The sequence below is a fragment of the Drosophila navojoa genome, chromosome 4, assembly GCF_054131105.1.
Source record: "Drosophila navojoa isolate 15081-1374.11 chromosome 4, UAZ_NAV_1.0, whole genome shotgun sequence".
Classification (NCBI taxonomy): domain Eukaryota; kingdom Metazoa; phylum Arthropoda; class Insecta; order Diptera; family Drosophilidae; genus Drosophila; species Drosophila navojoa.
The window spans coordinates 13,104,921-13,592,507 of record NC_142892.1 but is presented as its reverse complement, the minus strand read 5'-3'; the positions used below and the strand labels follow the sequence as shown (position 1 = coordinate 13,592,507).

General features: G+C 42.6%; 66 protein-coding genes and 3 long non-coding RNA genes across 114 annotated transcripts; 41 read left to right on the top strand and 28 right to left on the bottom strand.

The window, feature by feature from the left end:
• Positions 1-4,254: 4,254 nt before the first annotated feature.
• Positions 4,255-29,494, top strand: dsb (scavenger receptor class B member debris buster). 4 transcript variants are annotated; one of them, XM_089259278.1, is made up of 8 exons: positions 4,255-4,476; positions 17,151-17,424; positions 24,980-25,071; positions 25,138-25,295; positions 27,304-27,445; positions 27,509-28,222; positions 28,293-28,418; positions 28,492-29,494. In XM_089259278.1, exons 2-8 carry the CDS (start codon positions 17,160-17,162, stop codon positions 28,873-28,875), a joined length of 1,881 nt encoding a protein of 626 aa, XP_089115404.1. In that variant the 5' UTR covers positions 4,255-4,476; positions 17,151-17,159; the 3' UTR covers positions 28,876-29,494. The 4 variants fall into 4 exon arrangements, with proteins under 4 accessions (XP_089115404.1, XP_089115403.1, XP_017957473.1 ...); XM_089259277.1 differs by having other exon boundaries at positions 4,255-4,483; XM_018101984.3 differs by lacking the exon at positions 4,255-4,476 and adding an exon at positions 8,341-8,888.
• On the top strand, positions 24,032-24,400 carry LOC149091422 (uncharacterized). The gene is made up of 2 exons (XR_016196672.1): positions 24,032-24,215; positions 24,272-24,400. It is a non-coding gene; the product is annotated as an uncharacterized LOC149091422 (long non-coding RNA).
• Positions 29,495-31,913: 2,419 nt separating the features above from the next.
• Tmhs (Tetraspan membrane protein in hair cell stereocilia) lies at positions 31,914-39,444 on the bottom strand. 3 transcript variants are annotated; one of them, XM_018101987.2, is made up of 6 exons: positions 39,185-39,444; positions 33,928-34,144; positions 33,714-33,847; positions 33,232-33,358; positions 32,696-32,938; positions 31,914-32,634 (listed from the first exon to the last, which is right to left on the bottom strand). In XM_018101987.2, exons 2-6 carry the CDS (start codon positions 34,067-34,069, stop codon positions 32,483-32,485), a joined length of 798 nt encoding a protein of 265 aa, XP_017957476.1. In that variant the 5' UTR covers positions 34,070-34,144; positions 39,185-39,444; the 3' UTR covers positions 31,914-32,482. The 3 variants fall into 3 exon arrangements, with proteins under 3 accessions (XP_017957476.1, XP_089115650.1, XP_089115649.1); XM_089259524.1 differs by having other exon boundaries at positions 33,928-34,107; XM_089259523.1 differs by having other exon boundaries at positions 33,928-34,122; positions 39,186-39,444.
• Positions 39,445-40,327: 883 nt separating this feature from the next.
• On the top strand, positions 40,328-41,399 carry Aprt (adenine phosphoribosyltransferase). Its single transcript, XM_018101988.3, has 3 exons — positions 40,328-40,587; positions 40,718-40,955; positions 41,012-41,399. Exons 1-3 carry the CDS (start codon positions 40,496-40,498, stop codon positions 41,225-41,227), a joined length of 546 nt encoding a protein of 181 aa, XP_017957477.1. The 5' UTR covers positions 40,328-40,495; the 3' UTR covers positions 41,228-41,399.
• Positions 41,400-41,743: 344 nt separating this feature from the next.
• On the top strand, positions 41,744-50,316 carry LOC108651998 (carbohydrate sulfotransferase 11). 3 transcript variants are annotated; one of them, XM_018101985.3, is made up of 10 exons: positions 41,744-41,884; positions 42,965-43,435; positions 45,502-45,696; positions 46,041-46,124; positions 46,208-46,271; positions 46,330-46,396; positions 46,466-46,610; positions 46,668-46,823; positions 46,890-47,230; positions 47,301-50,316. In XM_018101985.3, the coding sequence occupies exons 2-10, from the start codon at positions 43,295-43,297 to the stop codon at positions 47,392-47,394; spliced, it is 1,287 nt and encodes a 428-aa protein (XP_017957474.1). In that variant the 5' UTR covers positions 41,744-41,884; positions 42,965-43,294; the 3' UTR covers positions 47,395-50,316. The 3 variants fall into 3 exon arrangements, with proteins under 3 accessions (XP_017957474.1, XP_017957475.1, XP_089116515.1); XM_018101986.3 differs by lacking the exon at positions 45,502-45,696; XM_089260389.1 differs by lacking the exon at positions 41,744-41,884 and having other exon boundaries at positions 43,295-43,445; positions 45,500-45,696.
• Taf4 (TBP-associated factor 4) lies at positions 49,069-56,851 on the bottom strand. 9 transcript variants are annotated; one of them, XM_018101975.3, is made up of 11 exons: positions 56,689-56,851; positions 54,878-55,516; positions 53,710-53,874; positions 52,730-53,452; positions 51,446-51,910; positions 51,271-51,384; positions 50,991-51,206; positions 49,999-50,919; positions 49,765-49,938; positions 49,578-49,703; positions 49,069-49,503 (listed from the first exon to the last, which is right to left on the bottom strand). In XM_018101975.3, exons 2-11 carry the CDS (start codon positions 55,283-55,285, stop codon positions 49,345-49,347), a joined length of 3,471 nt encoding a protein of 1,156 aa, XP_017957464.1. In that variant the 5' UTR covers positions 55,286-55,516; positions 56,689-56,851; the 3' UTR covers positions 49,069-49,344. The 9 variants fall into 9 exon arrangements, with proteins under 9 accessions (XP_017957464.1, XP_017957463.1, XP_017957467.1 ...); XM_018101974.3 differs by lacking the exon at positions 56,689-56,851 and adding an exon at positions 55,816-56,681; XM_018101978.2 differs by lacking the exon at positions 56,689-56,851 and adding an exon at positions 55,816-56,680 and having other exon boundaries at positions 55,001-55,516.
• Positions 56,852-57,423: 572 nt separating this feature from the next.
• LOC108650202 (uncharacterized) lies at positions 57,424-62,358 on the bottom strand. The gene has a single exon (XM_089259102.1). The coding sequence runs from the start codon at positions 61,954-61,956 to the stop codon at positions 57,568-57,570; it is 4,389 nt and encodes a 1,462-aa protein (XP_089115228.1). The 5' UTR covers positions 61,957-62,358; the 3' UTR covers positions 57,424-57,567.
• Positions 62,359-63,224: 866 nt separating this feature from the next.
• On the bottom strand, positions 63,225-84,158 carry Snmp2 (Sensory neuron membrane protein 2). Of its 5 annotated transcripts, none has more exons than XM_089259103.1 (12): positions 83,843-84,158; positions 75,069-75,184; positions 72,857-73,587; positions 69,182-69,339; positions 68,970-69,117; positions 68,731-68,863; positions 68,030-68,082; positions 67,279-67,539; positions 66,778-67,210; positions 63,928-64,046; positions 63,718-63,843; positions 63,225-63,658 (listed from the first exon to the last, which is right to left on the bottom strand). In XM_089259103.1, exons 3-12 carry the CDS (start codon positions 72,965-72,967, stop codon positions 63,482-63,484), a joined length of 1,719 nt encoding a protein of 572 aa, XP_089115229.1. In that variant the 5' UTR covers positions 72,968-73,587; positions 75,069-75,184; positions 83,843-84,158; the 3' UTR covers positions 63,225-63,481. The 5 variants fall into 5 exon arrangements, with proteins under 5 accessions (XP_089115229.1, XP_089115230.1, XP_017957746.1 ...); XM_089259104.1 differs by having other exon boundaries at positions 72,857-73,573; XM_018102257.3 differs by lacking the exons at positions 75,069-75,184; positions 83,843-84,158 and having other exon boundaries at positions 72,857-75,054.
• Positions 78,454-81,309, top strand: LOC108652165 (uncharacterized). Its single transcript, XM_018102263.3, is given in 1 exon segment — positions 78,454-81,309. A coding segment is annotated over 1 exon segment (1,011 nt). The 5' UTR covers positions 78,454-79,383; the 3' UTR covers positions 80,395-81,309.
• A 1,847-nt stretch (positions 84,159-86,005) lies between the features above and the next one.
• LOC108652166 (heat shock protein 27) lies at positions 86,006-86,937 on the top strand. The gene has a single exon (XM_018102265.3). It carries the CDS (start codon positions 86,178-86,180, stop codon positions 86,643-86,645), a length of 468 nt encoding a protein of 155 aa, XP_017957754.1. The 5' UTR covers positions 86,006-86,177; the 3' UTR covers positions 86,646-86,937.
• A 1,202-nt stretch (positions 86,938-88,139) lies between these two features.
• On the bottom strand, positions 88,140-88,914 carry Edg78E (Ecdysone-dependent gene 78E). The gene is made up of 2 exons (XM_018102267.3): positions 88,760-88,914; positions 88,140-88,698 (listed from the first exon to the last, which is right to left on the bottom strand). The coding sequence occupies exons 1-2, from the start codon at positions 88,769-88,771 to the stop codon at positions 88,348-88,350; spliced, it is 363 nt and encodes a 120-aa protein (XP_017957756.1). The 5' UTR covers positions 88,772-88,914; the 3' UTR covers positions 88,140-88,347.
• A 2,868-nt stretch (positions 88,915-91,782) lies between these two features.
• On the top strand, positions 91,783-92,417 carry Cpr78Cc (Cuticular protein 78Cc). Its single transcript, XM_018102266.3, has 2 exons — positions 91,783-91,898; positions 91,983-92,417. The coding sequence occupies exons 1-2, from the start codon at positions 91,887-91,889 to the stop codon at positions 92,325-92,327; spliced, it is 357 nt and encodes a 118-aa protein (XP_017957755.1). The 5' UTR covers positions 91,783-91,886; the 3' UTR covers positions 92,328-92,417.
• A 997-nt stretch (positions 92,418-93,414) lies between these two features.
• LOC108652164 (putative serine hydrolase) lies at positions 93,415-95,291 on the bottom strand. The gene is made up of 3 exons (XM_018102261.3): positions 95,131-95,291; positions 94,618-94,739; positions 93,415-94,551 (listed from the first exon to the last, which is right to left on the bottom strand). Exons 2-3 carry the CDS (start codon positions 94,729-94,731, stop codon positions 93,607-93,609), a joined length of 1,059 nt encoding a protein of 352 aa, XP_017957750.1. The 5' UTR covers positions 94,732-94,739; positions 95,131-95,291; the 3' UTR covers positions 93,415-93,606.
• Positions 95,292-95,451: 160 nt separating this feature from the next.
• Positions 95,452-96,957, top strand: LOC108651747 (putative serine hydrolase). The gene is made up of 2 exons (XM_018101628.3): positions 95,452-95,821; positions 95,883-96,957. Exons 1-2 carry the CDS (start codon positions 95,705-95,707, stop codon positions 96,774-96,776), a joined length of 1,011 nt encoding a protein of 336 aa, XP_017957117.1. The 5' UTR covers positions 95,452-95,704; the 3' UTR covers positions 96,777-96,957.
• A 138-nt stretch (positions 96,958-97,095) lies between these two features.
• Positions 97,096-99,853, bottom strand: Pc (chromodomain protein polycomb). Its single transcript, XM_018101627.3, has 2 exons — positions 99,597-99,853; positions 97,096-99,121 (listed from the first exon to the last, which is right to left on the bottom strand). Exons 1-2 carry the CDS (start codon positions 99,657-99,659, stop codon positions 98,042-98,044), a joined length of 1,143 nt encoding a protein of 380 aa, XP_017957116.1. The 5' UTR covers positions 99,660-99,853; the 3' UTR covers positions 97,096-98,041.
• Positions 99,854-100,039: 186 nt separating this feature from the next.
• Rab26 (RAS oncogene family member Rab26) lies at positions 100,040-113,873 on the top strand. Of its 5 annotated transcripts, none has more exons than XM_089259098.1 (7): positions 102,025-102,146; positions 107,647-108,375; positions 110,446-110,556; positions 112,851-112,959; positions 113,045-113,155; positions 113,342-113,486; positions 113,640-113,873. In XM_089259098.1, the coding sequence occupies exons 2-7, from the start codon at positions 107,698-107,700 to the stop codon at positions 113,752-113,754; spliced, it is 1,269 nt and encodes a 422-aa protein (XP_089115224.1). In that variant the 5' UTR covers positions 102,025-102,146; positions 107,647-107,697; the 3' UTR covers positions 113,755-113,873. The 5 variants fall into 5 exon arrangements, with proteins under 5 accessions (XP_089115225.1, XP_017957108.1, XP_089115224.1 ...); XM_030385942.2 differs by lacking the exon at positions 102,025-102,146 and adding an exon at positions 102,926-103,477; XM_089259099.1 differs by lacking the exon at positions 107,647-108,375 and having other exon boundaries at positions 100,040-102,146.
• A 1,169-nt stretch (positions 113,874-115,042) lies between these two features.
• On the top strand, positions 115,043-117,861 carry Tsr1 (Tsr1 ribosome assembly factor). The gene is made up of 4 exons (XM_018101613.3): positions 115,043-115,261; positions 115,322-116,862; positions 116,925-117,191; positions 117,249-117,861. The coding sequence occupies exons 1-4, from the start codon at positions 115,156-115,158 to the stop codon at positions 117,768-117,770; spliced, it is 2,436 nt and encodes an 811-aa protein (XP_017957102.1). The 5' UTR covers positions 115,043-115,155; the 3' UTR covers positions 117,771-117,861.
• Positions 117,798-123,911, bottom strand: Tbc1d8-9 (TBC1 domain family member 8/9). 2 transcript variants are annotated; one of them, XM_089259097.1, is made up of 11 exons: positions 123,463-123,911; positions 122,817-122,983; positions 121,977-122,235; positions 121,351-121,912; positions 121,139-121,287; positions 119,675-121,082; positions 119,398-119,615; positions 119,108-119,343; positions 118,667-119,005; positions 118,517-118,611; positions 117,798-118,451 (listed from the first exon to the last, which is right to left on the bottom strand). In XM_089259097.1, the coding sequence occupies exons 1-11, from the start codon at positions 123,504-123,506 to the stop codon at positions 118,122-118,124; spliced, it is 3,807 nt and encodes a 1,268-aa protein (XP_089115223.1). In that variant the 5' UTR covers positions 123,507-123,911; the 3' UTR covers positions 117,798-118,121. The 2 variants fall into 2 exon arrangements, with proteins under 2 accessions (XP_089115223.1, XP_017957101.1); XM_018101612.3 differs by having other exon boundaries at positions 118,667-119,343.
• Positions 123,912-124,300: 389 nt separating this feature from the next.
• Positions 124,301-135,475, top strand: LOC108651735 (uncharacterized). 2 transcript variants are annotated; one of them, XM_018101611.3, is made up of 5 exons: positions 124,301-124,983; positions 130,508-130,754; positions 130,823-130,946; positions 131,004-133,468; positions 133,533-135,475. In XM_018101611.3, exons 1-5 carry the CDS (start codon positions 124,432-124,434, stop codon positions 135,347-135,349), a joined length of 5,205 nt encoding a protein of 1,734 aa, XP_017957100.1. In that variant the 5' UTR covers positions 124,301-124,431; the 3' UTR covers positions 135,350-135,475. The 2 variants fall into 2 exon arrangements, with proteins under 2 accessions (XP_017957100.1, XP_030241731.1); XM_030385871.2 differs by lacking the exon at positions 124,301-124,983 and having other exon boundaries at positions 130,624-130,754; positions 130,807-130,946.
• ebd2 (earthbound 2) lies at positions 124,985-129,425 on the bottom strand. 3 transcript variants are annotated; one of them, XM_018101620.3, is made up of 3 exons: positions 129,184-129,425; positions 126,727-127,042; positions 124,985-126,072 (listed from the first exon to the last, which is right to left on the bottom strand). In XM_018101620.3, the coding sequence occupies exons 2-3, from the start codon at positions 126,784-126,786 to the stop codon at positions 125,029-125,031; spliced, it is 1,104 nt and encodes a 367-aa protein (XP_017957109.1). In that variant the 5' UTR covers positions 126,787-127,042; positions 129,184-129,425; the 3' UTR covers positions 124,985-125,028. The 3 variants fall into 3 exon arrangements, with proteins under 3 accessions (XP_017957109.1, XP_017957111.1, XP_017957110.1); XM_018101622.3 differs by lacking the exon at positions 129,184-129,425 and adding an exon at positions 127,319-127,546; XM_018101621.3 differs by lacking the exon at positions 129,184-129,425 and adding an exon at positions 127,135-127,288.
• Positions 135,476-135,706: 231 nt separating the features above from the next.
• Positions 135,707-136,762, top strand: LOC108651743 (uncharacterized). Its single transcript, XM_018101625.3, has one exon. It carries the CDS (start codon positions 135,841-135,843, stop codon positions 136,666-136,668), a length of 828 nt encoding a protein of 275 aa, XP_017957114.1. The 5' UTR covers positions 135,707-135,840; the 3' UTR covers positions 136,669-136,762.
• A 340-nt stretch (positions 136,763-137,102) lies between these two features.
• On the top strand, positions 137,103-138,349 carry LOC108651742 (uncharacterized). The gene is made up of 2 exons (XM_018101624.3): positions 137,103-137,258; positions 137,324-138,349. Exon 2 carries the CDS (start codon positions 137,346-137,348, stop codon positions 138,174-138,176), a length of 831 nt encoding a protein of 276 aa, XP_017957113.1. The 5' UTR covers positions 137,103-137,258; positions 137,324-137,345; the 3' UTR covers positions 138,177-138,349.
• On the bottom strand, positions 138,293-139,738 carry LOC108651741 (uncharacterized). The gene is made up of 2 exons (XM_018101623.3): positions 139,162-139,738; positions 138,293-139,087 (listed from the first exon to the last, which is right to left on the bottom strand). Exons 1-2 carry the CDS (start codon positions 139,336-139,338, stop codon positions 138,371-138,373), a joined length of 894 nt encoding a protein of 297 aa, XP_017957112.1. The 5' UTR covers positions 139,339-139,738; the 3' UTR covers positions 138,293-138,370.
• Positions 139,739-139,977: 239 nt separating this feature from the next.
• On the top strand, positions 139,978-142,485 carry LOC149091421 (uncharacterized). The gene has a single exon (XM_089259216.1). It carries the CDS (start codon positions 140,126-140,128, stop codon positions 142,337-142,339), a length of 2,214 nt encoding a protein of 737 aa, XP_089115342.1. The 5' UTR covers positions 139,978-140,125; the 3' UTR covers positions 142,340-142,485.
• Positions 142,486-142,856: 371 nt separating this feature from the next.
• Positions 142,857-143,620, top strand: LOC108651656 (uncharacterized). Of its 2 annotated transcripts, none has more exons than XM_018101480.3 (2): positions 142,857-143,268; positions 143,334-143,620. In XM_018101480.3, the coding sequence occupies exons 1-2, from the start codon at positions 143,096-143,098 to the stop codon at positions 143,422-143,424; spliced, it is 264 nt and encodes an 87-aa protein (XP_017956969.1). In that variant the 5' UTR covers positions 142,857-143,095; the 3' UTR covers positions 143,425-143,620. The 2 variants fall into 2 exon arrangements, with proteins under 2 accessions (XP_017956969.1, XP_017956968.1); XM_018101479.3 differs by having other exon boundaries at positions 143,322-143,620.
• A 7,998-nt stretch (positions 143,621-151,618) lies between these two features.
• Positions 151,619-202,103, top strand: rgn (regeneration). 4 transcript variants are annotated; one of them, XM_089259671.1, is made up of 7 exons: positions 151,619-152,153; positions 187,280-187,332; positions 197,158-197,362; positions 197,439-197,753; positions 197,819-197,930; positions 198,031-198,255; positions 199,248-202,103. In XM_089259671.1, the coding sequence occupies exons 3-7, from the start codon at positions 197,302-197,304 to the stop codon at positions 200,770-200,772; spliced, it is 2,238 nt and encodes a 745-aa protein (XP_089115797.1). In that variant the 5' UTR covers positions 151,619-152,153; positions 187,280-187,332; positions 197,158-197,301; the 3' UTR covers positions 200,773-202,103. The 4 variants fall into 4 exon arrangements, with proteins under 4 accessions (XP_089115797.1, XP_017956955.1, XP_089115796.1 ...); XM_018101466.3 differs by having other exon boundaries at positions 198,007-198,255; XM_089259670.1 differs by having other exon boundaries at positions 197,147-197,362; positions 198,007-198,255.
• Positions 178,592-181,524, bottom strand: sa (spermatocyte arrest). The gene is made up of 4 exons (XM_089260109.1): positions 181,349-181,524; positions 180,823-181,293; positions 180,652-180,762; positions 178,592-180,587 (listed from the first exon to the last, which is right to left on the bottom strand). The coding sequence occupies exons 1-4, from the start codon at positions 181,461-181,463 to the stop codon at positions 178,621-178,623; spliced, it is 2,664 nt and encodes an 887-aa protein (XP_089116235.1). The 5' UTR covers positions 181,464-181,524; the 3' UTR covers positions 178,592-178,620.
• On the top strand, positions 194,864-196,047 carry LOC108651655 (uncharacterized protein F58A4.6). Its single transcript, XM_018101478.3, has one exon. It carries the CDS (start codon positions 195,280-195,282, stop codon positions 195,976-195,978), a length of 699 nt encoding a protein of 232 aa, XP_017956967.3. The 5' UTR covers positions 194,864-195,279; the 3' UTR covers positions 195,979-196,047.
• barc (RRM1_TatSF1_like and RRM2_TatSF1_like domain-containing protein barc) lies at positions 197,950-212,293 on the bottom strand. The gene is made up of 7 exons (XM_089259672.1): positions 212,131-212,293; positions 203,261-204,243; positions 202,992-203,194; positions 198,985-199,151; positions 198,741-198,927; positions 198,544-198,680; positions 197,950-198,482 (listed from the first exon to the last, which is right to left on the bottom strand). The coding sequence occupies exons 2-7, from the start codon at positions 204,228-204,230 to the stop codon at positions 198,299-198,301; spliced, it is 1,848 nt and encodes a 615-aa protein (XP_089115798.1). The 5' UTR covers positions 204,231-204,243; positions 212,131-212,293; the 3' UTR covers positions 197,950-198,298.
• Positions 207,350-212,362, top strand: LOC108651658 (uncharacterized). Its single transcript, XM_018101482.3, has 5 exons — positions 207,350-207,874; positions 208,735-208,929; positions 209,170-209,385; positions 209,446-212,082; positions 212,151-212,362. Exons 1-5 carry the CDS (start codon positions 207,736-207,738, stop codon positions 212,261-212,263), a joined length of 3,300 nt encoding a protein of 1,099 aa, XP_017956971.1. The 5' UTR covers positions 207,350-207,735; the 3' UTR covers positions 212,264-212,362.
• A 2,211-nt stretch (positions 212,363-214,573) lies between these two features.
• Positions 214,574-216,043, top strand: Aef1 (Adult enhancer factor 1). The gene is made up of 2 exons (XM_089259673.1): positions 214,574-215,492; positions 215,552-216,043. The coding sequence occupies exons 1-2, from the start codon at positions 214,574-214,576 to the stop codon at positions 215,686-215,688; spliced, it is 1,056 nt and encodes a 351-aa protein (XP_089115799.1). The 3' UTR covers positions 215,689-216,043.
• Positions 216,044-219,258: 3,215 nt separating this feature from the next.
• LOC108651657 (uncharacterized) lies at positions 219,259-219,812 on the top strand. Its single transcript, XM_018101481.3, has 2 exons — positions 219,259-219,481; positions 219,543-219,812. The coding sequence occupies exons 1-2, from the start codon at positions 219,367-219,369 to the stop codon at positions 219,575-219,577; spliced, it is 150 nt and encodes a 49-aa protein (XP_017956970.1). The 5' UTR covers positions 219,259-219,366; the 3' UTR covers positions 219,578-219,812.
• Positions 219,813-219,915: 103 nt separating this feature from the next.
• On the top strand, positions 219,916-222,657 carry LOC108651651 (solute carrier family 35 member H1). Its single transcript, XM_018101472.3, has 4 exons — positions 219,916-220,208; positions 220,278-220,950; positions 221,018-221,270; positions 221,333-222,657. The coding sequence occupies exons 2-4, from the start codon at positions 220,294-220,296 to the stop codon at positions 221,887-221,889; spliced, it is 1,467 nt and encodes a 488-aa protein (XP_017956961.1). The 5' UTR covers positions 219,916-220,208; positions 220,278-220,293; the 3' UTR covers positions 221,890-222,657.
• Positions 222,658-222,863: 206 nt separating this feature from the next.
• Positions 222,864-224,203, top strand: LOC108651653 (glutaminyl-peptide cyclotransferase). Its single transcript, XM_018101476.3, has 4 exons — positions 222,864-223,456; positions 223,521-223,631; positions 223,714-223,924; positions 223,991-224,203. Exons 1-4 carry the CDS (start codon positions 223,013-223,015, stop codon positions 224,161-224,163), a joined length of 939 nt encoding a protein of 312 aa, XP_017956965.1. The 5' UTR covers positions 222,864-223,012; the 3' UTR covers positions 224,164-224,203.
• A 130-nt stretch (positions 224,204-224,333) lies between these two features.
• On the top strand, positions 224,334-226,453 carry Rcc1 (Regulator of chromosome condensation 1). The gene is made up of 3 exons (XM_018101475.3): positions 224,334-224,517; positions 224,665-225,378; positions 225,442-226,453. Exons 2-3 carry the CDS (start codon positions 224,712-224,714, stop codon positions 226,227-226,229), a joined length of 1,455 nt encoding a protein of 484 aa, XP_017956964.1. The 5' UTR covers positions 224,334-224,517; positions 224,665-224,711; the 3' UTR covers positions 226,230-226,453.
• A 762-nt stretch (positions 226,454-227,215) lies between these two features.
• On the bottom strand, positions 227,216-232,192 carry LOC108651647 (motile sperm domain-containing protein 2-like). 2 transcript variants are annotated; one of them, XM_018101468.3, is made up of 7 exons: positions 231,729-232,192; positions 230,798-231,283; positions 230,479-230,717; positions 228,365-228,440; positions 228,014-228,117; positions 227,638-227,946; positions 227,216-227,547 (listed from the first exon to the last, which is right to left on the bottom strand). In XM_018101468.3, exons 1-7 carry the CDS (start codon positions 231,817-231,819, stop codon positions 227,338-227,340), a joined length of 1,515 nt encoding a protein of 504 aa, XP_017956957.2. In that variant the 5' UTR covers positions 231,820-232,192; the 3' UTR covers positions 227,216-227,337. The 2 variants fall into 2 exon arrangements, with proteins under 2 accessions (XP_017956957.2, XP_089116331.1); XM_089260205.1 differs by lacking the exons at positions 230,479-230,717; positions 230,798-231,283; positions 231,729-232,192 and adding an exon at positions 228,794-228,923.
• PXo (P[[i]]-sensitive XPR1 ortholog) lies at positions 229,617-239,424 on the top strand. 2 transcript variants are annotated; one of them, XM_089260204.1, is made up of 7 exons: positions 229,617-230,142; positions 236,278-236,827; positions 236,886-237,524; positions 238,131-238,325; positions 238,533-238,702; positions 238,865-239,107; positions 239,191-239,424. In XM_089260204.1, exons 1-7 carry the CDS (start codon positions 230,086-230,088, stop codon positions 239,341-239,343), a joined length of 2,007 nt encoding a protein of 668 aa, XP_089116330.1. In that variant the 5' UTR covers positions 229,617-230,085; the 3' UTR covers positions 239,344-239,424. The 2 variants fall into 2 exon arrangements, with proteins under 2 accessions (XP_089116330.1, XP_017956958.1); XM_018101469.3 differs by lacking the exon at positions 229,617-230,142 and adding an exon at positions 234,975-235,124.
• Positions 232,728-234,715, bottom strand: LOC108651654 (motile sperm domain-containing protein 2). Of its 3 annotated transcripts, none has more exons than XM_089260206.1 (4): positions 234,683-234,715; positions 233,567-233,675; positions 233,023-233,508; positions 232,728-232,956 (listed from the first exon to the last, which is right to left on the bottom strand). In XM_089260206.1, the coding sequence occupies exons 1-4, from the start codon at positions 234,698-234,700 to the stop codon at positions 232,799-232,801; spliced, it is 771 nt and encodes a 256-aa protein (XP_089116332.1). In that variant the 5' UTR covers positions 234,701-234,715; the 3' UTR covers positions 232,728-232,798. The 3 variants fall into 3 exon arrangements, with proteins under 3 accessions (XP_089116332.1, XP_089116333.1, XP_017956966.1); XM_089260207.1 differs by lacking the exon at positions 234,683-234,715 and adding an exon at positions 233,736-233,866; XM_018101477.3 differs by lacking the exon at positions 234,683-234,715 and having other exon boundaries at positions 233,567-233,856.
• A 13,485-nt stretch (positions 239,425-252,909) lies between the features above and the next one.
• LOC108652241 (uncharacterized) lies at positions 252,910-256,119 on the bottom strand. Its single transcript, XM_089259193.1, has 7 exons — positions 255,551-256,119; positions 254,087-254,210; positions 253,912-253,997; positions 253,680-253,838; positions 253,528-253,611; positions 253,226-253,463; positions 252,910-253,169 (listed from the first exon to the last, which is right to left on the bottom strand). The coding sequence occupies exons 1-7, from the start codon at positions 255,623-255,625 to the stop codon at positions 253,045-253,047; spliced, it is 891 nt and encodes a 296-aa protein (XP_089115319.1). The 5' UTR covers positions 255,626-256,119; the 3' UTR covers positions 252,910-253,044.
• Positions 256,120-256,381: 262 nt separating this feature from the next.
• Positions 256,382-258,963, top strand: LOC108652244 (organic cation transporter protein). Its single transcript, XM_018102376.3, has 3 exons — positions 256,382-256,716; positions 256,792-257,579; positions 257,647-258,963. Exons 1-3 carry the CDS (start codon positions 256,646-256,648, stop codon positions 258,867-258,869), a joined length of 2,082 nt encoding a protein of 693 aa, XP_017957865.1. The 5' UTR covers positions 256,382-256,645; the 3' UTR covers positions 258,870-258,963.
• Positions 258,964-259,067: 104 nt separating this feature from the next.
• LOC108650201 (glutaminyl-peptide cyclotransferase) lies at positions 259,068-260,430 on the top strand. Its single transcript, XM_018099320.2, has 4 exons — positions 259,068-259,559; positions 259,618-259,728; positions 259,797-260,007; positions 260,061-260,430. Exons 1-4 carry the CDS (start codon positions 259,092-259,094, stop codon positions 260,240-260,242), a joined length of 972 nt encoding a protein of 323 aa, XP_017954809.1. The 5' UTR covers positions 259,068-259,091; the 3' UTR covers positions 260,243-260,430.
• A 243-nt stretch (positions 260,431-260,673) lies between these two features.
• Positions 260,674-262,047, top strand: QC (Glutaminyl cyclase). Its single transcript, XM_089259101.1, has 4 exons — positions 260,674-260,829; positions 260,896-261,291; positions 261,350-261,499; positions 261,563-262,047. Exons 1-4 carry the CDS (start codon positions 260,749-260,751, stop codon positions 261,950-261,952), a joined length of 1,017 nt encoding a protein of 338 aa, XP_089115227.1. The 5' UTR covers positions 260,674-260,748; the 3' UTR covers positions 261,953-262,047.
• Positions 261,965-263,364, bottom strand: LOC108652240 (ribosome biogenesis regulatory protein homolog). Its single transcript, XM_018102373.3, has 4 exons — positions 263,122-263,364; positions 262,811-263,063; positions 262,261-262,754; positions 261,965-262,202 (listed from the first exon to the last, which is right to left on the bottom strand). The coding sequence occupies exons 1-4, from the start codon at positions 263,268-263,270 to the stop codon at positions 262,055-262,057; spliced, it is 1,044 nt and encodes a 347-aa protein (XP_017957862.1). The 5' UTR covers positions 263,271-263,364; the 3' UTR covers positions 261,965-262,054.
• A 225-nt stretch (positions 263,365-263,589) lies between these two features.
• On the top strand, positions 263,590-264,243 carry msd1 (mitotic spindle density 1). The gene is made up of 2 exons (XM_018102375.3): positions 263,590-263,736; positions 263,792-264,243. Exons 1-2 carry the CDS (start codon positions 263,700-263,702, stop codon positions 264,208-264,210), a joined length of 456 nt encoding a protein of 151 aa, XP_017957864.1. The 5' UTR covers positions 263,590-263,699; the 3' UTR covers positions 264,211-264,243.
• A 99-nt stretch (positions 264,244-264,342) lies between these two features.
• PolE2 (DNA polymerase epsilon subunit 2) lies at positions 264,343-266,996 on the top strand. The gene is made up of 2 exons (XM_018102372.3): positions 264,343-265,138; positions 265,199-266,996. The coding sequence occupies exons 1-2, from the start codon at positions 264,436-264,438 to the stop codon at positions 266,074-266,076; spliced, it is 1,581 nt and encodes a 526-aa protein (XP_017957861.1). The 5' UTR covers positions 264,343-264,435; the 3' UTR covers positions 266,077-266,996.
• Positions 266,997-279,703: 12,707 nt separating this feature from the next.
• LOC108650199 (uncharacterized) lies at positions 279,704-281,991 on the bottom strand. The gene has a single exon (XM_030385860.2). The coding sequence runs from the start codon at positions 281,473-281,475 to the stop codon at positions 280,051-280,053; it is 1,425 nt and encodes a 474-aa protein (XP_030241720.1). The 5' UTR covers positions 281,476-281,991; the 3' UTR covers positions 279,704-280,050.
• Positions 281,992-323,661: 41,670 nt separating this feature from the next.
• On the top strand, positions 323,662-359,606 carry vn (membrane-bound neuregulin protein vein). The gene is made up of 6 exons (XM_089259208.1): positions 323,662-327,411; positions 353,849-354,026; positions 354,106-354,233; positions 354,477-354,588; positions 355,861-355,936; positions 359,346-359,606. Exons 1-6 carry the CDS (start codon positions 325,989-325,991, stop codon positions 359,433-359,435), a joined length of 2,007 nt encoding a protein of 668 aa, XP_089115334.1. The 5' UTR covers positions 323,662-325,988; the 3' UTR covers positions 359,436-359,606.
• Positions 347,160-348,657, top strand: LOC149091419 (uncharacterized). Its single transcript, XR_016196735.1, has 2 exons — positions 347,160-347,543; positions 347,643-348,657. It is a non-coding gene; the product is annotated as an uncharacterized LOC149091419 (long non-coding RNA).
• A 324-nt stretch (positions 359,607-359,930) lies between the features above and the next one.
• Positions 359,931-360,938, top strand: mad2 (mitotic arrest deficient 2). Its single transcript, XM_018100523.3, has 3 exons — positions 359,931-360,127; positions 360,223-360,369; positions 360,440-360,938. The coding sequence occupies exons 1-3, from the start codon at positions 360,055-360,057 to the stop codon at positions 360,847-360,849; spliced, it is 630 nt and encodes a 209-aa protein (XP_017956012.1). The 5' UTR covers positions 359,931-360,054; the 3' UTR covers positions 360,850-360,938.
• kri (uracil phosphoribosyltransferase krishah) lies at positions 360,856-362,148 on the bottom strand. 3 transcript variants are annotated; one of them, XR_016196663.1, is made up of 3 exons: positions 361,809-362,146; positions 361,119-361,747; positions 360,856-361,000 (listed from the first exon to the last, which is right to left on the bottom strand). XR_016196663.1 is itself a non-coding variant. In XM_018100522.3 (3 exons), exons 1-3 carry the CDS (start codon positions 362,036-362,038, stop codon positions 360,990-360,992), a joined length of 774 nt encoding a protein of 257 aa, XP_017956011.1. In that variant the 5' UTR covers positions 362,039-362,148; the 3' UTR covers positions 360,856-360,989. The 3 variants fall into 3 exon arrangements, 2 of the variants coding, with proteins under 2 accessions (XP_017956011.1, XP_089115333.1); XM_018100522.3 differs by having other exon boundaries at positions 361,215-361,747; positions 361,809-362,148; XM_089259207.1 differs by having other exon boundaries at positions 360,856-361,747; positions 361,809-362,147.
• A 78-nt stretch (positions 362,149-362,226) lies between these two features.
• Positions 362,227-374,593, top strand: S6k (Ribosomal protein S6 kinase). Its single transcript, XM_018100518.2, has 10 exons — positions 362,227-362,922; positions 365,216-365,256; positions 365,907-366,033; positions 366,093-366,224; positions 366,352-366,485; positions 366,547-366,738; positions 366,822-366,912; positions 366,980-367,228; positions 367,297-367,404; positions 372,567-374,593. Exons 1-10 carry the CDS (start codon positions 362,824-362,826, stop codon positions 372,873-372,875), a joined length of 1,482 nt encoding a protein of 493 aa, XP_017956007.1. The 5' UTR covers positions 362,227-362,823; the 3' UTR covers positions 372,876-374,593.
• Positions 367,589-371,887, bottom strand: LOC108651076 (uncharacterized). 2 transcript variants are annotated; one of them, XM_018100511.3, is made up of 3 exons: positions 370,263-371,887; positions 367,925-369,166; positions 367,589-367,867 (listed from the first exon to the last, which is right to left on the bottom strand). In XM_018100511.3, exons 1-3 carry the CDS (start codon positions 370,636-370,638, stop codon positions 367,698-367,700), a joined length of 1,788 nt encoding a protein of 595 aa, XP_017956000.1. In that variant the 5' UTR covers positions 370,639-371,887; the 3' UTR covers positions 367,589-367,697. The 2 variants fall into 2 exon arrangements, with proteins under 2 accessions (XP_017956000.1, XP_017956001.1); XM_018100512.3 differs by having other exon boundaries at positions 370,267-370,449.
• Positions 374,594-376,973: 2,380 nt separating the features above from the next.
• Positions 376,974-378,806, top strand: Tektin-C (Tektin C). Its single transcript, XM_018100520.3, has 3 exons — positions 376,974-377,414; positions 377,487-377,999; positions 378,059-378,806. The coding sequence occupies exons 1-3, from the start codon at positions 377,242-377,244 to the stop codon at positions 378,636-378,638; spliced, it is 1,266 nt and encodes a 421-aa protein (XP_017956009.1). The 5' UTR covers positions 376,974-377,241; the 3' UTR covers positions 378,639-378,806.
• On the bottom strand, positions 377,066-379,595 carry LOC149091418 (uncharacterized). Its single transcript, XR_016196664.1, has 2 exons — positions 379,301-379,595; positions 377,066-379,229 (listed from the first exon to the last, which is right to left on the bottom strand). It is a non-coding gene; the product is annotated as an uncharacterized LOC149091418 (long non-coding RNA).
• Positions 379,596-379,677: 82 nt separating this feature from the next.
• On the top strand, positions 379,678-383,714 carry Bre1 (E3 ubiquitin-protein ligase Bre1). 2 transcript variants are annotated; one of them, XM_018100501.3, is made up of 4 exons: positions 379,678-379,827; positions 380,030-381,212; positions 381,292-382,202; positions 382,259-383,714. In XM_018100501.3, exons 2-4 carry the CDS (start codon positions 380,040-380,042, stop codon positions 383,364-383,366), a joined length of 3,192 nt encoding a protein of 1,063 aa, XP_017955990.1. In that variant the 5' UTR covers positions 379,678-379,827; positions 380,030-380,039; the 3' UTR covers positions 383,367-383,714. The 2 variants fall into 2 exon arrangements, with proteins under 2 accessions (XP_017955990.1, XP_017955993.1); XM_018100504.3 differs by having other exon boundaries at positions 379,685-379,827; positions 379,895-381,212.
• Positions 383,715-384,229: 515 nt separating this feature from the next.
• corn (microtubule-binding protein cornetto) lies at positions 384,230-398,574 on the top strand. 2 transcript variants are annotated; one of them, XM_018100495.3, is made up of 10 exons: positions 384,230-385,213; positions 393,958-394,820; positions 394,885-395,987; positions 396,042-396,381; positions 396,440-396,480; positions 396,538-396,818; positions 396,872-397,072; positions 397,138-397,309; positions 397,846-398,073; positions 398,141-398,574. In XM_018100495.3, the coding sequence occupies exons 2-10, from the start codon at positions 393,971-393,973 to the stop codon at positions 398,390-398,392; spliced, it is 3,468 nt and encodes a 1,155-aa protein (XP_017955984.1). In that variant the 5' UTR covers positions 384,230-385,213; positions 393,958-393,970; the 3' UTR covers positions 398,393-398,574. The 2 variants fall into 2 exon arrangements, with proteins under 2 accessions (XP_017955984.1, XP_017955986.1); XM_018100497.3 differs by lacking the exons at positions 397,846-398,073; positions 398,141-398,574 and adding an exon at positions 397,681-397,822.
• Positions 398,575-399,426: 852 nt separating this feature from the next.
• On the bottom strand, positions 399,427-408,314 carry melt (ventricular zone expressed PH domain-containing protein melted). 3 transcript variants are annotated; one of them, XM_018100505.3, is made up of 10 exons: positions 408,233-408,314; positions 403,328-403,481; positions 403,015-403,266; positions 402,137-402,953; positions 401,286-402,073; positions 400,980-401,223; positions 400,665-400,831; positions 400,467-400,595; positions 400,114-400,395; positions 399,427-400,054 (listed from the first exon to the last, which is right to left on the bottom strand). In XM_018100505.3, exons 2-10 carry the CDS (start codon positions 403,430-403,432, stop codon positions 399,797-399,799), a joined length of 3,042 nt encoding a protein of 1,013 aa, XP_017955994.1. In that variant the 5' UTR covers positions 403,433-403,481; positions 408,233-408,314; the 3' UTR covers positions 399,427-399,796. The 3 variants fall into 3 exon arrangements, with proteins under 3 accessions (XP_017955994.1, XP_017955996.1, XP_017955995.1); XM_018100507.3 differs by having other exon boundaries at positions 400,665-400,813; XM_018100506.3 differs by lacking the exon at positions 408,233-408,314 and adding an exon at positions 407,292-407,852.
• A 1,648-nt stretch (positions 408,315-409,962) lies between these two features.
• Acbp2 (Acyl-CoA binding protein 2) lies at positions 409,963-411,367 on the bottom strand. Of its 2 annotated transcripts, none has more exons than XM_018100531.3 (3): positions 411,216-411,367; positions 410,485-410,517; positions 409,963-410,357 (listed from the first exon to the last, which is right to left on the bottom strand). In XM_018100531.3, exons 2-3 carry the CDS (start codon positions 410,497-410,499, stop codon positions 410,109-410,111), a joined length of 264 nt encoding a protein of 87 aa, XP_017956020.1. In that variant the 5' UTR covers positions 410,500-410,517; positions 411,216-411,367; the 3' UTR covers positions 409,963-410,108. The 2 variants fall into 2 exon arrangements, with proteins under 2 accessions (XP_017956020.1, XP_017956019.1); XM_018100530.3 differs by having other exon boundaries at positions 411,220-411,334.
• Positions 411,368-412,533: 1,166 nt separating this feature from the next.
• On the bottom strand, positions 412,534-413,150 carry Acbp6 (Acyl-CoA binding protein 6). Its single transcript, XM_018100529.3, has 2 exons — positions 412,974-413,150; positions 412,534-412,908 (listed from the first exon to the last, which is right to left on the bottom strand). The coding sequence occupies exons 1-2, from the start codon at positions 412,980-412,982 to the stop codon at positions 412,669-412,671; spliced, it is 249 nt and encodes an 82-aa protein (XP_017956018.1). The 5' UTR covers positions 412,983-413,150; the 3' UTR covers positions 412,534-412,668.
• Positions 413,151-413,955: 805 nt separating this feature from the next.
• On the bottom strand, positions 413,956-416,220 carry BBS1 (Bardet-Biedl syndrome 1). Its single transcript, XM_018100510.3, has 4 exons — positions 415,707-416,220; positions 415,405-415,640; positions 414,515-415,349; positions 413,956-414,461 (listed from the first exon to the last, which is right to left on the bottom strand). The coding sequence occupies exons 1-4, from the start codon at positions 415,984-415,986 to the stop codon at positions 413,992-413,994; spliced, it is 1,821 nt and encodes a 606-aa protein (XP_017955999.1). The 5' UTR covers positions 415,987-416,220; the 3' UTR covers positions 413,956-413,991.
• Positions 416,221-416,399: 179 nt separating this feature from the next.
• msl-3 (male-specific lethal 3) lies at positions 416,400-419,036 on the top strand. 2 transcript variants are annotated; one of them, XM_018100517.3, is made up of 7 exons: positions 416,400-416,630; positions 416,781-416,959; positions 417,022-417,335; positions 417,408-417,675; positions 417,812-418,311; positions 418,376-418,460; positions 418,524-419,036. In XM_018100517.3, the coding sequence occupies exons 1-7, from the start codon at positions 416,529-416,531 to the stop codon at positions 418,573-418,575; spliced, it is 1,500 nt and encodes a 499-aa protein (XP_017956006.1). In that variant the 5' UTR covers positions 416,400-416,528; the 3' UTR covers positions 418,576-419,036. The 2 variants fall into 2 exon arrangements, with proteins under 2 accessions (XP_017956006.1, XP_017956005.1); XM_018100516.3 differs by having other exon boundaries at positions 417,022-417,675.
• form3 (FH2 domain-containing protein formin 3) lies at positions 418,707-453,588 on the bottom strand. The gene is made up of 12 exons (XM_018100494.3): positions 452,842-453,588; positions 433,781-434,194; positions 433,532-433,706; positions 428,266-428,299; positions 425,046-425,193; positions 423,496-424,505; positions 423,071-423,421; positions 422,619-422,998; positions 422,247-422,558; positions 421,912-422,176; positions 421,691-421,824; positions 418,707-421,630 (listed from the first exon to the last, which is right to left on the bottom strand). The coding sequence occupies exons 2-12, from the start codon at positions 433,961-433,963 to the stop codon at positions 419,526-419,528; spliced, it is 5,097 nt and encodes a 1,698-aa protein (XP_017955983.1). The 5' UTR covers positions 433,964-434,194; positions 452,842-453,588; the 3' UTR covers positions 418,707-419,525.
• Positions 428,623-429,705, top strand: LOC149091417 (trypsin I-P1-like). Its single transcript, XM_089260144.1, has 3 exons — positions 428,623-428,919; positions 428,985-429,258; positions 429,314-429,705. The coding sequence occupies exons 1-3, from the start codon at positions 428,630-428,632 to the stop codon at positions 429,674-429,676; spliced, it is 927 nt and encodes a 308-aa protein (XP_089116270.1). The 5' UTR covers positions 428,623-428,629; the 3' UTR covers positions 429,677-429,705.
• An 870-nt stretch (positions 453,589-454,458) lies between the features above and the next one.
• Positions 454,459-456,157, top strand: OXA1L (OXA1L mitochondrial inner membrane protein). Its single transcript, XM_018100519.3, has 3 exons — positions 454,459-454,571; positions 454,700-455,741; positions 455,804-456,157. Exons 1-3 carry the CDS (start codon positions 454,488-454,490, stop codon positions 456,010-456,012), a joined length of 1,335 nt encoding a protein of 444 aa, XP_017956008.1. The 5' UTR covers positions 454,459-454,487; the 3' UTR covers positions 456,013-456,157.
• galla-2 (MIP18 family protein galla-2) lies at positions 456,086-456,802 on the bottom strand. Its single transcript, XM_018100527.3, has 2 exons — positions 456,554-456,802; positions 456,086-456,490 (listed from the first exon to the last, which is right to left on the bottom strand). The coding sequence occupies exons 1-2, from the start codon at positions 456,672-456,674 to the stop codon at positions 456,141-456,143; spliced, it is 471 nt and encodes a 156-aa protein (XP_017956016.1). The 5' UTR covers positions 456,675-456,802; the 3' UTR covers positions 456,086-456,140.
• A 643-nt stretch (positions 456,803-457,445) lies between these two features.
• On the top strand, positions 457,446-458,240 carry LOC108651085 (uncharacterized). Its single transcript, XM_018100525.3, has 2 exons — positions 457,446-457,611; positions 457,669-458,240. Exons 1-2 carry the CDS (start codon positions 457,600-457,602, stop codon positions 458,137-458,139), a joined length of 483 nt encoding a protein of 160 aa, XP_017956014.1. The 5' UTR covers positions 457,446-457,599; the 3' UTR covers positions 458,140-458,240.
• Blos4 (biogenesis of lysosome-related organelles complex 1 subunit 4) lies at positions 458,231-459,039 on the bottom strand. Its single transcript, XM_018100524.3, has 3 exons — positions 458,863-459,039; positions 458,728-458,799; positions 458,231-458,673 (listed from the first exon to the last, which is right to left on the bottom strand). The coding sequence occupies exons 1-3, from the start codon at positions 458,923-458,925 to the stop codon at positions 458,308-458,310; spliced, it is 501 nt and encodes a 166-aa protein (XP_017956013.1). The 5' UTR covers positions 458,926-459,039; the 3' UTR covers positions 458,231-458,307.
• A 120-nt stretch (positions 459,040-459,159) lies between these two features.
• LOC108651072 (ATP-dependent RNA helicase DDX42) lies at positions 459,160-461,986 on the top strand. Its single transcript, XM_018100508.3, has one exon. The coding sequence runs from the start codon at positions 459,334-459,336 to the stop codon at positions 461,719-461,721; it is 2,388 nt and encodes a 795-aa protein (XP_017955997.1). The 5' UTR covers positions 459,160-459,333; the 3' UTR covers positions 461,722-461,986.
• A 2,019-nt stretch (positions 461,987-464,005) lies between these two features.
• Positions 464,006-483,514, bottom strand: tna (Zinc finger MIZ domain-containing protein tonalli). Of its 2 annotated transcripts, none has more exons than XM_089259628.1 (11): positions 482,053-483,514; positions 469,013-469,556; positions 468,716-468,886; positions 466,779-467,470; positions 466,595-466,713; positions 466,403-466,535; positions 466,115-466,328; positions 465,251-466,041; positions 465,045-465,168; positions 464,560-464,967; positions 464,006-464,257 (listed from the first exon to the last, which is right to left on the bottom strand). In XM_089259628.1, the coding sequence occupies exons 2-11, from the start codon at positions 469,541-469,543 to the stop codon at positions 464,126-464,128; spliced, it is 3,315 nt and encodes a 1,104-aa protein (XP_089115754.1). In that variant the 5' UTR covers positions 469,544-469,556; positions 482,053-483,514; the 3' UTR covers positions 464,006-464,125. The 2 variants fall into 2 exon arrangements, with proteins under 2 accessions (XP_089115754.1, XP_017955987.1); XM_018100498.3 differs by having other exon boundaries at positions 482,449-483,514.
• Positions 483,515-487,587: the final 4,073 nt, after the last annotated feature.

Here is a 487,587-nt window from a genome sequence, read left to right as displayed (position 1 = left end):
AGTTCTTTTATTACAAATTTTTTACCCATATATGTATAAGTGTGTGTAAAATTTTGTATTGAAATAATTGCTCATTTAATTGCTGAATTTATGCACATTATACAATGCATTCATATTTATGAGCTGTGTGTGCGTGTGTGTGTGGTTTTTGTTGTGGTTTCCGAAGTGGTTTCACATAATATTTAAAGTGTTGTCAATATGTTTATGTGGTCAGAGCCGAGTGGGCATACGTAACCATTGAACAGCCTCAACTCATTTCAAATATCGAAATATGTTTTTATTTATTCATTTTATGCACATATTTAATGAGGGGAATATGTTTGTTATGGCATTTAGTTAATTAACGGCTTATTAGAGTAATATAATAATTGATGTATAATTAATTAATAGCTATTATTACATAGCATTTGCTCAGTTACCAACAGATCTAGATTCATTATAATTTTTTGCGGAATGCCGCTTATAAAATTTATGAACAGAAATTATTTAAATATTTTATATATTATATTTCTGTTATTTTCATTAGCCTTTTCATATTTTAAATTATATCAAATATGCCTTTTCATATGCCATATTAAATTATAGATATACCAAAAATATTTTGAGCAGCAATTTCAATAAATTTTTGTATTTTTTTTTGCCAGCTCTGCTTGTGAGTTATGAATAAACATATAAAGGGTACATTTTAAAATATTTATTTTCTGATTTTTTGTTTTTGTTTTGGTTTTTTGTTTTCTTTTTTTTTTTTTTTTTTTTTTGTATTGCAGCAACGCAGATTTTTGCATTGATGTTCGCATGAAGGCGTCGAATAAACCAAGCGGAAAATTTGCATGAAGCTATTCGCATTTTTTTTGAGAAGAGAGAGGGAGACAGCAGCAGACGCCGTGTGCGTGAGTGAGACAGGGACAAAATGAAATAAATAAACAAGCTAGAACGTACTACTGGCTTTAATGAAAACACAAAGAACTGCAGAGAATTGCATAACTTTTAACAAAAACAAAAACACAAACACAAAGACAAAGACAAATACAAATTATAATCAGAATCATAATAATAATATGCTGCGGTCGCAGTAGTTTGCTGGCAATTAATATTTTTATTGCATACAAATTGCATAATTAGTCAGCGGCCAAAAGGATTGCCCAAATCGTAAGGGCTGCGCCGAGGCGAGCAGACGAATGTGTTGTTGTGATTAATAAAATTACACGAAGCAACAACAGCAATAGCAGCAGCAGCAGAGGCAGCAGAGGCAACAGCAAGAGCAGCACACAGACAAATTTGACAGCTCGCAACAATAACAACCATAACAACAACAAGGGCAGCAACAACACTAGACACTCGCTAAGGGTTGCTGGCTGTTACCTTTTGAATGCTCGAGCAATTTTGGGCGTTAAATAAAAAGGCGCATCACTTGACGCCGCGGCAGCCAAATGTGCGGCAGCAACAATTCGCAGGCAAAGCCCACAGACAACAGCAGTAGCAGCAGAGAAAAGGGACAACAGCAGCAGGGCAAGAGGACGGGGCAAGGCGAGGCGTTTGTTGTTGCAGCCTTTAAGGCGTAAGTTGCCACAAGATGTTGCAACGTGTGAACAATTTGGGCAAAGCAAGACATTGCCCGCTACTTGACTTGACTTGCTGCCACCAGGATGGGCAGAGAGAGAGAGAGAGAGAGAGAGAGAGAGAGAGAGAGAGAGAGAGAGAGAGAGAGAGAGTGAGATAGAGACAGAGAGAGTGGTACAAGACTTTAATTAATTTTTATGTTTGCTGTCGCATCCGTTGTTGCCCCTTTGTGCTGCGAGTTATGTGACTCGCTGTGGGCATTGGCCGCATTGTGAAGTGCCCTGCCACAATATTCCCAGTTCGAGTTGGTCAGGCGTAAGTAACTGGAATATTTATGTAGTGTTTTATAATGACACACACACATATTCACACACATACAGGAGCATAACTGTTGAATGGAATCTGCTGTGGCAAGTAATTAGTCAAAAGTTAATGTAATTTATGGCATCCGAGCAGAAAGAGTTGCAGAGTTGTTAAAAGGATTTACGGCAGCTATGCGCCTTGCCAAGAGCCTTGTAATCTATCAACATGAACTTAAAGACATGTCATTTATCAAAATTGAATGGATAGTAGAGAAAATATATAGAATATGCCTGTGTAGAATTGAATCTATATATATTTTTATATTTTATATGAATACATAATAATAATAATAAAAATACACTTGCGTCAATTTCTTTACTCACTTTATGCATTAATCATATGCTAAAAGTATTCCGATTGCAGTTCGAGTGTAAACATGTTTGTTAACTTAATCATAGCCTTAGGGCTTCGCTTCAATATATGAGTCAATTATCTGATTTATGGCTGTTAATTTCATAGATTTGTTAGACTTTAACTATATGAATTGAATATGTTTTCTTAAGAACTTTGCTCAGACCGGAAATCAGTGTAATAATACTATAAACAAGCAAGAGTGCTCTACACAAGGCTGCTCGATTAAGAGATCCCCTAATAGATCTGTAAAGAGCTCAGCTCGGGGTCGAACGGACGGATCGCTTTGATCAAAAACATATAACTTTTTTCTATTGGGTTCAGGGAATTAATTAAATCTATATATAGCTGATTAATTTATATTGATACCAGATTGCATCTCAGTTCCATTTGCTGTTATTATTTAATATAAAATGATTAGACTAGAGCAGAGGGCATACCCATCTCACAATATAAATCTAATTGCAAAATATCAATTACTGTATAAAAGTTTCCAGCAAGTGCAAATCCTCCTTGAGAGATTCTCTCTAACCAAATCCTTGATGGATCACACTCATAACAGTCACACACATACACTTACACACATCTACAAATCCATAACAGTTATTCGACTGACAATGGTCAGGCTTGAGTTCAGCAATTGACTTTATAGAAATGATTCCATAATAAGTTGCTGTCAGCTAAGGGCAGTTCGGGGCTGCCAGCTGACGCCCCCCTTATAAGTAGCAGCAATGTAACGCTTAGTTAGGCAACAGATTGCGCTGAAATGTGTGTTATATGCAAAGAGTGAGCTCCTGGCAGAGGACAATAATAGAAACAAAACTGATTTAGGGGATGCCAGCGATTTAGATGCGCTACAAAATTAGCGAAAGGGTGGCACATACGATGTCATATAAATATAGAGCTGCATTCCAAATGCGATTAGCTGACGCAATAGAAAACACAATAAAAATGAGAATGAACATTAAATTCGTTTTGGTCACGTGTTGGACTTGCCAAGGAACAGGAAACTCGAAAAGAAATCTGAAAAATCATTTGAATATATTTAGCAAATCCGAGTGAAATATTTAATAAGAATTACAAGAGAAAAGCAATTAACGGACTGCCACAAATTCAGATTGAAGGCCTGAGGCCCGAGGCGCTGCAGTTTTTAATTAGTCCGGTAAATGGCTCCACTGCCGTTATACACTTATCCATTGGCTATCCAGTGGCCGCATTTCTGATGGACACCCGGCGTCTGTTTCTGAACGCAACTCAACTGCGGCTCAGCTGCCGCAGCAGCAACAACAGCAACAGCAGCAGCAGCAGCAACATTAGCAGCAGCTCCGATATACAAAGTGCATCAGACTTTTGAATCCACAATTTAAATTGAATTTGCATCACTTTTTTTTTTCCTGGTTTCCCTTCTGCTGCTCTCTGTTTGCTTAGATGATTGTATCTATATATGTTGTTCTCATTATTATTTGCATTTATGTTTTTGTTGATTTCCATTTGATTGACATTTTGGAGGCAGCAGCGGCAAGGGTTGCATTTACATAATTAATTAATTGAGCCACAATATTTGTTTTTGATATGTTTGACAGCATTTCAAAGCTAAAATATTTAGCAAAATGTAAACTAAAACTCGGATGCTCATCATATCTACAGCCAGAGCGCTCCGCACATAACTGAGCATATTTGTAGTCGCACACACACACACACACACACATGTAGACATGTATATGTATATTCGCATAACGACAGGTCAGTCGCATAGTTCAATTAAAGCATATTAAATATGAAACAAGCACAGGAGCGTAGTGCGGGTAGAATGATGCGCAGCCTATATCAAAGATTTTGGATGATTACTTATTCTACTTATTTATCAGCTATAAACCACTCTTTAGTTCTTCCTCACTTTCTGCTCTACTGCTCAGAGTCAACTCCGCTCCCGTTCAACTCACTTAAGCTGGAGAAATCAGAATTTCTATGGAAGCTCTCTCGCTCTGTCAGTCTGTGCAGCAGTTGAAAATGAAAAGTCGTGAGATCTTGTCAAACGAAAATGTCAGTGTTAAATGAGAGGCTCAATAAACAATTAGCGCAAGCAGAGAATGAGAAAAAAAAAAAACTATTGTGCACTAATTGAACAACAATCGAAGCATAATTAACTGACGGCCATGTGGATAGCGCCGAGAGAGTTAATTATCGCAAGCGCATTAACAGGTGATGGGTAAGTCAATCTGCGTGTGTGTGCGTGTGTGTGTGGTAATTGAATGCATGATTGAGAGGCAACAACTGCAAATAATTAAATATGAGTGCAATAAATAAAACGAGTTTGTTCGCGCGCACTTTAGTCCGTTTTATGGCCCAATTTACTAAGGGGCTAAGGTCAGGTCGGCTATAGCCAGCAGAGGGCAGCGTATTGCGAATGGCTTAACGTGCTCATAATTTCGTATACAGTTAGCCAAAGAATGCGTTTTGAAATAATATTACTGAAGCATTAAAAAGGTTGAGACAGGAATGATAGACACAACCTTTAAGCATTATAACAAAAAGAGTTAGGATATCAGCCCGTAGGCATAGGCAAATTATATCAATAATATCCATTGAAATCTAAAGTAAATTGCTAGGGTATCTGCTAGTTCATCACTCAAATCCAGACAGTTGTATTATTTACATTACCTACGTCATTTTATTAAGCATTATGATAATTCGTTAATTAATTATACTACGCCAGAATCGAAGAAATACTGGAAAATTTTCACTACAAAAGTCAAAGCGTAAACAAGATATTGAGAATATATTGCAATATAATTAGATATTCAGTTTCTTCTGTAAATCGTATGTATAATTTTACAGCTAAACCAGTTTGTAGAATTTCAATCATTCAAATATGACTAGTCGCAATAACTAAGTCATTTGTTAAGCGCTAATTGTTAGTGAACTATTAAAATTCATCATTTGTAGGCCAAAAACTTTTTATTGCCGCCCAAAAGTATGCAACATTAAAATCGTAGCTTATTAACATAAGTGCGCATAGCTAACAGGCTGGCGAGCATAATATAAAGAGTGCTGTTAACGTTAACAGTCTATGTTATGAGTGAATATAGAAAAGGGAAAGTATGGAAAGAAGCATTTGGGATGAGTTAGTTTGCATGTACATACATATATATATTATTATATATAAATTGAATTACTTGCGCTTAGGCAATATTCATAAAAATGAAATGTGTAAACAGCTATGACAGTTAGTGTGACCTAGCATCAATAAGGGTGTGGCCAGAATGTCAAGCACGGCCAAACAATAACCGAAACTACAAAGTCTTTAACCATCCTTCACATTCAGAGTTGAATCACCTGCGTAAACAGGTATCGGGCTGAAGATCGAGAGATCAAATGGCAGCTCAGTGCCAAACTTATAGGAAATCAGGCAAGCGACACGTGAGAAATGACCTAGCCAACAGATATGATATGTGTATGTCTATATATGCTATATAGATATTGCTAAAAATATATATGCTATGCGCTGCAATAAGTTTTACACGCTATTTAATTACTCAAAGCCCGAATGGGCCCATAAACGGGTTTACACAGCAGACATCAGACATCAGACATATTTGACCCGGTCTGAAGAGGGCCGTAATTCACAGACGGCTGGCTTAGAAGGAGTTTGCACAGCATTTACGCTGATTTCTTAACTTTTGATTTCAATTACCATGCGAAGGACAACATTTTAATAGAGCTTTTGTTTTCGCCGAAATCTTGGAAAAGGCGTTGATATGGAAATAATTACCAGCAGACTTTTATTTATCAAAAGTACACATACATACATACATATGCATATATGTGTGTGTATATGTTTGTTAATGTTAGAATTGACTTCTTTCTTGTAACTAGCTTTAAGTTGTTTTAACATGAACTTGAACCACATTTTAACAGGCAACTGTTAAGTCAAACATGCCGTTAACTAATCACCCATAGAGGCTGTTTTTCTGCCCAGTTTTTTTCTGTTTTTGTTTTAGTGCTACACAAACTTGAACTTGCCTGTGTTATGGGGCTTTGGTCAGCTGCAATAGCCCAGCTCCATTAAACTGGAGCCCTACCCTGCCCTACCGCGCCCTCTGGCCTAGCTGAGTGCGAATTGAGCTGTATCCAAAGTATATACATATATATGTATATAATATGCTTATATACTATATTTTACTTGTCTGGCCATAGCGACATCTTCTCTTTTAATGCGAGTTGTGACCTTTTCTGCTCAACAAAAGCACACTAACAATTATAATTATAAACAAAATACATTTAATTTTTATTTTTGTATATTCGCTTCACGAGTGTAATTAACTCATTCTTGTCAACTAAAGAAAAAAAAAACACACACACTCACACAGAAATACAAATAGTGCAACCTTCGTTGGCTTATTAGATTAAGGTCTTTTATGCAGTCGTAAGTGCAGTAAAATCCTTGTGCCTTATAGACATATTGACAGACTGACTGACAGACAGATATATGTATGTACGTCTAGCCATAACGGTTCACAGTCAGTTCCGAGCTGGTTCGCATTGACTCGGTTGAACTTTTATAAACTATGAAAAAGCACTTCTTAACGCTTGATTTCACTTTTGTTGCTGAAACTTAGTTGACTTTTCAGTTGAGAGTTTGCTTAAATTCTTCAAGTGCTTGAGGAACTTAAACAACGTGCTAATGATAGCTATCAGCTATTGGCCCAAAGGCAGCTTCCGCTTTTATGCATGCGCAGCTCGGCCCGAACTGTTATTCGCTTAGAATAGAACTTTGCCTGGCCGTATGCTAATCAGTCAACAGATAGTTAAGATCGAGTATTTTAATTGATTTCCAATGCATATCTGCAGCCCCTACATAAATATTTACTCTTGCATAAACTATGGACTTAATTTCCCTCAAGACATGTGGGAATAGGAATTCTAATATCATAGCAGCGATCATTGAAGTTTATGTTGCATTCAGCTGTCGCCAGCACGAAATTGGTATTTATCTCTTAATATAGCATGCTATTTATTGATTCTCAATTCAAATTGTTCCTGCTCATAGAGTTTGTATAGATCTACAAAACAAGAGGCCGTTCGAGAGGTCTGCTATGGCTAACTGAGCGCGACCGAGCGCTTGATCGTTTGTTGTTAAAAGTCTAGTCAATAAAAAAAAATAATAATAACATACAATTGCGCGATTTGAGCTTGAGAAATTTTCCAGCTCACATTGAGGGCTCTACTGTAAATTACTTAAAGTACAGAATTTTCGCAATCTCATAGCTGTTGCCCTTCGTAGTTTTCCAACGGCTCTGACGCCAACGAAGCCTTGGCTCAATCAACGTATCGCGTAATCACACTTCATTAAATGCATAATCGACGGCTGTCGCACGAAATATCCTTCAGGAATAAACCCAAAATGATCATGGCGAAAGGTAAACAATGTAGGAAGCAATTGCTCCACTCAATGTTCAGCTCTTCAAGTCGAGATGTGTTTACGGCCACTAAAGTAGAACTACAAGGCATATATTTAAACGCAAAGTGACTCAGCATATAAAGTGCTACAACAACAACAACAACAACATCAGCAGAAACGGCAATAAATGACAATAACAAAAACAAAAACAAAAAATCCCCTGTACATTCTGCACGAACGAGTAAAGATCAACAAAAGGAAAACTCAACACAGCGTGCTTAAGCCCAAAACTCACCAGAGCGCAGCAGGCGCCGAGAATGCTGCCGCAGTCAACTGAGCGCAGAGCGCAGAGCAGCGCAGTGACGTCGCCGTGCGCAATAGCGAGGATAGAGCTGAGCTGAGCTGAGAGCCGTTTAGGTGCAGCTGAGAACGCAGCGCAGTGCAGCGCTGCCGACGCGACGTCAGCTGTGGTGTGTGGATTGCCAAATTTTGGCGACGCGTCGCAGCGCGAGGATTGCGCCAAGTGATATAGCCTCACACACACACACACAGTAATCACACATGCACAGCCGCCGCTCAAGCAAAGATTTGCACACACACACACACGCACACAAGCATAGCCAGCGATTGCTGCTCGGCTCAGCTGTGCCGATACTTAGTCGGCGTCGCGCTGCTGTCGCGCTGACTGCTGCCGCTGGCGCTGGCTGAGCTGCGACAGCGACTTAAGTCTTGGGTTTCGAACAAAAACGTCTTGCGACGCCGTTCGTCCATTCATGCGAGCTTTTCATTTCGACGCGTCAACTTCAACTTTAAAACGACACACGACACATGCTCGGGAACAGTGCGCGATCGTCTCTAGTGTGTTTGAGTTTCGAATTGGGTTTCGGTTTCGGTTTCGAATTGAATTTCGATTTTGATTTCGGTTTCGGTTTCGGTTTCAAATTTGTTGTGTGGTGTCTGCATTTGCACCATTACATGCTAAAATGTGGCATTGCGCATGCGCCCAAAGCTGCTAAGGACATGCGAATGCGTTAACAAAATTCAATCAGCCGAATGACAAAAGTTCTATGAGCATGCGGATAATTGGCTAGCTTCAAAAACAAAACTAACAGTGAAAACGCAAAATAACTAAATTCAAGCTCTAAATTAAAAAGCGACAAGCCTGAAGTCTTTCGGATTAGCAGCTGAGCAAAGGATTTCTTGATATTGTAAAGTAAGTTTGTGCTCAACGAGGCGTATACGTAATATATGCAACTGTGAAGTGCGAACTGCTGAATGCATATGTATATAGAAATACTTATGTGAAGCAATGTGTGAAATATAGAAAATATATTGAGTAAATATGAAAAGTAATGAGATAATAATAGATCTCTCTCTTAAACAGTAGCACACCATTTCTGGTGAGACAATTGTAATCGCACTATCCACGCTAACTGCAAATGTTTACACATGTCAAACAAATCGAATTGATGATGAGCAGCCATGTCAATATTCCTGATTGATTAATCAATCCCTTTAATCGGTTTAATCACACTTATCTAAGCGCAAACAAATTAAGTCGACTCACAAATCAATACAGATCTTTTGCGCATCGCATACGCTCGTTAGTGATAACTAATTATAAAGCTTAATGGGCAAATATTATGCTGTGCTTACAGAACAATCCAACAGTTCAACTTTGAGACTGGACTTTTCACATCTTGAATTCGAGTGCCTAAAGTCTTGTTTGCTTGTACTTTATAGCCGTTGTAGTGTGTGTAGAGTTTGCTAATTATTTTGTAGTTCGCCTCAATTAAATATTTAAACAATTTGAGTATTTTTTTTGCGACTACTGCAAAATGTTGTGCAACATATTTTTATATTATTATTATTATTTTTTTTTTCGTCTTATATGTGGCCATTTCTTATAGATGAAGTCGTTGTCATGCGCTTTTTGTGAACTCTTGCAAATATGCAACCGCAAACACGTAGCACTGATCATGATCATGTTCACGATCATGATGATCACGTTGATGTTATTTCCCCCCGCGCTAACCTAGATATCTAAAAGTGGTTTGCATATGCCCTAAGGTCAGGTCAATGTTAAGGTGAAATGAACAATTCGAAAACTATGTGATGGGTGTCTGGCTTTTATGTATGTAGCTCGCTCCTCTCTCTCTCTCTCTCTCTCTCTCCATCTCACCGTCTCCCTAACATATATCACACACTCGACTTGCACCCCAAAAAAAAAGGCAAACATTGTAGCCATAAAACATGCCGTTCTTTTATGGCCAACAGTTACAAAATAGCACAGAAATTAACTTAAAAATATGTAAGTCAATGTCAAGTTTGGGTTTTTAAAAATAATACATATCTGTGTTGGCGTTTAGGCACAGCCACAGCAACAACAGCAACAGCAACAAGTGTGAAAAGCAAAACGCAAAGAAATGCTAACTTCGATTGGGGTGTGTCGAAAGTACGCACAAATGCTCGAAGGTTGAGCACCAAATCTGGGCACTTGAGCTCGAGCGTTTCGCATCGTTTGTAGTTCAATGCACGCATTGACATTGGCATTGATTAGCTGCAGAAGAAGAATCCGAAACTTACTCTGGGTTTTACTGTGTGACACATCAGAGCTCGGCTTATCTCCTCTAACTGGACCCATCAATATCAGCTGTTTTACCGCTAACAAAAAATTCCACAATTGAGTTTCGCTTTCAAACGCCACAGACAACAATTTTCGTTTTGCTTTGCGCTCTTTTGCCCACTTAACTTAACGGCTAAAAGCCCAGCAGACGGGCAGATGCCCACCGAATTGGCCAAGACGAGGCACAGAAGTTGTCTTAATTAACCATAAACTGCAAAATGGTTAAGTGCAACAGACGTCACCAAAGAGTTAAGGCAACAATAACAAGACAAAGTGTTTGCTTTGTTGTTGGTGTTGTTGCTGCTTTGGGTTTTTTTTGGCATTTTGGCTTTTTTCTAGCCGTTAAATTGATATATTGACATAAGCTTGTGATTCACGGCGTTGTTTTTTTTTTTTTGCACACATGTTGCCACATGATGTTGTTGTTGTTGCTGTTGTTATTGTTGTTGCTAGCGGCATAATTTGCTAATAACCTGAATGTACAATATGCTCATATGCTTATAGATAGGTTTATATAATATGCGGCACGCTTTTTAATTGCAAATTGATTTGCCTATTGATAAGCGCAACATTTTTTCATTTTTTTTTCATATTTTTTCATATTTTTTCGTGGGGCAGCAGCCCATCAATCGCCCCAGCGACAAACGGACAGACTGGCAGGCAGACAGCTAAGCAACGGCAATCAAAAATGCTGTGACTTAGGTCAGGATTGAGTTAGGATTGGCTTCATTGTAGTATTACTTGATTCGGTTTGCTCTTATGGCCACGCTTCGTAAGCGGCCTTCGCTGCGTCAGTTAGCCTCACTTCAGGCAAGAAATACGTATATATGCTTAAATATATATATGTATATGTAAGTAGCTCGTAATTATAATAAAAACTGCAACAAGGATTGCTGTTGCGTTCAGTTCAAACCAAGTTAAATCGTAAGAGCCAAAAAATAAAATTCTGCAACGCAATTAGAGCATTTAGCAAAATGTGTTAAAAGCGCTCAGCCAAAAATGGTTCGTAAGCCAAACCGCTTAGATGCAGAGAGCGAGAGAGCGACTGTGGGAGAGAGATGAGGCGAGGCAGAGAGAGAGAGGGAGAGTCTGGTTGGAGGAAAGAGAGAGATGGCCAGTAAACGTATAAATTACAAAACACAAGCAACGAGCCAGACGCACAGGCAGCGCTGCCACAGAGGCAGCAACTGTTGCTGCTGCTGCTGCTGCCGTTGCTGTTGCTGCGGACTATTGAAAATATAGTTTGCCAATAATTTGCTGAAGCAGACACGCTTCAATGATTTGCCACGGTAGCCGAGAGAAGAGCGCGTGAGCTGAACCGCGAATCGCCAAGCCAAGTTTATAAATTGGGCTTATAAGCCATTGGGCTATAATCGAAATAAAAGAGGCAGAAACTGCAACAGAAGCAAAAGGGGCGTGGAAGACAAATATAAGGTAGCTAGAAGATCTTGTTAATAGTGATTAAGTGAGTCTTGAAGTACGCAGCGCAGCAAACGCGTGAAGTCTAGCCAAGCAGAGAAGTTTGCTTAAAGATTTAGGAGCAAGTGTTAAGCTCTGGGCAAATAGAAGCTATTATACAATATGCTAAAGACTGGAGCGTTAGTCAGCGTTTCTTAATACTAAATATAAATAACAAAATAACAAAATGAACTCTAGCTGAGCTGCTATTTCGCAATCGAGCGAGATATCGTAATAGTAATTATCTTATCTCTGATCACTGTAATATTCCTGCTTAAAGGCAGCCGATATATCAAATTATGCATGCTGAGCGCAGATCTATAATTAAATTTATTTCCGTTAGTTCAATAGTTGCTGTCCATTGGCGGAGTTCAGGTAATTCACGTCTCATCTTGGCCTTTCACCCAGCTGGATGGATGTCAAGTTCGTTGCCTAAGTCTTTTGGTTTATATTTTTGCACTTGCTGCGCATTGCATAGAAAAAATAAAATAAAGAAAAACGCGTGTCTGTTAAATAACTTAATACAATTGATTTTATGCTGTTGGTTTTGCCATTTTTGGAGAATAATTTGATGCGCTCGAAGTGTTGCCAATCCAAGTTAATTGAGCACAGCGAAACAATTTACATGGCTCAGATGACGACTGGCTCGGGCCAACAGAGCAAGCGAATATTTGTAAGAGGCGCCTTCGGGGCTTGCGTGATACATATACATATACGTATATGTATATTTAATTTTGGCATACGCAAAGAAATTGCCATATCCATAGGGCCCTTAAAGTTCATACCCCTAATGAATACCCAAGCGATGTGTAAGCTGCAATTACAGCTAAATACTTATGCTGGCCCGTCTGTCTGTCTGTCTGTGTGTCTCTCCAACTGTCTGTCTGTGGGCTTGTGTGTAGCGGAAACTTCCGCACTATTGGGGCGTTTCAATGTCAGCAGAGCCAAAGATGAACGAACTTTTGAGCCAGTGCAAACATTTCGAACAAAATTCAGAAAGTTTCAGTTATATGGGCGCCCAGTCCGTTTCAATAATTGCATACAATTTGCCAATCAACGCGTCGCAACGATGCCACTTATGATATGTGGAGCCCTGCAGGAGTCCCTTTTGTGGGCGCTTCCTTGGCATTGGCTTATGAAGCCATTTAAGTGCCAATCCATTCACTCCTCTCTCTCTCTCTCTGTGTGTGTGTTTCTTACTCTGTAATCAGGCAAAACATTATTGAAATTTTATATTCTTATGGGAAATAAGTAAACGCAAAAAAATTAAGTAAAAATTTATTAAAAAAGCATAAAAAACTGAGACGACGTGCCGTGTGTCAAAAAAAAATAAAATAAAATAAAAAACCGCAGGAGAGAAAAAGTCAAATTGACAACAACAACAAGAAAACTGGATGTGGAACAGCTGTCACAAGAGAAAGATAAATGGCGCGTGACCTTCGCGCTGCGGTGGAGCTGCCGCTGGATGCTGTGTGTGAAATTGATCAAAAACGAGCAAGCGACAGCGCGAGATAAACAAGTGCACAAGATGACAAACCACAAAGACGACAATGGACACTCGAATTGGCAGCTACTGTAAGCCGAGTAGCGACAGCAACTGCAACTGAAACTGCAACAGCCGCAGCGGCAACGGCAGCTGCAGCAACAATAGCTCAATGAATTGGCAATACTTTAAAGACATTTATTGATGAGAGACAGGGTGAAAAAGACAGAAGGCAGAGACAGAGATTGAAAAGAGAGAGAGAATAAAAGAGAAGTTGTGAATATTGAGAGTAAAATTAAGACTGTGAAAGCTATGGAAAGGAGGGAGAGAGTAAGGTGGAGAGGAAGAAATACCTAAGAGAGAAGTAGTGAGGGTAACTGAGAGACTGAAAGATAGAGGAAAGGAGAGAGGGAGAGAAAGACATAAACATACTCAGAAGTCGATGAAGAGGGAGAGAGCTGAAAAAGTGAGTGCAAGAGTAAGAGATTGAGGAAAATTTAAAGATGAAGCTTTGAATTTCTTAAATCAAACTCCAATTAAAATACAAGTGCCTAAATTAGATCAGAATAACATTTCTCTTTCGCTTCAGTTTATAATTTGAGTCAATTAACTTTTCTCAGACTCTACAACTTCTATAGCTTATCATCAACTAAATAAAAAGGACGCCATAGTCTATTTGCCAGATTATTTTCGCGCATGCTCAAATACAGGCGCAGCTCTTGACTCATGCTTTGCCATGCGCACGACACGATTGCATTAGCCACATCAACAATAACAATAAAGCAACAAATGCAACAGGTGTAAACGGGCAAGAAGATTTTGTTTGGTCTTTTTTTTTGGCAAATGCCAAGCAGCCACAGTGGCTCCGTGGCTCGGTGGCTCGGCGGCTCAGTGGTTTAGTGGCTTAGCAGCTAAGTGGCCTGTTGGCCAAGCAACCTACTTACTTCTGGCTGGAATGGCCCGTTTGGTGTGTCTGGTTTGCTGCTGCCGCTGCTGCTGCTGCTGCTGCAGCTGGTGCAACCGAAAGTGTTACTATTACCAATGAATGAGCTGGCCAAAAGCGAGACTCAATATCGTCATCAGCTGTTGCCAATGTTAGAAAGCAGCAATTGGGAGCTGTGGCCGGTGCTGGAGCTGGAGCTAGAGCTGGAGCGGGATAGTTGCAACATGGTGCGGTTGCCGCCATATGTGCCCGACTGGTTATATTTGGGTCAATAGATTTTGTATTTATGCAATTTCGCAATATTTCGCTGTTGTTGTAATTTCTTTATTTACGCAAATGTTTGAACTATTTTTTAATGATTTCTAGACAGTTAGTGCGGCTATCAAGAGCTGTTGGTTGGATTTGATTTGTCGTTCCCCAAGAGACGAAAGAGGAAGCAGGGAGTGGGAAAATGGCAAGCGCTCACGTTACATAATATGCCAAAGAAGCAAAAGCAAGCAAAAGCAAGCACAAAGCGCGCAGGCAAGAAGAAGAAGTCGAGGCGGCTCTGGCGGCTCAGATGGCCAGGTGACCAAGTCGTTGCCGGCCGAAATGCCGGAGTCAATGTGTGAAAATAGGCAGAAAATTGTCGAAACGTGTTTCAGTTACAGTTTAGAGCTGGGCGGATCGTTGCCAATCGGGGCTGGCATATTGTCTTGGGGACCTCTTAATGGATTGGCTTTAGCGACGCTTATGAGCCGCAAATTGCGGGAAAGCGTTTCGCTGTTCGCTGCTCGCTGATTTACGTTCGGTTAATTGGGGTGTACGAGAGTACGGGTGGAAATGCTGTTGACATTAAATGCGGCATGCAAAAACATTTCCAAGCTCCATTCAAATCCGATTGACAGCAATTGTAAGTGTTACCATATTTTGATACGCGGCCAATGGGCCATAAGAATGCGGTCTTTAACTGGGTCTAGTGCGCCCCACAAGGCACATTGCACTGGACAACGACTGCGAAATTCGTCGAGTCATTCCTAAATTATATTTGATACTTGGTTAAGTTCAACGAGGGTGCTTAGCTGCCTTCGGCAAGTGCCTTTGTCCACTCTTTTATTTGCTTGACTCGCAAATAGTGTTAGTCATTCTCTCTTTAGTTTTTAATATACTCAAGCATATTGCATGCAGGGCCAACAGGGTGGAATGGGTGGAAGGGGGGAAGCATAGCTATGCGTTTAAGGTATATGAGTAAATAAAGTATGCATATGCCGATTTATATATATATTCGTTCTGAATCAATAAATGAATCAGCCTATGTTTGCTTGTCTTGATTTGTCTACAAATATATATTTTATCTTTAAAGCTATACCATTTTTTTATGGAATTCCAACTCATTTATGTAGCTAATTACAATCAGTATGTCAACAGACTCTTAAGTTATTATTTATATATATATAGTGTACTGTAAAAACTCCAAGTTTTCATTGACTTTTTTAGTTAATATGAATTAGTAAACATATATTTCTCATAAAAACTACAGACAGTTCTTAATATCTTCATTTAATTAATTTAATGTCAGCATGCCTTGAAAGTATTATTAATCCTTTTTGACAGTTGCTTATGTGAAAAAGCAGTTCTCTCTGTTTTCCCTGCAGACCTTGCGGTGCTTCCTGTTCCCTTCCTTATATATCCTTGGCATGCGGCTTGCATATTTCCTCATTGCGCAAATGTTGGCAAATTAAAACTGGCCTTAATTATTTTATGCTCATTAAGCGCAGCCAGAAAACCCAAAAAAAAATAAAAAGAAGTAAAAAATGTTTGCTCAGCTGTTGGTATGTTTTTTTTTTCCTTTGCGTTTTCTCGTCTCGACTTGGCGCAAATTAAGTCAGATTCCGCAGCAGAGAGCGCTTTTGAACTTGGCCCAAAGCAGTTGACAAAAATAAAAAGCAAAACTCCAACTAAATGTCATTAATTGTGTTTAAATAATTGTGTGCTTTACACAACATTTTGTTCATAGCTTTAAAATCGCTCAATTGTAGCAGAGCAGGGCAAAAAGAGAAAAACAGCGAACTTTTCATTTAGTTATGGGCTGTTATGTCAGACAAATGATTCACTTCGCATGCATCGAGATGAGCTACAGATCGTTGAGGCTGACACTCGTCGCTGCTGCATGGCACATAAATTATGAAAGTTTTGTTTTGTTTCGTTTCGTTTCGTTTTGTTTGGCTGGCAAGTTCGTTGCCTGAGTCTTTCGTTTTTGCTTGTCATGGCAACGCGATGGGTCGTGCGATTATTCGTGCATGCAAACGGATTTCAGCGAACATTCTGGCTGATCTTAGGCTATTAGTGAATTGACGTAGCCAGACTGGCAGCTGATTACCATTTTCCATTTTCCATTGCCCAGCAAGTTGATATCTCAGCTACGACTGCATTTGCATAGAGAATAAAAAATATCTAGACACGTAGCAAATGACAAATGTTTTATTTTAATTAAGAAAAAAATACCCTGCATACTCAAATGGGGGTATATTTCACTATTAATGAGCAACAGCCGTCCAAGTTTTCGTATTAGCTAAGGGGTATCTGCCAGCCGTGCTCACTCTGTCGCTCTGAGCATTTATCACGTTGAGCTAACCAGGCATTAAACCATTTGTTTGTTGTTAGTGCGCTTAATTTATGGCACGAATTACTGGGGTTTCTGTAATGCCGGACATTCTTAATACGTTCTATGAGCGGCGTATGACTTAATTGAGATGGAGCGACGCGTTGGAGGGCATCCATTGAGCATTAGACGGACTTATTGAACTCTGCACCTAGAAAGTCCCCCAAACTCGAATTAAGCATTTTGCTCAGATCGCGAGTGACCCCATAAAGACAGAGATTAGACAAATTAAAATTTAATTGCTTGCCATAAATATGTTGTTGACTTTAAAGCTAGCCAGCCCAAAGCTAATTCTCTTGATTCTATTTCCATCTCACTTAACAGACTTGAATTATGGGCTTAGAAAAACATTATTTGAGATATGGACGCACGGCGAGGGATCACCTGCTTGACTGGGCCACCTGTGGGCGTGCCGCGCGACGAGCGCAACGGCAACAACAGCAGCAGCAGCAGCAACAGCAATTGCAGCCACAACAACAACAGCAACAACAACAAACGCTAGGGTCAAGCAGCACGGGGCGGCGTTCACGCCCTCATGTAACACACAGAGGAACGCCGCTCTCCATGCTAATATCTCATGGCATTAAGATAAGCAACAGTAAGTATTAACTATGAGTGCAAGTCATGCATGCGCCAAGCTACCCAACTGCCTAACTGTTCAATAAAACAGCAGGAGTTAATGGAGAGTAAATTAGTTCATTGATAACAATTATACAAATTATTGAATATTTAAAATTTAAATATATTTATTGGCTATATTTATTTAAACATAACGCAATTTATTTGAAAGTTCTTCAGAGCTAAGATTTGATTTTATATACAAATTGAATTAAATATTTTATAATCACAATATTTTGGATCTTAAAAAAAATGTTTTATTTATTTTTTATATTTTTTAAAATTATTGAAAAATATTTAGAATTATTTTACATTGCTATAATTTTACTCTTTTGGAAAATTTTAAATAAATGTATGAGAAATTCAATTAAAATTCGTTTGTGCTTAAAAATTTTAAATTTTAATTTTACAACAACGATTTCCCTTCAAATATATATATAAATATATATCTTTCATTAATTTATTTATTTGTTTTTTTTTTTTTTTTTTTTTTTCTATATTGCTTTTTGCCCACAACATAAATAAAAATTAATTATTAAATTTTTATCATTAAACGCGCAATTAGCGCGCCTAAAGTCAATATCAACTACGAAATTGGCTGAGTTTTGTTAACTGCATTTTTGTTTTATATATTGTGTTGTTGTTGCCTTTTGGCTGTTTACTTGACCAAAAATAAAAGCCAAACAAGTTGTGCGCCACTTTTAACTTGTGGGGGCTAAAAGCCAACAACAAATATATCAAGTAGATAAAATTAAAAAAGAAGAAAAAAAACGAAAACGAAAAAACAAAAACAAACTATTGCTGCTGTAAGTTTTAAGCAAAACTGGTCATCCGAGAACTGCAACTGCAACTGCAATGCAAAACGAGTCTTTGGCCAAAAATACCGACTAATAACAACAACAGCAACAACAACAACAACAACAAGGCAAGCAACTGCTGCAGACTTGAAATGAAATTATAAAGCAACATCAACATCAACCACAACAACGGCTCAAACTAAGATTGAAATCAAGGAAACGGACACAGAGAGACAGAGAGAGAGAGGGACATACAGACACGAGACTTGCCTAGTTAGCCGCGTTCTGTGCAATTGGCGACATTGCGTATACGCCGAGTGAGCTGCTGCTCATGTCGTCGACGCAGCCAAGTGTGCAAACAACAACCATGGCCAAGAACATTGAACACACACACTCACACACACACACACATACTCTAGCTCTCGCTCATTCTCTATGTCGCTGGCTGTCTGTTTGCTCTCTGAACTTGGCTTAGACACATTATATAAGACTCGTATCGCTTTCGGTTTCACTTGCCGTGTTTTCGTTTTCAATTTCATTTGACGTTTTTGATTGCCTTCATTTTGGGCAAGTTCTCGCTGTCGTAGAATAATATTTTAAGCGCTTTGCACTTGAGAGCGCTATTCGACGTACTTTATAGCCACGTTTGCACTGTCTTGCTATTGGCTCTGGCAATTAGCGACTGCCAGATGAGGCCTGACATTTTTTAAATACTTCTCTATTACGTGTGATCTGATAACAGTATGCCGGGTCTTCATTTCAGTTTTGGTCCGTTAAATCCGCAAGAGAATACAAGTATTTATCTCATTTTCAAAGTCGACAGATGTGATGCCCGTCGAGATCTGTGCGACTGTTTATTGCGCACTTCATAATGATGCGAAGGTTTCGTTTCCCACTGAGCAGGTGTCAAGCTAGGCGGAACAGAGCAAACATCTTCGAAATTAAGCTGCTGTATCAGTCAATCAATCAAGCATTAAAGTCCCATTAGCCAAGGCGATGATACAGAGGGGGTTCCAGGAATAAGCTGCCTCATTCGCCCGCCCTCTTTTCCCTAATTACATTCAGAAAAGCGCTAGCCACTCAGCAGACTTTCAATTGATTTGGTGCCACTGTGCTTGGGCAATTCTAATACCATGCTAAACAGGCTGGCTGGCAAATAGCAAAAGCCATTGGAAAACGCAAAACAGAAGTGAGGCAAAGGCGAAATATCAAAAATTCGCAATTGAAAAGTCGAAGCGGGTACTTAACTGGCCACTGCAATGTTGTCCGCTGCAACAACAACAGCAACAGCAACAGCAACAACAACAGCAACTATTAACTGCCAAATAGTACAACTAACAAATACATGTACACACTCGAGTCGTGTACACACAAAGCAAATATGAAAATGTTGCCAAATCAATATACAAGACCTCAAGAGGCCCAGTCCGAGCAGCAGCCAGAGCCAGCGCTTGAGTCAGAGCAGCGAAATACCGAAATCTGAAGCTGCGAGTGAGATAAAAAAATAAAACTGAGTCGGAGACGGCAACGGCGACTGTTGAGTGAGTGGAGCACAGAGCGTGGAGCTTGGAGCGGATTGGCTAGCTCTGGACATGGATTTGAGCATGGGACACGGCGTTTGTGGTCAAAAAATGAGCGCTTGACGGCATCAAGAGAGTGAACACAAATTAACACAATTAAGCAGCCAAGTTAGCAATCACAGCTGGCCAATTCTAACTGCGACTCAGAGGTGGCCTCAGCATTGGCTGGGGAGGCGTGGGGCGGGACGCGGTGTTTGCCGAACGGTCTGTGTGCGCTGCACAAACAGAAATAGGCGCGGTTGCTGCTGCTGCTGCTGCTGCATGAGCAGCCTCCATGGTTGGCAAGAAGAAGTCTCAGCTGGCTAGCTGCACTGGCCAAAGCTCAGATGGAGTCTTTAGCAATAACAAGTCGCACTCAGCGCTTGCCAGTGTGCGTGAGTCTTATATAACCAAATGTGAAGTTGATTCAGTTGATTTAGGCCACATGCAACAGATTGAGCAGCGCTCTCAAAGCATTCTCTCTCTCTCTGAATCTCTGCCAAGCGCATTCCTCAGATTTATATATTGTTGTTTTAAGGCTAAGCCAAATGTAGAAGCGGTGATGGGTCTGATTGGATTCTGGTTTAGGCGTCTGACCAGAGCAGCCTTTTGCTCTGATTTACTCTTATACATAACTCTTATACATATATTCTACAGCATATCCCTGTCACTGTCTCATTCGAAAACCTATTTTAATTACTTCCTTAAAGCGCTGTCCAAAGTGTTTCCTGAGTGGATCCCTGACTCACAACTTAATTGTTGCTGTTCTCTTTTCTCCCATTCCAATGTCAAGTTCAGTTGTTCTTTTATTGCAATTGCCCAATTCGCATGCCTTGATGGGATTTCTTATGCGGATTTCCCAGACCTTTCGCTTTCTACAGCATGCCCTCGTAACTTTACAGCTACTTAAGGTTGTTAACATGTTACTGCTTAATGGTACACCTCCAAGAAAAAAACAAGATCAAAAAAATAAAATAAAAAAAAAAAACAAAAGGAATCGAAAATTTATAGTTGCATGCGTTGCGATCGGTTGTAAGTGCTTTAATTAAGGGCCAATATGCGATAAGTTAAAGGCGCAATTGCCGAGAAGACACGTCCAGGGCACAGTTAACCGGTTCCGGAACACATGTATGCCTGGTTAATTGGCATCGAATCTGGCGATCTCCATGTGGATGCAAATTGTGAGGCGTATGCGGTACAAGGAAATGCCCACGCCGGAATGCCAATCCAAGCCAAGCCAAGCCAGAACGAGTCAAGTCAAGCCAAGTCAAGTCAAGTCAATCCAAGCCAGACCAAGTCCATTTCCTTAAGATAAGAATTACAATAATTTGCTTAAACAAAAGTGTTTACAATGTGAGGCAATGATATCGGCGGCACTTGAGAGTCAGATCATGCTGCATTGTTATTGTTGTTGCCATTGTTGCCATTGTTGTTGTTGTTGTTGGGGGACTACGCCGTCAACCAGTTTGTGGCACGTTCTGAGACGAAATCTGAGCTTAATTGTTTAGCTGCAAGCGTTGCAAATGTGCAGCTATTGTTGTTATTGTTGTAATTGTTATTTCTGCTATTATTGCATTGTTGCATTGCCCACAATTCCGCGTCTATTCAAAGCTAGCTGCGATTTGTTTTGTTACAAGCGCGAATTTTAACATGCGCCTGCGAAATGAATGCCACGAGCAGCAAAAGTAGCCAAAACCAGCCAAACATAGAGCGTCGGCATATTCGCTATCATTAGAGCCAAGTTTAGCTGGAATTGTGCCTAACCAATTGCCATTTAGCCAGTGGTTCCTTCAGAAGTTCACGGCATAATTGCCAGAGTTCAGTTCGGGCGGATGGAAGTCAGAAATCAGAAACCAGAAACCAGATACAACGCAACGAGAATTTTGCATGCTTAGCTGTAATTTTCAGCAAAACGAGCATGCGACACCCGTGTCAAGTGGCCAAGGCCAGAGGCGGAGTCTAGAGGGGAGCAAGAAGTGGGAAAGGTCGAAGTCTGCAAAAGAAAGCACTGCATAAGCACGAAAGAATCGGCCCAGTCGTATATTAACTAAACTCCCTCCCCCTTGACTCCGCCACTGGCAACCGCTGTAATTCCAAAGACTGCGCACATTTTACAAGCAAATAAAGCCTTTTCCGCTAAACCGAATGGTAAATATGCTAGCCAAAAGCTTAATCGATTGCTAATACAATATTATCGGCATGGCTGTAATAAACTTATGCGGATGAAGTTAAGGTCAACTGCTATCAGCTCTTATCAGAATCATGTTGAGCTTGGTAAACAAATCTTTGACATGAATGACCACTTAAGCGTTATCGCATTCTACGAACAAGAGCATATCACAGCCAAAATAAATGTAATTTTATACGAGCACAGTTTGCTTAGGTCCCTTAACAATAGGAAGTTCAAGTGCGAGTATTAGCCGTGAAACATAGTTGAAGTTCAATGAAGTCGAAAACGGAATGAAGCATGCTTAAGGGAAAGCAGTTGGCAGTATGACCAAGCACAGAAGGATATATGTTGGTAGTAGAAGAAGGAGAGAAATTGAAAATAATTATACATATATTCAATATTTAAATATCAAAAATTAATTAATAATAATGCAAATAATAATAATAAAATAATGTTAATAAAAAATTAACTTAATGTAAATAATAATAATAAATAAATAATAATAATAATAAATAAACAATAATAATAATAAATAAATAATAATAATGATAAATAATAATATTAATAATAAAAAATAATAATAATAATAATAATAAATAAATAATAATAATGATAAATAATTAATATTAAAATAGTGGAAATAATAATTAAATAGTATTACTTAAATAGTGAAAATTAAATTTTAAAAATTAATTTAATATAAAATAACAAAACTATTACTTTAAAAAAATGATAGTAAAATAGTGGATTCTATAAAATTTTCCTAGGGATATCAGCACATTTTCCATATCAATATTTACTACATAAACAGCGTAGAACAAAAAGATTAAATATATAAAATCTGTAAAATACGTAGTGAAAGAAAATATAAATGAAATACCTTACTCCTATACAAACCTATGAAATATATTCGTGCTCACGTCTCATATTGCCTGACTAAGCCAATGGAGTATATGGCTGGCAGCGTATTTAAACAACGTGCTTCACAAATAGTAATATTAACAACAAAAACAGCTTCTTACATGCAACAGCAACAGAAACAGCAACAGCAAATCCAACAACAACAACTGAGAACTCAGCATTATTGTCAACGGCAGCAGGCGCTGACGTATCAATTGTGTGCCAAATGTTTATTGACCATGTCGACCAGCCCATGCAAGCGTTGTCAATTGCAGCAACAAGCAATCCATATACAAACACACACACACATTCATAAATATAGATACCTATGTATATGTATATGTAATTATCGATATATATGAACTAATAACGCAACCAGATGAAGCCAACAGCAGGCAAAAGGCAAAGCGAAAAGTCGATAAAAGTAAACGAGCTTTAAATACTGCGATCAGATTGTGCTGCCTGAGCTTCCCTTGACCTTCAGTTTGACAGCTGCCCCAAAAAAAAAAGTATATAAATATGTTGTATATAAGCCAGGCCAGAGCAGGCCAGGCCAGGCCAGGCGGTTGCTAAACTCTCAAAATTGTGTGCTTGATTTTATGACGCTTTACGTAACTTTCTCTGCCTCAATTTGTTGTTGACTGTGTTTTCTTTTTTGTTTTTTTTTGTTTTTTTCGTATTTTGTGGCACCGTAACTTTTCAGGGTCAATGAAACGCTTGAACTTTGCCGATTTCTGGCTGCACAAATAATACAATTATCGCGCCCATAGCTCATCTCTGGCTTATGATTTACGATCCCATGCCAAGTTGCAAAAATTTCGCTAGCGTTATCGAAATGCTAAAGCGACCGACCCAAAAATTGCACGCCATCAATAAATCAATATACATATACATATATGTATATATGTATATTATTTATTATAAATTATGCTAAGTGCTGGACCTTGCACTTTTGATTCTATATAAAATGCATTTGGATGGTTTTCGGCGATTGCAGCGCGTGTGGCCTGGCCTGGCCGTGGCCGCAAGTGCATTCAGTGCGTTGACTGTTTTAGGGGGGCGCGGACCGGTGACCGACCAAACTCGTTGGCATTGCATAGAAATAGAAGCGTAGGACGGCCACTGCCACGCCCACGACGACAATATGTCAACTAGGTAATGGCAGATGGGCAAATCAACGAGTCGCCTAAGTGCATTGGCCCATTAGCAAAAACGATTCGCAATCGAATATGCATCTCATCTGGCTGATAAGCGAAATTAAATCATCAACTGTGCAGCAGAGTCAATCGTAAACCATTCGCAAAAACTTCAATTTCGATAAGTCGGCCAAGAGCATGATCAGGGTGTGAGTGAGTGACAGCCGTGAAATGCCAATGAAACCAAGTTCGTTTTATGTTCCAGCTTAACTCAACGCGCAACTGAGCAAATCAGGGCAGATCAGGGCAAGGAGGTGTGGGGACAGTGTCGGGATCAGAGCTGAGCTCGAGTCGCGTGCGTGACACGAACATAACGAACTTACATAAGTGTAAACAGAGCATCAGGCTTAGTGATTCAATCAGGCAATGACTCTCAAGCTGTATGAATTCTCTCTATCTCTCCCTCCTCTCTCTCTTTTTCTGTCTAGGTATTAATCTTTCATACTTTTTCTTCAGAATTTAGACTGCAAATATTTTGTTATTTAAAAATGGCAAATACATTTTGACTGCGCCCCATTTGAGATTTAGTCTTAAACGGATGTGAATACATGAGATAAGCAATGCACTAAGCATATATGTATATTCTCTCCATGTCAACTTGTATTTTTAGGCGAAACTCACACTGTTTATGGCAAATTTCACTCTGTGTACGGGAAAAGGTACACCGTATTTGCTTAACTCTAGAAAATTCTATTTAGAATGACGTATTCTTCGCCAATATTTGTTCGCGTCCATTGAGAATATACCAACAACTAAAATCGGCTCTGTGTGCACGTCACAACTTTTACAGGCCAAATATTTATGTGCGAGGCTATAATTGTAAGCAAAGATTTACAATGTGAGCTAAGGGCTAAAAACGAATCGCTGACCGTGACTAACTATGTATAAATATTTGTATTTGATTTACTTTCAGATAGACTAGCTGTGATAATTATTGGTATAGTGACATTAATCTTAGGCATAGTTTTATCATCCATACCATGGCTGGATTATTTTATACTAAAGGTAAGTTCCAGCACCCTCCCTACCATGTAATCCCATATCTAATTGAAGCCTTTTTCATTTGAGCAGAATTTAAGGCTGTGGAATGATACATTAAGCTATCATTATTGGCAGAGACCCGGCGTCATTCGGCTGACCAAGGTCTACATCTACAATGTGACCAATCCGGATGGCTTTCTCGGCGGCGAGAAGCCCAAGCTGCAGGAGGTGGGTCCGTTTGTCTACAGGTGTGTAAACCAAATGCAGCATTAAATAATATGTATACAAAATATTTAATAGAGGGGAAAGTGGTTACGCCTTTTGATTCTCGATTTTCGAAACTTATTATATTCATAGGTAATACCCACAATTTCATGGCAGCTTTACCTAAGTGTTCTCTGGTCACGGCTCGTTTGGTCAATATAAAAATACATTTATAATATGTATATAGTTTTGAAATTGAGTTTAATGCGCCTAATTATCATAATTGTGCTAAAAGAACCCAAAATGTATACTGAAATCTTAAACAAAGAGAATCAAGCTAAGATTATGGGCAGAGCTTATTTTCGCTTTTTATAGATGATTCTTGAACTTTGTGGTCAGTGGGCGAGATTAAAAGTAATTAAGTAAATTGTAAATACATATTAATGCTGCGCATTAATTGAAATTTCAGATTATGACTTTGATTGATTAGCTCAGTCAAGTCTTTGGCCCACTCGATTCCAATCGAATCCAATTCACGGCAATGCAAAATAAATTGCAAACAATTTAAAAACTTTTCAATTTTAACACTTCGTAAACTGCAATTATTTTGTGCTTATGGAAACTTGCCACAGTCTGAGTTGCAGTTGCCACTGGCTGCAGCCATTGGAGTCGATTGGCTGACAATTCACGCCTAAGCGCAGTTTGTTTTTATGTTTATTAATAGAGACATCCAATCGAAAACTCAAAATAACAAAGCACCAAATATCAGAGCAACAAATGAGAGTGGGCTGCCGGAGCAGGTGTATCTGAGAATATGTTATGTTTGACAAGTTGCGGGAACGCCCAGACATTAAACCAGTTCAAATGAAGGATAACGCGACAAGATCAAGCGACTGCCGATTAATTTGAAACAAATACTTGTACTAAAAGCAAAGTACTCTAATAAAGCTAAAAATGTGTGGCAGTGCGAAATATCGATGAAAAATATATCTATATACAACATATTCTATATTAGAATAGGTGAGGGATGCAGATACAGATACAGATACAGATACAGATACAGATACAGATACAGATACAGATACAGATACAGATACAGATACAGATACAGATACAGATACAGATACAGATACAGATACAGATACAGATACAGATACAGATACAGATACAGATACAGATACAGATACAGATACAGATACAGATACAGATACAGATACAGATACAGATACAGATACAGATACAGATACAGATACAGATACAGATACAGATACAGATACAGATACAGATACAGATACAGATACAGATACAGATACAGATACAGATACAGATACAGATACAGATACAGATACAGATACAGATACAGATACAGATACAGATACAGATACAGATACAGATACAGATACAGATACAGATACAGATACAGATACAGATACAGATACAGATACAGATACAGATACAGATACAGATACAGATACAGATACAGATACAGATACAGATACAGATACAGATACAGATACAGATACAGATACAGATACACTCCAATATAGATATTAATCACTGCAATTAATTGTCAACTGCTTGAATTAAAATGCAATTAAGCTGCGACCACAACTTCATGATGATTTGATGGATTAGTTGAAGACAACAACAACAACAACAAGCAAACAATAAACGTGGCAAACACTTTAAATCAACATCAAATGACAATGCCGTTTCGGTAGCTGCTGAAACCGCCACAAAAACGCCAAAGCGTTTGTCATCTCATTTGGTTTCTTGTTGTTGTTGTTGCTGCTGCTGCTGCATTGTATTTGTTGTTTTCTCGTTACGTTTCTTTGGCCACATTTCACCGACGAACGCGAAAAAAGAACTTGACATTCAGCTGGGCTGGGCCGCTGGCCGTTGTGGAACTTTTTTGGTTTTTCTTTTATTATTTTGGGTTTTGATTTTGGTTTTTGGTTTTTATGGCCAATGTCCCTGACTTTGAGCGTGGCACGTGCTGCGCGCATACGAGATACGATTTACAATGTGTAACAATCTGGCCCATCTTTGCAGGGAGGACATGGAGAAGGTGAACGTCAAGTTCCACGAGAACAACTACACGGTGTCATATCAGCATAAGAAAATCTTACAATTTGTTCCTGAATTGAGTGTCGATAAGAATACGCCCATAGTCACGCCCAACATACCAATGCTGGTAAGTGCGCCCCACTCACAGTCTATCCCTCCCTCTCTATCTCTCTGTTTCTATCCCTCGCAGACCCTCACAAGTCTGAGCCCCAAGCTGGGCTATCTGCTGTCCAAGACGATATCGATAGTGTTGACGGCCGCCAAGCTGAAGCCCTTCATCAATGTGACCGCGGACCAGCTGGTGTTTGGCTACGATGATGCGCTGGTCAGCCTGGCGCACAGATTCTATCCGAAGCACATGCGGCCCATGGAGAGAATGGGCCTGCTGCTGGGCCGGAATGGCACACTGACCGAGGTGTCCAATATCAAGACGGGCTACCAGGGCATGGAACAGTTTGGCTACATTGACTCACTGAACGGCATGGATCACCTGCCGCACTGGAACGAGGAGCCCTGCACGAGCATTGCCGGCTCGGAGGGCTCGTTCTTTCCGCCGCGCGACATCACCAAATCGGATGTGGTGCACATCTACGACAAGGATCTGTGCCGCATCATTCCACTCAGGTACGTGGAGCGTGTGGAGAAGGACGGCCTGGCCGCCGATCTCTATCGGCTGCCAAACAACTCGTACGGCGATTCGCGGAACAATCCGGAGAACAAGTGCTACGACACGAACGACTACGAGGCTGTGCAGGGCCTGCAGAATATCAGTCCATGCCAGTATGGCGCGCCTGTCTACATCTCCAACCCGCATTTCTACGAATCAGATCCGCAGCTGCTCGACGCCGTCGAAGGTCTCCAGCCGGAGCGCGAAAAGCACGAAACCTACTTCAAAATACAACCGGTAAGAGATCTCCCTGAACTGCTATTCTAGACATGCTTCCTGATTCTAATGTCGAGTCTCTAATGTCTAGAAACTTGGAGTGCCGCTGGAGGGCAAGGTGCGCATTCAGCTCAATCTGAAGGTAACGCGCGCCAAGGACGTGCATCCAGTGCGTGATTTTCGTGACTTTGTGTTCCCCGTCATGTGGCTCGAGGAGGTGGGTCACCTAGCTGCTCTCCATGAGCTCTGGTCCGATATTATCGTTTCATATGTGCTCATTCGTTTTGCAGGGCATCTCGGAGCTGACGCCCGCCATCAAGGGCTGGCTGTACCTGGCCACGGTCATAGCGCCGCACGCGGTGCCCATTGGCTCCTATCTGATGATCGTGGGCGGCGCCTCGGCTGTCATTTTCAGCTTTGTGCGTGCCTATCAGAACTTTGTGTTCGCACGCGATCCCTCGCTCGAGATACTCGAGATGGGCAGGCGCTCGCTGCGACGCGGCAGCAGCTTCATTGCCCATCAGCAGCACAAGCTGATGATCCACCAGCGGGACAGCTATGCGCTGCTCCGCACCCATATGCCGCATGCCATGACCGCCTGCCTCGATCCGGAGCGAGACAGGGACGATGTCCAGCCGATAATTGACTGTGCGGCGGGCATTCAGGAAGTTTAGCTATAATTAACATATATGTAATCTGTAAGTGTGTGTGTGTGTGAGTGTATGTATGTATGTATGTGTGTGTGTTTGTGTGTATGCCTGTTTATTAGCTTTAGTCACATTCTGGCCAAAATCGTGGCATAAACAGCTGCCAAAAGGATAAGCAAAACAAGACGGTTTCGTTGTTACAGGGTATTCTTTAGTCGATTCACTTCATTTGCACAGCTGAGTGCAGCAATTTCACAGTTCATTTTTCATGCAACCAAATGCCAAATCGGGTTTGCTAGTTATACATATACATATCTATATACATATATATATATGTGCATATGTGCATATATATTCACATATCGTTAGATCTAGATATAACTGTATATAGTTGTAATTCGCAACTTGTTTAAGCGACGGAAATAATTCACTAGTCATTTTTACAATGTGAAAAATGCAAGCTCGTTTCTAGTTTTACGCTAAGTTAGTTAGCTCGGCTAAATTAAATTCCTAATTCTAATTTACATTTAACTAGTATTACGTATACGCATATTGAGATATATATTTTTAGGCAGCGGCTCTTACGCACCATTTTTATACGATTTTTTGTATATGCAATAAAATGTACAACGTTTTTTATCTGGCATTCCCCATGCTGTTGCTTTCTAGAGCTGATAAATCACAGACAGCACTCGAATGGTATGGAACTGCAGGGAGCATAAAATGCCAGACGTTATTTAGTAGTAACTGCAAAGCCAAGGCAATTCGTTGAGCATAGCCTGTAAGAATGTGTAAGAAGAGAGGGTATGAACAGCTGAAGTGACAGCGGGGCGAATAGAGAAAGCAAGCAGTAGAAGTGTTTCGAGATCTAGAAATGGAATCTTTGCTTACTTAATGTATGTAGGTACTTTAATTTGTGATTTAGAAAGAACATTTCAATAAACTTCAAAAAAATTTCCTCAAATCCTCGTGTAAGATAAGATAAGATCTGCAGAGCAACTGCTGGCCATATATGCCCCATGGAGCAGCCTTTAGCTAGTTCTGCTGTAGCTTTTGATTGACGCAGTTTTGACTTTTGCACAATTCTGCGAGCTACGTTTGCTTCCAAACAACACACACTCACACACAGGGCTCGCATGTGCTATAAATTATGTGTGTGTGTGTGTGTGTGTGGGAGAGGCAAGGGTAAGGCAGGCCCTTTGTTTTGCACAAGAAATAAAAAACAGGCACAAGAAATATGATGTGTTCGCTGCTCAAAACTGAAGAAAGAAAGCTGAAAGAACAAAAAAGAAAAAAAAAACCCAAAAAAAGAGGAGAACTTGGCTGGCAGCCAGGGCCAAGAGGAGCGGGGAGACGGCCAGAGGGGCCGCTGGCATCAGGAACTGCTTTTCGGGCGGCTATAACAAAAGCATTTTCATTTCATTTCATTTGGCAAAAATGTTTATACAAAACCAATTTTACAATTTTCGATTCAATTTCTGCAACTGACATTTCACTTAAACGAAAACCTTAAAGGCGCAATTCATTTGGCCCCGCCCAACGACCCTTTGACTTTGCTGTTGCTGCTCGTGTTGCTGCTGCTCGGTGTAATGTAACTGAAATGTGTATGTAGGCGCGCGCGTTGTGTGGGCGTGGCACGTTGGCTTAACTGCAACGCCAAAGCTCAAATTATGTCCAGTTTAGCTTCTTCTTTTTATTTTGCAATTACACAAGAGCAATGAAAATGTTTCTCTAACTGTTGTTGTTGTTGTTGTTTATTTGCTGCGCTATTTTGGCACATTTTCACAAACACTTCGAAGCGCTTAAAAATTGTGTCCAAGTGCCCAGCTAATAAGCCATGGCACATGTTGCCACAGCTGCCACGCCCACCGTCACATTGACACCCACACCTCAAGGACAACAGGCAAAAGTTAAAAACTCATTTATGACGCCGCACATCAAATCGAATAAAAACAATTGGCACATCAAAATCCAAAGCGACTCCCTCAGAGATCTTCATCCTGGGCCCTGGGCCACGTATCGAATGCGTGTCGAAATGGCCCAGAAACGTGGAACCATATGCTGCAGCCAGGAGGGCAGGCGGCTAGAGCAGCCAAGAAATGGCTGAAGTAAATAAAATGCCAGCGAGCATCGAAATGGGACAGCGACTCGGTGGTTCGGTGGTTCGGTGGTGGGCTGAGCCGTGTCGAGCTGAGCATTTGGCGCCAGCTGCTCGGCCACTTAGGCCGCATTTGGAGAGCGTTGATGGAATTGCTTATGAATTATACAAGAATATTAAAACGTGCCCAGGCTGGCAGCTACAACAGCAACATCAGGCACCAAGAGCTGTGCTTTTTCTCTCATTATGCTCTGTTCAGCCAGTGAGTGAGGCATATCAGCTTAAGACTTGGAGAGACTTGCATCAGAGCAGGTGTGTAGTCACTTTGGGCACGCCCACTTAGGAATTGACAAATACTCAAAATGCGATGTGACATAGCTAACGGTCACAGTTTAAACAGTTTGAGCCACGCCCTCACGCACAAACGTGCGTTGAAAGCTACAGGGCACAGCCAGAGTTTTATAGTCATTTGTCAGTCAACGTTACAACTAAAACTTCAACTGATTTGTGTTAGACAGAGTATTGCGCAGTCAGTTACGCCCGCTCGAAGTAGTCGTGTTTTGGCTCTATTTGATTTCATCTTTGCGCGGAATATTTCAATTGCCAGCAGGCAAAAAGTTTGCTGTAAATACTTTATTGGAAAAGTATGTGCCAAATGGTTATTGGACGATGAGGCGGATGGGCGATGAGCGGGAGGCGTGGCATACAAACAAATTGGGCGCTAAGTTGGCCGTTATTGGTTTTTATGTGCGTCGCCTGCTTGCCGAGAGTTGTGCAAAGCCGAGGCAGAGGCAAGAGCAGAGGCATTACAAGGAGCATAATTTGATATTTGTTTGTCCAAATGCGCAGAAAAGTTGCTGACCTTCTTCTTCTTCTCCTTTGTGCTCTTGATGTTTATGGCTTGATGATGATGGCATAATTGGGGCTGTGATTGCGGTTGAATACGAATAGGCGAAAAACAATCATATTTATGTTCAATATATATTTTTGTACATTATATTTATATTTACGGGCATATAATTTACAGGCAGCGATCGTAATCTATAGAGTAAACGTATCAAGTTAGGCACAATCTATACACAAATACATTTAAATTAGTTTAAACTTAAGTTGAGGCTAAACACTCAGTCAGTCAGTCTCACACACAGGCACACAGCACACACACGCATTATATTACCAAGATATCATATTAAATTGTAACAGCCAAAAAGCAAATTCAAATCTTAACGAAGCGAACTCCTAGCGAAGTGCCCAGCTAGTGGTTTGTATATATGCTAAGTGTAAGCAGTTCCAGCTGTATAGTTTTGCTTGGCTTGCGAACACTTGACAGCGCTTCTCTCCCCAGGTTTGGTTCCCCACTAAAGGTAAGCAGTGCAAACCGGTTAACGTTTCGTACAGCCCAGCTTTCTACAGTCACTGCGTCAAGGTTTGTGCACATGATAAACGGTTATTTTCGACTTTTCCAGTGCAACAACCTAAACGGTTGACTTCCTGTTAAAAATTTGAATCTGCGGTGGCAAGAAAACTGAGCGTTTCTCAGTGATAGCGGGAGAACTGTGAGATGCTGTCCTCATTAGGCGGCGCCACCAGCAAAATGGGCTGCAAATTGAGGCCCGTGATATGTGGATTCGACTTGCGAGAGCCCGCCAAGCTAATAGCGTCCGTCAAATACGCATTATTGATTTCACCTGCAATATACGAAACTTGAATAAAATGCCAAACAAATATGAATGGGTATTTGGTGCAAACCTTTGTACAGAGAATTCTGATAGATGGGATCCGGCTGCAGGCGCACATGTCGCGTAGCCAATATGAACGCCAATGTGGCCAGAACTACGCCGTCCACACAGCCAATGATGGCCAACGGATAGGCCCAGCGTATGCTGCAGAGGCCCAACTCGAATCGGTTCGCCTCCGGGCCACAGATCTTGCGGAAATCATCCGAATTCCAGCCAAAGGGAAACGCAGCGCAGGCCACAATCATGCAGAGCGCTGAAAGCGATAAAAACCAAAGTCGATTGATATTAAGCTACGTGACAAATGCTGATCGAAGCACAAGAATTCAACGATTCTAAATTGAGCCGCATTTCGCAATGAGATTACATTTCATTGCAACAGCAGCAGCAGCAGACATCGAAACGTGCTCAAAGTATGAGCTGCAGTTGCGATATCATTTGTCAAACTGACTTCCGTCGAAGTCAGCAATTGAAACTGGAAACTCTCAATTGAGAATTGGGCCCAGCACACACACACACACTCAATCGCACACCTGTACATGTACACACCTGATATTATTTGCATCCAGCCGCATATGTGAAAGACGCGCGTCGACTTCATGAACAGCAAACAAACCAAAAAGAATATCGTCAGCAAGGCCAGCCCAACAGCCGCGATCATGAAGAATGTGGCCAACTGCAAGCGATAAAAGCAGCAAATCAAGTCAAAGGTTTTTTATAGAGAAATGGCCTAGGAATTCTTAAGTAATAATCTAGCCTTGGTTGCCATTATATATATGATTTTAGTTGTAATCAACTGTCTTACACGAATAGTTATATAACATTCAAGTATATACATACATATGTAATATACATACATTTGATATGATAACTTTACTAGCATCAATTTGAATTTGAATTTCATGAATGAATGAGTAACATCCTTTAAATTTCGGCTGCTCCACTATAGAGTATATATTTACAGGGCATTTTATCGTCCAGCTGCCTCATCTTCTACCTTCTACTTTACTTTAACCTAAGCAAATACGCACCTGAAACGAAAACGTGGGCACTGCAAATATGTTCTCCCAGCGACGACGGCAGTTGTCGAAGATCTCGTCGCGTTGGCACTGCTGCCAGAGGCCCAGACGGCCGGCACTGTCGCTATCCGGATCGCCAATCCACTCTGCAATGAATATACATACATATATATATAATAGGGCATAGTATAAGCTATATCTATAGGCATGCTCAATCCACACTCACCTGGCGTGACAAAGGCCACAATGCCTATGATCGCATAGCAAATGGTGAAGATCGCCCACAGCACGCCAATTGCCTTCGAGTTGCGAATGTATTTGGAAGCGTATAGGTGCGTCGTATCGACGTACTCGATTTTGGTGCCCATTGCGCGAGGTTTCTGTCTTTCTTCGCCTGACTCTGGCTCTGTTTATTGTTGGATGTTCAAAAAATGTTAAGCACGCTTAGACATAAGTAAAAAGTTATTAACAATAATATAAAGCAACAACAACAGCAGCAGCAGCAGCATCAGTTGGGGGTAATCAACAATAGTTGCTTGTTTTTGTTTGTCATGTATTTGCTTTTGTGTTTAGTGTCGAGTTGTAAGCCTATTAATTTGGCCAGCTTTTAGTTTGCTGACCTCGTTTGTTCGCTAAAGAAGTGAATTGGAGCTTGAAATGAGTTGCCCCTAAAAGGAAATTACCGATGATCGAATCATGTGAAATCAAATGTAAAATGCTTTTTCCAACATTTTCCATAAGCAAAAAACGTTTTCCCCTTCACTTCAATCAAGACGAAATATTTCGCCAATTAAAAATCGAAATCCCAAACGCAAATCGTTTCGGGCTTATGTAAATCGAAAAGATAATTGTTTTTGGGGGCCAAGCTATTGCCTCATTTTCACCAACAGTTAATTCTATGAAGCCAAACCAGTCGAATGCGAGGCAATCATCATATGTCAAAAGACAAATCAAGAGACGTTATGCAAAAAACAGAGAGATAAACTAATAGCTTAACGAGCCACGGACACAGAAAGAGAGAGTGAGTGAGCGGGAGAGACAGAGACGGACTGAGAGAGAGGGTCACTAACGAATTTTGACTCTATCTAATTTTAGCTGTGATTCATGGCGAAAAAAGTTGCAAACGGCCAAAACTGAGCGGATCAACTGGCTTTGAGCTGCCTATCAATAAACATGTTTTCCATTTTGAAAGTGTGGTAAATTTTTGTTCAATTCATCTCGCAGCCACTTCAAAAATCAAATAAATGAAATTCCAAGAAATGAAAAAACCCGAAAAACAAAAGCCTGAAAAAACAAATGCAAGTGAATATTCAGTGCATTGTCTTGCCACGAACCCGAAAAGATCCCACCGACAACATTGCGTATTCGTAATTTATTATGTTTTTATGCTTCTCTTATCTTTGGTCTTTACATTTATTTTTATTTCTATTTTTTTTCTTTTCGTATTTTACGGAAGCAGCACAAAAGAAAAAGTGTAACTGGCTCTGTTTTTCGTAAGCTTAAGACCCCCGAAAATTTCGTTGATTCAACTAAATGAAAAGCAAACAATAAAAGAGAAAAAGTAAATGACACTCAATTAAGCTAGAGAGAAGCACAGAGAAAAGAAAACGCGTCCGAGTCCACGCAATTACCATAATAATGCTAATAAGTAGAGGAGCGAGCCAAGGCTTGCCAGCTGCAAGAACAACTCGCGTCTTGGCCCAACCCATTAACATAAATATTATGGCCAAGCGCTTAACAGTCCATTGAGGGCCGCAGCACGTGAGTTAACAAAGGCGCTTGGCCAAATCGAGCGATTGGCCGAAACGCTTTCAATAACAATGGAAAAGCTGGACTGCGACGGCGATTGACTCACGTAGCGCCTGAAAAGTCTGGGAAAACGAGTCGCCGCCAGTGGGCCAACTCTCGACGCAGACAAACCGCAGACATATAATAATTTCCTGCGAACGATCGTCGGACAATTTAAATGAAAACTGAACGTGAGTATGCATGCATATATATGACTGACTCTATGCGAGCCACAGATACTAGGTGCTGTAATTGCAAATTTCAACTGGCAATCAAATCCAATTGGCGAGCCACCCAGCACAGCGCACACTGTGAGAAAAAGTTGCCCAAGTCGTGTCGAAGGCAGGGCAGTAAAGGTGTCAGAGCAGCTCGTGAGTTAAGGCAGATTCGAAGTGCGAATTAACTGACCATAAAAAAAAAAAACGAATAAAATAAAATAAAAATACACAATACAGATATTTCTTTATGTGTATGTATAAATATATAGCGCATATGCTAATAGAATAATTAGCAAGAATTCGGAGAGTTGTCTTAAGCTTTTTTGTCTAAGTTAGATATTAGCTAAAAGTTCATTTTAGACACCAAGCTGACTTCTCCCATTTCATGTATAAGTATGGACTTAGTTGCATAGCATTTTGCACAGTGCATTTGTAATACATATGTGGGTACTTCAATGCATTCTTTGCGCACTCGCATCGATCACGAAAGAAAGAAAAGAAAGTGACCAGCCAGCGGGACGAGTGAGTACTGTAACTGGTATTGTGGTACGGGCATGACGCAGCACGAAAGGCTGAGCTGAAGAGATGGAGATGGTGAGATGTAGAGATGGCGAGTAACTTGCCAAGATGCCGTATCTACATCCGTTCGCCCAATGAAGCTGAGATGTTGCTGATGTGTTGATGTGTTGCTGCTGCTGCTGCTGCCGGCCGGCGGGCAGTTGAGCATACAAAAGTTTCACTTGGCAGCTACATATATGCACAGAAATCAGAAATCAGCTTTGAGTTTAAGCATCAATAGCAACAGTCCGACACAAGTCGAATGCTGTTGCTCAAGTCTGTTGCAGTCGCAGCGTTTATTCCAGCTAACGCGGCAGAAAACGCGCGTAAAACGCGCGCAAGCTAAATACCAAAATGCCAAACTAAGAAGCAGCAAAATAAACCAGTGTGCATGTGTATGGGTGTGTGTGCGAGTGCTGAGCATTGCATATGGCATAAAATAAGGTCAGTTGGGTAATGGCTGAAGCGCACTAGCTGAACAGAACGTGGCATAAAAACAATGAGTCTTGCAACAATTTGACAAACTTGGGCTGCAGAACGCAGAATGCGCTAAGTGCAGCGGCAACATTCGGTGGCAGCTTAGCTTTCTACTCGTGCCTCATGTGGCAGGCACTTTGGTCAGCTCACATTTACTTTCTACTTTGAAAGAGCCGCACAACATAAATTTCACATTAGGCATAAACAACCGGAAAAGAGGCGTGGCTGGCAGGGGGCTCACAGTAAGGGGAGAGTGGAGGGAGGTTATAGCTCCCAGCTCTTGGCTCTTGGCTTTTGGCTGTTGGCACTTGGCTCTTGACTTTGATGGCACCCGCTGCTAATTCATTTTCTCAATTTTCAGCTCTTTAGCACTTCAGATTTTCTCGGCTTTTCACAGCTTTTCCCGGCTAATGCGGCTTAAATGCAGCAAAGTCGCATGTTTAGAGCAAAACTCGTGTGCGTTGTTCCGCATTGCTCGCCGCTGTTGTTCGTCTATTAAAGCTCGTTTATGTTTGACTTAATTTCATCTGATTTCATTTCAGTTTTTCGGGCTGAGCAGCTGAGCGGAACCTTTAACAAGTTGGAACGCTTGCTCCAAGGGTCTGACGGCAACTTGATTAACACATTGAATAGTTACTACACAAAGTTGTTGTTGTTGTTGTTGTTGTTGTTACTGCTGCTGTTGTTGCTGTTAACTGGAAGCGCCAAACTTGTTCCGAAAGACTGAACCGCAGCAAAACATGAAACGCTACAGAATTATGCGGAAATGTCTTCAAAAAGCTGTTTTATTTCTTTTTTCAGTTTGTCAGTTTGCTGTTGCCTTTTTTGCCAGGGCGTACAAAAGTTGTAGAATGTTTTTATTTGTTTCTTTTCTCCCTCTGCTTCTGCTTCTGCTTTCTGGCTCATTTCTCCCCTTTCGATCGGCGTTTGCATATGCTTATGGCAGACGATTTCTTTTTTCGCAACGGAACCCGCAACCGTGCACAAATATCGCGGTCAGTTATTCAACAGCATTTAGGTACCAATCAAGCCCAGTCAACAGCTTCTATGGCCACAAGATGTGGGTAGTCTTCGTCGTAGATTCTCTATACCTCACTCTCTCTCTATCTCTCTCTCTACCTCTCTATCACTAGCTCTCTATCCTGCTCACTCAACCTCTGTGTGTCTCGCTCTGTGGCGAATGTGTCGCCGAGTTGCTTACTTTTATTAGATCACGATTTTTAATGTTGGCAAACATTCGCGCATTCCTACGGCCCAGTGAGCTAGCAAATAACCAGCAACAACAACATCTACTACAACAACTTAAGCAACTACAACTATGTGGGCCCCAGACCAACATACATATGTATATACATAATAGTAACTCACACCGAGATTCTTCAGTTATTTTTCTTTTTTTAGTACCTTTAACAGGTGCGGATTGCAGGCACTTGGGCCGCAGTGCAAGACTGAAGAGCGTATATAAATTTGTAAGAATTTCTGATGAAAGTTTGGCAAGCATATTTAGACAGAGACAGCAAGAAAAGAAGGGACGTAGAAAGTTCTCAAGGCAAGTAGTGTTGGTAAATTTATGTATCCGGCTTCCATAAAAGTAACCTTCACGATCTTTAACAATTCAGAATTTTAGTAAATTTTACTATCGAATATATGTATAAATATATATATTACTTATTATCTTGTTATCAAGTCATTGTCGTTATTATAGCGCCCCAAGTAGGATACTTTTAAGCAGAAAAGGCGGCAGTGTTGGTAAAGCTCCCGATTAGGCGCTTTGCTCTAAAAATGTTTCACATAATCCGCTTACTAAATGCCTAAACGTAACTCTATAGTCTCCAGTTTTATAGAGCCCAGTCCTAAATGCTATATTTCTGCCGATTTGCAACATTACGCGCCCCATATTGGGCGCATTTAGGGCGCCCATTATGGCAGCCGCTACAGCGCAGTTGCAGAGGCACATTTCGAACGAAAACAAAAAAAAATTGTGCCTCTTTTCTGGTTTTTCACGTTGCCAGCGCGGTTTTTGCTGTGCCTCTTGTTGTTGCTGTTTTTGTTGTTCTGAGTGCAGTTGTTGCAGTTTCAGTTGTTGTTGTTGCTGTTGCAGTTTTTAAAACGCACGTCTTCAGAGCAACATGGTCACTAAAAGGTGTTCTATGTATATGCGTGTATGTGTATGTGTGTGTAAATGTGAATGTTGCTTGCAATAATATTTCAATATCTGCTGTTGTTGTTGTTTTTTTGTAGGTTTTCACGTTTTAATGTTGCATGAACTTTGTTTTTGCTGCTGCTGATGTTGATGTTGGTTTTTTGCGGTTTGTCTTAATGTCAAAACTGCAAAAGCAGAGGAATCGCTGCAAAGTTTCCAGCTTTGCCGTTGCCTTCAATTGACATTTGCACTTATATGAAAAAAACTCGAATAACTTTTTATTTTCGTGTGTGGCTTACAATTCTATTTTGTTGTTGTTGTCGCTTTTATGGTGTGAAGTATTATTAGCCTGCAGAACCGGTTGATTATTTCTTGTTTTGTTTAACGTTATTAAATTGTATTGTTGCTGTTGTGCATAAATTTAAAGTCGCGAATAGCACTGAAAAAACGTTACCCCAAACGGACGAACGAGCTATTTATACGATCACGATTTTCCGCTATGAACCGTCGCGTTTGGCGCTGAGACTCGAACTGTGCTGCTTGGTCTTAAGATCTGCTTGGCATTGGGAGACACGACACACTCACGCTCTCAGCTCGGCTTACCTGCCAGGCCAGACAGAGAATGCTCGGGCAAGTGAAATAGCCGACGATCGATACAGACTGTGAATGAGTGTGTGTGAGAGAGAGAGAGTGAGAGGGAGTGCATTATTGTGACAGTTGGCGCGCCTCAGATAAGTGGAATGTAAATTGTTTAAATTTCTTTTCAATTATTTTTCTTTTTACTACTGATAAATGTGCAGTTATCAAAGTACTAAAAGAGCTTGTGTTCGTTTCTTGGAAGAATTATTGAAATTTCTCCAATTATTACATTCTTTGTCCAAATAGAATGACAGAGAGGAGAGAGAGGGAAAAGGGAAACACCACTGAATGTACAACTTACTATGGCTTCTCTACCTGCAGGATGTTCGACGAATGCCCGCACATTTCTTTTATTTCCTTTCTTTGCTTCGGAAATGTCTTGATAAATGAACAAATCCGAATTATTTGCTGCGATTTGTAAAAGATATGTGCATGGGAAAGATATAAATGCGATTAAGAAAATTGGTGGAAGCGGACCAATAAAAAGTATATAAATAGAAATAAATTAGTTTTATTAAAATATTAATTTTCTACAATGTTCAACCAAATGTTTTGCATTTTTATTTTAAAATATATAATTTTTTTATATATAATATAAATGCTAATAATTATATACTAATAACGATAACTATATATAATATAGGTATTCAAAAAAAATATATAATTAATATTTAGAAAAACGAGTTTTTATATTCATTTTTATCCTGAAGAAGCAAAAACTTTTAAATTACCCCGCCAGTGCAAATGTAATCGATTATGCCGCCCTGGTTTTGCCCCATCACTAGCAACTACCTTGCACAGCTGATAAGCAGCTGGTTTATCAATTTGCCACACGACCTTTCAGTGTCAGTGAACAAGAAACTAAGTGGAGCGCACGTAGTTGCTGTGTAAATTTAAATTTGTAAAAATTCGTATACTTATCCGTCTTTATTGAGTACAGAGTATTAAAAATAAAAAAGAATTCTGCAAGCATGAGCGAAATAAGCAGCGCAGATAAATTGGAATATGTTAAGTCAAAGATCGGCAAATATATGGACTTCCCTAAGAAGGGCATCGTTTTCCGGTGGGTCAGTTAGCTTTATCAGTACATAGAGTTGCTGTTAAGTTACATGTGTATATTTTATTGGCTGTATTAGAATACTTATCAATAGATTAACGTGTGTTCCCCTTTCTTATCTCTATTTGGCTCACAGTGACATATTCGGGGCTCTGACTGATGGCAAAGCGTGCGTTTATCTGCGGGACTTGTTGGTGGAGCATATCCGCACCACTCATCCAGACGTGGAGCTTATAGTGGGTCTGGATTCGCGTGGTTTCCTCTTCAACATGCTGCTGGCCACTGAGCTGGGCGTGGGCTGCGCACCGGTACGCAAGAAGGGCAAGCTGGCTGGTGATGTGGTCTCCGTAGAATATAAGCTGGAATATGGATCCGTAAGTAGCCTTAAATTTACACTAGATGTTGACTATAACATATACTCTATTTATAGGACACCTTTGAGCTGCAGCGCACAGCTATTAAGCCTGGCCAAAAGGTCATCATTGTGGATGATCTTCTGGCCACGGGTGGCTCGTTGTCGGCTGCCAGCGAATTGGTTCGCAAGCTGGGAGGCGTTTTGCTGGAAAGCTTGGTGGTTATTGAGCTCGTGGACCTCGAAGGCCGTAAGAAGCTGGATTCCAATGTGCATTCCCTGATACAGTACTAAACAAGCCACAGACTTTCCATAAATGCATTTAGATGGAACTTCTCTTACCTCAAGGATCACCCAAGTGAATTTATATAAACATTTTTTATAAAATAAGCAATGAGAATACTTGCATACAATGGTTGTCAAAACAAAATTAGTGCAAATATATAAGTCAATATTTTTATATGAATACTTTAGCTTAGGAACTTTATGTACTACCCTCTCCTGTTGGAGCAACCCTCTCAGCTCTCTGCGCGCTCGCTAGCCAAGTACGTTCTCTCTGCGCATTTCAATTTCCATGTGCTGCTCTTGCCGGCCTTGCCTTTTGCTCAGCCATAAACAAAAGTGTTTGGCCTGTGGCATTATAAAAAACTGAGTGAGCTCCTCGCTCGCCGATAAACAAATCTGAAGCACCCACTCAGCGCCCCCCTCTGCTCTGCTCGAGCAGGCGGAACGCTCTCAAACAATGAACGGCCACATAGCGACGCCGGCGCGAAAACTGAAAATTTTCAAACTGAAACTGACAGTCGGATGGGAGAGCGTCGATTGGGCGACTGAGCTGGCGTCCGGGTGAGGGGACAGTGGTCGGGGGGTCGGGGCAATCGACAGTGGCATTAGCAGCCTGTGCTCATTTCGTATTTGAATTCATTCGTGAAATGTGCGTCGCTCGGAACGGTGCGTTGTTTGTGGCTCTGCTCAGTGCTCAGTGTTCTGTGTTCTGTGTTCTGTGTTCTATGTTATGTGTGTTATGTTTGCTGACTGTTCCGCGAATCTAAGGCACATCTGCTCTCTGTCTCTTTCGCTTTCCACCCGTTCCTCTGGCAGGCCGCAACAGTTTCGCACGGCCGCCCACCAATTGCGAGTGCTTTGCCGTGTTTAGTTTAAAAATACACTTTTGCATTTGGCGCATTTAGAATCACAGTTGCTGCTTCAATTAATATTGATTGAGCGTCTTTCAATTGGCAAACAATCGAATCACAACAACAAATAGTGGCGAAAGTCGAGCGGAGCAAGCCAGCAATTGATAATGTTACGCATACGCCGCGTGCGCCCACATTTGTTTTGTTTGCGTGCTTCTGATTGTTTGCATGTGCGAGTCTGTGTGTGTGAGTGTGTGTGCTGTGTATTCCAAACGCGTGTATGTGTATAAGTGTCGTGCGCCAATTTGAATGAATTTTATTTAAATGCCAAACCAAACTTGGAGCATTGCCTAAAAAGTTGGCAAAAAATGCGCAAGCAGCGCGCCCATTAAATATTATTGCATATTTGCTATTGGACTTATAAACGAATTAAAATTTAGCTATAAATTCTACTCGATGTTAGGCAATTGCATTGCACCTGCCATGGCCAAATAACAAAAACTCCCTCTCCGCGCAACTAGAGTCGTAAAAATCAATAATTGACATCTTGACTCCATGCAGCCGCAGCCAGAGCAGCAGCAGCAGCAGCACTGGCCTGAGTGGCCTGGCATAAGAGGAAAAAGAGTCATAAAAGACACCCCCAAACAAAAGGGAGCCCACAGAAAATTCAGTTATTCGTATTTGTTGCTGCTGCAGTGACACAATTTTTACTGTTTGCTTAGCTATAAATACGGCGGAAGTATTTCGCACAGCAGCAGTTGATATACCATATATATTTGAGTCGATGTATATAAATACATACATATATATATATATATGTCATCAATTATGCTGGGCATGTTACATTCACGTACTAACCATATACATATATATCTTTACTGAATATATACTACAGCACAACAACTAAATTTAGCTAGAGCAACAACAGCAACATCATCGAGCTGGCATAAAAAGGCTATGAACAAATTGTACAAAAACTGTCGCCAACTGCACGCAAAAATATTTGTCGCGTAGCAGCGACAGCCAAAAAGTAAAAATATTATAAAAATATATATAATCATGTATATATAATATAACTAGAAATGTTGTACATCAATAGCTAAGCGAAATATATCAAAATAAATGTGACTTCGAGAAATATAAGAGTCGGGAACATCATGAGCAAGCACGCGCTAGTGGCTAACTAAACTACAAACAGTTCCTATGCATTTAACCTTGTGTTTAAATGAAATTTCACAAGAGCTACGCAAATTGTCGCGTTCGGCGATATTTGCTCATATTTACGGCCTTATCGCTGGTATTGCTGCCCTTATCACTCATATACTTGGTGTGGAACGAGCAGCTGCAGAAGATTAAGGGATACGAGGTGAGTAAGCCTGCAAAAAGAGTTTATGCATATACATATAAATAAATATATATACATATGTATATGTGTATTGTAGTGTATACAGCATATATGTATGTATGTAGTATCACAAATGTTGTTTGAGTACTTGGCCAAGGACATAGAAATGTATCTTTGTAGTTGTTGCTAGCTGGTAGCTGCCTGTTAGCTGACTTCCAAGTGCCCTGCAAACATATTGTGCATTCGGCTGGTGGTAAAAACGTTTGCAGTGCGCTGCCCCTGACAACAAGCAATTTGTCGGCAATCGATCGATCGTTACTAAAAAACATTCCATATATAGTAGCTGCCATAGAGAGAAACGAGTAAAACAAAAACTTGCATACCCAGTAATTATCTCCTTGGGCTATTCATAATTAATAACAAATGCAAAAAGATCTACGTATACATGTTTGTATAAACGCCATCTGCTAGGCCTCATAGTGCGAGGGTATTTAAGATATACATTTATTATGTGCCAGATACAGCTGTAGCTATAGCTGAATACACATGTATATACCTATTCGCCACAGATGAGCAATTTTCAATTGTATGATATTTAAATTCCAATATATTTGTTTGTTTGTTTATCTAAGATTTTAGCACCTCGTTGCAGCTGGGCGGTAGTGGGCGGAACTATTTTAAAAAGTGCGAATTTATTAATAATAAACCACGAGCCGTTTTTCCCATTGCTAATTACCAATTGACACTTGAATGTCGAAATGACACGCCTGCTTTAGTACGCCCTTTTTAGCTGGTTTTGCTTTGCCGCACACCAGACACTATGACGACCTCCTCATACCACGGAAAAGAAAAGAAAATCGCACAACGTCCTTGGGCAATTTGCATTGCAAAACTTTCGCTAGGACTGGCAATTTAATTGGCTTGACTTGGCTTTGCTTGGCTGGCAGCAAGCACTTGGTCAGGACATGTCCGAGACATGTCCGCCAGAAAATCGATGGTTGGGACCAAAGCAAGCACAAATCAATGGAAAGTTGCCCACTAATTTAAGTGACTTAATGCTTAGGCAGCCAAAAAGAGAAATGAACAAAAAAAAAAAAAAAAAAAACAAGCAATAAATGAAATAAAACACGCATACGCCGTGTTGTGCTCTACATAGGCATAATTAAGCACAGCGTCTAACACGTAACACACCAAATTCACCTACACACACACACACACACATCCAGGCACCGACTGCTGCTTAAGTGACACGCTGCCCACATCACGCCCACATATCACATCTCCCATATGTATATACGTATTAACCTCCCACAGTTCACGTCATGCACATAGCGCCACTTTTGCTGCGAACAAAATTCTATAAAAATGCTATACCTACTACGCTATGATGTACTCTGAGATACCTCGTAATAAACAATATGCCATTATTTTAGCTAAGTTGCGCTTTAAAGTAGACTATAACAAATTATTGGAGTAGTACAAAATATAAATAATTTAAAAAGAAATATTATATATATAGAATATAATTTATAAAACAAAACTGTATAAATATGCATGTAATATTCTTCATAAATAGCTTTCCAGTTATTAATCCAAGTTATATGCTAGCATAGTTCTCTATTCAGCTTTTAATAGTGTAAATACTGAATATAAACCGCAACAATTCGACTACTACAGGGTATTCTTACACAAGCCACAATGCCTGCCGAGCATTTGTCTATCCGCTAAACAATCATCTAGATTTATAATGATGCCAGTTGACAGAGCTGCCCACTGGCATATTAATTGGGTTCGTTGAGGCCACCTTGACACTGGCATGCCATATGACATGAGTCAGTGGTGCGCTCTGTGGTGCCAGTGGTGTCACTGGTATCACTGCTATCACTGGTATCGCTGGTGTCACTTGGGCTCTGCTTTAATACATTTATATTAGGCTGCTTTCTGCTGAGAAATCATGAAACGAAAACGCTTGTATATTACGCATACGCCACGTCATGTTTGCATTTAACCTACCGTTCTTTCTGTAACCCTCACTAAAATAGTAAATGTGAAATGCAAATGCTTTTTTTTTGGCTTTTGTGAAACAGCTGCAGCAGCAACAACAGCGGCAACAGCAGCAGCAGCAGCATCAGCAGCCACCACAGTCAAAGCGGGCAAAGCAAATCCAGCCAGCGGGTCAAACATTTCGTTATCCTGTCCTGCTGCTGAACAAGAACAAAAACAAGGAACTAACCGTGGTGGCAACGGGCAAGACTAAGAATAAGTGGCGCTATGTTGATAAAGTAAATATCTAACACACACACACAAACACAGTGAGACACAGACACACCTCTACACTCTCACACTCTTAATGACAAAGTAAACACAACAAAACTCAAGCGTTTAATTTATGGGTGCATTATAAAAGAAAAGAAGAGCACATTGAAATTCCTTAGCCTCATCTGTTCGCCATGCCCAAATGAATGAATGAATGATTGGCAGTTCTTTCTGGGCCGGGCATATTACCCCCACGGGTTTCCCTCCGAAAAAAAAAGAATTGTATTTGCTTGTATAGTCATTAAGTGTTTGCTGCCGGCGCCTCATCAATGCCTCATTTATTCACACACTCCCAACTATTTCCACGCAGATCAACAATGAAACAGGCCTCTCGCTCATACCCGAGTATGCGATACAGTCGCTTTCCCCGGAGGAGATGCAGGAAATGTCCGTGGTAGGTGCCGTTAGCAATACCCCTATGGCCATACCTTAATATGCATTGCTTAACTGTTATATTCATATAAATTTTATATGCAGCGCATGGAGGCGCGACTCAATAGACTGAAGGAAAAGTGTTCGGAGTTCGGGCTGGATGTGGTGGGTGAGTAGACACGGCTAAAACAATTTACGGCTAAGATATATTTATATTTTTATTATAGGCCAGGATACCTGGCACACGCCCAACACTTGGGAATTTTTGGTTAATAAAAAATATCATATTATATGGTAAGGGAGCTTTGACGGAGCTTTGACGTGGTACCGTCTAAATTTGTGCGTGTGTGTGTGTTCTTGCAGGTGCAATGTGTTCAAGGCGGCCTCCTCGTCCTGGATGTTCAATTTCAATGTGCTGGCTGGCTACACGCCCAACTATTTGCTAAAGACCAAGAAGATTCTGCTCAATTTGGCCAGGGAGCGTTATCCACGCGTAACTCTGCAAGAGGTGAGACAGTTTTCGATGAAATATAAAGCTTTCTACATTCATAAATTCGCATTGCAGTTACGTGAGGCGCAGAATGATTCGACTACGTTTATCATAGCCAGAAATCCCTTTGAGAGACTTCTGAGCGCCTATCGAGATAAGATCGTATTCGCTCTGCCCTATTCCTTTCACGACAAACTGGGTCGCAGCATTGTGCGTAACTATCGCAAGAAGGTAACAGCAGTTGTGGAATACCAGTAAATATAACCAAAATTGATGTTCTCCATTCGCTACTTGCAGCCCAAGCTGGTCTCACGAGCGGGCAACACAAAGTACCCTTCGTTTCCGGAGTTTGTGCACTGGCTGCTCGATCAGGTCAAGCGGGGCAACTACATAGACATGCACTTCGTTTCGGCCACATCGTTTTGCACGCCCTGCCTCATACGGTTCGATATGATATTGAAGTTCGAGTCGCTGGCAGAGGATCAACTATATCTAATTGAAAAGACTGGCCTCCAGCGTGTCATAGCGCCCGTGTGGCGCAACATGGGCAAAGGAGGCAGAAAGACCCAGGAGCTGCAGCAGCAGTTCTATTCCCAGCTGACCAAGCAAGAGATGCTGGAGCTCTACAACTATTACCAGTAAGCGCAATGCCTAACGGAGCTGAACTGAGTCAGAGCCCGTATTAATTGATTCTCTCTCCATCCTTAGATACGACTTTGATCTGTTTGATTATGATATCAAGGAGTATTTGAAGTATGCCAGAGCTGATGAAGAAGCAGGCGCCGCCGCATCGGGGGCGTAATTACACTTAAAATTCATAGAATTTAATAAAAATGCAGAAAAGCAAAACTAAATGTATACAGAAAAGAAGGGAAGATATCACTTAGACACGTATGATCAAATTAGCCGTCACAGTAGGTAATTGCAAATGTTGATAATAATGAATGAAACAATAATAAAGTTAATGGCTATAACTATGGTAAAAACTAGAGCAATGTTTTATATTCTTAACTAAAGACTTTCCACTTGAACTGAAAATGTATAATAAATTTTAAAATGAAAAAGATAATTCCGATTCCTTGGCATCTAACAGTGGGCAAATAATTTGGGTCCAAATGTCCATTTGGTTTTATTATGTGTTAATGATAATAATAATAATAATAATATATTAATTAAATGAATACAAAATATAGTAATAAAAAAATTGGTAAATTTATCTACATACAATTTAATGAATTAACTAGCTAATTAACTGAGATACCGTTACACATTCTCAACGTCCAACATCCATGATTAATTTTCGGCAATAATGTTTAGGTTTTTTTAAGTTTGTTTTATTTTTTTGTTGTGTTTTGTTTTGTTGTTGATTTTTTTTTTTTTTTAGTTTTTCTCATTTTGAACTTAGTTTATACATACAATAGGTTTGTTGTATTTATTAATTGTAAAACATAATATGTATGTATATATTTATAGATGTATATAATAATATATTTAGTTATATGACTACTAAACTATGCGCTGTTTACGTCTGTGGTTTTGCCGGTTTCTATTACCTTTTTGCATAATCATATTGTAACACACACAGAATTTAAATTTGTTTTGCTTTTTTATTTAATATACTTAGTCCGATTTCAATGTAATTTACAATTTTGTTTTTTTGTTTTTCATTCTTTCTTTTGTATAAAATTGAACTATTTTGTGGCTGGTGCAAGTGTTTTCAATTGAACAAAATATTACAGTATGCACATAATCCATCGATTTTCATACCCTGTACCCATTGCAAATGGGAAGTCAGAAGTTTTATTAGTTTTGTCATTTTTATTGATGATTCCGATTTGGTTGAACGAACGCGCCACTAATATATAAAAAAAACATATTTTTAGTGCCTAAAACTACGTTCGGGGTTTAGTTCTTTGCCGTAAATTTGTTAATTACGTTGCGTTTACCTAGTTAAACTATTGAAAACTTAGTCTGGACTTTTTACAAATGTGTTCTGTTATCGTTTGTTTCTGGTAATTGTTTTATACATAATCTAATTAAAATTACATCAATTTGTTTAAACAACTACAACTAGTTCAATGTATGCTTTATGTGGATATTTCTCCTTTTGTTTATAATTGTATTCTCTCTTCCTCTTTCTTTTTTATTCGCTTATATGCCATGATGGTTTTATAAACCATTTTATGTTCCTCGGACTCGAATGCCGCAATCTAACTTAAGCCTATAATTTACGCTCGATTTCGTTTAACAAACTAAGCTACACAATTTAATCATATTATTTATATGTATATCGTTTAGATAAGGCCGTCAATGCAATTAATGCAATTAATTGTGTTAAAAATTACAAAATCATACGTTGGCTGACTGCACGTTGAGTTTTGCTTTTGCTTTGTGTTGGTTTTTTTGCTTCTCTCTTTTTTTTTGGATTGGTTTGGTTTGAGTGCTGCTGGCTATTTAATTGGAAAACGAATTGTCATCAGATTTAAAATTTTTTAATTACAATTTAGTTGGTATTTCTACGCATATGTATTGAAATAGGGCGCCTAACTAAAACAACAAAGGGACGACGCAATTAAATGTGACAGCTAAATAATATTGCAAATTGAAGAACGCAGCTGCTAGGCGCTAATAGAACAATTATAGCTGGAAATGGAGCTGGAGCGGGAGTTGGAGTTGGAGTTGGAGTAGGGACAGGCGCAGGTGAACTCTTGTAGGTGCGTAGGTGTGTAAACAACAGCGGCGCCAGCAGCAATCACTTGAGGTAAGTCTTGAACAGCATCGTGCTGCGACAAAACTCTCGCTCCTGCTCCATGAAGAAGAGCATGTCACGCAGATTGACACGCTTGATGCGCGGCCTTAACGTTGTAGTCGCTGTACCCGTGTTGCTCATCAAGCCGCTGCCACTGGAACCCTGTGTGTGTAGAGCAGACGCCAAGTTTGTTGAGTAAGCAATGGAATGGTCGCTGGTAAGCTGATGTTACTCACCACGCCCACACCGGCCGCATCGCTATCCAGTTTGAGTTTTTTCCGTGGTCCGATTGCCTGCAAAGCCGTTAAATTTGCGTCGCGCTGCCTCAGCTCCTCCATTTCCGCTCGCTGCATTTCTTTTGCCTGGATGAAGAGAAGTATGTTAGAGAATGGCAGAGTAATTTAATTGATCACTCGATCTTACCCTCGCCTTCATTTTTGCCTGCTCAGGATCTTCGACACGGGTTCTAGACTTAGCCGCTCGCAACAGCATCTCTCGCTCCAGCTCCTCGTGTCGCTTTTGTTCAGCCTTGTCTAACTCCTCTAGAAACTTGATTTGACCGCGCACATCCTTCGCGGGCTCATATCGTGGATCCAACTGTGAAGTGAATACATTTATTGAGAGCTGTATGGGCGAGCAGTGAAAATCCTATCTCACCTTTATGACATCAATGCGGTGGTCCGCTATCACAGCCAACTTCTCCACAATATTCTTAAGCCGCTCCTGGCATGCATGCGAAATGAGCACTGCCACATCTTGCGAAGGTTCCTCTAAGCCGCGCTCCGCCGTTATCGCGCGTATTCGCGCCTGCAAAGCTGGAAGGTTGAGAAACACCTCGTCCTTGCAGGATCTGATCTGTGTGCCAATATTTTCGGTACATCCAAGAATGCGTTGCGATTCCTCGGCCAGATTAACACCGCCCATGGCGGCAACATCGTTGATATCATCATCGCCATACATGGACGATGACATAGAGCTCTGTTGGAAAAATGAATTGGCGGCTGCGGCCGCTGTTGATCCTGCCATCCCACTGCCGCTATTCGCCTTCTCATCCTTGCCATCTCGGTCCACTGTATCCCTTTTCTTTTTACTTACTGACTTGTTGGCCACGGGCAACGCACTACGCGGCAGTGTTTTGGCCGAAATGGGAGTCAGCGAGGCATTGATACGTTCCATATGCGGCAGCTGCGGTGCCTTAATCTCCACCAGCTTTGGCTCAAAGTGATTGTTGTTGTTGTGATGCAGCGAATTTTGCATCTGCTCGCGTGCCCTCAATGCCTCCGGCGGCAGAAGTACTGTGGGCAGCGAAGGCACCGGCAACGACGTTGTCGATGCCGAATTTATCGTCGATAGCACTGATAACGTCGGCGTTGGCGGTGGTCCACTGTTTGATGATATGGCCGCCAGCGAGGGCGGATGCAAACTGGGCGTTATGGCCTTGATCTGTGTCTGGCCAACCTTGACGGCAGTGACTTTGTTCGTGGGCGTACTGTTTGGCGGACGAGATGTGGCGCGTATTTGAACCGCACCCGTTCGCTGCAGCTGTGCGTTATGCGGTCCGCGTATCTGTACAATGTTCTGTGAAGGTGTGAGAAGTGCTGATGAGCATACTAGGTTCAGCCAAGAACACAATTAATCTCTATGCTTACCGCCTGCGCGGACATTGGCAGCGAGGGCATTTGACCCCGTATGGCCAGCCGCGGCGTTGTGGGCAATCGAATGTTTGGCGGCTGCTTCGATATAGTCGTATGACCTATCGTCGGCCTCGGCGTGTTTAGTGAGTTTGGTGTTATCATTCGCACCTGCGTCTGTCCAATGGTTGTTGTCTGGCTGAGTCCAATCGGACGGATTTGCGCTTGTATTTTCTGTCAAGAGATTATGTTGGATCATTGATATTTGATTGATTATATGAACATTAGGGATGTTTACCGGAAGCTGCGGCGGAAGTCCGGCCAATCCCAGCACTTGTTGCGGAGGCGGTTTGATGCCCTCAATGACCAGTTCCTTGGTGTAGAGCGCCTGGCGCAGCAGTGGCAGACTTTTCTGTAGATGGTACAGCAAATTAGCTAAAGCAAAGAATCAAGTTGATTGACGGATTACTTACCTTAAGAAACCCAATGAGGCACGGCTGTGGACTGGCGTTGAGCAAACGCTCCAGGCGATCACAAAACTCCTCTGGCTCCACATTCGCATTGACCAGCTCCTGGATGAGCGTGCGTACATTTTTCTCCACCGGCTTCGGTTCGCGTGTCGACAATTCAATTAAATTGGCTAAAAACTTGCGACACTTTTCTTTGGTATTGCCCTGCGCTGCCGTTGACGTTGTTGTTGAGTTCGTATTCGCCGTTGACGTCACATTCGCTGTCGATGACGCTTGGACATTGTTTGCCTGCGAATGCGGCTGTACGGCTGGTATCGTTTGGATCTGCGTTACTTGGGGCAAATGCGGCGTATGCTGCTGCAACTGCGCCAACTGTGGCGGATGTGACGAGCTGCTGAAACTGTGCGCATTGCTGCTGGCCACCGAGTTGACAATTATGTTGCTGGAGGCGGTGGTGCTGGTCATCGACTGTGGTTGAAACAAATATTACAGATTAACAATCAATCAATCCAACATACTATGAGCAGTCAGTGCAAATTAAGAGCGATAAGCGGTAAGTTAAAACGAGAAAATAGTTCAATGATTCTTATGCAGGCGCTCATGGGCTACGGGCTCCTATTAGTGGGAGTGTGTGCGTGTGTGTGGAATGAGTGCAAGTAGTGTTCGGGTCAGTTATTGAGGTCATGTGATTAATAAGGAAATACCACATCAGTTAACGCCAAAAAATATTCTTAAATTGTTCAAGTAATTACAAAATAGATTTAGAAAAATCTATTAATTTGTTGGTGGTAAATAACACACACGCCCCTGCGAAGCCCGTATAACCTCTGATGCCTTGTTCATGATAACTATGCTGCTTATTTCCTAAATGATATAATAGAGTTCGATGATTGTTTTTACGAACAGCAACGCATTTTCGCAGCGTATAAAAAACTAAATCAAAAGAATACGTCAAAGTCAATTACACAGACAGTTACAACGCAGCATGCAAAACTGAGCAAAAGTACGATTATTATATATTTATATTCATATTTATATATTGTATAAGATATGTTGAAATGAAAATCGAAAAAGTTTGGCGAACAATCGAACAGTCGAGTGCTCGAAGTTTAGCCGAAAGTCTAAACAAAATCGAAAACTGAAGCGTAGCGTTAAAAAACAGATCAAATGCATAAACAGACAAGAGAGAGGCGTTTTAGAGAATACATAAGTATATATAGAGCAAATTGAAAAATATTGAGAATATGAGAATTCTCATTTCAATACAAGTGAGGCTTTGATTTTTACGTTTTGCTTGATCTTAATTGTGGCTGCGACATTTGCCGCTGCAGCAGCGGCTGCCGCGGCGGCTGCGCTGTTGGCACTGGCAGAGGCCTGTTGCTGCTGCTGCTGTTGCTTATGTTGCTGCTGTGCCTGTTGCTGCTGCTTCATTTGCAGCTGTAGCTTCTGCTGTTGTTGCTGCTGATGCAAGTTAGTAGCGGGTTTGTTGTTGTTGTTGTTGGTAGTGGTTGTGGTGGTGGTATTGGTGGTGATATTATTAATATTATTATTGCTGGATGGGAGGATTGTGGATGATGTACGGACAATCGTTTTGCGCAGTGCAATGCTAGTGCTGGCAGTAGTTGCTTGCGAGGATGCTTGTGTTGTTGTTTGATGCTGTTGCTGTTGTTGCTGTTGCTGCAGCTGCGTTTGTTGCTGTTGTTGTTGTTGTTGCTGTTGTTGTGATGACGATTGGCCATGATATCTACTTACAGCTGCAGCCGGCACAGTTTGCAGACGTATCTGTGTGGTTATGGGATGATTTGTGGTTGTTGTTGTGGTGTTGTTGTTATTATTATTATTGTTGTTGTTGCTGCTGTTGTTGTTGTTGTTGCTGGTGTTAGATATGGTCTGTGTCATCGTCGGCGGGCCCGTCGATGTGGCCGTGCCCACGCGCAACAACTGAAATCCATTATCCGTTTTCACTAACAGTGCAGGCGTTTGTACTGTATTAAGTGGGCCTAAAGTTATCTAAAATAGAGAGATAAATAGAGAGAATAGACAGAGAAAAGTTCAAGTACAAGGGGTACCCGCTGATATAAATGCATGTATATGTACAGATGTGTATGTGTGTGTGTGTGAGTGTTTGGTTTGGGAGGGATATTTGGGTGCATGAGAGTGTGCGCTGTATTAGGGAGCCTTGTGGATTAGTAGAGAAGAGCCCACCACAACAACAAAACTTACAAATACACGCATTCTTCTATTTAACATTCAGTGTGCACACTTACCGATGGACTCTGTGGCCTAACGCCACCCATGTGAGAGTTGCTGATGACGACACGACTGAGCGAATTTGCGGGCATATTCTTTGGCTGCTGCTGCGTCGGCGCCTGCGGACGCATGCCGACCACCACGCCGGCAGGCAGCATAGAGTTAAGCAGCGGCTGCCCGGTCTGTGGATGGAGCAAGGATTAGAACAACAATTGCAATATACATTTCAGATATTTGAGTTTCTATAGGCGGCATACAAAAGCTTTGATAGAGTTCATTTTGGATTTTTTTTGTTATGTTTTGACTACAACATGCAGCAGATCAGAGAGGTTGCGTCCAGTCACGCAGTGAGTCACAGTTCATTCTTTCACGGATCACAGTCAAACAAATGTGCATGGAAGAATGTGTGTGTATCAAATACATTTAAAATTTAGATGGAACATATGAGATTGCCTACTAAAAATTATGAGATGAGAATATTATTTAATATATATGTGCTGGCCAATTCGAAAGTCGTCTACAGTTTTACTACAAAGAAGCGACCGTTTCAAAAGCGATTTGTTCAGAGAGCAACTCTACAAATAATACATAATTTGGGTTTTAATTAAAAGCATAGAGTGTGGAGCAGGAAACTTTTACTCTTGGTATGACAATGAACAGAGCATTCACAATTTGTGAAATTTCAGTTTGAGAGAAAAATAGATTTTTCTTTTTTGTAATAAATAATGATAAACAGGAAGTTGGTTCGCAACAAATATATATAATATTTATAATTTTTGAATACAGTGAACAGTCAATACAAAGGCCTAATTAACCACAAAGAAGCTTTCTTTTCATGATTTTGTAATATAATTTTAAAAATTTCCCAATTGTTATCCACATTATCTTACAAATTGAATTTAGCGCCTAATCATTTAGTACGTGCGTTCATTATACCGATAGTTCACTGTTCACTACTGGACGTTCCAAGTATCACAGTTTAATTGGGCACGCTAATCGTGTCCAGTAGGAAACAAAAGGGATTGAAGAGAGTCTGGAAAGTGAGGATGAGTATATGTGTGTGTGGAACAGGAATAACCATTGGACGCAGGCAAAGAGATGCGAAATGAATTGCATCAGAATCTGGCGCTACTATCGCCTCACTAGAAGACGAGTACGTTGGGAGTTTAGCTTGATGGTGGATACCTGATTGATGGTCTTGGTCATTGTTACGATTCCTGCTGGTGCACTTGATACTAGACCCGCCGGCAGGGTGACAGCATGGTGATTGGATTTAATAACTAAGGTTTGTGTTTGGGTGGCACCTACTGATTGCGAATGCTGCTGCTGTTGCTGCTGATGCTGATGTGATTGCTGATGCACCTGATGTTGCACTTGCGACAGACCGGGCACCCCATGTCCTCCAATGCCTGCTGTTATGGTTTTGATCGTCGTCGTATTTGGCAGCTGTGCGGTTGAGATGATCGTCGATCCAACACCCCCGCCTCCTGGCCCACCTATATTGATGGTGCCGTTGGGCAGTGGCTGGGTGGTGAAGGTGATACGATTGCCGGCAGTCGATGTGGCCGGCGGCGCCGTTTGGCTGCTATTCATTGCGGGACCTTTGCGGTGGCGGTGGCGGTTTCGGTTTTTGAATCGTTGGCGCTTGAAGAGCCGGAAATGGACACGGCCCTTTTTCCCAGATTCTCTTCTGCTTGTGACGTTCTTTAGCCGCCTGGTTTCTTGATCAACTGTGCGTCTGTGCCATATTGTTATTATTATTATTGATGTGGATATTACGGCTCCTGTCTAATACTCGCATGCTGCGTAGCCGACCGATGCGAACTGCAATGCAAATTTTAATTCACTTTAGTATTTATAGCGGAAAACCTACACATAAGTTATTATTATCGTTTTTACACTCTCGCGGGGCTGCAGCTGCTTCCACTACCTGGCTGTGGCATAGTTATACCTGTGGGTCATAAAACGCGAGTGCGTGGATTTTTTTCTTTTCTTTCTCCTTTCGCTTGAAAGAGCCGCAGATGTTTGCTAGGCAAGAGACGGGCCGCGGGTGTGGGACGCAGGTGAAAGCCGACAAACGAGACGATGCGATGCTAATTTAGCATAATTATATTCGTATTCACCTTGGCCAAAGCCTTTGGGTGCTCCGTTGACAAACGCCAACCGCAGAAAAGCGCTCGCTCTTGCAATCGCACTCGCTTATTCACGCGGCTGCTGCTGCTGATGCGCTGGCGACGACGACGACGTTAACTCCTTGTCGCTAGCTGATTAATGTTAAATATTTTCTTTTTGTTGGCCAGAATGTTTTTCTTTTATTGTATTTTCACACACACGCGCGCACGCGGCCTCTGGCACAGACAGTTTGTTTAGCACTGTATTTATTGTCGCTTTATTTTGATTATTTTGGATGTACAAAAAATTTGGCAGCGACCGAGCGACAACGCCGCCATTTTCACGAATGCGCGTGCAAAACGACAGTAAACGCGCAAGGGGCACAGACGTCGATAAAAGTGCGAGACAAAAGGCAACGCTGAAAACGTTATGTTCTGCCGCTAGATGTCGCTTAAAACAGAGGCACTGCCAGCTTAAAATAAGTACAGCTTTTCTGAAGCGAGTCAAAAACTGCGTACGGCCAACTTCAAGAGAGTGGATAGTTAGGGGCAGCCAGCTTCACGCGAGTTACAAATTGCGCACAGCCGACTTCACGCAAATTAAAAAATTGTCATTCTCTGTCCTGGAATTCTCTCACGTTCTGCCGACGCATTTTCGTGTATCAATATTTGACCTATTACACGTAGTTTTTTTTTTTTTTAACAAATATAATATATGAGGGATGAAGAATTTTCAAAAATGTAGTGTAGCATGCAATTTGTTGCTAAGTAGGGCGTTTGCTGACTGTTGCTATCTTCTGGCGGCTGGCTAGTGATGTTGGTGTTGATTGGTACAGGCTGCAGTAGTTTTTGAAAATTTGTGGCTTATTTGACAAAGGCACTCACTTCAATTCATTTTGCATTTGAACTTGGTTCACTGGAGCGCATTTTAAACGTTAAACGTTGTGTTTTATTGCCGAAAATCAACAAATGAATGTTTACGAACCGTCCACCGAAAGCAGATTAGTTTTTACAGAAGTGTGACCAGCTTCTGCAAACAAAAAATTACGAATGAAAAAATTATGGTCAAAATACTAAACAGATTTCAGTCGTCATATTTAATATAGATAATTTACAATTAATTGTGTATATTGGGTATTGTTAATTAAGGAATGTAAAATTGTAACATCACATTTGCGCTAAATGTTTAGTTAATAAAGTGCAACATATCGAATTTACGGTGCTCGCAATCGGTAACCGCCACAACGATAATAAGGGCTGTAGAAGACCAGACATGTGGGCGGGAATATAATATGGCACTATCGATTTTAAAATAACTTTTGACATCATAATAGAATGGAGTCAAGTTAAATACAGAACATAAAGATTCTGAAAGAAGAATAATTAATTAAAATTTAAATTGAAATGCACAACAACTTGTTGTCTCTCGCCATTCGCCATTGTTGACGTGTGTATATGCCTTTGTTGCTGTTTATGTTAACAAGGCTAACACCCGACCAAAAACAAGTTAATGAAATTAATCAAAAACATCCACTTAATGTCGTGGCCGATGTTGTTGGCAGCGTTAAGCATCAACTAGTCAGCAGGTCTTCAGACTGGTTTAAATAATTTTTGAGTACATTTCTTTGTATTTTATTTTCAGTTTTATTGTCTAAATCATAATTACATATGTATCTTAAGATTAATAATTTATGAGTATTTTGTCATTTACAAACCTAACTAGCCGCATTATACACAATATTTACAAGTTACCCTACCGTAAATCTAATTCTTGTTGCTCAAACTTAGATCTGTTCTGGTTTTGGTCGAGTAGGGCCGTGTCGTAGTCGTTGTTCGATTCTGGCCAAAATTGTATTCATATACCGTTTTAGCTCCCACCTTGGCACTGTTTTCCTGAAATTTGGCATAGTTCGGGCTGGCAGTAAATTTGGATTGGTTGGTCAAACTGGACGTCGCGGTGGGCTTACTGACAGTTGATGGCGGCGTACGAAATGCATCGAATTGGGCTTTAAATTTCGCAAAGAATGGATGGTCAAATGGATCTTTTGTGGTACCACTCCTCACAGTGCTTGCGGGGCGACGAGTTGACGTGGTTGTGTGTGATTTCGTTGAGGTAAACAAATAAGGTCGTGGCGTGGTCGATGGGACGATGGTGGTGCTTGGGCGAGCTGTTGTCGGTGGACGCGTTGTGGTTCTATAGGTGGTAGACGTCCTCAGACTGGGGCGAGCTGTAGCTGTTGTTGGCGTTGCTGCAAATGGATGCCAGGTTGTTGTAGAGCGTAGTGTGGGCCTCGCTGTTGTGGAATGTGTTGTAATTCTCGTCGTGGAACGTGTTGTGGGCCGTGGTGTTGTAGAGCGTGTTGTGGAACGTGTGGTGCGACTTGTAGAACGTGTAGGGTGGCTTGCTTTTGTAGAAAGTGTTGTGGATCTTGTAGTTGTTGGGCGCACGGTTGGTCTTGCTGTCGTGAAACGTGTCGTCGAGCGCGTTGCAGGATTTATTGTTGTCGTGGATCTCGTTGTGGTTCTGGTTGTAGGACGTGCTGTAGTCCTCGCTGTGGTACGAGTTGTGGTACGAGTTGTAGCTCTGGTTGTAGGTCGAGTTGTGGGACGAGTTGTAGGCCTGGTTGTAGTTCGAGTTGTGGGACGAGTTGTAGCTCTGGTTGTAGGCCGAGCTGTAGTTCTCGCTGTGGTTCGTGTTGGGGCTGGCACTGTGGTTCGACTTGTGGGTCGAGGCGTAGAAAGAGTTGTAGCTCTTGTTGTGGGCCGAACAGTAGTCCTCGCTGTGGTTCGTGTTAAGGCTATCGCTGTGGGTCGAGACGTGGAACGAGTTGTGGAACGCGTTGTAGCTCTAGTTGTAGGACGAGCTGTGGTCCTCGTTGTGGCTCGCGTCGTGGGACGAGTTGTAGCTCGTGTTGTGCCTCGCGTTGTGGATCTGGCTGTAGTTATACGAGCTGTGGGCTTTGCAGTTGTATGTGGAGTTGTGGACTTGGAGGTAGTATGTCTCGCTGCTTTAGTTGTTGTGACACGGCGTGTTGTTGTTATCGAACGTGCTGTTGTTGTCGGTATCCGGGATGTTGGCGAACGAGTTGTCACTTTTAAAGTAGTAGCTGGCCTAATTGTGGTAAATGGACGAGCTGTTGTTGTGTGGGGTCGAATAGTGGTTGTTGTGGAGTGAGCTGTTGTTTTGTGTGTTGTTGATGGCTTTGTTGTGATCGCTGTTGTTTTTGTGCTTGACTGTTGCAGACCTGTCGTCGCTGCTGACGACGTGGCCGTAAATTTAATAATCTCGTGTCGAAAGATATCGCTACTTATATAAGGATGATGCGTAGCCTTGACAGGCTTAGAAGTGGTGGATATTTTGTGTTTGTCGGCTTCTGGCTTATTAACAAGACTCAAGAATGTATTTGATACAGCTGAGGATGGTTTAGATTGAATGGTTTGCTTATTCGCAACTGAGGTTTGAGTAGTACTAGTTGAGGGTTTATTATAAGGTTTTAGAAAGGGATTATGACTATATTCGGTCTTCGATACAGCTGTTTGCCCACTAAATGCAACAGGCCGAGCTACGGGCTTGACTACTGCGGGTTGCTGCTGAGGTTTGAGTAACTGCAAGAAGGGATTCGAGCCAAATGGATGATTGGGCACTACAGCAACATGGACTGGAGGCTTTACAGGCTTGGCGGTTGTGGGCTTGGCTGTTGCAGGCCTGGCAGTCGGTGCTGCGCTCAGACGTTGTAGAAATGGATTTGCGCCATAGTCATGATTAGCTGCGATCTTTACAACAGCCTGATGCTGCGGGACAGGCGTCTTCGGTGGCTTCGCATAGTGATTGGGCTTCTGCGCCTCGGAAATCTCATTGCCTGTAAAGCAATCACTCAGCTGTGCCAAGTTTTGGTTTCTACAGTGACCATTGTATACGGTCCAAGCGTTGAAGCCATCGCCCGATATGCGCGTGTGCTCCTCGTGTATAGTGCGAATGCATTGCACATCATCCGTAATATCAGAGTCCAGCAAACGATCGCATTCAATGTGGCAGGCCTTGCCACCGCCCTCGCCATGTGTGCACCAGTAGAGATCGCTAATCTGGAACAGTCCATGATCTTCGCTGCCATCGGCATTAAGTCGACCCACTGCAGCTGTGTTGAAGGAAGATTCATGCTGAGCTATGCACACCCAAGTGGGTATCTCTTGCATGGGCACCTTGTGCTTGTGATACAATTCCTTGGCCAACTCACAGCGACTGTAGATCTTGCCCTTGGGCTTAGGCTTCCGTACCAGTTCATTATATGCTGGTTTTACGGGCTTTGCAGGCTCCTTTTCCAACTCACTCGGCTCGAAACAGCTCGCAATCTCTGCTCGGCTACGATCTCTGCAATGTGGATTGTACACCGCCCAGGCTGTGAAGCCATCCCCAGAGATGCGCGTATGTTCCTCGTGTATGGTCCGAATGCACTTGACATCATCTGAGATATCCGAGTCCAGTAGACGATCGCAGTCGATGTGACAGCCCTTGCCTCCGACGCCCCCGCCATGCGTGCACCAGTATAGATCGCTGATCTGGAAGAGACCGTGATCCGCGCTGCCGTCCGCATTCAGTCGCCCCACCGCCGACGTATCCAGGCGGGACTCATGCTCTGCGATGCACACCCAAGTAGCTAAATCCTGCATTGGAAACTTGTGTGAGAAATACAACTCTTGGGCCAATTCACAGCGTTTATAAACTTTACCAGCTCGCTTAGGTGTTGTGTAATAGTGTTGTAGTAGTTGTTGTTGTTGTTGTTGGTATGAATAGTGTAGCTGCTGTATTTGTTGTTTTGGTGTTGTGTGGTGCTTGAAGGCGAGCAAAGGATTCGTTGCTGGCGTGCTATAAACACTTGCGAAATGCGACTTAACAGGACTGCCAATTAGATTGGGATGCGACTGAGTGTATGCCGTGGGCGAGGGCAGGCGAGGGCGCAGGAAGGGATTGCTCTGATAACTGGACACAGCCTGTACGGCTTGATAGGTGATCTGCTTGTGGGTCGGCCTGTAGTAGGGATTCGGCGTCGTGGCAGGAGCCAGCAGCTGCGGCTGCGCAAACGGATAGGCATAGCTGACCTTGCTGCCTCCGGCAATGGCATTGGGATGCGTGGCAGGCGCCACTAGAGGCGGCTTGGCGAAGCAGGCGGCCACCTGCTCGTAGCGCTGGTTGCGACAGTCCCGATTGTAGACAGTCCACGCAGTGAATCCGTCGCCCGAAATCTGTGTGTGCTCCTGATAGATGCGTCGTATGCACTGAACATCGTCCGCGATGCTGGTGTCCAGGAACTGATTGCAGGCAGCATGGCAGCCCTTGCCGCCGCGCTGGTCGTGCGTGCACCAGTAGAGATCGCTGATCTGGAACAGGCCGTGATCCGCACTGCCATCGGCATTCAGGCGACCCACTGCCGCCGTGTTGTAGGAGGACTCGTGCTGGGCTATGCACACCCAGGTGGGTATCTGCTGCATGGGCAGCTTGTGCTGGTAGAACAGCTCCTGCGCCAGCTCACAGCGGCTGTAGATCTTGCCCTGTTTCTGCGCTGGAGCCAGCGCCTGCTGATGCTGCAGCGGTTGCTGATGATAATAGCTCACCTGCAACTGTTGCTGTTGCTGCTGCTGGTGGTGGTGCGGGTGCTGCGCCTGCTGATAGGAGGCAGCCACCTGCAGAGCATTGGAGTTGCCACAGCCAGCCACATAGGAAGCGGCATCCTGGCGACAGTACGCATTGTACGCCTGCCAGGCGGTGAAGCCATCTCCGGAGATGCGCTGATGCTCCGCATAGATTTTACGCACGCACGCGATATCGTCCGCAATGTCGTCGTCGCGCAAACGCGAACAGCTCAGCCCACAGCCAGCGCCCTGGCCCGGAGGCGAGCACCAGTAGACGTCGCTTATCTGGAAGATGCCGTGCGAACCGCCGCCCGGTCCGCTGCCACCGCCAAAGGCGGCCGTATTCAGATCACTCGAATGCTGGGCAATGCACACCAGCGTGGCCGCCTGGGCAGCGTGCATTCCGTATCGCTGCTGCAGCAGGGCAGCCAGCTCGCAGCGCTCGAAGACTCTGCCCAAGCCATGCTGCAGCAGCAGCAGCAGGCAGAGCAGCAGCAGCGAGAATGAGCGCGACACTGACAACATCTTGCGATGCTTTGACACAGAACTCAGAGCTCGGCGCCCTATATATATATGCTGCTCTATATTGTCTGAGAACGAGACAGTCCTTAGCCGAGTCGAGCCGAGAGAACACGAACCGAATCGAGACGAAATTAATTGAAATGAAATTTAAATTTCAAATGATATTCTCAAGCAGAGGCTTCTTCGAGGGGGGCGCTGCGTGCCTGAGCGCGTTTCGTAGTCGACTGAGCGGGCCAGTGGCAGCGGGTCTCATCTTGAGCCCAGCCAAAAGTCAAGTTGGGGCTATTTGAATATGTGCGGTATGACGACAGCGAAGCCAAACTGGTTGCGGGGCACACACACACATGAAGTGTGTGCGTGTGTGTCTGTGTGCGTGTGAGTGTGTGCGTATTGCATAATTATTGACCAGCTCCATTGGCATAGAATGGAAAGGTTCTCGGGCGCAGACACTTTGTCTAAAAGGTGTCCCACCCAGCTAGGGAAAGGGGGAGCGCTGGGGGCGGGCAACGTAATGGATCGTTTTAGATGCGTGAAAGTTTCTTGGGCCATTAGCTAGAAATTCGCTAATGAAATGAATTTCGAATATATATATTAAATAAAGAACAGCTACATTTCGATCTTATAAAACTGGTTGGGGATGCTCACGCGCGACTTTTGGGACGCGTTTTTAAACGCCTGCCAGTGGCGCTGTCAAAGTGAGTGACAGGCCCAGCGACTCGAGCCCAACCACTCCCCTTTGGGCTGGGTGTCTGTGTCTCAATCGCATTGAAATCAAACACCTTGGCGCTTTTGTTGTCTCTTGGTTATCTCAATTGTTATTTGTTTGCATTCATTGGACTTGGTCAATCCTCCGCAGTCGATCGACGCATTGCCTAAGCTCATCTACAGGTTTTTTCTTGTTTTCGTTTATTTTTTTTTTTTAGCAACTTTTTAAGACAACTCTATTTTAATTTGCAGTTGCGCATAGTATTTAATGAACATATTTATTTATTTGTGTTGTATTTTGTTGCTTCTCAATTTTTACTGCCATTGATTGATTCACCAAATGAATAATTTATGTATTTCTTTGACACTCGCGACGCGCTGATCTTGAACTTGGCTAGGCTAATGGTTGTTGAGTGTGTAAATTGTGAATTTAAGAGCTTTAGCCACATTTTGCGGTTAAATGTTGTTTGTTAAATAGACTCGATTCTATTTCCCAGAAAAGCCTAATTGAGTTCTTCGGAAGCTTACACATAGCCAAAGGAATCCATTAGGAAACAGAGAGTGAAGCTGTTTTCGTTTCATTTTATTTGTATTTTTAGTTTAAACATAGTTTTTAGTACGCGCTACATCACAATATAATAAAATCACATTTAAACAATAAATTATATACAAAAATTCGTGAGCAATTCTAGTCGAGTGTTACAATAGTAATAACAATAATAATAATAGTAGTAGTAGTTTCTCTTTATGAGCTGTAATAAGTTTATAACATTTAGATGCTCGCAGCCTCTAGCTCTGGCTCTGGCTCTGGCTCGGCCTCTGCCTACTTGACGAGCTCCTTGACTGGTCTGCCGCGCTGGTAGATGTAGTAGATGAGGCCAAAGGCTGCCACGCCCACGCCGCCACACAGGCCCGCCCAGTGCACAATGTCCAGAGTTTTCAGCGTATTGATGAGCTTCTTCTTGAAGAACTGCACCATTTCGCCATTCAGTTGAATACCCTGTAAAAGTAAATAGTATAGGCTGTGCTCGAAGGTGAGCTGGACAGCACTTCACTCACCTCCTCTACCCAAATGGCCGGCATAAGCACAGTCGTCAGGTTCTCCGTGATGGTAATGCGATTAATGCTCTTCAGAAACATATTGAACTGCACTCGCTTGCCGCCCTGCAGAGGCGTGCCCGTCAGCTGTTTCATTAATATTAATATATAATTGTATAATTTATTATAAATTGCAATAAACAATTAACAAGAGTTCAAGGATCCACTTACCGTTTGCACGTCCACAAAGGTCTGATGCTTCTTGGCGTCGGGATTGAGGCCGCGAATCATTTTCCTATACTCATTCGAAGCGCCCAGCATGTGAGGCAGCGTCAGTATGACGGGCGCATCTGTAATGTAAAATAATTGCCATGAGATGGGATGAGCATTGTATGACTTTGAGATTTGCATCGAAACTGAATTAAAATGCCAATGAAGCCGTTAAAATTGTTTACAAAACACGCGCAAGAAAACAGGATTATTCGAGAAGCGTGTAATAAAAATATACAAAATATCTATATGTTCGAAATATCTTAATACTCAGTGAAGTTCAATGGAAGTGTAAGCCAGACCGAGGCAGGCAGCCCACGACTTGGCCATGTTTTCAATAACTCTTGGGCAGCTATAAAATTCTTTCAGCACGGAAGTAACGTCTACGTTTATTTATGAAATATTTATTTATTTATTTAGTATTAGCATTGGACCAATTTGCACGAGAGTTTCCTCATTTGGTGGGCAGCATGGCGAATATCACAGACAAGCATTACCAAATGCTGCTCATTACTGAAACTGTTTACTCACGTTTTGCCAATTAAAGCGAGACAAGAATCTGTGAATCTGGCTGAAACGTGCGTCGAGCAAACGGGCAAACACCCAAACAAAATAAGAAATAATCATAATAAATATGTGAATGTGGAATTTAATGCTTCAATTTGTAGAGCGCCTCTCGAGAAGATCATAATGAGCCGATGAGCACTTCAGAAGCCATAAAACCAACCCATCAACACTTTTCATTTCAAATGCGCAATACAAATTATCTTCTTATGGCTGCTGCTCTGCTGCTCCTCTGTTCCATCCATTTTTTTGCAGCTGCTTGTTCCGAAGTGTTAATTAAGAAATTAACAATAAATGCGAGTTGGAATGGGTCAATAAACGACGCAGCTGTAGAGCAATGGACAACGGCCAGATGAATATGGCTGGTCATCGAAAGGAATAGTAAATAGTTAATGCTCTCACAGGCAAAGCTCATTATAAGGTAAAGACTAAGGCAAATGTAATTTAAATAATATATGTGTATTCAATAAGCAATTTAGTATCTAAGCTCTGTCAGCTATATATATATACAATCTGTTATTCTTCCATAGCTATTTAATTATTCCTGATTAAAATGTTTCTCTATTGCCACAAAATATTGAATTGAATATCATCTCTTGACAGGTTTTCAGAGTAACAGGTAAGAGCAGAATTTATTTGTGGCAGAATTCGAATATATTGCAATATAATATAATATAAGGCATCAGAGTATATAGAAAATAAAGAAGATTATCAGCCTACCTAGCCTCGTTTCTATATAGTTGTTAGTGGATTTATCGGACTCCCATATAACTAATATATATTAACATATAGTTTATATACATATTATGTGTGTATATTGAATCATTATGAATATATTCTTATAAACCAATAGATTTGTCGAGCAGCGAAACATTAATTCAAATATGTGTGGCTTGCTGTAAGACACTCTCAGCTTTTATATTTGGCTATTAGATAAGCGTGGCTAAATGGTATTTATAACAAATTATTGGTTAGACTATAAAATATTTGCTCAACCTGAAATCTTATGAAAAATAGTGTTTTCACGCTTGACACGCCCTAAGTCGAAAATCTCCATAATTCCTAACAGCTGCTGTCGTCTTGGAATAAAAACTATTAATTAAAATTCCATTTACTTGAGTTCTCTCATTAATAGCAAATGTTTTTCTGTTCACACAAATAAGAATGCAAACAGGACTTTATGTAAGGTTTTATGTATTACAAACTCTCTCAGATCATTATACGAAACAAAAAACTTCATATTCTTAGTGTATTGAAATAAAGATCAAAAGATTTAGCTCAGCCCACGCACAATTAAAACTGCAATTTGTTTTTGTTCTGTTTGCGCATGCGCAAAGATCGAATTCATAAATGAATGAAAGAAATAAAAGCAGTTTCAAATTGGCATTAAGATGCTTCAAAAGAATTTGTTATTCGGCTTTTAATGACGATTTGATTGGCGAGCGCATAAATTAAGTTTGATGAGCTGTGCGTTTTGCACCTAGAAAAGAAGACTTGAGCTTGTTCAAATTTGCATTTGATATAGAGACACTGAACACTCGAAACTATAGAAGTGACAATTGATTTAGAGCTCCAAATATATACCGAAATATGTGTATATAGATGGCTAATGATTTGCATATGAAACCGGATATTCTATCAATAGCTAAGCAAACATGTTGGGCGCGTAAACAGGCATACGTTGAGCATTTCCGGATTTTCTGGATTTCCTTTGCATAAATTATCTCATAACCCCAACCTGATAGCTCTACATATTTTATGGCCCAGCTGAAAATAGTTTTATCTCGCTTAAGTTCGACTGTGACAAACACGATTAGATAATTAGCTAGGAAATTAAACAGTTTTAACTCGTTGGGGGAGGTCTCATAAATGCCCATACTAATGGCCCGAAAAGTCGTTAGCATAACAGATAAAATGCTGTGAAGCACGAAAAAAAAACCAAAAAGCTGTCAAATGTATATTTTATAGACATAAATATATGGGCACTTAAAGTGGATATACACTTTGGATAATTTAGGCAAAGCGATATAGAAGTCTAGCATAGTCGAGTCTATTCGAGTCTAGTTAGGCGATCAAATTAATGTGCATACATTAAGATAGTCGCACGGCATCTCAACACATTTGATAATGTAAGACGATTAGGCAGTAGGAGAGGTGTGCTACATATAGAGCAGTTCTCGGTTGTCTAAAGAAGGTGGGCAAGCAATAAATCTACGCTTCTATGCCTCTACTTCATCGGTCACTCACCTAGGCAGGTGGTCAGATCCAGTGCACCCGCATAGAGGCAGCCATTCTTGCGCTTGATCACGTTCGCCAGCTTGTCCACGCAGAAGCACTCGTTGTCGTGCTCGGGTCCGATGTCGTTGATGAAGTTCTCGCCTATGGAGTACCGGAAGCCCGGTATGCCCTGGTACTGTATGTCCGACTGATAGAACAGCTGCACGGAGCGACAGATGTCCGCGCTGAAGATGTACATGGAGTCGCCGCGCTGCCGGAATGGCGGATAGGAGGAGGCGTCGGTGCCATTGATCTGATTGCAAGCCGAGGTTTCGCCCTCGTTGCTGCTGTTGAGCCAGACGTGCAGGTTGTGCGAGTCGTCCAGCTTCTGGATCTCCAGCACCTTCGTGGCGTCGCCCTTGCCCGTGTGCACCTCGTAGACCTCGTGGCCAGAGCCGTTTTTCTGCAGGTTACACAAAAAGTTAGCCAGTTAAGTCTAACGATTCCATTTGGCTGTCATTGAGTACTCACATGTCCGAAAAAGGAGAAGGCCAGACTGCCGTCGCTCTGCTCACGTATCGTCTTGGAGCCGCTCTCCTTGATCTGATTGCAAATGGCCTTGGCAATGCCCTGGGGATTGATGCAGAAGCGCACCCCATCGAACAGGTACTCGCGCACCGAGGTGTGGACGAACATGGAGCGCGGGTCATTGAAGACAGCCTTCAGGTTGGCATTCAGGTGCACCAGCAGCAGCGCCAGACCCGGGTCATTCTCGCCGATCTGCAGCACCGACTGCAAAGAGAGCAGATCCAAGGTTAAGTGTCGGATGCAGCATGCAAACGTATGCAAAAGCCAGGCAAAGCCAGAGGCAGCAGCGGAGGCGAAGGCGAAGGCGAAGGCGGGGCAGCAAGCATTAGCAAAAGGGATAGGCGGAGGCGCATTAAGGCAGGCGTGTCGGGTTAGTTAATGCTTAGCCAAGTTAGCAGGCATATAAACTAACATAATTAATTATTAAAGCATGCACATATATATGTATGTATGTATATCTGTATCTGTATGTATGTTCGTTAGCTGACTGACAGCTGCAGCGAATCAATTTCATTCAAACTTCAATTTCGATTTATCAAAATATTTACAATCGTGGAAAGTATTCACAGCCAAGGTTCATGCCAATCAATATGATATATGTATGTGCGTGTACTTGGATTTAATGAGCATAGCGGATACTACGAGGCATGCACATAGTACGTGTATGTAGATAGAGCCGACAAGATTAACTTACTTTGACATCTTCAATAAGGCTGACTAAGATGCCGTTAACCCAGCTAAAGGGCGCTATAATTGTTGTAGTTTATTAATATTAATATTAGTTACCATGAAAAACAATGCGCGACCTTTAAGCCAACAGTTCTAGCTGGAGGCTCAAAAGTCAAGGTGTGTTAGTAGTTATCGAATTATTGTTTTATTTATCCAGCCATTCTTCTTCTTCTTCGTTACCCATTCTCATTACTGACCTAACTCAAACTCTTCGGCTTTGAGCAGGCTCATCAATCAGATTAAGAGCTTAATTACTTAACGCATGTCTGGGGTCAAATCAGAAATTAATAACCATCACGGTGATGAATGAAATTGATACCCGCTTATCGGCTGACCCATCTTCAGTAAGAACAATATAGTGGTTTAATTAAAAGCATGCGCAGATCATATCTGAGTATGTATCCATTACCAATTGCCCAAACAGACTTATACAGACTCTAGGCAAACACCGGCCATTTGGGTCAATGTTTGATTATTTGTGCTTCAATCAACCCAAAACGCATAAAGTTAAAAGCGAAACCGAAACAACATTGACCTATGCCCATAGACGACAGTCTTGGGCAGGTCTCTTAGTCCATTACCATTGTGAGTATTGTTATATATGTATCTATATATATGTATTTGGCTGTGGCTCTATAGAATTAGTAGTAAATAAAATTACTTTACGTTTCCCGCGAATACGATCCATCAGACGCTTTAAGACTCGTACGCCGGGCGTGCGATTCAATCGCGAGTTCAATCTATTTGCAAAACCCTGTAAGATATCTGTGATTTCTCTTTCGAATACTTGCAAAAAGGCCTGTAAAATGTGTCAAAGGATTAACATTCGAGTACACAATAGGCATAACTCAATCGATTTGCATCAGATATATATCTCGCACATATCTAAACACATTCACACTCACATTCATGTGCATATTGAGCGCCACAATGCGATCGCTCTGTGTGTAGGGCGCCGATGCATCCTCATCGAAATCGAAGTGCACCTTCTGCACGTAGGTAATCTTGGAGCCATCTCGCGAGAAGTGCTTGACCTTCTTCTGACGATATTGTCTAGGGAGATAGTGGGAAAGATTTAATTAGTATAAGTATAGGTATAGGTACTGTCTCTATTTACTTGTAGACATACGGTCCAATCTCCTCGACAATTGGTATGGCACCTTGCTGTATCATATCGGGATTCGTGACATTAAATATGTAGACCTTAAAGTTCAACGGCTGTGGTAGCTTTATAAAGCGATTAAACTGTTCCGAGCCATCGGCTATGATCACGCTCTGGAAGAAATATGATATTGTCATGAGGAGATGCCTATGATTATAGCAGCTTAGAGTTAATACAAAAAAAAATCACAATTTTATATTCTGATTAGATTTGACATTCATCATCTTCTTCATAGCTCAAGTTTCGCAATTTTGTCATCGCCTGTCGCCTCAACAACTGAATTATGATCGAAATGATGAATTAGTGGCCATATAAATCGCATCAGCCTCATCAAGACGTCGCCCCAGTGACGCCGGTGAGCCAGTTTTTATTTCACAGTTTACTTTTAGCAGACAGCAAATATGTCAACAGTAAAATTTGTTGATTATTTTTCATATACGTATGCAAATATTTTTAATTCTTTTGAATTTATTTGAAACGCATTTCTCGCTGCTGTTGTCAAAGTGCAATGACCGAAATTCCTAAGAGCAAAACATTTTTATTTATTAGATTGAACGTGATCGCCTCATATCGCTCATATATCATTTTTCAAAATGCATTTTTATTTTATGTGTGACCCTGTGCGAAAATTAACACTGGACTGTAGGCGCCTCGACTAGAAGCTTCCATAAATATTAACAATTCACTCTCGAGGCAAATAAATGCCGAAAATTGGCAACGAAAAAACACGAAAAACAATATAAATTTTATAGTGGGGCCACGTAGTACAGATATGGACATACGTACTACACATGATACAATTTGAGGAATTGTCAAAAGAGATCTTCGAAAAGCATAAAAATAACCACAAATATTTCAAGGTCAATGCACACAGAGACACGCACACACACACACGCACACAGACGCACGGGCAGCGCTGCCAGCGTCGGAGTCAACCAGTGTAAAGAGCATACAAAACGTTTGATTAACCTTAAGAGCTGGCAAGCGAAGAGAGTCGAAGATAATCAACGACTACAAGAGCCGCATTGACACTGGCCCAAAATTCAGTTGGCAGCCAAACAAAATAATAATACAAAATAACAAACACAAAAACAAAAAAAACATAAAATAAAAACAAAATAACTATTGCGAAATTGACCAATTTTAACAACTACAACAACAACAACAAATCAAAGTCACAGCAAGCGCTAAAACGTGACTGAAATTTATTAAAAAAAAAAAAATCTTATTCGTATGCAAATGTGGCTGGCTCAGTGGTTCAGTCTCCAAGAATGTGCCCAGTCGCTGGGGTCAACGCGGCGTATGCGTAATAAATAATTGGTTAGACTTTCTAGCCCAAGACACCGCCGAATATTACGTGCTAATTGCCTGGCCTTTTAAGCGCAATTGCATAATAATTTGTCCATCAATTGCTTTGAATTTCAATTGGTTTTTCATTTGCATGTTTGAATGACAAATAGAAATGCCTTATTGGCTGCCTTCAACTTGAAGGCGACAACGTTTTATTTATTTTTTAATAGCACCAACCTTTGGCCGGCTCTAGGCTAACTTTGAACTCTTAGCCATTCTAGATTGCAGCTGAAAGATATGCTGCATACGGAACTAAACAATGCCTCGTAAAGCGTCATAAAAACATGGCTAAGTTGACCTCATCCATGGGCGCTAGCGAGGCAAGGTTTTTGCCGCTGAAAGAGCATGATAACCCTAAAAGCACAATTAATGCGAGCTGCGAGTTGCGGCCCGCCATGGGCAGGGCCAGGGCAGGGCAATTAAAAAGCACTGCGGCACATTCTAATTACAAATTAAACAACAACAACAGCAACGTCTGGCCATTGGCAATGAATCAGCGCCTTGAGAACCCATTGCAATGATATACATAAAAGAGAAGACCTAGAATTTAAATATGCAACTTTTAGCTTTAACAAAACTTGATCTCATTACATTACATACATACATTAACATTAATATATTACTATCTAATATATATAATTTATCTAACAACAATTCCCATGTTGAATATAGAGGAAATGCTGACTGATTGCATTTCTCCCATAGCATGATGTGATATTTACCTCTGAGTATTGGACTGCATATAGATTGTATCTAACATGTTTGGGCTCGTAATTTGATGGGTTTACCTATGACAAATTGTAACGGTACTTTTATATTTAATGCGCCATGTTCTGCCGCGTCATTCATGACGATAATGAAGCCCTGTCGCAACCGTGTAGATCGACGCGATGTTATGCAATTGCCCGATGGGGCTATCGTAATGAGTAATGGCTGCATGTTAAATGTAATGGCTCCATGTTCTTCTGAAGGTCATCGTTGACAATGTACATCGGCACTTTTTAAGTGCAAATGGGTGGTTGGATGTTAGCCCATCTGAATGCGTCTAAAGTGGCTAAGAACTTGAGCGTGCATACGAATACGAAGTTATTATTTACTAAGTATTAAAAGAATATTATAGATTTGCCAAATAGAAGTACAAGCCAAGCGAATAAGTTTAGGGAATCTCAGCTATGAGCTACAATTACACATGCCAACAAAACATAAGAAGAACGAGCATGCCTTGTTTATTTCTAATAGAACTTAGTAACTTCCTTCGATGGTACTAAATTCATTGAAAATTGTGAAATCATTCAATAGACTTGCCTACTGAACTTTGTTGACCTGTGTTAACTCATATGTTAACCAATTAACATATGTTTGGAGCTTAAATTTAATTTAAACTTGTCATAAGAAATATGAATGTGACTTATTGCAATATATTTATCGTTGAAAGCTAGAATTTATGGAATTTCTTATTTCTACATAGACAATTAATCAAAGTGTTTTTGATCAAATTTAATAAGATTTTCTTTTCTCTTCAGCTGTCTTAAGAAATCCATCATGCATATACATATATGTATATATCTACCTTCATCAATTGCCATTTGTCTGCTTGCTAATATCAAGAATAAATACATTTATGCATTGCGAAATTTCACAATTCCAACATTTATACAGCAAATAAATATATACATATACATATATTTGTCTGCCTATTACCAAATATTTGCACTTTGTCTATTTGTTAATGAGAGAAATTGTTGTTGGAAAAAAGCCGTGAATTATTGAGCCAGACTCTAACAGCTGTGAATTGGCAAAGCCTTCAGAACCTCTGACAGTCAATGCATTGAAAGAGAGTGTATATATATATATATATATATATATATATATATATATATATATATATATATATATATATATATATATATATATATATATATATATATATATATATATATATATATATATATATATATATATATACATATATTGGTAATAAACATATTTGCTGCGAGTAAACCATAAACAACTGTGATTCAGCCAGGCTTTCAATTATCAGTTGAAGAAGTTTGTTCAAGGCAAATGGAATATTTAAAGAACAAATACATTATAGTTCAATTTTCAATAATTGTTTCTAACGAAAACCTCTAATTGTTAAAAAACTTATTTGCTGTGGGAGCTTGGGAGTGTGACCTCAACAGATTTACAGCTAGTACTCAGTGGCCTCAAGGACCTCAAACTTTGTAGCTTATCCAATATATTCTCATTAAATAGTCTACTCTCCATATCAAGACTCACCTGTTCGACCTTCTTGTGTATCATGGTGGGGAACAGTGACCAGCCGCAGTAGGCGCACAGCACAGCGACAATGGCGCCCAGGGCGCTGACAATCAATGACCAGTGTAGCATTTTGTGCACTTTCAACAATCGACGGAGCTGCTATGGAACACCGCGTAGGGCAGCCGGCACAGCATGGGCTGATTTAGGGGAGTCGAGGTGGACTGACTGAGAGACGGACAGCTGTTCGTTACGACTTTGTGCCGGCAGCTCAATCAGCGCATAGTTTGAGATTTATTTATTGATGTTGGCTCTCGCAGTTGCCTGACCTACGTCAAGACGGCTGCCACTTGTTGTTGTTGTTGTTATTGCTGGGTGTTGTTGCTGTTGCTGGTGTTGGTGTGGTTGCCGATGGTCGCCAGCGTCTGGTGCCGAAACAAAGCGCACTATTTATAAGATATACGCGCTTTCAGGTTTTCGCCTTTTGTTATATATACACTTATATTTTGAAATAAACAAGTTGTTGAATGCTCTACGATGCGTTCGTTGGGTTAGTTTTTTCTTCTTTTTTTTGTTTTTTCTTCAATTTGGTTTAGTTTTTTCTTTTTCTTTACTCTTTGCTTTGCTTTCTGCGCTATATGTATGTAGCCATACACATATAAGAAATATTGTAATTTATAATGTCTTTTATTTTTTGCTGCCTTTTATTGTTATTTATTTGTTGTTGTAGTAGAAGCGCTAAAGGGAAAAAACTAGTTTTAGCGCCTCGCGTCGCTTGAATTTTTGCTCGGAATTTTGAATAATTTTGGAATAATTTTATTCAACTAATTAATATGGGTCAACATCTGAATGCGCTGAAGCTCATCCGTGAACTGACAGCTCAGGATAACAGCGACACATATTTATGCACTCTCTGTAAACACACACACACTAACTCACACACTCACTCGCTCACACTCGCACTTACACTCACGCGATAGGTAATGTGTGTGTGCGTGTGTGTGTGAAGTTCAGATGGTATCGGATGGCAGCAGGATAGTTATATGGCTCTTTGCCGTGCCACACACAGGCAACGGTGATAAAAATCAGCGCGCGTTTATTTAACGGGCGCACGCGAACGGATTGAATGGACTCGCAGTGGCTGGCAAATACAAATTTTCGCTTAGCAAGTAATTGAATTGTTTTGCCTTAATGACCGGGAAACTTCGGAAATTCGGTATACTCGTAGATCGTAGCGCGCTGCCAACGCGCCGCATGAAACAACCGTAAACGACTGCCAAAGTTCAAGACAAGCTCGGAGCGAACCGCCGCTGAGCTTATGAGCCGCGAGCACTTTAAGCCACATACACACATGAAGAGCTCTGCACTCCACACTCCTCTGACCTGAGCCAGCGATCGGTCTGCATAGGTAGTCGCCCTATACCTTCACAGAAAGTGAGAGAGAGGCAGAGAGAGGGAGAGCGAGAGAGTGGGCTAGCGAGCGAGCGAGCGAGTGGCGAACATTGACAGCTCGCAGAGCTTGTCGCATCCCGGGTCTATAATGATGCTGCAAGTTTTGTTGCCGCTGCCGCTGCTGCTTCTGCTGCTGCTGCTGATGAGTAAGACGTTGTTTTTGTGTAATTTGGATATAAACATTATGTACAACCCATTAGCAAATTAGTGCAACTATTTTCTTCTTTTTGTCTATTCATTTTTTTTTATGCATATTTAAACTTTAAAGTTTACTTTATAATTGCGTTCATTAGCATAGCATTAGGCAAGCTCTGAAGCTCTGCTGAGCAGGGGAGCGCGTGTGCTTATCAAATATGCATGAATTAGATTATCTTTTATCCTTCTCTAGCGCCCTATTTCTAAGGTCAACTCAGCAGCGCGCTCCCTCTTCAGGCCTGGCTAAGAGATAACTTCACTTGAAGTCGGCCAACTTAAATATTTTGTCTTCAGTTCGCTCTGGCAGCGCGTCGCCTCTCTCACTCAACATCTATATCTCTCTCCCTCTATCTCTCTCTCTCTCTCTCTCTCTCTCTTTCTCTCTCTGTTTCTTTGGGCGCCGCGTGGGTGCACTTGACAAGAGGCAAACGCATTAACAGGTTTTTTCATTTTTTTTCTGCTTTTTTTTGGGCTCTGTGCGTGCCACGAATTTTATATATGAGATTTACAACAACAACAATGGGCGAAGCTTTTGTTGAACTTGACACGATTGTTGTTGTAAATTTACAGTTGTTGTTGTACATACAAATCGCTGTTGGCTTCATGTTGTTGTTGCCGTCTTAGATATTGTGCAAAATTGTTGAGCTTTAAATATTAAACAAATGCAAAACGCGGCGCCAATTAAAGCCAAGCCAACGGGAGCTGCAAAATAAATGAAATGAATGATTTGAATTACATTTGTCTGAACTGTTTGCTATTGAGTGTTTGTTTGCCCTCTGTCGAGCAGCAAAACGAGTATATTGGCTGATGACATTGAACTGGATGCTGTTTTCGTGTCTGCCACAATGTATGTATGTTTATCCAACTAAAGACCTCTTAATTTGGCCTGGCAAATCACAATTCTCCTTGAGTTTTATGGCATAAATCTCCATATCATCAGATGCAGCATTTTCTGGAGACTTCCACAGTCAAAGCTTTAGCTTATAAATTATTAACACTTTTACACTGTGAGCAAGTATTAGACAGTCGGCTACAAAATTGTGACTACTCTATCATTGGGCGTAGACAATGGAAAGCGCTGGGGTTCAATAACAACAACTGTTATTCGTGCAAATCATAAAACTGTCATTAATTTTTCATTTCCACGCGGCTCATTTAAATTTCTATCAAATAGGGAAACCGGTTTACGTAGATATAAAATTTGCATGCAATCTTTAAATGAATTCACTCCTTAAATTTGCTGTCACCTCTCATTTGGCTGCTCCACATCCTCACGCTCATTATAAATATCAGCAGCCCCATTGGGGAGCCGGCTGTAGCGGCAGCTCGTCTTGGGAGTGTTTTGTTTTTAATTATTTTGTAGCATTATCCACAGTTAGCCTAGTTTTTGAGGGGCCCTGAACCCAGTTTCTTATTTGCGTGCAGCGCGCTGATATCGTAATTTAAATATTTATTGCATTTTTTATGCCTCGCTTGCCACTTGACTACCAAGCAAGCACATCCTCGCTGCACACACACAAACACATGCACACACACACACACACACACGTACAGTGTGTCCCCCTTTTGTGTGACCTGAAAATTAAATTCAAATCTCGTGTAAATACCGAAGGCAAAGAAACAGTTTGTGTTCTACAAATTGATTGCATGTGTCCTGCTCGACTTGCAAAAAAGAGAACAAAGCAACAACAACAAAACAAAACAAAAAAAGAACGACTAAAAGATACCCAATAAAATGGAAAGCATCACAACTGCAACTTTCTTCAATGCTTTTCCTCAAATCTGCATGCAAAGTCTTTAGGTTTATATCTGATTCTTCTTTCTAATCTCTTCTCTCTGTTACATATCTATGCTCAACGTTAATATACCCCTTTCATGCACTCCCACAGGTATCAGATTAAAAAGCAAGCATCTGCGGCATTTGATAAAATGAAGTATGAAATTTCACACGGCAGGAGACTGCCTCCTGCCTGACCTCCTGCCCTCCTGCCTGCCAGCCTGCCAATAAAAAACAATCAAATGTTACTCGGCAACACGCTATGCAAATATAAGTATATACATGTATCTGTATCCATGTATGTATGTATGTGTATATCCTCATCGATGGCGTGCTATGGCAATTCCAATTTATAGATAATTTGATACGAACTGTCAGTCATTCAGTCCGTCCATCGGCCGCTGAGTCAAAGACCGTGCTGCCAGCTGGCAATTGGCAAATGGCAACTGGCGAGTGGGAATTGGCACAAGGACATGCGAGGCGTAGCTTTGCTTATGCGCGTACGTCGGAATGCATTTCTAATTTGTATTATGCTTGCCGCTTGCACTTTGCTTGGCTATTGCCATAAATATTTCAAGTCATGAGCCCCGGTGGGTGTTGAGTGCGTGCCTCCCCTGCCCGAAATAGAATGTGCTAAGTATTAAATGCAATTAAATGAATTAAACGACTTGTGAATGAGGCCAACGTGTCGTATAAGTAATGCGAGCCACTGGCGCTGTTGTCGCTGCTGTTTGCGTGTGTGGCACTCCACAGAACAATGACAGCAACAACAGCAACAGCAGCAGTAACAACAACGTCAACAGCAGCAGCAGCAGCCTGTGGCAGTCACAACATGTTCAAGTGACACGCCTCCTCCGCCTGTGTCCTCTGCTTTGCTGCTCGCTTATCACCAGCCCGTCATCGTCTAGAGGTGCACGGACAGCTGTCGAGGGGTCAAAGCGACGGAGCGAGCGAACGAGCGAACGTCCGATTGATGAGCAGCCAGTCTCTGGTCTCTGGACTGGCCCCCCGGCATGTTGGCCCAAAACTGTGTCATATAGAGTGCTAAAAGATTTATGTGCTGCACCTCGACTCACTCCTGCTCTCTTTGCCTCTAATCCTGTCTGCCCCGCCCCCTCCTGCTGCCCACTGCGCTCGATACGTGGCACAAACGACAACCGCTCACCGCAGGCTTAAGTGTCTCTAACTGCCAGACAGCTCAGTCACATATGACTCTCTGCCTCTCTATCTCTCTCCCTCTCTCTCTCACTGCCTTTCTATAAGTGTTTGTGTTTGTGTGCTGTAGTTTTTCATTTCGCATTGCCTGCTGCCTGTTGTTGCTGTTGTGGCTGATGTGTGCCCTGCAGCAAGGCAATTCTGCATAATTGCCAGGCCCGTTTCGTTGACTGTTCCGTTGTTTGACCCCATAAGAGCGGCTCTCATAGAGCACAGCTCCTGAACTGGAGCCAATTGGTTGGGATTTTCGGATTTGTGCAGTTCATGTTGGCCATGAATAATGTAGGCAATTTGTGCAACTCGGAAAAAAAGCAAACAAACATAATTGGTAGAAACTATGTGATAAGAGTAGCAAAAATTTGTATAGCAATTGCTTTATCAAATATAAATTTAGAGTTATATGCGAATACATATAGTTATTGATATTTATATATATTCTTTTATAGGAAGAGAGATAAATATATAGCCAAAGATTTCTTCCCCCAGTTGAACTAAATGTCGGCAACTTTTAAGTTTATCCTTTGCCAAGGCAACTCAAATCGAACATCAAAGCCATCTTCAGCAATATTCATCCAGTTCAATAGGTTTTCTAGTTAACAGTCAGGGTCTTAGGCACAAATCCTGCTGTTTGTCTAGCTCAATTGACTGCACAAATCTTCATTTTGGCTCGGTCACAAAATTCAATTGCATTTGCCAACGAAATTCCACTTAATGTCAGCGTTCGCCACCTGCACAATAATTTCCCGAAATGAATTATTGCGCATTAAGCTAACAAGGCACATACATACAATCTCCCACACCCACCCATTCACACACACACACATTATACGATGCTGCATACAAACGCAGCGGCAGTCGTCGTCCTTCGCAGCAGACAAGCCAGGGACGCGATGCAGCCTGCAATGCTGGAGGCCAAATGGCTAAAAGAAGCAAAACAAAAACAAGCAAACGAAAACAAAAACGAACAAAAAAAACGTGTATAAAGTAATGACAATAAGGCGCGAAAGCGCGCTCGGAAAATTCCAGCAGCGAGAGCCCCTGAACCGCGCTCCGTGTGGGCGTACCATAATAACACGCATACGCCGCGTCGTACGTGCAAAATCAAAACATAAACCAAGCGTAGCCTCAAATCTAGTAGCTGCACTGGCTAGTGAAATATTCCGGGTGTGTGTGAGTGTATGTGTGTGCATGTATAGGTGCATGTATGTGTGTGGGGTAGCTTTGGGTTGGGGTTGTTTTTATTTGGGTTTTTCGCTGCACTTCGTGCCAACATCGTATTCAAGTCGTGAGCGCGTGACCAGTAGCCGACTGAGTGAGTGAGTGAGAGAGAGAGAGAGTCAGAGAGGGAGAGCGAGAGCGAGAGAGAGCCGAAGGAGTTTCCGTGCATGCATGATGATGATGATGATGATGTTGTAGCAGCATAATCGCGCTTCGTGCAGCGCTGGTAAATTGCATTTCGTTTCGTGAATTCTGCTTTCAGTTCTGTTTCAGTTTCGAGTCCGTGCAGCTGCCTGCGAGCGGAGCCAGCCAGCCAGCCAGAGCTAGAGCCAGAGCCAGCTAGAGCCAGTGACTCGGCCGAGTGCAGAAGTTTAGCAAAGCAAAGTAAAAGCAAACAAGTGCAGTTTGTGTTGTGTTACTACTGTGCGAGCGCGTGTGTATTTGTATTTGTGCTTGTGTTTGTATGTGCATGTGCATGTGTGTGTATGCCCCCGCCGTAGCATAGATACAGAGATACCTACACATTTTCAGCGCCAGCCGCCTGAAAAGTGAAAACAAACCAGGCCAGCGCAAATTGAAAGTTCTTCAATTTGAACTCGACTAAGAAAGGAAATCGAATTGCTTGACTCTCTGCAGAGATTTCTTGGCATATTTGTTGTGAAAAAAACGACGCACAATCTACAAGGAGACCATGTCGACGCTGCCATTCCTGCTGAGCGTGGCCGACGAGCTGGACAACATCCACACACAATCCTATCTGGACGACTTCGGTCTGGGCTTCCATCCGCACCGTCAGTACTATCGCACGCCCACCATTCAGCTGTCGCTGCCAGCGAGCACAGACTGGACTGGACGCGCCGACTGGCAGGGACGACATGCGCGCTATCGCAGCTACAAGTTCTACGATGACTCGGAGAACAATCTGGAGGAGGAGCAGGAGGCGGAGGCGGAGCAGCAGCAGCAGAAGCTGCAGCAGGAGCAGCACAGCCTGCAGCTGGAGCAGCAGGAGATCAGCCAGGAGCAGGTGCAGCAGCAAAAGCAACAACTCCAAGCCCACACTGCCAGCATGGTCAAGTCGAACTCACATGACGTGGGCGTGGGTGGATTGGGTCTGAATCTGAGGGCCGGCGAGGAGGAGGATGACGAGAACATCGATCGCACCGTGCGCATGTACAATCTGTCCAAGAAGTGCTGCAAGAACTACTATCGGCATGCCTTGGAGATGGACGGACCCGGCGCCAGTGGCCGAAGCAAGTGCAGCAATGCGCGCACCGAATGCCATCAGTCGTTCTCCAGCTCCGAGGAGAGCCTGCAGAAGGTGCCCTCGCCCATTGAGTTTCTCACCTGCTTCCTGGTGAAGAAGACGCGTACGCCCAAATGCTCCAGCCATGCCCCAGCTGCCGGCCGTGCGGCCGTCGGGCAGCTTAAGAAAACATAGAACGCGGCCGCGTTGCTGCCAGCAGCAACGAGAGTGACAGCAACGGCAACTGCAACTGCAACGGCAACTGCGACAACAACAACCGCTTCGGTCTCAATGACATCGACGTCGGCGTCGAAGCGTCGCAGCAACTGTTTCTGAATGTTGGCCAGAGTCGGTGTGCTCTGCGGCCAGGCCTGGAGCTGGCTGCAGCGTTGCGGCGAGCTGCCCAGCTCGGAGCCAACGACGTTGCCTGCAACGCGCCTGGGACGCATTACCTACTAGGCGCATATTCCATATTGGACAGCAGGAGGCGTGGCACACGCGACTAACACACACGCACACACACACACACACACACACACCCACACGCACAAATACATGGCAAATTGGTTTTAACTATGGCAAAAGGCTGGCAACAGGAATTTGCATAGAGATTCGTGCGGCGGGCTTAATTTGCAGCAAACTACACACACACACACACACACACACGCACACCGAAATTGTTTTTTGGATTCCTTAATAATCGTAAAGCAACTCAAATACAATACACAATTTTTAAGCCAGAGATTTTTTAACGAAAATAATGCGAATTTGTTAAGCAAACGTTTTTTATATGAATTTTTTGATACCTAACAAGCAAAACAAACAGATTACTATTTATATATACCTTATATACATTATATATACTATATTATACATACTTGTACTTGAAAATATGGGCAAATTTAAGGCACAGCCAAACAACAACACCAGCTCACACACCCACACACACACGCACAGGAAAAGTTTCGTTTTTCGGATAACAAACAAAAAAAAATAAAAAGGGAAAAGTTTTTTATAGCACAGCAAATGAAGAACTAACAAAAATTGCAGAAACTTTTCGACAATGTCGGCAAGTGTTGGAGTGGGCTCTGCTGCAGTTCGCAGAGGTTATGAAAAGTGAAACATGTAACAACAAAAAGCTGTGGAAGAAGAACAAGAGGAAGAAGGACACTTATGGTCCTTGTGCCATATGAAATGGAAATTTTGTTAAACACTGAAACTGGAAAACGAGATGAAACTTATTGGTTTACGATTTGATGATGCCCCACGTAATATTTCCGTGTTCTTAACGTATTCTAAATGTTGACAAAAAACAAAACCAAAGAGATACAATTTAGAAATATTGACAATTTTATACATAAACGATGAGAAAACCCTCAGAAAAAAAAGCAAAAAGAAAATTAAATGAAAATCGTAGCTGTTTGCACTTTCAGAGTTTAGTATGAATTAGAACTACAAATACATGATATATCATACTCGTATTATATATGCTCGTTCTTTTAGTACCATGAATACTATATACAACTATATATATATATATATATTTTTAAGCACACATAGCTTTACAACAACTGAATTATAATTGCATATTTCAACATATTTGGCGTGATCAGGTGTGAATGGATTTCTCCCTGGTCCGGCGCCTCTTAACAGTTAGTTGTTACTTGATGTCAATCATAATCGATATAGTTAACTTAAGAGCTCTACCCCCTCTCTCTCCCAATAACATGGCAAATGTAGCAAACCGAAAAACGTTCAACTCCACGCACATAAATCATATCTTATATAACATATACTTATATACATGTATATGTACATGAGCTTGCAGGCTCTAGTTATTATCGCATAGATTAGACTTATTTTCGATATCATCTTCTTCTTAAGCACACTACAAATTCGTAACTGCATACTTTAGCAACGCCAGGCATATCATAACGACAAACTTCAGCTAGAAATCGTAAACATAATTCAATTTGAGAATTCAATAAATGAATGTGTAACACAAACAACTTCAGCTTTTACTACTGTATTACGTATTGAATCCTTACAGATTGCGCACAGCTGGCCTTGGACGGAGACAAGGACATGTACTGTGGCATATGTCCTTCATGGTATGACATTCGCATTAATTTTCCACGCGGACACTCGGAACAAATTTCCAACGTCAAACTCAAAAATTTCAAGTGCAAAGTGAGGGAAGACACAATTTGTGACCTTTAAGCAAAAAAAGGACGACAACCAAACGGCATGTCCTTTTACATGCATATGAGCTCCAAGCTGATGGCTGCTGCTGCTGCTTCTGCTGCTGCTACTCCTGCTACTGCTGCTGGCTGCGGCTATCCTGGCCCTGGACATACCAAGGATACGTAGCGACGTCACCTTTTCCTTTTTGGAATTTCAAATGAGTTGCAGTGACACTGGCCACACTGCGGCACAACCTTTAACTCCCTCCCTCCCCCATTCCCATTCTCCGACACGCCGTGACAGGCGCTGCAGACAGCGCGCATCAAAGACCGCATCGCACATGGCATTTGTGCCACCTGCGCCGCATTCACTTTCCATTTCAGCGGCATTCTCAAACTCTCCCGCTCTCTCTCACTCTCTCCTCCTCCTTTTGTATTGGGTTCAATAGCACAACACAAAAATAGACTAATGGAGCGTCAAAATGTTGCACGTAGCACAGCTGTGCTGCAGCTCCCCCCGCTCACTCGCCCACTCGGCCACTCGCTGGCTGGCGGGTCTTATAAATAAATCCTCGTTTCCTTACGTATGCAAACAAGTGCAAGACCATTGTGGGCGTGCCTCAGGCGCCGGAATGGACAAAAGGAAATGTGTTTCACTTCTGATGCTTGCATTAGACAAGGAGAAAATGGGTATACATACTAATGCTAATGATAGAGGTAGAGTTAGAGAATAATAGTGAATATATGGAAGAACTAGATACAGCTGTAACTGAATTTTTATACGACTCCATATCCATAACCATCTCTCTACGTTTAACTAGCATCACAAGGCATTTTATTTACATTCCCACTTGCATCTGATTGTTACAGGGTATCTACTAGTCAGTCACTCTCCTCATTTCAGAGCTGCACTGTTTTCGGTTCATTTTCTTGTCTGCTCCACACAGAAGTGAAACTTTTTACGTGCTGGCTTTATTCATGTCTCTAGTTACTTCGACATTCGAGCTGCGACTCGGGCTGCACTTCCTTGTGAATGGGCCGGCCGGCGCAGTGAGCGGGCGACGCAACACTGGTGCTCACTCGCACGGCCAATTACAGTTTAAGTTGCGCCCGAGCCTGGCCTGCTCCGTCTTCAACTTGGGCAATGGCACCGCATTGCAGTGGCTGTGGCAGCCTGTGACGCTTTGCTCCTGGGTTCGCCTGCACCACAAAACGTTTGCCCTTTTGTGGTCGAGTCTACCTTGGCGACTGTTTGGCCGCAATTTTGTTTTCTTTTTATATATTTTTTTGTGCACCCAATTTGCCAGCGACTGCATTTGTGGCAACACCAGAGCACGTCACTTGACTCTGGGCTGCTCATGAACTGTGCTCCCATGGCGGGCCCTGGTGTAATGTCGCACTGATTGATTTGCCACGCCCCATTCAAGTTTATATTTTGTTTAAATTGTTGTGTTTACGCCGCACGTTATTGATTTGCTGTAATTAGTTTGGCACAATTTCAGTCGAGCCATCGCATTAAATAGACGCGAAACGAGCGCGTAATTACGTATACGTAATTGCTGCGGTTTAGCACAATTTGTGTAGCATACTTTCGGGCAGCGGCATAAAATATTTATATTGAATGCATTCAGCTGCTGAATGGAATGGGAAATGCACTGGATTATGATGATATTTTCATTAAGCTTAATGTATATTAGTTTAGTCCGAGTATTTAGCCAACTCACATGCTTAAATTGATTTAGGAAATTGTGGTTCCATTGCAGAGGTGCTGTCACTGCACTAGACTAAATCTGCTGCAATTAGTTTTTCTGTTCTTTCTCTATTTTTGTAGCTGCTGCCTCTGGCAGCTTGCCCGCTGGCTGACAAATATGTGGCGAGCAAATGAGTGAACATTTATGGCCATAAACTGGCTGCCAGTGAGCGTATTGCACGCGCCGCACCGCCAATAGGCGAAGAGGTGCATCGAGCAAGACGCGCAACCCCACACCCACAGCCGCGAGAGCCCAGAGCCAAACAGAGACTGAGACCCACCCGCCTCGAGGCAGCTGCGCATCCACAGCTCACCTGTGGGTGGCCGCATGCCAAGCAATCGAGATCCACTTGGATTTGCTTTCTATATACATATCTAGCTAGATATAGCTCAGTTGATCTTGTGTAAGCGACTGGCAAAGAAAGTGCCTGAATGCGACCCACACCCTTTGGCATTGATCGTTGGGATCGTTTGCTTTGCATTTGATTTGATTTTGCCATAAACTCAAACAAATTAGTCGATTACATAGTTGTTTTTTTTTTTCTATATAGAATTGTTTACCGATAATTACAATGCATTATTGTCACTAGTTTTTATTGTCGTTGTTGTTGTTGTAGCTGCTGCGGCACTTCATTGATTTTCAAACGAGAACTTTGCGCGCGCATTTCACGGCTACACTAGACTACAACGCAAATGTTTAGCTGTAATGAATGGAAATCTCTGTAAGAGCTGTACATATAGTAAAAAAAAGTTACAATCTTTAAATATACATATTTCGCATCACATTCGCAACTTAATCATTATTGCATATAAAAAGATCATCAGCTTAAGCTTAAGTATAACTGCATGCTATTTAGTTATTAATTTATGTTTAACTACTACATTCATTGCTGTATTTCGCATCATCAACGACAACCCACTCGCTTTTTGCTACATTTATAATTAATTGCTGAATATCTGTTTCTATTGATGTGCACCGCGCTGTCAATTGCTGACTTAGTCACAAACTCATTGAACTCATTGGAAGATACATAATATACACAAGTATATATACTATATATGTACAAACACATATATATATGTATGTATATGTATATGCGTTGTAGGGCATGGCATGTAAATTGTCGCCGTTGTCTTTATAATTACTATCAAGCGCTGGCAAAATCTATCGCAAATACAACAACAACAACAACATCAGCAGAACAAGAACAACATCAAATACAATTATAAACGGGTGGGGTCACACACACATGAGACGGGGTCACGGGGTGTCGGCAGGTCAGGCCCATAAATGTTGCGATTCACGATGAGTTCATATAGCTTAGCTGTTGTTGTTGTTGTTACTGTTGTTGTCGCTAATCTTTGGTGCAAATCGATGGCAAAAGCCGAAAAGCCGTTTAGCAGACAACATCGCCATACAAATTGCCTTTTGTTATGACAGTCAGCTACAAATGTTTCAATCCAAGCGTCGAACATGCTACAGACACAATATTCCTCTCTCTATCCAGCCATATCTATATAAATATATCTCTATATCTGTCTCTGTCTCTGTATCTGCCATAGCCGTGGAGCTCTGCTAATTGAAAATGAAAATCCGCATAAAAAGTCAATGCCGTATTTGGTAAAAAAGTGAAAAGAATTATGCGACGTTTTCAAATCTTTGTTTTCGGATTTCCGCCAAAGAAATGTTGTTGTTTATTTATTTATTTCGTGTTTTAATTTAGCCCAGGCCAGCTTCAAATACATATGGACAGCGTCACATAACAGCGGAAATGCTGCGTAATTAAGTTGAACCCTGTACGCTTGGGCGTTATGGGAGACTAGGTTTTCAGATTGCCAAAAAGATGCTCTGGGCCACAGCTGATCAGGGTCAATCAAAACCTTAGTATCTCAGGTAAGTGCGGAAGTATCTCAGCTTCGGTCCATTGGCAGAGCAAGTACCCCCAAGGAAATGCTATTGAGCAGTCAAGTGGGCCGACTGCAGCAGCCCACCAGCCCAGCGCAGCCAACGGCAAGCAGCGGCCCCATCAAGATCGAGTCGCCAGCTGGAGCTGCTGCATACGTCACAGTTGTCATTGCTGCTAGCTGGCTTAGCCCACTGGAGGCGCAGCTCTATATAAGGCGGCGATGCTGTCAGTATCGAGCTTAATTGACTCTGCGCTAAAATCGCGTGCGGACGTTCAGAGAACGCGGCGAATCGTGAAACGTAAAACGGAAAAGTTTTCTATCTAACTCGCAACGCGCTGCTGCGTCCTGCCAAAAAGGAAGGCACCCAAAATCAAACTCTCACACACACACACATAGTCGAGATGGCTCTGGTTCCAGCATCGAACAACAGTACGGATTGGGATTATTGGGACTATCGCCGTCGCTTGTGGCGCGATTGGGATCTGGCCGCCGACTGGGACTTGCCCTACTGGAAGCGCTTGTCGCGCGTCGGCTCGGCGCCCGATCTGAGTCGCGTTGTCGTTGGCAAGGATGGATTCGAGGCCAATGTGGATGTGCATCAGTTCAAGCCATACGAGATATCGGTGAAGACGACCGGCGACACCGTCGTCGTGGAGGCCAAGCACGAGAAGCGCCGCGATGGCGACAGCTTTGTGGGCCGTCACATTGTCAAGAGATTCGTGCTGCCGCGCGGCTACTATCCCAACGATGTGCGCTCCGAGCTCTCCTCCGATGGCATACTCACCGTGCGCTGTCCGCCCTATCTGAGCAACGAGCGCAGCGTCTACGTGCGCCAAGTGGGGCCCTCGTACCTGAGCATTAAGAACTAACACACAGACACACTAACTCACACACACACACACGTACAGATAAAGACAGAGAGGATGTTGTTTTGTTGTTGTTTGTTTTCTGTTGGCGGCACTGCCTTGCGCAAAGCTATCCAAAAATGGCACACGAAACGAGAATTTGTTTACAAAATTCATTTAATTAATTTAAGATATATTTCGCACAAGCGCTTAACTGAATGGAAGACAAATCTGATTGGACTCTTTTTTTATTGTAATTAACCAAAACCAATTTTATAGTTCAATAAACCGAAAGTTTAATTTATTAAAAACGAAACGAAGAGATTTATTTAATAGAACTTGCAATTTCAGACTAAAAGGGAAATCCTGATAATAAAAAGAACATCGCGTGAGAGTCCAAAAAAAAACAAAAACAAATGCCTTTTAGAATGTCGACGTAAATTGGCCCAAACCAGACTCGGTCAGCGGCAAAGCACAGACAAACGAGTCTTTAGACAAACATACATATATAAATGTATATGTATATAAATATATTCTATCTAGAACGCCCTTGGGCAATTTCCGCAAATGCCAACTATGGTAAGGTTTAATTGTAAATAAAGCAATAAACAACAACAAAAGCAACAAGAAACCTGCCGGCCTGGAAGACTAGAGCAGCGGACACATAGACAAGCCCACATACACAGGCACATGTGTCCCAAGAAAGCCCCAATCGAAGTGTGTATATAAATAGTCTACAGATACATCTGACAGCTGACCATACTGGTCAATGAATTAACAAATAAATAGTGCAAAAAGAAAACAGCAACAAAAAGCATCAGCAAATAACAATATTTGTAAATAAAGTCGCAAGCCCACAATGCAAACGGCGTGGCGCGGCGCGGCGCGACTTGTGCGCTGTTTAAAACGCGCGCAATTTGCTGTGTGTGCCAAACGGCCAAACGAACGACTTTTATAGCAGCTGTCTGTCAATGGGTCAATCATTGACTGGGTTCATTCAATGTCTAACCCGAAACACTTTGTTGTAGTTTAGCCAATCAATTTGTCAATCACATGCTTATTGCTGCAAATGTCAGAGCCGGTCCAATTTGGAGTTCTTAATGCTCAGTAGATTCTGCTGTTTAGGCTGCCTTTGGCTTAATAGTATAAAGAATATAAATCCAATTGTTATATTTTGTAGAGCTTACAATTTAAATGCGAATCATTATTTATTTATATGTAGGTTTACTTAGCCTGAACAATTTAATTTTAATTCGATTTGCTTCTCAGCTATTTGCTGTCTCGCTTACTCTTCTCATTGAGTTGCCTTTGCTCGCGTTTTTATAAAAATAAACTCCCATAGAGGGCGCTGCATATCAACTGCAAATAAATGTAGCATACTCTCAGGCGGCAATTAAATTGAGCTGCTTCTTTAGCTGAACCCACAGTAATGCATGCACTCACTCACTGATCAAATAAATAGCCAGCCGTCAAACCACGCCGACTTGGCACTGCTTCTCAAAAAATATTCTTGAGCCATTCTGTTGCTTTTTGCGCGTTGACTTACGAGCGAGCTTTATTAACGATAACTACAACTAATTAAAACATGCAAAATGTATGTCTCTATATAACAATGACTGCCACATTTACGAGTGGTGCGAATGGTGTTGGTGCTGGTGTTGGTGTTGGTGAGTGCTGATGCTTGACTGGTTGGCTCTCTGTGCGGATGTGGAATTTCAATGCCAGCTTACTGCTCGTCCTTCTGTGCTGGTGGATGCGTGCGAATGTATTCGAGGGCGCGCAGCACATAGGCGGGAACGGGAGGTGGGGTGGGCAGATGATCGCCAACTGGATGATAGCCCTCCTCGTCGGCGGTGTAGCTCAATGAGATTTGCTCGCCTTCGGGCGAAACGTAGGCAACAGAGCCGCGTACGCCCGAGGGATTGCCCGCCTCCTGCACCTGAATGCCATTGCTGGTCTCGTAGGCAAACTGATAGTTGCCCTCGGCATCGGAGGCGTCATTCTGGAAGCTGCGAATCTGTGCGTCCTTGTTGATGTTATCGGCGCAGGCGCAACCGATGAGAGCGAGGCAGAGCACCTGTAATTAACTCTTGTGATTAGCGATGCGAAATCATCGGGGCACGGGGGAGCACACTTACGTATTTGAACATCTTGACTTGGAGTTTGTCTGAAGACTTGGGTTGGGTTTGAGTGTTGTGGGATGGATGCTTCAACTGCAACTGATTGCTCTTCTCAACAGCGTGCTGGCTTTTATATGGATATGGATCTTGTGGTTCAGTGTCGCAAACGGGTTTTAATCGGTTTTTTATGGCACCAGCAATGGCACACTGGCGAACTGGCGAACTGGGGAGCTCACAATTGGCAACTACACATGGGCGAAGAGGGCACCAATAATTGCCAAAAATCGTATCATCATAATCGAAACATTAACAACAACGACAACAACAACAACAACAGCAACAGCTATAACGCGGTTAGCTATAATCGAATAACCGAATGCCTTAAAATGCATGAGTCATTTGCCAGCAATTTATTTCCACGCTTTAATTTCGGTGTCAGTTTTGCATTTGCTCCATGCACCTTTATTTCTTTATTTCCCACCCAAAACCCTAAATTATTTGTGGCTTACACAAACAAAACACAAGCACGGAGGCAATCAAACAACATACCATACCAGAAAAGCAAAAAAAAAAAAAAAAACAACAACAACAATAAGACAAATAGAGAGCAGCAAATATAAATACCTTACCAACTTTCAATGACCGTTTCCCCTTCGAGCCCTGCGGCGCCCGTGCTCCAAATAGTAGTTGAAGTTCGATTTGGCTGTCGATGTGGATGTGTGGATGCGGAGTTGGCAGGTGCGCGTGCCCGCTTGGAAGCTGGCGCGAATTGTCCGACTTGAAGAGCTGTTGAAATGTTTGGAAGCGCAAGGTCGTCACAAAAAGCATTTGGACGCACAGACGGCAGACGACAGACGGCAGTCGGCAGACCGCAGACGACCATACTCTGAAGATCATGTTTATCCATTATGAATTAGATTTTTGGACTATTAGAAATGCTTATTTTAATTGATGCAATCTCGTTTCTGGCTAGCCGAGAAAAATGTTGTAATGATATCTGTAAATAAAACTCAAATTATATGGAAAATAAATCATTTGCTTTGGCCTTTCCTTCATCTCTTGCATAAAATATAAATTATGCTTACTTTGGCTTCTGCCTCTTGGCTTTTTGTGCAAAAAACTTGTTTGGCTGCGCGAATATGATTGTCAATAGGGAAGTAATTAAAGAATAATTAGTATTATTAAATCTTAGTTATATGTTAAAATTCACAACTTATCTAGTCTCATCCAAGAAGCAAAGAGCTAGATTAGAGGAATTCTAAGAGGTAATAAAAATGTCTATGCAGAAGCAAATATTTAATGATATATAATTTGTATGTGTGCCCCAGATCGATGATAATTATATGTAGCGATATGATTGGACTAGATCATTCAATGTGTGTTAATGGAAAACTTAAACCACAATATTAAATATAATTAAAAATAATTATTTTAAATATTTATTTAAAATAAAACTAATGTTAATTAAAAGAAATAAAGGCTTTACATAATATTAGAAGTAACAGTTTTTTTTTTAAAGTATAAATGAGTTAAAAAAAAAAAGATTTGTAGCAATTATTTTGTGATTAGCATTTTCAGCTTTAAGTTTTGATAACTTCATTAATTTGTTGTTCTTTGTTTTTAGTTAATCATGGTAAACATGGTGTTTTTTCGCTTTTCTAACAGGTTCAGCATGTCGACAAAATTGAAAAATATTTAAAGCATGCGAGACAAGATTAGCCTAGCCAATTAGTATATTTATATCATCGATTCTTATATATATTTTTATTTTACTTTTATTTTAAGCATAAAAAAACTTGTTTTTATTTAAGTTTTATTTGATATATATTTGCATACACATTTTGCTTTACTTATTATGTGAACGTGTTATACATCCGACAGCTTCATAAATGGACTTTAGTAAAACAAACTACAAACAAAATTTAATTAATTAAGGGGCGTCGGTTTACATATTTATGGGCTTTGCCCATTATCATAGTAAATATATATGTCTCAGAGTAGGAAATATTATTCATAAATATTTATAACAAGCAATATATTATTTATTTCAGCTCTCAGCGACTGTCAAAAGATCTTGAACGGCCCACGCGATAACAAAAACAAATAAGAGTCAAATACGAGTAAAGAATGCATTATCCATCATCTAAATGCACACTCGAAACACACAAATTAGTTTGGCATTTTAGCAATTCAGATTCAAGCTTGAGTGTGCCGAATGCAAGATTTAGATCGCTGTTCAGCAAGTTTGTGTTCTAAGTCATCTCGGCGTGTACACGTGATTATGAGAATCCGCTCTAATGGGCTGGCAGGCGCCAACAGATGGGCATTTTATTGGCCATTATGTAAAGAGCAAGGCCCGCTCTCAGCTCTCTCAGCTCATGGCAACACTACTGGTACCATTGAAATAATATTAATACTCCGCTTGATCAGCTAATTTATTGTGCTGCCACAATATTTGTATGCTAATGCGAGCTTGTTCCAAATTTGACTGAAGAATTCTTCTTTTTGCCTAATTAAATAATTAAACTGGTTTGCCCCAATGCTGAATGGATAGCCAAATTGAAATTGAAAGTGATGATAAATAGGCTTTTAGTTTGCCATTTTCTATTTTTTGTTGTTTTTTAAGTTTACTTAATTTAAGCTAGTTTCGTGTGTTCAATGAAGTTGAATCGTAAAATATTGCGCAATCATACGGTCGCTTCATTAAAAAATAAATAACATTTTAAAAGATCACAACTAATGCGGTTATCTCGATGGATTCATCGACCGAAGCAAACCACTTTGAATTCGTTTAAAAAATTATCGATGTGCAGCCTATGCACGTAAAAACTAAATATATTTCAATGTATGTATATGTATATGTATGTATATGTTTCGCCCCGCATTTTATTTAACTTCATCACATTTCGCTATTTGCCTAAAATATGCACAACTTAAGCTTAACTGATATTTAGTACAACGCGTTGTCAGAGCAGCTCAACAGCAGATTAGAAACGACGACAACGACGACGACGACGAAGATGACGACGACGGCGGAGCAGCGCCTACATAGAGTCAACGTTTTTTTTTTTTGGATGGGTGCGAGTATAAAAACCAGAGATACGCAAAGACAAACAAACAGTGTGAATTAGACAAGTGAAACACAATGTTCAAGCTAGTGAGTAGCAGAGCAAAGCGCAAGCTGAGAATCATCAGGATATTCGATCAACGTTAACTAATTGAAATGAAATTCATTTTGCAGTCGATCTGCCTTATCGCCGCTCTGCTGGTCTGCGCCCAGGCTGACCATATCGACAAGGATGCCCAAGTGCTGAGCGAAAGGAATGATCCCGCCGATGCGGAGGGCAACTATGCATATGCTTTCCAAACCAGCAACGGCATCCAGACCCAGGAGGCTGGCAATAGTAATGGCGCCAGTGGATCTTACGGTTACACTTCCCCCGATGGCCAGATAATCTCATTGACCTATACCGCCGATGAGAACGGATTCCATCCCACTGGTGATCACTTGCCCACTCCTCCACCAATTCCCGATCATGTGGTGAGGCTGTTGGAATATATTGCATCACATCCCAGCCCGCAATAGAGCTCCTTTCAAAATCAGTTTAGTTACATCATAAAATAGCGTGCATTAAACCAAAACAAATATTTGAAATACAAAAGAAGAAAAAACCAAGTCATTTTAATGGGTAATATAAATATAATAAGAAAATATATATACTATATATATTTAACCCAAGCGAGGACGTTGCAAAGCATTTAAGCTTTAGTACATATTAAATATGTATATGGATCTCATACATATATAATAGACTTTGGTTGATACGCTTTGAGCCACATTTAATGGAGGATCATTAATCAAGAGGCAAAGCAGATGTTACCATAATGATCAGCCACAGGAATCAACCATACTAGTCGAGGTGAAGACTAAAGAGAGCCACATCCATATACATACATATAAGTTTTCAGATATACATAACTGACGGAAATTTATGCAGTCAAATGTGGAAGCTGCAGGGCCAACAAGTTCAACGTTTTGCACCTCTTTTTCTGCATGCTCTTTGCTCGAAACTGTATGTACATATATGTATGTATGTATATCGTATTTAATTTGTCATCTCAATGTAAATCCGACAGTTGACCCCCAAAAATAGGAAGAAGAAGAAAATAAAATAAAACCAGTGTATTTAAATACCAAGAAAGAGTCTAAAATGTGATGCAACCGATCCAATGTGCTGTGTGGCTCTGCCTTAAGCCAAACAAGTTTCTCGGTTAGTAACACTTTCGCCTGTGCCTGCGCCTGCGTATTCTACCAGCGACCAAATGTAGGTCAGCCGCGAACACGAACTCAGCAACACGCACGTAATACCCATCCGGCGAATTAACCCAACAACACTTAGTGCTGACATAAGAGATCTAGAGAACAAGCTAAGAATGTGTCTAAAATATGATTAAGATAATGTCTTAACTCACATTACATAATGTCATGCACATATACGTATATATTTCAGCGAATACGCAGAATCTGACCTTTAGCTAAAAAGTCGTAGCTTAAAGTCCCAAAAAACTGGATTGGAAGACCTTTAAGGGTTAACAACGTCAACGAAACTGTAACCAGTTCCTCGTTATCCTTCAACAGACAAAACGCAATGAACAGACTTTTGGCATATATGTATGTAGTTACATGTAGCATGTGTATATATACTTTGTGCATTTACAGCAGCGGCATAGCCAGACATTAACAGTATAAGCAACAGTTAAGTAAATAAAATTAAGTGATGTGACATCGATACACAGAATCATTTAAGCAACAATAAATAAGCCCAATCGAACTTTTGTCTTGTTGTTGTTGTGTGTGTTGAGGTTTAGAGTTTGCTCTCGGCAGCTTCCTTAGCCTTTTTTCGTGCCGCTGCAACTGCAGCGGGGCCAAAGCGATGTATAAACTTGTTCACCGGATCAATAATAGCTTCTGGGTTATTCAAATGCAGATGATGCGAGCCACTTGCCTCCACATACTCAAAGTTTGGCTTCTTTAGCAACACCTCAAGCACTTCGTCGTAGTACTTTTTGTCCTCAAAATATGACGAATTGGTTGCCTTGATGAATAAATAGGGACACGTGATGCGCTGGGCCATTTCGACGCACAGTTCCTGGGAGCCAATCGCATAGTTGTAGAACTTTAGGCGGCGATCACGACAGAAGAAGAATTTGTCCGGATATTTTCCCGACTTCTGGATATTGCGCGCAAGAATATGCTTGCATAGCTCCTTGTTGACAGAGTGAAAGGAACCAAGATAGACACGCTCGATCAGCTCATCGTATGTATAACTTGGTGGCTCTGTTTTGCTGCGATTGCGTTCATCTTCCCGCAGAAATTCATCGAGACGCGTCTCCATAGTGCGTATAACCGCAGGGTAAGGTCGCTGGTGGGGCTTCAAGGCGTCAATGCCAATTACCATATCTACCTTATCGGGAAAGACAGCTGCAAACACAAAAGCAATTATGGAAGACATCGAATGGCCAATCAGTGATACCTTCTCCCACTTATATTGCTTCATGATAAGCCTTATCACATATAGATTATCAACCGAATTGTAATAACAGCCATCGGGCAAACGTGAAGACAATCCATGACCAGGCAAATCTATGGAAAGGAATGCCACGTCTGGCGACAGCAAAGGCACTAACAAATCGTATGTCCCTGCATTATCCTGCCAGCCATGCAGGCCCAATATGGGCTGCACAGTCTGGGGTCCATACCATTTACCAGCAATGTGGCCCCAGGGTACTTTAATGCTGATTTCAGAGAACTGAAAATAAAGTGCAATCAGCATTTAACTGTGATTTCCATTCCAAAGATCAAAGTGCGCACTTACAGCTCGCGTTGGAGGCTCGCCCGTAAGGTCGCCTGCATGTCGGAAACGCAGATTGAGATCTACAGGAGATCCGTCCGTGCCATCACTTGAGTTTTCCTTAAATTCGAACTCCATGATCCTCACTGCAGCAGAAGACAAACACGAATATGCTTAAATTCCAAAGTTTAACTCTGTCAAGTTAGTAAACGTATTCTTATCAGCACTCGATTAGCTAGGGGCGATTACGATTAGTTAATTAAAGAGCCGAGCGCGTTGAATCGAAAAATAACAAAGCGGTGAGCGCCGAAAAAGTTATAAATAAAAAGCAGTGCCATGAAATTGATTTATCCATGCTCTGCTCGTCATCTGGACTATTAATAAAAAAAAAAAAACGCGCAACTCCAAGGTTCAAGGTCAACAGGTGCGTCTGACTGATAGATGCTCTTGGTTTCAATTTCCACAGTCGGTCCACAACTCTGTTTCAATTTCTAGTATGTTGAGTCAGAACACACTCACGTACAACGAAATACTTACACTTCCATCAATTGTGCCGTCAGACAACGATAAAAAGAATTTACGTTATTTTTCCACGAGATTATCTATTTTTAGTTAAAATAGTGGCATATGTAGCTAAACAATAAACTAAGCAAACAGCTGATTGGAGCTGGAGCGAGAGAGCGAAATTTAATTCTAGAGATGGGAGAAATAAACTTTCCAAGTTTTCAAACTATCGATTGTTTAAGACCGTACCGATAGTTGCACACGTCTGCAATACTTTGAAACATTGAAGACGTTTGTAAATAAATTTATTCATATCATAGTGAGAATAATATTTGTATACATATTTATCTAGTATTTTATAAATATTTAAAAAGTTAGTAACGATTTAAATAGTTTAGTTATGCATTTTCATACTTTAAGATATGTTATGCATGCACTTATGTGTCTCTACGCTGAGTAGGGTATCTAAATTTCGTTATCGTAATTATCAATTTAGATTGCTAAATCTCAGCAGCAAAACATGTAATCAGATGTTTAATGTCATCACAGTGAGCAAGCAAAATATAGTTCAATACTATAATATACTCAATTAATATACTCCGAGGAAATGATAAACCAAAGAAGTTTGCGGCTGCTACAGAAACTTGCGAATGGATCCAAGCAGAACTTTCGCCTGGCACACGGTCAAAGTTCGTCTACTTCGTTGAAGGCGCTAACAAAACATGTAGGTAACATAATTATTTGGCATTCGCCTTGAACTTCTGAGTCATAATCCCATATTGCAGTATGACGAGGTTAGCATCCCAGTTCCCTGGGGTCACATAGCTGGCAAATGGTACGGACCGAAGCATGTACGACCGATTCTTGGCATGCACGGTTGGCAGGACAATGCTGGCACTTTCGACACTCTCGCACCGCTACTGCCACCGCATCTCTCCTTTCTCAGCATAGACGCACCGGGTCACGGGCACTCTTCATGGTTGCCACCAGGCGTTTCGTATCACTCCATAGATTATGTTCAGTTGGTTCTGCGTATAATGGAGGAATATAACTGGAAGAAAGTGTCCATAATGGCTCATTCAATGAGCTCCTTAAATGGCTTCGTTTTCGCTTCACTATTCCCAGACAAACTGGATATGTTGATTGGGCTAGACATTCTCAAGCCCCTAATACGCAGTCCAAAGTATATTGTGAATATGCTATCCGAACGCCTATCGGACTCTCTCAAACTGGAACGTCGCTTACGCAGCAACAGTGAACCCCCAGCCTACGAATGGGATCAACTGGTAGAGCGTCTGCATCACGGCACGGACAAGTCCGTCGACTTGGAGGCTTGCAAGTATCTGTTGCAGCGCAACAGTAAACCGTCCAGCCACGAGCCTCACAAATATTACTTCTCCCGCGACAACCGCCTGAAGACCTCTCTGTTTTACACACTCTCCAATGAGATGGTGTTGGAAATGGCATCGCGCATCACAGCGCCCCATCTGTTCATCAAGGCACTGCAGGCACCTTACTATGAGGACAAGAAATACTACGACGCTGCCCTGGAGGTGCTGCGACAGAATCCGAACTTTGAATATCATGAAGTCGAGGGAACGCATCACGTGCACCTCAATGAGCCCGAGAAGGTGGCGCCCATCATCAACTCATTCATAAGCAAATGCAGACCCTTATGAGAAGATTTAGATGAAATGAATTTTTGTATATACTTGCTAGTTATGATCTATTGAAGGACACAGATATTAACAATGTTGTTTTTTTGTTTTGTACGCTATGGTATTCCCGAATATAGTTCATAATTGACGACGATACAAATTACTTAATAAAAATAGTCTTTGATGTTTCTATTTAATTTAATTACCGTTGATACTGGCAATAACATTACAGCTAGAGTAGATTACAAACTTGAAAATGTCTTGTTTTTCTTTTTATTTGATTTTGTTTATGGAATTAGCGCTGCAACTAAAAACTAGCCAATAAATACTTCGCACATAATTATAAAATATATGTTTCAAAATGGACAAAAATCAATAATGATAATTGTTCCTTTTGTGCGTTGTTTATTAAAAGTAAATATATCAAAAAAATGTACAAAACGATTTAAAAGGAATAGTAAACCATGTGAAAAATTGTCGAGTCTATTAGCTCCAATCAATATTGGACTGGACTTGATGTGCACTGCACATTTGAGAGCTGATAGAGTCAACATTTCTTAGACAATCCAACTTAAAAACTAAATATTTAAAATAAATAATGTAAATATAGAAAATAATATACTAAAATCTATACTCATGCATCAACTTAGATATTATGATTATTTCTTGTTTTTCTTCATATATAATTGTTCCAATTCAGTCAGCGCTAATATTAGATGGTTTAAAAAAAACATAAAACTTTTAAATATTGAAGCAGCTGCTGTTGTGTAACATTCTTAACATATTATATAAACTCTATATATTCATATATATATATGTATATATGTGTGTATTAATGGTAGGCTTTTGTATAATGTAAATGTGTATATCAAGCGTAATAGCAATTGCTTTAGTTTCGCATGGATTTCTTGCGTATTATGAGTGTGTTTTGGTTTCTATCAGATTCAAGTTGTTATAGAAAAATATACATATATGTTAAATAAATATATATATATATAATGTTATATACTCTGCTAAACTACTAGACATACAACTATCTGAACCAACAGACGTTGCGCAGACGCGAATGTTGAACAGTTTCACATGAAATTTCAGCATTCGTTGCTGTGCAACACCTGGAAGCTGCTCTTTAAACATTGTAATAAAACAACAATCTAGTGTCTAGGCTATAAATAAATACAATAAATAAGTTGTTTCTTAAAAGAAAATGCTTTTCAACATTCAGTATGGATGTTTGTCTTGCTATGTAAAACTATTTACAATTGAATATGGAGCAAGGCGATGTTTTAAGCCACCGGCGAGGAATCACCCTTCATGTCGCGCTCACGAAAGAATCCTCGCTCTGTTTTGCACTCTCGTATGGTGACTGTCTCCAGATTGACAGTAACATCTGTGATGACCACACGATTCGACATCTTACACTTGGAGGGCAGCCAGAAGCGGGGCGGCAATGCACGCGGTGACAGCGGGCTAACCGGTGGCTTTTGACTTAAAGCCAGGGCGCCAGAAAGTTTAGGTATATTATTGTTCTCTGATGGTGGCCCCGCAGTCGTTAGACCCTCATCATCCTCCTCCTCATTATAGGCGGGCGCAGAAGACTCACCACCTTCTGTCTGAGCACTGTGCGGCGTCCCTTGCGGCTCTGTTTTGTGTAGCTGTGCAGGCGCATCCGCTGAATTCTGCTGTTGTTGCTCCTGCGCCGAGCTGAGCGGTTTGGTTGCCGGTCCATCTGGTGAGGTTTTAATAGTAACACCAATTTTACCCGATTCTTTGAGAACCTCAGCCTTCCGCTTGGTACCCATAAGTGGCTGATCTTCTGAGCTTGATGAATTGGTGTCTGCCTCCGGTACAAACGTATTCTCATTGTGCGTTGAGCTGCAATTCGATGAGGAGCTGTGATCTATGCGCAGGCGCTTCGCCTCGTGATGATGATGATGGTGAGTTAGCGGCGATTCAGATCGCCGATTACTAATACGTTCGGACTTGATACTTTGGTTGTTGTTGTTGCTGCTGTTGTGCTGCTGCTGATGATGATGATGGTGGTGATGATGGTGTTTCTTATCCTTCTCCTTTTTATCAATACCATCGTTGATTGCGGCAGCTGTCGAGGTTGTTGCCTGATTGGTATCAGGTACATCGTCGCCGGTGAATGTATACTCATCCTCCTCAGACTCTGGGTCTGGATCTGGCTCCTTTTCTTTCTTTTCCTTTTTAAGCGCAGCGCCACGTTTCGAAGGCGTGCCAGAGGATTTGTTACTTTGCTCATAGATGTCAATTAGACGGCGATCCAAAATGTTTACCTCTGGCTCCCATGTGTTGTAGCGTTGGTTCCAGCCCTTCCACTTGACACGGTACTCCACAACACCCTAAAAATATAAAGAAGTATATTAAATGAGGTGTTCAAATAAACAATCAAAAATGTTCCCATATAATATCCATATTTTAGGAGAAATATATATTTATATTTCTTCTATTTTCAGATCGCACACTGAAACATACATTTGGCGCGTTCCAAACACACAATGTAAGACGAACTAATTGATTTTTCATCGATGCCGATATGTAGCACAGAGTAAAAACAAAAACAACAACACACACACACTCATATGCACACACGCGCAGCGTAAATGGTGGTTGCTACTGCCACAGGCTGCTGCTGCTGCTGCAGCAGAAGCAGCGGCGGCAGCACGAGACATTGGCGCAGCTGCCAGCAGATGGACGACGCGAGCCTCTGCTCGAAATTTCGAAGGACATGTGACCTTGCAGTTGTGAGCTGCGCACATTTGTCTTTCGCATGCGTTGCAGTTGCATTATTATTTTTGTTTATTTTCTAGAACGTACCTTTCTAACGCGCTTCTGGATGATTTTTTCGGCAGCATAGACGCGATCGTCCGAGCTGCCCATTGTGTTGCCGTCCACTTTACCGATTTTGAGGCTTTTCTTGTCCCTCTCTTGAAATATAAATTAGTAGCACTTGATTTTCCGTTTAATTCACGATTTTGTTGCTCGAATTTTGTTAAATTTGCAATAATTCCAAACTCAAAACCTTTTAAAAACAAATTGCGACTGACATTTACACTGGTTGCAAACAATGTGACCGCATCACTGACAGTAAATAAAACCTTGAATGGCACTCGTGTTATCGGCTGTCCGCCACCAGGCAACGGCTACCAGATAGTGTTGTGTGAAAGTTGTTGTGGATGAAGAGGAGTGGAGTTTGAAGTGTGGATCGTAAGGTGTGGTCGCACACGAACTGCATAAAAATCCGCCCATGAACTAACTATTCAGCATTATGATGTTAATGTGACTTGGTGTCACTGCTTCAAGTGCGAACAAAATAAATCAAATTTGCAACGTCTGAGTGTGTGCGTGACAGTGTATGAGTGCAAAATGATTTTTATACAACTTAATATATAAAAATGTGATAACGCGATTGTCAAAAGCACCGCATACAGATACAAACGAGCAGTAATTTATATTCGTAGTGTGTTATTCGCAAATCAAGTAAACGCAAGGAAATCGAAAATGTGAAAACAGGCCGCATACGAAAGGCACACATACACACGCACACAGCCAAATGCATACGCGCACACGTTGACACACGCACACACACAATGACCCAAAAAGGATGTCGAGCTGCGGCAGCCTATAGTAAATACGTTGTTGTTGCCCATGTCAATTGGGCCTGCTTTGTCGTCATAGATTGGGTCGATGAATGGCACTAACTGCGGCGCTGGGGCGCAGGATGCCATTGCCTTTATTACGTTTGACAGATAACAAAGGGAAATGAAGACGTCAGCATCGGATGAACTGGAAGTGGAAGTGGATGTCGAACTGCGGCCGGGGGCTCAACATGGCTATCTAATTAGTGAGGAGCAGGCGACGAAGGCAAGGCTACTAACGATATATTTATTTACGCTGTGATAGTGAAATACCAAAAACACCAAACAAACAAAATAACAAAACAAATGAAACGAAAGGAAAACCCAATAAAAAAAATAAACATGCCAAGAATCAAACGCAATATTTTCGCTGAAGCAAATTATAATTGAAAATTGAAGAGAAAGACTAAACTAAGAAAAACAAAAACTAATTCAACAAAAAGCTTTAACAAAACACCAAGCAGAGAAGACAGAAGGAAAAACTGTTCTTATATTAATTGTAATTATTCTAGTAAGAAAAAAAAAAAAAAAAAAAAACCAGCACCAATTAGCGCTTAACCCGTAGATGAACTAGTCAATATGTTTAGCTAGTTACAATTTGTACTTAACAATTACTTAGTGGCTTTAACTAAAACACCAAGCAACCAAAAACACCAAAAAACCAACAAAGGAAAAAAACAAAATCAAAGTTCAATTGAAAAGAAACTAACGAATATACGTTTAGGGAATTTCAATATAGATAAGCTTAGCCAAGTTACTTATTAAGTTTAGAGCAAATATACACATACTTATATATACACATTATATATATAAATATACACATACATATATCATTATATATATGTATAAATAATAAAGAGCCGCCACACATACTGCAGCCCCCGCAGAAGGCCCTAAATCAAATTCATTCAGAAAACGTGCCATAAACCGGACTGCCAGACGTCGCTAAATGTCAAAGTCATAAAGAGAGCGACACAGAGGAAAACAAAGAAATAAAGGGAGAGAGAGAGCGAAAAAGAGTGAAAGAGTAAACTTGCGCGTGGGAGCGCCTAAAAGCACGCCCTCGTGTGGATATAAGGTTAAAAGCTCAGCTTTGCTTCTGATTAGCCAAGACACAAACCTAAACATGGCAAACGCCACAACTCCTGCAGGAACAACAGCATCAACAACCCATCTGGACGATGCGAGCAGCATGAGCGACGATGTTTTCGAGGATGCGGAAACGACCAAAGCACGCATCGAGGAGCTGCGCCGTCGCCCCTTTGGAGATGGCTGTTATAATCCGGTGGCAGCGCCTGTGTCGCAGCATCAGCACCATCATCATCACCACCCCAACACCAATCACACCAACAGCAGCAGCCAGCAGAGCCTGACGAGTAGCCATCATTACCATGACCATGATGCCATCATGGCACCCGTTCAGCGGTCCGCCACCGGCTATCCGGGCTATCGGCCATCCCGCGAAGCAATGCAGATGTATGCCTACGGCAATGCGGACTACGAGCTGGAGGATGATTACGATGATGGCTGGCGCTCGTATCGCTACGACGAGGTGGACATGCATCAGACAGCGCCACCAGCCCATCAGCAACCCTTCGACGACACCATCAATCACAAGACGATCCTCCTGGGTGACTCTGGCGTGGGCAAAACCTCCTTTCTGGTCAAATACAATACGGGCGAGTTTCGTTTGGGCTCCTTCTCTGCCACCGTTGGCATTGCACTAACGGTAAGTCCTAACAAATGACAGAGAGAGAGAGAGAGTAAGTTAATGAAATTTAAGTAACGCATCCGTGCATCCTTCTCCCTTCACCTGTGCATGCCCAAAGTTTACGTTCCTGAGGCTTTCAAAAACACAGATAGATTCATAATCCCATTTCGTGGCTTTGCTGTGCGCGCCCATTTAAGCCTGTGTCTGTCAGTGCGGGTGTGTGTGTGTGTGTGTGCGTGAGTAACTGTAATTGAGCAGCAGCCGCAAGGGTTTTGTAAGCAACATATTGTTGTGTAGCGGGGCGTTTTCATGTACTTCATGCTGATATCTATTTATATCGCACACAAATCTCAGCAGCGCATTCGCATTGATTTTGTTGCTTCGATGGCATAAAAATAAACTCCATAAAAGCGACACGTTAGGCTATCCCAGTATGTGTGTGTGGGTGTGTATGTATTGTGTATGTGGCTGTGTGTGTGTGTGAATGCGCACTTCATAATATTTACGACACGTCACGCATTAGCGATGGCAAAAGGTATCGAAACAATTTGATTGATTAGCTGATTACGACTCAGATCTAACAGCGATTCCTTTGAAGGCTTACCGAAAATATTATAATAAAGCTCTCTTCAAACAATTTAACAAGTATAAGAAAATATTTAAGGGTAGTAGATATAATCATTAAGAAATCATTTAAATTTAAATTACGTTTTATAATTTGTATTTAAATAAATGGAAATGAAATATATTTGATTATATATTTTATTCCACTTACACAAAATTAGCTCAATTGCAGCAGAAAGTTCCGAATTGAACGTTAAAGTGCATTAATTCCAGCTGCAAGCTTTAGAGTGCGCCCTCAAGTAGGCAACACATTTTGTATTCACAACCTGTTGCCGGCTTTCACTTTCACAGTTCGCAGAACGAAGCAACGCAGCAGCAACAACATGTCGGCCATCAAGCCAATGAAGTTCAAGTGCAACAGTTATATTTTTCCAAGGTTCAACCCTGGCACCTGGTCCACATATTCGTGCCACACTCCAGCAGTCCCTTTGGACGCACTTCTGGCGCGTGCCCGACATTGGCTGTACGCATTTCTAGGCCAGGGCTGTTGCTGCTGCCGTGCGAGCCGAAGTTGCACGAACTCGATTCGGGCCAATAGCTGAAGGACTTTGGTGCTGGATGCTGCCGCCTGCTGCTTTCGATGATTCTGGCTGCGTGCTCAGTTTAGTTTTGTGCGCTGCTCTTGACGCTTCGATTGGTCGACGGTCGCGCAATTGCTCACACAGCATCCATTCAAATTTCAGTTACTGTGCACAGTTTTTCAAACGGCATTGTCGTTGAGTGATGTAAAGTGAAAAAGAACGCTTTCAACATTGTGTTGTCAAACGCAAAGACTCACACACACACACACACGCACACAAGCCCAGCTCCTTTCATACAGAAACGGGGCATTGAATGCTGAAAAATTTCGTTGCATACTTTTGAGCGCGCTGCGACTTTGGTGCAATTTGCAGCATTTTCAGTTATCGGCTGCTCAATGCTGTGTGTCTGTGTGTGCTTGAGTCGTGTGTGTATGTGTGTGTGTCTGACTGTATATTATAGTGAACATGTCTGTGTGTGTTTGGGCTTTTTGATGTCTGCGCGCTTCAAAATAAATGAAAACAATTTATGGAAGGCAACTAATAAAAATTGATTAATGTTTGTGTGTGTGCGTGTGTGCTTGTTAGTGTATGGGTGTATATTAGCAAATATGCCTTAATTAAATTCTTATTGCTTCACTTTGCAATTTTGTTTTGTGCAATATTTAAAGTGTTTTTGGAAGCACTTCGAATTCTAGTTGATTTATTAGAACATGTTGGATTGAATGTAAAGAAAATACTCTAAAAAAATAATTAAATTAGTTATTTCTTTAATTTACCTACATCAATTGAATCATGCAAAACTCAAGCATACATTTACTTCATAGCGCATACAAATAATTTGATTTAATGCGAGCACTTATATTTCATATATACTCTATACATTGATTCCACATATGTATATTTCACTAGAAATCCGATTATTCGTACTTTCTTATTTATAGCCTGTTAATGCAGTCTCTTTGCAATTGACTGCGAATGTGATGTTGTTGTTGTTGTTGTTGTTGTCGGTACTGTCGTACGCATCGACAGCTCGTTCGTTTGCTCGTTTTGCAACTGTCCTCGGGCGCATTCATCTTGCTCAAGTGCGTATTAATTATACGCCTGTTGTGCATTCAATAATCGAAAGTCAATTTCTATTCCGTGTGGTCACTTGCATTGTCTGCAGGTAGCTCTAGTTCAAGGCTGGCTTAATTGAAAACCACTTTTCAAATTCCAGGCAGGAGCCTAGGGATTCCATGGAAACTGCTTCAGTTGCGACAATTTTCCATTGCGAAAGTTTTTACGGAAATGCAATTTAAGCCGATTACTATCGCAAATCTTTGCTGTTGGTATTGCCAGTGGTTGTTGCTGTTATTGTTATCACTGTGCTCCGCATCATAGCATGCTGTCGTGTAGTCCTCTTGTAGTCCTGCCGCTGCAACTAGCTGTTGAGTGGCTTTCATCACAAATGCCATCATAAAACGTTTTACGGCAGCCGCACATCAATGTAAAGCTGTCCATTCGGTTGCCCAGCATTGGCTCGCCAGTTTCCTGTTAAAATATACTGGAACGCCCACTCACACACACGCCCACATACGGCCCGTTTGAGTTGTGTGTGTGTGTTTTGGCCATTTCCTTAAAGCCGTCCATGCAATCAGAAAGCCATTGTCTGCCTCCAGCTGCCAGCTGCCAGCTGCCAGCCGCGCCTCTTCGCTGCCCACTTTTAGCCGCCCGATTGAACGCATGATTGAATGTGTGTCTCGTCGTGTATTGAAACCGTGTACTTTCGAGAGGCATAGACGACATTCCCCGTAAGTAGCCAGCCTTTGACGTAGGTAGAGTCTGCGCTAATGCTGCGTAGGCTTTACGAAACATGCTCAATCGGTCGTGAATGGAGGGTTCATTTCTGCTTCTGCTTCAGATTGATGTAATTACGCGCCGACTGAAATGCTGTTCCTCGATTCATTCAGGCGTCGCGCAGCTCCATTGTCGCTGACAATTTTCCAGTTGGAGCCAGCTCGTTGCGATGACAACCCAATTAAAAAGTTTTCTTATCACAGCATCCAGATTGCCAATGTAAAGTTGATTATATATCATTTTATGCTGCACTAATACGATAAGGTCATTTTTATGGGTCGATACACTGCGCAAAAAAAAAGGTGACCCAGCGAAGGGAAAAGGTTGCGACAGATGGCCGAAAAGGTCGCACTCTCGAAAAGGATGCGACTGAAAATAATAAATTTGATATTTGATACGTCGAGGGCAGATGACATAAACTAGCATGAATATGATAGGAAATATTTGAGACGGGAATTTGCTGATCTATTGACATTTACTTTCGCCAAATATTCGCAATTTATTTTCACTTAGGCGCCCTTGGGGCCGCTCACACTGCGCTCTAATTGTCGTGTAATGCACACTTTTTGCTGCTCTTTAGTTTATGGAGTGGAGTCCTTTGGCTTCGAGTGATATCGGCTTACAGTTTAAGCCCCGGGTACGTTGGCCCTGAGCCTCTCGCTGCAATTTCTGGGCCGCAGTTCGCCGGGTCCTCGAGCGTAGTCAAGTCGGGGCACGTGCGGACAGGCGATGAACTTTATTTAAAGAGCTGCTGTGGCGCCCAGCAGCTGTAACTGGGACTTGGGCCCAATTACACACAGACAGCGGCACTCCAGACAGTACGAAATAAGTTTCGCCCGGCTGGCTGCTATTCAAGCTTCGCATAAATATGTTTGTGTATAAAAAGAATGTTTTCTTTCTTTTTTAATGGCAACGCTTAAGACATTCAAGTGTGCCCGGGCAAAGGTGAATTGGCAGCAGAATTCGCACACAGCGCCGCCGTGTCAATCAACTGTTTGCCTCTGTCTGCAGCGCTGTCGCTCTCGTCGCTTGGTTTCTTGTGAAATTGTGAAACTATATGCGCACCAGCATTATGTAGTATTGACAATCCTATTATCCTCCTGTTTGACAGACGTTAAATAAAGCAAAAAACAAGAAACAAAAAAAACAGCAAACTTTGTCGAACAAATGTCTATGCAAATATTTCGCTTTGCAGAAAACTTTCATCAGCTGCAACAAACGCAAAATTGTTTTTATTATTGATTTTAGCTTCACAAACGAGCATAAAATATATAGAATATATACAATTTAAATGAGAATGTTCTGCTTGCATGACATTGAAATGGACAGTTCCAGGCAATGATCAGGTTTCGTATGGAAAATCACAGAAACTTTCAACTTGTGGGGCTTCCTAAAGCATCTCTATGCTTTCACCAAAACTAACTAGATTTTCCATGTCCTGCATTCAAATTTGCATTTAAATTTTATACTTTATTCATTTTGAAAAGTTTTTTTTTTGGGTCAGATAACGTGTTTGAGCAGGCTTTTACCGCACACACATAACTTTTGCTAATGGCAAGTGAAAATTGTAAAACAGTTGCGTAAATAGGCATGTGGGCTAATCACGTGGTTGCGCCGCTCTCGCTGAAGCCTTTTCAATTCCCACTTATTATCCAAAATGCTGCGCTGAGGCGTGTGTTTGTTGGCTTTTGTGGTTGCTGCTTGCCAACTGTTGATTTAGCGACGCTGGTCCACCTAACTCCCGGACTATAATCCGGCTATTCGGCCAGCTCACACAGCAAGCGCACAGCTGTGTGCGTGTGCGTGTGCGTGTGTGAGTGTCAACGACAATAGCAGCAACATTTGTGGCCCTCGGGGAAAGCTAACCTTGCGCGGTTTCGGTTTTCGTCCTGCCTTGCGACCCTGTTGTTGGCAAGCCAATTACATTCAATTTGCACCTGTGGACCTGTCTACCTACACATACAGTACCCAATGTGCCCGCTGTGCCCGCCTCTAACTGCCTTTTGGCTCTTTTTAAAGTTCCGCCTGCTGCTGAGTTCTGAATTTTAATTTGCCTTTGCTCAACTGGCCAAAGTAAATTATAACTGACGAAGTTTATTAAATTTTCAGCGACTGTATTATGATTACCCTGGACTATATATAGAGCTCTATTATTTGTTGTTCTTGTTGTTATTCGTATACTTTGAACTTTGCTGTTTTTACTTTTATTTTTTGTTTATGATTTTTAATGAGTTTTTTAGGGCAAAAGTTTTGTCTTTTGCCTTATGCGCTGCCTCAGCAAAGTTGACAACCCGATTTCGATTTACGAATGCGAGTCGAGCTGTCGAGTTGAAGCTGGGTCCGGGGACTGAGTGAGCTATTGCTGTGGTGGGTTTGCTTTTGTGGGCTGTGCGTCATTATGGGCTCGGATTATGATGACGATGATTATGATGATGTTGATGATGAGGGGTAGCAGTTAGTTTATTGATTTATTGCGTACGCTGGCGTGTTTGAAATTGAATTAAGCCAATTTGCATTTGCACCTTTATATAGCAGAGAATTTTGATTGTCTTGCGGATTGAAAGCGGTATATTCGAGCGGTTTCAAAGATGCGACGTCAGCAAACGCGCTATCGCAGCGACTCCATCGCTGGCACCAGCACTGGAGCAACTCGCAAGCCATCGCTGGTCACAAGTGTGAGCAACGCCTCGCCCACGCGCCGCGAGTCGCTGGTGAAGCCCACCTGGCAGCACATTACACCTGGCCAGCTGCCGCCCAAGACCCTGGACAAGATCAACGGCATCGCCTCGGACGATTCGGATGACGATGGCTATCCCAAGCGTCGGCCCAGCGTCATTGTGCATCAGCGCCAGCAGTCGCTGTCCCAGCAGCCGCTGCTGCCCGAGTACATGAGCCCATCGCAACTCTATCGCGATCATCTCCAGCAGCAACAGCAGCAGCAGCAGCAGCAGCAACAACAACAGCAGCAGCAGCAGACGTCGTCGCAGGCTCAGCCGCAGTCGAGTGGAAATGGTTTCAGCAGCAGATTTCTAAGCAGCATGCGAATCAACGCAGCTGCCGAGCAGCAGCCGCTCCTGGATACTGGAGGAGGTGGAGGTGGTGGTGCTGGCTCTGGTGCTGGGGCAGAAGCTGGTGCGGCTCCTGCTGCTCCTGGCAGCGATGGCGCCGGTGCCACGCTCTGCAAATCAGCTGGACGCGCGCTCATACGCATGATTTCCTCGACACCTGGGCAGGACGAGGATGAGGATTTCGATATCATGGGCAAGGTGACAATGAGACACACACACACACACAATACACACACTAAACACAACGACACGTTCACCCGCAGCCGACATGAGCCTTAAGTGCTCAAAACCAAAAGCCTGTTGACTTTGACAATTTGCATTACAAAAAGGACGACAGCAAACGAAATTCCCGAAATTTATAAGTATTTATAAGCGGCTAAACAGGCTGCCAAATCCCCCCAAGCAAGGCTCTTTATCAGGACCTGAGCCGCAAATTGATTTACGTGCAGCTCAGTCTGACTGATTATCTGTCCGCTTGTCCGACTGTCTGACTGTCTCTCTGTTTGCCCGTGTGCCTGACTGACTTCTGCGCCTTTAACGACTTCGCCGCGTGTTATTTGCAGTCGCATTATTCGTACGATTTTACGACATTCCTGATTTACAATGCCATTTACATAAGCAGCTCAAAAATAAAGTCATCAAATGCTAAAAGGAGGAAAATTAAACAATAGACCCTGTTGCTCTCTGCAAAGGCAACAATGAAACGCAGTGCTAACTAAATTCTGTTGTCGCTGGGCCGCAGCTCGTGCGCGCGTCCTTCAGTGTGTCCTGTCAACGGCAATACAATAAATGGCGGCTATTCCGCTGCAAAAACAGTTTTGCTTTATGCTTTTCATTAGCGCAATTCGCTAGAATTACGACAAATGGTCCGGCAACGGCTGCGAGCGCTGTCTCGCCCAGCTGCGCAGCAGGCATAAAAAAGGCAAGAAATAATAACAATAAATATGAAACAATAAAAGCACAAGAAACAAAAGTTAATGCGCAGCTTAAATGCACTCAAAAGCGACTTCACTGCAATTTCGATTGCGAGCAAGATTCCCGGAAATAAATGGAGTTTCTAGTAAGAAATATAATCACAGCTAAAATATTCTATTACTGCTTCTAGTTAAATTAAAAACTAAAAATAATATATACTACCTACTACATACATACATATGTGTATTTGGCTTTGCTGCCTCTGTTTGGCCAAGTTTTTTCAGCTGGCAAACAAACTTCTCGCTCAGCGCTAACATTTGCATAAGTTATACGAGCTGCGTTGCGTATACGCCGTGTGTGCGTTTGTGTGTGCGCCGTCAAATGATTAAGTTTTGCGTAAAATACGCAAATTAGTTGGTTTATTTGCTGAGGTCAAAGGCAGCGCATATTCCCGATGCTGTTAATTACGAACTGAGAGCCTATTTAAATAGCAAAGCAATTTTCAGTTCTAGGGCAAACTGGATTGTGCATATAGCATGCATAAGAAACGTTTCAAATATCTGCTCCATGGCCCCAAGCATACCATTTCTCTTGTTCCTCGCTGAGGCTAAGCTGTTTTTAATAACTGTGCATTACAGCAAAAAACAGAACAGACTCTGAATGTCGGCAGAAAGAGGTCGCTATTATTTTTATGAACTTGAACGCTTCAGTAAACAGAGGCAGGAGCTCTGGCGCGCTCTCAAGTGCTTTAATGTCGGGTTTAATAGTTAATATACATTAGAAATTTCCAAAAGATTGTGATTAACATGAACTTGGCTTTAATTAACATAAATGTTTCGCATTTACATACACATTTACGTAGCTCTAAACGTTTCAACTTTATTCTCTAAGCATTATTTAAATTTGGAGCATATTTTATAAATCAAGCAGCTGCCATGCCAGACCAGAGATGCTCATTGCAGCTTCTGTTTCGTGGAATCTCCAGCGTAGCATGTTGATATAGCACTGGAGTTAAGTTTTAATTGCTTGCTGATGCTGCTGCTGCTGCTGCTGCTGCTGCTGCTGCTGGGTAGCAACCAATTTAGGCGAGAGCAGTCAGCTAAATCAACAGCAGCCGCAGAGCAAGTCGGCTGTCTGCTGCTTTTATTTTATTTTTGGGGTTTCCTTTTGAAGCTTATTAAACACATACATACATAGATGTGTAGGGCTACATAATGTTGGCCGGGCATATGTTACATACATGCACACATAAATTATTTTTGTATAATGCTCAATGTATTTTTCTTCATTTTACACTCATCCACACACACACACTCACACTCACGCTCACACATGCTTGTTGTTGTTGGCCAGGTCATAATGCTGGGCGACTCGGGAGTGGGCAAAACGTCGCTTTTGATTCGATTTCGCGATGGTCGCTATGTGCCCAGCTATTTTCTGAGCACAGTTGGCATTGATTTTAGGGTAAGCGATTTCTCTCGTTCTCTCTCTCTCACTCTCACACTCTCTTTTTCTGTGTGTGTTACTGTTGTGTTTATTGTTGTTACTAATTGTTGTGTGTCTCTAACTGTCTCGTTTTCATTCTCTCTCTCTCTCTGTCTGTCTATCTCTCTTTCTCTTTCTCTCTATCTGTACACCCCATTCCGTTTGCCAACTGTTGTGCCTGTCTGTACGCTGTCAACAGTTGTCAAGGCTTTGAATACAATTTTCACCTGCTTACACATTAACTTTTTCTTCATCTTTGTTGTCTGTGTGACTGTGTGTGTATGTGTGTGTGCAAGTTTATCTAACTTCTTCTTACCCTCTTTACACCTTTTCTTCCTTTCACTGTGCCTGTCCAATCCAAACAAACCGCAGCTGCTGCCAGCGACTGCTAACTGTTATTCCCTATAATCGTTGTTGTTTATCCAGCTATGTGTTAACTGTATCTGTATCCTGTGCGCAGCTACATATTGTATATATTACAGGTCATCCAAATGTCGGCTATTGCTTATACTTGATTCTGTCTGTATGTGTGTGTGTGTGTGTGTGTGTGTTTGTGCAGTGCTTTGTCTGTTTGTTTTGCGGTTTTCATGTTCTTCAGCTGCTGTGGCGTTTCTCTTTAGTAAAATATTTTCCCGCCAGCTTAGCTCGTGTTCAAGCTGCCCCCAACCCCTTACCCCCGCTCACCTACCCAGCACCGTCCTCCGCCCAGCAGCTCTGTGGAGCTCTGTGCCTCCAAGTTTGCCGGCGTTGCTGCGGCAAAAGTTCTTCGGGGGCTATTTATTTCAAAAGCATATGAACTTGAAAAGGACTTGTTGATGGTTGTGTGTCTGTCTGTGTGTGTGTGTATGCGTGTGTCTGTGTGTGTCTGTGTGTGTTTGTGTCCTCGCAGCCTGTCTGTCCCCCTCTGTGTTGTACACTTGTTGTTACTCGTATTTAAGTTGATGTTGTTGCTTTTATTATGCTTATTATTGTGAGGTTTTTGTTTCAACTTCTAGAGGTTTTATTATCGTGAAAATTGCCCAGGGCTCACATGGCACATAAATTTATTAAAGCACAATAATACTACAAGTATTCGCCATGTCTGCCATTAGCAATATAAATGTCCTTTGGACAATCGCCAGCTCATTGTATGGACACGTGCGGCTATTTTTGCCTTTCAACTTTTGCGCCGTCAAATTCCGTAGCATCAATGCGCGCATCTCGTTTTTTTAATGATTTTTGTTGTCTTGACGACCGATTGAAGGTTGCAATGAAATGAAATTGAATAAATTTTATGAAAAGACAAACTAGAGCAAATAAATGTTGCATTAAATAGAGAGAAAACAAATAACATATTTAATGTATAATGCAACAGAAACGTTTAGTTTTAATAATTTATTTTGTATGCTAATTTTGTGTAATAAATATATAATTGGGTCACATTAAAACTTGCGACTGTTTAGTGTTTTTTTTTAGTATTTTTTCTTGTTCGAACATTATCTTTGAACTCGTGAATTTAATACGCGCCAAGCCTGGGGATATGCAATACGCACAGCCTTATGTGATATGTATGTACGTACTTTTGTATTCAGTTTTCATTTTGCCTTGAATACATCATTGAAATATTCATTATTTATGTAGACCGTTTCCACTGTGCTTCACTAAATGAATTTCACAGTAAATTATATTCAATGTTGGCTCAGTACATTGACTTTTTGTTTACTTAGCTAGAAATTTGATGTTTGCTTTCGATTTTTTCTTGCTTTCTTTTTGATATGTTTTTTTTCTATTTTTTTATATATGTATTTCATACAATGAAAGCAAGTCAGTGTGGCTGTCATCCACACACACACACACACACACATATATATATAGACATATACATATCTTGATGATGTTTGTCTTATTGCTCGCTTTTATTGTATGCCATATTGACTGACTGTCTGAGTAGCCACTGATTAGTGCTGGTGCTTGCCCTCTGCATTGAAGTCAATAATGATGCTGAATCTGCATGTTAACTGTACGTGTATTCGTGTAATTTTTGCACCTCAAAAGGTTTCCACTTGCCCCCGAACCCACTTAATTAAGTATACGCAGGTCCATCTGCCCCCATCTCTCCCTCTCTCTCTCTCTCTCATTCTTCCTTTAGAGTTTTATAAATATATATCTCTTACATTTGGCGTTCTCTTTGGCATGCACATTTTGTAAATTAATTGCATTTCGCATCACAATGTCATTTTGATGGCATTAACAAATTCCTTTTACATAACAACTGCCGCATAACTCGATTGCAGAACAAGGTGGTCGTTGTCGATGGCACGCGCGTTAAGCTACAGATCTGGGATACGGCCGGACAGGAGCGTTTTCGCAGCGTAACCCACGCCTATTATCGCGATGCCCACGGTGAGTGCAACAGCTGTTGCAATTGAGTTTTGGGCCTCTGATGCGATTTCCCATTATTTTCTTTGTTAATTTCCGGTGGCTGCAGCGCTGCTGCTGCTGTACGATGTGACCAACAAGACCACCTACGACAACATACGCGCCTGGCTGGGCGAGATACGCGAGTACGCGCAGGAGGACGTTGTCATCGTTTTAATAGGTGAGATTCACTTTGCCGGCGAGCAACACAAAATAGATTTGATTAAAGGCAGCTTTTAGCAGCTGAAGCTGCAGTTGCTGCCAACTGCTGGTCACTTAATTCAATTACGAGTTTAAACTTTGCAACTTTTGTCGCACTCCACATGCCAAATGCCCTGCTTTGGCCGCCCTTCTGATCCGCACACAGGCAACAAGGCCGATTGCAGCAGCAGCGAGCGGCAGGTGAAGCGCGAGGATGGCGAGCGACTTGGACGTGAGCACGATGTACCATTCATGGAGACATCCGCCAAGACCGGACTCAATGTGGAGCTGGCATTCACAGCGGTGGCCAGGTTAGTAGCAATTAACTAGCTCCAAAGTTGTTCTCCATATGTCTTTAATATCGTTCGGTTTCATTTATAAATTTATTTGTTCTCCCACTTTTCCTTTCAATAATCGATGTACTAATACACAATTCGACTCGTTTCACCTCTCTCTCTCCACAGGCAGCTGAAGAGTCGCGGCTACGAGCATGGCGATGATGGAAAATTCAATGTGCATGATTTTGTGCGTGACAATACAAAGGCTCGGTCTGTTTGTGCTCAATGCAGGAACATGTAAATTGTTTCTCTTCCAGCACAATGAAAACTTTGCACAAAACCCACAAAAAGAGCTCACAAAACAAAGCGCAAATTTGTACAAAAAGAAAAACTTTGCAAAACCCCAAAAAAAAAGAGAAATTGAATGAATAATGCCAAATCGACAGAAAAGAAAAAAAAATCTAATAATTGGTTATTCATAGGGCACGCGTGAGGCAAACAGTTTAGGGAGATCCTAACGGGATAGTGTTTGCATGTAAATTGATGTATGAGGAGGATGTAAGTAGAGAGGGGATCGGAATTATATAAGTTGGCATTGGATAGCTTAAATATTGGATAATATATATACATGAATACATATACAGATATATCTATATACAAACAAGTACATACTTTATTTTTTGGCAAGGATAATAGAAAAGTCCTTGCAGGAAACGAACAAAACCAAATAACGCAAAGTGCAGCAAAATCATGCATCATTGATATTTGTCCAGCACGTCGCGTCGTCGATAATTTGTATTTATTATAACCGCGCTGTAAGCTGTTAGTGGCTGAAAAGAATATGTGCGAACCGAGCATTTGCCACACAAATTTAAATATAGGCGTTAGCTTATACACATATATTATATAAAGGCATTGCCCAGAAGCAACCAATCTAGATTGAACCAAGCCCAATTAATGAGAAACAATCACTCAATTTACCTTAACAAAAACTATTAATTGTATTTATTGAGACTTCTGTTTTATTATGTATCGTTAAGTGTTATGCCTACCGTTAAGTTTTAAAAACCTCACACATAAATGAAAACGGGAGAAAGGGATAAGGAGATCTTTAATGTTTAATAACTACAACTATTTTAAATTATTTACACCAATGAAAAGAAACAAAAACAAGAGAAATTAAACTATCAAATACTCTATGCAATTAAGTTAGCTAAACCTCTATGTAAAGTTTGGCATGTTCTATATGCAATACATATATACAGTTAATCACTACAACTACTCAACTACGGATGCATTCGGAATACCAACGCAAACTTTATATCATATAAAATGAAAGTAAACTACATATAAATTAACAGCGTTATATTTAAGCAAGAAGCTTGCTTGCATGCATACATATGTAATGTACTACAAATATACCATAACAACAAATACATATTTACATTGAATGTGGTTTAAAAAACTTGTTTTATTTCGAGTTTGAATACGCGCGCATTTCTCTGGCTATCTGGTTTTTGATTTTCCAACACTGTCATTCATTGTAAAATATTGGGTTTTTAGTGTGGCCACACTGTTTAGAATTGATTACCGATAAGTCGTAGCCGATAAATGTGGTAAAACATGTGCTTAGCTCGGAAATAAAACGGCTTAGGAATTAAAGGTATTTTATTGTTAAATTCGTGTAGTAAACTAGCCAATTATGGCGGATCATGCGTTTCATCGGCCTGGGCCGCTGAAGCAAACAAATAAAGCCCACAAAACCGGACGTCATCGCTCTAAAGGCGCCATCGACAATGCCCTCAAAGGTAGGAGTACCTCAACAAGTGCAGTGGAACATGATACTTAGAATTTTTTGTTTACTTCAGGCAAAGTTGGTCTTAAGGCCATCTCGCATAAGCATAAGCTGCAGCAGCGCAAGGAGCAACGACGCAACCAAATGAATCAGCTACGCAAAAACAAGCGCGATGAGGTTCTGCAACAGAAGCGTAAATTGGGTGGACAAAACACGGCACCATTCCTGGTGTGTGTGCTGCCTATGCATGAGCAAATCGATGCCAACTCGGCAATTGCTATACTCCAGAGCTGCGACAGTGAAATCGTTGTAGAGAAGTCACCCAGTGGTGTTGTTTACATAAATCTGCCGCGTTTTAAGCAGCGCTTCGCCTTTGTCATGCCTCCTGCTGGGCGAGGCAATGAACTCATTGTTCTGGACTATCTGAAGGTGTGCGATACCACGCTAATGCTGACATCGGCGGCTTTTGGTGACGATGAAATCTTCGATCGCTGGGGACAGCGCATATTTAATATGATATCAGCTCAAGGCATACCGACGCCAATTGTGGCCCTAATGGATCTGGAATCTATTAATCCAAAACATCGCAATTCTGCAAAACAGGCGGCACAGAAATTTATAAGCAAGTTGCTGCCAGAGGAGAAGATCATGCAGCTGGACACCTCCGCCGAAGGACTGAATGTTATGCGTCGCATCGGTGGACAGAAGAAACGCGTGCTACACAACGTTAATAACCGGCCGAATTTGTTTGGTGACATAGTAGAATATGTTCCAAATGGAGAAATGGGCACTCTGAAAGTGACAGGCTATCTACGAGGCCAATCGCTGAATGTTAATGGCCTGGTGCATATACCAGGTCTGGGCGACTTTCAGCTTGGCCAGGTCGATGCGCCACCCGATCCTTATAAGCTTGACAAGAGCCGCGACGGTGAGTCGGCTGAAGTACGTCTGCTCGATCGTAGCGATCCAGCTAAACAAACATCGCTGCAGTCCGAGAATATACCCGACCCCATGGATGCGGAGCAAACATGGCCAACAGAAGAGGAAATCGAGGCAGCACAAAAGGAAACCAAGAAGACAAAGTTAATCAAACGTGTGCCCAAAGGTTACAGCGAGTACCAAGCTGCCTGGATACCTGATGTGGAGGAAGTGGAAGGCCAGGATGATGAAGACGACGATGCGGATGAAGACATGAGCGGAGAAGAAGAAGACGAGGACTTTATGTCCTGTGATAACAAGTCTTTTGAGGACGAGTGCGAAAAACGTGATTCAGACACAGAAGAGTATTTGGACTCTCTTTCGATTACCTCAGAGGCAGCTGTCAACGACGAAAAGTACGATCAGCAAATGGATTTTCAGGAAGAGCGGGAGACATTAAAGAAACTACAACTGGCTCGCACCGATCAGTTGTGGCCCGACGAAATCGACACGCCTCTTGATGTGCCCGCCCACGAACGCTTCCAGAAGTATCGCGGCTTGGAATCGTTCCGCACATCGCCCTGGGATCCCAAAGAGAATCTGCCCAGCGACTATGCACGCATCTATCAGTTCAAGAATTTCGATCGCACCAAGCGCCGCATTTTGGCAGAGGCCAAAGAATTTGAGGGCATTATGGTGAGAGAGTGAAATGAATATTATTTGTTAGAGTATTAATTTTTTTTTACTTTATACTCCAGCCGGGATTGTACATCACGCTGCATGTCATCAATGTGCCCGCCAGTCGCTGGAGTGCATTCCGATCTGCTCACCTCTCGGATAATGTCATTGTTTATGGATTGCTACCACATGAGCACCAGATGTGTGTCATGAATGTTGTGCTGCAACGTATTCCCGACTCCGAGGTGCCTCTAAAGTCCAAGGAGCAACTAATTATCCAGTGTGGCTATCGTCGCTTTGTTGTCAATCCCATTTACAGTCAGCACACAAATGGCGACAAACACAAGGTGCGTCCAGTGATCATGCTTTATCTCAAATATTAGCTGACTTATGTTCTCCCGCAGTTTGAGCGTTTCTTCCGCCCATACGAGACCGTGTGCGCCACCTTCTATGCTCCCATACAGTTCCCTCCTGCCGCTGTGCTCGCTTTCAAGGTGAATCCAGATTCCTCTTTGGCATTGGTTGCCCGTGGCCGTCTGCTCTCTTGCAATCCGGATCGCATAGTGCTGAAGCGAGTGGTGCTTAGTGGTCATCCGATGCGCATTAATCGCAAATCGGCCACCATACGCTACATGTTCTTCTACAAGGAGGACGTGGAGTACTTCAAGCCCGTCAAACTACGCACAAAATGCGGTCGACTGGGTCACATCAAGGAGTCGCTGGGCGCGCACGGCCACATGAAGTGTTATTTCGATAGCCAGCTGCGTTCCTACGACACAGCATTCATGTATCTCTATAAGCGCGTCTTCCCCAAGTGGAATTATGAGGAGTGTCTTGTGCGCAGCGCTGAGCATTCGCGACAGGAGCACTTGACGGAAGCTCATCGTAATTCGAAACAACTCGACGACGAGGCAATGGAGCAATAGTGTAATTTGTATATATACGAGTACATATTTATACATTTTTGTATATCTGTGCATATATTGAAATAAATTTTGTCTCACGGACACAACATAATTCACAATTTATCTTTTTATGTATAATAGGTATAATCGAACTATATTCACAAACAATTGGCTTAACTAATTGGGATAATTTACGCATAACATATATATATATAATATATATATAGATAGAAATATATATTTATATATATAATTTATAAAACGGGACACGGTTAAAAAGCTGAAGCCGCATTGCACAGTTCTATGAGGGGGGTTCTTTTTATGGCTAATACCTTGGGTTCTATCAGGATATGGGATTCCAATAGGGGACACTTAGTAGTTATAGTTAGTGGACAAACACTTGCGTCGCTTTTTCTGCAGTTGCTCAATCTGTTCCACGATTTCTGTATGCGTTTGGAATGCTTTTACGACGCATTCGCAAGTGAGAGCAGTGGCAATAAACTGATTAATGGATATGTGCCAGGCATCGGAGGTGTTTGTCGCGCTGCTGCTGCCGCTGCCGCTACTGTTATTGGTTGTCGTCGCCATTCCTGCTGCTTCTGCCTTTGCCTGACGCAGTTCTTCCTCTAGAGCGACAAAAAGACGCGTTGTGCTGCTGGGCTCTGCAGCGGGTGTTGTAGGATTTCCATTGCTATCCGGTTGCTGAGATAATACAAATAAAGATAATTGAAAATTGTCTACCTCATTAATATACAATTGTTAGTCACCTCATCACCACTGCCACCCAAGTTTAGCTGCGTGAAGCTCTCCAGGCTCGGCTCTTTCTTGATATTACTGTTGCCCATTTCAATGAGATTTTCGTCTGTCAAAGGAAACGGATTAGAACTGCATTTGCTTTCGGTTGGTTACCCACTTACATGCACATCGCATTTCTTCATCTTGAACACAACCCATGATCTCTATGATACTGCGCCACAGCAGCTGGAAATTCTCCTTGCGCATGTGCGGAATGTGTCTATGCTTTCCGCTTGCTGAGGCACTCTCATCCGGTTGATCCAGCAAGTAGCCCAGGCTGCCCAAGCTGCGTGTATCCGTTGCATTCGAATCGGCACGATCTAGACGAGTGGCCGCGACCAGATCGCTTATTTGAGAGAAATTCGATATAGTCTCAACGTTCAGTAGCAGTTGGTCTGAAGCTGTAGCGGCTGCTGCTGTCGTCGACGTTTGTGGCGGTGTTATACGGGCCGCGCCCAGATCTGAAATATCCGAAAAAGTGTCAATCGATTCGTAACGTCCCTGCTGGTGTAGGCCGATGTCGTTGTCGTCATCCTGCCCAGCATCTGTGCGTGTTGCAGTACCCTGGAGTGGAGCGGGCAGATCCACATAAAATGTCGAGTTGCGCTGCGCCAGAGATGACGCATTCGAATTGAGTGAAAGATTCGGTGTTGTCCGGGACAAGTCCATGAACGTGTTGCCCGAGATTCCAGCCAAATTATGCAAATGCTGAGTGGCGGTAATCAGCGCATAGTCATCGGCGTCAAAGTTGTGATCCGATGGAGACGGCAAAGCTTCAATGGATTCTGAGGCATCCTCACTATAAAACAGAACTGAATCAGTAAACCCAAAAGAATAATGCAAATCTAATTACTCAAAGAAATCCTCTGCTTCAAATGCCTCATCGGCATCGTCCTTTATCCGCGGACGTGGACGTCGAGTGCGTTCTATTTCCGCCTTCGAGAGCAGCGGTGGCAAATGCAATACAAAGAGGAGCTTCAGTTTTTCGATGCACTTGGCGGAGCAGACTAAGCCAAAGGCATTGATTAGCTGACCAAAGTCCAATTGTCCAGTGCCTTTTTTGTCTGTCAGCTGTCAAAAGATGTAGATTAGATTGAATCGAATATACGTATAGTGTTTTAACGACCTACCCTAAACAGTTTCTCGCAAATGTCAACGCTGACGCACTTGCGCCACGGCGTTAGCTCAGAGAAGAGTGTGTGGAAAACCTCAAAGTTGACAGAGTAAGCTTCATGGCGTCCACTGCCACCACCGGGCATAATATCGCAGACACCACTACGTGATGGCGACGTATGATGCGGCAGCAGCTGCGGCGCCTCACTCATATGACATTGCGTCTTCTGCTGCTGCTGTTGCACAGACTTGAGGTTGAGCTTTTCTTCTCGTATTATCGTGAGCAGCATATGCAGCTCCTGGCCATTAAAGTAAGCGTTCTGCGCATGGGCCTTCACAATCGTCTTCTCGTTGTCAATGTCGAACTGACGTACGGTGAGGCGACGATGCTTGTTGCGCAGTTCCTCGATGCGCTGTTGCGTCAGCTCCTCACCAAATTTCGTGTATGCCTCGTGGATGAGAGTCTGTACCGTTTGGGTCTGTGGTCGGTCAAGTTTGCGCTTGTCCGTGGGCGGTGGCACTTGATATTCAGGATTGTATATGCCTTCCAGATAGGTTTGAAGTACCAGCATGGCCTCGCCATCGTCCTGGCACTTGAGAAGCTTGTCACGATTCCATTCAATGATTTGAAGTGAGATCATGAAAATTATCTTGGCGCCCTCGTAGAAGAAGCAGTCCAATATTTGCAACGAGCTTTCGTAGCTGATCACACTTATGAATATGGTAAGGAACCACGAGATGGAGATCATTTTGATAACGCCAAGACGTTCCAAATGCTCATGTAAATCCGATAGATGCGTCTCCACCAGTTCATTTAGCACGCCCTGGTCGATCTGGGCGCCCACAACCTTGTCCTTGTAATAGTCTGGCAGCAGATTCTCACACAAGCTGGCCAGCATCCAGAATGCATTCTCCTCATCACAGAACAGCAGAAATACTGATGAAACAATATTCATGGCCTGACAGTAGCCCACCTGTGGATTGCGCAGTGCATACGCTTGCAGTACACGCCTCAAGGCACCGATGCCATCTGTGCACTGGAATGCCGGATGTTCGGGCAGCGATCGAGGTAAGTCCCTATCGATTTCGTCATGCACAAAACAATCCTTAATACAAGCGGCTTTCTCCACCAGATCCTCGTATAGGCCGGGATTCATTTCCTTGTCGTGTATAGCGCCCGAGAAAATCAACCAAATCTCCTGCCGCAGTTTGTCCGGTATGCCCTCCACAATTAAATTAATCACATCTGTGGTGCGAAACATTGCAATGCCACGTCCAAAGTCACGGAAATGATCCTCCCAACGTGCCAGTTTTTGTTCCTGTTTCTTCTGTATGTCCGCGCTGAACTGCGTCTTAAATGTGTTGAGCAAAGCTGTCTGCTTGCTCCAGGATATATCGTACTTGGCACGTTCGCGACTGATGGGTCTGCAAAATTGAATTTATAAAGATTACAATGCCGATTCAATTCAATAAAAGCTTACACATGAATACGCGAAAGCAGATCTGTGATCTTTGAGATGAGCACCTCGCGATCCATAATCTTGGCGAACATAAAAGGCACATTCTCCGATGTAAAGATGACAATTTGATTGTCATAGCGTTGGTGGCCATCGTCCTTCTTTTCAACGCTCTGTGATAAAATATACGTAATTTAAAGTGATATATGTAAGCAGGCTAATCAAATTACCCATACCTTAATAGTTTTCATTGGTATTACGACGCTAACCAAATCCTTGACATCGCTGCGAAAGCAAAAGAAATTCGGTGACAAGTAAATATAGCCCGCATTAAATCGTTTAGAGTACGGCGTCCATATGTCGGCTTTGATTTTGCCATCAATAATTTCTGTCTGTGGCAAACGAAAGTAAACGCGAAATTCCTCAGATTTTTGGCGTGCTGTCAAATCACGTAACAGAACAGGCTTCTTAGAGGCTTTGGCACCATAACGTGAATAATTCGATGGATCGTGGTCGACAACGGGACTTTCCGGGTCGTGTATTAACTTCTGGATGGCCATTTTATTAAGCTGCTCAATGAGGTCGTGAGCCTCGCTCGAATTGAAAAGCAATGTGAAATTATAGGTCATGTTGTTGGTAGTCTTCAGATAGATCGTATTGCCACTGCGGCTAATGTCCTCCAGCTCAGCAAAGCGTATGATTCGCTTGATCTCCTGGCTCAACATGTACGAGTAGAAGCAAACATGGTTTAGGGAGATATACAATTGTCCCTGTCGTGGAATTTTATTCTTCACATAGCTGCAATCGAAATAATTGTTGTTTACTATAATTGACAAATAAAAGTTTTAGTTAATAGACGTACGTGGCTGAGTACGAGTTCACCAAGCGTTCTTCTTCGGGCATTTTAAAGAATTGTCTAAACTGTGAAGTCTTCACCTTGAAGTCTGGCGATTCACCAGTATCGTCTTGATTGTTTTGAGTGAACAGAGATTGTATTTTACAGATGGTGAAGTTAGTCACTTCATCCTCATTTTCCATTTCGTTGAGCACACTAAATAGATTGGCTTGCAGCCATTCCCAGTCCTTGACGATCTCATCCTGTGTTATGCCAATGGCAATTTCTATTTTGGAAAACCGATAAGAATACAATTTGAGTGCATATCAATTAAAAATATAATATTGGCTAAGTAAACCATACAGACACTTGTATGAATAGTTATCTAGTAGGCTGACACATAGTCTGAGTAGGTTAGTCATTGGATTCCGCTGCTTCTGCTATTCTGTATTTGGTATTGGTTGAAGTAAGATATGTACATGTATTTATAAATCATATAGAAGGGTGATAGACACTTCGTCTTCTCTCATCGCTCTCTTGGAGCTTTGTCTTTCCCTCTTTACTTTCGTCGATCGTTCTTGTTTTTATTCGACTCAATGATCCGTGCCAATAAATTCTTAGCTGCTTGACTTAGTGTCTTTTCCTTATCTTACTCCAAATGTGAAAAGTCAATATTCCCTTTCGACACACATTGACGAATTAAATATGGATTTCGCCTAAGGCTGATTGAATGACTCAGTCTAGCAATAGGGCACTCATTTGATGGTTGATATGCACTCGCGCATTGCCCGCAGTACCCATTTTATATACATGTATCGTAAATGGCGCTGATAACTGTACGTGGGTTTTATATGATTGCCAACCTACCATAAGAAACTTCAGAGGATGGTGTCTGATGAAGTATTCGATAGGGCGCCGGCTTTGTGTTCATTACGCTATCTATGGTGCCCACCAGCATGGAGCCAAAACCACGGGATTCGCCAGTTCCACGTCGCTTCTGCAGCACAAAATACTTGGAATACATTTCGGTGGTCCTGCAAAATAAGAAATCAGAATTGGGAACGCAGCAAAAACGGTACATATGCATATGCGTATGTGTGTGTGTGTGTGTGTCTGAGCGCGCTTTGTTGGAGTGTGTTTGCATGCATATGTATGCGTGCATGTGTGTGTGCCTGTATGAGTTGGGGGCTTTTACGCAGCAAAAAACAGTTGTGCGACAGAACAAGCAAATTTAAAGCCGTGCTTGTGCTTTTGTTCCACAGCTGCTTATGGAATCAGTGCAGAGATGGCTGATTTGAACTCTGCTCAAGTAGTTATCAGCCATTAGTGCGACCAGCAATAACAATAACAAAAGCAACGAAGACACCCATACACACGCACAAATGCTCACACCTACAGAACTATGTACGTGTGTGTGTGTGTGCGGGGGGCTTTTAATTAATCAGCTGCTAAAAAATCGCTAGTGGGGGGCGGTACAGAATCCGAAAAGAATCAAATCTTCGTTTTTACTCACCAAAATGCTGAGGTCAGCAGCAATTCCTTTGGTTGAATCCACATTTTGGCGTTTTTTATCCTTGCCGTAGTTTTTACAGTTTAATAAACGCCACTTTTCATAGTTCTCTCTTGTGAAACTGATTTGCGACTGCCGCAATTAAAAAGAGCAAGAACAGAGTGTGCAATTGTGTGTGTGTGTGAGTGTGTATGCTTTACGGTTTACATCTGTGGCAATAAGAACTCAAGTACAATGCACAATTTCGCTGGGCTTTATTTATTTCTTAGACTATTCTATTGCTCACTTGTCTCTTGCTTCTTCTTTATATGTATGTTTTGGCATCCGAAAGCTTAACATCTTGCTGCACTGTTATTAACAGCAATCACTATTTGTTGTCTAAAATCTGTTCGATTAATAATTTGATTTAAATCAAATTTGAATCAAATGTTTTTAGGTATGTACTAAATATTATTAAAATAAGCTTTATAATTGTAAGATATACATATATATATCTTGCCAGCTTATTAAGTTACCAAGCACTTCTCTAACATGCTGCAAATATATTCACAATAAAAAAAATGGAGCTTTAAAAGTACACAGCTAGTAATAGTTTATAAATGGAAGTATATAAGAATCTTAGCTATTATAATATTTTTAATAAAATTAATAAAACACCAACAAAATGTAAGAAATAACTATGCACAAATGAATGATCGATAGGGCTGCATTTCAATGTGGCGGCAGTACGATAAATTTCGTATATCGTATATTTGCTGAGTTCTCTTTCTAGCTGTCTGGCAACGTTTACCCTTATGGTTTGGCGCCAACTTTGTAGTAGGCCTATTATTTGAACTAATTTTATTCAGTTTACAATTTAACTTCGATGAATCGAGTATAGTCTTTCGATAGAGTCTTTTACACAATACAAAATTTTTTGTTAAAAGATTGAACTTTCTCTTTTGCTAAATTAGTAGTATATAATTTGCAAAAATGCTTAAAAAATTTGTCGAGGTTAATGCGGACGAGAGTCCTTCGGTAAATCCATATGCCGTGCGCACCTATATGGGTGATAATGTTACAACGGAATGGAAAGTTGAAAATTGCCCCCCTCGGGATCGAGTTTGCATAAAGAAACCGCCGAATTCCACAATTTCCCATGTTCTAACCATTGAGGATGAGCTGCGGCGACTGCATCAGAAAGCCGAAGAATCTCGGTTTGCGCGCCCATATAAGAAAAGTTGCGATCTCTACGATGAGTTCACCATGTGCATTATACCACAACGCCAGCCAGGCGAACTAAAAACAAACGCCGAAATGCGCGAGCGCATCCTGTTGTCTAAAACGGATGCTGGCCTCGTTGAGCACGATGCGCGACTATCTAAATCCTGCCCCAAGGATTTGGTTGTACTAAACAGTCCGATGAATTTGAATGAAGAGGAGGAGGAGGAAGATGCCGGCGAGGAGGAAGAGACCGAAGTCAAACCACAAAAAGCTACGCCCGAATGCTCTTCCAGCATGATTATTATACCCGACAAGCGCATGGTAAGTGCTATATGACTTTTATTTATGAATGATGTACACTTAATTCTATTCGATCAACTCGATGTCATCTATGTCTGCGTAAATGCTGCCCGGAGGCAGTTCTGGGGTGGGCAAAGCTGGCACTACGCCATTTGTGGGCACGTTTAGGATTTGGTAGGCACCAGCTGTCGCCTGCTGCTGCATATGCACGCCCAGCTGAGAGATCAACTCCAAGGCCTGCACATCAGAGTTTACTAAAGCGAACTGATGTATGATGGCCAAGTGGGGAAAGACATTGCTTAGCAGCGAGCATGATCCCGCATTCATGAGCAGGCTTATCGAGGCATCCTCTTCCGGCTGTTGCTCCGGCAGTGGCAGCGACAGCGACTCATCTTCTCCATCAGATGTGCTGGCTGGGGAATGTAGCACACTTGGCTCGCAGGTCAGCATTTCGACACCATCGTCGTCCAGATCCTCTCCCTCGGAGATTTCGCTGTTCTCGCTTGATAGATTGACCAGCTCAGGCGTGGCAGCGCTCACCTTGCCATCCATGTCGATGTCAGCCAGCTCCTTCTGCATGAAATTTGGCAGGGCATGCTTAAATTCCACAATAATCTGCTCCAGAGGCAGCACGTTCGCCACCGGGTTTGGTCCTGTGTACCCTAACTCGTCGTCCTCGTACTTGTACTTGCTGCGAAAGCGGTTGAGCCAGCGATAGGATGGTCTAAAGGCTGGCAATTTGAGCACCGCTGCCATCCTGAGTGCCGTATCCTTCAGCGTTTGGTTCCTAATGCTAACACCAAGGCGTAGCTGCCGACATCGCTCCACCCACTCGTGTAGGAGAAAGCTTATGGCGCTCATTTCGAACTTTCGGCGCTTGCGCGTCATCTCTTCAATAATAATGGAGGCATCCGCTTCGCTTAGTGTCGCCAGCTGCTGCAATAGCTCACGTTTCTTCTCCAGAATGCGGCGTATTTGAGTTGCGCAGCAGTGAAACATCTTGGCCAGACTGTTGCGCGAGATGTTCGTCTCATCGTAGTAACGTATAACCGCAATTTTCTCATAGAAAGTTAAAATGTTGCGTTCATTACGACGCGGCTTCGTCTTGCCCTAGTCAAAAGAGATTGAGATAAAGAGAATTTTGAGACTTTACTTTGAAATGGTTTAAGTTGCGTCTTCCGATTTCATACAAATTTACGCCTCATTAAATGATATGACAAATTATGAAGACAAGAAGTGTTAATCAATTCAAGTTCAGTGGCGTAGGCGTATAATCTAAAGAGGGGCCTAAAAAGCTACTATATTTTTAATTCATATATAATTTGCACAGCTATTTTTAATGATATCAATGATATTTTTAATGATATCAATTTTAATGATATCATCACAATCGAATTACAAGTAGAACGATTTTTAGATATATTATTTACTAAATCAAATATAATTTATAATTTTGTATGGTGTTAATTCTAGCATATAATTTCAATTTTTTTTTGAAGTTAATTTGATATTATTAAGAACTGTTTATATTATTTTAACATTTAAAATCCACGGACGAGCAATATTTCATATAAAAAGGCTTCTTAAAACTCGACATAAATAATCCCTTCTTAATAAATTACTTACTACGCCATTGTAACTAATTGCTTGCTTACGAATGCGTGTGTATGATGTCCATAAGCGAAAACGCATAACAAATCAACCCTCATGCTGGCTAAAGGCCAAGTTAACACAACACGAGCAACACGAATCACTTTGACTTACCCCTTTGCTCTTGCTGTTGTTGTTATTTCCCTTTTTTGTGTTTGCTGCTGCTGTGTCCATGGCTGTGTTAAGTTGCTCGCCAAATGCAGTTATTATATTTCACTTTTTCTCTTTATCTGCTCTTCGCTAACAGCTGCGCAGCGTCCTCAAAATGAAAGCTCAAACTGCTTAAAAGTCAATTGCGCTTTTGTTGTTGCTGTGGCTGCTGCTGCCGCTGCTACTGTCACTCTCTGAGAGCGCGTATGTCTTAGCGCGCTCTCTCTCTCTCTCTTTCAGTGACGTGTTTTGCGTTCTGTTTCTGTGACTCCTTTTAATGCTGCGCAAATAGAAAAAGCATTTGCAATAATAAATAATGCAATTAAATATACATTGTTAGTCCTAAATGTTTGCTATGCTTTTGTCTTTTACTTTGTTTAGCGTTATAATTTTTTGTGCACGCGCTCAGTTTCAATTGGTTTTGTGTGCTGCTTTTACGGCTGCTATTGCTATTTGTTGTTGGTGTTGCTGCTACTACTACTGGGGCGACATTTTTACACGCGTGCTTGGTCGCTGAGTAACACTTGTGCACTGTTTTACGTTTTCAGGTGTTTACCGTATGTTCGTTTCTGCTGCTGCTCTTGTTGTTGTCACTGCTGCTGCTGGTGCTGGTGCCCGTTGCTGTGGCCGTATGAAATAAAAACGGTTCGCTATGCACAGGTCGCCTGCCGTTCAGCTGGCAGTGTGTGTATGTGTAATTGTGTTTGTATTTACTTGCGTACTGCTGTTGTTGCTAGCAACCCAAGTAAATGTGAATGGCTTAGTTTGTTAGAGAAGGATAGCAGTTGCTTAATAACTTCTAATTTCAAATGAAGCATGCTACGATTTCCTAGGACAATTGAAAACTAGTCAAGTGAACAATGTGACTTAAGTAACTAGTTCTGCAGCCGGGCATTGAAGCGAGGAGTATGCAGCAGCTGCTACAAATGAACAACTAAATTCATACACACACACACATGCACGCACTGGTACTCACACAGACAAGCGTTTGCAGTTGCTGCTGCTGCGCATTGCATTTGTGTCTATGCAAAAGCCAAGCGACGCCGATGTTGACGCTAACGCTGACGCTGACTTTGCAGTCAGCGTAGCTGTCGTTTAATTTTTGTTTCAGTTGCGCTCTTATTGTTAGTTACATGTTTCGTTCTTGATTTCCTTTTCTGTGCTTTATTTGTTATGTTGCAATTGTCAGGGGCGTAGCGAATCATACAAATTATGCATTCAGTGGTTTAATTAATGTAAATATCTAATTGAATATCAAATTTTGGGGAGTTTTATGATTTAATAAACGCTAAATGCTTGACAAGTTATTGTTTCTAAGTAGCATTAAGCTAATTAACTTTTCTGCAGATAAGGCGAAATCAAACAGTATGTCTGTGTGCTCTTCAGTCTTATACGCTATGCGGCTACAGCTGGAGTACAAAATTATTGTATTGATATTGATAAAATGTGTTTTGTTTTTTTATTTTTTCCAAATGTTTTATGGGGCGTACGTGGGGTCTTATCAATACTTCTGTGCAGGCTGTGCACAGAACCATATTAAACAATTAATTAATAGTTTTTTGATGTTGTTTTTCGATCCTTGTTTGGTACCAGGCCCCTCCCACTTGCCTACGCCCCCACTTTTCCCTTAATTGACTACGCCACTGCAGCTGCCATTGCTCTTTCTTATTGCGCTTTGTTTTGACGTTGGTCCGTCTGTTTGCCTGTGCGTCCGTCAATGTGTGTGCGTGTATGTCTGTGTGTGTGTGTGTGTGATTGACTCTGTGTGCGTTGTTATGGCCGCTCGTTCGCTTGCCAAGTTTGTTGGTCGCTCGCAAGCAATAATGAAAAAAGAAGAAGAAGAAAAAACCCAACAGCCCAGCAGCGGCCGTAGCAAACACACCTGGCCTCAAGTCTGTATTGCATGCCGTGGGCTTCTTTTGTGTGTTTGGCTTGACTTTTATGCAACTTCAGCATCATAATGGCATGTGCATATACTCAGCACACACTCACAGACACACACGCACACATGTGTCTATATGTGATTTAGCTGCGACTGTGCTGACGTGGTGCTGCCGTTGCCACTGTCTCTTGCTCCTTTCTGAACTTGAAAACAGGCTGTCAGGCAAGCCAAGCAAACAACACACTCATACATGCATACATGTGCCTGTTTGTGTGTGTGTTTGTTTTTTGAGTTTGCATGCCACGTGCTTCGACTCATATGCCACTGGCTGTTCTCTTCGCATTTTATTGATTTTATGCATTTTAATTGATTTATTTAGAAGGGATTTTTAAGTGCAATCAAGCACATAGACTTGGCGTGCTCACGATTAATAAATGAAATGCAATAAGAACACATGCAACACCTGCTGCCTGCTGCCTGCTGCCTGCCAGCTCTGAGCTGTGCCGTTCGCTATGCCCTTGCGTCATGCCCACACGTACCTGGTTTGACATTTTGCCAGCACTCGCGTCAGCCGCGTTTTAAGTTGAGAGGGTTGCGTTGTTGTTGCCGTTGTTGTGGCTGTTGCTGTTGCTGTTGCTGCTGATGTTGCTAGTATTAGTATCGCACAACGTCGCACTCGTGTTTATTGACGTCGTCGTATGCTATAAGTGCTCGCTCGTTTGGCTATAGCTAGCGATTCCAGTGCTAGTTGCTGCTGCTGGCTGGCTGTCTCTTATACATATATATTATATATACATACATATATACTCTTTCGTATATTTGTTAGATGACTTGTTTGTTCTGCAGCCGACCTACGCTCGGCTCGAGTTTGTCGGGTTTTGGCTTTTAGTTGCTGTTGTTGTTGCTTTTGTTGTTGTTGTTGCTGCTGCTGTTTCTGGCATTCGTGCGCTTGCGATAAGATTCGTGATGTGGCACTAAGCGCTGTTCACTGTTTACTGCTCTGTGCGCTGTTTTGTGGCCGTCAGCGTGGCCAGCCAGCCATAGAGGCACTCACACACACACTCATGCAGTCGAGCACTCACTCGCACACAGCCAGATCTACCACACTAATACGAACAACAGACAGTCGCCTCTATAGTTAGCCAGTCTAGTTGGCATTTCGTGCTTACTTTATGCCGCTTACTAACTTCATAGTCGACCGCAATAGCGCTGAGTGCGATATGGAATGGCTCTGGGCTTGTCCACCATATTTAGCTCTATTTACGTACAGCTACGCATATACAGATAGATCTATACGTACATATGTGTGTCTGTGTATAAATTTATACATACTTATTTATAGGCGCGCTCATGCTGGCATCCATGGCGTATGCGTGCTATTTTCAGCTTTGCAACTTGAAATGTCGCATTAACTCGCACATAAATATGCGAGTGTCTGTGTCTTTCTCTCTGGGTCTGTGTGTGTGTGTGTGCTTGGGCCAGGCGAAATAAAAAAGCTTATGAAGCAGCACAGGAAAGACTCGGACAGGCGAAAGCACAACGCATTTGCGACAACTTAACATATGGCCCGAATTGTCGGGCTGTGCATAAAGCTGTCTTCATGTTTAATTTGTATGGCTTCGCCATGTGTTTTTTCTTCTTATTGTCTATCTGTAAAGTCTGTTTGTGAAGTTGCCGGAAAGTACAAGTGACGCATCGTCTACGTGTCGTATGCGTAATGCCACTTACAAGTGCCTTCCATTGTCCACAAGCAGCAAGAATCTTTGATGAGCAGACATTCCCATTCAAATTATATTAATACACTGAATACGATCAGCTAATAACTCTTTTTATATATTTCTATATCCCATTGCTCGCCCTCAGCTTGAATTGAAACGTCCCAAGAGTCGCATTTATTTGAATGAAACACAAGTCGGACCTTTGGAAGAGCTGCCGTTTCCCACATATGATCCGCGCGTCATCCAAGAGAGCTTGGAGGGTGAAAATCTGAGATCATACGACATTATCGAAGGCTGCAATCCCCAAGATCTGTGGACCTGGAATGTGGGCTTGCAGAAGCGTGAAATCGAAATGGATCAAGATTTCATAACAGCTTCGTTGCCCAAATATGGTGGGTTACCGAAGCAGACAAATGCCTGAGCACCTCCACTAATCGTTTTCAGGTCTGTCCGAAAACAGGTCACGACGTCGGACTCACCGTCTATAACATACCTACGCAGCTGGAGAAAACCTTCACAGCCGAGATTGTGTTTGGCAATCGTAACATTTACCCTGAACCCAAAAAGGAACCACATCGTTCAAAGTGAGCTGACAGTGAGGATTACCAATGAGGCATTACTAATCGCTGAACCTTTTGCAGCTTTTACAATCGACCCAGCGAGGTGGCCTGCATCATTGTGGCCTTTGTGGAGACCTATCAAGTGAATCCCGATTTCTGGACGGCGGGCACCATGGACGGCATACTGAAACGTGGCGTAAAGCTGACAAAGAAGAGCATCTCACTCAACTACAAATCGGAGGACACCGACTTTGATATACTGCCCCAGGTGATGGAGCGCCAGGCAGCTGTCAAGATCAAGATCCACTTCACGGGCCTGTTCAAGAATGAGCCCAATCTGTATAAGGCGCTGTCGCTGTACTTCTCCAGGTACAACGCCTGCATCTTTGTCTCGCGCGACATGTTCTTGTTGATCTGGAAGCGTTGCGTCGACTCCTTCTTCATCTTCGATCCGAATGGCCGCAACGAGCTGTGCCAGCGCGACTTCGAGGACGGCATGTGCTCGCTGATGGCGACACGGTTCATGGAGCATCTGGTGCACTTGATAACCAAGTTCAGCGACTTGACGGGCGAGGATGAGTTTAGCATATACGAGATAGCGCTGAGTCAGTACGGCAAGCTGAAGGAGCCGATCATTGGTAAGAGCAAGGCGCAGCCTTTCCACAAGCTGTGGGCCGTGGTTAACGAGAACTTTGCGGTTAAGACGGGCGGCAATAGCGGCATTCAGCAGCCCATCTCTGGCAAGGAGAAGAATGCCTCGCTCGTTGTCTCGCTCATTGCGCTGATCTACTCGGAGTTCGAGCTGGCCAAGGTGTGGCGCCCCATGACCATTGACGACATCATTCGGTACGGCGTTGCCTACTACAAGACGCTGCGCAAGAAGTTTCGCTTGGATGGCAAGCGCTGGAAGAACAAGAAACCCGAACTGAACGTCGTCGACTTGCCGGAGATGTTCCTGATGGGCGCATTCAAGGCCACAGTGCGCAAGAAGCCTTTCCTAATCACCGGCCATGTCACCGACTGCAAGACGTACCTGGAATCGCAGCTGACGCACGCGTTGTACAATCTGTTCAAGATGCCGGAGTGGCCAGCTGCCCTGCTGCAGATCGACAACTCCGTGCTGGGCGTGTGGCGGGACCGTGAATTCTTCTATGCTTTCGATCCGTTTCGACGCAATCGCGTCGGCATGGTGGTGGATCCCGATGATTATCGTATCAAGGGTCTGGCAGTCCTGCAAATGCACACCACATTCGATTCCTTTGTGCGTATCATTTATCAGAACGCATTGAAGATGCGACGAGGTGGTAAATTCTTCATTCACGGCATTCGCACGGGCTGCATACGGCCGCTGCAGGTGATGACGCAGGAGTCGAACAAGTTTCCGGCGATGCAAATGGGTCTGCCCACGTTCACCGACGAGCCGGGAGAGGCGCCGCTGGCACAAAAGCAGAGCATCGAGAGCATACCGGAGGAGGAGCGATTTCCCACCAAAGAGGAGCGAGAATTCGCCGAGGAACTCATTCTGGAAATCATCAATTCGATTATTAAGGAAATACCTGAGCAGAGACTGGAGCGGCCCTATATGTACAGACAGGCCCAAAAGGTACTCCTGGCCTCAGACAAGGAGAACCTGCGTGCGCTGCGTCTAAAGATCAAGCGCGGCTACGAGCTGGAAGAGGAAGAGCCCGTCGATCTGAAGCGTGTGCTGACCATCGAGGAAGAGCTGGAGCTGAAGTCCAACTACCAAACGCTGCATGATGGCGCCTACATCATAATGGGCACCACGAAGCTCCCTCAACTGGATCCCGAAATGACCAAGCTGGGCGGTGTGCTGGCTGCCCTAGTGGCCACCGCAGTCTCCGCCAAGTACAAGGTGTCCACCTGGAACGCCGAGCTGGTTGAGTTCTGCATCTATTCGGTTAACAAGTTTGGCGAGGAGTATCAGAACTACGAGCTGATCCTCGCCTGCCTGCTGAACAAGAAGCTGCCGGACATTGCCGTTGGCGAGAGCAACTTCTCGTTGGTGGTGAGCGAGGTGTACAAGTCCTCGGTCTCATCGTCGCTCCGTCAAGATCTGCTCGAGCTGCTCATCGACAATAACCGGGTGCTTGTTGTCTGCCAGCACTTCTCCTGCGTCATATTCAAGCGCTACAATCTGCTGTACATGTTCATTGGCTTCCCGTGCAATGCGGTGGGCTATCGCAAGGGCGGAGCAGGCCCGGCCTGCATGATGCGCTTCATCGAGCTCGATTCGCTGATCCGTCGCATTGAGTTCGGCTGCAATCCCCAGGGCTGCTCGGTGATGAACTACATTGTGGCTGCCATTAAGATTGTGGATAATAATATCAAGGGCCATTTCCGACGCTGGAACAAGGCGGATGAGGATGCCGAGTATAATGCCGAGCTGGCGCGCAAGGACAAAATGCGGGAGCAGCGGCTGGAGAAGATGCGCGTGATTGACGAGGAGCTGAGGAAGGAGAATAAGCGTATTCAGGACTATCTGAAGGCCAAACAGGAGCACGAAGATCGTAAGAAGGGCAAGAAACGTAAGTGGCCTTCGCATTTCCGTCAAAATTTATAACTAAAACAACTTTCATCTCTCTCCCACAGCCGAGTATAAGGATCTGGGTATCGACGAGGGCGTTGACGAGGAAGAACTGGAGCTCATGGAAATGGATGAGGAGGAGGAGGGCGAGGGTGAAGAAGAGGTGGAACTGAAGCACAAGCCCGGCAAGCATCTGCCCAAGGAGGTGCGCAAGGCCTACAAGCCGCGTCCCATCCTCTATGGCTATCGCATGCGCGAAAAGGACTGCAACTTCAAGATCCAGGGCAGCATGAACCTGGAGGGCCGCGCTGACGGCAGCTTCAAGGAGATCAAGCCATGCTACTTTGCCTCTGCCCTGGCCATACTCAGCGTCTCGTTGCGTCCACTCAATCGCTGGAACTCGTACCGCATCGACCGAGTGATCACCCATGCCAAGTCGATAGCGACGCGCGTCTGTGATCTGGAGTCCGTTTTCGAGCGTGTGGTGCGCCACGTAACGATTGATGAGTATGAGTTCGACATCTGGATCCGCATTCTGGAGCCGCTGGGCATGTGGACGCCGGCACCGAAGCCAGTTACACTGTCTCCCGATGCAGCGCTGGTCACCATCAAGAAGAAGATGCAGAAATTGCTAAACACTCGCAAATATCTGATGATATTTACGCCGAACGGTTGCTTTGCCCTTTACCACGACGAGTTCTATCATTTGTTCGATCCGTATGCGAGCATGGACAAGCCGGGCGAGGAGGAGGAAGAGGAGGCGCCCGACGCCGGCGGCGAAGAGGGCGACAAGAAGAAGAAGAAGAAGTGCCCGAAGGGACCCAAACGCTACCCAGAGCGCAACACCGCCTCCTGGGTACTCTTTGCCGACATGGAGAGTATGTTCAAGTATATAGATAAGCGTAGCTCCCAGCCGGACTGGAAGGAGCGCAACCAGTACATGTTCTATGTGGTTGATGTGCTCTCATACAAGAAGGCAGCGCCCAACGCACGCATCCTACAGCTGCTGACCGATTTGTCGATACCCATGACCTGCTCCAATCGCCAGTACGGACGGCCGGAGTACGAGATCTGTGCCACCAACGAGTCCCTGGGCTGGCTGGAGCTGGAGAACTGCCTGCCCGTGTGGAGCCGCATGAACCGTCGCAACACAGCTGGAAAGTATCGCAACCTGCCGCTGAGCAAGGTGAAGAAGTACGACGTGGAGATCGAAGGCCGCCTCTGGTCTCTGTGGGGCAATCTGCATCCGGAGGCGCCGGTCTTTGAAGACTCGCTGCGTGGCCGTCAGTACCTGGCCATCTATGTGGTTGCCTGCTGTGCGGCCAGCGTCTACAACCTAATGGACTGGAGTGCCCAGCTGCTGGACACGATTGTCGTGAGTGGCAACAAATACTTCCAAGAGAGCATTGCGCAAATCACTCAGGAAGACTACGAGTTCTCCTTGGAGAACCTCAACATTGACTGCTCGCTCGAAACAATCAACTTCGTGGTTCACATCGAGCACGTCTGCTATGGCAAGCTCTACCGCGTGCCCACCTTCAATCGCATGAACCTCTCCGAGGCGCTCATCTACTTCTTCAGTCACTACCAGTTCGGCGTGGTGATGGTGCGTAAGCGTGCTCTGGCCATTGGCTTCTGTCCGGGCCACGACGGAGGATACTTCATGTACGACTGCCAGGAGAAGGATCAGCCGCTGTTCCCCAAGCAGCAGGGCGCCTCATATCTGCTGCGCACACGGCATCTGCAGGTGCTGCTCTACTGCATCGTCGTAACCCTGAATGTGCCCTTCTACAACATTGACTTTAGCATCCACAAGGTGGAGATGCTGCGTGAGGGCGCTACGGTCGAGAACGAAGAGGAGGAGGAGGAGGGTGATCAGTAGAGCTGTAGTGCAGTGGCGGTCTTCGAGTGTAGTTAGTGACGACTATATCTGTGTTTTAGAAGTAATTATTAAATACATTGAATTTTATAGAACGGCTTTCCAATAAACTGAACAACCACAACACAGTTTTGCATCAGATCTTTAATCCTTAATATTACATATACAGATAAAGAGTATGTGAATGGGCATTGTAGACATCATTGAATATCTCAGGTATAATCTATAATCTGGCAATGTTTCTACTTCTTCCATTCCATGTAGAGACTCGCAAAGGAATTAAAGTTAAGAATCGATCACTATCTTTGATGATTGAGGAGCTCTGTCCCTTAAAACTCAACACAAATTTTTATGACTTTGTTTAAATTAGATAAGTACAGCTTTTCATTTTATTAATTTTTTTTCTTTTTTTTTCGGTAAGCTATGCCAGAACTGCAATGAACTGAATATTGCATTTAATTCTGTTGCGAGTGTCATATAAATATTCAGTGGCAATGGCTTTCAAGGCGAAAAATGAGTCAATAAGCTGGCAGAACTTGGAGGGCTGTTTGCCTGCGTGGAGCCGAAGGTATCAGCGCAACACGACGGGCCACTACCGCGAGGAGCCGGTGAGCAAACTGAATGAGTTTGATATAGAGATCGAGGATCGTCTCTGGTCTCTGTGGGGCAGTCTTCATCCCGAGGCGCCTGTGTTTCCGAGCAAGTTTCGTGGACGTCAATACTTGGCCATCTACGTCGTCGCCTGCTGTGCGGCCAGCGTGTTCAACCTGATGGACTGGAGCGGTCGACTGCTGGACACGATCGTTGTGAATGGCAACAAGTACTTCGAGGAGAGTTGTGCTCAAATAAAGGCGAAGGACTACGAGTTCTCACTGGAGAACCTCAACATTGACTGCACCCTGGAGTCGATCAAGTTTGTGGTTCACATCGAGCACGTCTGCTACGGAAAGCTCTATTGCGTGCCCACCTTCAATCGCATGAACCTCTCCGAGGCACTCAGCTACTTCTTCGCGCACTATCGATTCGGCATTGTGAAGGTGCGCAAGCGTGCCCTGGCCATTGGCCTCTGTCCGGACCCGGGCGAGGGTTACTTCATGTACGACTGCCAGGCGAAGGATCTACCGCTGTTCCCCAAGCAACAGGGCGCCTCGTACCTGCTCCGCACTCGGCATCTGCAGGTGCTGCTCTACTGCATCGTAGTCACACTGGATGTGCCCATCACCAACGTTAAGTTTAGCATTCACAAGGTGGAGATGATGCGCGAGGGCGAGGAGGAGGTGCCAGAGCCGTTGCAGAAGACCAATAAAAAAGTGAAGCAATAGCGATAGGCATTGGGCTGTTATATGTCAGTATTATGTAAGAAACAGATTTGTTAAATAGAGCTAAGGCCCAATCCTCCCATGGGCAGAGTCGGAATCATGCTTGATTGTTTGTCTATATTTGGTCACGAACATACCGAAAAGGCGTGACGTGTATATCTCTTTGAACAGAGCTCGCATCGAACATAGAACCTACAGTTTTTGGAGATCCCTATAAAGGAAATGCAAATCAAGTTTGCTTAACAAAATCTTAATGCAACTACATTACTTACTATACATAGCCATGCCCTGTCAATATTTCTTTGTGTATTAGAGATTATAATTAATAAAAAATGAAGATTAACTTAAGAAGTAATTGCTGACTTATTCTCATTATTTTTAATGCCATTTCGTCTTTTATATGAGATTAGTTTGCATATTTACATAGTTGATAAGTATTCAATGGAGTACGTAGTTCATCCTCGTTGCTAGGTACTCTGTTTGCCTTAACTCAAACACTAATCTGTTTGACTCTTTTAGAATGTCCTATACGAAATCTGTTAACTTGTGAAAATCCCAAAATCTTTTAAAAAGCTTGCTCGTGTGCGAGTCTGGTAAGTATTGCTCTAAGGTACTCGATGAGGTGTATGTGTGTATATCTAATCCTTGGAATCGACAGCCGCTGTTGCGTATGGGCTCCGATGGCTTTTCGAATCAAAAATGAGTCAATCAAGTGGCTGAACTTGAAGGGACGCATTCCACCTTGGAGCCGTAAATATGAACGTAACACGGCAGGAATCTATCGCGATGAGCCACTGAGCAAGCTGAATAACTACGATGTCGAGATTGAAGATCGCCTGTGGTCCCTATGGGGCAGTATTCTGCCAGAGAGGACCTTCTTGAAGAGAAGGCTACGCTGCAATCAATATCTTGCCATCTACGTGGTCGCCTGCTGTGCGGCCAGCGTATTTGATCTGATCGACTGGACCGACCATCTGCTGGACAGGATTGTCATCAGTGGCAACAGGTACTTCCGCAAGAGTATCCCATCCACAAAGGGCAAAGGCAAGAGGCCGAAGGGCCTGGACGTCGATTGCGCCCTCGACTCGATCAAGTTTGTTGTCTACATGAATCACGTGAGCACCGGAACACTCTATCGCATACCCACCGTCAATCACATGAACCTGGCCGATGCGCTCATCGAGTTCTTTAAGCACTACAAGTATGGTATTCTATCGGCTCAGGGCCGTTCGCTGGCATTCGGTTTCTGTGAGGGCGCGGGCGGCGGCTACTTCATGTACGACTGCCAGGCGAAGGACCATCCGCTGTTCAACAAAACGGAGGGGGCGTCGTACATGCTGCGCACGCATCAGCTGCATGTGCTCCACTACTGCATCGTGGTCACCCTGAATGTGCCCATTCACAACGTCGAGTTCACCATCCACAGAGTGGAGGTGATGCATGACGACTCTTCGCTTCGGTACGAGGACGAGATACGCATTCTGAACACTATCGTCGTGCACAAACCCTAATCTTAGCCCAGGGCCGGTGCGACAAACAAGGTATTTTAATTCCCTATCGTTGGCAAGCAAACCGCGACGATGTCCAATTATCGACGATTTACCTCAATGACGATCCGAGATAAGAGTTTAGTAAACCCTCATTTTATTCAAGCTTTAATTACTAAATTAACATTTAACAACAATTCGATGACTCAGTGGCTTCTCTAGTGCCTCAGGCGCTGCTCCTGCTCGGCGTGTCGGTAATGATAGCCATCCTGGCGCAGCTCGTGGGCGGGCTCCGGCTCAAGGGCAAGAGTTTCGGCATCGGACGGCGCCATTGGCTGTTGCACGTCCAGAATGTAGGGCATTTGCTGCTCCTGCTCCTGCTCTTGCTCCTGCTCTTGCTGTTGGTATTGCTGATAGGCATTTGGCTCGGCCTGCTGCACGGGTGGCAGGTAGCGCATGGCAGGTGCTGCTTCTGGCTGGGGCTCAGCGGGGGCAGAGTACTCCATGGCTTGCATCATTTCGGGCTGCATCATTGGCTCCGGCTCGGCCTGAGCGGGTGGCAAATAGCGCATGGCAGCAGCGGTGGGCAGGGCGGGCGCAGCTGACGCCACCGTCGGCTCAGCAGGAGGCAGATAGCTCTGGGCGGGCATGGCTGGCTCAGCTGGCGGCAGATAGCGAGTGGAGAGCATTTCCTCCGCCTGTGGCATAGCTGGCGGTGTCAGCTGGCTGCTGGGCGCATTCTCCATGGCGCCCTGCTCATTCTCGCGCAGGTAGTCCACCTGCTCGGGCAGCTCGCGCAGCTCGTGCTGCTCGATGGTCATCTGCTCGACCTGCTCCGGCTTGGGCGGGGGCAGGTAGCTGCTGGCCAGATGCGAGACATCAGCAGCGGCCAAAGCCAAGCAGGCGCAAATGGCAAAAGAGACGTAGCCGGTTCTCTGCAATGGGATAAGTCCACTCATTAGATTACGTTTCGGATGCTCAGATTGGTGCTGGCGCACGCTTCGCTTACCATGTTGTCTATTGTCTGAGTGCACAGAGTCGTTTGATGGCTGACCAGCTGGCACTTGGAGTATTTATACAGTGAGCGGCTAGGCCTTCGAAAGTGTGAGTGCGTTTCAATATTTGACTTGGCTCGATGCCATGTTCCGTTATTTATCTTACTTTTGCGCATCTTATCAACGAGCATTCAAACGTTGCTGAATCACCGAACAAAGTCAACAAAATGAAAAATACAATAAAATAAAATAAAATACAAATAAAATACAAAACTGACCAGAGCAACAAGTGAATCGATCCGAAACTCAATTGGACGCGGCTCTAAGCCGATTTTTGGCCGGTGCAGCCTCTTAACGGGGGGCGTTTGACAATTTCAATGGCTCTCGAGATCTTCGGGCCGGCGGCATGACAACTGGAGCATGGGCATTGCCTGGCTCCACATCTAACCTTGAGGTCTCTAATATCTCTCTCTCTCTCCCGTTCTCTCTTGTTGTCTTTTTCTATTTCTTCTTCTTATTTTCGCACTACCTTTGCCTTGTCGCAGCTGTAAAAATTCACGGTCAGCACGTGGGCCCCGAGTGACGTCTGAGTGTGCGCAGCGGCTCAACGGGTTGGCCAGCATTTGGTGAACCTCGCAGGTGAATGGGCTTGCATGGCCAGAGGCCAATCTGCATATGTGTGTTATATTTGTTCAGCAAACAAGAAGAAATGAAGACATGAAGAAGATTGGAATACCCTAGCGCTGCAGCTCCAAACGGGAATTTGAGTGGAGCCACAAAGCTAAATACCCTAGTATACATGTGTTTCGAACTAAGGCGCTGTGCTTTTCACTTTGATTTGAACAGCAGTTAGGTAGGGTTATCCGTGTTTGGCATAAATTATTGTAAATATTTATTTTTTTTTTATTTTATTTTAAAGTATACGCATTTTGATTTTTTGGCCAGCTGTTTTTTATTATCATTAAATCGAAAACAAAAATGTATGCGTGTTCGGTGTGCGGCTTCAGGAAGTCGGAGCTGGGCAGCAATACGGAATTCGAGTTTCGCAGCCGGCGCCGGTTTAGGGACAACTCGAACATCGAGGCCATATCGAACTGGTGCCCGGAGTGTGAGGCCACGCGGTTCTTCTTTAAGATCGTCGATAGCAGCGCTAGATCAGCGTTGGTCAACTACATGCTCGAAGCGTCGCCCACGACAAGGGACAGCCAGGAAAGAGACACGCTACGAAATTGGACAACGCAGCACGATCTGCGTCAGGAAGCAAGCAAAGTAATAAGGGAGGAGCTAATGACTAAGCTGCCTGCCCAGGTGCTGCGCGACTCCTTGGGGGAGCGCGCGTTTCGCTCGCACAGCGAGGAGCGCGACAGGCGCTTCAGTCGTCATCAACATGGCTCGCGCCATCGCTCCAAGTCAGCTGTAAACGAGCCGCATCATAAGAAGCACTGTGCGGAATTCTGCCACGTGGCCAGTAAAAGGGACCGGGATTCCAGCGAGGAAGGCGGTCAGCGCCTTCTTGGAAAACCGGGCGTCCGGGACTCGCGCTCGTCGATCAGGTTCAAGTCTAAACGGGAAGTAATCAAGCTGCAGGAGATGGAGTTGCTTAATCCCTTTCATGAGAAGCTGCAGCGGTGCACAAATAAAGTTCGCGAAGACCTAGCCAAAAGTGAACAAAAGACAGACAAGAACCAAAGTCCACCCACAATGCTGGACTACGTAAGGGAGCCAATTTTCAATGCAGCCGCTAGACGAGTCAAGCGTCTGACCATGGAGGAGGCGGACAGGGACATGATTAAAATGGAGCGGGGGGAGCCGTATGTTCAGCTAATCAACAAGCTGAACGAGAAGAAGCAATTGGTTGGCGAGTGGGAGCAGATACGCCTGCGCGTTGAGGAGGAGTGCGACCGCGTGAAGGCGGAGCTGGACGAGCTCAGGTCTAAGCGCGATAAGGAACGAAACAAAAAGAGAATCACTGCGCAGGCGGCTATCGACCGACAGCGCGGTGGTGCATACTTCGGCAAATATATCGAGCCGGACACGGAGCTCAGCATGTCCACGGACAACAAGGAGAAAACTATTGGCGACGCTCTGGATGAGAGACTGGATCACATGCTGGAATCGCTGCAGGAGAAATCTCATACAGCGCAGCAATCCGACAAGCAGGAGAATCCGAAACCGCTGAAAGCTGAGCCCACCGCACCGCCAACGGAGAGTTACGTGAACTTGGCACATAGCGAAAAGTTGTTACGTACGGAGCACTATGAAACCAAGGAAAACGGCAATCTTAAGGAGCTCCAGGACATCTTTTTGCCCAAGATGGAGAATGACCCCCATTTGAAGCCCAAGCGCTTGTTGAGCAAACTGCATATGCTGGTGTCCACAGCGCAGCGTGCACGATTCCGAGGATTCCCGGAGGATCCACAGAAGCTGCTGCACAGCCTTACCGCAGACGAGCTGATGATGCACCGGGATCCGCCGCCGGCCCAGTTCTCCACGCTGCCGTGCAGTCCCAACGAGCTGATCAATCTGTTGTCCATTAAGCGCGAGGTTCTGCAGCCGAATGTAACACGCCCACTCAAAATTTGTCGCTCCCCCATATTCTGTCCCGATTCGGAGTGCCGGCGTATGTTCTTCATCTCGGACTTCTGTGATCACCTCACCCACGAACATCCCGCCCTGCCCATGGAGCGCCTCGAGCCCTGCAAGGCCAAGACGTTCTTTCTCGACACGCGCGTCACCATGCTGAACCAGGCCAAATGCAACATGGTCTACTTCGTGAAGGACAAGCTCTACGACCCGAACAACAACAAATATCCCGATCTATTGCCAGTGCTCATCATGACAGCCCGACTGCAGACAACTGAACTCTTCAGCATTCGAGACTCGGAGAAGCTTTCCAAGAGCAGAAGCCACTCGTGCTGCCCAACCGACCAGGAGATCTTCATGCTGTGGCTAACCAGCATTCGGCCCGACGACATCAAAATCGTGAGCACCGTCGCCCTGTGGCCCACCAGAAGCCGGCCCATCATCGAGTACCTGATGGTGCAAACCAACGAGGCCTACAACCTACGCTCCATTCAAAGCCTGAAGGCCATCTACGGCAGCAATCGCGCCATAGCCGTGCCGGGCAGCATTATTAGCCGGATGACCGACAATGGCAAATACCTTCTGGCCGTACAGGTGTTGATACATTAGAAATTACCTTTGGCAACGATTTTTGATGAAATTTTTAGCGAACTACGTTTTAGAAGCAAATTGTGGAAAGGAATTTTATTCTTATTTTAAATAGCAATGTATTTTAAATTTGTAATTTCACATAAATATATATATTTATAAATGATATTGATGGTTTTTACATATTTTATATAAGTTGTTATCGGTTGCAATTTGTATTCCATAAAATATTGTATATATTTTTCCATGTTGTAGCAGCTCGTTTGCAATTTTTGCGGGCCATATCAATCACTCTCGGAAAGCTATCTCATGAGATATACATACATACATATATAGAGACATATCAATGTGTGTTCAGTTGTCTCTCTAGCTCGTCAGTTTCTCTTTCAGTATTTTAATCGATTCGTTTCGCCGAGCTAAGCATTTGCATAAATATATTGCAGCATACTTTTAGGCGGCGCCTTTTGGGCGTATCGAGGAGCCAATGAATTTTAGTTCATTTCATGTTTGTCGTGGATAGGAAGTTCAGTTCAGTTTGTTCACAGAAATATTCTCATTCCAAACTCACCTGGCAGGCTGTGCTTTAGTTTCTCCTACCAAATAATAAAACATAACACACACAACTCATAGCTGAAAATCATTTTAGTTTAGTTGCTTTCAATACTTTGGTCTTGTTGAAGGAATATAAATTTTAAGAAAAACAACAATTTGGACACGCAATAAGAAATTCAAAGGAGATTTTCGGTTAGTTTCGAGTTCGATTGTGTTACCCAGAAGATGTCTTCACAGTTCGGTGTGGGAAAGTGCGGAGGCGAAGGCTCTGAGACAAACGGAGCGGCTGCTGTTATGAATTCTTTGACTAGTGAGATAAGCCTTGACCTGAAGCCGTCTCCGAAGCAGACATGCATTCCATTGCATCAGCGTCATCGTTTGGTGAACTCTGAGACCAGGTGAGTGCACTGCACTGCAATAATGGAGAGTGGGAGGAAAAACGTTTAACTAGTTTGTCTTCTAGTGTTAACGCGAAAAAATTGGACATCGATATGCCGGACAAGTCCTGGTCGGTATTGTACATCGGCACCAAGAAGGACAAGCATTTAGAATAGCGACTTAAATGAAGAAGATTCTCGATATAAAGTGATAACTGTAATTAAGCCAACTTCGTCCCTTTAAATGGTCTGGATTGCCAAACAATTGTGATTGACTCTCGGCTCTGTCACCCACACTACTATTACTATTACTACTACTACCACTACTACAACTACTACTAATATAAAACAAATTTCTACTTGTGACAGTGCATTCTAAGTCTATCATTCACCCGATCTATCTCTGTGTGTGTGTGGGTGGTAATGCTCGCCGACTGCAATTGACGTTGATGTTTATATCATTTTTGTTGTTTCGCGGTAGACAGCGATTGTGATTAATTGCGACGGCGTCATTGAATGCGATCTGGCGCTAAATATGCATGACCACAAGTTGCTTCATGATGTCATTTCACAAATGATAGAGCCAGAATCATTGAATGTCACTTGATATGCGATATATGTGCCGTTCGCGCGTCTTCTGTCGCCAAAGAATAGCTCCAGTCGGAGACAGCAGCATCTCGGCGCTTGACAAATGACAAATGAAAAAATGTATCAACTGGGCCTCTGGAATTGGCGGAAATAATGGCTTAATGATACGAATGACGTGTCTTATTTAATGCTTGACATCTTTTGAAATACGTGTGAAACTGCCGAGCAATAATCATTGTGACATGTGCTAAACATTTTTCAATCAACAGATCTTTAGATTAACATCAAATAGAAAATGTGAAAAGTCGCTAGGTTTCTCTCATGAGGCAGTCGCGCGACTAGAACGTGTAATTTGGCTACATAATCTCTTCTCTCTATCTCTTTCTGTTTCTCCTTTTCACACTCTCACTTTCTCTGATTCTCGTTCTCGTTCTCACTTTCGCTTTGTTTATCCGCTGTGATACACTGCCAAAGACCTTTCACCGTAAGCGCTTAAAAATAGCGTATGAACACATAATTGCACGCTTGCCAAACCACACACGGCACTGCATACACATACACACACACACACGCACACACAGACAGACACAGACATAGACAGCGCCCAGACGGCATTAAATGGGGGCGTGCCATTCGGTAGTGCTGTGCGGTGGCTGACCTGGGTTGCCTATAAAATTCTGGGAAAACTGAAAACCAAAATTTCGATACTGCTGAAACCTTCAAAAGTTTCGAGAACTCTTCAAAGTTCAGATGACCATGCACTGAGGTCAAAAAGGTCAGAGCCAAGCGTAGTTAATTTGTATAGCATTGAATAATTAGTATTCTAAAGAAACTGGGAAAATTTGTTGATGTAAAATATAAAATGAATTTATTATTATTATAAAATGAAGCACAATTTTAGCAGGAAACCTTTCGAGCAGCATCTGAAATGCATTTGGCTTTGTTGCATTTCCGCTATTTTGGCGCATTCTTCTGGCACTGGGCCACTTCCCGAGAAGTGCCTTTAGTTAATATAGTACTGCATTTCATAATAAGTTCTCGATGTGAATCAGAATTGTCAGAAATGCTTGGCAAGACAATAATAGAAAGAAATTTTCGAAATTAGTGTGAGATCATTGCAATTTGTGTAAATTGTTGTGGGAACAAGGAATCTCTTGCATCGCAGTCGCCCCATACATCTCTTTGACTTGACTGTGCTGTTCTATTGGCAATTTGGAATGGAACACGGAATGGCTCTTCGTCGTTTTGCATTTTATGGCGCGCGCCGTCGACTTCAAAGTTGATTTTCTTTTCGTTTCACTTGCGCCTGCTCTTCACGTCTGATTGATGGCTATGATTGATGAGCTCTGCCCCAGCTGGCCGCTCGTTCGCCTGTTCGTGTGGGAGCCTAGCTCTTGCTCTCCCTCTCTCTCTCTCTCTCCCGCTTGACAGACAAAACCCCAATTCGACGGCCACCGCGCTTTTAATTTATATTCGCACAAAAATGTGCTGCCGCCCAAATTGATACAATTGAACTTTTTATTCGCTTTTTATTGGACACTCTCTCCTATACCTATCTCTTTCTTGTGCCAGTGCTTCCCAGAGCGGTTCCCGGACTGCATGAAATGCTTTTTCTCCAATTTCAACCTTTTAAACATTTGCATAACAGCGCCAAAGTCCAAAGTGCAGCCCAAAAATATATATACACAGATATATATGCTTCACATGTTCAAATAAACAGAGTGCACAGTGGTGCGAAAAATGGAGAAAGGTTTATTTATAAATTAGCAAAAAGAGGGTTGGATACAAAAATAAAAATGATATTAATAAATAGAGCTTATAGGTTTCAAAATACTGTAATACTTATAGTTCTATTATAAATCAGAAATATTTTAAAAAACATAATATTAATATTATTATTTGGCATATTTTTAAATACTTTTGCTCCACTGTGCCTTACCAACTTTGTTTAAGCCATAAAAAAAACCGCATAACTCAATTTTTGTATTTTATTACTTTCATATTTTACAATCTCTTTCCACTCTTTATGCGTACTCCTTTGACCCACTGTGCTGAAGACCCAGCAATGATTCCCAACCAATTAATCAGGATTTACAATTTTATTTTGCAATTCTTTTTGTATTCACTTACAAAATTCACTCCTCATTCGTATGCTTTTGTGCCACAGTGCGTCCAATCGTCATTTCGACACTTACATGAAAATTTCATTTTCATTTTTGGGCAAAATCTCTGATTACCATAAGGCAAACATGAGCATAAGCATAAAATTAAATATTCATAAGAATTGGCAAGTCATTTGGGCGAATGGCAATGGCAATGGAATTACTACAGTTGCTGCCGCCGAATAGCCACAGCGCGGGTGGTGGGCGGATGGGCGTGATGGAGAAGTGGAAGGTGGGCAAGACAGCCACTGAAAAGAAGAGAGTCTAGGCGCAGTTTTGGGCCACGATTGCTATGCGGCTTTGACAGTTACGTTGGCTGTTGATGGCTTTAGTGGTGCAAATGTGGTTATTGCTGATGTTGTTGTTGGCTTTTGGACAATGTGTCATTGACACGATTCGTGGCTCTGGCTGTGGCTGTGGCTGTGGTTGCGGCAAAGACTTCGTTTGCATCTTTAATGTGCCTCGCACAGGCTTTGAGCCGCCAAAAAGGCCAGAGATGACAGCAAAACGCAATTATTTTGCACGAAGTGCAGCTAATTTTCGTTTGCCGCTTGACAAATTGAATTTCACTCACACTGCGAGCGCGCGGTGGCTCGGGGGCGGCGCACTTTCGAGTTGGCCTGTCCAATGCGGCGTATACGTGTTATTGCTTGCGGCCAATTTCCAATTTGCATAGCAGCTGTATCGGTTTTTGTTGCTCAATGTGTCAGTTCATTTTACTAATGAGCTAAATAGTTGATTAATTAGCTAATCAAATGAAAGTTTTAGCAGCTCAATTTGTATACCTTCAAGCGAGCACAATTCTGATGGGGTGGCTGAAAAATATATCCCAAGCTGAGTCACTTTCATGATGTTGAAACAATTCCGACACACACAGGATGTAAATTCGTTTTATTCGCTTTTGTTTAAGTTTCAGTGAGCTATTTTCGTATTATTCATTAATGTATTATTCACAAATTTATATTTATATGGCACACGTTTAGCCTAGATATATGAGTAGATAAGAAAAACTTCCGCATATTATCTTATCTTATTTATATTAGAGTCTCTTGACATTTCTGAATCTTTCTCAGCTCAGCTCTTGGCAACCGTTCAGCCATAAGAAGTCTATTTTACTCTCATTTTCTCATTTGTTTTTAATCTTTTCGTCTAATTGAACTTGAACCCAGTGTTAAGTGATAACAATTAATGCTGATGTCTTCATTGGGTATACAAATTCGGAAAAATTCATTAAAGCGCTTTCAGTGTGTCCAATATTTATTGTAGCTGTAAATTCTGGCTGGCTCAAGTAAACTGTAAACTGTAAACTGTAAACTGATTTCATAACACTAAATCGTTTAGCTTGATGCAATCATTTTTGAAAAAGTTTTCAAGCCTCGGGCTTGCAAGTGAATGCCAAAAACATATTGAAAATCAATTAGTGCAGTGGAGCATACTGAGTGAGCTAGACAGCGAGACTTTGCCCAGACCATGATGCAGTGCCTCTACTTGGCTCTGCACCTCGCCTTCCCTCTCCTGCACGCATAATTCTGTACTTTTTTTTACCAGTGAAGGCCACTTGAAGCGAATGACAAAGTTTGTTTACGACTGCCACCGGCATTTGCGGTGTCTGCAGCAGTCGGCGGTCTTCGCATCGTGGGCTTCACTGTGGCCAAGCTAGTCAGTCGCTCAACAAGTTGCCTTCAATTAGCGCCAATCGGCGAACAACAACGAAAACCAATTAAGTGACGTTTTAGACGCGTCTGCTCCGAGCTCCGAGCTCCGAGCGAGTGAAACTCTGCATATCTCTTATCAAACATAATTTTAATTAAATAAATGAACTATCAAATATGCAGCACAAACGCTAAACGCTGAACGCCGCCAAATGTTATGGGCCATTCATTTTTGGCACACAGACTCGGTTTTAGCTGTTCGTCGTGTTAATCATCTGTTGGCCATAAAGTTCTATTACTCAGTGAGACGCTGAATCACTGGGAATACAAAATATAAAATAAGAAATATAAAATGCGAAAATACGATAATACGAAACGCTGCATGCGATTCGTGACCTTCGGCTGGCTAAAACAATGTAGACGCACACATGTTGCTGCCCGTTGTTCCAGAAAACTGAGTTAAATCATATTTTATATGCCGATTTATGACTGCCACGCATTTTGGCCAATTTGGCATGCGCACAGACTGGGTAAATGGAGCACGCTGCAGATCTGATCAGCTGCCTGGACATGTGGGTGGGCGTGTCTGCTGGTCTGCGTGTCTGTGTGGGTGGGTGTGGCATAGAATGTCTGTGGTGTAGCAACAAGTGCAAGTTTGCGTATCGCATTAAACTTGATGCGCGCATGCAAACTAGAATGCATGTTTATTTATGTTGTTCAGGCATTCCATTTCAATTTAGTTTCTGATATACAATGTGTTTCTTCAGAGCTTCACAGGCTGTTCGCCTGCCGGCCCGTGCTATGTGCGAAAAACGTAAAACGTTTGCCAGCCCCAATGAGATATTATGAAAACATACTTTAATGGGCATTCAGCATAAGATCACGGATGATTTATCGAAGGTATGCCTCAGTGCAGCTTTCCTTTCATGTCTCGTCTCTGATTGATAGCAGCTCAGCATTTGAATGACATATGACCCAGTGACAGCTGACCTTTTGACTGGACCAACGCGTGGGCTGCTCCCACACAGAATCATTCGCTCGTAATAAATTAGGCAGTTGCGCAAGTTCAAGAGCAGATTCTTTAATATCATATGTAAATATTCGACATTAATTGGCCTGCCCTTGTCGTCGTCGCTTGGCCTTGCCGGAAAGTGAAACAGAACTAAAAAAGTCAAAATTATAAAAAGAAAAAAAAACTATCAAATTGTAATTTGTATCGCTCGCTCATCTCTCGCTGAGTTGAACAAATGTTGAATACATTAGAACATCGTGTAATGCGTGTATTTTGTTATTTTTAAAGTTGGCGCCATTTGCTCAATGCTCAATGCCAGCTGCCGGCCCACGCCCCAGATGCTGGTGATGCTGGTCTATGTTGCTGCGTCTGCTGGACTGACTACTCGTCATCATCTGGCCACCGGTTTTAGGTTCTGATTACGATGACGTTTTATCGTTGTCATATTTATTTATAGCGTTGCCATTCATTCGAACACCCTGTATATATGGCAGCAGCCGCCTGACTGATTCATAAATTCATCTATTTCGCTTTGCATTCTTAATTTGCTCGATTAAGCAGCTCTTTACAGCCAACTAGTTGGCTGGGCGGGGCATCAATTAACCACGCCTTATTAATAATAATATTCTGTTTACATTTCGTACAACAATTCAAAAGCAAAACATCCACACATACATATATAGAGAGATATAATGTTTCTGTTTACTTAACGTTGGGCATTTTTTCGAGCAACATTTATGCTTGCAACATTGTTGCCAATTGTAATTGTTGCACAATGTAAACAAACTTACAAATTGCGCTGCCTGCTTCGACTTGTGAATGCAACAGATTATGTAGTTATATATATGTATATGTATGTTTATATATATTTATTGAATTCTTGCCGCTGTCACAGAACTTAAATGTCCAGTCTTTCCACTTATCCACTTGTCCACGCAGCAGCCACTTCAATGTCTCTGTCAATAGAGCTAAATGGGTCAGGCTCGAGTAAGCAATCAAAATTGTTTGCGTATTATATTTCATTGAAACACTCGCTTCATGTAGATATATAGCTATATGCTAAGCTAAATATATATACATATTGTCACATTAATGTCTATTTTAATGTATTCATCTTGCCATTTCTCCTCCTCCTCCTCCTTCTCCTTCTTTTCCGCATTTGCATACATTTCCAACATTTGAAAGTTTCTAGAAATTTTATTATTTATCTTGGCTATTTAACGTTTTGCCTCTTCTCTAGTCTTGGCACACATACTCCCCTGTTGTTCTTTGGGCTTAGTTTGCGCCATGCCTGAGTGCTCGAAACAAGTTCTTAGCAACAAGTTGCAAAAGTTGCTAAAGCTTTTGCTTACATTGTTGCGCGAGATGCTTTGCAGCAATTAGTTGAGCTGAACTTGAAGTAAAGTTTGGCAATCTCCAGCAAAGTAAATAAATTAAGTTTTATTCGAGGTAAGCTCAACATAAATCAATTTCAATTGTTAGCTTGATAACAAAGATTGTAAAGCAGTTTCTTGATAAGTTAAATTTGGTTAGTGAACTCAACTCTCTGCGAACAAATCGCATAGAAATTTATTTTGTTTGGCATTTAAAAATAGTTCTGGCTATATTTATTGGGCCACGAAAGTTTCTGCTGCTGGCGAAAGTAACTATGGCTAATTTATAAACTATTTGTTGTTTTTAGCATAAATTAGAACAAGCAGCACGACAACGTTGCCTATGCAAACACATAAATTAGCCGCTGCTGATCTCATGCAAAAATCTGCCACAAATGGTTCGAGCACTATAAATTTTAATGTGTTTATAAATAAGCAACAGACGCAGCAGCAGCAGCAGCAGCAGCTACAAACATAAACTCTATAAATTAAAAATCGCACACAGTCCCAATTAAAATGCCAAAATCAGAATAACACCAAAAAGTTTAACAGCAAAAGCGAAGAAAAAGAAGAAAAGCGTTTGGAGCCCTGCAACTTTGTTTGAAAGCGCGCGCCAAAAAAAATCACCAAAACAACAAAAAACAAAATAAAGGCAGCTGCAGCATGTTGATAAGCAACGAAGCCGGCAAATTTGAGCAGCGAGCAAGAGAGAGAGAGAGACAGAGAGAGAGCGCGCTCAGCATCAGCAGCAATGCTGCCGACGTCGACATTGGAGCCGGCTAGATTATGCCCTAGCCGAAGGTATGCAGAAGCTCTGACGAAGTATGTAACACGAGGGAACAACATATGTGAGAGTCTATGCGTGTGTGTGTGTGTGTGAGTGAGTGCGCTCATTGAGCACGTTGTGTATATAGACTATTGATTAGCACTGTATTGATACGCTCGATATATTTGCTAGCTCTTGCATTGAGTTGAGCTTAATTTTATTTTAATTTGCATTTTTAGTGAATTATATATAAATTAATGTGTGTATATAAAAGTAAAATAATATTAAATATAAATAAATATGTAAAAAATAATGTAATAAATAAAAATTATATGTATATTAATTTAAAATATATATTTTATTTCATATAAGTACACAGTTAAATATTTTAAATACATATATATATTTTTTTTTTTATATATATTTAGAATAAATTATATGTAAATAAATTTAAGGCATATATTAAAAATGTATTGTAATTAATTATAAATAAATAACCTGTATATACCAGTATATACTTTTAGTATTTTAGTATTAATTGTACACATAATTATTAATATTAATATTTTATTATTAATTATAACTTGTATATATATTTATTCAAGTTATATAAAATTAATGGGAATTCTAATTGTTTTCATATTTTCTACTTAGAAATTGTATTACCAGAATTATATTTATAGCTGCACATTCAGATATATATACATTATATGTATCTGTATATCTATTCACTTACCACACAGATTAGTTAGTGTATTTGAGCATCGGCTTAGCGCTCTCGTCTGCCATTTCGGGTTGGCTTTGCGTTTGCGTTTACGTTTGCTTGGCGAACAGTCGCAATTTTACAGTCGCTGTGGCCGAACGTGCGCGCGGCCAACGAGCAAAACAAAACTGAACCGAATCGAACTTCAAAAGAGCCGTTAAAAACGACAACAAAAATTGTACTAAACGAAAAGGCATGGCAAGTGCATTCATTTCACATTCAATTCATTAATTGCCCACCAAAAAAAAGAGAGAAAAAAAAAGAATAAATAAATAAACGACTTGGCGTCTTCTTGTGTGGCTAATTCAGTAGTTCTCGCTCAGTCAACGCTAATTGGCCAAATCTTTGCATTTGGCCTAAACTAACATCAATATTTAATATTTAACTGCGTGAGCGAGCATTTCGAATTTCGGGTGTTTTTGGGCTCCATTTCGGCCAATTGTCAGTTACCAATTGCCAATTGCTGATTGCCGGTAAAATAGAAATTGAAATCGCGAAATTGTTTTGTGTTTTGTGTGCCAAGAAATTGGAAAAGTTAGAGGAGTAGAAACAACTGGTTTCTCTATTGACTTGAATTGGAAATACCAAAGGTTAGTAGCATATGAATATCTATTTTTTAAGTAGTGTATTTCCCAGTAATTCATTTGGAAATCGTAAAGCACTAAAATATAATTAAAATAAAATGTATAAAGCTGTCAGGTAGTAATTTGATTTATTACCAGATGAAAAAGTAGTGGAAGCATTAAATCAATTAGCCATCTCATCATATGAATTAGCGCCTGGATATTAAAAGTTTTACATTATTCCGACTACAATTAAGGCTATACATATGTCATATATATGGCAAATGTATGAATATTTACGTTATCTGAACAGTCTTGCCCGTGTTGAATTTAGCCTTATCATGTACCTGGAAATTGTCACATAAAACCTTAAGCTAACTGTAACAAGGAAAAGGCACAATTTTTGAGAAACTCCCATTAGCAAAATTCTTGCATTATTAATTCTACTTGTATTTCAAGTGAAATATTATAAATTGGCTTTCTTGCTATAAACAATGCTGCTTATAAGGCATAAGCGACACAGTTTCGAATTACTCGAAGAATTCCATTCGAGATCCAAAGCTGTGATTGATAACAAAAAATATGTGTGCTATTGAAAGACCCTCTGGGGGAACAGGTAAACAAATAATAAGTTTCTAAATTCCCTAAAAGTCATAAATGCTGAAATACAATTTAGAAAATATTTTTATAATAGTCAAAAGGAAAACCGGAAATCTTGGAAAAAATATAAATAAATAATTGAATAAAATAAAAATGGTGGGAATTTATAAGAGAAAATTAAACAAAATTTAAATAATTTCATAGTTAAATTTCCATAAAAAAATTAAGAAAAATTAAAATAATTAAATTCTGGAATATTACGTTTTTTTATGTCTATTTATTCTTTAATTCTTATTTTATTTTTATTAATTTTTTAGTATTTATAGAAAGTAAAAATAAATAAAATGAAGAATCGTAAAGACAGCAAATTGGTTTGGCTGACTTTATTTATTCATTTATTGTAGCTATACTTAAGACTATTATTATTTGTACTCTAATTTACATGGAAATAGTAGCATAGCAGTTTCGAAAATTTCACCAACTCGCCTGTCTATGTGTGTATGTATTTATGTATGTCACTTTCTTGGTCCGAAGGCAGCTAGCAAACACACTCTAATTATAAGTGCGAAATGGGCTGTCCCTTTTGTTTGAACCGACCAGCGGAGCAGAGCAGAGTAGCGCACCCGTTCCCCCATTCCACACTCCCCACACACTTAAGTACACGATGTTTCCCCCTCCTCTGGCCCACAAAGTCTGATTTGATCGCCTTGAAGTGGAGTTAATAAAACAGTAGATTTATGTACTAGATTAGCGACGTCAACAAAGGGCCCGGATAGTATTGTTGTGGCAGTAGTCGTAGTAGCTGACTCCAGACACAATTTTCCAGCTCATGGCTGTAGATATATACGTATATACATATATATATATATATATATATATATATATATATACATATATATATTTATATGTAGGTTAAAATCCGTTTATTAATGAGCTGTCAGCTATGGACAAAGATGGCACAACACAGTCGAATTGAATTGAAGCTTCAATGTGGATTTCACGCTCTTTATGCCCAAATCCTTGGCTCTTCAATTAACGTCGCCGGCTACAATGCGCTGCGTTGTCCTTGCCACAGTTTTGTCAATCAAAAGCACATTTAGCGCTGCTGTTGTTGCTCTTGTTGGCCGTGTAGCCCAGGCATATGCATTCCATATTCATAAGTCGTCAGAGTGTGTCCAAAGCTTACGCGGCTTCCAGGTAGTCAAAAAAGAAAAACAACAACAACAACAACAACAACAAAATCGATTTGAGTGTCGCCGCTGGAAGGCAACAGCTCCCCAAAAACTCGAAATGACCTTCAGCAGTGGCAACTCCTCCTCCTGCTGCCCTCCTCCCTTACATGTAGGCAATGATAGAGAGAGGTCCGTCGGTTTGTCGGTCCGTCCATAGCCAAATGGCGAACACGTCGTTGCTTTCGGTGGCTCATAAATAAAAAAGTAGACGACGGCACATTTCTTGCCAGGCTACGCGCGTTCAGGTGCTCGCCCGCAACGCGCATATATTTAGATATTTAGCAGCACACTAAAAATACATTCGAGTATTATATACATACATATATATACCTTCTTTTTTTTTGGTTATTGCTTTGGCAATGTTGCCGGCAAACAGGAAAATAAAGCCCTGCACAAATGTTGGAGGCATGCGAATGCCGAAAAACATTTTGGCTCTCAGCTTGGGACAATCACAAGAATGCCAGATGCACAAAAAGAAGAGAGAACAAAAGGAGAAGTTGCAAAAAGAATAAAGAAGCGAATTTGAAATACACTTGCAGAGGCAACTATAGCGACATAGATACTCAATACAGATGCCAAGTTCGATTGGCATCTCTGTTATCCGGGAGTAGGACACTATTTTTGAACTGAAGTTAGCCCAACAGCATAAGCTGCTTATCTTTCTTTTGCACAGCTTTTTAAGTGTATAAGCGGGCAAAGTGTAGGGTATCAAAAAATGAAAGCAAACAAACAATGCTAGGCACAAACCAAAACAAAAAACTGGCAGAAGACAATATGATAAACTTGTGTGCAAGTGGAAGCACAAAGGAGCAGAGGCAGCGAGAGAGAGAGAGAGAGAGAGAGTGAGCGGCAGAGCCAGAGGCTGATACGGTACAGTGGAGGGCACAACACTAACAACAATTTGCAAAGAGCATAAAAATAAAAATGAAATAAGAAATGGCATAAAAAATGCAACAGCTTCGTGAAGCAACAGGAAATGGCGAGCAGCGAGCAGCGAAGCCCAGGAATTCACACACACACACACACACACACACACATGCGTCAATGAAAAAGTACTTGAAAGCTGGCGATGAAGGCTCGACGCAGCTCCTCGGATTTGGATGCGCTGGCAGCTTCATTTGGGGCTGGGGCACTTCAGTTGCCAGTTGGCGCATTTCAAATGTGGGCCAGGCCGTAATGTGTGCCGCCGTGTCCAGTTTGGCTTCGCTGCTCGTCTTGCTGGCACTTGGCACGCTTTAAATGCTTTTGGGCCAAGGTTAACGCGAAGCACACACACACTCACACACACTTAATAATGGGCCAAGAAGCAGAGCAGAGCCAGTAAATAGAAGAAAATGCCCAAATACAAATTGTACAAAAAAAAAAAAAAAAAAAAAAAAAGCAGAGGGGAAACGAAATAAAAAACGTAGGCTCAAAGGCGGCAAAGGGCGGAGTCGAGTGGAGCGCAAAGATAAAAGCGTAAATAGAAGCGAGGCACGAAATGTTCGTTTCATTCGAGATGGGCCAGGCTTCAGAGCTGTCCTTGGTGCGAGCAGCGTGTGTGTGTGTGTATTGAAATTGTGGCCAGGTCAACTTACAAACAGTTAGATAAATTACAAAAAAACAACAAAAAACGAGAGAGAGAGAGAGAGAGAGAGAGAGAGAGAGAGAGAGAGAGAGAGAGAGAGAGAGAATGAAACACAGAAATATCCCAGCAGGAAGTGGGTGACGAGATCATGAGATTTTCATTTGGAAACTTGAGGGCAGCTTAACATTTCGCTTATGAATTATGCATGATTAAAGTCCCCTACACATACAAGTCTTATATATGTACATGTACATGTATGTTCTTATATCTTTATCCTGAAAAAACACAGCTCGTCTCATTGCATGCCGTTCGACTGGGCGCCGCGCGTGTTTAGTGACCGCAGTTTAAGCAAACTGTTGGCTAACTTGCTCGTGTCCTGGCCCTGCCCATTTGAGGTTGTCACCAGCACAGCGCCCTCTCGCTCACACGCCCACCAGCTCTCGGCCAACTTTGCGTGTGTGTAATGAATTTAAAGTTTGCCTCACATACATTTTTCATACGCTTGCAAATTGTTATGGGTTTTTTTTCTCTTTTTCTTTTTATGGTGCCCACGCGAACATCTCGACTGAAGCCTCCTATCCGAAACCCAGTCACACACCCGCACCCGTTCCTCTGCCCATCGCCCCCTCCTATCCGCGCAAACCCCAACCTCGATTAAGTACTCTGCTGTGGCACATTTTCTATTAAGTGGGACGCGCGTTTGTCAACGTTGCGTGGGTGTTGACTAATTCCGTATATGTCAGCGTGTGCGTGTGTGCATGTGTGTGTGCGTGTGTGCGTGTGTGTGTGCGTGCGTGAGTCCTTGTTGTCCTTGACAGTGCCGCACGAGACACGATTATTAATTTGCAATTGCTGCTAATTGCATGACATTTAGCCCATCTCCACACGCCGTCCGGCACCTGTATTCCACCTGGGCTGGCTCATCTAATTGCGCGCATTGCGCAAGTGTTTAGATAAAGATAGCGTAAGCGGCGATTAGATAAGTAGACCTCTAGTCGTACAAACGTGCCCGAAATCGAAACATACTGTATGTGGGTGGCTATGAGCTAATCGCATAAACATCTTGAAATTCTTTGCTTGATTTTATATTTGCTTTCTCTCTCTGCATTTTATGCTTCCACTTGAATTGCGCTAGTTAAATTCTTTGATTTCTTCAGTTTGGCTCAATAAACAAAATTGTATAAATAGATAAACTATTTCGCTCTAGTGCCCAACTGTGGCGAAAAAATTAATTTGCATAAACAAAGCAAAAAAACGCTTTAATTCAATTTCATTTGTTCAGCAAAAATGTGTATAAATATTAAATTGAAAAGATTTTTAACTAAAAGCAAATCTAGCTGAACAAGTTCCATAAAAAGAAATACTGGGAAAAATAGTGGGATATGTTTAGAAAATTTGTGATTTCTGATGCCAGTTTTCACTGCAATTATCAGCTCACATTTCATGCTCTGTTCGTAATTAACACATTTATTTTTGATTTCTTGTGAAAATGGCGCAAATTATGGCAATAAATCAGTTTAAATAATGCCATAAAAATTAATTTGAAACAAAGTGTGCGCCATTTACAACGCAGTTGAACGAGCCGAGGCTTGATGCATTGCAAATTATTGAGCATTAATATTTATTTATATATGTATATATGTATAGATGGCGATCGGTCGATCTGTTTATGTGGCGATTGATTGAGCGGCGCCAGGCGAGACGTCAACAAATAGTAGAATGAGGAAAGTGATGTGATGCGCTTTATAAATAGCCGAGAATCTAATCGATACGCCTGCCATTCGATGCCATTTGATTAGCTTGAAGGGGCCGAGCCACAGCTACAGCTACAGCTACAGCGACAGCTACAGCATTTCCTGAATATTTGACCGGACTGTGTGGCGTGTCCTTGAACTTTTATGCCGTTGGCAGGGGCCCACGCGCCAAATAAATCTAGCTAAGGCGCAGGCAATGCCAGCCACGGGCACTGAAAAGGCCCGAGCCACTCGACCAAGTGTTTACACAACATACACCATGTATACATGTATATGTACAAAAAAAACTTTGATTGGCTTTGTTTGGTGGGCGAAGCATGCCTATGTATACATAATTAATATGTAATTAAGAACAGTTTTTAGTTTTCATTGCACAGCATTTGAAAGTCGATCAACTTTTGCCCCAACTCTGCTCCTCGCTCTCTCTCTCTCTCTCTCTCTCTCTCTCTCTCTCTCTCTCTTGCTCACTCTAGGCACATTGCGCATACGCCATGTTGACGGGCTGCAAACTTGAACTTGGCTGAGATTCTTTTGTGCTGTCAAAGTTGGCTGTTAATTGAGCTCTGAAGGACTCCAGCAACTGCTGCAACTGCAGCTGGGAAAGAGCCGAAAACCAAAAACCTAAACAACATAAAATTATTCAATGCGCCGCAGGCGATTTGCGTTCGCAACTTTTCTAATTAGGCAACGTGGCGCGGAGGCTCTTTCATTAGAAACCAAACAGAATTGTTGTTGGTTTTCTTCTATTTTTTATAGTTTATTTCTGCTCTGAATTCCATGCCCAGACTCAGACCATATTGAAGTTCTTTGACGAGCCGTGCCCTTTTTAGGCCTTTCAATGTATTCTTTTTTGCGCTATTTTGTTGGCTTTGAAATTGTTGTTGTTGTTGTTGTCGTCTGATGTCTGGCCGAAAATACTGTCGCATTTTGCAAGTTCATTAAACTGAAGTGTCATTCGGGGAACTCGGTTCTTATTTCGTTAAATTTCTTTCGTTTGTTTTTTTTTTGAAAATTTTTTATTGACACTCAAAGTTCAAGCTCAAAGCAAAGGCATGTGTTGTAATAATAAATCAGTATGCTGTGCATGATATGCGGAATTGTTGAGGCAAGCAAATTGAGCATTACACTGTAGAAAAATAATTAGTTTGTTGTGTTTTTGAGAAGCGAAATACCTGACGTAATTGGCTAATTGGCTAAGATCTAAGGATCATTTATATTGCTTAACCGCCCTCAAAGTTTTCCCAAGTCCAGCTACTAGATTATCAGTCAATTACTTAATTTGTGGCCAGGTCTTAATTAAGTATTACACTTGAACAGTCGCAAAATCTTTCTGGGTCATTGTTGCTCAGTTGTGAGTACTGTGGTCTAATTGCTCTTGCTGTTGATGTTCCGCGAGATAAGAGAAAAGAGCTTCGACTGATAAGATAAGAGCTCTGATAGCAAGAAAGTAAAAAGAAAACAAATATTCTTTCAGAAGTAGCTCAGACAGAAAATGGAGTCAACTTGTTGACCAAGTTAGTCAATTCACAAAATACGGCAGCTGTAACAGAAGCCGCCTGCGTCAACAACATCATTATCACCATCATTATTATCGTCATCATTAGATTGCTCATCATTTTGCATATTTATAGCATTTTTCAGAGTCCAAGCCCTGTCGGGCCATAGAATTTATAATGCGACTTACAGCCTCCACTAGCCCCCCGTCCCCAACTCGAGGGACAGACGCCCCTGGCCAGGCCGTAGCTGAGCTCGCTTTTTGGGCAATGCAGAGTATTACATCATTAATTCAATGAACCAAACTCATCAAGTGGCCCCACGCTGACAGTCGAAGAGCAGCGAGCGCTCTCTTCTTTCTGTCTTTGATTAATTTCTGTAGAACTTTTTTTTTTTGTGGATGGTTTTATGGCCACTTCTAGGGATTAATTAACAAAAAAAAATACTTTGACGCCTCGTAAGACATAAAAAGCGTTTTGCATATTCTCTTTCCAGCTGGTTCTATATAAAAAAAAAAAACTAACTAAAATATATATGAACTATAGCACATTTCAGATTTTGTTGAGCAAATAAAAAGAATATGTTGATGTTGGGGCGAGTTGTTTAGCTGCAAAAACCTGTCAAGCGACACAAGAAAAAACCAGAGAGAGAGAGAGAGAGAGAGAGAGAGAGACGAAATATGATGACTATATTATGCTATTTCGAACAGCTGAAGATGCCAAATCAAGAGTAGAAAACAAAATATAAACATCTTAAATGAGGCCTTTATTCAATTAAAACTAGCTGAGAATTATAATTCCAAAGTTTATGTTTAACCTAATCAAAGCTATTTTTAATTTATTGCGCATTTTACTTTTGTTATAGCAAAATAAAAATAAAAACAAGATTGCTGAAGATTTCTTTGATTGGCATTCGCGCCTAAACAAGTTGTAAATTTTTGATTGAATTTGCCTAAATTATAGTTTAGTTCTGATTTATTGTTAATGAGCGTTGACTTTATACAGGTTTCGACGTGCCCCGCTCTACATTTCATTTATTGTATTTCGCATTTTATTTGGCTTCAATTTTCATGCGTGATCGCTTATCACGTTGCCCAGACAGTTCATCGACGCAATTTGGCTTTGCTTTCTGGTTCTGGTTACCAAAAGAAGGAGAAGAAGAAGGAGAAGCAGATGACGAAAGAAACTTGTCGCTTGCCTTAGTTATGTTTGTTATTTGGGTTTGATTTTGGTTGTTTTTTGAGCTGATCTTGAATTTCGCATGCCAGGCGCATAAAGTTGAAGGTGTTTTTGTATGGTTTTTTGGTTTAACTGTTGATGCCGTAAGACTGCTTACGGGCATCGGCTATAAATGCCTTTTCTTTCACGCATTGAATATTTGATTTAAGTTTTGGGCACAACTTAATTTTATTTTGAGCATTTGTCCCTCTGTCGCTCTGTAGCACACCCAAAGCATGAAGTTTATGGCGCAAAAGCATTTGCAATTGTCAAATTGATTTTGTGAAAACTTTTCACTTGTATTGTGGCTACGCGTATGTGTGTGTGTGTGTGTGTGTGCTCGCAATTATAATGCCAACATATCTGGGTAGCTTAGCTGCAACCGTTAAGCATATTTTATGGCCCAACTTTGAAATTTTAACAATTTATATTGGGTATTTTGTTTTTGCTTTTACTTTTTTTTTTATTTTGGAGGGTGTGCCACTGTGTGAATAATTTTAATTTTGCGCTTAAGTGTGTGAATTTGTTGAGCACGACAAGCCCCCGCCGTATGAATATTAAAGTAGCTTCTAAATGGAAATAGCTGAGGTGCCAACCACAGCCGAGACACAAACCACAACAGCAAAGCGTCAGTTTTCAATTAAAAACTCCCGCTCAATAGCATCGAAAGTTTACCTCAACAACAACAAAAAATCAATAAATTTAATAGAAAACTCTGTCAACTTTAAGCTAAAAATATGACAAGAGAGACGCGAGGACATTGGCGCTGGCATACAAAATTAATGTGCATTTAATATGCCTGAAATTTGCATTGGAAAATACCACAAAATAAGCACAGCATTTCCGGCACATATTGGCTCCGTTCTCTCAGGCCGTAAATCTCTCGGCCAGCATTAGGGAAATTGTTTTTCTGATGCGTGTCGGCCGAAGGACAAGAGTATATTAGCTCTGCAGCTTGGTCTGCTGTTGGCCTATACGATATATTCAAGTTAAGGGACTAAAAGTTGAAATATTTTATTAAATTTCCTTTGCAAGGTTTTTTTTTTTTTTAATTTATATAAGCTATCTTCCTCATATATAGCAATAAATCAATTTTCTTAAATTTAGATAAAGCCATCTTGCAGCCGGCTATAGCCAATAGCTTCCTTAATTTAGGGAATTCTTGTTTTGGTTTAAGCATCGTCCCTCAATCTCTTTTGTCCTGCCTGCTCAACTGCCTCCTGCTCCTACCTCGATCTCGCCCTCTTCCTGTCTCACTCCCACACTCCATCACACTTCGCTGGCTTTGCTCACCGCAACGGACAATGGAAAAGCTGCGTGCCACGCCAGCCCTGAAACCAATATCAAATTGAAAATTCCATTCGGAAATATTTTTGTGCGGTTTCGCAATTAACATGTTGGTCATTTTGACAGCGCATTTTTACCTAATTTGCTGTCAAATTTATTTGAATCGATTATTGCATTAACATGCTCGAAATGTGTTCTCTGATGCGCTAAATTTACAAGTTAATTGAGTTGAAATAGATTGCAAATTAGCTGAGAGCCGTGTGGAGTTCAGTGCGAAGCCAAATGAAATGCGTGCAGCAGTTAAATTTGCATTTTTAATGCAATTTTTTTTGCGCACAGACCACGCCCACGCAGTGAAATTAGGGCGGGGGAGAGTCGCAAAGGCTGCAGGATGAGCTGCGCGCTGCGAGCAGCTAAAATAATAAATACAGAAAGTAAAAACCTGAAATATGCGCTGGGGGAAATTCACTTTCTTTCATTGTGTACCCTGTAAGGGCAGCACAGAGCGGGCATATTGGATTGCAAGTGACGGCACATGGCATTTATATACAGACTCCGGCTTCTGTTGCCACTTGCACAGTACAGGGTATCTTTGTTTTTATTTCTTGCTCATTTCTGTTGAGTGCATCTTTTGCTTTTTCAGCCCTTAGTTTTGCTTCCTTTGTTTTTTTTTCTTTGTGCCTGCCTTTGTTGCGCGTTTATTTTTGTTAGTTTCACTTATTTTCTTTGTGCAGCTGTGACAGTAATCTAGCCTTTGTCTGGGCCCTGCCTGCTGCCTGCTGCCTGCTGCCTGCTGCCACTGCGCTCCACCCTCTGCTCAGATCCTCGGATCCACACCCCAGCCATGGGGTAATCCGCGACATTTTGCGACTTGTCACAGATTTGCGCATTGTTTTGTGCCGGCAAAGTCATTTGTTGTCTGTTGCTGTGGGAACTTGGAATGGCATACATACACATACACACACACACACACACACACATACATATATAGAACGGAACGAAATAGAAACTTAAGAGTGGCAGCGCTTAATTTGAATTTGTTTGGCAAAGTGACAGCCAACAAAAAACAACAACAACAGCAACAACAACAAGAACAAAATAAAGTGCAAACAGAAAGAGTACAAGAAATTAATGCACATTTATTCAAGTTGAAGACATTGAACCCTGCCAACTTTGGCTGAGCACAAAACCTAATTGAAACAAAACGCAGCCAATTACTCAGCTGTCAATGGGCTCAGCTAAATATAACTCTCTTTTGGGTAGCAAAAAATGTGGCTAATTAGCAGCATATGACTGGGCATAAACACATACATACATACATACATACATACATATATAGATGCTAAGATATAATTTAGCTGAATAACTGAGCTAATCAATTCGAGATATCTCACCCTTTGCTCTTGTCTCTTTATAGGTGAGCCTACATGAACGTGTCTCTGGCTATCTGCTGGGTAACTAAGCGAAATGCAACTCAATTTATTGGTGCGCATAAACAGCAATTCCCTCAACGAACTTACAGACAAATGGCACAAATTTTCCGTAGAACTACAACAACAGCAATAACAGCAACAACAACAACATTTACAACTAAAACAAGCAGCCAGAAGCAACAAGAAAAATAGCCAACATATTTGTTGGACTTGCTGAAAATGATGAAAAAAAAAAAAATAAAAGAAAACAAAAATGGCATACATATACATACATTTATATGTACATACATACATATATCTGTAGATATGCTGAAGCAAATTCCAACATTTGATACAAACACAAAATGTGTGCAATGCCTGGGCTGGCAAAATATTTGCTTGTTGATTTTCGAGCCAGCGCTCTGGCACAACTGTGCGTATGTGTAATGCATAGCATATGCACAAGGAATATACATATATATATATATATATATATATATATATATATATATATATATATATATAACGCATACGCCGCGTGCAGCACGCGCAATTAAGCAAAACCAAAATACTAGCGTGGAGCTTCAATAAAATAAAAACACCCAAAAACGCTGCCAAAAAGCCAAATGAAAAACGAAATACGAAAAAAAGAAAACCGCATTGAATTTTGCCAGCCTCGGCGACGGCGTGTGCATAATAAATTAAATTTAGAGTGTGCTCGATAATTAATAAACAACAGCAACAAAATGCAATAAATGTCGGCGAGTGGGGCCGAGCAGGGGACGGGTGTGGCACTGGCCAAATCAAACACTTGACCATAATCAGTCAATCAGCCGGCAAACGGGAACGCCGCTGGCCTATCGCTAATGAAGTTGTTGCGTTTATTTGTCGTGCGGCTGCGACCCACGCATATTAATAAACTAAATGCAGCAGTTGCTGTTGCTGCTGTTGCTGTTGCTGCTGTTGCTGTTGCTGCTGTTGCTGTTGCTGCTGCCGCTGTTGCTGCTGTTGCTGTTGCAGTTGAAACGAGGCTCAGCTCGTTCAGCATTGGTCAGAGCCAATTAGGCGCATCGATGCGGTGCGCATGTTTAGCTCCAGACACAAGCCACATGTCGCACGGATAATTTGATGCTGTACACACACACACACACACACACAAACACACACATACACTTATGCATTAAACAAGCTGTGAAAACAATTTATGCAGCTGAATAGGCACGTTTGGAAATGAAGCAGGCACTTGGCAAATAAATAGCCAAGAGTTTAGCGACTTGTTTATGAGATAATATGAGAAATAGATCTAGCCAAAACTTATGCTATGCGATTTGAGTAAACAGCATTTAGAGAATATTTATATACAAGTGTTTAGCTGAGGCTCGCCATCGATAGCCTGCGCTATGTTAAGTATTTATAGTCTTAAAAGATGATCTAGACAATTGCTAATGGATGGCGCAGATATCATCATGCTTACGCATAGCACATATTCATATACAATCAAACTGGGTGTGCGTATGTGTGTGTGCGTGGCTGACCCAGTTAGCGTAAGTGCTATAGCTGGTCAGCGCTGTGTGCTGGGGTCAACAAAACACGAACTGAGCGAGCCGCCAACGCATTCAGCAAACTCAACAAAAACAACAACAACAAAAGAAAGAAAATATGTTTGAATAAATAGTTTTGTGTGTGTTAGTGTTGTAAGAGTCCAAACAGGTTGTCGTCTGGCAGGTGCTTAGAGCCACTTGCCGCAGGGCTAAGCACGTGCAACAGGATGTGCGCCAAAGCCAAACACAAAACAAACGAGCACAAGGATACGCTTGTTATAGCAGCGGAAGCGGAAAAGACAATTCCTAATACACTGCAGCAGCAGCAGCAGCAGCAGCGGCAGCACTTTGTAATTAAAGTGTTTAATGCGGCTTTTGTTGCTGCCACGCCTGCACCTGCAGCGGCAACGGCAACTGCGCCACCTTGCCTCACCTGCTGTGCTTAATTGGGTCACGTGAAATGCGCTTATTCAAATTGCTGCTAGATCTTGCCGGCAGCCTTTGCCTTTAGCCACTTAATTGACTTTCAGTGCGGCTACTGCCAAGACCTGCTGTTGTTGTTGCTGTTGTTACTGCAACGGCAAACAACTCAATTAGCTTGTAAAAATGGACTAAAGGGCAGCTCTGCAGCACTTTTCGCACTGCATAATTTGTAGGTCAGCATATACAAATTCTTGGCAATAAATTGCATTCAAATTTTGTTAGCAAAAGTGCTTTGTCTACAGCGGGCAGGAGGAGGAGGAGGAGTGGGAGCAGCAGCAGTAGCAGTAGCAGGAGCAGCAGCAGCATGAGCAGCAGCAGCAGCAGGAGCGGCAGCAGTAGCAGCAGCAGCAGCAGCAACAGCAGCAGGAGCAGCAGCAACAGCAGCAGCAGGAGCAGCAGCAGCAGCAATAGCAGCAGCAGCAGCAGCAGCAGCAGCAGCAGCAGCAGCAGCAGCAGCAGCAGTAGCAGCAGCAGCAGCAGCAGCAGCAGCAGGAGCAGCAGCAGCAGGAGCAGCAGCAGCAGCAGAAGCAGCAGCAGCAGCAGCAGCTTAAGAGATTATATGAGAGCCTAAGAAACTCGAGTGTTAAATAAATAGTTTAAGTCAAATCAAGTGTAAATTCCAACAAACATTCTTCAGCTCTGTCAGACTCAGATACCCCTTGTTTAGTGTTGCACAGGGTATACACATAGCTTAATAAGACAACAAATACAGACAACAATTCTTCATTTCAAATTTCACGCTCATTTGCCCGACTGCCAGACCAACTTATCACAATACTTCCTCTCTCTCTCTCCCTCTCTCTCTCTCTCTCTCTCTCTCTATCCCTCTTTTGCCTGCCTGCCTGTTAGCTCCTGGCCATTAGAGCCAAAATGTCTGCCCAACATGGCAACGCAAACAAAATAAAATAAAATAAAATGGAATGTAAAAAACCAAAACAAAACGAAGCGTGCAAAATGCTCAAACGCCGTCGACTTTTCTCCAATTTGATTAAGTTCAATTTGGGCAACTTTCTGTGCTTTTGTTGCCACGCCCACTGGCTAGAGCGTAGGTCGCTTTATTTTCACTCAACTTTAGCAGTTAACTTGAGCAACAACAACAACAGTGAACATAAATAAAAGAACAGAAATGTTGGCTTAACTTTGTTGGCTTGCTGGAAATTGTGATTCCATTAGGAAAACGTCTGCGACTCGAATGCCATTTAAGTTTTGCTGACATTTATTTAGTATCCCATGTGTGTGTGTTGTTGCGTTTGTGTGTGTGTGTGTATGTGTATGTGTGTGTGTATGCCCAAATGGCATGACTGAGACGTGTCAAAGACACTGCAGCAGCAAAAGTGGCAGCCGTATTAGAAATCGAAGCTGATTTGCATTGACAATATAATTATAATAAGTAGAATACAAATTGTAATGGAAATGGAAATTGAAAATTGAAATGAAATTCTATCAAACGTGCCGCACGACGAGGGTGGTTCGACGTGTTCCCAATTATTGTGTATTTTTAGCTATATTTAAGTTTAAAGGAAAAACAACAGAGATCCCATAGAATAGGTGGCTAGGAAATATATACCAAACGGATACATATGGATACATAATATGGATACACACAGCAATACATGAAATTTTCCCCATTTGAATGTTTCTTCCAACACTTGCTAATACTTTTCAAGCATCCCTTTAGCCACTTGGGCCCGATAAATTATGGTATATTTCTGAACAAGCTACTTACGATAAACCCACACACACACCCACACACACTCACACACATCTAAACACCAAAACACCAGCTGTAATCGTATGAATTTAGAATTTCGCATGGAATCGAAATACATTAGACATTTGGCCAGGCCTATTAAATCAATTAAATGCCATGAATATTTCAATTTTCCACTGCACATGGAACAAGTCCGAGTGCAATAACGACAAATGCAACTCAAGCTGCGCTGGGAGTTCGATTCGCATGCAGCTGGGCCATGCCACAGACAACAATTGTATTGCAGCTCACTCAAACTAATCAGTTGTTTCAATATTTGCCCAGAGTGCGGCTGGGTCACTCAATAGGTCTTGGCCAGGAAACGGAAATGGACGGCCGGAGGACGGAAGTGCTGCGTGCGCAGCCAGTTATGAACTGATTTGTATCCCATTTAGGACGATGCAGCGAGCGCCAGGCTCAGCTTAAGCTCATTGATTTTCTCACACTCACTGCCGTAAGTCTGCGTCCTCGGCGCGGCAGCTAAGTGCGACACTTCTTAAGCAATTTTAATAGCTTCTCGTTGTTGCTGTGTTTGCTTTGGCAGCGGCTGCTGTGCGATATTTCATAAAATTTTAACTGCCTGAGCTGCCAGTCGAATGGGCTGTGCTCTAATCTAATGTTATCTAACTAATGTGCTGTTATCAGCTTCATTATGATCATCAGCTCGTCAAATGACCAATTCATCTTAATCATAATCTCTGCAACTTATCTTGATCATGATCTCATCATCGTCTTATCATAGCAGCATAAACATAGTCAGCCTCAGCATTATCATAATCATCTTTACAGTCATCATTATGATGCACTCCTTGGCCGCCCAGATACTTCCTGTTACATAATTTCGCATTAAGCCATTATACCCTATTTACACTTTTTGAAGAGGAAGCTGCGCAGGAAGCGAATTCATTAGGAACCAAATTCATTTGGCTGTAAGGAAAAGCAACTTATTGAATTTTCATGAGACAAAAAAAAAACATAAAAAGAAAACTTTTAGCAAAGATAAACAGCCAAGGCTGCAGACTGCAGCGAGACAGTTGACAAATGGTGGAAAACAAACCGTTTTTCCTTGACTTTTCCGCTAGTTGATATCAAGTTTTTGATTAAGCATGATTAATTATTGATTATTGCGAATTGCTGCGAATTAAATGTAATTAAATTTTATCCGTCGCCTTCAACACCTGCCAATAGTAGTTGGCTTTAAAGCTTATTTGCCGCGTTTCTTGACCTTTTTTGATATTGTGCATTGTTTTTGTGCTCTTCCTTCTGCCTGCTTTGCGCTCTTCCTTTTTCCTATAGAGCATAAATAATAAATATATAATATGTTGAACTGAAAGCCGTTGGATGATGTTGCTGCTGTTGCTGTTGTTGTTGTTGTTGCTGTTGCTGTTGTTGTTGCTGCTGTTGCCTTTGGTGCTCAGGACGCGGCTGTGCAAATGAGCAATAATAAAGCCAGCAAAAAAAAAACTTTTGGCTGTTAATGCGCAGGCATTAAAATAAAAAGCATGACGTCCAAGTACCCACACACACACACACTCACACACACTTACAGCCAGACGAAAGAGAACCCAAAAGGCGAAGCTGTGAAATGTAAAAAATATATGAATTCATAAATTGGAACAGCGCAAAATGTTGTTGTCGGGGTGCTGCAGGGTGTTGAGCACTTCTGGGCATGCCCATCCCATTGGGCCATGGTCCAGTAGCTTTTTTAGCCTGGCCATAAAGCATAATCAAGCTGCAGTGACGAGGACGAGTGACTGCGAGTGTGAGTGCGAGGGCGCCTCAGTGCGTCCTGGCTCAGGCATTTCGCAATGTTTACTTCAAAGATTGTCCGAAAATGGCTGCATTTAAAGGCATCCGCATTTCAAGTTGAAGAGCGAACGAGCAAGGCGGCTCTGACGGCTCTGGGGGCCTCGTGTGTGTGGCTCCCTCGACTATCCATTTACATAAACATGCTGCTAAGGCTAAGGCTGGGGGTGGGGGCACGTCATGTTGTATATTGACTGTAATGCGTATACAAATTGCGGGCGTGCATAAATATCAAATGCTTACGAGCTCGCCCATAAAAATCAATTCAAATTGGCCAACAATAAGCGTTGCTGCGGCTGCTGCGAGAATGCCCAGTCTCTCCCACTCTCCCAGTCTCCGGTTCTCCGACTCTTCGGCTCTGACGTAGTCGCAGCTACTTTTTGTTTATGTGCATTTCCTGCCTAACTACGGAAGTTCACATCGCAGTCAGTCAGACAGAGAGACAGGCACACAGACAGACAGACAGAGAGAGGGAGAGAGGGAGAGAGGTAGACAGATAGCGGTATGGAGATTTGTTTTAGGCCGGGTGGCTCATTAACTCAGTTGCCTCAGTGCCGCAGAGTTATTTATTTTATTGCTACCAAGTGCGCTCCATCTGCACATAAATACACACACACACTCGCATACATATGCTTGTATTTGCCTAAGACTTTAATGCTTCATGTTTGCCCCTGCTAGCAGCTTCTTTATATACACGCTCAGCGAGTCAAAAGGGTATATTAGCTACTGAGAAATTGCTTACTAGCGAGTAAGCTTTGTATGAGGATACTTGCAGTTGGTCAGAGTAGATAGGGGAAGTGTAGGATGTAAAAATATATAAATGATAAAATTGAAATACATAATACATAAATATACAAATAATTTAATAAAAAATCTTACTCATAGAATAAATCTAAAACAAATATCAGAAAATATCTATGATGAATTATAATAAAAAAATAGAATTTATATACATTCTTTGCAGGTAATTTAATACAAAAATCTTGCGTATCAGAGAGTTATAAATTAAAGAAGAATTTATAGAATTTAATAGAAATAATTTAAATCAAAAATCTTTACAGTCAATTACTTAAAGACTAAAAATCTATAGCAAATACGACAATTATATTTGGCGCGTATCAAGCAGTCACTCATAGCCGCCTGCCCCACTCGACTTGTTTTATTTACTTTTATTTTCTTTTACTCGCTGCGCTGGGAACTCATCAAAGGTGTTTTCACATCATGCGGGCCTCATTAAGTACTCCAGTTAAATTTACTTTTTATTTAAATGCCGATAACTGGCCCAACTAAATGTATTACATATATGTATATTGGTATAGATACCATTTATATGCATGCACATACAGTATATATGTACATATATGTAGTAGTCTTTGACGTTTGTTTTGCAGAACACAAGTTTTTCGTGTCATAAAAAACTAGCATTAAAAATAGTCAATATATACACACATATTCACATCGACATCGCCTGTGGTCGATGATATCAACATTGTTTATAAAACTATAATTAAAAACTCAAAATATACAAATGTTGATGTTGACAATAAAAATGAGGCAAATGTAGCATTTAAATGGTTTTCATGAAACCAAATGAAATGAAATGAATGTGAAAAATATAATCCTAGAAAAATAGGAAAATTCATACAATTGCAGTTTCGTCACTTTCTATTTTGAATTTGTAATGAATGTGTGCTAACAAATTGCTGAACACTTTGCGTAATCCAATTTTCCAAGATTTCTCAGCCAACGAGGAAACTGAAAGCGAGTGTAGCTGGCTGCCCGTCTGGCCAATATATAACATATCAGCTGTATAGATAAGCCCAAGGCATCTTGAGCATAATTCACTCGGTTAATTGGTTCACACACTCGCAAAGCTTTTGGCCGCTTGGCTCTTTTCACATTGGCCAGGGAAACAGTTTCGCCTTTTCTATTTATTTTCCGATGAAACAAGAAGCGTGCCAATTTTCTTGGCAATTTTCCTACGCTTTATTTTTAACACAAAAATTAGTCATCGGCTGGCGCACACACGATCGGATAAGTTTTTAGAATTTGTTAAATTTCAATTTGAGATAAATGAGAGAAAAGGGCGACCACTTGTTGCGACTGCCAAAAGCAGAGAGTTCTCTTTCATCTAATTACCTATTGAGTGTCAGCTATGAAGGCCAAAAGTATCTAGAAAAGGTGACGCTGAGATGCTGTCACAATATTTAGTCACATATAAGTAAGATTTGACATCATATACATACATACATATATCACATTTATATATATGGTATATATTGTTCCGTTTTCTTACAAGTCCATGAACTAATTTATGGTCTGTCGGTGTGTCTTAGAAGATTGTTTTTGATTTATTGAGAGCAGGCCACAAGGCACTTTAATTAGCGCCATTTCAAATTTAGGTTAAGCGTTTAGGTATTAAATTTCCTTTTTGTTTGCTTTTTATGTTTCTATTTTTTGCTGTCACGTAATTTATTTAATTTTTCATTTGCCATTTGCTGACACTCGAATGTGTAGGCCCATTCAATTCATTGACGGATGAGCTGTTGAAATTTGCGTATTTTTAAAGACTTTAATATGACGCCACATACAATCATATACAAAGCACGTTTCTGTTTCTGTTTCGTTTTATTTTTGAATGATCGTTAAGCAATCGATTGAATTTCTTGTCACCTGCTGAGAGAAATGTGTGGGAAAATGCATTAAGAGCATGTGACAGACATGCGAGAAGCTGTCAAAAAGCGATGCCAAGTGCATGTGACACAGCCAGGCACAGGCACAGCCACAAATTGGCCAGCTAACGAGTCTGGTCGAAGCAATCGATGCGCTTTTTAAGTCTATCTTACTCTAGTATAAGGACATATATGGAGAGTATAGCTATATCGAAAGTTCTCATATTAAATGCCAGAGCATAGTTTACTTTAAGTTTCTCATGCTCCCATATATCCTTGCTCTCACTTCTTTATATCGATATGCCTCACATTTGCATTTGTAGCGCTCTGCAGCTTTGATATATAGCCAGACGATTCTAATGCGTGAGTATTTTACTGAACATCAGATCTACATAAATTCATCAGCCAGACATATAAAAGACCTGCAACGATTTGTACGCATTTAATAAAAATAATTCAAGCTTACGGCATGCAATTGCAAATATAAAAATAGAAATAAAAATAAATAATAAAAAAATATATATAATTAATTTAAGTTTACGACATGCAATTATACAAATATATATTTGTAATTCTATGGCATTCCATTTGGTTTTACGCAATGCAACAGCAATTAAACTCATAACAGATATTTTTAAATAATCATGTTAATGTGTTGGCACTTTGATAATGCAGCACGAAAGCAATTAACGCGAACATTCCTGGAAAAACTGTCAGCTATCAAAATAGGCCAAATTGTTTGTATAAATAACAGATTGCCGCAATGTAAATATATATGTATGTATGTGTATATACATAAATATGAATTAAGCTGCAGGCAAGACAAGAAACACAACACGTAAAACCATTTCAAGTTCAAACTTATTACAAAATGCGATACAAAAATGTATATATATATAGAAATAAAAATAGAAATAGAAATCTAAAAGGTCACATGGAAGGGAGGAAGCTGACAAAGCTGCGAGAGCATAGTAGATGACATAAAGATGTGCATGTGTGTGTGCTTGTGCGTGTGTGTGTGTGTGTGCTCTGGGAACAACTTAAATTGAATTCAAATTTCAGAACGTGCTGACGTTGGTGTGGCAAGCCGTTGAGAGACTAAATGTCCTGTCCCACAAAGGGGCAGGGGAAGGAGAAATGCAGGAGCTGCTGCACTGGGGATAAACTACATACACACAAACACACACTCTCACACGAAGTCACGCACTGTGTGTATCTGCGGTATTGTGGTTTAAAAGAGAAAAATACAAGTTAACTTGCTGCCACAATGCAATGGCAATGGCAGGGAAACACACAGACAGACAGACGGACAGACAGACAGACTAGACACACTGAACAACATGAGCTCGATGTGATAGAGTCTTGGGGACTGGCTGGCCAATAGACAGCCCACTCATTCAGTCATTACGCTCGACGTTTTTATGATGATGCCACTGATGATAATAATAATGATGATATAATTCGTATGGGCAATGCACTGAGCACTGGGCTGGGCCCAGGTCATCGGCAGAGAGTCTAAAAATACAAATAGAACAGCGTGACGAACACTCAATACCCTAAAAGACAAATTTGGCACTGATTGATGAATTATCAAAGTATTTTTAGATATGATAACAATGCCAGCAGTTGCTTCATTTTGGCTTAAATCTTATTTGATTTCTATTCGAAGACCTTGAAGACGTCTTTCATGACAAAATTGTATTGCCCTGTGCTAGGGTAAGCCACATTGATTTTGTGCAAGAGACCATGCCAAAATGAGACATATATACAAAGGAAATCTGTCTACAAACTCATATATATATAGATACATATACATATATATATTTGTATAAATTGGGCGAAAATGCATTTGAAAATGCTTTTCATCTTTTTAGTTTTATTGGCTGCTCATGACCTGCGGCAATAAAAATTTATGACTGACTGCGCCAGTGCCGATGACGGTGCCGTTGCCTGGGTCTGGGCTGGGCACACACACTTGTGATTTATACTAGAAAGCAGCTAGCAACATGTTGCTAGTTAATGTTGCTGCAACATTTAGGCGAGATGCGAGCAACTGCTGCTGACAGACGCGATTGCGTCTAAGCTCAACAAGCTGCTGCAGCGCCTGGCCATATGGAAAACTATACACATAGACATGTATATCTGTCTGTGTGTGTGTGTTAGTGTGTGTTCAAAGAGATTGCCAAAAGCTGATTAGCTAAAAAGCGGCGCACGACTCGACAAAAAAGAGCATTTGAAATTGATTAGAGGAGCGCAGTCTCGCATTATGACAGCGACTGGCAGATAAGTGCAGCGATAGCGTCACAGCCCATTAGAGCAGCCTACATGCATAGATCTCCTGCTGCTCCTGCTGCCTGCATAGATCAGCGTATGATTTGATTTGTGTGTGTGTGTGAGTGTGTGTCCTCTCCCGCTCTCCCCCTCTTTGCGGCTTTTCGCTTTTCAGTCTACTTTCAAAAGTGAACGCCAACACAAACACACAATCAGCTCAGATGCAGATGCGGAAATCAGCGCTGAATTGTTGCCATTCTCAAGTGGCGTTGCCTGCTTCGCTCACCTTCAAGCGTTGCAATTCGAGCTGCTGCTGCTGCTGCTGCTGCTGCCAGCTGCTGCTGTTCCCAGATGCTTATCAGTTGCATTAGAGATGCTGCTGGAACGCTTTCTTTTGTAGCGTTTCTTTCAAGCGCATGCGCTGCCCTTCTGCTTGATATCAGCTGTCTGCTTAAGGCTTTTAAATACCCTATCCTCAAATGCAACTATGGGGTATATGGGATTGCAGTTAAATATATAATCGTCTGTGCATTTCTCTACAATAACTATCAGTTAATACTCTCTATTCTCTAATGTTAGTCGCCTTTTACACTATGCTAGAAGCCATTGTTCTGCTCACCTTGCAGCTGCCTGCCATTGTGTCTCTCGCGAGAGATAAGTGACGCGACCGACTTCCTGCCTCCACTACACTCACATTGGCATTGTTAACAGCTCAGTGGGCCAAACGTCTGCAGTTGTCTATGCCGAGGCAGCAGTTGCTCTTTGCACTTGTTGTGATTATGAAATGCAAAACCCGACTGGGACAGGCCGACAGCAATCCCGCTGCCCAGCGGCCGTAATCAACATCATTATGAATCTGTATTATTGCAAGTGTTTGCATTTGTGTTCGCTGTGACAAAAGATAACAAACTGCTTAGAATGCGCGCAATTGTGCACTGGGGGCTAATGAGACAGGCCGCTGACGGAAGCACGGCTCGAGATGAAAATGGAGCTGGCAATGGAGATGCAGTCGATCTTCAAGTACATTGTAATTGTCAAAGCCCAGCTCGTTCTCGTACCTTGAGCGAGGCAACCAGCAGCAAGTGCAACTGAATCTGCATGCCGCACGCTTTGGCATAATAAAGCCATTAGGTATTCAAAACATTCTCTTAACATGCTGCCGCTGAATGCCTCCCCCCTCCCCTCCCTCTGGCTGGCTCTTTCACTTGATATTAGTGTGCGCTGGCAGCTCATTAATTCAATTGCATTTTCGTGGAAATTGCCGGCTGTGTTTGGTCTTAGGCAAATTTGCATTTCACTTCATCGTATTGGTGGCAGAGCAGGTGAAGCTGTGCTGCGCTGCGCTGTGGCAGACAGCGCTCAAGTTAGGTGCACTCCACGCGTGGCTAATTGCTTTTGCTTTTACCTTTGCCTTTGCCTTTGCTGTAGCTGTTGCCCATGAAATATGCAACAGGGCTGCAAGACAAAGTGCACAATATTTGCCAGATTGCCGGCTCCCGACAGACAACAACTCAGATAGCAATCAAATTCAATCAATTTAATCAAGCTGAATACACACGCGTATGGAGACAGAAAGAGAAAAGGAGAGAGGGAGAGAGAGGGGGGGCAGTCAGGTGGTGGCACATGCGGCGTATGCGCAACGTGGCGGCTGCTGATGGCGCCTCGTGTTAATTTTAACACGTCACACACGTAAAGCGTACAAGCGCCGCTAAAAATACATATCATGTACATACATATATGTATACAATAAATGTACTTTTATATAGCTGCCATAATATCGAGCAACGAACGCCTACAACCCAAACAGAGCAACGACAGCAAACACACTGGGGAAACACACACTTGAACACGCACAGTCATTTGATATACACGCCTAACTAGCGCACAAAACTTGCCTAGCAGTAAGTTGCGTTAGAGAGAGAGTTAGATCTGGCGCTGGCTCCTGCTCGGGGTCTGTGTCTGGGTCTGGGTCTGGGTCTGGGTCTGGGTCTGGGCTACATAATAAAGCAGCCATAAAACAACAAGAAAACGTGCGAAAAACACGTACAAATGAACAGTTAGTTGTAGGGACAGAGCCGAACTATTGTGGGCCTAAAATGAATTTCGCCCAAATTTCGATAACTCGACTAAGCAAATGAAATTGTTGTAGTGGAAATAAAGTTGAATTCATTTTATTTATAAATATTTTGTAAACTAAATAATTTGATTTACGAGTAAAGTTGAGCTGTTTGGCGAAATCGAGGCGAAAGGGTTTTAGTTCCGTCCACTTGATTAGTTGATTACAGCTGGCGGCTGTGCCTGCGCCAAGGAAATCTACAATTCCCAGGCGAGAGGCCCAAAGTCAATGGCAAATTCTTATGCTAAACACGCGCGTGTCTGACGAGCGATTTGCTGGCGTTTTGCTTGTGCTGCTTGGGCTCGTTTCGTGTGTGTGTGTGTGTGTGCATTAAAAAGCATACAAAATAATAAAAATACATGCACATAAATAACACGAGGCAGCTGAAGGGCCCGAAACACAAGCAGCAAAAATAATAAAAATCAAATAAACCGAAAGCAAGAAGTAAAACGGAAAACCAACGAAAAGGGCAAACCAGCAGCTGAAGCAGCTTCAGCATTCCTTTGCGACGTCAAAGTCAACGCAAGGAAAATGCCAACACAAAAGCCACTCACAAAGGCAAAGTAAAGCTGAAGCTGAAGCTGAAGCTGAAGCCAGAGCTGTGCCCAAATAATTTACACAAGCCTCACAATTCTTAAGCCTTGGCGAGGCGCGTGAACTTGAATTGATTTGCTTAGAGACTTTTACACACACCCACACACGCACACGCATATGTTTGCATGTGTGCGTGTGGTTCCCTTGAGAGAAGTAAACACGACGTCATAATTATAACGAGCCAGCAATTTGTATAGCAGGCCACTGACAACGGGGCGTATGAGCAACTGAAGCAACAAACAATATTTTTATAGCCACAACAACAGAGCGGTAAATTTTTAAAGTGTTTTTCAAGAGAAAAGGTTAAATGCAACCGTAAAAATGGCAAACGGGCAGGAGCACAGAATAAGAGAGTGAGAGAGAGAGGGATGCTGAGAGAATGGGAGCAACCGAGTTGACAGGGGAATCGTGATAAGGGGCGGCAAGGTGAGGGCTGGGAAAAGATTTATGAAAAATTGGCTTTTGTTTGGGCAAGCGGGTCACAGGCAAACAAGATAACGTACATGTTCAGCCAGTGTGCGTGTGTGCTTGTGTGTGTGTGTGTGTGTGTGAACCGAAATGAAAATGTAAAGTTTATGACAGCAGAAAAATTTTGCATGCTGATGGGTTATGGATATTAAATTCAACTGAATATAAAAAACATATTTAAAGCGTTTTGTTCAAATTTATTCAAATAAATTAAATGATAAGAACATAAAAAGAAAACAATTATATTTTTATTTATTTACTGTTTTATTTGCAATTATAGGGTAACTTTTAGTCACTCCTAGCCCAACTAGTTCTAATATTCATTTATTTGTTTCCGTTTTTTATTTTTCTTCCCATTTGTGTGCTGTTGCATGTTTTCACTTCCGCTGTTGTGTGTGTGTGTGCGTGTGTTTGTTTTTTAGAAAAACAACAAAAAGAGAGCCCAACTAAAATAAATAAATTAAGCGACATGGCCTATGCCACGCCTACTGGCCTTGCCACACTGCAGCCAAACCAAAGATCGGAAATAAAAATATAAAAAAAAAAAACCTATGTCATAATTTTCAATTTATCTCAGCGGGGCAACCACAAATAAACAAACGACTAACCAAACTGTAGCCAATGGCGAACATGGGTTAAATTGGGTTAAAATGACAACCGAAACGAGCACACAGAAAGCATTACAAATACTAAAATAAAATGAAATTAAATAAAAAAAAGGCATTACCAATCTAGAGCAACAAATCAACGGACTAACTGCAGATGCGTCTAAACAAATTCGGAATTTCAGCATTTTTCTGTATTTTTCTCTATTTTTCAGCATTTTCGTCTGCCGTTGCCCCCTTTTTTGGCTTATTCGGGAATTGGGCTTTGGCTGTTAGCGTTTATGAGCCATGTACAAATAGAATTTCTCATTGTTTATTGTTTATGTTTATGCAATTTAATGTTGCGATCGGAACATATGAAGTCTTTTTGGCAACTTGTATGAGAGGCGCCGCCTGCCGCCTGCCGCCTGCCGACTGCCGCTGCCTCTGCCCCTACTCCTGCCGACTGCATTTACGTCATCCAATTGCATTTGCGGCTGCAACTTGTGCCCTGGCACAATATCAAAGTCAAATTGTCTGTGAAACGCTTTCAGCTGTTGCCAAATCAAATAATCTTCGGAAACGTGTTGAAATCAAACAAACTAAAATAAATGATGCTATATTGTTTGAACAAAATTACATAGAAATAGACAGGAATTGGATTTCAGTCTGATGGGATCTCAGACATAGTTAATTATTGTGACTGCCATTTAGTTGAATCCCTGAGAAAACTTTAACAGCATTTAGCCGCAGCAGCAGCTTGAGCCTGAACTTTTAGCAGCAGCAGCAGCAGAGGCAGAGGTAGAGACAGAGGCAGAGGCAGAGACAGCATCAACTGCTCTAATCTCGAAATACTTTGCCTCAAATAACTTGAGCGACACAAATAGCTGCAAGAGCTCGAGCTGTGCTCGGAAAAGTCGCGTGTAATCCAAACTCTTAAGCTCAAGCATAGATGGGAATCCTTTGGCCGTCTGGCCCCTTCACACCCGTCGCACCCTTCGGCCCAGTGCACCTGGCATTAAAGCTACGTAAGGCAAAGTTGATCTCAAACTTGTTGAAAAATTGCAAAACGTTAATCAAAGTTAAGCGGGAGAATGGCGACGACGACGACGGCGACGCCGACGTCAAAGTTAATTAAATTACAAAGTTATTTAATACTCTGGGAATCGTTACCGTTAGCAGCAGCCAGGAGAATGCAGAAGCAGGTAGCAGCAGCAACAGCAGCAGCAGCAACACCAGCAGCAGGAGCAGCAGGAGCAGACAGGCAAGTGTTGCGCTTGCCAGCACTTTGAACTTTCGCAGCCGTCGCCCATTTGGCTGTCTGCGAGGTGTTGGCTCTGCATGGAATCCGAATCCCCTCGAAAACGTGTGTCAGTTTTTAATGAAATGTAATTGAAAGAAATTAAATAGCGCGCAGCGCATGAGCTGCCAGAGATTAAGTGAAATCGACTGGACACAAAGGTAAACACGCCCCAAAAGTCAAGTGGGAAGTTGAAAAATGATTCCTTAATGCACGAGTTGATAGTGTTTCTCTTTGCGGAGCGTATACACATATATCCTGTATATATGAAAAAGACTATAGACTATATAAATAACAACACATATAATTTCCTTGGAACTTCATAATCAAAACTTTTAATCAATTCTTATTCGTCTCGATATAAGTCCAACATCTCCCAATCGACATCGGGATTTTCTTCATATAAATTCACATTTTCATTATCGTTTTGCGTCATAGTTTCATTGATATCCTCCATGTTCTCCTTTTCAATGGCATCATCATTTATACTCTCTATATTGTTCATATAACCTTCTTTCGCGCTGTCAACCGTATCGTAATTTGCATTCTTTTCAAACCCATCATACTCCTTTGAACCCTCTTTCTTATGCTCTGCAGAGCACTCACTGTTATTCTGTTTCTCTTCGGAAGTCCCATTCTCTTCGCAGTCCTTGCTCACATTCTCTTCATTATTCTCAACCTTATTCTGATTGCAAGTCTTAATTTCATTCTGTTCAGAAATCTTATTCTCAATTTCCTTCTTTATCTCATCCCCTCCAGAAGACTCACTCTCAATTTCATCACTATATTCACTCCTATTCTCTTCATTAGTCTCATTTTCATCTTTACTCTGCTCGCAAGGCTCTATCTCATCCCCTCCAGAAGACTCACTCTCAACTTCATCACTATATTCACTCCCATTCTCTTCATTAGTCTCATTTTCATCTTTACTCTGTTCGCTAGGCTCTATCTCATCCCCTCCAGAAGACTCACTCTCAACTTCATCACTATATTCACTCCCATTCTCTTCATTAGTCTCATTTTCATCCTTACTCTGTTCGCAAGGCTCTATCTCATCCCCTCCAGAAGACTCACTCTCAATTTCATCACTATATTCACTCCCATTCTCTTCATTAGTCTCATTTTCATCTATACTCTGTTCGCTAGGCTCTATATCATCCTCTCCAGAAGACTCACTCTCACTTTCATCACTATATTCACACCCATTCTCTTCATTAGTCTCATTTTCATCCTTACTCTGTTCGCAAGGCTCTATCTCATCCCCTCCAGAAGACTCACTCTCACTTTCATCACTATATTCACTCCCATTCTCTTCATTAGTCTCACTTTCATCCTTACTCTGTTCGCTAGGCTCTATCTCATCCCCTCCAGAAGATTCACTCTCACTTTCATCACTATATTCACTCCCATTCTCTTCATTAGTCTCATTTTCATCTTTACTCTGTTCGCTAGGCTCTATCTCATCCCCTCCAGAAGACTCACTCTCACTTTCATCACTATATTCACTCCCATTCTCTTCATTAGTCTTATTTTCATCCTTACTCTGTTCGCAGTTCTTTATCTCATCCTCTCCAGAAGACTCACTCTCAATTTCATCACTATATTCACTCCCATTCTCTTCATTAGTCTCATTTTCATCTTTACTCTGTTCGCTAGGCTCTATCTCATCCCCTCCAGAAGACTCACTCTCACTTTCATCACTATATTCACTCCCATTCTCTTCATTAGTCTCATTTTCATCTTTACTCTGTTCGCTAGGCTCTATATCATCCTCTCCAGAAGACTCACTCTCACTTTCATCACTATATTCACTCCCATTCTCTTCAGTCTCATTTTCATCTTTACTCTGTTCGCTAGGCTCTATATCATCCTCTCCAGAAGACTCACTCTCAATTTCATCACTATATCCACTCCCATCCTCTTCATTAGTCTCCTCGTCATACTCACACTCACTTCCTACACTATACTCATCCTCACTCTGTGAGTAAGTCTGATTTTCTTCGCCGTCCTCAGTCTCATAATCTTCACTATTCTCAACTTTACTCGATCCGCAAGACTTAATTTCATTTCCTTCAGAAGATTCACTGCCAGTCCCTTCACGATTTGCATTCTTAATCTCATTCTCTCCATTATCCTCCTCCTTACACTCTTTAGAAGCCTTAGTTTCATTCGTTTCACCTTCATTCTCTTTGTCCTTCTCTTCGCTAGCCCTCGCTTCACGGCTTTCGGTTTCAGTCTCACGGTCAATCTCCTCATCATCGGAATATTCCGATTGGACACCCGATGGCTTCCGAGCATTGCGACTGAGGTAGTCTAAAATATAAATACAAAAGAATAAATATAAAATAATAAATATCTGGAATATGCTGGCCCATACCCATCACATTGATCTCGGTGTTGCCCTTGTAGATGTCTGTATCATACACCTCACTTTCCGGCATTAGAGCCGCCAAATAAGCTGGAGTCATGGGCGGCTCAATATTGAGCACTGTGCGAGACGGATGGAATGATTAGTTTGTATGAAAGCACAGCTCTTTGGGCGACTCACGCGAATACTCTGGGTATTTCTTTTTCGGATGCCGGCCGCTGAACAGTGAAACTGTTGGCATAGTGCGCTGAAGGAACGAATTGAGCGCACGCTGGCCATTTCGCTGCAGCTGCGCACTGCGCTCGCGCTCCGGGGCATAGCTTCGATCCGTCACAACGCTCATCATGGTGTTCTTGTAGGTGTGCAGTCCAGGGAACGATGGCAAATGCTTGGGTATGTGCCGTCCACTGCGTGTGCCTCGCTGCTGGAAGTCCAACTGTGAGCACTGGTGGTAGTCCTCGTCTCGGATCTCTGTCGGCGGTAGAGTCACTCCCGGTGGTTGGGTCTTGGGGTCGGCATAGCGTATTTCCCGCAAGCCACTCACCCCAATGCCCAGCATGCGGAACGTGCGCTCCACGTCAAAGTAACAGGCCGTGCAGCGTCCCGCATGGCTAGCGGCGTTCGAGGTGGTCCTCGCAATGTCGCGCAGTCCTGCGGGACGCAACACATAGTTAGCTAATGGGCAGAAGCGGATGGACTTACTCACTGTAGCGCATCAGAATGACCAGGTTATCAATCACAAGCTGATTTTCCGCTTCGCATTCCTTGTGCATGAGCATTTGCTCCACGATCCGGCGCAATACCTCCTCATAGGGATGCATTATAATGGAATTTGCTTCGAGTGCAAAAAAAAAAAAAAAAATAGTTAAATAATGCAGCAAAGTTAATCACTTCTGACCAGCAGGCAATAATTTTCTACTTTCCGCGTGGCTAGTGCCAATTGTCAGCTGTCAGTTGCCAGTGTTGGACAACGCGACTTCCCTTTGCCTATCGAACGCTCTACTTGTGTCGGTTTGTCAGTCAGTTGAACCTCTCTCTGTTCAGACCATGTTTGCATAATCTTTCCATAATCAGCGCCCGTTTCGCTTGCTGACTCAATGCCAACAATTAGCCAGCGATTCGAGACGCTTCCCCGCCCAAAAAAAACTAATTAAAATATTTGCGTTTGACGCTCGCGACAAAAAACTGCAAGCATACACTAACACAGAGACACACACGCACACAGAGGCACATTCACACCAACACAAAGAACCTAGTTTACGAGCTCGTCTATGTGTAGTTTACCTATCTCTCATCACTCTTAATGAGTTATGCAAATATTTGTAGCTGAATCAATTTTCCAGCATAACAAACAGCGGAACTGCCTCCGCGAAGCATCAATCGACCAGACAAGCGATTCGACTTGAGCTTTGCAGGAGGCGTAGTCAGAAATTAAATGTTCCCGTAGAACTAGACGGAATATAGTATATGTACATATGTATGTATATATATTTAAGTATGCAAGTGATTAAAAATAATTGTTATTCATTTTAATTACTAGACCTGCGTCTAATAAAATTCTATTATGCTAAAGAGAAAATTAAAGCCTACTTAAATTTGTTTGCATACTAACTATACAACTTAAGCCAGAGAGTGCTTGCATACCCTGTAATTCCATAGAACAAACAGCAAGTCTAATTGCTTATACCCTATCCAAGATAAGTCATATCAACAAACATGTCAGCTTGTTAAGTTTCAAGAAAAAGAACTGGGAGAATGTGCGCGCATTGTGCTTAATGACAAATTTTCACAAGCCACAAAACAGAGACAGAGACAGAGAAAGAGACTGAGGCAGAGGCAGAGAAAGAGACTGAGGCAGACGCACAGACAGGGCAATGCATCATAAAAGCCGTTGTTGTTGTGGCAACTGGAGGCGGTAATCATGCATGGGGCATAAAAGCAGCGACGACGAGGTTACTGTGTCAATTGAACTCCAGCAGCGCCGTTGGCACAGCAACAACAGCAACTACAACAACAACAACAACGAGGAGAACCGCAAAGCATTTTAGATGCAGACAGCGAAATGCGAGATTCGCATTTGTGACGCCCAAGAGGCTGCCGCAATTGAACAAATTGCACGCCCACCGCCAACCCCTCTCCCTCTCTCTCTCTCTCTTCGTTGTCTGTCTCGCTCCCTTCATGCTGATCGTGCGTTGTGGGCGTGCGCGTCTGACATTTGTGCCGGCTGCCTATCGGGCAGCAAAATCAGCAACGTTTAAGTCTCAATCTGGTCCGATTCGCGGCGCAGGCGCAGCTCCTCCCGCAGGCGTTGCCTTGTAGTTTGTAGTTGCATCTGCGATAAAGACAAAATTAAATCATTTTGCCACACGCAAATGCTGCCTCAGTATCTGTGTGTGTGTGTGTGTGTGTGGCTACTGCACCCATTGTTGCATAAATTTCATTCATAATTAACAAGATGCGCAGCTCGCGTTGCAAGCTGGCAAACAAAATAATTGCCACAATTTGTGTGGCAGCCACAAATTGAGCTGTCTCGTTGTCTCTCCCCCTCTCTCTAACTCTTGGCATAGACAGCGCAGCGCAGGCTAATTCCGACGATTAATTTGATAAGCTAATAGCTTAAGTCTCAACTACGGGCGACAGCTAAACAAACCTGCAGCAAATTGATTGAACGGCAGATTACTCCAGAAGTGGTTGCCGCCACTCGCTGCGCCAACTGCTGCAAATTGGCTGGCAACAAATTGTTCCAGTTGTTAGCCTCGTTTGCCACATAGATCGATCTATTGCCGCTTTGGCTGGCCTTTAAGCCGTTAAGCCCACGCAGCCGGTCTCGCCATTCCCACTTAACGCTCTGGCACGATCTTTGCGCCCGCTGGAGAAGGGCAGGTCAATGCTGTCGTCGGTCGTCCATAGCAGGCTAATACCGTATCTTTGGCACGCCCAAGTCATTTGGAGCTGTGCTGTAACAGGTCTTTCTCTAACGGACTTGCAAGAGATTCCACTACAGGTGCTTGAACTTGAGCCATGGAACGTAGCTAGCTGGTTCCATCAAGAAATCTCATTTGCAAACTGTTCCATCTTGATTCGAGCACTACTTTTATTTGTAAATGTAGCTAACTTTTCTTGCCGAGTTTCCTTTGTTGGAAAAATGACTTCAGTAAACATTGCCAGCGCTTCACTCTGCTCAAAACATTTGCGAATTTCAATTTATTATGCTCATTGTCAGTCTCTCAGTAGTTTGCACTCTCCCGCTGCAGCTGACGTCCTCATTCAATTGAATTCCCTCACTTCCTCCATACTCGTCCGGTTGAGAATATTTCGCTTGTGCAATACTTGCCATGAAAATCGCATAGAAAGACACTTGGCTTCTGTCTATTTCCAGCAGCTCGCTTCATAAATAATACATGAAATAATCTCCGTTCATTCCCATGCACACTTCACTGAATGCAAAATGCCATTTTTGAACCATTGAAGGCAACACACATAAAAATGCAATGCATGCAATTTGTTAATGCCGCAGCAACGTCTGCAAAATGTGCCCCAAAAATAAGTGCAGCAACAACAATTGGGCCACAATACAAAGTCCAATTGGACTTGTGGACCGAGACGGACAATCGGACCTGGAGCGAGTGCAGAGCCAAAATGGCAGCCACTCGAAGATGTCATTGAGTCTGACATGCGTATCGCCCCGCCCTGCCTCAACCCTCCCTTCCCCTGCTCTGCCAAACAGACCGCCTGCATTTACTCACTGTTGTTGTTGTTGTTTTTTCAGTAGCTGCAGCATCTTTTTTTCATATTTATCTTATTTGCTTATTTGACTTTTTTGCTGATTTAACGTTGGACTTCCCCCTCGCCCCAGCTACTTCCATACTCCAACCGCACCTTCACATCGACACGTTTATTTTGTTTGTATTGCTTTGTTTGTTTGCTTTGTGATACGCCTGTAGCTGGTATATGTGAAATATGGGATACGTTCGACTTGGGTTACCCACATTCTTGTTGCTGTTGTCGTTCGGCCCCTCTTCGTTGGAGTCTTCTCCTGCTTCTGGTTTTGCTGTCGCTGGGATATTTCTGTTTTGCCTATGCAAGTGAAATTCGTAATTATGCTGCCAAACGTTCATTTTGAGCACAAATTTTGCATTTCATTTGGTACATTTGGTTCCGTGACATTCCTGAAGTATCGGGCCACATAAATCGAGAACACTAAAAGCAAAGCAAAAACAAAAGCAAAAAACGGAACACAAAACAAGCAGCAAAAAAATGGAATGAGAGAAAATATCTCTGCATAAATTTGCGGGCTGCTTGGAAAGTTGATTTGAATTTAAATTTCAATCGAATATTTTGCTCTGCCCTGCATTCATATTGTTTCCTACCCATTTTGATATACACTTGCTAGAAGGTAGCATGATTTTGTGAAGCATAAGACTAAATGGTTTACTTAATATTTTATATACTCCATAGTTAATATACATTTTGACTTGCTGCATACATATGTATATATTTTTAAATAATTCTTTACTAATTCTAGTAATCCTCATTAAATGCCACATATACCCCGTTGTAGAGTATATATGATTTCCACGCTGTCATAGACAGCTGTTGCCTCTTGATTTTTATTCATATTCCGTTTTTGGGGCCAAAGCAACGAAATTGAATTAATAAATGTGCTCTCAAGTCAGTCAGTGGTTCGCACCACTCCCTCTACTCACCCACATCATACGGCATTTCTCCAATATTCCGAATTTAGTTTAATTGCCATTTTGCATACATATGAGAAATGCTTAAAGTAGTTTACGGAACGCAATTGATAAATTATTCCATTTTATTTGACATAATTGCCTGAGTTTCTTATTTTTTTTTCTTTTTGTTTAACAAATTTCAATTATTGCGCCCAAGCTCGCCCAATTTTAGGCAATTAAGATCAATAAAATACCAGTACTCTGGGCGTTGATACCTGTGCCATTTTGGGTGGGCGTGGTCGTGGTCGGACGTCATACTACAGGGAGCAGAATTGTGAAATCGAAAGTCCCCAGACACCAAACAATTGTCAGCTAATGTGGCGCCTGTCTGTTGCCATAATTGGAGCAAAGTTTTCGCGGAAAATGAAACGTCAATTCGATTTGCATAAACGTGCCGCAAATAGACTCCCATAACAAATAACGGCGGCAAACTGAAATCAACCGTACCAAACTGCAGCCAAATGTCTGTGCGAAAAGTTGCGGAGCAAACTTTGTTGCAGATGTTGCAACAACAGCGGGCAAAAGCCCCAACTAACGCCAAATGGAAGATGCGGAAAAGCCCAGCAACGCGAGCAGCACAGTGGAAGAGATGTTGTATGGGAGAAAGTAAAAATTAAAGATATTTCAGTTTTCTGTATGCTCTACAGATGCTGGAAGTAGACAATTAAACTCCAAAATAAAATCCATTAAAAGTCAACTCAGCTGACTAATCCCAAATTTTAATTTAAAAAATCCGACAATAATGTGCTGCACACAGTGGAACAGAAATTCATTTTATTAACTGAACATAAACATTCTATTTAACAACATTCTATGATAAACATTTTATATAATTTATGAACTATAAACTTGCTAATTTGACTGTGATTATATCATTAAAGATATTCATAAATCTGGTTTATTTTGGTTGTCAGTTAAAGATCTGGATTCATCGCAGTCTCAGCCGATTTATCTAATAAATAATTCATAAGCTGTGCAAAGGCTCTATCTAACTTAGTTTATTATGCAGGCAGTCTTAAAATAACTCAATTAGTTGCTGATTAAATAGTTTTGCAGCCCAGCGTCAGCTGCTGCCGTGGAACTCCACTATTTTTAGCCAATGTGTGCACAGGGGAAAAATCTTTAAGCTGCTTACAACGAACTTTATATTTTCTTGCCATCCAATATACTCCAGCTGAGCACATTCCGATAGTTTGGCTGGAAAGCAGCTTAAGCTTTGCAGCATTGCAGCTGTCGCTTGATTTTATGCTATATTTATTTCTTTTCCAGGAAAAAAAAAAAACAAAAACATTTTGAAATAATTTAATTTAACAGGGGAGTCCTTCAGTTATTCAGTTCACCTGTCGCTGCTCGCTGTTCGCTGTTCACCTAAGCAACAAGAGATAAACTTGTTTACAACTAAAAATAACTATTATTACAAGTTGTTGCTATTGTTGTCGTTTCGTACAATTTGACAGGTTGACAGCAAGCGCGCGCGAGCTTTTGTTGTCCAATTGGAGACGGTTTCCGTGCTCACAGTGGTCTGTGCAGCATTCACAATAGTCACAGTGCGGTCACAGTGAGCTCGCTGACAATGTTAACAGCATTTATTACGCAATTTGCGAGTATTTAATGTTACTGTTGTTGTTATTGTTGTTTGCAATTGTCATTAACCATTAGGCGATCAGCTGGTTAAAAGTCGTGCAGTTGAATAAATGTCAGTTAGTGCTGATTTTTTCGAAATTGGTTTCGGTAATTGACATCCATAATGAGTCGACTCATTACAGCCTACACTGAGCGAAAATTGTCAAGCGATCAGCTGAAACTCTTATCTTTTCCTATAACTAAACTAAGCTTATATTCTACTCTTATACTGTACCTTACACTCTTATACTACAACAATGCACGTTTTCTCTTTGCAGCACAACAGTTCAAATCCAATTTTCCTGACTTGGCGAAATCGTCTATGCTAAAGGTAAATTTATTGCAATTATTAATATTACTTACAATTTTTGTCTCTGGTAACTTTGAGCGTAAAAACCAATTTTATAAAGTGCATCGCAATGACGGCGCCTGCATTAATTCTAATAAATATTTTGTGGCCAGCCATATGTGCTGCATATAAAAGTCGCAAAGTTCAATCTCTGGCGCACTCGTTCTCCCCTCGCCTCTGCTCCTCCCCCCTGAACGATTCCTTTCCTGCAGCAGCATCCACAATTGTGGCTTGACTTTACCTTGGCTGCTTCGTCCAATCAATATTTACCGCACACATTTGGCGGAATGCGAGGCGGCGATTTGCGTTTTCATCTTTCGCTTTTAACAGTTTTCCATTTTCATTTGCACTTATTTATATTTATTTTCGTCGGCGTTTTGCCCGCAGCAGCGCCGCATTTATTTATGTTTATTTTTAACACTATCGTCACGTGCAATACGTTAAGCGCCGCTTGCGGCATACGCTCACAATGGCCCCTATCGAAACCGCAGCAACAACAACAACAATAATAACAACTATGCCAGCGAGTGAGTGTTAAGGCAACGGGGCTGCCCCATTAATAAAAGTGGGCGTGTTATGGCCTCAGCCATATAATTAAGTAAAGTGCTCGGCATTGCAGCAGAAATATATGATATCCTAGATGGAAGTGCTTTGCAGCCCTGAATACTCATTTTGGTCTCTGTGATTAATCGAGGTGGCTATCGATAGTGATTGGTAATAGCTTTTTAAATGTCGATCACTTTTCAACACTTGACACAGTTACTCATTTAAATCTACATTTAGTTGCATCATGACTGCAGTTCAACACACCCGCTTGACACACTTAGATGGTTAGCAGGGTATGCCAAAACACATTCAATATTCATTCACATTCGCATGACAATTGCATTTATCGGCGTCCCTCTCTCTCCCTCTCTCTCTCTCTCTTATTCGCCGCACGTGGTGTATGCGTAATAATGGCCAATATAACCATTTGTGGCTTTAAATTTTCAACAACGATAAGCCACAACAGATTGTTGAATGCCACACAAATATTGATTTAAGCGAGCTGCTATCAAATATTTATTCAATTTGCGACACGCAAAGTCACAACTTTTACAATATGAAATGCAACCACTTGGTCGACCATTCGCTGGTGGCTGAGCGAATGAAGAGTCTCTCACGTGGCCCACTCAGCGCTCTGATAAGACGCAGCTGACTCACGCGGCGGCTGCACAATCACACCCACAGATCTTTAAGGCAAATTGTCTTAGTCACCTTTTATAAACGTAATTTGCATGTAATTTGCTGTCATGTTTTTTCGCGCTGTCTTTATTTATTTTTTGTTTAACCAAATTTGTCGCTTGAAGCGGCAATTTGATGGTTTTGGATTTAGATTTAGATTTAGAATTTAAATTTGATTTTGATTTTTATGAGTGGCGTTTGATTTGTGAGACGTGATGTTTGCCTTGACATTTAAGTCAGCAAATTTAAATACATAGATGTTTGCATGCCCAAATGGGGCGCTTATTAATCAGCCACGCCCACACGAATCACACACACACGGTGAAGTTGGTCAATAAATTGACGCAGACTTTGCATAGCCATTGGGTCAACAGCGAAGCTGCAGGATAAACATCGACTTTGCGCAAGGACGATAAATTACAGCTAAACGGAAATAATTTTCATGCATGTGCGGAAAAAAGTAAGGAAAGGAGAATTGTAAATGGAAATGAAACTCTGTGTGTGTGTGTGTGTGTGTGTGTGTGTGTGTTTGCGTCTGGCAAGCGGATTTTCAACATGTTGGCAAACAATTTGACGGCATGATTGAGTACGCAATGTACGCTGCCACAAGGATCGCAGGCAAATCTCCTCCATATATCTGATGCCTGATGCCTAGCAAAATGCTTGTCATTATGATAGCAGCAGCCACATAAGAATGCCCCACAATGCGGCTGCAACTAGTTCAGTTTAGCATCGAGCAAACTGTTGAGACTGCAAATGATGTTGGCATGAGGGCTGACGCAGTAATATGTCTGGCCATTTGGCTCCAGCTCTGGCTCTGGCTCTGGCACCGGCTCCGGCTCTGGTTATGTCACTTGATCTTGGGGCATGCAAACAAGATAAAACTTTTGATTTATTGTTGACATGCACAACAACAGGCTGTCGGCCAGAGCAGAGTTTATCGAGCAGCAAAACTAGCTACACAAAATGCGTCCCACACGCACACAACCGAATGAGCTAGGAGCTGGCCAGGACCTGGACCCTGGTCAGCTGTGTAAAAAGTGTCAACTGTGTCACAGACACGCGCCACAAATTTGCTTTCAGCCCCAAAGCGGCAAACAAACAAAATATTTCTGTTGTCCATTGTCCATGGCTCAGCATATTTTTCCTCGGCTTAAAGAAAACTGGGAAAGCTAACTTTTTTTTTCTCACTGCGTGTTTGCGTGTCATTAATTTGTACAAATATTTGCACAGAAATTAAAAAAGAAACCCCAACAAAAACTGTTCTTTTCAGTGCTGCAAATAATTAATTGAAAATATATTTCAACAATTCAAGCGACATTTTGATGTCAATGCAAACAGAAAGGCCATAAAAAATTCATTAAAAAAAATAACTACAAAAACAAAAACAACAAATATAAACCTAGACTGTAATTGAAACGAAGTTCGAGGCAAAAACAACAAAAAAAACACACATATTTACATCATCGGCGGCGCTAGGCGAATGGAGATTAAAGAGGCTGGGGCTACAGTTCGACATAAATTCAAATGTATGACATCACTTGAGAGCAAATTCTTGTTGTTTTTATAGCTGCTTCTCTCATAATATTTGCTGTAGATTTTGTTGCCTGTTGGCTGTAGTTATAGTTCGAGCTCGAGTATAGAGGCTGACGTCGTCGCTGGCGCCTGCGCCTCGCACGCAAATCCAGCTGACAATTTGAAATGCACACAGAAAACAGCCGAAGGGAAGGGAGGGGGCCTGCGAATGGGTTATATCAGTCAGTCATCGCGCATACTTGGGCGCTGAGTACGTGTTTTGAGTCAAAGTCGGAGCTAATGCGATGCGATGCAGCTGATATTGAGTCGAAGTAACTGACGGGCGGGAAAAAGGTTATATCATAGTTGTGCAGGTAGTTTTGCTATTACTCATGGAGCGGAAATGATTGATAACTGAAACAGTTGATGAAGTGACCCAAAAAAATAATAGGAGAAAAAAACCAAAACATATTTAAATCGTCACCAATTGGCATACAAAGCATTGCCATTGTGAAGTTCCCAGAAAATGGGTTGGGCTCTTGGGATAAAGAGGATGAGTCAGAAATGGCGGATGACTGTGCCTGTGTCTGCGGCCAAATATTTGAGCAACTAATCGACATAGCCGGCTGACTGTAGCTGCAGGGTAATTTCAATACTCACTTCAACAACTAGTCAGAGTGAGAGAGAGAGAGAGAGAGTGGCAGCTATTCCCCAGAGCAGTTTGATTGTTAACATTCATTGACTAAACTCATTAAACAACTTTTTGGAAAACTCGACTGGAAATTAATTTAAACTTGCGTGCGGCAACAGCCAGAGCAAAAAGTGCGCCAGCCAGGCTGGCAAAACTTTCAATTCGCTTGAATTCAATTAAAACTGCTGCCTCATGCCAGCTATGCGTATGCGTGATATTGCGCATACGACCCAAGGGCCGCAATGCCAACTGATAGTCGTTACAAAACTGAACTGTCAAAGGATTGTGGTGTCTACGGACAATGATATGCAACAACAACAACAGCAACAACAACAACAGCTGGCAGCATCAGCAAAAGCCAAATGGAATGCACAGCATTAACAACATGACTCTCACAATTTGGTTTTGCTGTGCAACGACCGCTGCACAGAACATTGCCCCGGCCGGGACATAATATTGAAGGCAACTGAAACAGCTCAGAGGCAGCGTCATGACGAGGCTCTCGGGGCAATAAGATTACCATGCAAAAAGTAAAGCACCAAAAACAAAAAAGGGAAAAACAAAAAGAAACTAACTAAACAGGACAATCTCAACTGGCACAGCCAAGCGGCATATTAGATGTGATATGGCTGTCATGTAAGCACTACGTGCTGCTGCGGCTCCTCCACGCTGTGCTGATAGCTGGCAGCAGGTGAAGCATGTGAATGGCACACTGTAACTGAGCAGCTGAAGACGTGCAACTATCAGGGGGCAAGATTGCGTAGCACTTGTGTGGAAAAATGCGTTTAAAGCTGCTGCTGCTGCTGCTGCTGCATGAAATGGAAACAATTTCTCTCTTTTTATTTTCATTTTAGCTCAGCTCCTAAAGCGCTCAAAGGCAGCTGCGATTGGCTGCTGCAGCAAAGAGAGTGAGGGGAAATAACTCAAAAGCTATGCCATGAATTCAAAATCAAATAAAAACACTTGAAATGCAGTTGGCTTTATGAATGGCAGCTGTAGAGAGTGCAAAAGCAATACCAATACCAGGAGCTCAGTATGAATATGCAGGATGTTCTAATTAATATTTATAAATGTCTATGTATTTGTATTTGTATTTGTATTTATGTGTGTTTATTTAATGAGCGAGCATGCAGGAGAAAACTCATTTACAGTGGTTTGTGTCCGTCTTTAGCTGACTTTAATTGAAAAGTATTAGCCTTTATTGGCAGGCCTTAAATCTTCCTCTGCACTCTCTCTTTCATATCTGTATGATACGATAAATCTCTTGACTGTACTTCCTTCAGCTTGAACAGTTCATATGCTAGCATAAGTAAGAGCGCTTTATAGACGTATCTCACTGTACCTTGAGTGGAACCTAGCAGAGCTCTCTAGTCTGCTAATTCATTTCTATATTAGATTAAGCTCTTCTAGTTTTTCTTCAAAACATTCACATATGAGGGCAAGCTCTTCGAATGCCAGAGTATTTTGAAGTCGATTCAGCTCAACTAAATCTCTAAATATCTCCCTCTTTCTGTCTCTCTTTACCACCCTATGCTTGCAAAAAAACCTCAATTTGGCCTGTATGTTGCGGTTATTTGTTGTGGCTCGATTAGCCATGGCAGGGCATGTGATCAATAAAATGCGCATAAATTAATTAAGAGCGGAAACACAGCTAGCTACAATAGCAACCATGTATGTATGTCTGTTTATGCTTAGGAATATATTATATGGAGAGCCAATACATTTGGGTACATGATTGTTTAATGAAACCGCAAACCTGAATTTAGTTTAACATTTCTTTGTGCTTCGTGTTGTTGCTTAAATTGTTTCTTTTTGCTGGAATTTATGCTAATTATTAGCACTAGGAACTTCAATTAGCCGCCTGCAACTTAATTAACTATGCCCAGAACGGGTTAACCGAAACGGAGCTCGGCTAGTGGGAGAGCAAGAGGAAGTCGTTTATTAATTCTCTTTCCTATATTTCGATTTGTTTATAGTTATTTAAAATATGCTCGCTGGCTCGCTGTGCGAGCTGTAAGAATAATGTCGACAATTTGTTAGGCTATCAACCGGTTTGCGAGCAGCCAAAATAGCGAACCTAATAATCCAAAAGCATTTCGAAGATTTATGTGGCAGCTGTTCGCATTGAACCCCCGTCAAGAGGTTAACACCAAATGATGCTGCTTTTCGCTTTCAATTGATTGGATTGGCTGGCTGATTGATTGATTGACGGACTGACTGGCTGAAGGCTTGAGCGAGTGAGGAGTGATGTGTGGGCGCTTATCTCAATTAAGAGCCACACACGCATACACACACACACGCACACACACAGTCAGCTAGCTTCCTAATTTTGCTGAGTGCTGATTGAGTGATCTTTCGAATATTTGTTTTCATATTTTCTGTTTACATTTATTGGTAATTTGTTAATTTCATGTCGTTAGTCTTTTGCCAAATTCTTCATTGGAAGTTTGGCAACATTTTTGCGAGGTTTTTGAACTATGATCAGCTTAGCACAAGTCTTCAGCGTGTGCTCAAGGCTCATTTAAATTCTACACAAAACCAACTACATCTGCTGAACACGCCCTTAACTCATTTATCAACAGAACAAAAATAAATCAATCCACACAACTTTTGGTCATTTCTCAACTTTAGTTATGCAAAGAAATATAAAAATATTCTAAAGATCTTGTGACTGGGGCTTCGATTTTTTTGTATGTTTGATTTTATGCAAGGTTATAAAAATCAAAGCAGAGGATGTGAGGATATTGGTTAGCATATATCATGTGTATACCCTGTGAAGCTTAGCTTAAAGTGGGTATGCAGAAATGAGTTCCCCGAATATATAAAAATTGCGAGTCTCTTTTATTACTTGAACAGAAAATCCTTTATAATCTTAAAAGGGTCTTTCTCTTAACAGAGTATCTAAGCAGCGTGCCTACCCCATCTCTTATGGTACTCATAAAACTCCGAGTTTCATAAGCCTTTAGGGCTTCGCTGATTGATTTGTTTCGTGTGAGTTTTTATCATTTACGATTTTGCTTTCCGGGAACTGTTCCGAGAGTTTTGAAAATCAAATTAAAAACACATTTTCGTGCGACCCAAAACCGAAAGTGACTTCATCGCCATCGCCAATGCAGCTCACTGTCGAGGCCGATGCCGATGCTGATGCTGATGCTGTAATAAATATAGATATTTACATAAATATCAGCCTAAGCTGGCGAGGCAAGTTCAAGATCAAGGTCAGTGAGATGCAATGGGCCATGCAGGCACACACACACACACACACTATCATATGTATATACATATATATCAGATATAAATTGTCAACGAATGCCATTTGAATGCTGTCTCCCACTGTGAAATGCAATGAAAAGACGCTCGTAAATCACTCAAATATCGCCCACTTACGCTCATATGGACGAACAACAGTTTTACGAGTCGATTTACGAATAGTTGTGGGTGGCGTCAACTTTATGGCTGTGCAGCACCGTGAAGGCATCAAGTATATATTAATAATATAAATATAAATATAAATATAAATATAAATATGTCTATACATATATGTATGTTTATTCATGGCAAGCAAACTGACAACAATTACCAGAGCAACTGAGCCATAGGCCCATGGCCAATGTCAGGCAAGCGTCTACGACGTCATCGTTGAGGAATTCGGCGTCGACTCTCAGCTGCCTCGAGACTGGCAACAGTCGCAGTGTCTGCCGAAGTCGTCAAGCGAGTTATGCGTAGCAATTGGCATGGGATTACAGCCTGGGCCTGGCGGCACTTTTAATTTATGTGCGCTTACAACAACAACAACAACAGCTACAACAACAAACCAAATAACATATGATTAGCAGCAGGAATGACGCATTGCAGTTGGCAATTCGCTTGGCCAAACAGCAGCAACAGCTGAGCCCAATCGACTTGAATGGCTCAATTATGTGACACAATCACAGACTGGTGCACATAGCAATGAAAGAGCACGGCAAGCGCTGCATTGAACGGCAATATATTGATATACTATACCTATATCAGCAAATATGTCAGACTAACTATTTCCGCATCTTATGCACTTCTTTAGTCAGCGCAGCGAGAATCTTATCAAGTGCTTAACATTATTTATCATTCATTTATTTATGGCCTTCAGTCATTTCCTTATTAGCCTGCACTGTTTGAATATTTGAACTTGTGCAATTAGCTGAGCTCAGTTCTTACAGCTGACTAAATAAAATTACTCAAATGGAAATTCAACAGATGCGAGAAGTCGTTTTCTAAGCAGCTCTGATTCATCAAACGTACACATTTAGCTTTGACATTTCTGTCAAATATATTCAGAATTTCCAATTGCTCAACAATCTTGTGAGGGGCAATTGAAAATCGCTCGCCGATCGTTGAATACCGATCTTGGAAATTTCGCGGCAGCCGAAAAGTATGCAATAGAATTTTTACGCTGCAGCGCTGATACCTGAGGAATAAAACCCAAGAAGTTCTTCTCTTTTAAACTTTCTTCAAATCTGATCATGGAGCTAATTGTGTGTGTCTGTGATTATTGGAGCCATCGCCACTTCTACAATCGACCCGTGCCGGATCGCATTCAAATGCTCTGCGGCGGCGAGGGCAGCGCCACGGTCAAGTCTGAGTCTGTGCGTCGCTTGGTGCTGGAGCTGGATGCAGTGCGTGGCAACTATGTGCTGCGTGAGCTGCTGCAGCAGCGTGTGCTGAAGCAGTGGCTGTTGCGAGAACTGGGCGTTCGGCTGGTCTGGCTGACATTTCAGACGCCACAGCGCTGGTCCATCGACTACAAGTGGGCGAGCATGCTGGCACACACCATTGGGACGCACATGGAGCTGGAGCACCTGATGTGCTGGCTGTCCACGCTGGGCGGTGGCTACTCGGCGCTGGGCGACCAGTTCGCCAGGTGTGCAGAGACAGCGGGTGAGATCTCGCTGCAGCAGCTGGCGATTGGTCTGCGCCTGGGCGATCCCTTCCTGCAGGCGCGTTGCAAGCTCTACTACAGCATCTCCTTGATACAGCGCGGACAGCTGCGCAGCGCCAAGTTCCTCATCCGTGCTCAGTACCAATTCGCCTGTGGATTGCACAAGAAGCGCGACAAGCGCCTGATGCGCATGTGCCTGGGCGTCTGGCAGCGCCTCTGCTACGAGTACGAGCAGAGACAGAAGCAACGTCTATCAATTGAAAATGGAAAACGATTCCATTGAGATCATTTGTTATTCGATAGTGTAATGGAATGTGATTAGTTCTAAGAATGAAATGTATGTAATGTAAAATGTAATGTAGAGAATTAGAGAGGGGGAGAGAAAATGGTGTGTGCGAGAAAGAGAGATGGAGAAAGGCCGATGAACAAAACGAGAAAGAGTTGCGAGATAATTCGAGAGAGATTGGGACTAAAAGAAGAGACACAAAAAGGCAGCATATAGACAGAGACAGCAGTACGGAGTGCGAGGGAGCGGGAATGCAAGAGAACCACGGCAAATATTGTTTACATATAAACAAAGTGGGGCTAATCCTAACTAATGAAAGTAACTCTAATAATACATATTAAAGCCAAAAGCCAGCTCATCCAGCTACGTGTCGACTGCCTGTTTGAGCTATTGACACAAGGGCTTAGGCATGTTAATAAGCCAAACACAAACATGTATTGATAATGCTGCTTGACAACTGACATAAAGCGTTAATCGTTTGGCCAGTAATTAAAAGTTAATATTAGATTAAAGTCAGCCACAAAATGACAGCATGAAACGAATTTAAATCAGAGCCATTTGATATTTATGGACAGCTTAAACTATATATATGTATGTACATATATCGAGTGTTGTGCGTCACGCCCAAGGGGCCAAGGCAAATGACAGGCAAACACACGCAAATCAAACAAAGCCAAAATAGAATGCAATTGGCAAGAGCAACAGCAACAGCAGTAGCAGTAACAGCAGCGGCTGGCCAATTGCCGAAAGTGTTAAGTGGTAATACACACACACGCACACACGCACACACCCAGAGAGCTAGCTAAATGAGAGGCAACAAAAGCCACGAGCTTGGGCTCGGTTAGTGGCCAGCTGCGAGTGCTTTTTGGTCAGTTAAACGAGCGTCAAATTTGTTTATGAAAGAGTCGTTAATAAATCACACAAATCCATTCAAGAATCTCTCGCCAGCTCAATTTGTCTTTGCGTCGGCGTCGCCTCATCCATCAGCGGAAACGCGCGTTGCTATTATTTAATTTTTTTTTTTTGCATGAAATCAACATGCGCACAGAGATATACAAAATATGATAAACAGCATTAGATGTGCCAAGAGTTGAAAGAGTTCAGCATCTAACAAATGTTTCACCATCAACTATATTTATTCTTTTTTTATTATTTTTCGTTGCAGCGCTTCAGCAGCAATGTAAAAAGTTGCCAAGCGGCTGAAACGAGCAAATAAGGAAAATAAATTGCATGCCCGGCAAGCAACAACAGCAGTAGCTAGAATAAACAGCAACAACAACTACAACTTCAACAACAACTAGGAGTCATTAAGCGTGCAACATGAGCAGCAACCGCAGCCGCATCATGTTGAGCTGCCTAGCTATTATTACCTTAGGTTTATGTAAGTGAATAACGCATACGACCCGTCGTGCATGCAGCAGCAACTAATTATAATCATATTCCTGCCGCCACTACAGTGACGTCCACATGCCAGGCGCAGCTGCATATGAGCGCTTCCAGCGCCGGTGTTAGTTTCGACGGCGGGCCAGCACCACAGAGCGCTGACGTGGCCGTGCAGGCCGCCCGGCCACACAATCGTCGCATGTACGCCATGTGCCCGCCGCAGTTCCAACGCGTCGGCACCGACTGCTACTCCCTGGTCGGTCAGCGCAGCAGCTGGCTCGAGGCCTACTTCTTTTGCAAGGATAAGAACGCCAATCTGGCCGAGCCCGGCAAGAATGCGGACCGCAAGCTGAGAATCTATCTGGAGCGTGTGGATTCGCAGTCTGGCGGTAAATCGACTAAATTACACAACTTTGACTACAACTTTAACAAACATCAACTTGACATTTCACAGAACACGATCCCATCTGGATTGGCGGCACCTACGACCATCGCAACAAGCACTGGCAGTGGAGCACGAGCGGACGCAATCTGACCTACGATGCGTTCAGCCAAATGGACTCGACGTACGTATGCAACAATATGCTGATTGTATTTTGTAGTTTATTCAGCGGGTCGTTAATCTTCAAGCAACTATTTTAGCTATATGCAACTTATCTCCAACAGCAAGCCATTGGACAATAACTGCGCCGTCTACGATCCGAGTTTGAAGTATCGCTGGTCGGCTCGCTCCTGTCCGGACAAATTGCGTTTCATCTGCCAGCACAAGATGCCAAAGGTGAGGGAGGACAATCGGTACAAGATCTACAATCGCTGGAATGAAACCTATCCCAATCAATTGGCCAATGAGGTTGTGTTGGAGGTCATCAGTCGACGTGGCAAGGATAACAGGTACGCAGAATAGAAACATAAGAAGAAGAGTATTGTATCCAGCTTAAGCTGTTTCCTGAGCCGCCTGCGGACTGCCGCTGGGCGCCTCTTCTGCCTTCTCCTTGGCCGCTTCTTCTGCCTCCTCCTTGGCCGCATCTTCCGCTTCCTCCTTGGCCGCATCTTCGGCTGCCAAGTACTCATCCCATTTGGAGAGACGCTCCTGTGCCTCAGCTGCCGATTCATCAATTCTGCAAGCACATTTGTTAAAGACTATCTATTTTAAATGGAGTAGGGCTTGTCTTCACTCACTTGTATTTGGTCTTGCCATCCCAGTGATCAGCGCTGAGCTGGCGCTGGCCAAAGTATCGGCCCTGCATCATTTGTATGACCATGTCGGCTTCCTCTGGCGTAGACATATTGATCTGAGCTATGCCCTCGGGATGGCGCTGCAATGGCAATACAATTAGTTAACTGCAGCATTTAACGGGTCTTCAGGAGCCACTCACATCATAGATAACAACTTTGCGCACCATGCCGCATTTGCTGCACTCCTCACGCAGACTATTTTGATATTCCAAAATGAGCTCCACCTCCTTCTCGAACAGCTCCGGCGTAAAGAGATTTTTAATGATGACCGTTTTCTCGTTCTTCGAACGCTCGCCCCGCATTTTATCAGGTCGCCAGTCGAACAATCTGCGAATGAGTAAATCAATTCGTGTTTCATTTCTCTTTAAAGTTTTTTCTACTTACTTTTCCTTGATTTTCTGCAACTTTTCCTTGTCCTTCTTCTTGCGCTTGGGTTTGAGTGCCGGATTGTATTCGCCGCGCATTTGAAACTGCGCCCGCTGGACGTGAATTTTATGGCCACGCAGATTGTAACCATCCAAAATCTGCAGAGCCAAGTTAACAGACTCTACCTACAAATAAAAACAAAAATCGGATAATTATTGTATACATATATTTATTTTAGTTTAGTTACTAATTAAGCACTAATCGCTCTTGTTTGTGCGCAGATATCATCGCCGCGTTAAGGCCGAGGGCAGCAACGAGGAAATGATTATTCCCACTCGCAGAAACCGTCCGGCCAATCGCCGCTATCCGGGACGCAATCGTCAGCAGGAGAAGCAGCAGCAGCATCCCAACGACATCAACTATCAGCAACGGCCACGCAAGCAGCGTCCACGTGTGAGGACGACTGTGGCGCCTCCTCCGCTGGTCATTAGCAACGAGGTGACGTCAACGCTTGCCACTCGTCCGAGCGCGCCTACCACGCAGCAACAGATGACGGCCTACGATCGCACCCTGCAGCGACAGCGCGAGAAGGAGCGCAACCGGCAGGAGCGCAAGCGCGAGCGCAGACAGCGCATGCGCCAGGAGAGACTCGAGCGCCAGCGCAAGATGCGAGAGGAGAAGCAACAGCGCAAGCAGGAGGAAAAGCAGCAGCGCCAACAGCAGCAGCAGCAGGAGCGTGAGCAATTGCAGCAACAGCAGCCGCCAAGCGAGCCGGAGGCACTGCGTCAGCGCGCCATTGAGGAGCAGCAGAAAAAAGAGCGCGAACAGCGAGAGCAGCTGGACAAGCAGGAGAAGCAGCAGCGCAAAGAGCAGCAGGAACGTGAACTTGAACGGCTAAAGCAGCAGCATGAGAATGAAGAACGCCAGCGTGCCAAGGATGACGAGGCGCTGCGCTTGCGTGAGCAGCGACTGCAGAAGCAACGAGAGCTGGAGGCCGAGCAGAGACGAGCTCGTGAAGAGCTGCTGCGCAAGCAGAAGGCTGAGCAGGAGGAGGCCGATCGCCGTTACGCGGCGGAGCGTGCCGCCGAGGAGAAGCGTCTGCGCGAAGAGCATGAGAAGCGACTGCAGGAGGCCAAGTCGGAGCAGGAGCGCCAATTGCAGGAGGCGCGCGAGGCGAAGCGTCGCGAGGAAAAGGCCATTGAAGAGCGATTGAAAGAGCAGGAACGCCTGCGTCAAGAGAAAATACGTCGCGAGCAGCAGGAGGAAGAGAAGCGTCTGGAACTAGAGCGCCTAGAGGAGGCGCGTCGCTTCGAGCTGCGCGAACTGGAACGCATGCGCGAAGAAAACGAGCGACGTGAGGCGCTTCAACGCCAACGCGAAGCAGAAATCGCACAGCGCGAGGCCGAGGAGCGCAAGCTGGCCGAAGAAGAGGAGCGACTGCGCCAGGAACTGCAGGAGGAGGAAAAGGCACGCAAACGCCAGCTGGAACAGGAAATCGAGCGCGCCGAGCAGGAGCGCAAGCAGAAGGAGGAAGCCGAAAAGGCAGCAGCCGCGGCCAAGGCAGAGCAGCAGAAGCAAAAGCTCGAGGCAGCCAAACGGATTGCCGATGCCGAAGTCGCTGCCCAGCTGGAGGAGAAGCGTCGCCAATACGCCGCTCGCATTGGCGCTCTGAGCAAAGAGGATCAGCTGAAGTTCATTGAGATGCGGAAGAAGCGCAAGCAGCTGCGCGAGAACCAGGCGAAGGCCAGAGAGCAGAAGAAGCTCAAGCGGATACAGGAGGCCATCAGGCTAAACGAGATGCAGTAAGGCGCACACAAACACACAAACACACACACACACAGACACACTAACCTATACTAATGCAACAGAAAAGTAAACATATCGTAAACAAACTTTCTTGGACGTAAACGTGTTTTGCCTTTTGTTCATAGTTTTTGTTTTCTTTTATGCAAACACGTAAAAGTATTATTTACAAAAAATTAAAAATAAAAACCTAAAAAAAAAATATTAGATAACGGGAAACAAACGTAACAACAACAGCAATAGTAGCATTTGCAATAGTCGCGCACTTTTTTGAAAATATGCGTCAAGTGAAATATTTCCAGGCAAAAGTTCAAGCGCGCACTCATATCCAGCTCTATTTAGTAATGTACAGCCAATATACATGCATATATATACCATATATATATAAATTTATGATATGATATATGATTAAACTAGCGTATAGAAACACTCAAGCACACACACGCACACCCACACAGTTCCCACATAGCAATTAGCAAGAAAAGAAGTGATGAACAACACAATTTTTATGAAAATTATAGAGCACAGAACAATGAGTAAATATTCGAGCCGAATAAAATGCAAGTTAAGCTTAAGTGGGCGTGCCACGTCTCGCTCCCCATTTTGTCAGCCTGATGGGTCTACAACTTACTCAGAAGACCATGCCTTCTCCTACTGCTCCTGCTCCGGTTCCTTCTGGCTCCCCCACACGAGATACAGCGACCAGGCCAGGAAGCAATAATTTATAAGCCTAACATGATATGAGATCCTTTTTTATATAACAAACAACTATCTATAAAATGCCTAAACGTGAACACATAATAATAAATATATATGATAATATTAACACGAAGAAGAAGAAGAAGAAGCTGAAGAAAACCCATTGCAAAGGCTAAGCGTAACTATTGTACTAACTAACTAGGTTATATATAAATATATTTTATATTTAATAATTATTGTATGTTTAAATGTAAATTTATTGTATTTTTTAATATGTACCTCAACTGCGAATTGTAGAAGAAGAAGAAGACGAGCAAGTGAAAAGAAGAAATGAAAAAGAAAATGAAAATGTATTTTCCCTTAACACCATCAAATATTTCCTTCGAATTGTGTTTTGTTTGTTTTCAATGAAATGAAAGTTAAGAAATGAAAAGCAATTTTTAGTAGCCAAGTAAATGCATTTTAAAATTACCAAGTAAACAAACAAACAACTAACCAATTTATAAACAACTATATAAATATATATATATGTATACATATGATATATCATTATTATATAATAAACACAGAGAGCCGAAATAGTCAGCATAACTAAGGTGAATATTTAAAGAATGATTGAGAAATGCAAAGAATACGCAAAATTAAAATGAAAACTGAATATTATGAGCATACTATAATAATAATAATAAAAATAACATAACATTAACAGTACATATTAAAATATCTATTAAAACTTAATGCAAGCAGTTTTAATTTAGTAAAACAAACAAATAAAGTTTTAAACACAACACTGAAAAGCCAAAAAAAAAAAAAAATGTTTTTCTCTATTCACATTAGCTAAACTCTATTGTGGAGGTATACACAAAGCTGTTATATTTAAATTAAATATATACATAGTTTGGTATATTAAACTATATTCTGATGGAGCATTTTTATCAGAGATTTTATGGCCCGAAGAAACAAAAGCCAGATCTCTGTCAATGGTAGCTAAAATGACCAGCAAAGACTGAATAATTGCCTTTATTCTACATTTGCTCAGCTGCAGCAAAGTCAACATAGGGAGAGCGAGGTAGAGGTAGTCCGAGCACAGGTAGAGCGAGTTTGGGGAGATAGAACATAAATAGATCGAGCACAGGGATATTCAAGCTCCTGCTGTTACGAGCTCCAACTTTAAATGCCAATTTAAGCGCATATATGGGGAGCCAACACAGGGATGAAAGCTCAGGGCGAGCGAGCATAAGAAGATCGAGCAGTGTTCTAGATACAGGCAAAGTGAGCTCAGGCACAGCGAGCACAGAGAGAACGATGTCAACTCTAACGTCAGCATTGACTCAACTCATTAATTTAAATAATTAAGCTGCCTCTGCTAATATTTGATTGTTAAGCTCTAGTTAAACTGACACTAGCAGACCGAATATATCTTTGTTTGCCTAGCCGAAGCTACTTGCCAACCACATTGTAGACAGGAAAGCTCTCGCATCACCCAGACAAATCATAGCAAATCCCATTCAACTGAAACTCACCTTTATATAGTCACATAATCCGTCGCCCTTGATTTGTCCATCCGCTTCGGTGTACAATTTCAGTTTGAACTTCTGGGTTTGCGGATCTCGCATGACTAGGCCGCACTTGCCCATCAGCTCGGCAAACTCATCCATTGTTATATCCAGGGGCAAGTTGGAAACGTAGACTTTGGTGTTTTGCGTGGGATCCACATCAAACCATTCTGTGAATTCAAACAAATAAAAGTTAAATGGAATACATATTATATACTCTATTGTTTTTCACTTACTTGGCGGCTCCTGGGCCTTGCGCTTGCCAGCCACAGCTGCCGCTGGTACACCATCTTTGCCACCTATGGGGGCATTCATGGCCGCCTGGGCCTCGGCTGTCATGCGCTTCAATTCCTCCTCCTTGCGTTTAGCTTCAGCTGCCTCGCGCTCCTCCTTCTCGCGCTCCCCGGCGCTGGTGTTGTCTATGAAGCCATAGTTCATCTGATAGCGCGCCATGAAGTCGTCGTCGATCTTCGGGAACCACGCCGACTTGCCGGCATCCCAGAAGAAGACGACGCCATCCTTGTCTGTGTAGGTGCGATCGCCGTTCTCATCGATGCCATAGACCACATCCTGGCCAGGCGCTGCCTGTGGCAGCTTCTTGGGCAGCCACTTCTGTTGCTCCGCATCCCACTTGTAGTGCTCGGTTTCGGTAGCTGTGCTGGTGGTGCCGGACCACTTGTAGTGCTCGTTCTCATACACATTGCCCGCAGTGGGGATGAGTCCTCCATCCCCGGCCAGCGGCTGCCAACTGTTTTGCGTGTTACACCATTTGTACTTTTGCTTTGTGCTGGGATCCGTGTAAATGGCGCCACCATCGGCCGCATAGCTCACATGCTGTTCGTAGTCCGCAAAGTCCTGCTGCGAGGCCTCCGTCTGGCTGACCTGGTCAGGCGTTGAATCGCCTGCTGTGCGGCAGCTTGTGGCATTAGCCTCCTCCTGCTCACTTTTGTTATTTGAGGCATTTGTTGTTGTTGTTGTTGTTGTTGCCGCTGTTGCTGTGGCTGTATTTGCGTTGGTTTGCTTTACCAACGTTTCGCATTCCTGCTGAGGTTTATCGGTTTCCAGTCGCTCGCCTGGAGAGTTGGAGTCTGCTTCGTTTTCCTTGGAAACACTTTCACTCTCACTGCCAGCCGGCTCCTGCTCCTGCTCCAGCTCCTCTTCGTTACCTTCTGCCACCTTGGCATCGCTCTCAGTTTGCTGGCTCATTTCTGTGTGGTTTCTGTAATTATAGAGCGTTGTCCAACGCAGAAAAGTAGACTACGTTTTAGTGCTTTGCAGCTAATTCCAGTTAATTTCATATTTTTCGTATATTTCCTGCCCACATAATCATAAAGGCCACGCGAGTAGCAGGAGCCGAGAGACGTGAGGTTGGCCACAGTAAATTGGAGAAACGTGCTTATGACGCTGACATTGTGCCACAGAACCATAATCAAAACACAAACATTCTTGCACCTTTTTGCTTTGGCTTTTTTTTTATTTTGTAAACACAATTCGCACGCTGATTGCGGCGAGGAGAGGAGGGGCGGTGGGGGCGGCATATAACCCAATCAAATGCAAACGAAATGAAAAGCACACGAAACGCCCAAAAACAAAATATAAAAGCTAGAGAAAATAATCCCACAAAAAGTCGCACAAAATTTCGTTTTTATAGTGTATGGAAAGAGCTGAATAGAGTGAATGAAAGTTTTATAGAGCAACTGGCAAGAGATACCCTGTAGAAAGGATAGAAAACTAGAAAGTCTATAGATTTATTTATATATAATTTTAATATTCGAGTAATAAATACAAGATCTTCCTTACCTAACTGATTAAAACAGGTAGAATGCTAGAATAGAGCAGCTAGCCTGCCTATGCATTAGATCTGTAAGCAATTATAAACATATTTACAGCTTACGCTTTATTTAATCTAAGTTGCAATTAACAATCCCCCCAACATGCCCCTCTCTGTCATGTACACACGCTACAGGGTATGCCTCACTTGACAGCAGCTGTTGAAGGTCAAGCAAACAGTTCTATTTATTTTTGGCAGCTTACCCCAAGGCCCTTTCATCTAGCTACCACAAATCGATTGGCTTGAAGCAAGTTCAATCAACCGACCCACCCGCAGCCTTGTTGGTGACAACTTGAATTGGCTGAGCCGAAATACCGATTGATTTGTGTCTTGAGAGTTGCCGCAGCTGTCTTCCTGCTCTTCTTTCTCTTTGCGTCAGCGGCACAAAGAAGACGTTCGTTCGATTCGGGTTCAATGTACGCGCCATTAATTATAACAATTTGAGGCATATTCTTACATGCACATTTATGTACTTGTATGTGTGTGTAGCAAGTGGGTCTATTATTGGTATGGCTTTTCACAACTTTACTAAAAATATTTATGTACAGCCCAATGGCCGACCTCTGGCAGAGTTCAATGGAACGCGTCTTTTGTGCAAATTTGCATTCGCAGAGGTTTTCAAGTGGGCGCAGGGTCTACTTATATGTGGTAACTGGCACATTGGCCGACAGTCGGCACACATCTAGTCCGCGGAGGCATGCAACAGCAACAGCAACAGCACCACCACCTGACACCACCTTTGACGGTGGCCATAACTGCAGCCAGTTGCAGTTAGCCAGTTGAACATATACACACACACACACACACACACACTGGGACGATACTCGTAAATTACTCAGACACACACGCATACATACATACGTATAGATAAATATATGTACATATGTAGTATGATTATAGTATAGATATAGCTTTACATATAGGCGTAGCCAGCGCCGTGACTTCGTGTTGCACAAAACGTGGCCACGCCCCCTCATATGATATAGTCAATTTTTTCTATTGGTTTTGTAGATCATAAATAGAGCATTCAGATAAGTACTGTACGGCCTGAGTTATTGCCATAGATTGTATCATCATGACTGGATTGTTTCTGTTTCTGTTTCTGTTGTTTTCAAATGCTTGAAACAACAAGTAAAATGTGCAAAATATGAATATTGAATAAGGGAAATACAAATGTCTGATGGAACAGAATGAGAGACTGACACAATAGCAGAATCGGTAGATAGGCTTCCTGAGCTGCAGACTCAATTCAGATTCAATTCATTTGAATTGATTGAAGTAAACTGTTTGAATGACGAACTCCACAGTTGTTTGTGCTCAAGTCTTAAGTTATTCTTAATTTAATAATAATTATAATCCAAAATGCAAATTTAAATGAAGTCTGAGCACTTCAACAACAATGAATTCCTTTTAACAAAACCTCAAACAAAACGCAACTTGGCAAATTCTAAAATTACACTTTCAATTATTCCTCAACCCATAGCTTGACCTACTCACCCAAGGCAGAAGACATGAATAGACTTTACAATAAGCCAAGCTATAGAGTTCTTAGCCACATTGTAATGTAATTTTTGCTGCCCTATAATCGAACACATTAATGAAGAACACGCAGTTGTTTGAATGTGAATCGCATGGTCAGCGAATTGCGCAAGACACTTCAAGGCCAAGTTAAGAGGGGAAACAAAGGGAAATAAAACGCACCGCAATTGCATAAGAATTGAATGGAAAATTTCTCATATGGGCCAAGAAATCAATTAATTGACGCAAATTGTCTGCGAAACTGCAAGTGTGGGCCATGATCAAGCTATTCAGCTGGCCAATAGACCAGCAGACGGCATTCATTAGCTGCCGCGGCGCCTTAAAGGCCATAAAAAACAAAGTAGAAGTCGAGCCCCAATTAGCTATTGCTGTAAAGCTCCATTTCTTCCCTTACACGTTTTTATTTTTGTATATATTTCTTGTGCTACTTTACATACAAAGTAAACGAATTAATTAACTTTTAGTGAAATTCCAGCGAAATTGTTCAGTTTCGGTCGAAAAGTTTTGCCAACTTTCTTATGCAAATGTCAACAGGTCAGCAATTCGTAACGCCCAACGGCTGGCCCATATATTATATATATACACACATATAGTTCATGTTATTTTTAACATTCGAAGCCAGAGATTTGCGCACATTACTCACAAATGCCATTAACTGAAGCCAAGTTTGAGGCCATAACCCCAAAACGTTCACACTTTCGAATAACTTGACTTGAACACGAGCAGCCACACACAATATCGTGAGTTGGGTTAGGGTGACTCACTATAGAGGTGCATATGGCCGGTGGAAAATAGCCTCAAAGTGCCATAGTGGAGCCAAGCTGCCTAAGCAACCAGGCGTACAGCACAAAACCGTTTTCATAGCATATTTATGGGGGCAGCCCAGTCAGTCAGTCAGTCAGTCAGTCAGTCAGTCAGTTAGCCAGGACTAGCTAGAGTGGGTGCCTAGGTGTATATGTGTATTGGTATATGTACAAGTCCTGGCTAGAACTGGGCAGCCCTTGCGCTAGCTTGACCAGTACACGCCGAAACGTTCAACTGACCGCAAGTGCCGATGGGCTTAACGGGCTAACGATACGAGTTCTATAGCTGCCAATATCACAGCTACAGACACGCAACGACAAATGCTTTTAAGTGTTTATACACATTATATACACATACACATACACACACAGACATACATTACATACAGCTGGTGATAAAAACTTTCAAATGAGTGCAGCCGGCAAATTATGCAAAAGCCTAATGTCAAAATCGATAAAACCAACTAAGAAATTTAAATAAAAAATTAAATAGAACAACAAACACACACATTTATATATATCTATATAGATTAACAAAATGGATATACCCAGCAGCGGTGCAATTTTTACGCTCGGCAAATCGCATTTGGCGGAGAATACGCAAAGCTATTTCTATATCAAAAACGATCCGGTCAAACGCTTGATATCCGGTCCGCATCAGAGTGCGGTTATATGCGGTAAATTTAAACACCAATACAACAACAACAACAACAACCATCACAATAATAAGAAGACTCACTAGAGTGTCTGTCCATCTGTTGGTATTGCTGCCTTCCCATCAACTCGACTTTAACTTTGTGCCCCGTTGGGCAAGACGAGCTCCGCTTGCCCGATTGTCTTTTGCGGTGTCTGTGGCAGGTTTCGTGGCCCGTTGAGCACGTTGCATGCCCGCTGCAATTTACTCTCAAATAATAAACACGCAGCGCACTTTCGCTTTTATGTTAGCCCAACAGCAACTCGAAACGATGGCTCAATTACAGCCAGGCGATCATAGGGCTCAGAGACTGCAATCGATTCGACACTATTCTCCACTTAGCTTACATAACTCAACGAGCAGCTCGAGCAGCTCTAGGAGCCGACTTGCAGCCAGTTTAGTTTAAATAGGGCCGAGCAGGCACACACTCGAAATCACAGACCAATCCAATACTCCATTCGGGCATCTAATGAGGTCAGCTAAAGGGGGCGGCCTGGGGGCGCTGCTGCCATAAATATGGGCCAAACTCACGAAGCACGTTAAAGGAAGTAAATAGTCCACGAGTGAGTGAGACCAAAAAGGCTAAAACCGAACGCGGTTCGCGCGTAATTGAAACGTAAAGCGGGTCAGGTGAAATAAAATAGTTGAAAGCAGTTCTTTGGACAGTTGAACATTTTGGGCTTTGGATTGACAGTGACAAACAAACACACACACATACAAACAGACACCCACACTTAGTTACAGTGCCGAACACACACGCAATCAATAAAACTTACAAGCAGCAGCTAAACAAAAGGTGAATTTGGTCAAAAGTTGATGTCAAAACGTTTTTATCAATTACAGAATCGGGTCGTCTTTTCGTTTGGGGCGAGAATCATTATGGCCAACTGGGCATTGGCGGGCATGCCAACAAAGTCAACAACAACAACAACAATGGTGATATAGTCAGCAAGCCAACTTGCGTCAAGTCGCTGAAAACTTTGGGCTTAAAGATAAGCGATGCCGCCTTTGGCAACAATTGGGCCGTAATAATGACGCGTAAGTAAGAACAGGGCTAAAAGCAAACGTATGTGGCATACTCTTATATGTATGTATGTATGTATATAATAAGCTCATACTAAACTAAAAGTCAATTAATCTCTAATTATAAGCAGTTGCTAGTTAATTTACCAACCATTCAACGAACTAAACTTCTAATTAACACTCTTACAACTTTGCCTCTCTCTCTCTCTCCCATTCGCCCTCCTTCTCTCTCTCTCTCTCTCTCACTTATACCAGTTTCCAATGAGATATTCTTTACGGGTCGAAACATATTCCCCTTGGACACGCATGTGGCTCAGCATTTCATCAATGCAGTCGTGGAGGAGCAGCCGTGCGCCATCATACGAAAACCTTTTCGTTTGGAGGAGTTCGATGATTATCTGTCGAAGAACGAGGAAACGGATAACTTTGTCGCTCTGCAGGCGGGCAACGAGCACTTTGCAGTGCTGACCAGTGAGTAGAGAGAGAAAAACTTTAAGGAATTGCTCAGCTCAGTCTGTCAAATTTTTGCAGGCAAAGGTCGCTTGATTGGCTGTGGGTCGAATGCCAAACAGCAGCTGGGCGATCTGGGCATGGACTACGATGGGCATCCCGTGGAGATATGCCTGGACGCTCCGGTGCAGCAGTTTGCCTGCGGGCCAGAGTCCACGCTGGTGCTGACTGGCAGTGGGAATCTCTTTCTGACGGGACGCCTCAATGAGTTTGTCTTTCCCAAGTTCACGGAGCTGCAGAAGAATCTCTCGCAGACGGAGCAGATCATCTTCATGCACATATCGAAGGCCAGCGAGATCTTTATCGTGACCAATGTGGGCAACATCTACCGCAGCTTCGAGTCGCTGCGCAACAAGAGCTTGGTCTTTCAGCGCTTCTATGACTACGACAGCGAGGAGAATGGTCCGATTTGGAAGCTGCTCAAGGGCTTCTCATTCTATGCGGTGCTGAGTAAGGCCAACAAGTTCTTCACCACGTTCTCGGAGAGCGGTCATCATCTGAAGACCTTCCGTGAGATCTCCAAGTTTAAGAATCTACGTCTGCTCGACATAGCCGTAGGGGATCAGCACATTCTAGTCCAGGGCTTGCCCAGATCTTCGGCCCTATCGGCTACAGTGGGCAGTCCTGCGGGTGCACACAGCTACATGAGCCGCAGCTTTGTGCTACAACCGAAGGATCTCAATGGCAACATGGAAATGCGAAGCGCCAGTGGCAAGAGTCTGACGAAGCAACGGGCATTGAAGGAGACGGAACCAGAAACGGACGGAAAGGACAAGAGTTCTGCCCTCATGGGCGCCAGCGTAGCAGCAGTTGGCGCATCTGTGGCCACGCTGGAGGCAGTGAAGCATATTTCCGATGAACACGAAAATCGCACAGCTGAGCAGGAGCCCAACCCAGCAGAGGAGGCAGAAAAAGACAGCGAACAAATGACAGAGACTCAAGCAATAAATGAGAATGTGAGTGAGGAAGCAAATCAAGAAACGGAACAAAACGCAGAGTCCACAACAGAGGAGCCAAATAACAACAAGGAAGAGTTGATGGAAGCGAAAGAAGAGACGCCAGTTGAAGCCGAGGCAAGCGAAGCAACGCCTCAAAAGGAAAATGAAGCAGGGGAAATGGAAATGAAAACGGAGCAAATGGAGCCCACGGCGCCTGAGGAGAGTCAGATTAACCAGCCCACAAATACGACAACAACAGAAACAGCAGTGGAAGCTTTAGCCAAGCTGCCAACGCCACCTGCAGAAACGCCATCACCTCATCAATCATCAGCAGAATCGATCAAGTCGAATAAGTTAAAGGCAGTGGACGAGCAGGCGCCCACAGGGAGCAGCCAGGAGAAGCAACTACGCCCGCACACGCCTTACCCGGACAGCAGCAATGCGAGCACACCGCAAACTATTAAGCGAACGCCCATTCGGAACTTCTCCTATGAGGCGGCCATGATGCACGATGAAATTGAAAAAACGTCGCCAGAGCTTGTGGATAGCCTGGATACGGTAGAGGAGAATCCGCTGGCCGAGAGTGCGCCGTCAACAGAAATACAAATATCTACGCCCACGCCGCCGACCGAGGAGGATGAGCAGCTGGCCGTTGAAATAACGACCACAGAGGATGCGCTGGACAGCAGCAAGGTGGTTAATGAGATACGTTTCATCAATAATGGCGTCGATGTGACGGCCAACGTTGAGAACCAAATGCCTGGCACGCCGCTGGCTGACTTTGTGGACGATCTGGAGTCGGAGGGTGAGCAAATGCTGGATGATCTGGAGCAGCACGTCGACAAGGTGGTCACAGAACAGAAAGCAGCGGCTATCAAGGCCACAGAGAGCGTCAGCGATGCCATCGAATCAAAGCTGCAGGAGACGGGAAACACGGTGCAAACAGCTGTGCAGAATGCGATGACGGGTGCTCGCGATACTGTTGAAACAGCGGGCGAGCGCATGGTCAGTGGCGCCCGAAATGCTGTCGATGCCGCTGGCAAGGGTGCCCAGCGCATGGCTGACGGAGCTCGAGGTGCTGTCGATGCGGCCGGCAAGAGCGCAATGCGCATGGCCAGCGATGCTAAGCAATCCATGGAACAGGTGGGCAGCAATGCAGCCAAAATAGCGACAAACACGAAAGAGTCAATGGGCAGAGCCATGGACTCAATGACCAGCAAGATATCTAGCGAAGTGCATGGCGCCAAGGAGAATATATCCTCGCTGTTTCAAATCAAAGCGGCCAAGGAGTCACAGCACATGACGACGCCCACAACGACACCGGAAGATGTTCGACCAAAGCGAAGCACCGAGACAGCCACATCTGAAGACATGGAGGCAGAAGGCGAGGAAGATGAACGCACCACGGCATCGGTAAATTCAAATCACCATTCCGCTGCCCACAGCAATGGCAATGGCAACGGCAACGGCAATATCTTTGAGCCCATGAACAGCAATAGCCATGCCTTTGAAGAGGATCCACTTGATGCGGTTGTTGAGCGCAGCAAGAAGGCAATGCAAGAGGAGTTGCGCGCTCTGGAAGAGCAACGCGCTCAATCACATGTTGATACCAAGAGCGAGCCACAGCGAAGACAGAGCACAGAGAGCAAAGGCATAGTCCAGCAATTTCTAGATAATGTGCGGCTTTCGTGCCGCAATGAGAAGGCCGTACAAATCGAAGGTGAGCATGAGTATATAGAAATAAATATCTATTTTAGATAATACTTACCTCTACTCGTTTACCGGCAGATGAGCCGCCACCGCAGACGCACCACAGTAAAAACAAGGTCAACAGCGAGCTGAGTCTGCAGAATGGCCAAAACGGCGAGCAGCAGTCGTCACGCGTCTGCACAATTTTATAAAAAAGAGGCGCACTATCCACTCAGAAAAGCGTACACTTTTATAAACAATCGCATTTGATTTTAATAAATAAACTTGCAATTGCCATTTCGCATTAGAAATGCGTGTTTTTACCGTAAATCTATCGATGATTTATATCAACTATCGATTAAAGCAGTTAACACGACGCGCTAACACGCGAATGGCAGCTGTGTTGCTCCAATATTCTTACATAGTGACATCTCTTATTTATCACTGAATGGTTTGTGTTCAAGAGGGACGAATCACATATTTAGACTAAATATGATTTATATATTTCTATTGGTGAATTTGGGCACCTGTCATAGGTGATGCGCACCTGTGACAAGTCACAGGTAGGTAAGTATACCATCGCTAAATTGCACCAGTTCAGTGAATCATTTGTACCAGTTCTTTCGCGTCTATTTGGTACGCAAACAGTAAAAGCAAAAAAAAAAAAACAATTTTTACTATTTTTCTACGTTTTATAAATGAATACAAAACAATAAATAATGCTTTAAAGCATAGTTTTAACTGAATTTAAAGCGAACCGTGTGCGTGGTGCACACTTGCCTGGCCCGCGAAAAATCCAATCAGAAAACGAAAAGGCCAGCACGAGTACAAAATGGAAAGGTAGGTCAAAGAGTGAGCGCGCCCAGTGTGCAGAGTGTACATGCCCGAAATAAAAAACGCTTGCCTGAAGGGTATTAGTGTTATTAAACATGTGAAAATAGTGAAAATTTCAATTGGCCCATAACCTCAAAAGAGTTTTGGTTTTCGCTGCTGTTATAATGTGAGTGCTTTAGTATATGTGCCCGTATGCGTGTATGAGTGTATATGTAAGCGTGTGTGTATGTGTGAGTGAGTGTGTGTGTGTCCGAGTGGCGCGTTGTGAAGACGTCGACGTCGACTGAAAGTGGTTGTCGCTTGTCGACGAAGAGGGCGACGAGCAGCAGAGCAGCGGGCAAGGTGAGAAGCGCGAGCGCAAACGTGAACGTGAACGACAAGATCGAATGTGGAAAAACTACTTTAGAGTGGACTTCGAAAATATGAAAAAATATCGCTTTGCGTGTCGCCGCCAAATATAAAAATTCAAAAGGACGACCGCGGCAGACGTCCAGGCTAACAAGTTTTCTCATCAGCATAAAAACTATCGAGTAATACTGATGAAAAACACATGTAATTCGCGAGAAAGTAACACGCTGTCAGTTCGCCCCAAAACGTGAATGTGTGTGTGTGTTGATTGCGTGTGTAAGTGGAAGTATGTGAGAGCGTATGTGTTTGCGAGTGGAAGTATGTTTGTATGAGAGAGTGGGGGAAACGGCGACAACAGCAACAGCAACAGCAGCAGCGGCGGCGACGGCAGAGGCAGCGGCAGCAATTGGAACGTGGAACCTGTCGGCGCACGTAAAAACCAGAGCCAAAAATTCAAATTACATGCATTGGGCGCGTTTTCAAATGCATAATCGCTAACACTCTTATAATTTATGCTAAACACTCGTTAGAGAGCAGAACTTTTGCCATAACAATGGCCGTAAGCAGACACCGAACACCAGGCGAACCAATTTGATGAATAATTTAAATGGAATTATAATTTCTTAACATTTCGCAGTTAGCTTGGGAATTCCTCACATATTTTTGCATACGAAAAAGGCGAATAACATGTAAAGATGCCGCCACAAACTATTCACTCACTCGCGCTCAATCAGAGCTGAGCGAAATCACTGAGTATGGATAGCCGATCACTGTGATATTTGTGCTCGATATCTAAAGAGGTTATCAAACTCGTTCAGCATAGAATATTGTTTATATGTACTCATGCTAGGCATGCTGATGCAATGCCAATAACAACAAACAATTATTTACCTAACTGTAGCAGTCAGCTGTTGCAGTCAAATGAACCTATCGATATTAGTCACTGTGGCTTATCAGTCACAGTTGCAGACAAAATCACAGCTCTGCTCATCTCTAATCTCACGCACACTCTCTCTTTCTCTCCCTCTCTCTTCTTTTCTCTCTCTCTCTCTGTCACAGGCACTAACTAATACAACAACAAGAGCAGCAGAAACCACAATCAGGCCAGCCAGCATGTCGTGGCATTTGTGAGCAGCGCGCCAAAAACTTGTCACGAAGTTTCTTGTTATTGACGTACGCTCCCGCGCTTCGAGCTGCACTTCCCCCGTCCCTCGTCCACGCACACACACAAAGACATACATACATATACACATATAGATTCACACCCACACATATACATACACCCGCCCAGTTCTGACGTCCAATCCTTAAGTGCTTAGCTGAAGAGAAAGAGGCAGCTTATGATGCATATCAAGAGTCTGCCACACGCACATCAGGCCGCCGCGGCAATGAGCAATTGCGACATTGTGATTGTTGCCGCGCAACCGCAGACCACGAGCGCCAACAACAACAACAATGACACTGTTACACAGGCCAGCCATGTCAGCCATGTGGCAGCTGTGGCGCATGCACAGCACCAACAGCAGCAGCAGCAACAGCAGCAGCAGCAACAACAACAGCAGCAACAACAGCAGCAACAACAGCAGCAACAACAGCAGCAGCAGCAGCAGCAACAACAGCAGCAACAACAACAACAGCAGCAGCAGCAGCAACAACAACAGCAGCAGCAACAACAACACAATCAACAGCAACAACAGCCGCCCGCGCCCACAGATGTATCCCTTCCCTTCATGCATTTGAGCGGAATTTCAGCGGAAGCTCACAGTGCCGCTCAAGCGGCCGCAATGGCAGCTGCGCAGGCCGCGGCAGCGCAAGCCGCCGCTGCGGATCAACAGCAGCCAACAGCACAACCTGCACCACCAACGTCGCACACGCTGGCCCATTTGGTGGCCAATGCTACGCACAGTCCCACGCTGGGTGAGACGCACTACGTCAGCAATGGGCACTCAAACAATGAGCACTCGGGGGAGGGCAACGGATCGAGCGGCAGCGGTGGTGGCCGGGAACCAGAAAAGCCGTTCCATTGCACGGTGTGCGATAGACGATTTCGCCAGCTGAGCACACTGACCAATCACGTGAAGATCCATACCGGCGAGAAGCCCTACAAATGCAATGTGTGTGATAAGACGTTCCGTCAATCGTCGACGCTGACGAATCATTTGAAAATTCATACCGGCGAAAAACCGTACAACTGCAACTACTGTCCCAAGCATTTCCGTCAGCTGAGCACATTGGCCAATCATGTCAAGATTCATACGGGTGAGCGTACATTTTGTGTGGCACTTCTGATCGCCAGCTAATTCTAGCCTCTTTTGCAGGTGAAAAGCCGTTCGAATGCGTGATATGCAAGAAACAATTCCGGCAATCGAGCACGCTCAACAATCACATAAAGATCCATGTCATGGACAAGGTCTACGTTCCTGTCAAGATCAAAACGGAGGAGGACGAGGGGTGACTAGGACGCATGGCGTTGGCGCAACATCATCATCTCCAGCAGCAGCAGCAGCAGCAACAACAGCAACAGCAGCAGCAACATCAACAGTCGTCAACGCCATCCCAGCAACAGCAACAACAACACCACATCGAACATCAGCGTGGAGTTACCATTACGACGCTCCCGTCTACCACGACAGTGGCACAGCATCAGCAACAACAACAACAGCAACAATCGCATCTACAGCCCTCGCATGGCAATGGCAGCTCGCCGCATCATCATTTCAATGTAGCCGCCTTGGGTGATTTATCCGGAGCGATGCAACTGGGCGCCGTGACGGCCGATGGTAATTTTGTGACCATGGGCGGCGTTGTAGTTGGCCGCATTCAGCATCCACGCAGCGAGGAGCTGCATCATCTGGGCGTCATCAAAGTGGAATCGCCAACAAATGGCATTGTCAATGTCGCAACAACTGCTCAACGTGACGGATGAGTCGATAGGCTGCTCCTCGAGCCAATGCTCAAGGAGCTCGTTGAGCTGAATGATATTGCGTATGTGGAACTGGAGCACGATCACCCGCAGCCGCAGCAGCAACAGCAACAACGACGACGACGGCGACGTCGCCACGTAACATAGACTGTCAACTGGCTATTGTTGTCATTGTTGTCGCAGTTGTCGTTGTTGTTGCTTTCGGTGTATACGCTTACGTTGTTGTTAGTTGTTTAATTGTAGCGAAACCTTGTTGTTGTTGTTAAGATTTAATCGTAACTGAGAACTTACCGAGATGAATTATCAGGCTCAACGCTGGCTGGCACTCATCTATTTCTAGTTCTTGCGTCTTAGTGGAAAAGTATGTGTTATATAAGCGTATTAGAAAACTGAGATGTTAGCTGCACCCAAGCCTGAATATGTATAGCAGCAAAACGCTTCAGTAGTAGCTAAAAAGAGAGGATATCGTAACCAACAGCAGATAGCGCTCCATGGCCTAAAAAGCAAAACGAAAGATCAGAAATGAAACACACTCAACTTACACACATACACACACGCATTCACAATCACTTAACGAGGCAATAGGTTTACAACAAGCTCCCTCTCAACCTTCTAACTATACATATACATATAATAGCTAACTAACTAAAACTGGTAGCGCAAAACTCCTAAACAAAAAAGAAGAAAAAAATAGAAAGAAAGAAAGAATGAAGTTCATTGATAAGCAAAAAGTCATTTCGTTTAAGTTGAAAGTTAAAGAAAAAAAAAAGAAAAAAGAGAAAGAGAAAAATGCTTCACAAAGTGCAAAGAAAAAGATTAAGGAACACTAGAAATATTTTTAAAGATTTGTTATATATATTTACATATACTGATACGAGAGAAAAACCAGGAACTTTAATTCAAATTCAATTTCAAATTGTTCTTTAGCATTTAAATGTTTAAGAGATTGTTGTAAATTGTTTTAGTGCGAAATTGATTCTGCTGCATTCACTGGAAAACATGTTGACTTAGTCAAAGTTGCCCAATGTCTTTAATTACTTTTGTAAAACATTAAACTAAAAAAAAAGCATAATAATTTTAATACTTATTTTCAGTAAAATTGTAAAGCAAAATTGTAAAAATTGCAGCCATCTTAATAGGTCTTTGCTCCAAGGGCCTAAAACACAAATCCAATTTGTTTTTAATCCTAGCCTAATTATTTAAACTTTGTTCTAAGCAAATCCCAATACAAATAATACACATCTAAACGAAATTTTCAATTACCTTAAGTGGCAGCAGAAACAACCTATACTACATATATATCTCCCTATAAATATATACATAAATGCTATATAGACATTAGTTCACCCTAGTTCTTAAAAACTTGAAAGTGAGTTTTTGTTAATTTTAATTATAATTTTAGTCGTTATAGTTTTATTTTTGAAAAAGAATCAATTACAAAACAAACAACAATATACACAAATCAACTTTTTAATGCTAGTTAAATGGAGTTACAGACACACACACACACACACAAACTACTAATAATGCTAATGTTAAACATGTAATAGAAAGCAAAACAGTTTTGTACAAAGCCCAACTCCAATTTTGTATATGTATAAAAAAAAGCAACAGACGGAGAGAAACAAAAAAAAAACTAAAGTACGAAAATATTATTTTCTAAAAATATAAAAATGTTGTCTTATTTTATATTTACATTTAAATATAATTGTTTATTTGCTGTCCAGCTTTAAGTTTTCTACGCCGACTGAAGTTTTACAACAATTTTGTGCATTACTCAACACTGAAAATTTAAAAAATTTGCTGCAAAAATATTTGTGTTTTTTTTTGCATAAAGTTCCTATATATTTTTGGGCAAGCAACTAACAAAATACAAATTCCAATGTATACGAAAATATTATTTCGAAAAACAAACACAAAAACAAAAAAAAAAAGCATAATACATAAATGCATATAAGTAAATAAATGTTGATAAATGTGTAGTGTTAAAAAGTGAAAGCTAGAAGATGACGAAAAAGTAACAACAAATTTAGTTTAATCTAAGAGCTAAGATATATATATAAATATATATATTCTAAATAATGCTTAAAGATCGTTTAGCAATGTTAAAGCAACCAGAAAACGAAAACCCAACCACATTTGCTGGGCTCCATATTTTCATATTTTCATATGCAGTTAATAGAGAAAATGCTTTGCATTGGCTTTTTGTATAGGCTAACAGGGAAATAGTCGGGAGAAGAAGAAGAAATGAATTTAATACGAAGCGAACTGAGTTAAGCATCAAAAAGAGAATAATTTCCCATTTGGCTAACTTACGACATACAATCTTATTTGAATTGTTTTTAACAGTCGACAGCTTGGGCAGTTTCTGATCAGAGAGCAATGACAAATTCTAATTTATGAATCAATATAAAAAAAATTGGGTAAAATATAAGTGATAATAAAAAAAAAATTCAATATTACATTATCTGTTTCCCCATAACTAAGTTTCCTGCTTTCTCAGTTTTTGATCAGATTTTAAACGAGAGAATTGGAGTCGTAGTGAGATTAGCAATTAAGCTCGCCTAATTTAAATAGTTGTGTGTACAAGCAAATGAATTTAGACATAAAATGAACATAGGAAACAAAACAACCAGTAACAAAGCGAATTGCTTAAAAACAAAACCGAAAAAACGACACGATAATATTGTATAATTATACACAAAAAAAAAAAAAGAAGGAAAATGCTATGTACTTATATTTATATGTATATATTTGCATACATATGTATGTTTATGTGCAGTAGCTGTATTTATATGTAAATGTGTATGTAATTGTGTATTTAGTTAAAAAGAAAAACAAACATAAAACATAAAGTATATATACATATGTATATTTGCAAAAATGGAAAACGCGAATGACACGGGACAAAGAAATATACGGAAGTATGGAAAAGCAAGCATTCGAATGAATTTTTAATGGAAGCTGGGCTATTGCAATTTTCTGGACAATATTGATATTGTTGTTATTTTATCATTGTTTAAATTTTCGAAAATATTCGATATATTTTGGTATTTATTTACAGCTAATTACTTATCGGCACACGATATTTCTATTCGATAGGTTTCATACATGACAATTGCTCGTCTACCCGTGAACGACCCCTTGATAAGAAGTCGCTGAAATTAAGCAAACGTTCTGCCAATTCTGCAATCAAGTTAATAGTTAACAATGTTCCGCCTACAACAATCACAGCCCGATCCCGCTGAGGAGCAAAAGCGAGTTGCCGCTGAAGTGCGAAACAACTTTATAATGTTTGGAGCGCTGTGCATAGCTATTCGACTTGGTAAGCAAAGAAATCTTGATTGGCTTATGTAAATACAAATATTTATTTTGTATGAAAACAGCTCCTATTGTGCTGCAACATCTGAAGAACGCGTAGATGTAAGGTATTTGGAACTAGATGAAGGGCGCTACATACATATGTATATAACATGTAAAGATGCATTTAGCTCTCAAGCACGTGCATCATATGCGGCGGCTTCTCAATTTATTTTAATGAGTGAAGAGAGAATCAATGTTGACTATGCATACAACCTTAGTGCTTCTAATAAACAGCAACTGTAACTCTAATGTAGTTAAGTCGTTTCAAACTAATAAATAAAAAAAAAGTACAATCATATTAATATGAATATTGGGCATGCAATGATTATTCTTCATATCTATATCGATATTTTTATGCAACATCGCAAGTTGCACATGGCACTTTCCAACACCAGCTCGCAAGACGTCAACTTGGCCAACACAATAAGAGAGGCGAGAAAAAGAAACAACAAACACTGTATAAACAGTTGGCAGCTAGCGAACAGACGTATATTAAGAGTGGCCAGTAGGCAAAATGAAAACGTAAAAAACAATAATCGCAACCGGCTGCTGACTCAAGTAATTGCTAAAGTTAAACAGATAACAACGGCCGACAAACTTTGCCAAAGAGAGAGTAAAACACAACAATAGCGTGCAGTACTCACCAATTGGAGCATATGGAACAGTAAAGTTAGCGATAAGGGCGTAAAGTACTCTCCGACCTGGTCATTTGTTAATGTACGTGCAATAATTAGTTCCGTCGCCCCTTGGGCGTACAGATTCGATAACTAGATAATGGTTGCTCCCAAGTATGAACGTCTCAGCACCGGCGACGGCGACGGCGACGTCGATGCTGGCAGCGACATCGACGGGGGCAGCAACATCGAGGAGCTCGAACTGAGCGCCGACTTGACCCATAAGAATGCCAACAGCATTCAAGAGCGTCACCAGCTGTCGTCGCATACGAATTTTCAATACGCGAAGAGCAACAACAACGGAGACGCCGCCACGTCTGCACAGCAAAATCATTCACATCCCCACGACGGAATGACGAGACATGCAGAGGCTCGGTTCATGCAGATGGCGATCGGCACTCTGGCCACAATTCTGCTCTATTTGTCGCTGTCCATCACGCTCACCTTCTATCAGACGGACATCAATCGCGAGCTGCCCTTTCCGCTCACCATTGTCACGTACCATTTGATCGTAAAGTTTCTGCTGGCTGCGCTTGTGCGCAGCATCTATAAGATGCGTGTGGGCAAGACGCGCGTCCAGCTGGACTGGCGAGTGGCGGTGCGTCGCATGGCGCCAACGGGCGTGGCCAGCGGCATTGATATTGGTTTCTCCAATTGGGGCCTTGCCCTGGTGCCCATCTCTTTGTATACAATGACCAAATCGTCTACCATTGTGTTTATATTGCTGTTTGCCATATTGCTGGGACTGGAGCGCAAGGTGAGTGGCGGCCCCGAGTACGATAATAATTATTACTATAAATATAAATATTTTGATGCCTTTACAGAGCTGGTCTTTGGTTCTTATAGTCGGCCTGATTGGCTTGGGTCTGTTTATGTTTACCTACAAGTCGACACAGTTCAATACGCTGGGCTTCTTGTTTATTCTGTTCGCTTCACTGAGCAGCGGCGTACGTTGGAGCTTTGCGCAATTCATAATGCAAAAATCAAAGCTGGGTCTGCACAATCCCATCGACATGATTTACCACATGCAGCCTTGGATGATTGTGTCGCTGTTTCCGCTAGTACTCTGCATTGAAGGTAAGTATTAGAGTCGTCCTTATCGAATCTAAGCCCATTAGTAAGCCTATTCCTTATTGCAGGACCCAGGTTGTATGCTGCGCTGCAGAATTTGCACAATACGCCGGAGAGTGAAATTCTATACGTTCTGGCCCGCGTTACACTGGGCGCATTTATTGCATTTTTCATGGAGGTCAGCGAATTTTTGGTTCTCTGCAAAACATCCAGCTTGACGCTGTCCATAGCGGGCATATTTAAGGACATATGCCAACTGGCGCTAGCCGTGGCCCTGAAAGGCGATCAACTCAGTCCCATAAACCTTGTTGGCTTGGCGGTTTGCTTAGCAGGCATCGCTTGTCATCTGGTGCATAAATATTCCACCATGGCAAAGGTAAACAAGCAACAGTTGGGCATGCAGTTGGAAGAGGATGGCGAGGATATGTGTGCCGAGTATGACTTCAACAAAGGCAATGCAATTGTTGGCGTTCATGGCAACGCGCCTGGCTCTCATGGCGCTCTCACTGTCCCGCTGCTGGAGCAGACCGACTCGGAGGATGAATCGGCTAATGATGCAACAAACAAGCAAAACGCATCGGATGTCATTTTCGATGTTCTCAAACGGCGCGACATGCAGCGATGAGTTGGCTAATGGATTACCTAAGCAACCGACTGTAAAGGCAAGCAGCAATGCATAGCATTTTATTTATAATTCTATTCCAGACTTTCTGGGAAAGTACCCGAACAGTTGTGATTGTATACGTGTGACTGTCTGCCTGTGTGTGTGTGTGTGTGTGTGTGTGTGTGTGTGTGTGACTGCGTATTATATTGGCAGCAGTCTGTCCTATCGACAGCCGTATTGTAAATGTTGTATATTCCAAAAGCTTACTACTTAGTGCAACACTTGAACTACATTCAGATATACCTAGCATTATTATTGAACATATGTAAATGAATCGATCTGTTTATTTCTATTTTACACTTATATATTTCCTTGCAGATATATATATATATATATATATACTATTGTATACATTTCGATTACAAATTCTCTCACTGGCTCAGTCCGTCTGTTCTCTCGTTTGTAATTTCACTGTAACTAATGTAATATGATATATACAAATTATGCTCTTCCGCGTGAGAGCAGAACGCCATATGCGCGGCCATAAGAACAAACGTTCGATGGAAATAATTTAATACCTACTGTCTGCAAGGGCATTTGTAATTCGGTATACCGGACATTTGATTATTATTATTATTTTTTTTGTATGTTGGTCACATTCCCCCACTCCTAAATCATTTATTTGTTTTAGTATTGATCTTGTTAAATATGAATCTAGTATTTGTTTTGTTGATTGGGCATTTGTGCATATTCACCTGACTTTCCATTAGAGATTATTTAAGATACAAACGAAGAAAAGAAAAAAGAAAACTGTCTTAGCATTTTTACTACTGAAATAGAGGCCTATATATACGATTAAACTGGCAACTATTTAACCAATTTTTTAATAACTATACATTTCTTAAACACAATGCATTAACATTTATAAGGCTCTATATCACAGAAAAAATGTATTTAAAATTACAGAGTTCTTAATAAAAATTGTAAGTGTATTTATTTGTTTGTATGCCTTTATTATATTATTTAAGTTTTAAGAACTGCTACAGCCTCGTAGCTAATGCAATTATTAAAGAAGTAATGCAGAACGTCAGGTATGACTTGATTTAGTTTAGTTTACCTGGCTAATCGCGTCGAACAGCTCTCAATGTCGCCCTTAAAGTATTGGATACTTGGTGGTTGCCTCGCCCTGCTATTGATACAATGGAGGCGCATGTCATTGAAATATGATCATAATGAATATTTGACGAAGACTCTGAACAAATTCTTAGTTCCTCGCTGGGTTGGCTCCGTTGGCCACGATGATATCAATGAATTTCTCAAGGAAGAGTTGACTCGACTGGGCTTTGACATTATTAACGATGACTTCTTCGACGTATATTCAGTGAACAATGTGATCGGCGTTCTAAACACGGGAGCGAAGCGATTCCTACTGCTCAGTTGTCATTATGATTCGAAATATTTGGAGACAACAGAGTTTTATGTCGCGGCTACAGATGCTGTCTCCTGTGCCTTGTTATTGAATATAGCCGAGGAGCTAAATGACTTTTTACATCAGGAATTTGCCAATCGCCCAGATCTTGGATTGGTGGTGAATAGAAAGATTATCTCAACTGCAAGCGGCCCGTGTTAACATAATTGACATTGTCTTTAAGCTGGCATTCTTCGATGGTCATGAATCTGTTGATGGTGTCCTATATCCGAGTCCGATGTTGCTGGGCTCGATCAACTTTGTACATGTGGAAGTCGTAGCATTAAATAAGATCGTGAGCTGCTTGAATTAATAACTATTAGTTTATATGTATATACATATGTATATATGTATTTTTGTTTTCTTTGAGTTCTCAGGATTTAGTTATTTCCTTCAAATCGATTGGCGCACCAGATCAAATATATATGAGCAAATATCAACGTACATACGCATTGCACGATCGTCTAGCAGATATTGAGCAGGAGTTACGCATTTCCGGGGATCTTAGCAAGTGCCACCAGTTGTTTTACAAGCTCAAGGATCATAACAACGATATCGCTGATGATCACATTTCCTTTCTGAAAAAGGGTTAGTTTTTCATATATAAAATGTTCAAGCTTAAATATATGTATACACAAAATTCAACTTAAATAGGATTACCAGTCATGCATATAGTGCCCTATGCTTATCCAGAAGTCTGGCTTCAAGAAGCGGATAACCTGGATAACTTACACTGGCCGACAATTCGAAATATGAACTTAATTATTAAGCGATTTGTTTACGAATATATAAGTAATAGAACTTTGAGAACCTATTCAATTGGCTGATTGATATTAAATAAAGGAAACATTGCTTTAAATTTTAAAATATTCCAACCAATAGATATCCGACTTGGAATAGCATCAGTGGCGCCAGAGTTTGAAACATCGATACACTATAAACAATAGTTATCCGGCTTCTATCGATATGCGCGATAGCAGTTAAATGCAACTGTTTATTATGCAGCTGCCGCAGTTTGTGTTAGCCGCCTTCCCGCGCATTTTATGCTGGATTAGGTAGATTTTGTCTTTATGCTACAACCACCAAAGATTTCGACTATTTGGTTTTTCACTCGCCCAAAAACCACTGTAGCAATCAGTCGCACCACCCGAGCCAAGAGTTCGTAACACATAAATTCCATTGTGAGTATACCACACGCATCGATAATATTTTGGCGCTATACCTAACCTTACATACACAAGTAGCTTGTACGCACACATATTTAGATATACCTATACATAAACATTTATATTTACATTTATACATTCACGCTGATATGTTTTTTTTAGTTTTTTAAAATAAAATTGTGAAATTGATCAGTGAACCCATAACAAAAATGCCACGACGTAAGATACTCGCAAACAACAATAACTCCGAGGAAGATAAGGAGGTGCAGCCCACAAGAGCAAAAAGGGCGCGATTGGTTTTCCATCTGGACTTGCCCGAGCGTCGTCAGATAGTTGGCAATGTGTTAGTCTGTGGCACTGGCGATACCGGTCAACTGGGTCTCGGAGAGGATGTACTGGAACGCAAGCGTCCGGCCATCGTTGAGAACATACCAAATCCTGTGGATATCTGTGCCGGCGGCATGCACTGCTTGGTGTTAACAAAGTCCGGCGATATCTACTCGTTTGGCTGCAATGACGAGGGTGCGCTTGGCCGCGACACTAGCGAAGAGGGCAGCGAATCTCTGCCTGCACTCGTCAATTTGCCCGGCAAAGCCCTTTGCATTTCGGCGGGCGATTCGCATTCGGCTTGCCTGCTGGAGGATGGACGCGTCTTTGCCTGGGGCTCGTTCCGAGACTCGCACGGCAACATGGGCCTAACCATTGATGGCAACAAGCGGACGCCCATTAATCTGCTCGATGGCATGATATGCTGCAGCATTGCCTCTGGCGCCGATCATTTAGTTATTCTCACCACTTCGGGCAAGGTCTTCACCGTAGGCTGTGCTGAGCAAGGGCAACTGGGACGCATTTCTGAGCGTTCAGTTGGAGGCGAGGGTGAGTACAGAGTTTCAATGTGCCGCGTTCAAATTTTACTATATTATTACTAAATTTCCCTAGGTCGTCGGGGTAAACGCGACTTATTGCGACCGGATCAGCTAATTATCAAGCGCGCCAAGCCCTTTGAAGCCATTTGGGCCACAAATTATTGTACATTTTTGCGTGAATCCCAAACGGGTGTGATCTGGGCCGTGGGCTTAAACAACTACAAGCAGCTGGCGCACGCAAAGGACGCTGAGCGTGTTTTGATCCCCATTAAAACCAATTTAAAGGACGTCAAGCAGATTGCGGGCGGGCAGCATCACACCCTGGTGCTGGACAATGCAATGCGCTGCTTCGCCATTGGGCGTCCAGATTACGGACGCTTGGGTATTGGCGACGTCAAGGAAGTGGTGTCCGAGCTAACGCCCATTAAAGAGATCAGTGGGAAGACCATATTTATTGGCTGCGGCGAAGCTTGTTCCTATGCCATAACCAATGATGGTAAATTATATTCCTGGGGCATGGGCTCCAATAATCAGTTGGGCGTGGGAGATGGCGACGATGAGCTGGTGCCAGTTCCTGTCGTCAGCAAGAATACACAGAACAAGCGGATGCTATTGGCAGCCGGCGGTGGGCAGCATAGTGTGTTTTTGGTCGAGTCGGACGAGGCGGAGAAGCAAAAGGAGAATGTGCCAGCCAGCAAGAAGCCGAAGACAGCTGCCGTCGAAGCGGCCAAGGAATCGACAGAGACGGAAATTAAGGAGAAGGAGACGGTGGATTTGAACAACGAGACAGTTCCGCCAAAGGGCGATGACAGTAAGACTGGCAAAAAGACATCATCCAAACGCGGACGCAAGAAGGATTAATAGAGAAACGTTAGTTAAATGTTTCCAATTGTTTTGTTCTTCAAAAGTCGCATTACTATGATGCGCAGCCTATAAACACTTATTAATTAAGCCAACTGAATAAAATGTTGTAACTGATTTTGTTTTTTAAATATAGTAAATTTATATATGTATTCGCAAAATAGCACAAAAAGCTATTGCAAAAAGTGAAACAAACCGAACTAAAACATTTATTTACAAACTAATCAACTTGCATTTTAATTTATATCATAATAATAGTAATTACTTTATAATTTACATATATCATACATCATCAAGAACTATATAATCAGTGTTTCACAAGCGGCTACTAAAGATTTAACCCTACGATAGTAGCTGAGAGCTTAGAGTAGGTTGTTTGTGAGTGCAAATTGGTAAGGAAATACAATACACATTTATGTTCGCCATATCCATCATTTGTTTTCGTATAAATATTTCCATATACAAAATATATCAGTGTAACATATATACATATACATATAATTTTTGTCTTCCGTACATATATATGTTTATATATATATATAAAGATATAGATATTTGCCAACTACATAAAATATGAATCGGCTGGGTCAGTGCCGGGTGTCGATGCATAGTTGATCGCTGTAGTCGCATCCATCGACAGAGCTGTTGTTGCTTCTATTGCGGTTGTTGAATGGCTTGGAGCACCACCGTCATCATTTTGGCCATCATAATTGCAACCCAAATAGAAGCTTAAGAATAGAATACAGCAAACTACGGAAAGCGATAGGATCACACGCGCTATTTTGCGTGCGAATGCAATAAGACCAAGAAGATGACCGCCGTTAGCGACACCGCCGCCCATTTGACCGCCAATGCCTTGACTATTTCGCACCGACAATTGCAGATGAGCCAATAGTAATGTCTCCAAGCACTGGATGTCATCATCCGTGTAGTCCAAACCGAGGCTTAGGTCACAAATGCAGCTCTCCTTATGCAGATTATGGTCATTGTTAATTTTGTTAATATTATTATTATTGTTGTTGTTCTTGTTTTTGTTGTTCTGATTATGTTGGTCGTGGCTGGCAGTGGCATCGTCTCTCAAGGTCAGATTGCATTGAGACAGTAAATATTATTTACGTTTGGGACACGTGTATGCTGGGGCTTTACGGCAACTTCCGCCAGCTGGCGAGTGTTTTATCATCTGCTCGTACATAAGAAAACCGAACCCAATAAACAGCAACAATATTAGAGCCAAAGTGGCATATTGTAAATGATTTGTAAACTTCAACTGAGCTTCCATTTTTTGGGTTTGCTCCTGTAATTTGTCTACACCAAATTCCTGAAATAAACCAGAAAAGCGATATACATATGTAGAATGATAAAAGGTATAAAAATCCCCAACAATCATATAAAGTATATATGAACATACACTACTACTGCCATCGCTCTTCATGTTTGCATTTTTTGCACTCTCGGATTTCTCGTCCATACGACATACGAGACGGAAGGTTTCCACATCTGGGTCTGTTGAACATTTCGTTCTCCACATGTCTGCTACAGCTTGTGAGCTGCATTCGGTTTCTGAAGTGCAAGCTGCCATAACAAGGAATTTGTCTTTTCCATCGCTGTCCAGGATCTGATCAGATTTAAGCCAAATGTTCACTTCGGTTGATTCATTTGGGGGTATTATACCACAACGGGGACGCACGCGAAACTTTTCTGGTGATGTTGTTTGTATCTGAAAGGGGTATATAATAATCGGTATTATTAATATCATGTTTCAAAATGTATTCATCATAGCTCACCTTATAGACCACCGGCTTATTGCAAATGTTTCTCAGAGACACCTTTGCTTCCCCATTATCTTTGCAAATATTTACAAATTCCTTGGGCTCCAATTGCAACATTACTGGACAGCAGATACAATATGTGTATGTAGATGGGGAAATTAATTGTACGTGTTATTAAACTAAAAAATTTTTTTCCAAATTTTTGCTTAAACTAAATAATAAATTTACACTAGGTGATATGACTGATTGTGAAGTCAATGCTTGTGTTTCGTCAATGTTGTATAAATGATAAATCTGCTTACATACATAAGTACATACATAAATAATTTATATACTTAAGTGTTCTATACAAAGAGATATGCTTACCCAAATCCGAGGGCGTATGAAGCTTGCCGTTGCTTGAATCGTGGGGCGCCATACGAACGCTATTGCAGAAGGTAACCTGCCAAAGAGAGCGACACAGAGACAATGGAAATTAATTGAAATTTAGATGCCTTTGGTCAGCCCATGCTCATGGCATGAAAATTATCATCAATCGATTTATGCTGAGCTTTGCTATTTTCACGAGTGCCCATTCTAACACTTCAGGGCCTCACTTGACAACACAATGGAAGGCCGTTTTGCGAATTGGTCTAATTTACTTTGAGAGAACTTATGCACCTACAATTTGCCGGATAACGAGGCTTCATAACTGTATATATATATATGCTGTTTTTCTCTTCTGGAGAAGCCAATGTTTATTTAACTGAATTGTTTATTTTTCCATAACTTTTTATGTGGAAGTCATAAGAATACCTTTGTTGTTACAGCTGCCACTTTGAGACAGTGAAATTTAATCTCAGATACAAGATAGTTTTATATATGCAGCTTAATTGTTTATCTACTGCAATTTGAGATGGATGTTATGTTAAGCTGCTGTTATTTACAGTGATTATTGCAGGAACTTAAACATTGCGATGCAAAAATATCGATAAAAATATATATTTAAAAATATGAGCGAATCGTTATTGTAAAAAGGGAGAACTTGTTGCAGTAGCTCTAAACTATAATGCAATCTCAGTCACATATCTATTATTTTTTCTAAATAACTAACAAATATAAAATAGTTGAGATGCTTTAAAGTTTATTTACATACGTAAGTGAATGTATGTGAATATGGAAGCGCAGTCTCTATTAACTCAAAACCACAAATACATTTTAAAGAAACTGATTTTTGGTACATATGTGTAAATATATGTATATTGAGAAAATTGCAGAAAGCAAAAGAGTGAAGCAACTATTAAACTATTTTGTATCGATATTTACGGCGAAATACACAAAGTGATGTAGCAATGAGCAATAAATTACGCACAGCATCTGGGAAATGAGTAGAATCTAGACAATTTTAAAAACAAATGTGCAATAATGGATTTAACAATAGATTTATACACTGACAGAAGTGCGTAGAGAAGCTATGCAAGGTTAAATTAAAAACTATTCATTTGGAATATCAATTAGAGTTCGTTTTCGTTTTCTACACTTCCATTTGTTGTCGTTGCTTTGCTTTGTTTAGAATTAACAGCACACCCATGATCACCAACACGACAATACACGCACACACGCACGCACATGTCCATATTGGTCGAAACCACCTACCCTGGGCATGTTTGCGGAAGAATAATATATTAACTGTGTTGTCTGTTGTCCTCAGATTTCTTTTGCTTTCTTTTCAACGTTCCGTAAATGAATTGATTTATTTTAACGTTATGTTTGTATATGCAGAATGCTTAATGCGGAAATATCAGTGGCAGATATTAAGTTAATGCAATTATATTTCTGACAATTGGTGACGTCGCGCTAACACACCGCGACAAGCGTGGACACACAACTAAAACAATCAAAAAAACGCACAAAAGACTAAGCACAAAAGCTCGCTGTCTGCCAAAAAGCTCAAGCACTGCGATCGGCCTTTGCGAGCGAACAGCTGTTCGTTTGACTAGCCGACTGCAGCAGTAGCATTGCAAATTGCAATTCGTGTTAATTGAATTTACGACTCAGCGATGAGTATGCGGGCGGGCGAGCAATAACCGAATTAAGGGAAAATGTGAATGAGAATAAATAATTTGCCTAATGCTACGCGCTGGGAATTAATCAACATGTATGGCGTGAGTGTTCTATTTATTTTTTCTTTGTACAGGTCAACGCCTCACAACGCTTCGCTGACGACTGCGGACAAACGAAAGCGAAACTTTTACAGCGAGTCTATGGAATTTCTATTAATAGCGACAAGAATGGCCAACGCAGGACACGCAATCCGTTGCGCACCCTGAATCAATATCAAGCTTTTAATGTAAATCAATTAAGGGACCAACTAGCGTGTTCAGCTGGTCAGGAAATGCAATTAACAGACAAACTTCCGGACAGTCCAGCTACAAACTAAACACACCTAAAAACAATTTAACTTTCGGCTCTTGGGCCAGGTGATTTCGGGGGTCACCTACCTTCTTATCCAAACCTATTTCATCGTGGGGCTGGTCGTCGTCACCGGCATTGGCAGCTTTCGGCTTGGCTAGCGCACGTTTGGGCTCTGGGACAAATTGAAACTCGTAGTTGTCGCTGCCTCCCCAGCTGACCAGACAATTGTCCTTGGGCACATACTGAGTGACGTCCTTCTTTGATATCATTTTCAATATCTCAACCGCTTTGGGTGGCAGCAGCGTCTTAATGACCTTGAAAGCGGCTAAACATATGTAGGTAAAATAGAAGAAAAAAAGCTCATTTCCAAAGTTCAAAGTGTAACGAAAAAAAGGTTATTTTTACCATTCAACACCCAAGCCAGCTCGAAGACCAGTATGTAATTAAGCGAATTGGGATAGTAGAGCTTAAATGTCTCCACAATACGCTTGACAAAGTCCAGATCCATTGTGGCCAAACCCGTGCCGGCCATGTCAAAGAATATGCTCAGCTGGGTCAAATGAGTCTCGCGCTGCTTTCGCTCCACCCAGTAGACCACAATGCGTATCAATTCATCCAGATTCTTTGACTTGCTATGCAACTTGACGCGAAATATGAGCAACGGCTTGCCATCCACATCGTGGCTATGCACGAACACAGAGCCCTCATTCAGATACTGCTGGTTGAGCTTGGCCTCAGTCAAATCATTTGCGCCGTATGACTGACGCCAAATGCACGTATCCCAAAGCTTCGTAAAGGATGTCTCCATATCCAGATCGTACATTTCGAGAAAACGTTGCAGCCAAACATGGTCGTTTCGTATCCGATCGAGGTCGACGGGATGAAAGGGGACTAAGAGCAAAAAATAAAAAACCAACTGTTAATGAAGTAGAAAATATTTAAAGTTGAACTGTGGCACCTCCCTCAAAAGATCAGTAATAATTTCTGAAGATCAACTGAAGGTTGACAATCTATATGTATATATCTTTTATTTACACCCGACTGTCGCGACGCTTCGTATTTATAAAGTAAATAACGGAAAAATAGCCATATTATTTTAATGACGGTGAATAATTTCCCAAAGACGACGATATACGACTCCTCCAATCTGACTCATTTAAAATATACTGTAAATATGTATAGAAGCAACAAAAACCTATATACATAGCACTTGGCTAGCCAGCCAGTCCGGGCTGCTTACATCTGAGTGAACTTGTTGACCCTGAGCCGGCCAAGGGCAGGTAAGGCCAAGCCAGGCCAGGCCAGTTGGCTGCACTTTGTAATTTCATTAGCTTACCTGTAGGCGGCGCCTCGGCGTATTTTGTATTGAAGCGCTGTCGCAGCTCCTCAATCTGCGCAGTGGTTGGGACTTTGACTTTAATGGCCATGGCTAGCACTCAAAAGCTGGCGACAAGTGTAAGCAGCAACTAAACATTGAACTATTTGAAGTTTGTGGTTTGTGCGCTTATCGCTCACTGCGTTCGTTTGTTAATCGATAATCCACTTTCTCAGCACGATAAAGCGATAAGATTTCTATTTCCAGTATTTCCAAGCACCACACACACATCAGCCGCCAGCGACAAGCGACAAGCAACGAATGCAAGTACTTTACCCGAACCGACTCTGGCCAACTAACGGTCGATCGGCGATTGGTAATCGAATGGCGTACGCGTCTATGTGGAGCACCAATACACCCAATGGAACGCCTTCAAAAGGGCAGCGCTCTGCTGCCACTGCTGCTGCTGCTGCTACTGCTACCACTGCTGCAATAGAACGTGATCGTCGCCCTATGCGGGCTGCATTTAAATGAGTTTAGCTTTGAGTGAAAAGCTCGACTGCGCGAAATCAATGAAAGCTTACGCTCAAATCGTGGTACTCAAATGAGTATGACACGAATGAAACACCCGGCAGGTGAGCTTATTTATCTTTTATATATTTATAGTTTATTAATTAATTAATTAATTTCTTCTATCTGCACATACATTAGTTTAATAATGAAAGAAAACTCAGAATTTCGTTAAAATTATTTAGATTTATTCTATTTAATTTTATAAACATACTTTTTGTTTGATTATATAATTTAGTTAATAATGTATTTACTAAAATATTTATCAACACATTATTCCTACTGAATGTATAATTTTATTAATACAATGTCAAGTTCTCATTGGCTATAAATCAAAATTTGATATTTCGTTCGCCTGGATTATCTGTTATAGCCGTTCATTATTGATAAGATTATGCTCGTATTTTGGGAATATTTCTTGAATACATATCAAATATCAAATGCAATTGGTTATTCTGGTAATAAAAAATATATTATTATCATGAATGGCTTTATGTGTGTAACATATATACAGTTAGCGTTTAGGCTGATTCAAATTTAAATTTATAGTCATCGTTCCCGCCCCAGATCTTCAGGCAGTTATCCTGATTCACATACTGCGTAATGTCCTTTTTGGTGGTCACGCGCAGTATCTCCAAAGCCTCTGCTGGCATGAAAGTCTTCACCACTTTGAACGCCGCTAAAATAAATGAGAAATGGAAAATTATAATTGAATTATAATTATAGTCGCAAAAGTCTGACTCACCGTTGAGCAGGAAGGGCAGCTGGTGCACGATGATGTAGTTGGGCGTATAGGGGTACTTGGTCTCGAACAGGTTGATAATTCCCTTGATAAAGTCCAAGTCCAGATTGCTCAGTCCCGCATTGGTCATATCCATGAAGAGTGTCATCTTCTGTAGATAATCCTTACGCTGTATGCGCTCCACCCAGTAGACAATCAGGCGTATCAGATCGTCCTGATTCTTGCTCTTCGAGTGCTTGGAGAAGTCTACAATGAGCAAGGGCTTGCCCTCATGGTCCTGATTGTGCACATAGATCTCGCCATCGTGGAGATACTCCTGATTAACACTCTTCTCAGTAATATCGTTTGTGCCGTAACTCTGACGCCATTCGCAATTCTCCCACAAGCGCGTAATGGTCTTCTCTACGTCCAGCTTGTAGGCCTCCAGCAGTTTTGTAATCCAGATATCGTTATCATTGATACGAGCCAAATCACTGGGGTGAAAGGGCACTACAAATACACACACACATATTAAACACAATTCGGATTAGCTTTGACCGCATCCTACCTGCCGGCGGCTCGGACTTTAGTTTAGCCAGAAAACGAGTCTTCACCTCGTTTACTTGCTCTGCGCTGGGCTGTGGTCCTGTGGGCATTCTGACTAATGCAACTTGCAACTGAAATTGGGCAAATGGCTAATTGGTTTTGGTATACCATGTATTTATACACAACAGCACAAAAACTGGACAATTATCGCTTTGCTACTGTACTCGATCACTGATAAGTTATAAAAGTCTCGTTCTCCGGAACTCGCTGATGACTCGCCCGAGCGCATGCCAATCAAGCACTAACAGCTGCAACTGGAGCAAGTGAAAGATAGAGAGAGAGAGAGAGAGAGAGAGATTGAGTGAGCGGACTTTAGATACTCGACTGATGTTTCAATTGAAACAATTCTCTCTCAGCGATTGTGTGCGCCGAGCTCAGTGAGATCATAAATGCGGACAACTCAATGCGGGAGGCAATCGCAACAGAACCGTTCTTCAATCAATCTAAATACAGAAACATTACAGAAGAGATAAACAAAGACAGAGAGAGAGAGGGAGAGAGAGAGTGGAGGTGTGAGAGAGTGAAAGAGAGGGAACGAGTGATAAACAGGCAGAGCCGACAATGGCGATAAGTTGGGAACAAACGTACCCAAACCAACAAACAGGCGAAACAACTGTTAGAATCGATTCCTCTACTATATATGTGTATATATACATTTCATATTCATATTTATAATATTGATATGGTTTGTATGTATGGTTACATAAGAACTGGAAATTGATTACAAAATATTTCCACACAGCTGTTCCATTGGGAATGACACCAAAATAATAACCGTCACTTGTAAAAAAAAGCTACTCTACATATATAAATTTCTTCTTATTAAAATTTTATATTTTGTTCTTATTTAATTTTGTTCTTTATAGTTTAATTTTTTTCAGTGTATTGTAATTTGTCTGCCTTTGCACATTTATTCGTTACTAATTTACAACAATGTTTTTTTTTCATGTTCGGAAAACATTTGTCCAGCTGCTTAACAAATAACATATGCACATAAAATTTTATGTACGTATAATATTTATATATAGAATATATAGTTGCTTTTTGCTAGAAATGTTGTTCTCTTTCTTTCACTTACAACACATTTTTTGGCCATTCAATATTTGCCTATTCCATATTTGTTTTATTACCACTTTTCGCGTGATTTGGCTAATCAGCTAATGGCGCTCTGCATTTGCTTTGTTGACATTGGGCGGCAAATAGGACAACAACAATTTACATATTGAAAGCTCCTTGTGGCCTGCCTCCCCGCCCACAGCTCTGTGGCTGGCATGGCATTTGGGCCATCGTCGAAAAACTTTCGCTGGCGTTGGCCCAGTTGTGTTGTTTACGTGAAAACGTGCGCGTGAAACGCCGTCGTCGCCTCGTCAGCCATTTGGTCCAATGCGGATGCAGTGCAGCAGCAGCAGCAGCAGCAGCAGTAGCTGAGTTAACCAAGTCCAGTCCCAATCATGAAGTTCGCCGAGCATTTGTCGGCGCATATAACGCCAGAATGGCGCAAACAGTATATCAATTATGAGGTAAAAGAAAAACGCGCAAACTGTGTGCGAAAAATGAGAAGAAAAATATGTATCTCATAGATATATGCAAGCGTGTGCTTTTCCTAGCTGTCAGTTTCTCGGTGACGTCACGTGAGAAACGGCTGGCCAGCTGTCAAAAATGCCAAAGAGCTTTTAGCGTGCGGCTTCTACAGCGCATGCGCTCTGCTCGCTCCTCCATCGGGCATTTTGTTGTGGTCTCCTCAATCGTAAACAAACAAATGAGAGTGTAAGCATAACAGTGTGAGCGAAAAGCAGACGAACACAGTCGCCTGTAATTATTTACGTCTGTAAGCAAGCAAATGTGCATCTCATTTGTTGTAGAAAATAATACTGAAGATCATAAAAAATGGAAGAAAATTACCATCTATATTTAACAAATTATTCGCAGTTATTTGATTATAAAATAAGAGTTCAAAGCATAATAATTTGGCACACAAAATGTGCATACAACTATGGATTCAGTTCCAGACTTTTCTCTAAGTATTTCTCATGAGTATTTCCTCTAAGAGTTTCTTTAAGTGTTTGCTCAAATTGTTTCCTCTGTTTCATTTAATATATATTTCCTTGAAGCACTCTTAGTATTTCCTCTTAGTATTTCCTCGTAGTATTTACTCCAAGTGCTTCTTCCAAGTACTGTACGATCGGCCCCCACCAGGCCTGGGCGACTGAAGAAATGCTGTAGCTGCTGCCCTTTATATAGCGCACTGTCACTCACACACTGAGTCGCGCTCAATTGTTGAGCCCGACGACAGGCATGGGTCGCTGCAGCCGACCAATGGGAGCACTCTCTGCTCTCTCTACCAAATGAATACTGCTGCATACGTATAGAGAATATAAATAAATGATCGTCTGCAAATCTTCTTCGTCCCTTGCTCTTGTTATGCAGGCAGACAGAGAGACAAACTGTGAGAGGCAGACAGAGAGATATAATACAGAATACATACATAGGCAAACATAGGTAAATTGAATTACCTTATTACGCAGCTAAAGGATATACATATATTATTGATAGAGCTAAATGGTGATATTATTAAAAACTTATACTTGCGAGTAGTTCCTCGTGAACCGATACATACTTAAAAGCTATCGATAGCTTTTCAAATACTGATCAACTTATTCCCTTTGGTTGCAGGAAATGAAGGCAATGCTGTATGCCGCCATTGAACAAGCTCCTTCCGCGGAACTTGTGGATCGCGAGATGCTCACGCGCTACTTTGCCAAGTTCGACGAGGAGTTCTTCCACTATTGCGACAAAGAGCTGGCCAAGATCAATACGTTCTACTCGGAAAAGATGGCGGAGGCAACACGTAAATATGGCAGCCTGCGCAGCGAGCTCACCGAAGCACTGGAGATGGGCCATGTGAAGAAGCAACCGGCCTGGAAGCGACGCACACCGCTGGGCAAGAAAAATGTGCCCGCACGCAAAATACAGGATCTCAAGTTGGCATTTAGCGAATTCTATTTGGGTCTGATACTGCTGCAAAACTATCAGAATCTCAATTTTACGGGCTTTCGCAAGATACTCAAGAAGCACGATAAATTGCTCAGCGTGGATTACGGAGCACGCTGGCGCACGGATCATGTGGAGGCGGCGCATTTCTATACCAACAAAGACATCGATAGATTAATACAGGAAACCGAGCAGGCGGTCACACAGGACATCGAAGGCGGCGATAGACAGCGTATGCAATGGGACATATTGTAATATAATAATTATAATTAAAATATTGCCTTTTGCAGGTGCCATGAAGCGTCTGCGCGTTCCGCCGCTCGGCGAGCAGCAGAGTCCATGGACCACATTCAAGGTGGGCCTCTTTTCGGGCGCGTTCGTTGTGCTCTTGTTTACCGTCGTCATATCAGCCATGTTCTATGGCTTTGGTGAGAATTGGCGCGTTGGATTGCGCATGTTCCGAGCACCTTTTCTGATCACGGAATGCCTCTTCCTGTGGGGCGTCAATGTCTATGGCTGGCGCTCGTCGGGTGTGAATCATGTGCTCATCTTTGAGCTCGATCCACGCAATCATCTCTCCGAGCAGAACATCATGGAAATCGCCTCGGTGTTCGGTGTCATTTGGGCGTGCAGCGTGCTCTGCTATATATTCTGCGAGCCCCTGGGCATTCCACAGTACGCGGCTCCATTGTTCCTCTACACCTTGATGGTCGCCTTTCTGCTCAATCCCACAAAGACGTTTCACCACGAGGCACGCTACTGGGCGCTGCGTGTGCTCGGTCGGGTCATCATGGCGCCGTTTTGCTTCGTCAACTTTGCGGACTTCTGGCTGGCCGATCAGCTGAATAGCATAGTGCCAGCCTTCCTGGACATACCCTTTCTCATGTGCTTCTTTGGCCGGAATCCCACATGGCACAAAGCCGGCGAGGGTGAGTAATTGGGTTGGGTTTAAAGATATTCCACAATAAATTATGCTAATCAGCCTAAGAAATGAAAGTCCAAACCAAATAATGCAAAATAACTCTGCTCAAAGTACAACAAACCAAAATATATTTCATTAATATTAATTTCCGCTTCTATATGCCATGCCACAAAAATTATAGGCCGACTGGAACATACCCTGGAATGATGTGAAATTATACAATTGAGCCTTGGCTCTAAATTAGCAATATTAATGAAGTCCTCAAAGTATATTAATAACATGCAAATGAATAGTGCCTCAATTTGCATAAATTAGCCCAAAGCCCATTTTCCCTAAATTTCTGCTTTCAATGAGTAGAAAATTCACCCAAAATTTCCGTGAAATTTTATTCAAAACCTTGCAAAATGTTTAAGCAAAAGCTTTTATGAATTTCGTAAAATTCGCCTGTAATTGCATTTTAATTCGCGGAAAATGATATTAAAAATACAAATTTTCTCAGACATGGCTAGACATTAAGTGGAATACCACTTGGCCTTGGCTTAGGTGGGCTTTAATTTTGTTTTCTTTCATTAGAATAACATTCTTCGTTCTCCTGCTTGTTGGTTCCTCTTAGCTGGCAATCACTGTGTGCAGCAAATATCCATTCTGCATCCCATTGTGGCCATTCTGCCGGCCTACTTTCGCTTTGCCCAGTGCATACGACGCTATCGGGATACGAGGGAGTTCTTTCCACATCTGGTGAATGCTGCCAAATATGCGACGTCCTTCTTTACGGTTATTTTCGCCCATAAATATCACACGACAACGGGTGAGTAAGTGAAGGCGACAGGCCAATGCCAATGCCAATGGCAATGCCAATGCCAATGGCAATGCCAACAACTGAGCATGTTGTTTATCTGTTGGCCAATTAGCGTTAATTTTCATGCGGTCAAGTGCTATAGAAATTGGCTGTTCATTTTATTTGTCACTTGAGCATGTCGCAACTGGGCTAATAGTGTAATGCATATGCCCGCAGATAGCTATCCGCTGTCGAAGGAGAATCCTTGGTTCTACTGCTGGATAGTCTCGGCATTGTTCTCCTCGTGCTACGCCTACACGTGGGACATCAAAATGGACTGGGGCCTGTTCGATGCGAAGGCGGGCGACAATCGATTTTTGCGTGAGGAAATTGTTTATTCATCGACGGTGAGTCGGAGTCCGGCTCGCAGGGGCTAATGGCCGCCATAAATATTTGGGCAAGCGAGCAGCACGTAAAACAATCATTCAACTCCTTCCCTCTCTCTTTCTCTCTCCTTCTCTCTCTCTCTCTCTCTCTCTCTGTTTGGCCTCATCTCTAATTCCTTTCAGTGGTTCTATTACTTTGGCATTATTGAGGATTTAATATTGCGCTTCAGCTGGACGCTGTCGATGAGCCTCATCCAGGCGGGCTATATCGAGGGCGATGTTATGATGACCATTCTAAGTCCACTGGAGGTATTCAGGCGCTTCATCTGGAACTACTTCCGCCTGGAGAACGAGCACTTGAATAACGTGGGCAAGTTTCGGGCTGTGCGCGATATATCAGTGGCGCCCATGGACTGCTCAGATCAGGTAGCTGCAACCAGCCCGCACTCTGGTTACACTTTTTGTCTACATATATATTTATAAATACTTTGTGTTTATGCCAACAATAGACCACAATTTTGCGCATGATGGATGACCCGGATGGCGTTATCAACCGTAGGCGGGGCAAAGCCTCGGGCGGCAAATCTGGCAACAAGAAGAACAAACATGAGCAGCAGAGATTGCTGCTGCAGGGCGAATCCGTTGAGGACCTGTGTGCATAGAGCACAGCTCGCGGCTTATCAACTCAATGTGCGCAAATATTAAGTATACGTAAATGTATAAGAAATAAAACATCAACAAAAGTTAGTCTCTTGGTACGATGGACTCCGGCTGGGGCTGTGGAGCGGCACGTAAGCCACATTCAATTGAATCCCCAACGAAAATGACGTGAATCAACTACTCTGATGAGCAGGACGTGCCAATGAGTTTATCGTGCGATGCACCCACACAATGTGGCCAGCAGCAACAGCACGTTTCATGCGACATTATTTTGTGCACATTTTAAACAACTTTGTAGTCTTAGCCACAATTGTTGCCAACTATTAAAAGCGGAGTAGCGAGTGTGGAGTACTCGACTTTGTAGACATGCTGAAGGTATTCAAGTATTCCAGAAATTGGCTTAAATTATTCAGATCTAGCTTATCTGACAAGCAGCTCAGTCACAGTGGCTTTCTTCTAACCTCTCACATAGGCATTTCACTCTGCCTTTCATTCATTTCAAATGAGTTCCTGGTATTATTGTTAAGCCAACATCATTATTTGAGTCTGTTTAAATTGGATTTGCCATGCCACACATATTCAGATCATTTCAATCTAATTTTGTTGCAAGCACATTGAACTGAATGAATTCGTGAATGCAGAAATATGGTTTACATGCGCAAACTAATATAATTCGCGAACCTAATTAAAACGTTGGCTGGCAGTGGGATTTTTTACACACGGAAAGGTGAACCTTGCTAAAATAATAATCGAATAATGCAGAGAGCCAAGTCGTGTCTAATCATAAATCTATTAGTGCAAATATAGATGCATGCATGTGTATGTATGTATATATGTTGATACATGTATACATAAATGAGGCACATATGCATGCGTATACATACATACAAATACACATTCGTCATATGTATACCTTGGTAAGTATTTATAATTATTGATTTGTATATATGTATGTGCATATGAAACGAATATACATACACAAATGTACATGGTATATACATACATATAAAATACAAAAAGTGCATAATGACAAAAAAAAAAAAAAAACATTCAAATATATTTAATTTATTGTACGAAACCACAATGCATAATTTTGCTTGTTTACAAATGTTTTTGTTTCTCACCTTGAACCCATTGACAATTGGAAATAAGGGTATAACAGTTTGGCTAAAATGTATGCCATAGGCAGAAGTAGGCGTGGCAGACGAAGTGAGTCGGCTTAGCGTAAATCTTAAAATTCATCAGAGCTAGCGACTGGGAATTTTTGTTTCAGGTCATATCTTATCAATAACTAGTCTCCTTTCTCTCTTTGCTTTCCTCCATCTTTGCAGCAAAATTCACCGAATTTTACATTTAAGATATATGTGTATATTATACAATTTAAATTTTAGATTTTGGATACCGGCTCTCATTTTAAGGTCAAATACAAATATAATTATTATTATTTTTTTTATATCTATGATATTCAATTAAATATGTAGATGATATCTGAAAGTTTTATATTAAATCCGTCGAATCAACGCGCGTGGCAGCAGCAAGAAGAATTTGTTCATACGCGCGCAAGCTTTCATTAAAAATTAACAATTGCGCGGATTTTTTATTTAAAATATTATTATTTTTTTTGTTCCTTTTTTGATTTGTTTCTCTTCTATATATTTATTTGCTTCTGTCTGATAAGCATGCCATTATTTTATTTTATTTATTTTTTTTTTACTTTAAGAGCATTCAATTTAATTTATTATATTTTTTTTTTTGCAAAAACATTTTTCGTGTTTCCTACCAAATCTATTGTTTATAGTACATTTGTACATTTGATTGCAATCAGCTCGAAACAGAAATATTTATTATGCGAATCAAACAAGATTGCGTATGCAAAGTCCAGTGCAGCGCCATAGATAAGCCAGGGGGCCCACCTCGCTTTCTCCCCCTCGAATTAAATCTATTTCTAGATTGGCTAATCGCTGAATTTGCTATCTACATTCAAAGAGCTAAACACGCATTAGAGAATTTAAAAGCAAACGAAATGCTGATAAACGAAACGGCAGGCGATTTTGGCATATTTTCTATTTAATCTGAATCTATAGGTATGTATTTGCCCAGGAGACAAGGCTCAGGGGCCGATGACAATTTTACGTGTTGTCTTTAAGCCTGGTCACAGTTGCTTTTATTTGATGTTGATTGATGGATTTCAGCACGTTCCATTTCACTGCCTCGATTTTTATTGAATGCTCGTTAGCCATTGCAATGGGGTGTATTTGTGTGTTGTGAAGAGGATATTGAATAGATAAGGGCACATGCAGAATAGTTTTACTATATTCCACATTATATTACTTAAAGTTAGTCAAGCTTAAATTATAATAAAACATGTAATTCACTTTTAATATCCATGAAATCGAGTTTAATGGTCATTAATGTATAAATATGATTATGCAATAGAGCATTTATAAGTATAATATATATTTCAAACTCACGAGCAGGTATTATGCACATAGACAAACTCGACTGCAACGTTCTCACTTGTTTATACATAATATATATTAAATGCCTATTCATATTCATCTATATGAAGCGTTTGCCTTTTGTGATTGATTTTGATTCATTATTTATTTATTTTGTGGTATTAATGATTCAGTTGATGGCAACTAATTGAGTTTAAATAATATTGTTTGTGATACAATTAAACACATAACAAATTAAGCAAATCACAAAAATTGGTATTTAGATTTCCTAATGGCTTGAATTGAAAATAATACTGTTCATAATTCAAGTAAATACCAGGTGAATTAAATTATTTTTATTTAATATTGGTTAATTTTCGTTCTATTGTTCATAATTCAAGTAAATCCACAGCATACAAAATTACTTGTATTTAATTTTCGTTCTAGTTGAAGCGGAATCTTTTAACAGATTTCCATGATGCCACAGTCAGTGCATAATTTACACGAAAGTTTTTTTTTTATTGTTTAATTGTTGCAAGGGAAGTTGACTTCAAAAGTTTTGCAAAAGTTTCAAGTTCCCAACTTTGTGCGAGAGTAAACTGCAAACTATTTTCAGCTGTGCTGTAATTTGATATACACTTTACTTACAGACATTCAATCCGTGTCCCGCCACACACCACGGCGTATGATTGATTTGTTATTGATTTCTAATTCAGTTTAATGGCCGTCATTACTGTGGAAAGCGAGCATATTACGACCATTAAGTGTGACTAATCAAATTATGATGGCAATTTAAAGGAATTTGCCCATCGACAGATTTTTAAAGTAAGTTATATATTGTATTTACGGTTAGCTTGTCAGTTTTCACATGCGCCTGCATAACCTGCACTTGTGGGACTTTGGGCACAGCTTTGGGGGCAAAAAATGCAAAAGTGAATGCTTGATTACGAATTTGCATCGCTTTGCTTTAGTTTTTTCTATGTAAAAATTTCAATTTACTCTGGCCTGAACACGAAGAACTTGAAGAGTCATAAGCTGGCAAGCGAGGGCACTCTGAAGAGCGAATGGTACATGGAAAATAACAAATTGCAAATTAATTATTTTTATTAGGGCTGCTGAAGGCTTAGTTGCTGGGGAACGCAAGAAAAATACAGCTAGATTTTAGCATGAGATTTTTTTTCATTTATTTATTTTTGATAAGGCTATTATGTAGAAGGGTTGGTTGGCAAAAAAATGGGTGGATGAACAATGGTATAATACTCGTTTGGGGCCGCACTCAATGTTGGTTTGAGGTAATGGGCTGTAAATGGAAGATATAAAATACAAAAAATATACATAGACTATTCAAATGCTTTACTGTTAAGCAAATTTTTTGAAGACTTTAAATTTGAATCAGATGAGTTACTCAAATATTCCAAAGAACAACTTGCGAAACCAATATGCCCTTTTGCACAGCATAGACGAGTATAAGTAAAAAACAAACTGAAACACGAACCGAAGCAAATCATTTTTGTGAAAGTAGCTAAAATACCAAGGGAAAAGGGTAGTAAAAAAGCTTATTAGAAAAATATATAATTTTATTTGGACGTATTCTAAAGAAGTTTTAGCCATGTCAGATTTGGTTATGCGCGCTAAGCTGACATTTGCTTTGAAGAGATGCAGGCACTTGGCTGGACACAGGATATGCCTTAGTCGAGCACTCTTGGGCAGTATAATTTGTGTTTTTTTTGGTTTCTTTTTTTTGTCCTGTTTCGGCATTTGCATCGATGGCCAACAGCTGAAGGCGAGCGCCTTTTTTAAAGCCCTTGGGCGTTGACTCAAAAGCATTAGATAAGCAGGCAATTTTAAGTGTTTTTATTAGGCTGTGCGAGTGTGTGTGTGTGTGGGTGTGTTTACTTAAATGGCGTTGTCAACAGTTAACAGCGCTTTTAACTCAGCTGGCAGTTTGTCAGATGAAACAGTCGGATAAGCATTTGCTTAAGGCGGTGCAAAGGGTTGCCTGGGCTTTAACTTGCCGAGATGTTATTTGCACTTTGCCCGGCGGGTGAGTGTGGATATGGATATGGATATGTGCACATGCCTATGGCTTGCTGGTTCTCGGAAAGGGTAAAGTGAGCAATAACACATTTGCAAGTTATGCTTGACTGGCACACATAGCATATGGCAAGCTAAGCAATATAAACCTAGGTCAATATCAATATCCGAGAAGTTTACCAAAGGCAAACCGGTATATGCCGCTGCTAGCAACTCCATATTAACAGGGTATCACAGGTTGTGCTTATTAAAAAGTTGCGAAGAAGTTCAAAAACTTTATGGAAAACTTTACTCGCATGACAACAATAACTTTGCGTCACTTATCTTTCATAACTCTGCAATTACAGGGTATCACAGGTGTTGCACATTAGGTAAGGGCTTCAACATCACTGAATGCCACATAGGTCAGCAATTACAGGGTATCAAAGTCTTAAATCTGTGCCCAACTAACGTTTGTTCGCATCTGTGCTTTGAGGCTCTTTTATTGCTGTTTTGTATGCGGTTCGCCATGAAGTTTTGACACGTACTTCTGAGGGTTTCTTTGCTGCTGTGACAGCAGATTTTCATTGATTTGACAAGCACACAGACATACCTATACACCCAGACATACAAACACACATACACGCACTCACACAAATTCGACAGCTTTTGTTATGCAAACAAAATAAGAAAATTCTCAGAGCATTGACATACGAATATTCATATGTATTACCCATATTCCATATAATATACATACATATATATGTGCATCACATACATACATGTATATAGCTACATTTAAACGTATATGCATATGATGTATGCGTATTCAGTTCAACTTGAACAGCAAGTGTTATACATGGCGTATATGTGGATTGTTTGCGCGTGTTGCGTATACGCAACGTTGCACGCTCTTTTGTCTTGTTCGAATGCTGGCTCTGATTGCAATAAGCTCGATAAATGTAAACGTCATTGCCGATAGCAGCGCCGCGGCTGTGTGCCCTGTGAAACTTCCGATTAAACGCCTTTCCTCCCCCGTCGATGTTGTTGTTGCCATAGCTGCGCGTCAAACTGGATGGCGTTTAACACTTTGCCCTCACATAATTGCCATTAATTGCATCGAGTGGGCCAGATGCTTGGCTTAAAGAGGAAATATGTGGCATAAGTTTTAATGCACAGTTTTTATACACACACATATACAATATATTTGGCTATATTACATCAATGTAAACACGTTTTAATCTCATTTTAATATTTATATACGATAAGAGAATGTTGCCAATGTTCAATATGTCTGTTTCCTATTGAAGCTAGATATTTAACAATTTTTGCAATTTTTTATATAGAATTATGAGAATTCCCAATATGCATACTCTATAAATACTCGTCCCTGCTGCAAATGTCTGTGTTGTTTAGTTACGCCTGTTGCGCGCGTGACAAACCCCGAAAATCTACAGTTGCAGCAGTTTTGCTGGTAAATATTTGGCAAGTGGTGCGTGCATGGGCAAGAGGGGGGAATATTGATATCGACCACAGCTTTAATTTTTTCTGCAAAATAAAATATAAAATATTTCATATATTGTAACTCTTTCTAGATCATAAATGCGAATCAGCAACAGCAGAGCTCTCACTTTATTTTAATTGATTTTTGCAGTTTATTGATATCAAATATAGTTGCACTGCTGCACAGCATTGATTCGATATTATTGCATGCTGTGCATTAATAATCCAGAGGCAGACACCGGCGTTCAGCCTTGAATGAGCACATCTCATCTAATATGCAAAATATAATTCTGTGGCAAACAGCCCGTCTGTAATAATAGAGCAGACAACACTCATTTAAATGCTGCCCACTGAGCGTGCAAGTTTTCACTGCATTTATATCCCGCACCCATTGATAAAGAGTAATCCGGGTATAATCGCCATTTGATAGGGTTTTTAACTCTGCAAAATAAATAGAGTTCATGATGCTGCAATATTTCCTACGTCTCTCATCAAAAATGTGAAACACTTCATAGCATTATTTGCTGATTAAGAGCTCTCTATCTCTTTCTCTCTCTCTCTCTCGCCCTCTCTCTCTCTCTCTCTCCACGATTCTCATCATAAATGTTAATTACTTCACAGTACATCATTGTTTACGGATAGAGCGCAGCTTTATTTAGATTTCTCTCTCCTTCTCTCTCTCTCTCTCTCTCTCTCTCTCTGTCTCTCTTTTACACACACTCCCTCTCTCTGCGATTCTCAACACATCAGCATAAGCTTGAATCATACATTATTCAAGCATTTCCATGTTAATTACTTGCCAGTTTTCGTATACTGGCTTACATAGTCTCTCAATTTAACTTTGCAGTCTGTGATTGTTTGAGCAAAGTTTTTCTCGACCATAGCATGTCTTTCACAAACACTCAGCCGCCGGACCACCGCAACGTCGCACCGCAGGCGCCATAGCTCTTCAGCAAGAACAGAAACTTAATTAATTAATTTAGTTAAAGCCACAGACAGTCGTTCGCTTAACCTCAGTCAAGGCAGCTCGGTAAATATGTAAATCAAATAGGCTTTTAATTAACCATGAAAACAGAAAGTCCAACAAAGGGGGAAATTCCCAAAAGGGGGTCAATTATACATCATGTTTGTGGGTCAAAACTTTTGAGTCGACTTTGCAGCCTAAATAGGTATTTATAATGTTTGGTTGGCTGCCCGCCGGACTTTAATTTGCTTGATGCTCCAACCAAAACAGGATCAACCAACACAAACACACACACACACACGCGTAGTTGGCCAAAATGTGCTGAGTAATGCGAAACACTGGGGGCTTAACCTTTAGTGAGCATTGATTGATGGCAGACGCTGTGTGTGAATCTATTTATAATACTCGTATGTTTATTATTTACCAAGCATATCAATGCCAATACACATACACACACATACACACGCCCAGACAGACATGCATGTATATCAAATGTGGTTAAGTATATTGGTTCTGCGTGTTTACTTATGAAATTTGACTGGAACTAATGGATACCAAAAATTGTGCCATAAAGAGGCTACGGCTACGTCAAATGTGACCCGATGGACGCGTAAAGCGCATTACTCATTGGCCCAGGCTATAAATAAATTGCGAAAAATACAAAAATTCAAGAGTTCCTAAAAGCCAACTCAGGTCAAAGAAATAAAAAGGATGACAGTTCAAGGAAAATTCAGCCTCATGGCTTCTTGATTTAAGAGAATGGCAAAATAAATTGTTGATAGAGAAAAACATAAATAGCAAAGATGATTACTTGAAGAATTTATATAAGCTTTGCTGGTGATTCGTTTGAGTTTATAAACGATATTTATTATATAAAATTTGGTATAGATAGATATATACAAATAAATTGTTGACATTGCAAAACATAAGCAATGAAAATGAAGAAGAATTTATAGCAATAATATTTGCAGAAACAGAGCAAAGAGCAAATGACAATTGACAACTGTTTTATTTTGTAAAATTTATCAAATAAACAATAATAAATAATTCAATTGGCCAATTTGGTTTAAGCCGATTTATCATTTAAAGCATTAGCATACGCTGATAGGCACGCTAACATGGCGTATGCTTGATATGCGAGCAATGGCAATGGCTCAATGCGTATACTTAATGTGAATGCGAAAATGTAATGTGCGTGCGTGTGTGTGTGTGCGTGTGCGTGTGTGTGTGCAGTTCAAATGCCAAGTGTGCTCTCAGCAGTAAAATAAACAACGGCGAAAATGACAACGCAAACACTGAAATGAAATATCAACAGAGTTTTAATGCTGTTCGAGAAGGGACTGCTACGAGGAGCTAGACGCAGGTGCACGATGAATAATTTGTAATTTCTGCATTTCATTTGTATGCAAACAGACGTGGAAGCTGCTGCTCACGCTGCCAGCACAGCGTGAGGCAAGCACACCAACTATTTTAGGTATTTCAATATATGTAGATAAAAGAATGCCCCCAAAAGTATGCTTTAAATATATTTGAGTGAATATTTCATGGCTATAGAAATTGCGGTTGTGCTGGTTTGCCTTTTGGCATATTATTATTATTCTTATTATTATATTATAATTAGAGGCAACAACAGCCAGCTGGCAATGTTTGTTTCAGAAATTACGTTGTTTGGCTAATCACATTGTTTGCTATGCATGAGATCTCTGCTTGAGTGCGCAGCAATACGAGTATGTTATTTTACACATTTCCTGGCTGAAAGGCTGAAAAAAGGGAAATTAAAGAGAAATTAAATGATTGCTCGTTTGCAAGTAATGCTGCGTAATGTTCTGAGAAATGGGTATTAACAGGCTTTTGTTTTTGACCCGGCTTAACGCGTGAACTCAATAACATACATATGTATTTACCCAGCACACACATTTTTCAGCGTTAACAAGGTGTCACTCAGCCGGGCCGTGCGGCCTTGCCCGCCAAGATTGATGCTTTCACTTACCCACATAATTTGCCTCTGCAATTTATTGCCGATGTCTGCCCAGCCTCGGGCCGAAAGTCTGATTAAACCCAAGTCGCTGGAGCATAATTAGTCTAGCTTTTGAATTATGTGTTTGCTGCTGGCCAAACAGCTCAAAATTTCGCCACGTGCTCAGCTGATTTTATTGAGCTGTTCCTTTTTGTTTTTATGCCGCACGTAATTATCTAAGCTGTTTTTAGTTTATTATTCTTAATTGGTACTAAAAAGCACACAGATTTTATTGCTCCTCACTCCACGTAATTGTAATCGGTTTAGCTTAACCCCAGTCAGCATTTGCTTGTTTATCTATTTAATTAACATTTAAAACTTTTATTTTCTGTGAAGCGCAGCGCATTTGGAGTTAAATTTGCATAGCTTTTGAATTATTCCATTGCTACTTTCTATTGTTTGAATGGCAAATAGAGTATATAAAAGAAAAGCTTGATAAAGCGTTAGCTCTAAGATGAATCTTTGTCTTATTCTCAGACAGCAAAAGTCTTTAGTTTGTGTGTGAAACTTTTGTGAAACTATTTTTCATATCTAAGATTTGATTTCATATTGTATTTGACTTAATCTCTATATAGTAATATATATATTAATGCTCATCTATGCAGCTATAGTCCAGCTCATTCTCTGTTCATAATCCCAATGCCCACATATGTATGTTTTCCGGTTAACAGAACCCGAATATTGATTAGACATATTCTGTAATATGTGTGGGAAGCCTAAATGGTTGCATGCCCCAATATACATGTGGGCGCGCATAATTCATAATTCATAGCGCACATCGCTTTAGTCGCTCTCAATTCATTTGCAAACTGGATTCGTGTGCCTGATGTGCTAATCTGTCTCGTTTTATATGCTAATTTTCCCATTGAGTGAGTGCCTGGCATCTGTGGCATTATATAAATATGTATGTGTGTATATGTGGATATAGATATGACTATATGTGTATATAAAGATGCCTTAATATACATGCTCGTAAATCTGAGAGGCTCGTAAATGTCCAAGTACTGTAAACTTGAGCTGGGAGCTGGGAGTTGGGAGTGGGGCGTGCGCCGCTTGTTGCCTGCCACACGCTGCGTATACGCAATTAAAGGCAAGTGACAAACAGAGCATGGCTGAATATCTATGGCTTAAAATATAACATGGCTCAGTTGTCATGCACGATAAATCAAGCGGCAGCAACAGCAGCCGCAGCAGTCGATGAGGACTCCCAGCCTAGCGGCTTAAATTTGTAAATATTTTGATATGTGTTGGCCAATTTAAAGAGCCTCTCAACGAAATTTGATGACAACTTGTGCCATTTCATTCAAGTATTCATGCACAAACGCACACACACACACACACACACACACAGTGAGTGTGAGTGAGAGAGAGAGAGAGAATTTAATCAACTTATATAAGTGCCTTTGCGACTTTGTTATTTATGTGCAGCTGCCATTGCCACGACACACAAACATTTTGTGACAGTTTTGTTGTTGTTTTTGTTTGTGTCTTTTCTGTTGTTATTTGAAATGCGTAAAATGTTTCGTGCCACAAGTGGCATGTCAGGCTTTGTTTTGGCTCACGCTTAAACGCAAGACCACAAACTTGTGCGTGTGTGTGTGTGTGAGGGATGCTTCAATTCACTTGTGTGGTAATTGAATTCTCAGCTAAATACTAGTTCAGCTGTCTGCTGCCGGGCAATTATTGTAATAACCGTTCGCACTTCAACACTAATGGAGAACCCATAATAGCCATAGAATGTCTGAAACCGCAATTAGACATTGCGTTGCGCCACACGTGATGCTGGGGTGCAAGTAGATTTCTACTCTCTGCTAATTACATTGCAGCTGCCGTATGGGGCGTGGGCGTGGCTGTGGGCGTCAGTTGGGCAATCACAACAAAAGCTGCGAGCACAAAACTTTGTTATGCAAATGGACGAGCAAAGGGAATTGCAATGGCAACCGCAGCCAGCATTGACAGAGGCAATCAAAATCTCTGTTGCTCTCTCAGTCAGCCCTCTCTCTCTCTTTTTCTCTGATGGTTTTCAAAGTTATGCATGACTCTGAAGTTTTTAATGCATATTTATTACACACATCAACAGATACGCATAAATATTAGTTCATTGCGAAATTCCGCAATAATTTGTTAGAAACGGAGCAGCTTTTTAATTGCAATTAAATTCCAGAAATAATGTGAAATAATGCCAGTTGTAAAAGTTTTATGTTTGATATGTTTGGGGTGCTTGGAGTGCTGCAGCTGCCTTCGCTTTGGTTAAGGGATACTTTGTGCATTAAAATGATTTGATATCAGTTTAGCGAGCAAAGTGAAAAAGATTTGTATATATATATAGGATATTCATTGTATATAGGTTTTTTGTATATTTATATTTTGATATTAAATAATTTAATTATATAGAAAATACAACTAAACTTTTCTCTAAACCCTAAAAGTTCAAAATATATATATAAAAAAACTTTTCATAAATTCTTGGAACTAAAATATATATATATATGTATATATAAAATTAAAAAAAAATTAATATGCAAATTAAAAATGGATAGCAAGGCTAAGCACCACAATTGAAATTAAAAAAGTTTGAATTCAATTAAAAACTTAGTTGAACATATTTTCTACCTGTTAATCGGATGAGCTACAGATAGTTGAGTTAGTTATTGCAACTGCTGAAACACCTGCAGCCCACGGTAAGAATAAAAAACAAAAAAATAAAAATAAAATAAAAACCGCTAATTACAGCATTTTGCTTTTCATCAGATAAAATGAAAACTTTTTCTATGCAAAGGAAAATAGTTAAATAGTGTGCTTAAAATAGCAACTAGGGACATTTTTTGTGCTCAGCAAGGGATATAAATTAGTGGCAACAGACTTAGTTTGAGCTAAGCTGGATGATGCCCGCAAATATAAACCCATTAATTGGATACCTGCAGGAGAGTGTGAGGTGAAAGGATGTTTTTCCAGCGAAAAATGCTTTTCATGTTAACAGAGAATTGCTGTGGGTCAAACGTGTTTGCACTGTTGAAATTTAATTCGGATTAAGTTTGCCCAACCTTCCCTCCCCCTCTCTCTCTCACTCTCGCTCTCTTGTTCTTTCTTTATTTGTATAGAATATGTCCTGCAGCACGTTTCACAGTTGCACTTAAATAAAAATAAATACATAAAATAAAAGCGAAATCCATTATAAATCCACTTTCCGAGGCTTTTGTGACATCTTGTCGTGGAGTCATTATCTTTCCGTTTGCTGGGCTAAGTCCGACAGCTGTGTTGATATTTGCTCAGCCAAAATTTCGACTTTTCAGCAGCTAATAAGGGTCAGCTGCCATAAGTGCTGCAATATGACTCTCTCTCTCTCTCTCTCTCTCTCTCTCTCTCTGGCTGTCTGTCTGTCTGTTTGTCTGTCTGCTTTAGAGTGGTTGAGTGGCTCGCTTTGGTACTATGTTTGCAGTGTGGCAAATGCTAGAGCTGATGCTTTATACCTGTGCGCAGCTGTGGCAACTGTTGCAGCATTGATAACAACCACACAAACACTCGCACACACACACACACACATACACACACTCACTATACTTGCTGCAGTTTTTGCTCTGCCATTCACAGTTCAGCGGTCGCTTCAGGTCCTGCAGCTATACACGCAATGCGCTCCGCAGCTTGTAATTAAGAGATCCAATCTAAAAGAGTGATTAAGTGACATTAAATGAGACCCTACCTTTCGCTGCTGCTCCCGGCTAGCAAACACGAACTTTTCGCGCTCGTCCAGCAATTTGTCAGGCACTAGAGTCCGGCTTAAGCTGTTTCAATTTTAATTAGTTAATGCTGCGTTCAACTTAATCAAATTTAAATTGTTTTCGCGTCGCACTTGACCTGGGACAATGCTAACATTTCTCTGCTTTTATATACAAATTCGAAATGGTTTTGCGTCTGTCTCTCTTGATGCATTACTCTTTTATTTATATGCTCTAACATATGTTCTTCTTCCATAAATTGTTTTATTGCTTTTTGCTCTTTCTTTATTTGAGTAAGGTATTCAATTACCCTTCTACTGTTTGAAGGGCAACTTGTTAGCTGGCACAACAGGCTCTACCCTTCGGGCACAGTCACATGAGCTGGGTGTCACTATGGGGACAAAACTTCCTGTGTGGAGCTTTTGATTAAGTTTGATAAATTTGTATAAATGTGTGTGAAAAAATAAATAAAGTAAGCCGACCCATTCACACAAATGTTTACCCTTAATATCGACGGCTCCATCTCTTTGATTTGATTTGATCTCTCTGGAAATCAACATCAAACAATTGCATGTTAATAATAAGGCTAGGCCATGGCCCTGAAGAGGAATGTCTTTAAGCATTAAAGAGTATACGGCTATACATATATATGTTATGTAGGCTGACAGATGTCATTTGAGATTTCTTTTACCTGTTACACAAAGCACCCGTACACAAATCACTTTCAGCCCTCCACAGTATTAATGAACGGAACTCGTGCTGCACGTTAATCATTGTCAATCACAAGTCGCTGTAGTTTAAGAGTTATACAACAAGTGGACTCGCGGCTGTGCTGGCTGCGGGGCACAGGAAATTCATGCTGCGGATGCTGCGAACAATTTCTGTGGACGACGGCAACATGAGAGAAGAGACGACACTTGTGCTTGATGGCATTTATGAGAATTTTACTTTAAGCATATGTACATGTAAAAATAGGTCAACTCTACGTGTGTGTGTGTGTGTGTGGGTCCACTTCATAGTGCCCCATGTTGTTGTCGAGCGGAGCAGCTGCATCATTGCAGCGAATTGGGATCTAGAGTAATAATTGGTATATTGACATTGGAAGGCTCTGCCGCTTCGCTGGATTGGGATGGCGACTGCTCCGGAATGTGACCGTTATCGTTATGGCCATTGACAGCTGAAACGAGCAGAAGCATTGTTAATATCCTTAGGTGTCCTTTGACCCTAAAATACCTCCTGCTGCTGCTGCTGCTGCTGGGGTTGCAGCACCCTTGCTCTGCTGCTGCTGCTGCTGCTGCTGCTCCTCCTCTTCGGTAATGGTGGAAAAGTTGGTTGGCCGCTGTGACGTGATCAAAGGACTCGCAGCCAGCAGGCGATGCGAATGCCTTTTCCCTTTGGCAGCACTTGAAGCCGTTAACAGCTGCCGCTTTGTTTTGCCCAGCTTCTCGGGCTCCGTAAAGACCACAGTGGGCTAGTTGAATGGAAACCGAGCTATTTGATTGCATTTGCCATTACATACTTCCGCAAGGACTCACCGACATCGCAGGATGCTGTTGTTGCTCGGCGCGCTGCGTGCGGTAGGTCTGATACTGGGATATCACACAGAGCAAACAGTAGAGCTTGAAGTTGAATCAAATTTGGGGCTAATTAGGTTAAGTTGATATTTTCATTGTGCTTCGTCACTCACATTCAGGCAGAGTATGAAGAAGTCTAGCGTGAATATGAAACCGACAATGGGATCGAACACCACGCGGCGCGACAATGTCAGATGGACCAGATGGGCGATCTCAATAAGCAAATCGCAGAGCATCAGACCAATCCAGGGCAACAGCAACTGGCGTTTGTTCTGCATGAGAGACAAACAGGTGAGCGGCTGTTAGACAATGTCAAGCACCCACTTGCAACCGCCCAATACTCACATTCCGCAGTCCCGCAATCAGCAAAAGGGACGCCAACACCATCAGCATCGAGCAAAACAAAAACAAAATGTTGAATATCACAGTTACTGCAATCACAAATTACGTCAATCAACATTTGTTACATCAGCCATGCGGCATGTGGCACGGATCTGCTGGCCCCAGATGTTGCTCTCACCTACAGTTACATCGCCCTTCTCCAAGATGCTCTCACCCAACGGCTGTGTGCTGCGACCCAGCAGAAAGTCCTGCTCCTCTTTCAAATAAAACGTAAACATTAACGTGGACAGGCCAAAGTAAATCTGAAAATATTTTAAGAAAAAATTGCAATATTTTTTAAGGTAAAAATTATACAGAAATATATATTTTTAAATTCAGAAATTGGTATTTTATTTATTCCCCAATATTCTCAATTTTCAACGCATTTCTGCTACCGAAATTTATTGCAATTTTTTTTGGTTTGCTGTCAGAGAAAAGTTTTTCCTTGATTGAATGAACTTTGTTGGACTGACATTCGTTGCATGCTGGAGTTGTTGCCTTAACATTTCTTTTATGGTATCTGTCGTAACCCGATTCCTTTGGGACTCAAACACTTTGTCGAGCATGACATCGGCAGCAGCGTAATTCGCCTTTGCTAGTGCTTCCTGCTTAGTTCCCTTTGCTTGACTCAATAAGTTGCTCGCGCTCGGCTCAACGTTTTGTCACGCAATTACTTCCGCCTCTCGCTTGACTTGCTCCATTTTGCTATACTTCATATTGCGTCTCGCTTTGTTTCTTACTTGAATGCTCGCTTGGATACCTGTTTCCAAGCTCGCTTCATTTCTTGCATTGGTTATTGCAACGACTGCCTCAGCAGTCAGCTCTCAGCTCTTGGCTGTCTATTTGCAGTTTCTAGCCTTGTTTTTGTCGTTTGACTTCTAGTTTTGCTGCTGATTGCACTTATTGCTTTGCTAATTAGTTTCCTGCTTGACTCAATGCTCAAGTCGATTCGAATTAATTGCATTGATTTTGGCAAGAGGATGTGGATGAACAACAAGATACATACATACATATATAAGAATGCTTCAAGCTTAACATTCTGTTCTACTGCACTACTTTGCTACTTGTTCTGCTCAGTTTGTTTCACAATATTCTGTAATTTATTAACTTATCTTTGATTAGCTTTAAATATAGCATTCCTAATTAGTTGCTGGACAATTTGATATAATATATTGCTTTGATTTTAGCTAGAGTTCAGCTTAATATATATATACTATTGTAATTTATGAACTTTTTATTCATGGCTCTTTTGATTAGTCTTTTGCTTTTATTTCGGCAATTTATTTCAATACTACAAGCTCAACATTTTGATTTACTGCACTACTTTGCTTCTCACTACGCTTCTAAATTTCCTTCATCTTAAATTCAAGTAAACTTTCTCTTACTTTCCCCACTTTACAGCTTACTTGATAATCTCCCACTCGTTCAGCTTCTCACTTTGCTTTTTGGCTCTAAACTTTCTGCATGATTTTAGGCTTAAAGTCAGTGTGTGTGTGTGTGTGTGTGTGTGCGTGTGGCAAGCCAAGCTAAGCTCATCATCTGTTTATCTTGTTAAGTTTGTCATGCAAAAGAAATCAAAAATCTCGCATAATTGATTACCCACCAGAGTGTAAAAGGCGCAGGCGAAGCTGCCCTGCCGCACATTCTTCCAGAAGCAGCAGGACTCGAGTATTGCCATTGCGAGGGACTCTTAATCCAGTAACTTATATGTAAATACATACATACATATTCATATATTTATGCACATGTATATATACCGTACACTGGGCGTTTCATTTGTATGACGGCAGCCGCCACTTATTCATTGCTTTCTGACACTTGTTTTTGGGCCACTGGGCGGCAGTTTGTCCATAGGGCGCCGCTGGCTTCTTTATGGCTGCCTTTTTTCGGGCTGCTCTCTAGGATATTTGGCGGCCTGTCATTGGGCTGCTTAACGCTATCTGTAAATACGGACACTTAATTTCATATACAACGCACGCAGATTTATGACACTGATTTATGCGGCGTATTTCTGCCCGTCACGCCGTGAGTTGCCGCGACTGCAGTGTGATCCGACTCCGGCAACCAATCGCTTTGAAAGACGCGCCAGAACTGATTCGCATTGCGAAACATGGCCACAGTTTCGAACAGCGTGCGGCATTTTATGAATGGATGTTCGAAACAACGTCCCCCGCCCCTGCTCCTGCTGCTGCTGCTGCTGCTGCTGCTGCTGCTGCTGCTGCTGATGGGCAACGCATGCGCCCTGGCCCGAATAGCAACAGGCGGCTTTTCGCATTGGCATTGGCAATGGGACGATTTGCATGCAACGGGTGGTCCATGGGGCCCCTGCGGCGTATACGCAATGGCCCCAGCTGGCTCCCTGGCTGTGCCTTCATTTAATTTAATTGTAAGCCACAAATTTGCAGTGTTTGCTTTTTGCACTCACTTTGATTAGAAGTGGGCCGAGCTGTTTTGTTTGGGTAATTAAACGATGCTGCAATGAGTCGACAATTCACTCGGACTCCGACCATCCATGAAACGGACTAATGGTCGTCGATGGCGTCAATAAGCCGCAGATTGTCGTCTGACAGGAAACGGGAGCAGTCGCTTGGAAACTTGATGAATCACATAAGCGAGCAGCATTCGAATCGAAGCAGGAGGCGGCGCCTTGACTTTGATACATAATTGCTTTGTCAGAGCCGGATTCCGTTTTCTATGGATGGTCAGGAAAATGCAGAAACGGGATTTCGGAACTCAGGCAACAGACGACACAATAAGGGGAGATAATAAGTGAGTGTTTAGTCTTACTCATGGGAATCCATTAATGACACATACATATACACACACATATATACACCTATCTAGTGAAAGACTGCCACACAGAACGTCAGTGGAGAAATCTCAGCAGACAAGCAGCTTCCATGGCCGGGACTCTCGTATCCACTCTGATAGCAGCAGCAGCTCATCGGATGAGGAGAAAAACAGGCCATCCGCAGTGGAAATCGATACGTACATCGATTTTGATGACCTTTTGCCGGAAATTGGCGAATTTGGGTGCTTCCAGAAAGTCTTGTTCCTGTTAATGATACCGTTTTGCTTCATCTCCGCCTATGTGTATCTCAGCCAGATCTTTATGACGCTTACGCCCGAGAAATACTATTGCTTTGTGCATGATCTGACTCTGATTGAGAGTGAGCAGGAGCGCATGGAGCTGTCCATACCCAAGCTGAAGGACGGCAGCTACAGTCGCTGCGAAATGTACGACACCAACTATACGGCCATCTACAGGGCCAAGAATCGCACCCAGTTCATGAACAGCTCCCTGCCCAGAATACCCTGCCGCGAGGGCTATGTCTTCAGCAAGAGCGAGGCATTCTACACGGCCAACATCGAGTTTGGCTGGGTGTGCAAGAATGACTTCTATGCCACCTATGCCCAAATGATCTTCTTCCTCGGCTCGGTGCTGGGCTGCCTGGCCTACGGCCACTTTGCGGATCACTGCGGACGCCTGGCGGCGCTGGTCAGCAGCTGCTCCCTGGCATTCTTCGGCAGCCTCTTCACGGGCATGACCAAGAACTTTTGGAGCTTTGCGTTCACACGGCTGGTTGTGGGCGCCGCCTACGACACTTGCTTCACCATGATCTATATACTGAGTATAATCACTGCATAGCTTTCTCTCCGCTTACCTTTGCCCGCTCATGCGCCTTCCATTTTGAACAGTGCTCGAGTACGTGGGCCCCAAGTACCGCACCTTTGTGGCCAATATGTCGCTGGCCATGTTCTACTCGCCGTTCACCATGCTCATACCCTGGATAGCCATATATCTGCACAGCTGGCGCCCGTTTGCTCTGTATGGCTGCATTCCGCTGGCCTTTGGACTCGTTTCGTTCTGCTGCCTGCCCGAGTCGGCGCGCTGGCTGGTGTCGCGGGGCAAGATCGACGATGCCATCGATATACTCAAGCGTGTGGCAGCGAGGAACAAGCGCGTCGTGCCCCCAGTTTATTGGAAGCGATTCCGGGAGAGCTGCGAACTGTTCTACAAGGAGGAGTTCGAGGGCCGCCACTTCACGGTGTGCTCGATCTTCAAGCGTCCGCGCCTGGCGCGCTACATGGTGTTCCTGTGCCTGATCTGGATGATCATGTCTCTGCTATACGATGGCCATGTCCGAGCCGCCTCGGTGCTGGACAAGGAGAATGTGGCCGTGGTGTTTACCATAGCCTGCGCCACTGAGCTGCCGGGCGACCTGCTCGTCATCGTCACGCTGGATCGCTTCGGGCGTCGCTGGTGCGCCTTCACCTTCACCACGCTGAGCGGGCTGTTTAGCCTGGTGGGCGCCAATCTGTCCCATCCCACGCACACTCTGGTGGCCGCTCTGGCGGGTCGCTTCTTTGCCAATGTCTGCTACAACATCGGCCTGCAGTGGGCCGCCGAGGTGCTGCCGACGGTGGTGCGGGCACAGGGTATATCGCTTATCCATACCCTCGGATTTGCTGCCATGCTGCTCTCGCCTCCGGTTATCTATCTGTCCCACCTCTCGCTCTCCCTCATGCTGAACACCCTGGGCGGCTTGGGCATTGTGGGTGGCATCATCTGCCTCTTCCTGCCAGAGACTCTGTACGAGGATCTGCCCCAGACGCTTAGCGATGGCAATAACTTTGGCAAGGATCAGCGCATGTGGCATCAGCCGTGCTGCGGTAAAGGCAGGCGCCGCATCGCCCACACCAAGCACACCTGGCACGAGGGCTCCAGCCTGCGCACTCTGTCCCGCGACGAGTTCCGATCCAAGAAGCTGCATCGCGTGGCCGTCGTCAAGTCACGCAGGCCATTCGCCACCAGCTTTATGTCAGTGGCCCGAGGGCAATCGCTCCTCAGTCAAGGCACAGAGATTTTGCAACGGGTACAGAATCTAAGGCACGAGTCCGCCCATCAGAAACCCAAGTAGTGCAGGCCGCATTTGTTGCATTTGTAGTACATTTTATAGAATTCTTCTTTGGTATATTAAGATTAAATAAAAATGTCTTGTGCGTCTGTATAATAAAATTGCTTTAGTCACACTTCTTTCCCAATCCGTAGCTAATGCACTCGCTGCACTCCATATTGGAGAGTTTCCTGGTACTGAATTGAGACTCGCATTAAGCACTCCGGGCACGTTTAGTCTTTAGCAATGTTTCGCATAGCTCGCGTCGCGTCGAGAGTTAGCATTATTCTGCTGGTGCTCAGCCTCGTAGTTTTGCTGTGGTTCTGGCAGCGCTCGTTTACGATTAGATACGATGAATTATATTTCAATCATACGCTGGCCAACATTCTGAAACCGCGCTGGACGGGCAGCCCGGGTCACGAGGAAGTGGCCAATTTTCTCATGGACCAGCTGACTTCACTTGGGTTTATTGCGTTGCGCGACGAGCTCTTTGACCAACGAAAATTTACAAATATTTTGGGTATTATGAATGTGGATGCCCCAAGTTTCCTATTGCTCAGCTGTCATTACGACTCAAAGTTTTTGGAAAACTCTCCAGATTATGTGGGCGCCACAGATGGCGCCGTTTCCTGTGCAATACTTCTCCACGTGGCGAAGGCGTTAAATGCGTATCTTCGTGAGCGTTTCTCCAATAAACAGGATATTGGCTTGATGGTTAGTCTATCAATAAATCTGTCTATATCAGATATATACATTTTCATTCTCATTTTAGTTAGTATTCTTTGATGGTCACGAGTCCATGCTGGACGTCAAAGAAGATTTCAATTCTCTTAACGGTTCGCAGCACTTTGCTTCGGTCGAAACTGTGCCCTTACAAAGCATTGTATGTTGATCTTATTATCGTATGTCATCTATGAATTATGGCTGATCGCCATATTAATTTCCCCCCAGGAGTTAATCATTTCATTAAACCTGATTGGCGCACCGAATCATATCTTTCTGAGCCACTTTAATAATACGTATACATTGCATGAGCGCCTGGCAGATATCGAAGTGGAGCTGCGCGAGGCAAGCAAGCTCACCGAGTGCCATCAGCTGTTCCATAAGATCAAAGATCATGATAGCGACATTGAAGACGATCATTATCCCTTTATAAGCGAAGGTTCGTATAATTCGCATTTATTTAATGTCTAGCTAATTTAATTTTGATTTTAGGCGTGGCAGCTATGCATATAGTGCCCCATACCTATCCAGAGTATTGGCATACAGAGAAGGATGACTTATCGAATCTCTATTGGCCAGCAATACGTAATATGAACTTAATTTTTCCCCAATTCGTTTACGAGTATCTGGAAAATCATATGGAATTCCTATCAATAATTGGCAAATATAAATAATAATTATTGTTTTGTATTTCGAAATATTAATATTTTAGCAGATTATAAAATACAAGTGAGAATATGTTTAAAAACGCGGAAACAGTGAATATTGCTTTAAAATTAACGTATAATGCTTACGCTTTTAAGCTTACGTGATTTGCATATTAAATAAATACAGAAGACGGGCGTTTTGTAAACGAGCTTTACTCAGCGTGCTTGTTACGCTCTGTACACACTTTCAAAGCTCTGCTCAAAGTCGTGGTGAAAAGCTTTCTATACGCACACAAGCGCACATCTACCATATGAGTTCTGCTTGCGTTCCATGCGTGAGAGCAGAGCAACAACACCACAGTCAAGCGCAACAAATTGTTAACAGCTACATACATATGTATGTATATCGAGAGCAGCAACAACACAAGGAAATTCATTAGCAATGGCAATCGGTTTCATACCATTCGCAGACAGAGCAGTTTCAGTGCTCTATAGAGCTTGCTTTTGTTCAGACGCTGTTTGTGAATGCGATAATGAAGGCGTCTTTTGATTACATTTTGCTCATCGTTGGGCTGATGGCAGTAGTTGATATCGCACTCACCCAACAGGCCAACGTAAGTTCCCAAGAAAAGTAAATTCCCCTCTTTACTGAGAAATGATCATTTTTGATTGATCAACAGCCGCCATTGGCTGACGATGAGGCGCATTTTAACAGCAGCTTGGAAGCCATTTTGGTGCCACGCGTTGTTGGTAGTCGCGGCCATCAGCAGGTCCGCAATTACCTAGTTACCTCACTCAAATCCCTTGGCTTTCAAACTGAAGTGGACGAGTTTAAGGAACGTGTGCCGATCTTGGGTGAAGTAACTTTCGCCAATGTGATAGGCTACATCAATCCGCAGGCACTGAATTTCCTAGCTCTCGCCTGCCACTATGACAGCAAATATTTTGCCGAAGATCCCGGATTCGTCGGCGCCACCGATTCTGCTGTACCCTGTGCCTTGCTATTGAATACAGCGAAAACTCTGAACAGCTATCTGCTGCAGCAGTTCCGCAATCGAAATGATCTCGGTTTAATGGTACGTGAAATTCTTATATACTTTCAATATAATTGTATATAATCAAAGAAATTTACAGCTGATCTTCTTTGACGGCGAGGAGGCCTTCAGGGACTGGACCAGAACTGATTCGCTTTATGGCTCACGCCACTTGGCCAGGAAATATAGTCAAATGCCCAACCCAGTTGCAAGTGCACGGGGTCGAATCCCACGTCACATTGATCGCATTGTAAGTGAATTTTTTTGCAGCTGCGCGGATCTGAACTATCTATATAACATCTATATTGTGTAGGAGGTGCTTGTGCTGCTTGATTTGATTGGTGCACGTAATCCCAAATTTGCCAGCTTCTTTGAGAACACGAGCGGGTTGCATACGAGTCTCGTGCAGATCGAGCAAACATTGCGCGCTTCTGGCCAGCTGGAGGGCAATAACAAAATGTTTCTAAATCGTCCCGCTGGCGGATTTACCGACGACGATCATCGCCCGTTTTTGGAGGAGAATGTGCCCATATTGCATCTGATAGCGACACCCTTTCCAACCCAGTGGCACACACCAAACGACAATGCTGCCAATCTTCATTGGCCTTCTATACGCAACTTTAACCGGATCTTCCGCAACTTCGTCTACCAGTATATGACGCAACATAGCAAACCCGTCGATTTGCGATTCCATCGCAGATAGACGCACACAGTCTTTATGTGGCTTAAATATTATCATTGTATTTATCATGTAAATTGTGTGGTTTTATAATAAAAAGTCCTAGTGAAAGCTCCCAATTTTGATTTAGCGACGTTTGCGGCCGGCCTGACCCTTCTTGCCTGGCGCCCGCTGGCCTTGATGGCCCTTGGGCTTCTTGCCCACTGCTTTGCGACTGCCTTTGCCCTTCTTGCCGCCTTTTTTCGCAGGTTTGTTCGCGCTATCCGCTTCACGCCTACAAATTTAATACAGTTAGTATAAATATCATCTAAGTTGGTATTTCAATGACTTACTCCATCCGCTCATCTTGTTTTTGCAGCGATATCGCCTTCTCAACATCCAGTTTGGGCTTTTTATTCAGCACGCTTTTAATAAGATCCAAATTGGCCTCCCGCTCGGGCTGTGCTGTGATATGAGATGCCTTGCGCTTGCCACCTGGTATGAGCTCCTTAACACCCAGACCACGGGCCTCCTTTTCTTTGGGCAGTTTGCTCTGGAATTTTCCGACTGATGCGGTAGAGGATTTAGCCACCGTTACGGCCGTAAGCAGTTGATTGGAGGATGCGGCCTCTGGGCCTAGATATCCACTGCGTGGCATTTCAATCTTTTTGGCTCGCACAATATTCTTCATACGTTGAATCTCGTTCTTAGCCACCTTCTCGTTGCGCAAGTCGATCTTCTTCTGGAACATGTCTGTGTTGGGATCCGCATTCTGGGGCACTTCCAGCACCCACTCCTTATCCTTTTCAGCCTCGGCACGCTTAAAGCCGTATGTGGGTACCCATTTCTGTGAGATTGAATATGATTAGACAAGTTCACGCATGTGAGTACTTGATTACTTACGTCCAGGACATCATCGTAGGTTTTCTTATCCTTCTTTTTCTTTGTGATGCCCTTCTCCTTCGCGAACTTCTCCCACTTCGTCAGAGGACGTGGACCAGGAGGTTTGCGTAGGCGCGGCAACACGGTCGTTGGCTCAGGTAATTTTGCCACAATGCTCTCATCAACACGTTCGGTTGGCAGCTCCCAAATGGCATTCACCAGTAGCTGTGTGTTATCACGGGTTAGCGCGGACAGGTATTCTTCCTTGTTGTCGCTAAATATGGCAATCATTCAATATAAATTATCATAATATGGTCTTCAACTTTTCTTACGCCAACTGCCGGTCATCTAAATCGTTGGGATCTGTGATGAGAAGTGTGCCTACATCGATGCGGCATTCTAAATGCTTTTCCACAGTAATTGGTTTGTATTTGTCTAATTCCTTTTGATGTTTTTCCAAAACTGCCTTTACAACATCCATTTTGTGAGAAATAAACAGCAAACCAACTCTTCAATATTTATACACGTGCGCTGACCAAGGAGCGTACAGAGCGTGAATCTCAAAATGGTTCATTTAGTGAACGGAACTACCTGTGGCCGCTTCAGGTTTAACATTTTCAAAACTGTTAAGAACAGCGCGCCCAAATTTGATCCGGATAAGTTGATTTTCAATTGTTATGGTTATAAGTGAACGCAGTTTGCAATTTAATAAGGTAGATGCTTAAAAAATATTACGTACCAAAGCTACATTATATAGTATAAATATTCGGGTTATAGTGCGTAAATTAAAATCATAAGCATAATTGAACATAGTGGCATCACTGACAAATGACAGTTCATTGCGAACTTAACATTGTTTGTGGTAACGATTACGATTATAACTTTGATAACACGCTGAACAAAAATTTAAATGTCTGGGATAATTGACGATGTATTGGAGGGTCTCGGTAAATCTAAATCTCTTTTTCAAGTTCGTTTGCTCATCATATTCTTTAATTGCAGTCAGAGCACGAGAGAGTATGGTCAAACAAGGAATTAAGATTGGTGAAATCATGGAGAAGTCGAACAACACGCTTTTGCAGGTTGAAGAGCAGGCTTCGATGACACCGCCATTAAAAGAGAATGCTGAGCCGCAAAGTCTGTATAATTTAAATGCCGATTGTGAGCTGGCACTGACAAAGATATTGGAGCAGTTTCAGCAGCTCATGCAACAAATTGTGAACGTAGACAGCAAGTCGGATAATCAAAATGCTTTGGATTGTTATTTAGCCACCCGTCAGCGCGTTGAAAATTTAAGAAGCAGTTCCCGCAAATTGGTGGCTCTTCACGACACAATCGCTCAATTGAAGCTTAATGTGCAAGAACAGCAAGAGCTAATCAAGGAAGAGAATACAGATAGCGATAATGATAACTATCAATAATATAAAACAAAAATGCCTGAATATTTATTAAATGGTGCAGTATTTTTATTTATATTTTTGAGTACAAACAAATGAATCGACGAGCCACCACAATTTCAGAGTGTTGAAAAGTACGCGCCGCTCTTGTTCCACTACTGGTTCGTTCGCTCTTTAGTTCAAATGGCGCCAAACTCATAAGAGTATCAACAGGTTGTGCTTGTGCAAAATAAATTGAATTCGTATGCAATGGACGAATTAGCGCATTTACGAAAGCGCATCACAACATCGTTTAAGCTATGTGGCTTTCTGATCCGCTCCGAAAACAGCAGCTTCCTCGCCGAACAGCTGCTGCCATTCGAGCCAACCGAACGTGAGAAGTGGTTGACAATCATAACGGAGAATTTGCAAGGGCAGAAGCTAGCGACGCCGCATGTAGAACGGGATGCCTTGGAAAAGGCCATCAATGAGCTTAATCGTGTTGGTCTGGATGAGGGCGAGACTATTTTCTCCCTTATTGATGCATTCACAGTGCCCCGCTATCGGTACAACACGCGTATCAAGAAGTTCGAGCTGGACTCGCGACCGCGTTGTCTGCTGCCACAGCCTCGAATGAAATCCGATTATATGCAACAGCGCTATGCTATGCTGCTACAGAAGACACTGCGTCATGATCTATTTGCACCAGCAGTCATACAGGACGGCGTTGCAGCTGATGCGCAAACAAAAAAATTCAAGTTGCAGTACGCAGAAAATTTACTGGCGACATCCAGCTTAAAGGAGGCCGTTGTGCTGGGCTTGCTCACCCAGCTGAAGGAAGGCAAGTTCTATGTGGAGGATCCAACAGGTTGTCTGCAACTTGACTTGAGTGGCGCTCGCTTTCATGCCGGCTTCTTCTGCGAGGGCTGCTTCGTCCTAGCCGAGGGTAGCTATGCAAATGGAGTACTGAAAGGTGAGTTTCAGTTGAACTCAAAGAGACACAGTTCATTAAGAAATTGATTTCTCTCTACAGTTGACGGTCTGGGCTTTCCGCCCGCTGAGCCAGCTAGTAGCAGTCGCGCCTTTTTTGGCACGGGCAACAGTTGGGGCGGCGAGGCTGCCAAGCTACTGAAATACTCGCCTCGTTTGCAGGAATTGGAGCGCAGCAATACTGAAACAACGATTGTATTTCTATCCGATGTGCGCTTGGATCTGCCTATTGTTATGGACAAGCTGCGTCAGCTTTTTGTCGGCTATGATTCCTGTCCGCCGCAAGCGATTGTATTGATGGGACCCTTTACGGCCAGTACACGCAATCATCATGAGTTGCGTCAGCATTTGGATGCACTGGGTGCCTTGGCTGCTGGTTGCGAGCAGTTGAAAAAACAAACCGATTTGATTCTGGTGCCCTCTGTCGAGGATCCAACCGCTCCAAATATATTGCCGCGGGCTCCATTGCCCGAGTGCCTGGCCGCTGGCCTGCTCAAGGCCTGGCCTCGCACCCAGCTGGCTACGAATCCTTGCCGGCTGCAGTATTGCACGCAACAGATTGTGGTCTGTCGACTGGATCTCATGGCCAAATTCTGTCGCAATACACTGCACTTTCCGCCAGATACAACGCACATTGAGCAGCATTTTGCACGCACGCTCATCTGTCAGGGTCACCTGGTGCCCATACATCCCATTGCAATGCCCGTGCACTGGGATTACGATCCAGCCCTGTGGCTATATCCACTGCCCGATCTCATTGTGATGGGTGATTCGTGCCAAAGCTTTGCCAGCACCCAGCATGACTGCACCGTGCTGAACACCGGCTCCTTTGTAAAGTCCAAGTTTGCCTTTAAGGTTTATATACCCGCCTCGCGCACCATTGAGGATTCAGAGATACCCGGTGACCTGGATATGCAATGATCAAGACTAACCTCTAACAACATATTCGGCTACATATTTAATTATTTCTCCTTGGAGTCTCACATGTTGCTCTCACATTGCTCTCCCCACTCTACCCATGAGTGTTTCTCAGTTGATAAGCGCTGAGCGTCCTCGACGTCGCGTCGGCCATCATATGCAGCACAGCATGTGTTCCAAAATCTCTTTTATTTATTTTTGTTGGCTGCTGAGGCGCCTCGCAATCTGCTTTTTACTACTCGTCGAGGGTTGTCTATTATTTTTCATGACTTAAAGCCGATTTTGAAGAATATTGTTGCTCTGCTGGCGCCGTCACTTAGCGCCGTGGAAATTCAATTTTCCAGAGACACACACACACACACAAACACGTATACATACACATGAATATATATACATATATATTGTTGATATAGAGCCTCGGCAGCTGAAACGGCAATTTTGTTAATGCGTTTGACCTGGGGACATCAATTGCCCTCGTTTTGTGACATAGCCACGTTTATTTTTTTTTCTTGGGCCTGCCCAAAATCGTTTTTTAAGACATCATTAGCCAGCCCTTGGCCAGCAAAAGGTCACAAGGGAAAAACGCTTCCCATTGCCCCGTCTGCCAGAGCTCGCTCGTATTGATTTATGATTTATTGAAAAATACTTTGATAGTTCGTTCCATCGAGTGTCCGGTTTACGGTGTCCCTTTTTTTTTCCTATCTGTATCAATTTCCAAAATGTGTCCAGTGTGCAAATTCGATTGTGTGGGCGTGTCTATCACAGCTGGGCGTGCCTTTGGCTCTGCCATTGTTTTCCATTTTGCGAGCGTCTGCTGGAGCCACAAACTTGGCATATAAAATCCATGAAACATTTGTGTTTGGGGCGACAATCTTGCTTCTGCTTCATTTAACCGTAACACTGGAAACTTTTTAAAATTTAAATATTGTTTGCGACTGCTGTCGAAGTGGAGCAATAACATAAAAACTGAGAGAGAAAAAAAGCATTTTATCTCTGCTGGTCATTATTTTTTATGTGACCCACAGTTGACACCATTTAAACAGTGTAGTTTCGGTCTGCCCACGGAATTTCGATTAAAGCAATCGCTGATGCGGCGAGCTCAGGGCTGGGTCGGCCCATCAATCAGTGTCACAGCTGTGCTTCAATCAGGGATCAAAGCAACTGGACTGGGTGCAATCCCATTCCCATCAGCATATTCATCATTAACCAGGCAACAAGCCTCCACACCCAGCCACACATCCTGTGCCCAATCACACACAAGATGCGTCCAAGTGCATGTCCTGTGGTTATTTGACAATTGTTTTGCCTGTTCCACAAAATCGTTTGTGTTGTTAGCATATCCTTCACTGCTTTCCTTTTGCGTCCAAGTGGCCATATGTCAGACGTCCCATGCAATCAGGTATTCCAGTTGCCTTTGTGGTGTGACTTTGGAACGGAAGGCGGCGTTGGCATAAGTATTTGTTGTATACCCTTATTCATGAGGTAAAAAATGTTGGTGTTGCTGGGGGTTGATTTCTCTAATGATTGCTTATGTATATGTTCGGGAGTCTGCAAAACTGTTGCGAAGTTGAGTGTATATCAATTCAGTCTGAGAATTATACAATTAAGTTTGGTTTGTACATTTCTGATAGTTAAGTATAATTAAAGGTATATAAGCAATACAAATAAAAGATGATTGTTTACCTAATAAATATAGTTTACTTTAAGCAATATATTATATTTTGGTGATATCATATTAATATATAATACATGTATCTACATATGTACATTATAAGGAGTCTAGTTGCTCTAGCTCTGCCTAAAAATCAATCCACCTGTCAATTTCTTCATGGATCTCTCTATCCAAACGTCTCTGCCCGTTGATTCATATAAGAATCAGACACTTATTAAATATATTCAATAATATTCAGTTTAAAGATTTCTTCAAATTAATATTAAAACCTCTTCTTAATTTAATCTCTATATTTTTCCGATATTATTACATACATTATTACAATTGAAGAGCTAAGATCAGCATTATTATATATGACCATCAATAAACCAATGAGATATACAACTTATCTAGAATCTTTAAAGAGCAGAAGTTTAAGTGTGTCTCTCAGTCGGTCACTGCCGACAAAAACTCTTCCATATGAAGTCTCTTTATCAAAAAGAACTGCATATAGCTTGTTCAGAATGGAATAAAGCTTTAACTCATAATGTATATAGGGTATTTAAGCAATGACACCCTCCTGATATCTCGATTATATTTTTATCACATATGGTCAAAGGTTTTGAAAATGGTTCCTCGACTGGAAAATCAAAAGGCGCCTTTGTTTGTGTGAGCTTCTTTGTTTCAGCCATTTGATGTTGATGTGGTGCAGCTTATTAACTTTTTTATGCACCACACAAATGGTCGATTCACGAGCTGTGCATACCCTATAAAAGTTTGATGGGGTTATCATGGACTTTGTTGCCGCCAATGGCTGTAGCTCTACTAAAACTGAATAGCTGCACTAAAACCGAAAAGCTCTGCCACACACTCGCTGAGCACTCGTAAATCTGATTGGCAATTGTCGCACGCATAAACTCCGTTCGGAGTCGGGAAGGCGGATGAAGTTCTCGGGACGTGTGTCAACATTTACGCCTCAATTATCAGCAGACGCACAACAAACAGATCCCACACGGAGCTTATAATTTGTTGTCCATAAGCAGGCCATTCACACATGGAGACCACCCAGCGTGGTCAGAGAGTCAATCCCAAGTCGAGTATCAATTCCCCAGCTTAGTGGCCAAGCCGATTCCTGCCACACTTGCCGGTTGGCGGTCCTTGTGGCAGCGTCAAGGACACGTGTCGACCATTAATTTACGCGTTCGTTTTATCTGCGATTTGGTTGCGCACTGCCAGCCCGGCTGCTCATCCCGGCTCCTTGTCCGGGCACGTGCCGCCTTTGGCAAATCAAATGTTTTTATTATTTAAAGCGACAAGCGCTGTGGCGTTTTATTGTCTTCCTTGTTGGCAAGATAACGGGAACGTAACGTTGCGTCGACGCCAGGACAAATTACAGTTAAGCCACATCCGGGCCGCCATTGTCCTGCGAATTGATAACGAATTGCACCTTGGGGAATTCTCGCTTGACTTTTGTCTCTTAATGAAAATAAAGTGATAAATTTTAATTGATTTGATACCATCGCTGGTCAGCGGCAGCTCATTAGCCAAGCATAATGCATCAAGATAACGGAATGTTTGACATAATTGAATTTTATAATGGGTTTCTGCTTTCCTTTACCTAGACCTATTGCTAATGACACCTTTTGTCAGCCGAGCAACAATTGACCAAGGTGAAGAGTATGAAACTTATTAGATTTCAAATCTTTGCTCATTCTATGTCCAACTTTAATTTCTCTTCAGCTTCTCTTTAACTTTCTCTCAGTCTCCATTTCCCGGTTTCTCAGTCAATTAATAACTTTCATTTGATAGCTTATCTGAAAGTTTCTTGCTGCCTAAACTCTTTTTGGTTACACATTTCGAAATTGATTGCTTTTAAATTAAAACTGGGCATAAATCATGGAATGCCTGGCCGCACAGATTGGGCCAGAGCTCCCCATCTATGGCCCTGGTTAAAACAAAAGCTCCTCCAGCATTGTCAGCACAATGCAGGCGACATAAGCCGATTTCAGATATCTGGTCCGTCGTCCAACCTATCTGCCTCGCTTTCTATCTCTTTCGCCCACTCTGTCTGTCTCTCTTTCTCTGGCGCTGTCTGTTACCAAAAATGTAAAAATTATCATCAACGCACAAGTGGCTTGTACTTGTCACAGTCATGCCCACAAGTCCCAGGCCCCCTACTCCTGCTACTGCTACTGCTGCTCCTGCTCCTGCTCTAGCGCCTGCCCATCCCTTGTGTGGAGGGCAAAATATTTTCATTGTGTTTCAGCAGATTTTCAACACGAACTTTTCGTTGGGCTGGGGTTGAAAATTGGTTTGTTTTTCCGAGCTGGGCTGCAGAGAGGGGCGCAGGGCAAACATTTTTGAAATGCGATTACCTGCGTTTGCCTATTTGCAGCTCGGGCCACAGGTTTGGGCTGGGCTGGGCTGTGAAACTGCCATCGGGCGTTGCATGCTAATCGACTTTTGATTGTCTGCGTGTGAGTGTGTGTGTGTGTTTGTGCAAACAAAAAGGTTCAAATGTTCGACCATAAATATGAATTTATGCGAGTTATTAACTGAGATTTATCGTGTGGTGCGAGCCAAAGTGTGTTGATTGAATTCTGCCCTATCAGAGCAGCCGGCGCTTGGCCAGAGCTTGCCCAGACTCCTGCTTGCGGGTGACATATTCCTGCCTCGGCTGACAAGTGTTAACGCCTGTTTTTGTTATTATTCAGCTGGCCATCTCGCTCGCTCATAATTGCTAAAAAACTTAAGCTGCGTAAAATCCCAAGTTTCAATTTAACGCGTTTATGATTCATACACAAAGGATTTGTGGTCCACTCTAGCCCAGCCAGCCACCCAACCAGCCGCAACGTCAACCCCCGCCGTTGTGCACTTGTCATTCTTTCTATTTGATATTTGTTTTGCAGAATCTTATCTAGTTTCGATTAAAATTCGTAGCATCCGCCCAGCTGCCTGAGCCGCATCTCACATTTGACACTAAGCAGCTGCGAGCATAGAGAAATATTCCCTCCTGGCTGGCTTGGTGCGAAATTCGACATCGAAATCGTTTCGAACTGGCGCTGAGCATGCGCCTGGCGCCTCAATGGGCGTGTCCAGCTGCCAGCGCCAATGGCAAAACCAAAATGGAGTCTCTGGCTTGGATTGGGGCCTTGGGGTGGGCTCCACATGATTGCACATATGTGCTGGCTGCGATTGCTGGCCAAGATTTGGGCCAGGCGCCGTAGCTGTCGCTGTCGACGTCGATGCTGCTGCCACTGCTGCTGCTGCTGCTGCCGCTGCCGTTGACGCTATCGCTTGCAGGCAACATACGTGTGTACTCGGAACAACATGTGTGATATGTGCCCCGCCGTATGGATGCCGCAACAACCGGACCAGCACTTGGCAGTGCGCCTACCCGACTGCTCGCCCTCGCCCTCGCCCTCGTCCTCTGCGTGGCCCTGGAGGCGTCCATATGTAAGCTTCTACATACGATGCGGCGTAAATAAACAGACTGTCTTCTGTATATGGCGCAGTCAGTGGGCCAGCCCCTAGCACCAGTCTCCAGTCTCCCCCCCACTCACTCACTCCCTCCGTCCCTCGTTTGCCAATTTCTTGGCTTTTTGTGTGTGGCCTCTAAGCATTTTGGTTTTATTACGCGTCTTACTTATTATGGCTTTGGCGCCGGAAGTGGAGCTTAAGTCGAACGACTGTTGCTCCATCGCACTACTGCGGCAATGCCTATGACCAGCAGGCGTCAGAGTCCTTCTAGTAGTTTTTCCCGTACTTCTCAAATAGATTTGAACTCTTGGCTTGATTTATGTTCCCTGGCCGTGTGATTGATGAGCTGCCCATCAGCTTGGCCCAGGCAACAAAGCTGCATAATTGAACGTCTTTGACTCTGTTTACTTAACTGCTTACAAATTACGCTCGGTTATCGATGGCAATAAGCAGATCCAACTGGCTGGATTTCTATATATGTATATACATTCGTTTAAGGCGTAAATATAGCCTTTGATGTTAAGTGCTTTAGCGTTATTTCAATCAATCAATGAGAGAATGTTTACCGAGTATCGATTTGGTTTTGATAATCTCGATCGGTCGCTTGGTTAGTTGTGATTTATATGAAACTGTTTATATTTTTTGAAACTACTGCAGATGGTTGAAAAAGTATATAAAGGCGTTGATAGTTGTTCTCTTCAAGAACTGATATATAGTGTATACATATATACAATTATTAATATAGCTTCATCTAATGCTTATTAAATTTATGGGGATTTTGAAAAACTTCAGACAGCAAGATATTGATCCCTTGAAAATCTGCTATAAATCTCTCTTTTATTATTATACATATATATGTATATACATAAAAACCTTAACAAAAGCGATAGAAAAATAAGAGATATATGTTTCTTAACCCACAATTGAATTCAGAGCCTACATTCATAGGCTTTTAATTTCTTATTTAACTAAATTCTAATTTCAATTGATCACATTTTCATTATCAATTCCGCTTTTCCACGTTTTCCATCCCACTCCACTTACGCATTTGATTCAATTTTCTTCGCTTTAGTTTGGCGGAGCACGTTTTGGTAATTATTCAAGCTGATTAGAAGTCAGCCGTAAAACTGGATGCTCAACTTTTATCAGCTGGGTATTTACGAGCGCGGGATTCTTTCGCGTTTTTATCAGCAACTTTATAATTTAAGCGTTTGCGGCGTGACTTTCTCCTTTGGCGGCTGAGTAGCAGGAGCACGGCTTAGTGTTGTTTATCAATTAGAGGCAACATTTGAGGTGTACGCGACACATTCCCCCCCGTCCTGCTGTATGTCTTTGCCCACGTCCACGTCTGCCAGACTTCAGTCAGTCGGGCATAAAGTGATTTCAACAATATTTCGCTTAAAAGATTCAAATCGCGCGCGAAGCGCTGTCGAGGCAGCCAGTCGGAGGAACAGGAAGAGCAGCCATAACAAAGCAGAACATGAGAAAATATAAATACGCATACGACAACTGGTGAGGGGTGGGGAGGGAAGGGGGTGGGGTGTGGAGAGCGCAGAGACTGCCGGTGGGGAGACGCACGCGACAGAAGGAAACGGATACGCTCGAAGGGGTTGCAAACAGATTCAAAATTTCCAACCACATATGACAATGCTCCACAGTGGCACCCGCTCGCTGTTTTTACCTCCCTCCCTCCTTGTGGCTCCTCTCCTGATCCAGGAAATGCTGGAAAAAAAATGAAATCGCCAGCGAAAATTCAAATTTTTGCGCTGTAGGGAGCCGCCGGCAGTTGGGGCCAAATGGGGGCCAACTAACTGTTTCTTCTCTCCATTTTTTGTTGTTGTACTCATAGCGGAAGCTCAGTGGCCGCATGTGTTTGGGTCGGGGCCCGGGTATTGTCGTCCTTATGCCAAGGGTCGTCAAGCGCGAACATTTGCATAATCAAATAATAAAAATTTGCATAATTTTATTTTTTACGATTCGCTCTCCACGCTTTGCAAAGTTTCAGTTTCTAGTTTCCAGCTTCCAGACCTCCACTCGCTCTTTGTCTGGCCTCTAGAAGTACACACATATAATGATACCGTTATCTGTCTGCCTCTGTCTCTTTCTGTCCCGCCGCTAGTTTCAGCTCTCCAACTTTTCCCTATAAACACAAAATGGTGTCAATATTTATTGGCGAACCTGTTTGTTATCGCTGCCAAAGAAATTTGCAAATTTTAAATATTAAAAAGTTTTGTTCCCATCATTTTGGCTCTATCTGAAAATATTTGCATCGTAAATTTGCGTCGAATGCTTAAGATAACTGAATTCTGTGTCTGCCTTCATATTTGTGATTGCAATTAAGACGATTCTATGGGATGGGCCACAAGAGGCTTTAAAATATCATTTTTAGTCAAGTTTAGTTTAGTTTAGCAAGAAATCTATTTTTGAATTTATGGAAGCAACTAGAAAATATTATTATTGAGATTATTTAAACAAAATAATAAGTGAAACCCCAAAAGACTTGATTAAATATTTGTGAATTTCATTTCATTTTACGAGAGTTTTAATTTTCCAAAGATCATTTATTTTTAGGGCAAGAAACCCGATGAAATTGGTTTGAGCTAATGAGAATTCCATAGGAATTAAATTCTTTAAATTGACTTGTTTTAATACTGCCTTATATTATTCATTATAATTGCATATTAATTGCTACACAAAATGATAAGTTTGAGGATGGATATAAACAATTTTTAATTAGAGCATGAGCAAATCCATTCACGAGTCATGAGACTTGAAATTAAATTTGTTACAATTATCAGTTGCATCTATATACATACATACATGCATATACAGCCGTGTGCCTATTTCTCGTGCCATTAATTAGTGTTATCATTAGACTTGTTCGATATTTCCTTATTGGCAAACGCTGTGCAACACTATCGAATGCTTTAGAGGCAGCGCACATAAATATTCAGGGCGAGGGCAAAAGCCATTTCATTAAGTTAACTTTTATGTGGCCCATAAATCAGACACAAACAACAACAAACGGTGGGCAACGAGTGAAAAAATAGCAGCGACAACATTCACGATTTCACATGTTCCATATTCATGGAATATAGCAAACGCGATTTTTTCTATAGCAGCGGCAGCGCCTCCACATTCATATTCCAGTGCAAGGTTGCTGTTTGGGGCAACTAACAAAAACTCGCACCAAATAAAATAAATGGCTCAGGCAACGCTCGACGCTGACCATGTTGTTCCCAATGTGGCAGCCACGCAGCTCCACCAGCTTCCCACTTCCAGCGCCCACTCAGATTTTTGCCTGATTTTAATTTAGCACAAAGTGTGCGTCAGAGAGGGAGAGAGAGTGAGAGCGCTGCATATGCGTGGCACATTATGAAATTATGAGCATTATAAATATGAAGAATGACCACTTATCTAAATTACACCATGTGTGTGTGTGTCTCAGAGAGAGAGAGAGAGAGAGAGAGAGAGAGAGAGAGAGAGAGAGAGAGAGAGAGTGAGAGAGAAGGAGAGAAGCAGAGAGAGCTGGGTGGGTTGTCATCGAACGAGATGACACACTACCCTGCCTTAGTGGAGGATGATGAGAATGCTCTTACTAACGCCGATGCTGATGCCTGTTGGCTGGGTTAAAGACACGGTCGTATATCATGCGAATGTTCTGGCCAGCAAATGTGCTGAGTATATGGAAATTCTGAATTGTTGCCAAATGATAAATGGAGCACAAAACAGCAGCGATGGCGACAGCTAAACCAAACAGATTTACGCAAGACAAACGCACACATATGCCCAGGGGCAGAGAGTGGGACAGACAGAGTGAGAAAACGAAAGAGAGAGAGGGAGAGGTGCATAATTGTATGAGTGGTTTATGTGCTGCGTAGCTACTGCCAAGGCACCAAAAAAATGCCGGCAAATATGTCATTTGACATGCTAAATATTTCGCGCGTGGCACTGCAGCATTTGCCAGGTAGGCAGCACAAAAAAGCAAGCAAGACGAATTGCGCATACGCCAAGTAAGCCAGCCAAAGACTGGGGCTAAACGTTTGGCACTCTAAGTGATGTAGAATTGAAGCGATTGGGCAGCACTATTCAAACAAATTTAAAGTATGAGTTCAGCGTTGCATTACAGCAGCTTCGATCAGTTTTGATTAGAACAAAATTAAGCAATACGTAGTGCATCAAAAGAAAGCCTAACTTCAACTCTAGCTCCTGCTTGAATATAATAACTCAAGTCATCTCTCATATAAAGCAATTCAACAATTCATCTTAAAGACTCTACCAAACCGCAGCGCTTGCTCCCACGCCGTAGCGCTGTAAATCAATTAGCAACCGCAGCTGGTATCCTGCGGCTTCTGAAAATTAACTACCTGCTAAGTTAATTGAGCAAACAACTCCGGACAAGCGGCCATAAAAGTTGCGCCAGCCACACTAAAAATTCGCTCGTTCGCTCGCTTTTACAAACTATTAATTATGTGCGCAAAGTTCTGACAGCAGAAAACAGGCGCACGGCTCGCTGAAAAGTTTTGCAGAAACTAAAAACTGGCAGCAGGCACCGAGCAGCGGGTGGAAAAGGAGTAGCAGAAAAAAAAAAAAAAAAACAAAACAAAAAAAAACATAGGAAGCGCACATCATAAATTACAGGACGAACGGACATGGACACGCGGATGTTGTCCTGGCGCTGTCCTGGCTGCTGTTCAGTCAGTAAGCCGGCTGTCTTGCGGCAAGCCAAACAGCTTCCATGCTTCCAAAAATCATTTCAATGGAGCGCCGAGAACCACAAACGGCTCCAGGCTCTGTCTCTGTATCCGTCTCTGGCACTGAATCCGGCCGTGGCAAAGGTAGACAGCCACACACACACACTCGCATACACGCACATATACATAAAATGGCTGCCGTAGCGCACAAAAAGTGTCATGGCGCATGAAAAACTTCCTGGCCAGGGAGCAGGACTTCATCATGTGCCTTGGCCGCCGCAAAACAATGGCGGCAGCTCCTCGCAACGGCCACACACACACACACACACACACACACACACTGACGCACACACAGTTGCACAATTTTTGGGCAAACGAAAGTCGCATTGTGGAGCTCAATGTTTCCGGCGGCTCAGTGAAGGCGAGCCAGGGCAGCCAAGCAGCAGCCTCTGTGAAACAAAGCGCATCCGTTCGGCGAAAATTGAAATGACAAAGTTCAAAGTTTAAGCGGCTTGGCTGTCAGTTAGTTGGAGCGCTGCTCGCTCTGGTTTTAAGTCGACGTTCAGCTCAGCTGGCACTACGACTGCGCATACCTGTCGCCGACCAGGCCAATCTCGGCCTGTCCATAGCTAATCAGCATTTATAAAGGACATGGAAATTAAGTGACCCACAGGCGGAGTGGCTCGCAAATGAAATTGCCTGCAGTTAGAAGCGCTTAACGAGGCCTAACAACAAACAACAGCAGGAGCTGTGAGTGCACAAAAGTCATAAACTGAAAGTCAGCTCGGGACACGCCCACGAGCCCTGCCAGTGCTGCAGTGGTGCGGCAACCCCTTCGTAGAGAAATATTTGCATACTTTTAAGCGGAGCTGAGAAAAATCACTCATACGCACACGTCTCCATTACAGCATGGGGGCGTTGCCAGGCCCTGTGGGCGCTATGGTTTACCCAGCTGTCTCGTTTTTTGTTGTTCTCGTTGTTCTAGTTGTTGGTGTTGTTGTTGTTGTGCTATTATAACGGTATTTGCATTGTGTTTAAACGTATTTGAACACGAGGTCGACGTCGCTTGTCGTTCGTCAGGGTAGCAGAGCTCCCTGCTCCTGCTCTCCGAAATTGAAAGGAAGCTGCTGGGAAATTCACTTTGGGGGTTACACTGGCTGGTACAAGGGGGGCCGGCGGCAGCGCTCGTTCAAGTTTGGGGCAAGTGCTTACCAAATGAGCAGGCAATTTATTTACGGTCAAATTGCGAGGTTAGGCAAAGGCAAAGGCAACAGCAAAGGCAAAGGCAAACAATGCGCACGTTTGGCAAGTGCCATCCAGCGCGAGCTGCCTCTCGGCTGCGTGTGGGCGTAAAAATGTGATAAATATGAAATGCGATTATGGCTGCTATTATATAGACCGTCATGATGAGGCTTATTATGGAGTTGCCACTGCGGTTGCTCCGGGCGTCGTTTTGAGTGAGTAGCTGCCAACTCTCTTCCTCTCTCTCTCTCTCTCTCACACTCAGTCTCCTTTTCTCTGTCTCTGCTAGCTTAAATGAGGAAATGTGATTTTGACGATGTGTTGGCTTAACGAGACGCAAACACAACTCCCGACATGGGTGCGTGTGTGTGTGTGTAGCGGAAGTTGTAATTGTTTTTAAAGGAAGCTGAAATTGCTCATTGGGGAAATGTATAAAATAAATCAGGGACACGACTAGACGCCAACTTCATTGTGGAGTGCAAACATATCAGTGAATAGATCGTAAAAAAAACTATAAAGCTGCTTGGGAAGAGTTTAAGGAAGTTATGCGAGAGTAGTTTGTAAAGTTCTCGAATTTAGCGAATTATATATATATTATATATGATATTATATTTATATTAAATTATTGTACATTATTTTATAGAATTCTAATATTTTGTTGTACATCTGAAATGTATTTTTTTTTTCTTTTTTGAATGTCTGCCTCAACATCAAAGTCGAATTGGGCAAAAGTCAAGCCTCATAGTAGGCAAGTTCCCTTCTTAGACAAGGCCATGCATAACTTTTAACTAACCCAAATTTGCTTCAGTTCAATCAACTGCTAGAGACAACTCCAACTTCCCATCTCCTGCAGCTTCAACTCTAGCATTTCGTACGCTTCAAATTTCGATTTGCTCACCGTTTCGACAACAAAGCAGAGTTTCTCATGTCTCTCCCACACTGGTGCTGTGAATGTCTTTATCAAGTGGCTGTGGCTGTGAAGACAAGGCTATAAAACGCTAATCCCATCATGGGAACAATGCGAACAAGTCATGATTTGGCCTGAGGTGCGGGGAGGAGCTGCGTTTAGCTACGCCATCAATTGATACATCTCAGTTAAGAGAGAGGGAGAGACAGAGAGAGAGAGTAGAGCGAGATCCTGTGAGAATCGCGTGGCTCGCTTGCACGGGCTAACAGGATTTGGCCACGCTAAATCAACGCAATTCGCTGTGGCTCATTTGAGTGCAGCAAAACGAGGCATCCACCACCCAAGACATTCGCTGCGCTTTGTTGGCATTCGGCATGCTACAAATTTTTGACTCATGGGAATCCCAAGGGTTGCCATTCGCCGTTTGCCATTCGTTTGCCTTGAGTTATTGAAATTCGAATATCGTTTCTGCCAAAAAGCACTTGAGCAGCGTTTGCCAAATGCCACATTAGTTGCGCTGTCTAACGCCGTGCGGCTACCCTTCATTCATATTCCATCTTGTTTACAGCTCCGTTCCCAGCTCCAGACTCCCATTCAGATTCACATATTCAGTTGCAACTCATTAGCGTCGCCAGCGCAGTTTTTGTTGGCGCATCTAATTGCTGCATACGTTGCTCGACTGCTCGACTGCTCGACTTGGGGACGGCATGCGAGCGACCCAGCAAACGTCTGTACGAACGGATGCATCCCCGTCCACTGGATTTTGGCTTCACTGCGCTAACAAGGCCAACATATTCTCGTCCACTCACATGGCGTATGCTGCGCCAGTGCATCTGGCTGATGGCTCTTTTTCTAAGCCTGGGAACCTATGTTTTTCACTCAACTGACAATTGCTTGGTATTAACTGTAAAAGATTTTTCAATTTAAATTGCTGTGAACGGCTTGCATAATTTAAAGAAATATATAGGGTATTTTCGGGAATACTTAATATTTTGATTTTGAAGAGTTTTTTTAAGTATATGTGAATCAAATTGCAATTATTAATTATAATACATAAATCTATATTTATATAGAGAAGGGAGGAAATAAATTCAGATGAAACATTATATGAATAAAAAATTTTACTTTACTGCAATTACTTTGAAAGGCTTTGAAATTAAAATTTATTTATTTATTTATATATTATTTAATCTTTTTTCAGCTCGTTAGCTGGTTTAAGCAGCTTAAAAAAAAAAACAAAGAAAAACAGCAAAATATGCTTTTGGAAAGGCTTAGTTGCTCCTCTTCTCTATTCCGATTTAAAACTCGAATCATGTTTAATCAAGAATAGGATGTAATGCAAAACAATTTGACTCATGTTGTTTGATGTTCAATAATAAATTTCTCACCAACCCAGTTCTGCTCTCTGCCTTCTGTATAAATGTACAGAGGATAAATATAGAATAAAGTAGAACTAGAATAGGCTTTAGAGCTTAGTCTTTCTGCTTACAAGAGTTTTTATACTGCTAAGATGAAAGCTGCACCGGATAAATAAATGGCCAAACTCTCATTCGCCAATTCAAATTCCCGTCACACATTTATACAAAATAGTTGACCCCTGATTGTATCCCATGTAACCCACATTTCATACCAATAAAAATAATATTCGCATGTACATTTTTAGTTTAAATAACAATTAGATATTTATTTGTAAACATTAAGACGCACATCAACTACATAATTCGGATGAGCATGGGACTTAGTTCTAGTATTTTACAATGATAAAACGGGCAGGATTAATGGAGCTCTGCCTGGCCTAGCGCTAATGGGATGGGGAAACAAAGTTAAATCGGATGCGATAAGAATTGCACTATATAAGGTTCTTTAACTTAGGCTGGGGCTGTAACTAAACTTAATATCACAATGGAAACATCTCTGGGGCAAGGGGGAATGGGAGCAAGTGTTACCGTCTCTAGCCTAACAAAACGCGCAGCAGCTTAAAAGTATCCGAAGAAATGCTTGGATCATTTGGCACCGCCGCCAGATCGTCGTCCCGGCGGCGTGCCACCAACCACATTGATGATCTCATTGTCGTTGCTGGACTCCTCCGGCGTGGGCTGATGGTCGCTGGCCTTGTCCTGGTGCGCGGTCATGTGTCGGGTGAGATGGTGCCGTTCGCGGAACGTCTCCTGGCAGACGGGACAGCGCAGCTTCTCCTCGCGCTTGCGCCGATTCGGATCGCAGGCCACCTCGCTCTTGTGGTGGGAGCGCATGTGGTAGACCAGATCGCTGGTCATGCGGAAGCTAATGTTGCACTTGGCGCAGACATTCTGTGCGGTCAGCGTGAAGGTGGACGCCAGCGTGGGTGGAATGAGCGTGGAGAGAATGGCGGCTGCGGCCGGGTTCTGCAGGGGCTGAGTGACTGCAAACGGATGCGGAGGCGGCCCAAATCCTGGATAGGCATGCAGAAACTCTTGCGGCGGGCCCGTGGGCGGCGACGAGGGATTCGAGGAGCAGCTATTGGGACTGTGGCCATTGGGTGCAATCGGTGGCCTGTAGAGCAGCTGCTGCTTCAATCGCTGCTGTGCCTGCAGCGCCTGCATCGGATTCACAGCCTGGAAAGCTCCATTGAACTGATACTCTGGCCGAAAGTTGTGATACATGATGGGATTGGCTGGCATGCCGTTGGGTAAGCCCGCGTTGGGTCCCGCGGCTGCTCCTGCTGGTGCATTGCTGCCAAGGCTGCTGCCGCCGCCGCTGTTCGTGCGCGGTGGGGGCGTGGCCACCGGTGGACTCATGGAGTGACAGCTCAACTGATCGGGGCTAAGCGGTGGAGCACTCACATCCACCGGCGACTCCAGCCGCGACACCGTCGAGGGCGACGATGAGCTGGACAGCGAGGAGGCCACCTTGGTGAAGGCGCTGCGCATGGGTGGCGGCGGCGGCGACACTGTTGCCTCTGGCGAGTCCACCAACGGTATGACCAGCGTGGGATCATCATAGACCCTGGGCGAACGTATGGCCAGCTGCGGATAGCGCTGGCGCGCCTCCAGCAAACTAATGTACTCCAGAGCCGCCGGCGAGGGCGGCTGTGAGGCGGCAGCGCGTGGCGATAAGTCCGTGGGATAGTGATTCAATTGGAGCGGCTGCTGTTGGTGCTGCTGCAGTGCCTCCTGTAGGCGTGCCTGCTTCTCGGCCTGCTTCTGCTTGATGCGCTCATCGGGCATCATCAGAAAGGCCACATCAAAGGAGCGCTTCAGTGTGGTCTTTACGCTGGGCTGCTCATTGTTGTTGTTGTTGTTGTTGGAGTGCTGCTGCTGTGTCATTGTTGCTGCTGCTGCTGCTGTGGGGCTGGTGGAGATGCGTAGCTCGGTTTGCTGTTGTGGCGGCGTTGTACGACGCACGGCGGGACTCGCATGCGACGGCAGGCTATCCATGAGCAAGTTCATCGCACTGGACACTGGCTATACTTTTGGCGTAGTCTCTACTCTATCTATTGTGGGATTTCTATGCACTTGTCAGCTAATGTGAGGCACCACCGTTCGTTTCGAAGCTCTGTTTTCGACTGCTGCCCGCACGCAATCTGTTCCTCTTTAAGTAGTCGCCGTTGCCACCACCGGAGCAGCGAGTCCACTTGGAATTTTCATATTGTCCCATTCAAAGGCGAAACTCTCCGCTCACTCGCGGCACTCGCACATCTGTCCTGATTCTTTTGTTGGACTCCGAGAGCGAGAGAGTCCAATTCGAATCGTCGTCACCCCTTATGCTCGACACTCTGCTCTGCTGTTGCTGGCAAGCGGCTATTGCTCTCCCGCTCTCTCGACAATCCATCTGCTTTGCCAGTTGCCAACATATTCTGTGGTTTTATTGTGTGCAGAGCGCGCCTGGGCGCGCCTCCTGGTTGGCTGGCTGCCCGACGACTGGCAGCCCGCTGAGACTTTCCTATTATGTTTCGACACAGTCTACATTGTGTGCCATATATAGAGGCACAGTGGTTGAAGAGAGAGAGAGAAAGAGACTTTGCTTTAGAGTTTTTGTGTAACATTATTTGAGGTAAAATTAATCAAAATAAATAAATAGTTAAATTTATTAAATTAAATTAAATTAATAATAAAAACAGACAATGTTGGTAAAATAAAAATAATAAATTAATAATAAAATTGAACTGAGAATTAGCTTTGGGGATTCGAAAATAAACTAAATGAAATAAAATAATTAAAAATATAGAATTAAATATGAGATAGTAAATATATTTACTATTGATTCCTATATAAATATTCACAATAAAAATATGAAATTAAATTTTATATAACAATAATATATTTGTAATTAATATTAATAAAAAAATATATTAAAAATTATTATTAAATATACAAATAAACAAATAATATAAATATATGAATAAAAATTGCATTTATTTCAATTAAGGTGCCATAACTACATACAATTTAATATATATTCTTCAAGCATAATACATTTTTACAGCAATTATATCATAGTTCAGTCCACTGTGCCATTTAGTCTATTGCCAAGTTTCGAAAAGAGGCGGCGCTTAGATAGGCCAGCTCTAGCTCTCTGGCTCTCGTTTCCATCCCCATTTTTTTCGGGTGGGCTAGCCATCTGTTGTCTATCTCGTTTACCCACCTCTGTATGTGTTGCTCTCTCGCTTTGTGGCTGCGGCACGATATATATCCTTGATGTCCTTGTTGCAAGTGTTTCCGAACAGGTTGTTTTTGTCGATTTTTTGGCAGCAGCAGCGAGATTGTCTGAATATGTATTCACGTCCTTGTTGTTGTTGTTATTGTTGTTGTTATTGTTGCTATTGTTGTTTGTATTTTGAATATATGCTGCGCGTAGCTTTTACATATTGTGTGCAAGCACATAAACACACACACACACACACGTGTTGAGAGAGGGTGGGGGTGGGAGAGAGAGGGGCTCTACATGTAGGCGACTGTTGAGCGCAAAAAGATTTCGCAAACTAAAATATTTATCCGTCTGCCATGTCGCTCGCTCTCTCTATATATGTATATGCATAATGTTAAATAAAAAACGAGGAAATAAAGCAGCAACAACAAGAAAAAACTCAACTGTCTGTCCATTGTCCAGCAACAATGCCCACAGCAACAACAACAACAACAAATTGTGCAATGTTTTCCGTTCGCTTTGCCATCTCGCTTCAACTAGAGGTTCTTTGGGCAGGATGCGGCCACTGCTGGGTCAAAATATGTGTTTGTTATGGCCACGTTATGTTGGCCCTGAACAATGCACCAACACACACACACACTCAATTTATTGAAATTCCACGCCTTTTATTGCAGTTCTTGCAATTGTTGTTGTTGTCGTTTGTCTGCAGTTGGCAATTTAATGTTTGCATATTTTCAGGTGCTAATTGCTCCACTTGCCATATGAGCTGCATTTTTAATTAAAATTTATAGCTGGCCACTATCGCCACTCTGGGTATGTATGTGTGTGTGTGTGTGTGTGTGTGTGTGTGTGCATTTGCTGATGGCAATAACTCGACTGTTTGCCATGTTTTCTGTCGCCACAAAATTAATATTTAACACATGATTGCCTTCGGCATTGGCATTTCATTAAAAATATTGTTTAGCTTATAATTAATTAATTGCCAGCAGAACTATTAAAGCCAAGCCAAAATGATTATTCAATGCTTCAAGCAGAGGATTGATCCGATTTTACTGCTCAAATGGAAATCAAAATAGGCAATTAATTTTAAATTAAATAATGATAATCATTTTAAGCTTTAAAAAACAAAATACAAATTTCAAATTAATAAATTAAATAAAATCTGATTCCGTTTTTTTTTTTTTTTTAATTTAAAATTAGCAAAGATTTCTTTAAATAAAAAATATCGAATTAATTGTGAATTAAATGCTAAATATTAGGTTATTCGAATTATTAATTTATATAAAATAAAATTTAAAAAAAATTAAAATTATGCAGTTAAAATTTATAAAATATATCTAAAATAAAATAAATAAATACAAAGATTATTTTTATTTTTTGAAACTAAAATTCAATTATAAAACTGCAGGTTAAATGCAAAAAAGAAAACTAATCTTTGTTAACTTTTATCCCGATTTTAATTTAAATTTAAAATAATAATAATAAATATTTAAAATAATTTAAAAGAACTTGCTATATAATATTAAATAAATAATATAAATATTCTGTTAAAATTCCCAACTTAATCTTTACAAAAATATTAGTTTATAGTTTATATATTTAGTATTTTTATTTTTTTATTATTAATTTAATTTATTATTCAAATTATAATTTTTTGCCTGCCTTTGCTCCGACTCCTTACCCCACCTACCCTCACATGCCACATGCCACTTGCCACTTGCCACTTGCCACACTCAAGCACACATGTGGCACGTGACTGCAATTTGGGTGTAGTGTAAATCTCGACACATTCGACGAATAAGCTTCAATACATTCAATGGAAATTAACACAAATCTAGGATATACAAATCGAGCACAAAATTTGCTAAGGCCAAAGCCAAAGCATTTGCTAATCTACCCCTCAAGATCTGCTCGACTAAAAACAATCTGACGAGCTCTGTTTGCCCTGTCACTTTGACCGAGGGGTGTAGTTGGGCTGTTGTTGTTGCTGTTGTTGTTGTTGGTGTTGGTGTCGATACATCAAACTGCCAAGTGACAAAGTGATTCCCAGGGCCCGAGCCTGTTGGGTTATGGGCAAAAAGGCGTGAAATTGCCTTTTGTGTGATTAAGTCAGGACGCGAATGGTTTGGGACAAATTCCAATTGGTGTCGCAATACAACTGCGTCTTGGCACAACGAAAAGAAAGCAAAACGATAACCAAGATGACAATCGGAGGACAAAGTTTTAGAGAGCGCTACGTGCTCCTTATGCCGTGTCGTTGGCGGCTTTAATTACCGAAGCAGATAAGTAAAATGTAAATGGTAATTGTTTCTAGACAAGAGCTAGCAGTAGCTGCCAGAGGAAGCTGCCTGAGCTTAGGCAAGCTAGTAAACTCTGGAGACAGCAGACACCTTTTCTTACGGTTATTGTTTAATGTTAATGCCTTGGCTGCTGTCGCGTAATCTGCGCTCTTTGCGGGATTATGTTTTGCCGGAATGGAACAGCTTCTAGCTGCCTGGCCCCGTCGTTCTCTGGCTCTGTCGGAAGTTGGCGACTTGAAAAGTTTCCGGCCGGATTGCAGCTGGCTCTGGCACTTGCCGCGACAACCCTTGTATGATGAACGTATATCCCTGGAGTCTGTGCTGGTTTCCAATTCGAGAGCATGGCCTCGGCTCAATCAAGTGCTTTTCGCGCATTATATAAAAATTCGAATTGGATTTCAGGGCAGAGCACCTAATTTGATGGTGACTGGAGGGTGGTTTCAGCCCCTGTTGCTGTTTGTTTAAATACCGTGAATAACATGTGGTTTTTTCGAAGCATATGGCAAGGACTTTGTCACTATTTAGACGGCCGTCTGCTATGTCCTTGTTCTCGTTCAAATCCTCCAATTAGACTGTCATTCATTTAAACGGATTAAAAATCCCCGCACAAGGGGGTTCGCTAACAAGGCCCGAGGGCCGCGCTCTACCACAGCCGGGTGGTGTTCGGTGGTGCTCGGTGGTGTTTAGTGGTGGCGGCGGCGGCGGCTCTTGCGGTTTAGTGCCCAGAAGTTATATATAGTTGGTGTCCGCTAAGCGACTGAGCTCTGCGGATTAGAGCCCTTGTTTTGGTTACCAAATCGCCTCATGACGACAAAAACTCAATGTTGCTGTTGTTGCTATTGCTGTTGTTGTCGATTGCTGGCATCGTGTGCGTTCAATCAGCACGGAGCAGTTAGTCACAATCAAGCACGGCAAACATTTTTATGCTGTCATATGCAAAATGCCAACGAACAATCTCTGACTCGGCACCTGCCGCTGCATTCGTGTGTCCCGGTTGCCACCTCAATGCCGCTGCGGGCTTTATCTAAAATGCTTACGCTCGAGAAGCTTTCAATCGAGTGGGGGGACGCATAAATATTTATGCTCAACGGGCAGACACACGACTCTAGTATATTGCCCAAAAATACTTGCCAGCTGCATGCGCTCGAGCAACAACAACAGCAACAACAACAAAAGCAAAGCAATCACAATCCTTGCAACAGTTAACAGTTGCGAAGTGTTCAATTCCACATAGAAGCAGCCCGGCCAGAATGTCAAGGGCACTTCAGCTTAGGCAATGGGCGACAGCAACAGGAAACAGGAAAGCCAAAGGGAAAGGCAAAAGCAACTTCTGGCCACTTTGGCTGTGAAGTGGGTATAATAATTCCATGGTGATTATTGTGTGTATATGAAAACACATATTTATAGCTTGACTATAAGGGAATATGTATATGAATAGAAATAGCTGCCAGGAAGTGAAGCATAGTTGCAGTTATTTTGATTTTAAGTACTCCAAGCTCGCATTTGATGCAAAGGGTTACTCTTGGGTTATTCAAAGTAGAAAAACTTTACTTTATGATTTTTGTATTTATTTCATTTTTATGCAATTCTGTATTTAAAGTAAAGTGAGATTTATATTAGAACTAATAATTAATATTATCGGTAATTGAAATATATTAAATATATAAATGATTTCTTATATTTGTTTACCTTTTCTCTACCTATGTTCAAAATAATGTACTTATTATTTATATTAAATATTATTATATATATTTTATTTATATTATATATTAGTATAGCAACTCTATTTTTCTCTGATCTCAAGATCAAAATTATAAATTCTTTTCTTGTTCGATTCTATTTTTTCCAACACTCCACTTTTTCCATGATTTTACTTAATAGCTCGGCCAAGCCTGCAATATTTTCTACTCTCATTCCAGGTCAGCCACCCCGTTAGGGTATTCAGACTGCGACGTTTAATCATATTCATAACGAGCATATTCCGAGGCAAGTGGGCAACATTTGCTAAGTGCAGGTCCTTCATCTGTTTCGACTGCGAGCGCGTATGCGGATGTGCAGCGTATGCTCAGTGAAGCTGCACAAATGAAGCGACCGCCAAGTCACCACCGCCACGACGAGCCGCGAGACGACACCATCATTACCACCAGTTGCCAGACTCCGACTGCCAACCCAGACCCCCGGTTCGAGTGACCCGCATTTAAAGTTGCTCAATACGTTTCCTGGTGCCATAAATTGTGACCCGGCCAAACGAACCTGTTTCGCATTGCGTGCGCTGTCCTTGCAATCAGATTTGTGATCTAATCAGAGTGGGATGCAGCCCCGGTTCCAATTGCGATTGAGTCCAACTGTGTCGAGCAAATGATGAAAACTACCCTTTAATAAACTACACAGTTCGCTCGTTGTCTTTGGCCAGACATCTGTGCGATTTCGAGTCGAGCAACAGGAGTAACAGAGAGAGCCAGAGGCAGAGAGAGGGAGAGAAGGATCGTGCTGCCCACTCCCTCAGCGTTTAAAAAGTGTTTAGTTTATGGTCCATTGATGGCTTTGTTAACTCGCCGAACAGTTTGCGCCATGCACTCATGAATCTCAATGCTCGATTCACAGTTTCTCAATTGCAACCCCTCGCGCACCTTACGTTTTTCGACATTTTCGATCTGTCCGGGGCGTTCCCTGGCAGCGAGGGCTGTCCTGGCGGCCTGTATATTCCTGCTTTTGCCAGTCTGCCTTTAATTATGCTGAAAACCACAAAATGCTGTTAGAGCAGCATTTTTCGTTTCCAATTCGAGAAATGCTGACATATGCGTGGAAAAATGTGCCGCGCCGCGGGATTGCGCCCCCCGCCCATCCGAACTCACGCTGCAACTGGGACTTGCAGTTCCCGCGGGTGCCTTTCGCTGTTTGACTCTCTGATTGGAACTGGTCCACTGATAAGGCTCGACGGCCTGACAAGTGAGTTGTACATCTAATGTGGCATCAACATATGCTCTATTCCGTGCCAGCCCTCTAAGCATCTATCAGTTGCGGTTGCAGCGATGAGACATTCCTTTCCATTCTATTCCGATGCAGCTCTACTCGAAATTAGCTTCATTTTAGATTGCCATCTGCCCTTTGAAGCAACTCAAATTGCTGTGGCACGCTGTGCCTTTGTCTAAAACGGAATTCCTTGTGGAATAGTTGACGAAACAAGAAAGCTCTAATCGATACTGCTCGACTACGAAATGTCCCGAGGCAGTTGCATGACAAAAGCTGAATGCTACGAGACTCGATGGAAGGTGCATTAATTAGACTTGTGGAAATATTGATCATATCAAAATATTGATCATATCATCATTTGGTCGCTCAAAAAGCATAAAAGCATAGCCCCATTAATGCCTCTGAAACTGTGGGCCAACTCCTCTAACGAATATGACATAGACAAAACTTGAAACTTGAGTCAGGGCCGCTGCATGACAAAAGCTGAATGCTACAAGACTTGATATAAGGTACATCATTTGATGGCTGGTACATCTATGAAACTAGTGGAAATATTGATCCGAATTTGCTCGCTAAATAAAAGGCATAGCCTTATGAATGATTAAAAAACTGTGCTCAACTCTTCTAGTGAATGTTACAGGAACTAAACTAGAAAATTGAGTTAAGGCAGCTGCATGACAAAAGCTGAATGCTACAAGACTCGATATGTAAGGTACATCAATGCCAAAGACTGAACTATATAAATGCATTGCTCATGAAAAAATAGGAAACATATTCATGATTAGAAATATAAATTTCTAATTTAGGTCGCCTAGCGAATTTATGGCAGAAGCTAAATGCCCTGAGACTGCAAGACAGAAGCTGAACGGACACTCAATGGATCATCTATGAAACTTGTGGAAATATTTATCAGAATTTGCTCACTAAATAAAAGGTCTCATGAATGATTAATAAACCGTGCTCAAATTCTTTAACTATTTGTCAACATCTGCGAAGCAGGTGTAAATATTGATCATATTTGCTTGAAACTTGAGCTAAGGCAGCTGCATGACAAAAGCTGAATGCTACGAGACTCCATGTAAGGTACATCACTCGATGGCTGGTACATCTTTGAAACTAGTGGAAATATTTATCCGAAATTGCTCGCTAAATAAAAGGCATAGCCTTATAAATCATTAAGAAACTGTGCTCAACTCTTCTAGTGAATGTTACAGGAACTAAACTAGAAAATTGAGTTAAGGCAGCTGCATGACAAAAGCTGAATGCTACAAGACTCTATATAAGGTACATCAATGCCAAAGACTGAACTGAAACATATTCCTGCTTCACAGAAATATAAATATAGGTATTCTAGAGAATTTATGGCAGAAGCTAAATGCCTTGAGACTGCAAGACAGAAGCTGAATGGTTACTCAATGGATGGTACATTCTTGTGGAAACTTGTGGAAATATTGACCAGAATTTGCTTGCTAAATAAAAGGCATGAATGATAATAAACTGTGATCAAATCCTATTTATCCACATCTGCGAAGCAGGTGAAAATATTGATCATATTTGCTTGAAACTTGAGTTAGGGCAGCTGCATGACAAAAGCTGAATGCTACGAGACTCGATGTAAGGTACATCATTCGATGGCTGGTACATCTATGAAACTAGTGGAAATATTGATCCGAATTTGTTCGCGAAATAAAAGGCATAGCCTTATAAATGATTAAGAAACTGTGCTTAACTCTTATAGTGAATGTTACAGGAACTAAACTTAAAACTTGAGTTAGCACATGGCTGCATGACAAAAGCTGAATGCTACGAGACTCTATATAAGGTACATCAATGCCAAAGACTGAACTATATGAACTCATTTCTCATGGAATAAAAAACATATTCCTGACTCACAGAAATATAAATTCTTAATTTAGGTATTCTAGCGAATTTATGGCAGAAGCTAAATGCCTTGAGACTGCAAGACAGAAGCTGAATGGACACTCAATGGATGGTACATTCTTGTGGAAACCTGTGGAAATATTGACCAAAATTTGCTTACTAAATAAAAGGCATATCCCTATGAATGATTAAGAAACTATGCTCAAATCCATTAACTATTTATCAGCATCTGCGAAACTTGTGTAAATATTGATCATATTTGCATGAAACTTGAGTTAGGACAGCTGCATGACAAAAGCTGAATGCTACGAGACTCGCCGTAAGGTACATCACTCGATGGCTGGTACATCTATGAAACTAGTGGAAATATTTATCCGAATTTGCTCGCTAAATAAAAGGCATAGCCTTATAAATCATTAAGAAACTGTGCTCAATTCTTATAGTGAATGTTACAGGAACTAAACTTGAAACCTGAGTTATAGCAGCTGCATGACAAAAGCTGAATGCTACAAGACTCGATATAAGGTACATCATTCGATGGCTGGTACATCTATGAAACTAGTGGAAATATTGATCCGAATTTGTTCGCGAAATAAAAGGCATAGCCTTATAAATGATTAAGAAACTGTGCTTAACTCTTATAGTGAATGTTACAGGAACTAAACTTGAAACTTGAGTTAGCACATGGCTGCATGACAAAAGCTGAATGCTACAAGACTCTATATAAGGTACATCAATGCCAAAGACTGAACTATATGAACTCATTTCTCATGGAATAAAAAACATATTCCTGATGCACAGAAATATAAATTCTTAATTTAGGTATTCTAGCGAATTTATGGCAGAAGCTAAATGCCTTGAGACTGCAAGACAGAAGCTGAATGGTTACTCAATGGATGGTACATTCTTGTGGAAACTTGTGGAAATATTGACCAGAATTTGCTTGCTAAATAAAGGCATAGCCTCATGAATGATAATAAACTGTGATCAAATCCTATTTATCCACATCTGCGAAGCAGGTGTAAATATTGATCATATTTGCTTGAAACTTGAGTTAGGACAGCTGCATGACAAAAGCTGAATGCTACGAGACTCGATGTAAGGTACATCACTCGATGGCTGGTACATCTATGAAACTAGTGGAAATATTTATCCGAATTTGCTCGCTAAATAAAAGGGCATAGCCTTATAAATGATTAAGAAACTGAGCTCAACTCTTCTATTGAATGTTACAGGAACTAAACTTGAAACCTGAGTTAGGGCTGCTGCATGACAAAAGCTGAATGCTACAAGACTCCGCTATTTTATTCCCTATCGCACTTTAGTCATACAAAAATTTAGATTCAACTCCTGAGAGCCGCATAGAAAGTAAATATCGAGTTTCTCCTATGTAATTTCCTATCCCTCTTTTTGTCCTCTGCACAGACTTAAGTTCATCGAGCAGATAAATTCACATTTCAATTTTTGTTCACAATATTGAAGAATAAATTTAAAGTACTATCAAAAGCCGGTAAAATATATAGTCTGTGAATAAGTATGTGCATTTACGTGATGGGCCACTTTTTATATCCATAAACATATCTCCTAACACTCATTCATATCCATTTAAAGCCAAGCTGCTGAATGGTTCAGTAAGAGCATAAAAGATTCAGCTTAAAACACAAATTCAGCTTATTTCCCATGGCAATCGATGATTTCTCTGATTTCGCTGATTCCTGCGGCTGCTCATCGCATTTTCATATCATTAGTTTTCTGCTGCAATTTATTTTAGCTTCGTTTTCGATTTTCAATTTTTTCTACGCTCCATTGTCTTACAGAGAGAGGAGGAAGAGACAGTGGAAAGAGGAACTGGAGCATTATCATATGTAATGAGCCTCGCTGATTTCGTTTTCAGTTTGCCAAGTCCAAGTCCAAACACCTTGAACAAATATTTTACTTTATGGCAACTTGCTGGAGTGCAGCAGCTCCTCGTGTTCGATTCCAACAAAATCGAATCTTGAATTAATCATGCGGAATAAATTTACTCGACATTTGCAGACAGACTCTCAGTGTGGTTGACTGGGTGTGAGGCTCGAAAAATTGTGGCAAATAGATTTCTGTGTGTTTATATTTCGGCTCTCTGCTCGCCAAAGTTTCTATTAATTGAATTAAAATTGCAATTTCTTTAGCATTCGAGCATATAAATAATATGCGAATGCAAAAACAGTGAAATTTATGACAGCTTGGAAAGATTTACGTTTGCGGCATTTCGATTCGGTTTCAGATTCGCATTCGATTTCGCTCAGTTCAATAACTTTTTTTTCGACGGGGGTGGCTTAAAGCATAATTCCATTGTCATGGTAATTTATGAGCTTAGTTTCGCATTGTTGTCGTCTCGCATTGGACTTTTGCAACATTAGTGCCGAATTAGCAATTCACTTATGGCATCCATTATGGCCAAGGATTCGCGCATATGTGTCACTCGCAAGGATATCGACTGGATGTCTGTAATGGACTTTCGCTATTAGCGCAAATGTTTTGCGTGTCTCGCGTCGAATGCCTCGTCAAAACTGGGTCACAGTTTGTACGAAGTGTTAAACGATATTTGAAAATGGTTTAAGAATGGTTTAAGGGGTAGGGGTCGGGGCAGCACGGCTGGTGGCTCGCGGGTTTGTCACATATGTGCATATTTTACACTGAAAACTGTGCCTCGAGGGCTCTGCTCGGCCTTGCGGTCACAGCTCTTTTGGGATTGCGCACATAGAACTACTATGAATGTGGCTTTGTTTTGTAAATCTGATTAAATGGATATTTTATGATCTCTATGTTAAGTTGTTAATTCGATCTATTTAAATGCATTATGTTTACTTTTGTAACTATTTGTATTAGCAGCATGATATTTTCCAGACAAGACATTTCCTAGTACTCTAAAGCCCTATAATATTTAATTTTCTTGAGTCAACTTAGAGTTTTTCTTTAAAGCTAGGAATTAAGAATTTGTAGTGTTTAAATTTAAACTTTTAGTTCAGATTTACATCTTTAGCATAGTTATTAGACTGTATCTAAACATATTGATTATATATATTATTATATATGTATTTAACCATATTAATAAACCATTATATGACCTTAAATATGCCAATAAATATACTTAAATATGCCTTAGCCAACTCACTCATTTACACTCTCTTAGACCATATTAATTACCAAGACATAATTCGATTACACTCTCCTGCATGGCTAATGGCCACTCCTTGTTAGCCATAAGCAGATTGTGTGATTTAGGCCATGTCGCTTGGCCATAACAAACACTCAATAACATATCGCAAATATAAATATTTGCGCAACCACCAAGCGACCAACTCTATTCTACTAAGAGTTTGGAAACAAGTGGATTAAGGGGTTGTACAAAACTGATACAAAGAGAGGGGGTGGGGAACAGGGAGAGAAGGGCTGGCTAAAATAGAGTGGGAGAGCTTAGCTTAACCCTAAGCAACGCCTGTCAGCCTGTTGGCTGTTGGCATTTGCGTTTTGCATTTGTTTTTATGATCATTGTCAAGATGATGCGGCTGCCCTTGCTCCTGCTCCTGCTCCTGCTCCTGCTTCTGCCTTTGCAACTGCTACCCCCTCTACTTCTTAATAAGTGAAATGTGTTTTCGGCCTGTCCTGCGTATTGGTCAGGGTTGCCAGCACTACTCCCCGCCCCCCGCCACAGCCCCTCTCGCCCTTTCGCTACAGTCAACTACATTTGTCAACACGCATTCTCAACAGTTGTTGCCGATTATCATTTTGAGATTCGCTTCCCATTTCTCATTTCTTTCGTCTATTGTTTTTCTCTTTCTCCTCAAATATACTATATACATACATATATATTTTTTTGTTTGTTTTGTTTGAGTTCCCTTGGCTGAGTTTGCGATTTGATTTATGCATTTTTAAGCGTTTCGCTTATTGTTTTTGCCCATAAATATGGTTAAGCAACGGCCTAAAATATCCAAGTATCTGCCAGATACAATGCAAACCCTTCCTGAGATGCCAAGATGCTGCTGCTGCTACGGCCACGCGTAATTTGTTGATTTATTGTGCATTCTGCTTTGATTTCCTTCACTTTACAGTTGCCTGACCAGGCTCCAACACTTGAGCAGACCTACGCCTTCTGTGTACTTCTCTCTCTCTCTCTCTTCCCCTCTCTCTATCTCCATCTCGCATAATTCGCTTACCGTTAGTGTTCATTATTATTATTATGCATTGCCGTTGTTGTTGTTGTTGTTGTTGTTGTTATCCTCGTTTGTCATGCTCTGTGCGTCTGCTTAAGTTTTTGCACGCTTCGACGCCTAAAACTTCCTTGGCGCTCGACCACCAAGCAACGCTCTCTCCCCTTCTCTTTCTCACACTCTCTCTTTCTTTCATTTGGCAGCCTTGTGTAAATTGAATTGAAAACGTGCTGAAGCGTTAAATGCTCAGTGTCAACTGTTGCCAATCCTGACTATCTCCCTCCCTCTCTCTCTGCGACGACATATGAGAATTTGTAACCTCAGCACAAGCTGGTCGAACTTTGGCCCAACTGCAGCTTGGGCGGCGAGACGTGTAGTCCATGTTAAGCTTTAGCTGAAAAACTAACAAGTGGCCAGGCGTAATTAATTCCAAATTGCATTTACTGAAACTGACCTGCTGCAAAAACAGTTATTCGGCATGTACATCACGTTTCAGTGCTCAGCTAACAAAGATTTGTGGAAAAATCTGTTAATTCGTTTGCAGTTCAAATTTGTTCTTACGTTAAACGTAACGTAAGCTGCTATTAGTATGACGAACATGTTGTAGATGGCGCTAGCGTAAGTTGCCACCTAGCGGCAAACATGTTGTGTGCTCGTATCGTATTGAGCTCTAGCGGACAAGTGAGCGTGGTAGTTGTATGACTCGTATTAAAAATAGATGGCGCTAGCAAATAGCGCTCTCTTGTGGTGAGTAGCTGAAAGAAAAATAACGTTAATTTGAATTTGAATAAGAAGCATAAATAATTTAGTGTTTGATGTACAAATAATTGCTTTATTTAATACTAACTATGAAATATTTATTTATGTTCATAAATTATTGTTTTTAAGTTATTGCTTTGTGTTGTGTGCCTCTTACAAATAATTATTTACTTGTATATTGACTTTTTTCTACTATAATATAATATAATATTTCTTGATTTAATATATGTATATACATTTTTTTTTCGTAGTTCTTTATGATTTTTTGCCCTGTCAACCTGCCCTAATGCGAATTTCGTTTTCCGTCTGTTTCGGTGGATGATTTTTCTCTTGAGAATGGGCTAAACGCGCGCCACGAACATGGGACGAGTGTTTGGGGCATCGGGACTGGGACAAGGCGACAGGAAACAAATGCTAACTTTATTTTTTAGTAGTTTTTGGCGCCGCACTGACTGAAACGCGACGCCAGTTGTTCCTGTGATTTTTCTCCATTCTTTCTCCTTTATATATGTATATGTGTGTGCTCTTGTTGTTGTTAGGGATTGCTTTGAGCCAAGTGCTTGGTTAAATGGAAATGTCTTGGCACAATATTTGCGAACGCTTCGATGATGAGAAATTTGCATGTTTATGCAACGAACAGATTGCAAGTGTCTCGCATGTCGTCTGGAAGCGTCCTGGAAGACAGCGATCCGCTAGCTGAATGCAATTTGCTTGAAATTGAATTTGTGGCGCAGTTTGCGGCGCAATTAAAGTTCCGGCTCGCTGTTTTATGAGCTGTCCTCAAAATGCAGTATATATGCCTGGCTAGCAGCCAGCGAGGCGACATGTCCTGCAATGTCCTGCGCTGTCCTTTGGCTGCAGCACAATACAGCAATGCCCGCTGTCTGTCAACGACTGCGGCCAAAATTGATTGCACTCTGCGCCACTCTGTCCTTTCAGCGCGTGTGGGCGGCAACTCCACGAATGACTGCATGGACTGCATGGACTGCAAGGACTCTGCTGCCAGTTCGCATTCGAGTTCACTGACTTGACACAAACTTGTCTGCCACACTTTTCAGCCAACTTGCGTCATCGCCGCTGTGGAGACTTCATCAGTATGATAATCGCGTTTCGATTGAGAATTTTCTATTAGCATGTAAATTATCAATATGTGTCAATGAAAGAGGCAATATTAATCTGTGATGAAATTTGTCATGCATAAAATGCGTCTTCTGCTTGCTAGTATTTATACTGAATAGTGTCTATAGGCTTGACTTCATTCAAACTCTCCCTCTAAATCCATTTCATTCACAATCTATGTCTCTCTCTCTCTCTCTCTCTCTCTCTGTCTCTCTCTCTCTCTCTCTTGCAATTTCTTTTCTTTCCCTCTCCAACACGCTCCATCACCTCTTTCCTGTCTCTCTCATTTCCTCATTCGCTCTCTCTTTATTTTTACTCTCTTTTTCAGCCTCTCATTATCCTTGTATATTTCTCTCAACCTGCTTATATTTGTTTGTCCATCTCATTTCCATTTATCAACTGATTATTTTCTCTTCCTCTCTCTATTTCTCTCTCTTTCCCTTTCTCACCTCTAGTTTATTATATTCTGTCAATATTTTTCACAATTTAATTCCATTTGGCTACTTTTCACAAACCTTCATTGCTGACCCATTTACTACACTCACTAACATAATATCTACATGTATGCATTACATACATCTATATCTATCTACCATATACATCAACTATCTTAAGGATCTGTCCAGCATAATGTAATCCTAGGTAGCTTCAACTGTTTAAGACTTAGCCTGCGGAGGTCTGGGGAGGCTTTGCATAAGCGTTGCCCATTCCCATGCACACACATCAAGTGGGCGTGTCTTGGGGGGCCCATAAACAACCACTCAGAGTTCCCGGTAACAATCCGCGGCTAATCGCCAGGCAGGCCACTTGAAGTAGCCGCAGCCTCCGCTGATGTTGCCTCTGTCTCTGCTGTTGCTGCTGCCGCTGTTGTTGTTGTTGTTGCTGTTGTTGTTGCCGTGGTCGCTGCTGCTGCTGCTGCCAAAACAAAGTCAGAGGTTAAGCACGTGCGTTCCAACGGGCTGGCCACAGGTTGATGCTGTGCTCCATCGTCTAGCTGTGGCTGTGGCTGTGGCTGTGGCTCTGGTTGCCGCCTCTTGGCTTTGCGTTTTACGAGCTGCGCCGCCTCGTTTGTCTCAGCGCCCCGCTTTGGGCCAATTATAACCTTGGCCTGCTGCCGCCATATCTCACATTCTTTTTGCTCTCTTCGTCTCCTCGTCGCTCGTTTTTCACTTTTTGTATGCTCGTGGTCGGCAAATGATGAAGATGATCATTTTGGTAACCATTGGGCAGCTTTGCGGAGTTTTCGGAGCTGCGAGCAGGCGAGCTGCGAGCCTGGCGCTTGGCAAAATTTATAAACGCGCTGTGCGAACACCTCGCCACACGTTGGGGCGTCTCTGTCTGGCCGCGTCGCATCGCATCGTTTCGGCCAACTCTCTCAACTCTCAACGACCTGGTAATTTATGATTAATGTTGCGCAGTCGTCGACAACTCAGTGCCGGAGAGGCGACTCAAAACGAGATGTTGTTTTGGGGAAAAATCGGCGCGTACCATTTTTGGCAAGCTCCCTCCCGTTGTGTTTCAGATTGCAGTTTTTTGGCTTTGTATCTTACGATCGTACAGTGGGCGGCAGGCGGAGGGGCGGGCGATCTTGTCAACGCTTCGCTGCGCATGAGTTTTACCCCTCGGGCAATTGTTAGCAGCATTTCGATTGGGCTTTGCCTTTGCCTTTGCCTTTGCCTTCACTTTGCCTTCACTTTGCTTCTTTATTCGTTTTTTTGGTCACTTTGATGCACTTCCTGGCGGCTCTGGGCTTAATTAAAGAGTGCTCGGCGCTCATTTGACTGCGATGTGCGGAGTGCTTCCTGGAAATCAAAGAAACAAACTTGCTAAATATTTCAGTTAACGCTTTGGTGGTCTTGGCCTATAATTTGCCAGACGATTTGCAATCGCCGCTCGTTCGCTACAAGCACACAAACACAGAGACAGAGACAGAGAGAGATAGAGAGAGAGAGGCAGAGACATGGAGATCAGCAATGATCGTGCCGTGCTGTATAAACAAGTCTCACTCTCAATCATAAATGAATCACGCGCAAATTATATGGCCTGTGCGGCAGCAACAGCAGCAGCAGCAGCAGCTGGAGGAGCAACGGCAGCCAACGGCCAGGACACGCAGCAACTGGCGCTGCTTAATAAACAATCATCAGCAGCAGCAACAACAGGCAACAACAACAACAATAACAGATCGAAGGTGATGAAGGGAGGCAACACCAACGCCGCCAACGCTGTTGTCCCCTTCAAAGTCTGCGGCTCAGCTTCAGCTTGAGCTTGAGACTCTTGCATGTCCATGTGATAATGATGATTTCACAACCAATTAAGCGTTGAAAGCCAAACACCGCCAGCCAGAAATTTGAGGTTAATCCTTTAGCTGCTGCAATTTTCGGGGCCCCCACTTGGAACGTGAGCAGAAGGCGGCAACAACAACAACAACAACAACAACAACAGCAACAGCAACGATGAAGATCTGAGATCTGCGATCTGCTGATGGCGTTGATGCAGGCGGCTTCAATCAGCGCGCCCGGTCACACACTTGGCGGCGTCTGTCGGCTAAGTGGAGTGTGGTGTTGTTATTGTTGTTGCCGTTGTTGTTGTTAAAGTTGTCGGGTCGGCAAACGCCACGGGAAATTATGGTGGCCAAACTTCCCAGACCGCAACTAATTTAACCAAAGTGCGAATTGGAGGAGTCGCAATTCGGAGTCAAACTCAGAGTCAGACTCGAAAGCGAATCGAAATGGAGAGGCTCAAGCAGCGACGCCGACAGAGACAAACTGAAAACAGACCGCAACAAAGCTGCCGATGACGCTTGTTAGGGACTGCAAATGGCCTGTACCCAGGGCCACAGAGGGGCCACAGAGGGGCAGCAGGCGAAACTGGAGAATAAGGGAACAGGGAACTGGGACTGCATTGAGAATTATGAGCACTGCACAAGCTGCGAATTTGTGAAGCGTGATGAGTAGTGGCAGTGGCAGAGACAGAGGCAGAGGCAGAAGCAGAGGCAGGAGCAGGGGCCAGCGGGTGACTGGGAGTCTGCTTTGCTGTGGCTGCAACACGCGATCTTGACGACTCGAAATTAACTCATAAAATATACATTATCATAGCTGAAACGGGCTTTTGCAGCTTTTGACTGTGCGCCGTCTGCGATTGCAGCGTTTCCCATCTCTGTTTGTTCTGTCTGCCTTTTTGGCGCTTTCGTGTGGCACCTGTCGTCTGCTTCTGTCCGTCTGTCCGTTTGTCTATTTCTCTATCTGCCTGCCTGTCTGTCTGTCTGTCCGACTGACTGTCGTGTGCGCCTCGTTGGCTGATTGGCCCGGTCCGGTCTGGGCCCGACGTCGAGCAGCTCGCTGCCGATCATCATCAGCAACTGGTAGTTGCCTTAACAGATTTTTCGCAATTAGCCAAGCCAGCACCCAGGCGAGGCCATGGGGAGCACTCCAGCCACTCGCTACCCGATGCCATTTGGGACTTTCGATACTTAAGTACAACCACCTGACCAACGCACGCGGCAGTCAGCGCAGTCGAGCATAGTGCTATAAAGATATACTCGGCTGATTGCCAGGCCCGGGTCCCGGCTATACGAATGGAACAGAATTTGACGCCCTGTGAATACATCAGATAAGCCACACATAATGTGTGCAGGCATAGAGATTCAGCACGACATCTATCAAACGCATTACGGCAGAGCCCCAATTAATTATCGCATAAAATGAAGTATTAATTAAACTAAAATAAATTACGATTAGCTGGCACTTGATGTGCTGTCCAAAGTGATGAGGATAAGGGTTCCAAGTGAAGGCCTTGGACATGCTGCTTAAAGCATATATGTATATATATATATACACCATTCCACTTGAAATTTGACTTTGGAACTCTACTTATCTTTAGGACTCATCATAGTCTAAGCCTTTTAGACTGATAGCTAGAACTCTTAGGTAGAACACTTTACCGACATTTATATGGATAAGAGCTTAAAAATATTTGGCCGTCTATAAGAAACATATGTTATATCTAAAAATTCAATAGCAACTGAATCTATATTTCGAAAACTTCAGGATCTTGAGCTACCGTATATTATTTATATTTTAAATATATATTTTTTTATATTTTTCTTAAGTTGTATACATATTTTCCATTTTTGTTGTTGCTTGTATAAATATTCTATTCAAGAAATCTACAACTGAAAATTATTTTAAGTAAATATCAAATAATTTTAGAGCTGGAGCCTAAAGATTTTATATGAAGACTTCTTGTTTAATATGCAAATAAATAAATAATGCTTCTACTACATATAAAATATATATTTCTACACATGCATACATTCATTTCGTTACTTTCGCAAATCTCTTTCACTTTCATGAGCAACTGCTTTTGCTTGCCTACAAAATGCGAATCTTGAAGCTGTGGGAACTTGGCTCGCTTAGCCCTCCATCCTTACTATGCATGTGTGTGTGTGTGCGCCGCACTTATGCACAATTATGGCTTTATTGTCTAAACTTGGGCACATCTATTTAAAGCCATCTCTGACGGCTCCACTTGGACAACAAAATAGAGCCAAAGCGTTGCATTTTCGGCTTGGCTTTCATTGCGCCGCCAACGCCGCAGCGTAGCATGCCAACTCCTCCGTCTCCTGTCCCGCTGCCTGCGCAGCCTGCTTAGCAGCAGACCTAGTCAAGTTTCATTGTTTTTCGTTGGCGGCCCTTCGTCATCGTCAAGAGACTCCGCAAAACGTCTGCGACTACCAATTCCAATTGGAGTCTCCAGCTCCAACTTCAACTCCAACTCCAACTCCAACTGACGACGAATTAACTTGTTTTGGTATAAACGGCGGCTATTTTGTAAGTTCATAAAGGATAAATTGCCAATTTTGGGATTTGAACTGGCGAATGTTTTGCGTGCCTGCCCCTGCGCTCGCGCTCTCCACTCCAGCATCATCAGCAGCCTCAACAACAACTTCAGCTCCAGCTCCAGCTCCATCTCCATCTCCATCTTCATCTTTCATCTCCTACTTACCATCTTCACTCTTCAGCCTTGCCGTCTCCTGTCTGCCGTTCGCCGTCTGCTGTGCTCGTCTCCCGTTGGCTCGGTGCTATATTGAGTTTTCAATCTTTTGTTGACTTGATGTGGCCACCGATCGATCGACTGCAGCACGATTGCTGCTGCTGCTGATGCTGGGGCTGCTGGGGCTGCTGCGGTTGCTCCTCGATCGTCTGCTGTCGTTTGTCTTTAGGGAAAACTGGCAGCCAACCTTGAGTTGCTTATTTAAGGCAGTCCGTCAATTTCTGTGAGACAATGCCCAATGGCCATGCCAAAATGCTAGCCACTGTGGCGGGCATGAGGCACTGCTTGCAGCTACACCTCCTCCTGCCTCCTCTCCTGCGCCTCAGCTGGCGGCATCGGCGCAAAATGAAACAAAACCAATTAAAAATGTTTCGTTGCACCCAAAAACGAAGATGCGGCTGCGCTGGTGGGCATTGGCTGACCACAAAGCGCCACTGGGTGTGTATGCGTGTGTGTGTGTCTGTGTGTGTGTGTTTGTGTTGGAGTAGTTGTTGTGGCCGTTGCCTGTTGATTGTCTTGGAGATATGCAAGCGCAGGCGCAACGCCGGCGCACAGCCTCCACGGTGGCAAGGTAACAAAAAGCGACAACAACAACATCAGCAGGAGTAGCAGCAGCAGCAGCAGCAGCATTTTTTGGTCGCAGCTTGCTGTAGACACACACACACACTGTCACACACACTCATATACTGTCCAGCGAGAGGGCGAAACATACATTCTTCTGGGTCTCAGGTCTTCATTTTTAATGAAATTCTTAACAAGGCGCACAAAATGCAAGCGCAGCAGAGCAGCCGAGCAGCGACGGCAGCAGCAACAGCAACAGCAACAGCGACAGCGACAGCAACAGCGACAGCGCCATCCACTAACTAACCAAATCGCAGTCAAGCCAAGCAAGCGCGCAACTTGCAACTTGCAACAAGTCGCAGCAAGTTAAGTAAAGTGCTCGCCCGCCCGTTTAGGGGCTGCGGCTGGGACTGCGACCGCACACCGCGTTTGGGCAACAGCCGAAGAAGAAGCCGCTCATTGGAATTCATTAAAAATTCAACAGTGTGTGTGTGCGAGTGTGCCTGGGAGTTGCCTGCCCAAAAAGCCGGTTGAAAATCCAGCAACAACTGCAGCACGAGAATGATAAAAAATACAACAACAACAGCAACAACAACAAAAATCAAAAATAAAATAAAAACATTGTGCATGGAATGAGAGCAGCTCGAAAAATTTACGAAATTAGTTCACAAGCCGACAACGGGGCAAGGAGGGGGCAAGGGGGCGGTACAGCTGAAGGGCGGTGTGTGGAAGGGGCTGCTGATGTTGCCCAAAGCATACCAGCGCCACTTTAATTTAGTCATCAGGTGATTTTTCGCGAGCTTCAAGTGAAATCTTTAACGTGACGCTGGAGATTGTTATGCTATGCGATCCGCGATCCGCAGTCCGCAGACCGCGGACCACAGCGACGAGCCCTGCTCTGGTCCAGGCCAGCGAAACATTGCCCCAGCATCAGCATCACAGCCTCATGAGCATCTCGAAATGCAGCACTTGCTGGCCACAACTCTCTGAACAGTAGCGCAGTGTGTGGGCAATTGGCTTGATTTGCTTGCAGTTTTTTTGTTTTTTTTTTGCCCCTCTTTAATTTGAGCTGCTTTTCTTTTAGTTTTTGGCATCTTGGGCAACTGGTAGAAGTTGGTGAATCTTAATGGAATATATAGCTAGTTTAGGTAATTGACAAGTTTTTATATTGAGCTATGACTGATGACTGAGAGCTCTAAGTGGATCTTAGGACTTGATATGATGAGAATGTTAGATAATAAAGTAAAGCTTTTAAAAGTGTAGCACACAATGAATTAATGGATTTTATTTCCCATATGGAAGAGACGGATGTTATATGCGTTTTTCTTTTATTTATTTATTTATTTTTTACTTATTTATGTATTTATTTATTTATTTATCAATTCATTTATTTATTTATTTATTTATTTAATAATTTATTAATTTAATAATTTAATAATTTATTAATAAATTAATTTATTAATTTATTAATTTTTAAATTTATTAATTTATTAATTTATTAATTTATTAATTTTTAAATTTATAAATTTATTAATTTATTAATTTATTAATTTATTAATTAATTTATTTATTTTTTTATGGATTTTATTTATTTATTTATTTATTTTAGGTATTTATTTATTTATTTATTTATATATTTGTTTATTTATGTATATATTTATTTATTTATTTATTTATTTATTTAGTTATGTATTTATTTATTTATTAATATATTTATTTTTTAATTTATTGAATTGAATAATTTGAGTTTTATATTAATGAATTATTACGAAATATGAATTAAGTAAGATATACAAAAAATATGTACTAAAGGAATATTAGATATAAAGTAATTTATAATACCTAAAAAAGGTACTAAAAGAGTATCAAATATATACTATTATTATACTATTATTCCCAAACAGAATCTAGCAATCTAAATTTCAAATTGAATTCCTATAATAAATGCTATGCATTGAGTGAATTTCCAGTGTTTCGAAAAAAGAGTTTCAAAACCAAATAGACTGGCATTTACTATTAATTTAATTAAGCCAGGCTGCTTTGCAGATAATTGCCTCAAAGAAGTTCACATTCCAGCGAGCGTAACAAATTCCTTTGGCTCTAGTTGATTAGCTAGAGTAATAAAAATATCTGATAGTCTCTATATTTTATTTACTTATTTCTTCGTTTTTCAGCCGTTTTGTGCTCCACGCAGCAATTGAAATAATTTGCTGGCACTTGAGGATCGGGCAGCTGGCTGCCTTGGCTGACAGCAGTGACATTTTGCAGCTCGCAGCTCCAAGACACAAGATGTCAGGCCAACGAGAAGTGGGAGCTGAGCTGCTTGGACGCCGTGCAGTCTAGAGCAATAATAACAACAGCAGCAGCGGCAGCAGCAGCAACATATTGCTTTGAAGGCTGTCTGGTCTGTGGGGCAGCCTTGCCGGGCAGTGGCCATCGGTGCGCTGTGGCATGCTTATCAACAAATGCCGCAGACAGATATTTAGAAGCGAACTGCACTCGAATCGCCCAGCCCGTCAACTTGACTAAGCAGAGAACGAGGAGCTGCTGCTGCCGCTCCATGTCATGGCTGGCAACGTTGAAATATTTGACCATAACAAGTTATTTACTATGACGATGATGATGGCTGCTGCAACTGCAACGGCAACGGCAACTGCAATGTGCAACTGCAATGTGCAACAGCCGCCTCAAGGACGGCCAGCCTGCCCGCATTCCGCGCGTGAAAATGGGAAAAGCAAACTATTTTGTTTAGGAAGTGCCCGTTGCAGAAAGAAGCAAACAAAACTGGCTGCTGCCTGCCTGCCTGCCAGCAATATGTTGCCAGCAACATGATGCAGACAAATTTCAATAAGCAATCGCTTGGCTAGTCGGCGGTCATGCAACTTGTCGCAAGCAGCGAGCAGCGAGCAGCATGCAGCAGCCACAGCTGTGGCAGCAACATCATTACGAGCTGCGTTTAATGACAAGATCAAGCGCAGATCAACTGGCCCAGCTCGGGGTCTGCTAAGCGTGTGTGTGTGTGTATGGGTGTGTGTGTTTGTGTATAGCAAATGTTGTTGATGCTTGGCTGCTGCTGTTGCTGCTGCTGCTGCTGTCTGATGATGATGAACGTAAAGTGGTAAGAAAAAAACCCGCTTCGGTGTGGCGCAGCAGCAACAACAACATCTCACCTGTTATTGCTGCTGTTGTTGTTGCCGTGAGTAGTTCACAAGTCTAGTCGACCGCCGTCGTCGTCGTCATCGTCATCATCGTCTGCGTCTGCGTCTGCGTCGTCGTTATGTCTGGGAAGTCGCTGTGTACGTTGCGCCTTAGTGGCAGTCATGGGAATTATTGTTTATTGGCATTGGCCACGGTTAGCCACAACAGCAGCAGCAGCAGCAGCAGCAGCAGCAACACCGACAGCAACAACAAACAACACCAACACACGACGTCGTCTTAGTTTCCCCTTTGTGGAGTAGACAAATATGAAATGAAATGGTATCCACACACACACACACACACACCCAGACACACACAAAGGTTTGCCCCCAGTGCCCGGGCCAGACCTATTAATAGCTAGATATATCACTTAGTTTAACCATAAATTTCAACTACTTCCTATACCCTCTGCCTGCCCCTGTCCCAGCCTCGTTTCTCTGCGCATTGACAACGTATATTTAGCTGAAATCTTTGCCGTAAAGCCCTCAACTCCATAATCAATGCCTGGCCTAGACTCTCAGCTGGCATAAATTAGCAAAGAGTGAAGCTTTCGAGTTTATATTTTGGCAGTATTTTAGTGAAATAAACAGAGGCCAAGTATAACTGGAATATTAGGAAGGCATATATACCTGAATGTAAAAGTAGTCTTGCTCTCTCAATCTCTCTTATATATAGAAAGAGATTATAAGTTAGCCGCAACTCTCTTATTCTCTCACTCTCTCTCTCCTCACTTCTCTCACGCTTTCTTTATGTTGTATAGAAAAATATTGATGGATAGGCTGAAAGCTCTGTATCACTGTTTGTCTGCTTCGCTCTCTCTCTCTCTTTCCCTTTCGCTCTCGCTCTCGGTCTCTGACTTACTCTCTCTGACACTCTCTCTCCCTTTCTCTCTCATTCCTACACCTTTTATCGTTATACAATTTCTTCAAAATGCCGTTATATCTATCTACTTATGATTGTCTCTCTTTATGTTCCTGTTCATATATGTATATTTTTCTCTCTCTATCTCTCTCTCTCTCTCTTTCTCTCTCTCTCTCTCTGTATATTTATACATTTCCCTTTATTTTTTGGCAACTCGCGTTACTTAATTAAAAAGTAAGCTGAGTCTGCCCCTGTTTGACTAAGCGCAAATGTCTGCAGATCCTTTGTTAACCCTTGTTGCATGTCCTTTCGCCCCAAATGTGTCTGTGGCAGCTGCGCAACTGTTAAATGCAGTTAGCTGGCGACAAGAAGGCGGACGCGAGCCTCTCTCAAATTATAAAGCGGCTTTTCGAGCAAATACAAATGCGAGTCCCATTCGCATTCGCATTCGCATTGCAAGTTGCAAAGCTATCGATCAGTGCGGCTAATGGGCAGTTGCAGGTGCTGTTCGCTTCAGGGGCTGCAGCTGCGGCTGCGGCTAAACTTGCGCACCACGTGCTAAGAGGAGAAGCAGAAGCCATCGGGAGACAAGCTTGGCAAGCCAGGGGTGGCTCCTCAGATTGTGAGTCATGCGAGCCGAATTGCCACAGACAGGCAAACAGCTCGTGTGGTCCCGGCGTCCGAAATGCTGCTGCTGATAAAGCGGCTACCTTCATTAATTAGCCGCACACGGAGCCTGGCAGCGGGATACAGAGCTGAGCGATAGCGCTGGCAGGAGTCGGGCAGCCACTCCACTCACTCACTCACTCACTCGCTCAGTCAGTCAGCCCGTTAGGCAGTCAGTTAGGCATTTAGGCAGTCGGGCAGACTCTTTCTATGTGGAGCGCGTGTTCCTCTCTTTTTTTTTTTGGCACCTTGCTGCCCATTTGTTGCCAGGCGGAGTGACATTCTGATTGAGAGCGCGGAGCACACGCCCAAAGCCAGCGAGCAGGTGCTACATCACACACACACACACACATTGGCAGGTCCTGTGTCCTGTTTCCATCGCCTGTCTGTGTCTGTGTGTGTGTTTGCAGCTGGCAGCTGTTCTGCTGTGGCATTGGCAGGATCAACGACTTAGCACGTGGCGCATGTGGCGTTCGCATTCGCTCTCCCTCTCTGTCTCTCTCTCTTCATCCAGCAGCTCCAGCTAGCCAGTCATTCAGGACTGCTCCTGCTGTGGCTCCTGCCAAAAAAAAAGGTCATTCGGGAAGTGTGGCCTGTGTGTCCTCCATTGTGTACAGCAAATTGCGACAGCTGCTTCGTATTCCCTGTGCCCTATTCCTTGGACTCTGTCGCTGCCTCAGCCTCTACCTCAGCCTGTGCTTTGTGTCCGTCTTGTGCTTGAATTTCGTTCTCTTTCCTCCTTCTTCTGTGCTCCGTTTTCTCTCATTTCTTTTTTGCTTGTGTCATTATTTATTATTGTTTGGCCTTTGTATGGATTTTGGCTCGTTTTTAATTTAATTACGATTACGGCTACGATTTATGCATGGAAATTTTCAACAACCCCTCGTTAAGGGTCTCTCCCTCTCTCTCGCTGTCCTCCTCTTCTGTCTGTAGACCCTCGCCCCCAGTCCCACAGTTCAATAATATTTGGACAGCGCGCACATAATGAATTGGCAAAATATTTTTATTGAAAACGATTTGATTAGGGGTTGGGAAAAGTGTGTGGAAAAGCCGTTGCTATCAAAGCATTCGCCATGCCGCAATTCACACGATATACGAGTATATGTATGTATATGGTTATATATATTTTGAGTCGGGGCTAATTGAGACATCATTTCATCAAAATTATCTCGGTGTGGCCGGCTCGCAGCTACTTAAGATAATTCGCGTCCAGGGGCTTAGCGCCCCAATTGGACATTGTCGGTTCGAAAATGTTTTCAGATACTTTATCGCAGCGACGCGTTAAAATGTTTCGCGCTTTTTATTGCGCTTAACGTGATTTCTGTTTCTGTTGCTGCTTTTCGCGTGTTTTTTTACTTATTTTGTAGACCCTCGCGTATAAATTGACAAACTTATTGGACAGCAGGCGAGGGCAGATCCTCCAGCCGGAGTGTCTCTACCTCAAGCACCGCTCTCAACGCGCTCTGCCCATCACTTCTTGATCGGCGTGTGCGGCGTCTCTTATTGATTTTATAATTAAGCGTTGTCATTAAATTTTATGAGCTTGGCATGCAGCAAGAGCGCGAGTGGCAGAGGGAATGGCTGAGGCAGAGGGAGTCGAGTGATAGAGTGGGAGCACTGGCAACACGTTGCCTAATTGAGTTGTTTCGCTCTACAATGTGGGCAGACGAGTTGATGCCAACTATTGCCTAGTGGTTCCTGGCCCGCGATGGCTCCGCTGTGCCATCATAAAAGTTCGCCTCGTTTTGGCCACGCTAATGGGCAAAATTGTATCTCTTCTGAGTCATTTGGCGCGTTTATGCGTGTGTGTGTGTGCGTGTGTGTGTGCCCTGATGATTTATGCATAAATCATCTGCATAAATTTAGCAGACGAAACTTGTCTGGAATTTCTTTTGTTTGCAGCGCGCAGTTACCATTTCGATTTGGATTTCGTTTTCGATTTCAATTGGATTAGCCCGGGCAGTTCATCATGGGTTTGTCAGCGTTGATTGAATGTCGCTGGCATACTTCTTTTCTCCTCTCCCTATCTCTCTCTCTATCTCTTTTCTTTTCATTTGTTTGTTTTTTTTTTTCGGTCTCTGTCTGTCTGTCGCATTGCTGAAATTTCACTTGATCATTGTGGAGCCTTCGCCTATAAATCTTCGCCTCTGCCTGCCCTTTGGCGGCGCATTGTTAGTGCGTCGTCTCAACTCTGGCTGTGGCTCTGCTGGCCAGAGTCCAGTTGTGGCAGCACTTGGGCTCAATTAACATCGGCTTGGCTGCATAATTGCCGCATCATTCGGTAGTCGGGTAATGACTGCACATGCCACGCCCCAAACCCCGAGTGCTGCCGCTGCCGCTGCCGCTGCATCATAATTTCATCTGGCCAAAGATCAGCTGACAACTTTATCTAGCTGCTGTGTGTGTGGTGCGCGCTTCCGTTGCCCGGAACACACACAAACACACACACACACACACACACACGTCTGATATTAAGGGTGAGGCACAAAGCCGCTCGTCTGCATCTCAATCTCATTGTCCTCGCTAATTGTCTGACTGTGCGAGCGTCATAAGCCGACGTCGTGGCGCATTGGTCTTTGCTCTGCGTTTGGGTTTGGGCTTAGAGCTGCCTCTGCCTCTGCTTCTGTCTCTGTCTCTGGTCTCTGGCCGTTGACGACGCGTCGAACGGCTGCTCATTGTATACCAAGCAGCAGGTCATTCTTCCTGTTTATCTGTGCTCACTCGCTCGCCCGCCCGCCCGTTCCTTCCTGACTCGCTGGCACTCGCTCTACGCCTCCCTCTCTCTCTCTCTCTCTAGCTCTTTGGTTTTCTGTGATATTTTCATGCCGCAACACGCACAATTTAGCTCGGCGGCTGCCCAACAAACACAAACACAAACAACAACAGAAACAGAAACACAAACACAAACAAAAGCCCAGCCTAGTCAGCTGACTCATGCAGACGCTGGCTGCGCTGACTGCGCTGACTGCGCTGTCTGGAGCCTAGAAACCTGAGTTCTCAGCTCTGTGCCGAGAGGTAACTGGAACCTGGCACCATTTGGCTAGGGCGGTACGTTTAATGACCGGAACGGATTTCGCCTCAACGCTACAGCCGTCAGCCGTTATCCTCGCGCACTCCTCGCACACACACACACACACACACACACGCAGCTTCCTGAGGCCTGAAGTCTTAAGGCACAGTGGGAGCAGTGTGTGTGTGTGCGTGTGTGTGTGTGCGTGCACTTAAAATCCTATTAGGCTCAATTATCCGCTGATATTGCGTACACGATCTGAGTTCTTTCATTTCGGTTTCTTTTTTTTTCTTAACATTTTTCATTCATTGAGTCTCAGTTTTGGTTGCTTCCTTTCTTCGGCTCGTCTGCTGTGTGTGTTCCTGGAATTAGTTGGTTGTTTGTTGCTGCTTGTTGTTGCTGCTGTTGTTGTTTGCATTCAATTTGTCTCTCCGTGCCGTTTCGGTAGCCTAGCCACTGGTGTCCTGGCAGGACGCGCAGCCAAGCTGCGTCTTTGTGCCGCACGCTTTGCCCTGACATTGATTCATATTTAGTAGATTCTCTCCCTCTCTCTCTGTCACTCTCTCTGTCACTCTCTGTGAGCACATCTATTAGCTAGCCCTGGTCTTGATGTTGGTTTTCTTTGGCTGGCTTTCCCACTTGTAGGTCAGGGTCAGGGGCAGCTGCCATCACGTGAATGTGCGTGTCGTTTGTGTAAATGATCTGATTAACACCGTTTGTCGGTCATCAAGGGGTTAATGCTGTACAGCTGTACAGCCAAACGATGAATCGTAGCTGCTTCCCAATATATACATACATACATATGTATATATATTCACGGCTGCTGCCTGGAAATTGCGTCGAAAAGTCAACTGCATCGGCAGCATCATTTGATGCCACTTCAAAAGGCGCCTCTGCCTCGGCTTACCGTTAAATGAAATCACTTTTAATTTCAGAATCTCCAGGTCGACTGGTGCCTAAAAAAAGTGTCGTGTTTCAAATGCTTCATAAAGACATCAACTAAATCAAAAGCGACAACAGCACCCAAGCAACCACAGTCACAGCCACAGCCGCAGCCACAGTCAGCCATGGCCACAGTGGAGCAGCAGAAGCGGCAATAACAACAACGATAAACATTCAATAGCCCACAGCCATGTTGCCTGGTCGTTGAAAAATTAATAAAATTAGTAATCAGCGCTTTAAATCAACAGAAATCAAGAGGTAGCCAACGCAAGCGCCAGCCACAGCCCCCGAAACCGCAGATTAGATAGCACCACGAAGAGGCAACCGATGATGCTGCTGCGACTGCTGCTGCGGCTGCTGCTAATGATTTCTATTGCCACAGCTGAGGGGCAAGAGCCGCTCTGCTCGGACTCAGCCCGGTTGCCGGTTTGTCTGCCCGGCTGGACACTAACCACTGGATACTGGCCACTGGCCACTGGGGCCAGCTAATTTTAATGACGCAACAACAACAGGCAGCACCACTCGAAAGACAGATCGAACTTGAAATACCCTTTTCAGCTCTCACATGAAGAGACTAACGCTATAAATGTATTCAAATTCAGTTGATCCTTTGGAATTATAATTTAACTATTTAAAATATATTTTTGATTGTTTAATTAATTGTATATACATAGATTCTTTTGCTTCTTAAATTAGTTTAATAATATACAGTTCATTGATTATCATTATCAAAACATTATCGCCCTGCAAGAAATAAACCTTAATTCTTTTCTACCAACGAAATTCAAGAATATATGACAAATAAAAATAATTAATAATGGGAAATTATGAACAAAATTACTATTTATTTATTTAATATTTTAATCTAATGAAAAAATTATAACAATGATAATAATAATAATAATAATGATAATAATAATAATAATAATAATAATAATAATAATAATAATAATAATAATAATAATAATAATAATAATAATAATAATAATAATAATAATAATAATAATAATAATAATAATAATAATAATAATAAGAATAATAAGAATAATAATAAGAATAATAATAATAATCCTACTCCTAATCCTCCTAATATCCTAATATCATAATAATAATCCTCCTAATCCTCTAATACTCCTCCTAATCCTAATCTATATCTCATAATTACCTAAATAAAAATATAATAAAATAAATAAAATAAAATAAAACAGATAAATAAATAATATAAAAGAAAAGAAAATAGGAAAATAATAAAAAGTAAATAAAATAAATCAAATTAAATATAAATGAAAAAAAAAAATCTTTTCTATGATATGATACAGACTTAATATATGTTATTTATTTATTAGTCGATAGTATAACACTTTTTTTCAATAAAACATATACAAGAGTATATGCATACACAGTTAAATATCAGCGATTAGCTCAAACTAGATGGAGCAGAGCAGCCTGTGAGCTGCCGATTATTGCACAGCTAATATGCATTCACTGTGAAAGCGTATATTGGCCGACCTGGCGCGGCCAGGCCAGATTCTAAACGGCTCAAGGTCTCCAAGCAGAAGGAGGAGGGACGAAGGGGGGGGGGGGGGGGGGGAGCTGCTACAAACTGGGAACTGCGGCCAACCAATTGGCTTGGCTCACACTTGGCGCTGGGCATGGAGATTGCCGGCATTAGATAAACTTGCCACCAGCATCGACGACGACTTGTCTTCGCTTCACTCCCTGCGCCAGTGTGTGCCGTGTGGATGTGTGGCTGTATTGGTGTGTGGATGTGTGCTCGTCATCATTATAAAACGAATTGATGCGCGATTATCGCTTGAGGTTTTAGCGCCAGCTTCGGAGGCTGGGCAGGCCTGATTATGGCAGCTACCGCGGCAGGCGCAACTTTACACACAGACACCAAAAAAAAAGGAGGAAAAAAGAAAAGAAATATATATAAAATAAATAAAAATAAGAAGAAAAGACACAGATATTGCTACTCACTTCTGGGTGGATGGTGCCGCGGCTGCTTAACACCACTCCACACACCATGGTGACGACCCCGCCCCCTTTGGCCGGCTCTGCTCTGCTCTGGTCTGGTCTGGCGTTGATCTGTGTGGGAATGCGGCCGGCTGTTTTGCAATTTTTGCTGGGTTTTTCGGTGCGACTGCCAAAAACAATTGAATTCGATTGAATGCACCGGCATAAGGAGGCGACGGTCACATTCCAGACGGCAACAACAATGCCGCAATCCCCATCGCATGGCAGAGACTGAAGCCAAAGCCAAAGCCAACGCCGCGGCCAAAGCCAACGGCAACAACAATCACAATCACAACAACTGTCAACGCGCCCGGGCGATGGCGGCGCCGCCGATGCCGTCTCTTAAAAGACAATCAGCGACACCTTTTTGGTCCAAAATACTCTCACTGCTGCAGCAGCGGCAGCACTTCGAGTGCAAGCAGCTTCTGGCCAAGCAGCGCAACACAAAAAAAGCAACAACAACAACAAATAAAATGGGGGGAGGGACAAGAAGAGAAAAGCAAAAGCCAAGTTCGTTGCTTAAGTCTTTTGTTTCGAATGCAGACGCAAACCCCAATTTGAACTCTATCCCTTTGTGAAGTGCGAAAGCGACAGTGCAAAGAACAATGCTCAATGCTCCCTGGACCTGGCTCCTGCCACTGCTCTGCTCTGCTAGCTTCACAGCTATATAGCTACCCAGCTACCCAGCTACCCATATATCCAGCTTCCCAGCTAAACGGCCTACCCAGCGGCCTACCCAGCAGCACTCGGCAGTTATGTCGCGCCATGTTTGGCGTATGATTTCAAAAATTGCCCTTTTTGGGGTTTCGACTTACAGAGGAGTGCCAAACCAAACGAGAGTCAGAGCCGGAGTGGCAGTGGAGAAGTCGCAGTCGGATTCGGATCCTGAGCCCTCAGGCCGCGGCCATGACATCATATTTGGGTGCTAAAAGCGAGCCGCCCTGCTGTAAATAGAGACTGCAAAAGCTGCCTGGCGCTGACAGCCAAGATGGTAGAGGTCTCGATCTTGGGCTCAATTTCGTTCTGCTGCCTGGCTCACATACGGATTCTGATTTGGATTCGCAATTGCAATTGCCAGTCGCCAGTCGCCAGTCGCCGTCGTCGTTGCCTTTTGGTTCCTTTTCATTTCAGAGACGGTGTCGAAGTTCGCACATCAATTGCACAATCCGCAAACAGCAATAATCACTGTCAGAAGAGATTAAAGCGATAAGCCGAGGCGAGGACGAAAACGAAAACGAAAACGAGCACGAGGATGGGGATGAGGATGAAATTGAGGTTCAGACCGAGGCTGAGACTGAGACTGAGACTGTGAAACTGGGGAGCTGCGCATGCGCAGCGGCGCAGATAACGAACGATCAGCGTGGCATGCCGAGGCAATTGGGTGGCCAAAAATGAAATCATTAACACCTAAGATAATAAAAGGCAGCCCCAATCAACAGAGACCCAGATAAAGCAGAACAAAAAGCAAACGAAAAAGAGAAGCAGAGCTGAACGCAAGGAATGCGTGAGAGGCAAAGCGAGACGAGTTCGATTCTAGACAGCAGCCGCTGCTGCTGCTGCTGCAGCTGAGGCTGAGACTCAGGCTGGAGCTGGAGCTGATTTCTATCTCTTCATGGCAGATATTGTACATTTTCAAATCGCAGAAATCAAAAAATAAATTACGACAAAAAATTACACGCGACGCGGCTGCAACTCCCCTTTCCCCCTCCGCCAGCTTGCAGCCCCTTGTCCCATAAATGGCAAACGAACCGGAGCCGACACAAAGCCAATTAATTTATTAAATTGAAGTATGAGATGGCCAATGGCTAAAAAGTAGGACGTAGCTGCGCCGAACGCTGGGTTGCAGCGGGGGCGACAGTGGGCAGGCTGGGTAGTATATATATATATATGTATGTATTTTTTTGTTTTGTTTTTGTTTTGGTTGATCTTGTCATGAAAGGAATTTTGGCGACAGACGCCTAAAAGCAAAATGGGCTTCGTGGTGACCGTTTTTGGTCAAGAGCAAAGCGGCGTGTTAATTTTTACCAATTTGCGGTCCAGCAGTGGCCAACAACAACAATTTTGGCGACTTGGCGACGGCGACGGCGACGATGACGGCGTTGGCAATGGCGATGCTGCAACATGTTGCAAAGGTGCAAAACTAATGGATTTCATCGTCGTTCGCATCGTTGCCGCATTTGCCTGGTTGCCCGCCAACGTCGCCCCCGCAACCGTCGCAACCATCGCAGCCAGCCACCAAAAGCGCTCAAGCTGAAGCTGAAGCTGTAGCCGCAGCCGTAGCCGTAGCCGTAGCTGTTGCTGATGTTGAAGTGGAAGTTGAAGTCAATGTCCAGCTGCAGAGCTCCAGCTCCAGCTTCAGCCATGAATGTGCTTTGCTTCCCAGGCGCTCACATATGTATGTGTGTGTGTGCTTGTATGCGTTTATATTGATATATTATGGCCACGGTTTCTTTGGGACAAAGATCTGCTTATTATATAAAAAACGAAAACAGCAACAAAAAGAGTCGCACCAGAGCCCGCGGCCGCCGCCCGAGTGCCCAGCCAGAGCCAGAGCCAGAGCCACAGTCAGAGTCAAAGCCAGTGCCAGAGTCGGTGCCAGAGAGCTGCAGAGACCCCATCCACACACACACACACACACACACACTCATACACACACACACACTCGCATAAAAGGCGCACAGCAGAAGGCATCGCTGCGGCAGATCTTGAGATCTGATAAGAAAATGATAAAAAGGTAGACGCCAGTTTTTAATTTGATTGGAATGGAATTTTCAGATGATTGCAATGTTGCTAAAACGGCAGCGCCGTCGCGGCAGAGCGCGGGGCACGCGGCCAGAGACAGCCGACTGCTGTGAGAGTGCAACAACAGCAACAGCAACAGCACCAACAACCGAAGAGGGGGCGGCAAATGTCTGCGTCACAAGGGGAGCGGGCGGCGAGCGAACAGAGCCAGAACAGAGTGCTGAAAGAGCTTTACGTTGGTCAGTGCAAATGTTTTCATATGTGTAGCAATCGCAATCGCAATCGCACTTCAACGACTTCTAAACTGCGCTACATTAAATGTGTGAAGGTGGATCATATAAGATCCAGAGAGTGTGGACTAGTGTGGTTTAATGATGACTATATTATGAGTGCAGCAGGATAGGGAAAAATATTCATCAAAAGAAACATGTGGAGCATAGCAAAATGCCCAAGAGAGAAGAGCTCGAATTCGTGGGTTTCTACTAAAAACGGATATTGAAATCATTGCAATCATTAATATATGGTGTAGTTGTAAATCTGCTTCCACTATATAAGTCAGCTGCAGGCAGTGCTGATTATTATATACGTTCTTGCTTATTTATTATATAAGTTCTTGTTTAGTGTAAATGTCGTGAATTGATTTTGCTTAGTTGAATTTTTTTTTATAGAACACAATATCTGAAATCGATTTTATTGTTTCATAGATCATAAGATCATATTTTGACCTTTTATATATTTTCTTTATCTTTTTTTCCCTTACCCCCTTTATTTTATTTATAGACTATATGCTTAAGAAAACTATATTAAATAATAATAATTCGTATGAAACATATTTTTAATAACTTGACTTAGTTGAATTTAGGTAAAAGATTTCCTTATATGAATTATTGCAATTAAAATAGATCTTAATAGTTGATATGCCCCTTAGAGCTAATTATTTAATCTATAAGGAAACATTGCTTAAATGGCAGTCTAGTATGAGGAACTTGTATGATTTCTATTTTATATATAAATTGATTAATATTATTAACATAAAGATTATTATATTCTTAATATAAAGATCTCATTTAACTACTGCTGTTGGCCATGAATAATACATGTACATGCATATCAACATCTGCCTCACCTAATTGTTCTGCTCCAGCTAATTGTAGTGTGCTCCAGATTCTTGATGGTCTGCTCAGCATTCCATAGGTAAATTTGCATCTTGGGTTGTGTCTGTCATTTCATTTCACCAAAAGTACACACACAACAACAGGCAGCAGCAGCCGCAGCAGCCGCAGCAACAGCAGCAGCAGTGGAGCAGCAGACGATGACGATGTTGGTGAAGAGGACGTCGCCACTGGCGGCCTGAACGCCTGGCTGGAGAGACCGTCGCCGTTGCCGTCGCCGTCGCCGTCGGCGCAAGGATGCGAGCAATAGGAAGCAATGTGAATAGTTTGGCTGGACTTTAGCTGCTGCTGCTGCTGCCGCTGCTGCTGTTGCTGCTGCTGCAGTCGACGCCGCCACCTTAATTTATTTCATCTCATGCAATAATTTTTGTGGTTAACAAGTTTTGGCGGCATCGTTAGCGTCTTCACACGCTTCGCGGGATATCAACACCATTTATTGCCGTTTTGGTATTTTCCTTTTGCCTCTCTGTCTCAGTCTCCGGCCACAGTCGTAGCCCCAGTCTCAGTCTCCTTCTCAGTCTCAGTCTCAGCTTTAGCCCCAGACTCAGTCTCAGTCTCAGTCTCAGTGTCAGCCTCTGTGGCTGCTCTTCATTTTGCACTGTGTTGCCCGGTGCCCCTGCCCCTTGCCCTGCCTCGCTTCCCTTTATATGTCTTGTTGTTGCTTCGCATCGGTGTGTGTTGTTATTGTTGCTTTTTTCCCCTGTTTGCTGCTTGGGCAGCGATTTTATTGCTTGATTTTTGCGGTTTATCTGCGCGCTCTCATATAAAAATCGATTGGATTCCCGTGAAATTGATAAGTCAAGTCAACGCCGCTGCTCAGCATCGGCTGCTGCACACCCACCGCCCCCGCTACCTGTTGGACTGTCGGACTATTGGACTGCCTTCTCTGACTGCCCCCTTCGTGATCCTCGGTCAGAGTTGGCTGTCGTAAATTATGCGCCTCGACTAGTTTTCTACATTAAAAGGCAGACGCCAGCGCCACAGATTGCCACCGTCCCACTGATCAACTGAAGCCGTCCACTCGCTGACCGCTGGAAGCTGTTGCTGTTGCTGCTGCTGTTGCTGCCGCCTCGTTCGCTGTGCCCTGTGCCCGGTAGTGTTAAAATATTCGACCACCTAGGGTCCCATGGAATTTATTTCGCTACAGACCCGGTCTGCGGCACGGCACAAATTTCTGCCGCTTTTTATTAACGCTGGGCATGTCATCAGCTTTTGCTATTGCCTTTGGGCTTTTGATTTTTTTTCTCGCCTAATTGAAATATTAGTCGAGCAGCAGAAGCAGCAGCAGCAGCAGCAGCAGCAGCAGCCAAAGCAGTTGGTGAGTCAGTCTATGCTATATGACTTTGGACACTCTCTGTCTCTCAGCAACTTCACTCTCTATCTCTCTCTCCCTCTCGCTCGCACTCTCTGAGTTGATTTGAAAGTCTGGCTGCATTTGAGTTCCCACTTCTGTGCGGTTCAGTCTGCGAACGGCTTATTTATAGCCCATCCATCGCCTGTCGCGACTCGCGTCGTTTTTGGCTATTTTTGCTCCAGACATTGCAGCAACTGGAAGCGAACATATTTGCCAGAGAACCAACAAATTTTATATGCTCTATGTGTGGCTGCTTAACATAATTAGATGACATAGAAAATAAGCGGAATTATTCAGTACGATAGTCTTACAAGAGTCCTAATGCAATTTCCGATATTCCCTGCCCGAAAACCTTTAACCTCCTTAAATACTTTACACCTCTTAGTCCAAGCTCAGCAGTCAAAGTATTTTACTTTTCGATTTGCTGCAGCATTTCACTTTACTTAGTTGCAATGGCCGCTAGCTAAATGGTATAGGGTACATCGCCGAGACTTGGCGGGGCTAATTACATGGAGTTTATTTTAAGGCCTAGACACAACGTTGATTATCTGCAATGCACGTGTCGCCCTGCCCCTACGCGGACCAGCTAGAAAGGAAGGAAAACGAAGAGAAACTTTACCCAAAATGTCAGCTACTTGACTTGCCAGACGTATCATTATTAGCTAGGTCATGCGACTGCATGGAATTCGATTTTCGAGCACCTTCAGCAACTTAATTAATAACCCACTAGTCAGAGCACGAGTCACAGCTACGGCATGGCATGGCATCAAGTGACGCCACAAGTGACGAAAAGATTACTGTTGCTAATCAAATCAATTTGCTTGCCATTTCTTGGCTTCCTATCGCGTCATACTTCCGTGGGCTGCTACCGGACACCCCATTGCTATCGGTCGATTGCAGCTATATACATACATCTGGTATCAAAGAGTAAACAGAGGTAGCTGCCTCCACGTCTCTCTTTAGTCCGATAAACAGACTTGCAGGAAAAATCATCGATTGGGTTTTTTAGAGTAAGCATACTAACACTTCAACTCTCTACATCTTTTTCTACCTCTATTTCACTCACTCTCTCTCTCCCTTACTCTCTCTTTGGCAGTTAGCGTCATCGATGGGCCAATTAGACGCCAAGTCAACACTTAGGCATGTGAAATTAGATAAATACATTCATTAATTTATTTTGCGCTCAACGACGGGTCAACCCCCGTCCAACCTCTGAGCTGCCCCTGAACTGCTGAGCTCCTGAGCTCCTGAGCTGCTCAGCTCGCCACAAATCATCAAAAGTCATTTAGCAAACATTTGAAGTTGAAAAATAGCCGTCAGCTTGCTTCAATGCACTTGAAGAGAGCCAACCGCAAGGTGGACGTCAGCCGGGCGAATGTGGCAAGAGGGGATGGGGAATAGGGAATAGCGAGGGGACGGGTGGAATGGGCTAACTCCGGAGTAAGCCGGCAAGAGGTAATGGATGTAAGGGGTTAGGGCAAACGGCGGCAACTTTTTACGGAAGCAGCTCAGGTACTGGTACAGAAAGTCAAACCAAAGAGTCACGTCACGCGTGGGTGCCCAGCAGTTCCACTCCCAGACCCAGGCCCAGACCCAGACCCAGAGACAGTGCCAGCGACAGAGGCAGAGACAGACCTCAGAGCTAGTCCCAGTCTCAGAGCGTACTTAGCACTGTTGAATAATTTCCACGACCACGAAACCCAATTGAAATTAGAGCCCGAGCTCAGTAACAGACCCAGAGTCAGACTCAGAGACAGAGACAGAGTCAGAGTCAGAGCCAAAGCCAGGCCGAGCCACATGTCGCCGCTAACAACCTGAATGGCTCTGTCCCCTGTGCCCTCCCTCTTGCTGCTGCTGCTGCTGCTGCTGCTGTTGCTTCTGGTGTAAGCCAAGTGCATTTTCATTTCCATTTCCTCGGACTCGCTACTGGCTGCTACTCATAATGCGGAAGATTGCACCGAACCAAAGTGTAGAGCTGTAGAGCTGTAGAGCTGCCGAGCTGCCGAGCTGAGCCTCAACTTCGTTCCGATCCGTTCCATTCTCGCGCCCCTGCCACAGTTCGCTTATCTGTTCTCTCAGATCTTGAGGTTTCTGCGTTCTGTATTTCTGGCTGGCTGGCAAGTTTTTAACACAATTTAGTGGCTGTGGCGGCTGATGATGATCGCAAGGGTGCCACCCGGAGACAGCTAAAGAAAAAGTGACACAGGTGCAGCACGAGGGGGATGGGGCGGGGACGGCATAGAGCAGAGAGCTGGGAGCAGAGAGCTGAGAGCTGAGCGCAGCGAGCAACTGGTACCACGAGCTTCGCAGTCTTGAATTACCTGCAACAGCAACTAAAAAGTGCCAGGGAAACAAATTTGAATTTCATTTACTTTCATTGCAATTACCACAACAGCAATAGATCTTTGGATATTCGGGTACATAACACTTCGACTATAGCTGACGAACCAATACTTAGCCAGTTAGTGGTCAGATTAAACTTTGCACCTCTTATCAAAGGCCATTATGTATGTATCGACCGGCGCATGTCATTTTTTGATGACTAACATCAGAAATGATATCACGACTAAATCATTGCTAATCTAATCTTGCCGAAACTTGTTTTAGCTAATAATGCAATGTCCAGAATATAATCGATCAATCAAAGCACCATCGGTTTCAATAGGTTTTATTGACTGCGCTAAAGTTCATGAGGATTTCTATTCATCTAGAAGTCAATTTTTGTACTTTTAACTAATTTTATGATACAATAATAACTAATACAAATAAGAGATCCCTTGGCAACTTGAACGGAGCTAAAATAAATATTGCTAGAAACAGAGTGAGATTGAGAGACAGGAGTGTGAGTGAGAGGGGGATAGAGAACATTTGATGTGTATAAAAACATTATTCCATATCCAAAATGATATAAAAATGATGATGCATCAAATATTTGCAATCTATTTTATTCCCAATAGAATTTAAATTTGAATGTATATATTTCATTATATTTTTAGAAAATGTATGTATACATAAAGATGTATGCACTTTATAATATAAGTGCATTCGATTTAGAAAATATTTCAGTATTTTTCATATTATATCATAGATCAATAAAAATAAATCAATATTTTTCGTAATACTTTTAAAGTTTTCTTTTAGTCAATTATATATGCTATCCTGTATTAAATGAAAACTCTACGCTTGGTTCTCTAACAAATGAATCCAAGTCACATCTATATCAGCTATAAACTACTTTGATTCGCTTGTCTCTATATATAGTTGTGTGCGTGTGTGTGTGAGCGTGGGTGTGTGTGTGAAAAGTCATTTACGAAAATTACACAATCATTTGTGTAGTTTCTGTGTTTGTTTTTGTTTATTTATTTTTTTTTTTTTCGTGGCTCTCAAGTAGTTACCAAAATAAAAAAGAAAATACGCCAGAGAATTTAAGTTGTTTTGCTTTTTTAGCCATTTAATTTTCATTATTTTCTTAACGTTGACGCTAGCTGCGCAGCTGGCTTCAGCGTCGTTGTTGGCGTTGCGCCTGCGCGCATTTCAAAATTGCTTTTGGAAAATTTGTTTTTATATGTTTGTTATTGTTGTGGGTTTTCAGTGGTGCGTTTTACTGTTGTTATTGTTGTTCTACTTACTAGGTGTATGCATGTGTGTGTGCATGTGTGTGTGTGTGTGTGCGTATATTTGTTGATGATGCAATGACGCTGCGCTTGGCAGCTGTTGTCTATTGCCGTCAGCCTGTCCCTGTCGCTGTCCCTGTGTCCGCGTCTCTCTCAGTCTTGGTCTCTGTTTCTGGCTCTGTTGCTCTGTCGTTGTCGGGATTCAGAGGTTTGTTTATAAGGCCCACGAGTTCGAGTATTTCCTGCACTTCCGCAACTCTCAGATGCAGAGCAGCAGCCACGGCACAGCAGTGGATTCCCAGTGGCCAAACAATGCCTTCTGATTGTCTGCCTGCCCACAGTTTGCAGCTTTTCAAACACGCTTCATTCAGTCCAGCTAGCATTCTACCTGTTTGACGACAGGTGCTTGACGGCCACAATTTCACTTCCTCAAATACTTCCGGTGCCAAAAAAAAGTCCATCACCGAATGCCCGATTAGATATACATATGTATATACATTTTCGTTATGCAGTTACCTCAAGACATATTGAATTGCATCAAAGCGCCGGTGAGTTCTTAAGATTCAATATCAGTGAGTTCTCTCTCTTATCTGATTTGTTATTTATGTGCTTATATTTAGCTATACCATGTCATCTAATCAGTTTGATGAATAGACCAATATTCGCTAGATTGCCTCTATGCCTATGTTTTATTAGAAATTATGTATTTCGGGCATCCCTAAAAACATTTCTTTCAATTAATCAATAACCAAGTTTATTACATCATTTTTGCTGACCTTATTATAACTTGTTTCGACTAGCATCGACAGATAAGATTATAGATAAGTACTCATAGTCAATTGGTAATTTCATTTAAATGGCTAATGGTTTTGCCACCCTATTCACCAGACGTCCTCCCCTCACCCACTGCCCTTCTCCCTCAACCTTCGTCAACCCCCTGAAAGTCAGGCTTTTGGGTGATGAAGCGCCAGTGTTGAGGTTTCAGGTTTTCTTACAATGCCGCACTTGTCACCAGCTCAGGGGCGAGGCGATCTTTTTTTCGTTGTTTTTTTTTATTTTTTTCTTTATTATTACCCGCTTGGCTCCGCTTCTTTTATTGTTATGCGCGATGCGTAGAACAAGTGGAAGCTTTGTTTGACAACAACAACGATAACAACAACAAGAACAACAACGGCAGCAGCAGCGGCAACAGCAGCAACAAGAACAACAATTATTATAACAACAATAACAGCATTAGCAGCAACTGGTAAAAACGCTCAGTTTACACGACTTCCAACCAGCGACAGCTTCACCTGACGACTTGGTCTCCTTCTTCTGTGTTGGGGGCTTGACATTTGACAATCAAGCAAATAATCATGGGAAAAAGCTGAGCCGAGCTGCCAGCTCACTCTAAAAGCAGCTGCGTATGTGTGAGCCTGTCGATTTTCGTAGAATAGCGCAAACTCCAAACTAATCTTGCCCAAAGGATTTTACGTTAAGCCATCATAAGCTCCCATCTAATATATAATCGAATTTCAGGTAACAGATATAATTGGCAAACAATATTAATTATCACTTATAAACAGCTATCAAACCATTGCCAATTCCGGTATTCTTTCGGTAGTAACACTTCAAAAGTACTGCTTATCATTTTAAGATAGCAGCGATTCGATTTTCGGCCGAATAAATAGCTTAGGCCTCGTAAGCATATTTCACTAGGCAGAGGAAAGCCCATTGAAACGTGTCCAGTTCTTCGAGTGTTTCTGCTTAATTAAACATCGTGTCCTGCATATCCTACAAAAGCTCTTCAATTAAAGAAAGTGAAGAATTGTAAAATATTTTTATTCATGAGCACTCTGATAAGCTCACTCAAGATTTGATAGCCCTTACGTAAGAAATTAAAATATTTGCATGCACAGCGTATCAAGTGATATAATATACATAGATGTAAAAAAAAAAAAACGGTATTTAATGAGATTTTTAACAGAAATAAATAACAATTAAAATGGTAAATGTTTAATTAATATAATTCTAGTATATTTTGGTTAAATTATTCGTGACAAACGTGATGCAGTTTCAAATGCTGTTTAAAAATGTTCTAGTAACTATAATATATTGCATAAATAGAACTCCCCTTTTTCAAACGTAAATGCGCGCTCATTATTTAATTCAAATTATTGGAATACAATACACTCGAGCTCTTTATCTTATACGTGTGTGGCGTTGTCTTATACGTGTGAAGCAAACGCGCAACAGACATAAGCATGCAACATCAAACCTAGACGTCGAACTCAACTAAGGCCAAAAGACTCTAACAGTGCCAATCTGAGCTTAACATAACCATTTTGAGTACAACATAAACTGAAATGTTAATGCTGTTTTTCATTCGAATTTTTAAATATATTTTTAATCATAAATTTCACAAGTTGCTATTAAAATAACCAAAATACAACTATGGAATATTTTTTGAAAATTTTCTTTGGTGTAAAATGAGTCAAAATCTCCAAATAAATAATTGCTGCACAAACTGCTAGCGATCTTGTTTGCTCGGCTGGGTTGGCTGGTTAGCTGCTTACGATGCGTTGGCGGGTTCGATTTGTGCAGCGCAACGTAAGCGTAACGTGCCGAGTAACGTTTCACTGTTAGTCCGCGGCAAACACTCAACAGCAACGGGTCAGTTACGCGCGTGTCGGCAAACCGAAATCCCGATAATATACAAAATATAGAGTCGAGTCAAATGCAGACCGAGACACTGAGGCATCGTGTGTATGTGAATTTCAAATTGAATTTAAATTTATTTCATTTTCTGTGCGGTGCGTGAAACAAAAACAACAAATTTAAAAAATAGGAAAAAAAAATTTGAATAAAAAAATCCAACGAAATTTTGATTCACGAAAATAAAAATACAATAATATTTAAATAAAAATAAAGCCCAACGACTTTATGAATAATACAATTGTTTTCGCATATTACGATCAATATCAATTGCTGTGTGCAGGTGAAAAACTTAAAGTATTTCATCAGATGGCGATTATCGTGAAAGGACTTTCAGTTTTCAAATCAATTTCGAACTGATATTTATTGACTGATAAGCAAGACGCACAATTTGTTAAGTTACAAAAACAAAACGAGGAGAAAATCAACTTTGCAGAAACCACAACAACAAAAGCGGCAGAAACAACAACAACTGCAATTGCCACTGGCAACATCAACTGTTCCGTCCAGCAAACAACTGACATCGTCTGTCTACATCTGATACACAAATACATATACTTATAATTCACATATATGCATATGCGTCTATATAAAAAACGATCGGGATCGATTTAGTGTGTGCGTGTGCAATATACATATTTGCTGCGACGATCCTCCTATATAATCGGCAACACACACAGCATATATATGATAATATATATATAAAACATATATGTATATATATATATATATATATATATCTAGGCAGAGTAGAAGATATATGCGTATGAGCTGAACGCGGCGCACTCTGCTCTGCTTTTTTCTTTTATAATTACTTTTGTCTAAAATTAGAAAACGTGTGTGTTGTCTTCGTCGGGTGTGTTGTACGTGCGTGTGTGTCTGTTTGACTCTGTGTCTGTGTGTCTGCTATATCAACATCATCATCAGCAGCAGCAGCATCATCATCATCATCATCATCAGCGTCATCAGCGACAACAGAGACAGTGCAAGTGTGTGTGCGTATGTGTGTGCCAGAAAACACTCGACAGTGAATCAGGCAACAGCTACGGCTACGGCAACGACTACGGGCTTCGTCTATATAGACAGATCGCGTATACGGCAAGACAAACATTAACATTATCGAAAAAGTAGTGTATCTCATAGATACGCGCGCAGCGAGGATTACAATTACAACAGCGGCGGCAGCAGCGGCAGCGGCAGCGACAACAACAGCAACAGCAACACGAACGAAGCGTCGCATTGCACGCACGAAGGGGCGAAGCTGCCAATCGGCAAAGAGCCGACGGCAGCCGAACAGCTTGACGAGTCGCGCACGAAACGCGCGCGCGTGAAAAACGTCGTGAAAAACGCGCAAAACAACAACAAATAGTAAAACGAATCAGCGACAACAACAACAACAACAGCAAAATAGATCCACAGCATAAAAACTTTAAATCAAACGCCACGCGACGACCTTAAGTCTACGTCTATTCAAGAGGTAGGGGGTGGGCGTGGCCATAGCTCAGTGCGTCGACTCCAAGGCGCTCAAGTGAAACGCGAACGCGAACGCGAACGAATAAAATAAAATCAAATAAAATTCTAAACAAAATAAATGCAACAACAGCAAACGAACGAACAAGCAAACCAGCAACAACAACAGCAACAGCAACAATAACAAATACAAACAGCAATTTATTTATTTAAAGATATACGTATACATTTTTTGCATTGCCAAAGCAGACGATCGGGCCAAAATGAGTCACCAGCAACAACAAGATCAGCAGCAGCACCAACAACAACAGCAACAACAGCAACAAGAACAGCAGCAGCAACAGCAACAGCCAAAAATGTTCCCAAAGTGCTCATAAATATTATGCTAGAAATTGTTAAGCATTTACTGTCTCTACCCCACTCACTCAACGTGTCTCTCTTTCTTTTCGTCTCTCTCGTGTCGGGTCTCTCTGTTGCTGTCCCTCAAAATGCTACGAAATTATCGAAAGTATTTGCAGGATAAACGAAAATACGATAAGGCACAGCGACGACGCAGCGACGGCAACATTTGCCAGCAATAGACAGAGAAAAGCAGAGACAGCAGCAACAGATCGCCAAGCAGCAGCAACTAGCAACAGCAGCAGCAGCAGCAGCAACAGCTACGATAAGCGATAGACAGCCATCGATAGTTGATTTGTAAATAAAGCTAGGGCAACAGCAACAATAACTTTGGAGGACGCCATGTATGCGCAACATGTGCGCAAATGGAGTTTAAAAACGCAACCGCAACTAATGCCATTGATATCGCTAGCAATCTACGTCAGCTACATGTTGCTATTGATCACATGTGCGCCGACGACAACAGCAGCTGCAGCGGCAGCAGCAAGAGCAACAGCAATCACAAGCCAACACCAGCAGCAACAGCAACAACAGCAGCAAAGATCATGGGAATCAGAAGAAAGCAGCTACTATATTGCGCTGCCACAGCAGCAGCAACAACAGCAGCAGCAAGAGCCGCAACAGCTGGCGGACAATGGCAGCGGGAGCAGTGAAAGCGTCGGCAGCAACATCGACAACAACAATAATATCTTAAGTAGGCTGCTCAGCCGGCCCAGCAATAGTCTTAGTAGCACTAGCAACATTAAGTTAAGGCCAGCAACAGTATTCGACGCAGGCAGCGTTAGCAATGCGGCTGTACAGCAACAACGGCAGCAACATATTGCTGCGGTGACAACGCAGCAGCAGCAGTCACAGCAACAAGTTCCAAATACGCTAATAAATAGTCAAAAATATAATTTATTAAACAATGGCATCTCGTCGAGTAGTAAAACGCGACGACATGCACCCCAACAGCAACAGCCGCAACAGCCGCAGCAGCAGCAGCTGTTGCAGCAACAGCAGCAGTTGCAACTTAACGGCTATGCGCGGCAACTGCAGCTGCAACAGCAAAACGTTGCCGCTTTAAACTATAGCAGCAGAATAACAGCAGCAGCGCAAAGCTATCACATTGAGTCCTATGAAGTGCCAGAGAGCAGCCAGGATCAGGCGACGCGCAGTCGTCGTGACTTTGGCAGTGGCCAGCGGAGATCTCACGGCCACCGGCAGCAGCAGCAGGAGGCAAAGCGCGAATATCGTCGCCAACGGCAGCAGCAGCGCCAACAGCAACAGCAGCAGCGGCAGCACGAACACCACCACCAGCAGCAGCAGCAACATCAACACCAGCAGCGGCGAAAACTTCCGCGAAAGGATCGGAATAAGCAGCGAACGAATCGTTACTGTTCCGCTCGGGATCCGGCTCAGCTGGCGTTTGCGGCGCCCACAGTGATCATGGGCGTGTTCATCTCGAGGACGGCCAATCGTCCGGCCAACTTCTCGGCCACAATGAAGGTGTTGCAGGTGTACAAGCAGCAGCGGGACTTGCAGCTGCCGCAGCTCGTTCGGTTTCAGTTCGCGCAGCGCAACGGAAGCGGCGAGTGCGACATCTACAGGGAGCGGCTGCAGGTGCGCGGCCTGATCCACTTCAACTTGGAGCAATCCTCCGACATACGCTACATCATGTTTGTCCAGCAAATGAATCCCGGCAACTTCTCCATACTGGGTCAGCCCATCCGGGCGACGCAGCGCGCGCTTGAGTCAGTCCAAGAAGCTGTGAGCGAAAATTATGGTGAGTACCCAAAGAGATTCTATACTATATGTACATATATACGTATGGATAATTCCGATCGAAGATCCCTTTAGATATGTACTTGAGAGTCTGAGTCATGTTAGAGTTGAACTTTGTTAGACACTCCAACTTATCAATGCTTTCTATCTCGCTTTATTTTCCTTTTCTTCTTCATTTTTTATTTATTGTGTTTTTTTTCTGTTGCTGTTTAATGAAAATTTACCTTTTTTTATGCTGAATTTCTTATTTGCCAACTTCACGCTCTGCTAATATCCACCAGACCGAAATAAATTTATGCAACACACTCACACACACACACACACACACACAGACACACACTTAGTTGGAGTCGTCGCACATGCGCCGACGATTGCAATTTTCCAAGTCAGCTCTGCATCCAGGCAACAGTTGCTGCTGCTGCTGCTGCTTCCTCCACAATTTGGCGGCTGGGCAGCAACAAGCAAAGCTCAGCTCTAGAATTGATTGTTGCTGCTGCTGCTGCAGCTGTTGCTGTTGCTGTTGCTAGTTGCACATTTTAATTAAATTCGCATTAATTTTGTGCTGCTCCCCAAGTTGGAAAAACTTTGAAAACTCATTTCTTCTGGCCTTCGTCTCAACGGTTGGCATCTGCAGTCGACCTTTGCGGTCTGCCATACCCAGCCCTATGTTCTTATTGCTGTTGTTGTTGTTGTTGTTGTAATTATTGTTGCGTTGCGGTTCATGACGTTTGCGTCTGTAACGCGACTAAGTGCGCCCAACAAGCTACGCCGACTTTCAACCATATGAGAGTAGATGTATATATACGTATATGCTATATATGTCTGTGTGTGTGTGAGTGTGTCTTCACCGCCCCCGCCCGCTCGATCTTCTTTTTTATTGTCTTTTACTCGTCTTTGCTTTGTTTCAGCGCGGTCGCAATTAGATTTTTAATTCATTTTTTTGCTGCTGCTGCCTCTTCTGTTGCTGCTGCTGCTGCTGCTGCTGCTGTTGCGTCTTCTTTGGCTTCCGTCATGCCTGTCGCACACAGCGAGGGCGCGGCTGAGGCAGTGGCAGCCCTTCTTCTTCGCTGCTCTGCTCTTCCTCTTCGTTTTTTGTTTGAAATCAGAAATCAGCTGCAATCAGCTGTTCTCGCTGCTGCCCCTCTTAGACTCACTATCTCTCTCTCTCTCTCTCTCCCTCCCTCTCACTCTCTTCTTCTCTGTCTCTGCCTCAGTCTCTGCCTCTGCCGCTTCTCTGCTCTTAATTTGTGTTTATTTACTTTTAGCCGCCTCTCTCTCTATCTCTCTCTCTCGCTCTCTTCGCACGCCCGCCTCGCCAATTGTTCCTTTCAGCTTCATCAATGAATGGGGCACTGTGTATGTGTGTGTGTGTGTGAAACGGCTGCGTGGCAGCGGGGGCGCACAGGATATTTACTTTTTCGTTTGAGATTGATTTATTTTGCTTTCGGCTTCGGCTTTTGTTGGGCTCTTTGTTTGCAAACGCAGCGAAAAATTTGCATCTGCCTTCAGTTCCTTCCATTTCTCCATTCCATTATTTGTGCCTCAATTTCGCTGCCCCAACTGAGCTGATTGGCGAATGATTTAAACAGCTACTTTATGCACCAAATGCATACATAATCCATCGAGCTCCTCTGCCCACGCCCTGCTGCCAGCATTCACTTGGCGCGCCCCAGCATTTGCATATCAATGGGCACCAAATCAAATGTCGGCCATAAAAACCGCAGCCCATCAATGTCAGCACCAAACACAGATCTAGCATAATGAAGAAATTAAAAATCCCAAAGAAAAAAACTACAAAAACCCATAAACCGTTTACAAGGAGCTGGTGCGTCTTGCTGATTCCACAATGGGCAGATGCGAACCGGTTCATACGCACCGTACGCCCCATATGCCATAGCCGGAACTGAGCGCTCCGCCCTGCTCTGCTTGAAACTGATTAAGATGCAATCGATCTTGTCTAAATCGGTATTTTCATGAATCAACTGGTCCAATATTATTGTCCAATTTGCACCCACGCAACGGCTCCAAGCTGACTTTAAAAATAAAATCCCAGCACATCAAGAAAAGGCCAAAAAATAGAAATAAAAATATATATAGCTGTATAAATGTTGTTGTTGTCTTTGTTTTTGGCATTGGGCTATTATAGTTGAAATTTTGGTTCTTTATCTTTATTGATGTGACTACTGTAGCTGCTGTTGTTGTTGTTGTTGTTGCTGAGGTGTTAAGTAAATTAGCTGCTCACATCATTTGCTTTTGTGTGCTCGTCGTTACCACCAGCAGCAGCAGCAGCATCGATTGTTGTTGTTGTTGTTGGTGCTTCTGGTTGTTTGTTTTGGTTAAAAGCGGAGACAAACTGGCGGAACTCGGATTGCCGCCAAGCATAGACCAGAAGCAATCGTAACAGCAGCAGCAGCAACCACAACAACAACAGCAACAGCAACTGTGGCGACAGCAACACCTTCAATCAGTGCAGCCCACAATGAGACCTTTCTTTATCCATTTACAATATTATATAATAGACGAATGCAGGCAGCATTGAAAATCAATTTGCGGTTTTATATTTTGTCACAGCGCCAACACCAAGCAACCCATATACATTTCAATAGCTAAACTAGATATATGCATACATATATATATATACATATATATGTAAGTATATATGTATAGATTGTATGTAGCTTTTGCTCAAACCTTGACTGTGAGTTTCCACTTACAAAAGCCATGTGGAAAACTCTGATATCTACTCTGGTTGCACTTGTTGCCATAGAATGTTTAGCAAACGATTGCACAAGCGGAAAACGATTTAACAGCAGCAGCAGCAGCAGCAACAACAACAACGGCAGCAGCAGCAGCAACAGCAGCAACTATTTATTTAGGTCAACGCCTACGTTGCAGAGAGACAAACTTACTCAACGGCACCCACAATTCATCATAGCTGGTGTGTCTGGCTACCTGGTCAGAAGAAGACTTGGCGCTGCTCATGTAGCGTCACGCCAGAGAAGATCCAACAGCAGCAGCAACAAGAGCAACAGCAACAGCAACAGCAACAGCAACAACAACAACAACGGACGACGACTCTTTGACTTTTCGTTTTTGGTAATTAAGTATGAATGCCGGCGCTAGACGCAACTAAAGCCAAATGAACAACTAGCGAGGGCTGCTATGCGCTCTATGTGAGATTGCTGCGGGGGTACCAGCTAAGGGGGACCCAGTGGTAGCGGTACCTAGGGGCCGTTCGCCATGCGGGAAATAGAAAATTATAACGAAATGAAATGAAATTTTCAAATGGCATCGCATGCTGCTGCTGCTGCTGCTGCTCGCCACTCGCCACTCGCCGTTTGCCCCACGCCAGCAACAGTCGCCAGCAGTTTATGAGTTTTACGCTATTTCTGGCCCCGCCGACAGCAGCAACAACAGCAGCAACAACAACAATCGCAGCTGAAAAGCATTTCGAGTATAGCAAGATGTCGATGTCGATGTCGTCGCCGTCGTCATCAGCCGACGCCGCCTTGCCAAAAATATTATGCTTGTTAGACCCGAAGCACACTTCTGGCCCTTGTCCCTTGCCCCGCCTGCCCGCCTGCCCATGCTAACCTAACGAGCGTCTGTAATGCACATTTGGAAATCAGAGATGCTGCACAGAGAGATCCCAGTGCGATGCGATGTACTGGCAGGCCGACCGAAAACACCTAAGTTCCCCTCGAGTGGCGCTAATGGAGCCGCATTGCATTGCATTGCATTGCACTTGCTGGCAACAACATCAATGGCAGCCACTGTTCTCACTCGGCTCTCGAGTGCTCGGACCACTCGATCTTAATGGCCAGGCACTCAGCACAGTGAAGCATCCGTCTTAAGCAGGGCCAAGCGGATGTGACATAATCCCAGCCCAGACCCAGTCGCCGGTCCATCCATCCATCCAGCCAGCCAGCCAGCCAGCCAGTCGTGCTCTAGCCTAGCCATGCAAACCCGAATGCATATAACGCATGCCATTCATAAGATCTCGTCAACAGATTCAGATCTATGTCGGCGATATCAAAGACCCACCAAACGCCCCACAGGTGGCGCATCCGAACTGAAAGCTGAGCCAACTACGATTTCTCAATTAGAACAGCGCACTCTGAATGCCCTATTAAAGGTGTGGAAGTGCTGAGAGTAAATATTATGATTAGAAGTCTAGAACTTGAACTAGTTGAGTAAAGATTAACATGTGAGTTCATAAATATGAAATAAATTTCTTGTTAACCTAAAATTTCCCATACTCGAAATAGTTCAATTAGATGTAGAATTTGTTGACATTTTAGAGATTTTCATTTCACAAATTTGTATTTATTTATATGAAACATAGAAAGGCCCTATGACAGCTTTATAAAATAAAAATATTCTAATATTTAATATATTGTGAATGACTTTGTATGAATTTATTAAAGACTTTATGGATCTTAAATTATTCATATAAATTGCCTTCAATTTGATTCCTGCCCCGAGAGGCGAGATATAAAAGGGCTTCTGCCTAGACATGGGACCAGTTTCTGGTCAAGATCTAGAACTAGAATAATGAAAATTTACTATATAAACTGTCTAAATTATCGTTCGGTTCAAGCTAAGAAAAACTTGCTTTATAAATAATATTTTCCTTAAATTTTGAAGCACCTTTTTTGATTGTGTCGCAAAGCCTTTGATATATGCAGCATGCCTGTGAGCTCCAGTTTGGCTTAAATGTTTAGTTTATGGCCAAAAGCCGCGCTCAATTAGCCAGTCAAAATTTTTGCGTTAATTTTCGCGGCACTTGCGGCACATTCCAAATAAATAGCCAGCGCAGCTAAGATAAATGATAAGGTGCGTGTTGCTGCTGTTGTTGTTGTTGCTGTTGTTGCTGCTGTTGTTGTTGCTGTTGTTGCCACTAATTGTTTTGCCTTGCTGTTAATTTGTGCCCGCATAAACGCATTGCCCTGGGCCAACTTCTGCTCCACTAAATCAGCCCCCGCCTGCCCACCTCTCTCCCCCTCGCCTCATCTCTCTCTCACTCTCTCTCTATTATTCTATCTCTGTCGGCTGCCCATTAGGAATGGAAAATCGCTTCAACAGTTGCGCACGCGGCCAAGATTAATGAATCGCGCTCAACTTGGACAAAATTGATCGATATTTGAGCTGAGATCTCTTTGCAGAGAGAGAGAGAGAGAGAGATTCATTATTAGTTTCCCATGATAGTTGCCGCATTAATGATTCCATTTGGTTTTCGTTTTTTGGCCAAGACTGCAATTTGCGTCGGCGGCATTTGATATTCGTCTTTTGAACTATTTCTGTTTTGGCGGAAATGGAACTGTAACTGACTCACTGACTCAGTGTGGCAGCTGCAGCCAGTCGCAGCTCGCAAATCACAATTTGCAGATTGCAAGTTGTTGGCCATCTTAATTACGCATTAATTACATCAAACATTAATAATGCGACATGGCCGTAGTCAGAGCCAAAGCCAAAGCCAAAGACAGAGCCAGAGCCAAAGCCAAGGCTGGGGCCGGCTGCTGCTGGCTCATCTATCTACTTCAGTGGCAGCAACACCTTCTTGGCTATCGCTTGGTCTGCTGCAAATGCAACAACAACAACTGCAACCTGCAACCTGCCACTTGCCTCTGCCACTGGCACAGCCTCAACAATGTCGACAACGTCTGCGCTTGAAAAATTTGCCTTTGATATTGCCAGATTCAAGTTCTGCATTCCACTTTTGCTCTCCCCTGCTGCATGCCACATGTGCTGTTGCTGCTGCTGCTGCTCCTCCTGCTGCTGCTACTTGTGGCAGGCAATATTTTCTTTTTAGCTGACGACTTAGCCGATTTCACGATCATAATCGCATTGCCGCTGATGATGTTGTTGCCACTTAAATCGCTTAATCGGCGCGATTCAATTGAGTTCTTAACTTGTTAATGGAATTGATAGAAGCTCAGCTCAGCGTCTGCTCTTGGCCGTTTCGCCAGTCAAGGGCGCCGCCTCACGCTACCTGCGTGGGAAAATATCTTGAGAGCGAGAGACAGAGAGAGACTAAGCTGCTGGGTGGGCACAACAGGTAAAAGGCAAGTGCCAATCGAGTGCGTTGCACACAAATGCATACAGCATGCCACATGTTTGTGCGCCGGAAATTCCCCGTCCGCCCTGCCCTCCCCTGTCAGCCTTTTATGTTGAATTTCTGCTGTCACTTGGCGTGAGCACGGCGGGTTTTTCCGGCCACTGGCGGAAATTCCACTGGCCAATCGCCACAGGCAACGCAAGCAGCAGCAGCAACAGTCGCCGAGTGCAGTGCAGCCAAATCGCTTATAGAAATTATATAAAATGTATATTATTAAATTGACCAAATTGCATCCAATCATCTGCCGGCCGGCGAGCTGACCGTGTGCCCAAATCAAAAGCTGTTCAAATTTGCCCCGAGGCCCACATTGTCCACATTGCCACTGGGGCAAGTCGAGCGCGTGTTTGACTTTTCGGTTCCCAGGCTTTGTTTAAACACACACACACACACACACAAACACACACACACACACACACACACAACTTGAAGTTGCATTTTTAGCAGCATTTTTGTGCGGCAGCAAATTTGCTTGCAGCAGCTTCACCTTGGGCACAAAAAGTTATTTAAATGGTATTTAAATGTGTCTTAATGTAATTTTTGTGCTTTTAATTCGCATTTTTGTTGCACTTAACAGCATTTATAAATGCACAACAAAAAACGAAAGAGAAACACAAAACAAAACGACGAAAAAAATGCTAGATTCAAGGACACAGCAACATGTTGCTGGCAGCTTGTTATGTTTTATTGTTATTGTTGTTTTGGCAACATGTTGCTGGCGAACTTGCCTCGCGCCCATTTCAAAATATTTTCACACACACAATTATTTCAACTTGCCACCAGCAGCAACTTGTTATTGCTGCATGCCACACACAGCAGCAGCAGCAGCAGCAGCAGCAACAGCAGCAACAACAGCAATTGCAAACAACAAACGGCAACTGTTTTTGCTGCTGCTGCTGCTGCGGCGGCCTCCTGCAACACAGATGAGGCACGCTAGCAAATAGCAATGCAGCCAGTGTCCACATGCTTGACCAGCCAGCCCGGGCGAGCGCATAAAGCATAAGCATAAAAAGCGCAAGCCAACACAGTCCGAGTCGAAAAAGTCATTATATGCGACGTCGGCGTCGGCGTCGACGTCGTCTTTGGCTTTGGCTGCGACACATTTGCTTAAATAACAAAGACAACAACAACAACAACAGCAGCAACTGCAACAGTTGCTGTTGTTGTCGTTTGGCTGCCGCCGCCGCCGCCGCAACAGTTTTTGTTTTTATTGCCGCAGTTGGAAAATGCAAGCAGTCAGGCCAGAGCAGGTACACACACAGGGGGCAGCAGGAGCAGGGGGCTGCTGCTGCTACGGCTGCTGCAGTAAGAGTGAGGAGGAAAAAAAAATAAAGTCGCTGCGCAGTGTCTTGGGTGTCTTGGATTTCCAGTTTTCGGTTCCCACAATGCAAAATTAGGTACGAAGCGTCGTCCCCATGACGTAATTAGCATAGAGCAGTTCGCAGTCGTCGTTGTCGGGAGCCCATAAAGCGAATTTACCGCACAGCGCGCCAGACGCACCACAGCCGCAAAGAGAGAGGGAGAGAGAGAGAGGGGGAGGGGGAGCCAGGGCAGTGCAGTCAGATGAGCCATTGGCATTGCGCATGTGTGGCGTGCGAACGCGCAGCTGGACGAGGACGTCGTCATAACTCATGCGCCGCCCGTTGCAATTGTCCAATGTTGCTGCTGCCACTGTTGTTGCTGTTGCTGCTGCAGCTGGCTGCAAAACATGCGTCGTCGTCGTCGTCATCGGTCTAAAATAAAAACATTTCGGTTAACGATCTTTATCGCTACGATTATTGATTGTATGCTGCGTTGTTGCTGGAGCGCTGCAGTGACAACGGCAACATGAGCCGCAGCAGCAACATGCGCTAGCAACATGTTGCCTAGGCATGAAATGCGGCAATGCTGCGCTGCCTAATGCAACTGGAAGTAGTTGCAATATATTAAGCTATACAAGGGAGAAAGAGAGAGCGAGAGCAAGAGAGAGAGCTAGAAATAATAGAATAATTTCAGTTTCGCTTTCTGAAATGTAATTAAAGCAAACTGAATCTCTTTGGCATTAATAAAGAGAAATCCCTTGTGATTTAATAAGCTCTAGTGCTGACTGCCCGCTAAAGGAACTAGCTGGCTAAACTGGAACTAAAACTGGAACTGTTTGTTAGTCACACGTGTCACAGCTGAATGCGAAGCGTGCAACAAGTTTGCGTTTCTATATATTTTGCCACAATGTTGCCCGCTGCTTGACTGACGACTGCCTGGGCCGGCCCGTCTGGTCGTCTCGCTGTCTGGTTGACTAACAGACTTTTCACTTCTTCTTCTTTTGCTGCTTTGGCCGCGCTTTCATATGAAATTCTTGGCATAGTTTGCCTGACAGGCCAAGCTGCTGGAGCTGCTGACTGCCTGCCTGGCAGCCTGTTGGCTGTTGGCTCTTGCCTGGGCTCCTTGCTGCCTGCCTGGCTGGCTGCCTGGCTGCCAACCACTTATTACGTAATTATTTAGCCACGGCAGCATCGCCCTGGGCACGTGTTGCCAACTGACTGGCAACTGGCAACTGGCAACTCTTAACTACCAACTGGCACTTGGGCACCTGTTGGTCTTCGGCTTTAGCTATTTATGCTATAATTTCAGGCATGCAGCTCAGCTACACGGCAAGGGCAACGGCAGCAGCAGCAGCAACAACCGCAACATCAATTCAATTTGCATTGCATTGCCCTGCAGCTCAACTTGTTGTTGTCATTAAATTGCAACTTGTTGCTGTTGCTGTTGCTGCTGTTGATAAAATTTCTGATAATGGATCATAGTTGGTTCGCTTCTGTATTCTTTTGCTTTATTTTTGTAGTCTTTGTGAGCAGTCTAAGCACATGGTTGCACTTCAGCGCCTGCACGTGCTGGCAGCATGAAACTAATAATAAGAGATAGTAAAAAAATAAAAGGCAGAAGCAGTGGAAGAAGAAGAAATGGAAAATGTGTCTGGCAGTTGAGTTAACGGCGTTTTGGCAACTGTTTTACGGTTTCTGCCGCTTGCAATTAAGCCCAAAGCGTAGAAATTTGGTTCGTTTCATAGACCATAAAGCGCTCGCCACGCTCTCACTAGCCCACAAATGACGAGACAGTCAAAAAGCAAACGGTGCGTATGAGCAATGTCTTTTAATATGCATTTAGATATGTATATATGTAGAAGACAGCCAACGCAATTGGCTAAGAACATTTGATGGAAGAGTGAGCGGGTGAGACGTGAGATTGGATGAGCTAGAGGAATGAGAGAGAGAGAAAGAAAAGAGAGAGAGATAGCATGAGATAGGTGCTCTATAGCTAAGTCTCCCTGATAATAGTGACAGAGAGGGAGAAATGACAACAATAACTGAGAGAGAGAGAGAGAGTGAGCAGGAATCGAAAGGACAGAGAACGGAAGAATTTGTGTTATACAGATTGAAAATAATTTGCCATACCCAATTCATATACACTTCGAGAAGGCATTACGCATTGGGCAAGCAGTGCCTGAATCATTATATATCACAACAGAAACTATATTAAGTACCGACAGGTTTCCTTGATTGTAGGTCATAAATATACATATATATACATCATAATCATAGCACAATATAATCATAAATATCGGAAATACAATTATAACCGTAATCAATTGAAATTTAGCGCCCCTAGAAATTGAATGGGGCTTTCTCAGAAATCGTAGTTGAAGCCTCTGCGTATAAATTTTCTATTGTATAAATGAATGGGCGAGTAACGAGCCGATAATTTTACTACGAATCTAATCTTATCTATGGCTATACATATAGCGGCTAACAAACATCATGATATAATTTTGTTTTATTTTTCCGTTTTCTTCCAATATTTCTGTTGAAAAATTATGAGTAGTAGTCTCTAGATCTTAGCGGTTTCTCTTAGTCTGTTTGCCAAAATGGCAGCTAGAGTCTAGAGTCCATATATAAAATAGATTTTCGCTTGGCATTTTGTCAACTGTCAGTGGCCCCAAATTGAAACTCATGGGCTCCACTTATCAATGTTTTCTATCTTATGTTTTGCTGCCGCTTCTGCGACATTTATCGGCGTTTCTTTTCTCCTTCTGCTTCTTCTTACCATTTTCTTGGCCGTTCGTCTTAGCAATTTTTAATTGTTTATTTATGCGTCGCGGCATCTTATAATTTCAACATTAGTTAATGCGTTTATAATGCGAAAAGTAGCAACAACAACAACAACAACCACAGCAATGAACTGAACTGGGTTGAAGTCAGATATTTTGTGACTGTTGGCGCCTTTTAAACAATTGACGGTGCGATTCCCACGCTGCGTATGAAATAAATTTCAAAAAAAAAAAAAAAAATTGTGCGCTCCTCTGTACATTTTAATGATGCCACCAAAAGCCCAAAACGAAAAACGAAAAAGACCAAAAGAAAGAAGAGGAAGAAAACCGAAACCTAAAAGAAACAAAAAAAAATAAAATACCAAAAAAAGAAACAACTTTGAAGCCGCCGCACGGCCGCACAATTTTCTCGCTTGTTGCCGCAGTAGTTGCTGCTACTTTTGGTTGGATAGGCGCCCCATTATAAATCTGCGCCAGTCTATGACAGTTTGTGGCCCAAAATGTGACGCCAAAGTTTGCGTTTGCGTTAGCGTTAGCGTTAGCGTTAGCGTTTCTTGGGGGCCATTGCTCGGCGTCTGACGCCTGTCGCCTCTGACGTGACTGCAAATGAGCTGCTAAGAAAGCAAGAGCTGGCGCCCCTGTTGGGAGGGAGAGCCCAATGCGAAAGCTATTCAATCTGGGTGCCTCAAAATGATCGTGATCGTAATCGTGATTGTGTGGGAGAACTTATCTAGCGGCGTGCGCGGCTCAGATAAGCAAAATTAGCCAGAATCGCAGTGGCCAATGACGTATGTCCTATGTGGCGTATGCGTAATGTGCTGTTTTTGTTTTTGATCATGAATTAGTAGTAGGCAAATGCAATCGAATGATATTTCGATAAATATCGATACAGTTAAGACAATTCCGCAGCGAACTTAATAATAACTCTATGGAATAGGCTTAGTATGCAATATCAATTGGACATCGATTGCTCATTTGATCGATATCGATATATGCTGTTGACAGATAAACAGGTATCGCAGTCGCACTTGCCAGCATCGAGTGCTCACTACCGGGTTGCCAGCCAAACAGGCTGCAACTGCAACAGCCAAAAGTTGTTATTGTTATTGTTGCTGCTGCTGTTGCTGCTGCTGCTGCTGTTGCTGTTGTCCGACCGCATCGCATCTTTATTTAGACACAAAAATGTTGCATGTTGCGCGCTTTTCACCAAATGCGCACCTTGTCCACATTATTATGCAAAGAGGGTTGCACTATTTACCCAAAAATGGCCGTGGCTAATGATGATGATTGCCAGGCAGCCAGTGCCACATACTGCTGCCTGAGTGGCAGACATTCGAGCCAACTTTGTTGCTGCACTTGGCCAAAACGGCAGCAACTTGTTGCCAGCGATTGTTTATATGTCATTGGCAATTTGTTGTTGTTGCTGTTGTTGCTGTTGCTGTTATAACTGCAAGCAGTTGACTCTGCGTGCGTGTGTGTGTGTGTGCGTCTGTGTGGGTGTGATATTGTTTATGGAAATAGGAAAACAATTGCACGTCTATCTAAATATTGCTCTGCAAAATAGTTTCTTACTGAGAAACTATATGCAATGAGTTTTATGGATGCCAGCGGGCGTATTTATTTAGCACGTTCCAATCGGATGATGCACCAGCAGAGGGCACTGATTCAGCTCTGAAACTAATTAAATTCTTTATTTGTCTTGTGGGGCGTCCCTTTTTGACAAAATGACGAAATATTTATTTGAAATCTTTCATGTTTCATAAAATGATGTGCAATTTATTTTTAAAACAACAACGTCGCGACGACAACGCTGACAGACGCGCAGTCGCCGAGGGGGCCACAGGGGCGGCAGGGCCGGCTGGGGCAGCACCCTATCGGCTGGCGCTGCCCCCTGTATGAAGTGTGCCCAATTAGAGCTGCAACAACAACAGATGGCGCCACGTTTGTTGGCCAAAAAAGAGATCAAAGGGCCTGCAGCGCGACGGCGCCATTGTCGATTGCGCAAAAAGCGAACGCCAGAGGCCGCCACCTACAACAGCTACATGCTTATGTATGTGTATGTATGTTTGTATGCAGCTAATAACAAAAAGTTGCTTCCATTTATTTGGCAAACACAGCCGCAGGAGGGCGCTGCTGGCATTTGCGTTTTGCATATCAATCAGTGGGGAGTTAGCTGCAACAGTTGCCGGCCACAGTTGCTGCCGCTGCTTCTGTTGATAATTATCAGTCGGAGATTGTGCGAAAGATGCCCCCGGGCCATTATAGGTGTCGAAACAACAAATTGTAAGCTGTTATCAGGAACGTCAATTGATATTGATATGAAAGCAATTAGCAGCCAGAGCGACCCAGCCAGCCAGCTAGCTAGCCAGCCAGCCAGTTGCCAGCTGCCAGCTGGGCCGGCAGCCCCTTTCCATAGAATTTTGTCAAGCTGTGACTTTGATCTGCGGAAATGTTCGGCAGCAACAACTTTGAATTTGATTTGAAAACACAGGCAGCCAGTCTACCTAGCCAGCGAGCTGCGTACCCTGCCAACCCTGCCTACCCTGCAAACGAGCCGAGCAGACACACACACACACACAACAAGCGCAATGAAAACAGTTCCTACAGGGTCTTATTTATAGCCATAGTTTTTATGCTCCATTTCGATGGGCCGACGCAGACGGCGCGCGCGTTCGCCCCTTTGAAGATTGCCTCCCTCCCCACACAGGCCAGCCCCCTTTGGCGCTGCTGCGCGGCTAACCACTTGATTGCACTTTTCGCAGCATAAAATATAGATTTATGTCTGTGGCTAACCCAAACGAAAAACTCTACAAAAGTAGCCGAAACACACACACACACGCACAGAAAAACAAAACAAACAACAACAAACTATATATGTATGTCTATACGTATAATAGAAGAAGAAAAAGCGATATAAAATTGATTTCCCCAACCGCGCAATGGCCGACAATGAAGCGCCATTGAAGCGCAACCAAATTAATCTTTCAACGACAATTACAATTAATTATAAACGCCCCCGCCGGATCGGCCGCAATGAAACTCAACAAACTGAAACTCAAATAGCCAGAGCGCAAGCGTGTGTGTGTGTGTGTGTGTGTGTGTGTGTGCGTGTATCGACAGCTGTTGATCGCTGTCTGCGTCTGGCGTTTTAAAACTCGATCCAATAAAAGTCGCCAACAAATCAAAGTAACATTTCAATGCTCTATCAAAATATACTACGTCATTCATATGGAAAATCAAGCTTAAGGCTCTAAAGTATAGTGCCAAACATATACATACATACATACAAATATTAAACATATTCTTTACTTTTCAGTTACGAAATTTCTCTATTCCATCATTTAAACACTATCAATAATTTGTCTTTGATTCATACTTTTGACTAGACTCTATAATTTATTGACTAAATTCCTGTCCAATTTTCTTATCTAATCTCATATAGACTGCTATTAACTTTAATTTTCAGCGACAGTCAATAATAAGGCCGTAAAGCTGATTAATAATTACCTATGTATACCTATTGTGGGTCTTATCTAATCTCACATTAGTGCTTGACTACCTATTAATAAATATCACTAACTTTTAATTGAAATCACTGTTTTTTTTTTTTTTTTTTTGACTAATTGCTTATACAAGGGGTAAACATGATTTTCAATCTACTTTCTGATCCTCTGCTATCCAAAGCAGCTCGATATTTATCGATCACGGTTACGTTGCGAATGGCTTTATCGAACTGTAATGCCCCAGCACATTCGCTGTCTGCTCGCCTGCTGCACGCATTACAATATGTAAACATCTTGTGGGGCTGCTGTTTTAATTTTCATCTTTCTTACACTTTGGCCCATATACGAGAGTGTGCCTATGCTATATGTATATGTATATGTATATGTATATGTATATGTATATGTATGTGTATGTGTGTGTGCATATTCAAAATCCAATCTGTATATATCTATCGCGCCATCGATCAGTCTTTGCGCACACCTAATTACAAAAAGATGAAAGCGCTACTTGGGCACCCGTTGCGCCCGCCCCCGCGCCGTCTGCGTGCTGCGGCCGGTAGAGTCGCTGGCCCACCCAAACCAAAAACACCTTGGTGGGTTCTTTTGTTGTTGTTGTTGTTTTTGTTGTTATTGTTGTTAACGGTGGCTACTTAATTTCGTATTAATAAACATCACAAATGTTGTAATCTTTGTAGTTTGGCAGCTTATTTATTTATTTAGCTTATGCTCACAGACTCTCTGTCTCTCTCCCTCTCTCTCACCCTCTCTCTCTCTCTCTTTCTCTCTTAATCTGTGCAGCAAACATTTTGATTTCGAATTTCGTATTTCGAAGTTGATCTTTCGAATTTCTTTAGTGATGTGCAAGCGATTTTTCGCAATAGTTTTTCTTTTTCTTTTGTTTTTCCTTTTGTTGTATTTTTCAGGCGTCAGTTGATTGACGAACTGCTACCTACAAGCTGTCTAAACAAATGATTGTTCTTCTTCTTCTACTGCTTCTTGTTGTTATTGCCGTTGTGCAACACTGGCAACACAATTGCGTTCTAGTGGGTGTGGCAACCAGAGAGGCATGGCCAAACCTTTTGGCTGCGGCGCATCCAATTCAAATCGAATTGGGAATCAAAGTGCGTTGAGCCGTAAACGTCGCATTGCCCCACAGCACCGTCTGTCTGTACATAACTGTAAATGTGAAACAATTTACATTTTATTCGATTCTATTTTTCGTAAATCACATTTTCAACACATCGTTAATTAATATAAGCACACACACACAGAACATTTGTATGAGAAATGGAAAAAAACCGAAGAAGAAATTTTGGAAATGGGAATACCCCATATGACAACATCAAAATAGCTGATTCTGTCCAGTTCCAAGAATTTAAACGTTAATGTTGCACAAGATAACAATTCGAATGTTTTTAGCAATTTAGACCAACTTTTCTGCGGAATAGAACAATATTTTTGCTTTTGTTTTTTAGCAAAGCCTCCTTCATGATATATGACTACGTCTCTTATCAATAATGCGAAAAGTGGCTGTAGTTTACATATATATGAACATATATGAAAAATAGAACTACATTTATATTGATTACAAAACTAAGATAAAATGCAGCTGCAAGATAAATGATAAATAAGTCAAAAAATATTGTGTATATAAGCGATAAATATTTCAGAGCAGAGCAGAACAGAGCCAAAACCGAAATGAACAGTAAACAGTAATGGGCATAATAAAATACAGAAGAAAAAGAAGAAGAAGCAGCAGCAGCAGCAGCAGCTGAAGATAAAAACGGATGCATTAAGGGAGCCAAATAAATAATAATAAATAAGCGCAAGTGAATTAAAATGCAAAAGTCAAAATATGTCGAATATCTGTGCTGCTGCCTCTTCTTCTTCTTCATTTTTTGGCAGTGCAATATGGGAGTGTGTGTGTATGTGTGTGTGTGTGAGCCAAGTGCCCGCCAGTTGCCGGCTTTTCATCTGGAATCCTCAGCAGCATTTTATGTGGCGTGTCAAAGAAATTTATTTTTGCGCACATTGCCGCAATTTCCAAGAAGTCAACGCATTCACACACACACACATATATATATATAGTGTGTGTGTGTTTGTGTGTGTGGCATGCCTAGACTCTGACAAGTCTGGCGATGAGTGCTTTTTGAATTTGTATTGCAAAATGGGCGCTCGAATTATAGCTGCAAAAGGCCAACACTTGATTGCGTCATTCGTTTAATGGGGCGTATGATTAATTTTTGTTTCACAGCGCTTGCAAACTGTGGCTCTATACTACTGTGGCCGGAATAGTTTCCCATAACAGCAGCAGCAGCAGCAACAGCAGCAGAACTTGGCCAGCTGACTTTTCACTGCACATTTTCACATTTTCCAGTTGCTGTTGCTGTTGTGATGTTGTTGTTGTTGTTGCCCACTTTGGACATTTAAGCCGCTTTTGGCATGCGTACAACTGGCGGCTTTTTCCTGCTATCCAGCTACAGCTCCCCAGCTTCAGTTTCAGCTCCAGCTTTAGCTCTGTCTCTGTCTCTGTTTGCGAGTCGAGCCAGCAGCTGATTTATGCGCCTTCTTCGACGTCGTCGGTGTCGCTTGTTGTTGTTGTTGTTGTTGTTGCTGTTGTGTAGGCGCGTTTCATGTAATCTGGCGGGTAATCCAAGTGGCCAAGCGTGAGAATTTTACTCATTGGCTTAACTCGGCTCAGCTCGGCTCGGTTTGGTTCAGTTTAGTTTGTTGTTTTTGTTTTGGTTTTCGCGAGTTGGCCCCGCTTGGCGACCGACCGACTTCCGTATCATTTGTGTTCAATCAGCGAACATGCACCAAATTTTTATTTAGCTGCCAGGTGCTGCAGCTGCAGCCGCAGCCATTGCAGCGCCACCTAGCGGTGCTTTTGCAGTGGGTGTGAACCGCACCAGCTGAAGGTCACATTGTATATGTATATCGCTGTCTCTCTCTCTCTCTTGCTGTCTCTCTCTCTCGCTCGCTCCCTCTCCTTCTCTCTCCCTCTCTCACTCTCTCTTTGACTCTCGCTCATTTAAATCGATATGGAAGTCTTTGAGCTGGGCGCGTCTGCGTTGATTTTCCCACGCTGATTACGAACGAAAAGCGAGAGAGAATCATTGCTGCAGCAGCGTTTGGCCAAAAAGGATGCGCCGCTTGACAAATGTCAGTGTCAGCCCGAATCCCACAACGTGTCCAAAGATGATGCTCACCTAGAGCAGTGCCCCTGTCTGTGTGTGTGTGTGTGTGTGTGTGTGCAGACATTGGTAGCGACTTTTCACCAGCAGCAGCAGCAGCTCGTTTTCTTGTAATGTGCTCATTTTCCTTATGCGGCAGTTGGCCGGGAAAATTGGGTTAAGTTTGACTTTGGTTTTGGCTCTGGCTCTGGCTCTGGCTCTGCCTTTGTTGCTGCTGCTGTTGGCAATGGACTTGCTCTAGATTAACAATTGTTGATTATGACGAACATAATGATGTTGCTCTGAATGATGATATGCATGGGCTTCTGGCCAAGTTAACAGCCTTGCGGCTATTTTTAGAGCAGAGCACCAACAAAAAGGGCGCGTCCCGATCTACAAACGGGCGATAAGCCCCACAGAGCCAGACTGCAGCCTGCAGAGAGCGCTTAGTCATTCCACTTGTTGTTGGCAGCTCACCCACGTAACCCAAGACGCTGACTCAAACCGGCCAAGACGTTGCCTGACGTTGTTGTCTGTGGACTGTGGACTGTGGACTGCTCGGCGAACTGGGCTGGGCATGCAAAAATAATGTCGTCAGTGGAAATTGATCGATTTAAATGGAATTAAGATCATCGACAACCGCCTCTCTCTCTCTCTCTATCTGCCTCTCTAGCTTGCTCGCTCTCTCGCTCAGCCTGACTCACTGACTTAGTGAACAACTAAGCCACCAGCAAGAGCCACAGTCACACTCACAGTCAGAGTCAGAGTCAGAAGTAGCTGCAGCTCCTCAGCTTGTGCCTTTTGCCTTTTGCCTTTCGCCTCTGCTCGAGTGCAACTTAATTATGGCTTGTTTGCTTTACGGCCGTCTGGGAGGTGCGCTCTGTCATTGCCAAACAATTGCAATCGTCGTCGTCGTCGTCGTCGTCGACGTCGTTGTTGTTGTCCATGTTGCTGCTGCTCCTCCTGCCGTTGCTGCTGCTGCTGCTGTTGATGGCTATCAGCAATCAGGCGCTTTGTGCGCCAGCCACAACAACAACAACAACAACAGCAAAGCTGATGAGCAGCAGCCGCCGCAGAAATTTAAATTGTGGCAAGCGATTGGCATAAAACGACTTTTGCCCAGTTGCATTTCGGCATTGCCCATGTCCATGCCCATGCCCATGCTCAGGCCCAGTCCCAGTCCCAGTCCCATGCAATCAAACAAAACCTCATGACAACAGCAGCGGCAACAACAATGCGAGATAAGCGCAACGCGCCTGCAGTGGGAGAGATGAAAATAATATCTGGACAGCTGCGTGGCCTTCAGCAAATCTTTTAGCCAAACAAACGAAATAAATAAATATATATAAATAAATAAACACAACAAAGACGTTAAATATGACCAAAAGAATATACATACACACATACATATATATGTATATGTATGGAGAAGAAAAAACTCTTTCAATGCATTTGTGTAGATTTTCACACGCTGTCGCCAACAAGTGCGTGATTGTGTAGCTGTGTGTGTGCTCGAGTGACTCTGTGTGCGTGTGTGTGTGCGTGTGTTTGGTCATGTATTCAAATGTCATATGGGTTGGTATGCTGGTGACGTAGTTAAGGCCTTTATCTAACAGGGCTGCCGGAACGAAGTAAATAAAAATATGAATCAAGTTGACAGAATAAAATAATAAAAATACAAAATAAAAGAGTATTTAAATGTGCTACAAAAATGTCTTTAAAATAAATATAAAAAAAATTAAGGCTAATAAAAAATAAAAAAATTAAATCAGAAAATAACTAGAATAAAAAAATAAACAAATACATTTAAAAATATAACTATAAAATAAATAAAAATAAATAAATAATTAAAAAATAAAATCATAATACATTAAAAATGTATTTAACTATATATTAAAGTCTTGAGAAATAAATAACTGAAAATAAATTGGAATTTATATATAAAATAATACAAAGAATCATTTTACACATGAAGAAATTCCCTTGAACTTCTGCTGCAGCCCTCGTTCAAATCGAACAAGCAATTATACATAATTTTTTTTTTTTTCGTGTACGGCGCTTATCAGCATTATCACTGCCGCATTGTTTTTATTCACACGCCCCCAACAGGCACACACACACACACACATACACAAACGCACACAGATTCATGCACGCAGTTACACATTAGCTAGAATATCTTCTCTAGAGAGAAGTATCTACAGGATTTACATAAAATGCCATCAAATATTTGCATAACATTTTGACAGTTTTTGTGGAAAAACATGCCAAGAGGTGGGCACAAACAACAACAACAACAACAACAACAGCAGCAGCAGCAGCGACAACAACGAGAACGGAAAGAACAAACAGTAGCGGTAAATTCAGTTGCTACGTCATCGACTTTGGCAGTTGACAAACTTTCAAATCACGTCACGGAAAATTTGTGTCGGATATTTTCTTCGGTTTTTGAACTTTTTATCAAAACGCGTTTACAGCAAACAGCGAGAATAAATCAATTGTTGGATTTGTCACTTTGCCTGTCTGCTGCTGTGTTTGTTTCTCCGCTATGTTTGTTTGTTTGTTTGACTGTCTGTCTGATTGTTTGCCCGAGCGCCAGCGTCAGAGCCCAATTGACTTTGATAACGCTATGCAACTAATTACAAGCTAATTAAGCTGTGTAAACTGTAAATTGAATTGATCATAATGGAGAAATACATAAGGAAATATATATAAAATATTTGAATATATTTTGTTATATTTAAATTTTAATTATAAATTCATTCATATATCCATCTATCCATATATTATTTAATTTATTTATTTATCAAATTTAGTATATATTTCTTATTGAGTTAATTAATATATCTCTCTCTTTCTCTCATTTTTATTTCTTTTTCTATAAAAACCATTTTACCAAGTTAAATATATATTTTTTGTTTATATCATCTAAATTCAATTGATAAAATTTCTAGTTAAAAACAATCAAAATTCCATTTTAGTCTCTGACTTTCTTAGGTTGTATAACTTGATTTAAGCTGAACAGAATTTGTTTGTTTTGCCTGCCCATAAATTTTACTCAAATTTTCGATATTTTGTAAATCTGGAATTCAAAGAAATCGCTGTTTATAATTTTCGCCCCTATAGAATGAGGTGAGGTGAGGAGCTTGCGGCTCTAATCTATAAACTGTTTGCCTGAGGCACTTGAAATGTTGAGCACGTGCTTCACTCATCGCAAATATTTTGCCAGCGGAATATTAAGCAATTATTATACCACTCGTAAGTGCTTCAGATACTATATGTTCAGTTTCAAGATTTGTTGGCAGCGCTTTTCCAATTTCACTTGTCAAATATCTGTTTTCCCGCCCCCCTTCTCAGCTGAGTATTGTGTTTCACATGCAAAGAATTTCACGATAGATTTATGCATATGATGTGTCACTCGAATGTATCTAGAATTTGTTTTTTCTGTTTGGCGACGCGATAGCTGGGAGTAATGAATGATATTCTGAAGCATAGCTAATGATTCATTGGCAGCAACTCTTGCTGCAAAGAGCAGAGCATAATTTTTATTATAGGTTCTTTCTTTTCTTCTTCTTCTATTTTTCTTATCAGCGGCAGCTGCGATTTTTGATAAGCCACCTGCAGTGCTTGGCATTAGTCAGAGCAGAACGTGAGAAACTATGCGCCAAGATAACAAATGCCGCTAGAAAACTCAAGTATAGAGCGTGCTGCTTATGACGACGACGAAGGTGATGATGATGATGATGCTTAGTATGGCTTGTAAATAGATAGGTAGCTGCAACAGCTGGGAGTAAAGATTCAGCAAATTCACTGCAAAAATAGAGAGAGCGAGAGGGAAAGAGAGAGAGAGCGAGAGAGCAACAGCTGAGGGACGAAAGACAGAAACAAAGCAAAAAGCAAAGCAAATCAAATCGAATCAAATAAACAAAACAAATGCAACTGCAACTGCAATTGCTGCAAGCAGCAGAGGCAGAGGCAGAGGCAGAGAAGGTGGCAGCTGCGCTGATTTTCTTGGCATTTAGAGGCAGCAACTGCGGCACTCACTTGACTTAATTAAACGGGGCAGCCAGTGTTATAAAAATATATACATACATACACATACATATATATGTAGATATACATATATATATAAAAGTAAATATGGGGCCGTCTATAGAAGAAGACGAGGCGTAAAAAACGAGACGAAGTTCAAAGCAAAGTGCCAGCGCAGACAGAAACAGAGACAGTTATAAATACAAAGAGAGAGAGAGAGAGAGGGAGAGGAAGAGAGACAGAGAGTGGGAGAGAGCGTGACAGTAGTATTTGCCTTAGCTGCGACTTATCGCTTATCTACACTGATTAAATGGTCCAACTGGGCAAATGCCAGCCTTGATGCCAATGGGCCTTACCAATTTTTGCATATGCCAGCACTTGTCGTAGTTAGTTGTCTGTCTCTATGGCTGTCTATTTGCTTGAGTTGTCAGCAGCAATCAGACGTTGACAGCGCGCAGCCTCGACGTGAAAGTCGCGGTCGTTGCTTCAAAGGAAATCACATTGCGTATACGCAACGTGCAAATAAACAAGCAAATGCGCCAAACAAACATGGAAAAATCGACAGATCTCAACGGGCGACAATCATCATGCATACATTAAGTTCTCGTTGTTGTTGTTGTTGTTGTTGTTTTAGCTGCTGCTGGTGCTGGTGTTGTTTGCTATTTCCCTTCAGTTGCTATTTTTCTTTCATTCGTTTTATTAGTTTTGCCCGCTGCGAACATTTGGCCACACGTGCCGGCCATTCATTTGCCAGGCCATCCGCGAGAACTCGCTCACTTTTTCTTTTCTCTGGCTTGAATTTCGCATTTGGCTACAACATAATTTGATTGCTGCTGCTGCTGCTGTTGTTGTTGTTGTTGTTATTGCTTTAATGTGTCAAAATGACTAGTCATAGAAATCAAAGTCGAACTGCGATAACTACCTATAGTAGCAATAGCTATCTAATCTAAGAGCTGTGTTTGTTCTTTTTGATACCCCAATACACTAATTGTATTTAATAATCGATGTTTACCCCAGTCCGATAGCCGGTAACAACAACAACAACAACAAACGAAATAATTTGTTTACTTGCTCAAGTCCCCCGACCCACTGGGCGTATACATAATGCTTCATGCTCGAAACTCAAGTGGGGCTTATCAGAGCAATTGCACACTCGTACGCAAATATCATAATGTTTTATGGACAACCTGGGAAAGCTAGAAAGAGAGAGAGAGAGAGAGAGAGAGAGAGAGAGAGAGAGCGAGGGAGAGGAAGTCAATCCCCCCCATAAAGTCTCAGTCAGGCGTACCAAAAATTCCCCCGAAATTCCAGCGCCTAGTTAAGGCGCGTGCTAGACCCGCTGCCAGCAATTGTAAAAGATATCCGATTCAAATAAGATAATGTGGGCATACAAACGCCGCTTTATGGCCAATGCAATAAATCACTTGACTTGTATTCTATTTATTTAGTCGAGGCATCGAGGAATGACACAATGTCGCCCGAACGCCAATAAAAATGAATCAAAAATTATCAAATAAATAACGAGCGCTCACACACAAAAGCATAAATAACCAAAAGTTGACAAAAATATAAATATAAATACATTAAGAAAATGCAGAAGAACGGGCAAAGTTTTCGTTTTTCATCTACTTTTTGGAAAAACAACGTAAAATGTTGGAGAACAACAAGAAAAACTTCCGTTTGCTGTTGCCAACGAATGTGGGTCAAACATAAAGAAAGAGTGAGACCGAGAGGGAGAGCGAGAGAGAGAGAGAGAGCGAGTAGGGGAGGGGCTGCCAAAATAAAATGTCTTTCAGCGCACGACAACGAAATTCGAAATTCATATTTTTAAGAGCTAAAAAAATAAAATTAAATTAAAAAAAAAAAAAATAAGTAACATTTCACATTGCACATTTCATTAATTTGGCTTAAGTGAAATCTTTGGGAATTGAAGCCCCCTGAGAACAATGATATAGTAGTACACAAACATACATACATGCATACATAGTAAGTACGTTCGTGTATGCAAATTGAATGCAATTTGGACGACAGATGGCGCCACTCAGCGTGTCGCATGCAATTTGCTTATTAATTCAATAAAATCTTAATAAACGTAACGATTCGCAGCCACCCCACCCCACCTCTCGGCTGGCACCGGTCCATTGCTAAAACCACATGTTGTCGCCATTGTCTATCTCCCTCAATCGCCCACAGTACCTCTCTCTCTCCCTCTCTCTGTCTCTCTTCCTTTTTGATGGATTTGCATGAATCATTGAGGCGTCACGCTTGAAGGAAAAGCGCACAAAAACTTGAGCTGAGCAAAAACAAACAAACGTGAAAAATTATTATGTTTCATATGCACACTTACATAAATACATATGTATATACATATATGAGCATATATACATATATTTGTGAAAAGTTATTTTAATGCGAGTACGTCGCCGCCATCTCCTGTGTGCTAAAATCGTCGACAGGCAGCAGCCAAAACGACGACAGTTTTCCTGCCTCTGCTTTGGCAGCGTTTCCTCTCCGTTTATTTTCGATTCCTAGTTGTCGCAGTTGTTATGCCAGACTTTTCCGGAAGCGCGGCGCGACAGCAGCTGCGGCTTTGACGTAGTGTTGACGCACACACAGCCAAAAAACAACCCAACAGCATCTTCCTAAGAGGCCAATGTGCTCTGCCAGCAAAATAATTGAAAACAAAATAATAATAATGGCACGCATATCCAATTTCAGGGCCTCTCTTTGCAAATCTCTGGCTAGAATTCGCAGGCAGTCAACAGTTGCTAGCAATAGAAGCAATCGACACTTGAAAATTAACTTTTTAATATCCATATCAAGTTTCATGGCCTCTCTCTGCGATTCTCTTAGATTTGAGAGGACAGTCAAAATTTATATTTATAAAAAGCTAACGAAAATTGTTTATTGTGATGCCAGATGGGAAAGTTATTAAATATATATTTATTCGCTGATTAAAAGAGTTCTAGAGCTACTGGGCTACACCTAGCTAGACCTAAAACCAGTTTTACTTTGCAATTCCATCAAAGTGTTTAAGCGCCATTCGAGTGCTCGACTCAATCACATTGTGGGAGGTGCGTTATGAAGGTCTTATAATGTTTGCTGATTGAAAGAGTTACTTGACTCTTAACTAGCTTTCTCAGTGTATTCCACAATGGATTGCCCACATATCATGGCATACTCAACCGCCAAAGCACTTCGATAATCATCTTTTAAGCGCATAATTAAGTCATAATAACAAAGAACTGAAATGATATGCCAAAATAAATATACAAAAAAAAAAAACCAAGCAAATCAAAAAATTATGAAGAAAAAATATTAATAAATATCAAAATATATATATATATATGAAGAAGAGGAGGAGGTGGAGGAACGCGTATAAAATGTTCATCTTATTATTATGCCTCGAATTTCATTGTGAATCAAAGCAAAAAAAAAAAAAAAAACTTGAAAAGGCTTCGACCGGCAACTGCGTGCCGAAGAGGGGGCAGTCGCTCCCCTCCCTCTGCCCAGCCCCGCTCCGGCCCCTTTTCGATGAGGCGGGGGGTACTTTTGGGCATGACAATTGTCAACTTGTTTGCGTGCTGCCTTCAATTCTTAATCGCCTTCTGTCCATAGCCATTTGTGAGTTGCTTTTTTCTCAGTCGATTATTCGGCATGTAGCTCCTTCACAGCTCTGCGCGAAAGAGACAGCGTCTGCTGGAGAGATGGAACGAGAGAGAGAGAGAGGGAAGGGCATAGAGACGCCGCAAACCAATTTGGGAGCGTGAGAAAGTGACGCGCACAATTAAAATGCGGTTTTATGGGCCGTCGCATTGGCCACAGCAAAAAATACGCCAAAAATTCATAAATTATAAACAATAAATTATGTTTAAATATATATAACAACATTTTATAGAATCAATATTTAGCAGCATTTTCCTTTCAAGCGAGCCACGCGAGAGACGCATAAATTAACATTCGCTTAGCATTAAATCAAATCAAAATTCTCGTTGAATATATAAATAGAGCTCAGTGATTTAAGCAGATATTATATATCATATATATATAGTATACACATATATATATGCAGACGTCTCCGTCTCTCTCTCTCTCTCTCTCTCTCTATAATTATCATTATGATTATTCATTTAGCTGGAAAAATTCGCGTGAGTTGCATAATCAGGCAGAAAATAAAATAAAATAAAATAAATACGAAATTCTGTTCACATGCAATGCCTAAAAATGCATTTAAAAAAAGAATTCAGAATTGAAAATAGAAAATAGAGAATTGTTGTTAGAAAATACTTGGTAATTGACCAATTGTCTCTCTCTCTCTCTCTCTCTCTCTCTCTCTCTCTCTCTCTCTCTCTCTCTCTCTTTCTCTTTCTGACTCCCTCTCTGTCTCTCCCTTTGGTTGTGCAAATGATTCATTCATTCACGCAATACGCAATTATCATGTGATGCACGCCCCTTCAGACACGCCTCCGCCCCCGCCCTCTCGCCCAGACACGTGAGATGCCGGCTAATTTAAGTAAAGCCAATTTGCTGTCACATTGTATTGTAGGCGTGGCAAGTGGGCCAACAGTTTCATTGCCAAATTGCCGACACTTATGACTCAGCGTCCGCAGAGTGCGAGGGAGACTTTTTGGCAATCGCTCCCCGACTGAACGATTGGCCCATCTGCAATTGGCTGATTTGTGCAACATGCGTTAATTAGGCAAAACTTAAATATAAATCGAAAGCTAAAACATATACCTAAATCAATTATATTGTATGAGCCAGCAATGTAACGAACACGTGCAGCGAATCATTGATTCTGAAATGAATCAATTTCAACTATGCATATATGTATATAGTAAATCAGTTATATAATAAAATATACCACTATACAATAATACTAAACAATCTTCTACAAGTATCACTAAACAATACAAGCGAGCTCATACATAAATCATATAATAGGACTATTTAAATATCTGGTATTATACTACTCATATGAATATCCCTCTCGAGCCCAACTTCTTCTCTATTCCATATTTGAAAACATTCCTTAAATATCACTTATAAACATCTAGGCCAATCTTCTCCCTATAGACACTTGTGTAATACTAACCCATGTACAACATACATATATGTATGTATGTATATGTAGTGCATGTGATTAGTCCTTGAAAACGATTTCACGTCATGTTCTGATATTTACGATCGCAAAGTTCATCATAAACAACTTACGTTTAACAACAAAATGTTGAACAAATTCTGCAGACGCGACGTCCATAAAATGCATATAAAAAGAACTTATAAAAAGCAAAAAGTGGAAAAAGAATTTCATTAATTTCTAAGACGATATGTTGTTTACGGCGGATCGGCACAAACGATTTTCAACTTTTTTCGCATAAACAATCTCGAATTAATTAGTATTTAAGATACGGCCACTAGACATGCCTCTATTACCCTCTGTCTCCCTATATCTATATATAGACCAAATATTGGGAAAATTCAATGAATTATGTTTCAACTTGTTATGGGTTTTCTTGTTGTTCTTACAGCACAGAGCGCATCGATCCTATCGATAACAGCTAAGCCAAATAATGCGACATTAGAGAACAACGCGACGCTGCGGATCACATGCGAATTGGAGGGCCAGCCGCCCCCGAAGGTGACCTGGTTCAAGGACGACAAGTCAATAAATCACAAACACCGTGTTTATAAATTCAAGCATCACAAGTGAGCCACAAATCTGTCGAATGTGTGTTAAATAATTCTCTATATATATGTGTCTTTCGATCTTTCGTTCGCCTTGCAGAAGACGTTCCCAGCTGATTGTGCCCCACTTTAACAGCTCCATCCATGCGGGGAAATACGAATGCCGTGCCAAGAACAAAGCTAGCAATACGATCGACAAGCGACGCATCATGATCAATGCCCATCCAGGTAAGACCTTCAACAGCCTCTCACTCTAGCCCACTCTAGCCCACTCTCTGTCGATCTTTCTGGCACTTTGATGTGCGTCTGTCATGTTTTGGCTGGCGCTCCAATTCATTTCTAATTTATGGCCACATTCGAAGGCGACAAACCATGCATGTTGTCTACTAGTAAAGCAACAGAGTGGATGACTCAATTCTGATTACATATCTATATCTTTATATTCATATTCATATTCATATTCTCTTATAGTTGTTCCCTTTCGATCGGATAGTCACTACACGGGCCCACCATGTCTTGAGAAATATTGCCTTCATGGCGGCAGCTGCGGATTCATTTTGGGTATAAATGAGTTATATTGCAAGTAAGTTGAGATTCGTAACATCGACTGAAATAAAATCTATTTTACTCCCCACACAGCTGCTTGCTCCCTTACTTATCTCCTCCCTCTCTGTCTCTCTCACTCTCTCTATATCTTTCTCTCTCTCTCGCTCGCTCTATATCGAACCCAATGTCAAGTGGCTGCACTGTGATAAAACCTGTGACAGCTGATAAAGTCCGTTTAGAGATCTGCTGAGGCGCAGCACTTGAGAAACTGCTGAGTAAAACTCTGTTTCTCGATTTTGGCATCGCATTACACGAACGAATGAAAATTTCTCTTAACTATAGGATCAGAACTCCACGAACTCACACTAACACACACACACACACACACACACACATACACTCTCTTCGCAATGTGAATAATGTCTTTCGGCGCCTCGTTTTATACATTATCCACGTTCTGCGTGCGTGCGTGTGTGTGTGCCTGTCTGTGTCTCTGTATGTGTGAGTATGCAAGACGCATATATCTACTTGTATATGTAAACCAATCCAATTCCATTCACTCGCAGCCCCCAAAAAGCGCATTGTACTCGGCGCCACTCGCTCAATTAGTAAAAAAAGAGTATATTGGCTTTTAGGCAATGTTTGTCTTGCTAAGTGTCTGTCTGAGCGAGAGGGTATTCTTATCCGATATTGTGTTTGAGTTTAGTTTGAGTAAAGAAAACAATATCGATTACAGCTTAGAGTTAAATTTCCCAAGTTTGGAGCAAAATTGAGTTCCTTTAATAACCTCTTCTTTAGATTAGATAAATTTTTGAATATAAATTTGAAATATCCCGAACGAGTATTATGCAGTCAATTGCAATGTTTTGTCTCGTTTTTATATGACGTTTGGTTGTTTTTTGTTTCTTCTTTTTGGGTCTGTGAAAAGCCATTTTCATTTTCCTTTTGAGTGCTAGACTGGCAAAAAAAAAAAATATATATATATAAAACATATACATATGTATATAGATATATAGAAGAGAGAGTAAGCAAATAAAAGATTGTTAATTAAATTGACTGGCTTCGTTTTTTGTTGCTGCTTTTTTCCCTGTTGCCTCTGTTTACACTTAAGTGATGCGATGGAAATGCTGGAACACGGTTCATGGCCATCTAAATGTACTGTATACTTAATTCTCTCTTTTGCTCTTTCTTTTTTGGCAAAGATCTAAAGTGTTTGCATCGCATATAATATCAATAATAATACAATTCAATTTTTAACTTATGCATCTTCTTTCTCTTTCTCTTTTCAATTGTGTATTTCAATTTTCAGTTGCCCGGATGGATACCATGGAAAGCGCTGCGAGTACAGTACGGCCAGTATGTCCATCAATAATCCCATATGTGGCGTTAAGTATTATGGAGGGTATTACTGCTAAAATAGGCACTTCTATAGCATCGATTGTTTTAGATCGAGTTACCGATAAACCAAATCCAAAAACAAAAACGAACAAAAAACTAAGAAAATATAAATCAAATAAAAATTAAAACAAAGATATTTCAGTTAACCAGTTCATTAAAGAGAATGACTATAGTATATCGGACCACACATACATATATAAACCAAATATAGTTGATAACACACACACACACACTCACATAAGCATACACACTCAAAGTACAAATACAGAGTATACCAGGCAATTCAATCAAATCCTTAGATTCAATCAAATAAAAATCCCATTACCTCCTTACACCACTTTCATAACATTTATCCAGTACTTGAGCTCATCTTCTATTTTCGTTTTTTTTTTATTAGAAAACACATTCCAAAAAGCAACAAAGCAAAGTCTTTAATCTAACAAAAGTTTGCTCTTTTTTAAATAAAAATAATATTACACAAAAACTAAACTAAACTAAACTAAAAATTGATTAAAAATAAACAATATATATTATAGTGCGAATAAAAAAATGGTGCTATAGAAGGTTTATTTTAAATAGTTATTACATATAGGCAAACTATTTTTATTTAAACGAAAAAAATTAAAACAAATATTCTCTTTAAAGTAAATGTTAAAAACAAATAAAAATTTTGATTTTCTATTTACACAACAACAAAAAAAACAAAACAAAACAAAACAAAGCAAAAGAAAATTAAATTAGAATGCAACTCACTTGACTTAAAATCAATCAAAAATAATTACACAGACAACAGAATACCTACCAAATACTGAAATATACTTGTCGAACCATTCAATTGGCGCAGCCTACACTCATATGGAATACCTATATACTTATAACGATAACGATAACAATATAACAGTAAACGGAGGCTCTCTTAAGTTAGTTATTCTTTGCAACATATGGCAACCCTAATCAGCCTATCAAATAGCTGTCGCCAAAGTACAGTCACCGCTATAAAAACCCAAAAAAGCACGGACCGAAATTTTGTTTTGTTTTCGAAAAATAACCTTTTTTTGTAGTTTGCAACATACGAAAAAATTTAAATAATACAAAACAAAAAAAAAAAAACAACTCGATGCGATGTAACGACATAAAAAATAATATACATATACTTATTGAATAACAATAATTATTTCTTTGCAATTAATTTAGTTCTTTAGTACACGTACATACATTTTATTTTGATTTTTTACTATCCAACATTATATCAACACTTTGGCTGTAGATTTTGACAAAACCAAAACACAAAAAAAAAAAAAATGAATAAATAAAACAAATCAAAAACGAAACAAACAACATATCATACGCTCTCCTTAAAATATTATTTATCTGGTGGTTGTTTATCAATAATAATTATTGACTAATCTTTTGCGTTCTTCCCCTTACCTGTATTTTGTTTTGGTTTACCTCTGATCCACTGTTTGTATTCCTACTTCTTAATTTAATTACTTTTTCATACATAACGCAAAAGAGAAGCTTTATTTGACTTCAACATCATGCATGAATAAACTTGTTTGGTTCGCAACGGAATCTGTTTTGAGCGCTAGTTCATGTTAGTATTTTTCTACTCTGAACCCATCGAAAATGGGAAATCACGGTATAATTGTTTTGTTAGAATGTATGTAACAGGCAGAAGGAGGCGTGGTAGACCCCACCAAGTATATACATATATTCTTGATCAGGCGACAAGCTGAGTCGATTTGGCCCTGTCCGCCTGTCCGTCTGCCCGTCTGCCCGTCTGTCCGTATGTTTGAACACGTCGATCTCAGAAGATAAATTAAATTTTTTTTTTTATTTTGTCCGTATATACATACAGCGCGCATATCAAGTTTATCACTTAAAATCTCATCCCGTTATTTCTTTTAATGATTAAAAATCGTTTTTATGCGTCCGTTTGTATGCCTGTGTATGTGCGTGTGCATGTGCGAAAAATTATTGAAATATCAGTTGCTCGAAGGGTTCAGAGGATCTCGTAGTCGAGCAGTCTCGACTAGAGCTTTCTTACTTGTTTGTCTATTTGCTTGGTATTAGGACAGTTAGTAATGAAAAAAAAAAAAAAAAGAGAAAATGAATTAATTTAATTTTTATTTATGATTTAATCTCTTCGCAGATATTTAGTTGCAATCTACGGCCAAACACATACCTTAAATAATGACTATTTTAATGCATAGAATTTTTATTAAAATAAAGTAAAAAAGCAAAAAAAAAACTCCCTGCACTCCAACGCCGGCAAATGTAATTTTTTTAGTATTATGTTTAAAAAATTCTACAATTTGTTGCCACATACACACACACAGACAAATACTCACAAATATACACATGAAATATAGAAGAACTTTAAAAATTGATAAACATTTACCAAAATTACTTGCAACTACAAAAAGAAAATTAAATTTAATAATTTCAAAACAAATATAAATTAATCCGCTACAGACTGAACATTTTCTTGTACTTTTTTGGCGTTTGTGCACGGTGACAGAATTTTTTGTATGAAAATTTAAATCGGAATTTATTTATTGTACTTTGTATTGCGAGAAATACTAAAAAAAAAAATTAAATTACATAATGAAAGATAAGAAAAGATAGCGATTGACCCTGACACTGACATTGTTGCGCTTTTGTTGTTGTACCATAGACATATATGTATAAACATAGATATATTTTATACATATATAATATATAAACCATATATAGCATGAACTTGTAATAAACCATGTATATACATATACATATATATAAATATTTATATATCTATATATATATTTCTATTTTCGTTATAATTCACAATAAGTTTCATGTACATTTCTAATAAGTTATAAAATCGTAAAAAAAAAAGAAAAGAACTTAACAATAATTTATTTTTTATCTTATGAAATAATAATGTAAAACTTTATTATCTAAGTACTCGTACATAAATACTTAATTTTGAAACTTTCAATTATTTCCCATTTTATAGTTTCTTTTTAATTGTAATGTAAAATGCGAACGTAATTATTTTTTTTTTATGTATATGTTGAGAAAAGAATTTGTAATTCTGTTGGATGAAGAGATTATTTTTAATTAACTTAAGAAACAAATTTTAATTTAATTATTGAAAGATTTATACCAAAAATACTATGTAAAGTTTAATTTTAATTGAAAAACAAAAAACGATGCGTAAGAAAAAAAAAATGTCATTAAAAATTTGCAAATACTTCACAATTTACAAATTTATTTCTTTTACAATTATTAAATTTTTATTTATAGTTAAACAATTACAACAATTATGAAACAAATACAACATTTTTCATTGGGTTTTTCTTTCTCTTCGGACTTTTGTTTCTAAAAATGGAATAAAAAAAACTCGCAATTAAGAATATGCTTAATTTCTCGACAGGTTCAACTTACAATATGGCCTTTGGCAACAATCAAAGCCACCGCTGGATGAGAAGCAATGCGAAATAAGCTCTAGTGTCATGCAAAAAATCATTTCTGTAGCAAACATGGATCTCATGATTATAAATAATTTGAATATGGCTTATAAAATACATATATTTGTTGAGAGAATAACGCTGGCTATGAATTTTACTTTTGAATTATCTTTAAATTGCGCCAAAAGTTTGGTATTTATGTCGATATTTTTGGCACCAGTTCAGCCTATCGACTAGGTCTAGTCGGTCGTATTCTTATCGTGCTTATGAACTGCTAAGGAATGGTGATTCATGACTGATTCATTCAAGAACGAAATAGTTTGGGACATTTTAAAACTAACTGTCATTATACATTTTGCGATACAATACAATAAAATGATTTTGAGAACTAATATAAATTTTGTTGTTAGTTTTTTGGCGGTAATAATCTAGCGTTTTCGAATATCAAGTCTACTTTTGGTATTTTTGTATTTTGACAACTGATTAATATATATCGAACTAGTGAACAAGGTAAACGTGTCGTTTCGTGACTGATTCTTTGAACCCAGCTAGCTAGTTCAAGATCGGAACTGTAAAGATAGCTTCAAAATTTAGCGGCTAAAATATAATAAAAAGTTTGATATTGTCAATTTTAATAAAGTTCGCTGACCAATATGTCAACAGCTCAAGCAACCAAGAACTGCATCACGCTGAAGGGTTCAGCCCAAATAATTGTCGAGTACTTAAGTAAGTATAGAAACTCTAACAACAAGAGCATCAACGACGCCTATAAAAAAGCGCGATCTAAATGGCGTCGTGCCTTTGTTTATTTGCAAAATTAGAATACGGCATCAATTCGATATTATTCCAACGTGGTATTTACCCAGCCGAGAACTTCGATAGCACGCAACAATATGGTTTGACCATACTAATGTCCAAGGATCCAAAGATCACAACATTTTTGCAGAATGTTCTGAAGCAAACTGAAGGTTAGTTCAATTAAATTTTACATTTATCTAAAACGGCTTGAAGCAGCAGCTGATTTTCATTAATCTGTAGAATGGCTTTCAAAGAACATGATTAACAAAATTTCGATGGTCATTACGAATGCGCATACTAAGGAAGTTCTCGAATGTTGGGACTTTAAGATGCAAGCGGAAGTTGGAGATGGCGATAGCGATGGCAAGGATCCCAGCAAGCAGACTTCGTCCAAACAGCTGAGCCGCATACAAAACGAGATTAGAGATGTGATGCGGCAGATATCAGCAACTGTTAGCTATCTTCCTTTGCTCGATTGCATTTGCACCTTCGATGTGATGATCCATACCCTACAGAACACTGAGATACCTGCACAGTGGGACGAGACTGGCGCCGTATTTATACAAAACGCACAGGCGGTGCAGTTGCGCTCGTTCTCCACGGGCTTGCACAAGGTTGACACGGTGGTCAATTATAAAATGAGCTCCTAGTGATATATAAACTTTTAATATTTATTTTGTTTCTATTTACATAAGTTAAGTCACACATTTGCGAATTATATTAAAAGCCAATTATGAAATGGGGCTAATAATTTCAATGGTAGTTGAGCTCCGCATCCTTCTCCACCGATTTAAATGACATCTAGAGCAGGAGAGAGAAGTTTTAGTAAGAAAACTAAACAACATAAACAACATAACAAAATATAGGTTAGTAGGACCAAATAGGATTTGGTTGGGATGGACAAGATAACCAACTCTACCTATCCTAAGCAGAACTTAGTCGTCAAGTTTTTTGGGAGCTGTTGCTGCCTCTGCTTTCTTTTTGCAATGTTGTGGCTACGTAGTCTAGTCAGTACCAAAGTATTTCTGGCCAAAGTGGTTGGGCGCCACCGGATGCAGCTCCGAAGTGAGAATCTTCATTTTGGGAAACGCTGTAACCACGGTACGAGCGGCAGCGGGTGTGCAGAACAGATTCGATAATATAATGCATTTCTCTGGCACGCCGTGCTCTCGCAGTACATTCACAGCCTTCAGTACAGTGTTGCCCGTGGACATGATTGGATACATGAGCAGCACCTGACGACTGCCAATGTCATCGGGAAAACGTGCATAGACAACGCGTGCCTCATGTGTATTGGCATCCGATTCGACCAAGATCTTTCCAATTCTTATCGAGCGACAGCAATCGCGTAATCCTTGCTCCATGGCCTCGCCAGAGCGTATGATGGACACACCACAGTTGCCGGAGCGATATTTCAGACCCTCATAGATGGCACCCGTTGGAGTTTCGACATCGCAATCTGTGTAAGGCAACTGATTGAGGGATTCCTCAATGACGAGCCGTATTAGCCGGTCTGCATAAAATTTGAAGTCGCTTCGCGTGGTATTTCTGTATATAATGTAAGTATGGATTGACAGTCGAGTTCCAATTCAGTTAAACAGATACTTACTTGTCGCGTATAATAGTGAGCAGCTCGGCAACTTGTGAGTTTAATGTAAGCAGCTTTATATTTTCACCATAATCGGCGAGCACTTCTTCGGGAGTGCACGATACAATTGCAGTGCTCTGAATCTGCTCTGGCTCTTGTTCGGTAGATGAGCGTTGTTCTTGTTGGTTATCATTTTCACTGCTCTCTTCAGCTTGCGAGCCATTGCTGCTGGGCGATCCACCAGTACACATTACTTTTTGATTATAAATTGCAATTGAAATTGGAAATTGATTTGCCAGCTTTGTTTTGCTAGCGTGCCAGCATAAGTGAGTCGATGTATCGATTCATCGCAACGATTATATTCATATCGTAGCAATTTGTACGTAGGCATCGATAATGCTGGTATGATGCTTGTCAATTATCGATAGACGCAAATAGTGTAATCGCTGTCCCAACTTACCTCGTGTTCTGGCTGCAAACAAAGAAAAAGTGCATTTTAATTGTTATTAAATTACATTTAATTTAATTTCAATATTTCTACGTGAGCGCGCGTGTGGGCTAGCGTTGAGCAGCAACTTACGGGCGCCTCTAAATGCGTCTCATGGTCGCGTAAACGTCTCTGTGTGTGCGTGTGCGTGTACGTGCGTGTGTATTGGCATTGTGTGGCTGTGGCATTGGCGCTCCGCTTCTGCTGCTGCTGTTGCTGCTGCTGCGCCTTAGTTTCCATTCATATTCTATTAACTAATAAACAAATAACCTTCGGGACCGCATCGCATCAGTCCGAGTAAGCCAAAATTAATATCAAATCACAGCATTGACAGGAAAGTGCGTTTCGTCGTTTCCCTTACAGCCGCTGCTCTGGTCTGTTTCCGTATTGTTTGAGCAGCAGCAGAAGCAGCAACAAATTCAATTGAAAAAGTAAAATCAAAAGCGAAAAAGAAACAGAAAAAAGTAAAACCATAGTGTTTTGCTGTGTTTGAGCTTGTGTGCGTGCGTGTGAGTGTGTGCGTGTGCGTGACGACAAACACAACGACAAATGGCGGACGTAAGTGACACAAGTGAACTCTTCGATCTCGAGCTGCACGAGGATGAAAAAGCGCGAGACTCGGACGACGACAGGATCGAGCTAGATGATGTGAGTAACAGAATTAACTACGCAGCACCAGGCCATCAGAACACCCACCCTTGTACCCTGCTGTGCTCGCCCATACAAGTGCTGCACGCACGATTTTTCTCTTTGTTTACCTTCTCCGCTTTGTCTGGGTCCCCTCCCCCCGCACAAAGAGAAAAGCAGAGGGAATATTTCCTCTGTTTTGGGCACTGAACTCTGCGTCTTATCTGCTGCGCAAAAGTCCACCTCAGATGCCAAGCGCGGCGTCAGCAAAGTTTTCCATATATTCTTTGTGAAATACATTCTTCAACAATTATCGCTCAATTTGATTGTAACATTGGGCAATCGTATCGCGCTATACACAAATGTCCTTCAAAAAATAATCAGTATCAATTACTTACGCCCACACACACATTGAGACACACTCACACACACACACAAATGCACACTGACAGACAAACATTAACTTGTATCAATCGTACCAAGTGCAACACCTTATGTTTTGAATTGGCAGTAGAATGGTCTCATTTTCAGAGATTGAGTACGCAAATTCCAGGAAATTATATTCATATTATGTATAAATATATATGTATTTGTCAGCTGAGCAGGGAAAAACAGTTATCTTATATTTGTCGAAGATTAGATACTCTTACCTTGTCTTGACTTGACACATTATAAGATAATTTGCCTGGGATGCCAAACAAGCACTATTAAGTTGTTATATAAAAGGGTTTTCTTGGGTTGTTAATGAAATCTTGATTCCATTAAATAGAGTAAAAAAACCTTCTTGACTCAGTCTTGAGTCATTCATTCGCTCTTCTTCATTCAAAGCTAAACTTCCACTTAAAAGGGAATGAAAAATCTTATCAGGGTATAAAACAAAATTGGAAAACGAAAAAAACTATATAATATAAAATAAAAACGGCATTGTACTTTACTGATAAGGCGCAACTAATCAAAAAAACAGAAAAAAGAACGAAGAAAACGAATGGAATCGTGTCGATCGGCCGCGTGTGCAGCTCTATTTATTTTGTATTCATTTTCGTGTCAATTGATAATGCAATTGGTGAACTTGCCGTATACCCATTGAAAACGTTTTAAAGTGGATATTATAGGCTTCTTAGTTGTTTTAATTAATTCCAGCTCTAGCTAGGGTATGTTCTAGTCGCCAATGTGTTGCACTTATTGCCTTTTGTCCCAAATGTCATAAGTACTTGTAACTGCTGAGTCTGAGCAGGCGCACGCCCTCGAAATGTGGATATTATAAATTATGATTGATTTGTTAATTGAAATTCGGCGCCAGCATTGCGAAGCTTGAACCAGTTGTCGTTTCAGTAAAATGGATTTACTTGCAACACCCGCACATTCACATGTGTAATTATTTGTGTATATATATATTTATACATATATATATATATAGATTGCATATAATGACGAGTTCCCCTTGCGATTCCAAACTGAGATGCTGTCTAGCAAGTCTCCAAGTCTCGCCCCTAAACGGAGAAACAAACGTCTCGGTAGCATCCGCTGCCGCTGAATAGCCGGCAGAGTATTTGGCATTATTCCGAGTTCTAATTTTAGTTTGTCATTAAAGAAAAGGTGTGCGTGTGTGTGGAGAAGTGTCTGGCTTTATATACATTTATATACACACACATATACATATAAATACAAGCATATTTACACATGTACACATTGGCGATCTACAGCAAACGCTACGCCCGAGGCTAAACGGAATTTTTATACGCCTCGTTCTGCGTCGGCGTTGCCGCGATTAACGATTTCTCTGCTCCAAAACACTTTCTCTGAACAAAGAGCGCATCACAATTTGTCTCTGTCATTAAGACGCTTCGCCCAGTTCCAGGTAGACGCAACTTTCCTCAAAGATCATTTGCCCAAATCCTAAAAGCTTTAAGTTTAATTGGCTGTGGATGCTGTTTCTCTTAAGTCTCAGTTGAGAATGATCTCATAGGAGAGCTCTAATAAGAAACACAATAACTTTTGTGACTATATAAAATTTGAAAGGATCTACGTCTAATTTATAGATTTCACAGTCTCAGCTAGGCAATAGTAAATGTCAAATATGAAAATTTAACCAGCTTTAGGTATAACTCCCGTAGCTCTCAACGATATACCTGTTGATCATTTATCTCCGTTTGTTTACAGACTGATTATCTTAATACTATTTACGGTGTGAGCATTTGCTACAAACTCTTGACTAATCGTTCAAGTTTTTACATTTCTGTGACTCATTTGCATATTGTTGATTCTTCTCTTATCTTCCTTTCTCTCCCTCTCTCTCTCTCTGTCTGTTTTGCAGGTCGATCTAGAACCGGAATTGAGCATAAACCTACACCAAGAGTGAGTAATATGAAAGCTATGTCCGCTGGCGGGGATGGGACTGCGATTTCGATACGCGACGTAATTCTCTTCTGAGAACGACAGCCGAGTAAATGTTACGGGAAGGGGGTATACCCATTCGTGTAATAGCCATTTCCCAAGTATCGACTGGATGATAGTCTGCTTGGGCTGGGCAATGTATTAATTGCCACACACGCACTCATATTACGATCGGGGCAGAAGGCACACCTGACGCGGCGGCGGACATCGGCGGCAGCTACTCGGACTGATAACAACGCGGCTAGCTTTGTCATGTGGCAGAAGTGTTTACAACTGGCAATTGACTACCTACCAACAAGCTGTTGTTGGCTCGTCTAATGGGCAATATGCCAGCCGTGCCAGCCAGTCAGTGTACAAACACTTGATATGTTGATGGAGTGAGCTGGTGGTTGGCCAAGATGAGAGGGGGTGGGCACTGCTACGGGATTTGGGGGCGCCAATTGGCGCGTGTTTGCCAACGTTTTTATTTATAGAACGCGTGGGTTGTCCATTTCCCACGCTGGCGGCAATGCACACTAAATCTAAAACACATTTACTAAACTAATCGTGTCTGTAAATTTGCTCCTCTCTACTACCTTTCGCCCTCGGTATATTTATTTATCGCTAAACAGCAATGAAGGCCAGGAAACCATACAGCTCTCCGAGGAGAATGTCAATCCAGGCAAAATCAAATTGGGCCCGAAGGATTTCGAGCTTAAGAAAGTGCTGGGCAAAGGCGGCTACGGCAAAGTATTTCAGGTATGTTGCGAGAAATCCATGCGAAACCTTTTCACACCTCTTCATCTCTCGCTCAACAGGTGCGCAAGACCGCTGGACGTGATGCTAACAAATATTTTGCCATGAAAGTGCTGAAGAAGGCATCCATTGTGACTAATCAAAAGGACACGGCGCACACACGAGCTGAGCGCAACATACTCGAGGCAGTCAAGGTAAGAGGAAGCGCTATTGCTCAGGTATAGCGGCTACAAATCTAGCTACATTGAACATGGTATACAAATTCATTGAACTTGATCTCTCTGCACTATTGTTGATTACATTATTTGTTCACCTTGGCAGCATCCGTTTATCGTGGAATTGGTATATGCCTTTCAAACAGACGGCAAATTGTATCTGATACTCGAGTATTTGAGTGGCGGTGAATTGTTTATGCATTTGGAGCGCGAGGGCATCTTTCTGGAGGACACCACATGGTAAGCGATTGCGCATTGAGTCGCTTCATCACATTGAATACTAATTAATGTCTGCTTGCAGTTTTTATTTGAGTGAAATCATCTTGGCTTTGGGTCACTTACACACTCTGGGCATCATTTATCGCGACTTGAAGCCAGAGAACATTTTGTTGGACGCACAGGGACACGTGAAGCTAACAGATTTTGGTCTGTGCAAGGAGCACATACAAGAGGGTATTGTCACCCACACCTTCTGCGGCACAATTGAGTACATGTGCGTGCACGCCCGTCAATTAATGAATTATTGCCTAGACTGGGCGTATCTATAACTAAAACCAAAACTCTTTTGCTTAACAGGGCACCCGAAATCTTAACCAGAAGTGGCCATGGCAAAGCCGTCGATTGGTGGTCCCTGGGCGCACTTATGTATGATATGCTCACGGGCGTGGTAGGTGTCTTAATAAATTATAAATATCATCGTTTGAAACTAAAGTATAATTTGATTCGTATTACAGCCACCGTTTACCGCCGATAACCGCAAGAAAACTATTGAGACCATACTTAAAGCCAAGCTTAATCTGCCAGCCTACCTCACACCCGAAGCCAGAGATCTGGTCCGACGCCTGATGAAGCGTCAGGAGCCGCAACGACTCGGCAGCGGACCTGAGGATGCTGCAGCAGTGCAGTCACATCCATTCTTCAAGCATGTCAACTGGAACGATGTATTGGCCAGACGTCTAGAGCCACCGATAAAGCCGCTGCTGGTAAGCCAACGATTCGCTATCAATGATGAGCAGTCGACTCAAAGAGTTTTTCTATTCAACCTAAACAGCGAAGTGAGGATGATGTCTCCCAATTTGATACGAGATTCACACGACAAGTTCCCGTGGATTCACCGGATGATACAACACTCAGCGAAAGTGTCAATTTAATTTTTCAAGTAAGTGTTAATCGAGTTTCGAAATCTTACCTAACCCTTATGTGGGTTTCAGATTATGAATGATTAGGAGCTTAATTATAGAGTTGAAAGTAGTTATATAGAAAGCTACGTAAATCTTTTGCGACATTCGAAGATAAGCGTGTTTTATACCATATTCAGAAAACTTATAGAAAACAAAAGCTAATTACGTTTCTCGGGCCATCTTTAATGCATTCGGGAGTAAGAAGCGGGTTGGGACTTTCACAATAAATATTTCTCTAGAGATAATCTTAATACTAGTTGGGCCAACTCAATCAGCGATAGTCGGCGCCGCATTGAAAGTGCGGTTCCTTCAGTGGTATGCCCGTGGGTCCGTCAGTGAACTCGCAGAAGTTGAGCCCGATGCGGCGAAAGGGATGACACTTGCTCTTGGGATTGCCCCATTTGCCGCGATAGGTTAGCCAGTCGGGAGCCAAAGCGCGACCTTTTTTTAGACAGATTAGATTAGACACACATTTCAAACATGTTTTTAGCTACATACCATGCGAGCGCAAGTTCTTATAGCTTATGTCGACGGCCTTCCAAGTGTTCCATGGCGTGCCGAAGCCATTGATGTCGTATAGCCGTGCGACCTTAACGAATCGATGCTTCCCGGGCGCCGTCCACAGGCCATGGGAGCCCTTGGCAGCGAACAGCACCGGATGATTATTAAATGTTGTTACAGTTTTTGGAAAATTGGGTCGCTGTAGAATGCCTTTGCGCGTCTCTTGTCGCCGGAACTCAAAAGCGCCTGTCAGATGGCTGTAGCTGTAGTAGGCGCCCGCATCGTGGGCAGAGACATACATGGCCTGTGGCTCGGAGTCGCCATTAAAGTACAAAGTCATGTGCTCCCAGTCGCCCACATGGCTGCCAATGTCCCGGCGACGGCCCAGGCAGTAGCCGTAGACGGCTGGAAAGGGAATGTGGCCCAGTGGTCCCAGACTCAGCGTGCACATCGTCTTGCCCTGGCTGTATGGGTAGAACATCCAATAGGTGACATGGAAGCTGGGCAGCTGGCCCTTGATTCTCTTTGTGTTTTGGGGCTGTGAGTCGCCAATGTTGTTGTCCTCCATATTGTCGTCCAGATCACCGCCTCCGCTGAATTTGACATTGTCTGCCAGATTGGCTATAAAATTGTTCACTGGCAGCCCATTGTCCATCTCGGGCTCTGGCTGTTGTTGTTGTTGTTGTTGTTGTTGTTTCTGGTGCTCTACCATTGGCATCACAGGTAAGGCTTCACCGGTCAGCTTGGTCTGCTCCATCAAATCAAAGTCGAACCTTGGGCCGTAATCCAGCCTGCCAGGTGCCTCTCGCTTTACGCGCTGGAACAGTGGAAATAGACGCGACGAGCGTCGCACCGTCTCATTGCGTTCCTCGAGAGGATCAATGGACACAGGGATGTAGGGACCTCGTGTGCTGGCCAAAGGTTGCACTGGTACTGGCTCTGGCTCTCTTTTCGGCGGAGGCGAACACAATGTGACCACGCCATATATGGGCACTGGCGCCTCATTGGGATTGCGGCCGTAAATGAAGGACTGCTCGTTCTTCAACAGATCCTCCATATCGCCATTGGTCACCAGGTGCGATTTGGTCGAGTATTCACTGAAGGGCATGCCAGGTGTGAAGCTGCTGTCCTTGTCCATGGGATGCACATGCTGCAGGAACTCCTCCACGCCCAGCGGCATGAATTTTTCCTCTGGCGCTAGCCACACGATTGGCGCCCACTGCCTGATTAGCCGTTCAACTAGACGTGCGAGAGTGGTGGAAGAAAAATCGAGATTCATTATAAAAGATAAACACACTCTTTAATTAGCTATCTCGCCTGCTGCGGCTATTACTCAACCCAGACTCAAGACGGTCGAAACCGGCCAATGCATTCGTGGGCAGCTGCTCCACGGTTAGCTCTAAATTCGTTCGTTTTCAAATTCAGGTGTAATAAATTTCACTTTCACACACTTGAAGTGACCACCCAAAAAAAAAAACAAAACAAAACAAAAGAAAAACAACAAAACGTTAACGTACCGACAATTTGTTGCCCTTACCTCCGCCCTCAATCGTAAACCGTGTCGTAGTTAGTTGCTATTGTTGTTGTTGTTGTTGTTGTTATTGTGGCTAATTTGCAATTTAAGCACTTGGCCAAAGACATGGTTGGTGTTCGTTTGCTTAGCTTATTGGCCACTGTTTGTTTGTTTTTGGCGGGAGCTCCGCCTTTCGCATAGGCCCGAAAACTTGGCCTACGGTTATCCAAGTAAATCATGTCGAAAATTTCACTTGAATAGCAAGTAAAACCGCGGCACTACTGCTGCAGTAATTCTAGTCGACTTCAAGTTGCTCTCAAGAGCGTAAAAGTTTATTTACTTTCTCTATTTTCACATATGCATATTTCTCGCTCATTCGCTGACACTTGCTGAATTACTCTCACTTGCGATCGCATTTAGCTACTCAATAGATGAGCTGCTTGAAAATCAAATAGAGAGGCGGTGCTAGCAATGCATTATATAGAGAGTCGTATATAGAGTAGAGGGAGGTGAATAAAAAGTATTAAATAGAGAAAAATATTGGATAGAGAAACGTACCTCAGTTTATAAATTTGTGTAATTCTTACTATAGAATGTGAATCACATAGAAATGGGGGTCTTTAATAGCAAATCTTAATTGCAACTAAATAAAGTCAAGTCAAATATATAAATTAAATTTTTTTTATACCTATGTAACCAACCAATGTCATGATAAGCTAATCATACTCTCTTAGTGAGGGTATCTGAAGTACGTCCAACAGCTGATCGGCTGCCTTTATAGTTGTTTGTTGTTGTTACTGCTAATAGATACCGTATGCATACCTACTTCTTTATCTAATGCCGTTATTTGCGCATATTGCACAGGCTGTTGCTGTTGTTGTTGCTGCTGCTGCTGCTGTTGCTCATAGATGACGGTGGAAGCTTCGTTGCTGTGTATATTGTTGCTCATGACGTTGTTGTTGTTGTTGTTGTTGTTGCTGCTAGTGGTGCTGTAGTTGATATCGATGAAAGTGGCAGCGCTGTCAGTTGCATTTAAAAGTATTGTTGTTTTTGCCGTGCTGCTCATTGCAGCAACTGTTGCTGGCAGTGGTTGTTGCTGTAGTTGCAGTTGCTGTTGCCGTTGCTGTTGATGTTGGGGCATCGCAGCCACCATCAGCAGCAGCAACGAGAGTGAATTGATTTTCAACAGCTTGGACATTTTTACAAAACAAACAGCCTTCTTATGTATAGTGGTTATTGTTGTTGTTGTTGTTGTTGCTGCTGGCGAACAATGCTGCGCTTTTATTTAAGCAGCAAGCAATAATTTATAGTTGTTGCTGTTGCTTTTCTTGTTTTCACACAATTCAACTGTTTGCCAATTTTGATTACTGATTTCTTGCACATTGTTGTTAGTTGGCAATTGGTTTAGTTTTTTCTTTTGTTTGTCTTTGTGGCTTTTATTTGTATTATTTAAAGTGATGCAATTTCACAGTTTGAGAGCATATACGCACGCACGTTGTCGCCAGCCCTTACAGTTTGGCGAGCACTGTAATAACGTTAACCATAGCTGCTGCTGCGCTGTTGCCGAAAACGGTTCTTGTCCCAGTTATAAGCACGCGACGCCGACGCTAACGTTGCTGCGCTCTCGCTTTCTGCACGTGCGCCTGCGTCTTGCACTCTCTCGCTCGCTCCCTCTCTCTCTCCCTGTCTATCGTTAACCCAGCTGTTGTTGCTGCTTTAGTTGCTGTTGTTGTAACTGCAATCACTTGAACTGGTTTGATATTTGGGCTCCGGCGCTTTTGTCTCACCGAACCCGATAGCCCTGAAAGGCGAATGATGCGTCGAGCTCAGCTCATTCGAGTCCAAGAATTAATGTCAATGTGTTTGCATAGTGAAACTAAACGTGAAGTTTTTATTTTTTTTTTATTTGTCTTTCTTGTGCAAATTCCAGCCTAAGCCTTTCTCCAGACGGCACGACAACGCCTTATACAAAAAGCTGGCAAGTGTGTAGCAGAGAGAGGGAAGGGGGAGCTCTATGTTAAACAGTGCGCTTAAAAATTGTTGTTGGCTTCTTTGTAAAAGACACGAAAGTTGGTTTGATGTTTGCTGCTGTTTCGGCTCCGTCGTCGTGCGCTCAGTTGGAGCGTTTCTTTGCGACTGGCCAACGAACGTGACGACGAAGTGGCCCTGGCCTCCGACGCAGAGAGTTGCGTTAACAGTTGTTGTTGCTGTTATTAATGCTGCTGCTGCTCTTTTGCTGGCTGCTAATTGCAGCTGCGATGAGAGCAGCCAAAACTGTGCTGTTGTTGTTGGTACTCCTCAGCTACTGAGCTACTCAGCTGCTATTTGTTTATAAAATTCGTTACGCTTTGCTTTTCGTTTGTTTTGTGTTTTATTATTGTTTAGGACGGTTTAATTGCTCAAAGTAGTGCACATAGTGCTGTAACTTTTAAAAGCCGTATTAAAATAAAAAGTAGAGCTCGCTGCGCCGCCAATTAGACAGCAGCGAGCAGTGGACCACAGTGGCTCTCAAACTGTAGCTGCTAATTGGAAAATTCTTTCTGCACTTAGAACCCAATTATTGTATTGGTACAAAAACTTTCTCGCGACTCGCCCACAATTTTAGTGGGTCAGCACGCTTTAAGGTGATGATGATTAGCTCCCGAATCGAGGTTTTCAATTATATTATTGCGCTCACGTACAGTTTTATTCCAGCCAGTCAGTGCAGCCTCTGTGGCGTGCCGGATGAGTTTACACGCGAGCCGGCGGCATGTTTAATTATTTTATTGCATTTGTGGATTGTTGTTGCCTTGTTTTATTTTGAGTTATTATATTTCTTTTGGTTTTTGGCTTTCGTCAAAATTTAATTAGTGTCTCTCACGCTGGCTGCAAACCAAAATTATGCAAAATGTGTTACATAGGCAGTTGGGTCAGTCCACTTTCTTGCATAATTCGTACTGACCATATGACTGGGCATTAGTATGCGCCAGGGTAACCCACTGGTAGACAGGCATGCTCCCAATTCATTGCCAATCAATCAAGGGGGAGACAAATAGTGGCAGATAGAGAGAGAGAGAAAGAGAGAGAGAGACAAAATGGCAAATGCGAACATATTTATTGACAGCAACATTTTCTTATTTTTTGCAGGGTTTCACATATGTAGCGCCATCGATACTGGAGGATATGCATCGGGCTAATCGCATGCCGGCGCGCTCACCAAGACGCATGCTTCGACAGCACCAGCATCCGGACAATAGCTTTCGGCTTCAGTTCCCGTCCGCCAATGCGAATGTAGCTCCCAACGTGCCGCCGATGCAGCGCTCAACTATATACGCACGAGCTCCTCCACCTCCATACCAGCACCCGCATCCGCATCATATGCAAACATTCGCGCCACGCCCGTCGCCAGCGCAGGACGAGATGATGGATGTGCAGCAGGGACTGCCGATGGTCTAAAGGTTACTACTACATTGACGTACAGATCATGCGAAGGCGGATGAGGAGGACGAGTGGAAATTGTTTTTGTTATGCGAGTTTGACACAGAGAAAAAGAGAGGAAGGGACAGATTGAGTGATCCCTATTTGTTTGGATATACATAAATACTAATGTTAGACACATACACAGATAACATGCATATATACTATATAACTATAACATAACAAATGCTATTGCTATAGCTCACTATATAGAATATACATATATACATATATGAGTGTTTATGTATATGTATATATATATATATATATATGTACATGTATGTAGATTGAGAGAAAGAGAGAGAGAGAGTTAGCTAGCTGGAGCGAGTTCCGGATCGTGTATAAATATTTATCAATTACTGATTATGTTTTATGCTTATATAGGTAAAGGTTTACACAATTTAGTTCAAATGTACACTTCAAACTTTTTTGATTTTTTTTTACATACATACATATATACATGTATACACGCATACAAAGCATAATAATTATATAGATGCAAAAACATATACATATACTTAACGACAACAACAAGAAGAACAACAACAATAATTACACATGTTATTACAATTATGTTGTTTAATTGAGCTCCTTTTGAGAACATCCCGTTTTGAGTTCCATAATTATTTGTCTTAACTATTCTATAAAATAATATTTTGTTTAGATTCCAGCTTTAAATTCTTGTTTAGCCATTTAGCGTTTTTTTTGAATGAACCTTTGTGTGTTAGAGTATAGGACAACAACAACAACAACAACAGCAGCAAGCAAAGCAAACACCATACAAGAGCAACAACAAAAAAACTAAGAACGATAATAATATTAAAATTAATATTAATGATATATATTGATCATAATAAAACTGAATATATGAAGCTAATTGCAAAGGTTTCCAGCGTGAAAGTCGTAGCCAATATATATATATATTTATGTATATCTTTTTTTGATTTGCTATTTATTTGATAGTTTTTCCTAATGAAAAAAACTCGCTTTCGGTTGCTGTAACTTTCTATTATTCATACAATTATGCAATTATATTCTCTTAAGCAGTTCAGTTGTTCGAACGTTTACAAAACTAAAATAAGGCATTTCTTAAAACAATGACTAATACAACAACAACAACAACAAAAGTTCGATACAGTAAGAAGTTGACATGAATGATGCTATACATATTATTTGAAGAACATTAAATGTGAACTGAGAAGCTAAACGCTGCCACAACAACAATAAATAAAATATACATATATTTAAAGCAAGGGAGAAAAACAAAAGAAATAGCAAAACTAAAATAATATAATAGATGTGTATGTACTTTGATTATATTTTGTTTCAGTTGTTTTTATTTTTTAACAAATATTGATATTTGCAAACATTGAAAAAACTAAAAAAAAAAAAATATTAAAAAAAAAATAATATAAAAAGTAAATAAAAACAAAATGTCGAATATAATCAAAAGGTGCTTTGAATTGTTTAAAAAAGACAAGACAACTACAAAAACAAAAAACTATTGAAAACGAGAACGACTAAGAAACTAAATACTTACAATGTATAAAACAAAATACATATTTATATAAACAAAACAAAAAATATGAAAATACCTCAGAAGCAATTATTTTTGTTAAAAAATGAAAAGAAACAAAAAAGAAAACAGCAAAAACCAACTAAATGATAACACAACTTAAATTAAATTAATAAGCGAAGAGAAGCGATAAAAATACGGAAGGGAAACATAACATTAATATAAATAATATATATACATATTTTTTTCTTTATTGTAAAACTTTACTTGTTTATTGTTTATGGTTTATTAATTTCTTATGTAATTTTGCATTATTATTTTTTTTAATGTATGCTACAATAACAAATTGTAATGAAGTTATAAACTGAGTAAGAAATGTCTTATTTTTCTTTGTTGAAGTAGAAAAGCAAAAAATAAAATTAAATTTAACAAAAATCGTGCTAAATCTTAAGGAAAATATATATAAAAAAAAAAAAAAAACAGATTGAAGTAGCTCCAAAAACAAATATAAAAAGAAAGAAAAACACTGCCTACACAAAACAAAAAAAGGAAACAACAAGAAACTAGTAACAAATTACAAAACAATAAATGAATTTACAAAAAAGAAAATATTAACAAAACAAAAAAACAAAAACAGTTACAGTTTGTATTCGTAGATAGCCAAAATAACCAATTAAATTGAAAAGCCCAGCAATACATTGAAGAAAACAACCAGGTCCACTGAAAAGAATATGCCTAAACAGAAATGTAGTTGAAATAAAAGAAAAACGCAAATTAATTCTAGAGTTACGATCTGCATGCGACATTTCTAACAATTAGCCATTTGTACAGTTCACAGAGCTAATTATTAAAAAAAAAAAAAAACCAAAAACAAATTAAAACGTTTTGGCTGAGCGATTATAGAAAAAACAAAAAACCAAAAAGAAACAAGAAAAAACGATTCAAATACAAGTTCACTGTTAATAAATCATTACAAAAATTGCGCCAAACACGCGATCGCACTGGCAACTCTGTCATAATAATAACAGTTATTTTGTAAGTGCCAGACATTAAGCGAATCTAATTACTAAGTCCGAGCGACACGAGCGAACCAGTTCTGAACAACTTCAAGGCCATAGCGGAAGACGCATCACGGGTTCAGAAATGAACGGATGGCTGAATCTACAGAAGCCAAAAAGGAAAGAAACAAACAGAAAGAAGAGACAGCTATGTTCAAATAAAATTAAATATATTAACAAAACACTGAGAACTAAAAATGCAACAAACATCAACGGATCCTAGTTAATTAAATTGTACATTTTTATTATCATTAAGATTTAAGTGCAGTGCATAATATACATAAATATACACACATACATCAGACTACAAACACACACATACATCAGACTACAAACACACACATACATATATAATATATATATATATATATATATATATAAACATACATATATATGTATATGCATGCATTCATGTATGATGGCAACAACAACAAATGTATATCGTAATAAATTCAAACTAAATTTTACAAAAAGAAAAAAACTAAAACTTAATTGCAGGCGAATTAACTGAAAGGTAAGTACGACAAAATTATATAGGAAGTTTAACTTATCTTATGCCGTAATGATATTATGAAAGCCTTGATCTAAAAATATAAATATACAATTTTTTTAAGATGAACAGGTTGGATCCTCGTGGTAGCAGAATGCTGAATTTGAAGACAGAACCTATACAAAATTGTTTCGGTATTTAAATTTCCCTCCAATGCCTCTCAAACTGTGCTGTACAAGTACCATACATACATATATGGGAATACATATTCTTATATATTGCATACAAATATAGTTTTAAGCAAGCCCTGCTTAACTATCCTCTTGAAAAGCTCCCGGGTAAGCTATATCTCCATTATAATTAGGCTCAATATTAAAAATCTTGTAAGATTTCTTATAAGAAATTACAAATATATTGCAATACTGCACTGACTTAAATCAATGATACCTAACAATTACATATGTATATTGCGTCTTAACGAATGAAATAGCTACACACCTTTGTGCCACGCCCATCCATCCAACCACCTCCCCCTCACGCCAATCGATCTGGCCGTCAGTCACGCAGCTGGCGTTGATTAGCATAAGTAAATGGCAAAAACAAAAAGTTTTGCACAATTGCCAAATAAAAAAGGTAAAAAAGCGAAAGTATGTTAAGCATAAATCGATCGAGGTAGCTGCTTGAAAGTCAGGCATAGCTATTTTTAAGCAGCATGGCGAAAACCGCAAGGACGAGTCGCGCCTGCCACCGAAGTCAGCAGAAAGAAGTTCACCTGCGCCTGGGTTGCGTTTGTGCCCAATTGGATTGCCAGGTGACATACACAAGGCAACACACACACACTGAGACACAGCTGCCCTGGCTACCACACATACAGAGGTCCACATGGAGCATATACCAACATAAAAACAATAAATACCGCTAGGCAACGGCTGAATTCCCTAGCATGAATCGATTAAACTAACCCTCGAGTTGGAGGAGCAGCAGCTGCAGCTGCAGCCCAGTAGTTATAGATTCGGAGCCAGTCAGCCAGGTCGTCAGGTACTCAATTTCCCAAGCTCAATCGAAACCAAAGTGTGCCAGGACTTGCTCGAATTAGAAAAAAAGATTTAGAGAAATTCTCACATACATCCTAGAGCAGTGTACATGTGTATACAGAATTGCATACGTAACAGTTAATTTCCTCTTTTGATTAAATCTTACGCAATATAATATAAATCTATTTTATATTAAACCAACCTAAAGTTTACATTGAGTTACGAGATTGTGAGATAGTGCGTCACCATGTTGCCGAACCTAAAAGCGCGTCGCATCACTGGCCTGCAGCTGGCAAGCAAGCATCTGGGTCCAGTGGCCAAGTGCCCGCCCAGGTACTCTGAGGAGGATTGGGACTACAACAACAAGATCAAGTTCCGCATCACCTGCGACCAGGAGAAGCTCGCCGAGCGCATTGTCGAGTAAGTACACCAACGATCAGCAGATGATTGTCTGTCCAACTGCATGGCCCGTTGCTCTGTCGTCCTGCTTAGGGAGTCGCGTCGCGTAGTCGATGAGACCAAGGACACCACCAAGAATTGGCAGCGTGAGGTGGAGCACCATATGCGTGAGCGCACCAGTGAGATCCGTTTTCTAGTCGATGAGCTGAACCGCCAGAAGAAGACCGCTATGCTGGAGGACGAGACGCTCAACACGTATCGCAATCGTGTGCTAAATGCCATTGAGTTCCTCAAGGATAAGTCGCTGGCTATTTGCAAGCAGTGCCTGATCCTACGCGAGGGACGCATTGGTGTGGATCTCTGTGACGATGAGGTGGATCGCTCGCTGCGTCGCGAGCTGAAGGTGATCAAAGGCTGTCAGGGCCTGGCCGACGCTGCTCTCAAGGAGGCCGAGGAGCAGATTCGCAAGCTGCGTGCAGCCATGTACCTGCTGGATCAGGATCTCTCAGCCAAGGACAAGTCGCTGGCTATCGACGAGAAGAATCTGAAGCTGAAGGAGTTTCAGCAAGATCTTGGCAAGGGCCAGGATCTATCCAAGCAGCACTGGTAGGTCAGCATTGGTATTCATATGTTATTTCAACTAAACCGTATTTCCTTCTCCCAAGCCAATTCTCGTTGACTGAGTGGCAGGCGCAGACCTATGAGAATCTGGAGGCCAATGCCAAGGCTCTGGTGTCCGCCGGGCAGCTGCGTGCCTATATTGATCTGCTGTTGAAGCAGGTCTGCGAGGATATGCAGAACCAGACGGATCGCACCAATGAGGCCTTCGAGCGTCGCATTGCAGAGACGAAGCATGTGAAGCAGTGCCTGGAGAACAAGCACAAGGACACCATGGACCACATCCACCAGGTGCAGCGCAACATGAGCGAGCTAGATCGCGAGATGTCCGACAAGCAGAGGGCCATAACCCTTTGCCAGACGCGTCTCAGCAATCGCGCTCATCGCCCTGGGCTGGAGTTGACCTGTGACATGGTCCAGGACGCTCTCTACAATGAGCTCCAGGCATTGAAGGCCTCGGTCTGCAAGTTGAACCAGAAGCTGAACGAGAACAAGGCATCGATGCGCTATCTCATGCATGTTCAGGTCATGCAGGAGGAGGAGATCAACATCAAGGCGAACAGCTGCAAGATTGATGAGGTCGACTGCATGACTCTGCGCCAGGCCCTTAAATACACATCGTTCTAGTCGTCCCCTGCTCCGAGTTTGCTAGCTTACGGGCGAGCGAGCCGCACCAGCCAGTCTCATTGTGCTCGATGTAACACTACTTAATCAAATTCAAATTACATGTGCATTTCCCGTTCAATACTAAATTATTTACTTGTAGATGGTTAATAAATCAAAAATTCACATCAAGTTCGAAAAAGAAAAACAATGCTTTCTCTAAGTATTTACTCCAAATGTTGCTATCTTTCCTCGAATAACTCCTTTCAATTATATTCTCCCAAGTTTTTAAGGCTTAACAAACGATCATTTAATATTATTTTCCATTTCACTTCACTTTTTTGCACTGCACGATTGACCCCCGCCAGGCCTGGGCGACTGAAGAAATGCTGCATCTGTTGCCCATTTATATAGGGCGTGTTTCACTCACATTGAGCAGCGCTCAAATGCCCGACGTCAGGTAGAGAGGATGTTGTAGACGACCAATGGGAACACGCTCTGCTGCTGTAAGCATTCCAGCTCCATTTTACTCAAATATTTCAAGCATACTTATATGATCTGTAGTGCATCTTCGTCTCATGTTTTATTAGGCAGAGAGACAGACAGAGAGTCTGACTGAGAGGTAGAGAGGGAAACAAAAGTATTTAATGGCTGTATGCTAAACAGGCAACACTACAGCAACTTACAGCTGATTTTTGGAGTTGATTGACAAAGCTCTTTTAAGCGTTTCCAATACATCATCCCGATTCCTGGCCTGCTTATAAATACATATAAACAGGCTGCTGAATACAGTGAGTTAAGCATTTCCTTGTATGAGAGTTCAAGTTTTTTTATTTAACTCTTTCATCTGTCCATAAAATACAATTACAAGCAATAATATATATTATACAAGTCTCAACTTTTCAGCATTATTTACAATTTAACAGCCGAGACTGGACTTGCCTTTCATCAAAGTATCGATAAATGACATTATTGTATCGATAATCTTGTTGAGTGCTGCCAACTTTCATGAGAACTGAACTAGTTTCTGCCAGCTATTGAATCTGTTGACTTATTGAAATCCAGAACAATCTATCGATTAGCCGCCACTATTTATCGCCTATAATGCAACTCTTTACACAGCAAGCAATTAGTAGAAAACTCCTTTAGAATTCTGCCTTTTGCTGAGTTATTAATTAATGTTAAGCTAAAAAGTTTAGAAACAGAAATTAAGGTAAGTAACACAGTCCGTCTGTCCTCCCAGCCGCCCAACCGTTTCACATATGTGTGCATTTTTGCAGCTGGCAGCGTCCGCCGCGCCGCACACACAGCAAAATGGAGTACAGCCACAGCCACGAAACTTGAAAATCAATAATAGAGAAAACTGAAATTAATAGTTATTTGCGTTTCGTTTCTACATTTGATTGTTGTTGCAGTTTAGAAATTATGTCAAAACGTAGTGCTGACGATGCCAGTGGCACCGGCAGCGGCGGCAGCAGCTGTTTAGTGGCTGCAGCAGCCGCTGGCCAGCCGCCCATCAAAAAGGTGCACTTCGAGCCCCATTTAATTGGGCCGGTGTCAACATTAGAAGAGATGGACATCAAGGTATTGGAGTTTCAGAATAAGAAACTTGCCCAGAGGATCGAACAGCGAATGCGCTGTGAGGCGGAACTCCGGCATCGAATCGAACAACTGGAGAAGCGGCAAACGCAGGATGATGCAGTCCTTAACGTGGTAAATAGGTATTGGAATCAGCTGAATGAGGATATAAGGGTGCTGCTACAGCGATTCGATGCGGAAACGGCTGATGAGCTAGAGAATAAGAATGAGAACGAGGTGACGACCTCGTTTCTAACGCAACTCTCCACATGGGACAAGGAGGAGCTAGACGAGAAACTAGCGAATCGGGTCCAGGTATCGAAGCGAGCGGTGGCGAAGATCGTACAGGTTATTGATAGGTTAATGCAACGTAACGAGAAGATAACGCATGTATTGAAAGGTGATGGTCTGGCCAATGCAGGAGCACAAGGAGGAACAGCGGGCGGAGATGAGGAGCAACAGTCCACTGCCGGAGCTGAGTCGGATGCGTCAACAACGAGTGCAGCAGTGCATGCGCTGGAGGAAACGTTAAAGAAGACGCACATTGAGATCATGACAGAGAATCACAACCTGCAAAATCTGAACACATCGCTGCACGAGAAGTTTCACACGATGTCACTGAAGATGAAGGAATACCAGGATGCACTCACCGCCAAGGAAACAGAAAATGCTGAACTGAAGAACCAAATTGATGAACTGCAATATGATCTGGAGAAGATCCACTGTCGCAACGATAAGTTGGAGAATCATCTGGCCGAGGCCATTGAAAAGCTGAAGGCCTATCATCAAATTTACGGTGATCCCAACAAAAGCAACAACAGCACCAAAACGCCCAGCAGCGGTGGCGGTAGTGGCGGTGGCGGCAGTGCAACAACCAATGTGAATAGCCAACATCTGGAGGAGCTGCAAAAGGAACTGGAAGAGCATAGAGAACTGGCGAATAATCGGTTACAAGAATTGGATAAGCTGCATGCCACGCATCGCGAAACACTCAAGGAAGTCGAGAAACTCAAAATGGATGTAAGAAAGAGAAAGAGAAAGAGATCACAGCAGTAACATTCAGCGCCAAATTTATCCATTAACCATTCTCTCTTTGTAGATCCGACAGCTGCCCGAATCGGTAATCGTGGAGACGACGGAGTATAAGTGCTTGCAATCACAGTTCTCTGTGCTGTATAACGAGTCCATGCAGATCAAGACGATGCTGGATGAGACGCGCAATCAGTTGCAGACGAGCAAGAATCAGCATTTGCGTCAGATCGAGGTGATGGAGAGCGAGGAGCTGATTGCCCAGAAGAAGGTTCGCAGCGAGATGATACAAATGGAGGACGTGCTGGCGCTTATACGCAAGGAGTATGAAGCGCTGCGGATTGAGTTCGAGCAGAACATGGCCGCCAACGAGCAGACGGCGCCTATCAATCGAGAGATGAGGCATTTGATCACCTCGTTGCAGAACCACAACGGACAGCTGAAGGGGGAGGTGCAAAGGTACAAGCGTAAGTATAAGGACATTTCCGCCGAAATCGTAAAACTGCGCAAGGAACTGGATGACGCGCAAGCCAAGCTCGAGGGCAACAAACAGCAGCAACAATCGGTAGCTGCGGCATCGGGCGAGGAAATTAAGCAGGAATCAGCAGCGAATATTAAGGAGGAGAATGCTAACAATAGTTCAACCGGTGGATCAACGTGCTCCACCACAGCAGGCAATGCCAGTGGCGAAGTCAACATGGTCATCAAAGAAGAAAACTCGGCCTCGGCCGAGGATGACCTAGATGATGAAGCAGGCGGAAAAGATGTCAAGGATGCAAATATTAAACAGGAGAAACTATCCGGCAGCGAAAGTGCAACTACAGAGAAGAAAGATTCACCCGGGCCAGCGAATGCTGCAGCAGCGGCAGCTGGCACGGCGAACGCTGTAAAATCCGAAAAGGATTCCAAGGAAGGCATCAAGGCAAAGGAGCTCAAGGCCGTGGAAAGTGAAACCGTTCGGGATCTGAAAGCGCAACTCAAGTAGGTGTCCAACTGTAATTGTAGACTCCCATATGCTTATCAAATTTGCTTCACAGAAAAGCGTTGAACGATCAGAAGGAAATGAAGCTGTTGCTGGACATGTACAAAGGGGTCTCCAAGGATCAGCGTGACAAGGTGCAGTTGATGGCCACCGAGAAGAAGCTGCGCTCCGAGATTGAAGAGCTGCGACAGCAACTGAAAAAGCTGCAGGAGAGCAAGCGGGAGGAGCGGAAGAAACTAGCCGATGAGGAGGCGTTGCGCAAGATTAAGCAGCTGGAGGAACAGAAATACGAACTGCAAAAGCAGGTGGCCAATCATAAACCCACGGAGAATGCATGGGGTGGTGCACCTGGTGGTGGACCTGGGGGTGCAAACTACACACGCCCATTTGTTGGCTCCCACGAAGAAGAGGCGCTGCTCAACGAGATGGAAGTGACGGGCCAGGCATTCGAGGATATGCAGGAACAAAACTCAAGGCTCATCCAGCAGTTGAGGGAAAAGGACGATGCGAATTTTAAGCTAATGTCCGAGCGGATCAAGGCTAACCAGCTTCACAAGCTGCTACGCGAGGAGAAGACGGTGCTGGAGGATCAAATGACTACAGCGACGACACAGATCGAGGCCATGCACATTGTGCTGCGCAAGCTGGAGGAGAAAGAGCGCAGCCTGCAGGCAACCGTGGCGTCAATCGAGAAGGAGCTTATGCTGCGACAACAGGCCATGGAGATGCACAAGCGAAAGGCTATCGAATCGGCGCAGTCGGCTGCAGATCTGAAGCTGCATTTAGAAAAGTATCATGCCCAAATGAAGGAGGCCCAACAGGTGGTTGCTGAGAAGACTAGCTCGCTGGAGGCGGAGGCCTACAAGACGAAGCGGCTACAGGAGGAGCTGGCGCAGTTCAAACGAAAGGCGGAACGCATGAAGAAGATGGAAATGTCAGGCACAACCATCGACGAGGTGATGATCGAAGAGATTCGCGAATACAAGGAAACACTCACGTGTCCCTCGTGCAAGGTGAAACGCAAGGATGCCGTGCTCTCCAAATGCTTCCATGTCTTCTGCTATGACTGTCTGCGGACGCGGTACGAGACGAGGCAAAGGAAGTGTCCCAAATGCAACTGCGCCTTCGGCGCCAACGATTATCATAGGCTATATCTGCAGTAGAAGTCGAGTATGAGAACGCGATCCACAGAACACCGAGCGTCTACATACCAGCCAGCTAATCCATTACGAGCATATTATCTATGTACTATTAATATATATATATATGTAGAATTGTTTTTAAGTGTCCCCCATCTGGGCGACTTTCCCATTTATTTCCCGTGCAAACCTTGCGGCAATTATTTAAAAACTTTTGATTATTCTAGCCCCAAGCATCTCATAATTGATGAGTTCCGAGTGATATTCTCCCGGGTTTTTATTCTAGATTGAACAAAATCGTACGAAATTTAATAAATTGCTATCAATTTTTTTCAATAGCATCAACAAATAGAAAATATAAAAAATTCAGAATCTTATTGAACTTCTTGTATATAAGGTGTATGATTCGAAACACTTCTGATTAATCAGTTCTTTTAATTCTCATAAGATGTTTAGTTCTAAGCAAACTTAAGATGTATACTTCCAATCTTAAGACAATATTTAAAAACTGAATTGCTTCTGCATTGGCTGAAGAAGGTTTACTGTTTGTGTTAGGACATAGAACTAAAATTGCAACTAAACTCTTGTCTCAATGAATAAACTAAGGAAATAAAAACAGAACTGATATTTATTTTATAGAGTTCAAATGAAAATAATTCTATCCAGGCGAAAGTCATTAAATGAAATTTAAATGATGCGCCCGATGGGCAGCACTGGCAAGTTGAAGTTGTTGTTGCCCAACTATGTATTGGTCACACTGTTTACCGGCAACCGGCACTGTTACACTTTCAAGCAGTTCGTTAACATGTTATCTTAACAGCTCTGTTAAATAATGAGAACTTTTAATTTGAGAGCCATTTAACAGTGGCATCGCTCACAATTGAGAGTAAGTTAACAGTAGCGTCGCTGTCGTTGGCCTGTTCGGATGTGTTTAGTGGGTGTGTTGTGCGCTAAGGTGTTTTTTTTAGCTGAACGGGTTTTCTTTACTTTGAAGCCTTTAAATACGGCCCCAAAAATAAAAATGCAATATTTTTAAATTAATCGATGTGCCGTCCAATCTAAATTGTATTTATTGTAGCTGCTGCCGCTGCTGCTTGTGTGTCCCGTCTCTTGTGCATTGCCAAGACAACAAATTTCTGTGCAAGCCATCGATTTTTCGCGCTGTTTAAAACGCGTCTTCAGTGTGTACGTGTATGTGTGGTACGTGAGTGTGCGAGGACCTTTTGTAAATACACACACATACAAACATAATTATCAAACTCAGGCAAGCGGCTAACAAAGATCCTGGACGCAGAAGCGCGCCATTGAAAACTGCTGCTCAGCTGCCGTCGAAGCAGCTGCCAGGCTACAACTACAACAACAACAACAACGACAATAAAACAACAATAGCAGCAACAATGCCCATTCACCTGAATGTTTGAATGTGTGTGCGTGTATAACTGTATAGGTCTGTGTGTGTGAGTGATATTTGTGCATTAAATTTGCACATTTTCGCGAATCCCAAGATCGACCGTCCACAAAACAACGCAAATTGCCATCCAAATTTATTTTATTATTTTTCGCACACACACACACACGCGCGCCGTCGCTGCGAACGGGAGCATTAATAGAATTTTAACAGACGTCCAACTCCAACTCCAACTTCCCAAAACACAGCAAAGCGTGAGTGCGAGAGAGAGAGTGAGAGAGTTAGAGTGCAGGCAAATTATGCCTTGGGGGAGCCGCTGACATTTTCATCAGCAGGAACCAGCAGCAACAGCAACAACAACCACACAGCAACATCACTGCATACGACAACAACAGCAGCATTGACTGAGTATCAACGCCGACGTCGACGTCGCTGGCACAGTTTTTCCTGCTGCTCTCTGTGGGTGAGTAACAATTTTATTTTACAGTTGTAGTTGTAGTTGTAGCGGGTAGAAAGTTGTTATCGAATATGATGGGAGGCCAAAAGAGCGACAGGGATTGGGAACGGCATTGGCGACGGCGACTGCGACTGCGACTGCGACTGAGTTAGACAGTGGGTGGGCGTTCAGGCTTTGGGTGTCATTTTAGCTGTTTGCTCTTGCGGTTGGCTTCAGCTGGCGTCGCACAGGCGAGCGCTGTTAATGGCTTTCGTTTGGTTAGCGCCCAGGTTGAAAGGTCGAGTCCGCGTTTCCTGCATGCTGCTCACTGCCAACCGCTCGCTCCTTCCAGCTGCCACTTCATTTATGCAGCGTCAAAACTAATTTCGCGTGTGTGTGTGTGCGTGTCTGTTGCATGACTGGAGCGATAATCGATTTGCCAGCAAAAAGCAAACGTCAGCAAAATCAGGAAGAGTGCAATTTCAGTCAATCAATCAGTCAATCAGTCAATCTGTCAGTCAGTCAGTCGGTGAGCCAGTCAACTGCTCCGGTTATTAAACATACATATACATATTTTGCTTAACATATTCAGTGGCTAATGATTGGGCTAATGATGAGGAACGGATGCTCGAAGTGCTTTTAATTACGCATCCGCGACAACAACAACGACAACAATAGTGCACTGGTGGCGCCACCTGGCGCTGAATGGGGCAAGGGGAAGTGGTGTCAGCTAAAAGAGAGTTTGCATTTACTTCAGGAAAATACTAATTAAGCTTCATTAATCCGTTTGACGTTGGAATTAATAGAGAAAATTCGAAGTGGCGACGCAGTTTAGCGAGTGAATAAAATGAAAAGCCAAAGAAATGGAAGCTTAGAGAGCTGTATTGCTGGCAAATTAACAGTTCAACGAGAAATGTGAGCGGATGTTGCCACAAAGAAAATATATGAAATGATATACATATATAAAATAAAAATATTGGATTCCATAAGGAGGAAAGTTTTATGAACTAAAACCATTCCGATTAAACAGCTTATGAGTAATTTAAATCGCAATTATTTAGCTGCGTATATTTAAGTGTTTGCTAAGATTAATTAGCTCCTAAGCTCTATAGTTTAAGTGGGGATATACTTGGCCTGAAGCCTACACCAATAGGGATTTCTATCAATTATATTATAAATTTCATTTACAAGTTTAAATTCTATGATAACACAAGTCTGACACATTTCTATTTTCTCAATAATGAAATCTTATCAGAACGATCCGAGTTTTTGCCAGCCTTTTTAGTTATTTCTAATGTTTTTCTTTTTTTTTTTCTGGCTGCATTCTAATGTGTGTGGCCCGTTTGTCTTATCGACGCTGATAACGGGTCTTATAAATAGATATATGCATGAACGATTACCCATGATTGTTCTGTATAGCTAAATTATTTCTGTAGACTCGTTTTCCACTGACTGCACTCCTCGCCGGAGCAATTTGATTCTGATAAAAAAACACAGTCATTGGAACTTGTTTTTCGAGAGTTTGCGAATTTTTTAACAATTGACGTTTTGTCTGGCAGCCTCTGTCTCGCTCTCTCCCCCCTCGCTCCGTCTGTCTCTTTCATTTTTTGCTTTGATAGAGCTTGCTATCAAATAAAACGCATTAGCATAAAGCGTAAAACTTGTCAACTTTTTGTTTTGTTTATGCTGATATCTTCATATATACATAAATTAGCACTGGCTTGGATTCGTTTTTGGATTGCCAAAATTTCAAGGTCGCAGCCCGAAAGCCCGCTGAATCGAAGCAGATGCAGAGCAGACCCTGAGAACAACTGCAAAGAAGTTTCAGTGCTCGCTCACAGAGTGAAGCGGGCATATGAGCTTTGTGTGTCTATATCGATGTCGCATTGCGATGCTTGCCAGCCCTGAACGAGTTCCGTGCAGTCAGCTAAGCCCGAGCGCAGTGCTCTCACTTGTTTACACTCATTTAACATATTGTTTGGCTCAGCTTTTGTTGGGTCTCGTCTCAGCTTACGCTGCACAAAAGGATTTGTGGCATTGCATTTCAAGCTGCGTCTCCTGACAATGAACAGCCGAGGCTAAGGCAAAGGCAAAGGCAAACGCAAAGGCTCTCAGGCGAGACATCTGGGCGTCTGGCACGCCTCCGCTTTATCCCGCCCCCTCGAACAAGTTATCCAAGTGTGTGGCCTCTAAAAATGCTTTTCTATTTTCGCTTTGCCAAGAGACTGGTCAATGGTCAGCTGGTCAGTTGTAGACGTGGCCATTATATGGCTCCGCACTTGCTGCCACGCCCCCCTCGAACGCCTCTTGGCTTGAGTGTCATGTGGCGCATGCCGCTGTGGAGCCCCTCCAAGCGTGAAGTGGGCTTCCCATAGTCGCTGCTGGTTGTTGTTGTTGCTGTGATTATATAGTTAGTTATATGTGAGCTGACGATGGGTAAGTGCAGGCATCGTTATATATAAAGTATATGTCATAAAAGAGTTTTTATTTTTCTTGCCGCGCTTTAAAAGAAAAATGAAGCAAACCAAAGACTTTCTCTGCCATATGACAAACAATTTCGGCTCTAGACGTAATTGCCACAGCAATGAGCTGTTAATGAAATCAAATAGACAGTTAGACAGACAGTCGGACGGACAGACGGCCAGCTGGTTGGCTAGGCGAGTTAACACTAGTCATCGTCATTCCAATATGATCCGAACTGTGCCCCTTTCGGCCAGGCCAATGAACGATCCGCCCTCGGAGCAGCTTAAGAAAAATTCAAGCAACAGCACAGTTTTTTCTTCTTCTGTTTTATTATTTTCTCATTTTTTTTTTGCGGACTTCTTTTCATTGCTTTGCCTATTTTTGGTCTAAAAACAACAACAGCTAAATAAATAGCACACTGTGCTACAGGGTTGTGAGAACAAACCATTTAAACTCGAGACACAATTTTGGACTTTTGCTTTGAGAAAATCATTTGATGTTGTTTATTTTCATTTCATTTGTATGTGGCAAAAGCCAGTAAAACGAACAATGTTTAGGCAATTTTTGATTATATATAGTACACCTTTTGATAACCAAAATTTAGCAACTGTTTATTGCAGCAGCTGTCGAAATTTTGAGTGAGACCTGAACGTAGTCTTACATACATATACAGATATTGTCCTACAGCACAAGCAAATTTACTTTGGAATCAGCTATAGATTTTATACAGTTATATGTATTCTTAATACCTTAAGTCATCAATGTTTAGATAGTAAATTCTTCAGTTTTAGTACGGAAAATCTATCATAGGATATATCCTAGTCGAGCACTCCCAACGCTTGCTTGCTCTAAATTTAATGCCAAGCTGTTCAAAAGGCAATCCGAGATGTATAGATTACGTAAACAGCAAATTAACTGATATACATAACTGATATGTGTGTAAGTAGATCAATTAACTCTTTGTTGAAAGGCTAACAGCTTGTATATGGATTTCCTTATCGCTAAATATGTCTACCAATTGCTGTGAGCCTATGGATTGGCATCCATATGGAGTAGCCAATTGGAGTGTAATGTGTGGCACAGTGTAATCCGTGTGGCACACAGCTCGTGGTTCTATGACTTGGGACGATTTCAGCGCAAGTTCTTTTGTCTCGAGTTTCGTTTGGTTCGTCTGTTGCTCAATCTTCGACTTTCAACAGATGCAAAACGCAACTTTTGCGTGCCGCATTCGCTGTTGACTGAGAAGCCGCCGAAAAAATTGTTTATCGTTTATGGCACTGGGCAACAGCAACAATAATAAAATAACAGCAACAACAACAACAGAAACAGAAACTTCAAAAAGCGCAGCGATTCAGTTGGTCGCTTCTTCCTGCTACTTGCTGCTTGGTTTGTTGTTGTTTAGCTCAATTGTTGTTGCTGTTGCTGTTGTTGTTGTTGCTTCCCAATACCCAGAGCCGAAACCGCGTTCGTGACAGCCCAGCTGGTCATGCCAGACAACCGCCCAACCGCCCCCTCTGTCTCTCTCTTTCTCTTTCTAGCTGTTTCTCTCTGTCTCTTGAGTCGTCTGCCTTCTCTTTGATTCATTAAACATGCGCCCCCCCAGCCCGCATTGCGTCTCCGCTCCCTGCCCAATGTACATTCAAAACAACTAAAAACAGGAGAAGGGGGAGAAGGAGGAGCAGCAGCAGGCGCGTCTAGCGTCGAAATAAAAAACAACAACAAATTAGAAATCATGCCTGGTCTGTGCAGGTGCAACGAAATAAAAACACCAAAACAACGAAAGAGAGATAGAAAGAGAGAGAGAGAGAGAGAGAGAGAGAGAGAGAGGGAGCGAGCATGACTGAGCGAGGGGAGCAAACAGAACCCGGAAGATAGTGCGCCTCGTTTGCCTCGGCCCCCAGCCCAGACCAAACCGAACCAAACAGAACCGAACCGAAAAAACTCTTTGCGCAGTTTTCAATAGCTGTCCCCAGCTAGAGGCACAAACTGGGCGCACAACTTGCAACTGCAACTCATTATAACTGTGAAACGCTGCTGGGGCATGTTGTAGGGGGCGGAGGCTAGGGATGGGGGCAGCAAATGCGGGCCTGGCCCTCCGATTGTAATTCGCGGCACAAATGTTTCACTTCATTTGTGTTTCGTGGGTCGTCGTGCACAGGAAGTGCTGCAGCCGAGGAAGAGGAGTGTACAATAAACACAAAATGGGGCGTGGCTGCTACCCACACATACACACACACACGCAGCTGTCCACCTGTTTAGCGCAGCGTGAGAATTTGCCAGCGTATTTGAGTATTTTCGATATCAATTAAAAGAGTCGCGACATTTGCATCCACCTACCCGAACATAAAAGTAAAATGAAAATAAGAAGAAGAAGAAGACGATCCAAACAAATTGGCTGCTTCTGGGTTCTAGAGGGGGTCACACACATGAGTCGCTGCTGCCCTCCACTAGACAGCACAAAATAAATTGCCATAAATGCGAGGCATGGAAATAAATTGTTTTCAATGCAACTGCCACAGCAGCAGCAGCAACAACAACAATGAGTGGAGAGAAATTTATGCAAGTGAACGTACAATATTTCCCTCTTTGATATATACTCGTATAGATATATGTATATGTATATGAGTTGTCCAACATATGGCAGAGAATTTGTTATGGAGCTAAGTTGGGAGAATGAGAGTGGGAGAGAGAGAGAGAGAGAGAGAGAGAGAGCGAATGCATGCCAAATGAGTGCATAAACATAATTCTTAAAATATGAACAAGTTCTTAAAGCAGAACTAATTCGAATTGGAGCTAGATGATTGTCGTGGGATGTACTTTATGAGCATTGGGCTCTGGCTCTCAACAGTCCATAAATCTATTGTCTATATACATACTATTATATTATTTATTCTAATATACTTGGTATGATAGCAGAGCTTATTATATACATAAATTGTTAGAGAAGAAAGTGAAACTAATTTTTGTTTAAAGACCTGCCCTAACAAGCGCCTTGGCTGATTATGTTGTCAAAATTAGTGATAATAGTATACCATTTTGTATATATAAACAGCTTTTACATCAAGTATAGCTCAAAATTAAAGTAAATCCACAATTAATTATATGATATATGATCTTTTTATACAAAAAGAAAGCCTATTCAACTGTTTCAATATAGAAATGGTCTTTAAGCTATTTAATATCATTAAGTTAAATGTACATCCATACAATAATTTATCACATATATAGAGGCTACATTTATTTGGGGAAATGTCTTAAGTGATATTATGCTGGACACATGCGTAAATTTATTTTTATTAATTTGTTGTTAATTTTCGAATATGTTAAATACACTTCTAAATCTTGACATCATTAATCATTCGTAATCTTGAGCATCAGAGAGCTTTCTTTTCATTTCGTGTTGTAATACGTTGTTTCCCATGCCATGCCATGCCATATACGAATTGTGGTGCTAATGTGCGGTGCATTAACTGGCCGCTGAACCGTTCGAAGAGTGAAGTCAAATGGTTTAGCCGCAGTGCGTCTGTCGCTCATTTGTCGCAGTGTCATGGCTGCAACCCCTGACCGCAGACCCTGCAACTAGTTGCCCCATGTAATGCCCCCCTTCCTGATTGCTCGACATGCGAATTAATGGGGGAAAATCCACGCAGCACAGAATTTGCAACTCTTTTGAGATTTTTTGCATTTTTTTGCATTTTTTTTTTTTTTTTTGCATTTTCGCATTTGCGCATCAACGCGTCTTTTCAGCCAAGTTAATTGCAGTTTTTGTTGTGATACACCGTTTGAATAACTTTAAGAGGGTATATGCCTCTAATGTTGTTAATAATATGCAATAAAATAAATATAAGCAAACCTTCTCTAAATTTCTTAAAGAGTGTATTTCATTTATGTCTCAGCTCTATTTATTTTCTCTATTTCATTTCATTTATTTTTCATTAAATACAGAGTATCACGCAACTTGTCATAACCCACTCTTCTGTTCTGGCTCTAATTAACTTGGCAATGTCGCCGGCAGTCGCTCTGACTGCGTTGGCTTTACTTCTGCGCCTCGAAGCGCCTTAATCGAATTAGGTGCAGCCACAAATTGAGCTCAGCTCAGCGCTTGCTGCACTCATTGATTGGAGTTAATGAGCCGTAAAGGCAATACATATGAACAAATCTATATATATATGTATACATATATATATGATGTGTATCATCTCTGCAGCCACCTGCTGCTGTGGGCGATGCTCGCCTTGAACCTGGCCAGCCTGCTGCAACACGAGCTCCATTTTCCGGCTTATGCAAATCACTCTGTGCCTCCTTGCCTTGGCATAGAATCGCGACCATGCCATCGACAACTCAATCTCGCGCATTGCCAGGGCCATGTGGATCGATGCGCAGCGACAACTTCATTTGCAGCCAGACACTTGGAAGGGTTCGATGGCAAGCAGCTGCCGCGCTGTCTGTATCTGCCACATACATACATATTATTCTTTTTTTTTTTCATTCCAATCCAGCTGCAACTGTGTATGTGTGTGTGTGTGCTTATCTGCTTTATGGCTATGGAAATTGCTACGTTTTTCTTCCTCGCCTCCTCCTCGCTTCGCCACAAAGTCGCCGCCTTGTGCGACACTCAGAGTCTGCCTTCGTCTGGCTGGGTGGATGATTGTCGCCTTCTGCTCGCTCGGCGCGCTTGAAGTGCCCTTCATTAGACCGCTGCCATCCACTCGGCTCAGACTGCGCTCTTCTTCTTCGTCTTCTTCATCTTCTTCATCTTGTGCAGCACTTCATCAGCCGCTTGGCGTAAACGAGCTTTAAGGCCACTTCTAGGCAGCCTTTAACATGTTCTAGCCAAGGTCGTTTAACAGGATCGTGCACAAAACGGGTTTGGCAGCCTTGGTGCCCATGTGTGCCCGCCTCCTCGCCCATTGTGATGGGCATCCATAGCCAACCGAAAATTTTGCTTTGAGCTGCCTCAACACAATTCACAATTGCAATTAGCCGCAAATGAAATTCCAATTAACTACAAATTGGAGCAGCTTCATTATGTTTTCGCTTTTTGCCGATGGACAATGATGAAACCACAAAAAGTTTGCCAAAAAAAAGAAGAAGAAGAAATAAATAAACAATCTCTGGCAGTGCGCATAACAAAGCAGATACTAATGATGCGTGCTTGAAGCTGCGAAAACAATAGGAAATCGGGTGTAGGTAGCTTAAGACGAAGCTTAAATGCCCTAGCTTGCAGCATAATAGGCCACAAAATGCGAGGGTTGCCTGAAGATTATGCCAAAGTAAAGTAAAGTTAAAGGAGAAATGAAATTTGCCATTAAAAAAATAAAAAATAAGTAAATTAATATAAAATAAATATAACCAAGATTTATTATTATTAATATATTATTAGTTTATTTATTTATTATTTCTTAATGGCAAATTCAATATAAATACATATAAATATTTTCAAATTTTTATTTTTTATTTATAAATACGAATTCCAATCCATTAATCCAGTGTCCATGATTATTATGATTTCCTAATATGATTAGCTTGTTTTATATGAAACTTATTTGACTTGAGGTTCAATTGGCACATCGTCTAGATTGAGCTGAAATAATGGCATTCTCAATCTGTTTTCCACATCTTGGCCAAGTGGCGAATGCCACATGGCAGATTTATAAATATTCTACAACTGTTGATGCTGCTGCATGATGCATGATGCACGATGATGGGCTGTGAAATGAATTGAGTGGCCCAGAACAATGCGAAAATGTGAATTGGAAATGCAAGCAGATGCTGTGGCTGTGGCTGCAACGAAATGTGGCACGAATTTTGGGGCGCGTAACTATGTAGTTCTATGGGTCAACAAATGTTGGCAATTCAGGCAGCCCGCTTGGCTCATAAGTTATGGCCGTATTTCGTGTCCCCGTTGGGTTGTCAGGTGTGAACTAGTTCAAGTCGATCAAGAGCCTGGCCCACCTGGTCGTCGTCAGCAGCTGTCCAGAGTCGTCAGAGTAACTGGCAGATGTGGACACAGAATGTTGTTGCATGTCCAACTTGACCGCAAAAGGCCGAGCACGGCCGCCTGGTAGCCCGAGGGGCAGCAACGGGATCTCTCGCTGCGACAAGTGGCATGTGGCATTCCCCATTTGCCAAAAGGTCGTTGGCGTGTGTGCCAGGGGAGGAGGCGAGGCAGGAGCGCAAGCAAGCGAAATGCCAGAATCCCAAAATACGCGCGTGCAGCATGCAAAATTTGGGTCGCCACGAAGTGAATCATACGACTAAATGCGCTCTCTCTCTCTCTCTCTCTTTCATTCACACTCTCTTTGTAGGTAGTGAGCTGTCATGTCAGGCACGCTTTTCGAGATGGAGGATCCGCAGCAGCAGCAGCTACAGCAGCAACTGGCAAGCGATGCCGAGCAGCAGCTGGCCATGTGCCTGTCCAGCCTGGAGCTGGGCGAGACGACGTCACTGAGCGTGGTGGCTAGCAGCACCACCACCAGCACGATAACCACACAGAGCAACTGCGATGGCAGCGACAGCGGCTTGGATGTGCCCAGCAGCTGTTGCCAGTCCCGGATCACCTTGCAGCGCGGCCTGAGCAGCACCAGCGGCGGCTACACCAGCAGCAATGGACTGGAGGAGATCTACGACAGCTGCGAGCTGCACCTGGCGAGCAACGTGTCGCCCAGCGACCAGAGCAGCGAGTGCTCGCAGCGAACGCCGCCGCGCCGCTTCAATGGCAGCGTCAAGAAGAAGGTGGCCATGTTCGAGCCGGAGCCGGAGCAGCTGCAGTCGGGCGCAGGCAAGACGCAGGAGCAGCTGCGCGGGCGCGTGGCCAACTTGAAGCGCGCGGCCAGTCTGCCACGCAACGGAGCGCCCACGACACCGGCGAGGGAGAAGCCACGCCTTGCCAACTCCAGTTCGTTCCGCGCGCCGGCCAGCACGGTCACGCCGGTGCGTACGCCACGCCCACAGAAGCCAGACACGCTGCCCAGCGCGCTGAATCGCGCCCAGTCCGTGCAGCGGCTCGCGCAGGTGCAGCGCACGCCCTCACTGAGTCGCGCCCGCACGCCGGGCACGCCCTCCGAGGACGGACGCTGGCCGGCGAATCGCGGCGCCGCCGGCCAGCGACGCGGCATGTCTGTGACTCCGGATGTGATGGCCAATCGCATGCGGGGCAGTCCGGCACCAGGTGAGCTTCGAAAATTCCCTGCATTCCTCTCAAGCTTCTCTGACCATTCCCCTCTTAATTGCAGGAGGCACTCTGCCCCGCCGTCGCAGGCAGCAGTCCGTGGAGGATCTAAGTGCTGGGCGTCTATCACGCAGCAATTCCATCAGCCGAGCAGCTGTTGTGGATTCCCGGATGACCTCGTCAGTCATGGTGATGCCCACGAGCCGGCGCAGCCTGGCACCGCCCACAGTCAGCGCAAAGGTCAATTCGCTGCGTCGCCCACAGCCGCAGCAGCTGGCAACGCCCAGGACACGCATCTACCATGAGACGGCGGTGCAGACGGCGCTGACCAGCGAGGATCTGGAGCAGGTTTTGGGTGGCGGTATGCTGCAGACGCGCGCCCTGGACGCCGTGGAGCAGCTGGATCAGAGCACGCAGGCGGAGCCGGACCAGCGTGATCATGAGCTAGAGCAGCTGCGCCTGGAGGTGCGCCAGCTCAGCGGCAAGCTGCAGCGCGAGCGGGAGGAGAAGCTGGCCATGCAACAGGAGCTGCATCTCAACACGGAGCGTGTCATGGGCATGCTGGAACTGGCGCGCGTGGTCAGCGCCAGCGCAGGCACGCCCACCTCCGAGGACAGCGGGGATGGCAGCGGACATGACAGCCTGCTCATGCTGGAGTCACAGATTCAGATGAGCGGCCATGAGCTGATCGAGCGCCAGCAAGAGATTGGGCAGCTGCGTGCGCTGTGCCGCGCCCTGCAACAGGAGATGCATCGCTCGCTGGCCACGCAGCAGCTGCTGCTGCAGGAGAAGGCCGCCATCGAGCAGGAGTCCAGCGAGCTGCAGGACTTCCTGCAGCACGAAAAGGCCGCCCAGTGCGATGCGCTGCGGGAGCTGGAGACGGAGCACTTGACGGCCAAGGCGCAGCTGGCCAATCGTGAGGAGGAGGCCAAGGTGCTGCGCGACGAGTGCCGGCATCTGGTGCGGCTCAACGAGCAGCGGCGCCAGGAGAATCGACTGCTGCAAACGAAATATGCGGCGCTGGAGAACAAATCCCGAGAGCTAATACATCAGCAGAATGCGGCGGTGGCGGGCGCCTCGACGGCCCTGTCGGGCCTGCATGCGCGGCTCGACAATCTGGTGGAGCAGCTGGTGTGCTCCTACAGCATATCCGAGCAGGATTTGGAGGTGAGCTGGAGAACTACCAGAGCTCAAATATCAACTAACGATTTGTTTTTGCAGGACACACGTTTCCAGGCAGAGTCGCTGGCCGCAGAAACGGAGCACGCCCAGAATGGCCTCAAGCCCAACGGCTTGGACCTGCCATTGAATCCAGCAACGGCTGGCGATGCTCTGAACACTCTGGTACTCACCAGCGATGGCTCCTTGTCGCCGCAGCGCAATCAATCCTTCATAGCTGCCGTTATTGGTGCCATTCGTCAGGCCACCACCCACTCGGGAAAGCGACTTTCGCTGCGGCAGGCGGGCAAACGTCACGGCCAAGGAGCTGCAGGAGCAGGCGCCGCAAATGCCGCGACAGCGCTCAACAACAACGAACAGGCCAACCACAATGGCAACGAAGGTAGGGCAGAGCTAGTTATAACAGAGCAATGGCTATATATGCATGTGTCTATTCGCAGATGATTCCGATTCCACGGAGATGCTGGACTCTGAGACGGAGGTAAGTCCTACAGCCATTGCCCAGTCCCTGGAGCTTTTCACATCTGTTCCCTTGCAGCCTTGCTTGCTCATGATGGACAATGTGCTGGAGGATGTGGTGCAGCCGGACTCGCACTCGCACAACATGGTCTCCTCCTGCACGGGCATGATCTCGCAAATCGAGCTACCCACAGAGCTGATCAGCCAATGCAGTCAGCAGCAGCAGCTGCAGCAGCTGCAGCAGCATCAGCCGACAGCCGCTGGCAATAGCGACGATTCACTGCAGCAACTATCGCAGGCCATAACCAACCGCCAACAGATGGAGCTGCATGTGCACAAGCTCAGCGTGCTGCCCAGCAAGTGAGTAACACAATAAATCAACTATCAGCTGGATCTAACTGCTTCGTCCACAGCAATCGCGAGCAATGTAATACGGAGGAGCTCAGCTGCCACGACTCGCTGGCGGAGCTGCCCTCGTTGATGGAGTACAGCACGGCACAGGCAGTGGTCGACCAGGTCATCGAGGTGGACACGCTGGTCACCAAGCTGCTCAAGGTGCTGCGACTCGTTCAGCTAGACAACGACAACTGCATACAGCAGCTGATCGTGGACAAGTGAGTGGCATTCCATTTCCCCTGCCCTTATCGGAATTTATACTGAAATTTCACTTCCTCCACAGAAATAAATTGCAGCAGCATAAGGAGGATATGCTGGAGAAACTAAAAGACCTGGAGGATGACAACCTGAAGCTGCAGGATGAACTGATGGATGCCACACAGGAGCTGATGATTAAGGGCAGCGACCTGAGCGGCGCCAAGGCGGAAATGCAGCGACATCGCAACGAGATCGACGTAAGGTTTTAGCCACGTTCAATTCATGGACTACATTTAATTTTTTGTGTTGCGCACCCTTCGAAGACATTTCTATATATCGTTATATCGTTTAGTCGCCAGATATATAATCTTATGTTAAACAGTCGCGTTGCAGCTGATCTTATCTTATATGTTAATCGTATTTTTAGTCTTACGTATTATTTGATTTAGAATAAACCGAACTCTTGGCCTAATTTACGTTCATCATTTGACTTGTTCAGTTTGCCATCATCATCATCATCATCATCATTATCGTCATTATTCAGATCAAGTCATCTATATCATTTCTTGTACTTTGTTTCTCATGCCAACGATTTGTATAATACTCATTCGTAACCGTCAACGGACAGTCCCAGTCACAAATCAAGTTCAGAAGCGCACTCTTTCGTTTGAAATGAAATCCGTTAACTAATTGCCATAATGCCCATAATGCTCCCTGTCCTGATTCTCGACTTGCTTTCGCTGTTGTTGCTGCTTCGGTTTGCTGTTCGCTTTTTGTTGCGGCTCAATGACAGCGCCTCAATGAGGACATCTGCACGCTGAGCACGCTCTGCAGCAGCTACAAAAAGCTGTCGCCCACCACAGAGTTTCCGCCCATGCAGCTGCTCTCGCCCAACCAGATGCCCGAGCAGGGCGACGTCCTGGGCATACTGAATCTGCTGAAGATGTGGCATGCGGATGGACAGCTCCTGGATGAGCGTGTCAGCAGCTATCTGCGTAAGGTGTTCGGCAATCAGCCAACGGTGAGCTATCCTATTCCCACCTATCTATGGCAAGCAAATAGCTAATTCGGCTTCCTGATATCCACAGGTCAACGGTGCTCCCCAACAGGACAACAACAATGTGGAGCGTCTGCGCATCTATGCCAACCAGCTGGAGCATGTCAGTCGCGTCCTAGACGATTGCCAATGCCTGACGGAGCATACGATGCTGCAGCAGCTACGCCGTGACATGGAGATCGTGCGGCTGAATGCCAATTGGACTCAGCTATTGGAGCTAAACGAGCAGCAATGCGATCTCAATGCCAATGGCGGTGCGGGTGTGCCCACGTCCCGGCCCTGAACCGTGTCAAATTGTCGTTAATTCTCTAGTTAACTAATAGTACTTAAGAGTTGTTCCACACGTAGTTAGTTAGAAATGTTTGCGTCCAACTCGAAGCAAGTGTGTGAAGCTTTAAAGCCGCTGCAAACAACAATTTATTTAGCTCGATATCAATTACTTTTAGCCTCCTTAACTAATCTGAACTGTTTCGAAATTCAATTAACAAACTAAATTAACAAAATCTTTGTCTTTCAAGCTAGTATTATGCCAAGTCCAAATTTACTATGGGAAGTTCTCAAATTACTAATTTATTACAATTTCAAGTTGCTGGCGTTGAAGCGATCTCTCACAAATTTTGTTGCATACTTTCAGGCGGCAGCAAAATTTATTTGCCACAAATGCATTTGAGGGGTGCATATATAAATATACTTAAATAGATTTACATGGGTGTTTGTCCTGATTGATTGACTGACTGACTAATTGATCGATGCTCAGCCTAAGTGTTAGGAGCTAAATGAATAACATTTTTAGAAAAATTTAACTCGACGAGCTTTGGCAAACGGTGAACTACATGTTAAGCAAAGCTGTTGGCAAAGTTTATAAAAAATCGGAAATTTACAGACATATGCTTAGCTATCTGGTCACTTGAGTTCAATGATCCGTGGCTTAACTCATGCAGCAATTTTAGTTTATAAATTTACGTTTAATATAAAAAGAAATCCCAAAAGTGTATTATAGAAAAATATTAAATAGAAATTGCAAAATTGAATATGATTGGCTTTTATTGCTTATTTTATCTGCGGAAATAAAAATATATAAAGGACAAAGTGATTTCTAGAAGATGCTTGCGAGAAATGTGTCCATCATTTCCGGCTGGACTTAGTTGTTGACGCTGCTGAGATTATACTTTATCTTATTGGGTCTAAGTCGTTTAGCCTCTTGGAAATTAGCTAATACTCCTAACAATATTTCACCCATAATCTATACATCTGATATATTGATAATCCCGCTAGTTTGATAATAAAAATAAATCCAATTTAATAAGTTTTTGTTTCGATAGAAAGATGTTTTTTTGTTTGTATAATACATGTACAATAAATAAGCATAAACTAAATGTAAAAAAAATCAACTACTTTCGTAAAAACAATTTCGCAAAATTTTTGAAAAATCCCTTGAAATGGTAGGTACTAATTGCTAGATAAGTCTATAAGTATGGGCATAAATACGTTCATATATATATAACATGTATTCGTATATAGTATAGGTATATGCATATGTATATGTATATATATAGACAGCTATATGTTGCGGCCGCCGCATTTTGTCTTTTATGTGTTTTGTTTGTGGTCTTTACAATTACAGATAATCTCACAATGTAGGTTCAGGTTGCGATTGGGTTCGGGGGGGATTGGGTTTCGTGGCAAGCTAGAAGGAGGGCTTGCTGCTGCCAATGCTGCGGGCGGGCAGGCTGTTCGTCTTCACAGTGGGATTGTCGCGCGCCTGCGAGTGGGCAACGACAATGCTGAGGCACTGCACCCACTCCTCGGCATTCTTGCCGTCCTTGGGCTTGAGTATTAGGGTCTGATCGGCAGTAAAGATCTCAAATGCCTTGGGTATGTTGCGAGCGCCACGCGAAACCTTCACGGAGCGTATTTGATTGACATCGATGCTTTCGCCGCCGCTCTAGAAAATGTTAGAGATTCTATGAAAAATCTATTCAGAGGATCTGTATGCACACTTACGGATCCCTTGCAGGAGAGATGTGCGCCGGAGAGCGTAAAGTAGCGCGTGCGCCAGCGCCTAAACAGTCGCCACTTGCCCTTCTTCTCCTTGAGCTGGCCCTCGATCATGGGCTGATTGCTGCCATTGAGGAAGCCAACCGCCTTGTCCGGATGATTGCACAGGAAGCAGCCCCACTGATACTCCAGCTCATTGCAGTTGGGATTCGACTTGTCCGTCTTGGACACTTCGAAGACATCCAGAAAGCCCGAGTGACGCAGCTCGTTCACAAGAATCTCCCGGTCCTGCAAGGAAAAGACCAAAGGAGTAGTGCAATTAGCAGGAGAAGCTTTGTTGGCCATATATAAATATTCACCTTGACCTGGGGAAATTGACTGGTGACCAGTTCGGTGAAGCTGCGATTCTCGCACTTGAGTATCTGCCAGATGTTCTTCAGATTGCTGATGCCCGGCTCACGAGTGCTGAGCACGCACTTCTCCTTCACCTGAAGAGGGAAGAGAAGGAATTCCCATTCAGTTTGCTTCCTTCAAGATCATTGCCGGGTCAAACTTACAAAATGGCGCACTTGAAAATCAAGAAAGATCAGGTGTATCCAGGTTTTGGGGTTGCGCGTGCGCATCGTGAAGCACGTCTTGGAGTACAGGCAATGCGGACCACGAATCTGGCAGGCGAAGTGCAGCTTCGCCACCTTCTTGCGACGCTCTGCAAATTCATTAGAAACTGTGTGATGTGTATGTGTGTGTGTGTGAGTGTGAGTGTGAGTGTGTGAGAGAGTGGGTTAAGTGGAATATGTGTAGAGCGAGAGAGAGAGAGAGAGAGACAGATCAGTAAAGAGCAGTGAGAGAGAGCCAGAGCAGGAGGAACCTACCCTCGATGCTGCAGCGTGTGGGCGGCGGCAAATGCTGTGAGACCTCGTCCATATATGACTTAATCGAGACAAAGTTCTTTTCGCAGAACTGCTGCACGGGATCGCGCATGATCTGGTACGGCTCGAAGGTGCTCATGCGCTGATCCATCACGCTGTTGGCATTGAGCAGAGTGCGGCTGGTGTTGTCGCTGCGCCTGGGCGCCACATTCGTCGTGGTTGTGGGACCCGAGACAATCACCTCGCTCTGCAACGGATCAAAGCAAAAGGTAACCCAAGGGAAATCTCAGATATTTCCACTATACTTACATTTCCATTCACGGGCAGCTTCATGACAGACTTGGCATTGCCGTTGCTGGACGATGGCGGCACAGCTGGCGACGCATGATGCACGGAGACGGCGTTCTGCGACTGCTGCACCGCGGCTGTGGATGCAGCCACCGATGGTGGTATGGAGATGGAGCCCACGGACTGGTTCAGTGCGTCCGTGCTGTACTTCATCAGCACCGAGCTGGAGTTGAGCAGCGTGGAGGGGCCCTGCGAGTGCGGGCGCACCTTGGACGGCGACGTGGTCACGGTCACTCCGCCCGAGGTCACGGGAATGCCGTGCTTGTTGTGTCCAGTGATGATCACATCGTTGCTTAAGGGCGGCACAGGCGTGACCGGCGGATTGGCCGGCGACGTTGGCTGCTTGGGCATGGCACCTGTCTGCACGATCACATTGCCATTGGAGCTGCCGCCGGGCTGCTGATTGATTTGTGAGTTGCTCAGCCGCGTCATGCTCTTGTGCAGGCCGCCGACCGAGCCGCTGGCCACGTTGAGGCGCGTGACGCTCCTGTGGGTGTTGCTCGCCGGATGCAGGCGGCCAGTGCTGCGCGAGTCGCCCAGCTTCACGCGCCTCGTGTAGCCTGTGTGCGGAGGCGTGGGCGTGGGCGTGTGCATGGCAACGGGCGCAGCTGCCGCGGGTGCTGCTGCTGCTGCTGCGGCCGTCGTGGGCGCAGGCGCTGCACTGGGCGTGGGCATGGCATTAACGGAGCTTGGCTGCTGAACAATATTGTTGTTGCTGCTGCTGCTCGGGGGCGTGGCAGTTGGAGCAGCTGTAAAGAAATGCATAAAGTGAAAATGGGTGCAACTGCTGCTGGCTGAGCCATGCCACGTACCTGGCTTGATCTGCGTGCTGGTGCTGGCGCTGGGGCTGGGGCCGGGGGTGGAGCTGCTGTTGAGGCTGACAATGGTGACGCCGCCAGAGATCTTGTTGCCCACATCGTGCTGCGAGCTGAGCGCAGCGTTCTTCTGTCGCACACAGGCAAGCACCTTGTCCGTGAAGAGCACCGGATAGGCGGAGCACAGGCGCGTCGCCTCCTGCTGCAGCAGCGCCTGGGCGGGCAGGTGCTCCAGCACAAAGTCCAGAGCCTGCTGTGCCGTCTCCTTGCTGCCAATGCCCGCGGTGGTCAGTATCTGGGCGCAGAGTGTGACCGTGCTGGGATTGGCCTTGGCCGCCTGGCGCAGCTGCTCGAAGTGCTCGACCAGCAGATGGGGCGCATGCTGCGCCAGCTTGAGCAGGATCTGCATGGTGATGTTGGAGGTGTCGCTGTCCTGCAGGAAGTTGCACAGCTGCGGCACACACGACTCCAGCACCGCCGGCGACTTCTGCACAATGAGCAGATACAGCTGGAAGACAGCCATGCGCTCCTGGGCGTCGCACTGCGGCAACAGTGGGATGAGCTGCGGCGCATGCGGCGTCACCGTCTCCGGCGAGACCTCGTACACCTGCGAGAGCACGCGCAGCAGGCCGTAGTTACCAGCTAGAATGGAGTCCATGATGGGCTCCATGATGTCTATCAGCAAGTAGGCGTAGTCAATGGCAGCCAGGGACAGATAGCTGGCCAGGTTGCGGGACAGCTCCTTGTTGCCCTTGGGCAGGAACTGCACGGCAATGGGCAGCGCTATCTTCATCAGTTCTTTTTTATCATAGTTCTGCAAAGGTTCAGAAACAGGGTCAGCCGAGGGTGTCCAGGGTGAGTCGAGGAGTACGTACCAGGAATATGCTGGATATTATGTCAGCGGCGATCTTGGCATGCGGCGGCTCCTCCTTGGTGGCAGCCACTGGCTGCAGGTTCCACAGCAAGCAGGTCTTCAGCAAATCCACCAGGGCTGCGCAGTAGCGCTCCGCGCTGCGTGTCTCCCGGATGCAGGAGAGCACACGCGTCACGCAGATCTCCACCACGCTCTGATCATTGTTGTTCTTCACGTAATCCGCGTGCGAGATGATCGGATTTATTTCACAGAGCTGCAGGTGAGAGACATGAGTTCAATTCGGTATCCAGCGAGCATCATGTGGGGCCACTTACCACCTCCGTGATGTCGTTGACAATGTCCGCATCGGGCACCGAGAACAGATCTCCCGCTCTCGACAAATCGCGCTTGGCGAGCACTTTCGTAAACAGTTCGTGCATCTCGTGGCCTCGGGCTGCCTTGGTCTAGTCGATCATTTCCTTGGGCAGGCTGCAATGGAATCGGACACAGAGTTGGACATTAGTGCGTGCTGTCTGGGCTGCTATGCTCATTTTGCCCGCTGCCATTTTCATTGCCATCTCTGCGTTTGGCAGCGTGCCCAGAGTTCAGGCGCCGCTCGCAGCGATTTTTTATCTTCTTTCTTATCGCCAAGGCAAATGCAATTGGCGGAGCGAAGGGTGCCTAAGCAGCCAACTCAGATGCAGCCATCAGCAGAAATTTCTCCACTTGACTAAATATTTGTTGCACTCTCTCTCTCTCTCTTTTCCCGATTCGCTTTGGCATTTCCAGCCTGGCGTCTGGGCTGCATTCACGTCTGTTGGCTTATATAAATAGATATATGTATATAGATATAGATAGATGTGTATATATAGATGCGCGACTCTGGCCAGCGAATACTTGTTGCATTGTCTCCATGCGAAGTGAACTCGCCAAAAAAAACAAAAATATAACAAAATATCCACTTGGCGCTCTCCCTCGCTATACGATCAACTTTATTGACTAAAATTCTAGCGAAAACCCATAAATGATATTGAACAACTGCACTTGCCCGTAGCTGCTTATCAGCATTTGGACTTTATCAGCGGCTGGCTTTATAGGCATTGTAACTGACCTTTTAGTGGGCTTTCAGGGGAGAAACGGAAAGCCTGAAACTTTAGACATGTTTATTAAGTATGACAAATACATTCGATTTCAACACACTTGAAAGATGTCTTATTGGTCAAGGTTAACGGTACAGTTAAACAGATGTACACACACACACACATACATACACATATGTATATATATATTTATATGCATTTGTATATTCAACTGATTTTTGCACATGCAGCAATTCTGAAGAAGGTAATGAAATACGCTGCTGCTGCTTTTGAATGTTTGTGTTGCTGTTTCGTATGTGGGGATTCCCTGGGAGTGTTTTGAAACAGTCTGAGACAAAGATAGAGATAGAGAGAGAGAGAGAGAGAGAGAGAGCGCGCACACTGGGTCTTTTCAAAACACATGCCAACTGTTGTTTGCTCGGAGCTATCGGAGCAGACCACTCGACGGCTGTCACGACTGCTGATTGTTGGCCAAGTACATCACATACGGCTGCGGAATGCACTTTCTGCTGCGCGGCGAATTAGATTTTGATTAGATGCGCAAAATTCCACAGTCGTGGGGATTAAGACTTTAAGCCTTAACACGGCTCACACAATGGAATTTGCTTTGTGGGCGCGCTGAAAAGCTGCACAACATGATTGACGCAGTCTCGGTCTCCCTCTCTCTCTCTCTCTCTCTCTCTTTCTCTGAACCTCTGTGTTTGTGTCTGTCTTTGGCCATCAAGGAAGCGACGCCAACGCGCTGCGGATTATTAAATTTTCAAATAAAAACCAAAAGTTGCATAATCCATAGACGCCTGGGCAGCCAGGCAGCCAGTCACGCAGTCAGTCAAGCCAAATAGCTCTCTCTCTCTCTCTCTCTCTCTTTCTCTTTCTCTGCACGCGAATTGCAGACACAGACAGCGACAATCGGGACGGACATTTGCTTCCTGGAAACCGGGACAGCCGCAGCACTTTGGCTGCTGTTGTTGTTGTTGTTGTTGTTGTTGCTGGTGTTGCTGTTTTTGTTATTTATGGCTCATTCGCGCTCAGGTTGCAGCAAAGAAACTGGTTAAAAAATAAATAAAGAGGCAGCAACAAGTCGCAGCAACAACAACAACAACTTTGCGCGCGCTCGAAAGAAAATTAAAAGAGAAATAGAAATACACCTATATAGACATACACACACACATACATACACATACATATATATGAGCATAAGTAATGGATGATGATGATGGCGTTGGCTAAAACATAAACCGAAACCGGTGCGGCAGGTTAATACACAAGCCCAGCCAGCCAGGCAGACAGACAGACAGATAGCCAGCCAGCTAGCTGGCCAGTCGGCTCGTACAAACACAAATACACAGAGACGAGGCGAAACGGATCTCGTAGTCAAGAGAGAAGGCAGCAGCCACAATAGCAACAACAACAACACCAACAGCAACAACAACAAGACATAGATCACTGGACACAAACAATTCTCAAGTTTTCGAGCCAAAATGACAGAGTTCAAATTGGCTCAAATGAGAAGCGTAGCCGTTGACATTTATGGTCCACACGCAAATGACTTAATTTGCATCTGAAAGCCAGTTGGTGAGTAAGAGAGAGAGAGAGAGAGAGAGAGAGAGGAGGGATGGTGGAGAATAGAAACTCAAGCTGACAAGCAGGGCCGACTGCTCAGCGAAGTGACAAGGTTTATAGCTATGCATGCCACGCCTGCCACACCCCCAGCCGCAGTTGCAGTATCACATTCAAATACTCGATATACGGTGCGTATACGTATTGCAATGGCAATGGCATTATTTTGATAGCGACTCGCATTGCGTGCAAGGCAAGTGTCTTGTTCTTGTTTGCGCATTCCTGGTCACAGTTATTTGCAGTTGTTGCTGTTGTTGCAAATACCTGGCCTTAGGGAGCGTCAAGTGTCGTGCGGCTGCCCAGGTTGCAAGTTGCATGCGGCATGCGGCATGTGGCATGCTGCAGTCTCCATCAGTATCGGTCATAGCTTAAGTTTTGTTCTGCTCTAAGCTTCACTTGTGCTTGTTGTTGTTGCTGCTGCTGCTGTTGCCATTGTTGTTGTTTTGCCTGGCTGAAACAAGTTTCTTGGTCTGACTATGGTTTATGTCTAGCCTACGTTACGCAGGCGCAGGCGACATTCGTTGCAGCAGCTGGGCTCAGTCAATAGATCTTTACAGATAAATAAGCTTAGATTTAATAACTGTTAAAAAGATTGTCCTTCTATGCAACTCTCATGTGCTTTCATCCGCGTCGTGCATTGTTGATTAGTATCAGATTAACAAGTTGGCAAAGCAATCGAATTTATAGGTACATATAGCGATGATGCTATCTATCTACATATATGTGCTGTACTTATACATGAATTTCTATATATACCTTTCTTTATAGTATAAATCTCATAGAATTTCCCCTCTCAGTCTCCATCTACCCCATTCACACGTTGCCACTTGAATATGTTTAAGCATTACTCCAAGCCAAGTTTATTTACACTTTTACCTTTAATCATACATATATCTCTCTAGAGCCGTCTACCTAGCTGAATCATCTCGTCTACCTACACTCACAGCTTCCCATACAAATTTGCTGAGCAAATTTATGAAGCCGCAGCGTGAGAAACCAAATAAAATGAAATTAGCAGAAATAAAATAAAAAGCCGAAACCAAATTTATGCTAAGCCCTCAGTTGGTGTTTTTACGCAAATATACTTTTTGATATACATATGTATGTATGTGTACATACACATTATACATACGTAAATACAACATCAACATGGTAATCGGAGCCAGACACAAGCTAAGCAAAGGATAGGTAACCGAAGTGGTTTATAGGGGCTACTTGGGGGTTGCGGGGCGCGAACGTGTTGAAAAATGAGCGGCGCGTGAAACTTATTAATGAAAAGAGCCGCAAATGAAATGCTGCGAATTAGCGCTACAACAACAACAGCAACAACTAAAACAACAAATCACAGCGCATATGCGAAATACAAGGAAAACAAAGAAACAGAAGGAGCAAGAGAAAAGAAAACGAGGTGTAGAGCCAAGTCCTAAAAATACAAAACGCTTTTGGCACATCTACTCGAAAGGGCGCTTTTAATTAGCTGCTGGCCAGGCCATTGGAACAGGTAGATAAGCTGGGCTAAGTCAGCTAGTCGAGCTGCGATCAGTTGGTAGCTGGCTATAACGGTAAACGTTGGACTTACCAAAATTGCATACTCTGTTGTAGCAACACACACGCACACACACACACATATGTACATGTCAGTGTGTATGTCAATGTGTACACATGTGTGTGTGTGTGTGTGTGTGTGGCCCAGGCAGACACAGCTGGTTCATATCAGGGAGTTGAAACTGGTCGCAAAGCCGAGACTGAACACAGCGCCAAACCAGACACACGTTCTCGCTCACACACACACAGACACACACACACACATACAGACAGTCAGTCACTCTCTCGCTCACTCACTCACTCACTGGCTGGCTTGCTCTATGCTCCGCTTAGGAGGGGAAAGGGGAGGTTGTGCAGCAATAAAAAACACTTGAAAAGGCACGAAAAAGGTAGACGACGACGCTGACTGCGGTTGTTGTTGTTGTTGTTGTTGTTGTTGCTGCTGCTGCTGCTGTTGGTGGTGAGCTGTCGGCCAAGTCAGCCGCACAGCCGCCGTTGCGCCGTTATTGTTGTTGTTGTTGTTGTTGGCTTTTGGGTGTAGTTCAATATGAATTTTATTGTTGCTGCTGCTGCTGCTGCTGGAGCTGCCGATAAAGCACAAAATTCAGCATTGCTGTTAACAATATATGTATGTATATTTGTGCGGCATACATACATTTTATATATTTAATTTGTCTACTTATTTATGCAAAGCAACTATAATTTAAAATATAAAAAACTTAAGCAAAAATTGTTTTGTTTTCGTTGATATCTTTTGTTATTTTTAACACAGTTTTTGCGCTTTCCGTTCTTTTTTGCCACAATGCTTTATATCGCGTTGCCTTCTTTTCTTCTTTTGTATTTTTGCTAATCACATTTTGTTAACACACACACCGACGCCGACACACACGCACACGCATGCACACAGACGCACACAATTGCAGAGAAAGAGAGAGAGAGAGAGAGATAGAGAGAGGGTAAACACTGCAGACTAACCGACGGCTCATGCGCGCTGGCCAAGTCCAAGCAAACGCGTTTAGGCCAAAACGTAGACTGAACAGCCAGCACCAGTTGCCAGTTGCCCATAGCTGCCGAACGAGCCACTTCTCTCTCTCTCTCTCTCTCTCGCATGCACACACTCTCTTTCCTTCCGCGCGCTCTCTCTCTCTCGCTGGTTGCCCTCCTTCCACTCTCGCGCTCTTGTGGCTAGCGATCTCTGCGCTGGTTTCGCTCGTGCCCACACATTTATCACGGTTTACTTATGCGCTTTTCATTCATAAACAAAAAGCGCAGCCCGCATTGTTGTTGTTGTTGTTTTGCTCGCGTTCTGCTGTCTGACTCTCACCTGTGCTCACCTGTTGAGCAGCCGGCACAAGCAGCAGCATGTTGCCAGCAGCAATTACAGCTCTTGCTATCGGTCATTTTCTTTTTGAATTCCTAACGACTTTTCGACAGAGTTGCTGCGCCGCACGACAGATGTTTGGAAAGTTGTGCAAAAATAGAAAAAAATATTTTAATTGCGATTTGCTAATTGAAAAGGTAAGTTTAGCAACTTTCGTATGGTGCGAATATTTAAGTGAGATGCATATACACTTAGTATAGCTGCCCACACATTTACTTTAATTTTTTTTTAAATATTTGCAAGCAGTATAAATAATCTAAAAATATTCCAATATTAATTTTATTAGATTTTCTTTTATGTAAATATAAATATATATGAATATATAAATATATATATAAAAATAAAAAAATATAGTAAATATTATGTTGAATACAGGCATACCATTTTACTAAACAAATATAAATAAAATATTTTAAAAGTTTATCTGGTTTAATTTAATGTTCGATTTGATTTGTAAAACATTTTATTATATTCACTTGGACTTTTGGCCAAGCTTTCAAAGCTTTCTGGCCCACAGTCCAATGGTTAAATATACATATACATATATACATACATATACATGTATGTATCTCTATTTAGCATAGGCAAGCCCTGCGCTACCTTAATTAATTTAATAAAATTATTTAATTATTTTAGTTTTAGCAAATAAATATAGTTGTTTGCTTAAAGTGTTATTATGTTTATTTCATAGTTATTAAAATTTAAATATTTTCTTAAATTTATTTATTTATTATTTAATTTTTGCCTGCCTTTCATAGTTATTAAAATTTAAATATTTTCTTAAATTTTTTTATTTATTATTTAATTTTTGCCTGCACTAGAATTACATTTTCTCCCACCCCGGAAGTTACACTAATACGTTTTACTAATATTTAGCTTTTCTCTCGTCGTTGCATGTGTTCTCTGCATAACGTAGCGCCGTAACTCTGTAAACACTTCAATATTTAGGAAATGGAAACAGAGTAAATCCATTATTTGCTTCAGCTTTGCACCTTTGCACCTTTGCAACTTTGCTCGCTGCACTCTGCAGTAACTAAAGCGTCAAGGTCGTTCGCACAACAACGAATACACCTTAATTTTCGGCGAGCCTATTAACAGTTAGGCGCTAATGGGAAGTCGAGCGTGCAAAGAACGAATTGCATTATTAGCTAAAAAATACGTATTCTGATTCGTATTCGTATTCGCATTCGCATTCGTATTCGCAGCTCGGACTCATTGCCCGGCCGACATTTGAATTTGTTTATTTGCCTTGCAAATAACCAACGGCCCAGCGTACTAAGCCAACAGAGTGTATTGCACTTTGGGCAATGGGCAGGGCAAGTCGTTTCGTTGTGTGTACAAAAGTTAGTAATCAAGTTTTATTAGGCATTAAGAAGATCTTGTTCCGTATTATCTACAATTTGTGTATAAATAGATTTAGTCTCTCTGGTCGTTGTGTAAAATCAATTTAGTTTGGCTCTGGACTAGAGCTTAGGCATACTTGGCCACCAGACCCTCGACGAAGGCAATGTACTCCTTCTGTGCCGTCTCAGTGGACTTGCCCTTCTGCTTGCTCCAGGCCTCCCACTTGGCCTTGCCCTTCAGGTCCAGGAGGCCGGGCTTGCTGGTCTCATTGTCGCCAACGGTGGCCTGCTTGAAGAGGGCATACAGTTCGAGGAACTCATCGTCGCTGGGACGCTTGGTCAGCGTCTTCACCTTCTCGGCGGCTGCATTGAATTGCTGCAAAAGAGTTAACAGTTATTATACGATTACCCCAGCATGTTGATAAGCCATGGACTTATCGCAGAACAACTGCGATAAGATAAATAACATACAACATCACCATAAATTATTTCCTGCCACTTACCTCAGTGAGGGACATTTCGATTTAGATTGTAATCTGCAAGTAACAAATTAAGCATGTTTAATATATTATGACGCAACATAAATTATAAATGTGACAATGAACTTGATGGGGAGCTACGGCGACGGCGACGAATACGGCTGCTGCTGCTGCTGCTGTTGTTATTGTTGTTGTTGTTGTTGTTGCTGCCACTACTGTTGCTCTGGTTGATGACATGACAAAACCAGTTCGCTGATCATCATTAATTGAAGGGCCTCACAATAAAAGACCACCGCCAAATTGTCTGGGGAGATGAACTTTGGCATCTATCGCATGTTTTTGAGAACAGCAGCACTTAGGAGAGACATAACTTTCACCACGCAGCCGACGCAGGCAGCAGCGTAATAAAAATAGAAATTCATTTATGAAAATTATTGCGGTAGCTAAAAGAGATACAAATGTATCTAACGGACACATCAGCAGCAGCAGCAGCGACAGCAGCGACAGCAGCAGCACAGTAATTGCAAATTTTTGGTGTCATAGAATCCCGCCAGAAATGGAATTTGGGCGTGGATCGAGTACGTGCGAATCATATATTATTGCTCATCGGCCAATATAATCACTTTGCCGCTATCTGGCCATGAGCTTTTTCTGATTGTTGATTGCCACATGTGTAAATTGTTGTTTCTTGTAATATATGTATTTTGATAACGTGTTCAGGCACACGTCGAGTTTTGAATGTTGGGCTCACGCACTTACGCTGGCTTTTGCTGTCTGGGCGGTCTCAGAACTCGGCACTGTCTGAATCCGAATCTCGATTTGACTTTCAATTTAAATGATTCCGCGCTGCTCACGATCGTCGGCGACATCGTGCCAAAGCTCTCGACAAATCGTGAAACTGAGAGCGTCCACTATTTCGCCTCATGGCAATACATTCTGAATGGGCAATAGGCGAGCTGTTGAAAGTTTCGCTCGGCTAGCGTAGCTTTGAGCTGCACTGGATTAAGATTTTCGGATGTGGATGTCGTTTTAATCATATCATCAGCTGGGTGCGAAGTGCGGTCCGCATCTAATCGCAACTGCAGCTAAAAATATATAAAATATTATATAAATTTTCCAGTGGAGTCACGACTTTTCAGTATTACTTCTAATCAGTTCTAAACACCTGAAGATTACTCGGCATATATACAATTTAATTGCTCTGCTTATTCATTTGGACACGTATGTAATTATGAATTGGACAAATTGCAATTCCACATACTTTGGTTGATTATCTGCCCTGTACAGTCCGTATAGTTCTAGAAAACTTGATTGGAAGTTGGTCATTTTTGATTGATTAATTATTAAATTGTAAATTATAATTCTGTTTAGTGTATATGTTTATACATATGTACATACATATGTAATAATCTCAATAAATGCATTCATTTATTATTTATATAGAAACAAACTTTCAGCAAAACCTTGCATTACAAAAGAAACGTAAACAATATTAGATGGAATGCTCTTCGGCTTAAAGGTAACAATCTATGAAAACCGGATTAGTATAGGGTATCGTATTTTTATTTGAAAACTGGAAAAGCTTTTCGCTATGAAGGCAAGCTCTTACAGTCGGTTCCTATATGCAAATTCGTATTTTTAAATGTAGCATACTTTTAGGCACTCGAATTTATTAATTGGGTTTAAGTGAAGCTAATTTATACGAATCATTATTTTAATACTGTATATTCAAAATATATATATGTATATATATATTCAATTAAACATATTCTATATCTTCTTTGAGCTTAATTTTAATTTACTCAAATTTCTACATCAGTATCTGTAGCGGAAGTACGTTCTTGAAATGATTAATGTTGCTTGTCTGTTTTTTCGTTGATTGTTGGAATTAGATAGCAAACTGCTATCATGACGTGACATCCTAAACAAATTCATCATTTTATGTGTATTTATGATTATTACACACATATATTTAAAAAGAAAATATGCTCAAGTCCATAAACATTAAAATTTAATGATTTGAACATGTTTCAAATTTTGCCGAAAATAATTTAACAGTAATTAAACAACAAAATTTCTTTTTAAATGCTTACGGGTTTATTAGCGTTTATATAAAAATAGTATAAATACATTTGATTAACAAGGACATTAGTGGCATAAATAAAATATAAATTTGCGAGCTATTGCAGGGTTCTTTAAATGCACTTTCTACTCGTATTTGGCGGCATACTTCTTGTACACCTCGATGTAGTGGGCTTTGGCGTCCTCCAGAGTCAGACCAGCCTTGCTCTTCCAGGCGTTGTAGCGAGCCTTCTGCTCCTCATCCTCTGGCTCCTCAATGTTGCAATCGCCAACTGTGGCCTGCTTGTAGTAGCCATAGAATTCCAGGAAATCCTCCTTGGTTAAAGTCTTGCTGAAGTTCTTTGCCTTCTCGACGATTTCCTCAAACTGCAGCGCAAAGTAGGAAAGAGTTATCCTCCTGATTTACTCGTATTATTTATATTTTAACTTACGTTCACCATGTTGGCTGTTTGCTTGTCTGTCTGTTGTGTCGGGTTAACGAAAACAAATTGTGGTTGCTTGTCCCAACTCGTAGTTATATATACGATAGCCCGAAACCTAAAAGCCAATTTTTGTAGTTGGTTAATCTTATCAAAACAGGAGACTGACTCCCGTCCCCTGCTACCTAAAAAAATAGACACACTCAGGCACATACATCATATTGTTTGATTGCCTATGCTGATTGGGTCACGCTGAGTCAATAATGAATAGAACTCGTACGAATTTGCACTTGCAGTTTGCCCGAAATAATATTGACAATACATATACGAATAATCGCAATCATAGCGCTAAGTATAGAGATATACATGGAGTCACCTTATGCACTGGAGTGATAAGATTAGCATGAATATTTTATGAGTGTTCATCGAATATGTTTTATCACATATTTGTACATATATAAAACAAGTCAATACTGTCAGCAACTGAAGATAAACTTGACTACCTAATTAATGCTGGCTATGGCGCACAGTTCACAGCCAAGTAATTTTGATTTAAGTTTGAATGATTCATGCCCAGACTTATCTTAGATCGGACAAACACTAACGGCGCCCACCTATCGTACTTTTCCACAATATTAATTAATATAAAACCCAACAGGAAATAGCCTATACTAAGCAGATTTCCGCTAAATTCAAAGTAATTCAATGACATTGCTAGACCAGATTATTGTAAGTCTATATCGTTTAAGTTAAGCAACATTCCACACTTCCACTCTCCAAGCAGTTCTCTAAGCAGCCCACAGACAGAGTTCTTGGAGTTATATGGACTCTTCAAGCAGGCCACCATTGGAGATGTCAACATCGATAAGCCCGGATTATTCGATTTAAGGAGCAAGGTCTACGAGAAGTATGCGCCCAAATATGCCTGAATGATGAAGGGCATTAGCAACAATTCTTATTTGATAGGCAAATAAATTTAGTAACTTACCCGAAATAACAAATTGCAATTGACTTAATTATAGAACAACATTTAGAATGCTGCTTCCGATTGTGGCATGGCCACGACGGCAGCTATAAGTGGCTTCGACTGACCCGCCTTCATCAGCATAACACGAATCTGAGAATTGTCGGGCGTCAAAGTCGCTGGTGGCAGCTTGTCCATTGCATCCAGCACAGCCATCACCTCAAAGTCTACGCGCAGTGGTATGCCAGGCAGAACGCTGGGCAGCCTGGCCACGGACTGTTGTATTGTATAATGACGTCGATCCGCATGCAGAAGTATAGCAAGATTTGAGGCCATCTTATACGTGGACAGATTCTGCACGGTGAGGTAGAGTCGAAAAGCGGGTCCACTTCCGCACACCTCGGCGGCTACTTTTACGGGTGCATGCGTTAGATCACCTGAAATGGTGCTCTCTGAGGAGTTAATAGCATCTATTGTGGCACGCGCAGCTGTGTGGCGCAGTCGCCACAGCTCCATCTGAAAGCTGCCGTAGCTAGCTGCATTAAGGCAGAAATTATAAATAGTTTGCTCAAATATCCACGCAACTTACATTTGGCCTGTTGTTTCTCTCGCGCCGCTTGCTCTACGAATATGGAACTCTTCTTTGACTTGTCCAGTATGGTGGCATCTCCAATCTTTCGCGGCACCGCCAACCCTTTTTTTGTTAGTGCGGCTGTGGACGTGTCCGGCTCAAATCGTGTTATGCGTCGCAATATCTTTATGATTATTTCGCCACTTTCCGTGATCAGTGTGAGCACATGATCCTCCATTCCCATACGTCCATATAGCATGCCCGCCACAGTCTCTGGGACCACGAATTCATCCACCATATAGCGATTCAAATAGAAGGCCACCTTTCCACCTTGAAGGGCGACGGCTACCAGGGTGACGCCCAGGTGGGTTAGCGGTAGGGGCAAAATGCAGACCGGCGCCGATTCCAAATGCAGCTGATAAAGCTGTTTGCCTCGTTTCGAACAGCACATATAGCGATGCTCCATGGTGGTTATAACGATTGTCTGATCAATGGGCAGTAGGAGCAGGCCAGTCAATGGGGTGGATAGCTTGAAAATCTCCTGACCCTCGGTGCTGGACTTGCGCAGCAGGTAAACTCCGCCATTCCGCGTGCCTACCACAATAGAGAAGTCTGCCTCGTAGGTGCCATGTACCGAAATAAGACTTGGCACAGCTGTCTCATAGTTGCAAATAGTTGATTGATATATTAAATTGAAGCCCTGCGGCTCCAGCACATATACGTAGCCCGTGTCTGTGCCCAGAACCAAATGTGAAGGGGGACTCATGTTGCTGGAAACTCGCTTCACACAACACATGGCCACAATATTACCGGTTCGACCCACAACCGAATCCTTGTGAGTGCTGATAAATTCCTAGAGAGAAGTTAAGTTGCTTTAATATTATTTAATTTGGAAACATTTCTCTTACAGCACGCTCTTCCTCCGTTAATTGCAGCAGTCGTTGCGTTTTTCGCGACAGTTTGGCATGGTCCACATCCTTGAGCAACTGTAGCAGCCCTTCATGAGTCTCCGGTTTCATCACAGGTAATTTGCGCCACACCTCCAACTCCAATTCATCTGCATCCGTGGCTGGTATTGTGTATTTAAAGAAGGGCTTTAAATGCCTATAGAACAACACGGAATCAGCAATGGCCACAGCAATGACTGTTTAATAAAAAAATGAATAGTTATATAAAGTTTATATGAACTGCTAAAGCCTAAAATGCTCACCCGGCGTTTTAGGTTCTGTTTCATCTGTATAGAGACTTTCAATTGCAGTTGGTATGCCAGGTAGCGGCTGCTCATGCTTTAGTGTTAATCCACGAAACACTTTCAGCTTCGCACTGGGCTCCTCGTCATCTTCTAGAGAAATGTCAGCTACTAGAAGCCGCACGTAACCATCGCATTGCACGTCACTGAGTGTCATGCAACTGGATAAAGTCGAACTGAGTTTGGGGGTGTCTTCCTCGATGTCCACATGCAGCCAATTCGATGCCGAAGATGTTGCCATTATATAAAACCTATTTTTTCTCTATTTTAAAAATAACACGTTAATAAAAACAAGACGTTGGAAAAACTAGAGTATAATGATTTGTTTTGGTTTTTCCTCCATAGCAACGGTTTGTTTTTAAATTGCGCCAATGCTGCTTATCGATTATGAAAAAATATCGGCAAATGCCAGTAACAACGAACACATACAAGTGTAATCGAAAAATGTTCATTTGTTAAGAAACAATAGAAATTGGCAGAAAATCTCATCTAATCCGTTTTTTTAACATTGTGCAATAAATTTCAAAATGATTTCATCTTGCATGTACTAAAAATTTAAGTATCATCACATCGGTTATTTTTCTAAGTGCAGCAAGTGATTGATGTGAACAAAAAGAGCTAGGAGTTTGCTAGTTCACTACAAAGAGTTTTGCAGCCCTGGTTGAAGCGTATTTTGTGTGATTGGCAGAAAGGGGCAATAACGCGAGCGACGCGATTGAATGCAAACAGTAAATAATAATATTTTGCCATAACTTAATAGTTGATGTCATTTATTCAAAAGTGATGACGACGCGAGAAGACGAGGTCCAGCTTTTCAACAAGGGTGAGAAAGTCCTGTGTTTCGAGCCCGACAAATCGAATGCTAGGGTCTTGTACGATAGTAAGGTAACCCATGAACACAACCCACACAACTCACACACACGCACACATACGCTCACGCATACACCAACAACGTTACCAAACGTCAAACACAAATGCGAGAACGCGAGGTGTTTGCTTCGATTTTTCACACCGAAAAAATTGTTTATTCTTTAGGTTTTAGCTGTGTACGAACGCAAGGACGCCGATAATAAACGGTACTTTGACTACAAAATCCATTTTCAAGGCTGGAACTCATCCTGGGATCGAAATGTGCGCGCCGACATTTTGCTAAAAGACAACGAAGAAAATCGTAAGCTTCAACGTGAGCTGGCAGAAGCCGCACAGTTACAAAAGTGAGTGATACGTGCGCATGTGCGTGTGTATGTGTGAATAACTGTTTGTTTACAATTTGTAGAATTGGTGGCTATTCATACAAAGACACCAAGACTCCGACTTTGCCACCCAGCAAGAAGAAGCGTTTGACCAGAGGTGTAAACGCTGAAGATCAGACATCAGAAACCTTGAACACAACGCTGGCATCTCAGCCGTCGACTCCACAGCACGAACTGCCGGCACAGCAGAAAGGTGGCGCCCGCATGCGGGATGGTAGCGGTAATCGTTCACGGGACAACAGTAGCGGTCGCAAAGGCCAGCACGACAAATCTGGTACTGCAGGAGGTGGTGCTGATGTGACCATGAAAGACGTACGCAAATCCGGCAAAACGGATGGTGAGCGAAAGTCTGCTAAGTCTCAGTTTAGTTTGCATGTCTCACCTAAAGATACGCATACAACTGATGCAGAGAAACGTGTCCATCCAGAGGATCGTGTGATGCTGCGCATCAGCGAAAGGCTGCGCGAGTATATGGAATACGACTATAATATGGTTTGCAAGCTTGGGAAGGAGCATGAGCTACCCGCCCGCATGCCCATCATCACCATCTTGGAGAACTTTGTAAAGCAGCGAGCCGTCGAACTGGCCATTGGAATCAAGCAAGACAGTTCGAGGGCACGCAACACGCAGAGTCGTAATGCGCGCATGGAGCGTGAGTACGATCGGGTAATGTCCAAGTAAGTATTAGGTTTGGCTTGATTCAACTCCCAACTAGAGAGAATCCCAGTCGATTGTCTGATTCCAATTGTGAGTCGTTCTCCATTTTGTATTATTTAATCAGCACTCATTGAACTCCTTAACAAAATTCTCCAGTGTCTGTATGCTCAAGGAAGTCGTGGATGGCCTGCGGATCTACTTTGAATTTCATCTAGAAGATCACCTGCTGTACAAAGAGGAAAGGGACCATGTTCTTAGCAAACTTCACGACGACATATCAATGTATTCAAACAAACTCGCAGCCCAAGCCAAGGAATATGTAAATCCCAGCATGGACAATGAAATCATCTCAATGGATGGCAGTATGAATGGCACAAATGGAGCCGATGGCACCATTTTAGGTGGCATTGAGTACGAAAAGCAGCTACAAAAGTGTCTTCTATACATTGTGAAATGTAGTGGAAAGAATAATATGGCTCATGCCTATGATCAGCGAACCTCCCCCTATACTGCTGCCTACAAACTGCCAATGGAAATGCGTGGCTTCCTCTGTGAGACGTTTAACTGGAGTCTGTTGGCTAAGACAGACACACTATATTTAGATAGATCTGAGAAATCTATGATATTTGGAGCGCCACATTTAGCGCGAATGCTGGGTGAGTGGTAGAGCTGATTTGAATTATTGGCTTTCCTAATTTAATGATTATTTTCCCACTGCAGTTTTATTGCCCGCATGGCTCAATGAGTCGCCCATATCGAATGAGAAACTAGAGATTCTGATACCACATCTCAACTCCTTAATCAAGTAATGAAGATTTGTATGACAGCTTTGTTAACAATTAATAATACAGTTTCTAATTTATTTCAGTTACTTGGAGAACCATAAGGAATGGTTTGATAAGCAGAATTATTGTAAATAATGGCCTAGAGAAATATCCCGCCAAGCAATATTAGAAAAGTTTCTAGTTTGTTTAGTTCACAATTAAAATGTAAGGCACGGCATTGACATAATTATTTAAATATTGTATTTTATTTATTATGCATTTAAAGCTTGTTTTTATTTTATTTGTTTTGTCTTTAAAGAATTTAATTGTCATTTGTTCATCAGTATGAATATCAATACCTAAATCAATTATGATTTCAGTTGTCTTTTTTGTTTGTTTACTTTTCACTACACATTTGTAATAAACGCGCTTCTATAAAAAGAACTTTTCTACACATGTATAATCGAATAGTGTCTAAAACTAACTGTTAATGTTAATATGGAATAGAGAATTTTAACTTGTAATTCTAAGTTAGAGTCGAGTAGTTTTACTAACTAGTATATTACTTCAATTTTTTTTTTTTTTTTTGTGCTCAAATACAGATATATATTTAAGGATTTCAACAATCGTCTGTCTTTCTTAAAAATTACAATGTAAGAGGTCCATGGAAACGATGAAAAGTGTGCAAAAAGAAAACTTTCGCATTGAAACACATTTTGTGACGGAGCTCACGACGCACCTGTTTCTGTTTACCTTTGGAATGTGCTGAAAATGATCCACATTATCATCATCGGACCCTCTGCTGGACCCACTCTAAACTAGATACTACTTGGTGTATAACAACTGCTCATAAATAACTCTGGGAGCTAGGGGTTCGGATTGTTGTGCTACGTTAACAATTATATGGAGTAGTTTGTGCAAAATCCTGCCTAGAAATTCGAAATATTTTACTTGTGTGTTTCTCTTTTGTTTTTGATGTCGTTTGCTTGGACGGCTTAGATTAGATGCATTTTGTAACTTGTCTTTGTTCTGAGTTTGTAAACTTGGGACGTTAACTTGGACGATGCCTCCTATTCCTACTCCTCACTCTTCCTGCATAAAATTGCTTATTTCTGGCGCTTGGTTGCGCTGCTGGCCGTGGGCCGCATAAAGCTGCTCACTGATCGGTTGCGTGGCTGCTGAGAATTACTCGTGCTGCTGTTGCTCTTGGCCTGCTGATTCATCACATTCTTCACCAGCATTGCGCTGCGCGCGGCTGTCAATCGAGAGGCGGGTGCTGTGGCTGGCGCTGCAGTTTGGTTCTCCTTGAAGCTAGTGCTGTTGCCCAACGGCTGAGCCTGGGCAGTTCGTGGACCGGCCGACAGCTTGCTCCGCACAAGTATCACACTGGGACCCACACTGGAGCCACTGCTGCTGCTGCGACTGGCGGGCACGCCACGCCCACTGGCTGTGGGTCGCGCATTCTGTGCCGCCAGCGGACGTTTGCTGGGCGATGAGTCCACCGAGACGGTGGCGGTGCGCTGCACTGAGGGCAGACGTCGCACCACAGTCTGTGTGGATGCACCGCTATTGATGGAGGATCGCGAGGAGCGTAAACTGTTGCGGGAGCTACTTCGCTCCACATCGCGCTGTTTCGCATAGTTGGGCGTGAACTGTGGAGGCTCGTGTGGACTCCGCCTTACGCCCGTCGATGAGGACGAACGTAACGCAGTGGGCGTGGCACTCGGCATGTGACTGCCATTGGGCATACGCAGTGGCCGGCTGGCCGAGAGGCTACGTTTGGGAAGAGCAGCTGTGACCGTTGCCGCGGCTGAGATTTGGTTTTGTGACTTGTTGCCGGATTGGGACTGTGATGTATTCGTGGAGCTGCCGAGCCGTCTCGCCTGCTGCAGTCGGTCCGCCAGGCGACTGCCCATTGCACTGATGCTGGTGGTGCTGGTTTTTTGCTTGGACAGCGGACGCGAACGTTGGGCGGGCGCATCATTAGCCTCGTTGCAGGAAGAGTTGGTGCTCTCGCCCTTGCCATGCGAGGGTGTGTCCGAGACCAAGCTCTGCGTCTCTTCGAAGCCCTCGTCGTTCAGCTCGTGGTGCCCGCTGGCATTAAGTTTCAGCTTGCTTGGCGTCAACTCTCGTGGCGGACTCCAAGGTCGCTCTGGTGTGCCCGTTGGAGATTTCAGATTGCGTATGGCTTCTCGCACATCCTCCTGGTTGATGGAGCTGATGTGCCGACCCACCTTCTCCAGTTTGGTTATGGTGCGCGCCTTCTCCGGCTGCGGCTCCTCCGTTGGCAAACGACGCACTTCACTAGCGCTGGCCGATTGCTTGATATCTTGCGTGGGCATAATGAGCTCCTCATTGCCGCTGCTGTAGTCCGTGGGTCGTTTGTAGCGACGCGTCCGCCTCGCCAGAGCATAGCGGTCAAAGTGACCTGGCGCATCCTGCTCATTGACTGTTGGGCTGGCGCTGCTCTTCTCCTCCGGCATATGCTTTGGCTTATCCGTCATGCTGACCGTGACCACTGTGCTGGTGGGCGTGGCCAGGACACGTCGTGTCACTGGCGGCGTCTCAATGTTGTCCGCATCGATTTCTTTGGAGGAGGCGGTCGCATACTGCGACTCATTGTGACTCTTGTGATGATCCAGCAGACTAGCAAAGGTGTCATCCTGCGTGGGCGACTTGGGTTCCGCACGCTTCACCGGCTCCGGTTGCAGGTCCATGCTGGACGGACGCCGCACATAGATTTTCAGGCAATCTGCAGTGCTATCGCTGTCGCCCAGCTTTTGTATAAGGGACTTGCGGCGATCCTCCTCGGCAATCGACTGCAGAGGGCTGGAACTCTGCGCCTGCTCCTGCGAGCGCTGCCGCCGATACTGACGCAGTTCCTCGGCCGTGGTTAGATGTGGTTGAGCGCCTTGCGCTGTTGTCGTCGCATCCGCTATGGCCTCAATGTTACCCACCACGTCAGTGTGGTCCAGTGTTTGGCTTGGCTTCCAGTCTGCATAGACGCGTTGATAGCGCGCGGGCTGCGGCTTCTCCTTCTCCTGCTTCTCCTGCTCCGGCTCTCGTCGGCTGTAGCTGCTGCTGTGGCTGTGGTTGTTAGTTGGGTTAGTGATCGTCGTCGTTGGCGTTGACGCCGTCGTCGTTGGCGTCGTTGTTGCTGTTGTTGGCATTATCTTTTCCTCTGGCAATGGATCCAGTTTTCGTTCGTTTTCTATGCATTATGGAATATGAAGTTTTAGTTTATGTTTGGACTTGAGTTGATATCGCTTACCAGTTTCGTTCTCGAGCGATCGCCGATTCGCATTAACCAGGCGACGCTTCCGCTTGTATTCCTCGTTCTGTTTCTCATCGTTTTCGTTCGACTGCAGCCAAGTTTCGATCTTCTGTCGCCATTCACGGGATATTCTGTTGAAGAATTTGAATAATATGAAATATTTTTATTATTTAGCTATTTATTTATATATGTTTATGGTAAATAGTATAAATTGTTACCTCGGTTTTGCATCCTCGTGCGCTGCGGGCATTTGCGGTATCGTGGGGCCGTTGCTGATGGGCGTATTGGCTGCCGTTGTGGGCGTGCCCGTGCCACTGCTGGCTAAAGGCGATTGAATGCGGTCCTGCTGCTGTTGTTGTTGCTGCTGCAGCAGTGGAGCTGGGGAGCTGGCGCGCTCCCGATCAACACCAAAGTCAATGTTGAGTATATCCGGACGCTTGCGACTCGAGCTGCCAGAGCGTGCACGGCGTGCCCAGGATCGATCTGTTGGATAAATAGAGTGAGCCAATATATAAAATAGAAGCACATACATATAGAGAGAAGGGAGACCTACCTAGACTGCCGTAGGCTGCCTTGCGATCGCGGCTGATATGACCGAGGCCGTCGTGGCCGTGCGGGCCTGAGCTACGCAGATACTCCATGAGGTCTTCCTCACCGGCCAGCACGCGACTGGGACGACGCCGTAGGCTGCCATTGGGCGTGATGTCGGGCGAGGCGCTGTACTCCTGCTCGAGCCGTATGAAGCCGTTGTTCAGCTCACCCGAGCCCAGTTGGCGCCTGCTCAGCGCTGGGCTGGCGCGCGGATCGAACAGCCCATCGCCCAGAAACGAGTCCGAGTCGGAGACGGGCGTGCCCGCTTGACCCACTGCAAAGGAAGACACAATTGCTATAAGTAATGCAAATAATACGAGTAATGGCAGCATACTTTGCTTGGTCCTTCTGGCCAACTGTTCCGCTCGAATCCTGTTGCGCTCCTCCGCCAGCTTCTCCTGCTGCACACGCCGCTCGTTCTCCTTGATTGCCTGCCTGAATTTATCACAGAAGCTCTGAAAGATTTTGAAGCACTCCTCCAGCTTAAACGTAGCCGCATCCTCGCAGAAGAACTCGGCCAATTTGAGGCGCAATGATTCCACCTGCTTCATGCCGGCCTGCAGCACTGCCACCTCAGACTCCGCGGCCAGCAAAAACTCCGACATCTGTTGCTTGATGTCGTCATCCGTTGTGGGCAGCTCAATCTGTTTGGTGATCTTCCTGATGCGGTTTTCCAGCGTGGTAATCTCACTGTTAATTTGCTCCGTTGTGGTTCTGTAAGCAGTTTAAGAGGTACCAGGGCTTAAATATGTCTCACATAAAGGATTGTGTGGTTGGTTCACTTACTTGCTGGCATCCTCGAGATTGCTCAGCTGTGTGGTGAACTGCAGCAGCTCGGGATTGCAGCGTTCTGCTTGGATGGCCACAAAGTGTATAAGATTCATGCCCGGCTTGTTGGCTCGGATATCGGTTAGCTTCTGCAGCGACGATAGCTTCACCCCGGCCGCCTTGCCCGCATAGCCGCCGGCGTTGAGGAAGTTGCCAGCAACGACGACCATGTAGAGCACCTCCTGCAGCAATTTGTTGTTGAGCAGATTGTCGCCAGCGAAGAGCATGGCATTGATGCAGGGCTCCAAATAGGCCATATTCGTGGCAAACTCTTCCTTGAGCAACATGCTCTCAATGCGCAGCTTATAGCTGTTGAGGAGAGAAGGAGAGAAAAGGCATTTAATATCGTTGAAGGTTCCACTATAGCTGGATTAGCCACTCACTTGGGCACCTCGAGCAGCTGGAGCAGAAACTTCTCGGCACTGCCCAGACGCGCGCGATCTCCATTGAAGCTCTTCAGCACTTCCAGCTCGTCCATTTCGGGCAGTATCTTGAGCAAGCCCAACAGCCGCTCGGCGCCAATCTCCTCGTGTGCGCCGTGTCGTATCAGCTGGATAATGTCCTGACTGTTGCTGCGGAACTGCCGCAGAAAGATGTTGACGTTCAGGCTGCGCTTGCCATCCAGCAGAGTGATCTCAGTGCTCTCCTTCTTGCCCTTGCGATCCAGCGTGTCCTTGCCATTCGCGCTGGATGGCTTGCCGTTCTTGTTCCTGGTCGGAATAGGTGAGCCCTCGCCGCTGGTGGGCTGCTGGCAGAAGAGACCCTCCATCTCGCTGAAGTCGATTTCCATTTGATTGTTGTCCCGGTGCATGTTGGCCATTTTGCTCCAGATGTTCTCCCTGCCCAGCACCTTGTTGTCCGGTATCTTGTTCCAGTTGATGGATCTCAGTTTGTACTTGGACTCGGGCGTAACCTGCTGTGGCAGCAGCGACACTGCCGCTCGCTCCGGCAGCGGTGTAGTCGGACGCAACGATGGCGGTGGCGGCGGCGGCGGCAGCCCCGCATTGCCGTTCGGCGCGGGCAGCGGCGGCGGCGGAGGTGCGGCTCCGTTAACTGTAAATATTGCGGGTGGCGGCGGCGGCGGCGGAGCTGGTGCGGCTGGTGCAGGTGGTGCTGCTGGTGGCTTAGCCGCGGCCACGGCCACATGTGGCTGTGATGGCTTCCTTGTCGGGCTGCTGGCATCGCTCGAGCGACAGTTGGCGCAGGTGAATTTTTGTGAATTTTGATGGCGCAGCAGACGCACTGCATCAGCGGGATCCTCGAGAAGTGTGGCGCGATGCACCAGCCGCTCAGTCGTATCCCAAATGACATCGCTCAGCGGATCCTTCGAATCGATGCGCAGCAGATGCTGCAATATATTGAGAAATGGCCCCTCCTGCGGCTTATCGGCCACCTGGCAGTAGGAAGAGGCATTTAGAATTAGGGTTTAGCTTAGTAGAAGGAGGTGGAATTAATATACATAATTTATTATAAATCTATTGCTCAGCTGAACTTGAGAATTTCTAAGAAGTTATTTTCTTCTTTGCTTGTGACTTTTATAATTATTCAAATTCTATTTCCGGTTGAAATGCACTGTAGTTGCCCTGCCCTATCGCTAGATGGCGCCACCACACACACACACACAGACTTTAAAGTCACTGGATTATAGTATAAAATAAGCTCTCTTCCGTATGACAGTTGACATTTATCCTCGATTCGCGTGCAATGAGCACCTTGACAATGCACTCTCACTTAGTTCAACTGCAACTCGGGCATACGCTGCGTATACTTAATGCCCATGCTCATGCCCGTGCCTAAGCAAATGCATATGAATAATAAGTATACGAGGCATGTGACAGCGCAGAGTTGAATGAGAGACAGAATGAGAGTGAGAGAGAGAGGGAGAGGGAGTGTGTGTGTGTGTCTGTCTAAATTAATTAAAGCTGGAACTCACCTGTCGCAGTATCGCATAGAAGACATCAAGATGCGAGTTGAGATTGATGCCATCGGGCGCCTGCAGGCTCTGGGCCTCGTCGCATTCCTGTTGCTCCACGAACACGTCCAATTGTACGATGATATCGCCGACACCCTGTACGACTTTTCTGCAATGTAGAATCATGGGTTAATCTCTGGCCACTATGCTAATTGGAACAGCAATTTGAATTGGAATTGGAAATCGAATGGGAATGGGAATTGCAATTGCGAAATGCATTGCTAATTTGTCGTTCGGTTCATTATTCAAGTGTCAATTAGCCATTCGCCATTCGCAATTTGTTTTGCCTGCGCGCGACAATTGTAGGGGGCATTAATTGATTTGTGATTTATGTGATATTTGTTTTCGATTCGTGGCACAAGTGGGCCACAAGTAGTTGCAGCAACAGTCCAAATCTGTGTGACCTGACATTGACTATCGGCTCAGTGACACAGCCACAGCCACAGCCACAGCAGGTTGCCAAAACACACACACACACACACACAAACTCACTTGAGATTCTGCACTAGTTGCAAGGCGGCGCCACTGTAACGGGACAGCGAGCAGCAGTACGTGAGCCGTCGCTGCAGCTGCAAGGGCAATGGCAGTGGCAACCCGGACGCCGACTCTGACGCTGTCTCTGTCTCTGTCTCTGTCTCAGACTCTGACTCTGATTCGGACTCGGACTCGGCTGGCAGTGATGACTCCACGTTGCCTGCCTTGCAGCAGCCTTGGCAATCACAATGCGACACAGCTCGAGGCGACTCACGGCGAGGCGACCCGTGGCGAGGTGAGTCGAGGCTCGACGAGACGAGACGTTTATAGCCAGGCGCCGCCAGTTCCGACCATATTCGATAGACTGGCTGATAGCTGGCTGTTGTTGTTCCAGTTGTTAGGCACTCGTGTCCTTGCTCCTTTTATGGTGTGTCAATTGATATCCATAAACTCGGCAGTGGCACCTTTTTTAATTGCTTTTCAATTGTGTTGCTCGTGACAGCGAGCAGCGAGGCAAATGGCAATGTGCGAGGACGAGACAGGACACTGACGGCTGACGGAGCTCAGACCAGACGGAGCCAAAAACTGGACTGCGAGAGCAATTCGCCTTTATTGTTGTCCTTGCCAGCCACGTGCTGCGCGCGCATTGATTTCTCCATAGCCAAAACAACAGAAACAAAAACAAAACCGTATGAAGAAAAAGTTGGCTTGGCAACTAGGAGAGCCAGGCCAAAAAGCTGAAAACTCTACCGTTCTTCCTTATGCTGTCTTCTTTTTTTCCTCCCCATTTGAGTCTCTTCTATTTTGACGAGACACTTCGTCAACAACATCGGCTCTGCGTGAAGCGCTTTTGCCTTTGTTGTGGCAGCTATTTCTATTTTGGCTCATCGCGGAAGTTTCACCCGGCTGACACGATATGCGGGTGCCAAGTGTCGGTGTGAATAAAACGAAAAGCCAAAAGGAAAAGAGGAAAAACAAATAATCGAGCTCATGTTAAGGAAGTTAAACGAACGAGCACGGCAAATTAAAGACTTGAAACGGTAGAAATAGCTCATATAGCATTTCAGTTGAAATTTTCTGATTGGAATATACATAGATAGCATATATATGTATATATATAATGTAAATGCAAATTGGTTTTATTTAAATAAATCATTCTCAGTTCTTTATCAAACTTACAGCAAATATACTTAACATTCTTGTTGAATTCTTCACTAAAACCTCGTAAATCGATAGACAGATTAGGCCGTCTTTAAAAGCCGCTTTAAAATGTAAATGCTTTGCCGTTTTCTTCTTATGTTCCACAGTAACTTATTTCCATTTGATGCCTGACTGTCATTTCATGTGTTCACAAATTATTGGTATTTTGGAAATCGCTGTTATTCAATATTGATTGAGCTCAAGATTGATTAGAACCCATTGGACGCGACAGCAATTAAAATCCGCTTATAGAAACACAGCAGCTTCCAAGCTACGCAGATCCCCAAACTCAAATGAATATCTATTTATTTATAGCACCTCTCGAAGACGCTGCGGGTGAGTGTGAACGGGGGGAGGGGGCTGGGGTCGCTGAAATCAAAGCGCTGTTCGGCTCAATGAAAACGTTTAAAGCGATTTGTGAATTTGAAATAAATTAAAACGCGCAAGAAACTACGCATTAAATAAAAAACTTTTCATAACAATAGAGAGGCGATAGCGGGGGGGCGATGCGAAAAGGGGCGTGTCAACTGCCATAAGACAAAACAAATGGGCCTCACTTGGCCTCAGACGCAGAGCCACAAGACAAATGGCACAGAACAATCAATTAGGCATTTTGTCTCTGACGAGAGCTGAGAGAAGCTGCCACAGTGTAGCCGCAGAGGGGGGGAGGGGTGCGATCGGGGTATGGCAGAGGGTTTCCATATTGTTATTGTTCATTTTTGGGCCTGAACTATTTGAAAAAATTAATTGAATTTGTCTTAGCTTTATACGAAGCGGCAAATGATTGTCAACTTGGGCCCAGGCCCCATTTATAAACCAGTCGAGCGGCTCGTTAAGGGCGTGAGGGGGCGAGGGGCAGCCAGCAGCTAACTAATTGATTTATTGTTGACTAATTAAATATTGAATTAATTGCTTGACAGACTCAACAAAAACAAAAGCCCACAATAAAAAACCGGCGCAAATTATTTGCATAAGACCCAAACACACAAGCCACAAAAAAACAATAACAACAACTGAAGAAGAAGAAGAGTATTCGGATTGTTGTCGATTTTGATGGATGTTTGACAAGCGTCCAAATTGGCGCAGCTTGGCCACCACACTTAAACGACCGTTAATAATGGTCCAGCTGGGAGATGCCCAAGCGGAGCTCCACTTCGCATACCCATGTGAATTTTTAGCGACTAGACCTTGATCTTGCCATGTTGAGAGCTGCATGCAAATTCGAATGCGTATTCGATTGCTAAAATACGAGTGTATTCACATTGTATTCACATTGGATTCGCATCAAAATCAAGCAAGGCATTTTATATTGTTTGTTGTTGTTGTTGTAGTGGGTGTGTTTCAGGGTTTCAGTTAACAAACATTGCATAAATTGTCTAGATTCAGCACACACACACACATACACACACATATACATATGCATAACGTGGGTGCCTGGCCATGTCTTTGACTAACATTTGCCATCCGTTGGAGCCATGTTAAGTGGTCATTAAACCTATAAACTCACCTTAGATTGTTGAGCAGCGGCAATAATTTGAGGCCTGCAAAGAGAACAACATGGGAATAATAAGTAGTATTCAGTGAATCAAGCTAATATACAATTATATATCAGCGAAAATGTATTTAGTGCTGAAATTAATGAAAATTGCATGGAAAGAGAGAGAGAGCAAGAGCGAATGAGACAGAAGAGGAAGTCAGAAACACTAATATCTATGGCATAGAACGAGGTCAAAATAGTTTTTGATATTTTGATAGGCTATCAGCATGGCAAAGCAGGGCAGTCTTATACAAGTTGAATGGTTTCAGAGGTCAGCAATATTTATTTTGTTGATATAGTAAACTCTTTTCCACATCATATACCCACACGATAAATGTCATTCAAATATATTGTACTCATCATGTTTTTTAGAAATTTTTACTTTGTTTTACAGATTTTGTTAATTTTGTCAATAGCTTTTGGCCTGCAGAATTTAGCTGATACCAGGCGTGTTAAGCGACTAGCCACGCCCACTTACACAGTTCAGTCCGTTAGGAATACCGGCAAGTATGTGGTGTCCATCAGATCGCGCACTCCATACAAATACTTTGGGGATAACCATTTCTGTGGTGGCTGCATCATATCGCCCATATTTATTCTAACTGCCGCGAAATGCGTGATGAGGTGGATAGTCCAGTTATCTAGGCATATAAGTATGTACTCATCCATATAAATTGCTCTCCTTGAAGCGCTCACAAGGTGTTGCGTCGCAGTCGCGTGATGCTGATCGTTGCTGGAGCACCCAATCGACTAAAACTGTTCGCGGAGAGCAGGCATGTCCCGGTGAAGAAGATATATGTGCCCCAGAACTACACCATATTCAATACGAATAACATAGCACTGCTGAAGACCGGCTTGAGGCTACCCACAAATAATTTTCGCATTGGCATAGTGGGGCTGCCCGTCGGCCCGGCTGTGGAAGGTCTCTACTACAGATCCATGGGCTGGGGACGCGTCCTGAAGGTATATCACCCAATTCAGCTGATTTGATCTCACGTTATCCAACACTTGCTTGCAGGGCGGAGCCATGGCCTCTAGCATCCTCTTTATCGACGTGATGCTGCAGGATTTCGCCACATGCAAGAGTCTGATTGGCCCATTCACACCGGACATGCTATGCGTTGGCAATCTGCACGTGCCCCGGCTGGACGAGCACCCCTGTTTGGGTGATGCGGGTGATCCGCTCATTCTGAACGACACCGTATACGGCGTAGCTACCTATGGCCTCGGCTGTGGCAATGATAAATATCCATCCGTGTATACGAATGTCTGGTATCACATCGATTGGATCAGGGCGATTATGTCGCATGGCAGTAGACATCGAATTGAATATCATCTGATCCATGTTTGTCTCTTACTTTTGCTTCATATGTGCAGGTAATTGAATTGAACCTGCTACATTTATATATGATTGCCTCTATTCTAGATCTGTTTGAAATTTCCTAACCTCGATTTCATTTGTCATTAAATGAAACGAAATATGTGTGTTTAACAGAAATCTATATATCTATCTATATATTGAATTGAGCCAAGGCAGCTAAACTCTACTACAATACTAATGCTAATCCAATATCAACTTTATCTCGCGTACGCCTCCTTCCGCCTGTTGCAGCAAAAACAATTAGAAATTGCTAATTGAATTTGTCAACAAGACAGTTCTTAGCCCGTGCCCAACTCCCAATGCTGACTGGTCACTGGGTGTATTGGGGACCTGATCTAGCCGCCCAGTGTGCAGCAAAAGTCGCTTCCGGTCAAGCTTGTTTTTTGTGTGAGCTGTTTGTTTGTTTGTTTCACTTAGTTCGCCTCCTGCTCGCATTTGCGCACAGACTTTATTTTGTTGTATTTGATATGTGGCCGCTTGTAAATAAATATAATAAAAAATTAATTACAAAAATGCTCGTGAAAGTCGCCTCGCTGTAGCTTCTGTGTATCGCTGCTGTTCCACCCAATCCCCTGGTTGGTCTGCCCACCCAATGTTCGCCTTATTTGGCGCCTTGACGTTCATAATTTTATTTTACGACTTTGTGTTTCGTTGTCGTTTTATTTATTTGAAATTGAAAACCATAAAAGGCACACAATTAAAATGTGAGTGTCTCTGTTTTCTGTGTAGATGTGTTGAAAAGTTTCTTTGTCCGGCCATTGTTAAAGCATTTGGAAAGTCTTGGGGGTCTCTTGAGATCTGGAGAACCGATCTAAGCAAATTCAGCTGCCATTGCTTGTATGCCCTAAAGCCAAGGAATTTGCCAAACACGCCCAATGAACCAAACGTAATTGTTTAATAACATGCCATGCAACAAGAAATCAAGTCAAAACCTTAAGACTAGCCGAAATAAATGCTGCAAATGGATGCTAACAGCTGCGTAATACTTGCTCAAAGAGGTTTCAAAGTATATGTATTCATTGAATTTTTCCAATGGCAAGAAGATTGAGCATTTGAGGCAGATTGATAATCTTCAATATTTCATATCAAATTAGCTTTAAGAGTGTGAAATATATATCAATATGATATTACTTTTATTGCATATTACTTATATCGAATATTACTTGAATTAATATATAAATATTTTGAATTTTATATAATAATCACTATTAATCGAAATATATTATCACAGTTCTGAATGCTCGAGTTTTATATACATATAAAAACTTATGGTGATTGAGCCATACCATTCAAAAAACTAATATACTCTCATAACTTATAACACGAGTGCAAATAATGAAGCAGAAATTGAAATTAAAATCAATTCGATTTGAATATTTGTGTTTGTTATGTGCTGAGAAACATACTTATATGTATATCTATATACATTTATATATATATTGTTATAAGCTGTTGACGTTTTATAAATCAATTGAAATTGAAATTTGCCAGCCAGTTAAATGGGAAAATTGTTAAATAAATAAATTTATGGCGCGTTCACAGCCGCAACAACTTGGAACTATGAAAAACTTTGCGTGCCAAAGTGGAAAATCATGGGGCATAAATCAGTAAATGCCGCACAGCCGGCAGCGATGAACTTGACAGATGACATACAGCAGATATGCTGGCCATACTCTGACCGGGTCTTGCACGGATTCCGCCTTTAAATATAACTCAAGAACTCTAGTTTTCAACAGAGAGAGAGAGACAAAGAGAGAGACAGAGAGAGAGAGAGAGAGAGAGATCTGCTGAGCCGATAATTGGACACTTAAATGGCATTAGCAGAACTCGCAAGATCTTTGAATCGCATTTATGTATATATGCAAATATTTATATGGAAACTCTAAGATTCTTACGTGGCGGCGGTGTGGGAGGGCATATGGGCGTGGAGCATGGAGGCCAATGGCCTTGAAACTGAATACATCGGCTCATTGCCAAACAAAATGCGGCCGTTGCTTGTCAAATGTGTCGCTGAGGAATGTACATGTCGATATGGCAACTGCATGTGTGAAATGTCCTACCACTAAAGCCCCTCCCAGCACACACACACACACACAGAGAGATAAAGAGGGAGTGAGAGAGAGAGGGAGAGAGGGAGAGAGGGCGAGAGATAGCGGAGCAGTTGAAGTGCGTGACTTACATTTTGCTGTTGAGATTTCGTTTTTGTCGCAGTCGCTTTATTATATTCTTGTAATGCTGAAAAAGCGCAGCTCAATTTATTTTAATTAAGAACAATAAAAAGCCCCTCGCTCCGTCTCTCGCTCCCTCTCGCTGTCCACCGTCCACCGCCCATTCGGAGTCGCTGGCAAGTGCAGCGCTCATCATTCAACGAGTGCTCCCCACATTTGGCGCTGCGCCTGCGCACGCCACGCACAACTGCGCTCAATCAAAGTCATAAGAAGCGGGTCTTCGCAGCCCACTGAGATAGATGGGGCTGGAGCTGCAACCGAAGCCGGGAGTTTGTTTGAGCGGCGCGCGGGCACAGTTCATGAACTTTGCTCAGGCCGGCGAGCATCGTCGGCGAGAGGGGCGGCTCGAGATGTCTGTCGGGCTGACAGGATGTGAGCGCGTCCCTTGTTTGTCAACAACTGGCACAGAGGCGACTTATTACATTTTAACTACGTGTCTATGCTGTTGGCATAGCGCAGCAGCTCTCTGCAGTGCCACTCGGACAGGGCAGAATTAAATAACAATTTGTTGTCGTCATGCAGCGCAGACCCTTGATCCCAAGTATATGCACACATGCATGGCAACATGTTGGAAATATCACATTTATGTGTGTGACACAGAATTTTTCACATTTCTTTTTGATATTCAGTCATAAAAACTGGAATTTTCGGGGGTGCAGCAGAGCCAAAGCTGTTGACTTGCTTGTAATGAAAACATTGAGATTTACAACGAATTTCCTTAGCATAGCCCAAGTCACGCTTCTCACGTTTTCCAATTAGTTGTATTCTAGTCTATGCCCTTTTTATGAGTGGATTCTCACTGAGTCGGTCAACAGCTTTGGAGACGCACCTCTAATCGCCGGCACGTGCTAAGGTTACTCAATTGGATTGCGTCAAGCGACAAAGGCGACTCGACGATTTGACGATATGTGGAATGGCAAACCCGCTGCCGAAACTATCATTATCCACGACCCCCAGAGCCAACAACCGCTCGAGCCCAGAGCCCCGAGGGTCGCTGGCGTGGCTGTGACATGCAGTTAACCAACTCCGTCTGGGCATTTGCCATGTGTGGCATATGGCATATGGTCAAGGGCAGTGGCGATCAGCGGCGCCGTCAGCGGATCAGCGGGCACATCAATCAAATCAATGAAATCGAAGACAGCTAACAAAGCACAAGAGGGCAAAGCAGTTGACTCACAGACAATACAACAACCAAATAAAACAACAACAATGCAGAGAAGGGGCACCTGGAGGAGGTCGGCTGATGACTTTTTGTGGTTGGCCTAATGTGTTTATCATGATGGCCTTTTGTTTATCAGCACTAACTCAAAGCAAAACAAAAAGAAAACCCGAAGAAAATGCTAAATAAAGAAATTAACAAAGTTCTAGAGGAAATGCCATTAAAATTTGCCTAAGAATACAGATATTTAGTAAGTTAGTAAATAACATAAATTTAATTAAAGACTGATTCAAATCTATCTATTAAAGCAGCATCTATTTTAAAAGAGCAAAGTGTCTGTATGAGTGATGTATGAAGAGTATCTATAAGAGTAGTAGCATATGATATACGTATAAGCATACGCAGTTGTATCTGTGTATAAGAATTTTCTTGAATGAATCGTGTCTATATAGTCTATTTAGCACTTACCTATAAACTCGTTGCGTATGCGAATGCGCTCCTGCAGCTTTGGCTCCGAGATGATGACGCAGTTGATGAAGGCCAGCAGGGTAGCTAGATAGTCCACAGGCGGTGTTGCAGCTGCTGTTGACTGTTCCAGCTCGTTGATGACAATTTTGAAGCGATATCGTTCCTTTTTGAGATTCTAGACAAACATTGAATGGCGGTGAGTAATATGAAAAGGTCTTTGCCTTGTTGTTGCTATTGTAGCGTATTTACCTTGTAAAACTCGAGAGTTTCGATGGCACGGGCATAGCCGTCGGGGCTGTAGGCGCAGAGCGCGGACAGCAGCTCGAAGACCTGCTTCTTGACCGTCGCATTCTGCGTGTCTAGGGCAGAGCCCAACTTGGCAATGTAGTCACGATTTTCGACTATGTAATCCAGGCCGATGCGTGAGTCCATTTTGTTTGTGGTTTATCTGGCTATATAATCGGTGGGCCACCTAGGGGGGGTGGAGTTTTGGGCGGGGCGTTGCTCGCCGCTTGTCACGCCGTTTCGGACGCAATTCGATCGGTCGATTGATTTGTGCGGCTAGTTACAAAGGTTCTCGGTTCTTGGACTTGGACTGGGTCTGAAGCCGCATTGAATACCTAAACAGTTTCCGTCATGCCGAACGCCTCTCGTGCGCTGAATCTGAAAATATAGACGGGAAAAGAGCGTTGCCCATGAAAAATCAATTTCTGATTGCATTAGACACATTGAGTAAGGGGCCTGCACCCCACGATGGGGTAATCAATTGTGGGTCGAAAGCCCTCTGCCGGCCCGCGACCCTCCCGGCTCCACATTTCCCAACTACTTTAAATGCCGCCAGTGTTGCGCTCTTAATTAATTTACGATCTTGACTTCTGGGCCGTAAGTCCCCCGGGCGCATAAAGTCCATAAATTCATTTTGGTTAATGCACCGCCAGAGGGCGCTGCCAATTGTTTTGATCTCTCCCCCCACCAGCCCCGATATTGACCGCCAAAAAAATAAGCGCAAAAGGCAAAAGCCAAGATCAAAGCCGGGCACCCGTCACTCGGCCACTGGGGCGCTCGTTCTCAATCTAAGTCTGGGCTCCGCCTTCAAGATCGGCATCTCAATTACGGCAAATGATCTTGTTAATTTGTTTACACTTAAAGCCAGCGACGCCTTCGATTAGTTGCCAAATGATATAGTCGAAAAGTGCACAAATCGCCGACAAAGTCTGCCATTTAAGTTCTCGCATATTAAACATATTCTGAAAGCTCTAGCAACAACAGCAACAACAGCAAACAACAAACAAAAAAGGCCGATAAAATGTTTAACATTTTTGTTAAGCGCTGCGATCTCGAGTGGCACTTGAAGCTATTTGAAATTATAATTTGTATGTGCGCTAAATGCTCATGTTTTTTATTTGTTATTAAATCAGTTGTTGTTACCTTTTTGTTTGTATATTATATTATACGAAAGCTTAGGCCGCGATTGACGTTGGGAACGGCGTCGCTAATGAAATCAATGGAAATGTCATAAAATAAATGGATAGATATTATAACATGACATCCTTTAGATATGCCCAAGTGCTCGACACAAAACATTTCCGATACGATAATCCAATACCTGGCAATGCCTTAAAAAATACATTATATCTGAGACAAGATTCTGAAAACAGAATTGAAAACGAGTTCTCAATCAGAATGCCTGAGTTTTTGCAATCTCTTACTGACATATTCTTTGGCTGTCTTTCTTATTGAGATTCTAATGAATATTTAAAAGCATACACTGTGCTACATAATTGAGTGGGCGAGTGAATGAAATACATTATGAAAATACGTAATATTACAGCTAAATTCGTTTGTTTACAAATAATAACTGAAGTATATTTATATATAGATCATATTCGAAGAAACATAATCTTTAGAAAATTATTCCCAAAGAAATATTTAGACTCATATTTATTGTATGATATCATGTTTACAGAACACAATCCTTAGACTGAAAATGCTCTGAAAAAAATACTTAAATATATTTTATATGTTTTGTTTTTGGTTTATTCAAAAAATCTCTTAATTATGTAGCACAGTGTAGTCAACCTGTTGCTTAAATTTTGTACAGACTAATAGGCTAGTCAATTTGGCCCAACACCCGCACAGCAGCCGATGCTCTCTTTATAAATATGCATTAAGAGTATATATGTATGTTTCTACAGCAATGTCTGATACATCGATAAATTAAATGGTTATCGGTCCAACCGGTTCCATTAGGCCCAGCGACGTAGTTCGCCGGTCGAGTCAGATTGCAGGAATATTTATTGTCAATTTGTTTTATGCAAAGCAGAGCAGAGCAGAGCCGAGCGAAAAGTGCGTGTTTAATTGAACTGTAAACAGAGTTGGGCAACGGAAACGTATGGGAACAGTACACACACACACACGCACACTGACTCTCACACACTCTCACTCATACACCATTCAGAAAATGTCAACTAAAATGTTAATGAACTCGCGCGCTAAACGCTAATTAGAATTTTGTCAAAGGTGCAAAGATCTTTTCCTTTGTCGGTTCTCTTTTTGGATTGTTTGCCGTGCGGAGTTTTTGTTTTTTTTTTTCACCAACATTCTCATTTGTTGCCGTTTTGAAGTTGTAGCCTCGACTCATTTGTCTTGGCTTAAGGCCCGACTGGAGACAATTGCGGGGCGTTGACAGGCGCAAATGGCTTTTGTCATAGTGAAGCAGTTGCCTCGCCTCGTATCTCCTCCCTGTTGCGCCGCTAACAGCCGACAGGTGGCGACACGGTGTCGCCGTCGACCGTCTATAAAATGTCAACCACATGCACACATGCACACACATACACATACAAATTGGCAGGCGCTGAGATTGTAAAATATTTTCATCGTCATCGCCGCGCTCGAAGCCAAGTTAAAGTGCAAGTAATAATTCACGAATTTCAAAACTTTTCAAATGCTCAACGAACATTTGTTGTATGTCGATCTATCAGTATGTCTCCCTCTCTCTCACCCTCTCTCTCTCTCTCCCTCTCGGTGAGTGTGTGTGGCTGTTGTCGCTTTCAATGTCTAGCGACATTTTAATAATGAATGCTATGTATAAATTATGCTCGGGCTCTTTAACACGTTTACACGGCTGCTGCTTAATGTGATTAAATGTTGTGCAAAGTGCATTTATTTATTTTGTTTGGATATTTGAATGCCGTGTTTGGGGCTTGTCCACAAATCAAGCATACGCCACGTGGCACAGTTGACAACAGTCTGGCCGAAAAGCAGAAAGCCGAAAAATAAAAATGCTGATCTGTTAAATAAATCTATAAACAACAAACGCCAGCAGCGACGTCGACTGCAGCAGTGCAGCTGGCAGAATTGTGGCAATAAGCGCAAGGTCGATGTTGTTGTTGTTGTTGTTGCTGCTGCTGTTGCCGCCCGCTTGCCGCCTGTAGCAAATTGTAGCAATTGGGTAGCTGCAGCCTCTTCAAAGCGGCCGTCGAACGTTTTCTATTAACAATTTTCTATGGGTGTGTCCCAAGCATTTTATTATTATTATTATTATTATTTTATTTCCAATTCAGGTGTTGGTGTCTGCCGTTGTTGTTGCTGCTGCTGCTGCTTTTGACTGCACAATTTTCATAATCTTTTATTGAATTTTTACGAGCTGCAGCCGGCAGCCGCAGCGAATTAGCATTTTGATTTGTGCTCCCACAACAAACAAGAAACCAATATGTATATGTGTGGATAAAGCATTAAATAAACGGTCATTGAGCAAAGTGTTTGTGCTCAACAATGGCCATAACTAGCTGTTAACTGATAAATCTGAAGTAAATGTGATTGAACAACACGCTAGATGTGTAAAAAAAAAACATAAAACTGCAACATTGAGCGACACAATGGCAACAAATCGCACCCTCAACATACATAGATACATACATCAACCGGGAAGGTCTTTGCAGTGGGGGCCAGTTAAATAGTAGTTGTATGCGAGATATGTTCAAAACTCTTGACTAAATATTTAAACATATCTAAAATTGCATCATAATTGAAGAATAGGAGCTGTAGCATTGAATGGCAATTGAAAAGGTAAATAAAGTTGTATAATGTGCACTATGGAATAAATATATAGATAAATACAATTTGGATGTAAGACATTGACGAAGTAAAGTAGTAAAAGAGAGAAAATTAAAGAGAATAAAATTACTGAAGAGAGCCTATTAAAATGGGTAGAAAATAGAAGAAATATTTAAAGGGGAGTTAAGAAAAAGTAGCATATAAAGGAGTAGAAAATAAAGGAATGCCAAATGAGGAGTAGAAATTAAATTAATCGAAAATTAAGTAGTATTTAAAGGAGCAGAAATACAAGGATTTTAGACATAAGAAAGGAATAGGAGGAGGACTAGGAGTAGAAAGTAAAGAAATAAATAAATAAATAGAAATTAAATATTTAACAAATGTATATAAAAACAACTATTAAACAACAATTAAATAAACGGCTATCAGCAAAACAATATAGTTAAACTAACTTGCTCAAGGCAATAATAATTTTGCATATATAAATATGTGTATCATAGCAGTAGCTTATATTAAGATTAATGTCTTAAAGGCAAGTTAGTTTATCTATATATACTTATATATATAATAATATCCAACCACTCGAGCATTCCATTAATATTTCCGCTTTGTCCTTCCTCTTTTCTGTCTAGCATAAAGTTGTTTTTCCTTTTGCAAATTATGCTTCATCCATCTAAATCAGCTCATTAATTAATGCGCGTCTAAACTGTAAGCAACTTCATTTTTAATGCACAATTTCATTGCAGTTGCTGAGATGCGTCTGATGGCTGCTTTATCAGCAACAACAACTGCAGCAGTGTCTGAATCTGTCTGGGAACCAGAGTCAACGCACAGAGAGGCCGCTTTGTTTGGTGCAGCTGAAAGCTAACGCAGAGACAGATGGACAGGCGCATTGGACGAGTCATAACACTTGACAACAGACGACGACAGCGACGACAGCGACGCCAGCAACAACAACATCAACAACTTCTACAACAACAGCTAGAGCAACAACATCGAATCCCAATCAAAACACGATCTTGGCGCTTGGCGCACTCAGCATTGACCTTATGACTTCTAAAATCGGTAAAAACATCTTTACAGCTCCATGTGGCAGTTGTCGATGGTTGTTGTTGCTGTTGTTGTTATGTTTTCAGTATAAATACAAAAGTTAAGTCGAGATGTTGCGTACTTGAAATTGGGATACATTTTATTGCCTTTATATTTCATTTTCGTTTTGATTTTGATATTTTATGCAATTGCCATACGCAATGCAGTTCAATGCAAGTCGATGCGAAGAGCCAATGCCACGCCTAGCGGTCGCTCTCTCTCTGTCCCACTCTACATGCCACTCACTTGCACTTGAGTGCTTGTTGTTGTTGTTGATTTTGATTTTGTTTTGAGGATAATTCCGATGCACAATCAGTTGGAGGCTGCAACACGACTGCAAGGTCAAGATTGCCTGCCACTATATTAAGTCATTTGGGGACGGGGGCGTGGCCCAGCTGTACGCCCATTGTGGCACGATTAATGCCTCAATTAACAGCTGGTCAAGTTGTGGGCGTCTTCGACAGCTGCCCAAATAAATACGAAAAGGCGAATTTAACAAGGTAAATACTTAATTTTAAACGATTTTATTGTTGTTGCCTGCGGTTAACAAAGAACATTTGACTACACAAATTATATAGCAAATATAAATAAAACCCACGTAACAAAAAAAAAAACCTAGCCAGAGAAATAAATAAAAGTAAATGAGCGAAGAAGAAGAAGAAATATGCGTAGGTTTTGCATTTTGATGATGCGGACTTTGTCGTCTGCCTCAGCCGCGACTCCGATTGACCACAAATCACGAAAAGCTATTCAGCAACAGCTACATAGACTAAACTTAGTAAGTATAAATATATATATATTTACATCTATGCATTTCGATATGGCTCTAATGCAGCAGAGATGAGCACGTGTTGGCAGCACGAGTCGCGACCGGAGTTGAAAATGAACTGAAAATGCAACTAGTAGCAAAAGTTAAGCTATATATATATGAGATGGAGCTTCATCTATCCATAACTACATCTATCTAACCATATCTTAAGTCACACATTAGATAACCAATATTATGTTAACTTAGCCAAATAAGCATTATATGAAAGTTCATTTCACATAACTGTAGTTACCCAAAATGGCATATACTAATATTTAACTATCCATAAGCTCAACCTCCAGCTCTCTGTATATTTATATTTAAGCATAGGACTTTGACATTTATTTCGAAATAATTTATACAATTGATGTTGACATACATAAGTAGGGAACCCTGGCTTAATTAATCAAATAGTTTATTTGGTTACCGTTACATAATAGCTCTTAACATAAATTATAAGAACCTGCTTTCGTCACATTGTCATCTCTGATAGAGATCAGCGCTCCCATACACGCATATAGAAAGCGCTCTAAAGGTTGTCCCTTTCTTTGTTGACATATCCAAAACTTCTTCATTAGAGCTCATTCAGAACGCCGCGTGGCGCTAGTTGACATTTGACAGAGGAATGGGCCTGTGGCAGGGGCAGGGGTAGTTTGCCTGCAACTGGCTTGATGAGAATTTATGAATGGTCTGCCCATAGATGAGCTCACATATAGTTTAAATAGACTTGAGACTTGTTACTTGCCAAGTGGATAGAAAAACCCGTCGAAATGTGTGAAAAGCAACTTTGGGCATTGTCTTTAGGCTTTTCCTAACTCTCAAGGGGAATATCTGGTGACTTTTTGCGTAAGCGTGAAACAAAAAGTGGAACAGATTTGTGACTGTTGTAAAAGATGAGGCGCTAATAGGCTAATTTTCAGGCAGGCTTACACAACGGAAAAGCGAAAGTTATATTGCAGTCTATATCTTATATATATGTATATATATATATATATATATATATATATATATATATATATATATATATATATATATATATATATATAAGATCGAGCCGGTGTTAAAGCGCAGCTGCCGTAGCGACTTGTTTGAAATTCGAAAATTCTTGCAAAGTGCATAAATATGTTCGAGTCTTATGACAGTTAGCAAGCCAACAAATTGCAGAGACACACACACACACACACTCACCACACCTGGCGTCGATAGCCAACTAATGAAATATCGTGTGCCAAAATCTTGCGGTATGCCAAAACAAAATATCAAACGGTTCTCAGGGCCAATTGCGCACAATGAACGCTAATTATGCTCGGCTCAGATCGGTTCACCACAATTTGGCCAAACGCAAAGCCAATGCGAGTTCAATGCACTGGCCAAAAGCATGGCCCACGCACTGCAGCATTTCAAATCCCTAGTTGACCTTAACTTTGAATTGTCAAAACATCAAAGTTCAACGATATAGCCCCTCTCTCTCCCCCCCCCCCCCCCCCACCTCCTCTGCTAGTCTCTATAGATGTGCCCACAGTTACTTTTAAATGTGATTCATATAAATCGTAGTAATTGTTAGTATTTGATCTACAGGCCGCTAGATGCCGCCACTGTGCTGACATTGACTTGTGGTTTCAGTTGCCGCGTTTTTTTCTGTTTTTCTATTTTTCTATTTGATTTTTTTTTTTCTTCTTCTAGCTGTGTGTGGGCTCGCAGCCAGCTAGAGCACAAATTGTTTTCCTGCAGCTGAGCAGAGATCAGGTCTCTGTTTCTGATTAGTCAGCCAAGACGGTGTTGTGTAGACTTGAATTTGGGTGCGATTCTTGCCACAGTTTGAATTTGCGTGGTACTCACGCTCAGCTATTTGTCCTTCAGCTACATTTGTATCTTGTATCTTTTCTGTACGTCTGTGCGACTGCGGCGCATCCAAGTTTGTACTTCCGCATGCGGCATTCATCATGTGCTCAAAGCTTATCGACTCTAAACATCTGTTAACTATATTTAGCCGACAGATTAGGCGAGCTTAACGCCTACGATGCGGATGAGTCAGAGCATTTATAATTATAAAGAACTTGGGCTTAGCTGTCGCTTTGTCGCTTGTTGCCTCTGTGGGTCACTCGCTGCTTTCACTGCCCGTCGAACTTCAAGTTGAAGAAATATACAATATATATATAAAAATGTACATATACTTAATTATATTAGAATTACTGGTGGCAACAACAAGCTGCCTTTTATGTAAGTTCAAGAGCTGCACTTGCTGCTGCTGCTGCTGCTGCTGCTTTAGACAATGCATAAATTAAATGCGAAAACAAAATGAGAAGAAGAAGAAATACACTGAGATATCAAATGACAAGCATGAAAATTGACAGCGACTCACAGTCAGAGCCAGAGCCAGAGCCAGAGATTAAAAGGCCAGTCAAGAGCAGTCACTGCCAAGAGGTCTCTGTCACAATTGGGCAAGCAGGGAGTGTGCCTGGCAATGTTACTTTTACCTTTTGGCCTGGCTAAAAGCTTGCGCAACTCGAACTTGAACTACATGAGCTGCACATTGAAAATTAGCTGCGCAGATTGCTCCCATTTTTTTTTTAAAGAGCGACAGAGACAGAGAGAGAGAAGAGAGCGCGGCGCAGGCGTCGCCACGTGACATAGGCGAATTAGTTGGCCGACATTGTTGCATTGTTGTTGGCTTTTTGGGGCACACACACACGCACACACACACACGCACACACACAAAGACGAGGACAGCGATCTCCAGGCAGCCGAATCGCCCACAGCGCCATTCGCCTTGCTTTGCTTTTGTTGTCTTTGGCAAAAGTATCTTCAGCCCCATCGAGCGGCATCTTGAGTCGAGCATGCAGCTTGCCAAGCACTTTCAGAAAAAATACTGCTATACGGTCATTAACTGTTTCATTTTCATTCATTGAACCCTAATGAGCTCATTTAGTAATTAAGTCTGAGCGAAAAAATAAAATACGATTATTTGCTTACCTAGTTAAAGCCTTAGCATTGGCGAACAAACTGTAATTGAAATAGCTTTAATAGTTTTCGTTTTCTATTGTTATTAATTACTTTAAGAAAACAAATTATTATTGCACTAGTATATTAGGGAAAAATATTAGAATTATTGCAGCTAAGATTTTACTGCACAGCTGGGAGGTACTTTTTCTTATAGCTGAGAGCAACTTATGATAGAGTTTAGTTATTGTTAAAGATCAATCTCCTTAAAAAGTGGGAGAAAGTTGAGACAAAGCAGAGAGAGAAGGTGTGACAGGGATAGAGAGATAAGAAGAATTCACAGCATTCCTATATGAAAGAATAACTAGATTGATATTCCTTTAACTATATTTTATGAAGTCTTTATCCCATTTCACTTTCTTAGAGTATTTAAACGTCGTCTAGGCTAACATTTAACAAAATTTGTTGCCATTCATGTTTGTTGTTGGCTCGTGAACTTGTAAGCCAACTTGTAACTTAATATTTGTTTCTCTCTCTCTCTCGTTTTTGTTGTAATTTGTTTGCTATTTATTGTTTTGCATTGTCTGTTGCTTGGCTTTTTGCGCTATTTATAAACAATGTGTTTCTCTCCTTCTTCTTCTTCTTCTTCTTCTTTTTTGCATATGACGATTGTCTTACAATCAAGATTTCATTGTTAGATTTCCTGGGCCACATGGCGTATGCGCAACACTTTGCTGTTGCTGCTGTTGTTGTTGTTGTTGTTGATGTTTGCTGGCACTTGCTGCATAAACATGCAATAATTTGTTTAATTAGGCGTAAATGACGCTGACTGCGCAGCCGCCGCATCTAATGGAGCGTAGCTGAATTTAATAGCTTTTGCCGAGTTTTTGCTTTAACCTTAACACACGAGCTGTGTGGCAAGTGAATCGCAGTTGTCTGTCAGGCCGTGTATGTGTGTGTGTGTGTGTTCATGCCACACCCCAGCGATCGAGTGATCGAGCTATCGAACCATCGACTACCAATATTAAATGCTAAGTGCCATAACAGAGTTCTTGCATCCATGAAACGTGCCGCGCATAAGTCAGCCCCAAGAGTTGCGGGTGCAGGCGGAGCGACCTGCCGATCGTTCCATAAAAAAAAAAAAAAAAAAAACAAAATTGTTGTTGGCTACTCAATATTTGATTGCACATCGTCGTCCAGCAAATCGCAAATCGTTTGGCTGCCTTTGCCATTCACGACGATAATTCAATTAATTGCGAAAATATCCTAGAGACAAATTCATATTCATATCGCAACAGCAACAGCAACCGCAACAGCAACACCACAAGCAACAGCTACAGCAATTGCAACAAAGTGTAGACAAACGATCGGATCGTGTCTGTGATCGTGTAACTTTTCATTAAATTCCATTAAATTCTTTTATGCGATAGCAAACAGCTAAATGAGCAGCAGAGCCTAAAAAGAGATAAAACACAACTTTAACCAATTGCGGCAGCAACAAATCGCTTTGCTGATCTTCAAACTCCCATCAACAGGCGAGGCGACGTCGCAACGTCGATCGTCAGGCTGCTCCAGCTGGAGCTGTGCATTTTATGACTTTGATTTATTTGTGTAAATTATTTTTGTAGCTGTTACATGGTGGATGGTGGCTGTAGCTCGAGGAAGTGTTTGCATCTCGCTGAGAGCTGGAGCTAGGCTAGAGCGAGCAGTGAACAGCGATCGGTGATCAGCGGGATTGAGTTTTGCTCACTGTTCGTCAAAGCTATTAGCTGTCTACAATTGTCAGCAGCGCTGATTCCCAATGCAAAAGCCCCAATCCCAGTCTCAATCGCAATCCCATTTCCATTCCCATTTCCATTCCCAGGCCCATGCCCAGACCGCTCGAGCCGTTGCATAAGCGAGTGATCTCCCTCTCCAATCTGTCTAACTGTCGGCCTGTCGATCAGCTGTGCATAATTTCAATTTGATGTAGCACATACGAGGCGATAGATGGGCCTGTTGATAGGCGCCGTTAACTGACTTGCCCTGCGGCTAGTGGTGGTGACTCCCACAACCCCACTCTCTCCCTCCTCTCATACTCTCTCTCTCTCTCTCGCTCTCCGTCTATATCTCTCTATCGATCGCTTAGCGTGTTTAATTACAATTGGGGGATTTGGAATTCGGATTGAGCACGGATATCCGCGTACGTGTTGCGCATAGACAACCAATTGAACGAACAACACTCGACGTCAGCTGCAGCTGTCGCCTGTTTTTGGATAGCATGACCCATAAACGCCCCAGCCAATAGAGGTAGAGAGATGTTCGAGACTACCCTTTTGTCTTTCAATTTACGTACAGAGTCGGCCCAGAGGTGTGTGCCTGTGTCATTAGTAAACCTGAGAGAAGTTTTACTGCTCATGAATCGGAAATTACAGATAATGAATTATTTATGCTTATCTTAGCTGAGCGAAATGATAAGTTGAGCAACTAAATATGATAATACTAAGTTTGGAGTACACGGATAAATGTAGCTAAAATGTACTAAAAGTCTCCCATAGCGCTTCACACTTCTCGCACCCCTTCTCTATTCCTTTCGAGAATGGGAGACAAAATGTTTCCATTCATAATTTGACACCTTTGCATGTTAACAATCAATTAAATGGAGCTACAAAGCTGTTGAAAGTGCGACGCAGAGCATTCGTTTAGCCTTCAGCTGGAGTTTTTATAGTTTGAAGACCCTTTTGCCGTATATCCAACATGGTTTGGCTTAATGAAAACAAATGAATTTATGAGTTGTTGTTATTGTTGTTTATTGTCTGTTTGTTGTTGTTGCCTTTGTCATTATTGTTGTTGTTGTTGCTGTTGTTGTTCGTCTGGTGATCGCAGACTTATCCCAGGCACGCACGAACACCTCTTAAAACGGCATTGGCTTTGCCAATTTCTGCTTTGTTTCTCACTTGGCGATTTATGGTTAAACAACAAATACAATAAGTAATATCAACAGCAACAACAACAACAGCAAGAAATTTACGCACTTTTTAAGCCAGAAGTGCTTTGTTGTTGTGAATTATTTAAACAGCACTTTGAATTATTGTAATTCGCATGTGGCAAACGCATAAATTATTATCATTTTTATTTGCTGTCTCTTTTTATTTCGTTTTGTGTTTGTACCGTTGCATTGGCACTGTCCTCGTTTCCCGCACCCCACCCGCAAGCTCTCCTCGTTTCCCCTCCACTCTGTGGGGTGGTTCACACTGAGCGATTGCTGCGTGATCGATGACAATTTCTAATGAGGCGCAAGTTTTTTTTTTGATGACAGCGTCAGCTACGCAACGCTAATCCGTTAGAAAACCTAAAAGGTTTTTGGTCGTCCGTTTCAAAGTCCATTTGACGGCTGAACCTTGGACCTGTAGACTGATTGCTTACAAAGCTTTGACGAGGGCTGACGAGAGCCACAAACAGAACTATCGATAGTTTGTTCAGGGAGTATTAGGTATCCTGACCCCGTTTCCTGATTATTGAATATTATCAGAGCTGCATTATCCATACAAATATTATCCATAATTTGGCAAATGATTTGACACACTCTGCCTTTTTATTGATGAAAAATGAATGCCCATATAATAATTCATTTCGAATTTGTATTCATTCCACGCTCATAAAATCCATTCGAATTCCATTTTTCGTACCGGTTCGTGCAATTTCGCGCAGTGTAGCGCACAGATGCGAGCACAAAGCTGAGATACAGATACAAATGGCACTGGGAGCCGCACACGCAGCTGCGGAAACGAAAATAATGTAGGTGAAACAAGTTCCCCGCTTAAGTGCCTGGCTATATAGATGCAAATCAATAGACGATCGATTTTTTTCCTCATTTTTTTGGGCTTTAATAGAATAGTCGACGCAAAGCCAAAAAATAAATATATATTTAGATATATATATATGTATATAAGCAAAATAAACCGCAAACTCAACCGCAAATCAGACAACGACTTTGGGCCAAAGGCGCCGCCGCTAACGTTCGCAGAGAGCAATCGATGGCAATTGAGCGATCGAATCGCATTTGTAAACAAGTTGCTACAACTAACGCCGGCAGCATTTGGCTGAGAATTTCCGTTTCTCTGCACCAAACGAGCTCGTAAATTTTCAACAAAATTTAATAAAAACGCCAAATGCACTCAAAGACAAAGACAACATCAGCTGCTGCGGCTGCTGCTGCTGCTGATCTTCCAAGAATTCAATTCTGAGTGATGTCGACCTTGAGCACAATTTTGGAGACATGTGCAGCTCCTCCTATACACACACTTCCTATGCTCCCCTCCCTCTCTCTCTCTCTCTTTCTCTGTCTCTAGTGAATCGCATAAATATTTATACACCATAAAGCTCGACAATTGGGCAATAAAGAATGTGCTAAATTAGCTATGCATGGCACAGCGATTTCTCCTTCTTCTTCTTCTTATTCTGGGTGCTCTCAGATAATCTGAAGCCATGCACATAATTATGTAATTGAATGAGCCAACTTCTACGTGAATTGCTTAAATTGCCATAGCAGGTAAGACAAACAATTAAAATTCTCGAAAGATATCTCGAAAATCTCTTGAATCGATCATTGACGCAGATAAAATAACTATGATATATGGCATGCACATAATTATGTAACTTAATGAGCTACTTAACAATTACGTGCGCTCTTCGAATTGCTGAAGTAAATCATTAAAATGAACTCAATAAAAACACACTTTTATAGAGATCTATATGTAGGTTTATATCTTAGTTGATTGCTATGCGAGTTACTAAGGGCAAACAAATAATTATCTAATTTAATGAAGCTCTTTGCTTTGGTTTATCTCAATAAAAAGCATGAATGCTGTGTATAAAAATGCTAAGTATTTTTGTTATCGAGTGGCGAGTGTCTAACCAAGTGATTGTCAGACTAACATTTATCATCTAGTCAGCATTGGAATCTCTGTGATCAGCTATGAAATAGAGCTGCAAAAGCTATATATGCAAAGAGAAATACTTTTATGACTTTATATCGAATTAGAGTGTCAAGAAACCTATATATTTGCTTCATTCGATAGCTTCTTCCATCGATACTATCGTTTGTGCTATTTATGATTCTGTTGTCCTAATTCTCCTTGCCTCCCAAAGACTTAAGACTAAAGAGACTAATACAAATTAATAAATTTCAAAAATTAATCAAAATATTTACGATATATGATACGGACATAACTAAACCATTGTTATTGGAAATCAAATCAAACTGATTAATGTATGTATTTATTTCTTATAGATATTTGCAACTGTCAACAAACCTAAGCTCTCGCCCTCATTTTGCTTTCAAGTCTAGATGCAAATCTCTTGATCATTAACCATTTTTTTCGGTTCATCAAGTTTAAACATAAATCAACATTAGACGCTAGCTGAATGAGAAAAAACAAATACATTTATTTAATTGTATAATTTATTTGTGTGTGCGAATTGGTAATAACATTAAATTATTTGTTTTGATTTTTTATTTTTTTTTTTCTGGGTATTTCTTCCACATATTTGTGCTCAATTGTGTGTTTGGCAGCCTTCGCCGTTGATTTGACATAATATTGCGACATTATTTATATTTCTTGGCTATTTTGCTTTAGAGGGAATGCAAATCGATCTTTGTGTGTGTGTGTGTGTGGAATATTGAAAAATTATGCAAAAATGGCGCGACGAGCAAATTAGGCGGGCGCATAAAAAATTTCACCTGTTGACAAGGCGGGCCAAGGCAATCAGTTTCATGGTCGAATATGGCCAGAGCTGCCCTAGAAATGGCATGGAAAATAAATTGGCAAAACGCTGCCTAGAAAGTTGGCTAACCGCATGGCGGAAGTGCACAGGAAAATCAAACAGAGTATGAAGAGGTCAGGCAGGCAAGCTGAGCGACTACAGGGTATCTGTCGGCAAATGGACAAAGTCAAACAAGCCAGAGCCAATAATTAGCTAAAAAAAAAAGCGTGAAAAGCGCTTCCTATTATTAGCTGAATTTGTTTTATATAACATTAATCGTTTCTAAATGATAAATTAATATGGGAAACAATTCGTATGGGCGGTCTCAAACAGCTCAGGCCGAGCTCACCGCTCGATGGCTTCGCTCTCGGCGAGCGTTACTGAAAGGCGTAAAATCATCAGCCAAGTGGCCGAGCAACTTGCCAAAATTGGCAAGGCTTAAATGGACATGACAAACAACTGAAACAGCAATCAGACAACAGCAACAACAATACACAATCGACAAGTAGTGAGCTGCTGACGTCTTGGGCTATTTCCTAGCTGCTTCCCCGCATCGGATGTGGGCGTCTCTTTGGGTCAGCGTTTGGCATTACGCATACGACGCGTTGTGCGATTAGAATCAATTGAGCCACGTGGGCGTCTCAAGACAGCCAGCTGACAATCGAATTATGATTTCATTTGCATGCGAGCCTAGAGCACACTTCTTTCCTATGAAACTAACTAACTGCTGAGTCACTCGGTTAGCTCTTCACTTCCTTAGTTGCGGAGCCGAAATGATTTTTGACTGCTGCTCAATTGTTATTTACGGACGATTACACCTTTCACAAGCAACTTGTGCTGGCACAAAGTGCACATTTAAATGAGCTGATTTATGGCTATTTGATGGGCGCATTAAGTAGAGTGCACACCCGCTTCATTGCGGTGCCTGATGCTGCTGCTGCTGCTCCAAAAAAAGTGAATTCTTGCTGCTGTTTCAGTGCCAACTCTTCAATTGTTGTTGTTGTTCTTGCTGCGTACTTTATTATTAATTTTAAACGTGGGCACCACCACTACAACAACAACAACAACAACAGCAACAAGAACAAGCCACGAGCACCACACACACACACACAGACATCTAGAACACCCACAGCTTTTGTCAAGCTACATGGATTTGATTTTATTGCTTTAAATTTTTCTCTCTCTCTCTCTCTTTCTCTCTATGCATATTGCGCTCTCGCTCACTCTGCTCTGTTCTTGTTTTTTTTTTTTTTTGTTCTGGCCACATTTGTTATTACTTTTTGTGGTTTCGTGTGGCTGTGTAGCGATTAATTCTTGCAATTTGCACACTTCAACACACGCCGCAGTCGCCGTCGCAGTTGGCGTCGCAGTCGGCGCTAACATCAAATTGCATGCACACAAAATTACTCATACGCCGCATATGCGCTCGCATAATTATCGCTTATATTGCCACATCAAATCGCTTCAGCGTGGGCGCAACAAAAACAAAAGCACTGCTAACTTGGCTAACAACTTGGTTGCCAAGAGCGCATCCTCCTCAGCGGCAGCTGAATAACAATTATATACTTAAGCCACCTTGCAGCTATATTTCTGTGTGTGCGTGTGTGTGTATGTGTGTCTACATATATATATTTTGCATTTGCCATTTTTATTTATTGTTTAACAAATAAAAGACGCCCTCTCCCGCCTCTCTCTCCTTCTCTCTTTCTCTCTCTCTCTCTCACTCTCTGTGCGCCCTGCCCCTGCAATGAATTGCTTTTATGCGCTCATTTGCATATTAAATAAGCGGCTGGGCTTCTGGCAGCGGCAGCGACTGCGACTGCGACAGCGACAGCGACTGAGACGCTGCATTTGTGTTGGTTGATTGTTGTTGCTGTTGACTGTTGTTGCTGCTGTGTGGTTAGTTTCTAAGCGGCAGCAGCTGCTGCTGCCAATGCAAAGAACGTCGCCAACGTCGACGTCTTTGTAGGTTGGCCAGCGTATTACGCGTTCCAGCTATTTTATTAGTAATTGTTGTTGCTGCTGCAGTTGTTGTTGTTGTTGTTGCTTTTAAGTCGTCTACTCGATTTGGTTTGTTGACGTAAAACAAAGAAAAAGCGCGACAGTCGTATGCAAACCACAGGGCATACAGCTAGCAGCAAGTGTAAAAAATATATTGAAATGAAGTTACAACTGGAGAAAGAGTATGTAAATTCTGACTGAAAGATACCCTGAGTAAAATTCACATATACAGAGTTGGCTTCAAAAATATTTATATTTATATGTATATTATATTTTTTTTATAAATATATTTACCTAACATTTTAATAATTTGTTATCTAATTTCTCAACAGCCCCTACCTTAATCTATATACCTCTTTGCAGCTCTACAGGGTATATCAAAATAGTACAACAGAACTATAGCGCATCAGCATGTGTATAGTGTACAGTGAAACCTGTCGAACGTTGACAATTGAAGTCGTGTGATTCATTGAGCAGTTGATTCATTAAGCACTTGGTCAATTTTTTTCTGTTTTGCTTATTTAAATTCGTTTTAATGAGGTGTCATCTGGAAGTTAATTTTTTTTTAATACAAAACTGTTTACATAAGATCTTCAACTTTATGAACATTGAAAATAATCTAACAAGTAAATTAATGAAAATTCAGCTAATAGAAAAAACTGTTAGATATTTAGTAAAGACTTTGATTTTACTCTAATTATATTTTATGAGTCTACTACATTTACCTTTGTTTCATATAGTTTGGAATCTAATTGAGCTTTGTCGATCCGCATATGCAATAGTCAACGATTTAAGATGGATTCGTCAGCAAAGTGTAAAATATAAATAAAGCAAAATGGAAATGAGAAACGTTTCTACATATAGTTGGGGCAACTTCTAAGACCCACTCAGAGGCAGCTCTGCGCACTCATTTGGCAAACAAATTTATGCGCCCAAATCACAATTAAACAAAGGGAAATGATTCAGAGATACCCTATAATAGCCCTAAAAGTTTACATTATGATTTCTGAATTACAAAGAGTTAATAATACTATAATAATGTAATCTCCATCAAGTTGATATACATTTTAATATATTTCATGAAGTCTAAGAGTCGGAGCTAGACATAACTTATCTCTTTCCTTAGAGGATCGCTGAAGTCTGCCCTGTGCCTGTTGCATATATTCCAATCAAAACAGCATACCATGTTAGACATTATGAAGCCAGGGTATGTTGTACATACGTACATATAGAGCTATATAACTGTGAGTATTTATCGAAGCTGGTGACTATTTCGCTGCTGTCTTTTTGGCGAAACAAGTAGTTGAATTTCCTTTTTCAAAAACTTAGATATTGACAGAGAGTTTAAACTTGCGCAGCTGAATGTGTGTATATGTATATATGTGCGTGTGTGTGTGTGACATTAAGCCACACACAAACAAGTGCGCCATATTTGGCAATTGACTTTGCGGCCAAGTCAGAAATAACTATTTGTTTTTTGGTCGCGTTTGGACGCAGTATTTGCCTAACACACAAACACATATCTATATTATATATATCAATTTATATATAAATATATCTATATACACATAAAAGCCTGCGTTTTTTGCTAACTGTTTACGCTGCCCACTTGATTTGCTTGGCTTGATAAATAATTTTAGTTTTATAAACACAAATTGACACTTTAAATTGTTTGCCAAAAAAAAAGCACAGCAAAAGAAAACGAAAAAGAAGGAAAAGAAAGAGAGAGAGAGAGAGAGAGAAAAAGTCTTGCAAAAAGCATGAAATCGATTGGAATTAAGCCGCCCCGTTTCTCGTTGAGACTTGCTGCCCCCAGGGGCCAGCAGACGTAAGAAGTTTTGTCTGGAACGCGGGATCTGATATATCATAAACTTAAGCATAAGCACTTCTCGGAATTGCCAAACCAGGTAGCCGCCCCACCTGTTGTTGTTGTTGCTGTTGCTGTTGTTGTCGAATCTGATTTGTATCGGCAAAGATCTAACAGTTAAATATCACAGCTATCTATTGCCGCTGCGGGGCGTTGCGTATCAAGAACTGCCCAAAGGCGAATCTCTGATCTTGAGAAATGGAACCTCGATTACGAATTATGTTTGCCCAACAGCACGTTAATTAATTGTTTGTCTAGTGAATAAAGCGGATTCGCGTTGTGAAAATAAACAATTATATTAATAGATAGAGTAGCGATTGTATGCTAATTATAACTAACAAACTCAAAGTGTTCTAAATAAAATATAATCTCGTATCATAAATCTATTGAAATAGGTCATTCAAGCAACGTAACTAGCTTAAATTAAAGATTTTATGATACATTCATAGGAATTGGTTTTCCTTTTTTTTTTTTCGATTGATAAGAATATTCATTTTCTCGGGGCTCCACATAATCACCACGTCCCCCACCAACCTCTCTCTGTCAGCTCATAAACCAAGTTCTTTGTAATAGTTTAAGCATTTAATGAGCTGCATTTGGTGCAGTGGGTGCGAGAGGGATGGCAACGCAATTCTTATCGGAATTATTGTTCCGCGTAATTGATCTAGTTGGAGCGCGTCGCGGAGCCAATAAATATTATTTCAACTGGCAACTTATGCAAGCAGATGCTGAACGCTAATAAGATGGCAAACAATAATATGTTTTCAATTAAAAATAATAATAAAAACCAAATAGGAAACTTACCACACAAAACAAAAACAAAAATTGTATTTAACTAGGCAGCCCAACACCTGTTGCACTTGTTGCTGTCGTTGTTGCTGTTGTTGCTGTCGTTGTTGTTGTTGCTGCTCCAATTTGTGAATGAGCTTAATTGCATTTATCGATAGCACTTTGTTTGGCTTGCGTCAAAGTTATCGTTTCTGGTTTCTAGCAGTTGTTATTGTTGTTGTTGTTGCTATTGCAATTGCAGTTGTTGTTGCTTTAATTAGCAACACAAACACATTAACTAACACAGACACACACACGCGCTCGCTCACATACGCACACACACGAGCTCCGCGTGGCAGACAGGCGCATGGCAGGGGGGCGCCCACGCAACGTGCCAAAAGAAAACGCGTTTATTGAAAATGCAACTGCGACAGGCGACGACGGCAGCAGCAGTGCAGCAGCAGCGTCAGCTGCGCAAAGAACTTTTGTTGGCTGCACCAGCTATTGCAGCGGCAGCCAAAAAAAAAATTACGACGAAGAAAAAAACAAATCAAATTGCAATGCAACAAAAGTGCAATTTTGTTAATTTCGAACTTAACCGATTGGCTGGAGTGCTCGCGACTAACTGAAAACTGACAGAATTTCAAATTTACCCGTCGGCCGCTCAGTGTGCTTGTCTTCTTCTTGCTGTCTGTCTTTCTTCCCCGATTTGTGTGTGCAAGTGCTACGCGTGCGCACCACAACTGCTCGCCTCGGACATCGACAAACGACTGAAGTTAAGAGAGCCACCGATCGGCGATCGCTCGTTGCTGACGATCAAGAAGAGCGCAACAACTTAACTGTCGCTCCAGCAGCAGCGCTCTCTCTTTGCGTGTGCTCGGTTATCCGATGCGTATGATTAATTTTGATATACTTTTATTAATAAATACCACCAGTTCTTTAATTATAGGCGCACGTTAAATTCCTTTATGCTTTTATATTAAATAATATATCTCATAATATATTAAAAATCTGTTTATCATTTATTTTGATGTATTAAATATTTAAAATCAATATATTTTAAACTATACACATTTTGTTATCACTATTTAGCTAATATAAAGATTACTTCACGTTTCCTTTTAGTCAAGTATTTGTGTTTTGTTACAACGAAAACTAATTGTTGAATATTTTGATTTGCAATCGTAATAGAATCGTACTATTACGATAAATAGTGATAACAAAATGTGTATAGTTTAAAATATATTGATTTTAAATATGTAATACATCAAAATAAATTATAAGCAGATTTTTAATATATTTTGAGATATATTATTTAATATATATTATTTAACGGTTTCCGTTTTTCAGTATTTGTGGTATTTTTTAGTACGATATTCCTTAATCACAATTTATATCAAATAATACTGAATAAAGAGCAGAAGATCAGAGCCAGCTTGTTTGTGATCAAACTCAACGCAAACAAGTCTAACCCATCAAAACAAATTCAGTTGTTTTAAAATTTAAATCAGAAGTTGAAGCGTACCAAAAATTGTCCAAAAGTTTATTGTTAGCCCATCCCTGGCACAACATATGTTCTGAACTGACCATCTGTGAGCGAACGTAATTGCTATCCCTTTCTGCTCGTCGAAGCGTAAATGCGTACATTTTTAGAAATTTATAAGTTCAAATAAAATTGAAAGATGATGTCTAAACGAATGCAAATTTGGAGGGCAACCCAAGCGGTGCTCACTCTGAACTCGACATGCAACAGAGCTTCTACACAGGTAAGTAGGAATAGCAGCCGGCGACTATCTCCCTGCGAGCTTCCTATGACATAACCTGTAAAGCGCGGTTTGTTATGAATGAAATGGCAATGAATATCCATGGATTGTATAGAGGAAACTCTTTGCAGATATTCTCTTTAGGTAGCAGTAGTCGCGACATGCACCTGAGCAGCAGTTGGAGCAACCAGCTAAGCAACCGCATAATTGCTGCACCTCTGATCCCTCTCTATGCCTCGGCGCCTGGCACAATACGCTTTGCGAGCACTCAGAAGGATGTACCTGTTGAATCGGTGTCCAGCAAGGAAATTGTGGACCTGCCTGCCATTCCGGAGGCCCCAACGCCGCCAGCTAATTTAGTCCCGGAGAGCCTAATGGAAGCCGGCGAGCCGTCGTTTGCTTCAATCGGACTAGGGGGCTGGTCACCGCCTGGCATGATTCAGAACTGTATGGAGTTCTTGCACTGTACATGGGACATTCCCTGGTGGGGCGCCATTGCCATAGGAACGCTCTGCGTGCGCACGTTAATCTTCCCTCTGGTCATACTGGCACAGCGTAACTCTGCCAAAATGAGCAACAACATGCCACAGATGCAGGTATTGCAGCTGAAGATGACAGAGGCTCGACAGTCGGGTAATGCCATCGAATCGGCCCGGTATGCGCAGGAGATGATGTTGTTCATGCGAGAAAAGGGCGTCAATCCTCTCAAGAATATGATTGTGCCATTGGCTCAGGCACCTCTCTTCATCTCCTTCTTTATGGGTCTGCGTCAGATGGCCAATACACCAGTCGAATCGATGCGTGACGGTGGCCTCTTCTGGTTCACCGATCTCACTCTGGCCGATCCATACTATCTGCTGCCGGTTATAACCAGTGCCACGCTCTACCTCACCATTGAACTGGGCACTGACAGCGCCCGTCTGTCGGCTGCAAATATGAACACCATGAAGTACGTGCTACGCGCCTTGCCCATTGTCATATTCCCATTCACCATGAACTTCCCTGCCGCCATTCTAACGTACTGGGCCTGCAGCAACTTCATCTCGCTCGGGCAGGTGGCCCTGTTGCGTATTCCCGCGGTGCGGGATTACTTCAAGATCGAGAAAATGGTCTCCCATCCGCCCAGTGCACTGCCAGCCAAAAAGAAGGGCTTTGTGGGGGGCATGAAGGAATGTAAGTTAAATCAAATCGAGCCCAAAGTGAATTTTAATGAAACTAAATTTGTACTCTTTTAGCCTGGGATAACATGAAGATCACCAAAGAGATCGAGGAGCGTCAGCGATTGGACGAGATACGCTTTGCCAAGGCCGGCAAAGGTCCGCTGGTAAAGACATTCAAGTATGATCCCACTAAGCCGCATTCAAGCCCAGTCAATCCAAATTCAAATCCCAATCAAATCGAAACACAGGTCACAAGTAACCTAAAGTCCAGTTCCAAGCATTAGTTGTAGCCCTTTCGGCCGTGGCGCTCGTTGTTAATGTTAGATATAGTAGTTTCATCAGAAGTTGAAGCATATGTATATGCTAAATTATAATCTATTTTCTATTAAAACAAATAAATACAGAAACGAAGTTAACCCTTGGCCGAAATGCATTGATTTATGACTTCGGCTAGATGCTTGTTCTCCAGTGCCGCTGCGACCCGTTCCTTGTCTGCTAGCTGTTTGTTCACAGCGAATTCAGAGGCGTGCGTGCCCGGCGTTATCTCGACAGTAACCTTAAAGCGCGGAGGCAGCGATCGCAACAGCTTCACCCGTATGGAGAGACCTATCAGCGTCGCCATCGAGCAATGGGGAATCGTGGGCGTGAAGTTGATGTGTACCGAATTCTGTTTGTCGCTGATGCTTATGAGTTCCTCTTGTACGACATGCAGCTCTTCTAATGTGAGCGGATGCTCAGGATCATTGATGTTTCGTATGAGATCTGTTCTGAGAAATCGTTGATAAACAAAAAAATGATAATTGTCCAAGTGTCTGATATGCTCACCAAAGATCTCACGCTTGTCAAAGGGATCCGCAACGCTGTCGTTCTCTTCGTTAGCTGTTATCAAGCGCTCCTTGATTTTGCCATAAACGCTTGGATTTATATTCTCAATTTCTGTTGGCATTATTACTATTATTTACAGCTAATTTGCGTACTTCACTATTATTATTGTATTTAGTCAACTATAAATTTGCACAATGCTTGCGAACAGTGCGTACACTCCTGTTGTCTACATAATAAACACAATTTGCCATAGAACATTTATGCTCAAATTCTGTGGGCACACACTGGTTGCTCTATAACGTTTATCATTTTGAATTGTTAATTTAGCCACATAAATCGGCCTGTAGCAATAGAAATTGACATTTGGCATTTATACAATTAAAAAATTTCCAGAAAATGATTATAATCGTCTTACGTAAAGCACGGCAATTAAAAAAACGTTTTACATTTATATTTATGTACACTTTAATTAATCTCTCCGAGTATTTGCACCCATTAGACAAACCGAATCCCAACTCAACTTTTTCACAACAAGGTGCTAAATATAGATGACTAATATATATCGGGTATCTAAGCCTCTACTACCTGGTCAATACCAATATATTTACACTATACATATATGCATTATACATATGTATAATCATTACATTCTAGCCGCCTGACAAGAGCTCTCCGCCTTGGGCCACATTTGATTGGAAGTCAAATCTGACACGTTTATATAATATATAAACATATGTATATACATGATAACAAGTTATATATATACATATCTGTGTCAGTGGAGACTACGGTGATTTTTTGCGGCTTTTAATTATCCAGCTCTATCGATTTAGTATCAATGAGTAAAAATATTGTGTATAAACAAACCAACACAATAATATTGATATAGAAACTTTAAGGTAATTATCACCAGTTTACGAACTAGTTAACAGCTTTGTCAAACATCGCACTGCCGCTCCCGTCTGGAGAGATCCGCATCCATATAATGCACCGCGCAATGTAGCAAATCCCACAGTAGGCAACTAACTTTACTACAGTTCGGAACAATGAGGAAATTCGTAAGTCGCTAAAGCGATTTTTTTCCAAGCCCATTACCAATTTAAATATTTTTACAGTTGATTTTTGTGGCCTTGTGGGCAGTTTGCTGTGCAGCTCCTACGGAGCATCCGCCTAATGTCTCACAGAAACCTCACAGCATTGTGGCGCTCGGATTACTGCAGCACGATGGTAACCTCCATCACTCAAGTGGTCTCGACCGGCCCAGTCCGATTAATCCAGAAGTAGTTAGCGATCCAAAGCCTGCCTCAATCGTAATTGCCCATGATGAGCCACAAAAGAGCGCTCGTCATGCTCGTGACATACCCGTGCCGACACAGGTGAAGACCACAAGCGCTCCCAAAGAGGAAAAGGAAAAGGAGAAGCCCCAGGTGGAGGAAACTAGCACCAGCAGACCAGACGGTCCACTGCGTCATCGTCCAGTGCCCGTTGCAGAGCTCTTCAGCAAACCCAAGTCCCAACCCGCCGCCAGCTCTGCTGAGAATAAGGAAAGCAAGGAGAGCGATGAAAGCAAGGAGGGCAAGGTCTAAGTCACGATGCCCGTTCGACCCGCTGAATTTATATGCAAGCCCGCTAATTGGCTCGTCATGTTACGAATGGAAGCAAACAACTCAAGAAATATAAATAAATAGAAACGATAATATTTACACGCTCACAAAACCCATTTGCTAATTAATAACTAAATAACTACTAAAAGTTTATACAGAGTCACTAGTATTGGCTTCCTCTGCCCTAATGCCAAAGTATTCATCGGATTTGAAGATGGGAACCGCTTGGAACTCGCCATCGATCAAATTCGATTTGGGCGTTGCACCATATGTGTCTGTGGTGGATAGCCTAGCCTTCAGGGGTTTTAATAGCAGTCCTTTTATACTGTAGTCGGTTACATTGAGCTCCTGCTCTGCCACATCTACAGATCTCTCCACTTCATTCAGGTTCTCATTTACCGTGGCCACAAACGTGTCTAATTTGTCGATTCGCTGACGCAATTCATCGAAGTTGGCGCTGAAGCTGAGTATGCTGCATACATGGTTGGCCATAATGCCATTAGACTCTGCCCGTACCTATTATATATTAATAATTGTATTACGCTATTTAAGTTTTCAATTTACACATACGGAGGCCAAAACCGTTTCGAATTCGTCCAGTCGTGCGAGCATGTCGTCTATGTTGTTGCATAGTGGAGTTATCTGTAGATTGATAGAGGTGAGCTATCACCAGTTGAAATCTTTGTTATTTAAGTGTCTACATACTTCCTTTTCCAGATCGGCACTTTGTATAATTTTAGCATAATCCTCAGCCGCTTGTTCAACCATTTTTTCCTCTTATCATCTGTTGCTGCCAACAGACAAAATATCAACAAAACGCAATTTCGATAACTCAAAAATGAATAATCGATTGTAAATTGACAATTGACAGCACTGCACTCCGAATAAACTTACTAAACAGTAAACAATTAAACAAATTATATTAATTGGCGTGCAAATATTTCAAAGCAGTAATGAATTGTAAAATAACATCATTTTTGCTGAAAAGTGAAAAATTCATTAACTATCGGCGATTAATCGTTAACACTCTAAACACTCTTTGGCTCAGTGCTGGATAATGACAAGTCTAATTAGGTTGGCAACAATGTGTATTTTGCAAATTCTATTCTCGCGTATGTTGTATTGATTGGTGCTTTATTCGAAAAGAGCAAGAGCAAATTAGGAACCACTGCAGCCATGAGCAACTACCGTGGCATCGGAGGCGGCGGCTTCCCCTACAAGAAACAACCTGGCGCAGGCAACAATATGAGCGCAGTGCCGCCGCCGCCGGCATTAAGCAACAATCGTGGAGGCGGTGGATTTCGATTTAGCTTCAATCAGTCGAGAGGTGGCGCAGCTGCAGCTGCTACAGCCAGCAACACATCAAAACATGGCTATTCGACACTGGAGTCCATCAGCCAGTACACAAACTCTACCAATTTCGTGGGCAAGCGCAAGCAACACATGGACGACGATTACTTCGACGACGACGACGAGCCACCGCAGAAAGCCCCGCCGGAGCAAGCGTATATACCAGCGCCCGGATCTCCGGGTGCGCCAGCCAAGAACGACTCGGATTCGGACGAGGATCCGCTGGAACAGTTCATGGCTGGCATCAAACAGCAGGTGGAAAAGGAGAAAGTACGTGCCACAGATCCGCAGCAAAAGACAAATATAACACCCCTGGAGAAGAAGGGGGTGCGCGGCGACATCGATGATGAGGACGACGAGGAGAGCTACTACCGCTACATGGAAGAGAATCCCAATGCCGGCTTGCGCGACGAAGGCTCCGATCAGGAGATCGACTACGATGAGGATGGCAATCCAATAGCTCCACCCAAAAAGAAGGATATCGATCCCCTGCCGCCCATCTATCACTCCGAGATCGAGTATGAGCCCTTCGAGCGCAATTTCTATACGCCGCACGAGGACATCGCCCAGCTGAACGAGGAGCAGGTGCGCGAGTTGCGCCACACGCTGGGCGTCAAGGTGAGCGGCGCCCAGCCCCCCAAACCAGTTACCTCCTTCGCCCACTTCGGGTTCGACGAACAGCTACTGAAGGCTGTGCGCAAGGCGGAGTACACACAGCCCACGCCCATTCAGGCACAGGCGGTGCCCGCCGCTCTGTCCGGGCGCGACATCATCGGCATTGCCAAGACGGGCTCCGGCAAGACGGCAGCGTTCATTTGGCCGCTGCTCACCCATCTCATGGATCAGCGCGAGCTCCGTGCGGGAGACGGACCAATTGGGCTGATTTTGGCGCCCACGCGCGAGCTCTCGCTCCAGATCTACAACGAGGCCAAAAAGTTCGGCAAGGTGTACAACATAAACGTGGTCTGCTGCTACGGCGGCGGCTCCAAGTGGGAGCAGAGCAAGGCACTGGAGCAGGGCTGTGAGATTGTGGTGGCCACACCCGGTCGCATGATCGACATGGTCAAAATGAAGGCCACCAACTTGAGGCGCGTCACCTTTCTCGTGCTGGACGAGGCGGACCGCATGTTCCACATGGGCTTCGAGCCGCAGGTGCGCTCCATTTGCAACCATGTGCGCCCGGATCGACAGACGCTGCTCTTCTCGGCCACGTTCAAGAAACGCATCGAGCGTCTGGCTCGCGATATTCTCACAGATCCGGTGCGCATTGTCCAGGGCGATCTGAACGAGGCCAACCAGGACATTACACAGCATGTTTACGTGTTTCCCAATCCTTTGCAAAAGTGGAACTGGCTGCTCTGCCATCTGGTGAAGTTCCTCTCTGAGGGCGCTGTCCTCGTCTTTGTCACCAAGAAGGCGGACGCCGAGACGGTGGCCAACAATCTGCTGGTGAAGGAGTACAACTGCCTGCTCCTGCACGGCGACATGGACCAGGCGGACCGCAACAAGGTCATCACGCAGTTCAAGCGCAAGGAATGTGACATCCTGGTGGCCACCGATGTGGCCGCCCGTGGCCTCGACATTCCCCACATACGCAACGTGGTCAACTACGACATTGCCCGGGACATTGACACGCACACGCATCGCATTGGCCGCACGGGCCGCGCTGGCGAGAAGGGCAACGCCTACACCCTGGTCACCGACAAGGACAAGGAGTTTGCTGGGCATCTGGTGCGCAATCTGGAAGGTGCCGATCAAACGGTGCCCGACGATCTAATGGAGCTGGCCATGAAGAGCTCCTGGTTCCGCAGCTCTCGCTTCAAGCAGGGCAAGGGACGGAAGCCCGCCAACAATTTCATGGGTCTGGGCTATCGTGAACGCTCAGGCAATGCGGGCGGCGGAAGTGGAGGAGCTGGTGGTGCATCCAGTGGCGTATCAAAAAACAAAGGCCCTCTGGGCGAGTCCTCTAAGTCGCTGTCTGGCAGTGGACCCGCCACGGATCGCTATTCGGCCATGCGTCAAGCCTTCCGCTCGCAATACTCCTCACAGTTTCGCGCTTCCAGCGATCGCACCTGGGAAAAGACAGTGCCCGAGACGGGCGTCTTTGCCGCACCGCCACCTCCGCCGCCAACAGCAGGCGGCAACTCCTCCACATCCTCCGCCCCAGGCAGCAATGTGGATGTGAAGCGCGCCAAGAAGAGCCGTTGGAACTGAAAACTTGAATCGAAAGCAATCCCCATTTAATTTCATATTATTTAATTGTGTATTTGCTTTTGTTTCATCATTTAAAATTACAACTTAAACGCTAGCATTAAATATATATATATGTATATATATAATTATATATATACATATACATATACATATACATATATATCAATTATGTATTATTTTAGATAAATACTCGTATGTACACTCTCCCATTCACACACACTCTCAGCCGATGCCGATTCAATAAAAATGTCATTAATTGTAATAATGTATCTTTTATTTTTTGTTGTGTTTTTGTTTTGTTTTATGTGTATTTTATTTTGAATAAAATCACATTTGCGCATATTCCATGGCCTTAAACTGACCCCGAACCGGTTCCAATGAACTGTCGTTCACTTTCTCGCAGCACATAAGCAACATACGCATCGCAACGATCTGGCAGCGCTGTTAGCTATGCACCGCGCAAAGTGACCGAGCTGTTAGATTTTAAAGTTTTGTTTTGTTTTCTTAAGATTTTCATTTTGCAAATATCTGTGTTCGTTTTTGTTAAGTTTCTTTTTTTCGTAGAAGCGAGAAAAATGTCGAAGCTATTCGCAAATTTATGAAATATTGTTTTACAATGAAACCACTACAATTTTTTTTTGTTTTTTCTTTTGTTTATATATCTTATGGGGCTTTTGTTTTTACTTTTTTTAGTTTTTATCAATAAGAATACGATAAGCATTATATAATAATTTAGCATATGGTTTGTTTTTTTGTTTTGCTTTTGATATAACATTGAGAAAAGTTGAGATTCATTTAACTAACACATTGACGAGATTTGTTTAGCAATAATTGTTGTAAGCATTTATTTTTGTTGACTCGAGAAGCATTTAATTCGCTTAAAAATTTTGCTATTTCTTAAATTTTTTTAATATTTTTTCTCCTTGTTTTTTTGCTTTAAATATATGTTTATATATATGCATAATTGTGATAATTATCATATAACTTTTTTGTTTTCGCTTTTTTTTTTAGTTATGCTGCTCAAAAATCGTTCGGTGTGTGGGTGTATATATATACATATATATAATCATATATATGCATATATATATATGTATAAAAATTGGTCCATGTTAACCACAGCAAAAACTGAAAAATCAAAAAAAATTTGTTTAAATAAAATGTTTAAATAAAAAACGAAACTGAAAGCAAAATAAAACCAAACTCAAATTGTTTTTAAACAATACTTTTTTGTATATATATATGTATTTTTTTATTTATATGTATTAATTATTTTTTTTTTTGTGTTGTTGCCGCATATAACATACATATCCGATATATACAAGTTGTTGTTTTTTATATATTTTATTTTAATATTTATATTTAAGTTCTAGCATTAAATTTGATTTAAATTTTTAATAGTTTGTTTGCGCTCTCTAAACTGCCTTAAGATATATAATTATATATTTTTAATTTTTACAATTAAATTTTTGCTGTTGCTGTATTTGTTATATATATATATTTGTTGTCGTTAAATTTATGTTTATGTTAAATCATTTTATTTTATAGGCTTTAAAAAATAATTAAAATTATGCAACAATTAAAATGTAAATGTTTTTCATTTTATAAATGTAATAAAATTGTTGGGATTTTTATGCTCATTTTCATTCATGTTTTTCTTTTTGTTTTTGTTTGCTCATGCTTCCCTTTGCTTTTTTTTCATTTCTGTTGTAGTTTGTTTTTTAATTTTCTTTTTTTTTTCTTTTTAATACTTTGTACAATAAACAAGAAATAGATTTCACATAGGAAAATGTAAATCAAAAAAGGTTGCTTACATTGTGTTCTTCTTCTTTTCAATAAACGAGAAAAAAATGATATTAAAAATAAAAGTTTTCCTTTTAGTTAAATTCGTAAATTTCATTGAAGGAATTTCTTTTCTTGTTTTTGCTCTCAAACTGAATTGTTTTTAACGGTATAATGACTGTTTGTTGTTGTTGTTGTTACTTGTTTAGTTTTTGTTGTTGTTGCTGTTGGTTTTCTTTTATGCTTTAAATTAAATGCCAATTAATTTAATTAATTAATTTTTAAATCACATTTCATTGTTTTTCAACACTGCAAATTCAAAATTTTTTGCATTTGCTGCTTCGATTTTGTGTTGTTGTGTGTGTGTGTGTGTGTATGTGTGTATACATGTGTGTGTGAGGAAACGAAATCGGTTTTTGTTTTCTTTGTTGTGAACTATGCGTCTCACTATAGCGCACAATTCATTAAAATTAATAATACTATATACAAATATGGTTTGAATCCATTTCATTTTTATAATTCTTTTCACTTTCATTTCATTTCTTTGTTAAGGAATTTCTCAATCATGCTTCTCTCATAAATTGTCAACTACAACCACAGGCGTTGCGCAACACTGGCGCACACTTCAATCGAATAACGTGGCCAACAAATCGTCGCTAGCATTGTTATTGCTGCTGCCACTGGACGGTGGCGTATTCAAATCTGGCTGCGGATCCAGGTACGATAAGATTTCCATTGGATCCATATCCTGCAACAGCTGCAAAGAGAAAACAAAGAGAGAGGTTAGCTTCAGGTTGATTTAATACTTATTTAAAGTGGGTGGGGCAGTTATGCTAGACAATCTGCTATCGTTTCTTAAGTACTTGTTGAGGCTGTTGCTCACTCGCTAAGCTGTCTCTCCATTGGAGAGATGCTTGCCGCTAATTACTCCTTACTCAACACTCATTACTCAACACTAGTTGCTCAACATTCATTCGCTAGGCATTCGTTGCCTTCTCCAACTCTCATTGCTCTACACTTTCTAACTCAGTTCTAATCCACTCTTATCTTGCTACTTACATTCAAATCGTGTCCGGTATTATCGAGTCCGGCAGCGGTGGGATCAAAGTTCTGTAGATCCGCACTCAAATCGTTCTCGAACTTCAGCTGCGCCTGGCTGCTCATCAGCGAGTTGAGCAGTTGCTCCTGCTGGGATTGCTGCTGCTGCTGCTGTTGCTGTTGCTGCTGGCTGTCCGTGTTGGACATGCTGGTGCTGCTGCCCAGGCTGCGGCTGGGCGTGCCCGGCGTCTGTGGTGAATTGTGTCCAGTGCTGTTGTTGTTGTTGGCATTGTTGCCGCCATTGGAGGCATTGGGCGTGCCGCCGCTAATGGGCTCATTGTGGGAGGAGCTGACGCTGGGCGGACCACCAGGTGTCATGGGATGGCTGGCAGCGCCAGGTGTGTGCGGCGTATGCGGCGTGTGTGGCATCTATACAGAGAGAGAGAGAGAGAGAGAGAGAGAGGATTAGTCATTTGAGCGTTTGCTTTTGCTTGCTGTGAACTCACCTGATCGCTCAGTGATTTCTCCATGGCATTGAGCTGATCCAACGAGTTGACCCCATCGCTGTTGGCCAGGCTGTTGTTGTCGCTGTGGCTGCCATTGAAGCTATCATAGCTGCTGCGATTGCCACTGCAAAGGAGAGAGAGAGAGAGAGAGAGAGAGAAGGTGAGCGACTGCTTGAAGCGGATTTCCTTCCTCTTTGAGTACTTACAGCTGTGCCCCGTTGGCTGCGTTGTTGTTGCCCATCATGTTGCCGTTGGCAATGGAATTCATGTCGTGCATGTTGTAGGGACTCATGGCCTGCGAGTTGTCCCAGGTGGGCAGCTGCGTGGAGCCCGGCGACATCACCTTGGCAATGTCGTCGCACAGCTCCTGCTTGATAGCTGGCAAACTGTTGTTGTTGCTGCTGCTGCTGTTGCTGTTGTTGTTGCTGCTGGTGCCGTTGTTGCCGTTGCTGTTGGCGCTGCCATTTGTGCCGGCGGCGGCCACAGCACTGCCCGGCGGTGCGCCCGACTGTGGCGCATTCGGCATGCCGCCGTTGTGCTGCAGGGCCCGCCAATTGGCCGACGAGTCAATGATCACCTCGTCCACGTCGGAGGTGCTCAGCGTGTTGAGTATGGCCCAGATGTACTGATCGATCTCCAGGGTGTCTGTGATGGCCGACTTGCTGCACTCCGGACAGCGCCAGGAGCCGCGCTCGCTGTTGATCATGAGATACGCCTCCAGGTCGAAGCATTGCACGTGCTTGCACTCGTGACCGCGCGCCGGCAACCGTATTCGGCTCTTCGTGATGGGGCACTTCAATGAGATCTTGGCGCACTGCTGGGCGGCGTCCGGACTGTTGCCAGTGGCCACGCCGTCCGCGCCCACGCTGGGCAGGCTCAGGTTGCGCTTGATCTTCTGCACGCTGTGCTCCAGTGGCAATAGATTGCGCTTGTGCAGCGTCTGCAGCACCTGGCGCACCGATGGTCGATGGACTAGTTGCAGCACAAACAGATGGGACTGCAGAAGGAGAAGAGAGAGACAGTTAGCTAAGGATGCCATAGATCTTCGGATGCAACTCTGATTCACTTACACAACAACAGGAACTGGCGGTTAGTTGGAGCGTATTGCGTCCCGGTTGGCAAACGGCCTTCAAGTAGAGCGGACGCAGCGCCGTGCTGTTCTTCTCGGAGCGCTCGATGTTGAGGGGCGTGGCATTGGCGGAGACGGTGACCGTGTGCGGCCAATTGGTGTTCATCTGGCGATCGTCCTGATGGAAGCATTTCAGCTGCAACTCCAAATCGGAGCTAAGAGAGAGAGGGAGAGAGAGGGAGATAGTTAGTTTCTGGCGAGGATTGCATTTGCTTAGATATATACTTACCGGCACATCAGCGTGTTGTAAACATTCTGTTTCAGATGGAACACGTGATTGCTGACCGAGAGATTGTGAAGCAGGCGGAACGGTGGCAAGATGATGCCATCGCGCACCGGGAATGTCAGTCTCATCTCTTCGCCTGCAACGAGTTGGGGATTAGTGGGTGCTCTAGGAGTGTGCAACTGGGTATGGACTTACTGCTATCCATTGGCGGCTTGATGTCCGGATTGGGGCTGACATAGGGCACGCTGCAGGCAGGCGTCAGCGGCGGCGTCGGATTGCCAGGAACTGGACTGTGCTGATAGTTTTGCTGGAAACTGCAATGGAAAAATCGGAAATGAGCCACTGCATCATTGGCCAGCTGGCAGTGTCGTCTGCTTACCCTTGATTCTGATAGGGATTGCCGGTGCTGGCAACGGCGCCCGGTCCAGCCGGGCACATGCCGCCTTGGCCGGCGCCCACGCCCATGGCGCCGCCATTTCCGCCGGGATAGAATTGCGATTGTTGCGCGTAGCCAACGCCCGCGCCACCTGGCTGCGGCACAAAGCGCTGCTGGCCCATGCAGCCGGGACCCGGTCCCATGCCGGCTCCGCCCATGGGCATCATGGGGCCACCGCCGGGACCCATTACTGGCCCGTTGCCGGCCGAAATGCGCCCGTAGGCGCCTGCGCCAGCGCCGGCGCCCGCCGGACCGCCGCGTCCATAGCCATTGCCGGCGCCCGCCTGCATGGGCAGTGGCACACCGGGCACACCGGAGCCGCTGCCGGCACCGGGATGCATCTGCTGTCCGCCGTACATTTGCGGCGGCTGCTGCTGTTGCTGTGCAGGACTGGGATACATGCCGCCAACGCCAACGCCAGCGCCGGCGCGCTTCTGGGCCATGTGCATCTGCGGATGGGGATAGGGCGCCATGCGGCGCTGCTGCTGCTGCGGCGGCTGCTGCTGCGGATAGCCGCCGTTGGCCATGCCCTGCATCTTGGCCATGGGATTCATGGCGCCCATTTGCTGCTGCATGCCGGGCATTCCACCGCCCGGGCCCATGGACATGCTCTGCATTTGGTTCATTGGCGTCATCTGCAAGGATTCAGATTCGGATTCAGAATTTCGATTAGTTTTCCGGCTTTTCACATCTAATCTACATGAATGCTCGCTTAGTGGCTTGTGGGGCTAATTGTGGCTGCTAATTGCCCAACACTTTGTTGTTGTGGCTGTTGTTGTTGTCACACAGCTGCTTAGCTGTAATTAGCCAAACCAAACCAAAACCGAGCCCCAGTGTCGCCCCGTCTGTCTCTCTCTCTCTCTCTCTATCTCTGTCTCTCTCTCTGTCGCTATCCAGCTCCCTACCACAACGTGTGCCTGCACTTTGCCCGCCAACAATTAAATTTGTTATTGAAAGCGCATTGAAAGACGCGCGTTGCCAACTGCGTCGCAGACCCATTGAGTTGCCAACCAAAGCGAGCTGAGCCCAACTGCAACGAGCTCAGCTGAGCCGCATTGTACCCGAGTGCGAGAGAGAGAGAGAGAGGGAGGGAGAAAGATTTACCTGTCGTTCACTAAGTCGTCACAGCTTTCGCAATGCTAACAGACCCACCCAAGCCCTTGCGCCTTCCCCTCCTCCTGCTCTAGCAGCGTATGCCATATTCTAGAGTGACCTTGTCCATATACCTGGTATTTACATATATATTTATATTATGTATGTATGTATGTATGTATGTATGTATGTATTTTATTGCACCTACAAAAGCTCATCAAACCGTGCTGAGAGAATCTATAAGAAAACGCATTTAAAGCTGATCATAAATGCGACAAATACATACATGCATACATATACATATGTATGTATGATCTAGGCGAGTCTAGCTGTATTTTGTCTAGAATATTCTAGCGTCAATGTTAGCTATAAATATAATTCCTTTCTTTGGCTTTTTTATAGCCAACTTCCCATACAGCTAGCTAGCTCTAGCTGAAATCTCCCTCCAATTTTTAGCTGTTTTATAGCCAACTCTGCGTCTTCCTTTCTTTTTGCATTCAGAAATTGTCATTCAGAAATTCATCAGAAATTCAATTTAGATTTCGATTCGCTGTTCTGTTTTTGCGTCTGTTTTGTGCGCCGTTTGCACGTAAATGGGGGAGGCGGGCATTAAAGCAAAAATAGCAACAACAAAAACTCTGTTTATGGCCTCAAATGAATTTCAAATGCCAACAGCTGGCCATAAGCCGGGCTGCAGCTACTGTTGCTGCTGCTGCTGCAGTCACAATGATGATGATGATGATGATGATGATAATGATGACAATGATGTCATCGCTTCATCCACTCACCTGATGATGCCTTTGTGCGGCCGCACTGCCATAGCCCATGCCGCCCATGCCGGCCATGCCCATGCCGCCTTGGCCGCCATTGTAACTGCCCTGGCCGCCGCCATTCATATATTGGCCATTGCCATTGCCCATCATGCCGCCATTCCCAACCGGATGCATGCCGCCACCCATCTGCAGAGAAAGTGAGAGAGAGAGAGAGAAGCGTGTGTTTAGTCAAGATCCTTGAGAGAGTTGCATTTGGAGTGCTAACTGTGTTTAGTAGATACTCTTTAGAATAGTTTCTCTGGCTGTGCTCACCTGATTGTATCCACTCATGGCATCCATATTGGACATGTGTTGCTGTTGTTGCTGTTGCTGCTGTTGGCTGGCCGCTGCCACCATATTAGGATAACCAGCGCCGACGCCCGCTTGGACCTGACCGCTCTGGCCGCTGGAGTTGCTCAGGCCGCTCAGTGAGCTGGCCGAGCTGTTGCCGCCGAGCGATGTGAACTCCGAATTGGGACCGAAGGTGTTGTTTAGGCTGCGCAGGCTGTCGCCACCGACGAGCTCATTGCCTAGCATAAAGTTGCCTCCGCCCACGGAGCGTTGCTGTTGCTGGTGTTGCTGTTGTTGGTGTTGCTGCTGCTGCTGCTGCTGCTGCTGATAGGCCAAAAAACTTTCGCGCTGTTGCTGCTGGTATTGCTGCTGCTGCTGTTGAGTATAGTACTGTTGTTGCTGTTGATGTTGCTGCTGCTGCTGTGCATCCACAATGCTGTTGGTGCTGCCACCTGGCGGTGAGATTTGGCCCCCTGTGGCTGGCGCCCTTGAGGAGCCCGCCTGCTGGTTCATTTCATCATTTTTTCTGCAACAATCATAGCAAAGGTAATATTCCTCATTAATCGGGATCACATCAAGCGGCACGCAGTAGTAGTATAGATGCCATTGGGGCTCGGCTGTCGCAGCAACCTCCTGCCACCACATGGCCATCGATATAACTGCGACTCGGTTAAAAGCCGGAGCTCGTGACTTAACTAAGACGCGAAAGCCAATTTGTTTACAACAAATCTCGAGAAATTTGACAAATTTTGAGAGCAAAAGCCAAATGAAATGTGACAGGCAATAGGTAGACAGGTGAGATGATAAGAATATTGGCAACTGATAAAGTAAATAATCGCGTTCATTTCTATACTTTATATAAGCTCTCGCATAATCACACGAATGTGATTGCTCACTGTGCATTATGCTTACATATATGTATGTGTGTATATTATTTTGTTTATATTTTATTTATAAATTCCAAGTACCTCTCGGGCCGAGCTGATTGTCGAGTTATTCTGTGTAAGTTTATAAATATCCCTGAATATTATTTATCGTTCACAGTGAGTCAGTCAGGCAGTCAGTCAGTTGTTATTCCACATTGTGAATACATTGAATGTTTCTTGTGGAGCGTGCCTCCAGATGCGCTACGCTTGCAATTGTCAAGTCGATTGCAATTTGTGGCTCATCGATGAGGTCAGCTTAATGCTTGCATTAATTGCATCGATTACATTGATCACGATCATCGTCATCGTCATCGTCATCGTCATCGTCATCGTCATACATATGTACATATGTATATATCACCATTGTCAAACACTGTCTGTCATTCATTTGACTCGCAGCTGTTGCTGTTGTTGTTGTCGTTGTTGTTGCTGTTGCTGTTCGCATTGCATTTGGTTTGCTTCACTTGTCGTTGCACCGTTGCATTGCCGTTTCGTCTTCTACTTGTGCTTCTCTTTCTTTTACTTTGTCGTCTCTTTGACATTTAAAGCCTAAAATGTCAAATGGGCTCAGGGCCTGAGTGACGTCTGCCTTCGCTTCAACGCCCTCTCCCTCCCTCTCTCCTCCTATCTATCTCTTCGCACACATTTGGCTAAGCAACGTCTCTCGTTTGAAATTGTTTTCACATTCGCGTTTTGATGGAGCGACGTTTAAGGTAAAAATAATTAAGCATATTTGCCCGACAACAACAACTACAACAACAGTAACAGCAACAACAACAGCATGGAGCATATGAAGCGACGAGAACACAAACACAAAACGCAATGCGAATTGGAAAAGTACAAAATACAAAATAAATAAATAAAGTGAAAACAATACAGAAATATATAAAGTAACACGCTCACAATAATTGCGCATCTACAAAAAGCAGCGCCGCACAACAAAAGCAAATACAAAATACAGTAAAAAAAAGAACACACACGCACACACACACACACACACACTTACACACACATTCGCGCCTTAGCAAATGTAAATAAATAGCACACTAAGCGATTGGCTGATAATCGCATGACGAGCGCTTTGCCGGTAGCAGCTAGATGTGAGCGAGAGCGAGCGAGAGAGAGAGAGGGTGAGGGCGGGCTAGATGTAGGTGAGCGGAGTGTGGGGGCATTTGGCTAGTCAAGTGGATCTGTGATTGTGGCTGTGACGATAAATTAGCATTGAGTTCAACTAATCGCCGTGTGAGCTGTGCGCTGGCGGGCGGTGAGAGAGGGGGCGAGCAGACATGGGGACAAACAAAAGCACAGCAATGAGCCAAGCCAAGTGCTCCCAAGACGCAACGAATGCGGGTCAGCAGGTCAAGCTAAAGTCGTTGCAGCTGGACGGGATTTGGTGTGGCATGCTTCAAGGCTGACAAAGCAGCAAATTACAGTTGAATAATTGACAGACTAAGAAGAAGAAGAAGAAGTAGAAGTAGCAGTTGAAGTCAAAGTCCGAAGTAGAAGGAGCAAATGAAGAAGAAGCCGGTTTATTCGTCGGATTGGTTCATCGCTCGTGTGAACCGGTTCTTTTCAGTTGCAATATTATTTATGGAAATCATTTGACATAGTTCGCTTTCTAAACCACTAAAAAGCCTCATATTCTGACTGAGTTGACAGATAAGAAGTGAGTGAGTGAGATAAGATGACAGCATGTTTTCCAAATGCCACCGGAGAAATTCCAATGAAAAGCTTTCTTTGTGATTTATGTTGTTTGGGGAGTGCATTTATTCAGCCTAGTTGAATTTCAATGAAACGCTTGCACTTGTTTGCCGTGGATGCATCAAAATGTATTCATTTCGTCTAAATTTCGTGCGCTTCGTGTTAGTCGCTTCTTTATCAATAAAACTATCTGTCTGTCTATCTATGTACATATCTAGTTACAGTTATAACTTCCTGTTAATGTGCTGGCTGCTGTCACACAAACAGCATAACCTTCAACAGATAGTGTGTGCGAGCGAGACGCACGGCGATCACAAATAGTGCAAATGTAAAATCAACAACAATGCGAAGAGAAGAGAGCGCGGCAAAGAGAGCGCGCAAAGTTGGGGGTTGAACGGGTTGGGTTTACATTGCTTTGTCATATAATCGTCAAGTTTGCGTCTTTTCGTCATTTCGCTTTGCCTCATTATGTGAATTACGATTTGCATTACATGAGAGAGGTGAGTAAAGGAGAGAGAGAGGAAGAATGTGAGAGCGCAATATTCATATATATATATAAGCGAGTCAATATATGCATGTGTTTGTGTGTGTGTGTACCTGATGACGCCGTTGGCACTTGTTGTTGTGCTTTGTTTCAGTTCAGTTTTCGTAGTTGTTTTGTACGTTGATTAGATATAAATTTCTTTATTGATTAGATAAAAAGAACGCGACAAACATAAACCGAAAATATATACATAGATAATAAAAAAGACAAAGAAGCGAACAGATGGAAATCTGTGCATGAGGTGATCCCACTAGCTCGCTCTCTCTCTCTCTCTCTCTCTCGCTCTCTTTCGATCACGCTCGCTCTCGCTCTTTCTTAGCTAATTGTGAATTGCGCGCATTTCAATTTGCGGCGGTCATAAAAATGTTGTTTTTTTTTTCGTCTGATTTCCGTGTTGATGTTGTTTGATGGCTGCCAAAGTGGGCGGACCGAAGCGGGGCGGGATGTTAGGTGTCTGCCATATAAAGCGCTCAAACTTTGCGTGTTTTCCGAGACGTAGTTAAAAATAAAACTACAACGACAAAAGCTGGGCTTGATTTTTTTCAGTCGACTTTTTCGGAACATTGAGCGAATTTTCAATATTAAATGCGAATTTGTTTTTTTGTTTTTTATTATTTTCATTTTTTGTTTTGTTTTTTGCTGTGGTTGGAGGCTTGTCTGAGCAGAGGGTTGATTATGTCAGCAGTCAAATGAAATATGTGTTTTTTATATGCTTCAAACAGGGTTTGGGGGCTTAGATGAATTAGTGGACTGAGTGCGATAAAGAGACAGACAAATAGGGAGTGAGAGAGAGCGAGAGAGAGAGAGAGTGAGATAGAGCAGGGAGCTGAGGAAATATTGCACAATATATAGTCACATATTGTGTCTGGCTCGAGTTCATGATTGGCAAATGTTTGTTATGCGAAAAAAATATGTATGTACATATGTGTGTGTGCTTATGTAGAAAAATAAGTGCAAAAGTTTTTTGTTATATATTTTGTTGTTGTATTATTTATCGTATTGTTGTGATTCGGCGACTGTTGTCGTGCGCTTTTTATAGACGACATTTGCTGGCGCGTGTAAAGCAAAACAAAATGGGAAAGCAAAAGAGCAGAGAGATAGATAGAGAGAGAAAGAGAGTGCCGTAAAAAATTGACAGACACGTGCGTGAAACAAACGAACAGAGGCTACATACATACAAACACACACATATACATATGTGTGTGTGTGCGTGTGTAAGTTTCTGCTATCAATCGAGTGGAGCCATAGCTTGTTCGAGCGTGTACTACGCGACGTATGAGCAATATTCGATAAATTTTGAATGAAAGATGACGAACAAGGATATATATGTATCTAGGATATATATGTATCTGGAATGTGGAATGCCATCAGAACAGCAGAAGCAGCACCAGCAGCAGCAGACACAGAGAAAAACATCGTAAGGCAATTAAAAAAGCCAACTCACACACACACAGAGAGAGAGAGAGAGAGAGAGAGAGAGAGAGAGAGAGGGAGGGCTATGTCCTGTATTTGGTGTAAAAACCAATCATATGCGAAATGCTGAACGACAGACAGCAAAGTGAAAGAGTGTATGGAGTGGGCGGAGTGGCAGGGGCAGGGAAGCATTCATACAATGCCTCCACATTTCATAACCGATAGCCAGCTACCCTTGCTGCTGCCGTTGCTGCTGCTGCTGCTGCTGCTGCATGCGATACCCTCTTGAAATGCGTTTGACAGTTGTTTCCAAGGGTGTTTAATGCTGAGCTGCCAGTTAAACCCAAACTGAACCGCATCGCAATCCCGAAAACCCAATACATGTCTCTGTCTCGCTGCCCTCGCTGCCCTTTCTGCTTTTTGCCCTTATCCAATTGCATTTTGCTGAAATTTGTTTGCTTTTTTCGTGCTTTTTGTTGCTTGTGGAGTTTTTTTCCAGGAGTGTTTTACGTTTGCAATTTTTGCATGTCACTGCGGCGAGGTATTGTTGTGGATTTGCTTTCAGGTTGCCTTGGCTTCTGCATAGTTTTGCCTTCTCTCTTTCCCTTTTGCATTTGCCTGCGGCGCCTGCAGCTATGCAACACTTTTTTTTTGCTGCCGCTGCTACACATCCATCGTCTTAAAGTTTTTTTCTTGGGCGGCACTCACAGCAGGACATCATAAGGCTGGAAGGCGCCTCGAGTTACAGAAATCGCCATACGCTCTCTTTCTGCCCCTGCCGCTGGTTTGCTTTTATGGTTTCATTTTGAGTGAATTACTTGGCGCCCAAGCGCCTGCTGCGTTCGTATAAAGTTTCTCCGTCTTGTGATTTATTTGCCAATGAATACGACTCGAGAGGCCGCATGCACACTCACACTGGCACACACACACACACACTTACTCCTACGCTCATCGTTTCATCATAAATTGCAATAAAAATAAAAATAAATCAGCATAATAGACTCCACGCAGCAACCACCGCAGAGCAACCCTCAAGCACAAACATAAGCACAAATACAAATGCCATGTGGCTTTTATTTTTCGACCCGAGGTCGAGAGGGAGGGGGAGGGCTTAAAAAGAAAAACTTCCGAACAGAAAGAAATTGAAAAAAGGCTCACATTTTTTGATTAAAAATCCAATGCAAATAATGCAACAGCCGAGCAACAACAACAACGGCTGCAAAACATATTCATATGTAACCCCGTTCTCTGCCTCAGACACTCTCTCTCTCCCTTTCACTTGCTATGTAAAAATATTGGCTCTAAATTTCGGAGCGTTGTTGCATTTTTCCTGTCGATTTTAAATTCATTTCTATATAAATGTTTTGCCGGTTTGCCTGTTTGCCTGCTGCCTTTTGTTCGCTGTGTTACACACGTGGTATGAGCAATATTTGAATGGTTTGGCCAGCAGCTGCTGGCAACTGCAACTGTAGACAACGGCAATGGCAACAAAAGCAACAACAACAGCATTCGCTTAAACAATGCCTATACGCTAACAACAAATCATGTTGCACGCTGCGTATACGCAATGTGAGCTGCTTTCTATGACAGGCAATTGGATGCAATAGTTTATGTATGTGTGTGTGTGTGTTTGAGAGAAAGAGTGAGCTAATTAGCATGTTTAAGCTTTCGATTGTGATCGTTTGTATGTATATGGGTACTGTTAATCGCATTGAGTGCACAGTGGCACAAAAGCATTTTTTGGCAGAACTCTATATATGGGAAATGAACAGAATTACAATATAAAAATATTGTAAAAATAAATATTAATTTTTTTTTTAATGGATAAAAAATCTATATTCAAATAAGAAATTATAACATACTTCTGGGAGCCTAGTTGATAATTTAGTTAGAACACAAATGTTTTTATAAATTAATTAATACCATTTTAATTTTTTTTTTAAATATATAAAATAAAATAAATATTTTAAATATATATTTTTATTAATTAAATTTTAATTTAAAATTTTTTAAAATTTTATTTACATAATTTTTTAATATTTACATAAAATATTTGAATGTTTCATTCTCTTTAAGGCACAACTTTCTTGAACACTCCTTTCATTTTTTAAGCCTTAACCATGCTTTCACTTGCAGCTTTGCCCAATTGTCAATGCCTGCAAAGTCCTTATAGACTCTGTTTACCGTACTTTATATATAAATTAAATACATACATACGTATATATCTAAAACTGCGTCGTTTCACTCAGTTGCAAACGCATAAATAAAACAAAATTGCATTTCGCAAAACTTTGTAAATTGCATTTTGCTGTTGTTGTTTGTGTTATTGTTGCCAGTTGCTGTTGCTGTTAGCTATTGTTGCTGCTGCTGCTGCTGCTGCTGCTGTTGTTGTCCTTGTGTTGTAATGCCAAATGGCTGGCTCGTCTGCTCGTGTTGCGATAAACAAATGAAAAAAAAGAACGCCTTGTAACACGCGCTAATCAGTCAGTAACACTCAGCAGTCCAGAGTCGCCATGGCTCTGCGGCAGCTCCCTTTGCCAGTGCTGCGCTCAACTAACCATACCTGGCCCGGGTCTCACCTGCCCTCGCCCGTTTTCAACTATCAATCAGCGACAAATTTGCGCACCTTACTTTGGTTTTTTATATTCCCATTCGCTTTGTTTTTTTTTTTTATAATTCTAGTTTCTAGTTATACGCGCTGCCTATCTTATCTGTCAGTTTTTTCGCTGAAACAAAATTTATGCCAGCTAACTGTTGTTGTTGTGGTTGCAGGGCAAAGGTGTGTAGGTGTAGGTGTGTGTGTGTGTTTGTGTGTGTGTGTGTGCAGCCTTGTGGCTCACGACACATTCTATATGAATTGGATAATACGTCAAACGTCATCAAAGCAGAGTTTATTGTTTTGTATTTTGTAGTTTGTACTTTTGTTGTTTATCTAATCGCTAATTAAATGCAATCGACAGATGAAGAAGAAGCAGAAGAAGAAGCAGAAGCACAGGTAATAGCAGACGCGTATTGTACAAAAGTTTGCGCAAAAAAGCATAAACAATTAGAGACACATAAACATTAAAAATAAATCGAAGGCTGAAGCCTGTCAGCGACAAGCCAAATGGCAACAACAACAACAACAACAACTAATAAAGAAGCTGCAATAATTTTTGCTCAAGTATTTTGCGCACAACAAACAACAAAATACATAAACAATATACATAAATCACATTTTAAAATAAAACAAAGCGAAAATTGCAACAGCGCAAAATAAAAAGCGACGAAAAACTCAACGCATAAATCGACAAAGCTGGCGACGCTGACGTCGCTGCCGACGCTGGCGTCGTACTTGAAAACCAGTTTCAAGCAACACAAAAAAATGTCTACTGAAGTACAGCTAAAAAGCAACAACAACAATCAGATACTGCAACACAGCAAACAAAACAAGACCCAAAAAAACAACAACAAAAACAAAAAAAAAAAAACAGAAAACTAAAATCAACAACAAAATGAAGAAACAAAGCGAAACAAGTCAAAAATTTGTGCCATAAATTCCGAAAATAAACCACAAAACTTGCTCGCATAACCACACTAAATATTTAAAGATAGTCCAAAACGAAGCAGCTAGAAAATTGTGTGGCATGAGGAAATCAACTGATAAGCGTGTGGACTGAACACGCTGAGAAGCGCAGAGAGCGGTGCGCACAGAGCTATCAGCTCTGCCATGAGAATCGCAAAGAAGAGCTCGCATAGATAACACACAGTTGAAAGAAGCGCATAGATAACACAGAGAAGAGGCGTGGGAAGCGCAATGAGAGGGGAGGGCGGGGAAGGGCTCACATATGCCGAGAGACAAGCGTGAGAAGCGCCGAGAGAGCGCTGCATAGCGCAGGTGAGCTTGAAGCCGCATAGTTGAGTGAGAAGCGCAGAGAGAGACCCAGACATGCGGAAGCTAAGTGGAATTAATTTCCAAGACAAGTATCATCAATATTATACCAGCTATATATCTAAAATTAAACTATTTAACTATTATAAATTATAGTGACTCAATGCATCAATCTGTTTCATCTGACTAATTTAGATTCGACTGAAGATCACCTTCGGCAAGCGCCTCAGGTTTTACACTTCTTTAGCCAATTTCATTCATTTCGCTGGCCGTAAATCAGAGTTCGAGTTCATTCCGATTTCGTAATGTAATCGCCCAAGCAGCAATAAAAGCTTTCAAGTTCCATTCACAAAAAGCCGTTGACAATCGAAGAGCGACGCAGCGATGGCAATGGGTAATGGGCAATGGGAACTACGGACGGCAAGACGGCGATAAGCGCAACGATAAGGCAACAAATTTTCTGCATAGCTGAGCGAAAAACAAAATGAAATATGTCAGGCCGACAAGTGGAACTACAACTGGGAAAATGGGTTTCCCCCCACCCCTCGAATGAGGTGCGTGCGGGGGGGCAAGGCTAAGGTCTAGAATGCATAGAAAATTTCCATTGTCTGGAATGCGTTTCTGTCTGGCTGCCAGCCGAAAGGCAAACAACTCATGCTGATAGAAGTTAATGATACCCTGTACATTTGGGCAGCTTATAGACAAAGATTACAGCAATTTGAATATATAATTTCGTAGATACCCTTGAAACTTATATGAGAGTTCTTTAATGAAATCAGAAATGTAAAACAGCTCGACACATATCAACGCCCATTAACATATACGCAGGGTATACAGCACAACACTTTACTCTATAATTTGTTTTTGTTGTCGTTCGCTGATAAGAATTGGTTACCTTTGATTTGTGCTATGGTGAACCGGCGAAGTTAGAGCACTGGAACCGTGTGCTATCTATGGCTGACATGTTGAAAATATTTCGGTTTCTCACTGTTTTTCCATTTTAAGCATATACATACATACATATATATATATATATATATATATATATATATATAGATTTCTTTTCTTTTCTGTTTTCTGTTTTCGACTAGAACGTATGCGAATGAATGTGTTTGTTGGCTGATATCAATGTTGGCTGCCTTTTAATTGGGTCGTTAAATATGGTTTGTGTTTTTAGTTTTTATCATGTGACTTCTTCAAGGTGTTTTTTTTTGTTTTTTTTTTGGGAACAGCCGCCAACTAGGCGTATGCGATGATAATACGACCAATCAAGTGATCAAAACGGCACATCTCAATTGAAAACGGAATCGGAATCGGAACTGGAATTTGAAATTAGAGTCGGAGTCAAAAGTCAGATTCTTAACCCATTAAAGCGCAATCAGAAAATTTCACAATTAGATATGCGAGACAAGCGTTGACCTTCACAGCGGTTCAGGGGTTGCTTTGCTTAACACGTGTAACTATTGTCATGGACTCGAGTGTGCCCCTGTTTGTGTTTGTTTGTGTGTGAGTGTGAGTGTGTGAGTGTGTTGTTATTGAGGGTTGTTGCTGTTCGCTTCAGCCCCCGTTTCACTGATGGGTTTATTAATAATAGCACGCACTTATTAAAGGCACTTTTATAAGTGCAAGCGGACTCGATAAAGCAATGAACGCACCAAATGTTTGTTTCTCTGGGGTTAATGAGACATCTCAGAGAGCGAGAGAGAGAGTGGGATTTTGAGAGAGAGCCAGTGTGTGTGCTCGCTCTCTGCTGATCTTTCGCTTTGCATCTAACCAATATCCCTTGGGGGTTGTTTGTTATTATTATATTATACACATATATGTATATGTATATGCATGTATTTTTTTTTTGCGATTTGCAAATGGTTTTCCGCGTTTAGGTTTTGTTTTTCTGCTCTTCGTTCAATTGTATCGCATTTTTATTTCCCGTGTGAAAATTGCCAAAGGCTCGAACAGGAAGTCGGAAGGTAAAAACGGCTACTTTGTGCGTCCTTTTCGGTTCGTCTGCCCGTCTGGTGGTTGGTTTATGGGCTTTATGTATATTGTTGATGGGTTGTGATTTGGTTGCCTTGGTGGTTGATTGATGTGTCGCATAGTTTGCTGTATTTACTTTTTATCTTCCTCTTCCTTGCGTTTTTTTTCTTTTAATTTCTGTTATCGCTGGCGGGTGCTATCAGGGGGTGTTGTGCATGCGCCGCATTAACAGGGTGTTAATTGTTGTAAGAGAATTTGGCAAGATTTTAGAAGCTTACAATGGAGATCAATTTTTCAGTTCAGTTTTCACAGTCTTCAATAGAAATTATGCAATATTTCAAGTACATTTGAATTTGGTATTATCTGAAGAGTTTTCCAGTGCATTGCACTGAATTAGTTTCCAATGGGCTTTTAATAATCTCTGGTTCCTATCCCTTTCTAAATCTTGATAGTCAAACAGAAATTCTCAGTTAATTTTATTTTCATCAAGCTTTCAATGTTTTCTCTGATTAATTTATTATACTCAACTCTTCAGTTATTTAATTTAATATATACATACATACATATGTATATCATCTGCCGTCCATAAATTTTGTTGTTTAAATGTTCTACCACATTCCACATTTATTTTATATATTCCTTTCCAGTTTTTAATAATTGAGGAATATCCAATTTCTAGCTCATTAAATTCATTTTTTAAATTATAAAAAAAAAAGTAATAATAATCAATAAAATATATTTTTCAATTAATATTCTCTCGAATATTCCATTGTATTCCACGAGAATTTGTTTGTTAATTATTTTACCATTTAAACTAAATCAAATCTGTCAAATTTCTTTTTCTTTTGATTAATTGTAGGTACTGTAAATATTTTGTTTTTTTTTTCGGGTATTTTTCCGTAAGATTTCCAAGAACCTTCCATTGCATTCCAGTGAATGCGTCAAGTGATTTATTTCTGTGCTACTTTTCAGCGATTTTCTGGCTAAGCTGGCCATTTTCTGCTTGGCTCTCCAACTGTTTTCCATTTATTCTTTCTCTATTGGCTACCTGTGCGTGCAAATGGGTTAAGGTTCTGTCTTACCTGTGCCGGCCTTTGCCTGCACTTCCCAGCTACATATGTATAAGATCGCTATGTAAAGACCCTTACGATGATGAATTACATGCGTGTGAGAGTGTGTGTGTATATGAAATATGCGTGGCATGTGAGAAGAAAATAAAAGACGAAGACGAAGACGAAGACGAGGGCAGAAAAAACGGCAAACTAGCCACACAGAGAAAGGCGTAGGTAGGCGATTGGATATGGAAGTGGGTAAGAGAAATAGAAATAGAAACAAAGGCAGACCCAAAACGAGATGCGACGGAGACGGAGACGAGTTTGTAATGCTTCGACGAGTGACCTTTTTTGTTGTTGTTGCTGTTGTTTTGTTCACGAGCTCCCCCCGCCATGTTACAAAAGATACAATAAACCGAATTTGGGCAAAAACATTGCCGAGCTGCTGCTGCTGCTGCTGCTGCTGCTGCTGCTGCTGCTGCTGCTGCTGTTGTTGTTGTTGTTGCAAGGGCTGAGCGGAGCGGAGCTGCGCTGCGCTGAGCAGAGGCGGGCAGGCAAGCGGATCGTCGCGTCTTGGGAAAATTTTCTATCTTGGCAACTTTGTGTTGCCTTCTTTCTACGAAAATAGTTCAATGGAAAACTCTTAGAAAAAATGCTCAGCCCAACAACACCAACAACAACAACAACAGCAACAAAGCAACAGCAGTAGGTCGCTACAAATTGTGCACTCAATGGCAAATGTTTGCTAAGGCTGAAAGCGCGTGAGAGAGAGAGAGAGAGATAGCATGCACGTTGCCTTTGCCTGCTGGATGCGCTCTTTGGCGTACGTGCAAGCTGAGTTGTTGGTGTGCGTGTGTGTGTGTGTGTGCGTTTGAGTCAATTATGGGTCAGCTGTGCGTGAGTTTGAGAGCAATAGCAGCAGCAGGCGAAATGAAGAGAGGGAGAGTGGGCGAAGAGTGGGCAAAGCCACGAATAATTCCTGTCACACAGCTGATGTAAAGCTGCCGCACTCTCTCTCTCTCTCACATGTGTGTTTACCGTTTTGTTTTTTTGTTTGAGTGAAGGAAAAATCCATTGAATGCGAAAAACTCTTAAATGCTTTAAATATATACATATTGACAACTAATATAGATTACTTAATTTAGTTAATTTTTTGTATCACTTAAAGCTAATTTAAACTACAACAACTAAAGCAAAAAGTCACACAAAATTTACATAAAATATCTAAAAACAAAAGCACATTCCTTTCAAAGCACAACAATTAAATATATATTTTATTTAATTTTTTTTTTATCTATTCAACAAAAATTTGAGTAAATTTTGTTTTGTTTGTTTATTTTTTTTATTACTTATTATTTTGAGCAATATTTTTTATGCACTACGTGAATTTATTTTTAAGGTATTTATTTTTGGCAAATATACAATTAAAAGATAAAATGAAATATTCTTCAGTTATTTTTGTCTTTGCTCAGTTTTTTAAATATTTTTTTTTTTTATTTATTTTTGTTGTTTTAAATGGAATTTATTTTTAGACATTTTACCTAAGTTTTGCTTTATTGTGCGAATTGTTGTTGTTGTTGCTGCTGCTGCTGCACTTGTTGTTGCTGTGGCGGCAGAGGAGAGCAGCAGCGCAGCCAGCGATTGCTTTTGCCTGCTGCTGCTGCTTCTGTCGTAGTTGTTGTTGTTCTTGTTGCTATTGCTGTATGCGCTGAGCGGCTTATCAGCGTTAACTGTTAATGATTGAACTGTTTGTTGTTGCTGTTCTTATGCTCACTTTTGCTTTTTGTATTTGTTTTTGCTTTTCTTTCTTTGATTTAAATTTTGTTTTATGTTTTGATTCACTTTTCACTTGATTTCTGAGCCGTTCTTTGAGTGTTTTTATGCGTGGAGGCGTGGTCAAGGGGGGCGGATGGTGTTGTTGTTTTGATTGAACTTACTTTTTGGAATTGCGCTTCGTTGTTTGTTTGGAATACATGGGAATTTTGTCAACAATCAATTGCATGGCATCAAACAAATAACATGGACATCTAAGCACACTCGACACGGTGTGTTTCTTGTTTGTTTGTTGTTGTTTGTTTTCAACTGTTACTTTTTGTTGTTGTTTTTTTGTTTGCTTTGCTCAAAGGTTCAGCGACATTTTGGCAAAAGTTTTGTTGTTGTTGTTTTGTTTTCTTTTTATTTATTTTTAACTTTTTGTGCACTTTTTCTTTCACTTTTTTTTTTGATGATTTGATTATTAAAATCTGGTTTTTTGTTTTCAACTTTTGTTGTTGTTGTTGTTGTTGTTGTTTTTCTTGTTACGCTTTCACATTTCGTGCGTCTGTTTGTTGTTGTATCTTGAACTCTTTTTATAATTTTTTCTTTTTGGTTGCTAGCAAAATTTGTTGTTAACTTTTGTTGCTTGTTTGTTTTGCACTTGTTGCTTAATTTTATTCGAAACAAATTTGTTGTTGTTTGTTGCACTTGTTGCAAATAATTTGTTTCTTGTTGTTTGTTTGTGCTAGTTGTTTGTTTGTTTAATAATACTGTTGTTGTAGTAATCCAAGTTGTTGTTGTTGCTGCTGTAGTTGTTGGTTGTTGTTGTTGGCTGACTTGCAACAGGAACTTTTATATTTATTTAATTATTTCCTTTTTTTTTGAGCACTTAATCCAGAAATGTGCTTTTGTTTATTTGTTGTTCAATTTGTGTTTGTTCTAAAAGTTGTTTGTCACTTCTTTTTTTTTTTCAATATTCTCTTTAGTATTTTCAATAATAATATTTAATACACTTTTAAATACTACACAGTTGTTTAGTTGGGGAAAAAAACGTAATTCTTGTGTTTATTTTGCTTTTGAACGCTTTTTGACGTATTTTTCTCTTTTTAACTTTTTGCCGCGTTTGATGCTTGCGCGTATTTCAACCGAGCGACGACAACATTCGACGGCAGCCAGAAAGGAACTGAAGCTGGGCTGGCAACGCTGACCGTGGCACGACTCGAAACTGACTGAACGGGAAACTGGTGACTGCGATGGCCGCTGCTGCTGCTGTCGCCGCTGCTCGCTGTTCGGTGTTCGCTGCTGCTGTTCGTTGTTCGCTGTCGCTGCTGCTATGGCGGCGCTACCTTCGCACCCACACACACACACTCCTGCATAGCCAGAGACGCTTGCAGCGCCCGAGAGAGCGAACATGTTTGCGAGCATTTGCGCGTGGTACAGTTGACGGCTCTCTCTCGGGTTTTGCTATCTCTCTTGCTCGCTCGCTCGCGCGCGCTTGATTTATTTCAGGTCGCTGTGTTTGGTATTCATTTGACTGTTAAGGGGCGACGACGCGCGAGCACTTAAGTAAAATAATAATTATACGTATGTCAATTTGTTTGACTTCTTTGCGTGCGTTTATTGCTACGTTTAGCGTAAAAGCGCAAAGCGTAGTAGAATCTACTACTTTTTTTTGTGCTTTGACATTTATTGGGTTTGTTTTGAAAGCCTCTGCGAGTGTGTTTATGATTGTATCTGTGTGAGCACGCTACTATCCGTCTATATGCATGACTGTTTATGAGCGTGTGTGTGTGGGTAGCGTTAAGTAGATTTTTCAGCACATTTGTCTTAATTGTTGTGATTTGTGGTTGATATTTGAATGATTTACGGCAGCCAGGGGCGCAATTTTTGGCGACACTCGATAGGCGGCTTATATATGCAAATTGAGTGTTGGCTGTGCATTATTTAAATGCAAATGAATTGTTTCTTAAACGTTGACATTATACTTAGTAATTGAGCTTTTATAGCTTTTATTTGTATTCGCAAATTAAATTAACAAATTTAGTACATAAATATATAGAGATATTTGTGAGTAAACAAACCATCTGCTTAACTACACATGCACACTCATTCAGATACACTCACTCGCCCAATCGTTTCGTCGAGTGGCCGCAAAATTGAAATACTTTAATTACCCGAATAAAAAAACATTTAACAATTTAATCTGAGCATATCAATTGCCGCACACAACACTTCACACACACACACACATGCATACATACATAAGCATGTGCACACTCTCTCTCACTCACAGTTACTCTCATTTCACGCGCTCACGCTCACGTCGCGCTCTCAGCAACGTCGAATCATGCCCAAAATCCACTCCCAATTTATCACTCAATTAGCACAGAAAAATGTAGTAGTGTATTTACTACACTTCTCGCATACACACACATACACGCTGACGGAGAGCAACAGCAGCTGCACAGCGTGAGAAATTCACTGCGAATTAAATGCATACCCAAGCAGCCGAGCTCGGCTACTGCTCGGCTTCGGCAACGGCTTTCGGCTCAGCTCATGCCTTCGGCTTCGGCGTAGCCGTATCGGGTGTTCATCTCAATGAAATTGTAGCATATTTGTTGCCATATCGAGATTAAATTTTCAAAACACAAACGAGCGCAGCGCCGCTGTTGGAGGTGGCAAACAGACAGAGAAAGAGAGAGAGAGTGAGAGCGAGAGAGATAGAGAGTGCGAACAAGTGAGTGTGCGAGAAAGGGAGGCAAACAGAAAGAGAGCGAACGAGCGCTGTATATTTGTGTGCGTTGCTTGTAAGCTTTTGTGTGCTGTGTTGACTGGCTGGGTGGGTGGCTGGGTGGATTGTTGGGTCGTTCGCTTGGTTGGCCGTGCGATTTATTGATGACGTCGACGACGACGTCGCTGCCGCTGGCAGTGTTAATGTGTTTGTTGCTTTGGCATAAAATTATGTTTTATTTTATTTAACATGGTGTTTTTTTTTTCTCCGTTTACTTTTTGCTCTCTGCTGCTGCTCAGCGTCGATTTTTGGCAGTCCTTGTCATAATTTCAATGCGAGAAGGAAACGCAGCCCGTCCTGGCGCAGGAAGTCTTCGTGAGAGCCAGCAGCAACAACAATAACAGCAACAAAGACGACAACAACAATAAACGTCGACAGTTGTGCGATGATGGCAGCTTCATTGGGTTATGCTTATGCCTCTGCCCGCCTGCCACTGTGTGTGTGCGTGCGTGCCCATGGTTGTGTGTATGTGTGTAAAAGGAAGTGTATTGCGTTGTAGGCCGTCGTCGGCCTTATGCACGTGTGCGGGCGAGGGAGGTTCGAGTATCTGTATCCGTATCTGTGTAAATGTGATGTTGTTGCTGTTGCTGTTATTGCTGCTGCTGCTGCTGCTGCTGCTGGTTGTTGGCCTGTTCGGTCGCCCCTCTGTCATTGTGTATGTGTCATGGGCTGCTTATGCGTTGTGCGCTGTGTTGTTCCTGTTGTGCCTTCCTGTCACTGTGACTGCGAGCTGAGCCGAGCCGATTCACATACAGGGTGCATAGGACGGTCCACAAGCAGAGAACAGATGGAAATTTTACAGGGTGGGAGCATGCCGGGTGGAAAGATTAACAGCGCTCAAAATGCTTCATATATATAGGGTACTTCTCAAATAAGTCACATGTAAAAGTGTACAGGGGATTCCGAAATTCACGCAGAATAATTAATATTCATTTTTTTAAATTTGACTTTAATTATTTAGTGATTTTTTTAATTTGGTAAATATTTAAAGAAATATTATCATAATTAATTTATTATTACTAACTGTTAATCAAATGTTGAGGTCACGTACTGCATCACCCTGTATATTAAACGCGGCTGTAAAAACAATTTAATGCATAAAACGACAAAAATCTGGTTTTCACAAAACCAAACCCAGAGCCAACAACAAGCGACGAAAGCGTTAAAGAAGGAGGCAATGGGTGGGTGAGGAGGAAGAGAGTGGGCGGCGTAGGAGAGGAAGAAGTTGCTGCTGTCGCTGCTGCTGCTGCTGCTGCTGCTGGAAGAACACTCACAGGCCAAGCAATGACAGTAACAGCAACAACAACAGCAACTGTTGAGATTACACTAAAAGTAACTGCCAGCAGCACCAGCAGCAGCAACAACAAACAACTGCAGCAGCCGCAGCAGCAGCACTGAGAGAGCGCAGCACTAAAATCAATTATGTAGCAAGAGCGCCAACAACAACTACAACTACAATTGCAGTTGGTAGCAGCAGCGTGAAAATAGTAGTGAACGAGAAAAAAATGGCAAAGTAAAATGAAAAAGCAGACAACGTTAGCGTTAACGCTGACGCTGACGATGAAGCTAGCGCTGGCAGAGGTAACAGCAGCAGGCGCAGGGTGGTGGGTGGCAATGCCAGTCAGAGAGTCAGACAGTCAGTCGACCAGCCAGCCTGACGCTCTCTACGTCGCGTCGGTCAGTCACAAATATGTTGCGCATTTTTGCCTCGGCTAAGTGAGAGAGCATGGGGGGACAGAGAGTAATAGAGAGAGAGAGAGAGAGAGCGAGCGAGTGAGTGAGTGCTGCTGTGTAACTGTTGTTTTTATTGCTGCGCTGTGCTGTGCTGTGATGTGGGGTGGTGGACTGGATAGTAAAATGCGTAAGCAGCGTGAAGAGAGATGCCAGCGGCAACGGCAGCAGCAGCAGCAGCAGCAGCAGTAAACGATGAACTTTGCTTGACGATGCGACGATGCTTGTTGTTCTTGTTGCCGTTCGTTTGTTGGTAGGTTTGAGGCAAACACCTTTCCACGTGCAAGTCGAGAGCTTCGCTGTTGCTGCTGCTGCTGCTGCTGCTGCTACCGCTGTCGACGTCAGCGTCGCTGCCGCCTCGCAGATGTTTGGCAAAATAATCAGCGAGCGACGTTGGAGAAAAGAGCGTGCAAAAAATTATGCTGAGTGCTTTGGCTGCCTGCCCATACAAAGTGAAAGAAGCAGCACACTCTGTAAGTGTATAAGTGTATGAGTATGTGTGTGTGTGAGTGTGTGCAGCATAACACAAAAAAAAAGGCAGCAACAGAAGAAAATCAACGAGCAGCAGCAACAGCAGCGGGCGACGCGACGCGACGCGACGTTGCCAACGTTCGGTGGTTCGATGTTCGATGTTCGCTCAGTTTCAGTTACAGGGGCAGCGATGTCGACTGTGGCGTCGGCAGATACTTTGAGATTTTTTCTTTTGTGCGCTTTATTTTGTACTTTTTGTACGTTTCGTGTTGTTGCTTTCATACATTTTATCAGTCGAGGCGAAGTCGGCGTTGACGTCGACGTAGCT

What these genes read in the sequence shown, in the direction of transcription:
- LOC108651651 (XM_018101472.3), top strand. Translation starts at nt 220,294, where the DNA reads ATGGTTGCTCCCAAGTATGAACGTCTCAGCACCGGCGACGGCGACGGC. An exon ending in TGCTGGGACTGGAGCGCAAG is followed by an intron (nt 220,951 to 221,017) that starts GTGAGTGGCGGC and finishes ATGCCTTTACAG; the next exon opens with AGCTGGTCTTTGGTTCTTAT. An exon ending in GCTAGTACTCTGCATTGAAG is followed by an intron (nt 221,271 to 221,332) that starts GTAAGTATTAGA and finishes TCCTTATTGCAG; the next exon opens with GACCCAGGTTGTATGCTGCG.
- Tmhs (XM_018101987.2), bottom strand. Translation starts at nt 34,069, where the DNA reads ATGGGCACCAAAATCGAGTACGTCGATACGACGCACCTATACGCTTCC. An exon ending in TGTGGCCTTTGTCACGCCAG is followed by an intron (nt 33,848 to 33,927) that starts GTGAGTGTGGAT and finishes TATTCATTGCAG; the next exon opens with AGTGGATTGGCGATCCGGAT. An exon ending in TGCCCACGTTTTCGTTTCAG is followed by an intron (nt 33,359 to 33,713) that starts GTGCGTATTTGC and finishes TATCGCTTGCAG; the next exon opens with TTGGCCACATTCTTCATGAT.
- kri (XM_018100522.3), bottom strand. Translation starts at nt 362,038, where the DNA reads ATGTGTACTGGTGGATCGCCCAGCAGCAATGGCTCGCAAGCTGAAGAG. An exon ending in CTCACTATTATACGCGACAA is followed by an intron (nt 361,748 to 361,808) that starts GTAAGTATCTGT and finishes CATTATATACAG; the next exon opens with AAATACCACGCGAAGCGACT.
- tna (XM_018100498.3), bottom strand. Translation starts at nt 482,513, where the DNA reads ATGCAATTGATTGTTGACAAAATTCCCATGTATTCCAAACAAACAACG. An exon ending in AATCCCTATCAGAATCAAGG is followed by an intron (nt 466,714 to 466,778) that starts GTAAGCAGACGA and finishes TTTCCATTGCAG; the next exon opens with TTTCCAGCAAAACTATCAGC. An exon ending in GCAGCCAACGGGGCACAGCT is followed by an intron (nt 465,169 to 465,250) that starts GTAAGTACTCAA and finishes TCTCCTTTGCAG; the next exon opens with TGGCAATCGCAGCAGCTATG.
- BBS1 (XM_018100510.3), bottom strand. Translation starts at nt 415,986, where the DNA reads ATGGCAACATCTTCGGCATCGAATTGGCTGCATGTGGACATCGAGGAA. An exon ending in TAACGGAGGAAGAGCGTGCT is followed by an intron (nt 415,350 to 415,404) that starts GTAAGAGAAATG and finishes ACTTCTCTCTAG; the next exon opens with GAATTTATCAGCACTCACAA. An exon ending in AGAGAAACAACAGGCCAAAT is followed by an intron (nt 414,462 to 414,514) that starts GTAAGTTGCGTG and finishes GCCTTAATGCAG; the next exon opens with CTAGCTACGGCAGCTTTCAG.
- form3 (XM_018100494.3), bottom strand. Translation starts at nt 433,963, where the DNA reads ATGGACTCACGCATCGGCCTGGATTACATAGTCGAAAATCGTGACTAC. An exon ending in TCTATGCGATACTGCGACAG is followed by an intron (nt 424,506 to 425,045) that starts GTGAGTTCCAGC and finishes TCCTACTGCCAG; the next exon opens with GTGGCCGATAAGCCGCAGGA. An exon ending in GGCCAGAAGGACCAAGCAAA is followed by an intron (nt 422,559 to 422,618) that starts GTATGCTGCCAT and finishes CTTCCTTTGCAG; the next exon opens with TGGGTCAAGCGGGCACGCCC.
- barc (XM_089259672.1), bottom strand. Translation starts at nt 204,230, where the DNA reads ATGAGCCAGCAAACTGAGAGCGATGCCAAGGTGGCAGAAGGTAACGAA. An exon ending in CAAGGCCCAGGAGCCGCCAA is followed by an intron (nt 203,195 to 203,260) that starts GTAAGTGAAAAA and finishes TTGAATTCACAG; the next exon opens with AATGGTTTGATGTGGATCCC. An exon ending in GATGGCAAGACCAAATACAA is followed by an intron (nt 198,483 to 198,543) that starts GTGAGTGAAGAC and finishes ATGTGCTTGCAG; the next exon opens with AATTGATGAATCGGCAGCTG.
- LOC108650201 (XM_018099320.2), top strand. Translation starts at nt 259,092, where the DNA reads ATGTTTCGCATAGCTCGCGTCGCGTCGAGAGTTAGCATTATTCTGCTG. An exon ending in AACAGGATATTGGCTTGATG is followed by an intron (nt 259,560 to 259,617) that starts GTTAGTCTATCA and finishes TTCTCATTTTAG; the next exon opens with TTAGTATTCTTTGATGGTCA. An exon ending in TTATCCCTTTATAAGCGAAG is followed by an intron (nt 260,008 to 260,060) that starts GTTCGTATAATT and finishes TTTTGATTTTAG; the next exon opens with GCGTGGCAGCTATGCATATA.
- LOC108652241 (XM_089259193.1), bottom strand. Translation starts at nt 255,625, where the DNA reads ATGGCAATACTCGAGTCCTGCTGCTTCTGGAAGAATGTGCGGCAGGGC. An exon ending in CCTGCGCCTTTTACACTCTG is followed by an intron (nt 254,211 to 255,550) that starts GTGGGTAATCAA and finishes AAATATTTTCAG; the next exon opens with ATTTACTTTGGCCTGTCCAC. An exon ending in AACAGCATCCTGCGATGTCG is followed by an intron (nt 253,464 to 253,527) that starts GTGAGTCCTTGC and finishes CCATTCAACTAG; the next exon opens with CCCACTGTGGTCTTTACGGA.
- Bre1 (XM_018100501.3), top strand. Translation starts at nt 380,040, where the DNA reads ATGTCAAAACGTAGTGCTGACGATGCCAGTGGCACCGGCAGCGGCGGC. An exon ending in TCGAGAAACTCAAAATGGAT is followed by an intron (nt 381,213 to 381,291) that starts GTAAGAAAGAGA and finishes CTCTCTTTGTAG; the next exon opens with ATCCGACAGCTGCCCGAATC. An exon ending in GATCTGAAAGCGCAACTCAA is followed by an intron (nt 382,203 to 382,258) that starts GTAGGTGTCCAA and finishes TTTGCTTCACAG; the next exon opens with AAAAGCGTTGAACGATCAGA.
- Rcc1 (XM_018101475.3), top strand. Translation starts at nt 224,712, where the DNA reads ATGCCACGACGTAAGATACTCGCAAACAACAATAACTCCGAGGAAGAT. An exon ending in GCGTTCAGTTGGAGGCGAGG is followed by an intron (nt 225,379 to 225,441) that starts GTGAGTACAGAG and finishes AAATTTCCCTAG; the next exon opens with GTCGTCGGGGTAAACGCGAC.
- LOC108651656 (XM_018101479.3), top strand. Translation starts at nt 143,096, where the DNA reads ATGTCTTCACAGTTCGGTGTGGGAAAGTGCGGAGGCGAAGGCTCTGAG. An exon ending in TTGGTGAACTCTGAGACCAG is followed by an intron (nt 143,269 to 143,321) that starts GTGAGTGCACTG and finishes ACGTTTAACTAG; the next exon opens with TTTGTCTTCTAGTGTTAACG.
- LOC108651998 (XM_089260389.1), top strand. Translation starts at nt 43,295, where the DNA reads ATGAAATTTCACAAGAGCTACGCAAATTGTCGCGTTCGGCGATATTTG. An exon ending in GGGATACGAGGTGAGTAAGC is followed by an intron (nt 43,446 to 45,499) that starts CTGCAAAAAGAG and finishes CTTTTGTGAAAC; the next exon opens with AGCTGCAGCAGCAACAACAG. An exon ending in AGATGCAGGAAATGTCCGTG is followed by an intron (nt 46,125 to 46,207) that starts GTAGGTGCCGTT and finishes TTTTATATGCAG; the next exon opens with CGCATGGAGGCGCGACTCAA.
- Pc (XM_018101627.3), bottom strand. Translation starts at nt 99,659, where the DNA reads ATGGGCAGCTCGGACGATCGCGTCTATGCTGCCGAAAAAATCATCCAG. An exon ending in TCCAGAAGCGCGTTAGAAAG is followed by an intron (nt 99,122 to 99,596) that starts GTACGTTCTAGA and finishes TTATATTTTTAG; the next exon opens with GGTGTTGTGGAGTACCGTGT.
- QC (XM_089259101.1), top strand. Translation starts at nt 260,749, where the DNA reads ATGAAGGCGTCTTTTGATTACATTTTGCTCATCGTTGGGCTGATGGCA. An exon ending in CACTCACCCAACAGGCCAAC is followed by an intron (nt 260,830 to 260,895) that starts GTAAGTTCCCAA and finishes ATTGATCAACAG; the next exon opens with CCGCCATTGGCTGACGATGA. An exon ending in GAAATGATCTCGGTTTAATG is followed by an intron (nt 261,292 to 261,349) that starts GTACGTGAAATT and finishes AGAAATTTACAG; the next exon opens with CTGATCTTCTTTGACGGCGA.
- msd1 (XM_018102375.3), top strand. Translation starts at nt 263,700, where the DNA reads ATGTCTGGGATAATTGACGATGTATTGGAGGGTCTCG. An exon ending in CGATGTATTGGAGGGTCTCG is followed by an intron (nt 263,737 to 263,791) that starts GTAAATCTAAAT and finishes CTTTAATTGCAG; the next exon opens with TCAGAGCACGAGAGAGTATG.
- LOC149091421 (XM_089259216.1), top strand. Translation starts at nt 140,126, where the DNA reads ATGTATGCGTGTTCGGTGTGCGGCTTCAGGAAGTCGGAGCTGGGCAGC.
- Tsr1 (XM_018101613.3), top strand. Translation starts at nt 115,156, where the DNA reads ATGGCGGATCATGCGTTTCATCGGCCTGGGCCGCTGAAGCAAACAAAT. An exon ending in AAGAATTTGAGGGCATTATG is followed by an intron (nt 116,863 to 116,924) that starts GTGAGAGAGTGA and finishes TTTATACTCCAG; the next exon opens with CCGGGATTGTACATCACGCT. An exon ending in CAAATGGCGACAAACACAAG is followed by an intron (nt 117,192 to 117,248) that starts GTGCGTCCAGTG and finishes GTTCTCCCGCAG; the next exon opens with TTTGAGCGTTTCTTCCGCCC.
- LOC149091417 (XM_089260144.1), top strand. Translation starts at nt 428,630, where the DNA reads ATGTCATTCAAATATATTGTACTCATCATGTTTTTTAGAAATTTTTAC. An exon ending in GCCGCGAAATGCGTGATGAG is followed by an intron (nt 428,920 to 428,984) that starts GTGGATAGTCCA and finishes CTCTCCTTGAAG; the next exon opens with CGCTCACAAGGTGTTGCGTC. An exon ending in GCTGGGGACGCGTCCTGAAG is followed by an intron (nt 429,259 to 429,313) that starts GTATATCACCCA and finishes ACTTGCTTGCAG; the next exon opens with GGCGGAGCCATGGCCTCTAG.
- rgn (XM_089259669.1), top strand. Translation starts at nt 197,302, where the DNA reads ATGAGCAGCAACCGCAGCCGCATCATGTTGAGCTGCCTAGCTATTATT. An exon ending in TATTATTACCTTAGGTTTAT is followed by an intron (nt 197,363 to 197,438) that starts GTAAGTGAATAA and finishes CCGCCACTACAG; the next exon opens with TGACGTCCACATGCCAGGCG. An exon ending in TTCAGCCAAATGGACTCGAC is followed by an intron (nt 197,931 to 198,006) that starts GTACGTATGCAA and finishes CAACTATTTTAG; the next exon opens with CTATATGCAACTTATCTCCA.
- Tektin-C (XM_018100520.3), top strand. Translation starts at nt 377,242, where the DNA reads ATGTTGCCGAACCTAAAAGCGCGTCGCATCACTGGCCTGCAGCTGGCA. An exon ending in CTCGCCGAGCGCATTGTCGA is followed by an intron (nt 377,415 to 377,486) that starts GTAAGTACACCA and finishes CGTCCTGCTTAG; the next exon opens with GGAGTCGCGTCGCGTAGTCG. An exon ending in GATCTATCCAAGCAGCACTG is followed by an intron (nt 378,000 to 378,058) that starts GTAGGTCAGCAT and finishes CCTTCTCCCAAG; the next exon opens with CCAATTCTCGTTGACTGAGT.
- sa (XM_089260109.1), bottom strand. Translation starts at nt 181,463, where the DNA reads ATGCATCCCTATGAGGAGGTATTGCGCCGGATCGTGGAGCAAATGCTC. An exon ending in GGTCATTCTGATGCGCTACA is followed by an intron (nt 181,294 to 181,348) that starts GTGAGTAAGTCC and finishes TGCGTCCCGCAG; the next exon opens with GACTGCGCGACATTGCGAGG. An exon ending in GAAATACCCAGAGTATTCGC is followed by an intron (nt 180,763 to 180,822) that starts GTGAGTCGCCCA and finishes CGTCTCGCACAG; the next exon opens with TGCTCAATATTGAGCCGCCC.
- corn (XM_018100495.3), top strand. Translation starts at nt 393,971, where the DNA reads ATGTCAGGCACGCTTTTCGAGATGGAGGATCCGCAGCAGCAGCAGCTA. An exon ending in CTCAGCGTGCTGCCCAGCAA is followed by an intron (nt 396,819 to 396,871) that starts GTGAGTAACACA and finishes CTTCGTCCACAG; the next exon opens with CAATCGCGAGCAATGTAATA. An exon ending in CAGCAGCTGATCGTGGACAA is followed by an intron (nt 397,073 to 397,137) that starts GTGAGTGGCATT and finishes CTTCCTCCACAG; the next exon opens with AAATAAATTGCAGCAGCATA.
- LOC108651658 (XM_018101482.3), top strand. Translation starts at nt 207,736, where the DNA reads ATGGATATACCCAGCAGCGGTGCAATTTTTACGCTCGGCAAATCGCAT. An exon ending in TTGGGCCGTAATAATGACGC is followed by an intron (nt 208,930 to 209,169) that starts GTAAGTAAGAAC and finishes CACTTATACCAG; the next exon opens with TTTCCAATGAGATATTCTTT. An exon ending in GCACTTTGCAGTGCTGACCA is followed by an intron (nt 209,386 to 209,445) that starts GTGAGTAGAGAG and finishes AAATTTTTGCAG; the next exon opens with GCAAAGGTCGCTTGATTGGC.
- LOC108651076 (XM_018100511.3), bottom strand. Translation starts at nt 370,638, where the DNA reads ATGTCCAAGCTGTTGAAAATCAATTCACTCTCGTTGCTGCTGCTGATG. An exon ending in GGCATTAGATAAAGAAGTAG is followed by an intron (nt 369,167 to 370,262) that starts GTATGCATACGG and finishes TCGCACGTCTAG; the next exon opens with TTGAACGGCTAATCAGGCAG. An exon ending in TAAGAACTTGCGCTCGCATG is followed by an intron (nt 367,868 to 367,924) that starts GTATGTAGCTAA and finishes GTCTAAAAAAAG; the next exon opens with GTCGCGCTTTGGCTCCCGAC.
- LOC108652244 (XM_018102376.3), top strand. Translation starts at nt 256,646, where the DNA reads ATGGTCAGGAAAATGCAGAAACGGGATTTCGGAACTCAGGCAACAGAC. An exon ending in ACAATAAGGGGAGATAATAA is followed by an intron (nt 256,717 to 256,791) that starts GTGAGTGTTTAG and finishes ACACCTATCTAG; the next exon opens with TGAAAGACTGCCACACAGAA. An exon ending in CACCATGATCTATATACTGA is followed by an intron (nt 257,580 to 257,646) that starts GTATAATCACTG and finishes CATTTTGAACAG; the next exon opens with TGCTCGAGTACGTGGGCCCC.
- LOC108651735 (XM_018101611.3), top strand. Translation starts at nt 124,432, where the DNA reads ATGCTTAAAAAATTTGTCGAGGTTAATGCGGACGAGAGTCCTTCGGTA. An exon ending in AGCTTCGTTGCCCAAATATG is followed by an intron (nt 130,755 to 130,822) that starts GTGGGTTACCGA and finishes GTCCGAAAACAG; the next exon opens with GTCACGACGTCGGACTCACC. An exon ending in AAGGAACCACATCGTTCAAA is followed by an intron (nt 130,947 to 131,003) that starts GTGAGCTGACAG and finishes AACCTTTTGCAG; the next exon opens with CTTTTACAATCGACCCAGCG.
- msl-3 (XM_018100516.3), top strand. Translation starts at nt 416,529, where the DNA reads ATGACGACGCGAGAAGACGAGGTCCAGCTTTTCAACAAGGGTGAGAAA. An exon ending in ACATTTAGCGCGAATGCTGG is followed by an intron (nt 418,312 to 418,375) that starts GTGAGTGGTAGA and finishes TTCCCACTGCAG; the next exon opens with TTTTATTGCCCGCATGGCTC. An exon ending in CATCTCAACTCCTTAATCAA is followed by an intron (nt 418,461 to 418,523) that starts GTAATGAAGATT and finishes AATTTATTTCAG; the next exon opens with TTACTTGGAGAACCATAAGG.
- LOC108651657 (XM_018101481.3), top strand. Translation starts at nt 219,367, where the DNA reads ATGTTCCGCCTACAACAATCACAGCCCGATCCCGCTGAGGAGCAAAAG. An exon ending in GTGCATAGCTATTCGACTTG is followed by an intron (nt 219,482 to 219,542) that starts GTAAGCAAAGAA and finishes GTATGAAAACAG; the next exon opens with CTCCTATTGTGCTGCAACAT.
- LOC108651742 (XM_018101624.3), top strand. Translation starts at nt 137,346, where the DNA reads ATGGCTTTTCGAATCAAAAATGAGTCAATCAAGTGGCTGAACTTGAAG.
- LOC108651654 (XM_089260206.1), bottom strand. An exon ending in AAAGTCCGAGCCGCCGGCAG is followed by an intron (nt 233,509 to 233,566) that starts GTAGGATGCGGT and finishes GTGTATTTGTAG; the next exon opens with TGCCCTTTCACCCCAGTGAT. An exon ending in GCTGCCCTTCCTGCTCAACG is followed by an intron (nt 232,957 to 233,022) that starts GTGAGTCAGACT and finishes CATTTATTTTAG; the next exon opens with CGGCGTTCAAAGTGGTGAAG.
- LOC108650202 (XM_089259102.1), bottom strand. Translation starts at nt 61,956, where the DNA reads ATGTTGTCAGTGTCGCGCTCATTCTCGCTGCTGCTGCTCTGCCTGCTG.
- LOC108651743 (XM_018101625.3), top strand. Translation starts at nt 135,841, where the DNA reads ATGGCTTTCAAGGCGAAAAATGAGTCAATAAGCTGGCAGAACTTGGAG.
- PolE2 (XM_018102372.3), top strand. Translation starts at nt 264,436, where the DNA reads ATGGACGAATTAGCGCATTTACGAAAGCGCATCACAACATCGTTTAAG. An exon ending in TGCAAATGGAGTACTGAAAG is followed by an intron (nt 265,139 to 265,198) that starts GTGAGTTTCAGT and finishes TTCTCTCTACAG; the next exon opens with TTGACGGTCTGGGCTTTCCG.
- OXA1L (XM_018100519.3), top strand. Translation starts at nt 454,488, where the DNA reads ATGATGTCTAAACGAATGCAAATTTGGAGGGCAACCCAAGCGGTGCTC. An exon ending in GCAACAGAGCTTCTACACAG is followed by an intron (nt 454,572 to 454,699) that starts GTAAGTAGGAAT and finishes AACTCTTTGCAG; the next exon opens with ATATTCTCTTTAGGTAGCAG. An exon ending in TGTGGGGGGCATGAAGGAAT is followed by an intron (nt 455,742 to 455,803) that starts GTAAGTTAAATC and finishes GTACTCTTTTAG; the next exon opens with CCTGGGATAACATGAAGATC.
- LOC108651747 (XM_018101628.3), top strand. Translation starts at nt 95,705, where the DNA reads ATGATAAACCAAAGAAGTTTGCGGCTGCTACAGAAACTTGCGAATGGA. An exon ending in TGAAGGCGCTAACAAAACAT is followed by an intron (nt 95,822 to 95,882) that starts GTAGGTAACATA and finishes CCCATATTGCAG; the next exon opens with TATGACGAGGTTAGCATCCC.
- LOC108652240 (XM_018102373.3), bottom strand. Translation starts at nt 263,270, where the DNA reads ATGGATGTTGTAAAGGCAGTTTTGGAAAAACATCAAAAGGAATTAGAC. An exon ending in TTAGATGACCGGCAGTTGGC is followed by an intron (nt 263,064 to 263,121) that starts GTAAGAAAAGTT and finishes TGCCATATTTAG; the next exon opens with CGACAACAAGGAAGAATACC. An exon ending in AAACAAGATGAGCGGATGGA is followed by an intron (nt 262,203 to 262,260) that starts GTAAGTCATTGA and finishes TTAAATTTGTAG; the next exon opens with GCGTGAAGCGGATAGCGCGA.
- LOC108651655 (XM_018101478.3), top strand. Translation starts at nt 195,280, where the DNA reads ATGGAGCTAATTGTGTGTGTCTGTGATTATTGGAGCCATCGCCACTTC.
- LOC108651072 (XM_018100508.3), top strand. Translation starts at nt 459,334, where the DNA reads ATGAGCAACTACCGTGGCATCGGAGGCGGCGGCTTCCCCTACAAGAAA.
- LOC108652166 (XM_018102265.3), top strand. Translation starts at nt 86,178, where the DNA reads ATGGCTCTGGTTCCAGCATCGAACAACAGTACGGATTGGGATTATTGG.
- Aprt (XM_018101988.3), top strand. Translation starts at nt 40,496, where the DNA reads ATGAGCGAAATAAGCAGCGCAGATAAATTGGAATATGTTAAGTCAAAG. An exon ending in AAGAAGGGCATCGTTTTCCG is followed by an intron (nt 40,588 to 40,717) that starts GTGGGTCAGTTA and finishes TTTGGCTCACAG; the next exon opens with TGACATATTCGGGGCTCTGA. An exon ending in ATAAGCTGGAATATGGATCC is followed by an intron (nt 40,956 to 41,011) that starts GTAAGTAGCCTT and finishes CTCTATTTATAG; the next exon opens with GACACCTTTGAGCTGCAGCG.
- dsb (XM_089259278.1), top strand. Translation starts at nt 17,160, where the DNA reads ATGGGCTTAGAAAAACATTATTTGAGATATGGACGCACGGCGAGGGAT. An exon ending in CGCCCAACATACCAATGCTG is followed by an intron (nt 27,446 to 27,508) that starts GTAAGTGCGCCC and finishes TATCCCTCGCAG; the next exon opens with ACCCTCACAAGTCTGAGCCC. An exon ending in CCGTCATGTGGCTCGAGGAG is followed by an intron (nt 28,419 to 28,491) that starts GTGGGTCACCTA and finishes TTCGTTTTGCAG; the next exon opens with GGCATCTCGGAGCTGACGCC.
- Blos4 (XM_018100524.3), bottom strand. Translation starts at nt 458,925, where the DNA reads ATGGTTGAACAAGCGGCTGAGGATTATGCTAAAATTATACAAAGTGCC. An exon ending in GTGCCGATCTGGAAAAGGAA is followed by an intron (nt 458,800 to 458,862) that starts GTATGTAGACAC and finishes ATCAATCTACAG; the next exon opens with ATAACTCCACTATGCAACAA. An exon ending in TCGAAACGGTTTTGGCCTCC is followed by an intron (nt 458,674 to 458,727) that starts GTATGTGTAAAT and finishes AATATATAATAG; the next exon opens with GTACGGGCAGAGTCTAATGG.
- LOC108650199 (XM_030385860.2), bottom strand. Translation starts at nt 281,475, where the DNA reads ATGAACTTGCTCATGGATAGCCTGCCGTCGCATGCGAGTCCCGCCGTG.
- Tbc1d8-9 (XM_018101612.3), bottom strand. Translation starts at nt 123,506, where the DNA reads ATGTGGATTCAACCAAAGGAATTGCTGCTGACCTCAGCATTTTG. An exon ending in TACCAATGAAAACTATTAAG is followed by an intron (nt 121,288 to 121,350) that starts GTATGGGTAATT and finishes ATTTTATCACAG; the next exon opens with AGCGTTGAAAAGAAGGACGA. An exon ending in GAAGCAGAGGATTTCTTTGA is followed by an intron (nt 119,344 to 119,397) that starts GTAATTAGATTT and finishes TCTGTTTTATAG; the next exon opens with TGAGGATGCCTCAGAATCCA.
- LOC108651653 (XM_018101476.3), top strand. Translation starts at nt 223,013, where the DNA reads ATGTCGCCCTTAAAGTATTGGATACTTGGTGGTTGCCTCGCCCTGCTA. An exon ending in TCGTAGCATTAAATAAGATC is followed by an intron (nt 223,632 to 223,713) that starts GTGAGCTGCTTG and finishes TTGAGTTCTCAG; the next exon opens with GATTTAGTTATTTCCTTCAA. An exon ending in CATTTCCTTTCTGAAAAAGG is followed by an intron (nt 223,925 to 223,990) that starts GTTAGTTTTTCA and finishes CAACTTAAATAG; the next exon opens with GATTACCAGTCATGCATATA.
- S6k (XM_018100518.2), top strand. Translation starts at nt 362,824, where the DNA reads ATGGCGGACGTAAGTGACACAAGTGAACTCTTCGATCTCGAGCTGCAC. An exon ending in GCTACGGCAAAGTATTTCAG is followed by an intron (nt 366,034 to 366,092) that starts GTATGTTGCGAG and finishes CTCGCTCAACAG; the next exon opens with GTGCGCAAGACCGCTGGACG. An exon ending in CACCGATAAAGCCGCTGCTG is followed by an intron (nt 367,229 to 367,296) that starts GTAAGCCAACGA and finishes CAACCTAAACAG; the next exon opens with CGAAGTGAGGATGATGTCTC.
- LOC108651647 (XM_018101468.3), bottom strand. Translation starts at nt 231,819, where the DNA reads ATGGCCATTAAAGTCAAAGTCCCAACCACTGCGCAGATTGAGGAGCTG. An exon ending in AAATAGGTTTGGATAAGAAG is followed by an intron (nt 228,441 to 230,478) that starts GTAGGTGACCCC and finishes TCTCTTTGGCAG; the next exon opens with GTTACCTTCTGCAATAGCGT. An exon ending in AGAGCGATGGCAGTAGTAGT is followed by an intron (nt 227,548 to 227,637) that starts GTATGTTCATAT and finishes GGTTTATTTCAG; the next exon opens with GAATTTGGTGTAGACAAATT.
- Snmp2 (XM_089259103.1), bottom strand. Translation starts at nt 72,967, where the DNA reads ATGCTACACTGGTCATTGATTGTCAGCGCCCTGGGCGCCATTGTCGCT. An exon ending in TACACAAGAAGGTCGAACAG is followed by an intron (nt 69,340 to 72,856) that starts GTGAGTCTTGAT and finishes TATTTCTTCCAG; the next exon opens with AGCGTGATCATAGCCGATGG. An exon ending in GCCTTATTGAAGATGTCAAA is followed by an intron (nt 67,540 to 68,029) that starts GTAAGTTAATCT and finishes CTCTCTTTGCAG; the next exon opens with TCGGTGCTGCAGATCGGCGA.
- Rab26 (XM_089259098.1), top strand. Translation starts at nt 107,698, where the DNA reads ATGCGACGTCAGCAAACGCGCTATCGCAGCGACTCCATCGCTGGCACC. An exon ending in ATTTCGATATCATGGGCAAG is followed by an intron (nt 108,376 to 110,445) that starts GTGACAATGAGA and finishes GTTGTTGGCCAG; the next exon opens with GTCATAATGCTGGGCGACTC. An exon ending in CAGTTGGCATTGATTTTAGG is followed by an intron (nt 110,557 to 112,850) that starts GTAAGCGATTTC and finishes ACTCGATTGCAG; the next exon opens with AACAAGGTGGTCGTTGTCGA.
- vn (XM_089259208.1), top strand. Translation starts at nt 325,989, where the DNA reads ATGTATGCGCAACATGTGCGCAAATGGAGTTTAAAAACGCAACCGCAA. An exon ending in AGCTGTGAGCGAAAATTATG is followed by an intron (nt 327,412 to 353,848) that starts GTGAGTACCCAA and finishes TTGTTCTTACAG; the next exon opens with CACAGAGCGCATCGATCCTA. An exon ending in TATAAATTCAAGCATCACAA is followed by an intron (nt 354,027 to 354,105) that starts GTGAGCCACAAA and finishes TTCGCCTTGCAG; the next exon opens with AAGACGTTCCCAGCTGATTG.
- melt (XM_018100505.3), bottom strand. Translation starts at nt 403,432, where the DNA reads ATGCACGAACTGTTTACGAAAGTGCTCGCCAAGCGCGATTTGTCGAGA. An exon ending in TCAACGACATCACGGAGGTG is followed by an intron (nt 403,267 to 403,327) that starts GTAAGTGGCCCC and finishes TCTCACCTGCAG; the next exon opens with CTCTGTGAAATAAATCCGAT. An exon ending in ATTTTCAAGTGCGCCATTTT is followed by an intron (nt 400,596 to 400,664) that starts GTAAGTTTGACC and finishes TTCCCTCTTCAG; the next exon opens with GTGAAGGAGAAGTGCGTGCT.
- Aef1 (XM_089259673.1), top strand. Translation starts at nt 214,574, where the DNA reads ATGATGCATATCAAGAGTCTGCCACACGCACATCAGGCCGCCGCGGCA. An exon ending in TCATGTCAAGATTCATACGG is followed by an intron (nt 215,493 to 215,551) that starts GTGAGCGTACAT and finishes CCTCTTTTGCAG; the next exon opens with GTGAAAAGCCGTTCGAATGC.
- Taf4 (XM_018101975.3), bottom strand. Translation starts at nt 55,285, where the DNA reads ATGAATAGCAGCCAAACGGCGCCGCCGGCCACATCGACTGCCGGCAAT. An exon ending in GCCTCATTGGGTTTCTTAAG is followed by an intron (nt 51,385 to 51,445) that starts GTAAGTAATCCG and finishes TACCATCTACAG; the next exon opens with AAAAGTCTGCCACTGCTGCG. An exon ending in AGGCAAAAATGAAGGCGAGG is followed by an intron (nt 49,704 to 49,764) that starts GTAAGATCGAGT and finishes CTCTTCATCCAG; the next exon opens with GCAAAAGAAATGCAGCGAGC.
- LOC108651741 (XM_018101623.3), bottom strand. Translation starts at nt 139,338, where the DNA reads ATGCTCGTTGATAAGATGCGCAAAAGTAAGATAAATAACGGAACATGG. An exon ending in CTCAGACAATAGACAACATG is followed by an intron (nt 139,088 to 139,161) that starts GTAAGCGAAGCG and finishes ATCCCATTGCAG; the next exon opens with AGAACCGGCTACGTCTCTTT.
- mad2 (XM_018100523.3), top strand. Translation starts at nt 360,055, where the DNA reads ATGTCAACAGCTCAAGCAACCAAGAACTGCATCACGCTGAAGGGTTCA. An exon ending in AATAATTGTCGAGTACTTAA is followed by an intron (nt 360,128 to 360,222) that starts GTAAGTATAGAA and finishes TTGCAAAATTAG; the next exon opens with AATACGGCATCAATTCGATA. An exon ending in TGTTCTGAAGCAAACTGAAG is followed by an intron (nt 360,370 to 360,439) that starts GTTAGTTCAATT and finishes ATTAATCTGTAG; the next exon opens with AATGGCTTTCAAAGAACATG.
- ebd2 (XM_018101620.3), bottom strand. Translation starts at nt 126,786, where the DNA reads ATGGACACAGCAGCAGCAAACACAAAAAAGGGAAATAACAACAACAGC. An exon ending in ACAACAGCAAGAGCAAAGGG is followed by an intron (nt 126,073 to 126,726) that starts GTAAGTCAAAGT and finishes TCTTTTGACTAG; the next exon opens with GGCAAGACGAAGCCGCGTCG.
- galla-2 (XM_018100527.3), bottom strand. Translation starts at nt 456,674, where the DNA reads ATGCCAACAGAAATTGAGAATATAAATCCAAGCGTTTATGGCAAAATC. An exon ending in TGACAAGCGTGAGATCTTTG is followed by an intron (nt 456,491 to 456,553) that starts GTGAGCATATCA and finishes TTCTCAGAACAG; the next exon opens with ATCTCATACGAAACATCAAT.
- LOC108652164 (XM_018102261.3), bottom strand. Translation starts at nt 94,731, where the DNA reads ATGGAGTTCGAATTTAAGGAAAACTCAAGTGATGGCACGGACGGATCT. An exon ending in GCGAGCCTCCAACGCGAGCT is followed by an intron (nt 94,552 to 94,617) that starts GTAAGTGCGCAC and finishes CTTTATTTTCAG; the next exon opens with TTCTCTGAAATCAGCATTAA.
- PXo (XM_018101469.3), top strand. Translation starts at nt 235,056, where the DNA reads ATGAAGTTCGCCGAGCATTTGTCGGCGCATATAACGCCAGAATGGCGC. An exon ending in ATGGCACAAAGCCGGCGAGG is followed by an intron (nt 237,525 to 238,130) that starts GTGAGTAATTGG and finishes GGTTCCTCTTAG; the next exon opens with CTGGCAATCACTGTGTGCAG. An exon ending in TAAATATCACACGACAACGG is followed by an intron (nt 238,326 to 238,532) that starts GTGAGTAAGTGA and finishes ATATGCCCGCAG; the next exon opens with ATAGCTATCCGCTGTCGAAG.